This window comes from Phyllobates terribilis, unplaced genomic scaffold (genome assembly GCF_046119375.1).
Source record: "Phyllobates terribilis strain yellow unplaced genomic scaffold, ASM4611937v1 Scaffold_2__4_contigs__length_985480577, whole genome shotgun sequence".
Lineage (NCBI taxonomy): Eukaryota > Metazoa > Chordata > Amphibia > Anura > Dendrobatidae > Phyllobates > Phyllobates terribilis.
This window is the reverse complement of record NW_027362762.1, coordinates 470,116,521-470,693,236: the sequence shown is the minus strand read 5'-3', so window position 1 is coordinate 470,693,236 and position 576,716 is coordinate 470,116,521. Positions and strand designations below refer to the sequence as shown.

The 576,716-nt window shown below is 45.1% G+C and overlaps 1 protein-coding gene across 1 annotated transcript; it reads right to left on the bottom strand.

Moving 5' to 3' along the window:
• Positions 1-260,222: 260,222 nt before the first annotated feature.
• On the bottom strand, positions 260,223-261,719 carry LOC141246233 (uncharacterized). Its single transcript, XM_073669120.1, has one exon. The coding sequence runs from the start codon at positions 261,717-261,719 to the stop codon at positions 260,223-260,225; it is 1,497 nt and encodes a 498-aa protein (XP_073525221.1).
• Between the last annotated feature and the right edge of the window lie 314,997 nt (positions 261,720-576,716).

Below are 576,716 nucleotides of genomic sequence, written 5' to 3'. Positions count from 1 at the left end.
GTGCTGCACACTGCTACAAAGCCCAAATTATTTTCCAGTCAAGATACAGATAAACATGATTAGTAATTTGAAAGCTTAAAACGGTTGGTAGGGTGATTTTAACCAATCATCAAGCTTTTACTCTCCCCAGGATGACACAGGGGTAGAAAAGTCGTTTCGGATCCATGATTTGTTCATCTTTATGAACGTGAGTCTGTCTACATTATCAGTGGAGAGCCGCGTGCGCTTATCTGTCAGCACACCACCAGCAACGCTGAACATACGTTCAGACAGAACGCTGGCTGCGGGGCATGACAAGATCTCCAAGGCGTAAGTGGCTAGCTCCGGCCATTTATCCAGATTGGAAGCCCAAAAAGAGCAAGGGTCCAGTGACACAGTCGTGGCTTCAATGTTTACTTGGAGATACTCCTGTACCATCGTCTCTAGGCGTTGACTATGTGTCAGACTTCTTGTCTCCTGTGGCCTTGCAAAGGATGGGCTAAAAAAGTGGTGAAATGATTCCGCAAAATTGATGTTACCAGCAGATACTGTGGTTCTGTTATGGTTTGAGTGCTGAACACTTGACGGTCCCACGGTTGGCAAGTTGGAACTGTGAGATTCACTACGTGCACCACTGGTATTTTGTGGAAAAGCACATGTAAGATTCTGCAACAGTCTCTGCTGATACTCCTGCATGCGTGCATCCCTTTCTATGGCAGGAATAATTTCTGCAAATTTACTTTTGTACCGGGGATCTAACAGTGTGGCAACCCAGTAGTCAGGATTATTTCTAATTCTCACAATTCGAGGGTCATGTTGCAGGTAGTGCAGCAAGAAGGCACTCATGTGTGTTGCGCATCCAGGAGCACCAAGTCCCTGTTGTGTTGGTGGCGAGGTAGCAATCATGCTTCCTTCCTCTGTCCTCTCCCCCCAACCTCGCACAACAGAAATGTGATCAAGGTCTCCCTCATCTGATGAGTCTTCCATCAGTTCGTCCTCCACTTCTTCCTGGGCTCCTGCACCTTCCTCACTAGTTTGGCTGCTACCATGCACCCTGGTAAAATCATCTCCCCCACCCTCACATGCCTGCCGCCTTGGTGCTGCCGACCGTCTGGACCTTGCAGATGTTAGCCCTTCCGCATACAACTCCTCCTCCTCTACTTCCTCCACCTCCTCTTGTGCCACCACCTGACTCCGAATTATGTTTAACATGTGCTCCAGCATGTAAATCACCGGAATAGTCATGCTGATAATGGCATCGTCAGCACTAAACATCTTCGTCGCCATTTCAAAACTGTGCAGAAGGGTGCATAGGTCCCTGATCTGAGACCACTCCTCCAGCGTGATTTGCCCAACCTCTGAATCTCGTTGGCCCAGGCTATACGTCAGAACGTATTGCACCAGGGCTTGTCGGTGCTGCCACAGTCGCTGCAACATGTGCAGAGTTGAATTCCACCGGGTAGGCACATCGCATTTTAGCCGGTGAAGTGGCAGGCCCAACGACTTCTGTAGAGATATAAGTCGCTGAGCTGCGGGATGCGAACGGCGGAAGTGAGCACACAGCGACCGTGCCCTCTGCAGAAGGCCATCTAGTCTGGGATAGTGGGCTAAAAATTGCTGGACAACCAGGTTCAACACGTGAGCCATACAAGGCACGTGTGTGACATTGCCCCGGCGAAGGGCCGCACCCAGGTTTGCAGCATTGTCGCACATGGCCTTCCCTGGTTTCAGGTCCAGTGGAGACAACCATTCATGAAATTGGTTCTCCAGAGCTGACCACAACTCCTCAGCTGTGTGACTCACATTTCCCAGACATTTCAATGTAAAAACCGCCTGATGACGTTGAGCCCTACTGCCAGCATAGTAAGGAGGTGTGCAGGATCCCTTCTGCGCAGTTAGAAAGCTTGTGGCATGACCAGACAGGCTTTGGGTGCAGGTGGAAGACCGAGAGGAGGTTGAGGAGGCAGAAGCAGTGGATGAAAAATGACATAAAGAGGATTGACGCACAACTCGTGGGGACGGCAAGACTTGGACAGCAGCCCCTTGTCCTGCTGTCACCATAGTTACCCAGTGCCCAGTCAGCGACATGTAACGCCCCTGTCCATGCCTACTCGTCCAAGTGTCTGTGGTGAAATGCTCCCTGTCACACACAGAGTTTCTCAAAGAAGCGGTGATGTTGTGTGCGACATGCTGGTGGAGCGCAGGCACACCTTTCTTTGAGAAGTAGTGCCGACTGGGCATCTGGTACTGGGGCACTGCGACGGACATAAGGTCTCGAAAATCCTCTGTGTCCACCAGGCGGAAAGGCAGCATTTCTGTAGCCAAGAGCTTGCAGATGGTGAAATTCAACCTCTTAGCTTTCTCATGGCTAGGAGGAAATGGTCTTTTACTTGTCCACATCTGAGGGACCGAGGGCTGGCTATTGTGCTTAGACGGGGTTGATAAGGGTGTCCCCGGCAAACTGCCGGTCTGTGAGGAAGATGCAGGCGGACATGTTAGGTTGCCTTGATCCAAAGGTGGTGCTATCGATGTCGGACAGCGCTCAAGACCAGCTGGTGTTACCACCTCCAAAGAAAATGATGACCTGCCAATCACGCTGGCTGTTGCGGGTAAAGAGGTGGCAGGTCTGCGCCCCAAAACAGGTGTGACTGCTGTCCCCCCAGTCACAGAGGATGAAGAGGCCGCGGATGCACAAGATATGGCAGACGGTGGTTGGCCCGGCCGGCTAGACCGCATTGTAGCACACTGAGCTTCCCACTGCAACTTATGCTTCATGTCCATGTGCCGGTTCATGCATGAAGTACTCAAACTATGTATTTTTTGGCCTCTACTTAGCTTTTGCTGACAAATGTTACAGATAACACGAGTTGGGTCATCTTTATCGATCTGAAAAAATGCCCAGGCTATGCAAGGCTTAGCACCCATGCGACCTGAAGAGCCACCACGACTTGTGGTGAGAGGCAGAGTTGTGTTTGAGTATGCAGTTGTTGACGTGCTTCCAGTACTACGTCTCTGTCCAGGAAGGCGCAACCTGACCTCGTCGTCACTAGCATCTTCCTCCACCTCCTCTGCTGACCTCATCTCTTGGCTGACTGTGGGTTGACAGTAAGTGGGATCTCCGACCTCATCATCATCACCCTGTGCGTTATCACACCCGTCGTCCTCAGAGCCAACCTGTTCCTGCCCTGACAAAAAACTAAAGTTGTCGCTCCAATCAGGTATTTGAGTCTTATCATCGTCTTCCTCATTGTCTCCACCAACAGAAGTTACAGTTTGGGAATGAGGGTCTACATTATGGTCAGAACCTTCTGCGTCTGGTCCTGGATCCGACTCATAAAGATTCTGGGCATCAGTGCAGATCATTTCCTCGTCTGGATTCACAGAAGCGCTGGAGTCGACCTCTGATTCCCAGGCTATAGTATGAGTAAACAGCTCTGCAGACTCAACCATCTGTTCTACCTCATACTCAGACGGGCAGCTGGAGATTTGGGAGCTGTGAGGAAGCAAGTGCGATTTGGGTGACACCTTTGAGGACTGGAGTATTTGTGATGTTGAAGTTGATGTGGAGGAGAGCCCACTTAAAGGAGCACTTGATATCCGTTGAAGCACCTGCTGTTTTTGTGCCTCATCTGGAATTTGTAGCGATTGGCGTGGCCGTAAGAAAGGGATCTTATCACATTGTCCGCTAAAAGAAGTAGACATTTTAGTTTGGCTGGAAGATGGTCTTTCTTCTGCACCTACCCCACGGACACAACCTTTTTTCCCCTTCCCAACACGCCTATTCCCCTTTCCACCAGCAGCAGGCCTTTTTCCACTCATTTTGGTGGTTAACTAATTCACAACTCTGGAGTTGTTTGCACAAAAAAACAATGGATGGTAACCGAGCAGAGCTGAGTGGCTAAACTGTGGTATTAGGCCAAAACTATTGGCTGGGTTAGATGCAGAAAAAAATTATTTTTAATTTGCAACCTGATGGAGGTCAGTATAGATGGACTAATAGACCAAGTCCCACACACCGCTAGAAGCCCAAATATTTTTTCAGAGCTAGATGCAGAAAATTTTTTTATTCAATTTGCAACCTGATGGAGGTCAGTATAGATGGACTAATAGACCAAGTCCCACACACTGCTAGAAGCCCAAATATATTTTCAGAGCTAGATGCAGAAAAAAATTATTTTTAATTTGCAACCTGATGGAGGTCAGTATAGATGGACTAATAGACCAAGTCCCACACACCGCTAGAAGCCCAAATATTTTTTCAGAGCTAGATGCAGAAATTTTTTTTATTCAATTTGCAACCTGATGGAGGTCAGTATAGATGGACTAATAGACCAAGTCCCACACACTGCTAGAAGCCCAAATATTTTTTCAGAGCTAGATGCAGAAAAAAATTATTTTTAATTTGCAACCTGATGGAGGTCAGTATAGATGGACTAATAGACCAAGTCCCACACACCGCTAGAAGCCCAAATATTTTTTCAGAGCTAGATGCAGAACATTTTTTTATTCAATTTGCAACCTGATGGAGGTCAGTATAGATGGACTAATAGACCAAGTCCCACACACTGCTAGAAGCCCAAATATTTTTTCAGAGCTAGATGCAGAAAAAAATTATTTTTAATTTGCAACCTGATGGAGGTCAGTATAGATGGACTAATAGAACAAGTCCCACACGCTGCTAGAAGCCCAAATATTTTTTCAGAGCTAGATGCAGAAAAAAATTATTTTTAATTTGCAACCTGATGGAGGTCAGTATAGATGGACTAATAGAACAAGTCCCACACGCTGATAGAAGCCCAAATATTTTTTCAGAGCTAGATGCAGAAAAAAATTATTTTTAATTTGCAACCTGATGGAGGTCAGTATAGATGGACTAATAGACCAAGTCCCACACACCGCTAGAAGCCCAAATATTTTTTCAGAGCTAGATGCAGAAAAAAATTATATTCAATTTGCAACCTGCTGGAGGTCAGTATAGAAGGACTAATAGAACAAGTCCCACACACTGCTAGAAGCCCAAATATTTTTTCAGAGCTAAATGAAGAAAAAAATTCTTTTTAATTTGCAACCTGATGGAGGTCAGTATAGATGGACTAATAGACCAAGTCCCACACACTGCTAGAAGCCCAAATATTTTTTCAGAGCTAGATGCAGAAAAAAATTATATTCAGTTTGCAACCTGATGGAGGTCAGTATAGATGGACTAATAGAATGATGCTATGCCCAAAAGATTTTACTTCACTAGGTGCAGTAAAAAAATTGGTATTCTATACACAGGTGGTATATCTTGCAACACAGATAGGCTACTCCACTGACTAACACACTCTGCAATAGGCCAAAAAGGATTAGCTTTGCTAGATTCAGCCAAATGCTGTGAAAAAAACTTGCACAGCACTGGCACAGACCTGCCTGGCAAAAACTGATAGGAACTGATGTAACCTAGTCCTGAAAAGGACTCCAATTACAATTAGTCTTTACTCCCACAATCTATCTATTTAAGAGCACAGACCTGCCTGATAAAAGTCGTAGGAAATGCTGTAACCTAGTCCTAAAAAGGACTGCAATCACAACTATTCCCTACTCCCAAGCTATCTGTAGATTTGTGCGAAAATTGGCTTGAAATTAACAAGGTATAGCGCACACAGCAACAGCGGTGCCGTCTAACACGCAGCTGCAGCAGTGAGAAAATGGTTTCGACGGGGAAAATGGCTTGGTCTTATAGGGCAAGGACATGTGACATACACTGCCAATCACACATGCCCTTGCTTGTGTGAAAAAAAGCACTTCGCTCCGTGTGTGCGCTGCTGATAGGCTGACAGATTGCACCTCCCCACTGCAAATGCGGGAAAGAGAAAAAAAAATGGAGATCTTCATTGTTCCTGCAGAGATCCATCCCCTGCCCCTCCCCCCACCCCGCTGTACACTCAAACTGCGTATTAACATTAATTTTCATCATTACTGAGAAAAAATCCAGTTATGATTTTGGTGCACGAACAGTTATCGAACATAACCTCGAATAGCCGAATTTTTCTCAAATTGTTCGTGTTCGCCGATCGGCTCGAACACCGCCCAAAACAGCTCGAATTTGAGATTGGCGAACAGTTCGAGTAGAACAACGCTCATCTCTAGTGCTGACAGATAAGCGCACGCGGCTCTCCACTGATAATGTAGACAGACTCACGTTCATAAAGATGAACAAATCATGGATCCGAAACGACTTTTCTACCCCTGTGTCATCCTGAGGAGAGTAAAAGCTTGATGATTGGTTAAAATCACCCTACCAACCGTTTTAAGCTTTCAAATTACTAATCATGTTTATTTGTATCTTGGCTGGAAAATAATTTGGGCTTTGTAGCAGTGTGCAGCACTGATCCTATTAGGCCATCTATACTAAGCTCCACCAGATTTAAAATTAATAATAATTTTTAGCTGCATCTAGCCCGGAAAATAATTTTGGGGCTCCGAGATGCGCAAGACACATAAGTGCCTTCTTGCTGCACTACCTGCAACATGACCCTCATATTGTCAGAATTCGAAGTAATCATGACTACTGGGTTGCCACACTCTTAGATCCCCCAAACTTTTCGATCAACCTTTTCATTTTAATAAAGACCAAAAAAATGGTCATTTTTGAAATTATAAGCATTAGCAGGTTATTAGAAGCTGAAATCAAACAGTTTTCAACTCAAAACTTTATTCTAGGTGATGTTACATTTTCACATAGGACCCCTTGTTCGAAAGGAGCTTCTGAACTCTCTCGTCCATTGAATTTGTCAGGTTTTGGATGGTTTCTGCTTCAATTGTTTTGCATGAGGACAGAATACCCTCCCAGAGCTGTTGCTTAGATGTGAACTGCCTCCCGCCATCATAGACACTCCTTTTGATGATGCTCCAGAGGTTCTGAATGGGGTAGAGGTCAGGGGAGCATGGGGGTCACACCATAAGTTTGTCCCCTTTTATGCCCATATCAGCCAGAGATGCAGATGTTTTATGTGCAGCATGAGATGGTGCATTATCATGCAAAAAAATGATCTTGCTGTGAAATACACTGTTCTTCTTCTTGAACCATGGCAGGAAGTGCTGTTTGAGAAAATCCACATACATTATGGAGTTCATCTTTAGCGCCTTCAGGGATCCTAAAGGGGCCGACAATCTCTCTCACCATGATTCCAGCCCAAAACATTACTCCACCTCCTCCTTGTTGGCGCTGTAGCCGTGTTTGCGTGGGGTGTCCATCAACCAGCCATCCTCCACTCCATCCATCTGGACCATCGAGCGCTGCACGGCACTCATCCGTGAACAAAACAGTTTTGAAATCAGTCTTCATGTAATGTTTAGCCCACTGGAGCCGTTTCTGCTTGTGTGAAGTGGATAGAGGAGGTTGACAGGATGGCGTATGCACAGCTGCAAACCTCTGAAGGATCCTGCATCTTGTTGTTCGGGGGACGTTGGAGGCACCAGCAGCTTCAAAAACTTGTCTGCTGCTATGACAAGGCTTTTTTGCCGCTGCTCTTTTAACCTGACGTAATTGCCTGTAGGAAAGAGTCCTCAATTTGCCCTTATCAGCACGCACACGTGTGTACTGTGAATCAGCTACATACTTCTTGATTGCCAAGACACTTCATCCTGATCATCGCACAATGTTGATTGTAGTCATGCCTTGACCTAAACACTCCACAATTTGTTGCTTCTCAGCAGCCGACACATCCTTTTTCTTTCCCATTTTGGCAGAAAATGTAGGCTGCTTAATAATGTGAGACAGCCTTCTTAAGTAGTCTTGCCTTTCATTGGACACACCTGCCAAACTAATTAGCACAGGTGTCTGCAATTGCTTACAGTGATATAAAGAGCCCTGACACACATCACCATCAATGAGTTTAACTGACAAACAAACAAATTCTTCCCTTATCACTCCTAAACACTTTTTGCATAATAATTTGGAACACAGTGTACATGTGCTTTTCCACAAAACACCAGTGGTTCACGTAGTGAATCTTACAGTTCTAACTTGCCAACCGTGGTCTGTATGGAGTTGTTCAATAAAGGGCCCAAAATTAAGATAACATAGATGGGAGAGGTCTCTATGAATAGGAATTCCTAAATATTTGATACCCTGTGAGGGCCAGGCAAAGGGAGAGTTGGACTGGATGGAATCCTATATGGATTTGGGGAGGGAGACATCGAGGGCCTCAGACTTCGTTGCATTGATTTTAAAATTTGACCATGTAACAAAGTGATCTATTTCAGCCATAACAGCATGGATGGATATATGTGATTGAGTGATATATACTAGGACATCATCAGCAAATAGAGAGCACTTGTACTCGGTGCCTCCCACCTCAATCCACCTAATATTGGGGTTATGGCGAATTGATGAGAGCAGGTGCTCCGTCACTAGGATGTATAAGAGAGGGGACAGAGGACATCCCTGCCTTGTCCCATTGGTGTTTGTGAAAGGTGATGAAAATGTTCTGATGCACCCCCTGGGCCTTGGGACACCCGGAGCCGGACCCTTTTTGGTGGATGCTGGTGGTTGTAGTCTTCGTGGCGGCGACCCGGTTCCGTGGCTCAGGGTGGTCAAACCAGTGGCGGAACTATTTATGTGGTTTTAATGTTTAAATGTCCGACTACACTACCCCTGGATTGCGGTCAGACTGTGGGTGCAGCAGAGCGTAGCATAACTCCCCACGGGAGGAGTATAGCCTCAGGGCAGTGTATGCGGAGGATGGGGGTGATGGTGCAGGGCAGCAGCAGTAATGACACGGAGTCAGTGATGCAGTCCAGGGCCTTTACTCACAGTTCTTATTATCCAGACCACGTCTGCAGGTAACGGCTGCCCACGTCGTACTGTGCTCACCAGGTGAGGGGCTCAGACAACTCCCAGATAACTTTGGAGCGCTTCACAGGACCCCCTTTGTGTGTCCTTTGTCTGGCCTTTCTTACCAACCCTTCTGTCCGGCTGCCTCGGGCCTCCTCTTGGTAAACTTGGCGCCAGTTTCCCTGACCCTATGTGGTGCCTTCCTAGCGGGTGTAGCGAGGGGCTGCGCCACATAAAATGTCAGAGCCTCCGGTTTCTAGCTGAGGGTCGTTTCCTGCCTCCACTAGTTTCGGGGACCGGTCTCCCCCTTTGGCCTGACCCCTCCACGCAGGTGGATTCGGGCGTGCGGTGGCGACTCGCCCGTCCGCACCCCTGGGATCCCTTCATTCCTCGTTCCTGGAGCCTTCTCCGCTCCTCTTCCTTCCTTCTCCCTCTTCCAGGCCTGGGCCTCTGTTACTAGGCCCGCCTCCGGAGCAGAGCTCATGCAGAGCCCCTGCTCCCTGCCACTTCTGCTCAGACTTCTCTGCACTGAACTAAGATGGTGCCCACCTTTTATACTCCCTTCTCAATGCACCCAGGAACTGCTTCCTCCCTGCACCTGCACTACAGGGTTCCCCTTCCTCAGTGTTCCCTCCCCCCCACTCCAGCCAGGGACAGGGACTGTCGTGCCCATCTCAGAGGCATATTGGTCGCCCTGCCCCACGGCAATGTGGTGTAATGCATGCAGGTGTCGGGTCCTGATCCACACTCCATTCTTACCTGAGAGTGAGATATCACACCTCTGGGTGAGGTGCAATACCTCTGTAGCAACCGAGCCCTCAGGGTGCTACAGTTCCATTTATCTTCAGCCTAGGTGACGTATTGTGATACAGGGCCGTGATTTTTGCTATAAAAGGGTCCCCTAGACCCCTACCCCAAGCTTTTTAAGAGAATCATATATGGCGTGCCAGGAGACTCTATGGAATGCTTTCTCAGCATCCAACGAGAGTATCTAATTACAAATTTTTAACTGCATCTAGCCCAGGAAATACTTTGTGCCTAGTAGCAGTGTCTGCTAGTCAGCGGATTATCCCGGCTGTTAAGCAAGCTACACTACCTGTAGTTTGGACACTTAATTTTTTCAAAGGAAATGCTTCGGGACCACGGGATACTCAGTGAAGAGCATCAGGAGGCACCCCAAGGCATAGGGGCTGGGACTGGCAGTAGGATGCCTTGCGGTGGACAGCCGAGCTCGATCCTTATAAAAGCTTTTTAACTGCAGTAGCTTTAGTGGACGCTACTGGAGCTGTAATTACGCGGCTGCTGGCATGAGACTTGCCCTCCAATAGATCCTTGTAAATGGATTTAAAGTGTATTCATTCAAATTAGAGAGACAATTTAAATTAAAAAGCTTAGAGCTGCCTCCACCACAGGGGGGCTCGCTCGACCCACCAGCGGACAGGCACCAGTATTGGGAGAGGGGGGCTGGCCGTCAGGGTTCACCGCGGCTCTGGCACAAACCCGGCGACACGGAGGTGGCACGGGCAGGAGCGGACTGAACGTGTCGGCTTCTCACTTTTTGGATTTTAGAAGGGCATGACATGCCTATATTTGTGTCTCCCCCTCCTTTTACTCCTCCACCTCTTTTCTTTTCGCATGACTATATGTACTTGTCACTTTTCCATGTGTTAGTTGTGTCTTCTGAGCAGTTTGTCAGCTTTTGGACACCATTGAAGGTGTTTTCTATGTGTTTCTATGTGTTTTTGTTTGCCTGCCATTGGTTTTAACGGTGTTCGAAGGTGTTCGACGAGCAGTTCGACGAACAGTTCGGCGAACACACGGGTGTTCGACGAACCGAACTCGAACACTACTGGGGTGGCTCAACACTACTCTTAACAACCATACATCCTCTTCTGCTGGGTGCTCTCCTTTTTTTTGTTGTACTGGGAGACATCCGTCGTTTGGGTCATTCTCCAAATTGGTATCGGCTGTGCCGGAGGAGGAGAATTTTTCCGGTGATTTGGAGAGAGTTTGTGTAATGGGTCTGGGAGGCGGAACCTCTGGGCTACAATACAAGGGGGCGGTCCTTGTAAGGGAGCGGGTGGCGACCAGGCAGGCAGTCACAGGAGGTGACCTGGACAGTCTCTGAGTGAACGGGACAGTCTCTGAGTGAACGGGACAGTCTCTGAGTGAACGGGACAGTCTCTGAGTGAACGGGACAGTCTCTGAGTGAACGGGCTGGAGGTCACGGCAAGTGACCGGGGCAGTCTCTAGGTATAGGGTTGGTACGACCTGTGGCGGCTGAAGATAGACGAGAGCTCCCAGGTGAGCAGGCGAGAGTCTCTGGATGAACGGGTGGTCACAGCATGTGACGGCGGAGCCTCCAGGAAGACCAGCGGACAGGCGACAGATGAGCGCTCCCAGGTGAGCGGGCAGAAGTCTCTGGACAGGCGGGTGGTCACAGCACGTGACGGCAGAGCCTCCGGGTAGGCAAACAGACAGGTAGCAGATGAGCGCTCCCAGGTGAGCGGGCAGGAGTCACTGGACAGGCAGGTGGTCACAGCACGTGACGGCGGAGCCTCCAGGTAGGCTAGCAGGCAGATAGCAGATGTGCGCTCCCAGGTGAGCGGGCAAGCTGGTCCATAGACAGACTGACAGGAGTTGGTAGGCAGACCGTCGGACCTCAGGCAGGCAGGCAGGTAGCTGATGTGCGCTCCCAGGTGAGCGGGCAAGAGTCTCTGGAATAGCTGGTGGTCACAGCACGTGACAGCGAAGCCTCCGGGCAGGCAAGCAGGCAGGTAGCGGAGAAGCGCTCCCAGGTGAGCGGGCAGGCTGGTCCTTAGACAGACTGACAGGAGTAGTAAGGCAGACCGTCGGACCTCAGACTAGCAGACAGGTAGCAAGTAATCAGGCAGGAATCTGACAGGTAACTGGCAGGTAACTGGCAACGGGACCTGAGGGCTGAAGCACAGGTGAGACACAGGTGCAAACAACATTGCTCGGGCACCTCCATTTTGGAGGAGGTGCCTTATATATGATGAAGTCCTCCGGCCATTGGCCGGGGACTCCTTAGGACGACGCGCGCGGCCCCTTTAAGAGGAGGGGAGCGCGCGCGCGCGCGCCCTAAGCACAGGGGCCGGGAAGGAGCGCGCGCTGAGAGCAGAGCGGGAGGAGGACGCCGGGAAGGAGCGCGCGCTGACAGCAGAGCGGGAGAGGGACGCCGGGCACGGGGCAGAGCGGTGAGGGGAGCAGCGTCCCTGCCTAGCAGAGGGCAGGGACGCCGGCACTACAGTACCCCCCCCTTTAGGCCCCCCCTTATTTAGGCCAGACAGAAATTTAGCTAGGATGAGAGGGGCATGGATGTTCTCCCGGGGCTCCCACGTTCTCTCCTCAGGACCAAACCCCTTCCAATCTACCAGAAAAAAGGTCTTTCCTCTTACCCTTTTGGTGGCAAGAATGTTCTCTACCTCAAACTCGTCCTCAGCGGAAACCGGAGCAGGAGGCGTACCTGTAGACTTGGAAAAAGAGTTAAGTACCACAGGTTTGAGGAGAGATACATGGAAGGAGTTAGGGATCCGTAAGTTGGCCGGGAGTTTCAATTTATAGGCCACCGGGTTGATCTGACTGGTGACCTCCAGAGGTCCGATGAACCGAGGCCCTAACTTGTAAGAAGGTATCTTGAGTCGAACATATTTAGATGAGAGCCAGACCTTATCTCCTGGACGAAATTGAGGAGGATCCAGGCGTTTTTTGTCAGCGTGTCTTTTCATCCATTCGGACGACTGAAGGAGTGCGGATCGGGTACTCTCCCAAATGGAGGAAAATTTGCTAACGAGAGATTCCGCAGCCGGGTTGTCCACCGAGGTGGAGACAGGAAAAGGAATCCGAGGATGCTGACCAAAGACTACAAAAAACGGGGATTTGGAGGAGGATTCGCTCTCGTGATTATTGTAAGAGAACTCGGCCCATGGTAGGAGATCCACCCAGTCAGAATGGTGGGCATTAACGAAGTGCCGGAGGTAACTGGTCAGGTTCTGATTGATCCGCTCCACTTGACCATTGGACTGTGGGTGGTAAGCGGAAGAGAAGTCCAGGGTGACGTCTAGTAGTTTACAAGTGGCTCTCCAGAAGCGTGAGGTGAACTGTACCCCACGATCCGACACGATGTGGAGGGGCAGGCCATGAAGACGGAAGATGTGACGAATAAAGTCTCTAGCTATCTCGGGTGCAGACGGGAGGCCTGGTAGGGGAACGAAATGAGCCATCTTGGAGAAGCGGTCAGCGACCACCCAAATGACCGTACAACCGGCAGAGAGTGGGAGGTCAGTTATGAAGTCCATTGCAATATGCTGCCAGGGGGCAGCAGGTACTGGGAGCGGAAGGAGGCGACCGGCTGGCAGATGTCTCGGAACCTTGTTGCGGGCGCAGGACACACAGGCAGAAACAAAGTCTATTACATCCTTGTGCAGGGTAGGCCACCAGTAGTGACGGGAAATAAGCTGGAGGGTCTTCTTCTGACCAGCGTGGCCAGCCAGTTTAGACGATTGACCCCAGTGAAGGATCTTCTCCCGATCAGGTACTGATACGAACGTCTTTCCTGGTGGGAGACGATTTAGACTCACGGGAGCCACCTGCATTACTCTGGCGGGATCGATGATGTGTTTCGGATCTTCCTCGAGATCAGATACCAGAAAGGATCGAGACAAGGCGTCCGCCTTGACGTTTTTGTCAGCCGGGCGAAAATGAAGGACAAAATCAAAACGAGCAAAAAACAAGGACCACCGGGCTTGGCGCGGGTTAAGTCTCTGGGCATGCTGGAGGTAAGCCAAGTTCTTGTGGTCAGTGTAAATTATTACCGGGTGAAGAGCCCCCTCAAGCAGGTAACGCCACTCCTCCAATGCCAGTTTGATGGCCAATAACTCTCGATCTCCTATGGAATAATTGCGCTCTGAGGAGGAGAAGAGTTTAGAGAAGAAGCCGCAAGTTACCATCCTCCCGGAAGAAGATTTTTGAGTAAGTACCGCTCCAGCTCCAGAGGAGGAGGCGTCCACTTCCAGGAAGAACTGCTTGTTGCCGTCCGGACGATGCAGCACCGGGGCGGAAGAGAAGGCCTGTTTTAAGGAAAGAAAGGCTTCTTCTGCTTCGGGCGGCCACTGTTTGGGATTAGTACCCTTACGGGTGAGCGCGGAAATTGGGGCAGTCCGGGAAGAGAAGTGTGGTATGAAGAGGCGGTAGTAGTTGGCGAAGCCCAGGAACCGCTGAATGGCTTTCAACCCCTCCGGTCGGGGCCATTTCTCGATGGCAGACAGTTTCTCTGGATCCATTCATAGGCTGGTCTGAGAAATAATGTAGCCCAAAAACGGAAGCGAGGTCTGCTCAAAGAGGCACTTCTCGTATTTAGCGAAGAGGTGATTCTGCCTGAGCCTGAGCAGGACCTGACGAACGTCCCTCCGGTGAGTCTGGAGATCCGGACAGAAGACCAAGATGTCGTCCAGGTACACCACTACGCAGGAGTAGAGAAGGTCCCGGAAGATGTCATTGACCAACTCTTGAAAGACGGCAGGAGCATTACAGAGACCAAAGGGCATTACCAGGTATTCATAGTGGCTGTCCCGGGTGTTGAATGCCGTCTTCCATTCATCCCCCTGACGGATACGAACCAGGTTGTACGCCCCACGGAGGTCTAGTTTGGTGAAGATTCTAGCCCCCCTCAGACGATCAAATAATTCTGGAATGAGCGGAAGGGGGTACTTATTCTTCACCGTGATCTGGTTTAGGCCTCTATAGTCTATACAGGGACGGAGAGAGCCGTCCTTCTTTTTGACGAAAAAGAAGCCTGCTCCCGCCGGGGAGGTAGATTTCCGGATGAATCCCCTGGCCAGATTCTCCTCAATATATTCGGACATCGACCGGGTCTCAGCAGCGGATAAAGGATAAATACGCCCACGGGGAGGAGTAGTACCGGGTAACAGGTCGATGGGACAGTCGTATGGTCTATGAGGGGGTAATGTCTCTGCCTCCTTTTTATTAAAGACATCAGCATAAGACCAATAAGGAATCGGAAGTCCAGGTAGATTAGCTGGGGTAGGAGAGGGACGGACGGGATGGACGGGAACCAGGCAGGTCTTATGACAGTCTTGTCCCCAGCGAAGGACTTCTCCGGTTTGCCAGTCAAGCACGGGTGCATGTTACTGGAGCCAAGGCAGACCTAGCAAGAGGGCGTGAGAGAGTCCAGGCAGAACATGAAAGGAGATACTTTCAGAATGCAGCATTCCCACCTGCAGAGTAATGGATTCGGTGATGAGTTGGATGGGGCGTGGTAAGAGCCCCCCATCCACGGCAGCCACAGACAAGGGTACAGCCAGAGGTTTGGTGGGGATGCGGTATTTCTCTACCAGGGACTGTGAAATAAGATTCCCGGCTGCTCCAGAGTCCAGTTGGGCTAGTTCGAAATAACGGTTCTCCCCGTAGACGATTGAAACTGACAACAGCAGGGATGGAGAGGATTTATTCTTGTCTAGGTGGACCTCTCTGAGCGAACCCAGACACAGGCGTTTCCCGACCTCTCCGGGCAGGCACGGATCCGGTGCTCCTTACTGCCACAGTAGAAGCAGGTCCCCTCGGCACGGCGTAAGTCCTGACGGGTCTTGACCATCTTGGTCTGGTCGACCTGCATAGGCTCAGGAGGGTGTACCTGGTTAGAGACAGAAGGAGTGACGGGTTTCTGAAAAGTAGGAGCTAGACGTAGTAACCTCCTCTCACGGGTGACCTCTCTGGCACGCTCCTGGAACCGTAGGTCAATCCGGGTGGCAAGAGTTATTAAGTCATCGAGAGTGGTAGGAATGTCCCGACCGGCAAGTTCATCTTTAATACGGCCGGACAGACCCTCCCAGAAGACGGAAACCAGAGCGTCGTTATCCCAGGCCAGCTCCGAGGCAAGGGTACGGAACCGTATGGCATATTGGCCCACGGTGAGGCTTTCCTGACGGAGGCGTAGCAATGATGATGCGGATGAGGTCTTCCGTCCGGGTTCGTTGAAGACTTTCCGGAAAGCCGTGAGAAAAGCAGGCAAGTTGGACACCAGGGGGTCTCCTCTCTCCCATAGAGGATTTAGCCAGGCCAGAGCCTCCCCGGTGAGATGGGACATGATGAATGCAATTTTGGCTCGGTCGGAGTTAAACTGGTGGGACAATAGTTCAAAGTGCAGGGTGCACTGATTTATGAAGCCCCGAGCCTGGACGGAGTCGCCTCCGAAGCGAGGAGGTGCAGAAAGCCGGGGTCCGGGGTAGGATACCATGGTATTAGTGGGCAGCGGAGCTGCCGGATTGCGAGACATGGCACTGGCGGAGGTTGTCGGTGGAGCAGTCAGAGTGTCCAGGCGAGTATTGACATTCCGCAGGTGACCCAGGATGGACTCCTGTTGGGACCTTTGACGGGACAGTTCATGACACAGGTCCGAGAGCGAGGGAGCTTGGGTGCCACCGGGTTCCATGGCCCGAGCAAACTGTAACGGGTCTGGGAGGCGGAACCTCTGGGCTACAATACAAGGGGGCGGTCCTTGTAAGGGAGCGGGTGGCGACCAGGCAGGCAGTCACAGGAGGTGACCTGGACAGTCTCTGAGTGAACGGGACAGTCTCTGAGTGAACAGGACAGTCTCTGAGTGAACGGGACAGTCTCTGAGTGAACGGGACAGTCTCTGAGTGAACGGGACAGTCTCTGAGTGAACGGGCTGGAGGTCACGGCAAGTGACCGGGGCAGTCTCTAGGTATAGGGTTGGTACGACCTGTGGCGGCTGAAGATAGACGAGAGCTCCCAGGTAAGCAGGCGAGAGTCTCTGGATGAACGGGTGGTCACAGCATGTGACGGCGGAGCCTCCAGGAAGACCAGCGGACAGGCGACAGATGAGCGCTCCCAGGTGAGCGGGCAGAAGTCTCTGGACAGGCGGGTGGTCACAGCACGTGATGGCAGAGCCTCCGGGTAGGCAAACAGACAGGTAGCAGATGAGCGCTCCCAGGTGAGCGGGCAGGAGTCACTGGACAGGCAGGTGGTCACAGCACGTGACGGCGGAGCCTCCAGGTAGGCTAGCAGGCAGATAGCAGATGTGCGCTCCCAGGTGAGCGGGCAAGCTGGTCCATAGACAGACTGACAGGAGTTGGTAGGCAGACCGTCGGACCTCAGGCAGGCAGGCAGGTAGCTGATGTGCGCTCCCAGGTGAGCGGGCAAGAGTCTCTGGAATAGCTGGTGGTCACAGCACGTGACAGCGAAGCCTCCGGGCAGGCAAGCAGGCAGGTAGCGGAGAAGCGCTCCCAGGTGAGCGGGCAGGCTGGTCCTTAGACAGACTGACAGGAGTAGTAAGGCAGACCGTCGGACCTCAGACTAGCAGACAGGTAGCAAGTAATCAGGCAGGAATCTGACAGGTAACTGGCAGGTAACTGGCAACGGGACCTGAGGGCTGAAGCACAGGTGAGACACAGGTGCAAACAACATTGCTCGGGCACCTCCATTTTGGAGGAGGTGCCTTATATATGATGAAGTCCTCCGGCCATTGGCCGGGGACTCCTTAGGACGACGCGCGCGGCCCCTTTAAGAGGAGGGGAGCGCGCGCGCGCGCGCCCTAAGCACAGGGGCCGGGAAGGAGCGCGCGCTGAGAGCAGAGCGGGAGGAGGACGCCGGGAAGGAGCGCGCGCTGACAGCAGAGCGGGAGAGGGACGCCGGGCACGGGGCAGAGCGGTGAGGGGAGCAGCGTCCCTGCCTAGCAGAGGGCAGGGACGCCGGCACTACAGTTTGGACTGATGAACATCGTAACCTTCAAGAGGCTAACAAAAAATCCAAGAGGTACTTTGACAGGAAACGTCAAGAGGTTTTGTTTACTGTTGGTGACATGGTTTGGTTGTCCTCTAGGAATCTGCGGTTGAGGATTCCTTCTTAGAAATTGGGCCCGAAGTTTGTGGGTCCGTTTAAGGTGCTTCAGGTAGTTAACCAATCTGCTGTTAGGTTGGAGGTTCCTACCTCCTGGAAGATTAATCCAGTGTTTCATGTTTCCTTATTGAAAAAAGCTGATGTTTCTGATAGGGACGCCACTGTCTCTATTCCTCCGGTAGAGGAAGACGGTGAATATGCAATTTCTCGCATTCTTAATTCTAGATGGCATAGAGGGAGATTGCAGTATCTCGTCGCTTGGAAAGGTTTCGGTCCCGAGGATAACTCCTGGGTAAGGGCGGATGATGTCTCTGCTCCTAGACTTGTCGGAGCATTTCACAGGAGGTTTCCTGATAGACCTGGGCCTGGAGGATCCAGAGGATCCTCATAGAAGAGGGGGTACTGTTAGAACCCTCCTGTTAGTTTTTTCTATTTCGCTGGTCACATGACTTTTTGCCTATATAATCCAGCTCCACCCTCCTGGCCTTGCTGGACTTCAGTGTTACATTTACTCATAAGCTAGCCAGGTGCCTTGTACCTTACTCTGTAGTTTTGCTTGGTCTTTTGACCACTAGTACTTCTGTTTGTTTGTTTGTCTTTGCTCTGCTACAATTTCCAATTTCCCAGTCCTTAGTTCTTGTAGGGACCCCTCCCTTATATCTATAGGTCTGCGTTCAGACTAGCCGAGGACTTAGGCGGGTCTGTTCACAAGGAACAGGTTCCCCGCTGCATCGTAGGGAATCAGCTTAGTCCTATTGTAGGGACAGTTTTCCTATCTTTCCTTAGTGTTTGTAGCAGTTCATAACACTGACAGTGCTATGAAAGGAGGAGATCTAATAGAAACGTTTGTAATGTGTCACAGATAAGCTCACTTGTGCTGTCCCTCCATCCAAAGAAACTTTACCTGAAAGGTGTTAGTCATCTGTGCTTTCTCATCAGACATGTTGCAAAACAATAGAAGGCCTGAAAAAGGTTAAAAGGACAACAAAATAAACATACCCAATCTCACCACTCATCTCTAGGTCACCCCCTACTGCTCTGCACACTATTTGGTCCTCCATGTTTCTGTCTCCTAGCATATCCAATTTGGATTTCATTGTAGGCTGTGGCTTTTGGCCTCGACGAGGCCCCAGAGTTCACTGTGCATGCTGTGATGCCTATTTGCGTCTGGAAATCCCAATCTAAAGTGAACACCTGTCTGGAGATGCAACATGACAAAGTCGCGGAGAGCCAAGGAGCAGCGAGCATAGTCAGAGAGGTGAGCGGTGAGGTGACTATGTTTCTACTTCTCCGGCCGTCACCACTGCTTCCTGCCCACTGTCTGATCCTCCATGCCTCCGTCGAACCATAACTCCTTCCCTGTGTTCTCTTTAGTCTGCTGCTTCTGGCCACTAGCAAGCCCAGGAGTTCACTGCGCGTCCAGGTACGTCCCATGCGCAGCTTCTGAGCTGATGAGTGGAAATTTGCCTCCAGTATTTGCTGATAACGTGCTGCATTCATCTTTCCCTCAACTTTTACCAAGTTTCCTGTGCCTTTGAAGCTCACACATTCCCAAAATATCAGCGATACACCTCCATGCTTTACTGTAGGAATGGTGTTCCTTTCATCATAGGCCTTGTTGACCTCTCTCCAAATGTAATGTTTATGGTTGTGGCCAAAAAGTTCAATTTTCGTCTCCGCACACCAAATTACCTTGTTCGAGAAGTTTTGAGGCTTGTCTCTGTGCTGTTTGGCGTATCATAGGTGAGATAATTTGTGGCATTTGTGCAGTAATGGCTTTCTTTTGGCGACTCGACCATGCAGCCCATTTTTCTTCAACTGCTTCTGACGCGCCCCCTGGGCCGTGGGGTACTCGGTGCCAGACCCGGTCGGTGCAGGGGATGTCACAGTGGCAGTGACTCGGTCCGTGACCCAGGGCGGTCAATAAAAGGGGATTATAGTTTTTATAGTTTAAAGATCGTGACGCCACCTGTGGTATGCGGCTATATGGAGCCACCGCTGTGGTGCAGATCCTCTGAAGCTGATGGTGACGCAGCAGAGTTGGTGTTAGAACCCTCCTGTTTGTTTTTTTCCATCTTGTGTTTTGCGGTCACGTGACCATCTGCCTTTATATTCCAGCTCCACCCTTTTGGCTGTGCTGGACTTCAGTGTTTGACTGTTTCTCTAGCCAGGTGCTTTGGTGCCTTTCTCTGTCAGTTCGCTTGGTCCTTCTGGGACCGCTAGTACCTTTTTGCCAGTTTGTCTTTTTGTGTTCTGCAACCACTTCTCTGTTTAGGAGGTGTACCATTTTTGTCCCAGTCCTTAGTTCTTTTAGGGACCCCTCCCCTTATGCTATAGGTCTTTGTTCAGACTAGCCGAGGACAAAAGCGGGTCTGTTCGCTAGGAACAGGCAGCCCACTACATCATTGGGATTCAGCTTAGTCTTACTGTAGGGACAGCTTTCCCCTATCTTTCCTTAGTACTTGTTGCAGATCATAACAGTAAGTCCAGCCCAAAAAACTAAAAGGAAAGAAATTCGGGGATCAGTATGGTTTCTGTCCTGGATTTGGCTCAACGCTTGCAGGGATTGTCTCTGGAGGTGGCCGAGCTACAGCAACACGTGAGTAGCTGTTCTGGAGTGCATTTTGTGGAACCCAAGGTAGGACTGCCTGATGTTTTTTATGGTAAACAGCAAGATTTTTTTCCTTTAAAAATGATTGTTTGCTATATGTTCGTTTGAGACCAAGGTCCTCTGGGAATGAATCACAGCGCATTGGTTTTATTATGTCACTTTTGTGCAATGAACCACATGGGTGGGCCTTTTCTCTCCAACCTAATGATCCATGCTTAAGGTCTGTAGAAGAATTTTTTTCTGCTATGGGTCTATTATATGACGATCCTGATAGAATCTCATCTGCTGAGGCTGAACTCAGGCGCTTGAATCAGGGGTCAGGTGATGTTGAAAATGATTGCACACACTTCAGAAGATGGGCTTCAGAAGTCTTATGGAATGATCCTGCTCTGAAATGTTTATTTCTTGCTAGTCTGAGTTAAAGGGTTAAGGATCTGCTAATTGCATTCCCTGCACCTGAGACTCTGCAGGATGTCATGCAATTAGCTGTTCGCGTGGACAGGAGGCTGAGGTTCAGGCTGAATGAGGTAAAGACTCCTGTAATGTCAGGTCCTAGTCCCCAGAAAATCTGCTCAGACGGCGGAGAACCGATGGAGGTTGGGGCGATGTCTCTCCGCTCTCAGGAAAAAGACCTGAGGTTCGCTGAGGGATTGTGTCTTTATTGTAGTAAAGCTGATCATTTGATTAAGTATTGTGAGCTTCATTTAAGTAAAGAAAAAAAAGGTCAGTTATTCCCGAATTTCTTGTTTACGCTCTGCAGGAGTATTTCTTTCTGGGAGCACTACTTTGCAGGGAGATTTTATTGAATTTCAGGTATTTGTGGATTGTGGTTCAACACTTAATGTGATTGAAAAAGGGTTTTTTGAAAAACTTAACTTGAAATCCAAACCTTTGTCATCACCTAATTCTGTGATTGCAATTGATAACACTCCCTTGAAATGTATTACTCACAAGGTTGCTGCATTTCCCCTCACTATCAATGGAGTACACCAAGAAATTTTGGACTTGGTTGTATTAGATAATTTACTCTCTCCTGTTGTTCTAGGATTGCCTTTGTTAAAACTGCACAATCCTTTACTGGACTGGTCTACTAATGTGATTAAGTCTTGGAGTCCGAAGTGCTATTATAAATGTTGTAATGGTCGCATTACAGCTGTGGAAAAAGGCGAATTACCGGTACCTATTCAAGATTTTTGGAAGGTTTTTTCGGAGGAGGAGTCGCAAGTTTTACCTCCTCAAAGGGATTATGATTGTGCCATTGAGTTTGTTCATGGGAGCTACTCTTCCCAAGAGTCGCTTGTTTAATCTGACTATCCCTGAAATAAAGGCCTTGGAGGAATACATACAGACTAGCCTGGCTGCTGGCCACATTAGACCTTCTAAGTCGCCTGTGGCAGTTTGATTTTTCTTTGTTAAAAAAAAGGACGGGGGTTTACATCCATGTCTGGATTTTCGTGAAATTAATAAGATTACCGTACGCAATTCCTACCCATTGCCATTAATTCCTGACTTGTTTAACCAGTTAGTGGGGGCCAAGTGGTTCTCTAAAATTGATCTCCGGGGGGCATAAAATTTGTTACGAGTGAAGGAGGGTGATGAAGGGAAAACTGCATTTAACACTCCGGTAGGTCATTTTGAGAATCTGGTGATGCCTTTTAGTCTTACCAATGCACCTGCATTTTTTCAGAACCTTATTAATGACATCCTGAGACCTTTTATTGGTAAGAATGTGGTTGTGTATTTGGATGACATTTTGATTTATTCACCAGATCTAGAGTCCCATTGGCAGAGTGTACGTGAAGTTTTGCAGTTATTGAGTGAAAATTCACTCTTTGCTAAGCTGGAGAAATGTGAGTTCGCTGTGCAAAAAATTAGTTTTTTGGGCTACATTGTCTCCAGCGAGGACTTTGAGATGGACCCTGTGAAGGTTCAGGCTGTGCAGGAATGGCCTAGGCCTATTGGTTTGAAATCTATACAGAGATTTTTGCATTTTGCCATTTATTACAGGAAATTCATTAAGAATTTTTCTGTAATTGTTAAGCCTCTAACCGATCTCACCAGGAAAGGTGCGAATACGGTCCAGTGGACTACTGAGGCCATTGAAGCGTTTGAGTATCTCAAAGAGAGGTTCAGTTCTGCCCCTATCCTTATGCAGCCTGATGAGACCAAGCCTTTTTTGGTCAAGGTTGATGCTTCATCGGTGGGGGTCGGAGCAGTTTTGTCTCAGGAGAACAGGGATGGAGTACATCCTTGTGCCTTCTTTTCGAAAAATATTTCGGAAACCGAACTGAATTATGATGTTGGAAATCGGGAGTTGCTGGCTATTAAACTCGCGTTTGAACACTGGCGTCATTTTTTGGAAGGCGCTAGATTTCCTATTCAGGTTTTCATTGATCATAAGAATTTGATCTATCAGGATGCTGCCAAGCGCTTGAATGCCCGTCAAGCTAGGTGGGCACTTTTGATTTCTTGGCTTCATTTTTCTGTTACCTATATCCCTGGTACTAAGAATGTTAAAGCAGATGCTTTATCTCGCAGCTTCTCTCCTACGGTCAGTGCCGAGGAGGAGGAGAACATTTTACAGAAAGGAGTTGTAGTGGCGGCATTAGACTCCGTTTTAGAGAATGGGATTCTAAAAGCTCAAGATGATGCTCCATCCAACACTACCCATGGGAGTTTGCTCGTGCCTAGAACCTTTAGGACAGATTTGTTTGTGGAGTGTCATGAGTCTCGGTTGGCAGGTCATCCAGGAATTTCTGAGACTAAGAGACTTATCAGTCGCAGTTTTTGGTGGCCTGGATGGCAGTAAGAAGTCATCAAGTGGGTGCGTCAATGTACTGAGTGTGCTAGGTCAAAGTCTTCACATACTCTTGCTGCGGGGTTGCTTTGCCCTATGGAGGTTCCTAGTGTGCCTTGGATGCATCTCACAATGGATTTTATTACTGATCATCCTGTGTCCGAGGGTTTTACTGTCATCTGGGTCATCGTGGACCGTTTTAGTAAGATGTGTCGTATGGTTCCATTCATTAAGTTGCCCTGCGCCAAGACACTCGCTAAGGCGTTTGTTAAGGAGATTGTCAAGCTTCATGGCATTCCCACGGATATTGTTTCTGATAGAGGACCTCAGTTTGTGGCTCGCTTTTGGCGTGCTTTTTGTGACAGGTTGGGAGTCCATTTGTCATTTTCATCTGGGTATCATCCTGAGTCTAATGGACAACCTGAAACAAATAACCAGGATGTAGAACAGTTTTTGCGTTGTTTTGTGGCGGACAATCAAGAGGTGTGGTCTGAGTTTCTGCCTCTCGCGGAATTTGCTCTTAACAATCATACATCCTCCTCTGCTGGGTGTTCTCTTTTTTTTTGTTATACTGGGAGACATCCGTCTTTTGGTTCGTTCTCCATTTTGGGGTCGGCGGTGCCGGAGGAGGAAAATTTTTGCGGTGATTTGGAGAGAGTTTGGACTAATGTACGTTGCAACCTTCAAGAGGCTAACAAGAAGTCCAAGAAGTATTTTGACAGGAAACGTAAGGAGGTTTTGTTTACTGTGGTTGACATGGTTTGGTTGTCCTCAAAGAACCTGCGGTTGAGGATTCCCTCTATAAAACTGGGTCCTAAGTTTTTGGGTCCATTTAAAGGTTGTTAACCCGTCTGCTGTTAGGTTGGATGTCCCTACTTCCTGGAAGATTAATCCTGTGTTTCATGTTTCCTTGTTGAAAAAGGCTGATGTGTCAGATAGGGATGCCACTGTCACAGTTCCTCCTGTGGTGGAAGACGGCGAATATCAATTTTCTTGTATCTTGAATTCTAGATGGCATAGAGGGAGATTACAGTATCTTGTCTCCTGGAAGGGTTTCGGTCCCGAAGACAACTCCTGGGTAAGGACGGTTGATGTCTCTGCTCCTAGGCTTGTTAAAGCTTTCCACACAAGGTTTCCGGATAGGCCTGGGCCTGGAGGATCCGGAGGATCCTCATAAAAGAGGGAGTACTGTTAGAACCCTCCTGTTTGTTTTTTTCCATCTTGTGTTTTGGGGTCACGTGACCATCTGCCTTTATATTCCAGCTCCGCCCTTTTGGCTGTGCTGGACTTCAGTGTCTGACTGTTTCTCTAGCCAGGTGCTTTGGTCCCTTTCTCTGTCAGTTCACTTGGTCCTTCTGGGACCTCTAGTACCTTTATGCCAGTTTGTCTTTTTGTGTTCTGCAACAACTTCTCTGTTTAGGAGGTGTCCCATTTTTGTCCCAGTCCTTAGTTCTTTTAGGGACCCCTCCCCTTACGCTATAGGTCTTCGTTCAGACTAGCCGAGGACAAAGGCGTGTCTGTTCACTAGCAACAGGCAACCCGCTACATCGTTGGGATTCAGCTTAGTCTTACTGTAGGGACAGCTTTCCCCTATCTTTCCTTAGTACTTGTTGCAGATCATAACAGTTGGGACAGCTCTCCACAGGCAGAGCTTAGCTCCAGGGCAGGAAATGGTGATGTAATAGATGTTGCTGTGAAGTGTAGTGCAGGGGATGGTGCAGATAATAACCAGTCCACAACTTAATGGCGGTTTCCTCTTATCTTTACTTGCGGTGGTTAGGCAGACCGGGGCACAGGTACTAGCTTGTAGTAGAAGTCTGCGCGGCCTGGAAGCAAGTTGGGAATCCACCTCGCCAGGTGAAGTTGGAGGCCTTCCCTTTTGCGCCAATCTCTTTGGCCCTGCTGCTCATAGCTGTACTGTGGCCCTTGTCCCTGAGTAAAACGTCTTTGTGCTCACCCGTATGGCAGGCAGCTCGGGCCTTCCTGGAGTGTCGCTCCCACGTGATGGTGCTGGGCCCTATGTGCTGCTGAGCCTCCGGGCATCTGATGGGGCCAGGAGACCTGCAGTCTTCTGCCCTCCAGTGTCTGCTGCTGGGCCTTCAGTGCCCCACAACCTCGGACTCCGGTTCTACTACGCTCCTCTCTGGGGTGAGCTGCCGTGCAGCTCCACTCCCCAGGTCTTTCCTCTTTGCTGTCCTGTCTTCAGCTCCTCTCACTAACTCTAACTAGCCCTGCCTCCAGATTCCAGTTGCTAAGGGGAGGAGCTTCCCTTGCTGGTCTAGAGCCAGGAAAGTGTTGCATGCTAATATACCTGACTAGGGGACCCCTGCTTGCTTCCAGGTATGGCATCACCTCTTGTGAGGGAGGCAATGCCACTGTGGCAGCTGGACCCCTGGGGTGCCACATTCCCCCCTAGTTAAATTCAATACTCCCGGACTGAGGATACCTTTTTGAATTAACAATCAACAATAATAACAATTCACAATACAAATAGTTTACAAAGTCAAAAATTACAAAACGCCCAAAAAAAAATTTATAGCAGTCACTGCGGTGCTTAGTCTTTATGCCACAACCGGGGATTGTCTTTTTCCGGATAATTGAAATGTAGCTGGTGGGAACCGCATCAACCTACTTTGTGTATCGTCCCTGGGCGTGGCTTCAGGGCAGTCTGTCGTTGGGCCTGGTCTTCAGCCACGCCTGCATTTTTTTTTCAAGGCCACTTATTAACTATTTTCAATATTGTCCTGACCACACCTAGTCCTGTGGTCTGATTGTCCATAAATTTAACAACTATATATATGCAAGATTATTTAACGGTTACAACTATATATAACATACACTTTAGTTCCTCCAGCGGGCAAGGAGCTGACCTTTAGTACTTCAGGTCGATCTACGTAGTACATTTGTTGTCACTGACCTACTCTGGTCCCTAGTTTCTACCCCTGGTGTGGTGGGTTCAGTGTGAACTACACTACGGGAAGTCTGAGGTAACACCGGTAGGCTGGGTAATCTCCTATGAATTCTTTGGCTCACGCTGGGTACGACAGGTTCACTGCTAGCAGAGGGTAGATTCTCCTAATCTGCTGCTGATGAAGCATCTGACTCTGGGGCTGACTGGTCTCTCTGCTGTTCTGGAGCCTCTGCAGCTTCCGGTGAGGCCGCTTGGAGAAAGGTCAGGACTGGTCCCACAATTGCTCTATTCACCTGCGTCCAAGACCGAGGAAATGTTCCAAGGACTGTCTGGACCGTTTCCTCCACTTTTTCTATGGGCTGAGGGCTGTCTAGGTCTTCTTCTTTGTGTTTCAACTGTTTAGAGCATATCTTCAGGTGGTCTCTTGAGACTGCCGCTGAAGTTTCCCCTCCATCTTTACTGATGAGGCACACTTTGGTGTTCTCATAATTCGAGGGTAGGACGGTGTATGACTCAACCTTCCACTGGTCATCTAATTTATGGACTCGTCTCTTCCTTTTGAGTACCTGTTCTCCAGGTGAAAAGGGAACTGCAGGTGCATGCTGATTGTAAGTTTTCTCCTGCTTCTGTCTCGCCTGGGACAAACTTCTTTCCACACATTCTTGCACCATGTGGTATTGTTGCTGCCGCTCTGTATCCCACTCTGCATCTGGTGATGTCGTCTCTGATGTTAAGACTCAGATGTCTAAGTCAATGGGTAACTTGCCAGGTCTTGATCTCATCAGGTAAGCAAGTGTACAGTAGGTGGAGTTCACTGGGATGTGGTTATATAGGTCCACCAAATCTGGTAACTTCTCTGGCCACAGGCTACGTTCTTCAAGGGGCAATGTCTTCAATAGGTCTATTACCACCTGGTTCATTTTCTCGCACAACCCATAGGTCTGGGGATGATACGGCGGCGTCCTTATTTTCTTGCAGCCGTACAAGTTACAGAATTCTTGAAACACTTCTGCTTCAAAGGCTGGACCTTGATCGGTCAGCACTCGTTCAGGGTAACCGTGCGGGCGATAAAAGTGTTGTTGAAATGCTTTGGCTGCCGTCTGAGCCGTCTGATCTTTCACTGGCACTACTACCAAGAACCTGGAGTAGTGGCCTACTATGGTGAGAGCGTAGACATAGCCTGACCGGCTTGGGGCTAGCTTCACGTGGTCCAAGGCTACCAGTTCAAGTGGTTGTTTGGTGATTATGGGCTGCAGGGGAGCCCTCTGGTTGTCACGGTCTTTCCGTCTCAGGTTGCATGGACCACATTCTTGACACCATCTCTCGATTGCTTTCCTCATGCCAACCTAGTAGAATCGCTCACGTAGCAGGACTTGCAACTTCTTCCACCCGAAGTGTCCTGCTCCATCGTGGTACACTTCTAAGACCATTGGCGCATCCCACCTCGGGACTGCCACCTGCCAGACCAGTTTGTGTGTCCGGGAGTTGATACTTCTTCGACACAGCTTTCCCTCATAGATGAACAGTTTGCCCTTCTCCTTCCACAACTGTTGGTCCTGCTGTGGAGCATCTGGATCAGGGTGCGAGTCAGCTTGTGTCAGCAACTCCTTTACCAGGTGGACAGCCGGGTCGCTATCCTGCGTCTCTGCCCATCCATGGTGGGACAATGGGTTGAACGTGGCCTCTCTGTTGGAGGAGTGCTTGTCCCTCACACAGTGGAAGCACTGGGTCACCCCATGACGATGGAAAGCAGGTAGCTCTATCTCCTCCAGATCTTCCGGGTCTTCTCCCCCATCTGGCAAGTTGGGCATCCTGGACAGCGCATCAGCATTGCTATTTTTATGCCCCGCCCGATACTTGATGGTAATATCTAGGTAGTAATACAGTCGGGCCATCCATCGATGCTCTAGGGCACCAAGCTTCGCAGTCTCCAGGTGCATCAGCGGGTTGTTGTCTGTGAAGACATTAAATCTGGGGGAGGCGAGGTAGTGTTTGAAGTGCTCCATTACAGCCCAGACTATGGCTTAAAATTCCAACTTGAAGGAACTATAGTTGTCGGGGTTCCTTTACGTAGGACGGAGCTTCCTTCTGGAGTAGGCAATCACTCTCTCTGCCCTGCTGTACCTGTGACAGCACCGCTCCCAATCCCACGTTGCAGGCATCCGTATGGAGTATAAAGGGTTGGCCATAGTCGGGGTAGGTCAGGACGTTGTCTCCAAGAGCCATTTTCAGTCGAGTGAAAGATTCATCTTCTGGTTTACCCCATTTGAACGGAGGTTTCGGGTTCTTGGCCTTCTTGGACTGGCCCACTAAGAGGTCCTGCATGGTTGCTGCTATCTTAGTGAAACCCTTGAAGAATCTCCTGTAGTAGCCTAACAGCCCGAGGAACTGCCGCACTTCCTTGATAGTGGAGGGTCTTGGCCAGTCATTGATCACAATGACTTTTTCAGGGTCTGGTGCTACACCTTCAGCGCTTACCACATGACCTAGGTACTGCACCTTGAGCTTTAACAGGTGGCACTTGGACGGCTTTACTTTCAGGCCATAACCAGATAGGGCTTCGAACACCTTGGCCAGGTGCTCCAGATGGTCTTCATATGTCTTTGAGTAGACGATTATGTCACCTAGGTACAGCAGGACGGTTTCGAAGTTTTTGTGTCCTAGGCAACACTCCATTTACCGCTGGAAGGTTCCTGGGGCATTGCAGAGCCCGAATGGCATGCAGTTGAACTCGCTGAGGCCCATTGGTGTTGTAAATAGAGATGAGCGTTGTTCTACTCGAACTGTTCGCCAATCTCAAATTCGAGCTGTTTTGGGCGGTGTTTGAGCCGTTCGGCGAACACGAACGATTTGAGAAAAATTCGGCTGTTCGAGGTTATGTTCGATAACTGTTCGTGCACCAAAATCATAACTGGATTTTTTCTCAGTAATGATGAAAATTAATGTTAATACGCAGTTTGAGTGTACAGCGGGGTGGAGGGAGGGGCAGGGGATGGATCTCTGCAGGAATAATGAAGATCTCCATTTTTTTTTCTCTTTCCCGCATTTACAGTGGGGAGGTGCAATCTGTCAGCCTATCAGCAGCGCACACACGGAGCGAAGTGCTTTTTTCACACAAGCAAGGGCATGTGTCATTGGCAGTGTATGTCACATGTCCTTGCCCTATAAGACCAAGCCATTTTCCCCGTCGCCAGCATTTTCTCACTGCTGCAGCTGCGTGTTAGACGGCACCGCTGTTGCTGTGTGCGCTATACCTTGTTAATTTCAAGCCAATTTTCGCACAAATCTACAGATAGCTTGGGAGTAGGGAATAGTTGTGATTGCAGTACTTTTAAGGACTAGGTTACAGCATTTCCTACGACTTTTATCAGGCAGGTCTGTGCTCTTAAATAGATAGATTGTGGGAGTAAAGACTAATCGTAATTGCAGTCCTTTTCAGGACTAGGTTACATCAGTTCCTATTGGTTTTTGCCAGGCAGGTCTGTGCCAGTGCTGTGCAAGTTTTTTTCACAGCATTTCGCTGAATCTAGCAAAGCTAATCCTTTTTGGCCTATTGCAGAGTGTGTTAGTCAGTGGAGTAGCCTATCTGTGTTGCAAGATATACCACCTGTGTATAGAATACCAATTTTTTTACTGCACCTAGTGAAGTAAAATCTTTTGGGCATAGCATCATTCTATTAGTCCATCTATACTGACCTCCATCAGGTTGCAAACTGAATATAATTTTTTTCTGCATCTTGCTCTGAAAAAATATTTGGCCTTCTAGCAGTGTGTGGGACTTTCTCTATTAGTCCATCTATACTGACCTCCATCAGGTTGCAAACTGAATATATTTTTTTTCTGCATCTACCTCTGAAAAAATATTGGGCTTCTAGCTGTGTGTGGGACTTGTTCTATTAATCCATCTATACAGACCTCCATCAGGTTGCAAACTGAATATAATTTTTTTCTGCATCTACCTCTGAAAAAATATTTGGGCTTCTAGCTGTGTGTGGGACTTGTTCTATTAGTCCATCTATACTGACCTCCATCAGGTTGCAAATTAAAAATAATTTTTATCTGCATCTACCTCTGAAAAAATATTTGGGCTTCTAGCTGTGTGTGTGACTTGTTCTATTAGTCCATCTATACTGACCTCCATCAGGTTGCAAACTGAATATAATTTTTTTCTGCATCTAGCTCTGAAAAAATATTTGGCCTTCTAGCAGTGTGTGGGACTTTCTCTATTAGTCCATCTATACTGACCTCCATCAGGTTGCAAATTAAAAATAATTTTTATCTGCATCCAGCTCTGAAAAAATATTTGGCCTTCTAGCAGTGTGTGGGACTTTCTCTATTAGTCCATCTATACTGACCTCCATCAGGTTGCAAATTAAAAATATTTTTTTGTCTGCATCTAGCTCTGAAAAAATATTTGGCCTTCTAGCAGTGTGTGGGACTTTCTCTATTAGTCCATCTATACTGACCTCCATCAGGTTGCAAACTGAATATATTTTTTTTCTGCATCTACCTCTGAAAAAATATTGGGCTTCTAGCTGTGTGTGGGACTTGTTCTATTAATCCATCTATACAGACCTCCATCAGGTTGCAAACTGAATATAATTTTTTTCTGCATCTACCTCTGAAAAAATATTTGGGCTTCTAGCTGTGTGTGGGACTTGTTCTATTAGTCCATCTATACTGACCTCCATCAGGTTGCAAACTGAATATAATTTTTTTCTACATCTAGCTCTGAAAAAATATTTGGGCTTCTAGTTGTGTGTGGGACTTTCTCTATTAGTCCATCTATACTGACCTCCATCAGGTTGCAAATTAAAAATAATTTTTTGTCTGCATCTAGCTCTGAAAAAATATTTGGCCTTCTAGCAGTGTGTGGGACTTTCTCTATTAGTCCATCTATACTGACCTCCATCAGGTTGCAAACTGAATATATTTTTTTTCTGCATCTACCTCTGAAAAAATATTGGGCTTCTAGCTGTGTGTGGGACTTGTTCTATTAATCCATCTATACAGACCTCCATCAGGTTGCAAACTGAATATAATTTTTTTCTGCATCTACCTCTGAAAAAATATTTGGGCTTCTAGCTGTGTGTGGGACTTGTTCTATTAGTCCATCAATACTGACCTCCATCAGGTTGCAAACTGAAAATAATTTTTTGTCTGCATCTAGCTCTGAAAAAATATTTGGCCTTCTAGCAGTGTGTGGGACTTTCTCTATTAGTCCATCTATACTGACCTCCATCAGGTTGCAAATTAAAAATAATTTTTATCTGCATCTACCTCTGAAAAAATATTTGGGCTTCTAGCTGTGTGTGGGACTTGTTCTATTAGTCCATCTATACTGACCTCCATCAGGTTGCAAACTGAATATAATTTTTTTCTGCATCTAGCTCTGAAAAAATATTTGGCCTTCTAGCAGTGTGTGGGACTTTCTCTATTAGTCCATCTATACTGACCTCCATCAGGGTGCAAATTAAAAATAAATTTTTGTCTGCATCTAGCTCTGAAAAAATATTTGGCCTTCTAGCAGTGTGTGGGACTTTCTCTATTAGTCCATCTATACTGACCTCCATCAGGGTGCAAATTAAAAATAAATTTTTGTCTGCATCTAGCTCGGAAAAAATATTTGGCCTTCTAGCAGTGTGTGGGACTTTCTCTATTAGTCCATCTATACTGACCTCCATCAGGTTGCAAACTGAATATATATTTTTTCTGCATCTACCTCTGAAAAAATATTGGGCTTCTAGCTGTGTGTGGGACTTGTTCTATTAATCCATCTATACAGACCTCCATCAGGTTGCAAACTGAATATAATTTTTTTCTGCATCTACCTCTGAAAAAATATTTGGGCTTCTAGCTGTGTGTGGGACTTGTTCTATTAGTCCATCTATACTGACCTCCATCAGGTTGCAAACTGAAAATAATTTTTTGTCTGCAGCTAGCTCTGAAAAAATATTTGGCCTTCTAGCAGTGTGTGGGAATTTCTCTATTAGTCCATCTATACTGACCTCCATCAGGTTGCAAATTAAAAATAATTTTTATCTGCATCTACCTCTGAAAAAATATTTGGCCTTCTAGCTGTGTGTGGGACTTGTTCTATTAGTTCATCTATACTGACCTCCATCAGGTTGCAAACTGAATATAATTTTTTTCTGCATCTACCTCTGAAAAAATATTTGGCCTTCTAGCAGTGTGTGGGACTTTCTCTATTAGTCCATCTATACTGACCTCCATCAGGTTGCAAATTGAATATAATATTTTCTGCATCTAACCCAGCCAATAGTTTTGGCCTAATACCACAGTTTGGCCACTCAGCTCTGCTCGGTTCCCATCCATTGTTTTTTTGTGCAAACAACTCCAGAGTTGTGAATTAGTTAACCACCAAAATGAGTGGAAAAGGCCTGCTGCTGGTGGAAAGGGGAATAGGCGTGTTGGGAAGGGGAAAAAAGGTTGTGTCCGTGGGGTAGGTGTTAAAGCAACAGTAACATCTGCAGAAGAAAGACCATCTTCCAGCCAAACTAAAATGTTTACTTCTTTTAGCGGACAATGTGATAAGATCCCTTTCTTACGGCCACGCCAATCGCTACAAATTCCAGATGAGGCACAAAAACAGCAGGTGCTTCAACGGATATCAAGTGCTCCTTTAAGTGGGCTCTCCTCCACATCAACTTCAACATCACAAATACTCCAGTCCTCAAAGGTGTCACCCCAATCGCACTTGCTTCCTCACAGCTCCCAAATCTCCAGCTGCCCGTCTGAGTATGAGGTAGAACAGATGGTTGAGTCTGCAGAGCTGTTTACTCATACTATAGCCTGGGAATCAGAGGTCGACTCCAGCGCTTCTGTGAATCCAGACGAGGAAATGATCTGCACTGATGCCCAGAATCTTTATGAATCGGATCCAGGACCAGACGCAGAAGGTTCTGACCATAATGTAGACCCTCATTCCCAAACTGTAACTACTGTTGGTGGAGACAATGAGGAAGACGATGATGAGACTCAAATACCTGATTGGAGCGACAACTTTAGTTTTTTGTCAGGGCAGGAACAGGTTGGATCTGAGGACGACGGGTGTGATAACGCACACGGTGATGATGATGAGGTTGGAGATCCCACTTACTGTCAACCCACAGTCAGCCAAGAGATGAGGTCAGCAGAGGAGGTGGAGGAAGATGCTAGTGACGACGAGGTCAGGTTGCGCCTTCCTGGACAGAGACGCACGTCAACAACTGCATCCTCAAACACAACTCTGCCTCTCACCACAAGTCGTGGTGGCTCTTCACGTCGCATGGGTGCTAAGCCTTGCACAGCCTGGGCATTTATTCAGATCGATAAAGATGACCCAACTCATGTTATCTGTAACATTTGTCAGCAAAAGCTAAGTAGAGGCCAAAAAATACATAGTTTGAGTACTTCATGCATGAACCGGCACATGGACATGAAGCATAAGTTGCAGTGGGAAGCTCAGTGTGCTACAATGCGGCCTAGCCGGCCGGGCCAACCACCGTCTGCCATATCTTGTGCATCCGCGGCCTCTTCATCCTCTGTGACTGGGGGGACAGCAGTCACACCTGTTTTGGGGCGCAGACCTGCCACCTCTTTACCTGCAACAGCCAGCGTGATTGGCAGGTCATCATTTTCTTTGGAGGTGGTAACACCAGCTGGTGTTGAGCGCTGTCCGACATCGATAGCACCACCTTTGGATCAAGGCAACCTAACATGTCCGCCTGCATCTTCCTCACAGACCGGCAGTTTGCCGGGGACACCCTTATCAACCCCGTCTAAGCACAATAGCCAGCCCTCAGTCCCTCAGATGTGGACAAGTAAAAGACCATTTCCTCCTAGCCATGAGAAAGCTAAGAGGTTGAATTTCACCATCTGCAAGCTCTTGGCTACAGAAATGCTGCCTTTCCGCCTGGTGGACACAGAGGATTTTCGAGACCTTATGTCCGTCGCAGTGCCCCAGTACCAGATGCCCAGTCGGCACTACTTCTCAAAGAAAGGTGTGCCTGCGCTCCACCAGCATGTCGCACACATCACCGCTTCTTTGAGAAACTCTGTGTGTGACAGGGTGCATTTCACCACAGACACTTGGACGAGTAGGCATGGACAGGGGCGTTACATGTCGCTGACTGGGCACTGGGTAACTATGGTGACAGCAGGACAAGGGGCTGCTGTCCAAGTCTTGCCGTCCCCACGAGTTGTGCGTCAATCCTCTTTATGTCAAAGTTCCTCCACTGCTTCTGCCTCCTCAACCACCTCTCGGTCTTCCACCTGCACCCAAAGCCTGTCTGGTCATGCCACAAGCTTTCTAACTGCGCAGAAGGGATCCTGCACACCTCCTTACTATGCTGGCAGTAGGGCTCAACGTCATCAGGTGGTTTTTACTTTGAAATGTCTGGGAAATGTGAGTCACACAGCTGAGGAGTTGTGGTCAGCTCTGGAGAACCAATTTCATGAATGGTTGTCTCCACTGGACCTGAAACCAGGGAAGGCCGTGTGCGACAATGCTGCAAACCTGGGTGCGGCCCTTCGCCGGGGCAATGTCGCACACGTGCCTTGTATGGCTCACGTGTTGAACCTGGTTGTCCAGCAATTTTTAGCCCACTATCCCAGACTAGATGGCCTTCTGCAGAGGGCACGGTCGCTGTGTGCTCACTTCCGCCGTTCGCATCCCGCAGCTCAGCGACTTACATCTCTACAGAAGTCGTTGGGCCTGCCACTTCACCGGCTAAAATGCGATGTGCCTACCCGATGGAATTCAACTCTGCACATGTTGCAGCGACTGTGGCAGCACCGACAAGCCCTGGTGCAATACGTTCTGACGTATAGCCTGGGCCAACGAGATCCGGAGGTGGGGCAAATCACGCTGGAGGAGTGGTCTCAGATCAGGGACCTATGCACCCTTCTGCACAGTTTTGAAATGGCGACGAAGATGTTTAGTGCTGACGATGCCATTATCAGCATGACTATTCCGGTGATTTACATGCTGGAGCACATGTTAAACAGAATTCGGAGTCAGGTGGTGGCACAAGAGGAGGTGGAGGAAGTAGAGGAGGAGGAGTTGTATGCGGAAGGGCTAACATCTGCAAGGTCCAGACGGTCGGCAGCACCAAGGCGGCAGGCATGTGAGGGTGGGGGAGATGGTTTTACCAGGGCGCATGGTAGCAGCCAAACTAGTGAGGAAGGTGCAGGAGCCCAGGAAGAAGTGGAGGACGAACTGATGGAAGACTCATCAGATGAGGGAGACCTTGATCACATTTCTGTTGTGCGAGGTTGGGGGGAGAGGACAGAGGAAGGAAGCATGATTGTTACCTCGCCACCAACACAACAGGGACTTGGTGCTCCTGGATGCGCAACACACATGAGTGCCTTCTTGCTGCACTACCTGCAACATGACCCTCGAATTGTGAGAATTAGAAATAATCCTGACTACTGGGTTGCCACACTGTTAGATCCCCGGTACAAAAGTAAATTTGCAGAAATTATTCCTGCCATAGAAAGGGATGCACGCATGCAGGAGTATCAGCAGAGACTGTTGCAGAATCTTACATGTGCTTTTCCACAAAACACCAGTGGTGCACGTAGTGAATCTCACAGTTCCAACTTGCCAACCGTGGGACCGTCAAGTGTTCAGCACTCAAACCATAACAGAACCACAGTATCTGCTGGTAACATCAATTTTGCGGAATCATTTCACCACTTTTTTAGCCCATCCTTTGCAAGGCCACAGGAGACAAGAAGTCTGACACATAGTCAACGCCTAGAGACGATGGTACAGGAGTATCTCCAAGTAAACATTGAAGCCATGACTGTGTCACTGGTCCCTTGCTCTTTTTGGGCTTCCAATCTAGATAAATGGCCGGAGCTAGCTACTTACGCCTTGGAGATCTTGTCATGCCCCGCAGCCAGCGTTCTGTCTGAACGTGTGTTCAGCGCTGCTGGTGGTGTGCTGACAGATAAGCGCACGCGGCTCTCCACTGATAATGTAGACAGACTCACGTTCATAAAGATGAACAAATCATGGATCCGAAATGACTTTTCTACCCCTGTGTCATCCTGGGGAGAGTAAAAGCTTGATGATTGTTTAAAATCACCCTACCAACCGTTTTAAGCTTTCAAATTACTAATCATGTTTATCTGTATCTTAACTGGAAAATAATTTGGGCTTTGTAGCAGTGTGCAGCACTGATCCTATTAGCCCATCTATACTAAGCTCCACCAGATTTAAAATTAATAATAATTTGTAGCTGCATCTAGCCCGGAAAATAATTTTGGGGCTTCGAGATGCGCAAGACACATAAGTGCCTTCTTGCTGCACTACCTGCAACATGACCCTCATATTGTCAGAATTCGAAGTAATCATGACTACTGGGTTGCCACACTCTTAGATCCCCCAAACTTTTCGATCAACCTTTTCATTTTAATAAAGACCAAAAAAATGGTCATTTTTGAAATTATAAGCATTAGCAGGTTATTAGAAACTGAAATCAAACAGTTTTCAACTCAAAACTTTATTCTAGGTGATGTTACATTTTCACATAGGACCCCTTGTTCGAAAGGAGCTTCTGAACTCTCTCGTCCATTGAATTTGTCAGGTTTTGGATGGTTTCTGCTTCAATTGTTTTGCATGAGGACAGAATACCCTCCCAGAGGTGTTGCTTAGATGTGAACTGCCTCCCGCATCATAGACACTCCTTTTGATGATGCTCCAGAGGTTCTGAATGGGGTAGAGGTCAGGGGAGCATGGGGGTCACACCATAAGTTTGTCCCCTTTTATGCCCATATCAGCCAGAGATGCAGATGTTTTATGTGCAGCATGAGATGGTGCATTATCATGCAAAAAAATGATCTTGCTGTGAAATACATGGTTCTTCTTCTTGAACCATGGCAGGCAGTGCTGTTTGAGAAAATCCACATACATTATGGAGTTCATCTTTAGCGCCTTCAGGGATCCTAAAGGGGCCGACAATCTCTCTCCCCATGATTCCAGCCCAAAACATTACTCCACCTCCTCCTTGTTGGCGCTGTAGCCGTGTTTGCGTGGGTTATCCATCAACCAGCCATCCTCCACTCCATCCATCTGGACCATCGAGCGCTGCACGGCACTCATCCGTGAACAAAACAGTTTTGAAATCAGTCTTCATGTAATGTTTGGCCCACTGGAGCCGTTTCTGCTTGTGTGAAGTGGATAGAGGAGGTCGACAGGATGGCATATGCACAGCTGCAAACCTCTGAAGGACCCTGCATCTTGTTGTTCGGGGGACGTTGGAGGCACCAGCAGCTTCAAAAACTTGTCTGCTGCTATGACAAGGCTTTTTTGCCGCTGCTCTTTTAACCTGACGTAATTGCCTGTAGGAAAGAGTCCTCAATTTGCCCTTATCAGCACGCACACGTGTGTACCGTGAATCAGCTACATACTTCTTGATTGCCAAGACACTTCATCCTGATCATCGCACAATGTTGATTGTAGTCATGCCTTGACCTAAACACTCCACAATTTGTTGCTTCTCAGCAGCCGACACATCCTTTTTCTTTCCCATTTTGGCAGAAAATGTAGGCTGCTTAATAATGTCAGACAGCCTTCTTAAGTAGTCTTGCCTTTCATTGGACACACCTGCCAAACTAATTAGCACAGGTGTCTGCAATTGCTTACAGTGATATAAAGAGCCCTGACACACATCACCATCAATGAGTTTAACTGACAAACAAACAAATTCTTCCCTTATCACTCCTAAACACTTTTTGCATAATAATTTGGAACACAGTGTACATGTGCTTTTCCACAAAACACCAGTGGTTCACGTAGTGAATCTTACAGTTCTAACTTGCCAACCGTGGTCTGTATGGAGTTGTTCAATAAAGGGCCCAAAATTAAGATAACATAGATGGGAGAGGTCTCTATGAATAGGAATTCCTAAGTATTTGATACCCTGTGAGGGCCAGGCAAAGGGAAAGTTGGACTGGATGGAATCCTATATGGATTTGGGGAGGGAGACATCGAGGGCCTCAGACTTCGCTGCATTGATTTTAAAATGTGACCATGTAACAAAGTGATCTATTTCAGCCATAACAGCATGGATGGATATATGTGATTGAGTGATATATACTAGGACATCATCAGCAAATAGAGAGCACTTGTACTCGGTGCCTCCCACCTCAATCCACCTAATATTGGGGTTATGGCGAATTGATGAGAGCAGGTGCTCCGTCACTAGGATGTATAAGAGAGGGGACAGAGGACATCCCTGCCTTGTCCCATTGGTGATTGTGAAAGGTGATGAAAATGTTCTGATGCACCCCCTGGGCCTTGGGACACCCGGAGCCGGACCCTTTTTGGTGGATGCTGGTGGTTGTAGTCTTCGTGGCGGCGACCCGGTTCCGTGGCTCAGGGTGGACAAACCAGTGGCGGAACTATTTGTGTGGTTTTGATGTTTAAATGTCCGACTACGCCACCTGTGGATTGCGGTCAGAGTGAACCGCCGCTGCAGGGCAGACCGCTGAGGCTGGTGTTGTGGGTGCAGCAGAGCGTAGCATAACTCCCCACGGGAGGAGTATAGCCTCAGGGTAGTGTATGCGGAGGATGGGGGTGATGGTGCAGGGCAGCAGCAGTAACGACAGGGAGTCAGTGATGCAGTCCAGGGCCTTTACTCACAGTTCTTATTATCCAGACCACGTCTGCAGGTAACGGCTGCCCACGTCGTACTGTGGTCACCAGGTGAGGGGCTCAGACAACTCCCAGATAACTTTGGAGCGCTTCACAGGACCCCCTTTGTGTGTCCTTTGTCTGGCCTTTCTTACCAACCCTTCTGTCCGGCTGCCTCGGGCCTCCTCTTGGTAAACTTGGCGCCAGTTTCCCTGACCCTATGTGCTGCCCTCCTAGAGGGTGTAGCGAGGGGCTGCGCCACATAAAATGTCACAGCCTCCGGTTTCTAGCTGAGGGTCGTTTCCTGCCTCCACTAGTTTCGGGGACCGGTCTCCCCCTTTGGCCTGACCCCTCCATGCAGGTGGATTCGGGCGTGCGGTGGCGACTCGCCCGTCCGCACCCCTGGGATCCCTTCGTTCCTCGTTCCTGGAGCCTTCTCCGCTCCTCTTCCTTCCTTCTCCCACTTCCAGGCCTGGGCCTCTGTTACTAGGCCCGCCTCTGGAGCAGAGCTCATGCAGAGCCCCTGCTCCCTGCCACTTCTGCTCAGACTTCTCTGCACTGAACTAAGATGGTGCCCACCTTTTATACTCCCTTCTCAATGCACCCAGTAACTGCTTCCTCCCTGCTCCTGCACTACAGGGTTCCCCTTCCTCAGTGTTCCCTCCCCCCACTCCAGCCAGGGACAGGGACTGTCGTGCCCATCTCAGGGGCATATTGGTCGCCCTGCCCCACGGCAATGTGGTGTAATGCATGCAGGTGTCGGGTCCTGATCCACACTCCATCCTTACCTGAGAGTGAGATATCACACCTCTGGGTGAGGTGCAATACCTCTGTAGCAACCGAGCCCTCAGGGTGCTACAGTTCCATTTATCTTCAGCCTAGGTGACGTATTGCAATACAGGGCTGTGATTTTGGCTATAAAAGGGTCCCCTAGACCCCTACCCCAAGCTTTTTAAGAGAATCATATATGGCGTGCCAGGAGACTCTATGGAATGCTTTCTCAGCATCCAGCGAGAGTATCTAATTACAAATTTTTAACTGCATCTAGCCCTGGAAATACTTTGTGCCTAGTAGCAGTGTCTGCTAGTCAGCGGATTATCCCGGCTGTTAAGCAAGCTACACCACCTGTAGTTTGGACACTTAATTTTTTCAAAGGAAATGCTTCGGGACCACGGGATACTCAGTGAAGAGCATCAGGAGGCACCCCAAGGCATAGGGGCTGGGACTGGCAGTAGGATGCCTTGCGGTGGACAGCCGAGCTCGATCCTTATAAAAGCTTTTTAACTGCAACAGCTTTAATGGACGCTACTGGAGCTGGAATTACGCGGCTGCTGGCATGAGACTTGCCCTCCAATAGATCCTTGTAAATGGATTTAAAGTGTATTCATTCAAATTAGAGAGACAATTTAAATTAAAAAGCTTAGAGCTGCCTCCACCACAGGGGGGCTCGCTCGACCCACCAGCGGACAGGCACCAGTATTGGGAGAGGGGGGCTGGCCGTCAGGGTTCACCGCGGCTCTGGCACAAATCCGGCGACACGGAGGTGGCACGGGCAGGAGCGGACTGAACGTGTCGGCTTCTCACTTTTTGGATTTTAGAAGGGCATGACATGCCTATATCTGTGTCTCCCCCTCCTTTTACTCCTCCACCTCTTTTCTTTTCTCATGACTATATGTACTTGTCACTTTTCCATGTGTTAGTTGTGTCTTCTGAGCAGTTTGTCAGCTTTTGGATACCTTTGAAGGTGTTTTCTATGTGTTTCTATGTGTTTTTGTTTGCCTGCCATTGGTTTTAATGGTGTTCGAAGGTGTTCGACGAACATTTCGACGAACAGTTCGGCGAACACACGGGTGTTCGACGAACCGAACCGAACTCGAACACTACAGGGGTGGCTCAACACTAGTTGAAAACGCACTCTTTTCTCTGTCTGCCTCTGCCACAGGAACCTGCCAGTACCCACTGGTGAGATCTAAAGTGGAGAAATAGTTAGCTGATCTCAATGCTGCTAATGATTCCTCAATTCTGGGTAATGGGTAGGCGTCCTTATGTGTAATGTGTTTAATCTGCCTGTAATCAACACACATCCTCATTGTACCATCTTTCTTTCCAACGAGAACTAATGGAGCTGCCCAGGGGCTACAACTATCTCTGTTCACCCCAGCCTCCTTCATCTCCCATAACATTCTTTTGGCACATTGATAGTGAGCTGGGGGTACAGGCCTGTACCTCTCTTTAATAGGTGGATGATATCCCGTGTGTATATGATGTTGGACCCCTTTTACCTGCCCAAAATCTAGTGGGTAGTTGCTGAAGACTCGCTCATTTTCTTGGACCACCCGGTATGCTCCATGCTTTTGGTGCAAAGGGGTGGAGTCAGTGCCCCGTTGTAGCTTCTGACACCAATCCTCCATCTGCCCCTTGGAGCCATCATCCTCTGCCAGTTTGGATGGAGGCAAGGGTTCCACTATCTTTATTGCGTTGAAACTGACAGTGAATAGCTTAGCAAGGGTAGCATACCGGGGTAAATGGACCTCTTTCTCCCCACAATTAAGGATGCGTATCGATACTCTCCCCTTGCGGACATCGACTACCCCTCTCTGGGGTGAGCTGCCATGCAGCTCCACTCCCCAGGTCTTTCCTCTTCGCTGTACTGTCTTCAACTCCTCTCACTAACTCTAACTAACCCCGCCCCCAGATACCAGTTGCTAAGTGGAGGAGCTCCCCTTGTTGGTCTGGAGCCAGGAAAGTGTTGCATGCTAATATACCTGACTAGGGGACCCCTGCTAGCTTCCAGGCATGGCATCACCTCTTGTGAGGGAGGCAATGCCACTGTGGCAACCGGACCCCTGGGGTGCTACACCTCCTTATTGTGCATCATGGAACAGCCACACCGCTAGTTTTTTGAGAGTCCTGAATTTCAGCTGATGTTATTTGTGGGTTTTTCTTTGCATCCCGAACAATTTTCCTGGCAGTTGTGGCCGAAATTTTTGTTGGTTTACCTGACTGTGGTTTGGTTTTTACAGAGCCCCTGATTTTCCATTTGTTAATCACAGTTTGAATGCTGCTGACTGGCATTATTAATTCCTTGGATATTTTTTTATATCCCTTTCCTGTGTTATACAGTTCAACTACGTTTTCCCGCAGATCCGTTGACAATTCTTTAGCTTTCCCATGACTCAAAATCCAGAAACGTCAGTGGCTGGATGAAATATGCAAGATTCTGTCTGGATCCCATTTGCCAAACAGGTCACAGGTGAGGATGTTACCTTTAGTAGCCATTCAAACCCATTTGTGTCAAATTCTGTGCATGTTATCAGGCCAAAATCAGCAGGGTATGTGAACTTTTGACCAGGGTCATTTGGATATTTTTGGTTGTCATTAAGATTTAAAAAGAGTAAACACATTAGTTTGACGATAAATGGCTTCACCCAACCAATAACCATGAGTGGAGAAAAGTTTTTTCATTATCATTCATATTCTCTGAAACAAGGCCAAAAAAGAAAAAATTCTGCCGGGGTATGTTAACTTTTGGCCACAAATGTAGATATCTCTAGCAGTCCCATAGGCAATTAATAAAACATTACCCATTCATGTGCATTACCACTGAGACCCTTGTTTTCGTTATTAGTGAGAATTCCTGTGGTTTGATCCCCACTGATTGGAATTCATCCTGTTATACTGTGAGTGATAAGTTTTTATTGTAGGAAAATCTCTTCAAGGCACTGCATATTAAGTCATTGTTATATAAATGTTATTTATATATACATTTTTAGGTTATATGCCCTTTTATGCTATTTTAATAAATGCTGTTCTTTTATTGTGCATGAAATGTTTGGTTACTGCATAACTTCAATAAAACGGCTGCAAAATCCTAAAACAAACAGAAATACCATAAGCCTTACATTTGTTTATATAGTGATTTTGTAAAAAAAATATAAAAAAGTCAAGAATGACACAGCTGACATAGGTATTCTCTATTTTAGATGGAGAAAGTGAACATGCAAGATAAAATGTACATAATTTAAGAGCATTATCAATTGATTCTTTATCAAATATTTTATGATGGCTCTCTATAAATGTTTCAGATTATGAGCTACTTCTATTCAAATACATTGTTAAAAGTGAATGGATATAAAATATATTAAAATGTCTTACAATAAAACCAATTTGCTATACCCTGTAGTGTAAACTATCCTGAATGTTTCATGTTAAGAAAGACATTTTCATTTACATTTAAGAAACTATTGATGAAATCTAAAGTTACATTAAAGATCATTCAGACTCACAATAAATATTAATGAAACAACTGTCACAGCTCTTCCAAGTCATAAAATATTACTAATTAATAGAAAAAAAGACCATGGTAATAATGCCCACTGGGTGATCTGACTGTACAGTACAAAGACATAGCACAACCATTATAAAATTATAATCCATCACAATATTGTGCAAGCCAGTGAAAGTAAAAGCTGTCACTTCATACTCCCACACATTATCACTCAGATCAAAAAGTGAATAAAGTAGTTGTGTCATATGTCAGATGCATGGTGGAATCTGAATTAGTAGTGAAGAGGCTTAGTAGAAGTCCTTGATACATAAGAAATTTTCCTTACTATTTTTCTCGCATTTTTGTCAATAATAACTATGTTCTAGGCCATCTACCATTACTATAACAAGGTATATATAAATAAGTAAAAGTGAATGTCCACCTACACCATTTCATTTTTATTTTTTTATGTTAATTGATCCAACATTCACTACTTATTTGTTTATTAATATGCTTTTATAGTGATTGGGCTATATTTTTCTTTTATACAGCTCCAAGACTTATATTGAAAAATAGTTAAAGGGTATATCCAGGACTTTGTAAAAAAAAAATATGTGCCTAAACACTAACAGACTGGTAGTTTCTACCTACCTGCTTGTTGTGCCTGGCACCATTCATCCCGAGTAGAGAGCGGTCACAGACCACTCCTGCCGGCGATTCAGTTGTCTCTGCTGACTTCACATCGACAGAGTGGCAGCTTCTTTTCTACTCTGCTTTATTGACAGGGTGGGCTGCCAATGTCTTGCTGATTGACAGGCAGATCGCCGTTGCCTAACTGGGAAGCCGGCTGTCAATCAGCATGACATTGGCAATCACACCCCATTGAAAGAACAGAGCAGAAAAGAAAAAACCTCTCTGTCGACATGACGTCAGCAGAGGCAGCTGAATTTCCAGCAGGAGCCGTCTGTGACTGCCATGTGCTGGGAAAGAACAGCGGTGGGCACAATAGGCAGGTATGTAGCAACTATCTACCTGCCTGTTAGTGCTTAGGGACATTTTTTTTCACAAAGTCCCGGCTATCCCCTTTAAAAATAACCTTTCATTTGATTCATGCTGCTCAAACCATAGATAGCATGAATCACAGTTTGGCGGCAGTATTGCAGCTCTGTATGTTTTACTCTGATAAGCTGTGGTGTTTCAGAGAAGACATAATTTAAACATCGGCCATGGACTATGCATCTCAAATGACTAGTTCTTAAGCCAGTCCCTGGCATCAGCTTCCGATCTCGATCCCCTAGACTAAAAAATATGCACACACATAGAGAGAGACCTATTGTGTGGAGTATCCTAAAAGAGAAAAAGATGTGGCGCTATCTAAGCATAGTGAGTTTACGTCAAGTTGTAAAAGGTGAGTTGTATAAGAAAACTTGCTCACCTGATATAGTTGTGCTGCCTGAGGTACAACTCTCATTTTGGTTTGGATTCAAAAGTGATAGACTGCAGCTATTCCAGGAGAGACAGGGGAAACTGCTTCCAGGAGTTTCCCACAGTGGAAGAATCAGAAATGGATAACAGGATCCTTTAAGGATTAGATATACAGCTACAGATTTTACCTATTCAATCAAAAAAGACACCGTCCTTGATTCAACTGTGGCAACAGAAGACACGCTGATCCTGTTATCCATTGCTGATAAGGGGACACCTGTCAGTCACAGGGACCGCCTGGGACCTGACTTGAACTAGTCAGTCGAGACAAATAGTCTGCAACTGGCCTTCAAAATATGGCTTCTGTGAAGCGCTGTATCATTTTCACTAAAATATACCTGGCTGCAATTGTGCAGCTAAACTCTGATTCATGCTGCCTGAGGTTTGGGCAGCAAGTCTCGGAACACAGGTCCCCTTTAAATGTTTCAATTTGGGCTGCCTGCAGCAGCTACTAAAGGGGGCACAGGAGCTTACTGAATACTATTCCGATACTCAGTTAAATAGTAGTGTATTCTTGCACAGCTTCTGGATACCGACAGTTGCAGTAGAAAATGTCACAGAGCAGATTACATGGGATAACAAGCTTTTACTTCTCAGAACATGAGGTAAAAGAAAAAACGGACAGTCACACAGTACTGCACCAGGAAGTAAGAACAACACAGAAAGTATAAGAGAGACTTTTTTCTTTTACAATAGAGTAAACAAGGAAACTTTACACAACATCTCCATCTACTGTCAGATCAGCATAAAGTCCTCCTTCACACAAAGAAGTCCACAAATGTTGCATATACCAACACCCTTTCTCAACAGTAAGGACTTATTCAGTCAAACCTAATTTCTTCATTAGTCTCTGATGTTTTTCAGCATTCAATGCCTTTGTGAAAATATCTGCTGTCATATCTTCAGTTGGACAATATTCTAATTTCAGGATTCCTTGTTCCTGATGGTTCCTCAAGAAATGATACTTCACATCAATGTGCTTGGTTCTTGGGTTAGCTGTTTCCATCTGAGCAAGAACAAGACATCCCTGATTGTCCTCATTTATTTTTGTTGGTTCCAACTGTGCTTGTCCTAGGTCTGGTAGCAATTGTCTTAACCATAGAACTTCTTAACTCGCATGTGCTGCTGCAACATATTCTGCTTCTGTTGACCACAGCGTTACTATTGATTGTTTTTTACTAGTCCAACTAATTGATCCACCTGAGAGAAAGAAGAGATAGTCACTGGTAGATTTTCTGTCAGTTGGATCTCCAGCCCAATCTGCATCAACGTACCCAGTTAAAATGCATTTATCACTTGTAGGCAGTTTCAGTTTAACATTGCTGGTTCCTTTCAAATAACGTATTACTCTCTTCACAGCATTCCAATCTGCTTTTTTTGGCTTGGACACTTTTCTACTCAGAATTCCTACTGCTGCTGCAATGTCTGGCCTTGCAACAGTCGATAGATACAGTAATTTTCCTATCGCCATTCTGTACTCTTCATTATTTGGTAACACATTTTTCTCACTACTCATCTCTTTAAGATAATTAGTTCCATTGGAGACTTTGCTGGTTTTGCATCCTTCAATCCAAATGTTTTGGTTATGTCTTGAATTATGTGATTTTGATTAAGTAGAAAACTTCCATCTTCTTCTCTTTCTATCTAAGTACTGTTTCACATTTCCCAAGTCTTTGATCTCGAAATGTTGATTCAGGATTTTTAGTATGTCCTCTTTATCCCTTTATTTTTCAAAACAAAATAAAATGTCATCAACATATACAGTATAAGTACATAGATCCATCTGTCCATTAGTCTTTTTGTGTACAGGCAAGGATCAGCTTTGCTTCTTTTAAATTTTTCATTTGTGAGCACCTCCATGATTTTATCATTCCATGCTTTAGCAGCTTGTTTTAAACCATATATACTTTTCTGTAGTTTGCAAACCATGTTTGGGTTACCTTCATCTTTGAATCCTGGAGGTTGTTCCATGTAAATATCTTCTGTTAAACTTCCATTCAAAAATGCTGTGTTTACATCCAGATGTTTCAGTTCCATTTATTTCATTGCTGAAACTGCAAACAAAGTTCTTATTGTAGTATGTTTGACAACTGGAGCAAATGTTTCATCATAGTCTTCTCCATATTTTTGAGAATAACCTTTAGCTACTAGTCTTGCTTGGTATCGTTCAGCTGTGCCATCTGTTCAGTACTTTACTTTAAAAAACAATTTACATCCTATAGCTTTTCTTCCTTCTGGTAATTCTGTTAGTGTCCATGTTCTTGAGTCATACATGGATTTTATTTCTATTTCTGTTGCCTTTATCCATTTATTTGCTTCTTCTTCAGGAAGTCGAGATATGTATTCCCAAGAGGTAGGCTCATCAATTTTACTTGTACTTGCCTTGTATGAAAGGCGTATTGGTGGTTTTCCTTTGTTTTCTCTTATTGAACGTCTTGGTTCTGTGTCTGTTTGTAGTTGTTTCTCTTCACTTTCAGTATTCTGTTTTTTATTAATTTCAACTTCTTTTTCATCAGATATTCCTTCAGCTGTATCATTGCTGTTTTTCACATTTTTTGTTTCCAGTGAAATCATAGTGTCTTAATTTAGATCCTCAATGAATGTCACACTGTTACTCACCATAACTCTGTCTGTTTTGGGATCTAGGATTCTATATCCTTTGCAATTTTCACTATATCCAACAAATATTCCTTCCATGGACCTATTTTGAAGTTTGGAATGTTTTTCTGCTGGAATGAATACAAAAACTTTACAACAAAAAACTCTTAAATGATTTACACTTGGTTTCATACCTTGTCACAGTTCATATGTTTTTTTTTCAGTTTTCTAGAAAAAAGTCGGTTCTGTAGATATGTAGCTGTCATTGCTGCTTCACCCCAATATTTCTCTTATAGTTTGGAATCTGTCAGTATGCACCTTATCATTTCAGTCAGAGTTCTGTTTTTACTTTCTGCTACTCCATTTTGTTCAGGTGTGTATGGAACAGTGTTTTGATGCTCTATACCATTTTTTCTTATTAGTTTTCTATTTGGTGTCCTGTGAATTCGCCTCCATTATTACTTCTAATTACAATTGGCTTCCTCTGAAACTTGTTATTCGACTTTGTCATGTAGTCTACTAGTTTATTGAAAACTTTGCTTTTGTTCTTGATCAAGTATGTGACTGTGTATCTTGAGTAGTCATCTATACAAGTCACCATATATCTATTGCCTCCTGATGTAGTCACTTTCATGGGTCCACATACATCAGTATGCACCAAATCAAGTGGTCTTGTGCTTTTCGTTTCACTTTCTTTAGGAATAGATATCCTTGTGGCTTTGGATTTTATACAACATTCACAACTTATGGTAATTGAGCAACCAGATATCAATAGATCCTTTGTCAATTCTTTCCTTTGTAGCTCCATTATATTTTCAGGATGTCTGTGTCCTAGATGTCTATGCCACATGTGAATACAATTCTTGTGATCATGTGTACACAACTTAATCTGTTCCTTTAATGTGTCTAGATGATATAATTGTTCATCTGCCTTGACATTAGTTATTACTTTGTTTCCTGCTAGGATTGTACACTCATCATCTTTGAATTTTACAGTAAGTCCTTTAGCAGTTAGACGTTTTACAGATAACAATCCTCCTTCTAATCCTGGAACATATAACACATCCTGTACAAGTATTTTTCAATCATGCCCAACTTGTTATAACAGTTTAGCATCCCTTGTCCAACACCTTCTGCAGTTATTTTGCTTCCATCTGCAAGATAAATGGATTCCTTCTTATTTAAATTAAGTTCAGTAAAGAAATTTGTATTACTTGTCATGTGACTTGTTGCTCCGGAGTCAATAAACCAACCTAACTATGATTTCTTATCAGTCACTTTAAATGTGCCATTCCAATTATTTTCACATGAATCAGAAATTGTGTTTTTCACCTTCTGTGTATTCTCTTGATGATGTAATTTATGTTCTTCTGTTTTCCATATAGTACAGTCTTTCTTTAACCCCTTTACAACCCAAGGTGGTTTGCACATTAATGACCAGGCCAATTTTTACAAATCTAACCACTGTCACTTTATGAGGTAATTACTCTGGAACGCTTCAATGATTCTGAGATTGTTTTTTCGTGACATATTGTACTTCATGATTGTGGTAAAATTTCTTCAATATCACTTGCGTTTATTTGTGAAAAAAATGGAAATTTGGCGAAAATGTTGAAAATTTTGCAATTTTCAAAATTTGAATTTTTATGCCCTTAAATCAGAGAGATATGTCACACAAAATAGTTAATAAATAACATTTCCCACATGTTTACATTACATCAGCACAATTTTGGAACCAAAATTTTTTTTTGTTATGGAGCTATAAGGGTTAAAAGTTAAAAGGGATAAAAGTTGACCAGCGATTTCTCATTTTTCCAACAAAATTTACAAAACCATTTTTCTAGGGACCACATCACATTTAAAGTCACTTTGAGAGGTCTTTATGACAGAAAATACCCAAAAGTGACACCATTCTAAAAACTGAACCCCTCAAGGTGCTCAAAACCACATTGAAGAACTTTATTAACCCTCACAGGAATTTTGGGAATGTGGAAGAAAAAAATGAACATTTAACTTTTTTCACAAAAATGTTACTTTAAACCCAATTTTTTTTACTTTCGCAGGGGTAACAGGAAAAAATGGACCCCAAAATTTGTTGTGCAATTTCCCCTGGGCAAGCAGATACCCCATATGTGGGGAAAAAACACTGTTTGGGCGCACGGCAGGGCTCGGAAGGGAAGGAGCGCCATTTGAATTTTCGATTGTAAAATTTGGTTGAATAATTAGCGAACGCCATGTTAATTTGGAGAGCCCCTGATGTGCCTAAACAGTGGAAACCCCCCACAAGTGACCCCATTTTGGAAGCTAGACCCTCCTGGGAACTTATCTAGATGGGTGGTGAGCATTTTGAACCCCCAGGTGCTTCACAAATTAATCCGTAAAATTGAAAAAGTATTTTTTTTTCCAGTTTTTCATTTTTACGAATCAATTTGTGGAGCACCTGGGGGATCCAAGTGCTCACTATGCATCTAGATAGGTGCCTTGGGGGGTATAGTTTCCAAAATGGGGTCACTTGTGGGGAAGCTCCAATGTTTAAGCACACAGGGGCTCTCCAAACGCGACATGGTGTCCGCTTACAAATTGGAACCATGTCGCGTTTGGAGAGCCCCTGCGTGTCTAAACATTGGAGCTCCCCCATAAGTGACCCCATTTTGAAAACTAGACCCCCCAAGGAACCTATCTAGATGCATAGTGAGCACTTGGAACCCCTAGGTGCTTCACAAATTGATTCGTAAAAATTAAAATATTTTTTTTCCACTTTTTCATTTTTTCGAATCAATTTGTGAAGCACCTGGGGGTTCCAAGTGCTCACTATGCATCTAGATAGGTGCCTTGGGGGGTCTAGTTTCCAAAATGGGGTCACTTGTGGGGGAGCTCCAATGTTTAGGCACACAGGGGCTCTCCAAACGCAACATGGCGTCCGCTAACAATTTGAGCCGATTTTCCATTCAATTTGTTAGCGGACACCATGTCGGGTTTGGAGAGCCCCAGTTTGCCTAAACAGTGGAAACCCCCCCACAAGTGACCCCATTTTGGAAACTAGACCCCTCAAGGATTTTATCAAGGGGTAAAGTGAACATTTTGAACCCAGAGGTACGACACAGAATTTGATAACATTAGGTCATCATATTGAATAAGTTGTCATTAGTCTTGAGCGCAAGTGCTCGCTACTTGAGTTTGCATCGGGTACTCAGGTATGCACCATGTACTGCATGTGCTTGAGTGACAAGCTCGAGTCCCTGCCCCGCATGTTTCACGGTTATTAGACACCCAAAAAAAAACATGCAGGGATCGCTCATGCATGGCAGGCAATCCGTGCAAAGTTTTTTTGGCCGCGAAGCATATGGGGCGGAGACTCGAGCATGTCACTCAAATACCCACGATACTCAATGCATACCAGAGCACCCGATGCAAACCCAAGTAGCGAGCACTTGCGCTCAACACTAGTCGCCATATCGTCATCTTTTTTTCTTACTTTTGAAAAAAATCCCAACCCCAACCCTAACCCCAACCCCAGCCCTAACCCTAGCACAACCCTAAACCCTAGCACAACCCTATCCCGGGAGTTTATTTTTTACGCCGTTTCTCATGTGGTATAAGTGATTAGACGACTTTATTCTTCGGCTCAGTGCGATTACAGTGATACCAGAATCATACGGGGTTTTTATGATTGACAGCTGTCACACACTAAAAGACGCATTTTTTGTAAAATCTAGTTTTTGCATCGCCATATTTTGAGAGCTATAATTTTTCCATATTTTGGCAGACAGAGTCATGTGATGGCTTGTTTTTTTGCGGGATGAGTTGATGTTTTTATTGCTGCCACTTTCAGGCATGTGACATTTTTTGATCGCTTTCTATTCCGATTTTTGGGAGGCAGAATAAACAAAAACCAACAATTCAGGAATTGTTTTTTTTTTTTTTTTTTATTCTGTTCCGTGTGTGGTAAAATTGATAAGGTAGCTTTATTCTTTGGGTCAGTATGTTTACAACGGTACCACATTTATATTGTTTTTCTATGTTTTGGCGCTTTTACACAATAAAAGCTATTTTATAGAAAAAATTATTTTTTTGCATTGCTTTATTCTGAGAGCTATAACTTTTTGATCTTTCGGATGATGGAGCTGTATGGCAGCTTGTTTTTTGCGGGACAAGATGACATTTTCAGCGGTACCATTTTTATTTATATTCATCTTTTTGATCGTGTATTATTCCATTTTTTGTTTGGCAGTATGATGATAAAGCATTGTTTTTTGCTTTGTTTTTTTATTTTTATTTTTTAACCGTGTTCACTGAAGGGGTTAACTAGTGGGACAGTTTTATAGGTCAGGTCGTTCTGGACGCGGCGATACCAAATATGTGTACTTTTATTGTTTGCTTTTTTTTCATAATAATATTTATTGATGGGTACATTATATTTTTATTTTTGGTGGATTATTTTTTTTTAAATATTTTTACAATTTTTTAAAAAATTTTTTTTCACTTTCTGAGAGTTTTTACACTTTTTTACTTTGTCCCACTCTGCGACTTTAACTTTTTTATTCTGATCGCCTGCACAGCATAGGGATGGAGCACCATCCCTGTGCTATGCAGGCAGTCAGCGCTGCACAGTGAGAACATTGTGTGGTCGTGCACTGCGCATAACCAAACAATGTTCCTGCTGCCTGGTGACCCAGATGTTGTCATGACGACATCGGGTCGTCATGGCAACACCCAGGAAGCCGCGGCAGACTGCGCTGGAGGCCGGAAGAGGAGGTGAGTATACCGATCACCTCCCCTTGCCACCGCAATGCTGCGATCGACGTGGAGGAGAGCCTCATAAAAAAATGTTCCCATTAGAAAGTAGCAGGCCTCCTATACTTGTAATGCCCATGCACTAAGTGTATGGGCTGACAAACATTTACCCCTGGGAGGTATACATGAACATACTGTATAAAATTTTTTTTTTACTGACATCATAAACATCCTTTAAAAAAATTATGTGGGTGTTGCATCACGGACCACGGTCACCCTGGTGATATGGTGGAGGATGAGGAGAAGGAGGAAGACAAGAGCAAATAGCCAAAATCAGGAGCGGAAACCCATGTCTGTGTGTGAAAAGGTGCATGAGAATACACCGGGTTACTCGGGCGGGAGCTCGGGTCTCCGCCCTGCATGTTTGGCGCTTTTTACAGAGCCAATGAACATGCAGGGATTGCCAGCCAGTCACTGTAATGCCGCAGCCATGTTGGTTGTGGGCATTACATTGATTGGCTGGCCGCACAGCGTCACCTCGTGTATTTTTAAACCGGGCGCCTCCATCTTGGACACAGACGGCTGGGATCAGACAGTGTTGGGACAGCGCTGCTGATTTAGGGAGAGATATATACTGCAAAATAGTTAGTGTAGGGTGTGTAAAGGCTGCCAGATCAAACAAACAGTCCTTCTCAGGACTAATATCCATCCCAGATATCAGGCAGGCAGGCTGTATAGGAGACGCAGTGGTTATACCAGCAAACGCTGCATTACAGTCCTGTGTGCTCCTGTTGCTGAAATTGCTGGACTTAGCTCCAGGTCTCGGGGGCCAGGAAAAATCCTTTTTTTTTCATCTAAATCCTCTTTTTTTTTCCTCCTTCACACTGTACAAATTATTAACCTTTCCGGTGTCCCCCCCCCCCCCACCCCAAAAGAAAAAAAAAAAAAAAAGTGTGTCTGTGACTGTTCAGACACCAATATATCTGTTGAAAATAGTCTGGTGTAGGCCAGAGAAACAGAAGTGTGGTTTTGCAGTTCCACTGTTCAAACCTCTGTATTTTCCTCTTTTGGGCCATTTGTATCTAAAAAATACCAGTTTGAGTGTATCGCTCACTGTTCAGCCGCAAATATATATATTTAAAAAAGTCTGGTACACCAGTAAATTATAACTGTGGTTTTGCTGTTCCACAGTAAAAAATCTCTATTATCCTGCTTTTGGCATTTTTTGCCGTAAAAAAAACAACTAATTGTGTCTCCCTGATTTTTCAGACACAAATATATCTGTTGAAAATAGTCTGGTGTAGGCCAGAGTGTAACATCCCTGGCGGCGTGTTTGCATAGTGCACCACTTCCCACTATGCAAGATCGCAATCTTACCTGTGAGTCCAACCTGCAAACCGTGCTCCAGTTCATGCTGTGTGCATGTCTCTTGACTCACTGCTTAGGGCGGAGGCCCGGTTACTTCCTGATTCTTATAGCTGCTGTGGGCGCACCCCTAATGCATCTCCCTCCTATTGCCGTGAGTCACTGGATATTTAAACCCCCTCCACCCAGTATGAGGTGCCTGAGCAATGCTAACATTCAGTGTGCTCCTTGACTCTGAAGTTGCCAGGTCCAGTTCTGCTTCTTGTCTATTTCCGCCATCTCTGGGGGCTGCATACCCAGACCTGTTATCTGTGACTTCTTGTCCGTTTCCGCCTTCTCTGGGGCTGTATACCCAGGCCTGTTATCTCTGACTTCTAGTCTGTGTCGCTACTCTGGGGGCTGTATACCCAGTCTCATTCTTGTATCTCATTGCAGTAGCAGTTCCTGTCTGAACTGCATCTTAGCTTTTTACCTGTTTATCTCTATGTCTGTACCTTCCCTTTTCCTTCAGTATCTGAACCTTCACCTAACTCCAACTCGTTGTCTCTGTACTTCTGTTTGTGAGTTTTGTGTCCACTCGCTACTTCATAGGAAGTACCTTGTGTTTTTCTGGTTCTGCTTGTCCCTTTTCCCTTCCTCCATTTCTTCCTGTATTTTCCAGTCTGTTCCATGTGAACAGAGCCCTGTCCTCTCTGCCTTGTCCACCGCACCTACGGTTTCGCTCCGTTCTGTTTTGCCCACCGCTCCGGCGGTTTCTCTCTGCTCTGACTTGCCCATCTCCCCGGTGGTTTCCCTCTGCTCTGCCTTGCTCACCGCAACAGCAGTTTCTCTCTGCTCTGACTTGCCCACCGCTCCAGCGGCTTCTCTCTGCTCTGCCTTGCCCCACCGCTCCCGCGGCTTTTCTCTGCTCTGCCTTGCTCACCGCACCAGCGGTTTCTCTCTGCTCTGTCTTGCCCACCGCTCCGGCGGCTTCTCTCTGCTCTGTCCTGCCCACCGCTCCTGCGGCTTCTCTCTGCTCTGTCTTGCCCACCGCACCTGCAGTTGTCGCTCCACTCTGCTTGCTCACCGCACCAGCAGTTCCTCTCTGCTCTGCCTTGTCCTCCGCTCATGCGGTTTCGCTTTTACTCTGCTAGTCTACCGCATCTGCGGCTCTGTACCTGTCTCCCAGTCTGTACTGGACCCTATCCAGCCTGCACTCCAACCTGCTAGTACCTCCCTGTCTGCATACCAGCCGTGCTTGCCAGTGCCCACCTGTCTGCATACCAGCCGTGCTTACCACTGGCCAACTGTCTGCATACCAGCCGTATCCTGTCTACATACCAGCCGTGCTTGCCAGTGCCCACCTGTCTGCATACCAGCCGTACATGCCAGTACCCACCTGTCTGCATACCAGTCATACTTGCCAATACCCAACTGCCTGTATGCCAGTCTAACCTGCCTGTTCCTGCATTCCCCGGTGTGGGTCAACAACTGTGACTGGGGTCTGACGTGGAGTCGCACCTGATCCCTCTGCTCGGTTCCTCCTTGGTCCACGGAGTCGACTAAGCCGCCGTGCGACCTTGGTTGGATCGGGTTGATACTTAGTTACGCCCCTCCAGGCACTCCTCGGTTCATGGTACAGTGGGATCACTAATCACGCTCACGCCAGTCAGTCCGGGCGCGAGAGTAACACAGAGAAACAGAAGTGTGGTTTTGCCGTTCCACGGTTCAAACCTCTGTATTTTCCACTTTTGGGCCATTTGTATCTAAAAAAAAACAGTTTGAGTGTGTCGCTCACTGTTCAGCCGCAAATATATATATTTAAAAAAGTCTGGTACACCAGTAAATTATAACTGTGGTTTTGCTGTTCCATGGTAAAAAATCTCTATTATCCTGCTTTTGGCATTTTTGGCTGTAAAGAAAAACAGTAATAGTTTCTCCCTGATTGTTCAGATTGTTTAAAAGAGTCAGGTGTAGGCCAGAGAATTAGAACTGTGGTTTTCCTCTTCCACGGTTCTAATCTACTTTTTATTACCCTTCCAGTTACCTGGGCACCACCACCTCCGGTCAGTCTTCCACACGGTCAAATCTTAGTAGCTGTGAGTCTCGACCGCATACTCCTACTCACCCTGATGCTCCTTCCTCCCACCATGCCGAGTGTCGTCAGACAGCAACTGATCCCACACTTGGACACTCTGAAGAGCTGTTCACTGGTTCATTTCCAGATTTGTGCCCCTCGCCTGCTCCGCTTGAAGTGGTGGAAGAGGAGATCCCATGTAGCGATGCCCAAATATTTGAACAGCCACGGCCACAGGAAGTCAACGCTGGCAATTTGTCACAAGAGGTAGACGATGACAAGACACAATTGCCAGGAAGTGAGGAGGAGGATCGTGGTGCACAAGTGGAAGAGGAGGAGGTGGTGGATGATCTAGTAACTGACCCAACGTGGCAGGAGGACATGCAGAGCAAGGCCAGCAGCACACAGGGTGAGGGAGGCAGAGTACCCCAACAGGCAGGAAGAAGCAGTGTGGTGGCCACACACAGAAGGCAGGCAACAGTTCCACGTAACACCAACACGAGGGACGTTGCCATTACAACCTGTAGGTCTTCCAGAGTCTGGAATTTTTTTAAAGACTCTGCTGATAACCCCAAAAAGGCCATTTGTACCACCTGCCATGCCAGCATCCGCAGGGGTGACAAAACTACCAGCCTGACCACCACCAGCATGATCAGGCACATGGCAGCAAAGCACTCGACTTTGTAGGGCAAACCCAAGGGTCCATGACCAGTGTCAGCGGGAGTCACCACAGCTTCTTCCGCTGTTGTGCATGCAATAGAACCCCCTGTTGTGTGTGCAAGGCAATCCCCTGTCCATACTGCATGCAAAGATGCCCCCTCCTCTCAGTCTTCACTTGTTATGGCAGTTTCTCAAGAAACAGCATCAACGTCCTCGTCCACGTCCCACCGCATCGTTCAGTTGTCCATATATCAGACCTTTGAAAGAAAGCGGAAATTCGCAGTTAATGCCCCACCGGCCACAGTCCTAAATTCGCACATTTCACGACTGCTTGCGTTGGAAATGCTGCCTTTTAGGCTGGTGGAGACAGAATCCTTCCGCAACCTTATGGCGGTGGCTGTCCCTCGGTACTCGGTCCCCAGCCGACACTATTTTGCCCGGTGTGCCATCCCCGCACTACACAAGCACGTGTCCCAAAACATCTGCCGTGCCCTCAACAACACAGTTACTGGGAGAGTCCCACTGACAACGGACACGTGGACAAGTGCTTGGGGCCAGGGAGGGTACATCTCCCTGACGGCACACTGGGTAAACATAGTGGAAGCCGGGACCCAGTCGGACCTTGGGACGGAACACATCCTCCCCACACCGAGGATTGAGAGCCCTATGTCAGTCAGAGTTGCCCCCACAGTGTACAGCTCTGTACAGTGCTGCCTCCGCCTAGCAGCAACAAGCTGTGCTGAAACTCATAAGCTTAGGTGAAAAACCTCACACTGCTTGTGAGTTGTGGACAGCTGTGAAAGAGCAGGCAGATCTGTGGCTGAGACCGCTGAACCTACATGTAACCTGGTGGCGGCTCTGAGGCGAGGCGAGATCACACACGTACCATGCCTGGCTCATGTGCTTAACCTCGTGGTTCAGCGGTTTCTTAATTCGTACCCCGAGTTGCCAGATCTGCTAATCAAAGTACGCCGCCTGTCAGCTCATTTTCGCAAGTCAGATACAGCTTCCGCCGCCCTTGCTGTGGTGCAGCAGCGTTTGCAGCTTCCGTCACACCGACTGGTATGTGATGTCCCCACACGTCGGAACTCTACCCTCCACATGTTGCAAAGGATTTGTGAGCAGAAGAGAGCAGTTGTGGAGTACCAGCTGCAACAAGGCCGTCGATATTCAGGTCAGACTCCACACATAAGACCTCAGGAGTGGACCTGGATGTCTGACATATGTACCATCTTGACAAATTTTGAGGAGTCCACCAAGATGGTGAGTGGCGATGACACCATCATTAGCATCAGCATTCCCCTTGTCTGTCTTTTGCAATGCTCTCTGCAGAGAATTAAAGAGGAGGCATTGCAGCCAGAGTATGATGAGATGGATCAAGAAGCCGTAGCGGTTGATTACACACAGCCCAGCCTCATCTCATCCCAACGTGCATTGGGGGACAATGAGGTAGAGGAGGAGGAGGAGGAAGAACAGGAGCTTGTATCATGCGCTGTAGACGGTAGTACCTGTACAACTGTCATACCATCGGTTCAGCGTGGGTGGCCTGAGGACAGGGGGAGGAAGAAGAGGAGAACATGGTCAGTCGTCAACTTGGTGAGGACACGGAAGTCTTGCCCGTTACCAGTCTGGCACGCATGGCTGACTTTATGTTACGCTGCCTTAACCGTGACCCTCACGTTGTCAAAATGTTAGGTGACATTCATTCCTGGTTGGTGACACTTTTAGACCCCCACTACAAGGAGAACTTTCACTCTCTTATTCCTGAAGTGGAGAGGTCTACAAAAATGGGGCAGTACCAGAAGGCCCTTGCTGCAGAACTGTTAAAAAAATTCCCATCTGAACACGCTAGCGGCAGAGGTCACAGTTCGTTGCCCAACCAAGGCGTACATGCAAGAGAGACGCAACTCCAATCCAGCAGAGGCAGGTAAACACTGTCAACATACTGGGACAGTTTTCTCAGACCCTCCCTTCGGACAGACCCTGAGGCGCGGGGTACTCTCACAAGGAGTGGAAAGTTTCAAAAGATGGTGACGGCGTACCTTGCCGACCGTACCAGCATCCTTCGTGATTCCTCTGTGCCTTTTAATTATTGGGTGTCCAAGCTGGACACTTGGAATGAACTCGCTCTGTACGCCTTGGAGGTCCTTGCCTCCCATGCCGCTAGCGTGTTATCGGAGCGTGTTTTTAGAGCTGCTGGGGGAATTATAACTGATAAGAGCACTCGCCTGTCAACTGACAATGCTGACAAGCTGACCCTTATCAAAATGAACAAGGGCTGGATTGGGCCACACTTCTCATCACCACCAAATGACAGCAGGGTAACATAAAGTCAAATCCACTGTGTTATTTCGGGAGGTGTATTCACATGCACCACTTCACACCCACACATGGGTATATGCTTACTCATTTCGGCTGTTTTATGTTCTTCTCCTTATCCTCAGCCTCCAGCACCACTATACCACCAGGGTGACCGTGGTCCGTGTTGCCATTATTGAAAGTTCCTCCATCCTTATTTTTGTCAGCTTTTGCTTGGAAGTCATAAGCAAAGACTATGGGAGACCCAATCCCCAATAATAGGAATACAATTTTTAAGATGCTGTACTGTATGGCCCTTGTAAGGGGCATTAAAACCATCTTGTTAAGCTACTGGTATCTCCACGTCTCTTCCGAGGGGCATTAAAACCGTCTTGTTAAGCTACTGTGACCTCCATGCCTCTTTCGAGGGGCATTAAAACCGTCTTGTTAAGCTACTGTGACCTCCACCACTTTTCCAAGGGGCATTAAAACCGTCTTGTTAAGCTACTGTGACCTCCACCATTTTTCCAAGGGGCATTAAAACTGTCCTGTTAAGCTACTGGGACCTCCACGTCTCTACTGAGGGGCATTAAAACCATCTTGTTAAGCTACTGTGACCTCCACATCTCTTTCAAGGGGCATTAAAACCGTCTTGTTAAGCTAATGTGACCTCCACCACTTTTCCAAGGGGCATTAAAACCATCCTGTTAAGCTACTGTGACCTCCACTACTTTTCCAATGGGCAGTACACCGTCTTGTTGAGCTACTGCGACCTCCACCACTTTTCCAAGGGGCATTAAAACCGTCTTTTTAAGCTACTGGGACCTCCACGTCTCTTCTGAGGGGCATTAAAACCATCTTGTTAAGATACTGCGACCTCCACCACTTTTCCAAGGGGCATTAAAAGCATCTTGTTAAACCACTCTGAACTCCACAGCTCTTCCAAGGGGCATTTTAATGTTGTTTTTAATTAACTCTAAGCTCCACGACTCTTCGATCGGGCATTGCATTTCCTCCTAATTTTTGGCAGCTTTTGCTTGGAAGGCATAAGCAAAGACTATGGGAGACCCACTCCCCTATAATTGGAATAATCTTTGTAATATGCTGTACAGCATGGCTCTTGTAAGGGGCATTGCAAGTTCCTCCGTCCTAATTTTTGGCTGATTTTGCTTGGAAGGCATAAGCAAAGACTATGGGAGACCCACTCCCCAATAATGGGAATAATGTTTGTAATATGCTGTACTGCATGGCTTTTGTAAGGGGCATTGCAATTTCCTTCGTCCTAATTTTTGGCAGATTTTGCTTGGAAGGCATAAAAAAAGACTATGGGAGACCCACTCCCCAATAATGGGAATAATGTTTGTAATATGCTGTACTGCTTGGCTCTTCTAAGGGGCATTGCAAGTTCCTCAATCCTAATTTTTGGCAGCTTTTGCTTGGAAGGCATAAGCAAAGACTATGGGAGACCCACTCCCCAATAAAAGGAATAATGTTTTTAAGATGCTGTACTGCATGGCACTTCCAAGGGGCATTGAAACCATCTTGTTAAGCTACTGGGACCTCCACGTCTCTTCAGAGGGGCATTAAAACCGTCTTGATAAGCTACTATGACCTCCACGTCTCTTTCGAGGGGCATTAAAACCATCTTGTTAAGCCACTGTGACATCCACGTCTCTTTCCAGGGGCATTAAAACTGTCTTGTTAAGCTATTGGGACCTCCACGTCTCTTTCGAGGGGCATTAAAACCGTCTTGTTAAGCTACTGTGACCTCCACGTCTCTTTTGATAGGGCATTAAAACAGTCTTGTTGAGCTACTGTGACCTCCATCACTTTTCTAAGGGGCATTAAACCGTCTTGTTAAGCTACTGGGACATCCAAGTCTCTTCCGAGAGGCATTAAAACCGTCTTGTTAAGCTATTGTGACCTCCTCGTCTCTTTTGAGGGGCATTAAAACAGACTTGTTAAGCTACTGGTACCTCCACCACTTTTCCGAGGGGCAATAAAACAGTCTTGTTTAGCTACTGTGACCTCCACCACTTTTCCAAGGGGCATTAAAACCGTCTTGTTAAGCTACTGTGACCTCCACGTCTCTTCCGAGGGGCATTAAAACCATCTTGTTAAGCTACTGCGACCTCCACGTCTTTTCCAAGGGGCATTAAAACCGACTTGTTAAGCTACTGCGACCTCCACGTCTCTTCGGAGGGGCATTAAAACCATCCTGTTAAGCTACTGCGATCTCCACCACTTTTCCAAGGGGCATTAAAACCGCCATGTTAAGCTACTGCAACCTCCACCACTTTTCCAAGGGGAATTACAACCGTCTTGTTAAGCTACTGGGACCTCCACATCTCTTCCGAGGGGCATTAAAACCGTCTTGTTAAGCTACTGTGACCTCCGCGTCTCTTTCGAGGGGCATTAAAACTGTCTTATTAAGCTACTGTGACCTCCACCTCTTTTCCAAGGGGCATTAAAACCGTCTTGTTAAGCTACTGTGACCTCCACCACTTTTCCAAGGGGCATTAAAACTGTCTTGTTAAGCTACTACGACCTCCACCACTTTTCCAAGGGGCATTAAAACCGTCTTGTTAAGTTACTGTGACCTCCTCGTCTCTTTCGAGGGGCATTAAAACTGTCTTCTTAAGCTACTGCGACCTCCACCACTTTTCCAAGGGGCATTAAAACTGTCTTGTTAAGCTACTGGGACCTCCACCACTTTTCCAATGGGCATTAAAACTGTCTTGTTAAGCCACTGCGACCTCCACCATTTTTCCAAGGGGCATTAAAACCGTCTTGTTCAGCTACTGCGACCTCCACCACTTTTCCAAGGGGCATTAAAACTGTCCTGTTAAGCTACTGGGACCTCCACGTCTCTTCTGAGGGGCATTAAAACCATCTTGTTAAGCTACTGTGACCTCCACATCTCTTTCAAGGGGCATTAAAACCGTCTTCTTAACCTACTGTGACCTCCACCACTTTTCCAAGGGGCATTAAAACCATCCTGTTAAGCTACTGTGACCTCCACTACTTTTCCAATGGGCATTAAAACCGTCTTGTTGAGCTACTGCGACCTCCACCATTTTTCCAAGGGGCATTAAAACCATCTTGTTCAGCTACTGCGACCTCCACCACTTTTCCAAGGGGCATTAAAACTGTCCTGTTAAGCTACTGTGACCTCCACCACTTTTCCAAGGGGCATTAAAACTGCCTTGTTAAGCTACTGCAACCTCCACCACTTTTCCAAGGGGAATTAAAGCCATCTTGTTAAGCTACTGGGGCCTCCACATCTCTTCCGAGGGGCATTAAAACCGTCTTGTTAAGCTACTGTGACCTCCGCGTCTCTTTCGAGGGGCATTAAAACTGTCTTATTAAGCTACTGTGACCTCCACCTCTTTTCCAAGGGGCATTAAAACCGTCTTGTTAAGCTACTGTGACCTCCACCACTTTTCCAAGGGGCATTAAAACTGTCCTGTTAAGCTACTACAACCTCCACCACTTTTCCAAGGGGCATTAAAACCGTCTTGTTAAGCTACTGTGACCTCCTCGTCTCTTTCGAAGGGCATTAAAACTGTCTTCTTAAGCTACTGTGACCTCCACCACTTTTCCAAGGGGCATTAAAACCCTCTTGTTAAGCTACTGTGACCTCCACCACTTTTCCAAGGGGCATTAAAACTGTCTTGTTAAGCTACTGCGACCTCCACCATTTTTCCAAGGGGCATTAAAACCGTCTTGTTAAGCTACTGCGACCTCCACCACTTTTCCAAGGGACATTAAAACTGTCTTGTTAAGCTACTGGGACCTCCACCACTTTTCCAATGGGCATTAAAACTGTCTTGTTAAGCCACTGCGACCTCCACCATTTTTCCAAGGGGCATTAAAACCGTCTTGTTCAGCTACTGCGACCTCCACCACTTTTCCAAGGGGCATTAAAACTGTCCTGTTAAGCTACTGGGACCTCCACGTCTCTTCTGAGGGGCATTAAAACCATCTTGTTAAGCTACTGTGACCTCCACATCTCTTTCAAGGGGCATTAAAACCGTCTTGTTAACCTACTGTGACCTCCACCACTTTTCCAAGGAGCATTAAAACCATCCTGTTAAGCTACTGTGACCTCCACTACTTTTCCAATGGACATTAAAACCGTCTTGTTGAGCTACTGCGACCTCCACCACTTTTCCAAGGGGCATTAAAACCGTCTTTTTAAGCTACTGGGACCTCCACGTCTCTTCTGAGGGGCATTAAAACCATCTTGTTAAAATACTGCGACCTCCACCACTTTTCCAAGGGGCATTAAAACCATCTAGATAAGCTACTGCGACCTCCACGTCTCTTCCGAGGGGCATTAAAAGCATCTTGTTAAACCACTCTGAACTCCACAGCTCTTCCAAGGGGCATTGAAATGTTGTTTTTAATTAACTCTAAGCTCCACGACTCTTCGAACGGGCATTGCATTTCCTCCTAATTTTTGGCAGCTTTTGCTTGGAAGGCATAAGCAAAGACTATGGGAGACCCACTCCCCTATAATTGGAATAATCTTTGTAATATGCTGTACAGCATGGCTCTTGTAAGGGGCATTGCAAGTTCCTCCGTCCTAATTTTTGGCTGATTTTGCTTGGAAGGCATAAGCAAAGACTATGGGAGACCCACTCCCCAATAATGGGAATAATGTTTGTAATATGCTGTACTGCATGGCTTTTGTAAGGGGCATTGCAATTTCCTTCGTCCTAATTTTTCGCAGATTTTGCTTGGAAGGCATAAAAAAAGACTATGGGAGACCCACTCCCTAATAATGGGAATAATGTTTGTAATATGCTGTACTGCTTGGCTCTTGTAAGGGGCATTGCAAGTTCCTCCATCCTAATTTTTGGCAGCTTTTGCTTGGAAGGCATAAGCAAAGACTATGGGAGACCCACTCCCCAATAAAGGAATAATGTTTTTAAGATGCTGTACTGCATGGCACTTCCAAGGGGCATTGAAACCGTCTTGTTAAGCTACTGGGACCTCCACGTCTCTTCAGAGGGGCATTAAAACCATCTTGTTAAGCTACTATGACCTCCACGTCTCTTTCGAGGGGCATTAAAACCATCTTGTTAAGCTACTGTGACAGCCACGTCTCTTTCCAGGGGCATTAAAACCGTCTTGTTAAGCTACTGGGACCTCCACGTCTCTTTCGAGGGGCATTAAAACCGTCTTGTTAAGCTACTGTGACCTCCACGTCTCTTTTGATAGGGCATTAAAACAGTCTTGTTAAGCTACTGTGACCTCCATCACTTTTCTAAGGGGCATTAAAACCGTCTTGTTAAGCTACTGGGACATCCAAGTCTTTTCCGAGAGGCATTAAAACCGTCTTGTTAAGCTATTGTGACCTCCTCGTCTCTTTTGAGGGGTATTAAACCGTCTTGTTAAGCTACTGGGACCTCCACCACTTTTCCGAGGGGCATTAAAACAGTCTTGTTTAGCTACTGTGACCTCCACCACTTTTCCAAGGGGCATTAAAACCATCTTGTTAAGCTACTGCGACCTCCACCACTTTTCCAAGGGGCATTAAAACCGTCTTGTTAAGCTACTGCGACCTCCACCACCTTTCCAAGGGGCATTAAAACCGTCTTTTTAAGCTACTGCGACCTCCACCATTTTTTCAAGGGGCATTAAAACCGTCTTGTTAAGCTACTGGGACCTCCACGTCTCTTTCGAGGGGAATTAAAACCATCTTGTTAAGCTACTGCGACCTCCACCACTTTTCCAAGGGGCATTAAAACTGTCTTGTTAAGTTACTGGGACATCCGTGTGTCTTCCGAGGGGCATTAAAACCATCTTGTTAAGCTACTGTGACCTCCACATTTCTTTCAAGGGGCATTAAAACCGTCTTGTTAAGCTACTGTGACCTCCACCACTTTTCCAAGGGGCATTAAAACCATCCTGTTAAGCTACTGTGACCTCCACCACTTTTCCAATGGGCATTAAAACCGTCTTGTTGAGCTACTGCGACCTCCACCACTTTTCCAAGGGGCATTAAAACCGTCTTTTTAAGCTACTGGGACCTCCACGTCTCTTCTGAGGGGCATTAAAACCATCTTGTTAAGATACTGCGACCTCCACCACTTTTCCAAGGGGCATTAAAACCATCTTGATAAGCTACTGCGACCTCCACAACTTTTCCAAGGGGCATTAAAACCGACTTGTTAAGCTACAGCGACCTCTAGGTCTCTTCGGAGGGGCATTAAAACCATCCTGTTAAGCTACTGCAACCTCCACCACTTTTCCAAGGGGAATTAAAACCGTCTTGTTAAGCTACCGGGACCTCCACATCTCTTCCGAGGCGCATTAAAACCGTCTTGTTAAGCTATTGTGACCTCCGCGTCTCTTTCGAGGGGCATCAAAACTGTCTTATTAAGCTACTGTGACCTCCACCTCTTTTCCAAGGGGCATTAAAACCGTCTTGTTAAGCTACTGTGACCTCCACCACTTTTCCAAGGGGCATTAAAACTGTCTTGATAAGCTACTACGACCTCCACCACTTTTCCAAGGGGCATTAAAACCGTCTTGTTAAGCTACTGTGACCTCCTCGTCTCTTTCGAGGGGCATTAAAACTGTATTCTTAAGCTACTGTGACCTCCAACACTTTTCCAAGTGGCATTAAAACCCTCTTGTTAAGCTACTGTGACCTCCACCACTTTTCCAATGGGCATTATAACTGTCTTGTTAAGCTACTGCGACCTCCACCATTTTTCCAAGGGGCATTAAAACCGTCTTGTTAAGCTACTGCGACCTCCACCACTTTTCCAAGGGGCATTAAAACTGTCTTGTTAAGCTACTGGGACCTCCACCACTTTTCCAATGGGCATTAAAACTGTCTTGTTAAGCCACTGCGATCTCCACCATTTTTCCGAGGGGCATTAAAACCATCTTGTTCAGCTACTGCGACCTCCACCACTTTTCCAAGGGGCATTAAAACTGTCCTGTTAAGCTACTGGGACCTCCACGTCTCTTCTGAGGGGCATTAAAACCATCTTGTTAAGCTACTGTGACCTCCACATCTCTTTCAAGGGGCATTAAAACCGTCTTGTTAAGCTACTGGGACCTCCACCACTTTTCCAAGGGGCATTAAAACCATCCTGTTAAGCTACTGTGACCTCCAGTACTTTTCCAATGGGCATTAAAACCGTCTTGTTGAGCTACTGCGACCTCCACCACTTTTCCAAGGGGCATTAAAACCATCTTTTTAAGCTACTGGGACCTCCACGTCTCTTCTGAGGGGAATTAAAACCATCTTGTTAAGATACTGCGACCTCCACCACTTTTCCAAGGGGCATTAAAACCGTCTAGATAAGCTACTGCGACCTCCACATCTCTTCCGAGGGGCATTAAAAGCATCTTGTTAAACCACTCTGAACTCCACAGCTCTTCCAAGGGGCATTGAAGTGTTGTTTTTAATTAACTCTAAGCTCCACGACTCTTCGAACGGGCATTGCATTTCATCCTAATTTTTGGCAGCTTTTGCTTGGAAGGCATATGCAAAGACTATGGGAGACCCACTCCCCTATAATTGGAATAATCTTTGTAATATGCTGTACAGCATGGCTCTTGTAAGGGGCATTGCAAGTTCCTCCGTCCTAATTTTTGGCTGATTTTGCTTGGAAGGCATAAGCAAAGAATATGGGAGACCCACTCCCCAATAATGGGAATAATGTTTGTAATATGCTGTACTGCTTGGCTCTTGTAAGGGGCATAGCAAGTTCCTCCATCCTAATTTTTGGCAGCTTTTGCTTGGAAGGCATAAGCAAAGACTATGGGAGACCCACTCCCCAATAAAGGGAATAACGTTTTTAAGATGCTGTACTGCATGGCACTTCCAAGGGGCATTGAAACCGTCTTGTTAAGCTACTGGGACCTCCACGTCTCTTCAGAGGGGCATGAAAACCGTCTTGTTAAGCTACTATGACCTCCACGTCTCTTTCGAGGGGCATTAAAGCCATCTTGTGAAGCTACTGTGACTTCCACGTCTCTTTCCAGGGGCATTAAAACCGTCTTGTTAAGCTACTGGGACCTCCATGTCTCTTTCGAGGGGCATTAAAACCGTCTTGTTAAGCTTCTGTGACCTCCACGTCTCTTTTGATAGGGCATTAAAACAGTCTTGTTAAGCTACTGTGACCTCCATCACTTTTCTAAGGGGCATTAAAACTGTCTTGTTAAGCTACTGGGACATCCAAGTCTCTTCCGAGAGGCATTAAAACCGTCTTGTTAAGTTATTGTGACCTCCTCATCTCTTTTGAGGGGCATTAAAACCGTCTTGTTAAGCTATTGTGACCTCCTCGTCTCTTTTGAGGGGCATTAAAACAGTCTTGTTTAGCTACTGTGACCTCCATCACTTTTCCAAGGGGCATTAAAACCATCTTGTTAAGCTACTGCGACCTCTACCACTTTTCCAAGGGGCATTAAAACCGTCTTGTTAAGCTACTGCGACCTCCACCACTTTTCCAAGGGGCATTAAATCCGTCTTGTTAAGCTACTGCGACCTCCACCATTTTTCCAAGGGGCATTAAAACCGTCTTGTTAAGCTTCTGGGACCTCCACGTCTCTTCCGAGGGGAATTAAAACCGTCTTGTTAAGCTACTGCGACCTCCACCACTTTTCCAAGGGGCATTAAAATTGTCTTGTTAAGCTTTTGGGACATCCACGTCTCTTCCGAGGGGCATTAAAACCATCTTGTTAAGCTACTGTGACCTCCACATCTCTTTCAAGGGGCATTAAAACTGTCTTGATAAGCTACTGTGACCTCCACCATTTTTCCAATGGGCATTAAAACCGTCTTGTTGAGCTACTGCGACCTCCACCACTTTTCCAAGGGGCATTAAAACCGTCTTTTTAAGCTACTGCGACCTCCACCATTTTTCCAAGGGGCATTAAAACTGTCTTGTTAAGCTACTGGGACATCCACGTCTCTTCCGAGGGGCATTAAAACCATCTTGTTAAGCTACTGTGACCTCCACATCTCTTTCAAGGGACATTAAAACCATCTTGTTAAGCTACTGTGACCTCCACCACTTTTCCAATGGGCATTAAAACCATCCTGTTAAGCTACTGTGACCTCCACCACTTTTCCAATGGGCATTAAAACCGTCTTGTTGAGCTACTGCGACCTCCACCACTTTTCCAAGGGGCATTAAAATCGTCTTTTTAAGCTACTTGGACGTCCACATCTCTTCTAAGGGGCATTAAAACCATCTTGTTAAGATACTGCGACCTCCACCACTTTTCCAAGGGGCATTAAAACTGTCTTGTTAAGCTATTGTGACCTCCACGTCTCTTTTGAGGGGTATTAAAACCGTCTTGTTAAGCTACTGGGACCTCCACCACTTTTCCGAGGGTCATTAAAACAGTCTTGTTAAGCTACTGTGACGTTCACCACTTTTCCAAGGGGCATTAAAACCATCTTGTTAAGCTACTGCGACCTCCACCACTTTTCCAAGGGGCATTAAAACCCTCTTGTTAAGCTACTGAGACCTCCACATCTCTTCCGAGGGGCATTAAAACCATCTTGTTAAGCTGCTGTGTCCTCTACGTCTCTTTCGAGGGGCATTAAAACTGTCTTGTTAAGCTACTGTGACCTCTACCGCTTTTCAAAGGGTCATTAAAACCGTCTTGTTAAGCTACTGTGACCTCCACCACTTTTCCAAGGGGCATTAAAACCGTCTTGTTAAGCTACTGCGACCTCCACCACTTCTCCAAGGGGCATTATAACCGTCTTGTTAAGCTACTGGGACCTCCACGTCTCTTCCTATGAGCATTAACACCATCTTGTTAAGCTACTGCGAACTCCAACACCTCTCCAAGGGACATTAAAACTGTCTTGTTAAGCTACTGTGACCTCCTCGTCTCTTTTGAGGGGCATTAAAACTGTCTTCTTTAGCTACTGTGACCTCCACCACTTTTCCAAGGGGCATTAAAACCATCTTGTTAAGCTACTGTGACCTCAACCACTTTTCCAAGGGGCATTGAAACCGTCTTGTTAAGCTACTGCGACCTCCACCATTTTTCCAAGGGGCATTAAAACCGTCTTGTTAAGCTACTGGAACTTCCACGTCTCTTTAGAGGGGCATTAAAACTGTCTTGTTAAGCTACTGGGACCTCCACGTCTCTTCCGAGGGGCATTAAAACCATCTTGTTAAGCTACTGTGACCTCCACATCTCTTTCAAGGGGCATTAAAACCATCTTGTAGAGCAACAGCGACCTCCACCACTTTTCGAAGGGGCATTAAAACCGTCTTTTTAAGCTACTGGGACCTCCACGTCTCTTCTGAGGGGCATTAAAACCATCTTGTTAAGATACTGCGACCTCCACCACTTTTCCAAGGGGCATTAAAACCGTCTTGTTAAGCTACTGCGACCTCTACGTCTCTTCCGAGGGGCATTAAAAGCATCTTGTTAAACCACTCTGAACTCCACAGCTCTTCCAAGGTGCATTGAAATGTTGTTTTTAATTAACTCTAAGCTCCACGACTCTTAGAACGGGCATTGCATTTCCTCTTAATTTTTGGCAGCCTTTGCTTGGAAGGCATAAGCAAAGACTATGGGAGACCCACTCCCCTATAATGGGAATAATCTTTGTAATATGCTGTACTGCATGGCTCTTGTAAGGGGCATTGCAAGTTCCTCCGTCCTAATTTTTGGCTGATTTTGCTTGGAAGGCATAAGCAAAGACTATGGGAGACCCACTCCCCAATAATGGGAATAATGTTTGTAATATGCTGTACTGCATGACTGGTGTAAGGGTCATTGCAATTTCCTTCGTCCTAATTTTTGGCAGATTTTGCTTGGAAGGCATAAGCAAAGACTATGGGAGATCCACTCCCCAATAAAGGTAATAATGTTTGTAATATGCTGTACTGCTTGGCTCTTGTAAGGGGCATTGCAAGTTCCTCCATCCTAATTTTTGGCAGCTTTTGCTTGGAAGGCATAAGCAAAGACTATAGGAGACCCACTCCCAAATAATGGGAATAATGTTTTTAAGATGCTGTACTGTATGGCTCTTCCAAGGGGCATTCAAACCGTCTTGTTAAGCTACTATGACCTCCACGTCTCTTTCCAGGGGCATTAAAACCGTCTTGTTAAGCTACTGTGACCTCCACGTCTCTTTCCACGGGCATTAAAACCGTCTTGTTAAGCTACTGGGACCTCCATGTCTCTTTCGATGGGGCATTAAAACCGTCTTGTTAAGCTACTGTGACCTCCACCACTTTCCTAAGGGGCATTAAAACCATCTTGTTAAGCTACTGCGACCTCCACCACTTTTCCAAGGGGCATTAAAACCGACTTGTTAAGCTACTGAAACCTCCACATCTCTTCCGAGGGGCATTGAAACCATCTTGTTAAGCTGCCGTGACCTCTACGTCTCTTTCGAGGGGCATTAAAACTGTCTTGTTAAGCTACTGTGACCTCCACCACTTTTCCAAGGGGCATTAAAACCGTCTTGTTAAGCTACTGCGACCTCCACCACTTCTCCAAGGGGCATTAAAACCATCCTGTTAAGCTACTGTGACCTCCACCACTTCTCCAAGGGGCATTAAAACCATCTTTTTAAGCTACTGTGACCTCCACGTCTCTTCCGAGGGGCATTTAAACCGTCTTGTTAAGCTATTGTGACCTCAACGTCTCTTTCGAGGGGCATTAAAACCATCTTTTTAAGCTACTGTGACGTCCACCACTTTTCCAAGTGGCATTAAAACAGTCTTGTTAAGCTACTGTGACTTCCACCACTTTTCCAATGGGCATTAAAACCATCTTGTTAAGCTACTGCGACCTCCACCATTTTTCCAAGGGGCATTAAAACAGTCTTGTTAAGCTACTGCGACCTCCACGTCTCTTCCGAGGGGCATTAAAACCGTCTTGTTAAGCTACTGTGACCTCCACGTCTCTTTTGAGGGGCATTAAAACCGTCTTGTTAAGCTACTGGGACCTCCACCACTTTTCCGAGGGGCATTAAAACAGTCTTGTTAAGCTACTGTAACCTCCACCGCTTTTCCAAGGGGCATTAAAACCATCTTGTTAAGCTACTGCGACCTCCACCACTTTTCCAAGGTTCATTAAAACCCTCTTGTTAAGCTACTGGAACCTCCACATCTCTTCCGAGGGGCATTAAAACCATCTTTTTAAGCTGCTGTGACCTCTACGTCTTTTTCGAGGGGCATTAAAACTGTCTTGTTAAGCTACTGTGACCTCTACCGCTTTTCGAAGGTTCATTAAAACCGTCTTGTTAAGCTACTGTGACCTCCACCACTTTTCCAAGGGGCATTAAAACCGTCTTGTTAAGCTACTGCGACCTCCACCACTTCTCCTTGGGGCATTAAAACCGTCTTGTTAAGCTACTGGGACCTCCACGTCTCTTCCTATGAGCATTAAAACCATCTTGTTAAGCTACTGCGACCTCCACCACCTCTCCAAGGGGCATTAAAACCATTTTGTTAAGCTACTGTGACCTCCTCGTCTCTTTTGAGGGGCATTAAAACTGTCTTCTTAATCTACTGTGACCTCCACCACTTTTCCAAGGGGCATTAAAACCATCTTGTTACGCTACTGTGACCTCCACCACTTTTCCAAGGGGCATTGAAACCGTCTTGTTAAGCTACTGCGACCTCCACCATTTTTCCAAGGGGCATTAAAACCATCTTGTTAAGCCACTGGGACCTCCACGTCTCTTTAGAGGGGAATTAAAACTGTCTTGTTAAGCTACTGCGACATCCACCACTTTTCCAAGGGGCATTAAAACCGTCTTTTTAAGTTACTGGGACCTCCACGTCTCTTCTGAGGGGCATTAAAACCATCTTGTTAAGATACTGCGACCTCCACCACTTTTCCAAGGGGTATTAAAACCGTCTTGTTAAGCTACTGTGACCTCCACTTCTCTTCCGAGGGGCATTAAAAGCATCTTGTTAAAACACTCTGAACTCCACAGCTCTTCCAAGGGGCATTGAATTGTTGTTTTTAATTAACTCTAAGCTCCACAACTCTTCGAACGGGCATTGCATTTCCTCCTAATTTCTGGCAGCCTTTGCTTGGAAGGCATAAGCAAAGACTATGGGAGACCCACTCCCCTATAATGGGAATAATCTTTGTAATATGCTGTATTGCATGACTCTTTTAAGGGACATTGCAAGTTCCTCCTTCCTAATTTTTGGCTGATTTTGCTTGGAAGGCATAAGCAAAGACTACGGGAGACCCACTCCCCAATAATGGGAATAATGTTTGTAATATGCTGTACTGCATGACTTTTGTAAGGGGCATTGCAATTTCCTTCGTCCTAATTTTTGGAAGATTTTGCTTGGAAGGCATAAGCAAAGACTATTGGAGACCCACTCCCCAATAATGGGAATAATGTTTGTAATATGCTGTACTGCTTGGCTCTTGTAAGGGGCATTGCAAGTTCCTCCATCCTAATTTTTGGCAGCTTTTGCTTGGAAGGCATAAGCAAAGACTATAGGAGACCCACTCCCCAATAATGGGAATAATGTTTTTAAGATGCTGCACTGTATGGCTCTTCCAAGGGGCATTCAATCCATCTTGTTAAGCTACTATGACCTCCACGTCTCTTTCGAGGGGCATTAAAACCGTCTTGTTAAGCTACTGTGACCTCCACGTCTCTTTCCAGGGGCATTAAAACCGTCTTGTTAAGCTACTGGGACCTCCACGTCTCTTTCGAGGGGCATTAAAACCGTCTTGTTAAGCTACTGTGACGTCCACCACTTTTCCAAGGTTCATTAAAACAGTCTTGTTAAGCTACTGTGACTTCCACCCCTTTTCCAAGGGGCATTAAAACCATCTTGTTAAGCTACTGCGACCTCCACCATTTTTCCAAGGGGCATTAAAACAGTCTTGTTAAGCTACTGCGACCTCCACGTCTCTTCCGAGGGGCATTAAAACCGTCTTGTTAAGCTACTGTGACCTCCACGTCTCTTTTGAGGGGTATTAAAACCGTCTTGTTAAGCTACTGTGACCTCCACCACTTTTCCAAAGGGCATTAAAACCATCTTGTTAAGCTACTGTGACCTCCACCACTTTTCCAATGGGCATTAAAACCATCTTGTTAAGCTACTGGGACCTCCACGTCTCTTCCGAGGGGCATTATAACCGTCTTGTTAAGCTACTGCGACCTCCACCACTTTTCCGAGGGGCATTAAAACCGTCTTGTTAAACCACTCTGAACTTCGCAGCTCTTACTAGGGGCATTGAAATGTTGTTTTTAATTAACTCTAACCTCCTCGACTCTTCGAACGGGCATTGCATTTCCTCCTAATTTTTGGCAGCTTTTGCTTGGGAGGCATAAGCAAAGACTATGGGAGACCCACTCCCCAATAATGGGAATAATCTTTGTAATATGCTGTACTGCATGGCTCTTGTAAGGGGCATTGCAAGTTCCTCCTTCCTAAAATTTGGCAGAATTTGCTTGGAAGGCATAAGCAAAGACTATGGGAGACCCACTTCCCAATAATGGGGAGAAGGTTTTTAGTACGCTGTAATCCACGTCTATTTCAAGGGGCATTGCAGTTCCTCATAAATTTTGGAAAGCCTTCCATTCACTGCTTTGGCCAACAGTGTACAGGAGACCCAGTTGCTGTAAATGGAAAAAACGGTTTAGTAAAGGCCCTCTGACCTCCATGTCATTTCCAAGGGGCATTGGAGTGCCTCGAAATTTTTGGCAGGCATTGCACTCACAGTATGCCCTATAAGTGTGTAGCTGAAACATATCCTACAGAAAACATATCCTACAAGACATATGTGGTTGACTGGCCTGATATTGATGTGAATGGTCCCTGTTCCTCCTGCTCTTTCTCCTTTGCCACCACCTCATCCATCATTTATCACCTGAAGCTTTGTTTTAACGGGAGTCATAGAACTGGGATAGTAGCAGGAAAACATCCAGCAATCCTTGTAGGAGGTAGGATATGCGCCAAAACGCTTACCACCTCAGGCCTAGCCGCTATTACATACATGCGCTTGCATTCCAAGAAAACAAAGCAGGTGCTAACTTCTATCATCATCATCATGCTCCTCACCTTGGCACTCTCAACTCCCCTGATGGAGAAGTCAGGGCCCACCGGAGGAGTCTGGTTGGTATCTGGTGGGCTCGTCCAAAGCTGCCCTAAAGCAGGCCAGGCTAAGAAAAGTGTGTGGGAAGGTGACAGGACAAATACGGGCGGCTGGGGACCGTTTTTGGACACCCGGCTGTCCCCAGGTGGCTGGGGACCGTGTGTGGACACCCGGCCGCGGGGCGGCTGGGGACCGAGTATGGACACCCGGCCACCCCCTGGCGGCTGAGGACCGATGGTGGACACCCAGCCGCCGGGCGGCTGGGGACTGAGTATGGATACCAGGCCGCCAACGCAGCCATGACATGGTGGCTAGATTCCGCCTCCACATGCCGAAAAGTCCCAATTTAAAGAGCAAGCAAGCAAGCAATATGGTATTGCAGCCTTGGGGGTGGGTGGGTGGCAGGCTGCATACTTATGCTTGCATTGCAAGGAATGGAAGAGGTACAATTGAACACTGCCCTGGGACAAGGACTTGAACGGGGATAGTTGCAAGTCTGCAACGTCAGATGCAGGGTGGGAGGCATCTTCGCATGTGCCATGAACAGGGGGTTGGCATGCACACACTACAGCGGAATAGGCTGTCCTTTCCACTAAATGCACTGGGGAGGGCACAGGTAATGTTTTGGTATAAGCGCTTAATCTTATGTATAAGGTGCACCGGGACAAATGGGGGCGGCTGGGGACCGAGTATGGATAACTTGCTGCCGAAGCAGCCATGAGGTAGTGGCCAGCTTCGACCTCCTCCAAACAAAAAGAACCCATTTCAAGTGCAAGCTAGCAGTATGGCATTGCATCCTGGGGGTGGATGGGTGGCAGGCTGCACACTTACGCTTGCATTAGAAGAAAATAAAGCAGATGCTAACTTCTATCATCATCATCATGCTCCTCACCTTGGCACTCTCAACTCCCCTGATGGAGAAGCCAGGGCCCACCGGAGGAGTCTGGTTCTCTGGTGGGCTTGTCCATTGCTGCCCTAAAGCAGGCCAGGCTAAGAAAAGTGTGGGGGAAGGTGACAGGAGAAATAGGGGCGGCTGGGGACCGTTTATGGACACCCGGCCGCCCCCAGGTGGCTGGGGACCGTGTGTGGACACCTGGCCACGGGGCGGCTGGGGACTGAGTATGGATACCTAGCTGCCGAAGCAGCCATGAGGTAGTGGCCAGCTTTGGCCGCATCCAAACTAAAAGGCCCCATTTCAAGTGCAAGCTAGCAGCATGGTATTGCAGCCTGGGGGTGGGTGGGTGGCAGGCTGCACACTTACGCTTGCATTCCAAGAAAACAAAGCAGATGCTAACTTCTATCATCAACATCATGCTCCTCACCTTGGCACTCTCAACTCCTCTGATGGAGAAGCCAGGACCCACCAGAGGAGTCTCTGGTTGTCTGGTGGGCTCGTCCAATGCTGCCCTAAAGCAGGCCAGGCTAAGAAAAGTGTGGGGAAGGTTCCAGGGACAAATAGTGGTGGCTGGGGACTGAGAATGGGGACCTCGCCACCGACGCAGCCATGAGGTAGTGGCCAGCTTCGGCCTCCTCCAAACTAAAAGGCCCCATTTCAAGTGCAAGCTAGCAGTATAGTATTGCAGCCTGCGGGTGGGTGAGTGGTTGGCTGCATATTTGCGCTTGCATTGCAAGGAATGGGGGAGGTGCAATTTAACACTGCCCTGGGACAAGGACTTGCACGGGGATAGTTGCAAGTCTGCATCTTCTGATGCGGCAAGGATCACTTCTGATGGGCACACTTTTAGGCAGTGACCTGGGTGTCAGAGATGGTTCCAGGGGTCTTCTCCATGCTGTTCCCATGTCTTTTCAGCACTGTATGCATGTGTCACACAGCACATGGCCAGATAAGGTTGTAAAATGTTAAAATGACATTTCCCGGTGAATGCATTTGTCACGGTTGAAAGCAATAAAAAAGTGCAAAAATGCATAAAAAATGCTACTTGTGAACATAGCCCAAGGTGTGGAGGAGTATTTTTTTTTTTTGGTTATTTATTTTACCTTATACACAAGTCTTTACCCTGGAAAGGAACTTCCTTAACATATTTCACAGGAAAGCAGTTTCAGTTTCGATTTTGAACGTTTTATTGTGAGCCCATAAAAGTGGCATAATACCTCTGACCACGTTGTTGACAGCAGTGACCTGGGGGTCAGAAATGCTTCCTGGGTCGATCCCCATGCTGTCCTCATGTCATTTGAGCACTGTCACTATCGTTTTCGGCACTTGTTAGGTTTTTAAAAGACTGCCGGGGGTGCCAGCGCAAAAACGCTCAGGTCTCCCATAGACTAACATTGGGCTCGTTGCTCGGGTCAAGCACCCAAGTATCACGGCGAGCTCGGCCCGAGCTTCGAGCACCCGAGCATTTTAGCGCTTGCTCAACACCAAAATTTTGAGAACGTGAGGGTCATGGGAAAGGCAGCCTAACATAAACTCAGCCATGTGTGCCAGACTACTAACAGGCAAGACTTCCATGTCCTCACCAAGAGGATGACTGACCATGCTCTCCTCTTCCTCCTCCTCTCTGTCCTCTGGCCATCCACGCTGAACAGACCGTATGACAGCTGTGCAGGTAGTACCGTCTATAGTGCATGAAACTAGCTCCTGTTCTTCCTCCTCCTCTTCCTCATTGTCGCCCAATCCACGTTGGGATGAGATGAGGCAGGGCTGTGTGTAATCACCCTGTATGGTTCCTTGCTCCATCTCATCGTGCTCCGCCTATAATGCATCCTCTTTGATTGTGAGCAGAGAGCATTTCAGAAGACAGAGAAGCGGGATGGTGATGCTAATTATGGCGTCATCGCCGCTCACCATCTTGGTGGATTCCTCAAAGTTTTGGAGGATGGTACATATGTCTGACATCCATGTCCACTCCTGAGGTCTTATGTGTGGAGTCTGAACTGAATACCAGCAGCCTTGTTGATGCTGGTACTCAACAACTGCCCTCTTCTACTCACAAATCCTTCCCAACATCTGCAGTGTACAGTTCCAATGCGTGGGGACATCACACGCCAGTCTGTCTGCCGAAAGCTGCAAACGCTGCTGAAACACAGCAAGGGCGGCGGAAGCTGTAGGTGACTTTTTAAAATGGGCATACAGGCGGCGTACTTTAACAAGCAGATCCGGCAGCTCTGGGTAGGATTTGGGAAACCGCTGAACCACGAGGTTTAGCTCATGGGTCAGGCATGGTATCTGTGTGAGCTCGCCTCGCCTCAGAGCCGCCACCAGGTTCCGGCCATTGTCACACACGACCATGCCTGGCTGTAGGTTCAGCGGTGTGAGCCACAGATCTGCCTGCTCTTTCAGAGCTGTCCACAACTCTTCAGCATTATGCGTTTTGTCAGCTAAGCAGATTAGCTTCAGCACAGCCTGTTGCCGCTTGGCTGAGGCAGTGCTGCAGTGCTTCCAGCTTGGGACTTATGTGGACATTTCGGAGATGGAGGCTGAAGAGGAGGAGGAGGATGAGGTGCAGGAGTTGTAGACCGTGGGGGCAACCCTGATTGACCTAGGGCCCGGAATCTTTGGCGTCGGGAGGACGTGTTCTGTCCCAAGGTCCGACTGGGTCCCGGCTTCCACTATGTTAACCCAGTGTGCCGTCAGTGAGATGTACTGTCCCTGCCCACAAGCACTTGTCCACGTGTCCGTGGTTAGGTGGACTTTACCGGTAACTGCGTTGTTGAGGGCACGGCTAATGTTTTTGGACACGTGCTTGTGTAATGCGGGAACGGCACACCGGGAGAAATAGTGGCGGCTGGGGACCCAGTATTGAGGGACAGCCGCCGCCATCAGGTTGCGGAATGCTTCTGTCTCCACGAGCCTAAAAGGCAACATTTCGAGCGCAAGCAGTCATGAAATGTGAGAATTTAGTAATGCGGCCTGTGGGGCGTTGGCAGTATATTTACGCTTGCGTTCCAATGACTGGGTATGGAAAACTGAATTCTGCACTGGGACAAGGACATGCACGTGCTTCCTTATGCTGCTACTTGAAAGTGTGCAACGACAGGTGCAGGGCAGGAGCCATCTTCGTATGCACCATGGACAGGGGATTGGCTTGCATGCATAACAGCGGAAGAAGCAATGGTGCCACTCGCAGACACTGTTCCTGGACCCTGGAGTTCAGCCCACAAAGTCGGGTGCTTTGCTGCCATGTGCCTGATCATGCTGGTGGTGGTCAGGCTGGTCGTTTTGCCACCACTGCTGATGCTGGCCCGGCAGGTGGTGCAAATGGCCTCTTTGGGGTTATCGGCAGAGTCTTTAAAAAACAACCAGACTCGGGAAGACCCAACAGTTGTACTGGCAACTTCCTTTGTGTTGGTGTTACGGGGAATGGTTGCCTGCCTTCTGTGTGAGGCCACCACACTGCTTCTTCCTGCCTTTTTGGGTGCTCTGCCTCCCTCCCCGTGTGCTGCTGTCCTTGCTCTGCATGTCCTCCTGCTAGGTTGGGTCAGTTACTATATCATCCACCACCTCGTCTTCCACTTCCGCACCCTGGTCCTCCTCCTGACTCTCTGGCAATTGTGTCTCATCATCGTCCACCTCTGGTGACACTTTCCCACCGTCGCTTTCGTGTGACCGTGGCTGTTCAAATATTTGGGCATCGCTACATGCGATCTCCTCTAGCCCCGCTTCAAGTGGACCGGGCGAGAGGCCCGAATCTATAAATGGAAGACTGAACAGCTCTTCAGAGTGTCCAAGTGTGGGATCAGTTGTCTCCGGGCACTCGGCATGGTCTGCGGTCCAGACTCACGGCTACTGAGACTTGACCATGTGGAAGACAGGGGTGGTGGTGGTGGCTAAGTGACTGGAAGCATTATCCACTATCCAACCAACAACCTTTTGACACTACTCTGGGTTCAATAGTGGTGTGCCGCGGTCCCCTAGGAATTGGGACAGGAAGGTCGGGCAAGAAGATGTGGTTGTTTGTTGTGGCACAATTTCAGCTTGCCCACGGCCTTGTCCTCGGCCTCTGCATGCATCATCACCATCACGTCCAGTTCCCCGTCCCTTGCCACGTGCCTTGCCCATTTTAAATAGAGGACAATATCTTCCAAGCTCACTACAAATGACTGAGTTTGGAGCGAACTTATATGTGATCCGTGTGATGGAGAAAACAGAGTTTTAAATACCTGGCCTGTAGGTAACTAGTTTGAACAGCAAACTGGTGGCAATTGCTTCACTGACACACTGAAACAAATTTTAATTGGAGGCCAGAAATGGCAGTATTTTCTGACAACGTATATGTGATCCGTGTGATGGAGAAAACTGAGTTTGAAATACCTGGCCTGTAGGTAACTAGTTTGAACAGCAAACTGGTGTCAATTGCTTCACTGACACACTGAAACAAATTTTTAATGGAGGACAGAAATGGCAGTATTTTCTGACAACGTATATGTGATCCGTGTGACGGAGAAAACACGGTTTTAAATAGCTGAATTTCTAGCGCTGTAATATGGAAAGTACCTGGCTGTATTCTGCAGTGCCAACAAGCAAATGGCACAAAAAAATGGTGCTCTCTGGATTGCTTTTTAAGCAAATAATGAGGATTACGATCCAAAAAAAAGTATTCCTGGCCCCTGAGACCTGAGCCTTTGTCTAGAAATATCTAACAGCAGCAGAAGGCAGAATTGGAATGGAGCCTCTTCTGCTATATGCACTGCAGTCTGCTATGTACACTGCCTGCCTATATATCCTGCCTGCCTGATATCTCTGCAGATGGATTAGTTTGTTAAGATGGATATGTGTAATGTACGGTTTTTCTCACTACACTACCTAATACACAAGCAAATCTCTCCCTGACGCAGCAGCACCTCTCCCTACACTGCCTGATTGCGGAGTAGACTGACGAGCACAGTGCACATACACTGCATAGTACGTGATAATGAATTGGGGTTTTAGGATGGGTAAGAGCACTGCGCACTATGTTATAATGAATGGGGATGTGAGGATGGGTGAGAACACTGTACAGTATGTTATAATGAATTGGGGTGGGAGGATGGGTGAGAACACTGCACAGTATGTGATAATGAACTATGGTGGGAGGATGGGTGAGAGCACTGCACAGTATGTGATAATGAACTATGGTGGGAGGATGGGTGAGAGCACTGCACAGTATGTGACAATGAATTGTGCAGTGTGGGGATTCTTTTTTCAGGAAACAAATGTGTGTATATTGTAAGGAGTTTGGTACTCAGCCCCTTTTGAGGCAGTCACAAGAGTCAGTTTCTTTAAAATGTTCAAGGTGGGTTTATTCGGACTTCATAAACCGCACTCTCCAAGTAAATGAAACATAACCTTGTCCGGCACAAAGTAACAAAACACCGCCTTGCCGGCACAAAGTGACAAAACAAGAAAACAGTCCAATCAGTGCTGCTAGTTCGCCCACTCACAATCAGTGTCCTGTAGCACAGACACGCTGGAGGTCTCCACACCTCCAGCCACAGACACTGAATGAGACACTCGGTTTCCATTTTATACAGAGCCCCTGAGGTGAGGATATGTGAGCAGCCAATCCCACCCAACTCTTATGACTGCTGGTAAAAACCGGCCCTGACACGCCCTAGTAACCCTCTCAGCACTAAACGTGCAGGATCATGCTTTCCCGGTTTTACATCACTGAAGCTACCAACTTGGGTGATACATATCTCCCATCAAGGACCTGTACGGCAGTAATCTTAAAATATGTATATACACTGCTCAAAAAAATAAAGGGAACACTTAAACAACAGAATTAGTGTTGAGCATTCCGATACTGAAATATCGGGTATCGGCCGATATTCGCGGTATCGGAATTCCGATACTTAATTCCGATACTTTTACAATATCGAATACCGGAATCGGAAGTTCCCATAATGCCTGCGCTCTGCCGTTTCTCTGAAGGATGACAAGCTGGATGGCAGCGCTCAGCTGCTATCCAGCCTGTCATCAGAATGCCATCCCAGCGTGGGAGAATTCTCCTGATTGTTTAAAAGCCGGCGCGCGGTAAAAAGCCGCCGGTTTTTAAACAATCACACAACCCCATACTGCTTCCCCGCAGCCTCCCACCCCGATCCTCCGCTCCCCTCGCCACCTCCCATCCCGATCGTAAGTTAGGACCGGGCGGGGAGCGCAGCACCAAGGAGTGGGGAGCGAAGGACCCGGGCGGGGAAGCCGGCAGTGAAAAGACTTCACCGCCGGCTTTCCCGTTCTGTGCTGCGCTTTCCCGCCGGTTATTTCAAATGAACAGCTGCGGTATCAGGTGAAGTCGCCGCGGTGCCCTCAGAGGGTTCATGTGAGTTCATGCTTGACTGCATTGCATGAACTCACATGAACTTTCCCACGGTCGCACAGGTCAGCCTCACCTCCCAGACCATCAGACCCGTCATGATTGGTGTGTGTGGGTGTCTGTGCGATGTGTGCGGGTGTGCGCGGTGTCTGTGCGTGCAGGCAGACATAGGCCGATGTGACACTACTACTCCCATCGGCCTATGTCTGTCCCCCGTCCACTCGTGCCAGCAGGATCAGCTCGATGGGAGCAGTAGTTCCCATCAGCCTGATCCTGCTATTTAAATTGCCCTACTGTTTCCCCAATAAATGTTAAATACATGTCATTGGTGGCCAGTGGTTACCTACAATAAATTAGTTCATACATTACCTGTCCCCGCCGATCGCCACCTAAAATAAAGTAAAAAATAAAAAACTACACCTATACTCACCTAGACACCTAATTCCGCGAAGCCATCGATCCCCTGTAATAAAATATAAAATAATAAACCACAACCTTATCCTTACCCCTCCGTAGTAGTCCACGAGTGTCCCACGATGATCTCCAGTTCAGAGCAGCCACATAGAATGTGACCGCTCTGAACCGCCTCTGCCGCTAGAATGATGGGGCTTTAAAGCAGCCCCGTCATTGCATAAGCGGGTTCACCGGAGTTCAGGCAGCGCTGCTTCGGTCAACTCCTTTACGGCCCTGCTGTATCGTGAGAAATTCCCACGGTACAGCAGTGCCGTAAAGGAGGCCTCCGGAGCTGCGCTGCCTGAATGCACTCTGGTGACCTCAGTCAGTGGCTCCCGCTGACGGGAGCGGACGTGTTCCCGGCAGTGTGAACTTACAGCAGCCATGCACAGCTGTCACCATCTCCAGATGTGACAGCTGTGCATGGGAGATCAGCGCAGGAACGTGGACAGGTAACTATTTTTTTTTAGTAAACTAAGAATTTAAAAAAATTGTGTGTTTTATTTCAAATAAATTATTTTTTTCTGGGTGTAGTGTGTTTTTTCTTTTTAACACTTTGTAGGTTAGTAATGGGGGTGTCTTATAGACGCCCATCATTACTAACCTGGGCTTCATGGCAGCTGGCGCTGACATGAACCCCAGCCCTATTACCCCCTGCCACCGCACCAGGGCAGCGTGGAAGAGCGAGGCTAAGTGCCAGAATTGGCGCATCCTATGGATGCGCCATTTCTGGGGCGGCTGACGGCTGGTGTTTCTAGCCTGGGAGGGGGCCAATATTCATGGCACCCTTCCTAGGCTATTAATATCAGCCCCCAGCTGTCTGCCTAGCCTTTGCTAGCTATTAAAATAGGGGGGAACCCACGTCATTTTTTTGGGGATGTTCCCCATTTTAATAGCTAGTAAAGGCTAGGTATTCAGCTGGGGGCTGATATTAGTAGTCTGGGAAGCTCCGTGGGTATTACCCCCTTCCCAGGCTTCAAACATCTTCCCCAGCTGTCTGCTTAGCCTCCGCTAGAGACTAAAATTATGGGGGATCCCAGGCCAATTTTTTTTTAAATAAATCCTTTATTTTAACACTAAATGACATTTGAAGAGTTAATAAAGATGCAGTCCCTAAATTATTATTTATTTTTTAATTAATTTTTCCCAAAAATTTTGACGTGGGCTTTGCCATATTTTTGTATGCCAGCCAGGTACAGCATCCAGCTTCTATGAACGCGCCATTTTCCAGGGTGGCTGAGGACTGCAGTTTGCAGCGGGGGGGGGCCCAGAAAGCTTGGGTCTCCCTGCGCTGCAGATTCCAGCCCCCAGCTGCCTAGTTGTACCTGGCTGGACACAAAAATAGGGCGAAGCTCCACGTATTTTTTTTTTTAATTATTTCATGAAATTCATGAAATAATAAAGAAAAAAAGGGCTTCCCTATATTGTTGTGTCCGGCCAGGTACAAATAGGCAGCTGGTGGTTGGGGGCAGCCTGTTCCTGCCTGCTGTACCTGGCTGGACACAAATATAGTGCAAAGCCCCATGTCAATTTTTTTTAAATTATTTCAGGAAATTCATGAAATAATTAAAAAAAAATTGATGTGGGGCTGCGTCCTATATTTGTGTCCAGCCAGGTACAGCAGGCAGGAACGGGCTGCCCCCAACCACCAGCTGCCTATTTGTACCTGGCCGGACACAACAATATAGGGAAGCCCTTTTTTTAAAAAATTATTTCATGAAATAATTAAAAAAAAATTGACGTGGCGCTTTGCACTATATTTGGGTCCAGCCAGGTACAGCAGGCAGGAACGGGCTGCCCCCAACCACGAGCTGCCTATTTGTACCTGGCCGGACACAACAATATAGGGAAGCCCTTTTTTTCTTAATTATTTCATGAATTTCATGAAATAATTAAAAAAAAAAAATACGTGGGGCTTCGCCCTATTTTTGTGTCCAGCCAGGTACAGCAGGCAGGAACGGGCTGCCCCCAACCACCAGCTGCCTATTTGTACCTGGCCGGACACAACAATATAGGGAAGCCCTTTTTTTAAAAAATTATTTCATGAAATAATTAAAAAAAAATTGACGTGGCGCTTCGCACTATATTTGGGTCCAGCCAGGTACAGCAGGCAGGAACGGGCTGCCCCCAACCACGAGCTGCCTATTTGTACCTGGCCGGACACAACAATATAGGGAAGCCCTTTTTTTCTTAATTATTTCATGAATTTCATGAAATAATTTAAAAAAAAAAATACGTGGGGCTTCGCCCTATTTTTGTGTCCAGCCAGGTACAGCAGGCAGGAACGGGCTGCCCCCAACCAACAGCTGCCTATTTGTACCTGGCCGGACACAACAATATAGGGAAGCCCTTTTTTTCTTAATTATTTCATGAATTTCATGAAATAATTTAAAAAAAAAATACGTGGGGCTTCGCCCTATTTTTGTGTCCAGCCAGGTACAACTAGGCAGCTGGGGGCTGGAATCTGCAGCGCAGGGAGGCCCAAGCTTTCTGGGCCCCACCCGCTGCAAATTGCAGTCCGCAGCCGCCCCGGAAAATGGCGCGTTCATAGAAGCGCCATCTTCTGGCGCTGTACCCAACTCATCCAGGGCCCTGGTGCGGTGGCTCACTGGGTAATAAAGGGGTTAAGGCCAGCTTGGCATTATCAGCTGGCCCTAAGCCCGAAATTCATGGGGTCACGCCAATATTAGACATGACCACCATGAATTTCTAGTAAAGTATTTAAAAAAAACACAACACCCAGAATAAAGTCCTTTAATTGAAATAAAGACACAATTCTTTATTGTTCTAAATTAAACTATACTTACAATCACGCCCATTCCAGCTGAAGCCAACGATCTCCTGCAATAAAAGAAAAACAATAAACCAACCTCATCCTTACCTTCCCATGGATCCCACGACAGCTTCAGCTCTGCTACATCGAGATGACAGGCTGGACCGCAGCAGAACGCTGCCATCCAGCCTGTCATCCCACAGACACTGAGAAGCGCAGGCATGCTTGCGCTCCTCAGTGTCTCTCTGTGACGTCATCCAGATGAGCCGAGGTCATGTCCAATGAACTCAGCTCACCTCATGCACGTCACTGACAGCGTGGGAAAATTCTCCTGCACTCAGCGCTTCAGCGTGAGAATTCTCCCACGCTGTCAGTGACGTACATGAAGTGAGCTGAGTTCATTGGACATGAGCTCACCTCATGCATGTCACTGACAGCGTGGGGAAATTCTCACGCTGAAGCGCTGAGTGCAGGAGAATTTTCCCACGCTGTCAGTGACGTGCATGAGGTGAGGTCATGTCCAATGAACTCGGCTCACCTCATGCACGTCACTGACAGCGTGGGAAAATTCTCCTGCACTCAGCGCTTCAGCGTGAGAATTCTCCCACGCTGTCAGTGACGTGCATGAGGTGAGCCGAGTTCATTGTCGGCTCATCTGGATGCCGTCACAGAAAGACACTGAGGAGCGCAAGCAAGCCTGCGCTTCTCAGTGTCTGCGGGATGACAGGCTGGATGACAGCGTTCTGCTGCGGTCCAGCCTGTCATCTCGATGTAGCAGAGCTGGAGCCATCGTGGGAACCATGGAAAGGTAAGGATGAGGTTGCTTTATTATTTTTCTTTTATTGCAGGAGATCGTTGGCTTCAGCTGGAATGGGCGTGATGGTAAGTATGGTTTAATTTAGAACAATAAAGAATTGTGTGTTTATTTCAATTAAAGGACTTTATTCTGGGTGTTTGTGTTTTTTTTTTAACTTTCACTATGGGGTTAGTAATGGGGGTGTCTTATAGACGCCTCTCCATTACTAACCTGGGCTTGATGTCAGCTGGCATTATAAGCGGACATCAACCCCAGCCCTATTACCCCACTGCCACCGCTACAGGGCAGTGGGAAGAGCGAGGCTAAGTGCCAGAATTGGGGCATCCTATGGATGCGCCATTTCTGGGGCGGCTGACGGCTGGTGTTTCTAGCCTGGGAGGGGGCCAATATTCATGGCTCCCTTCCTGGGCTATTAATATCAGCCCCCAGCTGTCTGCCTAGCCTTTGCTAGCTATTAAAATAGGTGGGACCCCACGTCATTTTTTTGGGGGGGTCCCCCATTTTAATAGGTAGTAAAGGCTAGGTATTCAGCTGGGGGCTGATATTAGTAGCCTGGGAAGCTCCGTGGGTATTACCCCCTTCCCAGGCTTCAAACATCTGCCCCAGCTGTCTGCTTAACCTCCGCTAGAGACTAAAATTAAGGGGAACCCCACGCCAATTTTTTTTTAAATAAATCCTTTACACTAAATGACAAGTACAGTAATCAACACTATCACTGTACTTCATATATATGTGACTGACATGTTTCTATCTATCTAATCTATGTATGATTCTCTATTCCTTCTATTCTAAATTGTCGGGTACAGATGCTGAATTGCCGGCCGGCTTTCTTAAAGAGACGGTGCATGAAAACACTATTATTTTTTTATATAAATCCTTTACACTAAATGACAAGTACAGTAAGCAACACTGTCACTGTACTTCATATATATGTGACTGACATGTTTCTATCTATCTAATCTATGTGTGAAGCTCTATTCTGTCTGTTGTAAATTGTCGGGTACCGGTGTATGCGCTGATGAATTGCCGGCTTTTCGTGTAATACATTCTACATTATTCTTAGTTGTTTTACTTCATGTAGAATTAACCTACAAGGAAAGAAAGGGTTTATTTTCATTCCGATATTAGTGTCCCATTGACTTGCATTGGTTTCCGGTATCGGAATCGGCGATATCCGATACTTTTTGAGCATCGGTCCGATCCAATCCGATACGATATTTCCTGATATCGGAAGGTATCGCTCAACACTAAACAGAATATAACTCCAAGTAAATCAAACTTATGTGAAATCAAACTGTCCACTTAGGAAGCAACACTGATTGACAATCAATTTCACATGATGTTGTGCAAATGGAATAGACAATAGATGGAAATTATTGGCAATTATCAAGACACCCTCAATAAAGGAGTGGTTCTGCAGGTGGGGACCACAGACCACATCTCAGTACCAATGCTTTCTGGCTGATGTTTTGGTCATTTTTGAATGTTGATTGTGCTTTCACACTTGTGGTAGCATGAGATAGACTCTGCAACCCACAGACGTTGCTCAGGTAGTGCAGCTCATCCAGGATGGCACATCAATGCGAGCTGTGGCAAGAAGGCTTGCTGTGTCTGTCAGCGTAGTGTCTAGAGGCTGCAGGTGCTACCAGGAGACAAGCCAGTACACCAGGAGACGTGGAGGGGGCCGTAGGAGGGCAACAACCCAGCAGCAGGACTGCTACCTCCACCTTTGTGCAAGGAGGAACAGGAGGAGCACTGCCAGAGGCCTGCAAAATGACCTCCAGAAGGGCACAAATGTGCATGTGTCTGCACAAACGGTTAGAAACCGTTTCCATAAGGGTGTTATGAGGGCCCGACGTCCACAGATGGGGATTGTGTTCACAGCCCAACACCGTGCAGGACGCTTGGCATTTGCCACAGAACACCAGGATTGGCAAAGTCGCCACTGGCGCCCTGTGTTCTTCACAAATGAAAGCAGGTTCACACTGAGCACATGTGATAGACGTGACAGCGTCTGGAGATGCCATGGAGAGCGATCTGCTGCCTGCAACATCCTTCAGCATGACCGGTTTGGCAGTGGGTCAGTAATGGTGTGGGGAGGCATTTCTTTGGAGGACCGCACAGCTCTCCATGTGCTCGCCAGAGGTAACCTGACTGCCATTAGGTACCAAGATGAAATCCTCAGACCCCTTGTGAGACCATATGCTGGTGCGGTTGGCCCTGGGTTCCTCCTAATGCAGGACAATGCCAGACCTCATGTGACTGGAGTGTGTCAGCAGTTCCTGCAAGATGAAGGCATTGAAGCTATGGACTGGCCCGCCCGTTCCCCAGACCTTAATCCGATTGAGCACATCTGGAACATCATGTCTCGCTCCATCCACCAACGTCACGTTGCACCACAGAATGTCCAGGAGTTGGCGGATGCTTTAGTCCAGGTCTGGGAGGAGATCCCACAGGAGACCATCCACAACCTCATCATTAGCATGCCCAGGCATTGCAGGGATTTCATTCAGGCATCTGGAGGCCACGCACAATATTAAGCCTCATTTTGATTTGTTTTTAGGACATTACATCAAAGTTGGATCAGCCTGTAGTGTGTTTTTCCACTTTACTTTTGGGGGTGACGGCAAATCCACCCCTCCATTGTTTAATAAATTTGATTTCCATTGATGATTTTTGTGTGATTTTGTTGTCAGCACATTCAACTTTGTACAGAACAAAGTATTCAATGAGAATATTTCATTCATTCAGATCTAGGATGTGTTATTTGACTGTTCCCTTTATATTTTTGAGCAGTGTATGTAAATATATATATATATATATATATATATATATATATATATATATATACAGTACAGACCAAAAGTTTGGACACACCTTCTCATTTAAAGATTTTTCTGTATTTTCATGACTATGAAAATTGTACATTCACACTGAAGGCATCAAAACTATGAATTAACACATGTGGAATTATATACTTAACAAAAAAGTGTGAAACAACAGAAAATATGTCTTATATTCTAGGTTCTTCAAAGTAGCCACCTTTTGCTTTGATGACTGCTTTGCACACTCTTGGCATTCTCTTGATGAGCTTCAAGAGGTAGTAACCAGAAATGGTCTTCCAACAATCTTGAAGGCGTTTCCAGAGATGCTTAGGACTTGTTGGCCCTTTTGCCTTCACTCTGCGGTCTAGCTCACCCCAAACCATCTCGATTTGGGGTCATTGTCCTGTAGAAAAATAAATGATAGTCCAACTAAACGCAAACCGGATGGAATAGCATGCCGCTGCAAGATGCTGTGGTAGCCATGCTGGTTCAGTATGCCTTCAATTTTGAATAAATCCCCAACAGTGTCACCAGCAAAGCACCCCCACACCATCACACCTCCTCCTCCATGCTTCACGGTGGGAACCAGGCATGTAGAGTCCATCCGTTCACCTTTTCTGCGTCGCACAAAGACACGGTGCTTGGAACCAAAGATCTCAAATTTGGACTCATCAGACCAAATCACAGATTTCCACTGGTCTAATGTCCATTCCTTCTGTTCTTTAGCCCAAAAAAGTCTCTTCTGCTTGTTGCCTGTCCCTAGCAGTTGTTTCCTAGCTGCTCTTTTACCATGAAGGCCTGCTGCACAAAGTCTCCTCTTAACAGTTGTTGTAGAGATGTGTCTGCTGCTAGAACTCTGTGTGGCATTAACCTGGTCTCTAATCTGAGCTGCTGTTAACCTGCGATTTCTGAGGCTGGTGACTCGGATAAACTTATCCTCAGAAGCAGAGGTGACTCTTGGTCTTCCTTTCCTGGGGCGTTCCTCATGTGAGCCAGTTTCTTTGTAGCGCTTGATGGTTTTTGCAACTGCACTTGGGGACACTTTCAAAGTTTGCCAAATTTTTCGGACTGACTGACCTTCATTTCTTAAAGTAATGATGGCCACTCATTTTTCTTTACTTGGCTGCTTTTTTCTTGCCATAATACAAATTCTAACAGTCTATTCAGTAGGACTATCAGCTGTGTATCCACCTGACTTCTGCACAACACAACTGATGGTCCCAACCCCATTTATAAGGCAAGAAATCCCACTTATGAAACCTGACAGGGCACACCTGTGAAGTGAAAACCATTTCCGGTGACTACCTCTTGAAGCTCATCAAGAGAATGCCAAGAGTGTGCAAAGCAGTCATCAAAGCAAAAGGTGGCTACTTTGAAGAACCTAGAATATAAGACATATTTTCAGTTGTTTCACACTTTTTTGCTAAGTATATAATTCCACATGTGTTTATTCATAGTTTTGATGCCTTCAGTGTGAATGTACAATTTTCATAGTCATGAAAATACAGAAAAATCTTTAAATGAGAAGGTGTGTCCAAACTTTTGGTCTGTATTGTATATCTAATATATAAAGCTGAATGTGTGTGTATGTGTGTGTATGTGTGCATGTATGTCCGCGATTTGCATCTGCACCTTCGCAGCTACAGCCACAAAATTTTGCACCGTCACACGTCTGGACCCCCAGAGCGTCATAGGCTATGTTGTGAGGCAAAATTTTAACCCCGCTCATTCCAATTCACCAAACAATTTTGCCCCTGTCTACATAATGGGGAAAAAGTGAAAGGAAAAGTGTTGGAGGCAAATTGACAGCTGCCACATGTGAACAAGGGAGAATTAAAGAATGAGAGCAATGGCGCCAAAGAGTATATACCGTACAGTTGCTAAGTTGGGGCCCCGACATGGGATACTCATACTCACCACACACGGGGATATGAACACACACACAAAATGCGCCACACACTATTCACGTGCTTGAACACATATACCACCCTCAGCACACTCAAAACTCATCTCACAAAGATTTATCAGGCTGCCAATAGCTATCAATCACAGCTCAGTTTCTATTTTGCTACAGTTAATTAATCTGAGCTGTGATTGGTTAATATAGGCAACAAAGGACATTCTCAGTATAACAAAGCTTGTGTAAGGTAATAAGATGTCAGTTAGGGTGTGTTGGTGGAAAGGCTGATGTCAGTCACATTACTTCTATGTGAGAGGATATAGAAACTGCCAGTTACAGACTATTTTTACCACAATAATGCCTCATAAAAAAAGGAATTTCATGGCACGAATGTCAGCTGATGCGAAAAGAAAAGCTGCAATACGGGCCAATGAAAAATGTGAAGACCGAGAAACAAGGCTGACACACATGAGAACAGCAGCTGCTTCCTCAAGAGCCAATGAACTTTCTGAGCAGAGGGAAGTGAGGCTTACAGACAAGAGAACAAGAGCTGCTTCCTCAAGGGCCAATGAACTTTCTGAGGAGAGGGAAGTGAGGCTTGCAGACAAGAGAACAAAAACTGCTTCCTCAAGAGCCAATGAAATTTCTGAGGAGAGGGAAGCGAGGCTTGCAGATAAGAGAAGAAGAGCTGCTTCCTCAAGGGCCAATGAGTTATCTCAGCAGAGAGAAGGCCGACTTGCCACTAAGAGAATTGCTATTTCTTCCACCAGGGCACCGGAAATGGTTGGAGATTTGAAACATGCTGCCTTTTGTTACCAGTCAGACATAAACTGTCAGGATAATTCTAAAGTTCAGATAGGAAAAATGGATGTGGTCTGCATGTACTGCAGTGCCCTGAAATGGAAAGATGAACCGCCAGGTTTATGCTGTGCAAATGGCAAGATAAAACTTCCACCTCTCCTCTCACCACTAGATCCCCTAAAGTCTCTGAAGACAGGTACCAGTTAGTGATGAGCGAGCATTCTCAGAGATGCTCGGAGCTCGCCGAGTACTTTCAAGATGCTCGGGCGGGAGCTCGGGTCCCAGTCCTGCATGTCTGGCGCTATTTAGAGCATCAATCATGCAGGGATTGTCTACCACTCACTGTAATGTCACAGCCATGGTAGTTGTGGCATTACAATGGTTGCCCAAATCGATGGGAACAGTGCTCACAGTGAAACATGAAAAGCTGGCAATTCAGTAGCGACATACAACTGTACCCGACAATTTAGAACAGAAAGAATAGAGCATCACACATAGATTAGATAGATAGAAACATGTCAGTCACATATATAATAAGTACAGTGATTGTGTTGGTTACTGTACTTGTCATTTAGTGTTAAAATAAAGGATTTATTAAAAAAAAATTGGCGTAGGGTTCCCTGTAATTTTAGTCTCTAGCGGAGGTTAAGCAGACAGTTGGGGCAGATGTTTGAAGCCTGGGAAGGGGATAATACCCACGGAGCTTCCCAGGCTACGAATATCAGCCCCCAGCTGAATACCTAGCCTTTACCAGCTATTAAAATGGGGGACCATCCAAAAAAATGACGTGGGGCCCCCCCTATTTTAATAGCTAGCAAAGGCTAGGCAGACAGCTGGGGGCTGATATTAATAGCCCATGAAGGGTGCCATGAATATTGGCCCCCTCCCAGGCTAGAAACACCAGCCGTCAGCCGCCCCAGAAATGGCGCATCCATAGGATGCGCCAATTCTGGCACTTGGCCTCTCTCTTCCCACTGCCCTGGAGCGGTGGCAGTGGGGTAATAGGGCTGGGGTTGATGTCAGCTTATAATGCCAGCTGACATCAAGCCCAGGTTAGTAATGGAGAGGCATCTATAAGACACCCCCATTACTATCCCCATAGTCAAAGTAAAAAAAAACACAAACACCCAGAATAAAGTCCTTTAATTGAAATAAACACACAATTCTTTAATGTTCTAAATTAAACCATACTTACCATCACGCCCATTCCAGCTGAAGCCAATGTCTTCTGCAATAAAAGTAAAAATATAAAGCAACCTCATCCTTGGTTCCCAGGTACCTGAGGACCGTCGGAGGCCATGTGTGTGAAACATTCAGGGAAGCTTGCCAAAGAAAGGGACTTTTGGAAAATGATGGACACTGGGACATGATCCTCAGTGAAGCAGCAGCCACACAAACCCCAAAGCGACTAAGACACCTCTTTGCTATTATTCTAACAACCTGTAGCATTTCAAATCCTCTTGAGATTTGGACAAAGTACAAAACTGATCTCAGTGAGGACATCCTCATGCAGTTTAGAAGGGAAAATCCTCAACAACTCATCAACTTCACTGAGGAAATGTTCAATGAAACTTTAATGCTCCTTGAAGATCAGTGCATAGCAATGTCAGGAAAAGCTTACAGTTGCTTGGTTTGCCTGCTCCAATAAGAAATCTTGAAGGCATCCAAATGTGTAAGGAGATTTTCCTAGAAACAAACTACAATATTGTTGAACTGACAGCATTTGTGTCTCAGAACGAGCCAATATTGGTACCAGATCAAAGGGACGCCTATACCTACATTTTAAGTTTCAGTGAAACCAACAAAGGTGCGATTGTCTTCCTTGATGCTCCAGGTGGAACAGGAAAGACATTTGTAATCAACTTGCTCCTGGCAAAATTTCGACAACAAAAAAAGATTGCTCTTGCAGTGGCATCTTCTGGAATTGCAGCTACGCTTTTAAAAGGTGGCAGGACAGCACATTCAACATTCAAACTACCACTTAACCTGTCTCATAGTGACAGCCCTGTGTGTAATATTGCCAAGGGATCAGGACTGGCCAAATTGCTTCAAAAATGCATTGCCGTCATTTGGGATGAATGCACCATGTCACACAAAAGGGCTCTGGAAGCAGTGGACAGACTGCTGCAAGACCTGCGTAGCAACGAATATATCATGGGAGAAGTAGTTGTTGTTTTGGCAGGTGACTTCCGCCAAACACTACCTGTTATTCCAAGAACAACCCCTGCAGACGAACTGAATGCCTGTCTCAAAGCATCGTACCTTTAGAGAAAAGTAAAGAAAATGTCACTGAACACAATCATGAGGGTCTACATGACAGGCGATGTTTCTGCTGGATTGTTTTCAAGCCAGCTGTTGACTATTGGAGATGGCAAGGAACCAGTAAACTCAACCACTTGAGAGATCACCTTCCCAAGCAACTTTTGTGGCATTGTGACTTCCATTGAGGAGTTGAAAGCAAAGGTTTTTCCAAACATTCAACTCTACTTCAAAAATTCTGGCAGGCTGTGTGAAAGGGCTATTCTAGCTCCCAAAAATGACAGCGTCAACAAGATCAATCTTCAAATTCTAAATCTCCTTCCAGGTATGTGCACAACCTACAAGTCAGTGGATACAGTAATAGACCCTGCTCAAGCATTATTTTATCCAACTGAGTTCCTCAATTCCTTGGAGCCACAAGGACTTCCTCCTCACAACCTCTTTCTAAAACCTGGAGCACCTATTCTGCTATTTAGAAATTTGGATCCACCAAAGCTGTGTAATGGAACAAGACTCTTTATTAAGAACCTGTTTCCACATGTAATTGAGGCAACCATTTTGACAGGATGTCCCACAGGAGAAGATGTTTTCATTCCAACAATTCCTCTCATTCCATCTGATTTGCCTTTTGATTTTAAACACCTCCAGTTTCCTGTTCGACTGGCATTTGCTATGTTCATCAACAAGGCTCAGGGACAGTCCTTGAAAGTAGTTGGAATCGATTTACAATCTCCATGCTTTTCTCATGGTCAACTTTATGTGACATGTTCAAGAGTTGGAACAGCGAAAAATCTGTTCGTGTTTGCACCTGAAGGAAGAACTAAGAATGTCGTTTATCAAAAGGCTCTCGAATAAGGAGTAGAAGATTACTTCACATTACTTGGCCAATTTAGTTAAATCTGGATGGAATGTCTCTGATGTTGAAATATATGTTGTGAAATGCTTCTATTAGCTTAGTTTTTGCCTTTTAATAATTACATTTCTATCTATTTGTTTTGTGTTTTTTGTGTGGAGAATAAATTTTTGTTAACATATTCTATTTTGCTAACAGCAGTTATTAACCCGGGCGAAGCTGGGTAGCACAGCTAGTATATATATATATATATATATATATATATATATATAATATAAAATGAGGGACATACAGTACATTGTGACATTTTTATTTTTAGGGGCGCAGTGAACAGTGCGGCAAACTCTTCAGTGGCCACATCACGGCTTTAGGACATCGACAAGAAGGTTTGACAAGATGCTTCTTCATTGATTATCTTTCAGCGTAAATGCAGATTTATTTGTAGAGATGATTGGAGTGATACTTTTGTTTGCAAAAGAAACTCCCTTATTATGTTAATCACCGTCACTAAGTATAAAGGGTTTTTCCCTTGTTATATTCAGTGCTGTATGTAAATGAAAAAAATTCCCTTCTTCCATAGAATCCCTTCTTGTTATGTATAGCTCCGTTCCTTATTACATAGCATCCCCTCTTGTTATGTACAGCCACATCCCTTATTACATAGTATCCCCTTGTGTTATGTATAGCCCCGTCCTTTAATACATATCATCCCCTCTTGTTATGTATAGCCCCATCCATTATTACATAGCATCCTCTTTTGTTATGTAAAGCACTATCCCTTATTACATACTGTAGCATCCTCGTCCCTTATTACATATAGCCCCATCCCTTATTACATAGCATCCATTCTTGTTATGTATAGCCTCATCCCTTATTATATAGCATCCCCTCGTGTTATGTATAGCCCCATCCTTTATTACATATCATCCCCTCTTGTTATGCATAGCCCCATCCCTTATTTACATAGCATCCTAACTTGTTATGTATTGCCCTGTCCCTTATGTAAGGGAAAAAATTGGCATCTAGTTATGTGCACCAGAGCACCTGTGCGTTCATCAGAGTAACCTGTCACATGACCACCCAAAAATATCATGTGGCATGTCAAGTGATACATCGGGTGCTGGGTGCCCATGCACCTTAAATTGCCCGGGTCCCTGGCTACCCTTAATCCACCCCTGGTCAGAGCCAGTCTATTGATGCTGATATCCATGTACTTTCAGAAAAGAACAGTATTAGTTCTATTAATCAGTACTGGTGTGGACATAGACTGAAGAGGGTTCCTGTGCAAGAACAATATAGAACAATATAAGGACCTTTTCCAGTCCAATAGCTAATCAAAATGCACAATTTCACCTGTTTTGGATATAGAAGTGGCCCCCTTAGCTCTTAGGCCCCAGTGCAATTGTACAGGTTCTACCAAATACTGTATATGCCCCCCCCCATGGGTCATTGTGAACAGTGGAAGATATCAGATTTTTTTAGCACAACTTCCAATGCTAAAAAGTGATTTTTTTTCCAAAAATTACATAAAAATACCTTTAGCATAAAAAACAAAATACTGATCTGTCATTTTCTGATAACACTTTCCCTTTAATGCTAGCAGGGATCCAAGCTGATAAGATGTAGTTTATCTGTCACTGTGACACAGATAAATTACTGTGATCACCAGTGATTTTCTTTCTATCACTAAATTGCCCATCTGCTGGGTTTGTAAAATTGAGTTTATTTGACCCAGAAAAAAAAAAATAAAGGGAGCAGAGGGAGAGTCAAAGCAGCTGTTAAAGGTACACTTTTGTCAGAAAGGGGTATTATTTTAACCCAATATTCATGGAATATATATATATATTCGGATTTCTTTGGCTGTGTTTTTTCTTTTTACTTGTGCCATGACTATGCAATTAAAAGTTAAAAACTAAATATTGCTCTTCCCTAGCAGCAACAAGAAAGAGATAGAAGTCATGAAATAGAAAGCAGGATAATCTAGTACACGGAAAAAAGTAACCTCAGGATAAGGTCACGTTCACACATTGAGTATTTGGTCAGTATTTTACATCAGTATTTGTAAGCCAAGACAGGAGGGGAACAATCAGAGGAAAAGTATAATAGAAACATGTCACCACTTCTGAATTTATCACCCACTCCTAGTTTTGGCGTGCAAATACTGATGTAAAATACTGACCAAATAATCAACATGTAAATGTAGCCCAATTGCAGGAGGAGGACTGCAATGTCTATTATTGTCTTGATAGACCTAGATAAAAATGGTATGGACAAGTAGGGTCAATGGCACAGGTCTATGCATTTCAAGTAGTGATGAGTGAACGTGCTCGCCACTGCTCGGTAGTCGCCAGAGCATCTCGCTGCTGGTTGCTCGGGTGTGAGCTCGGGTCCCCTCCCTGCATGTTTTGAGCTCTTTAGAGAGCCAATGAACATGCAGGGATTTGCCTGCCACACACTGTAATGCCGTAACCATGTCGGTTGTGGCACTACAGTGATTGGCTGGCCGCACAGCCTCATCAGGTCTATATAAGACCTGGCGCCGCCATGCTCGTCACAGTCTACCCCGGGAAACAGGCAATGTAGGGACAGATACTGCTGAGCTAGGGAGAGATTTGCTTGTTTATTAGTTAGTGTAGGTGTACCACAACATCAATATATATATCCATCTGAACTAACAGTCATTCTGAGGATTAATCCAGCTGCATCTATTCAGTGGTGACAGCAGGAGTTAGGCAGGCAGGCAGTGTATGTGGCAGACTGCAGTGTATATAGTGCAATAGGGTCCATTGAACATCCTGTTAGTAGAGGTATTCCAAAACATATATATATATCAGAGCTTGGCAGGCAGACAGTGAATGTGGCAGACTGCAGTGCATATAGCAAGAGGGTCCATTGAATGTCCTGTTAGTCTAGATATTCCACAACATAAATAAATAAATAAATATATATATATATATATATATATCAGACCTAGGCAGGCAGGCAGTGTATGTGGCAGACTGCAGTGCATACAGCACAAGAGGCTCCATTTCAGCTCACACGTATCACACATAAGTTTGCTCCAAATTCAGGCATTTCTGGCCTCCATTTAAATTTTGTTGCAGTGTGTCAGTGAAGTTATTGACACGAGGTCACTGAGAAAAATAATAACCTTCAGGCCAGCTATTTAAAACTTTGGTTTTCCATCACACGTATCACATATACACTACCGTTCAAAAGTTTGGGGTTACCCAGACAATTTTGTGTTTTCCATGAAAACTCATACTTTTATTTATCAAATGAGTTGCAAAATGATTAGAAAATATAGTCCAGACATTGACAAGGTTAGTAATAATGATTTTTATTAGAAAGAATAATTTTCTCCTTCAAACTTTGCTTTCGTCAAAGAATGCTCCCTTTGCAGCAATTACAGCATTGCAGACCTTTGGCGTTCTAGCTGTAAATTTGCTGAGGTAATCTTGAGAAATTTCACCCTATGCTTCCTGAAGCCCCTCCCACAAGTTGGAATGGCTTGATGGGCACTTTTTGCGTACCATACGGTAAAGCTGCTCCCACACCATCTCAATGGGGTTGAGATCTGGTGACTGCGCTGGCCACTCCATTACAGATAGAATACCAGCTGCCTGCTTCTTCCCTAAATAGTTCATGCATAATTTGGAGGTGTGCTTTGGGTCATTGTCCTGTTGTAGGATGAAATTGGCTCCAATCAAGCGCTGTCCACAGGGTATGGCATGGCATTGCAAAATGGAGTGATAGCCTTCCTTATTCAAAATCCAATTTACCTTGTACAAATCTCCCACTTTACCAGCACCAAAGCAACCCCAGACCATCACATTACCTCCACCATGCTTGACAGATGGCATCAGGCACTCTTCCAGCATCTTTTCAGTTGTTCTGCATCTCACAAATGCTCTTCTGTGTGATCCAAACACCTCAAACTTGGATTCGTCTGTCCATAAAACTTTTTTCCAATCTTCCTCTGTCCAATGTCTGTGTTCTTTTGGCCATATTAATCTTTTCCTTTTATTAGCCAGTCTCGGATATGGCTTTTTCTTTGCCACTTTGCCCTGAAGGCCAGCATCCCGGAGTCGCCTCTTCACTGTAGACATTGACACTGGTGTTTTGCGTGTACTATTTAATGAAGCTGCCAGTTGAGAATCTGTGAGGCGTCGATTTCGCAAATTAGAGACTCTAGTGTGCTTGTCTTGTTGCTCAGTTGTGCAGCGGGGCCTCCCACTTCTCTTTCTACTCTGGTTAGAGCCTGTTTGTGCTCTCCTCTGAAGGGAGTAGTACACACCTTTGAAGGAAATCTTCAGTTTCTTGGCAAATTCTCGCATGGAATAGCCTTCATTTCTAAGAACAAGAATAGACTGTCAAGTTTCACATGAAAGTTCTCTTTTTCAGGTCATTTTGAGAGTTTCATAGAACAAGCAAATGTAATGCTCCAGGTTCTCAACTAGCTCAAAGGAAGGTCAATTTTATAGCTTCTTAAATCAGCCAAACCATTTTCAGCTGGGCTAACATACTTGTGCAAGGGTTTTCTAGGGTTTTCTAAACATCCATTAGCCTTCTTACACAGTTAGCAAACACAAGGTACCATTAAAACACTGGAGTGGTGGTTGTTGGAAATGGGCCTCTATACACCTATAGATATTGCAATAAAAACAAGACGTTTGCAGCTAGAATAGTCATTTACCACATTAACAATGTATAGAGCGTTTTTCTGATTCATTTAATGTTAGCTTAAAAAAAAATGTGCTTTTCTTTAAAAAATAATGACATTTCTAAATGACCCCAAACTTTTGAATGGTAGTGTAAGTGCACTCCAAATTCAGGCATTTCTGGCCTCCATTTACATTTTGTTTCAGTGTGTCAGTGAAGTTGTTGATACGAGGTCCCTATAAAAAAAATAGTAACCTGCAGGCCAGCTATTTAAAACTGTGGTTTTCCGTCACACGTATCACATATCAGTGCGGTTCAAATCCAGCCATTTGTAGTGAACGGGGAAAATATTGTCCTCCATTTTAAAACGGGCAAAGCGCATGGCAAGGGACGGGGAAGTGGATGTGATGGTGATGGTACATGCAGAGGATGAGGCTGAGGCCGTGGGAAAGCTGAAATTGTGCCACAACAAACACCCTAATCTTGTCGTCCGACCTTTCTGTCCCAATTAATAGGGCACGGCAGATCACCACTATTGAACACAGAGCAGTGTGAAAAGGTCACTGGTTGGATAGCAGATAATGCTTCCAGTCACTTAGCCTCCACCACCACCACCTTCCACATGGTCAAGTCTCAGTAGCCGTGAGTCTGGACTGCAGGTGCCTCACCTTGATCCTCCTTCCTCCCACCATGCCGAGTGCCAGGGGACAACTGATCCCCCACTTGGACACTCCAAAGAGCTTTTCACTTTACTATTCATAGATTCGGGACTCTTGCCCTGTCCACTTGAAGCAGGGCAAGAGGAGATTGCATTTCGCGATGCCCAAATATTTGAGCAGCCACAGTCACACAAAGGCGACGGTGGGAAACTGTAACAAGATGTGGACGATGATGAGACACAATTGTCAGAAAGTCAGGAGGAGGACCAGGGTGCGGAAGTGGAAGATGAGGTGGTGGACGATGAAGTAACTGACCAAACCTGGCAAGGTGACATGCAGAGCGAGGACAGCAGCACACAGGGGGAGGGAGGCATAGCATCACAATAGGCAAGAACAAGCAGTGTGGTGGCCGCAGACAGAAGGTGGGCACCCATTTCCCGTAACATCAACATGACAGAAGTTGCCAGTACAACTGTTAGGTCTTCCCGAGTCTGGTTGTTTTTTAAAGACTCTGCCGATAATCCCAAAAAGGCCATTTGCACCACCTGCCAGGCAAGCATCAGCAGGGGTAGCAAAACTAACAGCCTGACCGCCACCAGCATGATCAGGCATGTGGCAGCAAAGCACCCGACTAAGTGGGCCGAACCCCACGGTCCAGCAACCGTGTCTGCGGATGACACCACTGCTTGTTCCGCTGTTGTTCGTGCACACCAATCCCCTGTTCATGGCGCATGCCAAGATGCCTCCCGCCCCGCAACTGTCACTGAACACTCTCAACTAATGCCATCAGCAAGCACATCTACGTCCTTGTCCCAGCGCAATGTTCAGTTGTCCCTACCCCAGTCCTTGGAGCGCAAGCGCAAATACGCAGCTAACGCCCCACCGGCCACACTACTAAATTCTCACATTTCGCGAATGCTTGCACTCGAAATGTTGCCTTTTAGGCTCATGGAGATGGAAGCTTTCCGCAACCTGATAGCAGCGGCCGTCCCTCGGTACTCAGTCCCCAGCTGCCACTATTTCTCCCGGTGTGCCGTCCCCACATTACACAAAAACGTGTTCCACAACATTACCCATGCCCTCAACAATGCAGTTACAGGGAAAGTCCACCTAACTATGGACACATGGACAAGTGCTTGTGGGCAAAGATGGTACATCTCACTGATGGCACACTGGGTTAACATAGTAGAAGCCGGGAGCCAGTCAGACCTTGGGACGGAACTGTTAGAACCCTCCTGTTAGTTTTTGCTATCTATTGTTTTGCGGTCACGTGACCATCTGCCTATATATTCCAGCTCCATCCTTCTGGCTTTGCTGGACTTCAGTGTTGTTTCACTGTCTTTCTAGCCAGGTGCTTCGGTGCATATCTCTGTCAGTTCGCTTGGTCCTCTGGGACCTCTAGTGCTTTTTGTCAGTTTGTCTTTTGTGCTCTGCAACAACTTCTGTTTAGGAGGTGTCCCATTTTTGTCCCAGTCCTTAGTTCATTTAGGGACCCCTCCCTTAATTCTATAGGTCTTCGTTCAGACTAGCCGAGGACTAAGGCGGGTCTGTTCACAAGGAACAGGCAGCCCTCTACATCGTAGGGATTCAGATTAGTCTTACTGTAGGGACAGCTTTCCCCTATATTTCCTTAGTTCATGTTGCAGATCACAACAGTAAGTCCAGCCCAAAAAAACTAAAAGGAATGAAATTCGGGGATCAGTATGGTTTCCGTCCAGGATTTGGCTTAATGCCTGCAGGGATTGTCTCTGGAGGTGGCCGAGCTTTAGCAACACGTGAGTAGCTGTCCTGGAGTGCATTTTGTTGTAGCCAAGGTAGGACTGCCTGATGTTTTTTATGGTAAACAGCAAGATTTTTTTTCCTTTAAAAATGCTTGTTTGTTATATTTTCGTTTGAGACCAAGATCCTCTGGGAATGAATCACAGCGCATTGGTTTTATTATGTCACTTTTACGCAAAGAACCACAGGGTTGGGCCTTTTCTCTCCAACCTAATGATCCGTGTTTAAGTTCTGTTGAAGAATTTTTTTCTGCTATGGGGCTATTATATGACGATCCTGATTGAATCTCATCTGCTGAATCAGAACTTAGACGTTTGAATCAGGGGTCAGATGATGTTGAAAATTATTGTACACACTTCAGGAGATGGGCTTCAGAAGTTAAATGGAATGATTCTGCGTTGAAATGTTTATTTCTTGCTGGTCTGAATGAAAGGGTTAATGATTTGCTAATTGCATTCCCTGCACCTGAGACTCTGCAGGAAGCTATGCAGTTAGCTGTTCGTGTGGACAGGAGACTGAGGTCCAGGGTTAATGATGTAAAAACGCCTGTAACTTCAGGTCCTAGTTCCCTGAAAATCTGCTCTGACAGCGGAGAACCAATGGAGGTTGAGGCAATGTCACTCCGCTCTCAGGAAAGAGATCGGAGATTCGCCGAGGGTTTGTGTCTTTATTGTGGTAAAGATGATCATTTGATTAAGCATTGAGAGCGTCGTTTAAGTAAAGAATAAAAAAAGGTTAGTTACACCCGTATAGCTTGTTTACGCTCTGCAGGAGTGTTTCTTTCTGGGAGTACTACTCTGCAGGGAGATTTGATTGAATTTCAGGTATTTGTGGATTGTGGCTCAACACTTAATGTGATTGATAAAGGGTTTTTGGAAAACCTTAAATTGAAATCCAAACCTTTGTCATCATCTATTTCTGTGGTTGCAATTGATAACACTCCTTTGAAATGTAATACTCACAAGACTGCTGCATTTCCTCCCACTATCAATGGAGATCACCAAGAAATTTTGGACTTGGTTGTTTTGGATAATTTGCCCTCTCCAGTTGTTCTAGGATTGCCTTGGTTAAGACTGCACAATCCTTTATTTTACTGGTCTACTAATGTGATTAAGTCTTGGAGTCCGAAGTGCTATGATAAATGTTATAATGGTCGCATTGCGGCTGTGGAAAAGGGGGAATTACCTGTACCTATTCAAGATTTTTGGAGGGTTTTTTTGGAGGAGGGGTCGCAAGTTTTACCTCCTCATAGGGATTATGATTGCACCATTGAGTTTGTTCCGGGTGCTACTCTTCCCAAAAGTCGCTTGTTTAATCTGACTATCCCTGAAAGAAAAGTCTTGGAGGAGTACATACAGACTAGCCTGGCTGCTGGTCACATTAGACCTTCTAAGTCGCCTGTGGCAGTTGGATTCTTCTTTGTTAAAAAAAAGGACGGGAGTTTACGTCCATGTCTGGATTTTCGTGAAATTAATAAGATTACCGTACGCAATTCCTACCCATTGCCGTTAATTCCTGACTTGTTTAACCAGTTAGTGGGGGCCAAGTGGTTCTCCAAAATTGATCTCCAGGTGGCATACAATTTGTTACGTGTGAAGGAGGGTGATAAATGGAAAACTGCTTTTAACACTCCGGTAGGACACTTTGAGAATCTGGTGATGCCTTTTGGTCTTAACAATGCACCTGCATTTTTTCAGAACCTTATTAATGACATCCTGAGATATTTGATTGGTAAGAATGTGGTTGTGTATTTGGATGACATTTTGATTTATTCACCAGAACTAGAGTCCCATTGCAGAGTTTACGTGAAGTTTTGCAGTGATTGAGTGATAATTCACTCTTTGCTAAGCTGGAGAAATGTGAGTTTGCTGTGCAGAAAATTAGTTTTTTGGGCTTCATTGTCTCCAGCGAGGGCTTTGAGATGGACCCTGTGAAGGTTCAGGCTGTGCAGGAATGGCCTATGCCTACTGGTTTGAAATCTATACAGAGATTTTGGGGCTTTTGCCAGTTATTACAGGAAATTCATTAAGAATTTTTCTGTAATTGTTAAACCTCTAACCGATCTCACCAGGATAGGTGCGAATACGGCCCAGTGGTCTAATGAGGCCATTGAAGCGTTTGAGTATCTCAAAGAGAGGTTCAGTTCTGCCCCTATCCTTATGCAGCCTGATGAGACCAAGCCTTTTTTGGTCGAGGTCGATGCTTCATCAGTGGGGGTCGGAGCAGTTTTGTCTCAAGAGAACAAGGGTGGAGTACATCCTTGTGCCTTTTTTTCGAAAAAAATTTCAGAAACCGAACTGAATTATGATGTTGGAAATCGGGAGTTGCTGGCTACTAAACTTGCGTTTGAACACTGGCGTCATTTTTTTGGAAGGCGCTAGATTTCCTATTCAGGTTTTCACAGATCATAAGAATTTGATCTATCTGGATGCTGCCAAGCGCTTGAATGCCCGTCAAGCTAGGTGGGCACTTTTTTTTTCTCGGTTTCATTTTTCTGTTACCTATATCCCTGGTACTAAGAATGATAAAGCCGATGCTTTATCTCGCAGCTTCTCTCCTACGGTTGGTGCCGAGGAGGAGGAGAGCACTTTGCCAGAAAGGAGTTGTAGTGGTGGCTTTGGACTCCGTTTTGGAGAATTGGATTCTGAATGCTCAAGATGATGCTCCATCTAACACTCCCCATGGGAGGCTGTTCGTGCCTAGAACCTTTAGGAGAGATTTGTTTGTGGAGTGTCATGAGTCTCGGTTGGCAGGTCATCCAGGAGTTTCGGAGATTAAGAGACTTATCAGTCGCAGTTTTTGGTGGCCTGGATGGCAGAAGGAAGTCATCAAGTGGGTGCGTCAGTGTACTGTGTGTGCTAGGTCAAAGGCTTCACGTACTCCTGCTGCGGGGTTGCTTTGCCCTCTGGAGGTTCCTAGTGCGCCTTGGACGCATCTCACTATGGATTTTATTACTGATCTTCCTGTGTCCGAGGGTTTTACTGTCATCTGGGAGGTCGTGGACCATTTTAGTAAGATGTGTCATTTGGGTCCATTCATTAAGTTGCCCTGCGCCAAGACACTCGCTAAGGCGTTTGTTAAGGAGATTGTCAAGCTCGATGACGTTCCCACGGATATTGTTTCTGATAGAGGACCTCAGTTTGTTGCTCGCTTTTGGCGTGCTTTTTGTGACAGGTTGGGAGTCCATTTGTCATTTTCGTCTGGTTATCATCCTGAGTCGAATGGACAGACTGAAAGGAAGAACCAGGATGTAGAACAGTTTTTGCGTTGTTTTGTGGCGGACAATCAAGAGGTGTGGCCTGAGTTTCTGCCTCTCGCAGAATTTGCTCTTAACAATCATACATCCTCCTCTGCTGGGTGTTCTCCTTTTTTTTGTTGTTTTGGGAGACATCCGTCTTTTGGTTCGTTCTCCAAATTGGGGTCAGCGATGCTGGAGGAGGAGAATTTTTCCGGTGATTTGGAGAGAGTTTGGACTAATGTACATTGTAACCTTCAAGAGGCTAACAAGAAGTCCAAGAAGCATTTTGACAGGAAATGTAAAGAGGTTTTGTTTACTGTGGGTGACATGGTTTGGTTGTCCTCAAAGAAGCTGCGGTTGAGTATTCCCTCTAAAAAACTGGGTCCTAAGTTTGTGGGTCCATTTAAAGTGCTTCAGGTTGTTAACCAGTCTGCTGTTAGGTTGGATGTCCCTACTTCCTGGAAGATTAATACTGTGTTTCATGTTTCCTTATTGAAAAAGGCTGACGTATCTATAGGGTTTCGGTCCCGAAGACAACTCCTGGGTAAGGACGGATGATGTCTCTGCTCCTAGGCTTGTTAAAGCTTTCCACAGGAGGTTTCCTGATAGGCCTGGGCCTGGAGGATCTGGAAGATCCTCATAGAAGAGGGGGTACTGTTAGAACCCTCCTGTTAGTTTTTGCTATCTATTGTTTTGCGGTCATGTGACCATCTGCCTATATATTCCAGTTCCACCCTTCTGGCTTTGCTGGACTTCAGTGTTGTTTCACTGTCTTTCTAGCCAGGTGCTTCGGTGCCTATCTCTGTCAGTTCGCTTGGTCCTCTGGGACCTCTAGTACTTTTTGTCAGTTTGTCTTTTGTGCTCTGCAACAACTTCTGTTTAGGAGATGTCCCATTTTTGTCCCAGTCCTTAGTTAATTTAGGGACCCCTCCCTTAATTCTATATGTCTTTGTTCAGACTAACCGAGGACTAAGGCGGGTCTGTTCACAAGGAACAGGCAGCCCTCTACATCGTAGGGATTCAGATTATTCTTACTGTAGGGACAGCTTTCCCCTATCTTTCCTTAGTTCATATTGCAGATCACAACAGGAACACGTCCTCACGACGCTTAGGTTTGCGGGCCCTGGGTCAATCAGGCTAGCCCCCACATTCTACAGCTCCTGCACCTCCTCCTTCTCCTCCTCCTCAGCATCCATCTCTGAAGTGATCAGTTACAAGCTGGAAGCTCTGCAGCACTTTCTCGGCAAAGGGGCAACAGGCTGTGCTGAAGCTAATATGGTTAGGTGAAAAACCACACAACGCTGAAGAATTGTGGACAGCTCTGAAAGAGCAGGCAGATCTGTGGCTGACACTACTGACCCTACAGCCAGGCATGGTCATGTGTGACAATGGCCGGAATCAGGTAGCGGCTCTGAGACGAGGCGAGTTCACACATGTACCATGCCTGGCCCATGTGCTTAACCTCGTGGTTCAGCGGTTTATCAAAACCTACCCGGATCTGCTTGTAGATATTGTCTCCCAAGTCCTTTCACCAAGCTAAAGAATATGGCTGTGGTGAAATACAACTCACTGACAAGCTGTGGATTAGCTCTGTACCATCCCTGGCCACATTCACTTGGCCTCGTGTTTGTGGTTAGGCGGTCCTTCCCAGTAAATGCACTGTGAAGGGCACGGGTAATGTTGTGGGACCCGTGCTTGTGGAAGGTGGAGACGACACCGGGAGAAATAGTGGCAGCTGGGGACCGAGTATTGACACCCGGCCGCCGCCGGCATGAGGTTGTGGATAGTGTTGAGCAAATTTGTTCTGCGAATGTTCGAAAGTTTCAAATTCGTCACGAATATGGCACATTCGGATTCGTGATCGCAAAGGCGAGCAAATATTCTTAAAATTGGAAAAGTTCAACAGATTTGGGGGGACCGCGAATATAGAGCAACCACGGCGTTTTGAACAGTTTTGTTAGCATAGTGCAAGTGTATGATGAGTGGTGACATGTGCCAGGTGAGTGTGAGGGCTTTGCAGAGCGTAGAACAGGTCAGATCAGCGGCGCACTGTTTTTTTTTTTTTTCCTGTGGGCAGTAACTTTAACTGAGTAAAGCGTGGCCAGCCAATCATAGTGCAGGAAGCATCTACACTGTCCAGACATATGGTCTTCTGCAATTGGCTGCAGGAATCACATGTCCTCTCAATATAAAAAGCGGCCATGTTCCCTCAGCGCCACTATATCCATGTCGCTGCTGGAGACAGACGCAGCTCAGTGGTCTCCTGTGTAATGAGAGATATTAGCTAGATAGATTGGCACTTGTGTGGTAGTCAGTGTAGATAATTCCTGGCCTGCATACCTCTGCAACCGCTGATGCAGCACATTTTTGGTGTTCTTGTGCAAGTACTGAGATTCTGACAGAAACAGAGGGTCCATGCCATACAATAGTGCTGTACACCACTGGTATAGAGCTCCATGTCTCAGTATACCTTGAATCTTTTTTTGCACTTGCTAATGTGATCAAGCAAGCGCAGTGCACCTTTTCATTTAGTGGGGTTGAAATTGTGCTCTGCACAGTCTGCAGAGCTTCTTATTGCGGAGCACAAAATCAGTTTTTTTTTCTGTTGCTATTGTGATATTGAAAGCTGTGTGCACTAAAGTTTTTTTAGTGTCAGATACTATTTTAGTGGAGTTGAACTTCAGATGGTTTCAGAGTAAAAAAATACATTTTTTCTCTTGCTACGCCCAGTCCAAAAAATATTTTTTCCTATGCCAAAAGTCATACAGTGCTATAAGCCAGCTACTACGTCAGTGGCGGTCAAAGTCAGCTGGACGCAGAGCTTATGCAAAGTAACCCAAAAATATTTTTTGCTCTTAGTAAAGTGATACAGCTGGCTAGATCTGAGTTTGAAATATTTTGGAGCATATATTTTTTATCATACTGGCCTCATCCACATTCAAAAAAAAAATTCTTCTGTTCCTAAAGTAATACAGCAAGGGACATCTCAGTTTGAAATTTTTTGGAGAATATCTCGTAGGTTTTATCGGCCTCATGCACACTAACAAATTTCTTTTGTCTGTTAGTAACTAGTGTTGAGCGAGTATGTTCTGTTCCGAGTATGTTCGGGCCGAGCTCCGAATATTTACAGCTGCTCCGTGATATGTTTGAATCGCTCCCGTGTGCATGATTTGCGACTGTTTGACAGCTTTATTACATGTGAGGAATGTGTAAGAAATAGACATTCCTCACATGTATTAAAACTGTCAAACAGTCGCAAATCATGCACATGGGAGCGATTCAAACATATCACCGAGCAGCTGTAAATACTCGGAGCTCGGCCCGAGCATACTCGGCGAAAGGGTTAACAGAACGTACTCGCTCAACACTAATAGTAACGTTATAAGGCAGGCCATATCTTACCTTGCCATTTAGTGTCACTGAAATTCAGGTGTGTGATGAGCTATTGCACAGGAAAAAAATATATTTTTCTTTAGTTAATTGCGTGCTCCTACCACTGTATCTGACCAACATGAGTGGGAAAAAGAGAGGGCGTGGTGGAAGGGGGAATAGGTTTGGTGTTCAAGGTGTACGTGGGGTACTTGGTAATGTGAGTGAAAGCACTAGTGAACCAACACAAACAGGTGCTATCTAAAGACAGCTGACAACTTATGTTAGTGGATGGCCTACTGCACTCCCTTTCTTTGGCAGCTGCACAGCGATACGCCTTGTTGATAAGGCCCAGAAAGAGCAAATGCTCCAGGGAATGGCAAGCTCTGCTTCCAGTGCCCTCTCCTCTTCTTCCTCCACCTCAACATCACACGCAGTACAGTCCACAGAGGAGGCACCCCAATTACTCTTGCTTCCCGCCGCATCACAACTGGCCAACTGCCCAACTGACTGTAGCGAACCACAGATGGGCGAGTCTGTAGAACTCTTCACCCATTCTACACCATGGGCATCAGAAGTGTACTCCAAACAGTCACAGAGTCAAGGAGAGGAAAGCATTTACACCGATGCCCAAAATTTTTTTAGCTTGGATTCTGGGCAGGACGAAGTAGGGTCCAAGCAGGTTCCTGACCCTCGTCACCAGACATTAATTGCAGGGGAGGGAGGTTAGCCCGATGAGACTCAGATACTTGAGGCACATGCGGACTGTACGGTGCTGTCAGGGCAACAAGTTGAGAGGGGTCGCTCTGAGGGTGAGGAATGGGATAACACATTGGATGATGACGAGGTTGAAGATCCTACTTGTTGTGAACCCAGAGTCATGCAGCCGAGTAGCTCATCTGAGAGGGTGGAGGAGGAAGACGAGGAGGTTACATTTCACCCTACGGCACAAACATGGAGTGATGCAAGCACGAGGAGCACTGCATCCTTAGCCACAACCGTGGCTGTAGCCAACAGCAGTCACGGGTCTGCAGCTCGCAGGGGCAGCAAGGGTTTCCTAGCATGGACCTTTTTTGTCACTGCAAAGGATGAGCCAACTCATGTTATCTGCAAACTTTGCGATAAAAAACTCTGTATAGGGAAAAACTGCAACAATATGACTACTACATGCATGAACGTCAAAATTCTTTACGCTGGAAATCTTACCACGCTGAAATGTGGACTAGCGCACCTGAACCACCATCAGCTGCCCTATCACAAGCATCCGCTGCTTCTTCGTTCTCCGCCCTCTCTCAGCACCTTAGCCAGCCCTCGGTCCCGCAGTTGTGGTCACATAAAAGATTGTTTCATCCTACGCATGACAAAGTTAAGAGGTTGATTGTTCCTGGGTAGAAAGATGTGGAGGAAAAAGGGAAAGAGAGCTCTACCTGAGCATAATAACTAGAGACTAAAAATTTTAAAAGAATAAAAAAAATCTTTAATGCTCACCTGAGCAAGTTGTACTGATGGACAAGTTCCTCAAATAGAGTTGTGCCTGTTATTAGGGTTCTCAGACCACGGTTTACAGCTCTTCCATAGATGGTGGTGGTATATTTGTCCTACCCGACAGCCACCACGTGAACAAATTGAGACAAATGGATTCTGGAGGCGCTCCTATGTAAGAAAGAGTAACCAAAAAAATTGGTGAATCTTCCAAATGTGGTGCAATCACATGGAGGATATTCCACAAGGGATTAATATTTGTAGGTTTATTAAAAAATCATAAAACCGTGAATACACATAAGGGACATGGATGTACAAAAAGGGAAGGGAGAAGGGAGTCTTTAAAAAGGATCACACAAGGCATTTCTGCTCATAGAGCCTTCATCAGGTTTGCATGAGACCTTAGGTTTGACTGAACTCTTATACCCAGCATCTTTACTTGTGGGTGGGGTCACCCTCAGAGGTAACACCCAACTCAAATCTACTCCTTCTCTCTGTTGTGGAGTCTGGAGTCTAATTGATGAATGTAGGTGGACTTTTGTATACATATATTTCTTACCAATAGTGTCATTGCTCAAATTTTAGAAATTATCACCTAATTGTGAGCTGGATGCCAATGTTAACAAAATGACTATTTTGTCAAAATCTATAATTATCTACTGTGTGGAGTTCCTGCAAGAAATCTAAAAATTGATTTAGGGAGGAATTTGATAGATGTGATGGGTAGCAACAAAAAAATAAATCAAAAAAATTCTGAAAAAACAAAAAACATTTTTCGGGCAAAAAAACCCAAACATCCCAGACCAGACACATAGAAACATGCTCACTCCTGGAGTCTCACCCCTCCCCCGCAGTTCCCGGCCCAGCCCTGAACCGGAGCGGTGAGTGTTATTGTGATACAAATTGTTGTTTGTTGTGTGAAATTGCTTACATTTTTTCTTTGGGTTGTTCCCCATATATATACAGTACAGACCAAAAGTTTGGACATACCTTCTCATTTAAAGATTTTTCTGTATTTTCATGATCTTTGAAAATTGTACATTCACACTGAAGGCATCAAAACTATGAGTTAACACATGTAGAATTATATACTTAACAAAAAAGTGTGAAACAACTGAAAATATGTCTTATATTCTATGTTCTTCAAAGTAGCCACATTTTGCTTTGATGACTGCTTTGCACACATTTGGCATTCTCTTGATGAGCTTCAAGAGGTAGTCACCGGAAATGGTTTTCACTTCACAGGTGTGCCCTGTCAGGTTTAATAAGTGGGATTTCTTGCCTTATAAATGGGGTTGGGACCATCAGTTGTGTTGTGCAGAAGTCTGGTGGATACACAGCTGATAGTCCTACTGAATAGACTGTTAGAATTTGTATTATGGCAAGAAAAAAGCAGCTAAGTAAAGAAAAACGAGTGGCCATCATTACCTTAAGAAATGAAGGTCAGTCAGTGCGGAAAATTGGGCAAACTTTGAAAGTGCCCCCAAGTGCAGTTGCAAAAACCATCAAGCGCTACAAAGAAACTGGCTCACATGAGGACCGCCCCAGGAAAGGAAGACCAAGAGTCACCTCTGCTTCTGAGGATAAGTTTATCCGAGTCACCAGCCTCAGAAATCGCAGGTTAACAACAGCTCAGATTAGAGACCAGGTCAATGCCACACAGAGTTCTAGCAGCAGACACATCTCTACAACAACTGTTAAGAGGAGACTTTGTGCAGCAGGCCTTCATGGTAAAATAGCTGCTAGGAAACCACTGCTAAGGACAGGCAACAAGCAGAAGAGACTTGTTTGGGCTAAAGAGCACAAGGAATGGACATTAGACCAGTGGAAATCTGTGCTTTGGTCTGATGAGTCCAAATTTGAGATCTTTGGTTCCAACCACCGTGTCTTTTTGCGACGCAGAAAAGGTGGACGGATGGACTCTACATGCCTGGTTCCCACCGTGAAGCATGGAGGAGGAGGTGTGATGGTGTGGGGGTGCTTTGCTGGTGACACTGTTGGGGATTTATTCAAAATTGAAGGCATACTGAACCAGCATGGCTACCACAGCATCTTGCAGCGGCATGCTATTCCATCCGGTTTGCGTTTAGTTGGACCATCATTGATTTTTCAACAGGACAATGACCTCAAACACACCTCCAGGCTGTCTAAGGGCTATTTGACCGAGAGGGAGAGTGATGGGGTGCTACGCCAGATGACCTGGTCTCCACAGTCACCAGACCTGAACCCAATCGAGATGGTTTGGGGTGAGCTGGACCGCAGAGTGAAGGCAAAAGGGCCAACAAGTTCTAAGCATCTCTGGGAACTCCTTCAAGATTGTTGGAAGACCATTTCCGGTGACTATCTCTTGAAGCTAATCAAGAGAATGCCAAGAGTGTGCAAAGCAGTCATCAAAGCAAAAGGTGGCTACTTTGAAGAACCTAGACTATAAGACATATTTTCAGTTGTTTCACACTTTTTTGTTAAGTATATAATTCCACATGTGTTAATTCAAAGTTTTGATGCCTTCAGTTTGAATGTACAATTTTCAAAGTCATGAAAATACAGAAAAATCTTTAAATGAGAAGGTGTGTCCAAACTTTTGGTCTGTACTGTATATATATATATATATATATATATATATATATATATATATATATATATACATATATGGATTGGATCTCGTATATAATATGATGCTTGAGCATCTGCTGGATAATAATTGGGGCATGTGTTAATAAAAATGAAGTAAAGTGATTTGATGGTATAATTTTGATTGTCTCATGAATTTTGGATCCATATAGATTAAAATATATGTATGTACTGGTGATGAATTGAATGTAAATGGGTAAATTGTAAGGGGAGATAAAAACCAATAATCCGTGTATTGATGTTACTTGCCACAACAACAACAATGTTAATTCTCAGATGGAATGATTTGCACATATGAACAGATTATATGAGAAAGAGGTCAATTGAGACAAACTAGTTAAAGACATATCATGTATTGGAGGGATATCGGGGATTGCCAGATAGATGCCCCAGGTCCCTAGTTCTTACTAAAAGTATCATGATGTTAATTGCCATGGAAAAAGTGGTATTATTCAGCTAGCTACATATGTCTTATACTGTCTCAACTGTCTTGTTTAATTCATCTGGATACAGACTGCCCAGTCTGTATATCCAGTAGGATTCTTTCACATTGAGGACCGATTTTCTGTACTTGGTGAGTGGTGGAATTTGCTCTACAGGTGTCACTGTTATGGAGTCAAAGTTCTTGTTGTGCACAAGAGTGATGTGTTTGGAAAGGCTCTGTTTGAGAAACCCTTTTGTAGCGTTATGCCGCTGGCCATTCATACGGCTTCGTAGTGTCTGGATGGTCCATCCTACATAATGTAACCCACAACTACATGTTACCACATAGATGACAAAATCCGAGCTGCATGTGAGCTCTTGGGTGGGTTTGAAGATGATCTTGGGATTCTTAGTGTGGATACTCTTCCTCATATGCCAGTTGATAATCTTACAACAGTGACATCTTATATTTCCACATTTAAATATTCCCATTTTCTCTTTTTTTCTGATGTTTAACATTCCTGTCGTTTACCTCCTTATCTCTTAAAAGACTGGGTGCTATGTTTTAGTGTCTTACCTCTTCTGAAAACTATGTTGGGTCTAGAGGGTACCATCCCTTTAAGAATTGGATCTTTTTGATGAGATACCAGTACTTGTTTAGTATTCTACGGATGTTTGAATTACCCCTGTTGAAGGCGGTGATAAAACTGTACCTCCAATTTGATATATCCTTTACCGAATCTTTTTGGGATTTTTTTAAGCAAACATTTTGTGTGAGTGTCAGTTTTTTTTGGTAGGAGGACTGGATTAATTATTTTGGACAACCTTTCTCTTCGAATCTGGAAATTAAGATTTTAGGTTGTTCCATATAATCTATTGTGGAAGTGCAGTTACGCCTGATCTGGCCAAATTGACTGGATGGAATGTTACCTTTCCATTTGGAGTAATGAGCGCTGGAGAAATCGAAATAACCATTGATGTCAACTGGTTTAAAATGGGTTTTGCTCTGAATGGTTTGATCTTTAGCAAATAATTCCAAGTCTAGAAAAGTAATTCTTTCTCTGGACATATTGCTTGTGAAGGAGATTCCCCAGTTGTTCTGATTTAGCTCTTGGACGAAGGAAGACTCTTCCTCTTCCGTACCTTTCCATATGAGGAATAAGTCATCGATATATCGACGATAATAACATATATGTTTGGTATATTTTGGAGATGTAATAGGCGATAGGGACTCGAATCTCCCCATAAAGAAATTTGCAAAACTGGGTGTGACCCGAGTCCCCAATGCGGTCCCGAACTGCTGGAGGTACATCTTATCTTGAAAGGAGAAAAGGTTATGCTTCAAAATGAATTTTAGACCTTTCAACAGGAATGTTTTTTATTCCGATGGTATATTTTTGTCCCCTGATAGAAAGTGGTCTACTGTATCAAGATCTAAACTGTGTTCTATGTTGGAATATAGAGCACATACATCTAGGGTGAGAAACATATAGTTTTCTCCCCATTGTAGATCCTTTGACTCCAGAATGAGTTGGGATGAGTCTCTTAGAAAGGATGGTAATTTAAGGACTTAAGCCTGCAGAAAAAGATCAATAAAATAGGATAGAGAGCTAGTGAGAGAGCCTATCCCTGATATGATGGGTCTTCCGGTGGGATTCTTTGTGTCTTTGTGTATTTTTGGTAGGTGGTAAAAGAAAGCTTCATTTGGGCTATTATTTGTTAAAAAGCGCTGTTCTCTTTTAATCAATATCTTGGCTTCATAGGCTTCATGTATCAGCATATTATATTCTTTTTCAAAGACATCGGTGGGGTCAGTTGTAAATGGTTTGTAATATTTGGTGTCCGACAGTATATTATAGGCTTCCTTTATATATTCCCCTTTATCCTGCATGACCACCCCTCCCCCATTGTCAGATTGTCGGATAACAATGTTGTTGTTACTCTGTAACCATTTCAAAGCAGAAAATTTCCTTTTCTGGAGGTTATTTTTACCCACCCTATATTTATTGATATTTTCAAACTCTTCCATTACTAAAGAATAGAAAGTGCCTAAATGATGCCCTGTATTGTGTAGCGGATTGAAATCGGATTTCGGTTCCACAGCTTGATGTACATATGAATCAGTAACCATAGGTGTGGGGTCACTTTTGTACTTCTGAATTTGGTAGTGCCTATCTAAAGTGAGTTTTCTAACAAATCTGTTCAGGTCAAGAAATAGTTGGAACTCGTCCGCTTTTTGTGTGGGGCAATAGTTCAAGCCCTTGGTCAGAAGACTGATCTCATCTATGTCGAGTGAGATCTGGGATAGATTGAAGAATTTTACTGTCTGGGAGATTTTTTTGGAGGGGGTTTGATTTGTGAGAGGATAGTCATTTTGTTAACATAGACTTCCAGCTCACATTTAGGTGATGATTTTTAAAATTTGAGCAATGACACTATTGGTAAGAAATATATGTATACAAAAGTCCACCTGTATTCATCAATTAGACTCCAGACTCCACAACAGAGAGAAGGAGTAGATTTGAGCTGGGTGTTACCTCTGACGGTGACCACACCCACAAGTAAAGATGTTGGGTATAAGAGTTCAGTCAAACCTAAGGTCTCATACACACCTGATGAAGGCTCAATGAGCAGAAACGCGTTGTGTGATCCTTTTTAAAGACTCCCTTATCCCTTCTCCTTTTTTGTACATCCATGTCCCTTATGTGTATTCACGGTTTTATGATTTTTTAATAAACCTACAAATATTAATCCCTTGTGGAATATCCTCCATGTGATTGCACCACATTTGGAAGATTCAACAATTTTTTGGTGACTGTTTCTTACACGGGAGCGCCTCCAGAATTCATTTGTCTCAAAAAGTTAAGAGGTTGAACTCCATCATCTCCAATCTGTTGGCCACGAAAATGCTGCCTTTCCACCTGGTAGATACAGACAGTTTCTGAAAACTGATGGCCGTCGCAGTCCCCCAGTACCAGTTGCCCAGTCGCCATTACTTCTCTAAGAAAGCTGTGCCTGGGCTACACCAGCATGTCGCAGACAACATCACCCATTCCTTGCCTAAATCTATGTGTGCCAGGGTGCATTTCACCACAGACACCTGGATGAGTAAGCATGGCCATGGGCACCACACCTTGCTGACTAGGCACTGGGTGACTCTGGTGGCTGTGGGGGCAGGTGGGGAAGGGGCTGCTCCACAAATCTTGGATTCCCCAAGGCTCGCAGAAGAAACCTCTGTATTTCCCTCTACCTCCACTGCTTCTACGTCCTCCACCTCCTCTAGGGCCTCCACCTGCGCACTCAATCTCTGCCTTAATGAGACATGCATTCGAACGGTGCAGAGCAAATACAAACCAATTCCGTACTGCGCAGTCAGGGCTCACCATAATCAGGCAGTCTTCAAATTAATATGCCTTGGAGATCGCAGTCATACAGGTGAAGAGTTGTGGGCAGCTCTCTAGGCTCAGTTTGAGCAATGGCTGTCTGCGCTGTACCTAGAGCCAGGGAAGGCCGTATGCGATAACATTGCAAACCTGTTAGCGGCCCTAGGCCGAGGCAAGCTCGCACACGTGTCTTGCATGGCTCACATTCTCAACCTGATGGTACAGCAATTGCTCTGCCACTATCCTCGCCTGGATGAGCTACTTCACAAAGTACGGAAGCTGTGTGCTCACTTCCGCCGTTCGCACCCCTCATGTCATCGACTTGCAGTGCCAGTTAACAGATTGATCTGCGATGTGCCAACGTGGTGGAATTCCACTCTTCACATGTTGCAGCGACTGTGCCAGCAGCAACAAGCTCTGACGCAGTATGTCATGACGTACAGCTTGGGGCAACACAGTACGGACTTGGGGCATATCATGTTTGCAGAGTAGGAACAGATTAAGGACCTCTGCACCCTTCAGCATGGTTTTAAAATGGCTACTAAACTAGTTAGTGCTGATGATGCCATCATCAGCATCATTATTCCGGTCATATACATGCTGGAGCAAACTTTGAATAACCTGCGGCAGGAGGTGGTGGCCCCAGAAGTAGAGGAGGATGTGGAAGGGATACCAATGTCTCAAATTTCCAGACTGTCATCACATAGGTGGATGCCAAGTGACTGTAGATTACAGCGATTGAGGGGCTTTGGTGATACCAAGCAAACTGTTAGTGAAGGTGCAAGAGCCGAGGAACTAATTAAGGAGGAAGAGGTGATGGGCGAAAAGCTGTCAGAGGATGAAGAGGATTATCATCCTCTCTCATTTGAACGTGGTTGGCAGGAGGTTATGGAGGAAACAAGCATCAGTGTTACGCAGCCCACAATACAGCCTGGCTTTGGACCTCCTGGAAGAGCCCGACATATGAGTGCCTTTTTGATGCACTATCCCCCATATAGTTAGGATTCTAAATAATACTGACCACTGGTTTGCCACTCTGTTAGATCCACGTTATTAGGGTATGTGCACACGATGCAGAAATGCTCAGGATTTTTTCCTGAGCGTTTCTGCATCTCTCTGGCAGGAAAAAACGCATGCGGATTGTACATGCGGTTTCCTGCCAGGGACATGCGGAAATGAAGCGGTCTTCACTTTCATTTCCGCATGCGGGTTGACAAGCGCTTCCCAAGCGATTTTAGCATCACTTGGAAAGTGCTTGTCAACTTCACACTATATAAATTCATGCAACCGGCATGGATTTATATAGTGTGTGAATGTCAAAAAATAAAAAATAAATCTATACTTTACCCTCTGATGGCCCCCGGTGTCCTGCTTCATCGGTCCCGGCTGCCGGCAGTGAAGACTTTAGGACCTTCCGACGTCAGCGTCACGTGACCCGTCACATGACTCTGACGTCAGCGAAGGTCCTTCTTCATTCAACCGCGAAGTGCCCGGGAAGCCAGCAGGACGCAGCGCGGGCCGTCAGAAGGTGAGAATATATGTATTTTTTATTTTATTCTTTTTTTTTTTAATGGTACCTGGGTCTGGATGAGAGTCCTCTCATCCACACCCGGGTACCATCCGCACATTAGACCGCATGAAAAGCGCATCAACATATACAGTGATGCGGATTCCATGCGGTCTAATGCAAGTCAATGGCTGCAAAAGAGCAGCGTTTCCGCAAAATTAATTGACATGCTGCGGATTTTTGACCGCAGCGTTTACGCTGCGGAAAAATCCGCATCATGGGCACAGCACATGCGGATTTCCATTGGGGAACAATGCTGCCCTTCTACCATGCGTTTTTCATGCGTTTCCGCGGCGTTTACGCAACTGTAAAAACGCCACGGAAACGCATGAAAAACGCATCGTGTGAACTCAGCCTAAGAGTCAATTATGCCAGATGCTTCTCGCCCTGGAAAGGGACCCGCTTATGTTGGAGTATCGAAACAAGCTTTTAAGCAACCTTAATAGAGGTTTGCCCCCAGATAACAGTGAGGCACACAGTGTGCATTGCAGCTGTAGTCTTTCAACCTTCGGCACATCAATTCGTCAACTCCAAAACATTAGCAGCAGCAGTAGAGTAAGTGGCAGAAGCAATTTCTAGGAGTCCTTTCACACATTTTTTGCACCAGCTCAAGCACTAGCACAACAGAGTACAAATCTGAATCATGGTGAACGACTGAAGAGGATGGTGGAGGAGTTTCTAGAGTTCAATATCAATAGCATCAGGGAGGGTTTGGACCCTTTAACATTTTGGTCTTCAAAAATGGATGAATGGCCTGAGCTCACCTCTCACGCCTTGGAGGTTTTATCATGGCCGGCAGCCAGCGTTCTCTCTGAACTTGTCATCAGCGCTTCTGGTAGTGTCTTGCCGGATAAGCGCACCTGGCTCTCTACTGAAAGTGTAGACCGCCTAATTTTCATCAAGATGAACAAGTCATGGATCTCCAAGGACTTTTGCACCCCAATTGCAGACTGTACAGAGTAGGCGAAATTGTCGTTTTGAGTTTGCTGCATTGATCTCTTGAAATTGCAGTGTGTGATATGGCTTCTGTGCCTGCTCTTGCCCCTGCTGCTGCAGGTTTTAGGCCCTAATTTTGGGAAATGTAGAGAATTATGATTGTGTCTCCATCTATTGAGTTGGCTCTAGTGGGACAAGTTTGGGTCTGCATTAAACTACTTGTAGTCTGATGACATTGATGCCACTTCGGTGGTGTTAGGCCCTCATTTATGGCAATGTGAACACTCCTGGTTAGGTCTCCATCTCCTAGGTTGGCTGTACTGGAAGAGGTGTGGGTCTTATTTACACTATTTCTACTGTAGTGAAATTGATTAGACATTGCTAGTGTCTGCCACAAATTTTTTGAAATGTGGAGAATTGAGATTGGGTCTCCATCTATTGGGTTGGCCGTAGTGGAACTGGTTTTGGTCTCCTTTGCAATACTTATACTCTAGTGAAATTGATGCCATTTTGGTGGTGTTTGTTAGTCCCTCATTTAGGGCAATGTGAACACTAGTGTTGAGCCACCCCCGTAGTGTTCGAGTTCGGTTCGGTTCGTCGAACACACGTGTGTTCGCCGAACTGTTCGTCGAACACCTTCGAACACCATTAAAACCAATGGCAGGCAAACAAAAACACATAGAAACACATAGAAAACACCATCAAAGGTGTCCAAAAGCTAACAAACTGCTCAGAAGACACAACTAACACATGGAAAAGTGACAAGTACATATAGTCATGAGAAAAGAAAAGAGATGGAGGAGTAAAAGGAGGGGGAGACACAGATATAGGCATGTCATGCCCTTCTAAAATCCAAAAAGTGAGAAGCCGACACGTTCAGTCCGCTCCTGCCCGTGCCACCTCCGTGTCGCCGGGTTTGTGCCAGAGCCGCGGTGAACCCTGACGGCCAGCCCCCCTCTCCCAATACTGGTGCCTGTCCGCTGGTGGGTCGAGCGAGCCTCCCTGTGGTGGAGGCAGCTCTAAGCTTTTTAATTTAAATTGTCTCTCTAATTTGAATGAATACACTTTAAATCCATTTACAAGGGTCTATTGGAGGGCAAGTCTCATGCCAGCAGCCGCGTAATTCCAGCTCCAGTAGCGTCCACTAAAGCTGCTGCAGTTAAAAAGCTTTTATAAGGATCGAGCTCGGCTGTCCACCGCAAGGCATCCTACTGCCAGTCCCAGCCCCTATGCCTTGGGATGCCTCCTAATGCTCTTCACTGAGTATCCCGTGGTCCCGAAGCATCACCTTTGAAAAAATTAAGTGTCCAAACTACAGGTGGTGTAGCTTGCTTAACAGCCTTGATAATCCGCTGACTAGCAGACACTGCTACTAGGCACAAAGTATTTCCTGGGCTAGATGCAGTTAAAAATTTGTAATTAAATACTCTCGTTGGATGCTGAGAAAGCATTCCATAGAGTCTCCTGGCACGCCATATATGATTCTCTTAAAAAGCTTGGGGTATGGGTCTAGGGGACCCTTTTATAGCCAAAATCATGGCCCTGTATCACGATACGTCACCTAGGCTGAAGATAAATGGAACTGTAGCACCCTGAGGGCTCGGTTGCTACAGAGGTATTGCACCTCACCCAGAGGTGTGATATCTCACTCTCAGGTAAGGATGGAGTGTGGATCAGGACCCGACACCTGCATGCATTACACCACATTGCCGTGGGGCAGGGCGACCAATATGCCCCTGAGATGGGCACGACAGTCCTTGTCCCTGGCTGGAGTGGGGGAGGGAACACTGAGGAAGGGGAACCCTGTAGTGCAGGAGCAGAGAGGAAGCAGTTCCTGGGTGCATTGAGAAGGGAGTATAAAAGGTGGGCTCCATCTTAGTTCAGTGCAGAGAAGTCTGAGCAGAAGTGGCAGGGAGCAGGGGCTCTGCATGAGCTCTGCTCCGGAGGCGGGCCTAGTAACATAGGCCCAGGCCTGGAAGAGGGAGAAGGAAGGAAGAGGAGCGGAGAAGGCTCCAGGAACGAGGAATGAAGGGATCCCAGGGGTGCGGACGGGTGAGTCGCCACCGCACGCCCGAATCCACCTGCGTGGAGGGGTCAGGCCAAAGGGGGAGACCGGTCCCCGAAACTAGTGGAGGCAGGAAACGACCCTCAGCTAGAAACCGGAGGCTGTGACATTTTATGTGGCGCAGCCCCTCGCTACACCCGCTAGGAAGGCACCACATAGGGTCAGGGAAACTGGCCCCAAGTTTACCAAGAGGAGGACCGAGGCAGCCGGACAGAAGGGTTGGTAAGAAAGGCCAGACAAAGGACACACAAAGGGGGTCCTGTGAAGCGCTCCAAAGTTATCTGGGAGTTGTCTGAGCCCCTCACCTGGTGAGCACAGTACGACGTGGGCAGCCGTTACCTGCAGACGTGGTCTGGATAATAAGAACTGTGAGTAAAGGCCCTGGACTGCATCACTGACTCCGTGTCGTTACTGCTGCTGCCCTGCACCATCACCCCCATCCTCCGCATACACTGCCCTGAGGCTATACTCCTCTCGTGGGGAGTTATGCTACGCTCTGCTGCACCCACAACACCAGCCTTAGCGGTCTGCCCTGCAGCGGCGGTTCACTCTGACCGCAATCCACGGGTGGCGTAGTCGGACATTTAAACATCAAAACCACATAAATAGTTCCGCCACTGGTTTGACCACCCTGAGCCACGGAACCGGGTCGCCGCCACGAAGACTACAACCACCAGCATCCACCAAAAAAGGGTCCGGCTCTGGGTGTCCCAAGGCCCAGGGGGTGCATCAGAACATTTTCATCACCTTTCACAATCACCAATGGGACAAGGCAGGGATGTCCTCTGTCCCCTCTCTTATACATCCTAGTGACGGAGCACCTGCTCTCATCAATTCGCCATAACCCCAATATTAGGTGGATTGAGGTGGGAGGCACCGAGTACAAGTGCTCTCTATTTGCTGATGATGTCCTAGTATATATCACTAAATCACATATATCCTTCCATGCTGTTATGGCTGAAATAGATCACTTTGTTATATGGTCAAATTTTAAAATCAATGCAGCGAAGTCTGAGGCCCTCGATGTCTCCCTCCCCAAATCCATATAGGATTCCATCCAGTCCAACTTTCCCTTTGCCTGGCCCTCACAGGGTATCAAATACTTAGGAATTCCTATTCATAGAGACCTCTCCCATCTATGTTATCTTAATTTTGGGCCCTTTATTGAACAACTCCATACAGACCACGGTTGGCAAGTTAGAACTGTAAGATTCACTAGGTGAACCACTGGTGTTTTGTGGAAAAGCACATGTACACTGTGTTCCAAATTATTATGCAAAAAGTGTTTAGGAGTGATAAGGGAAGAATTTGTTTGTTTGTCAGTTAAACTCATTGATGGTGATGTGTGTCAGGGCTCTTTATATCACTGTAAGCAATTGCAGACACCTGTGCTAATTAGTTTGGCAGGTGTGTCCAATGAAAGGCAAGACTACTTAAGAAGGCTGTCTCACATTATTAAGCAGCCTACATTTTCTGCCAAAATGGGAAAGAAAAAGGATGTGTCGGCTGCTGAGAAGCAACAAATTGTGGAGTGTTTAGGTCAAGGCATGACTACAGTCAACATTGTGCGATGATCAGGATGAAGTGTCTTGGCAATCAAGAAGTATGTAGCTGATTCACAGTACACACGTGTGCGTGCTGATAAGGGCAAATTGAGGACTCTTTCCTACAGGCAATTACGTCAGGTTAAAAGAGCAGCGGCAAAAAAGCCTTGTCATAGCAGCAGACAAGTTTTTGAAGCTGCTGGTGCCTCCAACGTCCCCCGAACAACAAGATGCAGGGTCCTTCAGAGGTTTGCAGCTGTGCATACGCCATCCTGTCGACCTCCTCTATCCAGTTCACACAAGCAGAAACGGCTCCAGTGGGCCAAACATTACATGAAGACTGTTTTGTTCACGGATGAGTGCCGTGCAGCGATCGATGGTCCAGATGGATGGAGTGGAGGATGGCTGGTTGATGGACACCGCACGCAAACATGGCTACAGCGCCAACAAGGAGGAGGTGGAGTAATGTTTTGGGCTGGAATCATGGGGAGAGAGATTGTCGGCCCCTTTAGGATCCCTGAAGGCGCTAAAGATGAACTCCATAATGTATGTGGATTTTCTCAAACAGCACTTCCTGCCATGGTTCAAAAAGAAGAACCATGTATTTCACAGCAAGATCATTTTTTTGCATGATAATGCACCATCTCATGCTGCACATAAAACATCTGCATCTCTGGCTGATATGGGCATAAAAGGGGACAAACTTATGGTGTGACCCCCATGCTCCCCTGACCTCTACCCCATTCAGAACCTCTGGAGCATCATCAAAAGGAGTGTCTATGATGGCGGGAGGCAGTTCACATCTAAGCAACAGCTCTGGGAGGGTATTCTGTCCTCATGCAAATTGAAGCAGAAACCATCCAAAACCTGACAAATTCAATGGACGAGAGAGTTCAGAAGCTCCTTTCGAACAAGGGGTCCTATGTGAAAATGTAACATCACCTAGAATAAAGTTTTGAGTTGAAAACTGTTTGATTTCAGTTTCTAATAACCTGCTAATGCTTATAATTTCAAAAATGACCATTTTTTTGGTCTTTATTAAAATGAAAAGGTTGATCGAAAAGTTTGGGGGATCTAAGAGTGTGGCAACCCAGTAGTCATGATTACTTCGAATTCTGACAATATGAGGGTCATGTTGCAGGTAGTGCAGCAAGAAGGCACTTATGTGTCTTGCGCATCCAGGAGCACCAAGTCCCTGTTGTGTTGGTGGCGAGGTAACAATCATGCTTCCTTCCTCTGTCCTCTCCCCCCAACCTTGCACAACAGAAATGTGATCAAGGTCTCCCTCATCTGATGAGTCTTCCATCAGTTCGTCCTCCACTTCTTCCTGGGCTCCTGACCTTCCTCACTAGTTTGGCTGCTACCATGCGCCCTGGTAAATCCATCACCCCCACCCTCACATGCCTGCCGCCTTGGTGCTGCCGACCGTCTGGACCTTGCAGATGTTAGCCCTTCCGCATACAACTCCTCCTCCTCTACTTCCTCCACCTCCTCTTGTGCCACCACCTGACTCCGAATTCTGTTTAACATGTGCTCCAGCATGTAAATCACCGGAATAGTCATGCTGATAATGGCATCGTCAGCACTAAACATCTTCGTCGCCATTTCAAAACTGTGCAGAAGGGTGCATAGGTCCCTGATCTGAGACCACTCCTCCAGCGTGATTTGCCCCACCTCTGGATCTCGTTGGCCCAGGCTATACGTCAGAACGTATTGCACCAGGGCTTGTCGGTGCTGCCACAGTCGCTGCAACATGTGCAGAGTTGAATTCCACCGGGTAGGCACATCGCATTTTAGCCGGTGAAGTGGCAGGCCCAACGACTTCTGTAGAGATGTAAGTCGCTGAGCTGCGGGATGCGAACGGTGGAAGTGAGCACACAGCGACCGTGCCCTCTGCAGAAGGCCATCTAGTCTGGGATAGTGGGCTAAAAATTGCTGGACAACCAGGTTCAACACGTGTGCCATACAAGGCACGTGTGTGACATTGCCCCGGCGAAGGGCCGCACCCAGGTTTGCAGCATTGTCGCACACGACCTTCCCTGGTTTCAGGTCCAGTGGAGACAACCATTCATGAAATTGGTTCTCCAGAGCTGACCACAACTCCTCAGCTGTGTGACTCACATTTCCCAGACATTTCAAAGTAAAAACCGCCTGATGACGTTGAGCCCTACTGCCAGCATAGTAAGGAGGTGTGCAGGATCCCTTCTGCGCAGTTAGAAAGCTTGTGGCATGACCAGACAGGCTTTGGGTGCAGGTGGAAGACCGAGAGGAGGTTGAGGAGGCAGAAGCAGTAGAGGAACTTTGACATAAAGAGGATTGACGCACAACTCGTGGGGACGGCAAGACTTGGACAGCAGCCCCTTGTCCTGCTGTCACCATAGTTACCCAGTGCCCAGTCAGCGACATGTAACGCCCCTGTCCATGCCTACTCGTCCAAGTGTCTGTGGTGAAATGCACCCTGTCACACACAGGGTTTCTCAAAGAAGCGGTGATGTTGTGTGCGACATGCTGGTGGAGCGCAGGCACACCTTTCTTTGAGAAGTAGTGCCGACTGGGCATCTGGTACTGGGGCACTGCGACGGACATAAGGTCTCGAAAATCCTCTGTGTCCACCAGGCGGAAAGGCAGCATTTCTGTAGCCAAGAGCTTGCAGATGGTGAAATTCAACCTGTTAGCTTTCTCATGGCTAGGAGGAAATGGTCTTATACTTGTCCACATCTGAGGGACCGAGGGCTGGCTATTGTGCTTAGACGGGGTTGATAAGGGTGTCCCCAGCAAACTGCCGGTCTGTGAGGAAGATGCAGGCGGACATGTTAGTTTGCCTTGATCCAAAGGTGGTGCTATCGATGTCGGACAGCGCTCAACAACAGCTGGTGTTACCACTAGAGATGAGCGTTGTTCTACTCGAACTGTTCGCCAATCTCAAATTCGAGCTGTTTTGGGCGGTGTTCGAGCCGGTCGGCGAACACGAACAATTTGAGAAAAATTCGGCTGTTCGAGGTTATGTTCGATAACTGTTCGTACACCAAAATCATAACTGGATTTTTTCTCAGTAATGATGAAAATTAATGTTAATACGCAGTTTGAGTGTACAGCGGGGCGGGGGGAGGGGCAGGGGATGGATCTCTGCAGGAAAAATGAAGATCTCCATTTTTCTTTCTCTTTCCCGCATTTGCAGTGGGGAGGTGCAATCTGTCAGCCTATCAGCAGCGCACACACGGAGCGAAGTGCTTTTTTTCACACAAGCAAGGGCATGTGTGATTGGCAGTGTATGTCACATGTCCTTGCCCTATAAGACCAAGCCATTTTCCCCGTCGCCACCATTTTCTCACTGCTGCAGCTGCGTGTTAGACGGCACCGCTGTTGCTGTGTGCGCTATACCTTGTTAATTTCAAGCCAATTTTCGCACAAATATACAGATAGCTTGGGAGTAGGGAATAGTTGTGAATGCAGTCCTTTTAAGGACTAGGTTACAGCATTTCCTATGACTTTTATCAGGCAGGTCTGTGCTCTTAAATAGATAGATTGTGGGAGTAAAGACTAATTGTAATTGGAGTCCTTTTCAGGACTAGGTTACATCAGTTCCTATCAGTTTTTGCCAGGCAGGTCTGTGCCAGTGCTGTGCAAGTTTTTTTCACAGCATTTGACTGAATCTAGCAAAGCTAATCCTTTTTGGCCTATTGCAGAGTGTGTTAGTCAGTGGAGTAGCCTATCTGTGTTGCAAGATATACCACCTGTGTATAGAATACCAATTTTTTTACTGCACCTAGTGAAGTAAAATCTTTTGGGCATAGCATCATTCTATTAGTCCATCTATACTGACCTCCATCAGGTTGCAAACTGAATATAATTTTTTTCTGCATCTAGCTCTGAAAAAATATTTGGGCTTCTAGCAGTGTGTGGGACTTGGTCTATTAGTCCATCTATACTGACCTCCATCAGGTTGCAAATTAAAAATAATTTTTTTCTTCATTTAGCTCTGAAAAAATATTTGGGCTTCTAGCAGTGTGTGGGACTTGTTCTATTAGTCCTTCTATACTGACCTCCAGCAGGTTGCAAATTGAATATAATTTTTTTCTGCATCTAGCTCTGAAAAAATATTTGGGCTTCTAGCGGTGTGTGGGACTTGGTCTATTAGTCCATCTATACTGACCTCCATCAGGTTGCAAATTAAAAATAATTTTTTTCTGCATCTAGCTCTGAAAAAATATTTGGGCTTCTAGCAGTGTGTGGGACTTGGTCTATTAGTCCATCTATGCTGACCTCCATCAGGTTGCAAATTAAAAATAATTTTTTTCTTCATTTATCTCTGAAAAAATATTTGGGCTTCTAGCAGCGTGTGGGACTTGTTCTATTAGTCCATCTATACTGACCTCCATCAGGTTGCAAATTAAAAATAATTTTTTTCTGCATCTAGCTCTGAAAAAATATTTGGGCTTCTAGCAGTGTGTGGGACTTGGTCTATTAGTCCATCTATACTGACCTCCATCAGGTTGCAAATTAAAAATATTTTTTTTCTGCATCTAGCTCTGAAAAAATATTTGGGCTTCTAGCAGTGTGTGGGACTTGGTCTATTACTCCATCTATACTGACCTCCATCAGGTTGCAAATTGAATAAAAAAATTTTCTGCATCTAGCTCTGAAAAAATATTTGGGCTTCTAGCGGTGTGTGGGACTTGGTCTATTAGTCCATCTATACTGACCTCCATCAGGTAGCAAATTAAAAATAATTTTTTTCTGCATCTAGCTCTGAAAAAATATTTGGGCTTCTAGCAGTGTGTGGGACTTGGTCTATTAGTCCATCTATACTGACCTCCATCAGGTTCCAAATTAAAAATAATTTTTTTCTTCATTTAGCTCTGAAAAAATATTTGGGCTTCTAGCAGTGTGTGGGACTTGTTCTATTAGTCCTTCTACACTGACGTCCAGCAGGTTGCACATTGAATATAATTTTTTTCTGCATCTAGCTCTGAAAAAATATTTGGGCTTCTAGCGGTGTGTGGGACTTGGTCTATTAGTCCATCTATACTGACCTCCATCAGGTTGCAAATTAAAAATAATTTTTTTCTGCATCTAGCTCTGAAAAAATATTTGGGCTTCTAGCAGTGTGTGGGACTTGGTCTATTAGTCCATCTATACTGACCTCCATCAGGTTGCAAATTAAAAATAATTTTTTTCTGCATCTAGCTCTGCAAAAATATTTGGGCTTCTAGCAGTGTGTGGGACTTGGTCTATTAGTCCATCTATACTGACCTCCATCAGGTTGCAAATTAAAAATAATTTTTTTCTTCATTTAGCTCTGAAAAAATATTTGGGCTTCTAGCAGTGTGTGGGACTTGTTCTATTAGTCCTTCTATACTGACCTCCAGCAGGTTGCAAATTGAATATAATTTTTTTCTGCATCTAGCTCTGAAAAAATATTTGGGCTTCTAGCGGTGTGTGGGACTTGGTCTATTAGTCCATCTATACTGACCTCCATCAGGTTGCAAATTAAAAATAATTTTTTTCTGCATCTAGCTCTGAAAAAATATTTGGGCTTCTAGCAGTGTGTGGGACTTGGTCTATTAGTCCATCTATACTGACCTCCATCAGGTTGCAAATTGAATAAAAAAATTTTCTGCATCTAGCTCTGAAAAAATATTTGGGCTTCTAGCGGTGTGTGGGACTTGGTCTATTAGTCCATCTATACTGACCTCCATCAGGTTGCAAATTAAAAATAATTTTTTTCTGCATCTAACCCAGCCAATAGTTTTGGCCTAATACCACAGTTTGGCCACTCAGCTCTGCTCGGTTACCATCCATTGTTTTTTTGTGCAAACAACTCCAGAGTTGTGAATTAGTTAACCACCAAAATGAGTGGAAAAAGGCCTGCTGCTGGTGGAAAGGGGAATAGGCGTGTTGGGAAGGGGAAAAAAGGTTGTGTCCGTGGGGTAGGTGCAGAAGAAAGACCATCTTCCAGCCAAACTAAAATGTCTACTTCTTTTAGCGGACAATGTGATAAGATCCCTTTCTTACGGCCACGCCAATCGCTACAAATTCCAGATGAGGCACAAAAACAGCAGGTGCTTCAACGGATATCAAGTGCTCCTTTAAGTGGGCTCTCCTCCACATCAACTTCAACATCACAAATACTCCAGTCCTCAAAGGTGTCACCCAAATCGCACTTGCTTCCTCACAGCTCCCAAATCTCCAGCTGCCCGTCTGAGTATGAGGTAGAACAGATGGTTGAGTCTGCAGAGCTGTTTACTCATACTATAGCCTGGGAATCAGAGGTCGACTCCAGCGCTTCTGTGAATCCAGACGAGGAAATGATCTGCACTGATGCCCAGAATCTTTATGAGTCGGATCCAGGACCAGACGCAGAAGGTTCTGACCATAATGTAGACCCTCATTCCCAAACTGTAACTCCTGTTGGTGGAGACAATGAGGAAGACGATGATAAGACTCAAATACCTGATTGGAGCGACAACTTTAGTTTTTTGTCAGGGCAGGAACAGGTTGGCTCTGAGGACGACGGGTGTGATAACGCACAGGGTGATGATGATGAGGTCGGAGATCCCACTTACTGTCAACCCACAGTCAGCCAAGAGATGAGGTCAGCAGAGGAGGTGGAGGAAGATGCTAGTGACGACGAGGTCAGGTTGCGCCTTCCTGGACAGAGACGTAGTACTGGAAGCACGTCAACAACTGCATCCTCAAACACAACTCTGCCTCTCACCACAAGTCGTGGTGGCTCTTCAGGTCGCATGGGTGCTAAGCCTTGCATAGCCTGGGCATTTTTTCAGATCGATAAAGATGACCCAACTCGTGTTATCTGTAACATTTGTCAGCAAAAGCTAAGTAGAGGCCAAAAAATACATAGTTTGAGTACTTCATGCATGAACCGGCACATGGACATGAAGCATAAGTTGCAGTGGGAAGCTCAGTGTGCTACAATGCGGTCTAGCCGGCCGGGCCAACCACCGTCTGCCATATCTTGTGCATCCGCGGCCTCTTCATCCTCTGTGACTGGGGGGACAGCAGTCACACCTGTTTTGGGGCGCAGACCTGCCACCTCTTTACCCGCAACAGCCAGCGTGATTGGCAGGTCATCATTTTCTTTGGAGGTGGTAACACCAGCTGGTCTTGAGCGCTGTCCGACATCGATAGCACCACCTTTGGATCAAGGCAACCTAACATGTCCGCCTGCATCTTCCTCACAGACCGGCAGTTTGCCGGGGACACCCTTATCAACCCCGTCTAAGCACAATAGCCAGCCCTCGGTCCCTCAGATGTGGACAAGTAAAAGACCATTTCCTCCTAGCCATGAGAAAGCTAAGAGGTTGAATTTCACCATCTGCAAGCTCTTGGCTACAGAAATGCTGCCTTTCCGCCTGGTGGACACAGAGGATTTTCGAGACCTTATGTCCGTCGCAGTGCCCCAGTACCAGATGCCCAGTCGGCACTACTTCTCAAAGAAAGGTGTGCCTGCGCTCCACCAGCATGTCGCACACAACATCACCGCTTCTTTGAGAAACTCTGTGTGTGACAGGGTGCATTTCACCACAGACACTTGGACGAGTAGGCATGGACAGGGGCGTTACATGTCGCTGACTGGGCACTGGGTAACTATGGTGACAGCAGGACAAGGGGCTGCTGTCCAAGTCTTGCCGTCCCCACGAGTTGTGCGTCAATCCTCTTTATGTCATTTTTCCTCCACTGCTTCTGCCTCCTCAACCTCCTCTCGGTCTTCCACCTGCACCCAAAGCCTGTCTGGTCATGCCACAAGCTTTCTAACTGCGCAGAAGGGATCCTGCACACCTCCTTACTATGCTGGCAGTAGGGCTCAACGTCATCAGGCGGTTTTTACATTGAAATGTCTGGGAAATGTGAGTCACACAGCTGAGGAGTTGTGGTCAGCTCTGGAGAACCAATTTCATGAATGGTTGTCTCCACTGGACCTGAAACCAGGGAAGGCCGTGTGCGACAATGCTGCAAACCTGGGTGCGGCCCTTCGCCGGGGCAATGTCACACACGTGCCTTGTATGGCTCACGTGTTGAACCTGGTTGTCCAGCAATTTTTAGCCCACTATCCCAGACTAGATGGCCTTCTGCAGAGGGCACGGTCGCTGTGTGCTCACTTCCGCCGTTCGCATCCCGCAGCTCAGCGACTTACATCTCTACAGAAGTCGTTGGGCCTGCCACTTCACCGGCTAAAATGCGATGTGCCTACCCGGTGGAATTCAACTCTGCACATGTTGCAGCGACTGTGGCAGCACCGACAAGCCCTGGTGCAATACGTTCTGACGTATAGCCTGGGCCAACGAGATTCAGAGGTGGGGCAAATCACGCTGGAGGAGTGGTCTCAGATCAGGGACCTATGCACCCTTCTGCACAGTTTTGAAATGGCGACGAAGATGTTTAGTGCTGACGATGCCATTATCAGCATGACTATTCCGGTGATTTACATGCTGGAGCACATGTTAAACAGAATTCGGAGTCAGGTGGTGGCACAAGAGGAGGTGGAGGAAGTAGAGGAGGAGGAGTTGTATGCGGAAGGGCTAACATCTGCAAGGTCCAGACGGTCGGCAGCACCAGGGCGGCAGGCATGTGAGGGTGGGGGAGATGATTTTACCAGGGCGCATGGTAGCAGCCAAACTAGTGAGGAAGGTGCAGGAGCCCAGGAAGAAGTGGAGGACGAACTGATGGAAGACTCATCAGATGAGGGAGACCTTGATCACATTTCTGTTGTGCGAGGTTGGGGGGAGAGGACAGAGGAAGGAAGCATGATTGTTACCTCGCCACCAACACAACAGGGACTTGGTGCTCCTGGATGCGCAACACACATGAGTGCCTTCTTGCTGCACTACCTGCAACATGACCCTCGAATTGTGAGAATTAGAAATAATCCTGACTACTGGGTTGCCACACTGTTAGATCCCCGGTACAAAAGTAAATTTGCAGAAATTATTCCTGCCATAGAAAGGGATGCACGCATGCAGGAGTATCAGCAGAGACTGTTGCAGAATCTTACATGTGCTTTTCCACAAAATACCAGTGGTGCACGTAGTGAATCTCACAGTTCCAACTTGCCAACCGTGGTCTGTATGGAATTGTTCAATAAAGGGCCCAAAATTAAGATAACATAGATGGGAGAGGTCTCTATGAATAGGAATTCCTAAGTATTTGATACCGTGTGAGGGCCAGGCAAAGGGAAAGTTGGACTGGATGGAATCCTATATGGATTTAGTTAGGGAGACATCGAGGGCCTCAGACTTCGCTGCATTGATTTTAAAATTTTACCATGTAACAAAGTGATCTATTTCAGCCATAACAGCAGGGATGGATATATGTGATTGAGTGATATATACTAGGACATCATCAGCAAATAGAGAGCACTTGTACTCGGTGCCTCCCACCTCAATCCACCTAATATTGGGGTTATGGCGAATTGATGAGAGCAGGTGCTCCGTCACTAGGATGTATAAGAGAGGGGACAGAGGACATCCCTGCCTTGTCCCATTGGTGATTGTGAAAGGTGATGAAAATGTTCTGACGCACCCCCTGGGCCTTGGGACACCCGGAGCCGGACCCTTTTTGGTGGATGCTGGTGGTTGTAGTCTTCGTGGCGGCGATCCGGTTCCGTGGCTCAGGGCGGTCAAACCAGTGGCGGAACTATTTATGTGGTTTTGATGTTTAAATGTCCGACTACGCCACCCGTGGATTGCGGTCAGAGTGAACCGCCGCTACAGGGCAGACCGCTAAGGCTGGTGTTGTGGGTGCAGCAGAGCGTAGCATAACTCCCCACGGGAGGAGTATAGCCTCAGGGCAGTGTATGCGGAGGATGGGGGTGATGGTGCAGGGCAGCAGCAGTAACGACACGGAGTCAGTGATGCAGTTCAGGGCCTTTACTCACAGTTCTTATTATCCAGACCACGTCTGCAGGTAACGGCTGCCCACGTCGTACTGTGCTCACCAGGTGAGGGGCTCAGACAACTCCCAGATAACTTTGGAGCGCTTCACAGGACCCCCTTTGTGTGTCCTTTGTCTGGCCTTTCTTACCAACACTTCTGTCCGGCTGCCTCGGGCCTCCTCTTGGTAAACTTGGCGCCAGTTTCCCTGACCCTATGTGGTGCCTTCCTAGCGGGTGGAGCAAGGGGCTGCGCCACATAAAATGTCAGAGCCTCCGGTTTCTAGCTGAGGGTCGTTTCCTGCCTCCACTAGTTCGGGGACCGGTCTCCCCCTTTGGCCTGACCCCTCCACGCAGGTGGATTCGGGCGTGCGGTGGCGACTCGCCCGTCCGCACCCCTGGGATCCCTTCATTCCTCGTTCCTGGAGCCTTCTCCGCTCCTCTTCCTTCCTTCTCCCTCTTGCAGGCCTGGGCCTCTGTTACTAGGCCCGCCTCCGGAGCAGAGCTCATGCAGAGCCCCTGCTCCCTGCCACTTCTGCTCAGACTTCTCTGCACTGAACTAAGATGGTGCCCACCTTTTATACTCCCTTCTCAATGCACCCAGGAACTGTTTCCTCCCTGCTCCTGCACTGCAGGGTTCCCCTTCCTCAGTGTTCCCTCCCCCCACTCCAGCCAGGGACAGGGACTGTCGTGCCCATCTCAGGGGCATATTGGTCGCCCTGCCCCACGGCAATGTGGTGTAATGCATGCAGGTGTCGGGTCCTGATCCACGCTCCATCCTTATCTGAGAGTGAGATATCACACCTCTGGGTGAGGTGCAATACGTCTGTAGCAACCGAGCCCTCGGTGCTACAGTTCCATTTATCTTCAGCCTAGGTGACCTATTGTGATACAGGGCCGTGATTTTGGCTATAAAAGGGTCCCCTAGACCCCTACCCCAAGCTTTTTAAGAGAATCATATATGGCGTGCCAGGAGACTCTATGGAATGCTTTCTCAGCATCCAACGAGAGTATCTACTTACAAATTTTTAACTGCATCTAGCCCAGGAAATACTTTGTGCCTAGTAGCAGTGTCTGCTAGTCAGCGGATTATCCCGGCTGTTAAGCAAGCTACACCACCTGTAGTTTGGACACTTAATTTTTTCAAAGGAAATGCTTCGGGACCACGGGATACTTAGTGAAGAGCATCAGGAGGCACCCCAAGGCATAGGGGCTGGGACTGGCAGTAGGATGCCTTGCGGTGGACAGCCGAGCTCGATCCTTATAAAAGCTTTTTAACTGCAGCAGCTTTAGTGGACGCTACTGGAGCTGGAATTACGCGGCTGCTGACATGAGACTTGCCCTCCAATAGATCCTTGTAAATGGATTTAAAGTGTATTCATTCAAATTAGAGGGACAATTTAAATTAAAAAGCTTAGAGCTGCCTCCACCACAGGGGGGCTCTCTCGACCCACCAGCGGACAGGCACCAGTATTGGGAGAGGGGGGCTGGCCGTCAGGGTTCACCGCGGCTCTGGCACAAACCCGGCGACACGGAGGTGGCACGGGCAGGAGCGGACTGGCCGTCTCGGCTTCTCACTTTTTGGATTTTAGAAGGGCATGACATGCCTATATCTGTGTCTCCCCCTCCTTTTACTCCTCCACCTCTTTTCTTTTCGCATGACTATATGTACTTGTCACTTTTCCATGTGTTAGTTGTGTCTTCTGAGCAGTTTGTCAGCTTTTGGACACCTTTGAAGGTGTTTTCTATGTGTTTCTATGTGTTTTTGTTTGCCTGCCATTGGTTTTAACGGTGTTCGAAGGTGTTCGACGAACAGTTCGACGAACAGTTCGGCGAACACACGGGTGTTCGACGAACCGAACCGAACTCGAACACTACGGGGGTGGCTCAACACTAGTTACCACCTCCAAAGAAAATGATGACCTGCCAATCACGTTGGCTGTTGCGGGTAAAGAGGTGGCAGGTCTGCGCCCCAAAACAGGTGTGACTGCTGTCCCCCCAGTCACAGAGGATGAAGAGGCCGCGGATGCACAAGATATGGCAGACGGTGGTTGGCCCGGCCGGCTAGGCCGCATTGTAGCACACTGAGCTTCCCACTGCAACTTATGCTTCATGTCCATGTGCCGGTTCATGCATGAAGTACTCAAACAATGTATTTTTTGGCCTCTACTTAGCTTTTGCTGACAAATGTTACAGATAACACGAGTTGGGTCATCTTTATCGATCTGAAAAAATGCCCAGGCTATGCAAGGCTTAGCACCCATGCGACCTGAAGAGCCACCACGACTTGTGGTGAGAGGCAGAGTTGTGTTTGAGGATGCAGTTGTTGACGTGCTTCCAGTACTACGTCTCTGTCCAGGAAGGCGCAACCTGACCTCGTCGTCACTAGCATCTTCCTCCACCTCCTCTGCTGACCTCATCTCTTGGCTGACTGTGGGTTGACAGTAAGTGGGATCTCCAACCTCATCATCATCACCCTGTGCGTTATCACACCCGTCGTCCTCAGAGCCAACCTGTTCCTGCCCTGACAAAAAACTAAAGTTGTCGCTCCAATCAGGTATTTGAGTCTCATCATCGTCTTCCTCATTGTCTCCACCAACAGGAGTTACAGTTTGGGAATGAGGGTCTACATTATGATCAGAACCTTCTGCGTCTGGTCCTGGATCCGACTCATAAAGATTCTGGGCATCAGTGCAGATCATTTCCTCGTCTGGATTCACAGAAGCGCTGGAGTCTACCTCTGATTCCCAGGCTATAGTATGAGTAAACAGCTCTGCAGACTCAACCATCTGTTCTACCTCATACTCAGACGGGCAGCTGGAGATTTGGGAGCTGTGAGGAAGCAAGTGCGATTGGGGTGACACCTTTGAGGACTGGAGTATTTGTGATGTTGAAGTTGATGTGGAGGAGAGCCCACTTAAAGGAGCACTTGATATCCGTTGAAGCACCTGCTGTTTTTGTGCCTCATCTGGAATTTGTAGCGATTGGCGTGACCGTAAGAAAGGGATCTTATCACATTGTCCGCTAAAAGAAGTAGACATTTTAGTTTGGCTGGAAGATGGTCTTTCTTCTGCAGATGTTACTGTTGCTTTAACACCTACCCCACGGACACAACCTTTTTTCCCCTTCCCAACACGCCTATTCCCCTTTCCACCAGCAGCAGGCCTTTTTCCACTCATTTTGGTGGATAACTAATTCACAACTCTGGAGTTGTTTGCACAAAAAAACAATGGATGGTAACCGAGCAGAGCTGAGTGGCCAAACTGTGGTATTAGGCCAAAACTATTGGCTGGGTTAGATGCAGAAAAAAATTATATTCAATTTGCAACCTGATGGAGGTCAGTATAGATGGACTAATAGAACAAGTCCCACACACAGCTAGAAGCCCAAATATTTTTTCAGAGGTAGATGCAGAAAAAAATTGTATTCAGTTTGCAACCTGATGGAGGTCAGTATAGATGGACTAATAGAACAAGTCCTACACACAACTAGAAGCCCAAATATTTTTTCAGAGGTAGATGCAGAAAAAAAATATATTCAGTTTGCAACCTGATGGATGTCAGTATAGATGGACTAATAGAGAAAGTCCCACACACTGCTTGAAGGCCAAATATTTTTTCAGAGCTAGATGCAGACAAAAAATTATTTTTAATTTGCAACCTGATGGAGGTCAGTATAGATGGACTAATAGAGAAAGTCCCACACACTGCTAGAAGGCCAAATATTTTTTCAGAGCTAGATGCAGATATAAATTATTTTTAATTTGCAACCTTATGGAGGTCAGTATAGATGGACTAATAGAGAAAGTCCCACACACTGCTAGAAGGCCAAATATTTTTTCAGAGCTAGATGCAGAAAAAAATTATATTCAGTTTGCAACCTGATGGAGGTCAGTATAGATGGACTAATAGAAAAAGTCCCACACACAGCTAGAAGGCCAAATATTGTTTCAGAGGTAGATGCAGATAAAAATTATTTTTAATGTGCAGCCTGATGGAGGTCAGTATAGATGGACTAATAGAGAAAGTCCCACACACTGCTAGAAGGCCAAATATTTTTTCAGAGCTAGATGCAGACAAAAAATAATTTTGAATTTGCAACCTGATGGAGGTCAGTATAGATGGACTAATAGATAAAGTCCCACACACTGATAGAAGGCCAAATATTTTTTCAGAGCTAGATGCAGACAAAAAATTATTTTTAATTTGCAACCTGATGGAGGTCAGTATAGATGGACTAATAGAGAAAGTCCCACACACTGCTAGAAGGCCAAATATTTTTTCAGAGCTAGATGCAGATAAAAATTATTTTTAATTTGCAACCTGATGGAGGTCAGTATAGATGGACTAATAGAGAAAGTCCCACACACTGCTAGAAGGCCAAATATTTTTTCAGAGCTAGATGCAGAAAAAAATTATATTCAGTTTGCAACCTGATGGAGGTCAGTATAGATGGACTAATAGAACAAGTCCCACACACAGCTAGAAGCCCAAATATTTTTTCAGAGGTAGATGCAGAAAAAAATTATATTCAGTTTGCAACCTGATGGAGGTCTGTATAGATGGATTAATAGAACAAGTCCCACACACAGCTAGAAGCCCAAATATTTTTTCAGAAGTAGATGCAGAAAAAAATGATATTCAGTTTGCAACCTGATGGAGGTCTGTATAGATGGACTAATAGAACAAGTCCCACACACAGCTAGAAGCCCAATATTTTTTCAGAGGTAGATGCAGAAAAAAAATATATTCAGTTTGCAACCTGATGGAGGTCAGTATAGATGGACTAATAGAACAAGTCCCACACACAGCTAGAAGCCCAAATATTTTTTCAGAGGTAGATGCAGATAAAAATTATTTTTAATTTGCAACCTGATGGAGGTCAGTATAGATGGACTAATAGAGAAAGTCCCACACACTGCTAGAAGGCCAAATATTTTTTCAGAGCTAGATGCAGACAAAAAATTATTTTGAATTTGCAGCGTGATGGAGGTCAGTATAGATAGACTAATAGAACAAGTCCCACACACTGCTAGAAGGCCAAATATTTTTTCAGAGCTAGATGCAGAAAAAAATATATTCAGTTTGCAGCCTGATGGAGGTAAGTATAGATGGACTAATAGAACAAGTCCCACACACTGCTAGAAGCCCAAATATTTTTTCAGAGCTAGATGCAGAAAAAAATTATATTCAATTTGCAACCTGATGGAGGTCAGTATAGATGGACTAATAGAATGATGCTATGCCCAAAAGATTTTACTTCACTAGGTGCAGTAAAAAAATTGGTATTCTATACACAGGTGGTATATCTTGCAACACAGATAGGCTACTCCACTGACTAACACACTCTGCAATAGGCCAAAAAGGATTAGCTTTGCTAGATTCAGCCAAATGCTGTGAAAAAAACTTGCACAGCACTGGCACAGACCTGCCTGGCAAAAACTGATAGGAACTGATGTAACCTAGTCCTGAAAAGGACTGCAATTACAATTAGTCTTTACTCCCACAATCTATCTATTTAAGAGCACAGACCTGCCTGATAAAAGTCGTAGGAAATGCTGTAACCTAGTCCTTACAAGGACTGCAATCACAACTATTCCCTACTCCCAAGCTATCTGTAGATTTGTGCGAAAATTGGCTTGAAATTAACAAGGTATAGCGCACACAGCAACAGCGGTGCCGTCTAACACGCAGCTGCAGCAGTGAGAAAATGGTGGCGACGGGAAAAATGGCTTGGTCTTATAGGGCAAGGACATGTGACATACACTGCCAATGACACATGCCCTTGCTTGTGTGAAAAAAAGCACTTCGCTCCGTGTGTGCGCTGCTGATAGGCTGACAGATTGCACCTCCCCACTGTAAATGCGGGAAAGAGAAAAAAAAATGGAGATCTTCATTATTCCTGCAGAGATCCATCCCCTGCCCCTCCCCCCACCCCGCTGTACACTCAAACTGCGTATTAACATTAATTTTCATCATTACTGAGAAAAAATCCAGTTATGATTTTGGTGCACGAACAGTTATCGAACATAACCTCGAACAGCCGAATTTTTCTCAAATCGTTCGTGTTCGCCGAACGGCTCGAACACCGCCCAAAACAGCTCGAATTTGAGATAGGCGAACAGTTCGAGTCGAACAACGCTCATCTCTAGTGAACACTCATAGTTAAGTCTCCATCTCTTCGGTTGTCTGTACTGGAAGAGATGTGGGTCTCATTTACACTATTTTTACTGTAGTGAAATTGATTACACTTTGCTGGCGTCTGCTGCTAATTTTTGGAAATGTGGGGAATCCTGAATGGGTCTCCATCCATTGGGTTGACTGTAGTGGAAGAGGTTTTGGTCTCCATGCATTTCTATAGTTATACTGTAGTGAAATTGAGCATTTGGTGCAGATATTGTTCTCCCCAAACGGGTATGCAAACGTGATAAACTCTAAATTGATTTTCAATAAACAACCATCAGCCGCCCCATCAAACACCTCTGCTGCTTCTTCCTCCTCCTCTGTTACCGTGCCAAGTTGTGTCACGCAGGTGTCCGACAGAACCAGCTGTATACCTGTTGCAGTTAGGCTGAGTGACAGCCCGACAGCTGTAAGTGAAGCGGACATGCCTGCGGTGTTTGTTTCACTGAGCACACCACATGTTTCTCAATCCACCGTAATATCTCCGCCTGCACCTCACTCACGGACTATCGGTTTGTCCGTTTCACCATACTCTGCCCTCTCTCAGCACTGCAGCCAGCCATCAATCCCGCTGTTGTTGTCACGTTAAAGATTGTTTCATCCTACACATGACAAAGCTAAGAGGTTGAACTCTACCATCTCCAATCTGTTGGCCATGTAAATGGTGGTCTTAGGCCCTATTTTTTCATATGTAAACACTTCCGATTGAGTTTGCATCTCCTGGGTTGGCTGTAGTGGGACAGGTATGGGTCTGTGTTAAAATACTTGTAGTCTGATGACACTGAGGTGGCCCTCATTTAGGGCAATGTGAACACTCCTGGTTAGGGCTCCATCTCCTGGGTTGGCTGCACTGGAAGAGGTGTGGGTCTTATTTACACTATTTCTACAGTAGTGTAATTGATGCCACTTTGCTGGCATCTGCCACTAATTTTTTTTAAATGTGGAGAATACTTATTGGGTCTCCATCTATTGGGTTGGCTGTAGTGGAACCTTCCTGTTCTGCAGTCTAAGTTGTGTAAGGTTGCGTACCAGTCCTTGCTGCACTCCTGATACAGACTCTGCCTGCTGCTCTCCTGATGCAGACTCTGCCTGCTGCACTCTAATACAGGCTCTGCCTGCTGCACCCCTGATACAGGCTCTGCCTTCTGCACTCCTGATACAGACTCTGCCTGCTGCACTCCTGATACAGACTCTGCCTGCTGCACTCCTGATACAGACTCTGCCTGCTGCACTTTGATACAGACTCTGCCTTCTGCACTCTTGGTAAAAACTCTGCCTGCTGCACTCCTGGCAAAGACTCTGCCTGCTGCAGTCCTGATACAGGCTCTGCCTGCTGCACTGCTGATACAGACTCTGCCTGCTGCACTCCTGATACAGAATCTTCCTGCTGCACTCCTGATCTCCTGATACATACTCTGCCTACCACACTCTAATACAGACTCTGCCTGCTGTACTCTGATACAGACTCTGCCTGCTGCGCTCTAATACAAGCTATGCCTTATGCACCATCTAGTCTGTCCTACTGGGTCCAGCTGCTGCGTGTCCGTTGGTCTGTCCTGGAGTGGCACCTGGCATTCATCGGGAGCCAAGTCTAACCTCACCATCAGAGGCTCTAGTGAACAGTCCGGTGCTCACTTAGTCACGCCCCTCCAGGCTCTCCGGGGTCCATGGCACAATGGTTCCACAAACCAAGTCCATGACAGTGCTCCCTCGCAGGCAGAGTCCTCTCTCCTGTTGTACCAGTCTGTGACCCTCTTTGCAATGTAAAGCACAACTGAATAAATGTCTCTGTCACAATAATAATAATTATAGTACTTGTACTCTAAGTCAATTGATGGCACTTCCCTGGTGTCTACACCTAATTTGATGTGTTTTGGCAGCTTTTGGTCCCATTTCTAGGTGTTGTATATGCACTTTTTTGGTCCCCTCATTGACTCCTATGGGATTCGGAAATGTTTGACGAACATTCGGCGAATAAGTTCGGGGAATATCAATTTGTTCGGCGAACTTATCCGAACCGAACATTGAAATGTTCGCTCATGCCTAGTTGTGGACAGCTTCTGCCTCCACGAGCCTAAAATGCCATATTTTAAGTACAAGCAGCATTAAAAGACTTCCTGGGAGAAATGACAGCTGGAGTAGATATGGTTTCCCAAGTCCTTTCACCAAGCTAAAGAATATGGCTGTGGTGAAATACAACTCACCGACTAGCTGTCTACTTGCTCCGTACAGTCCCTGGCCACATTCACTTGACCACGTGTTTGTGGTTAGGCGGTCCTACCCAGTCAGTTCACTGGGGAGGGCACGGGTAATGTTGTGGGACCCATGCTTGTGGAAGGAGGAGGTGACACCAGGAGAAATGGTGGCGGCTGGGGACCATGTATGGACAACTGGCCGCCGCCATAATGAGGTTGTGGTCAGCTTCCGCCTCCTCGAGCCTAAAAGGCCACATTTCAAGTGCTAGCAGCTGTTAAAAATTTAGCAGTATAGTATTGCAGCCTGTGGGTTGGTGGGTGGCTGACTGGCTGCATACTTGCGCTTGCATTCCAAGGAATGGGGTACAGACAAATGAACGCTGCACTGGGACAATGAAGTAGATGGTGATTGCTGCAAGTCTGCAATGACAGAGGCATCTTCACATGCGCCAAGGATTACTTGTGAAGGACACATTTCTAGACAGTGATCTGGAAGTCAGAGATGCTTCCAGGAGTCTTCCCCATGCTGTTCCCATGTATTTTCAGCACTGTATGCATATGTCTGATGTCTGATTTCCAAGTGAATGCATTTTTCTTGGTTGAAAGCAATGCAAAAGTGCAAAAACTGATCAAAAACGCTACGTGTGAACATAGCCCAAGGTGTGGAGGAGTATTTTTGTTTTTGGTTATTTATTTTGTCTTGTATACAAGTCATTACCCTGGAAAGGATGCTCCTTAACATTTTTTCCTAGGAAAATCCATTTTAGTTTCGTTTTTGTATGTTTTATTGTGAGTCCGTAAAAGTGGCGTAATACCTCTGACAATGTTGCTGACAGCAGTGACCTGGGAGTCAGAAATGCTTCCAGGGGTTTTCCACATGCTGTACCCATGTCATTTCAGCACTTTTCCCTTCAATTTGGACAATTTTTAGGCCTTTTGCAGAGCTCCGGGAGAGTCGCCAGAAAAATGCTTGAGTTTCCAATAGACTTACATTGGGCATTGTTACTTGGTTCGAGCACTGGAGCATTCCGATTTGCTCGACTCAAACAATGAGTACCCGAGCATTTTAGTGCTCGCTCATCACTAGTTTCAAGCTATGAAGCTCTTAGTCATGACGTCAGGACTAAAGGTTTGTTCCCATTGAGGGACCTTTCAGTTGAGATCCAAGTGGATCTGTCTTCTTCATTTATCCATTTTTTACTTATTTTTACAATACTTGCTAAATAATAGCTAAATAAATTGGGTAGGTCAAACCCTTTCCTTCTCTTTTATTTAACTAGAATTGACCTAGCTACTTTAGGTTTGCTGTTGTTCCAGGTTCCAGGAGCTTGGAATTTCTGAAACCATGTTTTTGAAATACATATGGTGATAGCTCTTAGTAGATATAAGAGTTTGGGAAGGACTATCATTTTATAAGAAATTATTTTACCTACCCAGAAAAGTTCTACTTTAGAAATATTCTGTAAATCGGTTTGAATAGCTTTCTGTATAGCTGATAAGTTTTCTTGATATAAATTAGAAAATGGAGATGTTAATTGAATTCCTATATATGAAATTTTTCTTTGCTCCCATTTGAAGGAGAATTCTTTTCTCATAATATTTTGAAGGTCTTCTTCTATTTTAATATTGAGTATTTGTGACTTTGTTTAATTAATCTTACAGAGGGAAATTCTAGAAAAAAAAATTAAAAGTATCTAACAAATATCTCACTGAATTTAAAGGATCTCTCAAAGAGAGTAAAATATCGTTTTTTTCATTGTCTTAAAAACGTTGTTTTTCATTGTCTTAAATTAAAACATATGCTTTTATTTTTGTGGCCCATTGTTATGCTCTCAGCTAATGGTTCGATGAACATTGCAAATAACGTGGGTGTCAATGAGCAGCCTTTTTTAGTTCGTTGGACATATTAAAATTACTAGACAAAAAGTTATTAACATAAATTAAATTCTGGCTGATGAAGAAGAGTATAATTCAGTAATTAAGTTAAAAATATGACCCTCTAAGCCAATTTTTTTTAGAACTGTGAAAAAAACACCTAATGAACCATATTGAATGCTTTTTCAGCGTCAAGAGCTAATAGTAGTGAAGGTGTTTGATTTTTTTTTGCATGAATGACACAAGATTTAATGTTTTCCTGGTGGCATCATTGGTATGTCTGCCAGCAATGAAACCTATTTGAACTTGGTGTATTAAGTTGGGAAGAAACCTTTGAATCTGAGTTTAACAAAAAAATCGGATGATAATTAACTAAGTCCTGAGCATCTCCTTTACCTTTTGGAATCATGGTAATAATTGCTTCTAACATTTCTTTAGGGAGAAGGCAATCCTTAGATACTTGGTTGATTAGTTTTGTCAAATAGGTAACTAATTGTTGGGAATATAATTTATTGTATTTGTTTTGAAATATGGCCCAGGGGTTTTCCCTTTTTTGAGAAAGTGCATTGTAGTCAATATTTCTGATTCAGAATAGGGAGCATTTAAATCTGCTAATTCGCTTTGTTTTAAAGAAGGTAGTTGAATATTAGCCAAAAATGTATTAATCAATATTTCCGAAAGTTGTTGAGTATCTAACTCATCTTTTAAATTGTAAAGATTCTTATAAAATAAAGCGGATGCTTCCGAAATATCTCTTGGATGTTTACATATTTGGTCTTTTATTATTCCTAACTATAGGCATTCTGGTTTTATTTCTTAATTGACTGTGCATATTCTCCTTGCAGTGTGACAGCATTGTGTTTATTAACTCTGTAATGTAACATCACCATGTTCATTATTCTATACCGTGACATCTCTGTGTTTACTATCCCTGTGCTGTGACATCAGTTTTTATTATCCTGTGATGTGATATCATTCTATATATTATCACTGTACTGTGACATCACTGTATTTATTATCCTGTACTATGACATCACTGTTTATTATCCCTGTACAGTGAAATCACTGAATTTATTATCCTGTACTATGACATCACTGTTTATTATCCCTGTACAATGACTTCAATGTGTTTATTTTCCCTGAACTATGACATCACTGTGTTTATTATACCCATACTTTGATAACAATGTATGTATTCTCCTTTATTGTGACATCACTGTGTTTATTATCTCAGTAATGTGACATCACTGTTCCTACTGTGTTACATCACCGTGTTTATTATCCCTGTGACATCACTGTATTTATTATCTCTATACTATGACATTGCTGTGTGTATTATCCCTGTACTGTAATATCAGTGTTTAATATTAGGCATGAGCGAACATTTCAATGTTCGGTTCAGAAAAGTTCGCCAAACAAATTGATATTCGCTGAATTTATTTACCGAATGTTCGTCGAACAATTCTGAATTCCATAGGAGTCAATGGGGGGGGGGACCAAAAAAATGCATAGACAACACCTAGAACGGAGACTAAAAGCTGTCAAAACACATCAAATTAGGTGTAGACACCAGGGAAGTGCCATCAATTGATGCAGAGTACAAGTAATTTAATTATTATTACTGTGACAGCGATATTTATTCAGTTGTTCAATTGTGCTTTACATGTCTAAAGGGGTTACCGACTGGTACAACAGGAGACCCTGCCTGAAAGGGCACACTGTCACGGACGTGGTTTGTGGAACCATTGTGCCACGGACCCCAGAGAGCCTGGAGGGGCGTGACTAAGTGAGCCCCGGACTGTTCACTAGAGCCTCTGATGGTGAGGTTAGACTTGGCTCCTGGTGAATGCCAGGTGCCACTGCAGGACAGACAAACGAACGCGTAGGAGATGGACCCAGTAGGACAGACTAGATGGTGCAGCAGGAGAGACTGTATCAGAGTGCAGCAGGCGGAGTCTGCATCAGAGTGCAGCAGGCAGAGTCTGTATCAGGAGAGCAGCAGGCAGAGTCTGTATCAGGAGTGCAGCAGGCAGAGTCTGTATCAGGAGTGCAGCAGGCAGAGTCTGTATCAGGAGTGCAGCAGGCAGAGTCCGTATCAGGAGTGAAGCAGGCAGAGTCTGCATCAGGAGTGAAGCAGGCAGAGTCTGCATCAGGAGTGCAGCAGGCAGAGTCTGTATCAGGAGTGCAGCAGGCAGAGTCTGTATCAGGAGTGCAGCAGGCAGAGTCTGTATCAGGAGTGCAGCAGGCAGGGCCTGTATCAGGAGTGCAGCAGGCAGGGCCTGTTTCAGAGTGCAGGAGGCAGAGTCTGTATCAGGAGTGCAGCAGGCAGAGTCTGTATCAGGAGTGCATCAGGCAGAGTCTGTATCAGGAGTGCAGCAAGGACTGATACGCAACCTTTCACAACTTAGACTGCAGAACAGGAAGGTTCCACTACAGCCAACCCAATAGATGGAGACCCAATCAGGATTCCCCATGTTTAAAAAAATTAGTGGAAGATACTAGCAATGTCTAATCAATGTCACTATAGTAGAAATAGTGTAAATAAGACCCACACCTCTTCCGGGACAGCCAACCCAGGAGATGGAGACCTAACCAGGAGTGTTCACATTGCCTTAAATGAGGGCCTAACACCACTGAAGTGACATCAGTGTCATCAGACTACAAGTAGTTTAACGGAGACCTATACCTGTCCCACTATAGCCAACCCAGGAGATGTAAACTCAATCGGAAGTGTTTACATATAAAAAAATAGAACCTAAGGCCACCATTTACGTGGCCAACAGATTGGAGATGGTGGAGTCCAACCTCTTAGATTTGTCATGTGTAGGATGAAACAATCTTTAACAGTGGATTTGAGGGCTGGCTGCAGTGCTGAGAGAGGGAAGAGCACGGTGAAACGGACAAACCGATAGTCCGTGAGTGAGGTGCATGCGGAGATGTTACGGTGGATTGAGAAATGTGTGGAGTGCTCAGAGAAACAGACACAGCAGGCATGTCCGCTTCACTTACAGCTGACGAGCTGTCACTCAGCCTAACTGCAGCGGGTATACAGCTGGTTCTGTTGGACATCTGCATGACACAACTTGGCACGGTAACAAAGGAGGAGGAAAAAGCAGCAAAGGTGTTTGATGGGGTGGTTGATGATTGTTTATTGAAAATCAATTTAGAGTTTATCACGTTTGCATACCCGTTTGGGGAGAACAATATCTGTACCAAATGCTCAATTTCACTACAATGTAACTATAGAAATGCATGAAGACCAAAACCTCTTCCACTACAGTCGACCCAATAGATGGAGACCCATTCAGGATTCCCCACATTTCCAAAAATTAGCGGCAGATGCCCACAAAGTGTAATCAATATCTCTACAGTAAAACTAGTGTAAATGAGACCCACATCTCTTCCAGTACAGACAACCCAAGAGATGGAGACTTAACTAGGAGTGTTCACATTGCCCTAAATGAGAGCCTACCACCACCGAAGTGGCATCAATTTCACTGGAGTATAAGTATTGCAAAGGAGACCAAAACCAGTTCCTCTACAGCCAACCCAATAGATGGAGTGCCAGTCATGATTTTCCACATGTCAAAAAATTAGTGGCAGACACTAGCAAAGTCTAATCAATTTCACTACAGTAGAAAGAGTGTAAATAAGACCCACACCTCTTCCAGTACAGCCAACCCAGGAGATGGAGACACAGCCAGGAGTGTTCACATTGCCCTAAACGAGGGCCTAACAAACACCACCAAAATGGCATAAATTTTACTAGAGTATAAGTGTCGCAAAGGAGACCTAAACCAGTTCCACTACAGCCAACCCAATAGATGGAGACCCTATCATGATTCTCCACATTTCAAAAAATTAGTCGCAGATAGAGATGAGCGTTGTTCTACTCGAACTGTTCGCCAATCTCAAATTCGAGCTGTTTTGGGCGGTGTTCGAGCCGTTCGGCGAACACGAACGATTTGAGAAAAATTCGGCTGTTCGAGGTTATGTTCGATAACTGTTCGTGCACCAAAATCATAACTGGATTTTTTCTCAGTAATGATGAAAATTAATGTTAATACGCAGTTTGAGTGTACAGCGGGGTGGGGGGAGGGGCAGGGGATGGATCTCTGCAGGAATAATGAAGATCTCCATTTTTTTTTCTCTTTCCCGCATTTGCAGTGGGGAGGTGCAGTCTGTCAGCCTATCAGCAGCGCACACACGGAGCGAACTGCTGTTTTTCACACAAGCAAGGGCATGTGTCTTTGGCAGTGTATGTCACATGTCCTTGCCCTATAAGACCAAGCCATTTTCCCCGTCGCCACCATTTTCTCACTGCTGCAGCTGCGTGTTAGACGGCACCGCTGTTGCTGTGTGCGCTATACCTTGTTAATTTCAAGCCAATTTTCGCACAAATCTACAGATAGCTTGGGAGTAGGGAATAGTTGTGATTGCAGTCCTTTTAAGGACTAGGTTACAGCATTTCCTACGACTTTTATCAGGCAGGTCTGTGCTCTTAAATAGATAGATTGTGGGAGTAAAGACTAATTGCAATTGCAGTCCTTTTCAGGACTAGGTTACATCAGTTCCTATCAGTTTTTGCCAGGCAGGTCTGTGCCAGTGCTGTGCAAGTTTTTTTCACAGCATTTGGCTGAATCTAGCAAAGCTAATCCTTTTTGGCCTCTTGCAGAGTGTGTTAGTCAGTGGAGTAGCCTATCTGTGTTGCAAGATATACCACCTGTGTATAGAATACCAATTTTTTTACTGCACCTAGTGAAGTAAAATCTTTTGGGCATAGCATCATTCTATTAGTCCATCTATACTGACCTCCATCAGGTTGCAAATTGAATATAATTTTTTTCTGCATCTAGCTCTGAAATAATATTTGGGCTTCTAGCAGTGTGTGGGACTTGTTCTATTAGTCCATCTATACTGACCTCCATCAGGTTGCAAACTGAATATAATTTTTTTCTGCATCTTGCTCTGAAAAAATATTTGGCCTTCTAGCAGTGTGTGGGACTTTCTCTATTAGTCCATCTATACTGACCTCCATCAGGTTGCAAATTAAAAATAATTTTTATCTGCATCTAGCTCTGAAAAAATATTTGGCCTTCTAGCAGTGTGTGGGACTTTCTCTATTAGTCCATCTATACTGACCTCCATCAGGTTGCAAATTAAAAATAATTTTTATCTGCATCTACCTCTGAAAAAATATTTGGCCTTCTAGCTGTGTGTGGGACTTGTTCTAATAGTCCATCTATACTGACCTCCATCAGGTTGCAAACTGAATATAATTTTTTTCTGCATCTAGCTCTGAAAAAATATTCGGCCTTCTAGTAGTGTGTGGGACTTTATCTATTAGTCCATCTATACTGACCTCCATCAGGTTGCAAATTAAAAATAATTTTTATCTGCATCTAGCTCCTAAAAAATATTTGGCCTTCTAGCAGTGTGTGGAACTTTCTCTATTAGTCCATCTATACTGACCTCCATCAGGTTGCAAATTAAAAATAATTTTTATCTGCATCTACCTCTGAAAAAATATTTGGGCTTCTAGCTGTGTGTGGGACTTGTTCTATTAGTCCATCTATACTGACCTCCATCAGGTTGCAAACTGAATATAATTTTTTTCTGCATCTAGCTCTGAAAAAATATTTGGCCTTCTAGCAGTGTGTGGGACTTTCTCTATTAGTCCATCTATACTGACCTCCATCAGGTTGCAAACTGAATATATTTTTTTTCTGCATCTACCTCTGAAAAAATATTTGGGCTTCTAGCTGTGTGTGGGACTTGTTCTATTAGTCCATCTATACTGACCTCCATCAGGTTGCAAATCGAATATAATTTTTTTCTCCATCTAACCCAGCCAATAGTTTTGGCCTAATACCACAGTTTGGCCACTCAGCTCTGCTCGGTTCCCATCCATTGTTTTTTTGTGCAAACAACTCCAGAGTTGTGAATTAGTTAACCACCAAAATGAGTGGAAAAAGGCCTGCTGCTGGTGGAAAGGGGAATAGGCGTGTTGGGAAGGGGAAAAAAGGTTGTGTCCGTGGGGTAGGTGTTAAAGCAACAGTAACATCTGCAGAAGAAAGACCATCTTCCAGCCAAACTAAAATGTCTACTTCTTTTAGCGGACAATGTGATAAGATCCCTTTCTTACGGCCACGCCAATCGCTACAAATTCCAGATGAGGCACAAAAACAGCAGGTGCTTCAACGGATATCAAGTGCTCCTTTAAGTGGGCTCTCCTCCACATCAACTTCAACATCACAAATACTCCAGTCCTCAAAGGTGTCACCCCAATCGCACTTGCTTCCTCACAGCTCCCAAATCTCCAGCTGCCCGTCTGAGTATGAGATAGAACAGATGGTTGAGTCTGCAGAGCTGTTTACTCATACTATAGCCTGGGAATCAGAGGTCGACTCCAGCGCTTCTGTGAATCCAGACGAGGAAATGATTTGCACTGATGCCCAGAATCTTTATGAGTCGGATCCAGGACCAGACGCAGAAGGTTCTGATCATAATGTAGACCCTCATTTCCAAACTGTAACTCCTGTTGGTGGAGACAATGAGGAAGACGATGATGAGACTCAAATACCTGATTGGAGCGACAACTTTAGTTTTTTGTCAGGGCAGGAACAGGTTGGCTCTGAGTACGATGGGTGTGATAACGCGCAGGGTGATGATGATGAGGTTGGAGATCCCACTTACTGTCAACCCACAGTCAGCCAAGAGATGAGGTCAGCAGAGGAGGTGGAGGAAGATGCTAGTGACGACGAGGTCAGGTTGCGCCTTCCTGGACAGAGACGTAGTACTGGAAGCACGTCAACAACTGCATCCTCAAACACAACTCTGCCTCTCACCACAAGTCGTGGTGGCTCTTCAGATCGCATGGGTGCTAAGCCTTGCATAGCCTGGGCATTTTTTCAGATCGATAAAGATGACCCAACTCGTGTTATCTGTAACATTTGTCAGCAAAAGCTAAGTAGAGGCCAAAAAATACATAGTTTGAGTACTTCATGCATGAACCGGCACATGGACATGAAGCATAAGTTGCAGTGGTAAGCTCAGTGTGCTACAAAGCGGCCTAGCCGGCCGGGCCAACCACCGTCTGCCATATCTTGTGCATCCGCGGCCTCTTCATCCTCTGTGACTGGGGGGACAGCAGTCACACCTGTTTTGGGGCGCAGACCTGCCACCTCTTTACCCGCAACAGCCAGCGTGATTGGCAGGTCATCATTTTCTTTGGAGGTGGTAACACCAGCTGGTGTTGAGCGCTGTCCGACATCGATAGCACCACCTTTGGATCAAGGCAACCTAACATGTCCGCCTGCATCTTCCTCACAGACCGGCAGTTTGCCGGGGACACCCTTATCAACCCCGGCTAATCACAATAGCCAGCCCTCGGTCCCTCAGATGTGGACAAGTAAAAGACCATTTCCTCCTAGCCATGAGAAAGCTAAGAGGTTGAATTTCACCATCTGCAAGCTCTTGGCTACAGAAATGCTGCCTTTCCACCTGGTGGACACATAGGATTTTCGAGACCTTATGTCCGTCGCAGTGCCCCAGTACCAGATGCCCAGTCGGCACTACTTCTCAAAGAAAGGTGTGCCTGCGCTCCACCAGCATGTCGCACACAACATCACCGCTTATTTGAGAAACTCTGTGTGTGACAGGGTGCACTTCACCACAGACACTTGGACGAGTAGGCATGGACAGGGGCGTTACATGTCGCTGACTGGGCACTGGGTAACTATGGTGACAGCAGGACAAGGGGCTGCTGTCCAAGTCTTGCCGTCCCCACGAGTTGTGCGTCAATCCTCTTTATGTCAAAGTTCCTCCACTGTTTCTGCCTCCTCAACCTCCTCTTGGTCTTCCACCTGCACCCAAAGCCTGTCTGGTCATGCCACAAGCTTTCTCACTGCGCAGAAGGGATCCTGCACACCTCCTTACTATGCTGGCAGTAGGGCTCAACGTCATCAGGTGGTTTTTACTTTGAAATGTCTGGGAAATGTGAGTCACACAGCTGAGGAGTTGTGGTCAGCTCTGGAGTACCAATTTCATGAATGGTTGTCTCCACTGGACCTGAAACCAGGGAAGGCCGTGTGCGACAATGCTGCAAACCTGGGTGCGGCCCTTCGCCGGGGCAATGTCACACACGTGCCTTGTATGGCTCACATGTTGAACCTGGTTGTCCAGCAATTTTTAGCCCACTATCCCAGACTAGATGGCCTTCTGCAGAGGGCACGGTCGCTGTGTGCTCACTTCCGACGTTCGCATCCCGCAGCTCAGCGACTTACATCTCTACAGAAGTCGTTGGGCCTGCCACTTCACCGGCTAAAATGCGATGTGCCTACCCGGTGGAATTCAACTCTGCACATGTTGCAGCGACTGTGGCAGCACCGACAAGCCATGGTGCAATACGTTCTGATGTATAGCCTGGGCAAACGAGATCCAGAGGTGGGGCAAATCACGCTGGAGGAGTGGTCTCAGATCAGGGACCTATGCACCCTTCTACACAGTTTTGAAATGGCGACGAAGATGTTTAGTGCTGACGATGCCATTATCAGCATGACTATTCCGGTGATTTACATGCTGGAGCATATGTTAAACAGAATTCGGAGTCAGGTGGTGGCACAAGAGGAGGTGGAGGAAGTAGAGGAGGAGGAGTTGTATGCGGAAGGGCTAACATCTGCAAGGTCCAGACGGTCGGCAGCACCAAGGCGGCAGGCATGTGAGGGTGGGGAGATGGTTTTACCAGGGCGCATGGTAGCAGCCAAACTAGTGAGAAAGGTGCAGGAGCCCAGGAAGAAGTGGAGGACGAACTGATGGAAGACTCATCAGATGAGGGAGACCTTGATCACATTTCTGTTGTGCGAGGTTGGGGGGAGAGGACAGAGGAAGGAAGCATGATTGCTACCTCGCCACCATTACAACAGGGACTTGGTGCTCCTGGATGCGCAACACATATGAGTGCCTTCTTGCTGCACTACCTGCAACATGACCCTCGAATTGTGAGAATTAGAAATAATCCTGACTACTGGGTTGCCACACTGTTAGATCTCGGTACAAAAGTAAATTTGCCGAAATTATTCCTGCCATAGAAAGGGATGCATGCATGCAGGAGTATCAGCAGAGACTGTTGCAGAATCTTACATGTGCTTTTCCACAAAACACCAGTGGTGCACGTAGTGAATCTCACAGTTCCAACTTGCCAACCGTGGGACCGTCAAGTGTTCAGCACTCAAACCGTAACAGAACCACAGTATCTGCTGGTAACATCAATTTTGCGGAATCATTTCACCACTTTTTTAGCCCATCCTTTGCAAGGCCACAGGAGACAAGAAGTCTGACACATAGTCAACGCCTAGAGACGATGGTACAGGAGTATCTCCAAGTAAACATTGAAGCCATGACTTTGTCACTGGACCCTTGATCTTTTTGGGCTTCCAATCTGGATAAATGGCCGGAGCTAGCCACTTACGCCTTGGAGATCTTGTCATGCCCCGCAGCCAGCGTTCTGTCTGAACGTGTGTTCAGCGCTGCTGGTGGTGTGCTGACAGATAAGCGCACGCGGCTCTCCACTGATAATGTAGACAGACTCACGTTCATAAAGATGAACAAATCATGGATCCGAAACGACTTTTCTACCCCTGTGTCATCCTGGGGAGAGTAAAAGCTTGATGATTGGTTAAAATCACCCTACCAACCGTTTTAAGCTTTCAAATTACTAATCATGTTTATCTGTATCTTGGCTGGAAAATAATTTGGGCTTTGTAGCAGTGTGCTGCACTGATTCTATTAGGCCATCTATAATAAGCTCCACCAGATTTAAAATTACTAATCATGTTTATCTGTATCTTGGCTGGAAAATAATTTGGGCTTTGTAGCAGTGTGCAGCACTGATCCTATTAGGCCATCTATACTAAGCTCCACCAGATTTAAAATTAATAATAATTTTTAGCTGCATCTAGCCCGGAAAATAATTTTGGGGCGCCGAGATGCGCAAGACACATAAGTGCCTTCTTGCTGCACTACCTGCAACATGACCCTCATATTGTCAGAATTCGAAGTAATCATGACTACTGGGTTGCCACACTCTTAGATCCCCCAAACTTTTCGATCAACCTTTTCATTTTAATAAAGACCAAAAAAATGGTCATTTTTGAAATTATAAGCATTAGCAGGTTATTAGAAACTGAAATCAAACAGTTTTCAACTCAAAACTTTATTCTAGGTGATGTTACATTTTCACATAGGACCCCTTGTTCGAAAGGAGCTTCTGAACTCTCTCGTCCATTGAATTTGTCAGGGTTTGGATGGTTTCTGCTTCAATTGTTTTGCATGAGGACAGAATACCCTCCCAGAGGTGTTGCTTAGATGTGAACTGCCTCCCGCCATCATAGACACTCCTTTTGATGATGCTCCAGAGGTTCTGAATGGGGTAGAGGTCAGGGGAGCATGGGGGTCACACCATAAGTTTGTCCCCTTTTATGCCCATATCAGCCAGAGATGCAGATGTTTTATGTGCAGCATGAGATGGTGCATTATCATGCAAAAAAATGATCTTGCTGTGAAATACACGGTTCTTCTTCTTGAACCATGGCAGGAAGTACTGTTTGAGAAAATCCACATACATTATGGAGTTCATCTTTAGCGCCTTCAGGGATCCTAAAGGGGCCGACAATCTCTCTCCCCATGATTTCAGCCCAAAACATTACTCCACCTCCTCCTTGTTGGCGCTGTAGCCGTATTTGCGTGGGGTGTCCATCAACCAGCCATCCTCCACTCCATCAATCTGGACCATCGAGCGCTGCACGGCACTCATCCGTGAACAAAACAGTTTTGAAATCAGTCTTCATGTAATGTTTAGCCCACTGGAGCCGTTTCTGCTTGTGTGAAGTGGATAGAGGAGGTCGACAGGATGGCGTATGCACAGCTGCAAACCTCTGAAGGACCCTTCATCTTGTTGTTCGGGGGACGTTGGAGGCACCAGCAGCTTCAAAAACTTGTCGGCTGCTATGACAAGGCTTTTTTGCCGCTGCTCTTTTAACCTGACGTAATTGCCTGTAGGAAAGAGTCCTCAATTTGCCCTTATCAGCACGCACACGTGTGTACTGTGAATCAGCTACATACTTCTTGATTGCCAAGACACTTCATCCTGATCATCGCACAATATTGATTGTAGTCATGCCTTGACCTAAACACTCCACAATTTGTTGCTTCTCAGCAGCCGACACATCCTTTTTCTTTCCCATTTTGGCAGAAAATGTAGGCTGCTTAATAATGTGAGACAGCCTTCTTAAGTAGTCTTGCCTTTCATTGGACACACCTGCCAAACTAATTAGCACAGGTGTCTGCAATTGCTTACAGTGATATAAAGAGCCCTGACACACATCACCATCAATGAGTTTAACTGACAAACAAACAAATTCTTCCCTTATCACTCCTAAACACTTTTTGCATAATAATTTGGAACACAGTGTACATGTGCTTTTCCACAAAACACCAGTGGTTCACGTAGTGAATCTTACAGTTCTAACTTGCCAACCGTGGTCTGTATGGAGTTGTTCAATAAAGGGCCCAAAATTAAGATAACATAGATGGGAGAGGTCTCTATGAATAGGAATTCCTAAGTATTTGATACCCTGTGAGGGCCAGGCAAAGGGAAAGTTGGACTGGATGGAATCCTATATGGATTTGGGGAGGGAGACATCGAGGGCCTCAGACTTCGCTGCATTGATTTTAAAATTTGACCATGTAACAAAGTGATCTATTTCAGCCATAGCAGCATGGATGGATATATGTGATTGAGTGATATATACTAGGACATCATCAGCAAATAGAGAGCACTTGTACTCGGTGAACCCACCTCAATCCACCTAATATTGGGGTTATGGCGAATTGTTGAGAGCAGGTGCTCCGTCACTAGGATGTATAAGAGAGGGGACAGAGGACATCCCTGCCTTGTCCCACTGGTGATTGTGAAAGGTGATATAAATGTTCTGATGCACCCCCTGGGCCTTGGGACACCCGGAGCCGGACCCTTTTTGGTGGATGCTGGTGGTTGTAGTCTTCGTGGCGGCGACCCGGTTCCGTGGCTCAGGGTGGTCAAACCAGTGGCGGAACTATTTATGTGGTTTTGATGTTTAAATGTCCGACTACGCCACCCGTGGATTGCGGTCAGAGTGAACCGCCGCTGCAGGGCAGACCGCTGAGGCTGGTGTTGTGGGTGCAGCAGAGCGTAGCATAACTCCCCACGGGAGGAGTATAGCCTCAGGGCAGTGTATGCGGAGGATGGGGGTGATGGTGCAGGGCAGCAGCAGTAACGACACGGAGTCAATGATGCAGTCCAGGGCCTTTACTCACAGTTCTTATTATCCAGACCACGTCTGCAGGTAACGGCTGCCCACGTCGTACTGTGCTCACCAGGTGAGGGGCTCAGACAACTCCCAGATAACTTTGGAGTGCTTCACAGGACCCCCTTTGTGTGTCCTTTGTCTGGCCTTTCTTACCAACCCTTCTGTCCGGCTGCCTCGGGCCTCCTCTTGGTAAACTTGGCGCCAGTTTCCCTGACCCTATGTGGTGCCTTCCTAGCGGGTGTAGCGAGGGGCTGCGCCACATAAAATGTCAGAGCATCAGGTTTCTAGCTGAGGGTCGTTTCCTGCCTCCACTAGTTTCGGGGACCGGTCTCCCCCTTTGGCCTGACCCCTCCACGCAGGTGGATTCGGGCGTGCGGTGGCGACTCGCCCGTCTGCACCCCTGGGATCCCTTCATTCCTCGTTCCTGGAGCCTTCTCCGCTCCTCTTCCTTCCTTCTCCCTCTTCCAGGCCTGGGCCTCTGTTACTAGGCCCGCCTCCGGAGCAGAGCTCATGCAGAGCCCCTGCTCCCTGCCACTTTTGCTCAGACTTCTCTGCACTGAACTAAGATGGTGCCCACCTTTTATACTCCCTTCTCAATGCACCCAGGAACTGCTTCCTCCCTGCTCCTGCACTACAGGGTTCCCCTTCCTCAGTGTTCCCTCCCCCCACTCCAGCCAGGGACAGGGACTGTCGTGCCCATCTCAGAGGCATATTGGTCGCCCTGCCCCACGGCAATGTGGTGTAATGCATGCAGGTGTCGGGTCCTGATCCACACTCCATCCTTACCTGAGAGTGAGATATCACACCTCTGGGTGAGGTGCAATACCTCTGTAGCAACCGAGCCCTCAGGGTGCTACAGTTCCATTTATCTTCAGCCTAGGTGACGTATTGTGATACAGGGCTGTGATTTTGGCTATAAAAGGGTCCCCTAGACCCCTACCCCAAGGTTTTTAAGAGAATCATATATGGCGTGCCAGGAGACTCTATGGAATGCTTTCTCAGCATCCAACGAGAGTATCTAATTACAAATTTTTAACTGCATCTAGCCCAGGAAATACTTTGTGCCTAGTAGCAGTGTCTGCTAGTCAGCGGATTATCCCGGCTGTTAAGCAAGCCACACCACCTGTAGTTTGGACACTTAATTTTTTCAAAGGAAATGCTTCGGGACCACGGGATACTCAGTGAAGAGCATCAGGAGGCACCCCAAGGCATAGGGGCTGGGACTGGCAGTAGGATGCCTTGCGGTGAACAGCCGAGCTCGATCCTTATAAAAGCTTTTTAAATGCAGCAGCTTTAGTGGACGCTACTGGAGCTGGAATTACGCGGCTGCTGGCATGAGACTTGCCCTCCAATAGATCATTGTAAATGGATTTAAAGTGTATTCATTCAAATTAGAGAGACAATTTAAATTAAAAAGCTTAGAGCTGCCTCCACCACAGGGGGGCTCGCTCGACCCACCAGCGGACAGGCACCAGTATTGGGAGAGGGGGGCTGGCCGTCAGGGTTCACCGCGGCTCTGGCACAAACCCGGCGACACGGAGGTGGCACGGGCAGGAGCGGACTGAACGTGTCTGCTTCTCACTTTTTGGATTTTAGAAGGGCATGACATGCCTATATTTGTGTCTCCCCCTCCTTTTACTCCTCCACCTCTTTTCTTTTCGCATGACTATATGTACTTGTCACTTTTCCATGTGTTAGTTGTGTCTTCTGAGCAGTTTGTCAGCTTTTGGACACCTTTGAAGGTGTTTTCTATGTGTTTCTATGTGTTTTTGTTTGCCTGCCATTGGTTTTAACGGTTTTCGAAGGTGTTCGACGAACAGTTCGACGAACAGTTCGGCGAACACACGGGTGTTCGACGAACCGAACTCGAACACTACGGGGTTGGCTCAACACTATTCGCAGACACTAGCAATGTCTAATCAATTTCACTACAGTAGAAATGGTGTAAATAAGACCCACACCTATTCCAGTACAGCCAACCCAGGAGATGGAGACCTAACCAGGAGTGTTCACATTGCCCTAAATGAGGGCCTAACACCACCGAAGTGGCATCAATGTCATCAGACTACAAGTAGTTTAACGCAGACTCAAACCTGTCCCACTAGAGCCAACCCAATGAATGGAGACACAATCAGAATTCTCCACATTTCCCAAAATTAGGGCCTAAAACCTGCAGCAGCAGCAGCAAGAGCAGGCACAGAAGACCCATCACAGACTGCAATTTCAAGAGATCAATGCAGCACACTCAAAACGACAACATCGTCTACTCTGTAAAGTCTGCAATTGGGGTGCAAAAGTCCTTCGAGATCCATGGCTTGTTCATCTAGATGAAAGCTAGGCGGTCTACACTTTCAGGGGACAGCTGAGTGCGCTTTGCCGTCAAGACGCTACCAGCAGCGCTGAAGACACTTTCAGAGAGAACGCTTGCTGCCGGGCATGATAAAACCTCCAAGGCTTGAGAGGCGAACTCAGGCCATTCATCCATTTTTGAAAACCAAAGTGAAAAAGGATCAAAATCCTCCCTGATGGTATTCATATTAAGCTCTAGATACTCCTCCACCATCCTCTCCAGTCGTTCACCACGTGTCAGCCTTGTACTCTGTTGTGCTGGTGCATGAGCTGGTGCAAAATGTGTGTGAAAGGACTCCCAGAAATTGCTTCTGCCACTTTCTCTGCTGCTGCTGCTAATGTTTTGGCATTGACTAACTGACATGCCGGAGGTTGAAAAACTACAGCTGTGATGCACACTGTGTGCCTCACTGTTATCTTGGGGAAAACCTCTATTAAGGTTGCTTAAAAGCTTTTTTCGATACTCCAACATAAGCGGATCCCATTCAAGGGCGGGAAGCATCTGGCAAAATTGACTCTTAAAATGTGGATCTAACAGAGTGGCAACTCAGAAGTCAGCATTATTTTGAATCCTAACTATACGGGAATCATGTTGCAGATAGTGCATCAAGAAAGCACTCATATGTCGGGTTCTTTCAGGAGGTCCAAAGCCAGGCTTGTATTGTGGGCTGTGTAACACTGATGCTTGTTTCCTCTGTCCCCTCCTGACAACCACGTACAAAGGAGAGGGGATTAAAATCCTCTTCATCCTCTGACAGCTGCTCACCCATCACCTCTTCCTCCACCATTAGTTCCTCGGCTCTTGCACCTTCACTAACAGTTTGCTTGGTATCACCAAACCCCCTCGATCGCTGTAATCCACCGTCACTTGGCATCCGCCTGTGTGACGACAGTCAGGAAATTTGAGACATTGGTATCCCTTCCACATCCTCCTCTTCTTCTGGGGCCACCACCTCCTGCCGCAGGTAATTCAAAGTTTGCTCCAGCATGTATATGATCGGAATAGTGATGCTGATGACAGCATCGTCAACACTAACCAGTTTAGTAGCCATTTCAAAACCATGCAGAAGGGTGCAAAGGTCCTTAATCTGTTCACACTCCACAAACGTGATATGCCCCAAGTCCATACTGCGTTGCCCCATGCTATACGTCATGTCATACTGCGTCAGAGCTTGTTGCTGCTGGCACAGTCTCTGCAACATGTGCAGAGTGGAATTCCACCACATCGGTACATCGCAGATCAACCTGTTAACTGGCACAGACAAAGACCTCTGTATCGATGCAAGTCGATGACATGAGGGGTGTGAACAGCGGAAGTGAGCACACAGCTTCCGTACTTTGTGAAGCAGCTCATCCAGGCCAGGATAGTGGCAGAAAAATTGCTGTACCACCAGGTTGAGGACGTGAGCCATGAAAGGCACATGTTCAAGCTTGCCTCGGCTTAGGGCCGCTAACAGGTTCGCAACGTTATCGCATACGGCCTTCCTTGGCTCTAGGTTCAGCAGAGACTGCCATTGCTCAAACTAAGCCTGGAGAGCTGCCCACAACTCATCACCTGTATGACTGCGATCTCCAAGGCATATTAATTTGAAGATTGCCTGATTAAGATGAGCCCTGACTGAGCAGTACGGAGGTGGTGTGTATTTGATTTGCATCTTTGGAACGCGTGTCTTGTTAAGGCTGAGGTTAAGTGTGCAGGTGGAGGCCCTAGAGGAGGTGGAGGACGCAGAAGTAGCGGAGGATGTGGGAAATACAGAGGTTTCTTCTGCAAGCCTTGGGGATTCCAAGATTTGTGGAGCAGCCCCTTCCCCACCTGCCCCCAAAGCCACCAGAGTCACCCAGTGCCCAGTCAGCGAGAGGTAACGTCCTTGGCAATGCTTACTCGTCCATGTTTCTGTGGCGAAATGCACCCTGGCACACTTCACACCTCTTCCTCCTCCATTAGTTCTTCGGCTCTTGCACCTTCACTAACATTTTGCCTGGTATCACCAAACCCCCTCGATCGCTGTAATTCACCATCACTTGACATCCGCCTGTGGGATGACAGTCTGGAAATTTGAGACATTGGTATCCCTTCCGCATCCTCCTCTACTTCTGGGGCCACCACCTCCTGCCGCAGGTTATTCAAAGTTTGCTCCAGTATGTATATGACCGGAATAGTGATGCTGATGATGGCATCATCAGCGCTAACCCGTTTAGTAGACATTCCAAAACCATGCAGAAGGGTGCAGAGGTCCTTAATCTGTTCCCTCTCCACAAACGTGATATGCCCCAAGTCCTTACTGCGTTGCCCCAAGCTATACGTCATGACATACTGCGTCAGAGCTTGCTGCTGTTGGCACAGTTGCTGCAACATGTGCAGAGTGGAATTCCACAGCGTCAGAACATCGCAGATCAACCTGTTAACTGGCACAGACAAAGACCTCTGTATCGATCCAAGTCAATGACTTGAGGGGTGTGAACGGCAGAAGTGAGCACACAGCTTCCGTACTTTGTAAGCAACTCATCCAGGCCAGGATAGTGGCGCAGAAATCACTGTATCACCAGGTTGAGGACGTGAGCCATGCGAGGCACATGTGCAACCTTGCCTCGGCTTAGGGCCGCTAACAGGTTTGCAACGTTATCGCACACGGCCTTCCTTGGCTCTAGGTTCAGCAGAGACAGCCATTGCTCAAACTGAGCCTGGAGAGCTGCCCACAACTCTTCACCTGTATGACTGCGATCTCCAAGGCATATTAATTTGAAGATTGCCTGATTAAGGTGAGCCCTGACTGCGCAGTACGGAGGTGGTGTGTATTTGCTCCACTCCCTTGGAACGCGTGTCTTGTTAAGGTAGAGGTTGAGTGTGCAGGTGGAGGCCCTAGAGGAGGTGGAGGACGCAGAAGCAGCAGAGTAAGTGGGAAATACAGAGGTTTCTTCTGCAAGCCTTGGGGATTTCAAAATTTGTGGAGAAGCCCCTTCCCCACCTGCCCCTAAAGCCACCAGAGTCACCAAGTGCCCAGTCAGCGAGATGTAACTTCCTTGGCCATGCTTACTCGTCTAGGTTTCTGTGGTGAAATGCACCCTGGCACACTTCACACCTCTTCCTCCTCCATTAAAGCATGGGTAATTGAGGTGCCACCTCTGTGGACTGTACTGCATGTGATGTTGAGGTGCAGAAAGAAGAGGAGAGGCCACTCGAAGCAGAACTTGCCATCCACAGGAGCACCTGCTCTTTCTGGGCCTTATCAACAAGGCGTATCGCTGTGTGGCTGCCAAAGGAAGGGAGTGCAGTAGGCCGTCCACTAACATAAGTTGTCAGTTGTCTTTGGATAGGACCTGCTTGTGTTGGTTCACTAGGGCTTACACGTACATTAACATTACCACGTACCCCACATACACCTTGAACGTCAAGCCTATTCCCCCTTCCACCACGCCCTCTCTTTTTCCCACTCATGTTGGTCAGATGCAGTGGTAGGAGCACGCAATTAACTAAAGAAAAATTCTTTTTTTTCTGTGCAATAGCTCAGCACATACCTGAATTTTAGCAACACTAATTGACAAGGTAAGATATAACCTGCCGTATTACGTTACTAACAGACAAAAGTAATTAGTTAGTGTGCAAGAGGCCAATAAAACCTACGAGATATTCTCCAAACAATTTCAAACTGAGATGTCTCTTGCTGTATTACTTTAGGAACAGAAGAAATATTTTTTTTGAATGTGGATGAGGCCAGTATGACATAGAATATATGCTCCAAAATATTTCAAACTCAGATCTAGCCAGCTGTATCACTTTACTCAGAGCAAAAAATATTTTTGGGTTACTCTGCAGAACTCTGCGTCCAGCTGACTTTGACCGCCATTGACGTAGTAGCTGGCTTATAGCACTGTACGACTTTTGGCACAGGAAAAAATATTTTTGAACTGGGCCTAGTAAGATAAGTTTTTTTTTATTACTGTGAAACCGGGACAAGTTCAACGCCACTAAAATAGGATCTGCCTTTTAGCAGTCTGCATCAACTTTGCCACAGTAAAAAAAAAACTTTGGTGGACTCTGTCTGCCAACCAAAAATATATATAGGTTTGACTGTGCGTACAAGCTGACTTTGACCGCCACTGACGTAGTAGCTGGCTTACAGCACTGTATGATTTTTGGCATAGGAAAAAATATTTTTTGGACTCAGCATAGCAAGAGAAAAAATGTATTTTTTAACTCTGAAACCACCTGAAGTTCAACTAAACCAAAATAGTATCTGACACTAAAAAAAAACTTTAGTGCACACAGCTTTCAATATCACAATAACAACAGAAAAATAAAACAGATTTTGTGCTCTGCAATGAGAAGCTCTGCAGACTGTGCAGAGCGCAATTTCAACCCCACTAGATGAAAAGGTGCACTGCGCTTGCTTGATCACATTAGCATGTGCAAAAAAAGATTCAAGGTATGCTGAGACATGGAGCTCTATACCAGCGGTGCACAGCACTATTGTATGGCATGGGCCCTCTGTTTCTGTCAGAATCTCAGTACTTGCACAAGAACACCAAAAATGTGCTGCACCAGTGGTTGCAGAGGTACACAGGCCAGGAATTATCTACACTATCTGACTACCACACAAGCGACCACCTATCTAGCTAATATCTCTCATTACACTGGAGAACACTGAGCAGCATCTGTCTCTAGCAGTGACATGGATATAATGGCGCTGAGGGAACATGGCCACTTTTTATATTGAGAGGACATGTAATTTCTGCAGCCAATTGCAGAAGCCCTTATGTCTGGACAGTGTAGATGCTTCCTGCGCTATGATTGGCTGGCCGCACTTTCCTCAGTTAAAGTTACCGCCCACAGGAAAAAAAAAATAGTGCGCCGCTGATCTGACCTGTTCTAAGCTCTCCACAGCCCCCACACTCACCTGGCACATGTCACCGCTCATCATACACATGCACTATGCTAACAAAACTGTTCAAAACGCTGTGGTTGCTGTGTATTCCCGGTCCCGCGCACATTCGTCTAACTTTTTGATTTTAAGAACATTTGCCCGCCTTTGCGATCACGAATCTGAATGTGCCATATTCGTGCCGAATTTGAAACTTTCGAACATTCGCCGAACAAATTCGCTCAACACTATTTAATATCCCCATACTGTGACTGCACTGTTTATTAAGCACGTAATTTGATATCACTACTGTATGTATTTTATCCCTGTATTGTGACATTACTGTATTTATTATCCCTATACAATGACATCGCTGTCTGAATTATCACTAAACTGTGACATCACTGTGTTTATTATACCCATACTTTGATATCAATGTGTATATTATCCTGTATTGTGACATCACTGTGTTTATTATCTCATTAGTGTGACATCACTGTGTTACATCACTGTGTTTATTATCCCCGTACTGTGACACCATTGTATTTATTATCCCTATATATGGCATCAATGTATGCATTATCCCTGTACTGTGATATCCGTGTTTAATAGTCCCATACTGTGACTGCACTGTGTTTAATATCCTCATAATGTGATATCACTGTGTATATTATCCCTGTACTGTGACATCACTGTGTCTATTATCCCTTTAGTGTGACATCACTGTGGGTATTATCTCTGTGCTGTGAAATCATTATGTTTATTACAATTACTATTGTACGGGGGACATTTATACTGTGTGTGGGAAGGAGCACGAAGGGGGACAGCACCGATATAAATATAAAGGAGTTTATTAAGTAACACCAGCATCTTAGTATGAATGGTTTTGTTAAGTAACACTATAGTTTTAGTTTTAGCATGGTGGCTCAGTGGTTAGCATTGTAGCTTTGCAGCACTGAGGTCCAGGGTTCAAATCTCGTCTAGTATAACATCTTCAATGAGTTTGTATCTTCTTCCCGCGTTTGTGTGGTTTTCATTCCATTCCCTAAGAACATACTGATAAGGATTATTATGATGTCTTTAAAGTGCTGAGGAAATTAATGACGCTATATAAGGCCTCTTTCAGAAGTCCATGTTTCGAGCATGTCTGGTGTGCGTTTCCACACGTACTGGAGACACTGACACACGTAGACCCATTGAAATGAATGGGTCTGCGCACATATTAGTGTGTCTTTATGGACCGTGTGTCGTGGGTAAAACACCCTAACAAGTCCGTTTTTTACTTACAGCACGGGCTGCAAAACGTCCCGCACATATGCACAATGATGACACATGGATGACATCTGTGTATCATCAGTGTGACCCGTACTCGCACCTGTTAGTCAGTGGTACAGTTACCGCTATTTCCAAGTGCTGGGTTCTTAATGCGGTCACTCATCATTGTCCTCTGCTGGCGCTGCGATCTGCACAAGCAGGGGACAATTGTTAGAACTCTCCTGTTAGGTTTTTTCTATTATGCTGGTCACATGACCGTTTTTGCCTATTTAATCCTGCTCCGCCCTTCTGGCCTTGCTGGACTTCATTGTAATTTCTACTCTTAAGCTAGCCAGGTACTTCGTTACCTTTCTCAGTCAGTTTAGCTAGGTCTTTTGACCTCTATGTTCTGTGTTGTTTGTTTGTCTTTTTACTGCTACAATTTCTGCTAGGAGGTGTCCATCTTTCTCCCAGTCCCTAGTTCTTGTAGGGATCCCTCCCTCACATCTATAGGTCTTCGTTCAGATTAGCTGAGGACTTTAGCGGGTCTGATCGCAGGATCAGGTTCCTGGTTACATCGTAGGGATCTAGCTTAGTTCTATTGTAGGGACAGATCTCCTGTCTTTCCTTAGTGCTTGTAGCAGATCATAACAGTAAGTCCAGCCCAAAAAAATTCTCTAAGGAAAGACCTCCAGTTTCCATCATGGTGTCGGTTCAGGATTTGGCTCAACGCCTGCAGGGACTCTCTCTGGAGGTGGCCGAGCTCCAACAACACGTGAGTAGCTGTTCTGGAGCGCATTTTGTGGAGCCAAAGGTACGACTGCCTGATTTATTTTTTGGTGAACAACAAGATTTTTTTTCCTTTAAAAATGCTTGTTTATTGTAATTTCGTTTGAGACCCAGATCCTCTGGTGATGAATCACAGCACATAGAGTTCATAATGTCACTTTTGCGCAAAGAACCTCAGGGATGGGCCTTTTCTCTCCAACCTAGTGATCCGTGCTTTAGATCAGTGGATAGTTTTTTTTTCTGCTTTGGGGTTGTTGTATGATGATCCTGATCGTGTCTCATCAGCTGAGAAGGAATTGAGACATTTGAGGCAGGGATCAGGTAATGTGGAAAATTATTGTACTCACTTCCGTCGGTGGTCTGCTCAGGTGGGGTGGAACGATTCAGCTGTGAAAAGTTTGTTTCTTGCTTGGCTAGGTGAAAGGGTTAAGGATCTGCTGATTGCTTATCCTACACCTGGAAACTTGCAGGAGGCAATGCAATTAGCTATACAGGTGGACGGGAGACTGCGTGCAAGGGTTAATGAAAGTAAATCCTCTGCCATGTCAGCTCCGAGTCTTGAGAGGGTCTGTACTGACACTGGAGAGCCGATGGAGATTGGGGCGATGTCACCCCGCTCTCAGGAAAAAGACCGGAGGTTTTCTGAAGGTTTGTGCTATTATTGCGGCAAGTCGGACCATTTCATTAAGAACTGTGTGCTTCGTATGAGCAAAGAAAAAAAAACGGTCAGTTACGCCCGTATAGCCTGTTTAAACACTAAGGGTGTATTTCTTTCTGCTACTACCGCAGCTCAGGAAGAATTAATTGAATTTCGGGTATTTGTGGATTGTGGTTCAACTCTGAATGTGATTGATGGGGGATTTTTGGAAAAACTTAATTTAAAACCCAAACCTTTGTCATCCCCTATTGCCGTGGTTTCTGTCGATGGCTCTCTCCTGAAATGTGTTACTCACAAGGTTTATGAATTTACCCTCACTATTAATGGTATTCACCAAGAAAATTTGGATTTGGTGGTATTAAATAATTTGCCTTCTCCAGTAGTTTTGGGGTTGCCCTGGTTAAAATTGCACAATCCTGTACTGGATTGGTCTACCAATGAAATTAAGTCCTGGAGCCCTAAGTGTTATGACAAGTGTTGTAACGGGCGCATTGCTGCTGTGGATAAAGGGGAATTACCTGTACCTATTCAGGATTTTTGGAAAGTTTTTTCTGAGGAGGAGTCGCAAATTTTGCCTCCCCGTAGAGACTACGATTGTACCATTGAATTTGTCCCTGGAGCGACTCTTCCTAAAAATCATTTATTTAATCTGACTATTCCTGAGAGAAAGGCTTTGGAGGAATACATACAGACGAGCTTGGCTGCCGGTCATATCAGACCCTCTAAGTCACCTGTGGCTGTTGGATTTTTTTTTGTTAAAAAAAAGGACGGCGGTTTACGTCCTTGTTTGGACTTTCGCGGGATTAATAAAATTACTGTATGCAATCCCTACCCACTGCCATTGATTCCTGATTTGTTTATCCAGTTAGTGGGGTCCAAGTGGTTCTCTAAAATTGATCTCCGGTGGGCATACAATTTGTTGCGCATGAAGGAGGGTGATGAATGGAAGACTGCTTTTAACACTCCTGTGGGTCATTTTGAGAATTTGGTTATGCCTTTTGGTCATACCAATGCACCAGCATTTTTTCAGAATCTTATTAATGACATCCTTAGACCTTTGATCGGCAAAAATGTGGTTGTGTATTTGGATGACATTTTGATTTATTCGCCTGACCTGGAGTCTCATTGGCGGAGCGTACGTGAGGTATTGCAGTTATTGATTGACAATTCGCTTTTTGCTAAGCTGGAGAAATGTGAGTTCGCTGTACAGAGAATTAGTTTTTTGGGCTACATTTTCTCCAGCAAGGGCTTTGAGATGGACCCGGTGAAAGTTCAAGCTGTGCAGGAATGGCCTAGGCCTATTGGTTTGAAATCGATACAGAGGTTTTTGGGTTTCGCCAATTATTACAGAAAATTCATTAAAAATTTTTCTATTATTGTTAAACCACTGACCGATCTCACCAGGAAAGGTTCTAATACGGTTCAGTGGACTACTGAGGCCATTGACGCTTTTGTGTTTCTAAAGGAGAGGTTCAGCTCTGCCCCCATCCTTATGCAGCCTGATGTGACTAAGCCGTTTTTGGTTGAGGTTGATGCTTCTTCTGTGGGGGTCGGTGTGGTGTTGTCTCAGGAAAGCAAGGATGGAGTACACCCCTGTGCCTTTTTTTCCAAAAAATTTTCTGAGACTGAACTTAATTACGATATTGGTAATCGGGAATTACTGGCTATTAAACTCGCATTTGAACACTCGCGTCATCTCTTGGAAGGTGCTGATTTTCCCATTCAGGTTTTTACTGATCATAAGAATCTGATCTATCTTGATGCTGCCAAGCGCTTGAATGCCCGTCAGGCTAGGTGGGCACTTTTTTTTTCGCGGTTTAATTTTTCCGTTACTTACATCCCGGGTACCAAGAATGTTAAAGCTGATGCTTTGTCTCGCAGCTTTTCTCCCATGGTCGGTGCTGAGGAGGAGAGCATCTTACAAGAAGGTGTTGTGATTGCTCCGTTTTGGAAGATGAGGTTCTTAAAGCACAGGAGAATGCCCCATCTAACACTCCCCATGGGAGGTGGTTTGTGCCTAGGACCTTTAGGAGAGATTTTTTTGTTGAGTGTCATGAGTCTCGGTTGGCAGGTCATCCTGGAATTTCTGAGACCAAGAGACTTGTGGGTCGCAGTTTTTGGTGGCCTGGATGGCAGAAGGAGGTCATTAAGTGGGTGCGTCAATGTACTGTGTGTGCTAGATCTAAGTCTTCACATACTCCTGCTGCGGGGTTGCTTTGCCCTCTGGAGGTTCCTAGTGCACCTTGGACACATCTGGCTATGGACTTTATTACTGACCTTCCCCCCTCTGAGGGTTTCACGGTCATCTGGGTAGTCGTGGACCGTTTTAGCAAGATGTGTCACTTGGTTCCTTTCATCAAACTGCCCTGCGCTAAGACACTCGCTAAAGCCTTTGTCAAGGAGATTGTCAGACTCCATGGTGTTCCTACTGACATTGTTTCTGATAGGGGACCTCAGTTCGTGGCTCGTTTTTGGCGTGCCTTTTGTGACAGGTTGGGAGTTCATTTGTCATTTTCATCTGGATATCATCCTGAGTCTAATGGCCAGACAGAAAGGAAGAACCAGGATATTGAGCAGTTCTTGCGTTGTTTTGTGGCAGACAATCAAGAGGGGTGGTCTGAGTTTCTGCCGCTTGCTGAATTTGCTCTTAACAACCATACATCCTCTTCTGCTGGGTGTTCGCCTTTTTTTTGTTGTTCTGGGAGACATCCGTCTTTTGGGTCATTCTCCAAATTGATATCGGCTGTGCCTAAGGAGGAGAGTTTTTACGGTGATTTGGAAAGAGTTTGGACGGATGTGCGTGGTAATCTTCAGGAGGCTAACAAAAAATCTAAGAGGTACTTTGACAGGAAACGTCAAGAGGTTTTGTTTACGGTTGGTGACATGGTTTGGTTGTCCTCCAAGAATCTGCGGTTGAGGATTCCTTCTAAAAAATTGAGTCCCAAGTTTGTAGGGCCCTTTAAGGTGCTTCAGGTAGTTAACCAATCTGCTGTTAGGTTGGAGGTTCCTACCTCCTGGAAGATTAATCCGGTGTTTCATGCTTCTCTATTGAAAAAAAGCTTATGTATCAGATAGAGATGCCACTGTCACTGTTCCTCCAGTGGTGGAGGACGGGGAATATGAAATTTCCCGCATCCTTAATTCGAGACGGTATAGAGGGAGTTTGCAGTATCTCGTCGCTTGGAAGGGTTTCGGTCCCGAGGATAACTCATGGGTGAGGGCAGATGATGTTTCTGCTTCCAGACTTGTCAGAGCATTTCACAAGAGGTTTCCTGATAAGCCTGGGCCTAGGGGATCCGGAGGATCCTCATAGAAGAGGGGATACTGTTAGAACTCTCCTGTTAGGTTTTTTCTATTATGCTGGTCACATGACCGTTTTTGCCTATTTAATCCTGCTCTGCCCTTCTGGCCTTGCTGGACTTCATTGTAATTTCTACTCTTAAGCTAGCTAGGTGCTTTGTTACCTTTCTCAGTCAGTTTAGCTAGGTCTTTTGACCTCTATGTTCTATGTTGTTTGTTTGCCTTTTTACTGCTACAATTTCTGCTAGGAGGTGTCCATCTTTCTCACAAGTCCCTAGTTCTTGTAGGGATCCCTCCCTCACATCTATAGGTCTTCGTTCAGACTAGCTGAGGACTTTAGCGGGTCTGATCGCAGGATTAGGTTCCCCATTACATCGTAGGGATCTAGCTTAGTTCTATTGTAGGAACAGATCTCCTGTCTTTCCTTAGTGCTTGTAGCAGATCATAACAACAATGTTGAGAGTAGTATTCTGTTCCCGCTGTGTCCAAAAGCTGTAAAAATAAGAATAAAATTTAAAAAATCATTATACTCACCTGTCTTAAGTGTCCCCTGCTGTAATCTATCTGACCACTCAAGCCGAGGAGCCGGGGAGAATGACTTACTCCAGTGAGTGGGCCCCTGCTCTGTGCTGACCTCAGTAAGTGACTGAACTCCGCTCGGTAAGCTCAGCACAGAGCAGTGGCCCACTCACTTGAGCGAGTCATTCTCCCCAGCTCCTTGGCATGAGCGGTCAGATGGATTACAGCGAGCGTCACTTAAGACAGGTGAGTGTAATGATTTTTTCTTTTTATTTTATTTTTGCATGTTTTGGACTCAGCGGGAGCAGAATACTACTCTCAACATTGTCCCCTGCTGGTGCTGATCGAAGCTCCAGCAGAGGACAATGATGAAGGCAACGTTCAGCACCCAGCGCTTGGGAACAGCGCTAACTGTACTGCTGATTCACAGGTGCCGGTACGTGTGATACTGATGTGGCACAAAGTTGCCACACATATCATACACATGGTCATGGATGTCTCTGGACTGGTTTTCCAGCACCGGATATATCTGGACATGTGAAATAGGCCTAAGTAAGTAAAATAAATATATAGGCCCTGATTTATCAAAGCTTCTACTCCAGAAAACAGCTCTGACAAAGTGAAAGGAGCTTGAATGGGATGGGAGCGTGATGGAGCCTGGTGACCCCAACTTGTCAAATGATGCTGGCGTATTTTATGCCACAAATCTTACTCCAGTTCCAGACTGTATTAAGATTTGTGGCGAAAAATAAATAAAAAGTCAACTAACTCACTACACGGGCAAGACTCACACGGGCTGCGTGTAATAATGAGGCGAAACAAAAAACATCCAATTTGCATGATCCAATAAGAAAAGAACTGGCTTTATTGCATATTCCACGGAGATGTAGACAAGACACAACAGCAGAAATGAAACGCTTCTTCATACTGTAGCATGGAATATTCAATAAAGCCATTTCGTATTTTATTGAATTATAGGAGCTGGATGTTTTTTCATTTCTCCTAAGATTTGTGGTGAGGCGCACACAGAGGTGCAAGCCACTTTTCACCTTTAATGATTTATTAAAGAATCAGGCACCTCGCACTCCATCTTGTCCCTTCGTTCAAACTGTCGTGAAAAATGCTGTTCTTGATGAATTGAGGCCAAAATATCTATTATTTGGTAATTGTGTGGCTATACATTGTATGAACATATATTTGTAATTGTATGCCTTTAAATTTGTCTGAATGATTACATAAATTTATATTGCTTATTTATTTTTTGGGCATCACTAAATGTATCACTAGTTATTATGAGGCACTGTGAAAGGGCTATTTGTATTGTATACTTTTGGGGGTAGTATCTCTATCACTCTATTCACTGTAGTGAGCTTTGAGGAGCATGGCCTATATGACACTACTGTGGGGAACTTTCGGTATTGCCCCATTTAATGAAAAAGTACAGGGAGATGTTTTTAATTTGGGAGCACTGCTTTGGACAGCTTTGAAATACTGATGGCTAATCTCTAGGATAAGATATGAAAACTAGCTTTTCTGGGGTTTGTTGGCACCCCAGCATTTCAGCTGTTTGAAAAGACTGTGGCACTCAGTGAACACCTGGCATCATTAATGTATACATCGGCTGGTTTGTATGTTTCTAATCCATTCATTAAAGTATTGCAGCATTTTTCAGTTTAATGGAACAATGCTATAATATTTCTAAGAACCATTATATAGTAGGCTAACATTGAAAGGAATATAGTTGTCACTATATAATTGGGCAATACTTATGGCACTATATAGTAGGCAATATTTAAAGATTGTAAATAAAATAGGTACTGTCGCACTTGCTAATATGAATGATTTAACTGTAATATATTCCATTTGAACCAGTGTTGAGCATTACATATAATAATGAGTCTGATCAGAATGTTACTAGTGATGACCCAACGTGCTCGACACTGCTCGGTACGTGCCCGAGCATCACGATGCTCAACAAGCTCGACGTTCGGCGAGTATTTCCGGGTTGCTCAGGCGGGAACTCGGGTCCCCACCTTGCATGTTTGGCGCTCTCTTAAACCGCTATTTAAAACCGTGGTTCTCTGTCAGACATATCACATATAACAGCGTTCCAAAATCAGCCATTTCTGTCTTCCATTTTGCTGCAGTGTGTCGGTCAAGCTATTCATACTAGGTCTCTGTGAAGAATAGTTTTAGTAAACTCCAGGCCTGTTATTTAAAACCATGGTTCTCTGTCAGATGTATCACATATAAAAGCATTCCATAATCAGCCATTTCTGCCTTCCATTTCGCTGCAGTGTGTCGGTCAAGCTATTTACACTAGGTCTCTGTGTAGAATTTTATTACTAAACTACAGGCCTGCTATTTAAAACCGTGGTTCTCCGTCAGACGTATCACATATAACTGCATTCAAAAATCAGCCATTTCTCGTGAACATGGAAAATATTATCCTCATTTAAAATGGGCAAAGTGCGTGGCAATGGATGGGGAAGTGGACGTGATGGTGCATGTAGATGCTGAGGACGTGGCCGTGGGCAAGCTGAAATTTTAACATAGTGAAAATGGCCAGCACAACCTTACTAATGAGAACAGGAGCCTATTAAAAAAATGCAAACTATAAAAAAGGTCAAAGTTGCCTAATAAATTGCTAAGAGTGATTGCTCTAAGACATTGAAACTGCATTACTGGAATAGAAACATAAGAAAGTGCTACAAAATGTACACATGAAATATTTCAAAAAATCTTCCTGTAATATTAATATGAAATATTACAGTAAAGGAAAGCACTTAGTGCATAGATTGGCCAATATATATGTGCCCAACAGCAAGCGTCAGGGCATCTTTCATTATTGGGTCCCTGTCCTTCTCTGTCACCTCTCTTGTGCTGAAATGCAAGCCTACAATTTATGGGTCAGGACTGAACCAGCTAACTACTTAAAATCACCTGAGGCTGATGGGGAAGGAAGTGCACATGCCAAGCTGAAAGTGTGCCACAACAAAAACCCACATCTTGTCTCTCGACCTTCCAGTCCCAATTACTAGGGGACCACAGCACACCACTATTGAACCCAGAGCAGTGTCAAAAGGTTGTTGGTTGGATAGCAGATAATGCTTCCAGTCACTTTGCCACAACCACCACCACCCTGTCTTCCACACGGTCAAGTCTCAGTAGCCGTGAGTCTGGACCACATATTCCTCACCCTGATCCTCCTTCCTACAACTATGCTGACTGCCCAGAGACAACTGATCGCACACTTAGACACTCAGAAGAGCTGTTCACTTTCCCATTTATAGATTCGGGCCTCTTGCCAGGTCCATTTGAAGCAGGGCAAGAGGAGATCGCATGTAGCATGAAGTGGAAGACGAGGTGGCGGATAATAAAGTAACTGACCAAACCAGGAAGGGGAACATGCAGAGCAAGTACAGCAGCACACAGGGAGAGGGAGGTGTAGCATCTCAACAGGCAGGAAGAAGTAGTGTGGTGGCCGCAGACACAAGGCAGGAAAGTGTTACCAGTAACGCCAACACGAAGGAAGTTGCCAGTACAACTATTAGGTCTTCCCCAGTCTGGTTGTGTTTTAAAGACTCTGCAGATAACCCCAAAAAGGCCATTTGCACCACCTGCCAGGCCAACATCAGTAGGGGTAGCAAAACTAGCAGCCTGACCACCACTAACATGATCAGGCACATGGCAGCAGAGCACCCGACTTAGTGGGCCAAACCTCATGGTCGAGAAACAGTGTCTGCGGGTGACACCACTGCTTCTTCTGCTGGTGTGCATTCACGCCAATCCCCTTTCCATGGCGCATGCGAAGATGCCTCATGCCCTGCACGTGTCGTTGCACACTCTAAGCGAGCACCATCTGCAAGCACATCCACGTCCTTTAACCAGCGCAGCGTTCAGTTGTCCCTACCCCAGTCCTTGGAATGCAAGTGCAAATACGCAACCAACGCTCCACAGGCCACACTACTAAATTCACACATTTTGCGAATGCTTGCGCTCCAAATGTTGCCTTTTAGGCTTGTGGAGACAGAAGCTTACCGCAACCTGAAGGCGGGGGCCGTCCCTCAGTACTCGGTCCCCAGATGCCACTATTTCTCCCAGTGTCCCACAACATTAGCCGTGCCCACAATAACGCAGTTAGTGGGAAAGTCCACGTAACCATGGACATGGGGACAAGCGCTTGTGGGCAGGGACGGTACATCTCACTGATGGCACACGGGGTTAATATAGTTGAAGCAGGGATCCAGTCAGACTTTGGGACGGAACACGTCCTCGCGACACCGAGGATTGCGGTCAATCAGGGTTGCCCCCACATTCTACACCTCCTGTACCTCCTCCTCCTCTTCAGCCTCCCTCTCCGAAATTGCCACATCAGTCACCACAAGCTGGAAGCACTGCAGCACTGCCTCGGCCAAGCGGCAACAGGCTGTTCTGAAGCTAATATGCTGAGGTGACAAACTGCACAACGCTGAAGAGTTGTGGACAGCTCTAAAAGAGCAGGCAGATCTGTGGATGACACCGCTGACCTTACAACCAGGTATGGTCGTGTATGACAATGGCCAGAACCTGGTGGTGGCTCTGAAGCGATGTGAGCTCACATACGTACCATGCCTGGCCCATGTGCTTAAGCTCGTGGTTCAGCGGTTTCTCAGAACCTACCCAGATCTGCTGGATTTGCTTGTCAAAGTACGCCACATGTGTGCCCATTTTAGAAAATCAGCTACAGCTTCCTCCGCCCTTGCCGTGTTTCAGCAGCGTTTGCAGCTTCCAGCTCACTGACTGGTGTGCGATGTTCCCATGCAGTGGAACTCTACATTGCAGATGTTGGGAAGGATTTGTGAGCAGAAGAGGGCCTTTGTTGACTACCAGCATCAACAAGGCCATCGGTATTCAAGTCAGACTCCACACATAATACCTCAGGAGTTGACATTGATGTCAGACATACAGTTATATGAAAAATTTTGGGCACCCCTATTAATCTTAAGCTTAATGTTTTATAAAAATTGGTGTTTTTGCAACAGCTATTTCAGTTTGATATATGTAATAACTGTTGGACACAGTAATGTTTCTGCCTTGAAATGAGGATTATTGTACTAACAGAAAATGTGCAATCTGCATTCAAACAAAATTTGACAGGTGCATAAGTATGGGAACCTCACCAGAAAAGTGACATTAATATTTAGTAGATCCTCCTTTTGCAAAAATAACAGCCTCTAGTCGCTTCCTGTAGCTTTTAATGAGTTCCTGGATCCTGGATGAAGGTATTTTTGACCATTCCTCTTTACAAAACAATTCCAGTTCAGTTAAGTTTGATGGTCGCTGAGCATGGACAGCCCTCTTCAAATGATCCCACAGATGTTCAATGATATTCAGGTCTGGGGACTGGGATGGCCATTCCAGAACATTGTAATTGTTCCTCTGCATGAATGCCTGAGTAGATTTGTAGCGGTGTTTTGGATCATTGTCTTGCTGAAAGATCCATCCCCTGCGTAACTTCAACTTTATCACTGATTCTTGAACATTATTGTCAAGAATCTGCTGATACTGAGTGGACTCCATGCATCCCTCAACTTTAACAAGATTCCCGGTGCCGGCATTGGCACTCAGCCCCAAAGCATGATGGAACCTCCACCAAATTTTACTGTGGGTAGCAAGTGTTTTTCTTGGAATGCTGTGTTTTTTTTGCCACCATGCATAACGCCTTTTTGTATGACCAAACAACTCAATCTTGGTTTCATCAGTCCACAGGACCTTCTTCCAAAAAGAAACTGGCTTCTCCAAATGTGCTTTTGCATACCTCAGCTGACTCTGTTTGTGGCGTGCTTGCAGAAACGGCTTCTTTCGCATCACTCTCCCATACAGCTTCTCCTTGTGCAAAGTGCGTTGCATAGTTGACCGATGCACAGTGACACCATCTGCAGCAAGTTGATGCTGCAGCTCTCTGGAGGTGGTCTGAGGATTGTCCTTGACTGATCTCACCATTCTTCTTCTCTGCCTTTCTGATGTTTTTCTTGGCCTGCCACTTCTGGCCTTAACAAGAACTGTCTCTGTGTTCTTCCATTTCCTTACTATATTCCTCACAGTGGAAGCTGATAGGTTAAATCTCTGAGACAGATTTTTGTATCCTTCCCCCGAACAACTATGTTAAATAATCTTTGTTTTCAGGTCATTTGACAGTTGTTTTGAGGAGCCCATGATGCCACTCTTCAAAGGAGATTCAAACAGGAGAACAACTTGCAAGTGGCCACTTTAAGTAGCTTTCCTCATGATTGCATTCACCTGGCTCTGAAGTTCAAAGCTCAATGAGGTTACAAAACCAAAAAAAGTGCTTTAGTAAGTCAGTAAAAAGTAGGTAGGAGTATTTGAAACAAGAAAATGATAAGGGTGCCCATACTTATGCACCTGTCAAATTTTGTTTGAATGCAGATTGCACATTTTCTGTTAGTACAATAAACCTCATTTCAAGGCAGAAACATTACTGTGTCCAACAGTTATTACATATATCAAACTGAAATAGCTGTTCCAAAAACACCAATTTTTATAAAACATTAAGCTTAAGATTAATAGGGGTGCCCAAACTTTTTCATATGACTGTAAGTACTATACTCCAAAACTTTGAGGACTCCACCAAGATGGTAAGCGGCGATGACGCCATAATTAGCATCACCATCCCGCTTCTCTGTCTTCTGAAACGCTCTCTGCTCACAATTAAAGAGGATGCATTGCAGGAGGAGCACGATGAGATGGAGCAAAGAACCATACAGGGTGATTCCACACAGCCCAGCCTTATCTCATTCCAACGTGGATTGGGTTACAATGAGGAAGAGGAGGAGGACGAAGAACAGGAGCTAGTTTCCTGCACTATAGACGGTACTACCTGCTCAACTGTCATACCGTCTGCTCAGCGTGGATGGCCTGAGAACAGGGAGGAGGAGGAGGAGGAGGAGGAGAGCATGGTCAGTCTTGCGTGTTAGCAGTCTGGCACATATGGCTGAGTTTATGGTACGCTGCCTTTCCCATTACCTTCGCGTTGTCCAAATTTTGGGTGACAGTCATTACTGCTTGGTGACACTTCTAGACCCATGCTACAAGGAAAACTTTCTGTCTCTTATTCCCACGCAGGACAGGCCTAATAAAATGGGGCAGTATGAAAAGGCCTTTGTTGCAGAATTATTTAAAAAATTCCCATCTGAAAACGCTGGTGGCAGAGGTCACAGTTTGTTGCACAACCATTGAGTACAGGCGAGAGAGACACAAATGCAATTCAGCAGAGGCAGGGGAACGCTGTCAAAGTTCTGGGACAGGGCTGGATTGGGCCAGACTTCTTAACACCACCAAATGATAGCAGCGTGACAAGCTTAAATACAGTGTCTTTTTTTGGCGAGGTCTAACTCTATTCCCATGCACCTCTGTCTTCACACCCAGACATGGGTATATGCTTCCTGATTTTGTCTGTTTGCTCTTGTCCTCCTCCTCCTCATCCTCCATCACCATATTATCACCATATCTACCATATCACTATATCTACGTCTCTTGCAAGGGGCATTGGAGTTCCTCCAAATTTTTGGCAGCCGTTGCATTCACTGCATAGTCAAACAGTATAGGAGACCCACTTCCTAATAATACGAACTTTGTTTACAGGAGGCCCTCCGAAATTAACGTCTCTCGCAAGGGACATTGAAGTTCCTCCAAATTTTTGTCAGCCGTTGCATTCACTGCATAGGAAAACCATATGGGGGGCCCACTTCCTAATACTGGGAACATTGTTTTCAGGAGGCCCTCCAACCTCTACATCTCTTCCAAAGGACATTAGTTTCTCCAAATTTTTGGCAGCCATTGCATTCACTGCATAGGCAAACAGTATGGGAGAGCCACTTCCTAATAATGGAACATTGTTTTCAGGAGGCCCTACAACCTCTACGTGTCTTGCACGAGACATTGGAGTTCCTTCAAATTTTTGGCAGCCATTTCATTCACTGCATAGACAAACAGTATGGGGGACCCAATTCCTAATAATGGAACATTGTTTTCAGGAGGCCCTCCGACCTTTACTTCTCTTGCAAGGGACATTAAAGTGCCTCCACATTTTTGGCAGCCGTTGCATTCACTGCGAAGGCAAACAGTATGGGAGACACACTTCCTAATAAAGGGAACACTGCTTTCAGGAGGCCATCTGACCTCTATTTCTATTGCAAGGGACATTGGAGTGCCTCCAAATTTTTGGCAGCCGTTGGACTCACTGCGTAACCTATAACTGTATAGCAGACACTTTCCTTTCCAATGGGAACATGTCCTTACTGTGGCCCAGCTCAATGTGTCTTTATATTGTTAGTAGAGTTTTTCCAATATTTTAGCAACCGTTGGACTCACTACATACCCTATAACTGTACAGCAGACCCTCTCCTTTCTAATGGGATCATGTCGTTACTGTGGCTAAACTCTATGTGTCATTAAATTGTTAGTAGGGTTTTTCCTAAATTTTGGCAGCCGTTGGACTCGCTGCATACCCTATAACTATATAGCAGACCCTCTCCTTTCTAATGGGAACATGTTGCTACTGTGGCCCAGCTCTATGTGTCTTTAAATTGTTAGTAGGGTTTTTCCTAAATTTTGGCAGCCATTGGACTCACTGCATACCCTATAACTGTATAGCAGACCCTCTCCCTTCTAATGGGAACATGTCGTACTCCTTACTGTGGCCCACCTATATGTGTCTTTAAATTGTTAGTGGGGTTTTCAATAAATTTTGTCAGCCATTGGACTCACTGCATACCTATAACTGTATAGCAGACCCTCTCCTTTCTATTAGGAACATGTCGTTACTTTGGCCCAGCTCTATGTGTTTTTAAATTGTTATTAGGGTTTTTCCTAAATTTTGTCAGCCGTTGGACTCACTTCATACTCTATAACTGTATAGCAGACCCTCTCATTTCTAACGGGAACATGTCGTTATTGAGGCCCAGCTCTATGTGTCTTTAAATTGTTAGTAGGATTTTTCCTAAATTTTGTCAGCTGTTGGACCCACTGCATACCTTATAACTGGATAGCACAACCGCTCCTTTCTAGGAGCATGTCATTACTGTGGCCCAGCTCTATGTGTCTTTAAATTGTTATTGGGGTTTTTCCTAAATTTTGGCAGCCCTTGCAGTCACTGCATGGGCATTACCACTATAGGAGACCCACTCCTTTATAATGGGAGCATTTGTTTTACTGACACTCTCCTCTATGTCTCTTCAAAGGGGTATTGGGGTGCATCCAAATTTTTGCCAGCCCTTGCAGTCACTGCATACCTAATAACAGTATAGGAGACCCACTCTTTAATAATGGGAACAACAAAGCATAGCGGACTGCTGGCCCTTTAAGAATAGTAAGGGCCGCCTGATGGCCCTATAAAAATAGCGTTTGTGACTTTCAGAGTCCCTCCGTCATAAATGAAACAGGATGTGTCTGATCATGTCTCACACACCACATGGCCAGATAAGGTAGTAAAATGTTAAAATGACATTTCCCAATGAATGCATTTTTCACTGTTAAAAGCAATGCAAATGTGCAAAAACACATCAAAAATGCTACTTGTGAACATTGCCCAAGGTGTGGAGGAGCATTTTGTTTTTGTATATTTATTTTGCCTTATATACAAGTCATTACCCTGGAAAGGATGTTCCTTAACATTTTTCCCAAGAAAATCCATTTTGATTTTGTTTTTGTATGTTTTATGGTGAGTCCGTAAAAGTGGCGTAATACCTCTGACAACATTGTTGACAGCAGTGACCTGGTAGTCAGAGATGCTTTCAGGAGTCTTCCCCATGCTGTTCCCATGTCATTTGAGCACTGTTCCCATCGATTTGGGCAATTTTTAGGCCCTCTGCAGACCGCCGGAGGGGCGCCGGAAAAATACTCGAGTTTCCCATAGACTTACATTGGGCTCATTGCTCAGACCAAGCAATCGAGCATTTCTATTTGCTCTACCCGAGCATCGAGTACCCGAGCATTTCAATTCTCGCTCACCACTAAATGTTACACTAAAAACCTCATGCTCAGTTTTGTAAATTTTTACCTAATGGCTTTAGATCAATGTATGATTTTTGGATGTGCAGTTCACGTCTTTTCCTATAACTATGGTATAATAATGAATAGTACACCAATTATATAAAATGGTGACTGCTATGGATAGGGAGTATCTGAGATATTCTCAATTGCATATGAATATCAGCTACTCCTGTGTGCAGCGGCATAACTAGTGTCAGATGAACCTTGGAGCAAAATTTGGACCTGGGCCCCCCCTGCATGTTGCTCAGATTTATGGGCCCTTGAAGTGTTTTAAATCCTATAAAGACTTACATGTTAGCACCGCCTTCATTATGTAGTAATGTCCTCCTTCCTGTACTAATGACCCCTATCCTGGTATATATGTCCACCATCCTTGTATATATATATATATCCTCCATCTTGGGCCCCCTCCTGATACAGTATATATGTCTCCCATTCTGGTATTGGTATATGTAAGGCCCATCCTGGCATATGCGACCCCCATTTTGCTTTTTTGTCCCACATCTTGTGCCCCTTTTTGGTATGTATGTCCCACATCTTCGTATATATGTCCCCAATCCTGGGCCCATCCTGGTATATATGACCCCAATACTGATAGACATGTTTCCCATCCTAGTATATGTGTCCCCAATTCTGATATGTTCCCGTTCTGCATAAAAGAAAAGACATTCTGCTAACCTACCTTCCTCCGCTACTCACGTTTCCCCCTTTTCGCTATCCTCTTCTGGGTCCATGCAGGAGGAGGGCCCAGCCGACCCCAGCGCCTACTTCAGCTGGATGTGCTTCTGAGGATGCACATTCAGCTGAAGTGTATTGTAGTGCGGGGACTCTCTGGCTCCCTGTGCTGCATTACATGCCGCCAGCTGATCATAGGACAGCTGCTGACATTGGTGTGCCTGCTATGGCAATGCATGACATCACTGCCATGAGACGCCAATGCCTGGCATACAAACATCAGCTGCCAGCCTCTGATTAGCCAGCAGCATGTATTGCAGCACAGGGAGCCAGAGAGTCCCAACACTGCCATACACTTCAGCTGAATTTGTGTCCTCGAACGAACATCCAGCTGAAGTAGACGCTGGAGTCAGAAAGTCCTGCTCCCCTGCCTGTGGGATAGACAATCTGGAGATGGAAAGTCCTATTGCATGTGTAGAAAGTTCATGAATCGGTAAAGTAAAGTTACTTATAGTATAAAATTCACAATGTGGTGCCAGACCCTAAAACATCCTAGAAGAGGCTCTGCAGGATAGTCCCGTGCGTGCACGGTGCTGGAAACTGCAGCACTTTGGCAAATAACGTTAATAGTAACCACATGTGGAAATTCCTGAATGTTACTGCCTGCTTATTTCTTGTGACTGGACAACCACTTTTGTCATGTCTCTCAGAACACAGATAAAGGAAGTCAGAGGACACATACTGAAAATAGTCTCTAAGTTTAAATACTATTATACATATTTAATTAAACAAATTATATATATATATATATATATATATATATATATATATATATATATATATATATATATATATATATATATATAAATCTCCATCAATTTTTGGACTTTTACTGTCCGCTTATACTTGAAGGCTTTGTACCTCTGTCAGATCCCAGCCACATCGCCGCAAAATGACTTGACATTACTGCAAAGGAATCAACGCGCCTGTTGCTGAAGCAGCAATAAAAACTTTCAACAGACCTCTGTGGTACATCAGTGCGATTATGGTGGGTCTGGCTTTTTTGACAGTGAGGTTCCAACCGCAGAAAAGGTTGAGATGGTACTGGCTCTGCAGAAGGAAGGCAACAATGTCAGCTCAACCCGCATGCAGCTTGCCGAAGACCTTGTGTCACACAAGAAGCTTCATCACTTTATGTCGTCCAGCACAAAACAACTGTTCATTGCACTGGAAATAAATCAAAATTTTCTTCATCAAGATCTTTGTCTGTGGCACACTAATGCAAGTCACATCGATGCATCCTCAAAAGTCGCCAGATTGAAAATCAAGACTGATGCCGCCGAATGCTCCATTGCACTCATGAGTACACTCAAGAAGAATAGAAACAGTTTATTCTCCAGTGTGTGGAGAAGCATCGCCATGACTATCCTGAACCAAATAAAGCATGTTTTGTAAAAAGAAGTGAAATCATGAAACTACTGTAAAACTGTTCATTTACTTTGCTGCAAGACGTTTATTACAAATAATTGTTAGTCTTGTGATGATTGAGCCACCAGTAAACAATGTTGCAATGTTAAAAATGTTTGTGCATGTTACAATCACACCAAAGGGAATTGATCACGAGTGAGACCTAAAAACATGCACAAAAAGATTTTGACTGTCATCCTAATATATATATCCCAATTATCAAGACACACTCAATTAAGGAGTGGTTCTGCAGGTGGGGACCACAGACCACATCTCAGTACCAATGCTTTCTGGCTGATGTTTTGGTCAATTTTGAATGTTGGTTGTGCTTTCACACTTGTGGTAGCATGAGACGGACTCTACAACCCACAGAAGTTGCTCGGGTAGTGCAGCTCATCCAGGATGGCACATCAATGCGAGCTGTGGCAAGAAGGTTTGCTGTGTCTGTCACCGTAGTGTCCAGAGGCTGGAGGCACTACCAGGAGACAGGCCAGTACACCAGGAAACGTGGAGGGGGCCATAGGAGGGCAACAACCCAGCAGCAGGACTGCTACCTCCGCCTTTGTGCAAGGAGGAACAGGAGGATCACTGCCAGAGCCCTGCAAAATGACCTCTAGCAGGCCACAAATGTGCATGTATCTGCACAAAAGGTTATAAACCGACTCCATGAGGGTGGTATGAGGGCCCGACATCCACAGATGGAGGTTTTGCTCACAGCCCAACACCGTGCTGGACGCTTGGCATTTGCCAAAGAACACCAGGATTGGCAAAGTCGCCACTGGCGCCCTGTGCTCTTCACAGATGAAAGCAGGTTCATACTGAGCACATGTGACAGACGTGACAGGGTCTGGAGATGTCGTGGAGAGTGATCTGCTGCCTGCAGCATCCTTCAGCATGACCGGTTTGGGGTGGCATTTATTTGGAAGGCCGCACAGCCCTACATGTGTTTGCCAGAGGTAGCCTGCCTGCCATTAGGTACCGAGATGAGATCCTCAGACCCCTTTTGAGACCATATGCTGGTGCTGTTGGCCCTGGGTTCCTCCTAATGCAGGACAATGCCAGACCTCATGTGGCTGGAGTGTGTCAGCAGTTCCTGCAAGATGAAGGCATTGAAGCTATGGACTGGCCCGCCCGTTCCCCGACCTGAATCCGATTGAGCACATCTAAGACATCATGTCTCGCTCCATCCACCAACATCATGTTGCACCACAGACTGTCCAGGAGTTGGCGGATGCTTTAGTCCAGGTCTGGGAGACCATCCACAACCTCATAAGTAGCATGCCCAGGCGTTGTAGGGAGGTCATACAGGCACGTGGAGGCCACACACAATACTGAGCCTCATTTTGACTTGGTTTAAGGACATTACATCAAAGTTGGATCAGCCTGTAGTGTGTTTTTCCACTTTAATTTTGGGGGTGACTCCAAATCCAGGCCTCCATTGGTTTATAAATTTGATTTCCATTGATGATTTTTGTGTGATTTTGTTGTCAGCACATTCAACTTTGTACAGAACAAAGTATTCAATGAGAATATTTCATTCATTCAGATCTAGGATGTGTTACTTGAGTGTTCCCTTTATTTTTTGAGCAGTGTATATATCTATCTATCTATCTATCTATCTATCTATCTATCTATCTATCTATATATATATATATATATATATATAAATTTATATATAACACACACAGTGGGGAAAATAAGTGTTTGATACACTGTTGATTTTGCAAGTTTTCCCATGTACAAAAAGTGGAGAGGTCTGTAATTTTTATCGTAGGTATACTTCAACTGTGAGAGACAGAATGTAAAATTAAAAACCAGAAAATTACATTGCATGATTTTTAAATAATTGTATTTTATTGTATAAACTAAATATTTGATCACCTACCAACCAGCAAGAATTCTGGCTCTCACAAACCTGTTAGATTTCCTTTAAGAAGCGCTCCTACCCTGCACTCATTATCTGTATTAATTGCACTGGTTTGAACTCCTTACCTGTATAATAGATTCCTGGCCACACACTCAATCAATCACACTCCAACCTCTCCACCATGACCAAGACCAAAGAGCTGCCTAAGGACACCAGAGACAAAATTATAGACCTGTACAAATCTGGAATGGGCTACAGAACAATAGGCAAGCAGCTTGGAGAGAAGGCAACAACTGTTGGCACAATTATTAGAACATGGAAAAAACACAAGATGACTGTCACTATTCCTTGGTCTGGGGATCTCACCTCATGGGGTAAAGATGATTCTAAGAGAGGTTAGGAATCAGCCCAGAACTATACTGGAGGACCTGATCAATGACCTGAAGACAGCTGAGGCCACAGTTTCAAAAATTATCATTATTAACACTCTACACCATCATGGATTAAAATCCAGCAGGGCACGCAAGGTCCCCCTGCTCACATCAGCACACATCCAGACTCGTTTGAAGGTCACCAGTGACCATCTGGATGATTCAGGGGAGGCATGGGAGAAGGTCATGTGGTCAGATGAGACCAAAATAGAACTTTTTGGTATAAACTCCACTCGCCATGTTTGGAGGAAGAAGAAGGATGAGTACAACCCCAAGAACACCGTCCCATCCGTGAAGCATGGTGGGGGAAACATCATACTTTGGGGGTGCTTTTCTGCAAAGGGGACAGGACGACTGGCCCATATTGAAGGGAGGATGCATGGGGTCATATATCGTGAGATTTGGGCAACCAACCTCTTTCTCTCAGTAAGAGCATTGAAGATGGGTCAAGGCTGGGTCTTCCAGCATGACAATGACCCGAAACACACAGAAAAGGTAACTAAGGAGTGGCTCCGTAAGAAGCATTTTAAGGTCCTGGAGTGGCCTAGTTAGTCTCCAGACCTGATCCCAATTGAAAATCTTTGGAGGGAGCTGAATGTCAATGTTGCCCAGAGATAGCCCTGAAACCTGAAAGATCTGGAGAAGATCTGTATGGAGGAGTGGGCCAAAATCCCTGCAGCAGTGCGTGCAAACTTGGTCAAGAACTACAGGAAACATCTGACCTCTGTAATTGCAGTAAAATGCAAATTAATTATGTAAAAATCATGCAATCTGATATTCTTGATTTTTTTTAGAATCTGTCTCTCACAGTTGGAGTGTATCTGCGATAAAAATTACAGACCTCTCTATTCTTTGAAGGTGGGAAAACTTGCAAAATCAGCAGTGAATCAAATAGTTATTTTCCACACTGTGTGTATATATATATATTTTCATGAAATCACATCCACTTTGATTGGACAGTTAAACACAGCAGAATTTCTGTGCAGAAAAGCAGCACATAAAAGTGTAGAATCAAGGTTTTTCTGTACTAATCTGCACCAAAAACACATCAAATAAATAGGAAATGCATAAAAGAAGAGCAGCAAATATGAAATAATTAGAGAAGATTGTTATTGCATCGTGTGATGCAAACACCTGCATAAAACATGCAGAAAAAAGCAGCATTTACGGCCTCAGCCTTGCATTTTTATGGGTTTAACAGAGAAAATACTCTTTTATGCCACTTACCGGTCATTGTAAATAATCTGATCACTTTGTTTTGTGGGTTGGTATAATTACAGGGACACCAAATATGTCTGTTATCTGCTGATTTGGGATGTTTATTATTTAAAAGAGCACATTAAAAATTAATTTATTGTAATTGTTTTTCTTAATTTAAATTTAGGAAGAAAATAATCTGACATTTTCTTTCCCTCTAGAATACATGTACATGAAAATGTAATGCTATATGCAGATGCATTTCTATTTACCAGCATAATCTACTTATGGGGTAAGAACCTGCAATGCAGCTTCAAGTATACAAATTTTTCCCATACTGTTTGTTGGAGGCTGTGGCTCTCAGCTTTAGTTGCTGCCTGCAATGATGAAGGTTGTGGTTTGGCTCCAGGGGACACAAAATCAAACGAAAAGAAAATAGCATTTTTGTAATTATTTTTCATTATTTTTTAGTAATCTTATTTGAAGAAAAACGTCTAACATTTTATTGTCCCCCTAGAATACAGGTAACATAGAAATACACTACTATATACACATGTATTTTTATGTATTAGTCTCATCTGGCTATGGTTTCAGAGTCTGCAATGCAGCTTCAAGTATACAAAATTCTCCCATACCTTTTGATGGAGGCTGTGGCCCTCAGTTTTAGCTGAGCCTGCAATGATAAAGTTTGTGGGTCTGATTCCTGGGAAGACCAGATCACAAAAAAGAAGAGAATTGTTTACTTAATGAATGTGTTTACAGAGAGATGCTGACCCTGTCCCCTGAGGAGGTCGAGCTACAGAGTGATGAAAACTACAAGAGAATGAGTGAAAGTCGGAACAAAGCCCTGACCTGCCGGGACAGTGGGACTGCCCCCTCAAAGCATATATCATATGTGGGGTGATATGCTAAAAACTGTTTTTACAGCACCCAATGTATGATAAAAATTACCTTATAGTATGATTCTGCTGCTCTGTCTAATTGAGGTGACATGAAACCATATTTTTTGGACTAAAAGTCGCACTTTTTAGCAAGAAAAAAATCTTGCTATAAGTGCGCAAGTCTTATATTCCTGATGTAGCTTCCTATAATTAAGAAGAACACTGTTCCTCTCACAACACAGTTCCTCCCACAAGAACTGAATAATAAAATAATAATAAAAACTACTCCCCTTTTCCCTGCAGTGCTCTGGTTTCTGCATCATGTGGACAGAGGCTCCATTCAGAATATACTTATGTCAATACACCTGATGACCTGAAATTTAGATGCACAGACTGAATGGTGGAACACAGGGAGCTAACCACTCCGTGTTCCACTATAGTAATGATTATATCTCCATCCCGAAGATCCAAATAGCATTGACATTGTGACACTAAGCAGGGGAATGGATGCTGGCCCCCCTTGACTCATAAGCCCTATAGCAGCCAAGTAGTCTGCCGATTAACAGTGGTACACCAAAGTTTCACAGTTCTGAACATAATACCGAAATACATAAACCTAATATAGTGCACAATATGGTCCTGAACTAAACACTGTGCTGTATTATTATCTATAAAGCACACAGCTAATGACATTAGACCAATTTCCTCAAAACAACTCACTCATTGGATTGCTAAATGGTTTTGTCGGAAAAGATTCACTATAACTTTCCATGATTTAATACTTTGCTTACTTTAACTGAGTCCAATAAACAGTCTTGTTCTGCAGCACGTCAGGTTTAATTTAGGGTATATTCACACTATGCAACAGCACTGCATTTTTAATTTTTGCGAATATTGTATGAAAAACGTATCATTTTTATCTTCATTTTGAAAACGATTGCCTGCATTTTCAAAAGCAGTGAGATCACATCAGGTGAATAAACCCTAAAAGATTAAACTGTGTGTTTGCATGTTTTTGCAATCCGAAGCTGTGTAACGCAATAGGCACAGCATCCACAGCACAGTATGTCATGCATTCATATATTATTGCATTATTCATACACTGTGCAAGGATGCTTCCCTATATACTGTATTTTATTTAGAAGCATTTATAATCAAGTTCTTTAATTATATCTTTAAAACAAGGTCTGTCTAATTAAAATGTATATTTAATAAATGTGTTTCCATTTCATAGCTTTTCTATTTAAGAATAAGCATATACCATCTAAAATAATTGAGCACTCAAAACGATAAAAGGTGTAGACATTAATAACCACCAAGCAGCAAATACTACAATTAACTAATTTCAGTAGATAAAAGCAACAAGTGAAGTGATTCTTTGTGATGGCTAATTTGCATTTCATAACCCAGAATCTCTTGCAGCATGTGTGAAATTGTAGCACTGTATTCCATTAAATTACCTTATCACAGCAGGAATGAAGCAGAATCAGTGGGAAAACACAGCATGATGGATAATGTTCTGCCTTTGGGGTAAGATGATAAATAGAACCTTTTCCGAGAGGGGAGGAAGATATACCCAACCCTTGCCTTGACCTCTTAGTTTGGAGGGATAAAGAAAGGTGCTGAAGAATACTTTGGCGCTATATAAATAAAATTATTATTATTATTATTGGGAATTTTTCTCCTCTGTGAGAGGGTTTGTATGATATACCACATCTTTGTGCAATTTTTGCACTTGGTTGGAGAAAGCACCCTCTAAGACTTCACTGTTTTGAAATATCTCCGAATATTACTATGCTTTGATATGAGAGGTTTTGATATCACCACTTGTGTTGTAAATTATGATGACTGTTGGCTGTGCTTTGCTGAGCCTCTCCCCACAAAGCTCCGCCAACTCTTCAAAATGGTGGTGGTGGCCTAGACTTGTGTACATTTGGCAAAAAGTCGAATTCTAACAAAATTGAACAACCAGCGCTCTATTTATTTATATTACACTTCTAAAGAGATAAGAAAAATGCACGTTTTATTAATCAGAAAACAAAATGGAATTTTAATGGCCATATACATAAAAAATGTAAAAGTGTAAAAATGATAATTTTTGATGTTTATTCCATTAAAATCTTGAGCAATAACCAAAAAAAACCATACAAACAAACACTCATGTATCTTAATTCCTATTAAAGGAAAAAAAAACCTCCTGTACGATCAGTTATTCCTGCACCTCTTTATAACCTGGGCTCCTCACTGCAGAAACTATATTATAGTCTGTTCTATAATGAGGTGACCAGATTGGAGTGACTATGAGGAGCTCCAGGAATCACCTCCATTCTACAGTGGCTTGTGAAGGTATTTACCCCCCTTGGCTTTTTACCTTTTTTGTAACATTACAACCTGTGTTAAAATATTTTTGGAATCTGATTTGTAAGTGATGCACCAACACTAAATATTCAAAGTTCATGAAGTGAAGTGAGAAAAATATCGGCATAAATTAAATCTATGGGATCAATTAATGAAAAATTGTCATGTGCATATGTATTCACGCTTTTTGCTATGAAGCCCCTAAAGATTTCTGGTGCAAGCAATTATCTTTCAAAGTCATATGCTTAGTGAAATTAAGTCCACCTATGTTTAATCTAAGTGTCACATGGCCTGTCAGTATATACATATACACACCTTTTCTGAAAGGCTTCAGAGGCTGAAACACAATTAAAGAGAATTTGTCACCCCCTGGGATTTAAATAACCTATTAAAATGCAGACGACATCCCCTGTCCTCCGCAACAGACTGTAAGCAGAGCCGGACTGACCCACCCGGGATCTTCCCGGAGACCTGTTTTACCCTATGGATGGCAGTGTCAGCGCGTCACTGCTGGCACCTGCACAGAAGATCACGGAATACACTAGTCTGCGATCTTCTGCACAGGTGCCGGTGAGTCACAGAGACTCGTGGGAGGGAGGATCGTGGAGGTAGTTCAACGCACAGGCTCAAGATTACAGCGCTGCAACTGCACATCACAGGACACTGTGACGTGCAGGGGAGGGGAGTACTATGATAATAAAGAGAGGAGGTGGGGATTCCTTATGGGCTCGGGGCCTGGAGCAATCATTACCAGAAAGGTATAGTATAAGACTTCAAAACATCAAAACCATAAATATGAGGCATAAAGGTATGAGTAGATTTACATTTCTATCACCTGTATGCCCATATTAATACTGTAGGTTATATACTCCTAGGAGGTAACAGATTCCCTTTAAGCAAGAGGCATCACTAACTAAACAGAACCATTAAGACCAAAGAGATCTCCAAACAAGTCAGGGACAAAGTTGTTGAGAAGTACAAGTCAGGGTTACTTTATAAAAAAAAATATCTCAATCTCTGCTGATCCCTGAAGCACCATCAAATCCATTATCATCAAAATTAAAGAACATGGTACCACAACAAACCTGCCAAGAGAGGGCCACCCACCAAAACTCTTAGCTGGGGCAAGGAGGGCATTAATCAGAGATGGAGCACAGAGACCAAAGGTTACCCTGAAGGAGCCGCAGAGTTCCCAAGCAGAGACTGGAGTATTTGTCCATACGACCACAATAAGCCGTACACATAGGTGGCCTTTCTGGAAGAGTAGGCAGAAAAGAAAGCCTTTACTTACACAAAATGGTCTGAGTCGAGGGGAAGATGGATGGTGCAAAATACAGGGATATTCTTGAGCGAAACCTTTTTCAGTGTGTCATTCATTTGAAACTGGGACGGAGGTTCACCTCCCAACAAGACAATGACCCAAAGCATACTGCTAAAGTAACACTGTCACTCTCAGGGAGAACAGCCCGATTGAGAATCTGTAGTCAGACTTGAAGATTGCTGTTTTCCAAAGGAAATCATCAAACTTGAAGGAGCTTGAGTAGTTTTGCCTTGAGGAATGGGCAAAAATCCCAGTGGCGAGTTGTAAAAAGCTCATAGAGACTTATTCAAAGCGACTTTTAGCTGTAATCACAGTTAAAGGACGCTGTACAAAGTACTGACTTTAGGGGGGTGAATAGTTTTGCACATTGAAGTTTTGAGTTATTTTGTCTTATTCGTTGTTTGCTTCACAATAAAAAGAAAACCAAACGTTCACAATTGTAGGCATGTTCTTTACATGAACTAAAGCAAACCTTCAAAAAAAACTTGGAAAATCCAGGTTGTTATCAAAACACAAAAAATGCCAAAGAAGAAGAATACTTTGCAAGCCACTGTAGTTGTTTCAGTGATGAGACATCTATAGCGGAGCTGCTCCTGTGAGGACCTTCATCCAGCAGCTCTGGTTATCTGAGCACTGAATTTTCAAGATTGGAGTACAGTTGCTGTAAGGAGGACCTCAAAGGAGCAACTCCAATCTAGATGCCACTGTGGCGCCCCTGCGCGTCCAGTTGCCACAGAGGTACTGCATCTCACCCAGAGGTGTGGTACCCCACTCTCAGGTAAGGACGGAGTACTACCCGGGACCCACACACCCACATCCAATACACTCCACTTCAGTAGGGAAGGGCGAGATTGCTCCCAAGGGAGAGCACAATCCCTGGTCCCTAGCTGGAGGGTGGAACTAGGTAGAGGAGGTGGGTGGAGGAAGTAGATCAGGGGAGCACAGACAGAGTATAAGAAGAAGGGGAACCATCTAGAAGTAGTTCAGTCAGTACAGAGAGGAGAGAAAGTTGGGAGTGGGAGCTCAGAAGGTGCTCCGCTCAGGAGAGAGAGGAGTCAGGCCTAGTCAGAGAGGCCCAGGAGGAGAGTGAGAGAATACGGGAGCAGAGGGAAAGGCTCCAGAGATGGAAGGGATCCTAGGGGCACGGTGAGTGCAGGAAGCCACCCGTGCGCCTGAATTCACACGGATGTGGAGGGATCAGGGCGCAGAAGGGGACCAGCCCCAGACTAGTGGAGAACAACCAGGCTTAGCTAGCAAACCAGAGGCTGCAGCATTTGCAAGGTGTTGCAGCCAAAACCCACAATTATATTGCTGAAAAGGTGGCCACATAGAGTCCAGGGGATTACAAGTCGCCCGACAAGGCCCGAGGCCACTGGCTTGGGACACTAATTGTGAGGCGCAGGGCAGGAGGGTGAGAGCCAGCACAGTGAGACGACCAGGAAAGGTACATAGAACTTGGTCCCGCCTGAGTGCTCCTGAAATACCTGAGAGTTTTCTGGATCACTACCCCAGAGGACACAGGACGACGTGGGCGGTTATAATCCAGAAAGTGTAACCTGACAACTTAAGAACTGAGAGTAAAACCTGAAGACTGCACCCCACTGTGTCCTTGAATGATTGCTGCGCCATCACCTGTATTACACCTCACCAACAACATCTACCTCATAAAATCACCATCAACTGCCCTGGAACTAAGCTCTGCCTGTGGAGAGCTGAACCAACTCTGCTGCGTCACCATCAGCTCCAGAGGATCTGCACCACAGCGGCGGCCCCATATAGCCGCATACCATAGGTGGCGTCACAAACATTATCTCTAAAAACTTTATTCCCTACTACTTTCCCTTTAATTGACCGCCCGGGGTCACTGCCACCGTGACATCCCCAGCACTGACCGGCCCAACTACCGAGTACCCCACGGCCCCAGGGGGCGTGTCACATCCGTGACAGGAGGCGCGAGGATGCGGAGGTCTGGGATGAGGGGAGTATTGGCAGCCTGGAATTAGTAGTACAGTGCCAGGTTGCTGATCACCGCTCCCTACCATTGTCACCTCAGTGTTTAGAATGCAGCAGTATAATTATCACGCTGCTGTGCTCTGACCACTGACTCAGCTCTGCTATACGTCCCAGGGAAGTGTATCTAATGCCATCATGCATGATACGCTCCAGATGTATATCTAATGCCCACCATGCGTTATACGCCCCAAAGAGTGTATCTAGTACCCATCATGTGTCATATGCCCCAGAAAGTGTATCTAATACCCATCATGCATGATACCCCTCCCAGAGCCATGTATTTAATGCCCATTACATTACACTACTGCTGCCATAGAAGTAGACAGAGTGGAGTCACACATTTATAAGGGACTAGTAATGTAATGTGTGACTCCACGCCTTCCACTTCTATGGGAGCAGTGGTGTAATGCGTGACCCTGCTCTGTCAACTTCTAGGGGAACAGTGGTATAATGTGTTATCTCGCTCCATCCACTCCTTTGGGAGCGGTACTATAATATGTGACCCTGCTCTGTCCACTTCCACGGGAGTAGTAATGTGGTGAACAAAGCAGTGTCACACATTACACCATTGCTCTCATAAAAGTGGATGGAGCAGGGTCCCACATTATACTACTGCTCCCATAGAAGTGGACACACATTACATACATTAGATACTAATCTCATCCTGTGTGATACACTGCGCTGAGCCTTATATATAATCCCATCATGTGATATACTACACTGAGCACTGTACCTAATCCCAGCATGTGTTGCACTCCGTTAATCTAATTGCAGCATGTTATACACTCTGCGTATCTAACCCCAGCGAATAATACACCGAGCAGCACCAACTAACAGGATCGGAGCTGCTAGCCATCCTCTGTGGCTGTCCACTTCTCAGTATCACTTTGCAGTCACCAACAAATTGGCTCCGCCCTCAATGGGAAAAGAGGAGTGATGTCACACACGTGAGCAAACCCCGCCCACATTTACTGCAGTCGTAATGTGAGCTAGTTGTACACTAGCTTTTCATGGCAATTTTCAGCAGATGCTCACCTTAGTGTTTAAAAGTGGAAAATATCAAAATATTTACTGTAAATTATTTTTCAGATTTTACTCCATTAAAAAAATGATAATATGAAAAATAATAATAATAATAATAATACTTTATATTTTTTCAATTGTTGAAAAAGATTTTGGGGGGATGGCAGCTTCCTTTTAAGTATAAAAAGGCCAAATCTCCAAATGACATGTAACCAATGGACGCCTGATTTTGAAATGAAATCGCCACTGAAGATGTGTGGGTGGAGTTTTGGTCACTCAGTCTTAACGGTGTTCTCTCTTATAACAACCCTAAATTCTGTTTGTTCATCCCATAACGAGGACATTTTTTGCACTGAATATAAATAATGAAAGTTCCCACTGGATGACTTTCAAAATTCTGAAAAAATAATATAGAGAGTACATTGGATTGTTTTATAACATTTTATTATACATAAATCCAATAATGTAAATTTATTGAAACCGGTATACCCCTATAATCTTCTTAAAAAAAGATAATGAAAGAAAATAAAGTGTTTCTTTTCTCTCTTGCATTTATCCAAGACAAAATTTCAGAATGTTTTTTAGCTATTTAGAGTTAGCGCAGAAAGCAATGCAAGAGTAAATTGGTAGGACGTAACCACTGAATATCATGGGTACACATAGATGAGGGACAAGAAATTATTGCACCAATAATATTTCCAAGGGAAGCGTTATACAGTCATGGCCGAAAGTGTTGGCAACCTTGAAATTGTTCCAGAAAATGAAGTATTTCTCCCAGAAAATTATTGCAATTACACATGTTTTGTTATACACATGTTTATTTCCTTTGTGTGCATTGGAACGACACAAAAAAACAGAGAACAAAAGGCAAATTGGACATAATTTCACACAAAACCCCAAAAATGGGCCAGACAAAATTGTTGGCACCCTCAACTTAATATTTGGTTGCACACCCTTTGGAATAAATAACTGCAATCAATCACTTCCTATAACCAAAAGCTTCTTACACCTCTCAACTGGAATTTTGGACCACTCTTCTTTTGCAAACTGCTCCAAGTCTCTCATATATGAAGGGTGCCTTCTCCCAACAGCAATTTTAAGATATCGCCACAGGTGTTCAATGGGATTTAGTCACTGCTCACCATACTGTGAGCAGTGGCTGTTAACACAACCCATCACTTTGATTGACAGCCGGCTCTGAACTGTTATGGGTAAGGTTGTATCTATTACTTACATGTGAATTAGATCTACTGTACATACTTTTAACGTGATCATCTATTTAGGAGATTTAATGTCCCTATTTTACAAGTGATATGTACTTGCATTGTTACCTAAGATCTGCCATGTCGTTTTTAATGTCTCTGCCTTGTGGCTCTTTAAATGTGGATAATAAAATCTGAATATTTTTATCTTTAAAGACTCCCCTTTTGTTCTTTTGTTAAATTTTCTTGAATATGCAGAAAAGTCCACAAATATTTCTGAAGTAGACTATGTTAAATTTTCCAGGAATGAGAAGGCACATGCTAAACAAGGACTCTTGCACTTTATTAATATCCCTAGATAACTTCTTGAAATGCTTGTGTTCTTGCTTGTACACATACAATGCTAGATAGAATGTCTCAACATAAATCAACCATATAGGGTAGGCAATCTGAATTACAAATTGTGAAGCAAGCATTACGCCTGAGACTCTGACCTATCTATTATAGAGATCTTCCTCTTATCATACAGTGTTACATGCTCTGCCAATTTTAGCAGCTAGATGTTAGAAACCTAACCGACTGACACACCAGAGCTCTTATGACAGTTTCAGACATATGTCAATCATGGTCCAAGGGCAGACTATGATGAAAGGAGTGGTCGCAGCTCCCCTGACCTGAACTCAACAGTTTCATACAGTGGCTTGCAAAAGTATTTACCTCCCTTGGCTTCTTACCTATTTTGGTACATGTTTTTTAGCAGCAGGGACAGGGAAAATGGTCTGAGTTGAGCGGAAGATGGATGATGTGAAATACAGGGATATTCTTGAGCAAAACCTGTTTTAGTCTGTCAGTGACTCAAGACTGGGATGAAAATTTACCTTCCAACAAGGCAATGACCAAAAGCAAACTGCTAAAACAACTCTCGAGTGGTTTAAGGGGTAACATGTAAAGTTTTAGAGTGGCCTGCTTCACAATAAAAAGAAAAACAAATGTTCATAGTTATAGGCATGTTCTTTATATGAACTGATGCAAACCTTCAAAAAAAAGTAAAATTCCAGGTTGTGAGGTAGCAAAACATGAAAAATGCCAAGGGAGGTAATACTTTCACAAGCCAGTGCATATGCCTATGAAGCTGCTGATTTCAGATCAGGAGACCTATGGCCAGTCCATGCATCTCTGTCCACAATCAGACCGTTATTCATGGTTTTCAGCAACTGGATGTATACAATTATTGTTGACTGTCAGCAAGCAGAGATCTCCCAATCATCATGAACTGATATACAAAGAATATTAGAAAGTTGCATAACATTGTATCCTCAGTAAATACCTGTAATATGTTGCCAAACTGCACCGAGAATTAACGGAACAGACTAGTGCATCATACGATTTTTTTCACACACAGATTTGGTCAGTGAAAAAATTGATCATCTGTACTGCCCTGTTGAATCCTAGTCCTAGTGCGATCTGTTTTTTTTTTACACACAGCACTCATGCCGAAAATAGGGTCGTGTCAACGAGACAGAACAATGGATATCAGAGAAAGCCCATTTGTCTTGGTTAAGCATATGCATGCCACACAAAAAGCTGATTATAGCATTCAAATCCAAAGAATCCTGTTTAAGTGGACAAAGAATTGTACAAGATAATATTCACATAGAATCCCTATCATGCCACCAATGACCATACAATATATAAGCAGACTACCCAGTTTTCAGGGAAGAACAACATGGCGTTTAAGGGCATGCCCTGACCGCATATTATTAGTAATCAGATTAATAAATTTTGGATAGACATACATGCCAGTGGACAACGTTGTTACCATAATTAAAGGGACTCTGTAAGCACAAAATGACTGTTCAAACTAAGTTCTGCCGCTTGGTGCATCATGGCGGGGCCCGTCATTTTAATGCACCTTCCCACCTACTTGTTTTCTATCTATCTCCACCCCCCATTAATTGACAGCTTTGGCCTCATAGGGTCAGAGAAGGGCAGAGATAGAGGGAAAACAAGCAGGTGGGAAGATGTATTGGAATTTTTGGCTCCGCCATGAAGCACAGAGCGCCTGTACTTGTTTTGAACAGTCAATTTGTGCTGACAGAGACCCTTTAATAATATTTTATGTGCCATTCTCACAACTGTAATAACTCATACTAAAAATAGATGTCATCAGTGTACAAAATAAATTAATTTTTCATTCCCAAATAAATGAATACTTATAATAAATTATATTAATTAATTATAACTCTGTATTGTTCCACTCTGTATTGTGCACAGTTATGCTGGAGAAATGCTAATAATAATAATAATAATAAAGAAAAATGTAAAATACATATAATTTATTCTGTTTAACTGCTTGGGCTAGAAATCCTAAAATACAATAAACAATAAAAATCAATTTAACATTTTTATTTGATGTGGATAGATTGAAGAGTTTTTAGACATTTATTTTAATAATAATAATAATAATAATAATAATAATAATAATGATAACGAATTATTATTATTATTATTAGTAGTAGTAGTAAATAATTTTATGGGGCAACTCTGTATTGTCCCACAAATAACAAGGTCTCATACAGATATGTTAAGGAAATAATAATAATTGTTATTATTATTATTAGCCCCTTAACAACCGCCAATATGCATTAAAATGACTGCCGCTACGGGCCTTATTCCCTCATCGCCGTTTTAAAATGTCGATCGGGAATAAGTCTATAGCGCCTTCCCCCCAGAGTCCGAAAATCTCCGGGGTTTCAGTTGCCAGGGCTAGCTGAGCCCTTGGAGAACATGATCAGGGGTGGTTTTTCCGGTCTCCTATCACGTGATCACCATTATTTAATGAATAACAGCAATTAGGCAAAAAAATGTGTGTCCTCTATGAAAATCATTTCTCTTTTGACATAACATGTCAGAGGAGAGCGAAATTATGTCCTCAAACCCCCATCAGTAACTCTGCCATTCCCGGGGCCTTCCTGCTCCATCTCCTGGCCGTCCACCTCCATCTCCCAGCCCTCCATCCCCTCTTCATGAAAAAAAAATGGCAGGCACATGCTCAGTGCACCCACTGAGATCTGCTGGCCGGCACCTGGCAACAGCAGGGAATTTTCCTATTTGTGCCAGACTTTTGACCACTGTGATAGACCCTATCGCAGTGACCTAAAGCCCAATAATTAGAAAATCACCCTTGTGTCATCCCCTTAGTAAGATTAAAAAAACGTTTTAATATTTCTTTGCTTCATTATTTACCATTAGGGTTAGAGTTGGAGTTAGGGATAGGGTTGGGGTTAGGGCTGCACTTGAGGTTAGGGTTGGGCTTAGCATTGGGTTTAAGCTTTTTCAAAAGTAAAAAAAAAATGAAGATGATATGACAACTAGTGTTGAGCGCAAGTGCCCGCTATTCGAGTTTGAATCGGGTGTTTGTGTATGGACCAAGTATCGTCGGTGCTCGAGTGACATGCTTGAGTCCCCATCCGCATGTTTCGCGGCTGTTAGACACCCAAAAAACATGCGGGGATTGCCTGTCATACATGGACAATCCCTGCATGTTTTTTTGGGTGTCTAACAGCCACAAAACATGCAGGGTGGGGACTCGAGCATGTCACTCAAGCACCCGCAATGCTCAGGGCATACCCGAGTACCCTAGGCAAACTCGAGTAGCGAGAACTTGAGCTCAACACTACTTACGACATATTCATTATGATGTCTTAATGTTATCAAATTATATTTATTATCTTTGGGTTCAAAATCCTCACTATACCCATGGATAAAATGCTTGAGGGGTGTAGCTTCCAAAATGGGGTTATTTGTTAGGGGGTTTCTGTTCTGCTGTTTAGGCACCTTAGGGGCCCTGAAAATGTGACATGGTGCCCACAATCTATTTCAGCCAAATCTGTGTTAAAAAATTCAAATATTGCTCCTTCCTTTCTGAACTCTGTTTTTTGTCCAAACATAACTTTTTGACTACATGTGGGGTACCGCTGCACTCAAAAGAAAGTGGGTAAAAAAATGTGCAGTCTATGTTTTGGCGTTACCTCTTGCAAAAGTGAAAAATTTGGGGCTAAAGCAACATTTTAGAAGTAAAATTTAATATTTTTTTTCAATTCACTTTGCATTAATTCCTGTGAAGGGTTAAAAATATTCATCACAACAGTTTCAAAGCATTTGAGGGTTACGGTTTTTAAAATGGTATCACTTTTGGGGCGTTTCCAATATATAGACCCCTCAAGGTCCATTGATTTCTGAATAGGTCCCTAAAGAAACAGGTTTTGTAAATTTGTTGAAAAAATGAGAAATTGCTACTAAATTTTTAACCCCCCTAACATCCTAACAAAATAAATTGATATTGGAAAATCATGCAGATGTAAAGTAGACATGTGGGAAATGTTATTTATTAATTATTTTGTACAGCATGACTAAGTGGTTTAAGGATATAAAGATTGAAAGTTTGAAAATTGCTTTTTTTTTTTTCAAAATTGCAATATTTTCACAAATAAACGCAAGTCATATCAAACAAATTTTACCACTATCATGAAGTGCAATATTTCATGAAAAAACAATCTCCGAATCACTGGGGTACATTGAAGTGTTCCAGAGTTATTACCTCATAAAGTGAAACTGGTCAGATTTCTAAAATTTGGCCTAGTCATTAAAGCCAAAAATAGCTTGGTCACTAAGGGGTTAATATTGTTATTACCTCAACATAACTGTATGACCTTGTTATTTGTGGGACAATTCAATGTGAACTATTAATATTATTATTATAAGAATAAATGTCTAAAAATTAGTCACTCTCTCTTTATCAATTAAAAGTGATTTTTGCTGGTTATATATGAGAATATGCACTAATGTGCCAAGATGCAATAAATAAGATAAATGCTGCAATCAGACCTGAAGGTGTGAGCCCAAAGAGTTCTGTTCAAATCTGTGAGTGTGAATCCTCTAGACAGGGAGACGTCCTTGAAGTCAATGTCAGTAGATAGGCATGGATTTTTCCGCACTCTGCTGGGTGAATGGATCAAACCAATGGGGTAATTTTAAACACCAGATGTCCAAAGCTGAAAGTCGGTGGATATTTGAATTAAATACGCTCATACCAGCAGTATTAAATAGTGAAATAGAGATGTCTGCATTCACAGACAAATAAAAACATTCTTTACAAAAAAGCAATATATGCCTCACCATGCATTTAATCCATCCTGCTGCTCATATCTTCTGGGCTCAGACCCACAATGTCGTGACTCTCGGCCAGTATACATAAAGAAAAAGTGGGAAAAGTCCCCAATTAAATTTAATTCTCACTTTATTTGTGCAAAATATTAAAATATATAAAGGTCCATGATAGCGGAGATGCAATCTCGACGTGTTTCTGGCTTATGCCCTTAGTCAGTGATAACAGAATGCATCATGGTTAGTGTTGAGCGATACCTTCCGATAACAGGAAATATCGGATCGGATTGGATCGGGCCGATACTCAAAAATTATCGGATATCGCCGGTTCCGATACCGGAAACCAATGCAAGTCAATGGGACACAAATATTGGAATGAAAATAAACCCTTTCTTTCCTTGTAGGTTAATTCTACATGAAGGAAAACAACTAACAATAATGTAGAATGTATTGGGGGAGGTGGTTGCCCAAATCGATGGGAACAGTGCTCACAGTGAAACATGAAAAGCCGGCAATTCAGCCGGGGCATACACCGGTACCCGACAATTTAGAACAGAAAGAATAGAGCTTCACACATAGATTAGATAGATAGAAACATGTCAGTCACATATATAATAAGTACAGTGACAGTGTTGGTTACTGTACTTGTCATTTAGTGTAAAGGATTTATTTAAAAAAATAATAGTGTTTTCATGCACCGTCTCTTTAAAAAAGCCGGCCGGCAATTCAGCAGCAGTACCCAACAATTTAGAAGAGAAAGATAGAGCATCATACATAGATTAGATAGATAGAAACATGTCAGTCACATATATAAGAAGTACAGTGACAGTGTTGGTTACTGTACTTGTCATTTAGTGTTAAAATAAAGGATTTCTTAAAAAAAAAAATTGGCGTGGGGTTCCCCATAATTTTAGTCTCTAGCGGAGGTTAAGCAGATGGCTGGGGCAGATGTTTGAAGTCTGGGAAGGGGATAATACCCACGGAGCTTCCCAGGCTACTAATATCAGCCCCCAGCTGAATACCTAGCCTTTACTAGCTATTAAAATGGGGGACCCCCCAAAAAAAATGACGTGGGGTCCCCTCTATTTTAATAGCTAGCAAAGGCTAGGCAGACAGCTGGGGGCTGATATTAATAGCCCCGGAAGGGTGCCATGAATATTGGCCCCCTCCCAGGCTAGAAACACCAGCCGTCAGCCGCCCCAGAAATGGCGCATCCATAGGATGCGCCAATTCTGGCACTTAGCCTCGCTCTTCCCACTGCCCTGTAGTGGTGGCAGTGGGGTAATAGAGTTGGGGTTGATGTCAGCTTATAATGCCAGCTGACATCAAGCCCAGGTTAGTAATGGAGAGGCGTCTATAAGACACCCCCATTACTAACCCCATAGTCAAAGTTAAAAAAAACACAACACCCAGAATAAAGTCCTTTAATTGAAATAAACACACAATTCTCTATTGTTCTAAATTAAACCATACTTACCATCACGCCCATTCCAGCTGAAGCCAACGATCTCCTGCAATAAAAGAAAAATAATAAACCAACATCATCCTTACCTTTTGATGGTTCCCAGGACAGCTCCAGCTCTGCTACATCGAGATGACAGGCTGGATCGCAGCAGAAAGCTGCCATCCAGCTTACCATGCCGCACACACGGAGAAGCGCAGGCATGCTTGCGCTTCTCAGTGTCAGGCTGTGACGGCATCCAGATGAGCCGAGTCTCTCACGCTGACCGCATGCGCAGGAGAATTCTCCCACGCTGTCAGTGACGTGCATGAGGTGAGCTGAGTTCATTGTCGGCTCATCTGGATGCCGTCACAGCCAGACACTGAGGAGCGCAAGCATGCCTGCGCTTCTCAGTGTCTGCGACATGGCAAGCTGGATGGCAGCTTTCTGCTGTGGTCCAGCCTGTCATCTCGATGTAGCAGAGCTGGAGCCGTCGTGGGAACCATGGAAAGGTAAGGATGTTGTTGCTTTATTATTTTTCTTTTATTGCAGGCGATCGTTGGCTTCAGCTGGAATGGGCGTGATGGTAAGTATGGTTTAATTTAGAACAATAAAGAATTGTGTGTTTATTTCAATTAAAGGACTTTATTCTGGGTGTTTGTGTTTTTTTTTTAACTTTGACTATGGGGTTAGTAATGGGGGTGTCTTATAGACGCCTCTCCATTACTAACCTGGGCTTGATGTCAGCTGGCATTATAAGCTGACATCAACCCCAGCCCTATTACCCCACTGCCACCGCTACAGGGCAGTGGGAAGAGCGAGGCTAAGTGCCAGAATTGGCGCATCCTATGGATGCGCCATTTCTGGGGCGGCTGACGGCTGGTGTTTCTAGCCTGGGAGGGGGCCAATATTCATGGCACCCTTCCTGGGCTATTAATATCAGCCCCCAGCTGTCTGCCTAGCCTCTGCTAGCTATTAAAATAGGGGGGACCCCATGTCATTTTTTTTTTTGGGGTCCCCCATTTTAATAGCTAGTAAAGGCTAGGTATTCAGCTGGGGGCTGATATTAGTAGCCTGGAAAGCTCCGTGGGTATTACCCCCTTAACAGGCTTCAAACATCTGCCCCAGCCGTCTGCTTAACCTCCGCTAGAGAATAAAATTACAGGGAACCCTACGCCAATTTTTTTTTTTAATAAATCCTTTATTTTAACACTAAATGACAAGTACAGTAACCCACACTGTCACTGTATTTCTTATATATGTGACTGACATGTTTCTATCTATCTAATCTATGTGTGATGCTCTATCTTTCTGCTCTAAATTGTCGGGTACCGATGCTGAATTGCCAGCCGGCTTTTTTAAAGAGACGGTGCATGAAAACACTATTATTTTTTTAAATAAATCCTTTAACACTAAATGACAAGTACAGTAACCAACACTGTCACAGTACTTCTTATATATGTGACTGACATGTTTCTATCTATCTAATCTATGTGTGATGCTCTATTCTATCTGTTCTAAATTGTCGGGTACCGGTATATGCCGCTGATGAATTGCCGGCTTTTCATGTTTCACTGTGAGCACTGTTCCCATCGATTTGGGCAACCACTGTAATGCCACAACCACCATGGCTGTGGCATTAACGTCTTAAAAAAAATATTAATTCCTGCTATTCCATTTAATTGTAATGTAAGGGAGATAATGTAATGTCAGCGCTTGAGCAGCAGAATTCTCCCACGCTGGGATGGCATTCTGATGACAGGCTGGATCGCAGCTGAGCGCTGCCATCCAGCATGCCATCCTTCAGAGACACTGCAGAGCGCAGGCATTATGTGAACTTCCGATTCCGGTATTCGATATTGTAAAAGTATCGGAACTCAGTATCGGAACTCCGATACAGTGAATATCGGTCGATACCCAATATTTCAGTAACGGAATGCTCGACACTAATCATGGTACAAGCTTAAATACATGCAGCAGCCAATCATGGTGCAGATTTAACAAATTAATAAATTTGAAACATATGGACAGGGAATCAGATCTAACATAAGTGTAACCCACATAAATACAGAGCATATAACATCTGTCCTTTTTTAAAACAAAAAGGCATATCAGAAATAACAGAGAAAAACAACTGCAAAAAATTACCAATTACAGAGGAAAAACTAGGGATGAGCACTAGTCAACCTCCACTAAACTCTATAGACAACAAGGGTGGACAAAACAGGGGAAAAGGCTTAGCTTTAGATGAACTCCAAATAAGCACACGGCCTCAAGCTCCAGAGAGGACAAAGTACTGCTCCTGCTAAGCTTCACAACTAGAAATGGATATAGCCAGCGACTCCCTCTTAGACACATCAGGTATATATACACCCAGGCCAGAGAGCTAATTAGCAAGAGGGAGGTAGCCGCTCGGTCCTAAGGAGAGGCTCTAAGAAACTGTCTGCAATGCCAAACATAGAGATCTCCTGCAACCCACTGCAGGGCGACTGTCTGTCACCTCTGACACTCCCGTGACACTGGGTCACAATATTCTCCAAGGTTTATGTTCCCACCAGATTTCCCTGAAATAGCCGGTGAACCTAGTAGCATCTGGGACGGGAAACTAGTGCTGCATTGACCATTGTTTCTCAGGAGTGGGAGCCAAACCAGGAGTGGGTGATAAATGCAGAATTGGTGCACTTGTTTCTATTATACCTTTTCTCTGATTGTTCCTCACCTGATTTTGGCTCCCACTCCTGAAAAAACATAGTGACCGAATACTGACCGGATACTGATAGTGGGGCCATGGCCTTACTCTTTTGCTTCCTCCTCTGCCCAGGAGGCACATTTATAAGATTATCTTAGCACAGGAACATTTTTTTAACACATCCAATTGTGGAACTTATTTTTTTCCAAGCTCTTTTAATTAAAATGTATTTTGTTTGTAGGTAACCCCCTTTATGTGGTGCAGAAATAGTGCAGAAAATCTGCACCATCAAGAACTCACCAAAAGCTCATTGTGGAAAGGTAGCCTGATAGTTCTACAATGTTAGTAGTTCTAAAATTAGTAGCTCTAAAACTAATGTGATATGCACATAGTTACATATGCTGTAAATAAGTTAACAAAACTCTAAGTTTGCTTAAGTTCATAGGGTTCAATCATGTGAAGAATCTGTTGATCCAGAAAAAGTGAGAAAATCACCAGCGCCAGTGTTATGTATTTATCTTCACAGTGGGAACACTTCCAATTTTACTTCATAATGGAATCTAATGGAAAATAATTACCTGGATCAGTTACCCATATTTTGTAATTAACAAGTTGTCACTCATGTTAAAGCCACTAACATTCAATCCATTTACAGCATCTATCATCACTTTCATTGGAAGCAGATTGGATTTAGAATACATTTACAGTGAAGGATTCCTTCAATTATGATCAGTAAGGAATGAATTTATTCATCTCTTAAAGGCCAGTCTAATTTTATGATGCAAATTACATTATTCTTCTTTGTTTATACTTCCAGGTAAAATCTGGAGACAGTTATGCTTAGTGAAAGGCTCCAGGAGAGGGCATGACAGAGAGATGTAGTAAAGGTTGGCAAGACCCATAACACACTTTCCTAACATATAAAATAGATATCTTAAGATTGCAAAAACCACTGAGTGAAGTCAAGTTAAGTTAGGTGTCAAATTATACTTTGTGGTGCAGCGGCATTGCTATAGTGATCTAGTAGGTCTGTTTATGCTATTTTCTTCCCCCTCAGGTGACTGATCACATGACTGTGACATCAGCAAGGTCCTGTCTGTGTGTGTGTGTGTGTGCTACAGGATATATAAACCCTGCGTGATTTGGGACAGGTGTGTTCCTGTGTTGGGAGTTCCTGTGTGAGGTGTTCCCGTGTGGACACTGGGTGAGAGGCATGAGGCAGTTCCCTGTGTGTGGAGGGAACACCGCTCGTGTGAGGCCTGGTGAGGCCTGGTGGACTCCTGGAGGGTGAAGCCTGGATCGCTGAGAGTGTGAACGTGATGCCAGTAAGCCTTGGAGTGCCAGAGGCTGGAATTTAAACATCCTGGAGGGCAGAGCCTGGATCTAAGAGAGTGAGAGATGCCAGTGGCCTTGGATGGGATAAGGGCTGGAGACCACGTGTGGTAAAGCCTTAGAGCCACAATGGTGGCGGACTGAAGCAGCTAAAACCGACAAAGGTTGTGTTATGGAGATTTACATGGACATTGCTTTATTATTACCTTGCCACTTGGCTCGTGAACATTGTATATATGTGTGTCGGCGTGCCACTGAGTTGGACCCGGTCATATGCGGTTTATGATGAGATAATAAACTGCTGAAGTGTGAAAACTGGAAGGACATTGCTGGTGTGCATTATTTGACGCAGCGAAGCGAGTATACCCCCAGGATGATGACTAGCGCTGCCTTACAACTTATTTTGTGCTGTGATATCCCAGGACTGTGTTATCTGAATTTTGTGTTTTAATTTTTATTTCATAAATAAATAGTAGACATGAAAATAAGGAATTTTGTAATATATCTCATCAGGGAAATCTGAGATAGGAGATGGCAGCTACTACTGATATGATTCTTTCTAGATAGGAGGGAGAAGCTCTGCCTCTACCTCCTCCCTCCCATCTACATAGAATTGTATTCGTATTAACTCCCATCTCCTATCTCAGTAATGTGAAAGTCTGTCTTCACTGAATACAGATTATACCTCAGAATTGAGAATTTTGATAATGATTGATCAATTCTGGCAGAAAAAGAAGCACATTTCTCTGATAAGATAAATGACAAAGTTGCTTATTTCCATGTGTACTATTGATTTGTGAAATAAAATTTAAAACAACAGTTACTCTTTAACGTCTTCATGAGATTTGACGTAAGTTTGCATTATGGTCGGGAAGGGATTCCCGCAAATTGACGTAAAGTTACATAATGCAAACCTCCACTCATCGTGTCTGAAGACAGGGTGATCAGCGTAAGGCCAGAATCACACTACATATAGACAAAAATCGTTCCGATTCTCACTGCCGAGAGTCGCATGAGTGATCTCCGTATGGTAATCCGTGTGTAATTCGATTGTAATGCGATGATGCGATATTTTCTCGCCCATGTATCCATACGACAACCGTATGACATCCGTATGCAGTGCATTTTTTTCTCTGCAACTATTATTCTTCAATCATTTACAGGACCATTTACTGTGTTCTATGCTACAGAATGGTGATGTATCCGTAAAAATTGGACGGTATACGGATGCTCCGTGTGGCGTCCGATTTTTTTTCTCACACCCATAGGCTTGCATTGGCGAGTCTTGCACGATATACGCGTCCAATCGCAAACATGCTGCGATTTTGCACGCACGCCGAATACGCCTGAGAAAAAAAACGGTGATCTGAGCTGCACCATAGAATAACACTGGACCGAGTACTGTGTGATGTTTTATCACATAGCACTCGGTTGTGTTATATGGTAGGGTGACTCCGGCCTAAGGTGCTTGCTGCATCTGACCGCAGGGCACCAGGACCCGACTATGATTGCTGTCAGAGGCTGTTCAATTCTGAACAGTAAATAACAGCAATTTCAATGTTTCGCCTAATGAAATTGCCTGAAACATTGATGTCAGGCTATAACAGCACCGATCATAGGCAATGTCAGCAGCCCCAGCGTTGATTGATGTGATCGGACAATGTCCGATTGCACCAATCAGTGAGTTAGAAAGCAATTTGACCTCTCAATGACCGCTCTGCACCACCTCATTCCAGCTTGGAGATGTGTGCTGAGTGGTCATTGTGTTGTACTGCTGCCAATCGGCCTGGGACTGGTGGTGCCACAGACTATTTTAGCTTGTGCCACCATTTCTGTTGTTGCTGCTGCTGGTGCTTGAAGAGCTGAAGATCAGAAGATAGGAGACCTTCTTAACCTGTTCCTGACCTGTTCATGTCCCCTGCTTTTTTCCAATCCACCCCAATCCCTCTCTCACTCCTTTCCACCCTCTACCTAACCCCTTTCCCAGCCCCCCTGCTGCAGAATGCTGATCAGTATTTGATGAGTACTTGATCGCTCAATTTTTGGCAGTTTTTTTCTTTTGCACCACCTCTGTGCATGCATCCTGCAGCTGCTGAGCAGTTGATCAGTGATTGGCATCCGTGCTCACTTTTGACTTGGACTTTTTATGGAGGGGGTAATTCCTTAGTATTGCTTTGTATTTTAAGGGGAACTTTAATTCCTCTTATTGTGGCTTTGCTTTTAGTTTAGTGTTAGGAATCGCAAGTATGAAGACCCTTGACGCTGGTTGCGAGCTTGCATATTTTGGTCAAAATATCGACCAATACCTCATATATTATATATATGAATTTTTTGCACTTTTTTATTCCAGGGTGCAGCCAGGCCCATCAGTGTTGGTATTGTAAACTAGGGTATCTGTCCTTATGGGGTGCACTTAGATAGTACTGGACACCCCGCCAATCTAATACTATGGATTTCACTAATAGACTGTAAGCCAGATGCTGTGCACTACTCATGGGTGAACAGCGCCTATACAAGCCTTTTTTGTGATCAATTTTAATACTAAGCAGTCACCCCTCCATGAACTGGTAGGTTCTGAGTGGTTGTCTCATCAGTATTTTGCAACTGTATTGCCGCCATATTTAATATATGGGTTTGCCGCATCCTGGTAGTTTTTTGCTGTGTTTTTCTTGAATCATGGGAGAATTTAAATTCCTTTTATTGTGGCTTTACTTTTAGCTTAGTGTTACAACTCACATATGTCACCACATTATAAAATTAATAATAAAATTATAATACCAGGAAAATACTAGATAAATTTTAATATAAGGTCACTTGTGGGGGGTTTCTACTGTTTTGGCACTACAAGGGCTCTGCAAATGCGTCACAGCGCCCTCAAACAATTCCATCAATGTCTGTGCTTCAAAATGTCACTCCTTACATTTGGTATCAATAAAAACTGTAGCTCATCCAGCCGAAAAAAAAAACAAAAGCTTCCATAGCAATTTTTCAACCAAAAAAGTAATCACCGTAAAAATAAAATCTGTGAAGAGGGTAGAATTGATGTGTGGATTTTTTTTTCCGGAGATGATATGATAAAAATGATCTCGATTTCAACCTGAACAAATAAAGTGTGTGGCTCATATGTCAATGGATAAAAAAAGTTATGACTCTCTGTGTGTATAACATTCAAAGAGACCCATCTGCCATTGATCTCAATTATATAAAGCATATAGACATATGACATCTACTATATATAATCGGCTTATCCCATCTGTCTGTCCGTCCAGGAAATCCCACGTTGCTGATTGGTCCGGTCACGGCCAATCAGCGATGCGGGATTTCAGAACAAGATGGCGGCCGCTAGCGGCTCATCTGCCGCACAGAGGTCAGCGGCGATGCAGCCGGGAGATGACCGGTGCTAGCCTGTCATCTCCCTACTGCTTGCAGCAGAAGTACTCCGACCGGCGGCCTAGGCGGCGCCGCTCCCCGGTCCTCCCTTCACACTTGCCGTCGGGAGATCAGCGGCCCTAGCCGCTGATCTCCCGACGGTAGCCGCATGAAGGTCAGCGGCGATGCAGCCGGGAGATGACCGGCGCTAGCTGGTCATCTTCCGGCTGCTCGCAGCGGAAGTACCCACACAGGCAGCGCCGCTCCTCGTTCCTCACTAACACGGTTCGCTGATTGGTCGCGGCTGCCGGCCGCAGCCCAGCCGCGAATTGGCGCCAGATTTGAAACACACAGGCCACCGTCGGGAGATCAGCGGCGACGCAGCTGGGAGATGACCGGTGCTAGCCAGTCATCTCCCGGGTGCTCACAGCAGAATTACCGCGACCGGCGGCCTCGCTCCCCGGTCCTCCCTTCACACTTGCCGTCGGGAGATCAGCGGCCCTAGCCGCTGATCTCCCGACGGTAGCCGCATGGAGGTCAGCAGCGATGCAGCCAGGAGATGACCGGCGCTAGCCAGTCATCTCCCGGCTGCTCACAGCAGAAGTACCCCGACCGGCGGCCTAGGTGGCGCCGCTACCCGGTCCTCCCTTCTCACTTGCCATCGGGAGATAAGCGGCCCTAGCCACTGATCTCCCGACGGTAGCCGCATGGAGGTCAGCGGCGATGCAGCCGCAGCGGAAGTACCCACACAGGCAGCGCCGCTCCCCGCTCCTCACTAACACGGTTCGCTGATTGGTCGCGGCTGCCGGCCGTGACCAATCAGCGATATTGGCGCGAAATTTAAAACACCGCTGTCCTTATTGGTCGTGGCCGGTGGCCGCCACCAATGAGCAACGAGCGCAGTCTGGCCGCGAATTGGTGCCGTATTTGAAACACGCTTCGATGATTGGTCGCACCTGCCCGGCCACGACCAATCAGCGATATTGACACAAAATTTAAAACACCGCTTCTCTGATTGGTCTCAGCAGAAGTACCCCGACCGGCAGTCTCGCTCCCCGGTCCTCCCTTCACACTTGCCGTCGGGAGATCAGCGGCCCTAGCCGCTGATCTCCTGACAGTAGCCGCATGGAGGTCAGCGGCGATGCAGCCGGGAGATGACCGGCGCTAGCCAGTCATCTCCCGGCTGCTCGCAGCGGAAGTACCCACACAGGCAGCGCCGCTCCCCGGTCTTCACTAACACGGTTCGCTGATTGGTCGCGGCCGGCGAACATGAGACCCCTGGCTGCAGCCGCAAATAGTCGTGATGCAAGCGGAAGCAAGAGCCGGCTGCAGCCGGGGGAATTACGTGCTGGCTGTCCGTGGTCAGCGATGTTGTCACAAGCATTATTGACAACATGGCGTAATTACAAAATTCATTAGGGGCCCCGGGGGGATACATTGGGGAGTTAATTTAAAGTAGTGCACAACCCATTTAAACACTGCTTCGCTGATTAGTCGCACCCGGTCGGCCGCATACATTCTAGAATACCCAATGCATTAGAATCGGGCCACCATCTAGTATAACATTCTTGTTTGACATTCTTAAAATCGTAATAGCGGTCAAAAACCTTCCAGTGCCGTATAAAAGTTATTCTAACATAAATCTGTCAGCTGTATGACAAAAATACAATCTTCATGAAGAACAAGTACAAGTACAAGCCTTGATGTACAGTTGTAGTGTGTGATGTAGGTCAAACACATGGTGTGAATAGATGGCAAAATTTGTTGACAAATTCAGTTTTTGTTGGCATTGCAATCCATCTCAAGTGTGATTAATTGAATCACAAACCCTGGCACTTCTACAAACTACAAATTTACTTAGAAGTTTGCAATGAGATCACATTACGTTCTTGAATCTTATTATATTTCAATTCAGATTTAATGAAACAAAATTTCAGTATAATTGCACAGTATAAGACAATTTTTATTATATATGTGCAGAGTAGAAAATTATTATTACATGCTACATTTACACATTTACCTTTCATAATAAATTGTCTCTAATCTATTTTATGATTGTGCATCTGACTGACAAATTGTGTTATTGAAATTATACATTGTAGTATTAGAGTGTACGGTACGTCTGAAGAAGAGAGTCAATTAAGGAAGAATAAATTAAAAATTTATGAAGGTTTGTCAGCTCCAATACAACACATTCATACATTTTAAGGAGGGCTAACACATGATGGCCAAATTAAAAAGGTGTCTCAGAATTGTCATTTCACAGGAAATACAATTATTAACTTAAGCAGAAGGAGAAGGCAAAAGAGTTAAAAGCAAACTGTCTATTACTGTAACTTTCGAAGGTAAAGATAATGGACAACAGACACAATATTTGATATTTCTTATATCTCATAGCGATATTTCAACTACAGAGTTAAACGTGGTAACGATGGATGAGAGAATGTGCTTGGTGATACTCAGATGTCACTCGAGTATCTCTGGGTTCCTGGATGTGCTTGGCACTCAGCAAGCATTTGCCGGGGCTCGAATTTGAAACTTGCATCCCCACCCTGCATGTTTGGTGGCTGTTACACAACCAATCAACATGTGGGGATTGCCAGTCACCGTAATGTTGTAGCCATCTTGGTAGTGGCATTAGTGTGATTGACTGGCCGAATTACTTCATTAGGGTTTATAAAAGAATAGGCGCCGCCAAGCTCTGCACACTGATGCCATTGCACAGCAAAGGGACAGTTGTGTTTGGACGGAGAGAGCAGTTATCCAGGCGTGTGTGTGCACAGTTTAATGAATCAGAGTCCTCTAGTGTTAATATTGGTGCTGATGCTTAACCATCATACTAACAGTTCTTCTAAGGGCTAATCCCGTGCTTTGCTGTTTGTATGAGATACATTCTGCATTTAGCCTAGGGACAGTTGCAGGAGCAAGGAGATTGGCAGAATACAGCCTCTAGGCAGGGCGTAGAACTTTGTAGTCTGTTGCTAAATATATAGCTCCTGCACGTGACCACTTACAGTGTAACGTGCTTTGTGTTACATTAAACTATAATATTAAACAAAAAAAACATTTTGCCTGCTGCAGGTGACCAATTTTCTTTTTATTAAATATAAACTTGGTTTCCAGAGACCTAGCAATTAGAAAATGCGTAAGGCGTGCGGTAAGGGACCGGGAAGTGAAAGTGCTGATGATTGTGCATGCAGACGCCGAGGACGTGGGGCAGGTGGTAATATCTGTATTAATCCCCTCTTTACTGTCTGAGTGTGTAGTTATACTCGCTTATAGTATTCTTACATGCCAGCTGATTGATGTGTTGTCCAGAGGATTGAATTTTGTTCCCACCCAAGATTTTTGCATATTGCAAACCATGTTGGATTTAAATAAATTTGAGCTCTGACTGTCAAAAGACATTTTTATACTGCCAACCTTCTAGTGATGTCACTGACGATAACTAACTTTTTCCACAGGATAACATTTACACTAATACGTTGCTTAATAACCAGTATGTGATATCTGTATTAAAAGATGTGTTTAGAGAGAGTAATGGTGAACATTTGATTGATTTATCATACGTAAATGTAAAGACCCCCAATCCTCAATATTATCCAAAGAAATCTCGAGTATTGGCACTTGATTCATTTCAGTCTTTAGTTGAGTATGACCTGAGGAGGCTGCTCCTGGACACTGCTGCATCCACGACATGATTTGACAACCTGGATTGATTTGAAAAACCTTCCCTCAAAGATCTTGCTAAAAATTCCAACTTAATGATCAGAAAATCTGATAAGGATGGTTGCATCGTGATTATGGATGCTGCTTTGTATGTGAGACAGGTTTACTCAATCTTGGATGATAACAACACATAAAAAAGAAAATCCTCAGATCCTACAGATGTTTGTAAAGATAAATTATAGAATCTTGTCCAGGAAGGAGAAACCAGAGGTTTATTGCATGAAAAAGTAAAAAACTTTTTAATTAAAGATCATCTGATTGTTGGCATCTTTCATGGACTACCGAAATTACACAAACAAATATTTCCACCCCCACTTCGTCCCATTGTATCAGGTATAAATTCCCTCAATGAAGACTTGAGAACTTGGGTGGATCAACATCTAGAAGCCCTTGTTGCACGTATACCAGGTTTTTACGGGATAGCACCACTTTTGCAAGTCTTTGATAACAATTGAATGAATGGAAGATCATAGCTTTATTTCATGTGGACTTATATTCATGTATTCTACATGATTTAACAAGACAATCAGTTTTATGTAATCTTGATCGATACAGTGCATATAATCCAGAACTAAAGAAGTTTATTTTGATACCTATTGAAGTTTTATGCAAACACAATTTTTTTATTTTCAATCAAGAGGTTTTTTTTCCAGAAAAAAGGAGTGCCGATGGGGTCATGCTCTTCTCCTTCTCTGGCAATTCTTTTTGTTGCCGGGTGGGAGAAATATTTTATTTTTTCCGAAAATAATCCGTTTTTTTCCAATTTAGTCTGGTATGGTCGCTATTTGGATGACATTCTTATTTTATGGTCTGATGACACCGCTACCATACTAAACTTCATTCATTTTTTAAATTGTAATGACTTAAACCTTCGTTTCATGTTTTCTGGCCTCAGCAATAGCATTGAATTTTCTGATATTACTCTTTGCAGTAGTGCCAAATCTAAAAAGGTTACCAATTCCATTTTTCAGAACCCGGGCAGCGGCAACACTACGTTGCTGACAGTTGTCATCTATTCCACACAATTGCTTTCATACCTTATGGTGAATTTGTTAGGGCCAAGAGATTGTGCTCTGAAAATAAATCTTACCCGAGGGAATCGTGTATTATAAAATCGAGACTCAAGCAAAGAGGATATATGGATAAAATTCACAGGTATGTAAAGGTAAAATTGCTTGAAAAGTAAGAGATGATTTTTATATACTTTTGATCGCTGAACTCAGTAAAAATATAAAAAAAATTCCATCACGTACAGATTTTTCACAAACACTGACGGATGAAAGAGTTTGTGAAAGCTTTACCATAAGAAGGAGGGACTTTTAAGTACCTGTGTACGAAGTTTCAGGGACTATTCAAAGCAAAACTGAAGGAAAGCATTTTTGTGGGTCCAGATATTTGGAAACTCATGAAGGACCACGTGTTTGAAACAAGCTGTTAAGAAAAGGGCTTGGATTCTTTTAAAGATGTGGAGAAATTTCTAGATAACAAAAAAATTTAGCTTTGAGAGTCCTCAGTGGTTGATACCTTTTAATGGCTAACTGAAAAGATGGCAACAAATTGCAAGCTTTCGAGACTATGCAGGTCTCTTCATCAGGCTAGTATGCCACAAAATCTGAAGAGTCACATATTTATACACAATAAGACGCACAAAAAATGCAATAGGTAAGACAGGTGATGGAAAGCAGAGTTATTATGAAAGAGATAAAAAGTTCTGGCTATAAATATTTTAGCAGTTAATAGATAAGGAGTGTGAAGGTTTTATTGTCCTATGACTAGGTCCAGTGTTATGATGGCCTCACAAGTCTAAGGAGCACATTCCTTAGTTTATGTAGAATGACATAAATCCATGCAACACATTCATTCCTGCTCTGAAAGTGTTAAAGGTCACCATCAGTTTATATTCTGAGATTCTTCTTTCTCTTTGAGATTTGAAGTTACCTTTTAATACCAGCAATTTCATGTCTTTTATGCTGTGATCAGGGGAACAAAAATGCTTGGCTACAGGTAGATCTATTCTTTTTTCTTTTCTTGTGTGGCGATGATGATTTATCCTTGTTTTAAGTTTTTGCCCTGTCTCCCCTACATAAAGACCCCCAGCTCGACATTTGGTACACTACATTAGATGTGATACAGCTGAATGTACCTGGGATCTTATAGTCCTGATGTGAATTGGGGATCTTTATCTTGTCTGTGGTCATTATAAACTGACAGGTTTTACATTTTTTCTGGTTGCAAGGAAAGGTACCTGTGGCTGGTGGAGATGACAGGGAGCTTCTGACAATGATGCTTCTTAGATTTGGGGGCTGCCTGAAACACAGAAGTAGGGGGTCTAGAAATATGGATTGTAATTGGGCATCTTTTTGTAGTAAGGGTTGTAGTTTCTGTGCAGCTCTTCTAAGCGCCTCCAGATTTGGATTGTAGGTGACTACTAGTGTTGAGCCACCCCCGTAGTGTTCGAGTTCGGTTCGGTTCGTCGAACACCCGTGTGTTCGCCGAACTGTTCGTCGAACACCTTCGAACACCGTTAAAACCAATGGCAGGCAAACAAAAACACATAGAAACACATAGAAAACACCTTCAAAGGTGTCCAAAAGCTGACAAACTGCTCTGAAGACACAACTAACACATGGAAAAGTGACAAGTACATATAGTCATGCGAAAAGAAAAAAGGTGGAGGAGTAAAAGGAGGGGGAGACACAGATATAGGCATGTCATGCCCTTCTAAAATCCAAAAAGTGAGAAGCCGACACGTTCAGTCCGCTCCTGCCCGTGCCACCTCCGTGTCGCCGGGTTTGTGCCAGAGCCGCGGTGAACCCTGACGGCCAGTCCCCCTCTCCCAATACTGGTGCCTGTCCGCTGGTGGGTCGAGCGAGCCCCCCTGTGGTGGAGGCAGCTCTAAGCTTTTTAATTTAAGTTGTCTCTCTAATTTGAATGAATACACTTTAAATCCATTTACAAGGATCTATTGGAGGGCAAGTCTCATGCCAGCAGCCGTGTAATTCCAGCTCCAGTAGCGTCCACTAAAGCTGCTGCAGTTAAAAAGCTTTTATAAGGATCGAGCTCGGCTGTCCACCGCAAGGCATCCTACTGCCAGTCCCAGCCCCTATGCCTTGGGGTGCCTCCTGATGCTCTTCACTGAGTATCCCGTGGTCCCGAAGCATTTCCTTTGAAAAAATTAAGTGTCAAAACTACAGGTGGTGTAGCTTGCTTAACAGCCGGGATAATCCGCTGACTAGCAGACACTGCTACTAGGCACAAAGTATTTCCTGGGCTAGATGCAGTTAAAAATTTGTAATTAGATACTCTCGTTGGATGCTGAGAAAGCATTCCATAGAGTCTCCTGGCACGCCATATATGATTCTCTTAAAAAGCTTGGGGTAGGGGTCTAGGGGACCATTTTATAGCCAAAATCACGGCCCTGTATCGCAATACATCACCTAGGCTGAAGATAAATGGAACTGTATTACCCTGAGGGCTCGGTTGCTACAGAGGTATTGCACCTCACCCAGAGGTGTGATATCTCACTCTCAGGTAAGGATGGAGTGTGGATCAGGACCCGACACCTGCATGCATTACACCACATTGCCGTGGGGCAGGGCGACCAATATGCCCCTGAGATGGGCACGACAGTCCCTGTCCCTGGCTGGAGTGGGGGGAGGGAACACTGAGGAAGGGGAACCCTGTAGTGCAGGAGCAGGGAGGAAGCAGTTCCTGGGTGCATTGAGAAGGGAGTATAAAAGGTGGGCACCATCTTAGTTCAGTGCAGAGAAGTCTGAGCAGAAGTGACAGGGAGCAGGGGCTCTGCATGAGCTCTGCTCCGGAGGCGGGCCTAGTAACAGAGGCCCAGGCCTGGAAGAGGGAGAAGGAAGGAAGAGGAGCGGAGAAGACTCCAGGAACGAGGAATGAAGGAATCCCAGGGGTGCGGACGGGCGAGTCGCCACTGCACGCCCGAATCCACCTGCGTGGAGGGGTCAGGCCAAAGGGGGAGACCGGTCCCCGAAACTAGTGGAGGCAGGAAACGACCCTCAGCTAGAAACCGGAGGCTGTGACATTTTATGTGGCGCAGCCCCTCGCTACACCCGCTAGGAAGGCACCACATAGGGTCAGGGAATCTGGCGCCAAGTTTACCAAGAGGAGGCCCGAGGCAGCCGGACAGAAGGGTTGGTAAGAAAGGCCAGACAAAGGACACACAAAGGGGGTCCTGTGAAGCGCTCCAAAGTTATCTGGGAGTTGTCTGAGCCCCTCACCTGGTGAGCACAGTACGACGTGGGCAGCCATTACCTGCAGACGTGGTCGGGATAATAAGAACTGTGACTAAAGGCCCTGGACTGCATCACTGACTCCGTGTCGTTACTGCTGCTGCCCTGCACCATCACCCCCATCCTCCGCATACACTGCCCTGAGGCTATACTCCTCCCGTGGGGAGTTATGCTACGCTCTGCTGCACCCACAACACCAGCCTCAGCGGTCTGCCCTGGTGCGGCGGTTCACTCTGACCGCAATACACGGGTTGTTTAGTCGGACATTTAAACATCAAAACCACATAAATAGTTCCGCCACTGGTTTGACCGCCCTGAGCCATGGAACCGGGTCGCCGCCACGGAGACTACAACCACCAGCATCCACCAAAAAGGGTCCGGCTCCGGGTGTCCCAAGGCCCAGGGGGCGCCTCAGAACATTTTCATCACCTTTCACAATCACCAATGGGACAAGGCAGGGATGTTCTCTGTCCCCTCTCTTATACATCCTAGTGACGGAGCACCTGCTCTCATCAATTCGCCATAACCCCAATATTAGGTGGATTGAGGTGGGAGGCACCGAGTACAAGTGCTCTCTATTTGCTGATGATGTCCTAGTATATATCACTCAATCACATATATCCATCCATGCTGTTATGGCTGAAATAGATCACTTTGTTACATGGTCAAATTTTAAAATCAATGCAGCGAAGTCTGAGGCCCTCGATGTCTCCCTCCCCAAATCCATATAGGATTCCATTCAGTCCAACTTTCCCTTTGCCTGGCCCTCACAGGGTATCAAATACTTAGGAATTCCTATTCATAGAGACCTCTCCCATCTATGTTATCTTAATTTTGGGCCCTTTATTGAACAACTCCATACAGACCACGGTTGGCAAGTTAGAACTGTAAGATTCACTACGTGAACCACTGGTGTTTTGTGGAAAAGCACATGTACACTGTGTTCCAAATTATTATGCAAAAAGTGTTTAGGAGTGATAAGGGAAGAATTTGTTTGTTTGTCAGTTAAACTCATTGATGGTGATGTGTGTCAGGGCTCTTTATATCACTGTAAGCAATTGCAGACACCTGTGCTAATTAGTTTGGCAGGTGTGTCCAATGAAAGGCAAGACTACTTAAGAAGGCTGTCTCACATTATTAAGCAGCCTACATTTTCTGCCAAAATGGGAAAGAAAAAGGATGTGTCGGCTGCTGAGAAGCAACAAATTGTGGAGTGTTTAGGTCAAGGCATGACTACAGTCAACATTGTGCGATGAACAGGGTGAAGTGTCTTGGCAATCAAGAAGTATGTAGCCGATTCACAGTACACACGTGTGCGCGCTGATAAGAGCAAATTGACGACTCTTTCCTACAAGCAATTACGTCAGGTTAAAAGAGCAGCGGCAAAAAAGCCTTGTCATAGCAGCAGACAAGTTTTTGAAGCTGCTGGTGCCTCCAACGTCCCCCGAACAACAAGATGCAGGGTCCTTCAGAGGTTTGCAGCTGTGCATACGCCATCCTGTCGACCTCCTCTATCCAGTTCACACAAGCAGAAACGGCTCCAGTGGGCCAAACATTACATGAAGACTGTTTTGTTCACGGATGAGTGCCGTGCAGCGATCGATGGTCCAGATGGATGGAGTGGAGGATGGCTGGTTGATGGACACCCCACGCAAACATGGCTACAGCGCCAACAAGGAGGAGGTGGAGTAATGTTTTGGGCTGGAATCATGGGGAGGGAGATTGTCGGCCCCTTTAGGATCCCTGAAGGCGCTAAAGATGAACTCCATAATGTATGTGGATTTTCTCAAACAGCACTTCCTGCCATGGTTCAAAAAGAAGAACCATGTATTTCACAGCAAAATCATTTTTTTGCATGATAATGCACCATCTCATGCTGCACATAAAACATCTGCATCTCTGGCTGATATGGGCATAAAAGGGGACAAACTTATGGTGTGACCCCCATGCTCCCCTGACCTCTACCCCATTCAGAACCTCTGGAGCATCATCAAAAGGAGTGTCTATGATGGCGGGAGGCAGTTCACATCTAAGCAACAGCTCTGGGAGGGTATTCTGTCCTCATGCAAATTGAAGCAGAAACCATCCAAAACCTGACAAATTCAATGAACGAGAGAGTTCAGAAGCTCCTTTCGAACAAGGGGTCCTATGTGAAAATGTAACATCACCTAGAATAAAGTTTTGAGTTGAAAACTGTTTGATTTCAGTTTCTAATAACCTGCTAATGCTTATAATTTCAAAAATGACCATTTTTTTGGTCTTTATTAAAATGAAAAGGTTGATCGAAAAGTTTGGGGGATCTAAGAGTGTGGCAACCCAGTAGTCATGATTACTTCGAATTCTGACAATATGAGGGTCATGTTGCAGGTAGTGCAGCAAGAAGGCACTTATGTGTCTTGCGCATCCAGGAGCACCAAGTCCCTGTTGTGTTGGTGGCGAGGTAACAATCATGCTTCCTTCCTCTGTCCTCTCCCCCCAACCTTGCACAACAGAAATGTGATCAAGGTCTCCCTCATCTGATGAGTCTTCCATCAGTTCGTCCTCCACTTCTTCCTGGGCTCCTGCACCTTCCTCACTAGTTTGGCTGCTACCATGCGCCCTGGTAAAACCATCACCCCCACCCTCACATGCCTGCCGCCTTGGTGCTGCCGACCGTCTGGACCTTGCAGATGTTAGCCTTTCCGCATACAACTCCTCCTCCTCTACTTCCTCCACCTCCTCTTGTGCCACCACCTGACTCCGAATTCTGTTTAACATGTGCTCCAGCATGTAAATCACCGGAATAGTCATGCTGATAATGGCATCGTCAGCACTAAACATCTTCGTCGCCATTTCAAAACTGTGCAGAAGGGTGCATAGGTCCCTGATCTGAGACCACTCCTCCAGCGTGATTTGCCCCACCTCTGGATCTCGTTGGCCCAGGCTATACTTCAGAACGTATTGCACCAGGGCTTGTCGGTGCTGCCACAGTCGCTGCAACATGTGCAGAGTTGAATTCCACCGGGTAGGCACATCGCATTTTAGCCGGTGAAGTGGCAGGCCCAACGACTTCTGTAGAGATGTAAGTCGCTGAGCTGTGGGATGCGAACGGCGGAAGTGAGCACACAGCGACCGTGCCCTCTGCAGAAGGCCATTTAGTCTGGGATAGTGGGCTAAAAATTGCTGGACAACCAGGTTCAACACGTGAGCCATACAAGGCACGTGTGTGACATTGCCCCGGCGAAGGGCCGCACCCAGGTTTGCAGCATTGTCGCACATGGCCTTCCCTGGTTTCAGGTCCAGTGGAGACAACCATTCATGAAATTGGTTCTCCAGAGCTGACCACAAATCCTCAGCTGTGTGACTCACATTTCCCAGACATTTCAAAGTAAAAACCGCCTGATGACGTTGAGCCCTACTGCCAGCATAGTAAGGAGGTGTGCAGGATCCCTTCTGCGCAGTTAGAAAGCTTGTGGCATGACCAGACAGGCTTTGGGTGCAGGTGGAAGACTGAGAGGAGGTTGAGGAGGCAGAAGCAGTGGAGGAACTTTGACATAAAGAGGATTGACGCACAACTCGTGGGGACGGCAAGACTTGGACAGCAGCCCCTTGTCCTGCTGTCACCATAGTTACCCAGTGCCCTGTCAGCGACATGTAACGCCCCTGTCCATGCCTACTCGTCCAAGTGTCTGTGGTGAAATGCACCCTGTCACACACAGAGTTTCTCAAAGAAGCGGTGATGTTGTGTGCGACATGCTGGTGGAGCGCAGGCACACCTTTCTTTGAGAAGTAGTGCCGACTGGGCATCTGGTACTGGGGCACTGCGACGGACATAAGGTCTCGAAAATCCTCTGTGTCCACCAGGCGGAAAGGCAGCATTTCTGTAGCCAAGAGCTTGCAGATGGTGAAATTCAACCTATTAGCTTTCTCATGGCTTGGAGGAAATGGTCTTTTACTTGTCCACATCTGAGGGACCGAGGGCTGGCTATTGTGCTTAGACGGGGTTGATAAGGGTGTCCCCGGCAAACTGCCGGTCTGTGAGGAAGATGCAGGCGGACATGTTAGGTTGCCTTGATCCAAAGGTGGTGCTATCGATGTCGGACAGCGCTCAACAGCAGCTGGTGTTACCACCTCTAAAGAAAATGATGACCTGCCAATCACGCTGGCTGTTGCGGGTAAAGAGGTGGCAGGTGTGCGCCCCAAAACAGGTGTGACTGCTGTCCCCCCAGTCACAGAGGATGAAGAGGCCGCGGATGCACAAGATATTGCAGACGGTGTTTGGCCCAGCCGGCTAGGCCGCATTGTAGCACACTGAGCTTCCCACTGCAACTTATGCTTCATGTCCATGTGCCGGTTCATGCATGAAGTACTCAAACTATGTATTTTTTGGCCTCTACTTAGCTTTTGCTGACAAATGTTACAGATAACACGAGTTGGGTCATCTTTATCGATCTGAAAAAATGCCCAGGCTATGCAAGGCTTAGCACCCACGCGACCTGAAGAGCCACCACGACTTGTGGTGAGAGGCAGAGTTGTGTTTGAGGATGCAGTTGTTGACGTGCTTCCAGTACTACGTCTCTGTCCAGGAAGGCACAATCTGACCTCGTCGTCACTAGCATCTTCCTCCACCTCCTCTGCTGACCTCATCTCTTGGCTGACTGTGGGTTGACAGTAAGTGGGATCTCCAACCTCATCATCATCACCCTGTGCGTTATCACACCCGTCTTCCTCAGAGCCAACCTGTTCCTGCCCTGACAAAAAACTAAAGTTGTCGCTCCAATCAGGTATTTGAGTCTCATCATCGTCTTTCTCATTGCCTCCACCAACAGGAGTTACAGTTTGGGAATGAGGGTCTACATTATGGTCAGAACCTTCTGCGTCTGGTCCTGGATCCGACTCATAAAGATTCTGGGCATCAGTGCAGATCATTTCCTCGTCTGGATTCACAGAAGCGCTGGAGTCGACCTCTGATTCCCAGGCTATAGTATGAGTAAACAGCTCTGCAGACTCAACCATCTGTTCTACCTCATACTCAGACGGGCAGCTGGAGATTTGGGAGCTGTGAGGAAGCAAGTGTGATTGGGGTGACACCTTTGAGGACTGGAGTATTTGTGATGTTGAAGTTGATGTGGAGGAGAGCCCACTTAAAGGAGCACTTGATATCCGTTGAAGCACCTGCTGTTTTTGTGCCTCATCTGGAATTTGTAGCGATTGGCGTGGCCGTAAGAAAGGGATCTTATCACATTGTCCGCTAAAAGAAGTAGACATTTTAGTTTGGCTGGAAGATGGTCTTTCTTCTGCAGATGTTACTGTTGCTTTAACACCTACCCCACGGACACGACCTTTTTTCCCCTTCCCAACACGCCTATTCCCCTTTCCACCAGCAGCAGGCCTTTTTCCACTCATTTTGGTGGTTAACTAATTCACAGCTCTGGAGTTGTTTGCACAACAAAACAATGGATGGGAACCGAGCAGAGCTGAGTGGCCAAACTGTGGTATTAGGCCAAAACTATTGGCTGGGTTAGAAGGCCAAATATTTTTTCAGAGCTAGATGCAGAAAAAAATTATATTCAGTTTGCAACCTGATGGAGGTCAGTATAGATGGACTAATAGAGAAAGTCCCACACACTGCTAGAAGGCCAAATATTTTTTCAGAGCTAGATGCAGAAAAAAATTATATTCAGTTTGCAACCTGATGGAGGTCAGTATAGATGGACTAATAGAGAAAGTCCCACACACTGCTAGAAGGCCAAATATTTTTTCAGAGCTAGATGCAGAAAAAAATTATATTCAGTTTGCAACCTGATGGAGGTCTGTATAGATGGATTAATAGAACAAGTCCCACACACAGCTAGAAGCCCAAATATTTTTTCAGAGGTAGATGCAGAAAAAAAATATTCAGTTTGCAACCTGATGGAGGTCAGTATAGATGGACTAATAGAGAAAGTCCCACACACTGCAAGAAGGCCAAATATTTTTTCAGAGCTAGATGCAGACAAAAAATTATTTTGAATTTGCAACCTGATGGAGGTCAGTATAGGTGGACTAATAGAACAAGTCCCACACACTGCTAGAAGGCCAAATATTTTTTCAGAGCTAGATGCAGAAAAAAATTATATTCAGTTTGCAACCTGATGGAGGTCAGTATAGATGGACTAATAGAGAAAGTCCCACACACTGCTAGAAGGCCAAATATTTTTTCAGAGCTAGATGCAGAAAAAAATTATATTCAGTTTGCAACCTGATGGAGGTCAGTATAGATGGACTAATAGAGAAAGTCCCACACACTGCTAGAAGGCCAAATATTTTTTCAGAGCTAGATGCAGAAAAAAATTATATTCAGTTTGCAACCTGATGGAGGTCTGTATAGATGGATTAATAGAACAAGTCCCACACACAGCTAGAAGCCCAATATTTTTTCAGAGGTAGATGCAGAAAAAAATATATTCAGTTTGCAACCTGATGGAGGTCAGTATAGATGGACTAATACAACAAGTCCCACACACAGCTAGAAGCCCAATATTTTTTCAGAGCTAGATGCAGAAAAAAATTATATTCAATTTGCAACCTGATGGAGGTCAGTATAGATGGAGTAATAGAACAAGTCCCACACACAGCTAGAAGCCCAAATATTTTTTCAGAGGTAGATGCAGATAAAAATTATTTTTAATTTGCAACCTGATGGAGGTCAGTATAGATGGACTAATAGAGAAAGTCCCACACACTGCTAGAAGGCCAAATATTTTTTCAGAGCTAGATGCAGAAAAAAATTATATTCAGTTTGCAACCTGATGGAGGTCAGTATAGATGGACTAATAGAACAAGTCCCACACACAGCTAGAAGCCCAAATATTTTTTCAGAGCTAGATGCAGATAAAAATTATTTTTAATTTGCAACCTGATGGAGGTCAGTATAGATGGACTAATAGAGAAAGTCCCACACACTGCTAGAAGGCCAAATATTTTTTCAGAGCTAGATGCAGAAAAAAATTATATTCAGTTTGCAACCTGATGGAGGTCTGTATAGATGGACTAATAGAGAAAGTCCCACACACAGCTAGAAGCCCAAATATTTTTTCAGAGGTAGATGCAGAAAAAAATTATATTCAGTTTGCAACCTGATGGAGGTCTGTATAGATGGATTAATAGAACAAGTCCCACACACAGCTACAAGCCCAATATTTTTTCAGAGGTAGATGCAGAAAAAAATATATTCAGTTTGCAACCTGATGGATGTCAGTATAGATGGACTAATAGAGAAAGTCCCACACACTGCTAGAAGGCCAAATATTTTTTCAGAGCTAGATGCAGAAAAAAATTATATTCAATTTGCAACCTGATGGAGGTCAGTATAGATGGACTAATAGAATGATGCTATGCCCAAAACATTTTACTTCACTAGGTGCAGTAAAAAAATTGGTGTTCTATACACAGGTGGTATATCTTGCAACACAGATAGGCTACTCCACTGACTAACACACTCTGCAATAGGCCAAAAAGGATTAGCTTTGCTAGATTCAGCCAAATGCTGTGAAAAAAACTTGCACAGCACTGGCACAGACCTGCCTGGCAAAAACTGATAGGAACTGATGTAACCTAGTCCTGAAAAGGACTCCAATTACAATTAGTCTTTACTCCCACAACCTATCTATTTAAGATCACAGACCTGCCTGATAAAAGTCGTAGGAAATGCTGTAACCTAGTCCTTAAAAGGACTGCAATCACAACTATTCCCTACTCCCAAGCTATCTGTAGATTTGTGCGAAAATTGGCTTGAAATTAACAAGGTATAGCGCACACAGCAACAGCGGTGCCGTCTAACACGCAGCTGCAGCAGTGAGAAAATGGTGGCGACGGGGAAAATGGCTTGGTCTTATAGGGCAAGGACATGTGACATACACTGCCAATGACACATGCCCTTGCTTGTGTGAAAAAAAGCACTTCGCTCCGTGTGTGCGCTGCTGATAGGCTGACAGATTGCACCTCCCCACTGTAAATGCGGGAAAGAGAAAAAAAAATGGAGATCTTCATTATTCCTGCAGAGATCCATCCCCTGCCCCTCCCCCCACCCCGCTGTACACTCAAACTGCGTATTAACATTAATTTTCATCATTACTGAGAAAAAATCCAGTTATGATTTTGGTGCACGAACAGTTATCGAACATAACCTCGAACAGCCGAATTTTTCTCAAATCGTTCGTGTTCGCCGAACGGCTCGAACACCGCCCAAAACAGCTCGAATTTGAGATTGGCGAACAGTTCGAGTAGAACAACGCTCATCTCTAGTGACTACTAGAAGCACCCGGTTGTTTTCTTGTTTGGTTTTGTAATGTAGGAGATGATTCCTTGATATTCTGGTTGCTCTTGTAATCTGGTTCTCAATTGTTCTTGGATGGTAGCCCTGTTTCAAAAAGGTCTTTCTGAGGCCATCAAGGTGTTTGTCTCTATCCGATTGTATCCGATGGCTTGGCTTTAAACAATAGAGTTTTTTTTATATGTTTTGGATGGAAACTGTCCCATTTAAGATATGTAGGATGGTCGATTGGTTTCCGGTACAAGGATGTCTCTGTTTCATTGTTTTGTAGCTTGATGATGGTGTCCAAAAAGTTAATTTCAATACAGGAGTAGTTGAGTGTTAGGTTGATGGGTTGATGGTGGGATGAAATCGATTAAAGTGTTCATGGAACGTCTTCAAAAGAAAAAATGTAATAGAGGGCATTTCAACAATAGTGATCAAACTATCACTTTTATTACCCCATACGTTCTCCAATTTAATAAGATCAAAAATATAATTCTGAAATATATTCCTGTATTACACCAAGATGAGACTCTTCATGAGATCCTAAGTAATGGATATAGGTGTGTCACTAAGACAGGCAAATCGATAGGGAATTTACTTTCCCCAAGTTTATATAAAAACGCACAAGTAACGCAACATGGTTGTCTACTAAAGAATTTCATAAATGCTTTGGGAAGTAATGTAATGTCTACAGTTTTGCACAAAAAACTGTAAAAATAGATGATTGTTTTAACATCACTTATTTTATTAATTGTGAGACAAGTCATGTCATCTGTTACGGGTCCGGGTGGTGGAACCTCTGTGCTTCGATGCAAGGAAGGACCAGAGGGGCGTGACTAAGTGCCTACTCGGCCTGACCCAGGTCACACGGCGGCTTAGTCAACTCCGTGAACCAGGGAGGGACCAGACAGGTGAACCAGGTGCCACTCTGGGACCGACCTTGTGTGAGAGCAGGTGACTCCCATGGGTCAGATGACAGGAGCTGACTGGTACAGCGGATTAGCATGGCAGGCAGGCTGGCGGGTGGTACATGTAGATAAGCAGGCAGGTACGGCTGATAGCCAGACAGGCGCTCCGGGTAGGCAAGCAGGCGAGAACGACAGGTTACTCAGCAGGTGCTCCGGGTAGGCAGGATGGCGGGCATGACAGGTTACTTGGCAGGTGCTTCGGGTTGGCAGGCTGGTGGGCACAGCAGGTAACTGGCAGGTGCTCCAGGTAGACAGGCTGGTGGGCACGACAAGTTACTTGGCAGGTGCTCCGGGTTGGCAGGCTGCCGGGCACGGCAGGTAACTGGCAGGTGCTCCAGGTAGACAGGCTGGCGGACACAGCAGGTAACTGGCAGACTGGCGGGCAGAACTATTAGACAGACTGGCGGGCTGGACAGTTAGACAGACTGGCGGGCAGGACAGACAGGCAGCGGGACCTGAGGGCTGAAGCAAGTGTTAGCACATGGAACAACAACCTTGCACAGGCACCTCCATTTTGAAGGAGGTGCCTTATAAAGGGGAAGTCCTCCGGCCATTGGCCTGGGACTCTTTAGGACGGCGCGCGCGGCCCCTTTAAGATGGACGGAGCGTGCTCGCACCCTAAGCACACTGGGAAGCTGCGCCCAGTGCTCGCCACAGCAGCAGCAGGAGGAGAGCAGAAAGATGCTGGACCGGGACCGCGGCGGTGAGGGGAACGGCATCTCTGCCCGGCAGGAGGCAGAAATGCCGATGCTACATCATCTATAGCATAGACTGTAATATTTGTATATTTGTAACAAAAGGAATAAAAGGTGCACCAGTTGCAAATTAAAAAAGAGGATTGCTGAACATTATATACAGTATATATATATATATATATATATATATACTGTATATATCAATAATAATAATAATGTCATGTATTCAGGAACAGTTAGACATTTTTTGGAACAACATAAAGGTAATCTGGATAGTTTTAGTTTTTTTGGATTGGAAAAACTTACAAATCCAAATCGTGGTGGTAGCTGGCTACAATATATGAGGGAAGCTTTCTGGATTATTACGCTTGACATAAAACAACTAAAGGCAATTAACTATAGAAGTGAAATTATGTTAATTTAATAAGAATGCTTCAGTACCGATTGCTTTTTGTTCTAGCTTTTGTTTTTCCTTTTGCTCATAGATATTTTTCTGAATTAACGGTCCTCTTTATGTGTTTTTTTGTTAGCTTTTGCTGTGGGTGGAATTGCCTGATACCAATAGGTTCTCGGAATTAATTAATTAGTTTGTACATGATGGATTTGGTTTTCTTTTAAATACTTGTTTCCACATCTCAGTATCTATGCTCTATGACTAAGGGTACAGTGGGCACCAGAAATGCGTTTGAGCTGTTCTTATTATCTTTACCATCTCTATAAGGAAATTTTTATCCGATTTATATGAAATAAAGCTTGAAGATTTTATTTGGATGTGCCTACCCTTTTGTTTTTTGGTTTATTAAGTATCAGTGGATGCACAATCAGTTCCTTTCATTTTAGGTAGGCACCTTGAGGAAGGCATTTTTTGAGTTGGCTTGCTTTGGGATATCCCTCATTTTGTGAACAATATACTTGAATCATTGGACTTCTGATGTCAAGTTAGGAGAGAGAATGGTTAGGAGAGAGAAGGGTGACACTGACTTCTAATCACAATATGGACTACTGATAAGACCTGATGGCTGTTATGCTCCCAGCATAACACAAAAAGGTGAAGATCTCTGATCACAGTGCACTAGTTTAGTAATATTCGCATTGTTGGCCTACGAAGAGTGTTCTTTTTTCTTTTTGTATACACCATAGCAAAACTTGGCATGGAAATCCATTTCAGTATGACCATTTTCAGCAACTGTTGAGTTTGTGAGATTAAAAGCTTATAATTATTTTGGACCCCCTTTCCTCCCCTACCAATAAACTGCAATTTATTTTTTAATGTTATAGCAGATGCTGTGGCTATCTCCCTGTTTGTTATACCTATTACATCTCAGTTTCCACATGGGTTATTACATAAATTTCACAAATGCTAAATGGGGAATTTGGAGGATATGAGAATGAACTCTGTATACTCTGCATGACAGATTTACAGAAAGAGCACCAAAATGGTTTTCATTTATTATGCATACTGTATTTTTAACCTTTTGCTTTAGTGGAGGATATTATTTAAAATAATTTTTTTGTTTATAAAAAAAAAAACAGAAATTGTTCAATTGTTGAAAAAAACAACTTGCATATTATACTTATGGTTGGTCTATACAAATCACCAGGTGTTCATCAGGTGTTTGCATATAATTTGTATTATGATAACATCTATTTCATTTATTAATTGTGACAACCATTAAGAGATGATATATTAATGAACTTCAAGGTGCAAACACTAAACTTCAAGGGAGCTGATCCTTTGAATTGAGGGTTGCTATGGGGCTCATCATACCCATTATTGTAACACAGGTGATTACTATTTTCATCAGACTATTTAAGATGCATGCATAAATGAAAGATAAGACCAAGTATGCAAATCTGACAAATTACATATAGACAGTAATCATATGTATTCTTGATTTAAATAAGATGGGACAGGAAAAGATATATGAGTCAGTAACAATTCAATGTATTATAGGTGTAGAAATAAAGATTCATAAAACTTTCATGCAACATAGTAGCATAGCAATATAGGTTGAATAAAGACCTAGGTCCATCCAGTTCAACCTTTTTCCCCCAATTGTACTCCCTACACTAACATATTAACTTACTGGGACTACGCCTCACAAATGTATTATTACCAGTGATGAGCGAGCACTAAAATGCTCGGGTACTTGTTGTTCTAGTTGAGCAAATTGGAATGCTCGGGTGTTCAGACCGAGTAATGAGCCCAATGTATGTCTATGGGAAACTCAAGCATTTTTCCGGCGGCTCCCCCCGGCGGTCTGCAGAGGGCATAAAAATTGCCCAAATCGAAGGGAACAGTGCTCAAATGACATGGGATCAGCATAGGGAAGACCCTGGAAGCATTTCTGATGCCCACGACACTGCTGTCAACAATGTTGTCAGAAATATTATGCCACTTTTACAGACTCACAATAAAACATGCAAAAACGAAACCAAAATGGATTTTCCTGGGAAATATGTTAAGGAACATCATTTTCCTGGGAAATATGTTAAGGAACATCCTTTCCAGGGTAATGACTTGTATATAAGGCATAATAAATAAACAAAAATACTCCTCCACTCCTTGAGCTATGTTCACACATACCGTTTTTGATCAGTTTTTGCTCTTTTCCATTGCTTTCAACCAAGACAAATGCATTCACTGGGAAATGTCATTTTAACATTTTACAACCTTATCTGGCCATGTGGTGTGTGACACATCATTAAACACATGCATACAGTGCTGAATAGACATGGAAATAGCATGGGAAAGAGCCCTGGAAGCAAACCTTGACTCCCAGGTCTCTGCCTAAAAGTGTGCCCATCATAAATGATCCTTGGCGCATGTAAAGATGCCTCCCGCCATGCACCTGTCATTGCAGATTTGCAACAATCAACGTCCACGTCATTGTCCCAGCGCAGTGTTCAGTTGACACTACTCCATTCCTTGGAATGCAAGTGAAAGTATGCAGCCAGCCACCCACCGACCCACAGGTCGCAATAGTAAACTGCCAGATTTCAGGGCAGCAGCTTGCACTTGAAATGTGGCCTTTTAAGCTCGTGGAGGCGGAAGCTGTCCTCAACCTCATGGCTGCGGGTGGGAGTCCATACTTGGTCCCAGCCACCACTATTTCTCCCAGTGTCATCTCCGCCTTCCACAAGCATGGGTCCCACAACCATACCCGTGCCCTCCCCAGTGGAGTTAAGTGGGAAGGACCGCCTAACCACAAACATGTGGACAGGTGAATGTGACTTGGGATGGTACATCTCATTAGAGCCAAGTCTACAGTAAAAAAGAAGCCATAAAGTGTCCGGGAACCTTCCCACACACTTTTCTTAGCCAGGGTTGCTTCTCGTCATGGTTGGACAGGCCCACCAGAGAACCAGAGACTCCTCCAATGGGCTGGGCCCTGGATTCTCCTTCAGGAGAGTTCAAAGTGCTAAGGTGAGGCCATGATGATGATAGAGGCCACCATATGCTTAGTTTTTTGTTACTTGGATTGTAAGTGCAAGTATACAGCCAATCACCCACCCACCCACAGGTCTAAAAAGTAAACTGTCAGATTTCTGGACAGCTACTTGCACTTGAAATATGGCCTTTTAGGCTCATGGAGGTGGAAGATGTCCACAACCTCATGGCGGCGGAGGCCGGGCGTCCATACTCGGTCCCCAGCCGCCTCTATTTCTCCCGGTATCGTCTCCGCCTTCCACAAGCAAGGGTCCCTGAATATTACTGCTGGTACTTTCTGTGGGAATCTGCTTGCCTCCTATCAAGGATTCACTGACTGAGGACCAACAACTCAAAATATATTATAACCACCAAAAATACACAAAACTCACTGACTGAGGTGGAATAGCAATAATTAAAAAAAATTATACTTTATTATAAATATTTAAAATACCATGAACAAAACCACCGAACTGAATGCAGTCTATCCTGTATGTCCCCCATTTTATCACACAGGTCATACTCAGGATTAGCGTTGAGTCACCGCCGTAGTGTTCGATTTCGGTTCAGTTCGTCGAACACCCGTATGTTCGCCGAACTGTTCGTCGAACTGTTCGTTGAACACCATTAAAACCAATGGCAGGCAAACAAATACACATAGAAACACAGAAAACACCTTCAAAGGTGTCCAAAACCTGACAAACTGGTCAGAAGACACAACTAACACATGGAAAAGTGACAATTACAAATAGTCATGCGAAAATAAAAGAGGTGGAGGAGTAAAAGGAGGGGGAGACACAGATAAAGGCATGTCATGCCCTTATAAAACCAAAAAGTGCGAAGCTGACACGGCCAGTCCGTTCCTGCCCGTGCGACCTCCGTGTTGCCGGGTTTGTGCCAGAGCTGCGGTGGACCCTGACGGCCAGCCCCCCTCTCCCAATACTGGTGCCTGTCCGCTGGTGGGTCAAGCGAACCCCCCTGCGGTGGAGGCAGGTCTAAGCTTTTTAATTTAAATTGTCTCTGTAATTTGAATGAGTACACTTTAAGTCCTTTTACAAGGATCTATTGGAGTGCAAGTCTGATGCCAGCAGCTGTGGGAATTCCAGCTCCAGTAGCGTCCATTAAAGCTGCTGCAGTTAAAAAGCTTTTATAAGGATGGAGCTTGGCGGTCCACCGCAAGGCGTCCTACCGCCAGTCCCAGCCCCTGTGCCTTGGGGGGCCTCCCCGATGCTCTTCACTGAGTGTCCCGTGGGCCCAAAGCATTTCCTTTGAAAAAATTAAGTGTCCAAACTACAGGTGGTGTAGCTTGCTTAACAGGTGGGATAATCCGCTGACTAGCAGACACTGCTACTAGGTCCAAAGTATTTCCTGGGCTAGATGCAGTTAAAAATTTGTAATTAGATCTACAGGCGGTGGCTACTCCGCTGACTAGCAGACACTGCTACTAGGCCCAAAGTATTGCCTGGGCTAGATGCAGTTAAAAATTTGTAATTAGATACTCTCGTTGGATGCTGAGAAAGCATTCCATAGAGTCTCCTGGCACGCCATATATTATTCTCTTAAAAAGCTTGGGGTAGGGGTCTAGGGGACCCTTTTATAGCCAAAATCATGGCCCTGTATCGCAATCCGTCAGCTAGGCTGAAGATAAATGGAACATTTTCATCACCTTTCATAATCACCAATGGGACAATGCAGGGATGTCCTCTGTCCCCTCTCTTATACATCCTAGTGATGGAGCACCTGCTCTCATCAATTCGCGATAACCCCAATATTAGGTGGATTGAGGTGGGAGGCACCGAGTACAAGTGCTCTGCATTTGCTGACGATGTCCTAGTATATATCACTCAATCACATATATCCATCCTTGCTGTTATGGCTGAAATAGATCACTTTGTTACATGGTCAAATTTTAAAATCTATGCAGCGAAGTCTGAGGCCCTCGATGTCTCCCTCCCCAAATCCATACAGGATTCCATCCAGTCCAACTTTCCCTTTGCCTGGCCCTCACAGGGTATCAAATACTTCGGAATTCCTATTCATAGAGACCTCTTCTGTCTATTTTATCTTAATTTTGGGCCCTTTATTGAACAACTCCATAAAGATCTTACTTCTTGGACGGTGAAGGATTTTTCCTGGTTCGGCAGAATAAGTATACTAAAAATGAACGTCCTACCTAAACTCTTATACCTCTTCCAAACCATTCCTGTGGTAATTCCCTCAAATTTTTGGAAAAGACTACGCAGTAGCTTTTAGTCTGCCCAGGATGACACAGGTGGGGCAGATGATGGTTGTCCCGGCCCGCTAGGCTGCATTGTAGCACAGTGAGCTTTGCACTGCAACTTATGCTTCATATCCATGTGACGGTTCATGCATGAAGTACTTAAACCATGTATTTTTTGGCCTCTACTTAGCTTTTGGTGACAAATGTTACAGATAACACGAGATGGGTCATCCTTAGCGACCTGAAAAAATGCACAGGCTATGCAAGGTTTAGAGCCCATGCGACTCTGCTACTAGCAATACTATCAAATGATTGGCTGGGTTAGATGCAGAGCATCTGGGTTTGGTTGGGGGTCCCCACAGTCTGCCTAGGCTAGATGCGGTTAAAAATTCTCATTAGATATACAGGCGGTGCAGCTTGCTTCGCAGCTGGGCTAATACGCCCAAAGTATTGGTAGACTCTATGCTAAATAAGGAAGGATTCCCTGACTGTGGTGGCCCCTCCGTGGGCCGTGTGATTGGTGGAGATTTGGTGGATGATTATAGGAGAAAGATCCTTAATAGAGAAAGTTGGTGGATTTATACTTTCAATACACGTGTACCAGCGGGTTTAAACATCAGACATGATTTGATGTATCACTGTGAGTGATCATTTATAGATTATTATTATATATATGTTCTTTTTTTCTTCTTTTCTTTTTCTTTTTGATTATTTACATTTATATGCATTGTTTCTATGCTATACGATTTTAACATGGTATGTGTGTTTAAATTTCTGATAAACTCAGCCTTGAACAGGTGCATAGCAGGACATGACATATAAATACCTCTTCCTTGCTGTTTTTTTGCTATGCAATGATTAAGAACTTGCATATATATTGTGCAGAAAGAAGGGTGAAAGTCTGCCCAGGTGGGAGGAAATTGGAGTTTCATAACACATATTTGAACTGGAGAGGTATTAGAGGCCTGCAATTACCACAGGTACTAATGGAGGAAATCAAGGTAGGGAGAGAGGCAAGAGGTCCGGTCATCATAGTTATACAGGCAGGGGGAAACGACATAGCTTATCACAAGAGCGCATAACTAATGGCAATAATGAAACTAGACACTGAGCGCTTCAGAGAATTTTTCACAAAACTAACTATGGTATGGTCAGAGATTGTGCCGAGAACGGTATGGCAAGGTGCGTGAGACATCACGGCCATCGAACAGACAAGGCAGGTAATAAATATTCGGATGGCAAAATTTATAAGAGACAGAGGCTGTGTAGTGATACGACACCGACAACTGGAAGGAGATAAAGCAGGCCTCATACGGCCCGACGGTGTTCACTTAATGGATATTGGACTGGACATATTACTGTCAGGACTCCAGGACGGAGTGGAACAAGCATTAAGAGTGATGGATGGGGGTCGGAGTCCTGCATACGAGTAAGCAGGATCCTCCGTGGCCTGGAAATAGAAAGGACATGTTGGAGAGTTACACTTGTTGGCCAACTTGCCGTTGTGGAGACTGGAGACACAGGGCATGCTGCAACAAGCTGAATTATTTTAGAAATAAAATGCATTTCTAATGGAATGAGTATAAACAGTTAATAAAGCTGTGACCGATCCTCACCCATCCAGTTGTAAGAGTTACATGATTGTACTGTCAATGAAAGGGGGGTGTTAGGGTGCTGAGCGTCTGGGTTTGGTTAGGGGTCCCCACAGTCTGCCTAGGCTAGATGCATTTAAAAATCATTATTACATACACAGGCGGTGCAGCTTGCTTCGCAGCTGGGTTACTACACTGACTAGCAGACACTGATGCTTTGGAGCAGACATCTGAGTAAACAGCTCTTCAGACTCAACCATCTGTGTTACTCCAAGCCATAGTGTATGTATTTTCTTACGGTTAAAAGGGTTGTGGAGACCCAACCCACCTCTAATTGACGATGGCAACGTCACGTAAAACAAAGCAAGGGGACTCTAAAAAGAGTCTCCATTTTTTCCAAAAATTTGTGGCACAGACACGACTTAAGTGGCATCAATTGCCCCAGAGTTGCTTAAAACGGTTGGTTAGAATGAGTACCACACACTGCTACAGGCCCAAAATTATTTTCCAGACAAGATGCAGCTAAAAATAATTAGTAATTTGCACGCTGGTGGAGCTTAGTATAGATGGCATAATAGAATGAGTACTGCACACTGCTACAGGCCAAAAATTATTTTCCAGACAAGATGCAGCTAAAAATAATTAGTAATTTGCAAGCTGGTGGAGCTTAGTATAGATGGCATAATAGAATGAGTACTGCACACTGCTACAGGCCAAAAATTATTTTTCAGACAAGATGCAGCTAAAAATTATTAGTAATTTGCAAGCTGGTGGAGCTTAGTATAGATGGCATAATAGAATGAGTACCGCACACTGCTACAGGCCAAAAATTATTTTCCAGACAAGATGCAGCTTAAAATTATTAGTAATTTGCAAGCTGGTGGAGCTTAGTATAGATGGCATAATAGAATGAGTACCGCACACTGCTACAGGCCCAAAATTATTTTCCAGACAAGATGCAGCTAAAAATTATTAGTAATTTGAAAGCTTAAAACGGTTGGTGAGGTGATTTTACGAAATCCTCAAGCTTTTACTCTCCCCAGGATGACACACGGGTAGAAAAGTCCTTGCGGATCCTTGATTTGTTCATCTTTATGAACGTGAGTCTGTCTACATTCTCAGTGGACAGCCGCGTGCGCTTATCTGTCAGCACACCACCAGCAGTGCTGAACACACGTTTAGAGAGAACGCTGACTGCGGGGCATGACAAGATCACCAAGGCGTAAGTGGCGAGCTCCGGCCATTTATCCAGATTGGAAGCCCAAAAAGAGCAAGGGTCCAGTGACACAGTCATGGCTTCGATGTTTACTTGAAGATACTCCTGTACCATCGTCTCTAGGCATTGACTATGTGTCAGACTTCTTGTCTCCTGTGGTCTTGCAAAGGATGGGCTAAAAAAGCTGCGAAATGATTCCGCAAAATTGCTGTTACCAGCAGATACTGTGTTTCTTTTACGGTTTGAGTGCTGAACACTCGACAGTCCCACGGTTGGCAAGTTAGAACTGTGAGATTCACTACGTGCACCACTGGTGTTTTGTGGAAAAGCACATGTAAGATTCTGCAACAGTCTCTGCTGATACTCCTGCATGAGTGAATCCCTTTCTATGCCAGGAATTATTTCGGCAAATTTACTTTTGTACTGGGGATCTAAGAGGGTGGCAATCCAGTAGTCAGGATTATTTCGATTTCTGACAATTCGAGGGTCATGTTGCAGGTAGTGCAGCAAGAAGGCACTCATGTGTCTTGCGCATCCAGGAGCACCAAGTCCCTGTTGTGTTGGTGGTGAGGTAACAATCATGCTTCCTTCCTCTGCCCTCTCCCCCCAACCTCGCACAACATAAATGTGATCAAGGTCTCCCTCATCTGATGAGTCTTCCATCAGTTCGTCCTCCACTTCTTCCTGGGCTCCTGCACCTTCCTCACTAGTTTGGCTGCTACCATGCGCCCTGGTAAATCCATCTCCCCCACCCTCACATGCCTGCCGCCTTGGTGCTGCCGACCGTCTGGACCTTGCACATGTTAGCCCTTCCGCATACAACTCCTCCTCCTCTACTTTCTCCACCTCCTCTTGTCGTACCACCTGACTCCGAATTCTGTTTAACATGTGCTCCAGCATGTAAATCACCGGAATAGTCATGCTGATAATGGCATCGTCAGCACTAAACATCTTGGTTGCCATTTCAAAACTGTGCAGAAGGGTGCATAGGTCCCTGATCTGAGACCACTCCTCCAGCGTGATTTGCCCCACCTCTGGATCGTATTGACCCAGGCTATACGTCAGAACATATTGCACCAGGGCTTGTCGGTGCTGCCACAGTCGCTGCAACATGTGCAGAGTTGAATTCTACTGGGTAGGCACATCGCATTTTAGCCGGTGAAGTGGCAGGCCCAACGACTTCTGTAGAGATGTAAGTCGCTGAGTTGCGGGATGCGAACGGCAAAAGTGAGCACACAGCGACCGTGCCCTCTGCAGAAGGCCATCTAGTCCGGGATGGTGGGCTAAAAATTGCTGGACAACCAGGTTCAACACGTGAGCCATACAAGGCACATGTGTTACATTGCCCCGGCGAAGGGCCGTACCCAGGTTTGCAGCATTGTCGCACACGGCCTTCCCTGGTTTCAGGTCCAGTGGAGACAACCATTCATGAAACTGGTTCTCCAGAGCTGACCACAACTCCTCAGCTGTGTGACTCACATTTCCCAGACATTTCAAAGTAAAAACCGCCTGATGATGTTGAGCCCTGCTGCCAGCATAGTAAGGAGGTGTGCAGGATCCCTTCTGCGCAGTTAGAAAGCGTGTGGCATGACCAGACAGACTTTGGGTGCAGGTGGAGGACCGAGAGGAGGTTGAGGAGGCAGAAGCAGTGGAGGAACTTCGAGATAAAGAGGATTGACGCACAACTCATGGGGACGGCAAGACTTGGACAGCAGCCTTTGTCCTGCTGTCACCAAAGTTACCCAGTGCCCAGTCAGCGACATGTAACGCCCCTGTCCATGCCTACTCATCCAAGTGTCTGTGGTGAAATGCACCCTGTCACAAACAGAGTTTCTCAAAGAAGCGGTGATGTTGTGTGCAACATGCTGGTGGAGCGCAGGCACACCTTTCTTTGAGAAGTAGTGCCGACTGGGCATCTGGTATTGGGGCACTGCGACGGACATAAGGTCTCGAAAATCCTCTGTGTCCACCAGGCGGAAAGGCAGCATTTCTGTAGCCAAGAGCTTGCAGATGGTGAAATTCAACCTCTTAGCTTTCTCATGGCTAGGAGGAAATGGTCTTTTTCTTGTCCACATCTGAGGGACCGAGGGCTGGCTGTTGTGCTTAGACAGGGTTGAGAAGGGTGTCCACGGCAAACTGCCGGTCTGTGAGGAAGATGCAGGCGGACATGCTAGGTTGCCTTGATCCAAAGGTGGTGCTCTTGATGTCGGACAGCGCTCAACACCAGCTGGTGTTTCCACCTCCAAAGAAAATGATGACCTGCCAATCACGCTGGCTTTTGCGGGTAAAGAGGTGGCAGGTCTGCGTGCCAAAACAGGTGTGACTGCTGTCCCCCCAGTCACAGAGGATGAAGAGTCCGCGGATGCACAAGATGGGGCAGATGGTGGTTGGCCCGGCCCGCTAGGCCGCATTGTAGCACAGTGAGCTTCCCACTGCAACTTATGCTTCATATCCATGTGATGGTTCATGCATGAACTACTCAAACTATGTATTTTTTGGCCTCTACTTAGCTTTTGGTGACAAATGTTACAGATAACAAGAGTTGGGTCATCCTTATTGATCTGAAAAAATGCCCAGGCTATGCAAGGCTTAGCACCCATGCGACCTGAAGAGCCACCACGACTTGTGGTCAGAGGCAGAGTTGTTTTTGAGGATGCAGTTGTTGACGTGCTTCCAGTACTGCATCTCTGTCCAGCAAGGTGCAACCTGACCTCGTCGTCACTAGCATCCTCCTCCACCTCCTCTGCTGACCTCATCGACTGGCTGACTGTGGGTTGCCAGTAAGTGGGATCTGCAACCTCGTCATCATCACCCTGTGTGTTCTCACACCCGTCGTCCTCAGAGCCAACCTCTTCCTGCCCTGACAAAAAACTAAAGTTGTCGCTCCAATCAGGTATTTGAGTCTCATCGTCTTCCTCATTGTCTCCACCAACAGGAGTTGCAGTTTGGGAACAAGGGTCTACACTATGGTCAGAACCTTCTGTGTCTGGTCCTGGATCCGACTCATAAAGATTTTGGGCATCAGTACAGATCATTTCCTCGTCTGGATTCACAGAAGCTCTGGAGCCAACCTCTGATTCCCAGGCTATAGTATGAGTAAACAGCTCTGCAGACTCAACCATCTGTTCTACCCCATACTCAGACGGGCAGCTGGAGACTTGGGAGTTCTGAGGAAGCAAGTGTGATTGGGGTGACACCTCTGAGGACTGGAGTATTTGTGATGTTGAAGTTGAGGTGGAGGAGAGCCCACTTAAAGGAGCACTTGATATCCGTTGAAGCACCTGCTGTTTTTGTGCCTCATCTGGAACTTGTAGCGATTGGCATGGCCGTAATAAAGGGATCTTATCACATTGTTCGCTAAAAGAAGTAGACATCTTAGTTTGGCTGGAAGATGGTCTTTCTTCTGCAGATGTTACTGTTGCTTTAACACCTACCCCACGGACACAACCTTTTTTTCCCTTCCCAACACACCTATTCCCCTTTCCACCAGCAGCAGGCCTTTTTCCACTCATTTTGGTTGTTAACTAATTGACAACTCTGGAGTTGTTTGCACAAAAATGATGGATGGGAACCGAGCAGAGCTGAGTGGCCAAACTGTGGTATTAGCCCAAAAGGATTGGCTGGGTTAGATGCCGTAAAACAATTTTATTACATACACAGGTGGTGGAGCTTAGTATAGATGGACTAATAGAATGAGTCCCACACACAGCTACAAGCCCAAAATTATTTTCCGAGCTAGATGCAGATAAAAATTATTTGTAATTTGCAAGCTGGTGGAGCTTAGTATATATGGACTAATAGAATGAGTCTCACACACTGCTACAAGCCCAAAATTATTTTCCGAGCTAGATGCAGATAAAAATTATTTGTAATTTGCAAGCTGGTGGAGCTTAGTATAGATGGCCTAATAGAATGAGTACCACACACTGCTACTATGCCCAAAATTATTTTCCAGACAAGATGCAGCTAAAAATTATTTGTAATTTGCAAGCTGGTGGAGCTTAGTATAGATGGAATAATATAATGAGTACCACACACTGCTACTAAGCCCAAAATTATTTTCCGAGCTAGATGCAGCCAAAAATTATTTGCAATTTGCAAGCTGGTGGAGCTTAGTATAGATGAACTAATAGAATAAGTCCCACACACTGCTACAAGCCCACAATTATTTTCCAAGCTAGATGCAGATAAAAATTATTAGTAATTTGCAAGCTGGTGGAGCTTAGTATAGATGGCCTAATAGAATGATGCTATGCCCAAAAGGTTTTACTTGGCTATGTGCAGTAAAAAAAATTGTATTCTATATACAGGTGGTGTAGCATGCAACACAGATATGCTACTCCACTGACTAACACACACTGCAAGAGGCCAAAAAGGATTTGCTTAGCTAGATTTAGCCAAATGCTGTGAAAAACGCTTGCACAGCACTGGCACAGACCTGCCTGGCAAAAAGTCTTAGGAAATGCTGTAACCTAGTCCTCAAAAGGACTGCAATTACAAGTAGACCCTACTCCCAACCTATCTATTTAAGAGCACAGACTTGCCTGCTAAAAGTCGAAGGAAATGCTGGAACCTAGTCCTCAAAAGGACTGCAATCACAACTATTCCCTACTCCCAAGCTATCTGTATATTGGTGGATATATATATAAAGGGGCAGCACGGTGGCGCAGTGGTTAGCACTGCAACCTTGCAGCGCTGGGGTCCTGGGTTCAAATCCCACCAAGGACAACATCTGCAAGGAGTTTGTATGTTCTCCCTGTGTTTGCGTGGGTTTCCTCCGGGTTCTCCGGTTTCCTCCCACACTCCAAAGACATACTGATAGGGAATCTAGATTGTGATCCCCGATGGGGACAGCGACAATAATGTATGTAAAGCGCTGCAGAATATGTTAGCGCTATATAAAAAATAAAGATTATTATTATTATATTTCAGAGAAAATTGGCTTGAAATTAACACTGAAAGTATAGCGCACACAGCAACAGCGGTGCTGTCTAACATGCAGCTGCAGCAGTGAGAAAATGGTGGCGAAGGGGAAAATGGCTGGGACTTATAGGGCAAGGACATGTGACATACACAGCCAATGACACATGCCCTTGCTTGTGTGAAAAAAAGCACTCCGCTCCATGTGTGCGCTGCTGATAGGCAGACAGATTGCACCTCCCCACTGTAAATGCGAGAAAGAGAAAAAAAATTGGAGATCTTCATTTTTTATGCAGAGATTAGTGTTGAGTAGAGATGAGCGTTGTTCTACTCGAACTGTTCGCCAATCTCAAATTCGAGCTGTTTTGGGCGGTGTTCGAGCCGTTCGGCGAACACGAACAATTTGAGAAAAATTCGGCTGTTCGAGGTTATGTTCGATAACTGTTCGTGCACCAAAATCATAACTGGATTTTTTCTCAGTAATGATGAAAATTAATGTTAATACGCAGTTTGAGTGTACAGCGGGGTGGGGGGAGGGGCAGGGGATGGATCTCTGCAGGAACAATGAAGATCTCCATTTTTTTTTCTCTTTCCCGCATTTGCAGTGGGGAGGTGCAATCTGTCAGCCTATCAGCAGCGCACACACGGAGCGAAGTGCTTTTTTTCACACAAGCAAGGGCATGTGTCATTGGCAGTGTATGTCACATGTCCTTGACCTATAAGACCAAGCCATTTTCCCCGTCGCCACCATTTTCTCACTGCTGCAGCTGCGTGTTAGACGGCACCGCTGTTGCTGTGTGCGCTATACCTTGTTAATTTCAAGCCAATTTTCGCACAAATCTACAGATAGCTTGGGAGTAGGGAATAGTTGTGATTGCAGTCCTTTTAAGGACTAGGTTACAGCATTTCCTACGACTTTTATCAGGCAGGTCTGTGCTCTTAAATAGATAGATTGTGGGAGTAAAGACTAATTGTAATTGGAGTCCTTTTCAGGACTAGGTTACATCAGTTCCTATCAATTTTTGCCAGGCAGGTCTGTGCCAGTGCTGTGCAAGTTTTTTTCACAGCATTTGGTTGAATCTAGCAAAGCTAATCCTTTTTGGCCTATTGCAGAGTGTGTTAGTCAGTGGAGTAGCCTATCTGTGTTGCAAGATATACCACCTGTGTATAGAATACCAATTTTTTTACTGCACCTAGTGAAGTAAAATCTTTTGGGCATAGCATCATTCTATTAGTCCATCTATACTGACCTCCATCAGGTTGCAAATTGAATATAATTTTTTTCTACATCTAGCTCTGAAAAAATATTGGGCTTCTAGCTGTGTGTGGGACTTGTTCTATTAATCCATCTATACAGACCTCCATCAGGTTGCAAACTGAATATATTTTTTTCTGCATCTACCTCTGAAAAAATATTGGGCTTCTAGCTGTGTGTGGGACTTGTTCTATTAATCCATCTATAGAGACCTCCATCAGGTTGCAAACTGAATATATTTTTTTCTGCATCTACCTCTGAAAAAATATTGGGCTTCTAGCTGTGTGTGGGACTTGTTGTATTAGTCCATCTATACTGACCTCCATCAGGTTGCAAACTGAATATATTTTTTTCTGCATCTACCTCTGAAAAAATATTGGGCTTCTAGCTGTGTGTGGGACTTGTTCTATTAATCCATCTATACAGACATCCATCAGGTTGCAAACTGAATATATTTTTTTCTGCATCTACCTCTGAAAAAATATTGGGCTTCTAGCTGTGTGTGGGACTTGTTGTATTAGCCCATCTATACTGACCTCCATCAGGTTGCAAACTGAATATATTTTTTTCTGCATCTACCTCTGAAAAAATATTGGGCTTCTAGCTGTGTGTGGGACTTGTTCTATTAATCCATCTATACAGACCTCCATCAGGTTGCAAACTGAATATATTTTTTTCTGCATCTACCTCTGAAAAAATATTGGGCTTCTAGCTGTGTGTGGGACTTGTTCTATTAATCCATCTATACAGACCTCCATCAGGTTGCAAACTGAATATATTTTTTTCTGCATCTACCTCTGAAAAAATATTGGGCTTCTAGCTGTGTGTGGGACTTGTTCTATTAATCCATCTATACAGACCTCCATCAGGTTGCAAACTGAATATATTTTTTTCGCATCTACCTCTGAAAAAATATTGGGCTTCTAGCTGTGTGTGGGACTTGTTGTATTAGTCCATCTATACTGACCTCCATCAGGTTGCAAACTGAATATATTTTTTTCTGCATCTACCTCTGAAAAAATATTGGGCTTCTAGCTGTGTGGGACTTGTTCTATTAATCCATCTATACAGACCTCCATCAGGTTGCAAATTGAATATAATTTTTTTCTGCATCTAACCCAGCCAATAGTTTTGGCCTAATACCACAGTTTGGCCACTCAGCTCTGCTCGGTTCCCATCCATTGTTTTTTTGTGCAAACAACTCCAGAGTTGTGAATTAGTTAACCACCAAAATGAGTGGAAAAAGGCCTGCTGCTGGTGGAAAGGGGAATAGGCGTGTTGGGAAGGGGAAAAAAGGTTGTGTCCGTGGGGTAGGTGTTAAAGCAACAGTAACATCTGCAGAAGAAAGACCATCTTCCATCCAAACTAAAATGTCTACTTCTTTTAGCGGACAATGTGATAAGATCCCTTTCTTACGGCCACGCCAATCGCTACAAATTCCAAATGAGGCACAAAAACAGCAGGTGCTTCAACGGATATCAAGTGCTCCTTTAAGTGGGCTCTCCTCCACATCAACTTCAACATCACAAATACTCCAGTCCTCAAAGGTGTCACCCCAATCGCACTTGCTTCCTCACAGCTCCCAAATCTCCAGCTGCCCGTCTGAGTATGAGGTAGAACAGATGGTTGAGTCTGCAGAGCTGTTTACTCATACTATAGCCTGGGAATCAGAGGTCGACTCCAGCGCTTCTGTGAATCCAGACGAGGAAATGATCTGCACTGATGCCCAGAATCTTTATGAGTCGGATCCAGGACCAGACGCAGAAGGTTCTGACCATAATGTAGACCCTCATTCACAAACTGTAACTCCTGTTGGTGGAGACAATGGGGAAGACGATGATAAGACTCAAATACCTGATTGGAGCGACAACTTTAGTTTTTTGTCAGGGCAGGAACAGGTTGACTCTGAGGACGACGGGTGTGATAACACACAGGGTGATGATGATGAGGTTGGAGATCCCACTTACTGTCAACCCACAGTCAGCCAAGAGATGACGTCAGCAGAGGAGGTGGAGGAAGATGCTAGTGACGACGAGGTCAGGTTGCGCCTTCCTGGACAGAGACGTAGTACTGGAAGCACGTCAACAACTGCATCCTCAAACACAACTCTGCCTCTCACCACAAGTCGTGGTGGCTCTTCAGGTCGCATGGGTGCTAAGCCTTGCATAGCCTGGGCATTTTTTCAGATCGATAAAGATGACCCAACTCGTGTTATCTGTAACATTTGTCAGCAAAAGCTAAGTAGAGGCCAAAAAATACATAGTTTGAGTACTTCATGCATGAACCGGCACATGGACATGAAGCATAAGTTGCAGTGGGAAGCTCAATGTGCTACAATGCGGCCTAGCCGGCCGGGCCAACCACCGTCTGCCATATCTTGTGCATCCGCGGCCTCTTCATCCTCTGTGACTGGGGGGACAGCAGTCACACCTGTTTTGGGGCGCAGACCTGCCACCTCTTTACCCGCAACAGCCAGCGTGATTGGCAGGTCATCATTTTCTTTGGAGGTGGTAACACCAGCTGGTGTTGAGCGCTGTCCGACATCGATAGCACCACCTTTGGATCAAGGCAACCTAACATGTCCGCCTGCATCTTCCTCACAGACCGGCAGTTTGCCGGGGACACCCTTATCAACCCCGTCTAAGCACAATAGCCAGCCCTCGGTCCCTCAGATGTGGACAAGTAAAAGACCATTTCCTCCTAGCCATGAGAAAGCTAAGAGGTTGAATTTCACCATCTGCAAGCTCTTGGCTACAGAAATGCTGCCTTTCCGCCTGGTGTACACAGAGGATTTTCGAGACCTTATGTCCGTCGCAGTGCCCCAGTACCAGATGCCCAGTCGGCACTACTTCTCAAAGAAAGGTGTGCCTGTGCTCCACCAGCATGTCGCACACAACATCACCGCTTCTTTGAGAAACTCTGTGTGTGACAGGGTGCATTTCACCACAGACACTTGGACGAGTAGGCATGGACAGGGGCGTTACATGTCGCTGACTGGGCACTGGGTAACTATGGTGACAGCAGGACAAGGGGCTGCTGTCCAAGTCTTGCCGTCCCCACGAGTTGTGCGTCAATCCTCTTTATGTCAAAGTTCCTCCACTGCTTCTGCCTCCTCAACCTCCTCTCGGTCTTCCACCTGCACCCAAAGCCTGTCTGGTCATGCCACAAGCTTTCTAACTGCGCAGAAGGGATCCTGCACACCTCCTTACTATGCTGGCAGTAGGGCTTAACGTCATCAGGCGGTTTTTACATTGAAATGTCTGGGAAATGTGAGTCACACAGCTCAGGAGTTGTGGTCAGCTCTGGAGAACCAATTTCATGAATGGTTGTCTCCACTGGACCTGAAACCAGGGAAGGCCGTGTGCGACAATGCTGCAAACCTGGGTGCGGCCCTTCGCCGGGGCAATGTCACACACGTGCCTTGTATGGCTCACGTGTTGAACATGGTTGTCCAGCAATTTTTAGCCCACTATCCCAGACTAGATGGCCTTCTGCAGAGGGCACGGTCGCTGTGTGCTCACTTCCGCCGTTCGCATCCCGCAGCTCAGCGACTTACATCTCTACAGAAGTCGTTGGGCCTGCCACTTCACCGGCTAAAATGCGATGTGCCTACCCGGTGGAATTCAACTCTGCACATGTTGCAGCGACTGTGGCAGCACTGACAAGCCCTGGTGCAATACGTTCTGACGTATAGCCTGGGCCAACGAGATTCAGAGGTGGGGCAAATCACGCTGGAGGAGTGGTCTCAGATCAGGGACCTATGCACCCTTCTGCACAGTTTTGAAATGGCGACGAAGATATTTAGTGCTGACGATGCCATTATCAGCATGACTATTCCGGTGATTTACATGCTGGAGCACATGTTAAACAGAATTCGGAGTCAGGTGGTGGCACAAGAGGAGGTGGAGGAAGTAGAGGAGGAGGAGTTGTATGCGGAAGGGCTAACATCTGCAAGGTCCAGACGGTCGGCAGCACCAAGGCGGCAGGCATGTGAGTGTGGGGGAGATGGTTTTACCATGGCGCATGGTAGCAGCCAAACTAGTGAGGAAGGTGCAGGAGCCCAGGAAGAAGTGGAGGACGAACTGATGGAAGACTCATCAGATGAGGGAGACCTTGATCACATTTCTGTTGTGCGAGGTTGGGGGGAGAGGACAGAGGAAGGAAGCATGATTGTTATCTCGCCACCAACACAACAGGGACTTGGGGCTCCTGGAAGCGCAAGACACATGAGAGCCTTCTTGCTGCACTACCTGCAACATGACCCTCGAATTGTGAGAATTAGAAATAATCCTGACTACTGGGTTGCCACACTGTTAGATCTCCGGTACAAAAGTAAATTTGCAGAAATTATTCCTGCCATAGAAAGGGATGCACGCATGCAGGAGTATCAGCAGAGACTGTTGCAGAATCTTACATGTGCTTTTCCACAAAATACCAGTGGTGCACGTAGTGAATCTCACAGTTCCAACTTGCCAACCGTGGGACCGTCAAGTGTTCAGCACTCAAACCGTAACAGAACCACAGTATCTGCTGGTAACATCAATTTTGCGGAATCATTTCACCACTTTTTTAGCCTATCCTTTGCAAGGCCACAGGAGACAAGAAGTCTGACACATAGTCAACGCCTAGAGACGATGGTACAGGAGTATCTCCAAGTAAACATTGAAGCCACGACCGTGTCACTGGACCCTTGCTCTTTTTGGGCTTCCAATCTGGATAAATGGCCAGAGCTAGCCACTTAAGCCTTGGAGATCTTGTCATGCCCTGCAGCCAGCGTTCTGTCTGAACGTGTGTTCAGCGCTGCTGGTGGTGTGCTGACAGATAAGCGCACGCGGCTCTCCTCTGATAATGTAGACAGACTCACGTTCATAAAGATGAACAAATCATGGATCCGAAACGACTTTTCTACCCCTGTGTCATCCTGGGGAGAGTAAAAGCTTGATGATTGGTTAAAATCACCCTACCAACCGTTTTAAGCTTTCAAATTACTAATCATGTTTATCTGTATCTTGGCTGGAAAATAATTTGGGCTTTGTAGCAGTGTGCAGCACTGATTCTATTAGGCCATCTATAATAAGCTCCACCAGATTTAAAATTACTAATCATGTTTATCTGTATCTTGACTGGAAAATAATTTGGGCTTTGTAGCAGTGTGCAGCACTGATCCTATTAGGCCATCTATACTAAAGCTTCACCAGATTTAAAATTAATAATAATTTTTAGCTGCATCTAGCCCGGAAAATAATTTTGGGGCTCCGAGATGCGCAAGACACATAAGTGCCTTCTTGCTGCACTTCCTGCAGCATGACCCTCATATTGTCAGAATTCGAAGTAATCATGACTACTGGGTTGCCACACTCTTAGATCCCCCAAACTTTTCGATCAACCTTTTCATTTTAATAAAGACCAAAAAAATGGTCATTTTTGAAATTATAAGCATTAGCAGGTTGTTAGAAACTGAAATCAAACAGTTTTCAACTCAAAACTTTATTCTAGGTGATGTTACATTTTCACATAGGACCCCTTGTTCGAAAGGAGCTTTTGAACTCTCTCGTCCATTGAATTTGTCAGGTTTTGGATGGTTTCTGCTTCAATTGTTTTGCATGAGGACAGAATACCCTCCCAGAGCTGTTGCTTAGATGTGAACTGCCTCCCGCCATCATAGACACTCCTTTTAATGATGCTCCAAAGGTCCTGAATGGGGTACAGGTCAGGGGAGCATGGGGGTCACACCATAAGTTTGTGCCCATATCAGCCAGAGATGCAGATGTTTTATGTGCAGCATGAGATGGTGCATTATCATGCAGAAAAATGATCTTGCTGTGAAATACACGGTTCTTCTTCTTGAACCATGGCAGGAAGTGCTGTTTGAGAAAATCCACATACATTATGGAGTTCATATTTAGCGCCTTCAGGGATCCTAAAGGGGCCGACAATCTCTCTCCCCATGATTCCAGCCCAAAACATTACTCCACCTCCTCCTTGTTGGCGCTGTAGCCGTGTTTGCGTGGGGTGTCCATCAACCAGCCATCCTCCACTCCATCCATCTGGACCATCGAGCGCTGCACGGCACTCATCCGTGAACAAAACAGTTTTGAAATCAGTCTTCATGTAATGTTTGGCCCACTGGAGCCGTTTCTGCTTGTGTGAAGTGGATAGAGGAGGTCGACAGGATGGCGTATGCACAGCTGCAAACCTCTGAAGGACCCTGCATCTTGTTGTTCGGGGGACGTTGGAGGCACAAGCAGCTTCAAAAACTTGTCTGCTGCTATGACAAGGCTTTTTTGCCGCTGCTCTTTCAACCTGACGTAATTGCCTGTAGGAAAGAGTCCTCAATTTGCCCTTATCAGCACGCACACGTGTGTACTGTGAATCAGCTACATACTTCTTGATTGCCAAGACACTTCATCCTGATCATCGCACAATGTTGATTGTAGTCATGCCTTGACCTAAACACTCCACAATTTGTTGCTTCTCAGCAGCCGACACATCCTTTTTCTTTCCCATTTTGGCAGAAAATGTAGGCTGCTTAATAATGTGAGACAACCTTCTTAAGTAGTCTTGCCTTTCATTGGACACACCTGCCAAACTAATTAGCACAGGTGTCTGCAATTGCTTACAGTGATATAAAGAGCCCTGACACACATCACCATCAATGAGTTTAACTGACAAACAAACAAATTCTTTCCTTATCACTCCTAAACACTTTTTGCATAATAATTTGGAATGCAGTGTACATGTGCTTTTCCACAAAACACCAGTGGTTCACGTAGTGAATCTTACAGTTCTAACTTGCCAACCGTGGTCTGTATGGAGTTGTTCAATAAAGGGCCCAAAATTAAGATAACATAGATGGGAGAGGTCTCTATGAATAGGAATTCCTAAGTATTTGATACCCTGTGAGGGCCAGGCAAAGGGAAAGTTGGACTGGATGGAATCCTATATGGATTTGGAGGGAGACATCAAGGGCCTCAGACTTCGCTGCATTGATTTTAAAATTTGACCATGTAACAAAGTGATCTATTTCAGCCATAACAGCATGGATGGATATATGTGATTGAGTGATATATACTAGGACATCATCAGCAAATAGAGAGCACTTGTACTCGGTGCCTCCCACCTCAATCCACCTAATATTGGGGTTATGGCGAATTGATGAGAGCAGGTGCTCACCAGTGTTGAGCCACCCCCGTAGTGTTAGAGTTCGGTTCGGTTCGTCGAACACCCGTGTGTTCGCCGAACTGTTCGTCGAACACCTTCGAACACCGTTAAAACCAATGGCAGGCAAACAAAAACACATAGAAACACATAGAAAACACCTTCAAAGGTGTCCAAATGCTGACAAACTGCTCAGAAGACATAACTAACACATGGAAAAGTGACAAGTACATATAGTCATGCGAAAAGAAAAGAGGTGGAGGAGTAAAAGGAGGGGGAGACACAGATATAGGCATGTCATGCCCTTCTAAAATCCAAAAAGTGAGAAGCCGACACGTTCAGTCCGCTCCTGCCCGTGCCATCTCCGTGTCACCGGGTTTGTGCCAGAGCCGTGGTGAACCCTGACGGCCAGCCCCCCTCTCCCAATACTGGTGCCTGTCCGCTGGTGGGTCGAGCGAGCCCCCCTGTGGTGGAGGCAGCTCTAAGCTTTTTAATTTAAATTGTCTCTCTAATTTGAATGAATACACTTTAAATCCATTTACAAGGATCTATTGGAGGGCAAGTCTCATGCCAGCAGCCGCGTAATTCCAGCTCCAGTAGCGTCCACTAAAGCTGCTGCAGTTAAAAAGCTTTTATAAGGATCGAGCTCGGCTGTCCACCGCAAGGCATCCTACTGCGAGTCCCAGCCCCTATGCCTTGGGGTGGCTCCTGATGCTCTTCACTGAGTATCCCGTGGTCCCGAAGCATTTCCTTTGAAAAAATTAAGTGTCCAAACTACAGGTGGTGTAGCTTGCTTAACAGCCGGGATAATCCGCTGACTAGGAGACACTGCTACAAGGCACAAAGAATTTCCTGGGCTAGATGCAGTTAAAAATTTGTAATTAGATACTCTCGTTGGATGCTGAGAAAGCATTCCATAGAGTCTCCTGGCACGCCATATATGATTCTCTTAAAAAGGTTGGGGTAGGGGTCTAGGGGACCCTTTTATAGCCAAAATCACGGCCCTGAATCACAATACGTCACCTAGGCTGAAGATGAATGGAACTGTAGCACCCTGAGGGCTCGGTTGCTACAGAGGTATTGCACCTCACCCAGAGGTGTGATATCTCACTCTCAGGTAAGGATGGAGTGTGGATCAGGACCCGACACCTGCATGCATTACACCACATTGCCGTGGGGCAGGGCGACCAATATGCCTCTGAGATGGGCACGACAGTCCCTGTCCCTGGCTGGAGTGAGGGGAGGGAACACTGAGGAAGGGGAACCCTGTAGTGCAGGAGCAGGGAGGAAGCAGTTCCTGGGTGCATTGAGAAGGGAGTATAAATGGTGGGCAACATCTTAGTTCAGTGCAGAGAAGTCTGAGCAGAAGTGGCAGGGAGCAGGGGCTCTGCATGAGCTCTGCTCCGGAGGCGGCCTAGTAACAGAGGCCCAGGCCTGGAAGAGGGAGAAGGAAGGAAGAGGAGCGGAGAAGGCTCCAGGAACGAGGAATGAAGGGATCCCAGGGGTGCGGACGGGCGAGTCGCCACTGCACGCCCGAATCCACCTGCGTGGAGGGGTCAGGCCAAAGGGGGAGACCGGTCCCCGAAACTAGTGGAGGCAGGAAACGACCCTCAGCTAGAAACCGGAGGCTGTGACCATTTATGTGGCGCAGCCCCTCGCTACACCCGCTAGGAAGGCACCACATAGGGTCAGGGAAACTGGCGCCAAGTTTATCAAGAGGAGGCCCGAGGCAGCCGGACAGAAGGGTTGGTAAGAAAGGCCAGACAAAGGACACACAAAGGGGGTCCTGTGAAGCGCTCCAAAGTTATCTGGGAGTTGTCTGAGCCCCTCACCTGGTGAGCACAGTACGACGTGGGCAGCCGTTACCTGCAGACGTGGTCTGGATAATAAGAACTGTGAGTAAAGGCCCTGGACTGCATCACTGACTCCGTGTCGTTACTGCTGCTGCCCTGCACCATCACCCCCATCCTCCGCATACACTGCCCTGAGGCTATACTCCTCCCGTGGGGAGTTATGCTACGCTCTGCTGCACCCACAACACCAGCCTCAGCGGTCTGCCCTGCAGCGGCGGTTCACTCTGACCGCAATCCACGGGTGGCGTAGTCGGACATTTAAATATCAAAACCACATAAATAGTTCCGCCACTGGTTTGACCACCCTGAGCCACGGAACCGGGTCGCCGCCACGAAGACTACAACCACCAGCATCCACCAAAAAGGGTTCGGCTCCGGGTGTCCCAAGGCCCAGGGGGTGTATCAGAACATTTTCATCACCTTTCACAATCACCAATGGGACAAGGCAGGGATGTCCTCTGTCCCCTCTCTTATACATCCTAGTGACGGAGCACCTGCTCTCATCAATTCGCCATAACCCCAATATTAGGTGGATTGAGGTGGGAGGCACCGAGTACAAGTGCTCTCTATTTGCTGATGATGTCCTAGTATATATCACTCAATCACATATATCCATCCATGCTGTTATGGCTGAAATAGATCACTTTGTTAGATGGTCAAATTTTAAAATCAATGCAGCGAAGTCTGAGGCCCTCGATGTCTCCCTCCCCAAATCCATATAGGATTCCATCCAGTCCAACTTTCCCTTTGCCTGGCCCTCACAGGGTATCAAATACTTAGGAATTCCTATTCATAGAGACCTCTCCCATCTATGTTATCTTAATTTTGGGCCCTTTATTGAACAACTCCATACAGACCACGGTTGGCAAGTTAGAACTGTAAGATTCACTACGTGAACCACTGGTGTTTTGTGGAAAAGCACATGTACACTGTGTTCCAAATTATTATGCAAAAAGTGTTTAGGAGTGATAAGGGAAGAATTTGTTTGTCAGTTAAACTCATTGATGGTGATGTGTGTCAGGGCTCTTTATATCACTGTAAGCAATTGCAGACACCTGTGCTAATTAGTTTGGCAGGTGTGTCCAATGAAAGGCAAGACTACTTAAGAAGGCTGTCTCACATTATTAAGCAGCCTACATTTTCTGCCAAAATGGGAAAGGAAAAGGATGTGTCGGCTGCTGAGAAGCAACAAATTGTGGAGTGTTTAGGTCAAGGCATGACTACAATCAACATTGTGCGATGATCAGGATGAAGTGTCTTGGCAATCAAGAAGTATGTAGCTGATTCACAGTACACACGTGTGCGTGCTGATAAGGGCAAATTGAGGACTCTTTCCTACAGGCAATTACGTCAGGTTAAAAGAGCAGCGGCGAAAAAGCCTTGTCATAGCAGCAGACAAGTTTTTGAAGCTGCTTGTGCCTCCAACGTCCCCCGAACAACAAGATGCAGAGTCCTTCAGAGGTTTGCAGCTGTGCATACGCCATCCTGTCGACCTCCTCTATCCACTTCGCACAAGCAGAAACGGCTCCAGTGGGCTAAACATTACATGAAGACTGATTTCAAAACTGTTTTGTTCACGGATGAGTGCCGTGCAGCGCTCGATGGTCCAGATGGATGGAGTGGAGGATGGCTGGTTGATGGACACCCCACGCAAACACGGCTACAGCGCCAACAAGGAGGAGGTGGAGTAATGTTTTGGGCTGGAATCATGGGGAGAGAGATTGTCGGCCCCTTTAGGATCCCTGAAGGCGCTAAAGATGAACTCCATAATGTATGTGGATTTTCTCAAACAGCACTTCCTGCCATAGTTCAAGAAGAAGAACCGTGTATTTCACAGCAAGATCATTTTTCTGCAAGATAATGCACCATCTCATGCTGCACATAAAACATCTGCATCTCTGGCTGATATGGGCATAAAAGGGGACAAACTTATGGTGTGACCCCCAGGCTCCCCTGACCTCTACCCCATTCAGAACCTCTGGAGCATCATCAAAAGGAGTGTCTATGATGGCGGGAGGCAGTTCACATCTAAGCAACAGCTCTGGGAGGGTATTCTGTCCTCATGCAAAACAATTGAAGCAGAAACCATCCAAAACCTGACAAATTCAATGGACGAGAGAGTTCAGAAGCTCCTTTCGAACAAGGGGTCCTATGTGAAAATGTAACATCACCTACAATAAAGTTTTGAGTTGAAAACTGTTTGATTTCAGTTTCTAATAACCTGCTAATGCTTATAATTTCAAAAATGACAATTTTTTTGGTCTTTATTAAAATGAAAAGGTTGATCGAAAAGTTTGGGGGATCTAAGAGTGTGGCAACCCAGTAGTCATGATTACTTCGAATTCTGACAATATGAGGGTCATGTTGCAGGTAGTGCAGCAAGAAGGCACTTATGTGTCTTGCGCATCTCGGAGCCCCAAAATTATTTTCCGGGCTAGATGCAGCTAAAAATTATTATTAATTTTAAATCTGGTGGAGCTTAGTATAGATGGCCTAATAGGATCAGTGCTGCACACTGCTACAAAGCCCAAATTATTTTCCAGCCAAGATACAGATAAACATGATTAGTAATTTTAAATCTGGTGGAGCTTATTATAGATGGCCTAATAGAATCAGTGCTGCACACTGCTACAAAGCCCAAATTATTTTCCATCCAAGATACAGATAAACATGATTAGTAATTTGAAAGCTTAAAAAGGTTGGTAGGGTGATTTTAACCAATCATCAAGCTTTTACTCTCCCCAGGATGACAAAGGGGTAGAAAAGTCGTTTCAGATCCATGATTTGTTCATCTTTATGAACGTGAGTCTGTCTACATTATCAGTGGAGAGCCGCGTGCGCTTATCTGTCAGCACACCACCAGCAGCCCTGAACACACGTTCAGACAGAACGCTGGCTGCGGGGCATGACAAGATCTCCAAGGCGTAAGTGGCTAGCTCCGGCCATTTATCCAGATTGGAAGCACAAAAAGAGCAAGGGTCCAGTGACACAGTCATGGCTTCAATGTTTACTTTTAGATACTCCTGTACCATCGTCTCTAGGCGTTGACTATGTGTCAGACTTCTTGTCTCCTGTGGCCTTGCAAAGGATGGGCTAAAAAAGTGGTGAAATGATTCCGCAAAATTGATGTTACCAGCAGATACTGTGGTTCTGTTACGGTTTGAGTGCTGAACACTTGACGGTCCCACGGTTGGCAAGTTGGAACTGTGAGATTCACTACGTGCACCACTGGTATTTTGTGGAAAAGCACATGAAAGATTCTGCAACAGTCTCTGCTGATACTCCTACATGCGTGCATCCCTTTCTATGGCAGGAATAATTTCGGCAAATTTACTTTTGTACCGGGGATCTAACAGTGTGGCAACCCAGTAGTCAGGATTATTTCTAATTCTCACAATTCGAGGGTCATGTTGCAGGTAGTGCAGCAAGAAGGCACTCATGTGTGTTGCGCATCCAGGAGCACCAAGTCCCTGTTGTGTTGGTGGCGAGGTAACAATCATGCTTCCTTCCTCTGTCCTCTCCCCCCAACCTCGCACAACAGAAATGTGATCAAGGTCTCCCTCATCTGATGAGTCTTCCATCAGTTCATCCTCCACTTCTTCCTGGGCTCCTGCACCTTCCTCACTAGTTTGGCTGCTACCATGCGCCCTGGTAAAACCATCTCCCCCACCCTCACATGCCTGCCGCCTTGGTGCTGCCGACCGTCTGGACCTTGCAGATGTTAGCCCTTCCGCATACAACTCCTCCTCCTCTACTTCCTCCACCTCCTCTTGTGCCACCACCTGACTCCGAATTCTGTTTAACATGTGCTCCAGCATGTAAATCACCGGAATAGTCATGCTGATAATGGCATCGTCAGCACTAAACATCTTCGTCGCCATTTCAAAACTGTGCAGAAGGGTGCATAGGTCCCTGATCTGAGACCACTTCTCCAGCGTGATTTGCCCCACGTCTGGATCTCGTTGGCCCAGGCTATACGTCAGAACGTATTGCACCAGGGCTTGTCGGTGCTGCCACAGTCGCTGCAACATGTGCAGAGTTGAATTCCACCGGGTAGGCACATCGCATTTTAGCCGGTGAAGTGGCAGGCCCAACGACTTCTGTAGAGATGTAAGTCGCTGAGCTGCGGGATGCGAACGGCGGAAGTGAGCACACAGCGACCGTGCCCTCTGCAGAAGGCCATCTAGTCTGGGATAGTGGGCTAAAAATTGCTGGACAACCAGGTTCAACACGTGAGCCATACAAGGCACGTGTGTGACATTGCCCCGGCGAAGGGCCGCACCCAGGTTTGCAGCATTGTCGCACACGGCCTTCCCTAGTTTCAGGTCCAGTGGAGACAACCATTCATGAAATTGGTTCTCCAGAGCTGACCACAACTCCTCAGCTGTGTGACTCACATTTCCCAGACATTTCAAAGTAAAAACCGCCTGATGACGTTGAGCCCTACTGCCAGCATAGTAAGGAGGTGTGCAGGATCCCTTCTACGCAGTTAGAAAGCTTGTGGCATGACCAGACAGGCTTTGGGTGCAGGTGGAAGACTGAGAGGAGGTTGAGGAGGCAGAAGCAGTGGAGGAACTTTGACATAAAGAGGATTGACGCACAACTCGTGGGGACGGCAAGACTTGGACAGCAGCCCCTTGTCCTGCTGTCACCATAGTTACACAGTGCCCAGTCAGCGACATGTAACGCCCCTGTCCATGCCTACTCATCCAAGTGTCTTTGGTGAAATGCACCCTGTCACACACAGAGTTTCTCAAAGAAGCGGTGATGTTGTGTGCGACATGCTGGTGGAGCGCAGGCACATTGGGGCACTGCGACGGACATAAGGTCTCGAAAATCCTCTGTGTCCACCAGGCGGAAAGGCAGCATTTCTGTAGCCAAGAGCTTGCAGATCGTGAAATTCAACCTCTTAGCTTTCTCATGGCTAGGAGGAAATGGTCTTTTACTTGTCCACATCTGAGGGACCGAGGGCTGGCTATTGTGCTTACACGGGGTTGATAAGGGTGTCCCCGGCAAACTGCCGGTCTGTGAGGAAGATGCAGGCGGACATGTTAGGTTGCCTTGATCCAAAGGTGGTGCTATCGATGTCGGACAGCGCTCAACACCAGCTGGTGTTACCACCTCCAAAGAAAATGATGACCTGCCAATCACGCTGGCTGTTGCGGGTAAAGAGGTGGCAGGTCTGCGCCCCAAAACAGGTGTGACTGCTGTCCCCCCAGTCACAGAGGATGAAGAGGCCACGGATGCACAAGATATGGCAGACGGTGGTTGGCCCGGCCGGCTAGGCCGCATTGTAGCACACTGAGCTTCCCACTGCAACTTATGCTTCATGTCCATGTGCCGGTTCATGCATGAAGTACTCAAACTATGTATTTTTTGGCCTCTACTTAGCTTTTGCTGACAAATGTTACAGATAACACGAGTTGGGTCATCTTTATCGATCTGAAAAAATGCCCAGGCTATGCAAGGCTTATCACCCATGCGACCTGAAGAGCCACCACGACTTGTGGTGAGAGGCAGAGTTGTATTTGAGGATGCAGTTGTTGACGTGCTTCCAGTACTACGTCTCTGTCCAGGAAGGCGCAACCTGACCTCGTCGTCACTAGCATCTTCCTCCACCTCCTCTGCTGACCTCATTTCTTGGCTGACTGTGGGTTGACAGTAAGTGGGATCTCCAACCTCATCATCATCACCCTGTGTGTTATCACACCCGTCGTCCTCAGAGCCAACCTGTTCCTGCCCTGACAAAAAACTAAAGTTGTCGCTCCAATCAGGTATTTGAGTCTTATCATCGTCTTCCTCATTGTCTCCACCAACAGGAGTTACAGTTTGGGAATGAGGGTCTACATTATGGTCAGAACCTTCTGCGTCTGGTCCTGGATCCGACTCATAAATATTCTGGGCATCAGTGCAGATCATTTCCTCGTCTGGATTCACAGAAGCGCTGGAGTCGACCTCTGATTCCCAGGCTATAGTATGAGTAAACAGCTCTGCAGACTCAACCATCTGTTCTACCTCATACTCAGACGGGCAGCTGGAGATTTGGGAGCTGTGAGGAAGCAAGTGCGATTGGGGTGACACCTTTGAGGACTGGAGTATTTGTGATGTTGAAGTTGATGTGGAGGAGAGCCCACTTAAAGGAGCACTTGATATCCGTTGAAGCACCTGCTGTTTTTGTGCCTCATCTGGAATTTGTAGCGATTGGCGTGGCCGTAAGAAAGGGATCTTATCAAATTGTCCGCTAAAAGAAGTAGACATTTTAGTTTGGCTGGAAGATGGTCTTTCTTCTGCAGATGTTACTGTTGCTTTAACACCTACCCCACGGACACAACCTTTTTTCCCCTTCCCAACATGCCTATTCCCCTTTCCACCAGCAGCAGGCCTTTTTCCACTCATTTTGGTGGTTAACTAATTCACAACTCTGGAGTTGTTTGCACAAAAAAACAATGGATGGGAACCGAGCAGAGCTGAGTGGCCAAACTGTGGTATTAGGCCAAAACTATTGGCTGGGTTAGATGCAGAAAAAAATTATATTCAGTTTGCAACCTGATGGAGGTCTGTATAGATGGATTAATAGAACAAGTCCCACACACAGCTAGAAGCCCAATATTTTTTCAGAGGTAGATGCAGAAAAAAAATTATTTTTAATTTGCAACCTGATGGAGGTCAGTATAGATGGACTAATAGAGAAAGTCCCACACACTGCTAGAAGGCCAAATATTTTTTCAGAGCTAGATGCAGAAAAAAATTATATTCAGTTTGCAACCTGATGGAGGTCAGTATAGATGGACTAATAGAACAAGTCCCACACACAGCTAGAAGCCCAAATATTTTTTCAGATTTAGATGCAGATAAAAATTATTTTTAATTTGCAACCTGATGGAGGTCAGTATAGATGGACTAATAGAGAAAGTCCCACACACTGCTAGAAGGCCAAATATTTTTTCAGAGCTAGATGCAGATAAAAATTATTTTTAATTTGCAACCTGATGGAGGTCAGTATAGATGGACTAATAGAGAAAGTCCCACGCACTGCTAGAAGGCCAAATATTTTTTCAGAGCTAGATACAGATAAAAATTATTTTTAATTTGCAACCTGATGGAGGTCAGTATAGATGGACTAATAGAGAAAGTCCCACACACTGCTAGAAGGCCAAATATTTTTTCAGAGCTAGATGCAGAAAAAAATTATATTCAGTTTGCAACCTGATGGAGGTCAGTATAGATGGACTAATAGAACAAGTCCCACACACTGCTAGAAGGCCAAATATTTTTTCAGAGCTAGATGCAGATAAAAATTATTTTTAATTTGCAACCTGATGGAGGTCAGTATAGATGGACTAATAGAAAAAGTCCCACACACTACTAGAAGGCCAAATATTTTTTCAGAGCTAGATGCAGAAAAAAATTATATTCAGTTTGCAACCTGATGGAGGTCAGTATAGATGGACTAATAGAACCAGTCCCACACACAGCTAGAAGCCCAAATATTTTTTCAGAGGTAGATGCAGAAAAAAATTATATTCAGTTTGCAACCTGATGGAGGTCTGTATAGATGGATTAATAGAACAAGTCCCACACACAGCTAGAAGCCCAAATATTTTTTCAGAGGTAGATGCAGAAAAAAAATTATTTTTAATTTGCAACCTGATGGAGGTCAGTATAGATGGACTAATAGAGAAATCCCACACACTGCTAGAAGGCCAAATATTTTTTCAGTGCTAGATGCAGAAAAAAAATATATTCAGTTTGCAACCTGATGGAGGTCAGTATAGATAGACTAATAGAACAAGTCCCACACACAGCTAGAAGACCAAATATTTTTTCAGAGGTAGATGCAGATAAAAATTATTTTTAATTTGCAACCTGATGGAGGTCAGTATAGATGGACTAATAGAGAAAGTCCCACACACTGCTAGAAGGCCAAATATTTTTTCAGACCTAGATGCAGATAAAAATTATTTTTAATTTGCAACCTGATGGAGGTCAGTATAGATGGACTAATAGAGAAAGTCCCACACACTGCTAGAAGGCCAAATATTTTTTCAGAGCTAGATGTAGATAAAAATTATTTGTAATTTGCAACCTGATGGAGGTCAGTATAGATGGACTAATAGAACAAGTCCCACACACAGCTAGAAGCCCAAATATTTTTTCAGAGGTAGATGCAGATAAAAATTAATTTTAATTTGCAACCTGATGGAGGTCAGTATAAATGGACTAATTGAAAAAGTCCCACACACTGCTAGAAGGCCCAATATTTTTTCAGAGCTAGATGCAGATAAAAATTATTTTTAATTTGCAACCTGATGGAGGTCAGTATAGATGGACTAATAGAGAAAGTCCCGCACACTGCTAGAAGGCCAAATATTTTTTCAGACCTAGATGCAGATAAAAATTATTTTTAATTTGCAACCTGATGGAGGTCAGTATAGATGGATTAATAGAACAAGTCCCACACACAGCTAGAAGCCCAATATTTTTTCAGAGGTAGATGCAGAAAAAAAATATATTCAGTTTGCAACCTGATGGAGGTCAGTATAGATGGACTAATAGAGAAAGTCCCACACACTGCTAGAAGGCCAAATATTTTTTCAGAGCTAGATGCAGAAAAAAATTATATTCAGTTTGCAACCTGATGGAGGTCAGTATAGATGGACTAATAGAACAAGTCCCACACACAGCTAGAAGCCCAAATATTTTTTCAGAGGTAGATGCAGATAAAAATTATTTTTAATTTGCAACCTGATGGAGGTCAGTATAGATGGACTAATAGAGAAAGTCCCACACTCTGCTAGAAGGCCAAATATTTTTTCAGAGCTAGATGCAGATAAAAATTATTTTTAATTTGCAACCTGATGGAGGTCAGTATAGATGGACTAATAGAGAAAGTCCCACACACTGCTAGAAGCCCAAATATTTTTTCAGAGCTAGATGCAGAAAAAAATTATATTCAGTTTGCAACCTGATGGAGGTCTGTATAGATGGATTAATAGAACAAGTCCCACACACAGCTAGAAGCCCAATATTTTTTCAGAGGTAGATGCAGAAAAAAAATATATTCAGTTTGCAACCTGATGGAGGTCAGTATAGATGGACTAATAGAGAAAGTCCCACACACTGCTAGAAGGCCAAATATTTTTTCAGAGCTAGATGCAGAAAAAAATTATATTCAGTTTGCAACCTGATGGAGGTCGGTATAGATGGACTAATAGGACAAGTCCCACACACAACTAGAAGCCCAAATATTTTTTCAGAGGTAGATGCAGATAAAAGTTATTTTTAATTTGCAACCTGATGGAGGTCAGTATAGATGGACTAATAGAGAAAGTCCCACACACTGCTAGAAGGCCAAATATTTTTTCAGAGCTAGATGCAGATAAAAATTATTTTTAATTTGCAACCTGATGGAGGTCAGTATAGATGGACTAATAGAGAAAGTCCCACACACTGCTAGAAGGCCGAATATTTTTTCAGAGCTAGATGTAGAAAAAAATTATATTCAGTTTGCAACCTGATGGAGGTCAGTATAGATGGCCTAATAGAACAAGTCCCACACACTGCTAGAAGCCCAAATATTTTTTCAGAGCTAGATGCAGAAAAAAATTATATTCAATTTGCAACCTGATGGAGGTCAGTATAGATGGACTAATAGAATGATGCTATGCCCAAAAGATTTTACTTGACTAGGTGCAATAAAAAAATTGGTATTCTATACACAGGTGGTATATCTTGCAACACAGATAGGCTACTCCACTGACTAACACACTCTGCCATAGGCCAAAAAGGATTAGCTTTGCTAGATTCAGCCAAATGCTGTGAAAAAAACTTGCACAGCACTGGCACAGACCTGCCTGGCAAAAACTGATAGGAACTGATGTAACCTAGTCCTGAAAAGGACTGCAATTACAATTAGTCTTTACTCCCACAATCTATCTATTTAAGAACACAGACCTGCCTGATAAAAGTCATAGTAAATGCTGTAACCTAGTCCTTAAAAGGACTGCAATCACAACTATTCCCTACTCCCAAGCTATCTGTAGATTTGTGTGAAAATTGGCTTGAAATAAACAAGGTATAGCGCACACAGCAACAGCGGTGCCGTCTAACACGCAGCTGCAGCAGTGAGAAAATGGTGGCGACGGGGAAAATGGCTTGGTCTTATAGGGCAAGGACATGTGACATACACTGCCAATGACACATGCCCTTGCTTGTGTGAAAAACAGCAGTTCGCTCCGTGCGCTGCTGATAGGCTGACAGACTGCACCTCCCCACTGCAAATGCGGGAAAGAGAAAAAAAATGGAGATCTTCATTATTCCTGCAGAGATCCATCCCCTGCCCCTCCCCCCACCCCGCTGTACACTCAAACTGCGTATTAACATTAATTTTCATCATTACTGAGAAAAAATCCAGTTATGATTTTGGTGCACGAACAGTTATCGAACATCACCTCGAACAGCCGAATTTTTCTCAAATCGTTCGTGTTCGCCGAACGGCTCGAACACCGCCCAAAACAGCTCGAATTTGAGATTGGCGAACAGTTTGAATAGAACAACGCTCATCTCTAGCAGAGATCCATCCCCTGCCCCTCCCCTCGCCCCGCTGTACACTCAAACTGCGCATTAACATTGATTATCAGCATTACTGTGAAAAAATCCAGTTATGATTTTGGTGCACGAACAATTATCAAACATAACCTCGAACAGCCGGATTTTTTTCAAATCGTTCGTGTTCGCCGAACGGCTCGAACACCTCCCAAAACAGCTCGAATTTGAGATTGGCGAACAGTTTGAGTCGAACACCGCTGATCTCTACTCAGGATATTAATATTCCCTAAAACCAATCACCCAATGTGTAATAGCTAATGTCTAGACTATTCTCAATACATCTGTTTCCCTAGTTGCCAACCCTTGGACAAATATGTTATTTCCACAGGGGGAACATGGGATTATTATTGCACTTTGCCCTCTGTGGAATATAAAACTACAAACCCCTTCTAATCCTGTTTATGATCAGGGTTATATGAAAAAGGAGAGGCTTAAATTATTTCCACAAGTGGGGGCATAAGATTATTATTGCACTTTGCCCTCTGCAGAAAATAGAACTATAGACCCCCTCACATCTTATATATTGTCGTAATTATACAAAGAAGGACAGATTTTTTCGCTTAATCCTTTTTATAAACTGCAATCCACTAATAGAGGATACAGATATCACGATTATATCTATATTGTGCTATTGTCTAAAATCAATTGGTCTGCAATATCGGTTTACTGCCTGTAAATTTCTGTTGAATCACAGATGACTCAATGGCAGCTCTATGTCTACATAGGACACAGCTCTTTTTATTTCACTTACAGACCTAATAAATCGTCCCTATCTCCACATACATGCCCCAAAATGTATGTGGAGATAGGGACGTACATGCTAAGAGGCTGCTGTGATACCCTGTGTTACAAATAAAGGGGCAGCAACTCTAAAAGGGACAGCATAATGACAGACGACACTTTTCTTAGCCAGGACTGCTTCTCGGCAGGGTTGGACAATCCCACCAGAGAATCCACGGGTGGGCCCTGGCTTCTCCATCAGGAGAGTTCATGATAGTGCAAACTTTTCAGCTGCTATGGGGCTCTTGAGTGGGGGAGAAAGGTGAGCCCTCAGAATCAAATCCAATGTTTTTCAGTCTGAAACTGTGTTGAGGGAGGGCAATAACCCTTCACGGTTCACCAAGTGAGTGTCAAATTATTATGTTGATTGCAATCCACAGAAAACCAAACGGAAACAGTGTTCTGTATTGGGAGGATTCAAATAATCTCTGATCCCATTTATTTTGCTTAGCATTTTATATTGTTTTAAGTATATCAATAGCCAATCAACTCTGCAGCCATACTACAGTACTACAGGCTAACCAATGTTAGTACAATTATTACGGAAACACATATATGGTCATATTATCATTGTTAGTTTGAAGCACTATGGAAATTTACAAGGTCAATCCTGGCCTAAACTAGTTAGATAACAGGAGTGGAGTGTCTGACAAAATACAAAATGTTCTTGTGAGAACAGTTGGTGTGGGAAAGATGAAGCGAGAGAAAAGAAGGAAAGAAGGAAAGAATGTATGTTATGCAAGGAGTGATAATAACATGATTTTGAAACAAGCAGACAAAATGGAGTTGCTATAGCATGAATATCAATATGTCCTTTACATTTTCCCCCCTAAAAATTATGTTATTATCAACATTAGAGGTGCTATCCCAGGGTCATGCTTTGAGCCTGAGGGACATTGGTCTACACTCAATTAGTGCCCTTGTTACCAATTGAGGCTGTCGCGGCATGTCCATCCCCCCTTGTTCGTTGATATAATCATAAAGCTCCGATCTTCAGATGTGAGGTTGGTTGGGGCATGCGGGTAAAGGTCATCATTCCCTTGTTATCCAGGTCCTCAATGCTGGTTACATCTGGGAGGTCCGTGTACAGTAGCACTGGATGTCGGTTAACAGCATCCTCCTTGCTCTCTGATGACTGGCAGGTTTTCCTCATGCAAAATGGGATACAATAAAAAAATAGTTTTGATATGGAATAAAGTCTCAGTCTCCCAAAGGATGAGGTCACACACTTTCTCTGTGAATTAAAGAAAGTTTTATTGTAGCCACAAGAGCTCTGATCAATGTTAGAACAGAACTGCCTCCATTGTATTGCGGCCCAATTCTTATAGTAAAAGTTGTGGATTGTACATGGTAGGTGGGACATAGGGAGATTATAACATAACCAATCATTTTACAATATAAACAACTAACATCCAATCATTACTAGTCAGGTGATTAAACGAAATGCTTACCTATGTACTTATATAATTACTTGATGCAATGTACTTGTTTTGTTGGTCAATGTACTTTCCCTAGATCAACCTAACCTCAAAAGGGCATTTCGACTAAGATAAGCAGCCCCTGCAAATACCACAGTGGCTTGGGTAAACTTTGCATCTTTGCTTAGAGATTATTTATTAATCTTGTTATGATCTAGTTGCTTGAGCAGCATATTTTGCTAAATTGGTTTTTACCGGAGTGTTAAAGGGATAAGATATATATATAAATTAAAAGGAGTTTGATTCTAAGGTATATTGAATTTCCTATCAGTTTTAGTAAGACGTATATTAACAAAATGCAAGCAGCAATATGCAACACTCCTTGTAATATTCCAGCAATCCACCCACCAATCCCTTTAAACCAATTAGCAGGATTCAAAAAGGAGAACGTATCAGACCACCTACTGTCTTTGGTCAATTCATTATGTTTGTTATACTCTTCCCTGAGTTTCCTAATGTCTTCCATTTTAGTTTTTAACCGTATGGTAGAGTCGGGATCAATATAGTGACAACAGGCTGGGCCTATAACCTGACACATCCCTCCTTGAGCTGCTGTCAAATAGTCCAGCACTAAAGTATGTTGACTGGCCACTATAATAAGCTGATTCTGCACCCCAACAGTTGTATTAATTACTTCCAAAATATTCCAAATCGGGTCATCTAAGTAATCAGTGACCTCCACTAATTTATCCCACATTTGTGTTACCATAGGGTAGAGGAAGACAGTACTGGCTATCTTATTGGGTATACTCATTTGTACTAAATGAGGTCTTCCTGATGGGCGTGGGGTGTTGTCTTTGGCATGTTTATAAATGGTATGAAGAGGGATGGCTCTCATATCTACTTTACTATGGGGAATAAGATAAGTGGCTGGAGTTAGCCGGGCCAACGTACAAGTCCCCCCTACTCCGACTGGGAGCCATTTATACGCATTATTCCCACAGACCCAATATGTGGCTGATGGCAGATCCCATAAAGCAGAGTACTGTAATACTAATTTATGTACCAAATCGATAAAAACGGTGTTATTTGATAACATACACCATGAAGGCATTTGTCCCAGGGGGCTACAATATCCAACATTCGGATTGCCACTTGTTGGATCACTAGGCTTATATTCAGAGGATTCATTACAAGGGATATTACCAGATATTTTAAAACATGTGTCATTGGTACCTTTTATAAACAGATTTGCAAGTACCCATGAGTGATTATGAATGTATCTTTCCAACAATGACGGTTTAAAAGCATCTGCCGTACTAGAGGTAGCATTAAAACTAATTTGTAAACCTTCAGTTGGTATGAAGCCTAAATTAGTCAAGGAAGACTTGTTTCTGGGCACCCATATGTTTCCATTAAGGGCAAGAAATTGTAGGTATTTACTGGTGGCAGTAAGATTTCCTTGCCACCAGGGGAGATCCACCCACCAAACTACTGGTACAGATACAGTGGTGTTATTAGCAAGGGCGTCGCTACATTTGGGCCAGTTTAGTATTTCTTCCAGAGTGACTGGGACCGCCAGAAAGGGCATACTAGCGGCTGAAACTGGTGAGTGAGTACATATCCAACAGTCACTGATCTGGTTGTTCTCTAATTGACTCAATTCTTGTACCAAAATCTGGTGGTGAGTAATGAACTTGTTATTAAAAGGGTCAGTACTCTGTTGTAGTCTATTCCAGGTATTGCCTAGTCCAACCATACATATTATCATAAAACATCTCAGGATGGTTGACGTTTGCAGTGTGAAGCATGGATCCATGTTGACTTCCCTTCAAGTTTTACTGCTGTTGGGGTTGTCAGGAGCACTTGGTGTGGTCCGTCATACAATGGTTCTAGTCCGTGTTTCCGAATATGCTTCTTCACATACACATAATCTCCTGGCTTGAGGGTATGACAATCTTCTGCATCAGCTGGATCTGGAATAGAAGATGATACTAACGCATGGGTGTTAGCTAGTGCTTTGGCAAGCTGAATCACATATTGTACAACATGATCTATTTCTTCTGATAATTGTTGTGGGGTAAATCGAGCTATAGCTGGTTGTGACCCAAATAGTATCTCATATGGTGACAGTTTGTGTTTCCCTATGGGGGTGGTGCGTATGTGATATAGTGCAATGGGAAGGAGCTCAGGGAACTGGGCCATAGTCTCCTGCATCATTTTGGTCAACTGCCTTTTCAGTGTGCCATTCAATCTCTCCACATTGCTGCTTGACTGTGGATGATAAGGAGTATGCAGCGCCACTGTTGATCCGATCATGGTATTTCTTGATACACGCATGAGGAAAAAGCTGGTCCTTGATCACTTTCGTTATATTCTGGGACTCCATACCGGCAAACAACTTCAGAGATCAGCTTCTTGGCGGTAGTCTTGGCAGTCATGTTTGGAACGGCGAATGCTTCTGGCCAACTGGAAAACATATCCACTACCACTAAGCAGTATTGATCAACTTGCAATCGTTGGAAAGGATACTCTGGTTTGGCAAGGTGTTTTGTCGGTACATTCTGTAATCTGCCTGGGTTGCAGGTTTAGCATATTGTGCAACCTTTGTTCTGTGCACTCAACACGGTGGAAATTCCTGGGGCCCAATAGAGTTTCTGTACCAGTAGCAAAGATTGATTCTTCCCTCCATGTACCGGTCCATGGGCCCAGGCCGCTACGGCTGGATATAGAAGTCGAGGCAAACAATACAGTTGTTCCTTCTTCCATAGCCCATCTATCAATTTAGCACCCGCCTCCTTCCACGACTGGCGTTCTTCTTTAGAGACTTTTTGCTGTGTGGAGTGTAGCTTTGTGATTGGAGGGATCGGTTGATGCTCTTCTGCAGGTTGATCCTGGGTTGGTATTGAATTTAGCTGTTTGGCCTGTTGCCGCGTAACAGCCATGGACATGGATGTCGGAAGAAGAGCTGCTCGCTTAGCATGGAGATCAGCAAGTGCATTACCTCTTGCTTCAGGGGCATCTGGTCGGGTATGAGCTTTTACCTTTACAACAGCCAACTGTCTTGGTAGTTGCACCGCTTCCATCAATTGTCTGACTCTTTCAGCATTTTTCACTGGAGAACCTGCAGTCGTGACAAAGCCTCTCCTTGCCCAGATTTCCCCAAAATCATGTGCAATCCCGAATGCGTATCTCGAGTCAGAAAATATATTCACACGTTTTCCTTCGGCCTGTTGACAAGCAGCAATCAGAGCTTTGAGCTCGGCTTCCTGTGCTGACATACTGGGAGGTAAGGCTGCAGCCTCTACCAATGTATCTTCAGTTGTGACAGCATATCCAGTATGAAACCTGCCAGAGGTGTCAGCATATCTTGATCCATCCGTATATAACGTAAGTTTTGGGTCATCTTCCACCACTAAAACACGTGGAGTTGACTCCGCAGTGATCTGTTCCAGACAGTCATGTGGTGGAGCCTCTTTCCCCTCTCCTTCAGGTGCTGGTAGCAGGGTGGCCGGGTTGATGGTGGTGCACCGGTGTAATTTCACATTTTCTGGCAACATCAACGAACACTGCAGCCGCATGTCCAAGGATGATGTCCGCTGTTTTTTCTAGTAACTGCTGCGTGGCGTGAACCGCTCGTAGACAGCTGGGGGAGGCCCTGGCTACCGGGTCTAGATGCACTGAGTAATACCCGACTGGGCGCTGTTTTGTACAGTGTTTCTGCGTGAGTACTCCGGCTGCATGCCCTCCTGTCTCAGAGACATACAAATGGAAAGGTTGAGCACAGTCCGGGTTTCCAAGGGCAGGGGCTGTCATTATCCTTGACTTTAGTTGCTCAAAGGCTTGTTACAGCAGTTCTTGGTGGTCCTTGTTGTTTACATCAGCCAGAGTGTCTTCTTTTAATGCATTATATAGGGGTTGCATCAGATGTGAGGCGTCTGGGATCCATTGTCTGCAATATGTACATAGTCCGAGGAACCGTTGCTGCTCTATGGGATCTTTTGGGAATGGTAGTAGGTAGATGGCTGCTTTCCTTTCTTCTGTAAGATGTCTGGCACCCTGAGTAAGGCAGTGGCCTAAGAAGACCCCTTGACCGAGGCAAAACTGACGTTTCGAGGCTGAGACTCGTCAGTTATGTTTTGCTAGATGCTTGAGGAGGCTAACACTGGTCCTGATGAACACTTGCTCCGTGGGGGCACACAAAAGAAGATCATGCACATATTGTAACAGTACTACCTCTGAGTTGTCCAGCTGCCATGGCAGCAGACAGCTAGACATGTTCTTTGCAAACTGATTAGGGCTATTCTGCGCTCCCTGCGGCATCACCATCCAGGTCAATTGCCTGCCTTGATATGTAAATGCAAACAGAAACTGACAGTCTTTGTGTAGTGGAATACTGAAAAAGGCATTTGCTAAATCAATTACTGTAAATCAGGCAGCAGTAGATGGTATCTGTGAAAGAAGTGTATGTGGGTTAGGCACCACAGGAGTTTCCAAGACTGTCGCTGCATTTACTGCCCTCAAATCCTGCACCAATCGATAAGCGGGCGGCTGCCCCGGTTGGGATTTTTTCTTTACGGGGAACAACGGCATATTGCACAGGGAATTAGTGCCCCTTTCTCTAACAAGGTCTGAATTTGCTAGTGTAGACCTTGTTCTTGTGCATGTGTGAGCGGGTACTGGCGAACCTTGGGAAAGGGAGCTTCAGGCTTGAGGTACACCTGTATTTGTTCTACCGGCAATCTCCCAATGTCATCTGGGCCTTGTGACCACAGATGGGAAGGGATTTCCTCTATGTATGGAGCTAACCTGGGATCTTTTGGGAGATTTCCATTGGTATCTGATATGTTAATCATAACCGTGGGTAGTGCCCGTAAGATGCAGACCTCCTCTATGTGTGCATCAGAGTTTGGATCTTTTAAAGTAAGGATCATCTGACCATTGTCCTGGGATTTAATTCGGGATCGGAATTTAGACAAGTGGTCTGCTCCTAAAAGATTTACTGGGCAGGTCGGGGATATGACAAATTGTACCATTACTTCTGGCAATTGGCCCACTTGGAATAGGTTAGGTGAGAGTGTGTTTGTTAGGTCTGCCATCTACACCGATCAATATTAGATTGTCGTTAGAAAATTGGACTGGGAGACCCTGGGTCAGTTCAGTGGAGTTTAAAATGGAGTTGGCCGTCCCAGTGTCTACCATGAACTTCACCGGATTCCCTCCTACTAGGTGAACTACAGATGAACAGAGCCCGGGGGTGGTTACGGGCATCACGATGGCAGACTCTGGTTGGTCTTCATTTCAGAATGGGCGGTTCTGGGGGACATTTTCTCGTGACAAGTCCCGTGGGCCGGGCGTCCTATTTCTGGATACGGGGGCTTGTGTGGTGCTCTGACCAGCAGGGGTGTGACAGTCCCTTTGGAAGTGTCCTGTTCGGCCACACCTCCAACACTGAAGAAGGGAATTCACTACTGGTCTTGTCTCGGGATACATTATTCGCTGATCAGGTACCGCCATGGGGTAATAGTGGGGCTGTAAGGGAGGAGGAGGATACTGGGGGGGCAAGGGGGGATACTGTGCTATGGATACTGCGGGTGCAGCAACTACCATTGCAGCGGGTTTGGATTTAGACTTAACCGCAGAAGCGGTCCCGGTGACACTTTTCTGGAAGCTTTTAGCTACCTTTAGGCCATCTCCTGGGGTGGCTGACTCAACATCTGGTCGTACAGCCAATATCGCGTCCTTGATTTCAGCCCGTAACCCCTGGATAAAGGCGGATACTAACAGCTGGCAATGAGTTTTAGTATGCAAGGAAAACCCAAGGTCCTTGTAGACCTGCATAAGACGCCCATAAAACTTCTCAGCCGACTCTCCCTTCTCTTGAGTGACATCTGTGAGGGTAGTGGATTGATCAGTCAACTTATCCTGAGCCCATATTTTAAGGGCTTTACAAAAGTCAACTCCACTCTCATACGTATTGGAGTCTAATGCTCTGTTATATGGAATAGCAGTCTCTATCATCGGATAATATTCTTCACCGGCTTTTATACGGAGCAGGTGTAAAAGATCTTGCCTTGTTGTTGAATATATATCTCTATTAGTGTTGAGCCACCCCCGTAGTGTTCGAGTTCGGTTCAGTTCGTTGAACATCAGTGTGTTCGCCGAAAGGTTCGTCGAACTGTTCGTCGAACACATTCGAACACCGTTAAAACCAATAGCAGGCAAACAAATACACATAGAAACACATAGAAAACACCTTCAAAGGTGTCCAAAAGCTGACAAACTGCTCAGAAGACTTAACTAACACATGGAAAAGTGACAAGTACATATAGTCATAAGAAAAGAGGTGGAGGAGTAAAAGGAGGGGGAGACACAGATATAGGCATTTCATGCCCTTCTAAAAATCAAAAAGTGAGAAGCCGACATGGCCAGTCCGTTCCTGCCCGTGCCACCTCTGTGTCGCCGGGTTTGTGCCAGAGCCGCGGTGGACCCTGACGGCCAGCCCCCCTCTCCCAATACTGGTGCCTGTCCGCTGGTGGGTCGAGCGAGCCCCCCTGTGGTGGAGGCAGCTTTAAGCTTTTTAATTTAAATTGTCTCTCTAATTTGAATGAATACACTATAAATCCTTTTACAAGGATCTATTGGAGGGCAAGTCTCATGCCAGCAGCCGCGTAATTCCAGCTCCAGTAGCATCCACTAAAGCTGCTGCAGTTAAAAAGCTTTTATAAGGATCGAGCTCGGCTGTCCACCGCAAGGCATCCTACCGCCAGTCCCAGCCCCTATGCCTTGGGGTGCCTCTTGATGCTCTTCACTGAGTATCCCGTGGTCCCAAAGCATTTCCTTTGAAAAAATTAAGTGTCCAAACTACAGGTGGTGTAGCTTGCTTAACAGCCGGGATAATCCGCTGACTAGCAGACACTGCTACTAGGCACAAAGTATTTCCTGGGCTAGATGCAGTTAAAAATTTGTAATTAGATACTCTCGTTGGATGCTGAGAAAGCATTCCATAGAGTCTCCTGGCACGCCATATATTATTCTCTTAAAAAGCTTGGGGTAGGGGTCTAGGGGACCATTTCATAGCCAAAATCACGGCCCTGTATCGCAATACGTCATCTAGGCTGAAGATAAATGGAACTGTAGCACCTTGAAGGCTCGGTTGCTACAGAGGTATTGCACCTCACCCAGAGGTGTGATATCTCACTCTCAGGTAAGGATGGAGTGTGGATCAGGACCCGACACCTGCATGCATTACACCACATTGCTTGTGGCAGGGCGACCAATATGCCCCTGAGATGGGCACCACAGTCCCTGTCCCTGGCTGGAGTGGGGGGAGGGAACACTGAGGAAGGGGAACCCTGTAGTGCAGGAGCAGGGAGGAAGCAGTTCCTGGGTGCATTAAGAAGGGAATATAAAAGGTGGGCACCATCTTAGTTCAGTGCAGAGAAGTCTGAGCAGAAGTGACAGGGAGCAGGGGCTCTGCATGAGCTCTGCTCCGGAGGCGGGCCTAGTAACAGAGGCCCAGGCCTGGAAGAGGGAGAAAGAAGGAAGAGGAGCGGAGAAGGCTCCAGGAATGAGGAACGAAGGGATCCCTGGGGTGCGGACGGGCGAGTCGCCACCGCACGCCCGAATCCACCTGCGTGGAGGGGTCAGGCCAAAGGGGGAGACCGGTCCCCGAAACTAGTGGAGGCGGGAAACGACCCTCAGCTAGAAACCGGAGGCTGTGACATTTTATGTGGCGCAGCCCCTCGCTACACCCGCTAGGAAGGCACCACATAGGGTCAGGGAAACTGGCGCCAAGTTTACCAAGAGGAGGCCCGAGGCAGCCGGACAGAAGGGTTGGTAAGAAAGGCCAGACAAAGGACACACAAAGGGGGTCCTGTGAAGCGCTCCAAAGTTATCTGGGAGTTGTCTGAGCCCCTCACCTGGTGAGCACAGTACGAACATTTTCATCACCTTTCATAATCACCAATGGGACAAGGCAGGGATGTCATCTGTCCCCTCTCATACATCCTAGTGATGGAGCACCTGCTCTCATCAATTCGCCATAACCCCAATATTAGGTGGATTGAGGTGGGAGGCACTGAGTACAAGTGCTCTCTATTTGCTGATGATGTTCTAGTATATATCACTCAATCAAATATATCCATCCCTGCTGTTATGGCTGAAATAGATCACTTTGTTACATGGTCAAATTTTAAAATCAATGCAGCGAAGTCAGAGGCCCTCGATGTCCCCCTACCCAAATCCATACAGGATTCCATCCAGTCCAACCTTCCCTTTGCCTGGCCCTCACAGGGTATCAAATACTTAGGAATTCCTATTCATAGAGACCTCTCCCGTCTATGTTATCTTAATTTTGGGCACTTTATTGAACAACTCCATACATACCACGGTTGGCTAGTTAGAACTGTAAGATTCACTACGTGAACCTCTGGTGTTTTGTGGAAAAGCACATGTACACTGTGTTCCAAATTATTATGCAAAAAGTGTTTATAAGTGATAAGGGAAGAATTTGTTTGTTTGTCAGTTAAACTCATTGATGGTGATGTGTGTCAGGGCTCTTTATATCACTGTAAGCAATTGCAGACACCTGTGCTAATTAGTTTGGCAGGTGTGTCCAATGAAAGGCAAGACTACTTAAGAAGGCTGTCCCACATTATTAAGCAGCCTACATTTTCTGCCAAAATGGGAAAGAAAAAGGATGTGTCGGCTGCTGAGAAGCAACAAATTGTGGAGTGTTTAGGTCAAGGCATGACTACAATCAACATTGTGCGATGATCAGGATGAAGTGTCTTGGCAATCAAGAAGTATGTAGCTGATTCACAGTACACACGTGTGCGTGCTGGTAAGGGCAAATTGAGAACTCTTTCCTACAGGCAATTACGTCAGGTTAAAAGAGCAGCGGCAAAAAAGCCTTGTCATAGCAGCAGACAAGTTTTTGAAGCTGCTGGTGCCTCCAACGTCCCCCGAACAACAAGATGCAGGGTCCTTCAGAGGTTTACAGCTGTGCGTACGCCATCCTGTCGACCTCCTCTATCCACTGCACACAAGCAGAAACGACTCCAGTGGGCCAAACAATACATGAAGACTGATTTCAAAACTGTTTTGTTCACGGATGAGTGCCGTGCAACACTCGATGGTCCAGATGGATGGAGTGGAGGATGGCTGGTTGATGAACACCCCATGCAAACACGGCTACAGCGCCAACAGGGAGGAGGTGGAGTAATGTTTTGGGCTGGAATCATGGGGAGAGAGATTGTCAGCCCCTTTAGGATCCCTGAAGGCGCTAAAGATGAACTCCATAATGTATGTGGAGTTTCTCAAACAGCACTTCCTGCCATGGTTCAAGAAGAAGAACCGTGTATTCCACAGCAAGATCATTTTCATGCATGATAATGCACCGTCTCATGCTGCACATAAAACATCTGCATCTCTTGCTGATATGGGCATAAAAGGGGACAAACTTATGGTGTGACCCCCATGCTCCCCTGACCTCTACCCCATTCAGAACCTCTGGAGCAACATCAAAAGGAGTGTCTATGATGGCGGGAGGCAGTTCACATCTAAGCAACAGCTCTGGGAGGGTATTTTGTCCTCATGCAAAACAATTGAAGCAGAAACCATCCAAAACCTGACAAATTCAATGGACGAGAGAGTTCAGAAGCTCCTTTCGAACAAGGGGTCCTATGTGCAAATGTAACATCACCTAGAATAAAATTTTGAGTTGAAAACTGTTTGATTTCAGTTTCTAATAACCTGCTAATGGTTAGAATTTCAAAAATGGCCATTTTTTTGGTCTTTATTAAAATGAAAAGGTTGATCAAAGAGTGTGGCAACCCAGTAGTCAGGGTTACTTCGAATTCTGACAATCTGAGGGTCATGTTGCAGGTAGTGCAGCAAGAAGGCACTTATGTGTCTTGCGCATCTCGGAGCCCCAAAATATTTTCCGGGCTAGATGCAGCTAAAAATTATTATTAATTTTAAATCTGGTGGAGCTTAGTATAGATGGTCTAATAGAATCAGTACTGCACACTGCTACAAAGCCCAAATTATTTTCCAGCCAGGATACAGATAAACATGATTAGTAATTTTAAATCTAGTGGAGCTTAGTATAGATGGCCTAATTGAATCAGTACTGCACACTGCTACAAAGCCCAAATTATTTTCCAGCCAAGATACAGATAAACATGAATAGTAATTTGAAAGCTTAAAACGGTGGGTAAGGTGATTTTAACCAATCATCAAGCTTTTACTCTGCCCAGGATGACACAGGTGTAGAAAAGTCGTTTCGGATCCATGATTTGTTCATCTTTATGAACGTGAGTCTGTCTACATTATCAGTGGAGAGCCGCGTGCGCTTATCTGTCAGCACACCACCAGCAGCGCTGAACACACGTTCAGACAGAACGCTGGCTGCAGGGCATGACAAGATCACCAAGGAGTAAGTGGCTAGCTCCGGCCAGTTATCCAGATTGGAAGCCCAAAAAGAGCAAGGGTCCAGTGACACAGTCATGGCTTCAATGTTTACTTGGAGATACTCCTGTACCATCGTCTCTAGGCGTTGACTATGTGTCAGACTTCTTGTCTCCTGTGGCCTTGCAAAGGATGGGCTAAAAAAGTGGTGAAATGATTCCGCAAAATTGATGTTACCAGCAGATACTGTGGTTCTGTTACGGTTTGAGTGCTGAACACTTGACGGTCCCACGGTTGGCAAGTTGGAACTGTGAGATTCACTATGTGCACCACTGGTGTTTTGTGGAAAAGCACATGTAAGATTCTGCAACAGTCTCTGCTGATACTCCTGCATGAGTGTGTCCCTTTCTATGGCAGGAATAATTTCTGCAAATTTACTTTTGTACCGGGGATCTAACAGTGTGGCAACCCAGTAGTCAGGATTATTTCTGATTCTCACAATTCGAGGGTCATGTTGCAGGTAGTGCAGCAAGAAGGCACTCATGTGTCTTGCGCATCCAGGAGCACCAAGTCCCTGTTGTGTTGGTGGTGAGGTAACAATCATGCTTCCTTCCTCTGTCCTCTCCCCCCAACCTCTCACAACAGAAATGTGATCAAGGTCTCCCTCATCTGATGAGTCTTCCATCAGTTCATCCTCCACTTCTTCCTGGGCTCCTGCACCTTCCTCACTAGTTTGGCTGCTACCATGTGCCCTGGTAAAACCATCTCCCCCACCCTCACATGCCTGCCGCCTTGGTGCTGCCGACCATCAGGACCTTGCAGATGTTAGCCCTTCCGCATACAACTCCTCCTCCTCTCCTTCATCCACCTCCTCTTGTGCCACCACCTGACTCCGAATTCTGTTTAACATGTGCTCCAGCATGTAAATCACCGGAATAGTCATGCTGATAATGGCATCGTCAGCACTAAACATCTTCGTCGCCATTTCAAAACTGTGCAGAAGGGTGCATAGGTCCCTGATCTGAGACCACTCCTCCAGCGTGATTTGCCCCACCTCTGGATCTCGTTGGCCCAGGCTATACATCAGAACGTATTGCACCAGGGCTTGTCGTGCTGCCACAGTCGCTGCAACATGTGCAGAGTTGAATTCCACCGGGTAGGCACATCGCATTTTAGCCGGTGAAGTGGCAGGCCCAACGACTTCTGTAGAGATGTAAGTCGCTGAGCTGCGGGATGCGAATGGCGGAAGTGAGCACACAGCGACCGTGCCCTCTGCAGACGGCCATCTAGTCCGGGATAGTGGGCTAAAAATTGCTGGACAACCAGGTTCAACACGTGAGCCATACAAGGCACGTGTGTGACATTGCCCGGCGAAAGGCCGCACCCAGGTTTGCAGCATTGTCGCACACGGCCTTCCCTGGTTTCAGGTCCAGTGGAGACAACCATTCATGAAATTGGTTCTCCAGAGCTGACCACAACTCCTCAGCTGTGTGACTCACATTTCCCAGATATTTCAAAGTAAAAACCGCCTGATGACGTTGAGCCCTACTGCCAGCATAGTAAGGAGGTGTGCAGAATCCCTTCTGCGCAGTTAGAAAGCTTGTGGCATGACCAGACAGGCTTTGGGTGCAGGTGGAGGACCAAGAGGAGGTTGAGGAGGCAGAAGCAGTGGAGGAACTTTGAGATAAAGAGGATTGACGCACAACTAGAGGGGATGGCAAGACTTGGACATCAGCCCCTTGTCCTGCTGTCACCATAGTTACCCAGTGCCCAGTCAGCGACATGTAACGCCCCTGTCCATGCCTACTCGTCCAAGTGTCTGTGATGAAATGCACCCTGTCACACACAGAGTTTCTCAAAGAAGCGATAATGTTGTGTGCGACATGCTGGAGGAGTGCAGGCACACCTTTCTTTGAGAAGTAGTGCCAACTGGGCATCTGGTACTGGGGCACTGCGACGGACATAAGGTCTCGAAGATCCTTTGTGTCCACCGGGCGGAAAGGCAGCATTTCTGTAGCCAAGAGCTTGCAGATGGTGAAATTTAATCTCTTAGCTTTCTCATGGCTAGGAGGAAATGTTCTTTTACTTGTCCACATCTGAGGGACCCAGGGCTGGCTGTTGTGCTTAGACGGGGTTGATAAGGGTGTCCCCGGCAAACTGCCGGTCTGTGAGGAAGATGCAGGCGGACATGTTAGGTTGCCTTGATCCAAAGGTGGTGCTATCGATGTCGGACAGCGCTCAACACCAGCTGGTGTTACCACCTCCAAAGAAAATGATGACCTGCCAATCACGCTGGCTGTTGCGGGTAAAGAGGTGGCAGGTCTGCGTTCCAAAACAGGTGTGACTGCTGTCCCCCCAGTCACAGAGGATGAAGAGGCTGCGGATGCACAAGATGTGGTAGACGGTGGTTGGCCCGGCCGCCTAGGCCGCATTGTAGCACAGTGAGCTTCCCACTGCAACTTATGCTTCATGTCCATGTGCCGGTTCATGCATGAAGTACTCAAACTATGTATTTTTTGGCCTCTACTTAGCTTTTGCTGACAAATGTTACAGATATCACGAGTTGGGTCATCTTTATCGATCTGAAAAAATGCCCAGGCTATGCAAGGCTTAGCACCCATGCGACCTGAAGAGCCACCACGACTTGTGGTGAGAGGCAGAGTTGTGTTTGTGGATGCAGTTGTTGACGTGCTTCCAGGACTACGTCTCTGTCCAGGAAGGCGCAACCTGACCTCGTCGTCACTAGCATTCTCCTCCACCTCCTCTGCTGACCTCATCTCTTGGCTGACTGTGGGTTGACAGTAAGTGGGATCTCCAACCTCATCATCATCACCCTGTGTGTTATCACACCCGTCGTCCTCGAGCTAACCTCTTCCTGACCTGACAAAAAACTAAAGTTGTCGCTCCAATCAGGTATTTGAGTCTCATCATCGTCTTCCTCATTGTCTCCACCAACAGGAGTTACAGTTTGGGAATGAGGGTCTACATTATGGTCAGAACCTTCTGCGTCTGGTCCTGGATCCGACTCATAAAGATTCTGGGCATCAGTGCAGATCATTTCCTCGTCTGGATTCACAGAAGCGCTGGAGCCGACCTCTGATTCCCAGGCTATAGTATGAGTAAACAGCTCTGCAGACTCAACCATCTTTTCTACCTCATACTCAGATGGGCAGCTGGAGATTTGGGAGCTGTGAGGAAGCAAGTGCGATTGGGGTGACACCTCTGAGGACTGGAGTATTTGTGATTTTGAAGTTGATGTGGAGGAGAGCCCACTTAAAGGAGCACTTGATATCCGTTGAAGCACCTGCTGTTTTTGTGCCTCATCTGGAATTTGCAGCGATTGGCGTGGCCGTAAGAAAGGGATCTTATCACATTGTCCGCTAAAAGAAGTAGACATTTTAGTTTGGCTGGAAGATGGTCTTTCTTCTGCAGATGTTACTGTTGCTTTAACACCTACCCCACGGACACAACCTTTTTTCCCCTTCCCAACACGCCTATTCCCCTTTCCACCAGCAGCAGGCCTTTTTCCACTCAATTTGGTGGTTAACTAATTCACAACTCTGGAGTTGTTTGCACAAAAAAACAATGGATGGGAACCGAGCAGAGCTGAGTGGCCAAACTGTGGCATTAGGCCAAAACTATTGGCTGGGTTAGATGCACAAAAAAATTATATTCAAATTGCAACCTGATGGAGGTCAGTATAGATGGACTAATAGAACAAGTCCCACACACTGCTAGAAGCCCAAATATTTTTTCAGAGCTAGATGCAGATAAAAATTATTTTTAATTTGCAACCTGATGGAGGTCAGTATAGATGGACTAATAGAACAAGTCCCACACACTGCTAGAAGCCCAAATATTTTTTCAGAGCTAGATGCAGAAAAAAATTATATTCAATTTGCAACCTGATGGAGGTCAGTATAGATGGACTAATAGAACAAGTCCCACACACTGCTAGGAGCCCAAATATTTTTTCAGAGCTAGATGCAGATAAAAATTATTTTTAATTTGCAACCTGATGGAGGTCAGTATAGATGGACTAATAGACCAAGTCCCACACACTGCTAGAAGCCCAAATATTTTTTCAGAGGTAGATGCAGATAAAAATTATTTTTAATTTTCAACCTGATGGAGGTCAGTATAGATGGACTAATAGACCAAGTCCCACACACTGCTAGAAGCCCAAATATTTTTTCAGAGCTAGATGCAGAAAAAAATTATATTCAATTTGCAACCTGATGGAGGTCAGTATAGATGGACTAAAGGACCAAGTCCCACACACTGCTAGAAGCCCAAATATTTTTTCAGAGCTAGATGCAGATAAAAATTATTTTTAATTTGCAACCTGATGGAGGTCAGTATAGATGGACTAATAGACCAAGTCCCACACACTGCTAGAAGCCCAAATATTTTTTAAGTGCTAGATGCAGATAAAAATTATTTTTAATTTGCAACCTGATGTAGGTCAGTATAGATGGACTAATAGAACAAGTCCCACACACTGCTAGAAGCCCAAATATTTTTTCAGAGCTAGATGCAGAAAAAAATTATATTCAGTTTGCAACCTGATGGAGGTCAGTATAGATGGACTAATAGAATGATGCTATGCCCAAAAGGTTTTACTTCACTAGGTGCAGTAAAAAAATTGGTATTCTATACACAGGTGGTGTAGCTTGCAACACAGATAGGCTACTCCACTGACTAACACACTCTGCAATAGGCCAAAAAGGATTAGCTTTGCTAGATTTAGCCAAATGCTGTGAAAAAAACTTGCACAGCACTGGCACAGACCTGCCTGGCAAAAACTGATAGAAACTGAGGTAACTTAGTCCTGAAAAGGACTGCAATTACAATTAGTCTTTACTCCCAACCTATCTATTTAAGAGCACAGACCTGCCTGATAAAAGTCGTAGGAAATGCTGTAACCTAGTCCTTAAAAGGACTGCAATCACAACTATTCTCTACTCCCAAGCTATCTGTAGATTTGTGCGAAAATTGACTTGAAATTAACAAGGTATAGCGCACACAGCAACAGCGGTGCCGTCTAAAATGCAGCTGCAGCAGTGATAAAATGGTGGCGACGGGGAAAATGGCTGGGTCTTATAGGGCAAGGACATGTGACATACACTGCCAATGACACATGCCCTTGCTTGTGTGAAAAAAAGCAGTTCGCTCCATGTGTGCGCTGCTGATAGGCTGACAGATTGCACCTCCCCACTGTAAATGCGGGAAAGAGAAAAAAAAATGGAGATCTTCATTATTCCTGCAGAGATCCATCCCCTGCCCCCCCCCCCCCCCCCCCCCCGCTGTACACTCAAACTGCGTATTAACATTAATTTTCATCATTACTGAGAAAAAATCCAGTTATGATTTTGGTGCATGAACAGTTTTCGAACATAACCTCGAACAGCCGAATTTTTTTCAAATCGTTCGTGTTCGCCGAACGGCTCGAACACCGCCCAAAACAGCTCGAATTTGAGATTGGCGAACAGTTCGAGTCGAACAACGCTCATGTCTAATCTCTATTTGCGGCCATGGCTCTGTAAAAAGCCATGGGGGAATGTTCGGGATCCGGGAGACAGCACACAGGACCTATACACACAGCTGACTGATCACATGACTGTGACAATAGCAAGGTCCTGTCAGTTTGTGTGTGTGTGCACAGGATATATAAACCCTGGTAATTTGAGACAGGTGTGTTCGGTGTGAGGCCTGTGCTCCGTGTGTGTGGGACACCGTTTGTGAGAGGCCTAGGGAGGTCGAGAGTGAAGCCTGGCAGCCTGGAAGGCCGAGCCTGGATCCTGTGGTGGATGTCAGTGGCCTTTGAGGGAGAGCCGGCTTGGTGAAGAACCCTGAAAGGCGCAGGCTTGATGTCAAGTGTGGAAGACATACCAGTAGCCTACGAGGGGACGACGGCTAGAGACCCCCACCTGGGAAAACCGCAAAGCCACAGTGGTGGCGGAATAAGCGGACTGTAGCAGCTAAAACCCGGCAAAGGTAATACACTTTGTTGCATGGACTGTGTTATGGACATTGATAATTTATTACCTTGCCGTAGGCTGTAACCTGGAGCAAGTGGGCCTGTGTGCCACTTGTCTCATGAATATTGTAGATATGTGTGTCGGCGTGCCACGGAGTTGGACCTGGTGAACTGTGGCTTATGATGTAATAAACTGCAACATTGTGAGAAAAGCGTAAAGACATTGCTTTTGTGCCTTAATTGACCCGGTGCAGCGAGTAACCCCCAATATGATGACTAGCACTGCCTTACACCCAACACACATTACAGAGCCAACCGTCTGGGTTATATGGTGGTGGCTGACTATCAGTGGGAAGTGCAGGGTATTTAATCTCCTTGCGTATAAATTGCTCAGTTTCCGGATTTAGGGGCTGGGGTACTGCTACATTTGTGGGGGTAGGGGATGCTTCTTTAGGGGCTTTAGATTCGGGTTGTGGACACATAAGTTGGGAAAGGGGACTTACTTCCTCCTGTACTTTTTCTCCATCAGCTTCATTTTGTAGCACAAAACAACCAGTTTTTGTCACAGTGCTAGACAATTTGTCTTTCTTGACATAAAAGTAATTGAAATAACCAGGCTTCATCTCCTCCTCTATTTCAACATATCCTTCATCACAAATCTCATGTGCCACTTTCCTAAAGTTTTCAGCATCTTCCAACATTCCACAATCAACTAATTTTCCTCTATTGTCACGAATTCCTTCATCCCATAATGCAGGGTTAAGTCTGCCCTGCACGGGAAAGTTTAACACCTTAAACACTTTTGGTGCATTCTTAAATGATCTTTTCCCTTCTCGACTGATCATGATATTCTTCACATTCTAACCCTCCTGCGGGGGGAGACAAATTCTTTCTGTTCCACGGAAACATTGATTAATCACTACTGCCGCTTCCTGACCAACAAAGATTCTTAATTCTTCTGCACAGCGGAGTCTGGCCAGAGCTCCCAGCTGTTCCACTACTAACTTTTAATTCACCCCTCCAGTCGGGGAAATCGTACAGATGGCTAATGAAAGGAGGAGCGCTTTTGCAGCTTTGCAGCGCTCTGGACACTCGATATATGTATATCTACTTGCGTGTCCTACCCAATCTTCGATCACCTGCCGCAACTGAAACTAACAATGTTCAGTCTTTTAAGAATCTTTGTCAGAAGTTTAAGAAGGAAAGATTCACACAATATTCACTTGTCAAACCGAGGTGATACTGCTTTGAAAGTTATCAATATCAGACCCCTAATGGGACTACACCCCTTATAGTCTCACCTTTGACTATATCCAACCAGGACGTCCGGAGACACTGCAAACAACCACACACCACGTGGAAACCACGCCAAACGGTCAGTATCACTAGTAAAGAACTCGTGCACTACCGTGGCTTTTTGAGGGGGATGATCAGTCCCAATTCCAGTGGGGGAGGCTGAAAGCAAGTCTCTCTTTGTGGACGTCCAGAGGTGGAGGGGCGTCCCTGGTTTGGGATCCGAGTCACGGCACCAGCTGTTGAGGGAGGGAAATAACCCTTCACGGTTAACCAAGTGAGTGTCAAATTATTATGTTAATTGCAATCCACAGAAAGCCAAACAGAAACAGTGTTCTGTATTGGGAGGATTCAAAGAATCTCTGATCCCATTTATTTTGCTTAGCATTTTATATTGTTTTGAGTATATCAATAGTCAATCAACTCTGCAGCCATACTACCGTACTACAGGCTAACCAATGTTAGTACAATTATTACGGAAACACATATATGATCATATTATCATTGTTAGTTTGAAGCACTATGGAAATTTACAAAGGTCAATCCTGGCCTAAACTAGTTAGATAACAGGAGCGGAGTGTCTGACAAAATACAAAATGTTCTTGTGAGAACAGTTGGTGTGGGAAAGATGAAGCGAGAGAAAAGAAGGAAAGAATGTATGTTATGCAAGGAGTGATAATAACATGATTTTGAAACAAGCAGACAAAATGGAGTTGCTATAGCATGAATATGAATATGTCCTTTACAACTGCTTCTCACTGGGAGTTGTATTTCACCACAGCCATATTCTTTAGCTCGGTGAAAGGACTAGCATAGAGGGAAGCCGGCTGTCATTTCTCCATCACCAGGTTCCGCCCATTGTCACATACGACAATGCCTGGCTATATATTCAGTGGTGAGAGCCACAGATCAGGCTGCTGTATTACAGCTTTCAACAACTCTGCAGCGCTGGGTGGTTTGTCAGCTAAGCATTTAGCATGTTATCTTCAGCACAGCCTGTTGCCACTTGGCCAAGTCAGTGCTGCAGTCCTTTCAGCTTGTGACTGATGTGGTCATTTCGGAGATCGACGCCAAACTGGAGGAGAAGGTGTAGGAGCTGAACAATGGGATTACATTGAGGTTACATTGGTGAGTCTGGTTTTTATACTAAAGAACGATCCTGCTGTGTTTTTATTTTTTACGTTATTTTTTAAGACAAATGCATTCACCGGGAAATATCATTTTAACATTTTACAACCTTATCTGGCCATGTGGTGTGTGACACATCATCAGACACATCCTGTTTCATTTATGATGGAGGGACTCTGAAAGTCACAAAGCCTATTTTTATAGGGCCATCAGTTGGCCCTTATTATTCTTAAAGGGCTAGCAGTCGGCCCTCGCTATTGTTAGAGAGCCATCAGCCGTCTATGCTTTGTTGTTCCCATTATTAACAAGTGGATCTCCTATACTGTTATTGCGTATGCAGTGACTGCAAGGGCTGCCAAAAATTTGGACGCAACCTAATACCCATTTGAAGAGACATAGAGGAGGGACTCAGTAAAAAAAATGTTCCCATTATAAAGGAGCGGGTCTCCTATAGTGGTAATGCCCATACTGTGATTGTAAGGGCTGACAAAATTTGGGAAAAATCCCACTAACAATTTAAAGACACATAATGCTGGGCCACAGTAATGGGAATGTTCCCATTAGAAAGGAGAAGGTCTGCTATTCAGTTATAGGGTATGCAGTGAGTGAGACGGCTGCAAAAATTTAGGAAAAACCCTACTCACAATTTAAAGACACAGAGAGCTGGGCCACAGTAAAAACATATTCACATTACAAATGAGAGGGTCTGCTATACAGTTATAGTGTATGCATGGAATGCAACGGCTGCCAAAAATTTTGAGGAACTCCAATGCCCCTTGCAAGAGACGGAGAGGTCGGAGGGCCTCCTGAAAACAATGTTCCCATTATTAGGAAATGTGTCTCCCATACTGTTTGCCTATGCAGTGAAGCAATGGCTGCCTAAAATTTGGAGGAACTCCATTGCCCCTTGCAAGAGACGTAGATATGTTGATATGGTACATACAGTGGTGGCCAAAAGTATTGACACCCCTGCAATTCTGTCAGATAATACTCAGTTTCTTCCTGAAAATGGTTACAATCACAAATTCTTTGGTATTATCTTCATTTAATTTGTCTTCAATGAAAAAACACAAAAAGAATTGTCCTAAAGCCAAATTGGATACAATTCCACACCAAACCTAAAAAAGGGGGTGGACAAAAGTATTGGCACTGTTTGAAAAATCATGTGATGCTTCTCTAATTCATGTAATTAACAGCACCTGTAACTTACCTGTGGCACCTAACAGGTGTTGGCAATAACTAAATCACACTTGCAGCCAGTTAACATGGATTAAAGTTGACTCAACCTCTGTCCTGTGTCCTTGTGTGTACCACATTGAGCATGGAGAAAAGAAAGAAGACCAAAGAACTGTCTGAGGACTTGAGAAACCAAATTGTGAGGAAGCATGAGCAATATCAAGGATACAAGTATATCTCCAAAGACCTGAATGTTCCTGTGTCTTCCGTGCGCTGTGGCATCAAGAAGTTTAAAGCCCGTGGCACTGTGGCTAACCTCCCTAGATGTGAACGGAAAAGAAAAATTGACGAGAGATTTCAACGCAAGATTGTGCGGATGGTGGATAAAGAACCTAGACTAACATCCAAACAAGTTCAAGCTGCCCTGCAGTCCGAGGGTACAACAGTTTCAACCCGTACTATATGTCGGCGTCTGAATGAAAAGGAACTGTATGGTAGGATTCCCAGGAAGACCCCACTTCTTACCCCGAGACATAAAAAAGCCAGGCTGGAGTTTGCCAAAACTTACCTGAGAAAGCCTAAAACATTTTAGAAGAATGTTCTCTGGTCAGATGAGACAAAAGTAGAGCTTTTTGGGAAAAAGCATCAACATAGAGTGTACAGGAAAAAAAAGAGGCATTCAAAGAAAAGAACACATTCCCTACTGTTCCCTGATGTTTTGGGGTTGCTTTGCTGCCTCTGGCACTGGACTGCTTGACCGTGTGCATGGCATTATGAAGTCTGAAGACTGCCAACAAATTTTGCAGCATAATGTAGGGCCCAGTGTGAGAAAGCTGGGTCTCCCTCAGAGGTCATGGGTCTTCCAGCAGGACAATGACCCAAAACACACTTCCAAAAGCACTATAAAATGGTTTGAGAGAAAGCACTGGAGACTTCTAAAGTGGCCAGCAATGAGTCCAGACCTGAATCCCATAGAACACCTGTGGAGAGATCTCAAAATGGCAGTTTGGAGAAGGCACCCTTCAAATATCAGGGACCTGGAGCAGTTTGCCAAAGAAGAATGGTCTACAATTCCAGCAGAGCATTGTAAGAAACTCATTGATGGTTACCGGAAGCGGTTGTTCACAGTTATTTTGGCTAAAGGTTGTACAACCAAGTATTAGGCTGAGGGTGCCAATACTTTCGTCTGGCCCATTTTTGGAGTTTTGTGTGAAATGATCAATGATTTGATTTTTGCTTCATTCTCTTTTGTGTTTTTTCCTTGCAAGCAAATTAAATGAAGATAATAATAATAATACCAAAGAATTTGTGATTGCAATCATTTTCAGGAAGAAACTGAGTATTATCTGACAGAATTACAGGGGTGCCAATACTTTTGGCCACGACTGTATGGTGGTGATATCGTGGTGGAGGATGAGGACATGGAGAAGGAGGAGGACAAGAGCAAACAGACAAAATCAGGAAGCGTATACTCATGTCTGGGTCTGAAAATAGAGGTGCATGGGAATACAGTTAGACCTCCAAAAAAAAAGACACTGCATTTGAGTCTATGTTACGCTGTTATCATTCGGTGGTGTTGAGAAGTCTGGCCCAATCCAGCCCTTTTTCATTTTTATAAGAGTCAGCCTGTCAGCATTTTCAGTTGACTGGTGTATTCGCCTATCATTTATAATTACACCGGCAGCACTAAAAACCCGCTCTGACAAAACGCTAGTGGCAGGGTAGGCCAGGACCTCCAAGGCTTAGAGAGCCAGTTCATGCCACGTGTCCAGCTTGGATACCCAATAATTATAAGGCCCTGAGGAATCACCGAGGACATTAGTACGATCGGCAAGGTACTCCCTCAGCATCTTCTGCAACTTTTCCCTCCTTGGGAGAGTACCCCACGCATCAGGGCTTGTGCGATGGGAGGGTCTGAGAAAACTGTCCTAGAACTTTGACAGTGTTCTTCTGCCTCTACTGGATTGCATTTGTGTCTCTTTCGCCTGTACTCCTTGGTTGTCCAATGAACTGTGACCTTTGCCGCCCGCGTTTTCAGATGGGAATTTTTTAATAATTTCTCAACAAGGGCCTTCTCATACTGTCCCATTTTATTAGGCCTATCCTGGCCGGGAATAAGAGACAGAAAGTTCTCCTTGTAGCATGGGTCTAGAAGTGTCACCAACCAGTAATGACTGTTACCCAAAATTTGGACGCGAGGGTCATGGAAAAATCAGCGTAACATAAACTCAGCCATGTGTGCCAGACTGCAAAGAGGCAAGACTTCCATGTCCTCACCAAGAGGACGACTGACCATGCTCTCCTCCTCATCCTCCTCCTTTTCCTCCTCCTGCCTGTCCTCAGGCTATTGACGTGGAACAGACGATATGACAGTTGTGCAGGTAGTACCGTCTATAGCGCAGGAAACTAGCTTCTTCCTCCTCCTTTTCATTTTCACCCAATCTATGTTGGGATGAGATGAGGCTGGACTGTGTGGAATCACCCTGTATGGTTTCTTGCTCTATCTCATCGTGCTCTGCCTGCATTGGATCCTTTTCAATTGTGAGCAGAGAGTGTTTCAGAAGACAGAGAAGCGGGATGGAGATGCTAATTATGGCGTCATTGCCGCTCACCATCCTGGTGAGTTTTGGAGGATGGTACATATGTCTGACATCCATGTCCACTCCTGAGGTTTTATGTGTGGAATCTGACCTGAATACCGATGGCCTTTATGATGCTGGTAGTCAACAACTGCTCTCTTCTGCTCACAAATCCTTCCCAACATCTGCAATGTAGAGTTCCAACACATAGGGCCATCGCTGATCAGTCGGAGAGCTGGAAGCTGCAAGCGCTGCTGAAGCACGGCAAGGGCGGCGGAAGCTGTAGCTGATTTTCTAAAATGGGCACACAGGCGGCGTACTTTGACAAGCATATCAGAGTAGGTTTTGAGAAACCGCTGAACCATGAGGTTAAGCACATGGGCCAGGCATGGTAGGTGTGTGAGCTCGTCCCGCCTGAGAGCCACCACCAGGTTCTGGCCATTGTCACACATGACCATGCCTGGCTGTAGGGTCAGCGGCGTCAGCCACAGATCTGCCTGCTCTTTGAGAGCTGTCCACAACTCTTCAGCGTTGTATAGTTTGTCACCAAGCATATTAGCTTCAGCACAGCCTGTTGCCGCTTGGCTGAGGCAGTGCTGCAGCGCCTCCAGCTTGCGATTGATAGGGTCGTTTTGGAGATGGCAGCTGAAGAGGAGGAGGAAAAGGTGCAGGAGCTGTAGAATGTGGGGCAGCCCTGATTGACTCAGGGCCCACAATCCTCGGCGTTTGGAGGACATGTTCCGTCCCAAGGTCCGACTGGGTCCCAGTTTCCACTATATTAACCCAGTGTGCCATCAGTGAGATGTACCATCCCTGCCCACAAGCACTTGTCTAAGTGTCCATGGTTAGGTGGATTTTCCAAGTAACTGCATTTTTGAGGGCACGTCTAATGTTGTGGGACACGTGCTCTTGAAATGCGGGGACGGCACAAGGGGATAAATAGTGGCGGCTGGGGACCGAGTACCAAGGGAAGGCCGCCGCCATCAGGTTGCGGAAAGCTTTGGTCTCCACGAGCCTAAAAGGCAACATTTCGAGGGCAAGCATTCTCGAAATGTGTGAATTTAGTAGTGTGGCCTTTGGGGCGTTGACTGCCTATTTGCGTTTGTGTTCCAAGGACTGGGGTAGGGACAACTAAATGCTTCACTGTGACAAGGACGTGGACGGTCTTGCTGATGGTGCTAGTTGAGAGTGTTCAACGACAGATGCAGGGCGAGAGGCATCTTGGCTTGTGCCATGGACAGGGGATTAGCGTGCACGCACAACACTGGAAGAAGCAGTGGTGTCACCCGCAGACGCTATTGCTGGACCCTGGGGTTCGGCCCACTTAGCCGGGTGCTTTGCTGCCCTGTGCCTGATCATGCTGGTGGTGGTAAGGCTGCTAGTTTTGCTACCCTTGCTGATGCTGACCTGGCAGGTGGTGCAAATGGCCTTTTTGGGGTTATCTGCAGAGTCTTTAAAAAATAACAAGACTTGGGAAGACCTAACAGTTGTACTGGCAACTTTCGTCATGTTGACGTTACGAGGAACCCTTTCCTGCCTTGTGTCTGCGGCCATCACACTGCTTCTTCCTGCCTGTTGTGGTGCTAGGCCTCTCTCCCTCTGTGTGCTGCTGTCCTCGCTCTGTATGTCCCCCTGTCAGGTTGGATCAGTTACTGTAGCATCGGTGTCTCTGCCTCCTGCCGGGCAGAGATGCCGTTCCCCTCACCACCACGGTCCTGGTCCGGCATCTTCGTGCTCCCCTGTTGCTGTGGCGCGCATCACGTGCAGCTTCCAGGGCACTGTGCTTACGGCACGCGTGCTTCCTCCCTCTTAAAGGGGCCGCACGCGCCGTCCTAAAGAGTCCCCCGCCAATGTCCGGAGGACTTCTCCTATATATGGCACCTCCTCCAAAATGGAGGTGCCTGTTCAAGGTGGTTGTTCCGTGTTCTAACACTTGCTTCAGCCCTCAGGTCCCGCTGTCTGTCTAACAGTCCAGCCCACCAGTCTGTCTACAGTCCAGCCCACCAGTCTGTCTAATAGTTCTGCCCGCCAGTCTGACAGTTACCTGCCATGCCTGCCAGCCTTCCTGGAGCACCTTCCAGTTACCTGCTGTGCCCGCCAGCTTGCCTATCCGGAGCACCTGTCTGGCTATCAGCCGTACCCGCTTGCTTATCTACCCGGATCACCCGCCTGCCGTCCTCATCCGCTGTACCGGTCAGCTCCTGTCATCTGACCCGTGGGAGTCACTTGTTCTCACACAAGGTCGGTCCCAGAGTGGCACCTGGTTCACCTGCCTGGTCCCTCCCTGGTCCACGGAGTCAACTAAGCCACCGTGTGACCTGGGTCAGGCCGAGTAGGCACTTAGTCATGCCCCTCTGGTCCCTCCTTGCACCTAAGCACAGAGGTTCCACCACCCGAACCCGTAACAGTACTATGTCATCCACCACCTCGTCTTCCACTTCCGCACCCTGGTCCTCCTCCTGACTTTCTGGCAATTGTGTCTCATCATCATCATCATCCGCCTCTTGTGACAGTAATTTCACTATCCCACCATCGCCTTTGTGTGACCGTGGCTGCTCCAATATTTGGGCATCACTACACGCATTCTCCTCTTCACTCGGTTGAAGCTGGCCAGGCGAGAGGCCTGAATCTACAAATGGAAAAGTGAATAGCTCTTCTGAGTGTCCAAATGTGGGATCAGTTGTTTCCGGGCACTCAGCATGGTTGTTGGAAGGAGGATCAGGGTGAGGAATATGCGGTCCAGATTCACGGCTACTGAGGCTTGACTGTGTGGAAGACAGGGTGGTGGTGGTGGTGGCAAAGTGACTGGAAGCATTATCTGCTATCCAACCAACAACCTTTTGACACTGCTCTGTGTCCAATAGTGGTGTTCTGCGGTCCCTTAGTAATTTGTAGGGTAGTCTGACCATTAGTCAGAAGCCTCTGACTGAGGTGCCCTGTTTAAGGGGTTAAAGCTAGTGTATTCAAATGTCCCCTCCTCCTGTCTTTCCTGTCCAATGACCCCCCTTTTCCTATCCTCCTCCCATGCCTGTTCCCTATAAATCTTTTTGCCTGTCATCTTCCGGTCTCTCCTCATAGCGTGGGACCCAGAGGCTGGTTGTCTGCTGGTGAGAGGCCGGTAAGATGACAGACAGCGACAGCCTTGCACAGGCTATCAGGGACAGGATTAGACATCAAGGGAACGCCTGGCTCACCTGCATACTTGGTCAACCAGGTGCTCCTCCTCCTAAACAGCCCCAGACCCCCTCCAGCAGCCGGCAGTCCGCACGGTGAATCCGCCCGCCAGCAGGTGTCTTCCCAGAGGGTGCGTACAAAAGCTGCACGCTCATCGGCGGTGATATCACACACATGCCGGAGCTTAATGGCGGCAGCTGCAAATCTTTCATGTATCGAAGGCAAATCAGCACCGCCGCCTCCTCCGACAGTCCCGGCGCTTCCTCCGCCAGTTTTGAATTAAGCCCTGCCCACCCGCCATCTTTGATCTTCCCCTGCTCCTGCACGCTGCATGTCCAGCAGCAGAGAGCTGGTGATCTCTTCATTTCCAGCGCTTCCGGTGCCAAGTTTAAATAAAGACACTCCCACCCTCCTCTGCACTATCCCCGCGGCTGCCGCATGCTCTGTGCATGGCAGCGCGCAAGTTTTAAATAAAGCAGCGCATCACAGTATTTAGGCTATGTGCCCACGTTGCGGACCTGAAGCATATTTTTTACGCTTCTCCCTGGCGGGAAAATCGCATGCGGATATTACATGCGGTTTTCCCGCCAGGTAGAAGCGTTTGTGAGGCGTCTTTGCATGCATTTCCGCATGCGGGTTATCAAGCACTTCTCCAAGCATCACTTGGAAAAGTGCTTGACAACTTGTTCAGAATGGTAAAAAATAAAAAAATAAACTTTATACTCATCTTCTGATGCATTCTCTGCCCCGTCCGGAGTCTTGAGCGGCTCACGCTGTTGTGTGCAGGACCTGCGGTGACGTCATTGAGTCATGTGGTGGGTCACATGACTCAATGACGTGGCAGGTCCTTCAGACAACAGCGCGACGGAGGGAAAACATCAGAAGATAAGTATAAACTTTATTTTATTCTTTTTTTTACAGGTTCTTTGGTACCCAGGTCTGGAGGAGAGTCTCCTCTCCTCCAGACTTGGGTACCATCCGCACATTGATTCCGCAGCGCTTCCGCAAAATTAATGAACATGCTGCGGATTTTTGACTGCAGCATATACGCTGCGGAAAAATCCGCAGCATGGGCATTGACATTGCGGAATGCCATTGGGGACCATGGGGTGCGGATCTACATGCGTTTTTCAAGCGTTTACGCTGCGGAAATTCCGCAGCATATACGCTTGAAAAACGCTACGTGGGCACACAGCCTTATACTGCACCCTCGGCTGCTGCACGCTGTGTATTCAGCAGCACAGAGCTGGTGGTCTCCCTGCCACCCCCTGCCTTCCAGCCAAGTACTAACACTCTCCACCAACATCGGTTACCCCCTGAAGCTGCTGCACACTGTGTGCTGAAGAGCATTGAAGAGCCTCCCCGTTGTGCCTCATTTTTCCCCCTTTCACACTTGCATTCTGCACACACAGCCATGGGTGGCTAGGCTAGCTGCATCACTTCCTCCATTGAGGAGACTCCCAGTGAAACACAGCTGCTCGCAACCCCCAGTGTCCTGATTCGCTCCCCCTCAGGACAACCGTCTTGCGGAGCACCACATACAATGAATATACCCCCAGACATGCCAACAACCCCACCTCCCTCCACAGCTTCCACCTTCCCGTAGCTTCTTGCACCTTTGGTTACTCTCCCTGACCCACTCATTTTGTCCACAGCACCTTTGATGCCCTCTGCCCCTGATATGGCATCCATTCCCAATGTTGCTACAATCGCGGGTGCAGGATCACTGGCTCGCCATTGCCGTCATCGCAGGCGCTGCTCCCGCACCGCGGATTTTTCTTCCTCATCAAATCAACTTTCTGCAGCCCATTTCAACCCAGACATTCCGAAAGGTCTCATAACAGACGCAGCAGGCATTCCTAATATAGCTGTAGATCAGACAGAAGGAGCTACTGCTCAAGGTCTTCATGGTGGTGGTCACCGTCATCCACAGAGGAGTCATCTGACGCTTCGGCTGATTTGCAGAGGCGTTCACATTGTCAATCAAGGTGTCACGATAGGTCTTCCGAGCTTCCTCAATGCCACTACGGTATGGTTCCTCCCACTCTGGTTTCCGTTCCGCTGGTTCAGCAAGGTTGCGGTGAGTACCAATATTCAGGGGCTTGGGAAGAGGGTAAGATGCCGGGAGCAGCTCCCATCTTAAAACAGGAAAATCTTAGTTAACCCTCTCATGTTAGTTCAGAGCTCCCCTGTTCAGCAAGACCCCTCCCCAGTCCAGGCCAGCATACATAAAGATGTTTTCTTTTGTGGTATCTCTCTGCTGGGATCCCTCCTAGATGATGAAACTCGGAGTACAATTTTTCAAATGAATACATAGACATTTGGTCCCTGGTCTCCACAGACCAACACACCGTTGACCAGGAACGCCATGTGGCTGATAGACCTTACAATCGTAAACCAAAAGTCGCAATACCAATGAATAATTGGCTTCAGGCCTTCTCTGTTATGGGGTGCGTAATGGGTCAAAAATCACCCAGAGCGTTGCTCAGAGATGTTTGTTTATATTGATTCAATTTATAATTCTTACAAAGTCCACAGCAGCAGCGACTGGTGGCGTTACGATGAGGACTTTAGAAGGCGCTTGTCCTTACAGCCTCATTTGGGATGGGGCGCAAAGGCCACGGACACATGGCTCAGACTAATGATGGCCCAAAAGGCATCATCTTCCTTTCAGTCAGTGGCCCCTTGCCCCCTTGCCGGTTCCGGGTCAGTGACCGTTCACAGACCGGGCACATGCTGGCTTTTTAATGAGGGACACTGCCATTTTTACGGACTCTGTAAATACATTTAACTGCTGCGGAGCCTCTCACGCAGCAGTTAGATGTTCCCATCCTCTCTCAAAGGTTCCAACAAAGCCCCCTGGTCAATCAGAAAATAATGACTCCAGTGAGCGTGTCCGCGACGGGGCCCTGGCTCGACCTATATACTAATAAAGTGGCGGGTCCTCAACTTCATTTCGGTTTCACGTTTGGCTTTTTTATCCCCTTCACTTTCAGCAGGTTTCCGTTTCTTTCCTCAAATATAAAATCTGCCAGCGATTTTCCTCAGGTATTGTACGACAAGTGGCAAAAAGAGATATCTTTGTGAAGAATAAAGGGTCCTTTTTCAACCCCCCCCCTTTTACAATCTGCGGGCATCCCCGCTAGGTGTTGTCCCGAAGAAGGAAAGCGGAAAGTTCCGCTTGATTCATCACCTTTCACATCATATGGGTTTCTCAGTGAATGATGGAATTCCCGAAAGTGACGCATCTGTCACTTATGTTTCTTTTGATAGAGCGGTTGCTCTAGTTACGGACGCCGGTCAGAGAGCATTAATGGCAAAATCTGACATTGAGTTGGCTTTTCTCCTTTTATCCGTTCATCCAGCCTGCCATCACCTTTTGGGTTGCTTTGTGGATGGGCAATACACTGTGTGCAGAATTATTAGGCAAGTTGTATTTTAGAGGATTATCTTTATTATTGATCAACAACTATGTTCTCAATCAACCCAAAAGACTCATAAATATCCAAGCTTAATATTTTTGGAAGTTGGAGTGTTTTTTTTTTTTAGATTTGGCTATCTTAGGAGGATATCTGTTTGTGCAGGTAACTATTACTGTGCCGAATTATTAGGCAACTTAATAAAAACCAAATATAATCCCATCTCACTTGCTTATTTTCACCAGGTAAACCAATATCAGTGCACAAAATTTAGAAAAAAAAAAAAAATTAGTGATCAATATAGCCACCTTTCTTTATGATGACACTCAACAGCCTTCCATCCATAGATTCTCTCAGTTGCTTGATCTGTTTTCGATCAACATTGCGTGCAGCAGCCACCACAGCCTCCCAGACACTGTTCCGAGAGGTGTACTGTTTTCCCTCCCTGTAGATCTCACATTTTATAATGGACCACAGGTTCTCTATGGGGTTCAGATCAGGTGAACAAGGGGGCCATGTCACTATTTTTTCTTCTTTTAGACCTTTACTGGCCAGCCACGCTGTGGAGTAGTTGGATGCATGTGATGGAGCATTGTCCTGCATGAAAATCATGTTTTTCTTGAACGATACCGACTTCTTCCTGTACCACTGCTTGAAGAAGTTGTCTTCCAGAAACTGGCAGTAGGTCTGGAAGTTGAGCTTCACTCCATCCTAAACCTGAAAAGGTCCCACAAGTTCATCTTTGATGATACCAGCCCATACCAGTACCCCACCTCCACCTTGCTGGCGTCTGAGTCGGGGTGGAGCTCTCTGCCCTTAACAGATCCAGCCTCTGGCCCATCCATCTGGCCCATCAAGAGTCACTCTCATTGTATCAGTCTATAAAACCTTTGAAAAATCAGTCTTAAGATATTTCTTGGCCCATTCTTGACGTTTTATCTTATGTTTCTTGTTCAAAGGTGGTCGTTTTTCAGCCTTCCTTACCTTGGCCATGTCCCTGAGTATCACACACCTTGTGCTTTTTGATACTCCAGTAACGTTGCAGCTCTGACATATGGCAAAACTGGTGGCTAATGGCATCTTGGCAGCTTCACACTTGATTTTCCTCAATTCATGGGCAGTTATTTTGCGCCTTTTTTGGCCAACACGCTTCTTGCGACCCTGTTGGCTATTTGCCATGAAACGCTTGATTGTTCGGTGATCACGCTTCAAAAGTTTGGATATTTCAAGTCTGCTGCATGCCTCTGCAAGACATCTCACAATTTTGGACTTTTCAGAGCCCGTCAAATCTCTCTTCTGACCCATTTTGACAAAGGAAAGTAAGTTGCTTAATAATGAAGCACACCTTATATAGGGTGTTGATGTCATTAGTCAACACCCCTCCTCATTACAGAGATGCACATCACCAGATTTACTTAATTGGTAGTTGGCTCTCAAGCCTATGCAGCTTGGAGTAGGACAACATGTATAAAAAGTATCATGTGATCAAAATACTCATTTGCCTAATAATTCAGCATACAGTGTACTACTATGACACCTGCCTTCCAATGGGATGCTCTATTTCTTGCCATTTCTTTGAGCTGTTCAGCTCCTTCCTCGAATGGGGCATCATGTATGAAACAAATTCATTCGCAATCATTCATTATCTCGATGATTTTTTGTTCATTGGTCAAAGGGATTCCAGTTCTTGCCAATTTTTATTGGACACTTTTTGCTCTTTTATGTCTCGTTTTGGAGTTCCACTTTCCATTGAAAAAACAGTCGGCCCAACGTCAACCTTATCTTTTCTGGGTATTGAAATCGACTCAATAGTAATGGTTTGTTGTCTTCCTGAGGACAAAATTTCAAAACTGTTATCTCTCATTGCAGGATTCTTTGCTATAAAAAGCATCATTCTTCGGCAAATGCAGTCCCTGTTGGGTCTTCTTGTTTTTGCATGCCTTATCATGCCCATGGGCAGAATTTTTCTCGCCGTTTGTCCCTCTCTACCAAAGGAGTAAAGCTTCCCCATCATCGGATCCGTTTAACAACCCCATTGCGGGCTGACTTGGTGGTTTGGAGAGAGTTCCTCTCTTCTTACAATGGCTGCACTTGTTTTCAATCAGCGGAGTCTTCTAACGAGGATTTGTCTCTTTTTTCTGATGCCTCAGGCTCCTTGGGTTTCTGTGTTATTTTTGGTGACCAATGGTGCGCCGAAAAGTGGCCCAAGTCATGGCATGCCAGGGACTGGGTAAAAAATCTCACTTTGGTAGAACTGTTCCCCATTTTAGTGGGGCCATTTAGTTCTGGGGTTCCTATTTGTGTGATAAGGGCATTTGCTTCTGGTCTGACAACAAGAGTGTGGTTCACGCGATAAATCATCTCTCATCCTCGTCTATCCCAGGGAAAGGTAATTAGATTTCTTGTACTGAAATGTTTATCTTTTAAGATATGGTTTCGGGCTCGCCATATTCCCAGTTCTATTAATGGTGTTGCTAACTCACTTTCGCGTTTTGATTTGATTTGCAGAGATTTGGACAGCTTTGTCCCAGTGCCCAGGTGGAGGGTCTTCCATGCCAATCCAGTATATGGGAGGTGGTAGAGAGCAACTAATGCCACTGGTGCGGTCATGTATTGCTCCAGCGACTTGGAGCTCATACGGTAAGGCCTGGAATGAGGATTTTGTAGGTGACAGACCGGTTTGCTCATCTGATTCTGAAGTTACGATACAGTATCTGCTTCACCTCCATAGTACAGGTGCCTCAGGGTCAGTTGCCCAGAGTCATTTGTCAGGTTTATCCTTTCACTTCCAGCTCCATGAATGGGTTGATGTAACAAAATGTTTTATTATACACCGGGCCATCAGGGTTGGATAAGGAGTCAACCCCGGGAGGAGAGCAGACGGCCTATTTCTTTCAACTTACTTAAGTGCCTCATTGACAGCACTCCCGCCCTCTGCTCCTCTCCTTATGAGGTGTCTTTGTTTACAGCTGCTTTCGGTCTCGCATTTTTTGTTGCATTTTGCTTTGGTGAGTTGGTATCAGCTACTAGACACAGTCCAGGTGGCCTTCGCCATGATGATGTTTCTTTCTGTCAGGGAGGCTTGCGTATTTGCCTACATAAGTCAAAAACAGACCCTTCAGGGGCAGAGACATGGATCCCTTTGTTTTCAATTCCTGGTCCGATATGCCCTCTAACTTTAGTGTCGAATTACCTAAAACATAGACGCTGTGGTCATTCTTTTTTGTCGCACGAAGATGGTTCCCCTCTTACAAAGTTTCAATTTCAATCCCTTCTTCGTAAAGGCATGGCATCGCTTGGTCTCCCTCCAAAAGACTTTGGTTCCCACTCATTTAGAATCGGGGCAGCTACCGATGCTGCACGAGTGGGTTTATCCAATGTCGATATTCAATGAATTGGCAGGTGGCGCCCTTCTTGCTTTGCTAAGCATATCAGACCAGATTTGCTGATTTACTAACATTGTTCTTTCCCTTAGGTGTTGCTAGATCTACGGTGTGGATCCTAGGTCATTCTTATGCTTTCTGGGCGGCCCAAAGAGCAGAAAGTCGTCCAGGAGGAAGAGGCCTCGGTTTCCGGGGTTTGGAAGTGATTTGGAAGGGCGTCCGGGTCCTAACTTCGTCGCAAGTTTTACCAGAGGTTGTGAGAATTGCTCACACCGCTTCCTCCCCTGTCATTCTTGTTATTCATGCTGGCGAGAATGACCTCTGCTCCTTCCGCCTGGCTGAGCTTCTGACAATGATGCGGCCTGACAAGTTCCACAGCTTCTTCGCAGAGCTTGCACTGGTGTGATCCGAGGTCATTCCTGGCATTGTGTGGCAGTGTGCTAGGGAGTCGGCGGCGATTGACTGTTCTAGGAGAACGCTCAACGCGCTCATGTCTCGCTTTGTTTGTTTCAAGGGGGGCGTTGTTGTACGACATCACCAGCTTGAGGGGGGCAATTCTAGACTCATGCTTCCTCATGGTGTCCATCTCACTGAAAATGGCCTGGATATTTTTCTGTCTGGTATCCGGGATGGGATTGAGCAGGCCTTGGTGTTAATGAATGGGGGTCGGAGCGCAGTTTAGTCCCTATGCTCCTCCTTGGCGGTCAGTTTTGTCAATTTATAGTTACATGGTTATGCCCGCCGGGAGTCCAGACGATTTGCACAACGATTTGCACTCATAGTGCTTCACCAGGAGCAGAGAGGTTCCTTAAACGTTTACATTATCATGATGTGACCGACCTTGATCTATTAAAGGAGTTGAGTTTTTAAGTTATACTGTGTGGTTTCATTTATTTCATGGGAATATTGGCATGGTGGGTTGTGCGGTTCATATCAGTCTGTAGGGCAGTCTGACCATTAGTCAGATGCCTCTGACTGAGGTGCCCTGTTTAAGGGGTTAAGGCTGGTGTATTCAAATGTCCCCTCCTCCTGTCTTTCCTGTTCAATATTCCCCTTTTCCTGTCCTCCTCCCATGTCTGTTCCCTATAAATCTTCCTGCCTGTCATCTTCCGGTCTCTCCTCACAGCGTGGGACCCAGAGACTGGTTGCCCCCCTTCCTGCCTTGGTTAAGGCTTACATTATGATTGAATATCTTGTGTTTTTAAGTCACAGCAGCGGTCAGTTTTGTAGTGTTATAGTTACATGGTTATGCCCGCCGGGAGTCCAGCCGTTTTGCACAACGATTTGCATTCATAGTGCTTCACCAGGAACAGAGAGGTTCCTTAAATGTTTACATTATCATGCTGTGACCGACCTCCATCCATTAAAGTAGTTGCGTTTTTAAGTTATACTGTGTGGCTTCATTTATTTCATGGGAATATTGGTATGGTGGGTTGTGCGGGTCACATCAGTCGGGACAGGAAGGTCGAGCGAGAAGATATGGGTGTTTGTTGCGATACAATTTCAGCTTGCCAACGGCCACATCCTAGGCCTCTGCATGCACCATCAAGTCACCTTGCCCATTTTTAATGACAATATTTTCCACGTTCACGAGAAATGGCTGATTTTGGAATGCAGTTATCTGTGATACGTCTGACAGAAAAACAGAATTTTAAATAGCAGGCCTGTAATTTGCAAATACTATTCTTCACAGACACCTAGTGTGAATAGCTTAACGGACCCACTGCAACGGAATGAAAATGGAAGAAATGTCTGATTTTGGAACACGCTTATAGGTCTTATGTCTGACAGAGAACCACGGTTTTAAATAGTAGGCCTGTAATTTGAAAATACTATCCTTCACAGACACCTAGTGTGAATAGCTTGACTGACACACTGCAATAAAATGAAAATGGAAGAAATGTATGATTTTTGAACAGTCTTATAGGTGATATGTCTGACAGAGAACCACTGTTTTAAATAGTAGGCCTGTAATTTACTAATATTATTCAACACGGAAACCTAGTGTGAATTGCTTCAACGACACACTGCAACGGAATGAAAATGAAAGAAAAGTATCATTTTTTAACAGTCTCATAGGTGATATGTCTTACATTGAACCACGGTTTTAAATGGTAGTCCTGTAATTTACTACTATTATTCTACACGCAGACTTAGTGTGAATAGCTTCACCGACATACTGCAACGGAATGAAAATGGAAGAAATGTATGATTTTTGAACAGTCTTATTGGTGATATGTCTGACAGAGAACCACAGTTTGAAATATGGCCACACACTGGACCTCATCTTCACCCGCCTCTGTTCCCTATCTAACCTCTCTAACTCACCTCTCCCTCTTTCTGACCACAACCTACTTAGATTCTCTACCCTCTCCTCTCCAGGGAAACAATCCCCACTCCACAAACCTGCATACCCTGGCAGAAATCTTAAACAACTTGATCTACACTTACTCTCTGAATCCCTCCTCCCTCTTACAGACATCAGTTCCTTACATGACGCAGATGTTGCTGCCACTTTATATAACACCACAACAGCTGCAGCCCTCAATTCGGTCGCCCCCATCACACATACCAAAGATTTCACAATAAACAGGCAACCCTGGCACACAAGCCTAACCAAAGAGCTGCGTCGCGCCTCCAAGGTTGCTGAGAGTAAATGGAAAAGGTCCCACTCCAATGAGCACTTCATCACTTTAATACAGTCCTTCACTACTTTCAAGTCTACACTCACTGCTGCAAAACAAACAAACTTCTCATCTCTCATATTTTTCTCATCTCTCACATCTTTCATTTCTCTCCTCCATCCCCCAGTGCCTCCTCCCTCTCCTCTCATCTCTGCCGAAGACTTTGCCTCGTTCTTCAAGCAGAAGATAAACACCATCAAACAAAGCTTTTGCCTAAAGCCCCTCCAGCCCCTCCTCACACCTACTCAATCCTCCTCCTCCAAAACCAGCTTCTCCACCATTACGGAAGATCAACTTTCCTCTTTACTCTCCAAATCACACCTCACCACCTGTGAACTTGACCCAATCTCTTCCCACCTTATCCCCAACCTCAACACTATCTTCATCCCAACCCTAACCCACCTTTTCAACCTGTCACTAACAACTTCCCCTCATGCTTCAAACATGCCTCTTTCACACCCATCCTCAAAAAACCATCTATTGACCCATCCTCTCTGTTTAGCTATCGCCCCATATCACTCCACCTCCAACACCTCAAAACTTCTGGAACAACATGTCCACTTTAAACTGTCCTCCCACCTCTCTTCCTGCTCTCTCTTTAACCACCTCCAATCTGGCTTCTGACTGCACCATTCTACTGAAACTGCCCTGACTAAAGTCACCAACGACCTACTAACCGCCAAATCCAAGCGACACTACTCTATCTTCCTCCTCCTAGTCCTGTCATCTGCCTTCAACACAGTGGACCATTCCCTCTTACTACAGGTTCTCTCATCTCTTGGCATCAAAGACTTGGCCCTATATTGAATCTCCTCATATTTAACAGACAGGACATTCAGTGTCTCCCACTCACACACCACCTCCTCATCTCGCCCCCTATCTGTCAGTGTCCCCCAAGGTTCAGTTCTAGGACCCCTGCTCTTCTACATCTACACCTTTGGCCTGGGACAACTCACAATCTCACGGTTTTCAGTACCACCTCTATGGTGACAACACACAGATCTACCTCTCTGGATCCGATATTTCCTCCCTACTAACCAAAATCCCACAATGTCTGTCCGCTATCTCATCCTACTTCTCTGACAGATTTCTAAAACTTAACATGGATAAAACAGAACTCATTGTCTTTCCACTATCTCATTCATCCCCCCCACCTGACATATCTATCAACATCAATGGCTGTTCACTCTCCCTAGTGCCACAAGCTCGCTGCCTTGGGGTAACCCTGGAGTCTGATCTCTCCCTCAAACCACATATCTAAGCCCTTTCTACTTCCTGCCGACTCCAACTCAAAAATATCTGTGGATCCGCACATTACTCAACCACGAATCTGCAAAAACAATAGTGCACGCCCTTATCATCTCCTGCCTTGACTACTGCAACCTCCTGCTCTGTGGCCTCCCCTCTAACACTCTCGCACCCCTGCAATCTATCCTAAACTCTGCTGCACTAGTAATCCACCTGTCCCCACGCTATTACCCGGCCTCTCCTCTCTGTCAATGACTTCACTGGCTCCCCATTGCCCAGAGACTCCAGTTCAAAACCCTAACCACGGCATACAAAGCCATCCACAACCTGTCTCCTCCTTATATCTGTGACCTAGTCTCCCGGTACATACTTGCACGCAACCTCCGATCCTCACAAGATCTCCTGCTCTACACCCCTCTTATCTCCTCTTCCCAGAATCACATACAAGATTTCTCCCATGCGTCCCCCTTACTCTGGAACTCTCTACCCCAGCATATCAGACTCTTGCCTACCATGGAATCCTTCAAAAGGAGCCTGAAGACTCACCTCTTCCGACAAGCCTACAACCTGCAGCAACCATTGCTCCACCATACCGTTGCACGACCAGCTCTACCCCAAACTACTGTATTCTCATCCATCCCTTGTAGACTGTGAGCCCTCGCCGGCAGGGTCCTCGCTCCTCCTGTACCAGTCGCCGTCACGTTTTGTTAAAGATCATTGCAATTGTTCATGTATGTATACCCCTTTTTTCACATGTAAAGTGCCATGGAATAAATGACACTTTAATAATAAATAATAATTATAATAACAATAGTAGGCCTGTAATTTACTAATATTATTCTACACAGAGACCTAGTGTGAATAGCTTCACCGACACACTGCAACGGAATTAAAATGGATGAAATGTATGATTTTTGAACAGTCTTATAGGTGATGTGTCTGACAGAGAGCCACGGTTTTAACTAGTAGGCCTGTAATTTACTAATATTATTCTCCACGGAGACCTAGTGTGAATAACTTCACCGACACACTGCAATGAAATGGATAAGGAGGCCAATATTTTGCACGTTCAGTTCAAATTTCTGGATTTTTATCGCTGAAATATGGAACAGATCTGGCTTTATTCTGCAGTGAGAACAAGCAAATGGAGCAGAAAAATCGTGTACTCTGGATTGCTTTTTAAGCAAATAACTAGGATTAACATGAAAAAAGTTTTCCCTGGCCCCTGATATCTGGGGCTAGGTCTAGAAATATCTGTAATTATTACAGCAGCAGCAGACAGGATGTTCAATGGACCCTCTTGTGCTGTATCATACACTGCAGTCTGCCATATACACTTGCCTGCCTGCCTAGCACTGATTATATGCAGCTGGATTAGTCCTCAGAAGGACAGTTAGTTCAGTTGGATTTCTATAATATAATCATCCAAGCGTCCCTCTGTCTGAAGCCTCTATAGACTGTGCATGCACGACACGCAGTCTGGCTGCAGACAGAAGAACGCATGGAGCCGTTGCAGGTAAGAGGAGTGTATGGCACCAGAGATCGCGGTATGCGTAGACACTGAACGCATACCGCGATCTCCGACGTCATACTTACATACTTACCTGACCGGGAGGAGCGGGGCAGGAGTGAAGGCGTTGGAGTTGGCACATGCGCATAGCGCTATCCGGCGCCATTTTACTGAAGACACATTTGCAGTGTGTCTTCAGCAAAATGGCGCTGGAAAGTGCGGTATGGGCACTCGCGTACTCCGGTGCCACACTCCTCCCCCGGCCTCTGGCAGAACAGGACACTCCAGCGCTGGAGCACAGGGAAAAAATTTGAGTATAAGTGTTTGTTTTTTTTGTATGTGTGCAGCGTGAAAGGGATGAGGGGGCCACACATACCAGGATTGGGAGATGAGGGGGCCACACATACCAGCATTGGGGTGTGAAGGGGCCACACATACCAGGATTAAGCGATGAGGGGGCCACACATACCAGGATTGGAGAATGAGGGGGCCATACATACATGAATTGGGGGATGAGGGGGCCACACATACCAGGATTGGGAGATGATGGGGGCCACACATACCAGGATTGAGGGATGAGGGGTACCATGCACACCAGGATTAGGGGATGAGGGGTACCATACATACCAGGATTGAGGGGTGAGGGGACCATGCATACCAGGTTTGAGGGGTGAGGGGACCATGCATACCAGGTTTGAGGGGTGAGGGGACCATGCATACCAGGATTGAGGGGTGACGGGACCATGCATACCAGGATTGGGGAATGAGGGGTACCATGCATACCGGGACTGGGCAATGAGGGGTACCATGCATACTAGGATTGGGGAATGAGGGGAACCAAGCATACCAGGTTTCTGGGATGAGGGGTACCATGCATACTGGGATAGGGGGATGAGGGGTACAATGTAAACCAGGATTGGGGGATGAGGGGGACCATGCATACCAGGATTGGGGGGTTAGGGGACCATGCATACCAGGATTGGGGTTGAAGGGTGCCATGCATACAGGATTGGGGGAAGAGGGGTGCCATGCATACCAGCATTGGGGATGAGGAGTATCATGCATACCAGGATAAGAATGCGGGATGCCATGCATATCAGGATGAGGGATATCATGCATACCAGAATAGTGATGAGGGGTACCATGCATACCAGAATAGGAACATGTGGTGCCATGCATACTAGGATTGGGGGATGAGGAGTGCCATGCATACCAGGATAGGGATGAGGGGGCCATACATACCAGGATTGGGGATGAGGGAGCCATTTATACCAGGATGAGGGGTTGGGTGCCATGCATATCAGGATTGGGAGATGAAGAGGAAATACATACCAGGATTGGAGGATGAAGGGTGCCATACATACCAGAATTGGGATGAGGGGTGCCATGTATACCAGGATGAGGAGTACCATACATTCCGGAATAGGGATGTGGGGTACCATGCATACCAGGATGAGGGATGAGGGGTACCATGCATACCAGGATAGGAATGTGGGGTACCATGCATACCAGAATAGGAATGCGGGGTACCATGCATACCAGGATTGAGAGATGAGGGGTACCATACATACCAGGATAGGGATGCTGGGTACCATGCATACCAGGATGAGGCATGGGGTGCCATGCATACCTGGATGAGGGGTACCATACATACCAGGATAGGGATGAGGGGACCATGCATACGAGGATTGGGGATGAGGGATGCCATGCATACCAGGATTGGGGGAGAGGGGTGGCATGCATATCAGCATTGGGGATGAGGAGTATCAAGCATACCAGGATTGGGGATGAGGGTGCCATGCATACCAGTATTGGGAATGAGGGGTGCCATGCGTACCAGGACTGGGGAATGAGGTATACCATGCATACCGGGATTGGGGGATGAGGGGTACCATGCATACCGGGATTGGGGGATGAGGGATACCATGCATACCGTGATTAGGGGATGAGGGGTACCTTGCATACCAGGATTGGGGGGTGAGGGGACCATGCATAACAGGATTGGGGATGAGGGGAGCCATGCATACAGGATTGGGGATGAAGGGTGCCATGCATACCAGCATTGGGGATGAGGAGTACCATGCATACCAGGATAGGAATGTGGGGTGCTATGCATATCAAGATGAGGGGTACCATGCATACAAGAATAGGGATGAGGGGTGCCATGCATACCAGGATTGGGGGATGAGGAGTGCCATGTGTAAAAGGATAGGGATGGGGTGGGCCATACATACCAGGATTGGGGATGAGGGAGCCATGCATACCAGGATGAAGGGATGGGTGCCATGCATATCAGGATTAGGGGATGAAGAGGCCATACATACCAGGATTGGAGGATGTGGGGTGCCATACATGTCAGAATTGGGATGAGGGGTGCCATGTATACTAGGATGAGGGGTACCATACATTCCAGAATAGGGATGTGGGGTACCATGCATACCAGGATGAGGGATGAGGTGCCATGCATAAAAGGATGAGGGGTACCATTCATACCAGAATAGGAATGAGGGGTACCATGAATACCAGGATGGAATGCGGTGTACCATGCATACCATTATTGAGGGATAAGGGGTACCATACATACCGGAATAGGGATGCGGGGTACCATGATACCAGGATGAGGGATGGGGTGCCATGCATACCAGGATGAGGGGTACCATACATACCAGGATAGGGATGCAGGGTACCATGCATACCAGGATGAGGGATGGGGTGCCATGCATACCAAGATGAGGGGTACCATACATACCAGGAAAGGGATGAGGAATGCCATGCAAACCAGGATTGGGGATGAGGGGTGCCATACATATTAGGATTGGGATGAGGGGTGCTATGTATATCAAATTTGGGATGAGGGGGCCATGCATACCAGCATTGGGGATGAGGAATATCATGCATACCAGGATAAGAATGCGGGGTACCATACATATCAGGATGAGGGGTACCATGCATACCAGAATAGGGATGAGGGGTACCATGCATACCAGAATAGGAATATGTGGTGCCATGCACGCCAGGATTGGGGGATGAGGAGTGTCATGCAAACCAGGATAGGGATGAGGGGGCCATGCATATCAGGATGAGGGTTTGGGTGCCATGCATATCAGTATTGGGGGATGAGGAGGCTATACATAACAGGATTGGAGGATGAGGGGTGCCATACATACCAGATTTGGGATGAGGGGTACCATGTATACCAGGATGAGGGGTACCATACATTCCAGAATAGGGATGTGAGGTACCATGCATACTAGGATGAGGGACGGGGTGCCATGCATACCCAGGATGAGGGGTACCATGCATACCAGAATAGGGATGAGTGGTACCATGCATACCAGGATAGGAATGTGGGGTACCATGCATAACAGGATTGAGGGATGAGGGGTACCATACATACCAGAATATGGATGCGGGGTTCCATGCATACCAGGATGAGGGATGGGGTGCCTTGCATACCAGGATGAGGGTTACCATACATACCAGGATAGGGATGCGGTGTAATATGCATACCAGGATGAGGGATGGGGTGCCATGCATACCATGGTAAGGGGTACCATACATACCAGGATAGGGATGAGGAATGCCATGCATACCAGGATTGGGGATGAGGGGTGCCTTACATACTAGGATTGGGATGAGGGGTTCCATGTATATCAAATTTGGGATGAGGGGGCCCTGCATACCAGGATGAGAGATGGGATGCCATGCGCAACAGGATTGGGGATGAAGGGTGCCATGCATACCAGGATTTGGGATGAGGGATGCCATGCATACCAGGACTGGGAAATGAGGGGTACCATGCATCCTGGGATTGGGGAATGAGGGGTACTATGCATACCGGGATTAGGGGATGAGGGGTACCATGCATGCCGGGTTTGGGGGATGAGGGTTACCATGCATACCAGGATTGGGGGATGAGGGGACCATGCATACCAGGATAGGGATGAGGAATGCAATGCATACCAGGATGGGGGATGAGGGGTGCCATTCATACCAGGATTGGGGATGAATGGTGCCATGCACACCAGGATTGGGGATGAGGGGTGTCATGCATACCAGGACTTGGGAATGAGGGGTACCATGCATAACTGGATTGGGGAATGAGGGGTACCATGCATACTGGGATTGGGGGATGAGGTGTACTATGCATACCAGGATTGGGGGATGAGGGGTACCATGCATACCAGGATTGGGGGATGAGGGGACCATGTATATCAGGATTGGGGGATGAGGGGACCATGCATACCAGGATTGGGGATGAGGGGTGCCATGCATACCAGGATTGGGGATGAGGGGTGCCATGCATACCAGGATAGTAATGCGGAGTGCCATGCATATCAGTATGAGGGGTACCATGCATAACAGAATAGGGATGAGGGGTACCATGCATAGCAGAATAGGAATATGTGGAGCCATACATACCAGGATTGGGGGATGAGGAGTGCTATGCATAACAGAATAGGGATGAGGGGGCCATACATACCAGGATTGGGGATGAGGGAGCCATGCATACCAGGATGAGGGGATGGGTGCCATGCATATCAGGATTGGGGGATGAAGAGGCCATACATACCAGGATTGGAGGATGTGGGGTGCCATACATGCCAGAATTGGGATGAGGGGTGTCATGTATACCAGGATGAGGGGTACCATACATACCAGAATAGGGATGTGGGGAACCATGCATACCAGGATGAGGGATGCGGTGCCATGCATATCAGGATGAAGGGTACCATGCATACCAGGATAGGAATGCAGGGTACCATGATACCAAGATGAGGGATGGGATGCCATGCATACCAGGATGAGTGGTACCATACATACCAGGATAGGGATGCGGGGTACTATGCATACCAGGATGAGGGATGGGGTGCCATGCATACCAGAATGAGGGGTACCATACATACCAGGATAGGGATGAGGAATGCCATGCAAATCAGGAACGAGGATGAGAGGTGCTATACATACCAGGATTGGGATGAGGGGAGCAAGGTATATCAAATTTGGGATGAAGTGGCCATGCATACCAGGATGATAGATGGGGTGCCATGCATACCAGGAAGAGGGGTACCATACATACCAGGATAGGGATGAGGAATGCCATGCATACCAGGATTGGGGATGAGGGGTACCATGCATACCAGGATTGGGGATGAAGGGTGCCATGCATACCAGGATTGGTTATGAGTGGTGCCATGCATACCAGGACTTGGGAATGAGTGGTAGCCTGCATAACGAGATTGGGGAATGAGGGGTACCATGCATACCGGGATTGGGGGATGAGGGGCACCATGCATACCAGGATTGGGGGATGAGGGGACCATGCATACCAGGATTGGGGGATGAGGGGACCATGCATACCAGGATTGGGGATGAGGGGTGCCATGCATACCAGGATTGGGGATGAAGGGTGCCATGCATACCAGGATAGTAATGCGGAGTGTCATGCATATCAGCATGAGGGGTACCATGCATACCAGATTAGAGATGAGGGGTACCATGCATACCAAAATAGGAATATGTGGAGCCATGCATACCAGGATTGGGGGATGAGGAGTGCCATGCATAACAAGATAGGGATGAGGGGGCCATACAAACCAGGATTGGGGATGAGGGAGCCATGCATATCAGGATTGGGGGATGAGGAGGCCATACAAACCAGGATTGGAGGATGAGGGGTGCCTACATGTCAGAATTGGGTGAGGGGTGCCACGTATACCAGGATGAGGGGTACCATACATACCAGAATGAGGGATGGGGTGCCATGCATACCAGGATGAGGAGTACCATGCATACCAGAATAGGGATGAGGGTTACCATGCATACCAGGATAGGAATGCGGGGTACCATGCATGCCAGGATTGAGGGATAAGGGGTACCATACAAACCAGAATAGGGATGCGGGGTACCATGATGCTTGGATGAGGGATGGGGTGCCATGCATACCAGGATGAGGGGTACCATACATACCAGGATAGGGATGTGGGGTACCATGCATACAGGATGAGGGATGGGGTGCCATGCATACTAGGATGAGGGGTACCATACACACCAGGAAAGGGATGAAGAATGCCATGCATACCAGGATTGGGGATGACGTGTGCCATACATACCAGGAGTGAGATGACGGGTGCCATGTATATCAAATTTGGGATGAGGGGGCCACACATACCAGGATGAGAGATAGGATGCCATGCATACCAGGATTGGGGATGAGGGGTGCCATGCAAACCAGGATTGAGGAGGAGGGGTGCCATGCATTCCAGGATTGGGGATGAGGGGTGCCATGCATACCAGGATTGGGGTTGAGGGGTGCCATGCATACCAGGATTGGGGATGTGGGGTGCCATGAATACTAGGATTTGGGAAGAGAGGTGCCATGCATACCAGGATAGGGATATGGGGGGGCCATGCTTACCAAGATTCGGATAAGGGGCCATGTACACCAGTACAGGGATGAGGGGTACCATGTATATCAGGATGAGAGATGGAGTGCCATGCATACCAGGATAGGGAAGAGGGGTACCTTGCATACCAGGATGAGGAGATACCATACATACCAGGATAGGAATGAGGGATGGGGTACCATGCATACCAGGATTGGGTATGAGGGAGCAATGCATACCAGGATTGGGGATGAGGGGTGCCATACATACAAGGATTGGGGATGAGGGATGCCATGCATTCCATGATTGGGGATGAGGGGTGCCATGCATACCAGGATTGGGGATGAGTGGTACCATACATACCAGGATAGGGATGCAGGGTACTATGCATACCAGGATGAGGGATGGGGTGCCATGCATACCAGGATGAGGGGTACCATACATACCAGGATAGGGATGAGGATTGTCATGTATATCAAATTTGGGATGAAGGGGCCATGCATACCAGGATGAGAGATGGGATGTCATGCATACCAGGATTGGGGATGAGGGGTGCCATGCAAACCAGGATTGAGGATGAGGGGTGCCATGCATACCAGGATAGTAATGCGGAGTGTCATGCATATCAGCATGAGGGGTACCATGCATACCAGATTAGAGATGAGGGGTACCATGCATACCAAAATAGGAATATGTGGAGCCATGCATACCAGGATTGGGGATGAGGGGTGCCATGCAAACCAGGATTGGGGATGAGGGATGCCATGTATACCAGGATTGGGGATGAGGGGTGCCATGCATACCAGTATTGGGGATGAAGGGTGCCATGCATGCCAGAATTGGGATGAGGGGTGCCATGTATACCAGGATGAGGGTAGCATACATACCAGAATAGGGATGAGGATTGCCATGTATATCAAATTTGGGATGAAGGGACCATGCATACCAGGATGTGAGATGGGATGCCATGCATATCAGGATTGGGGATGAGGGGTGTCATGCAAACCAGGATTGAGGATGCGGGGTGCCATTCATACCAGGATGAGAGAAGGGATGCCATGCATACCAGGATTGGGGATGAGGGGTGCCATGCAAACCAGGATTGAGGATGAGGGGTGACATGTATACCAGGATTGTGGATGAGGGGTGCCATGCATACCAGGATTGTGGATGAGGGGTGCCATGCATGCCAGAATTGGGATGAGAGGTGCCATGTATACCAGGATGAGGGGTAGCATACACACCAGAATAGGGATGTTGGGTGCCATGCATACCAGGATGAGGGGTACCATGCATACCGGGATAGGAATGTGGGGTACCATGCATACCAGGATTGAGGGATGAGGGGTACCATGCATACCAGAATAGGGATGCGGGGTACCATGCATACCAGGATGAGGGATGGGTGCCATGTATACCAGCATGAGGGGTAGCATACATGCCAGAATAGGGATGAGGATTGCCATGTATATCAAATTTGGGATGAAGTGACCATGTATACCAGGATGAGCGATGAGATGCCATGCATACCAGGATTGGGGATGAGGGGTGCCATGCAAACCAGGATTGAGGATAAGGGGTGCCATGCATACCAGGATGAGAGATGGGATGCCATGCATACCAGGATTGGGGATGGGGGGTTCCATGCAAACCAGGATTGAGGATGAGGGGTGCCATGTATACCAGGATTGGGGATGAGGGGTGCCATGCATACCAGGATTGGGGATGAGGGGTGCCATGCATGCCGGAATTGGGATGAGGGGTGCCATGTATACCAGGATGAGGGGTAGCATACTTACCAGAATAGGGATGTGGGGTGCAATGCATACCAGCATGAAGGGTACCATGCATACCAGAATACGGATGAGGGGTGCCATGCATATCGGGATAGGAATGTGGGGTACCATGCATGCCGGTATTGAGGGATGAGGGGTACCATATATACCAGAATAGGGATGGGGGGTACCATGCATACCAGGATGAGGGATGGGGTGCCATGCATACCAGGATTGGGATGACGGTTGCCATGTATATTAAATTTGGGATGAGGGGGCCCTGCATACCAGGATGAGAGATGGGATGCCATGCATACCAGGATTGGGGATGAGGGGTGCCATGAATACCAGGATTGGGGATGAGAGGTACCATGCATACCAGGATAGGGATGACGGATACCATGAATACCAGGATAGGGATCTGAGGGGGCCAAGCATAGTAGGATTCAGATGAGGGGCCATGTATACCAGAATAGGAATGAGGGGTACCATGTATATCAGGATGAGAGATGGGGTGCCATGCATACCAGGATACGGATGAGGGGTACCTTGCATACCAGGATGAGGGGATACCATACATACCAGGATAGGGATGAGGGATGGGGTACCATGCATACGAGGATTGGGTATGAGGGAGCCATGCATACCAGGATGAGGGACGCCATGCATGCCAGGATTGGGGATGAGGGGTGCCATGCATACCATGATTGGGGGTGAGGGGTGCCATGCATACCAGGATTGGGGGTGAGGGGTGCCATTCATACCAGGATTGGGGGTGAGGGGTGCCATGCATTCCAGGATTGGGGATGAGGGGTGCCATGTGTACCAGGATTGGGGATGAGGTGTGCCATGCATACCAGGATTGAGGGTAAGGGGTGCCATGCATACCAGGATTGGGGGTGAGGGGTGTCATGCATTCCAGGATTGGTGGTGAGGGGTGCCATGCATACCAGAATTAGTGGTGAGGGGTACAATGCATACCAGGATAGGGATGAGGCGTGCCATGCATACCAGGATATAGATGAGGGCAGCACATAACAGGATGGAGGAACAGGATTGGGGAGCAGAAATACCAGGATGGGTGCAGCACATACCAGCATGGGAGACCTTATACCAATAAAAATGCTCACCACCCGGGCGTAGAACAGGCTCAATTGCTAGTAGATATATGTTGTGGAATACCTATACTAAGTATATACAAGCAAATATCTCCCTGACGCAGCAGCAGCTCTCCCTACTCTGCCTGATTCCGGGGTAGTCTGTGACGAGCATGGCGGTGCCCGGTCTTATATACACCTGATGATGGTGTGCGGCCAGCCAATCACTGTAATGCCCACAACCAACATGGCTAAGGCATTACAGTGCATGGCAGGCAATCCCTCCATGTTCATTGGCTCTCTAAAGAGAGGGAGAGGACACGAGTTCCCGCCCGAGCAACCCGGAAATACTTGCCGAGCTTGTCGAGCATAGTGATGCTCGGGCAAGTACCGAGCAGTGGCGAGCACGTGCGCTCATCACTAATTATTACCATTTTTATTATTGCTGCACCATCACAATTAAAAATTAACCATTTATAATTTTTCTGATTAGTTTTATGTTTTGTATTATTCTTATGATTCTAATAATGGCATTACTAAAATCCCTATGCCTAAATCTGTTGATCCAGAAGAAGGCAAAAACCCCAGGACACATTCTGCCAATTTGAATCACGGGGAAAAATTCCTTCTTGACCCCGAGAAAAGTAGATCAGTCCAAGAACACTGGATCAAGCCTAATTATGATACTAGTTATGTAATTACTAGTATCATATTAAATGTAGTATTATAGGTGTAACTTTTTATCTAATTTAGCTGTAATTCACAATGTTATGTGTATTAAGGAAATCGTCCAGCCCTTTTTTGAAAGTTGTTATAGTATTTTCCATTACTACCTCTTGTGGTAGGGCATTCCACAGTCTGACTGCTCTGACTATAAAGAATCCCCTCCTGTTTAGGTGCCGGAATCACCTTTCTTCCACCCATAATGAGTGCCCTCTGGTCCTTAGTATGGCATTTGGAAGGAATAAGTCATCTGCTAGTCCTTTGTACTGACCACACATATATTTATACATGTAAATGAGATCTCCTCTGAGGTGTCGTTTTTTTAAGCTAAACAAGCTCAACTTTTTCAACCTCTCATCATATGAGAGCCCTTCCATCCCTTGTAATAATCTAGTTGCCCGCCTTTGAAATGACTCTAACTTCTGAATATCCTTTGTAAAAACTGGATCCCATATTCCAGATGTGACCTCACCAGTGATTTATAAAGGGGTAACAATACATTGGGATCACGAGATTTTATTTCTCTTTTTATAAATCCTAAAATCTTGTTTGTTTTTGCGGCTGCTGCTTCACATTGAGTACTACTGCTCAGCTTACTTGTAACCAGAATACCCAAGTCCTTCTTCTGTTCTGCATTCCCGAGTATACTCCCATTTAATGTATATGCAGAAATAGGATTACTCCATCCTAGGTGCATTAATCTTCATTTATCTACATTAACCTCTTTACCCCGAGGGTGGTATGCACGTTAATGACCAGCTTAATTATTACTATTCTGACCACTGTCACTTTATGAGGTAATAATTCGGAAACACTTTCACGGATCCCACTGATTCTGAGATTGTTTTTTGTGACATATTGTACTTCATGATAGTGGTAAAATTTCTTCGATATGACTTGCGTTTACTTGTGAAGAAAATCAGAAATTTGGCTAAAATTTAGAAAATTTTGCAATTTTAAAAATGTTAATTTTCATGCCCTTAAATCAGAGAGATATGTCACACAAAATAGGTAATAAATAGCGTTTCCCATATGTCTATGTTTACATCAGCACAATTTTGGAACCAATTTTTTTTTTTTGTTAGGAAGTTATAAGGGTTAAAAGTTGACTAGCGATTTCTCAATAAAATTTACAAAACCATTTTTTTTGGGACCACATCACATTTGAAGTGACTTTGAGGGACTTTTATGACAGAAAATACCAAAAAGTGACACCATTCTAAAAACTGCACCCCTGAAGGTGCTCAAAATCATATTCAAAAAGTTTATTAACCCTTCAGGTGCTTCACAGGAATTTTTGGAATGTGGAAGAAAAAAATGAACATTTAACTTTTTTCACAAAAACATTATTTAGACCCCAATTAATTTTTTTATTTTTGCAAGGGTATCAGGTAAAAATGGACCCTATAATTTGTTGTGCAATTTCTCCTGAGTCAGACGATACCCCATATGTGTGTGAAAACCACTGTTTTGGCGCACGGCAGGGTTCGGAAAGGAAGGAGCTCCATTTGACTTCTTGAATGTAAAATTTGCTTGAAAAATTAGCGGACGCCATGTTGCGTTTGGGAGCCCCTGATGTGCCTAAACAGTGGAAAACCCCCACAAGTGGCACCATTTTGGAAACTAAACCCCTCAGGGAACTTATCTAGATGTGTGGTGAGCACCTTGAACCCCTAGGTGATTCACAGAAGTTTAAAACATTGAGCCATAGAAATAAAATTTTCACATTTTTCCCACAAAAATGTTTTTCAGCCTCCAACTTTGCATTTTCATAAGGATAACGTCAGAAATTGCACCATGCAATTTATTGTGCAATTTCTCCTGAGTAAGCTGATACCCCATATGTGGGGAAAACCACTGTTTGTGCGCACCGCAAGGTTCGGAAGGGAAGGAGCACCATTTGACTTTTTGAATGTAAAATTTGCTTGAATAATTAGCGGACGCCAGGTTGCGTTTGGGGAGTCCCTCATGTACCTAAACATTGAAAACCCCCCACAAGTGACACCATTTTGGAAACTACACTCTTCAAGAATTTTATCAAGGGATATAGTGAACATTTTCAACCTAGAGGTATAACACAGAATCGTACCTCAAGTATCGTGGGTGCTCAAGTGACATGCTCGAGTCCTCGCCCGAATGTTTCACGGTTGTTAGACACCCAAAGAAAAACCATACAGGGATCGCTTGTGCATGGCAGGCAATCCCCACGAGTTTTATTTGTCTGTATAACAGCTACAAAACATGCTGGGTGAGGACTCGAGCACCCGCGATACTCGATGCTTACCCGAGCACCAGATGCAACTCAAGTAGCGAGCACTTGCGCTCAACACTAATCGATATATCGTCGTCATTTTTTTTCTTTACTTTTGAAAAAATCCAAACTCTAACACAACCCTAACCCCAGCTCTAAGCCTAGCCCAACCCTAAACCTAAGCCCAACCCTAACCGTAACCCTAGCACAACCCAAAACCTAGTCCAACCCTACCCCTAGCTCAACCCTAACCCTAGCCCAACCCTAACAATAACCCTAGCTCAACACTAACCCTAGCCCAATCCTAACCCTAACCCTAGCCCAACCCTAACCCTAACTCAACCCTAACTCTAGCCCTAGCACAAACCTAAGCCTAGCCCAACCCTAACCTTAACCCTAGCTCAACACTAACCCTAGCCCAAACCTAACCCTAGCCCAACCCTAACCCTAGCACAACCCCAACCCTAGCACAAACCTAACCCTAACCCTAGCACAACCCTAGCCCTAGCACAACCCTAACTCTAGCCCTAGCTCAACCCTAACTCTAGCACAACCCTAGCCCTAGCACAACCCTAAACCTAGCATAAACCTAACCCTAGCACAACCGTAGCCCTAGTACAACCCTAGCCCTAGCACAACCTTAACTCTAGCACAACCCTAACTCCAGCCCAACCCTAACTCTAGCTAAACCCTAGCTCAACCCTAACCCTAGCCCAAACAAAGCCCAACCCTAGCACAACCCTAACCCTAGCACAACCCTAATGCTAACCCTAGCACAACCCTAACCCTAGCACAATCCTAACCCTAGCACAACCCTAACCCTAGAGTTTATTTTTTTCGCCGATCTTCGTGCGGTATAAGTGATTAGATGACTTTATTCTTCAGGTCGGTGCGATTACCGCGATATCAGGTTGATATCGGGATTTTATGATTGACAGCTGTCACACACTAAAAAAACTTGTTTTGCAAAGACTATTTTGAGAGCTATAATTTTTCCATATTTCAGCTGACAGAGTCATGTGATGGCTTATTTTTTGCGGGACAAGTTGACATTTTTTATTGGTACCATTTTCGGGCATGTGACTTTTTTTTATTGCTTTCTATTTCAATTTTTGGGAGGCAGAATAAACAAAGACCAACAATTCAGCAATTTTTTTTTTTATGCCGTTCTGCGTGTGTTAAAAGGCAGCTTTATTCTTCGGGTCACTACGTTTACAGCGGTACCACATTTATATCTTTTTTTATGTTTTGGCGCTTTTGCACAATAAAAAGTATTTTATAGAAAAAATGATTTTTTTTGGTATCGCTTTATTCTGTAAGCTATAACTTTTTTATTTTTCGGCTGATGGAGCTGTATTGTGGCTTGTTTTGGGGGAAAAAAGATGACATTTTCAGAGGTACCATTTTTATTTACATTCGTCTTTTTGATCGCATTTTATTCCATTTTTTGTTTGGCAATATGATGAAAATGCATCGTTTTTTGCTTAGTTTTTTTTTTACCGTGTTCACTAAAAGGATTAACTAGTGGGACAGTTTTATAGGTCAGGTCGTTCCAGACGCGGCTATACCACATATGTGTACTTTTATCGTTTTTTGTTTCTTTTTCATAATAATATTTATTTATGGATACAGTATATTTAAAATTTTTTGATTATTTTTTTCATTTTTTTACTTTTTTCACTTTCTGACATTTTTTGAACTTTTATACTTTGTCCCACTATAAGACTTTTACTTTTTGCATTCTGATCGCTTGTATAGCATAGGGATACAGCAGCATCCTTGTACTATACAGCCTGTCAGCGCTGCACAGAGAGAAGTTACTTTCATCGCGCACTGCGCATGATAAAAGTAACTTCTTGCTGTCTGATGACCCAGATGTCGGCATGACGACATCGGGTCACCATTACAACCACTGGGACCCGGCCCAGACAGCGCAGGACCCCGGAGAGGAGATAAGTATCGGCGCTTACCTCTCCTTGCTCCTGGAATGCTGCGATCGACTTCGATCGCAGAATTTCAGGGTTAATGTGCCGGGAGCGGTGCGGGACCGCTCCTGGCACATAGTACCATGTGTCAGCTGTGACAATCAGCTGACATCCGGTGACAATCACCCTGCACTGCTTGTGCGCGGGCGCGATCGCATTATGCTTAATAGTACGTCCCTGGCCCAATAGGCCCAGGGCACAAGGACGTACTATTACCACATATGTTAGAAAGGGGTTAAACCTCATCTGCCAAGTGTTTGCCCATTCAGTCATATTATCCAGATCGTTCTGCAATATCGTTATGTCAAGATCAGTTTTAATATCGTACATAGTTTGGTGTCGTCAGCAAAAACTGACACTTTACTCTCAATTCCATCCCCAAGAAAATTAATAAAGAGGTTAAAAAGAATAGGTCATAGCACAGATCCCTGTGGCACCCCACTGCTGACTATATCCCTTTTAGAGAACATCCAAAGGCGGGGAAGGTAGAGATATACGTCCGCGCCGTTGAAAAATCCTCAAATCAGGAACATATAATAAAATCCTTGTTTATTGGTAAATGCCTACGCATTTCTGGGTGTTCCACACCCCTTCATCAGGGCACCAACAGATATATTTGATGAAGGGGTGTGGAACACCCAGAAACGCGTAGGAATTTACCAATAAACAAGAATTTTATTATATGTTCCTGATTTGAGAATTTTTCAGCGGCGCGGACGTATATCTCTAACTTCACCGCCTTTGGATTTATTCTGGTCCTGTTGGACCGCTATTGGAGATCCGCTGCAGCTGCCTTTTATATGTTATAGTAGTTGTGTCCTCACACAACCTAACCAGGTGAGAACCACCTTTTTACTATTATTCCCTATGCCTACAGGTGTAACCCTATTGGGCTTTGCGCTCTCTCTCTCTTTGTATTTTAGAGAACATACCATTTATGATGACTCTTTGTTTCCTATCATTTAGCCAATTCTTTACCCATCTACATATAGTCTCCCTAAGTCCTTGCATCTGTAGCTTCAGTATAAGGCTGTTATGTGGTACAGTACCAAATGCCTTTGCACAGTGCAGATAAATCACATCAGCTGCATTATCAACATCCAGATTTGCACTTCGCTCCTCATAGAACCCAAACATGTTGGTTAAACACGACCTATTTTTCATGAATCTATGCTGATTATCATTTATTATATTTCTTATGATGCCCTCAAAAACTGCATGCCACTGATGTCAGACTTACCAGATGGTAGTTACCTGGATCCACCTTTTTACCTTTCTTAAATTTCTGTACCACATCGGATATCATCCAATCCAGTTGCACTACCCCTGTTACAAGGGAGTCAAAGAAAATGAGATTCAGCGATTTGTCAATTACTGAGCTCAATTCTCTCAGTATACGTGGATGAATACCATCTGGGCCGGTGGATTTGTAAATATTTAATTTGCTCAGATGCAGACTATGAAGACCCTGGGTCATCTGTGGGCATAACACTATTCAGACAACACAGGGTGAGGATAATACAGCGTGGCAATACTTTATTCAACCACAAAGCGGACAATAAACACATAGAACAATACCAGCAAAATACACGAGATGGCACAACATTACACAGTCTCACCCTTCCGCTCCACCCGACTGGGATAGAACAGCTGCGACTTTAGGACTTCCAGAGACAACTACATCAACCAGTGGCCTCCCACTTCTGGTGGTGCCCCACAGAGAGAAGGTAGCGGTAAGCTTAGGAAGCTAACAGTCCATCGAGGTACAAGACCAGGAGACCCAAGGGTCCAACCCTGGCCTCTCCGAGAGTTCCCATGGCGCCAGATTACCAGCTGGTCTCAATCTGGCTTCACTGAATGTCTCCATGAGTTACAGGTTACCGATGGGTCCCTCCTGGCAACCCCAAACAACATATCCATGGGGTCAGGCAACTTCATCGTTCCAACCTGGTCTCCCAAAATGTATCCATGTCTCTCTGATTGTCAATGGACTAGATCCAAATCTTTCCAGTCAGGGCTATATACCCTTAGACTATTAGACTAGATTCATGTAGAATCCAAATCTGTGTCTCTTTGGTTAAAGCCATACTACCAAGCTAATGATGTGAAGAGAGTCTGAGTGTCCTTTTGCTTCTACTTGATTCTTCTACTTGATATTGTCTTTTTATTCCACTGCGACCTCCACGTCTCTTCCAAGGGGCATTAAAACTGTCTTGTTAAGCTACTGCGACCTCCACCACTTTTCCCAGGGGCATTGATATTGTCTTTTTATTCCACTGCGACCTCCACGTCTCTTCCAAGGGGCATTAAAACTGTCTTGTTAAGCTACTGCAACCTCCACGTCTCTTCCAAGGGGCATTAAAACTGTCTTGTTAAGGTACTGCGACCTCCACCACTTTTCCCAGGGGCATTCATATTGTCTTTTTATTCCACTGCAACCTCCACGTCTCTTCCAAGGGGCATTAAAACCGTCATGTTAAGCTACTGCAACCTCCCCGTCTCTTCCAAGGGGCATTAGAACCGTCTTGTTAAGCTACTGTGTCCTCCACCACTTTTCCCAGGGGCATTTATATTGTCTTTTTATTCCACTGCGACCTCCACGTCTCTTCCAAGGGGCATTAAAACTGTCTTGTTAAGGTACTGCGACCTCCACCACTTTTCCCAGGGGCATTGATATTGTCTTTTTATTCCACTGCGACCTCCACGTCTCTTCCAAGGGGCATTAAAACCATCTGGTTAAGCTACTGCGACCTCCACCACTTTTCCCAGGGGCATTGATATTGTCTTTTTTTTCCACTGCGACCTCCACCACTCTTCCAAGGGGCATTAAAACAGTCTTGTTAAGCTACTGCAACCTCCCCGTCTCTTCCAAGGGGCATTAAAACCGTCATGTCAAGCTACTGTGACCTCCACCACTATTCCCAGGGGCATTGATAGTCTTTTTATTCCACTGCGACCTCCACGTCTCTTCCAAGGGGCATTAAAACTGTCTTGTTAAGCTACTGCAACCTCCACGTCTCTTCCAAGGGGCATTAAAACTGTCTTGTTAAGGTACTGCGACCTCCACCACTTTTCCCAGGGGCATTGATATTGTCTTTTTATTCCACTGCGACCTCCACGTCTCTTCCAAGGGGCATTAAAACCATCTGGTTAAGCTACTGCGACCTCCACCACTTTTCCCAGGGGCATTGATATTGTCTTTTTTTTCCACTGCGACCTCCACCACTCTTCCAAGGGGCATTAAAACAGTCTTGTTAAGCTACTGCAACCTCCCCGTCTCTTCCAAGGGGCATTAAAACCGTCTTGTTAAGCTACTGTGACCTCCACCACTTTTCCCAGGGGCATTGATATTGTCTTTTTATTCCACTGCGACCTCCACGTCTCTTCCAAGGGGCATTAAAACCGTCTTGTTAAGCTACTGCAACCTCCATGTCTCTTCCAAGGGGCATTAAAACCGTCTTGTTAAGCTTCTGCGACCTCCACCACTTTTCCCAGGGGAATTGATATTGTCTTTTTAATCCACTGCGACCTCCACCTCTCTTCCAAGGGGCATTAAAACCATCTGGTTAAGCTACTGCGACCTCCACCACTTTTCCCAGGGGAACTGATATTGTCTTTTTATTCCACTGCGACCTCCACGTCTCTTTCAAGGGGCATTAAAACCGTCTTGTTAAGCTACTGCGACCTCCACCACTTTTCCCAGGAGCATTGATATTGTCTTTTTATTCCACTGCTACCTCCACCATTCTTCCAACGGGCATTGCATTTCCTCCTAATTTTAGTCAGCTTTTGCTTTTCAATGCATAGGCGAACACTAAGGGAGACCCACTCCCCAATAATGGGTAGAAGGTTTTTAGTATGCTGTAATCCACGTCTGTTTCAAGGGGCTTTGCAGTTCCTCATAGTTTTTGGAAAGTCTTCCATTCTCTGCTTAGGCCAACAGTGCACATTAGACCCAGTTGCTATAAATGGAAAAAACGGTTTAGTTAAGGCCCTCTGACCCCCATGTCACTTCCAAGGGGCATTTGAGTGCCTCGAAATTTTTGTTAGGCATTGCACTCACTGCATGCCCCATAACTTTGTAGCCGAACTGCTCCTTTTGGTACAGAAACATATCCTACAAGATGTGTGGTTGACTGGCCTGATATTGATGTGAATGGTCCCTGTTCCTCCTGCTCTCTCTCCTTTGCCACCACCTCATCCATCATTCATCACCTAAAGCTTTGTTTTAACGGGAGTCATAGAACTGGGATAGTAGCAGGAAAACATCCAGCAATCCTCAAAGGAGGTAGGATATGTGGCAAAACGCTGACCACCTCAGGCCTAGCCGCTACTACATACATGCGCTTGCATTCCAAGAAAACAAAGCAGACGCTAACTTCTATCATCATCAGTGTGGGGGAAGTTCAGCGGAGAAATAGGGGCGGCTGGGGACCGTGTGTGGACACCCGGCCGCGGGGAGGCTGGGGACCGAGTATGGACACCCGGCCGCCCCCTGGCGGCTGGGGACCGAGCGAGGACACCTGGCCGCCGGGCGGCTGGGGACTGAGTATGGATACCTCGCTGCCGAAGCAGCCATAAGGTAGTCGCCAGCTTCGGCCTCCTCTAAACTAAAAGGCCCCATTTCAAGTGCAAGCTAACAGTATGGTATTGCAGCCTGGGGGTGGGTGGGTGGCAGGTTGCACACTTACGCTTGCATTCCAAGAAAATAATGCAGATGCTAACTTCTATCATCATCATCATGCTCCTCACCTTGGCACTCTCAACTCCCCTGATGGAGAAGCCAGGGCCCACCGGAGGAGTCTGGTTCTCTGGTGGGCTCGTACAATGCTGCCGTAAAGCAGGCCAGGCTAAGAAAAGTGTGGGGGAAGTTCAGCGGAGAAATAGGGGCGGCTGGGGACCGTTTATGGACACCCGGCCGCCCCATGGTGATTGGGGACCGAGTGTGGGCACCTGGCCGCCAGGCGGCTGGGGACTGAGTATGGATACCAGGCCGCCGACGCAGCCATGACATGGTGGCCGGCGTCTGACGACACATGCCTAAAAGGCCCAATTTCAAGTGCAAGCAAGCTAGAAGTATGGTATTGCAGCCTGAGGGTGGGTGGGTGGCAGGCTGCATACCTGCGCTTGCATTGCAAGGAATGGGAGAGGTACAATTGAACACTGCTCTGGGAGAAGGACTTGCACGGGGATAGTTGCAAGTCTGCATCTTCTGATGTGGCAAGGATCACTTCTGATGGGCACACTTTTAGGCAGTAACCTGGGTGTCAGAGATGCTTCCAGCGGTCTTCCCCATGCTGTTCCCATGTCTTTTCAGCACTGTATGCATGTGTCACACAGCACATGGCCAGATAAGGTTGTAAAATGTTAAAATGACATTTCCCGGTGAATGCATTCGTCACGGTTGAAAGCGATACAAAAGTGCAAAAACGCAGAAAAAATGCTACTTGTGAACATAGCCCAAGGTGTGGAGGAGTATTTTTGTTTTTGGTTATTTATTTTACCTTATACACAAGTCTTTACCTTGGAAAGGAAGTTACTTAACATATTTCACAGGAAAGCACTTTCAGTTTCGTTTTTGAACGTTTTCTTGTGAGCCCGTAAAAGTGGCTTAAAACCTCTGACCATGTTGTTGACAGCAGTGACCTGGGGGGTCAGAAATGCTTCCTGGGGCGATGCCAATGCTGTCCCCATGTCTTTTGAGCACTGTCACTATCATATTGGGCAATTTTAGGCTTTCTACAGACTGCCAGGGGTGCCACCGCAAAAATGCTCGGGTCTCCCATAGACTAACATTGGGCTCGTTGCTCTGTTCGAGCACCCGAGTATCACGGTGAGCTCGGCCCGAGCTTCGAGCACCCGAGCATTTTGGTGCCCGCTCAACACTACTAGGTATAAATACAATGGTTTATATATTTTGTCTTTGATTCAGAGGTCATTTAAATCCTATTAGCCTGTGGTGCATCTACCTGTCCCCTCTTTTCTCTGTGTCAGGAGACACTAGTCCGGATTTATACAAAGCATATTTTACCTTTTTTGTGGAGTAGTGGAGTGTCATCTAGGCACCTTGGTATAGCTTAGATTACTATATATTAATTGCCTTTTCCTGTGTTATCATAATGTTGAATATGCATTATTATTCATTAATGTAGCACATGTCACTTGCTGCGTACGTACTCTTCTCTTGTATGGTGTACCTTTGTTTCTACATATTTAATAAAGGTTTTTTATTTATTCTTAGCTACTATTCAATTGTTTCTATTGATTTAGGGACCGTATGTTCGGTTGTTCTTTTCTCTTTTTCATGTACCCTTACCGAATGGTCTGCCATTCTATGGTCCTTGTGCTGACTTCCGTAATTTGGATTTCATGCCGGAGACTGGATTCCAATACATTTTCATACCTGTATAGTTTTCCAGTGTTTTCTTCTTCTAATTATACAAATACTGGTCTGTTCTTATTGACCAGGCACATAAATACACATACATTCACAATTCAACAGAAACACAATAGTGTATTTCTCTTGGATTAACAAATCTAAACGTTTGGCTTATTAAGATTGAAGGCTGGAACATCACACAGGCGTACTTATTTTTGTGTTAAACTAGTTATATCAGGTGGTGAACTTTGTTTTTTGCCCTGTTGAAAGATCCCTGGAACAGACGGTTGGTTAGTGAACATGGATGAAAAGTGCCTGTTTAACATCTCCGCCTTTTCTTTGTCCTCTATAATTATCTTGTTGTTATCGTCTTTTAAGGGGCAGATACCATCTTATATTTTCTTTTTGGCACTGATGTATGTATAAAATTTTTTAGGATTTATTTTAATGTCGCTGGTGATTTGTTGCTTTGTAGATAATTTTGCTAGCTTGATTTCTTTTTTACATTTCTTATTTAGATCTTTATACTCCTGAAATGCTATTTATGTATTCTCCGCCTTCAAGATTTTGAATGCCCTTGGTTTCTGTCTTATTAAACTTTGCACTGTCTTATTTATCCAAAATGGTTTCTTTTTATTCCTGGACATTTTATTACCAGAGTGTATAATGTGAAACTGTGTATTTAAAATCAGAGCATTTCTAACATAAACTGAAAGTGATAATTGAATTTTGGTCCAAAACTTCTCCAGCCATGTTTCACATATGTAAAGTGGCAGAGGTTGGTAGTCGGGGGCGATCTGTTCCTCCATGTTGCCCTGAAACTCTACAGGAAAAGATGCGTCCTAGCTGGGTGTTGATGTTGTGAGGGCCTTGCACCCGTGCAGGCTGCCTGTGACCAATGGTATTGGCCTGCCAGAGCCGTAGGTGTTAAATTTTAATAAAGGAGACTTCCTTTCTAACATATAGCCTTTAATGAGTGGTGACTTGATAAGGGTTATGCACAAGAGGTAGCGAATACAAAGTCTTATGTAGTTTTTCTTCACAGTGTGAAGCATTCTCACACACATGGTTTCCTTCCGCTGTAGTCTACTTCAAGGATGGTGAAACACACTGGTTCACTCTACTACATCAGAGCCCAGCTTGTCGCCACAGTCCTGATCAGCAGGTCTCTCTACTAGTGTTGAGCCACCCCCGTAGTGTTCGAGTTCGGTTCGGTTCGTCGAACACCCGTGTGTTCGCCGAACTGTTCGTCGAACTGTTCATCGAACACCTTCGAACACCGTTAAAACCAATGGCAGGCAAACAAAAACACATAGAAACACATAGAAAACACCTTCAAAGGTGTCCAAAAGCTGACAAACTGCTCAGAAGACACAACTAACACATGGAAAAGTGACAAGTACATATAGTCATGCGAAAAGAAAAGAGGTGGAGGAGTAAAAGGAGGGGGAGACACAGATATAGGCATGTCATGCCCTTCTAAAATCCAAAAAGTGAGAAGCCGACACGTTCAGTCCGCTCCTGCCCGTGCCACCTCCGTATCGCCGGGTTTGTGCCAGAGCCGCGGTGAACCCTGATGGCCAGCCCCCCTCTCCCAATACTGGTGCCTGTCCGCTGGTGGGTCGAGCGAGCCCCCCTGTGGTGGAGGCAGCTCTAAGCTTTTTAATTTAAATTGTCTCTCTAATTTGAATGAATACACTTTAAATCCATTTACAAGGATCTATTGGAGGGCAAGTCTCATGCCAGCAGCCGCGTAATTCCAGCTCCAGTAGCGTCCACTAAAGATGCTGCAGTTGAAAAGCTTTTATAAGGATCGAGCTCGGCTGTCCACCGCAAGGCATCCTACTGCCAGTCCCAGCCCCTATGCTTTGGGGTGCCTCCTGATGCTCTTCACTGAGTATCCCGTGGTCCCGAAGCATTTCCTTTGAAAAAATTAAGTGTCCAAACTACAGGTGGTGTAATCCGCTGACTAGCAGACACTGCTACTAGGCACAAAGTATTTCCTGGGCTAGATGCAGTTAAAAATTTGTAATTAGATACTCTCGTTGGATGCTGAGAAATCATTCCATAGAGTCTCCTGGCACGCCATATATGATTCTCTTAAAAAGCTTGCGGTAGGGGTCTAGGGGACCCTTTTATAGCCAAAATCACGGCCCTGTATCACAATACGTCACCTAGGCTGAAGATAAATGGAACTGTAGCACCCTGAGGGCTCGGTTGCTACAGAGGTATTGCACCTCACCCAGAGGTGTGATATCTCACTCTCAGGTAAGGATGGAGTGTGGATCAGGACCCGACACCTGCATGCATTACACCACATTGCCGTGGGGCAGGGCGACCAATATGCCTCTGTGATGGGCACGACAGTCCCTGTCCCTGGCTGGAGTGGGGGGAGGGAACCCTGAGGAAGGGGAACCCTGTAGTGCAGGAGCAGGGAGGAAGCAGTTCCTGGGTGCATTGAGAAGGGAGTATAAAAGGTGGGCACCATCTTAGTTCAGTGCAGAGAAGTCTGAGCAGAAGTGGCAGGGAGCAGGGGCTCTGCATGAGCTCTGCTCCGGAGGCGGGCCTAGTAACAGAGGCCCAGGCCTGGAAGAGGGAGAAGGAAGGAAGAGGAGCGGAGAAGGCTCCAGGAACGAGGAATGAAGGGATCCCAGGGGTGCGGACGGGCGAGTCGCCACTGCACGCCCGAATCCACCTGCGTGGAGGGGTCAGGCCAAAGGGGGAGACCGGTCCCCGAAACTAGTGGAGGCAGGAAACGACCCTCAGCTAGAAACCGGAGGCTGTGACATTTTATGTGGCGCAGCCCCTCGCTACACCCACTAGGAAGGCACCACATAGGGTCAGGGAAACTGGCGCCAAGTTTACCAAGAGGAGGCCCGAGGCAGCCGGACAGAAGGGTTGGTAAGAAAGGCCAGACAAAGGACACACAAAGGGGGTCCTGTGAAGCGCTCCAAAGTTATCTGGGAGTTGTCTGAGCCCCTCACCTGGTGAGCACAGTACGACGTGGGCAGCCGTTACCTGCAGACGTGGTCTGGATAATAAGAACTGTGAGTAAAGGCCCTGGACTGCATCACTGACTCCGTGTCGTTACTGCTGCTGCCCTGCACCATCACCCCCATCCTCCGCATACACTGCCCTGAGGCTATACTCCTCCCGTGGGGAGTTATGCTACGCTCTGCTGCACGCACAACACCAGCCTCAGCGGTCTGCCCTGCAGCGGCGGTTCACTCTGACCGCAATCCACGGGTGGCGTAGTCGGACATTTAAACATCAAAACCACATAAATAGTTCCGCCACTGGTTTGACCACCCTGAGCCACGGAACCGGGTCGCCGCCACGAAGACTACAACCACCAGCATCCACCAAAAAGGGTCCGGCTCTGGGTGTCCCAAGGCCCAGGGGGTGCATCAGAACATTTTCATCACCTTTCACAATCACCAATGGGACAAGGCAGGGATGTCCTCTGTCCCCTCTCTTATACATCCTAGTGACGGAGTACCTGCTCTCATCAATTCGCCATAACCCCAATATTAGGTGGATTGAGGTGGGAGGCACCGAGTACAAGTGCTCTGCATTTGCTGATGATGTCCTAGTATATATCACTCAATCACATATATCCATCCATGCTGTTATGGCTGAAATAGATCACTTTGTTACATGGTCAAATTTTAAAATCAATGCAGCGAAGTCTGAGGCCCTCGATGTCTCCCTCCCCAAATCCATATAGGATTCCATCCAGTCCAACTTTCCATTTGCCTGGCCCTCACAGGGTATCAAATACTTAGGAATTCCTATTCATAGAGACCTCTCCCATCTATGTTATCTTAATTTTGGGCCCTTTATTGAACAACTCCATACAGACCACGGTTGGCAAGTTAGAACTGTAAGATTCACTACGTGAACCACTGGTGTTTTGTGGAAAAGCACATGTACACTGTGTTCCAAATTATTATGCAAAAAGTGTTTAGGAGTGATAAGGGAAAAATTTGTTTGTCAGTTAAACTCATTGATGGTGATGTGTGTCAGGGCTCTTTATATCACTGTAAGCAATTGCAGACACCTGTGCTAATTAGTTTGGCAGGTGTGTCCAATGAAAGGCAAGACTACTTAAGAAGGCTGTCTCACATTATTAAGCAGCCTACATTTTCTGCCAAAATGGGAAAGAAAAAGGATGTGTCGGCTGTTGAGAAGCAACAAATTGTGGAGTGTTTAGGTCAAGGCATGACTACAATCAACATTGTGCGATGATCAGGATGAAGTGTCTTGGCAATCAAGAAGTATGTAGCTGATTCACAGTACACATGTGTGCGTGCTGATAAGGGCAAATTGAGGACTCTTTCCTACAGGCAATTACGTCAGGTTAAAAGAGCAGCGGCAAAAAAGCCTTGTCATAGCAGCAGACAAGTTTTTGAAGCTGCTGGTGCCTCCAACGTCCCCCGAACAACAAGATGCAGGGTCCTTCAGAGGTTTGCAGCTGTGCATACGCCATCCTGTCGACCTCCTCTATCCACTTCACACAAGCAGAAACGGCTCCAGTGGGCCAAACATTACATGAAGACTGATTTCAAAACTGTTTTGTTCACGGATGAGTGCCGTGCAGCGCTCGATGGTCCAGATAGATGGAGTGGAGGATGGCTGGTTGATGGACACCCCACGCAAACACGGCTACAGCGCCAACAAGGAGGAGGTGGAGTAATGTTTTGGGCTGGAATCATGGGGAGAGAGATTGTCGGCCCCTTTAGGATCACTGAAGGCGCTAAAGATGAACTCCATAATGTATGTGGATTTTCTCAAACAGCACTTCCTGCCATGGTTCAAGAAGAAGAACCGTGTATTTCACAGCAAGATCATTTTTTTGCATGATAATGCACCATCTCATGCTGCTCATAAAACATCTGCATCTCTGGCTGATATGGGCATAAAAGGGGACAAACTTATGGTGTGACCCCCATGCTCCCCTGACCTCTACCCCTTTCAGAACCTCTCTAGCATCATCAAAAGGAGTGCTATGATGGCAGGAGGCAGTTCACATCTAAGCAACAGCTCTGGGAGGGTATTCTGTCCTCATGCAAAACAATTGAAGCAGAAACCATCCAAAACCTGACAAATTCAATGGACGAAAGAGTTCAGAAGTAGTGTTGAGCCACCCCCGTAGTGTTCGAGTTCGGTTCGGTTCGTCGAACACCCGTGTGTTCGCCGAACTGTTCGTCGAACTGTTCGTCGAACACCTTCGAACACCGTTAAAACCAATGGCAGGCAAACAAAAACACATAGAAACACATAGAAAACACCTTCAAAAGGTGTCCAAAAGCTGACAAACTGCTCAGAAGACATAACTAACACATGGAAAAGTGACAAGTACATATAGTCATGCGAAAATAAAAGAGGTGGAGGAGTAAAAGGAGGGGGAGACACAGATATAGGCATGTCATGCCCTTCTAAAATCCAAAAAGTGAGAAGCCGACACGGCCAGTCCGCTCCTGCCCGTGCCACCTCCGTGTCGCCGGGTTTGTGCCAGAGCCGCGGTGAACCCTGACGGCCAGCCCCCCTCTCCCAATACTGGTGCCTGTCCGCTGGTGGGTCGAGCGAGCCCCCCTGTGGTGGAGGCAGCTCTAAGCTTTTTAATTTAAATTGTCTCTCTAATTTGAATGAATACACTTTAAATCCATTTACAAGGATCTATTGGAGGGCAAGTCTCATGCCAGCAGCCGCGGTAATTCCAGCTCCAGTAGCGTCCACTAAAGCTGCTGCAGTTAAAAAGCTTTTATAAGGATCGAGCTCGGCTGTCCACCGCAAGGCATCCTACTGCCAGTCCCAGCGCCTATGCTTTGGGGTGCCTCCTGATGCTCTTCACTAAGTATCCCATGGTCCCGAAGCATTTCCTTTGAAAAAATTAAGTGTCTAAACTACAGGTGGTGTAGCTTGCTTAACAGCCGGGATAATCCGCTGACTAGCAGACACTGCTACTAGGCACAAAGGATTTCCTGGGCTAGATGCAGTTAAAAATTTGTAATTAGATACTCTCGTTGGATGCTGAGAAAGCATTCCATAGAGTCTCCTGTCACGCCATATATGATTCTCTTAAAAAGCTTGGGGTAGGGGTCTAGGGGACCCTTTTATAGCCAAAATCACGGCCCTGTATCGCAATACGTCACCTAGGCTGAAGATAAATGGAACTGTAGCACCCTGAGGGCTCGGTTGCTACAGACGTATTGCACCTCACCCAGAGGTGTGATATCTCACTCTCAGGTAAGGATGGAGTGTGGATCAGGACCCGACACCTGCATGCATTACACCACATTGCCGTGGGGCAGGGCGACCAATATGCCCCTGAGATGGGCACGACAGTCCCTGTCCCTGGCTGGAGTGGGGGGAGGGAACACTGAGGAAGGGGAACCCTGTAGTGCAGGAGCAGGGAGGAAGCAGTTCCTGGGTGCATTGAGAAGGGAGTATAAAAGGTGGGCACCATCTTAGTTCAGTGCAGAGAAGTCTGAGCAGAAGTGGCAGGGAGCAGGGGCTCTGCATGAGCTCTGCTCCGGAGGCGGGCCTAGTAACAGAGGCCCAGGCCTGGAAGAGGGAGAAGGAAGGAAGAGGAGCGGAGAAGGCTCCAGGAACGAGGAATGAAGGGATCCCAGGGGTGCGGACGGGCGAGTCGCCACCGCACGCCCGAATCCACCTGCGTGGAGGGGTCAGGCCAAAGGGGGAGACCGGTCCCCGAACTAGTGGAGGCAGGAAACGACCCTCAGCTAGAAACCGGAGGCTCTGACATTTTATGTGGCGCAGCCCCTCGCTACACCCGCTAGGAAGGCACCACATAGGGTCAGGGAAACTGGCGCCAAGTTTACCAAGAGGAGGCCCGAGGCAGCCGGACAGAAGTGTTGGTAAGAAAGGCCAGACAAAGGACACACAAAGGGGGTCCTGTGAAGTGCTCCAAAGTTATCTGGGAGTTGTCTGAGCCCCTCACCTGGTGAGCACAGTACGACGTGGGCAGCCGTTACCTGCAGACGTGGTCTGGATAATAAGAACTGTGAGTAAAGGCCCTGGACTGCATCACTGACTCCGTGTCGTTACTGCTGCTGCCCTGCACCATCACCCCCATCCTCCGCATACACTGCCCTGAGGCTATACTCCTCCCGTGGGGAGTTATGCTACGCTCTGCTGCACCCACAACACCAGCCTCAGCGGTCTGTCCTGTAGCGGCGGTTCACTCTGACCGCAATCCACGGGTGGCGTAGTCGGACATTTAAACATCAAAACCACATAAATAGTTCCGCCACTGGTTTGACCGCCCTGAGCCACGGAACCGGGTCGCCGCCACGAAGACTACAACCACCAGCATCCACCAAAAAGGGTCCGGCTCCGGGTGTCCCAAGGCCCAGGGGGTGCGTCAGAACATTTTCATCACCTTTCACAATCATCAATGGGACAAGGCAGGGATGTCCTCTGTCCCCTCTCTTATACATCCTAGTGACGGAGCACCTGCTCTCATCAATTCGCCATAACCCCAATATTAGGTGGATTGAGGTGGGAGGCACAAAGTACAAGTGCTCTCTATTTGCTGATGATGTCCTAGTATATATCACTCAATCACATATATCCATCCCTGCTGTTATGGCTGAAATAGATCACTTTGTTACATGGTAAAATTTTAAAATCAATGCAGCGAAGTCTGAGGCCCTCGATGTCTCCCTCCCCAAATCCATATAGGATTCCATCCAGTCCAACTTTCCCTTTGCCTGGCCCTCACAGGGTATCAAATACTTAGGAATTCCTATTCATAGAGACCTCTCCCATCTATGTTATCTTAATTTTGGGCCCTTTATTGAACAATTCCATACAGACCACGGTTGGCAATTTAGAACTGTAAGATTCACTACGTGAACCACTGGTGTTTTGTGGAAAAGCACATGTACACTGCGTTCCAAATTATTATGCAAAAAGTGTTTAGGAGTGATAAGGGAAGAATTTGTTTGTTTGTCAGTTAAACTCATTGATGTTGATGTGTGTCAGGGCTCTTTATATCACTGTAAGCAATTGCAGACACATGTGCTAATTAGTTTGGCAGGTGTGTCCAATGAAAGGCAAGACTACTTAAGAAGGCTCTCTCACATTATTAAGCAGCCTACATTTTCTGCCAAAATGGGAAAGAAAAAGGATGTGTCGGCTGCTGAGAAGCAACAAATTGTGGAGTGTTTAGGTCAAGGCATGACTACAATCAACATTGTGCGATGATCAGGATGAAGTGTCTTGGCAATCAAGAAGTATGTAGCTGATTCACAGTACACACGTGTGCGTGCTGATAAGGGCAAATTGAGGACTCTTTCCTACAGGCAATTACGTCAGGTTAAAAGAGCAGCGGCAAGAAAGCCTTGTCATAGCAGCAGACAAGTTTTTGAAGCTGCTGGTGCCTCCAACGTCCCCCGAACAACAAGATGCAGGTTCCTTCAGAGGTTTGCAGCTGTGCATACGCCATCCTGTCGACCTCCTCTATCCACTTCACACAAGCAGAAATGGCTCCAGTGGGCCAAACATTACATGAAGACTGATTTCAAAACTGTTTTGTTCACGGATGAGTGCCGTGCAGCGCTCGATGGTCCAGATGGATGGAGTGGAGGATGGCTGGTTGATGGACACCCCACGCAAACACGGCTACAGCGCCAACAAGGAGGAGGTGGAGTAATGTTTTGGGCTGGAATCATGGGGAGAGAGATTGTCGGCCCCTTTAGGATCCCTGAAGGCGCTAAAGATGAACTCCATAATGTATGTGGATTTTCTCAAACAGCACTTCCTGCCATGGTTCAAGAAGAAGAACCGTGTATTTCACAGCAAGATCATTTTTCTGCATGATAATGCACCATCTCATGCTGCACATAAAACATCTGCATCTCTGGCTGATATGGGCATAAAAGGGGACAAACTTATGGTGTGACCCCCATGCTCCCCTGACCTCTACCCCATTCAGAACCTTTGGAGCATCATTAAAAGGAGTGTCTATGATGGCGGGAGGCAGTTCACATCTAAGCAACAGCTCTGGGAGGGTATTCTGTCCTCATGCAAAACAATTGAAGCAGAAACCATCCAAAACCTGACAAATTCAATGGACGAGAGAGTTCAGAAGCTCCTTTCGAACAAGGGGTCCTATGTGAAAATGTAACATCACCTACAATAAAGTTTTGAGTTGAAAACTGTTTGATTTCAGTTTCTAACAACCTGCTAATGCTTATAATTTCAAAAATGACCATTTTTTTGGTCTTTATTAAAATGAAAAGGTTGATCGAAAAGTTTGGGGGATCTAAGAGTGTGGCAACCCAGTAGTCATGATTACTTCGAATTCTGACAATATGAGGGTCATGCTGCAGGTAGTGCAGCAAGAAGGCACTTATGTGTCTTGCGCATCTCGGAGCCCCAAAATTATTTTCCGGGCTAGATGCAGCTAAAAATTATTTTTAATTTTAAATCTGGTGGAGCTTATTATAGATGGCCTAATAGGATCAGTGCTGCACACTGCTACAAAGCCCAAATTATTTTCCAGTCAAGATACAGATAAACATGATTAGTAATTTTAAATCTGGTGGAGCTTATTATAGATGGCCTAATAGAATCAGTGCTGCACACTGCTACAAAGCCCAAATTATTTTCCAGCCAAGATACAGATAAACATGATTAGTAATTTGAAAGCTTAAAACGGTTGGTAGGGTGATTTTAACCAATCATCAAGCTTTTACTCTCCCCAGGATGACACAGGGGTAGAAAAGTCGTGTCGGATCCATGATTTGTTCATCTTTATGAACGTGAGTCTGTCTACATTATCAGTGGAGAGCCACGTGCGCTTATCTGTCAGCACACCACCAGCAGCGCTGAAGACACGTTCAGACAGAACGCTGGCTGCAGGGCATGACAAGATCTCCAAGGCGTAAGTGGCTAGCTCCGGCCATTTATCCAGATTGGAAGCCCAAAAAGAGCAAGGGTCCAGTGACACAGTCATGGCTTCAATGTTTACTTGGAGATACTCCTGTACCATCGTCTCTAGGCGTTGACTATGTGTCAGACTTCTTGTCTCCTGTGGCCTTGCAAAGGATGGGCTAAAAAAGTGGTGAAATGATTCCGCAAAATTTATGTTACCAGCAGATACTGTGGTTCTGTTACGGTTTGAGTGCTGAACACTTGACGGTCCCACGGTTGGCAAGTCGGAACTGTGAGATTCACTACGTGCACCACTGGTGTTTTGTGGAAAAGCACATGTAAGATTCTGCAACAGTCTCTGCTGATACTCCTGCATGCGTGCATCCCTTTCTATGGCAGGAATAATTTCTGCAAATTTACTTTTGTACCGGGGATCTAACAGTGTGGCAACCCAGTAGTCAGGATTATTTCTAATTCTCACAATTCGAGGGTCATGTTGCAGGTAGTGCAGCAAGAAGGCACTCATGTGTGTTGCGCATCCAGGAGCAACAAGTCCCTCTTGTGTTGGTGGCGAGGTAACAAACATGCTTCCTTCCTCTGTCCTCTCCCCCCAACCTCGCACAACAGAAATGTGATCAAGGTCTCCCTCATCTGATGAGTCTTCCATCAGTTCGTCCTCCACTTCTTCCTGGGCTCCTGCACCTTCCTCACTAGTTTGGCTGCTACCATGCGCCCTGGTAAAACCATCTCCCCCACCCTCACATGCCTGCCGCCTTGGTGCTGCCGACCGTCTGGACCTTGCAGATGTTAGCCCTTCCGCATACAACTCCTCCTCCTCTACTTCCTCCACCTCCTCTTGTGCCACCACCTGACTCCGAATTCTGTTTAATATGTGCTCCAGCATGTAAATCACCGGAATAGTCATGCTGATAATGGCATCGTCAGCACTAAACATCTTCGTCGCCATTTCAAAACTGTGCAGAAGGGTGCATAGGTCCCTGATCTTAGACCACTCCTCCAGCGTGATTTGCCCCACCTCTGGATCTCGTTGGCCCAGGCTATACGTCAGAACGTATTGCACCAGGGCTGGTCGGTGCTGCCACAGTCGCTGCAACATGTGCAGAGTTGAATTCCACCGGGTAGGCACATCGCATTTTAGCCGGTGAAGTGGCAGGCCCAACAACTTCTGTAGAGATGTAAGTCGCTGAGCTGCGGGATGCGAACGGCGGAAGTGAGCACACAGCGACCGTGCCCTCTGCAGAAGGCCATCTAGTCTGGGATAGTGGGCTAAAAATTGCTGGACAGCCAGGTTCAACACGCGAGCAATACAAGGCACGTGTGTGACATTGCCCCGGCGATGGGCCGCACCCAGGTTTGCAGCATTGTCGCACACGGCCTTCCCTGGTTTCAGGTCCAGTGGAGACAACCATTCATGAAATTGGTTCTCCAGAGCTGACCACAACTCCTCAGCTGTGTGACTCACATTTCCCAGACATTTCAAAGTAAAAACCGCCTGATGACGTTGAGCCCTACTGCCAGCATAGTAAGGAGGTGTGCAGGATCCCTTCTGCGCAGTTAGAAAGCTTGTGGCATGACCAGACAGGCTTTGGGTGCAGGTGGAAGACCGAGAGGAGGTTGAGGAGGCAGAAGCAGTGGAGGAACTTTGACAAAAAGAGGATTGACGCACAACTCGTGGGGACGGCAAGACTTGGACAGCAGCCCCTTGTCCTGCTGTCAGCATAGTTACCCAGTGCCCAGTCAGCGACATGTAACGCCCCTGTCCATGCCTACTCGTCCAAGTGTCTGTGGTGAAATGCACCCTGTCACACACAGAGTTTCTCAAAGAAGCGGTGATGTTGTGTGCGACATGCTGGTGGAGCGCAGGCACACCTTTCTTTGAGAAGTAGTGCCGACTGGGCATCTGGTACTGGGGCACTGCGACGGACATAAGGTCTCGAAAATCCTCTGTGTCCACCAGGCGGAAAGGCAGCATTTCTGTAGCCAAGAGCTTGAAGATGGTGAAATTCAACCTCTTTGCTTTCTCATGGCTAGGAGGAAATGGTCTTTTACTTGTTCACATCTGAGGGACCGAGGGCTGGCTATTGTGCTTAGACGGGGTTGATAAGGGTGTCCCCGGCAAACTGCCGGTCTGTGAGGAAGATGCAGGCGGACATGTTAGGTTGCCTTGATCCAAAGGTGGTGCTATCGATGTCGGACAGCGCTCAACACCAGCTGGTGTTACCACCTCCAAAGAAAATGATGACCTGCCAATCACGCTGGCTGTTGCGGGTAAAGAGGTGGCAGGTCTGCGCCCCAAAACAGGTGTGACTGCTGTCCCCCCAGTCACAGAGGATGAAGAGGCCGCGGATGCACAAGATATGGCAGACGGTGGTTGGCCCGGCCGGCTAGGCCGCATTGTAGCACACTGAGCTTCCCACTGCAACTTATGCTTCATGTCCATGTGCCGGTTCATGCATGAAGTACTCAAACTATGTATTTTTTGGCCTCTACTTAGCTTTTGCTGACAAATGTTACAGATAACACGAGTTGGGTCATCTTTATCGATCTGAAAAAATGCCCAGGCTATGCAAGGCTTAGCACCCATGCGACCTGAAGAGCCACCACGACTTGTGGTGAGAGGCAGAGTTGTGTTTGAGGATGCAGTTGTTGACGTGCTTCCAGTACTACGTCTCTGTCCAGGAAGGCGCAACCTGACCTCGTCGTCACTAGCATCTTCCTCCACCTCCTCTGCTGACCTCATCTCTTGGCTGACTGTGGGTTGACAGTAAGTGGGATCTCCAACCTCATCATCATCACCCTGTGCGTTATCACACCCGTCGTCCTCAGAGCCAACCTGTTCCTGCCCTGACAAAAAACTAAAGTTGTCGCTCCAATCAGGTATTTGAGTCTCATCATCGTCTTCCTCATTGTCTCCACCAACAGGAGTTACAGTTTGGGAATGAGGGTCTACATTATGGTCAGAACCTTCTGCGTCTGGTCCTGGATCCGACTCAAAGATTCTGGGCATCAGTGCAGATCATTTCCTCGTCTGGATTCACAGAAGCGCTGGAGTCGACCTCTGATTCCCAGGCTATAGTATGAGTAAACAGCTCTGCAGACTCAACCATCTGTTCTACCTCATACTCAGACGGGCAGCTGGAGATTTGGGAGCTGTGAGGAAGCAAGTGCGATTGGGGTGACACCTTTGAGGACTGGAGTATTTGTGATGTAGAAGTTGATGTGGAGGAGAGCCCACTTAAAGGAGCACTTGATATCCGTTGAAGCACCTGCTGTTTTTGTGCCTCATCTGGAATTTGTAGCGATTGGCGTGGCCGGAAGAAAGGGATCTTATCACATTGTCTGCTAAAATAAGTAGACATTTTAGTTTGGCTGGAAGATGGTCTTTCTTCTGCAGATGTTACTGTTGCTTTAACACCTACCCCACGGACACAACCCTTTTTCCCCTTCCCAACAAGCCTATTCCCCTTTCCACCACCAGCAGGCCTTTTTCCACTCATTTTGGTGGTTTACTAATTCACAACTCTGGAGTTGTTTGCACAAAAAAACAATGGATGGGAACCGAGCAGAGCTGAGTGGCCAAACTGTGGTATTAGGCCAAAACTATTGGCTGGGTTAGATGCAGAAAAAAATTATATTCAATTTGCAACCTGATGGAGGTCAGTATAGATGGACTAATAGAACAAGTCCCACACACAGCTAGAAGCCCAAATATTTTTTCAGAGGTAGATGCAGACAAAAAATTATTTTTAATTTGCAACCTGATGGAGGTCAGTATAGATGGACTAACAGAGAAAGTCCCACACACTGCTAGAAGGCCAAATATTTTTTCAGAGCTAGATGCAGAAAAAAATTATATTCAGTTTGCAACCTGATGGAGGTCAGTATAGATGGACTAATAGAACAAGTCCCACACACAGCTAGAAGGCCAAATATTTTTTCAGAGCTAGATGCAGATAAAAATTATTTTTAATTTGCAACCTGATGGAGGTCAGTATAGATGGACTAATAGAGAAAGTCCCACACACTGCTAGAAGGCCAAATATTTTTTCAGAGCTAGATGCAGAAAAAAATTATATTCAGTTTGCAACCTGATGGAGGTCAGTATAGATGGACTAATAGAGAAAGTCCCACACACTGCTAGAAGGCCAAATACTTTTTCAGAGCTAGATGCAGACAAAAAATTATTTTTAATTTGCAACCTGATGGAGGTCAGTATAGATGGACTAATAGAGAAAGTCTCACACACTGCTAGAAGGCCAAATATTTTTTCAGAGCTAGATGCAGATATAAATTATTTTTAATTTGCAGCCTGATGGAGGTCAGTATAGATGGACTAATAGAGAAAGTCCCACACACTGCTAGAAGGCCATATATTTTTTCAGAGCTAGATGCAGACAAAACATTATTTTGAATTTGCAACCTGATGGAGGTCAGTATAGATGGACTAATAGAGAAAGTCCCACACACTGCTAGAAGGCCAAATATTTTTTCAGAGCTAGATGCAGATAAAAATTATTTTTAATTTGCAACCTGATGGAGGTCAGTATAGATGGACTAATAGAGAAAGTCTCACACACTGCTAGAAGGCCAAATATTTTTTCAGAGCTAGATGCAGATAAAAATTATTTTTAATTTGCAACCTGATGGAGGTCAGTATAGATGGACTAATAGAGAAAGTCCCACACACTGCTAGAAGGCCAAATATTTTTTCAGAGCTAGATGCAGAAAAAAATTATATTCAGTTTGCAACCTGATGGAGGTCAGTATAGATGGACTAATAGAACAAGTCCCACACACAGCTAGAAGGCCAAATATTTTTTTCAGAGGTAGATGCAGATAAAAATTATTTTTAATTTGCAGCCTGATGGAGGTCAGTATAGATGGACTAATAGAACAAGTCCCACACACTGCTAGAAGCCCAAATATTTTTTCAGAGCTAGATGCAGAAAAAAATTATATTCAATTTGCAACCTGATGGAGGTCAGTATAGATGGACTAATAGAATGATGCTATGCCCAAAAGATTTTACTTCACTAGGTGCAGTAAAAAAATTAGTATTCTATACACAGGTAGTATATCTTGCAACACAGATAGGCTACTCCACTGACTAACACACTCTGCAATAGGCCAAAAGGGATTAGCTTTGCTAGATTCAGCCAAATGCTGTGAAAAAAACTTCCACAGCACTGGCACAGACCTGCCTGGCAAAAACTGATAGGAACTGATGTAACCTAGTCCTGAAAAGGACTCCAATTACAATTAGTCTTTACTCCCACAACCTATCTATTTAAGAGCACAGACCTGCCTGATAAAAGTCATAGGAATTGCTGTAACCTAGTCCTTAAAAGGACTGCAATCACAACTATTCCCTACTCCCAAGCTATCTGTAGATTTGTGCGAAAATTGGCTTGAAATTAACAAGGTATAGCGCACACAGCAACAGCGGTGCCGTCTAACACGCAGCTGCAGCAGTGAGAAAATGGTGGCGACGGGGAAAATGGCTTGGTCTTATAGGGCAAGGACATGTGACATACACTGCCAATGACACATGCCCTTGCTTGTGTGAAAAAAAGCACTTCGCTCCGTGTGTGCGCTGCTGATAGGCTGACAGATTGCACCTCCCCACTGTAAATGCGGGAAAGAGAAAAAAAAATGGAGATCTTCATTATTCCTGCAGAGATCCATCCCCTGCCCCTCCCCCCACCCCTCTGTACACTCAAACTGCGTATTAACATTCATTTTCATCATTACTGAGAAAAAATCCAGTTATGATTTTGGTGCACGAACAGTTATCGAACATAACCTCGAACAGCCGAATTTTTCTCAAATCGTTCGTGTTCGCCGAACGGCTCGAACACCGCCCAAAACAGCTCGAATTTGAGATTGGCGAACAGTTCGAGTCGAACAACACTCATCTCTACTCTCTACCTACTCAGTGGCTCTGTGTCCGATTTCTTACACTACTGGCACTCTGGATCTACAACTCTGGGCCACCCACTAGTCTCCCATGAATGCAGTCCTGTTTTGGTCCTTTACCTTCAGCGTTTAGCAAGCTCAGAATTTCTTGTGATATGTTGTCCTGTCCAAAGACCCTTTTAAGGTAGAAGGCCACTCTTTCTCTTCAGTCAGTTCCAGTTTGTGGTACTCTCTTTTCCCTTAGTCTCCTTTTCTCTTAGTAGTTCACCCAATGGCAACACTGCTCCCAGACACTTCCTACTACAACTTGAACTTGTCCCTATCTGTTATGCACACGCCCGGACTGACTGGCGTGTGCGTGATTAGTGATCCCACTGTGCCATGAACCGGAGAGAGCCTGGAGGGGCGTAACTAAGTATCAACCCGATCCGACCCAGGTCGCACGACGGCTACGACGCCGTGCATCAGGGAGGAACCGAGCAGAGGGACCTGGTGCGACTCCAGATCAGACCCCGGACACGGCTGTTGACCCACATCGGGGAATACAGGAACAGGCAGGTTAGAGCACAGGCTGGGTAGGGTCCAGTACAGACGGGGAGACGGGTTCAGAGCCGCAGATGCGGTAATCAAGCAGAGTAAAGCGAAACCGCAGGTGCGGTGGACAAGGCTGAGCAGAGCGAAACCGCAGGTGCGGTGGACAAGGCTGAGCAGAGCGAAACCGCAGGTGCGGTGGACAAGGCTGAGCAGAGCGAAACCGCAGGTGCGGTGGACAAGGCTGAGCAGAGCGAAACCGCAGGTGCGGTGGACAAGGCTGAGCAGAGCGAAACCGCAGGTGCGATGGACAAGGCAGAGCAGAGCGAAACCGCAGGTGCGATGGACAAGGCAGAGCAGAGCGAAACCGCAAGTGCGGTGGACAGGGCTGAGCAGAGCGAAACCGCAAGTGCGGTGGACAGGGCTGAGCAGAGCGAATCCGCAAGTGCGGTGGACAGGGCTGAGCAGAGCGAAACCGCAGATGCGGTGGACAAGGCTGAGCACAGCGAAACTGCAGATGCGGTGGACAGGGTAGAGCAGAGCGAAACCGCAGATGCGGTGGACAAGGCAGAGCAGAGCGAAACCGCAGATGCGGTGGACAAGGCAGAGCAGAGCGAAACCGCAAGTGCGGTGGACAAAGCAGAGCAGGGCGGGCAGAAACCGCCAGAGCGGTAAGTAAGGCAGAGCAGAGATAAACCGCCAAAGCGGTGAGCAAAGACAGAGCAAAGAGGACAGAGCTCTGTTCACATGGAACAGACTGGAAGGGAAAGGCAGAACCAGATACACACAAGGTACTTGCAAAGAAGTAGCGAGTGGACTCCAAACTCACAAACAGAAGTACAGCGACAACGAGTAGGAGTAGGTGCAGGTTCAGACTCTGCAGAAAAAGAGAGGAAACGGACAAAGAAAACAAACAGGTAACAGGTTAGGAGACAGTTCAGACAGGAACTGTACTGCAATGAAATACAGGAACTAGCCTACGTATAGCCAAGTGCTGGTTCAGACACTGCAGAAAAAGGGAGGAAACGGACATAGAGACAAAACAGGTAACAGGTTAGGAGACAGTTCAGACAGGAACTGTACTGCAACGAAATACAGGAACGAGCCTAGGTAAACAGCCCCCAGAGGCAGAAACGAACAGGCTAGAAGCGTGTTCAGACAGGCCTGGGAATACAGCCTCCAGGAAGGTGGACAGGCAGGGAAAAACAGAACAGGACCTGGCACATTCAGAGTCAAGGAGCACACTGAATGTTACAGTTGCTCAGGCACCAGCTTCCAAGTGGAGCTGGTTTAAATATCCAGTGACAGACAGCAATAGGCTGAGGACGCATTAGGGGTGTGCCCACAGCAGCTTCAAGAAACAGAAAGAAACCGAGCCGCCGCCCTAAGCAGTCAGAACAGAAACAAACAGACAGCATGAATAGAAGCCAGGCTAGCAGACTGGACTGAAGATCAAGTTTGGGATTTTGCATAGTGAGAGATGGTGCACCATGCAAGCCCGCCACCAGGTACGTTACACTATCTAGCTATCTACAGGATGCAATCACTTGCCCTAACACTAAGCCCCTCCCACTATGGGCTAGTCTTGAACATCAACTCTTACCTTATCCTAATGTTGCTACTTAACTACAGTCAACTACCTTATTCTACCTATCTTATGTCCTAGGTCCTAAACTATGTCTTAGCCTACACTGTACACTACCAACACTAGACATTTCCCTTACATTCAGGGGCAGGAACATTATAACCATTGTCCACCACCCTTACACATAACTGGTCTTTATGCTTTGCCTTTGAAAAGTGTTCTTGTTAATAGTAGATATAAAGCTGTTAAAATTAGTCATCAGTCAGTATCTGTCTAAGTACAGTTAGAAAGTTCTATTGAGTGCATTGAGTATGTGGAGATGAATAGGCAGGGCCAGATTCTTAAGAAAATTTAGGAAGGAAAATGATTAGTTAGATTAGTTAAGTGAGGTGATAGGCCTGTCTAAAGAGATGTGTGTTTAGATTATGCTTAAAAATGTGGGGTTAGGTGTAGGTCAGATTATCTGGGGTATTGAATTCCAAAAGAACTGGCGCAGCATGAAAGAAGTCTTGGAGACGGAAGTGGGAGGTTCAGATTATGGAGGATGTTAGTTTTAGATTATTTGCAGAATGGAGAACACAGGTAATGTGATAGATATAAATGATGGAGGAGATGTATGAAGGTGCTAAACTGTGGAGAGCTTTGTAGGTAAGGGTGAGAAGTTTATATTGTACTTTCTAATACATGGGTAACCTGTGCAATGACTGGCGCATGGTGGAGGCATCACTGTAGCAACTGGATAGAAATACAATACAACCTCAGCTGCCACATTCAGGATGAATTTGAGGGGAGAAAGTTTAGTAAGAGAGAGACCTATTAGAAGAGTTGCAGTAGTCCAGATGAGAATGAATTAGAGCAATAGTAAAAGTCTTTGTAGTTTCCAAGGTGACAAAAGGTCGGATTCTGGAGATGTTTTTAAAGTACAGGTGGCATGGGCGAATGAGTGATTGGATATGGAGAATAAAGGAAAGTTCTGTGTCAAATATGATCCCAGGACAGCAAACTCATGTTTTGGAGTTCTTGTTGAACCACCCAAGGAAAGTGCAATATCGGTAGATTTGCAGAGGGAGGAAATACAAGAAGTTCAATTTTGGAGAAATTCAGTTTCAGATAGAGGGAGCAGATGAAGTTAGAAACAGCAGATAGAAAATCACTGGTGTTTTCTATTACGGTGCAGGTGATGTCAGGAAAAGAGATTTATAATTGGGTGTAATCAGAACAGAGATGTACTCGAAACCAAATCTGCTGAATGTTTGTTTAATAAGGTGAAGTGTATAGAGAGAAGAGGAGGAGACCTTGGACTGAACCTTGACCTTAAGGAACCCTGACAGTATGGGGAAGAGAAGAGGAAGAATAGCTGGAAAATAATACAATGAAGGAGTGCTCTGAGAGGTAGGAGGAAAACCAAGACAGGACGAGTTGGTGATCCATAGTGTTAAATGCAGCAGAGAGATCCAGGAGTAAAGAGTGGAAACTGGATTGTAAAGGCTCAAGAAGAGAGTTTTATGTGAGATACTGTAGTGAATTAGACCAGAGAGAACCAAACTTTCCAGGAGTTTAGAGAAGAAGGGGAGATTGGACACAGGTCTGTAATTAGCAGAGCAGTTCTGGTTGAGGGATTTTTTTTTTATTAAAGATGTTATGATGGAATGTTTAAATGAGGAGGGAAAGATTCTAGAAGAAAGGGAGAGGCTTTAGGTAGGTGGGTGTGAAATCTGTATCAGTGCCTGATCTTCCTATCTCTGCTTCTGTCACCAGCCAGTGCCACATTCTTTAAAACCTACAAGAAGCAAAATGTACATAAGCCCTGCTGTAAATAAATAAAAAGCAAGGGCACTTAAATATAATAGGGTTCGTAGTAGCCCTGTTTTTGATCAAATATTGTATGAAAGCTATCCCACCATGACAAGGTGAACCCGTTTGGGATAGACCTACTCTGTCTAATATTAAAAACCTTACCATGTGTCAAAGTTGACCTCTGTTTGAATAAGGGCAGACAAAGGACCGGGTCCTGAAATGTGGACACCAGCCAAGGGAAGCTTTTTAAATGTATTATCTAGCTCTAGAAAAGGAAGGCCACACCCTGGTTTGCTCATAATTTAAAAAATACAAAAAAAAAAACACCAAATTTGAGCTTGGTTTAAGTTGGTATACATGCAGCATATAAATGCATGTTTCACAATGGTCATGAATCAGAAAAACCTCCAAGAAGTCGCACTCTTGTTGCAGGCTCTGCAAGGCAACAACTCTAGTTTTGTGACCTCTGGGATTTGTAGTTCCATCCATGATGGGAGATCAAGACTTAACTTTTGTGTTTGCTGTTTCCAGTTTGACCTGGGTGGGGTTGCAAGCTATTTAAGCTCCTAAAAGACTGCTATCCACTGCCAGTTATAATTTTACAAACTTTAGTCAACAAGTTAGTATCCTGCTTTGCTTCCCAGTAAACAATCCTGATTTTGACCTCGGCTCATTTGTGACTACTCTCCTGCTTTACGAATTTGTCCCTTCACTGACATCCTGGTTCTGACCTACCAGAAAATTTTTCTTGCTAGATCACACCACCAAACAGGAACTAACTCAATGGCCCTAGTCTAGGGGTGAATGTTAAGTCCAGTTCCCTGTATAAGGGTTAAAGTGTGAATACCAGAGCAACCCTAGAATCTGAAAAATGGAGTAGCTAGTGCCAAGCCTCTTTGTGATAGCCATCTTTAGCGTTGACAGGTGACCACAAAGAGTGCCTCTGTTATAGTGGGCAGGTACAACTGTGGAGTGGGATTGAAGCAGAAGTGAGAGAATAGGGTCACAGATGGAGCAGTGGGCAGTAACTAACAGTATGGTTTTTAACAGGGAAAAATGCAAAGTACTACATCTGGGCAATAAAAATGAAAAAAGCATATACAAAATGGGAGGAATAGAGCTAAGCACCAGTACATGTGAAAAAGACTTACGTATACTAATAGATCATAGACTGAACATGAGTCAACAGTGTGATGCAGCAGCAAAAAGGCAAATACAATTCTGGGATGTATTAACAGAAGCATACAGTCTAGATCACATGAAGTCATTATCGGACTTTACTCCTCTTTGGTCAGACCTCATCTGGAATACTGCGTCCAGTTTTGGGCACCACATTTTAAAAAAGACATCGACAAACTGGAGCAAGTTCAGAGAAGAGCGACCAGAATGGTGACCGGTCTGCAAACCATGTCCTATGAGGAACAGTTACAGGATTTGGGAATGTTTAGCTTGAAAAAAAGAAGACGGAGAGGAGACTTAATAGCTGTCTACAAATATATCAAGGGCTGTCACATTGTAGAAGGATCATCTTTATTCTCATTTGCATAAGGAAAGACTAGAAGCAATAAGATGAAACTGAATGGGAGGAGACACAGATTAGATATTAGAAAAAAAAATTTGACAGTGAGGGTGATCAATGAGTGCAACAGGCTGCCATGAGAGGTGGTGAGTTCCCCTTCAATGGACGTCTTCAAACAGAGGCTGGACAGATATCTGTCTGAGATGATTTAGTGAATCCTGCTTTGAGCAGGGGGTTGGACCAGATGACCCAGGATGTCCCCTTCAACTCTACCTTTCTATGATTCTATGATTCTATGATGCAGGTTGTAGTAAGATAAGAAGCAAGGTGCCTGGTAACTTTTTCTTTTGTGACAGGATCAAATATAGAAAGTGAACTTCAGGTGTGAGAGGGAAGGGATCCTGTCACGCCAGGTGTGAGTGCAACTCAGAGGGGAAAGGGAGCCCAGACACTAGGGAAAGGGGGAAGAGGTGACCTCTTATTCTGGACTAGCATCACCCTGTCTCCCCCTAACGTCCCTATACAGCCTCTGCAGCTGTCGCCGATCACGTGCCTCGCCCTACTATCCCTGGTGTAAGGCTATAGCTGGGGGAGGAAGGAGATGAGCACTAGTCATCCTCCTCTAGCACTCTAAAGACAAAAGGGGAAGACAACACAGGGGAACAACAGCTCAGCTTTAGAAGAACTCCAACAGGGCACACGGCCTCAAGACTCAAGAAAGGACGTGATGCTGCTTCAGCCTAGTTCCAAGTAGAAATGAATATTACCGGCGACGCCCACCTAGACACACCCAGACAAAATGGAGGTAGTCACTGGGTCCTAAACACAGCCTCCTATCTAGGCAGCTGTCTGCATTGTCAAATGTGGAGATCTCCTGCAAACCATTGCAGGGCGACTGTTTGTCACCTCTGACACACCCATGACAGTACCCCCCCCCCCTCTAAGAGTGTCCTCGGGACACTCAGGACTGGATTTCTCAGGAAAAGAGATGTGAAAAGAGCAAACCAATCTGGGAGTGTTCACCACTGATGCTGAAACCCAAGTCCTCTCCTCCGGACCATAGCCTTTCCAGTGCACCAAGTATTGCAGAGAATGACGTTGGAGAGTATCCTAGAAATCTCAAACTCCAAATTACTAGCAACCATTACTAGGGGCGGTGGTAGAGGTGAGGGCTCAAGAGGATCTACGTACCTTTTGAGTAAGGACCTGTGAAACACATTGTGAACCTTAAAGGCCCAAGGAAGTTCAAGACGAAACGCTGCTGGGTTAATGACAACGGTAATTTTGTAGGGACCAATAAACCTAGGTTTCAGCTTCCCAGAAGGAACTTTCAATTTTATATTCTTGGTAGACAACCACACAATATCATTCCCATTCAGGTCCGGACCTGGCAAGCATTTTCTGTCAACCATACATTTATACCTGTCACCTATGGTCTTCAAATTACACAGAACACCCTGCCACACCGAGGAGAGCGACGAAGCAAACCGTTCATCTCCAGGAACTCCTGAAGCTCCTTCCTCACTGAAAGTACCAAGCTGTGCATGATAACCATATGCACTGAAAAACGGTGACCGGCCAGTGGATTCTTGACAATGATTATTGATGGCAAATTCTGCCAACGGAAAGTAGGATGCCCAATCCACCTGATTTTCGGAGACTAAACACCTGAGGTATGTCTCCAAGTTCTGATTGATCCGCTCGGTCTGACCATTTGACTGAGGGTGGAAGGCAGAGAAAAAGGACAGCCGTACCCCCAGTTGAGAACAGAAAGCCTTCCAGAACTTGGAAACAAACTGGGTCCCCCAATCAGACACCACATCGGAGGGAACCCTGCGAAACTTCACAATCTCATTTATGAACACCTGACCAAGTGTCTTAGAAATGGGAAGTGCAGGTAAAGTGACAAAGTGAACCATTTTACTGAACCTATCTACTACTACCAAAACCACCGTTTTGCCTGCAGAAATCGGTAGGTCAGCAATAAAATCCATGTACAAGTGTGTCCATGGCCTGCTAGGAATAGGTAGCAGAAGAAGAGTACCAGACTGATGGGTGTGCGACACCTTAGAACTTGCACAAATACTACAAGCAGCTGTGTGTTCAATTACATCCCGATGCAACCCCGGCAACCAAAAACGACGAGAGATGAGGTCCGCGGTTGCCTTACCACCTGGATGCCCAGCAAGCACAGAGTTATGATGTTCTTTGATTACTTTACGGCGCAGATCAGGTGGTACAAATAACTTTCCTGAAGGGCAGGAGGCAGGGGAGTCCCCCTGAGCCTCCAGCACCTCACCCTCCAGTTCAGGAAAAAGAGCCGAAATAACTACCCCTTTCTGTAATATCGGGGCAGGGATCTCATGGTCACCACCACAAGGGAAGCTCTGGGACAAAGCATCAGCCTTGATGTTTTTGACCCTTGAACGAAAAGTGACAACAAAATTGAACCTAGTAAAAAACAGGGACCATCTGGCTTGCCTATCAGGTGAATAAACCCAAATATCGTCCAGAAAGACCACCACAAACCTCCCCACCAAATTATGAAAAATATAATTTATGAAATTCTGGAATACCACAGGTACATTGGTCAAACCAAAAGGCATAACCAGACTCTCAAAATGACCTTCCAGTGTATTGAACGCTGTCTTCCATTCGTCTCCCTCTCTGTTTCTATCCAGACTGTAGGCTCCCCTTAAATGCAACTTGGAGAATTCCTTAGTAGTGTTGAGCCACCCCCGTAGTGTTCGAGTTCGGTTCGGTTCGTCGAACACCCGTGTGTTCGCCGAACTGTTCGTCGAACTGTTCGTCGAACACCTTCGAACACCGTTAAAACCAATGGCAGGCAAACAAAAACACATAGAAACACATAGAAAACACCTTCAAAGGTGTCCAAAAGCTGACAAACTGCTCAGAAGACACAACTAACACATGGAAAAGTGACAAGTACATATAGTCATGCGAAAAGAAAAGAGGTGGAGGAGTAAAAGGAGGGGGAGACACAGATATAGGCATGTCATGCCCTTCTAAAATCCAAAAAGTGAGAAGCCGACACGGCCAGTCCGCTCCTGCCCGTGCCACCTCCGTGTCGCCGGGTTTGTGCCAGAGCCGCGGTGAACCCTGATGGCCAGCCCCCCTCTCCCAATACTGGTGCCTGTCCGCTGGTGGGTCGAGCGAGCCCCCCTGTGGTGGAGGCAGCTCTAAGCTTTTTAATTTAAATTGTCTCTCTAATTTGAATGAATACACTTTAAATCCATTTACAAGGATCTATTGGAGGGCAAGTCTCATGCCAGCAGCCGCGTAATTCCAGCTCCAGTAGCGTCCACTAAAGCTGCTGCAGTTAAAAAGCTTTTATAAGGATCGAGCTCGGCTGTCCACCGCAAGGCATCCTACTGCCAGTCCCAGCCCCTATGCCTTGGGGTGCCTCCTGATGCTCTTCATTGAGTATCCCATGGTCCCGAAGCATTTCCTTTGAAAAAATTAAGTGTCTAAACTACAGGTGGTGTAGCTTGCTTAACAGCCGGGATAATCCGCTGACTAGCAGACACTGCTACTAGGCACAAAGTATTTCCTGGGCTAGATGCAGTTAAAAATTTGTAATTAGATACTCTCGTTGGATGCTGAGAAAGCATTCCATAGAGTCTCCTGGCACGCCATATATGATTCTCTTAAAATGCTTGGGGTAGGGGTCTAGGGGACCCTTTTATAGCCAAAATCACGGCCCTGTATCGCAATACGTCACCTAGGCTGAAGATAAATGGAACTGTAGCACCCTGAGGGCTCGGTTGCTACAGACGTATTGCACCTCACCCAGAGGTGTGATATCTCACTCTCAGGTAAGGATGGAGTGTGGATCAGGACCCGACACCTGCATGCATTACACCACATTGCCGTGGGGCAGGGCGACCAATATGCCCCTGAGATGGGCACGACAGTCCCTGTCCCTGGCTGGAGTGGGGGGAGGGAACACTGAGGAAGGGGAACCCTGTAGTACAGGAGCAGGGAGGAAGCAGTTCCTGGGTGCATTGAGAAGGGAGTATAAAAGGTGGGCACCATCTTAGTTCAGTGCAGAGAAGTCTGAGCAGAAGTGGCAGGGAGCAGGGGCTCTGCATGAGCTCTGCTCCGGAGGCGGGCCTAGTAACAGAGGCCCAGGCCTGGAAGAGGGAGAAGGAAGGAAGAGGAGCGGAGAAGGCTCCAGGAACGAGGAATGAAGGGATCCCAGGGGTGCGGACGGGCGAGTCGCCACCGCACGCCCGAATCCACCTGCGTGGAGGGGTCAGGCCAAAGGGGGAGACCGGTCCCCGAACTAGTGGAGGCAGGAAACGACCCTCAGCTAGAAACCGGAGGCTCTGACATTTTATGTGGCGCAGCCCCTCGCTACACCCGCTAGGAAGGCACCCCATAGGGTCAGGGAAACTGGCGCCAAGTTTACCAAGAGGAGGCCCGAGGCAGCCGGACAGAAGTGTTGGTAAGAAAGGCCAGACAAAGGACACACAAAGGGGGTCCTGTGAAGTGCTCCAAAGTTATCTGGGAGTTGTCTGAGCCCCTCACCTGGAGAGCACAGTACGACGTGGGCAGCCGTTACCTGCAGACGTGGTCTGGATAATAAGAACTGTGAGTAAAGGCCATGGACTGCATCACTGACTCCGTGTCGTTACTGCTGCTGCCCTGCACCATCACCCCCATCCTCCGCATACACTGCCCTGAGGCTATACTCCTCCCGTGGGGAGTTATGCTACGCTCTGCTGCACCCACAACACCAGCCTCAGCGGTCTGCCCTGTAGCGGCGGTTCACTCTGACCGCAATCCACGGGTGGCGTAGTCGGACATTTAAACATCAAAACCACATAAATAGTTCCGCCACTGGTTTGACCGCCCTGAGCCACGGAACCGGGTCGCCGCCACGAAGACTACAACAACCAGCATCCACCAAAAAGGGTCCGGCTCCGGGTGTCCCAAGGCCCAGGGGGTGCGTCAGAACATTTTCATCACCTTTCACAATCACCAATGGGACAAGGCAGGGATGTCCTCTGTCCCCTCTCTTATACATCCTAGTGACGGAGCACCTGCTCTCATCAATTCGCCATAACCCCAATATTAGGTGGATTGAGGTGGGAGGCACCGAGTACAAGTGCTCTCTATTTGCTGATGATGTCCTAGTATATATCACTCAATCACATATATCCATCCATGCTGTTATGGCTGAAATAGATCACTTTGTTACATGGTAAAATTTTAAAATCAATGCAGCGAAGTCTGAGGCCCTCGATGTCTCCCTCCCCAAATCCATATAGGATTCCATCCAGTCCAACTTTCCCTTTGCCTGGCCCTCACAGGGTATCAAATACTTAGGAATTCCTATTCATAGAGACCTCTCCCATCTATGTTATCTTAATTTTGGGCCCTTTATTGAACAATTCCATACAGACCACGGTTGGCAAGTTAGAACTGTAAGATTCACTACGTGAACCGCTGGTGTTTTGTGGAAAAGCACATGTACACCGCGTTCCAAATTATTATGCAAAAAGTGTTTAGGAGTGATAAGGGAAGAATTTGTTTGTTTGTCAGTTAAACTCATTGATGGTGATGTGTGTCAGGGCTCTTTATATCACTGTAAGCAATTGCAGACACCTGTGCTAATTAGTTTGGCAGGTGTGTCCAATGAAAGGCAAGACTACTTAAGAAGGCTCTCTCACATTATTAAGCAGCCTACATTTTCTGCCAAAATGGGAAAGAAAAAGGATGTGTCGGCTGCTGAGAAGCAACAAATTGTGGAGTGTTTAGGTCAAGGCATGACTACAATCAACATTGTGCGATGATCAGGATGAAGTGTCTTGGCAATCAAGAAGTATGTAGCTGATTCACAGTACACACGTGTGCGTGCTGATGAGGGCAAATTGAGGACTCTTTCCTACAGGCAATTACGTCAGGTTGAAAGAGCAGCGGCAAAAAAGCCTTGTCATAGCAGCAGACAAGTTTTTGAAGCTGCTTGTGCCTCCAACGTCCCCCGAACAACAAGATGCAGGGTCCTTCAGAGGTTTGCAGCTGTGCATACGCCATCCTGTCGACCTCCTCTATCCACTTCACACAAGCAGAAACGGCTCCAGTGGGCCAAACATTACATGAAGACTGATTTCAAAACGGTTTTGTTCACGGATGAGTGCCGTGCAGCGCTCGATGGTCCAGATGGATGGAGTGGAGGATGGCTGGTTGATGGACACCCCACGCAAACACGGCTACAGCGCCAACAAGGAGGAGGTGGAGTAATGTTTTGGGCTGGAATCATGGGGAGAGAGATTGTCAGCCCCTTTAGGATCTCTGAAGGCGCTAAAGATGAACTCCATAATGTATGTGGATTTTCTCAAACAGCACTTCCTGCCATGGTTCAAGAAGAAGAACCGTGTATTTCACAGCAAGATCATTTTTCTGCATGATAATGCACCATCTCATGCTGCACATAAAACATCTGCATCTCTGGCTGATATGGGCATAAAAGGGGACAAACTTATGGTGTGACCCCCATGCTCCCCTGACCTCTACCCCATTCAGAACCTTTGGAGCATCATTAAAAGGAGTGTCTATGATGGCGGGAGGCAGTTCACATCTAAGCAACAGCTCTGGGAGGGTATTCTGTCCTCATGCAAAACAATTGAAGCAGAAACCATCCAAAACCTGACAAATTCAATGGACGAGAGAGTTCAGAAGCTCCTTTCGAACAAGGGGTCCTATGTGAAAATGTAACATCACCTAGAATAAAGTTTTGAGTTGAAAACTGTTTGATTTCAGTTTCTAACAACCTGCTAATGCTTATAATTTCAAAAATGACCATTTTTTTGGTCTTTATTAAAATGAAAAGGTTGATCGAAAAGTTTGGGGGATCTAAGAGTGTGGCAACCCAGTAGTCATGATTACTTCGAATTCTGACAATATGAGGGTCATGCTGCAGGTAGTGCAGCAAGAAGGCACTTATGTGTCTTGCGCATCTCGGAGCCCCAAAATTATTTTCCGGGCTAGATGCAGCTAAAAATTATTTTTAATTTTAAATCTGGAGGAGCTTATTATAGATGGCCTAATAGGATCAGTGCTGCACACTGCTACAAAGCCCAAATTATTTTCCAGTCAAGATACAGATAAACATGATTAGTAATTTGAAAGCTTAAAACGTTTGGTAGGGTGATTTTAACCAATCATCAAGCTTTTACTCTCCCCAGGATGACACAGGGGTAGAAAAGTCGTTTCGGATCCATGATTTGTTCATCTTTATGAACGTGAGTCTGTCTACATTATCAGTGGAGAGCCGCGTGCGCTTATCTGTCAGCACACCACCAGCAGCGCTGAACACACGTTCAGACAGAACGCTGGCTGCGGGGCATGACAAGATCTCCAAGGCGTAAGTGGCTAGCTCCGGCCATTTATCCAGATTGGAAGCCCAAAAAGAGCAAGGGTCCAGTGACACAGTCGTGGCTTCAATGTTTACTTGGAGATACTCCTGTACCATCGTCTCTAGGCGTTGACTATGTGTCAGACTTCTTGTCTACTGTGGCCTTGCAAAGGATGGGCTAAAAAAGTGGTGAAATGATTCCGCAAAATTTATGTTACCAGCAGATACTGTGGTTCTGTTACGGTTTGAGTGCTGAACACTTGACGGTCCCACGGTTGGCAAGTTGGAACTGTGAGATTCACTACGTGCACCACTGGTATTTTGTGGAAAAGCACATGTAAGATTCTGCAACAGTCTCTGCTGATACTCCTGCATGCGTGCATCCTTTTCTATGGCAGGAATAATTTCTGCAAATTTACTTTTGTACCGGGGATCTAACAGTGTGGCAACCCAGTAGTCAGGATTATTTCTAATTCTCACAATTCGAGGGTCATGTTGCAGGTAGTGCAGCAAGAAGGCACTCATGTGTGTTGCGCATCCAGGAGCACCAAGTCCCTGTTGTGTTGGTGGCGAGGTAACAATCATGCTTCCTTCCTCTGTCCTCTCCCCCCAACCTCGCACAACAGAAATGTGATCAAGGTCTCCCTCATCTGATGAGTCTTCCATCAGTTCGTCCTCCACTTCTTCCTGGGCTCCTGCACCTTCCTCACTAGTTTGGCTGCTACCATGCGCCCTGGTAAAACCATCTCCCCCACCCTCACATGCCTGCCGCCTTGGTGCTGCCGACCTTCTGGACCTTGCAGATGTTAGCCCTTCTGCATACAACTCCTCCTCCTCTACTTCCTCCACCTCCTCTTGTGCCACCACCTGACTCCGAATTCTGTTTAACATGTGCTCCAGCATGTAAATCACCGGAATAGTCATGCTGATAATGGCATCGTCAGCACTAAACATCTTCGTCGCCATTTCAAAACTGTGCAGAAGGGTGCATAGGTCCCTGATCTGAGACCACTCCTCCAGCGTGATTTTCCCCACCTCTGAATCTCGTTGGCCCAGGCTATACGTCAGAACGTATTGCACCAGGGCTTGTCGGTGCTGCCACAGTCGCTGCAACATGTGCAGAGTTGAATTCCACCGGGTAGGCACATCGCATTTTAGCCGGTGAAGTGGCAGGCCCAACGACTTCTGTAGAGATGTAAGTCGCTGAGCTGCGGGATGCGAACGGCGGAAGTGAGCACACAGCGACCGTGCCCTCTGCAGAAGGCCATCTAGTCTGGGATAGTGGGCTAAAAATTGCTGGACAACCAGGTTCAACACGTGAGCCATACAAGGCACGTGTGTGACATTGCCCCGGCGAAGGGCCGCACCCAGGTTTGCAGCATTGTCGCACACGGCCTTCCCTGGTTTCAGGTCCAGTGGAGACAACAATTCATGAAATTGGTTCTCCAGAGCTGACCACAACTCCTCAGCTGTGTGACTCACATTTCCCAGACATTTCAATGTAAAAACCGCCTGATGACGTTGAGCCCTACTGCCAGCATAGTAGGGAGCTGTGCAGGATCCCTTCTGCGCAGTTAGAAAGCTTGTGGCATGACCAGACAGGCTTTGGGTGCAGGTGGAAGACCGAGAGGAGGTTGAGGAGGCAGAAGCAGTGGAGGAACTTTGACATAAAGAGGATTGACGCACAACTCGTGGGGACGGCAAGACTTGGACAGCAGCCCCTTGTCCTGCTGTCACTATAGTTACCCAGTGCCCAGTCAGCGACATGTAACGCCCCTGTCCATGCCTACTCGTCCAAGTGTCTGTGGTGAAATGCACCCTGTCACACACAGAGTTTCTCAAAGAAGCGGTGATGTTGTGTGCGACATGCTGGTGGAGCGCAGGCACACCTTTCTTTGAGAAGTAGTGCCGACTGGGCATCTGGTACTGGGGCACTGCGACGGACATAAGGTCTCGAAAATCCTCTGTGTCCACCAGGCGGAAAGGCAGCATTTCTGTAGCCAAGAGCTTGCAGATGGTGAAATTCAACCTCTTAGCTTTCTCATGGCTAGGAGGAAATGGTCTTTTACTTGTCCACATCTGAGGGACCGAGGGCTGGCTATTGTGCTTAGACGGGGTTGATAAGGGTGTCCCCGGCAAACTGCCGGTCTGTGAGGAAGATGCAGGCGGACATGTTAGGTTGCCTTGATCCAAAGGTGGTGCTATCGATGTCGGACAGCGCTCAACACCAGCTGGTGTTACCACCTCCAAAGAAAATGATGACCTGCCAATCACGCTGGCTGTTGCGGGTAAAGAGGTGGCAGGTCTGCGCCCCAAAACAGGTGTGACTGCTGTCCCCCCAGTCACAGAGGATGAAGAGGCCGCGGATGCACAAGATATGGCAGACGGTGGTTGGCCCGGCCGGCTAGGCCGCATTGTAGCACACTGAGCTTCCCACTGCAACTTATGCTTCATGTCCATGTGCCGGTTCATGCATGAAGTACTCAAACTATGTATTTTTTGGCCTCTACTTAGCTTTTGCTGACAAATGTTACAGATAACACGAGTTGGGTCATCTTTATCGATCTGAAAAAATGCCCAGGCTATGCAAGGCTTAGCACCCATGCGACCTGAAGAGCCACCACGACTTGTGGTGAGAGGCAGAGTTGTGTTTGAGGATGCAGTTGTTGACGTGCTTCCAGTACTACGTCTCTGTCCAGGAAGGCGCAACCTGACCTCGTCGTCACTAGCATCTTCCTCCACCTCCTCTGCTGACCTCATCTCTTGGCTGACTGTGGGTTGACAGTAAGTGGGATCTCCGACCTCATCATCATCACCCTGTGCGTTATCACACCCGTCGTCCTCAGAGCCAACCTGTTCCTGCCCTGACAAAAAACTAAAGTTGTCGCTCCAATCAGGTATTTGAGTCTTATCATCGTCTTCCTCATTGTCTCCACCAACAGGAGTTACAGTTTGGGAATGAGGGTCTACATTATGGTCAGAACCTTCTGCGTCTGGTCCTGGATCCGACTCATAAAGATTCTGGGCATCAGTGCAGATCATTTCCTCGTCTGGATTCACAGAAGCGCTGGAGTCGACCTCTGATTCCCAGGCTATAGTATGAGTAAACAGCTCTGCAGACTCAACCATCTGTTCTACCTCATACTCAGACGGGCAGCTGGAGATTTGGGAGCTGTGAGGAAGCAAGTGCGATTTGGGTGACACCTTTGAGGACTGGAGTATTTGTGATGTTGAAGTTGATGTGGAGGAGAGCCCACTTAAAGGAGCACTTGATATCCGTTGAAGCACCTGCTGTTTTTGTGCCTCATCTGGAATTTGTAGCGATTGGCGTGGCCGTAAGAAAGGGATCTTATCACATTGTCCGCTAAAAGAAGTAGACATTTTAGTTTGGCTGGAAGATGGTCTTTCTTCTGCAGATGTTACTGTTGCTTTAACACCTACCCCACGGACACAACCTTTTTTCCCCTTCCCAACACGCCTATTCCCCTTTCCACCAGCAGCAGGCCTTTTTCCATTCATTTTGGTGGTTAACTAATTCACAACTCTGGAGTTGTTTGCACAAAAAAACAATGGATGGTAACCGAGCAGAGCTGAGTGGCCAAACTGTGGTATTAGGCCAAAACTATTGGCTGGGTTAGATGCAGAAAAAAATTATTTTGAATTTGCAACCTGATGGAGGTCAGTATAGATGGACTAATACAACAAGTCCCACACACAGCTAGAAGCCCAAATATTTTTTCAGAGGTACTGTAGATGCAGATAAAAATTAGTTTTAATTTGCAACCTGATGGAGGTCAGTATAGATGGACTAATAGAGAAAGTCCGACACACTACTAGAAGGCCAAATATTTTTTCAGAGCTAGATGCAGAAAAAAATGTATTCAGTTTGCAACCTGATGGAGGTCAGTATAGATGGATTAATAGAACAAGACCCACACACAGCTAGAAGCCCAATATTTTTTCAGAGGTAGATGCAGAAAAAAATATATTCAGTTTGCAACCTAATGGAGGTCAGTATAGATGGACTAATAGAACAAGTCCCACACACTGCTAGAAGCCCAAATATTTTTTCAGAGGTACTGTAGATGCAGATAAAAATTAGTTTTAATTTGCAACCTGATGGAGGTCAGTATAGATCGACTAATAGAGAAAGTCCGACACACTACTAGAAGGCCAAATATTTTTTCAGAGGTAGATGCAGAAAAAAATATATTCAGTTTGCAACCTGATGGAGATCAGTATAGATGGACTAATACAACAAGTCCCACACACAGCTAGAAGCCCAAATATTTTTTCAGAGGTACTGTAGATGCAGATAAAAATTAGTTTTAATTTGCAACCTGATGGAGGTCAGTATAGATGGACTAATAGAGAAAGTCCGACACACTACTAGAAGGCCAAATATTTTTTCAGAGCTAGATGCAGAAAAAAATTATATTCAGTTTGCAACCTGATGGAGGTCAGTATAGATGGATTAATAGAACAAGACCCACACACAGCTAGAAGCCCAATATTTTTTCAGAGGTAGATGCAGAAAAAAATATATTCAGTTTGCAACCTGATGGAGGTCAGTATAGATGGACTAATAGAACAAGTCCCACACACTGCTAGAAGCCCAAATATTTTTTCAGAGGTACTGTAGATGCAGATAAAAATTAGTTTTAATTTGCAACCTGATGGAGGTCAGTATAGATGGACTAATAGAGAAAGTCCGACACACTACTAGAAGGCCAAATATTTTTTCAGAGCTAGATGCAGAAAAAAATTATATTCAGTTTGCAACCTGATGGAGGTCAGTATAGATGGACTAATAGAGAAAGTCCGACACACTACTAGAAGGCCAAATATTTTTTCAGAGGTTGATGCAGAAAAAAATATATTCAGTTTGCAACCTGATGGAGGTCAGTATAGATGGACTAATAGAACAAGTCCCACACACTGCTAGAAGCCCAAATATTTTTTCAGAGGTACTGTAGATGCAGATAAAAATTAGTTTTAATTTGCAACCTGATGGAGGTCAGTATAGATGGACTAATAGAGAAAGTCCGACACACTACTAGAAGGCCAAATATTTTTTCAGAGCTAGATGCAGAAAAAAATTATATTCAGTTTGCAACCTGATGGAGGTCAGTATAGATGGACTAATAGAGAAAGTCCGACACACTACTAGAAGGCCAAATATTTTTTCAGAGGTTGATGCAGAAAAAAATATATTCAGTTTGCAACCTGATGGAGGTCAGTATAGATGGATTAATAGAACAAGACCCACACACAGCTAGAAGCCCAATATTTTTTCAGAGGTAGATGCAGAAAAAACTATATTCAGTTTGCAACCTGATGGAGGTCAGTATAGATGGACTAATAGAACAAGTCCCACACACTGCTAGAAGCCCAAATATTTTTTCAGAGGTACTGTAGATGCAGATAAAAATTAGTTTTAATTTGCAACCTGATGGAGGTCAGTATAGATGGACTAATAGAGAAAGTCCGACACACTACTAGAAGGCCAAATATTTTTTCAGAGGTAGATGCAGAAAAAAATATATTCAGTTTGCAACCTGATGGAGGTCAGTATAGATGGACTAATAGAATGATGCTATGCCCAAAAGATTTTACTTCACTAGGTGCAGTAAAAAAATTGGTCTTCTATACACAGGTGGTATATTTTGCAACACAGATAGGCTACTCCACTGACTAACACACTCTGCAATAGGCCAAAAAGGATTAGCTTTGCTAGATTCAGCCAAATGCTGTGAAAAAAACTTGCACAGCACTGGCACAGACCTGCCTGGCAAAAACTGATAGGAACTCATGTAACCTAGTCCTGAAAAGGACTGCAATTACAATTAGTCTTTACTCCCACAACCGATCTATTTAAGAGCACAGACCTCCCTGATAAAAGTCGTAGGAAATGCTGTAACCTAGTCCTTAAAAGGACTGCAATCACAACTATTCCCTACTCCCAAGCTATCTGTATATTTGTGCGAAAATTGGCTTGAAATTAACAAGGTATAGCGCACACAGCAACAGCGGTGCCGTCTAACACGCAGCTGCAGCAGTGAGAAAAAGGTGGCGACGGGGAAAATGGCTTGGTCTTATAGGGCAAGGACATGTGACATACACTGCCAATGACACATGCCCTTGCTTGTGTGAAAAAAAGCACTTCGCTCCGTGTGTGCGCTGCTGATAGGCTGACAGATTGTACCTCCCCACTGTAAATGCGGGAAAGAGAAAAAAAAATGGAGATCTTCATTGTTCCTGCAGAGATCCATCCCCTGCCCCTCCCCCCACCCCGCTGTACACTCAAACTGCGTATTAACATTAATTTTCATCATTACTGAGAAAAAATCCAGTTATGATTTTGGTGCACGAACAGTTATCGAACATAACCTCGAACAGCCGAATTTTTCTCAAATTGTTCGTGTTCGCCGAACGGCTCGAACACCGCCCAAAACAGCTCGAATTTGAGATTGGCGAACAGTTCGAGTAGAACAACGCTCATCTCTATTCCTTAGCTCCCACAAACCTGACCGAACAAATCAGGAATCAGAGGAAGAGGTTATGGATCCCGGATTCTAAATGGTAATTTGATTTAATTCCCAGAAATCTAAACAGGGACTTAGACCGCCATCTTTTTTCTTCACCAAGAAGAACCCTGCCACCACGGGCAAAGATGAGGGTCTGATATGTCCCTTCTCCAGACTTTCTTCAATGAAAACCTTCATGGCTTGTCTCTCAGGGCCAGAAAGATTATATAGTCTGGACTTTGGTAGTTTAGCTCCGGGGGTCAGGTTAATGGGACAGTCATAAGCATGATGAGGAGGCAAATTCTGACACCCCTTTTCAGAAAAAAAGTCTTCAAAAGCAGACAGAAAAGCAGGCAGTATCCCCGTAGAGACAGCAGCAATAGAAACATTCAGACAGTTCTTATGGCAGTAATCTCCCCATTTAGTAATCTCCCCGGCTTGTCAATCCACCAACGGATTATGTTGAACAAGCCAGGGGATACCTAAAACAATCGGAGTAGGGAGATTTTCCAAAACATAGCAAGGGATGATTTCACAATGAACTGATCCCACCCTCAGTGTTACCTTATGTACAATCTGAGTAAATGCTTTCTGTGCAAGTGGCGTCGAGTCAATGGCAAAGATGGGAATAGGTTCACAGCAAGCAAGACCATGAGTTTTCACAAACTCAGCATCAACCATGATGACCCCGGCTCCACTGTCAACAAACAGAATTTTTTTCAGTTTTGCTCTCTAGCACCACTTCTGCAGTCAGTACAAAGCGGGAACTACAGTTTGGCCACAAATGCACCCCTTGTTCATCCAAGTCCAGAATACCGAGAGTTATTCAAGTCTCTTTTTGTTTAGGAATTGAAGGACAGGTCCCAACAAAGTGTCCCTTTTTCCCACAAAAAAACATACGCCTTTTTTCTTGTGAGACAAATGAGATGTATGATGTAGAGACACCCCCTAACTGCATAAGTTCATACACTTCCCCCAGTACTGGTTCACCCCCAGACGGCTCCCTTGGCAAAGGTACACAACCCCGACAGGAAGGCCCCAGAGGAAGGTTTCACCCATCTTTCCCGAAGGCGCCTATCCAGAAGTATGGCCAAAGACATAGCAGCCTCCAAGGACTGACGGGTATCATATACAGCCAAGGCATCTTTCAACCTTTCAGTAAGCCCCTCACAAAATTGACTTTTAAGGGCTGATTCATTCCATTTGGAATCTGTTGCCCATCTGCGGAATTCCGAACTGTACGTTTCCACTGACCGAATCCCCGGCTGAAGGCGATGTAGCTTAGACTCAGCCAAAGCGACTCGGTCAGGGTCATCATAGATGAGGGCAAGAGCTTCAAAAAACCCCTCTTCAGACTGGAGACAAACTGAGTCCTGCGGTAATGAAAACGCCCAAGACTGAGGATCGCCCTGCAGTAGAGAGATCACAATACCAACCTGTTGCTCCTCATTTCCGGAGGAGTAGGGACGAAGATTGAAGTACAATTTGCATGCCTCCTTAAACACAAAAAACTTGTCCCTACCTTCTGAAAACCTGTCCGGGAGGGCAACTCTGGGTTCAGGCTGGACAGGCCTTCCTGCAGAGACCCCCACATTGGCGGCCTGTAACCGCTGCTGAACCTCACAGCGGAGGTCATTCACCTCCAGAGACAGACAGCAGAACTGCTCTGCAAGCTCTGCAACTGATCCCATACTAAAGGGAGTAAGGAAAAAAAAGGTGCACGCCCAAAAACACACAAAGGAAAAAAAAAAAAGTCAATGTTGTGTCGTTTTTTTTTTCCCAAAACGTGCTCGGCTGGTTATAATGTCACGCCAGGTGTGAGTGCAACACAGAGGGGAAAGGGTGCCCAGAAACTAGGGAAAGGGGGAAGGGGTGACCTCCTAATCTGGACTAGCGTCACTCTGTCTCCCCCTAACGTCTCTATACAGCCTCCGCAGCTGTCGCCGATCACGTGCCTCGCCCTACTATCCCTGGCGTAAGGCTATAGCTGGGGGAGGAACATATACAGTACATACATCCAGACTAAAAGGAGGTAGTTGCTGGGTCCTAAACACAGCCTCCTATCTTGGCAGCTGTCTGCATTGTCAAATGTGGAGATCTCCTGCAAACCATTGCAGGTCGACTGTCTGCCACCTCTGACACACCCGTGACAGATCCAAGCTGTGACGGGATTAGGCAAAAATGTCTTAACGGATATGTTTGATTGTTTCTTGGAAATAAGTTTCCAGATCAGTGCAAATGTTAATGATGCACTTTGGTGCTAAAGATGGATTGAAAATTTTTGAAGAGTTGTTTTGGATTGAGGGATAGTGATGTGATCAGGGTGATGAAGTATGTTTGCTCAGTAAGATGGAGAGCAGAGTTATGTATTTTGAGCATAAAATTATAGTGGATGAAGTCTTTTGTGATTTTCTCTCCTGATGCTCAGCACACCTAGAGCACCACTGCAGGAATCATGTTTGCAGCATGTGAGAGGGCTGTAGTCGTCTGTATCAGATTGTTATACGTGTAACAGGTACTGCGTCATCAAGTACACTTTCCATTGTCTTATGATAATGTGACAAGGCTAAATCTGGACAGGAAAGGGAGAAGATTAGAGCTAAAGATAACTGTAGATTGTTCATAAGCTAGTGGGTATTGATGGTATGTAGCTTTCTGTATGTTTGGTAAAATGGGGATGTTCTGAGTAGAGTGACAGTTCTTGAAAGAGAAAGAAATATAAAGTCTGCAAACAGGAAAGGAGTTAGTAAAGTTGCACACTGAAAATAACCAGAAGAAAATCAGGTCCAGTGTATTTCCATCTTCTGCAGTGTCTATGAAGGATGGCATGCTGGATGGCAGCGCTCAGCTGTGATCCACCCTGTCATCTCAATGCCATCCCAGCGTGGGAGAATTCTCCTGCTGAAGCGCTGACGCTGAGAATTTTCCCACGCTGTCAGTGACGTGCATGAGGTGAGCCGAGTTCATTGGACATGAGCTCACCTCATGCACGTCACTGACATCGTGGGAAAATTCTCCTGCACTCACCGCATGCGCAGGAGAATTTTCCCACGCTGTCAGTGACGTGCATGAGGTGAGCTGAGTTCATTGGACATGACCTCGGCTCATCTTTATGCCGTCACAGCCAGACACTGAGGAGCGCAAGCATGCCTGTGACTCGCCCCCTGGGCCGTGGGGCACTCGGATCCGAGCAGTAGGGGAAGAATGGGAGTAGTAGTGGCAACCCGGTTCCGTGGCTCAGGGTGGTCAGGCCAGTGGTAGTCCGTTATGTGCTGTTGATTATGTCCGACTACGCCACCCATGGATTTGCGGTCATTAGGAACCGCCGCTGCAAGGCAGACCGCTGGGGCTGATGATGTATGCAGCTGGGATGGTGTGACTCCCCACGGGAAGAGTGCGGCCCCAGGGCAGTGTAGTGGATGGTGTGAGTGATGATGGTGAGAGTCCCAGTGCTGATAGTGCTGGAGGAGCAAGGAGCACACAGACGACAGGTTGCAGTCCAGGGTCTTTACTAGAACAGGTAAACTGACCCACAAACAGTCCCGGCTAGGAGGGGACCTGGATGTCTGAGAGCAATGGGGAAATTGGCCCTGGTCAGGGAGAGGGTGTAAGCCTACCGTGCTTTCTGCGCTCCTTCTGGCTATCGCCTCCTTATAGGATAACAGCCCACGGTCCGAGCTCTCCGTGTATTCTCGCATGTATGGCCTGCAACGTGGGTTCCTTTCTGCTCCCGGCCTGGTACGGCTGTGCTGGTCCCTTCTGTTGTGGCAGAGCCTCCAGGCTTCTTAGGCCAAGGAATATACAGTCCCCTGCGGACTGGTTATCTGCTGTAGGATGTGGAATCCTCCCAGCCTCAGACACCAAAGTCTGGTAAATTAAGCCCTTTATCTGCTAAGACAGGCTCACTTCGCCTCTTGTCTCTGGCTTGTGGCTCTCCTCCTGCCACACTTCCTCTTAGGTGCAATGCAACTTTCTGTCCCTGCTCTGCTCCGGGACAAGTCTCAGTACTGAGACAGGTCATCCAGTTCTCCCTAACCCTGCCCCCAGCACCAGCTTTTATAGGGGCAGCCTGCTCCCCCTACTGGCCTGAAACAGGAGGTACTGCATGCTAAAGTTCCCCTGACTAGAGAACCTCCCCCTTGCTCTCAGACACAGCTTCATTACATTTTGTGGCATCCAGGCCAGGTTGACACATTCCCCCCTAGCAAAATTTAGTACTCCGGGACTAAGCAATAAACAAAGACAATATGCATGACCATAAAACATTATCAGGAAAGTGACGCACAGATTGAGTTCTTAAGGTCACAGTGTGGTCTGTGACTGGGTGTCCATATCACCAATACAACAGGGAGCCTTAACCAGGTGGGGGTCTGTCCTACCCCAAGTCCTTTACAGTCTTAGTTCATTCCTTGGTTAGGCTCCGAATGCAGTCCATACAAGGTCCCGGTTATAAAAATTCCATAACCTGTGAGTCCTTACGGTAGCTGCAAGAAACTGAAACACAGAATTACCAAACATGCATGTAACTTGGCAAACATTTCAACATTTGGCAACAGGGTTATTTACAATTTTAGTGCACTCTATATTTTCCAGCGAGCGGGTATCTGCCCTTTTGTGCTCCTGGTTGATCTCCTTAACCCACTGTCTGGTGGTGGACCGACCTGGCTTTCCCCACTAGCGTTAGGGGTACAGCTACCAGCTGGGTGTACAGGTAGGGCAGGCAGCTGTCTGCAGGTTCTTAGGCTTACCGCAGGCATGGCAGGCTCACTGTCAGCAGAGGGTTGACTCACCTGGGCTGCTGATACAGGCTCTTCTGCCTCTGGAACCGCTTGCTCCTCTTCACCTTCCGGCTCTGGTGTTGGTTGTTGCTGTGCCGGTTGCAGGAAATGCAGGACGGGTACCACTATGGCATCATTTATGCGAGTCCAGGACTGAGGGAACTCTCCGAGAACGGTGCTGATCATTTCTTCCTTGTCCTCTGCGGGTTCAAGGTCACTTTGATCCTCTTCAGCACTACGGAGTTGCTCGGGGCACCTTTTTAGGTGGTCTCTGGAGACCGAACTAGTGGTTTCTCCTCCGTCCTTGGTGATCACGCACACCTTCAGGTTGTCGTGATCAGACTGCAGTACGGTGTAGGGTTCCCTTTCCCACTGGTCGTCCAACTTGTGAAGCCTTCTCTTTCGCTTCAGGACCCGCTCACCAGGTTCTAGGGGACCAGCAGGGGTGTGTTGGTTGAAGAGCTTTTCTTGCCTCTCTCTCACCTGGGCCAGGCTCTTCTCCACACTTTCCTGTACCTTCTTGTACTGCAGTTGCCTTTCTGTATCCCAGTCCGCATCCGGGGAGGTGTCCTCAGGTGTTAGGACTCCCATCTCCAGGTCTACGGGCAGCTTACCTGGTCTGGCTCGCATCAGGTAAGCCGGGGTGCAGTTTGTAGCATTCACCGTGATATGATTGTATAAGTCTATCAGGTCCGGCAGTTTTTCTGGCCACAGGCTGCGTTCCTCCAGGGGCAACGTCTTTAGGAGATCAATGACTATGTTGTTCATTTTCTCACACATCCCGTTGGTTTGTGGGTGGTAAGGCGTTGTACGAATCTTCTTACAGCCATAGAGGTTGCAGAACTCCTGGAAGATTTCAGCTTCGAACGCTGGACCCTGGTCCATCAGGACCTGTTCCGGATACCCGTGTGGACGGCAGAGGTATTGCTGGAAGGCTCTGGCCGCCGTTTGGGCTGTCAAATCTTTCACCGGGACCACCACTAGAAAACGGGAATAGTGGTCCACGATTGTCAGGGCGTAGATGTATCCTGGCCGGCTTGGAGCCAATTTGACGTAGTCCAGAGCTACCAGCTCAAGAGGCTGCGTGGTGACGATATGCCTCAAGGGTGTCTTCTGGCTGGCACGGTCTTTCCTCCTTAGGTGACAAGGGCCACAGTCTCTGCACCACTTCTCTACAGCCCCTCTCATGCCGATCCAAAAGAACCGTCCTCTTAGCAGGAACTCCAGTTTCTTCCAACCGAAGTGCCCCGCTCTGTCATGGTAAGCCCCCAGGACCATAGCTGCATCCCGCCTTGGAACCACGACTTGCCTCGTCAGCTCATGCGTCCGGTGGTTGACAATCCTTCTGCACAGCTTGCCTTCGTAGAGGAACAGCTTGCTCTTCTCTTTCCATAGCTGCTTGGCTTCCTCTGGTGCATCCGGATCCATGCGGGCTTCTTCCTGGGTCAGCAGATCTTTCACTAGGCGGATGGCAGGATCACTATCTTGGGTCTCGGCCCAGCAGTGGTGAGGTAGGGGATTGATCATCACGGTTGTTAGATCCTCCTCCTTCACGTGGTGGGAGTATTGAGCGGCTCCATACCGGTGAAACGCGGGGAGTTCTACCTCCTCCAGCTCTTCTGGGTCTTCGTCACCTTCAGGTAAGTGAGGCATCCTCGATAGGGCGTCAGCGTTGGCATTGGTTTTGCCGGCCCGGTACTTGATCACGAAGTCATAGTTGGAGAGAAGGGCCATCCACCGCTGTTCTAGGGCACCCAGTCTTGCATTGTCCAGGTGTGTCAACGGGTTGTTGTCCGTGTACACGGTGAACTTTGCGGAGGCCAGGTAATGCTTGAAGCGTTCTGTCACGGCCCACACCACCGCCAAGAATTCTAGCTTGAAGGAGCTGTAATTCTCCGGGTTCCTCTTGGTGGGCCTCAGCTTCCGGCTGGCGTACGCGATCACCCTTTCTCTGCCCTGTTGGTTTTGGGACAGTACTGCTCCCAGTCCCTCATTACTGGCGTCTGTGTGGAGAATGAAAGGCTGGTCATAATCGGGGTAGGCCAGGATCTCGTCCCCTGTGAGGGCCATCTTTAGCTGGCGGAAGGACTCCTCTTCCGGTTTATCCCACTTGAAGGGTGGCTTTTGACTTCTGGACTTAGACTGTCCGATCAGGAGGTCCTGCATAGGAGCTGCCATCTTAGTGAACCCGGGGAGGAACCTTCGGTAGTAGCCTACCAACCCGAGAAACTGTCTCACCTCTTTGATGTTCGAGGGGCTTGGCCAGCTCTTGATTGCTGTGACCTTGTCAGGGTCGGGGGCCACTCCTTCCGCGCTTACCACGTGCCCTAGGGACTGGACCTTTGGTTTCAACAGGTGACACTTCGATGGTTTCACCTTCAGGCCATAGCCTGCCCGGGCTTCGAACACCTCGGCCAGGTGCTTTAGATGGTCCTCGTAGGTCTTCGAATAGACGATCACGTTGTCCAGGTAGAGGAGGACCGTCTCGAAGTTTCGGTGCCCTAGACAGCATTCCATCAGCCGCTGGAAGGTCCCTGGTGCGTTGCAGAGCCCGAAAGGCATACAGTTGAATTCGCTCAGTCCCATCGGCGTGGTGAAGGCGGTCTTCTCCTTGTCAGCCTCTGCCAGAGGAACCTGCCAGTACCCGCTAGTAAGGTCCAAAGTAGAAAAGAAGTTAGCTGATTTTAGTGCAGCTAAAGACTCTTCTATTCTAGGCAGCGGATATGCGTCTTTGTGGGTGATACGGTTGATTTGTCTATAGTCCACGCACATTCTCCTCATGATGCCGTCTTTCTTTTTTACCAGAACCAGGGGGGCTGCCCAGGGGCTACAGCTATCTCTAATGACCCCAGCTTCTTTCATTTCCCGCAGCATACCCTTGGCGTTCTGATAATGTGCAGGGGGTACAGGCATGTGTCTCTCTTTTATTGGTGGGTGGCTCCCCGTGGGGATATGGTGTTCTATTCCTTTAACTCTGCCGAAGTCTAGTGAGTGCTTGCTAAAAATTCTCTCGTACTCCTGGACCACCCGGTAGACTCCTTGGTGCAGGGGAGTGGAGTCAGCACCCACATGGAGTTTCTGGCACCAGTCCTCCTTTTGTTTCTGGGAGCCATTACCCTCCGCCTGAGGAGATGGAGACAAGGGTTCCACGGCCCTGGTAGCTTTGTGTTCGACAACAAACAGTTTGGCAAGTGTAGCGTACCTGGGTAAGTGTACCTCTCTCTCCCCAATGTTGAGAATGCGAACGGGCACCCTCCCATGGTGGACATCAACCACCCCCCTGGCTGTCAAAATGGTGGGCCTGCTGTCTGAGTACACGGGTTCTACCATGGCTTGGTAGTCTCTACCTCTCAACCCGATTGCAGTCCGACACCAGATCATCATTTCACTTTTGGGAGGCATGGAAATGGGGAATGGGTCACTCAGTCTTACGCTACCGATCTCACCACCAGACAGTTCTACCTGCTGCCGTCTCATCAGGGCTTTTATCTCCTTGTTGAGGACTCTCTGTTGGCTGGAACTAGCATTCACTGCTACCTGTTGTAGAATTACAATTACCTCTGAAAGACAGTTTTCAATTACATTAGTACCCACAGTTATTTTAGGGTGACTTTCACGACGGTCAATGTCCACAATAATTACTCCCTGTGCCGGCATTTCAACTTTACCAATCTTAATGGTCATCTCCTTGAACCCCATCTGCGGCACGGGTAAGCCATTCCTGGCGATGATGCTAAAGTTACTGTCTGGATACCGTGTGATATCAGCATCAGTCCAATACTGCTTAAAAAGTACATAAGGGATAGTGGTTACTTGCGACCCATTATCCAGCAAGGCGCTCATGGGGATACCGTCCAGCACCACGGGTAAAACCGGGCGCCCCCCAAAGTACTTATTACGCCAATTATAAGGGCCTGGTGATCTTATGCCTGGGGGTTGGCCCTCTACCCCAGGTTGGACCCGTTTAAATTACAGTACCTGGAAATGTGTCCGGGCTGGTTGCATCGACGGCAAATGGGCTGTCCATCCTCTGCGTAGCGGTCTGTGGGCCTCCCTCAGAACGACGGGATCCTCCTCTGTCGACGCCATGGGACATCCTCCGGGCTTGAAGCCAGCTCGATGGGTCTTGATGGGTCCACTTGTAATGCCTGGACGGTCCTGGTCAACGCCGCGACGCTCCTGGTCAGCTCCTGGACTTGGTGGTGCAGATCTTTCGACGGGGCTTGGTTCAGGGCCTGTGCATCAGCCTCCACGGAGTCCATAGAGGAGGGCGCCGCCTCCTGGTGGTAGGTGAGAGCAGGGTGCCGGGGGTTTTTAGCTCCACTTGTTGCGGGTTCACGGAGCACCCTTATGGCCCTGTCCTTAAATTGGGCAAAGGTCAGGTTAGGGTTCTGGAAGAACATGAGGCGCAGCTGGGTCCTGTGGGCGCTAGACAGCAGACCTTCTATAAACTGTTCTGTTAGTAGCTTATCCATATCCTGCACGCTGCCAGGGTCAGCTTGTTGGATGGCCCTCAAGGCTTCCTGCAAATTTAGGGCATAGTCTCTGATGCTGTCCTGTGCCCGCTGCTTACATCCATAGAACCTCATTTTAATTTCAGCGGAGGTAGGTGTGTCAAAGGTACCCTGCAGCCGGGCCAGAATACCCTTCACGGTCCTTTTCTCCTCAGGGGGCCATGATTTTACCTCCCTTTGGGCTGCGCCAGTTAACTGCCCTGTTAATATGCTGTTCCTCTGTCAGGGGGTAGACTTGGAACAAACTGTACAGCCTTTCCTTAAAATCAGTCAGGGCATGGGGCTCCCCTGAGTACTTAGGCAGCCAGGTCGCCCCAGGGATGTAAGGCAGGGAAAAGAGCATCACCGCTGCTGCAGCTGCGTTGGTGGTAGTGGGCGCCTCTGTATCCGACATCTTCCTCCCCCCTAGTTAAGCGTGGCCTACCTTCCGACGATCCTCTTCTGTAGGCCGCGGCTCCGCTGCTGCTGCTCTGGACGAGGACCTTGCGTCGCATCCTGATAACATCAGCGTCGCTCTCTTTCCCTTCCAGGACCTTGCGCAGCGTCAGTGCGTGGGGTGGAGCTTTGCATCTCGCGCGGTTTGGACGTCCACGCCCCTCTTCTTCTCGCGCGGCGTCCTGAAGATGGCGTCCGACGGCGGGAAAGCGACTTCGGATGGCGGGAAAACAGCTGAAGATGGCGAGAACCGACTGAAGATGGTGGGAACCTTCACAACGGCAGGTATGACAGTATTTTGAAGGCACGCAGTACCCGGTGGTTGCGGGCACAAAATCCTGCCGACTACGCCAAAACTGACTCGCCCCCTGGGCCGTGGGGCACTCGGATCCGGTCAGTAGGGGAACGATGGGAGTAGTAGTGGCAACCCGGTTCCGTGGCTCAGGGTGGTCAGGCCAGTGGTAGTCCATTATGTGCTGTTGATTATGTCCGACTACGCCACCCGTGGATTTGCGATCATTAGGAACCGCCGCTGCAAGGCAGACCGCTGGGGCTGATGATGTATGCAGCTGGGATGGTGTGACTCCCCACGGGAAGAGTGCGGCCCCAGGGCAGTGTAGTGGATGGTGGGAGTGATGGTGGTGAGAGTCCCAGTGCTGATAGTGCTGGAGGAGCAAGGAGCACACAGACGACAGGTTGCAGTCCAGGGTCTTTACTAGAACAGGTAAACTGACCCACAAACAGTCCCGGCTAGGAGGGGACCTGGATGTCTGAGAGCAATGGGGAAATTGGCCCTGGTCAGGGTGAGGGTGTAGGCCTACCGTGCTTTCTGCGCTCCTTCTGGCTATCTCCTCCTTATAGGATAACAGCCCACGGTCCGAGCTCTCCGTGTATTCTCGCATGTATGGGCTGCAACGTGGGTTCCTTTCTGCTCCCGGCCTGGTACGGCTGTGCTGGTCCCTTCTGTTGTGGCAGAGCCTCCAGGCTTCTTAGGCCAAGGAATATACAGTCCCCTGCAGACTGGTTATCTGCTGTAGGATGTGGAATCCTCCCAGCCTCAGACACCAAAGTCTGGTAAATTAAGTCCTTTATCTGCTAAGACAGGCTCACTTCGCCTCTTGTCTCTGGCTTGTGGCTCTCCTCCTGCCACACTTCCTCTTAGGTGCAATACAACTTTCTGTCCCTGCTCTGCTCCGGGACAAGACTCAGTACTGAGACAGGTCATCCAGTTCTCCCTAACCCTGCCCCCAGCACCAGCTTTTATAGGGGCAGCCTGCTCCCCCTTCTAGCCTGAGACAGGAGGTACTGCATGCTAATGTTCCCCTGACTAGAGAACCTCCCCCTTGCTCTCAGACACAGCTTTATTACATTTTGTGGCATCCAGGCCAGGGTGACACACCTGCGCTTCTCAGTATCTGCGGCATGGCAAGCTGGATGGCAGCATTCTGCTGCGGTCCAGCCTGTCATGTGAATGCAGCAGAGCTGAACCTGTCGTGGGAACCATGGAAAGGTAAGGATAATGTTGCTTTATTATTTTACTTTTATTGCAGGAGATCGTTGGCTTCAGCTGGAACGGGCGTGATGGTAAGTATGGTTTAATTTAGAACAATAAAGATTTGTGTCTGTATTTCAATTAAAGGACTTTATTCTGGGTGTTTGTGTTTTTTTTTTAACTTTGACTAGGGGGTTAGTAATGGGGGTGTCTTATAGACGCCTCTCCATTACTATCCTGGGCTTGATGTCAGCTGACATTATAAGCTGACATCAACCCCAGCCCTATTACCCCACTGCCACCGCTACAGGGCAGTTGGAAGAGCGAGGCTAAGTGCCAGAATTGGCGCATCCTATGGATGCGCCATTTCTGGGGCGGCTCACGGCTGGTGTTTCTAGCCTGGGAGGGGGCCAATATTCATGGCACCCTTCCTGGGCTATTAATATCAGCCCCCAGCTGTCTGCCTAGCCTTTGCTAGATATTAAAATAGGGGGGACCCCACGTCATTTTTTTGGGGGTCCCCCATTTTAATAGCTAGTAAAGGCTAGGCATTCAGCTGGGGGCTGATATTAGTAGCCTGGGAAGCTCCGTGGGTATTACCCCCTTTCCAGGCTTCAAACATCTGCCCCAGACATCTGCTTAACCTCCGCTAGAAACTAAAATTACGGGGAACCCCACACCAAATATTTTTTTAATAAATCCTTTATTTTAACACTAAATGACAAGTACAGTAATCAACACTATCACTGTACTTCTTATATATGTGACTGACATGTTTCTATCTATCTAATCTATGTGTGATGCTCTATTCTTTCTGTTATGAATTGTCGGGTACCGATGCTGAATTGCCGGCCGGCTTTTTTAAAGAGACGGTGCATGAAAACACTATTATTTTTTTTAATAAATCCTTTAACACTAAATGACAATTACAGTAAGCAACACTGTCACTGTACTTCTTATATATGTGACTGACATGTTTCTATCTATCTAATCTATGTGTGATGCTCTATTCCTTCTTGTCTAAATTGTGGGGTACCGGTGTATGCCGCTGCTGAATTGCCGGCCGGCTTTTTTAAAGAGAGTGTCTTCTGAGCAGTTTGTCAGTTTTTGGACATCTTTGAAGGTGTTTTCTATGTGTTTCTATGTGTTTTTGTTTGTCTGCCATTGGTTTTAACGGTGTTCGACGGTGTTCGACGAACAGTTCCACGAACATCCCTGTGTTCGACGAACCGAACCAAACCCGAACACTACGGGGGTGGCTCAACACTAGTGCTCAGTGTGAACCTGCTTTCATCTGTGAAGAGCACAGGGCACCAGTGGCGACTTTGCCAATACTGGTGTTCTATGGCAAATGCCAAGCGTCCTGCATGGTGTTGGGCTGTGAACACAACCTCATCTGTGGACGTTGGGCCCTCATACCACCCTCATGGAGCCGGTTTCTAACCGTTTGTGCCGTCATATGCACATTTGTGGCCTACTGGAGGTCATTTTCCAGGGCTCTGTCAGTGCTCCTCCTGTTCCTCCTTGCACAAGAGCGGAGGTAGCGGTCCTGCAGCTGAGTTATTGCCCTCCTACAGCCCCCTCCATGTCTCCTGGTGTACTGGCCTGTTTCCTGGTAGCCCCTCCAGCCTCTGGACACTACGCTGATAGACACAGCAAATCTTCTTGCCACAGCTCGCATTGATGTGCCATTCTGGATGAGCATCCCTACATGAGCAACTTCTGTGAGTTGTAGAGTCCGTCTCATGCTACCACGAGTGTGAAAGCACAACCAACATTCAAAAGTGACCAAAACATCAGCCAGAAAGCATTGGTACTGAGATGTGGTCTGTGGTCCCCACCTGCAGAACCACTCCTTTATTGAGGGTGTCTTGATAATTGCCAATAATTTCCATCTATTGTCTATTCCATTTGCACAACAGCATGTGAAATTGATTGTCAATCAGTGTTGCTTCCTAAGTGGATAGTTTGATCTCACAGAAGTTTGATTCACTTGGAGTTATATTCTGTTGTTTAAGTGTTCCCTTTATTTTTTTGAGCAGTGTATGTTCCTTTCTGTAGTAAAACCTCTGATACCTGCATTCAGTTGAGGGAAAGTTTAGGATTAAAGGCATCTATTCAGGGTTCAATATTGCTATTGCAGTACTTGTGTATAGTTGTTACTGCACCGTTAACACAACAGTCCTTGTCAGGGCTAAATATTTTTTCCCTAAAAATACCGGAAAGTTTGCAAGCGTATATACCTAATTTAAAATGTGCAAGGCATGCGGTAAGGTATGGGGAAGAGGACGTGCTCCTAATGGTGCACGCAGAGGCTGCACGTAGAGGTCAAGGCTGTGGGATATGTGGAAATGTGCCTGCTGCAGGAGCACAACAAACATGCTCATCCACAAGACCTAGTTTCCTGTCCCACTTGGCAGGGGACACAAGAACAGTGCAAACAGATAATCGGTTGGATGGCAGATAATGCTTCCAGTATGTTTCCCAGTATTATCCTGCCTTCCACACAGTCCTGTCTCACTAGCCAAGAGTCAGGTTCACATATTCCTCATGCTCATCGTCCTTCCTCTGTTAGAACCATCCTGTTTGTTTTTTTCCATCTTGTGTTTTGCGGTCACGTGACTATCTACATTTAGTGTTCCGGCTCTGCCCTTTTGGCTGTGCTGGACTTCAGTGTTTGACTGTTTCTCTAGCCAGGTGCTTCTGTGCCTTTCTCTTTCAGTTCGTTTTGTCCTTCTGGGACCTCTAGTACTTTTTTGTATGTTTGTCTTTTTGTGTTCTGCAACAACTTCTATGTTTAGGAGGTGTCCAATTTTTGTCCCAGTCCTTAGTTCTTTTAGGGACCCCTCCCCTTATGTTATAGGTCTTTATTCAGACTAGCCGAGGACTAAGGCGGATCTGTTCGCTAGGAACAGGCAGCCCGCTACATCGTAGGGATTCATCTTAGTTTTACTGTAGGGACAGTTTTCCCTTATCTTTCTTTAGTACATGTTGCAGATCATAACAGTAAGTCCAGCCCAAAAAAACTAAAAGGAAAGAAATTTGGGGATCAGTATGGTTTCCATCCAGGATTTGGCTCAACGCCTGCAGGGATTGTCTCTGGAGGTAGCCAAGTTCCAGCAACACGCGAGTAGCTGTTCTGAAGCGCATTTTGTGGAACCCAAGGTAGGACTGCCTGATGTTTTTTATGGTAAACAGCAAGAGTTTTTTTCATTTAAAAAGGCTTGTTTGTTATATTTTCATTTGAGACCAAGGTCCTCTGGGAATGAATCACAGCGCATTGGTTTTATTATGTCACTTTTGCACAAAGAACCACAGGGGTGGGCCTTTTCTCTCCAATCTAATGATCCATGTTTAAGGTCTGTAGAAGAATATTTTTCTTCTATGGGGCTTTTATATGACGATCCTGATCGAATCTCATCTGCTGAGGCTGAACTCAGGTGTTTGAATCAGGGGTCAGGTGGTGTTGAAAATTATTGCACACACTTCAGAAGATAGGCCTCAGAAGTTAAATGGAATGATCCAGCTCTGAAATGTCTATTTCTTGCTGGTCTGAGTGAAAGGGTTAGGGATTTGCTAATTGCAATCCCCGCACCTGAGACTCTGCAGGATGCCATGCAATTAGCTGTTCCTGTGGATAGGAGACTGAGATTTAGACAGAATGAGGTAAAGACTCCTGTAATGCCAGGTCCTAGTCCCCAGAAAATCTGCTCTGATGGTGTAGAACCAATGGAGGTTGGGGCAAAGTCACTCACCTCTCAGGAAAGAGACCGGAGGTTTGCCGAGGGATTGTGTCTTTATTGTGGTAAAGCTGACCATTTGATTAAGTATTGTGAGCTTTGCTTAAGAAAAAAAAAAGGTCAGTTACGCCGGTATAGCTTGTTTACACTCTGCAGGAGTATTTCTTCCTGGGAGTACTACCTTGCAGGAAAATTTGATTGAATTTCAGGTATTTGTGGATTGTGATTCAACACTTAATTAGTGTTGAGCGTACATGCCGACACTGCTCGGTACTCGCCCGAGCATCACGCTACTTGGGATGTTCGGTGAGCACCGAGCATTTCCGGGTTACTCGGGCGGGAGCTTGGGTCTCCGCCCTGCATGTTTGGCGCTCTTTACAGAGCAAATGAACATGCAGGGATTGCCAGCCAGTCACTGTAATGCCGCAGCCATGTTGGTTGTGGGCATTACATTGATTGGCTGGCCGCACAGCGTCAACTCGAGTATTTAAAACCGGGCGCCGCCATCTTGGACACAGACGGCTGGGATCATACAGTGTAGGGACAGCGCTGCTGATTTAGGGAGAGATATATGCAGCAAAATAGTTAGGGTAGGGTCTGTAAAGGCTGCCAGATCAAACAAACAGTCCTTCTCAGGACTAATATCCATCCCAGATATCAGGCAGGCAGGCTGTATAGGAGACACAGTGGTTATACCAGCAAACGCTGCAATACAGTCATGTGTGCTCCTGTTGCTGAAATTGCTGGACTTAGCTCCTGGTCTCGAGGGCCAGGAAAAATCTTTTTTTTCATCTAAATCCTCTTTTTTTCCCCTCCTTCACACTGTACAAATACCAACCTTATTAAACTTTTGTCGTCACCCCCCGAAAAAAAATTAAAAAAAAGTGTGTCTGTGACAGTTCAGACACAAATATATCTGTTGAAAAAAGTCTGGTGTAGGCCAGAGAAACAGAAGTGTGGTTTTGCAGTTCCACGGTTCAAGCCTCTGTATTATCCACTTTTGGGCCATTTATATCTAAAAAAAAAACAGTTTGAGTGTGTCGCTCACTGTTCAGCGGCAAATATATATATTTTAAAAAGTCTTGTATGCACCAGAAAATTAAAACTGTGATTTTGCTGTTCCACGGTAAAAAATCTCTATTATCCTGCTTTTGGCATTTTTTGCCGTAAAAGAAAAACTAATAGTGTCTCCCTGATTTTTCAGACACAAATATATCTGTTGAAAATCGTCTGGTGTAGGCCAAAGAAACAGAAGTGTGGTTTTGCAGTTCCACTGTTCAAACCTCTGTTTTATCCACTTTTGGGCCATTTGAATCTAAGAAAAAACAGTTTGAGTGTGTCTCTCACTGTTCAGCCGCAAATATATATATTTAAACAAGTCTGGTATACACCAGTAAATTATAACTGTGGTTTTGCTGTTCCACGGTAAAAAAACTCTATTATCCTGCTTTTGGCATTTTTTGCCGCAAAAAAAAAAACTAATAGTGTCTCCCTGATTTTTCAGACACAAATATATCTGTTGAAAATAGTCTGGTGTAGACCAGAGAAACAGAAGTGTGGTTTTGCAGTTCCACTGTTCAAACCTCTGTATTATCCACTTTTGGGTCATTTGTATAAAAAAAAAAACAGTTTGAGTGTGTCGCTCACTGTTCATCCGCAAATATATATATTTAAAAAAGTCTGGTATACACCAGTAAATTATAACTGTGATTTTGCTGTTCCACGGCAAAAAGTCTATATTATCCTGCTTTTGGCATTTTTTGCCGTAAAAAAAAAACTAATAGTGTCTCCCTGATTTTTCAGACACAAATATATCTGTTGAAAATTGTGTGGTATAGGCCAGAGAAACAGAAGTGTGGTTTTGCAGTTCCACTGTTCAAACCTCTGTATTATCCACTTTTGGGTCATTTGTATCTAAAAAAAACAGTTTGAGTGTGTCATTAACTGTTCAGCCGCAAATATATATATTTAAAAAAGTCTGGTATACACCAGTAAATTATAACCGTGGTTTTGCTGTTCCACGGTTAAAAAAATCTCTATTATCCTGCTTTTGGCATTTTTTGCAGTAATTAAAAAACTAATAGTGCCTCCCTGATTTTTCAGACACAAATATATCTGTTGAAAATAGTCTAGTGTAGGACAGAGAAACAGAAGTGTGGTTTTGCAGTTCCAGGGTTCAAACCTCTGTATTATCCACTTTTGGGTCATTTGTATCTAAAAAAAAATAGTTTGAGTATGTCGCTTACTGTTCAGCCACAAATATATCAATTTAAAAAAGTCTGGTATACACAAGTAAATTAGAACTGTGGTTTTGCTGCTCCACAATAAAAAAATCTCTATTATCCTGCTTTTGGCATTTTTTGCCGTAAAAAAAAACTAATACTGTCTCCCTGATTTTTCAGACACAAATATATCTGTTGAAAATAGTCTGGTAAAGGCCAGAGAAACAGAAGTGTGGTTTAGCAGTTCCACGGTTCAAACCTCTGTTTTATCCACTTTTGGGTCATTTGTATCTGAAAAAAAACAGTTTGAGTGTGTCGCTCACTGTTCAGCCGCAAATATATATATTTAAAAAAGTCTGGTATATACCAGTAAATTATAACTGTGGTTTTGCTGTTCCACAGTAAAAAAATATCTCTTATCCTGCTTTTGGCATTTTTTGCCATAAAAAAAAAACTAATAGTGTCTCCCTGATTTTTCAGACACAAATATATCTGATGAAAATAGTCTGGTATAGGCCAGAGAAACAGAAGTGTGGTTTTGCAGTTCCACTGTTCAAACCTCTGTATTATCCACTTTTGGGTCATTTGTATCTAAAAAAAAACAGTTTGAGTGTGTCGCTCACTGATCAGCCGCAAATATATATATTTAAAAAGGTCTGGTATGCACCAGTAAATTATAACTGTGGTTTTGCAGTTCCACGGTAAAAAATCTCTATTATCCTGAATTTGGAATTTTTTTTGCCGTAACTAAAAAACTAATAGTGTCTCCCTGATTTTTCAGACACAAATATATCTGTTGAAAATAGTCTGGTGAAGGCCAGAGAAACAGAAGTGTGTTTTAGCAGTTCCACGGTTCAAACCTCTGTATTATCCACTTTTTGGTCATTTGTATCTAAAAAAAAACAGTTTGAGTGTGTCGCTCACTGTTCAGCCGCAAATATATATATTTAAAAAAGTCTGGTATACACCAGTAAATTATAATTGTGGTTTTGCTGTTTCACCGTAAAAAAAATATCTCTTATCCGGCTTTTGGCATTTTTTGCCGTAAAAAAAAAACTAATAGTGTCTCCCTGATTTTTCAGACACAAATATATCCGATGAAAATAGTCTGGTATAGGCCAGAGAAACAGAAGTGTGGTTTTGCTATACCACGGTTCAAACCTCTGTATTATCCACTTTTGGGCCATTTGTATCTAAAAAAAAACTGTTTCAGTGTGTCGCTCACTGTTCAGCCGCAAATATATATATTTAAAAAAGTCTGGTATACACCAGTAAATTATATCTGTGGTTTTGCTGTTCCACAGTAAAAAATCTCTAATATCCTGCTTTTGGAATTTTTTTTGCCGCAAAAAAAAAAAACTAATAGTGTCCCCCTGATTTTTCAGACACAAATATATCTGTTGAAAATAGTCTGGTGTAGGCCAGAGAAACAGAAGTGTGGTTTTGCAGTTCCACGGTTCAAGCCTCTGTATTATCCACTTTTGGGCCATTTGTATCTAAAAAAAAGAGCAGTTTGAGTGTGTCGCTCACTGTTCAGCGGCAAATATATATATTTTAAAAAGTCTTGTATACACCAGAAAATTAAAACTGTGGTTTTGCTGTTCCACGGTAAAAAATCTCTATTATCCTGCTTTTGGCATTTTTTGCCGTAAAAGAAAAACTAATAGTGTCTCCCTGATTTTTCAGACACAAATATATCTGTTGAAAATCGTCTGGTGTAGGCCAGAGAAACAGGAGTGTGGTTTTGCAGTTCCACTGTTCAAACCTCTGTATTATCCACTTTTGGGTCATTTGTATAACAAAAAAAACAGTTTGAGTGTGTCGCTCACTGTTCAGCCGCAAATATATATATTTAAAAAAGTCTGGTATACACCAGAAAATTAAAACTGTGATTTTGCTGTTCCACGGCAAAAAATCTCTATTATCCTGCTTTTGGCATTTTTTGCCGTAAAAAAAAAACTAATAGTGTCTCCCTGATTTTTCAGACACAAATATATCTGTTGAAAATTGTGTGGTGTAGGCCAGAGAAACAGAAGTGTGGTTCTGCAGTTCCACGGTTCAAACCTCTGTATTATCCACTTTTGGGTCATTTGTATCTAAAAAAAAACAGTTTGAGTGTGTCATTAACTGTTCAGCCGCAAATATTTATATTTAAAAAAGTCTGGTATACACCAGTAAATTATAACCGTGGTTTTGCTGCTCCACGGTTAAAAAAATCTCTATTATCCTGCTTTGGGCATTTTTTGCCGTAAAAAAAACGAATAGTGTCTCCCTGATTTCTCAGACACAAATATATCTGTTGAAAATAGTCTGGTGTAGGCCAGAGAAACAGAAGTGTGGTTTTGCAGTTCCACGGTTCAAATCTCTGTATTATCCACTTTTGGGCAATTTGTATCTAAAAAAAGCCAGTTTGAGTGTGTCGCTCACTTTTCAGCCGCAAATATATATATTTTAAAAAGTCTGGTATACACCAGTAAATTATAACTGTGATTTTGCTGTTCCACGGTAAAAAAATCTCTATTATCCTGCTTTTGGCATTTTTTGCCGTAAATAAAAACTAATAGTGTCTCCCTGATTTTTCAGACACAAATACAGTTATATGAAAAAGTTTGGGCACCCCTATTAATCTTAAGCTTAATGTTTTATAAAAATTGGTGTTTTTGCAACAGCTATTTCAGTTTGATATATGTAATAACTGTTGGACACAGTAATGTTTCTGCCTTGAAATGAGGTTTATTGCACTAACAGAAAATGTGCAATCTGCATTCAAACAAAATTTGACAGGTGCATAAGTATGGGCACCCTTATCATTTTCTTGTTTTAAACACTCCTACCTACTTTTTACTGACTTACTAAAGCACTTTTTTTGGTTTTGTAACCTCATTGAGCTTTGAACTTCATAGCCAGGTGTATGCAATCATGAGAAAATCTACTTAAAGTGGCCACTTGCAAGTTGTTCTCCTCTTTGAATCTCCTCTGAAAAGTGGCATCATGGGCTCCTCAAAACAACTGTCAAATGATCTGAAAACAAAGATTATTCAACATAGTTGTTCAGGGGAAGGATACGAAAAGCTGTCTCAGCGATTTAACCTGTCAGTTTCCACTGTGAGGAACATAGTAAGGAAATGGAAGAACACAGGGACAGTTCTTGTTAAGGCCAGAAGTGTCAGGCCAAGAAAAACATCAGAAAGGCAGAGAAGAAGAATGGTGAGATCAGTCAAGGACAATCCTCAGACCACCTCCAGAGAGCTGCAGCATCAACTTGCTGCAGATGGTGTCACTGTGCATCGGTCAACTATACAACGCACTTTGCACAAGGAGAAGCTGTATGGGAGAGTGATGCGAAAGAAGCCGTTTCTGCAAGCACGCCACAAACAGAGTCGGCTGAGGTATGCAACAGCACATTTGGAGAAGCCAATTTCTTTTTGGAAGAAGGTCCTGTGGACTGATGAAACCAAGATTGAGTTGTTTGGTCATACAAAAAGGCATTATGCATGGCGGCAAAAAACACAGCATTCCAAGAAAAACACTTGCTACCCACAGTAAAATTTGGTGGAGGTTCCATCATGCTTTGGGGCTGTGTGGTCAATGCCGGCACCGGGAATCTTGTTAAAGTTGAGGGACGCATAGATTCCACTCAGTATCAGCAGATTCTTGACAATAATGTTCAAGAAACAGTGACAAAGTTGAAGTTACGCAGGGGATGGATCTTTCAGCAAGACAATGATCCAAAACACCGCTCCAAATCTACTCAGGCATTCATGCAGAGGAACAATTACAATGTTCTGGAATGGCCATCCCAGTCCCCAGACCTGAATATTATTGAACATCTGTGGGATCATTTGAAGAGGGCTGACCATGCTCGGCGACCATCAAACTTAACTGAACTGGAATTGTTTTGTAAAGAGGAATGGTCAAAAATACCTTCATCCAGGATCCAGAAACTCATTAAAAGCTACAGGAAGCGACTAGAGGCTGTTATTTTCGCAAAAGGAGGATCTACTAAATATTAATGTCACTTTTCTAGTGAGGTGCCCATACTTATGCACCTTTCAAATTTTGTTTGAATGCAGATTGCACATTTTCTGTTAGTACAATAAACCTCATTTCAAGGCAGAAACATTACTGTGTCCAACAGTTATTACATATATCAAACTGAAATAGCTGTTGCAAAAACACCAATTTTTATAAAACATTAAGCTTAAGATTAATAGGGGTGCCCAAACTTTTTCATATAACTGTATATCTGTTGAAAATAGTCTGGTGTAGGCCAGAGAAATAGAAGTGTGGTTTTGCAGTTCCAGGGTTCAAGCCTCTGTATTATCCACTTTTGGGTCATTTGTATCTAAAAAAAAATAGTTTGAGTATGTCGCTTACTGTTCAGTCGCAAATATATAAATTTAAAAAAGTCTGGTATACACAAGTAAATTAGAACTGTGGTTTTGCTGCTCCACAATAAAAAAATCTCTATTATCCTACTTTTGGCATTTTTTGCCGTAAAAAAAAACTAATACTGTCTCCCTGATTTTTCAGACACAAATATATCTGTTGAAAATAGTCTGGTAAAGTCCAGAGAAACAGAAGTGTGGTTTAGCAGTTCCACGGTTCAAACCTCTGTTTTATCCACTTTTGGGTCATTTGTATCTGAAAAAAAACAGTTTGAGTGTGTCGCTCACTGTTCAGCCGCAAATATATATATTTAAAAAAGTCTGGTATATACCAGTAAATTATAACTGTGGTTTTGCTGTTCCACGGTAAAAAAATATCTCTTATCCTGCTTTTGGCATTTTTTGCCGTAAAAAAAAAACTAATAGTGTCTCCCTGATTTTTCAGACACAAATATATCTGATGAAAATAGTCTGGTATAGGCCAGAGAAACAGAAGTGTGGTTTTGCTTTTCCAAGGTTCAAACCTCTGTATTATCCACTTTTGTGCCATTTGTATCTAAAAAAAAACTGTTTGAGTGTGTCGCTCACTGTTCAGCCGCAAATATATATATTTAAAAAAGTCTGGAATACACCATTAAATTATAACTGTGGTTTTGCAGTTCCACGGTAAAAAATCTCTATTATCCTGCTTTTGGAATTTTTTTTGCCGTAACTAAAAAACTAATAGTGTCTCCCTGATTTTTCAGACACAAATATATCTGTTGAAAATAGTCTGGTGAAGGCCAGAGAAATAGAAGTGTGTTTTAGCAGTTCCACGGTTCAAACCTCTGTATTATCCACTTTTGGGTCATTTGTATCTAAAAAAAAACAGTTTGAGTGTGTCGCTCACTGTTCAGCCGCAAATATATATATTTAAAAAAGTCTGGTATACACCAGTAAATTATAACTGTGGTTTTGCTGTTCCACCGTAAAAAAATATCTCTTATCCTGCTTTTGGCATTTTTTGCCGTAAAAAAAAAAACTAATAGTGTCTCCCTGATTTTTCAGACACAAATATATCCGATGAAAATAGTCTGGTATAGGCCAGAGAAACAGAAGTGTGGTTTTGCTATACCACGGTTCAAACCTCTGTATTATCCACTTTTGGGCCATTTGTATCTAAAAAAAAGAGCAGTTTGAGTGTGTCGCTCACTGTTCAGCGGCAAATATATATATTTTAAAAAGTCTTGTATACACCAGAAAATTAAAACTGTGGTTTTGCTATTCCACGGTAAAAAATATCTATTATCCTGCTTTTGGCATTTTTTGCCGTAAAAGAAAAACTAATAGTGTCTCCCGGATTTTTCAGACACAAATATATCTGTTGAAAATCGTCTGGTGTAGGCCAGAGAAACAGAAGTGTGGTTTTGCAGTTCCACTGTTCAAACCTCTGTATTATCCACTTTTGGGTCATTTGTATAACAAAAAAAACAGTTTGAGTGTGTCATTAACTGTTCAGCCGCAAATATATATATTTAAAAAAGTCTGGTATACACCAGTAAATTATAACCGTGGTTTTGCTGTTCCACGGTTAAAAAAATCTCTATTATCCTGCTTTGGGCATTTTTTGCCGTAAAAAAAAACGAATAGTGTCTCCCTGATTTCTCAGACACAAATATATCTGTTGAAAATAGTCTGGTGTAGGCCAGAGAAACAGAAGTGTGGTTTTGCAGTTCCACGGTTCAAACCTCTGTATTATCCACTTTTGGGTCATTTGTATCTAAAAAAAAACAGTTTGAGTGTGTCATTAACTGTTCAGCCTCAAATATATATATTTAAAAAAGTCTGGTATACACCAGTAAATTATAACCGTGGTTTAGCTGTTCCACGGTTAAAACAATCTCTATTATCCTGCTTTTGGCATTTTTTCCAGTAATTAAAAAACTAATAGTGCCTCCCTGATTTTTCAGACACAAATATATCTGTTGAAATTAGTCTGGTGTAGGACAGAGAAACAGAAGTGTGGTTTTGCAGTTCCACGGTTCAAACCTCTGTATTATCCACTTTTGGGCAATTTGTATCTAAAAAAAGCCAGTTTGAGTGTGTCGCTCACTGCTCCGCCGCAAGTATATATATTTAAAAAAGTCTGGTATACACGAGTAAATTATAACTGTGATTTTGCTGTTCCACGGTAAAAAAATCTCTATTATCCTGCTTTTGGCATTTTTTGCCATAAATAAAAACTAATAGTGTCTCCCTGATTTTTCAGACACAAATATATCTGATGAAAATAGTCTGGTATAGGCCAGAGAAACAGAAGTGTGGTTTTGCTGTTACACGGTTCAAACCTCTGTATTATCCACTTTTGGGCCATTTGTATCTAAAAAAAAAAAGTTTGAGTGTGTCGCACACTGTTCAGCCGCAAATATATATATTTAAAAAAGTCTGGTATACACCAGTAAATTATAACTGTGGTTTTGCTGTTCCACGGTAAAAAAATCTCTATTATCCTGCTTTTGGCATTTTTTGCCGTAAAAAAAAAAAACTAATAGTGTCTCCCGGATTTTTCAGACACAAATATATCTGTTGAAAATAGTCTGGTGTAGGCCAGAGAAACAGAAGTGTAGATTTGCAGTTGCACAGTTCAAGCCTCTGTATTATCCACTTTTGGGTCATTTGTATCTAAAAAAAAACAGTTTGAGTGTGTCGCTCACTGTTCAGCCGCAAATATATATATTTAAAAAAGTCTGGTATACACCAGTAAATTATAACTGTGATTCTGCTGTTCCACTGTAAAAAATCTCTATTATCCTGCTTTTGGCATTTTTTGACGTTAAAAAAAAAACTAATAGTGTCTCCCTGATTTTTCAAACACAAATATATCTGTTGGAAATAGTCTGGTGTAGGCCAGAGAAACAGAAGTGTGGTTTTGCAGTTCCACGGTTCAAACCTTTGTATTATCCACTTTTGGGCAATTTGTATCTAAAAAAAAATAGTTTGAGTGTGTCGCTCACTGTTCAGCCGCAAATATATAAATGTAAAAAAGCCTGGTACACACCAGTAAATTATAACTGTGATTTTGCTGTTCTACGGTAAAAAAATATCTCTTATCCTGCTTTTGGCATTTTTTGACGTAAAAAAAAAACTAATAGTGTCTCCCTGATTTTTCAGACACAAATATATCTGATGAAAATAGTCTGGTATAGGCCAGAGAAACAGAAGTGTGGTTTTGCTGTTCCAAGGTTCAAACCTCTGTATTATCCACTTTTGGGCCATTTGTATCTAAAAAAAAAACTGTTTGAGTGTGTCGCTCACTGTTCAGCCGCAAATATATATATTTTAAAAAGTCTGGTATACACCAGTAAATTATAACTGTGGTTTTGCTGTTCCACCGTAAAAAAATCTCTATTATCCTACTTTTGGCATTTTTTGCCGTAAAATAAAAACTAATAGTGTCTCCCTGATTTTTCAGACACAAATATATCTGTTGAAAATCGTCTGGTGTAGGCCAGAGAAACAGAAGTGTGGTTTTGCAGTTCCACTGTTCAAACCTCTGTATTATCCACTTGTGGGTCATTTGTATAACAAAAAAAACAGTTTGAGTGTGTCGCTCACTGTTCAGCCGCAAATATATATATTTAAAAAAGTCTGGTATACACCAGAAAATAAAAACTGTGATTTTGCTGTTCCACGGCAAAAAATCTCTATTATATTGCTTTTGGCATTTTTTGCCGTAAAAAAAAAACTAATAGTGTCTCCCTGATTTTTCAGACACAAATATATCTGTTGAAAATAGTCTGGTGTAGGCCAGAGAAACAGAAGTGTGGTTCTGCAGTTCCACGGTTCAAACCTCTGTATTATCCACTTTTGGGTCATTTGTATCTAAAAAAAACAGTTTGAGTGTGTCATTAACTGTTCAGCAGCAAATATATATATTTAAAAAAGTCTGGTATACACCAGTAAATTATAACCGTGGTTTTGCTGTTCCACGGTTAAAAAAATCTCTATTATCCTGCTTTGGGCATTTTTTGCCGTAAAAAAAACGAATAGTGTCTCCCTGATTTCTCAGACACAAATATATCTGTTGAAAATAGTCTGGTGTAGGCCAGAGAAACAGAAGTGTGGTTTTGCAGTTCCACGGTTCAAACCTCTGTATTATCCACTTTTGGGTCATTTGTATCTAAAAAAAAACAGTTTGAGCGTATCGCTCAATGTTCAGCCGCAAATATATATATTTTAAAAAGTCTGGTATACACCAGTTAATTACAACTGTGATTTTGCTGTTCCACGGTAAAAAATCTCTATTATCCTGCTTTTGTAATTTTTTGCAGTAATTAAAAAACTAATAGTGCCTCCCTGATTTTTCAGACACAAATATATCTGTTGAAAATAGTCTGGTGTAGGACAGAGAAACAGAAGTGTGGTTTTGCAGTTCCACGGTTCAAACCTCTGTAATATACACTTTTGGGCAATTTCTATCTAAAAAAACCCAGTTTGAGTGTGTTGCTCACTGTTCAGCCGCAAATATATATTTAAAAAAGTCTGGTATACACAAGTAAATTATAACTGTGATTTTGCTGTTCCACGGTAAAAAAATCTCTATTATCCTGCTTTTGGCATTTTTTGTCGTAAAAAAAAAACTAATAGTGTCTCCCTGATTTTTCAGACACAAATATATCTGTTGAAAATAGTCTGGTGTAGGCCAGAGAAACAGAAGTGTGGTTTTGCAGTTCCACGGTTCAAACCTCTGTATTATCCATTTTTGGGTCATTTGTATCTAAAAAAAACAGTTTCAGTATGTCGCTCAATGTTCAGCCGCAAATATATATATTTAAAAATTTCTGGTATATACCAGTAAATTATAACTGTGATTTTGCTGTTCCACAGTAAAAAATCTCTCTTATCCTGCTTTTGTCATTTTTTGCCCTAATTAAAATACTAATAGTGTCTCCCTGATTTTTCAGACACAAATATATCTGTTGAAAATAGTCTGGTGTAGGCCAGAGAAACAGAAGTGTGGTTTTTCAGTTTCACGGTTCAAACCTCTGTATTATCCACTCTTGGGCCATTTGTATCTAAAAAAAAACTGTTTCAGTGTGTCGCTCACTGTTCAGCTGCAAATATATATATTTAAAAAAGTCTGGTATACACCAGTAAATTATATCTGTGGTTTTGCTGTTCCACAGTAAAAAATCTCTATTATCCTGCTTTTGGAATTTTTTTTGCCTTAAAAAAAAAAAACTAATAGTGTCTCCCTGATTTTTCAGACACAAATATATCTGTTGAAAATAGTCTGGTGTAGGCCAGAGAAACAGAAGTGTGGTTTTGCAGTTCCACTGTTCAAACCTCTGTAATATCCACTTTTGGGCCATTTATATCTAGAAAAAAACTGTTTGAGTGTGTCGCTCACTGTTCAGCCGCAAATATATATATTTAAAAAAGTCTGGTATACGCCAGTAAATTATAACTGTAGTTTTGCTGTTCCACGGTAAAAAAATCTCTATTATCCTGCTTTTGGCATTTTTTGCCATAAAAAAAAAACTAATAGTGTCTCCCTGATTTTTCAGACACAAATATATCTGTTGAAAATAGTCTGGTGTAGGCCAGAGTAACAGAAGTGTTGGTTTTGCAGTTCCACGGTTCAAACCTCTGTATTATACACTTTTGGGTCATTTGTATCTAAAAAAAAACAGTTTGAGCGTATCGCTCAATGTTCAGCCGCAAATATATATATTTAAAAAAGTCTGGTATACACCAGTTAATTACAACTGTGATTTTGCTGTTCCACGGTAAAAAATCTCTATTATCCTGCTTTTGGAATTTTTTGCAGTAATGAAAAAACTAATAGTGCCTCCCTGATTTTTCATTGAAAATAACCTCGGCACTCAATGGATATGAAAGAATATGATATTTTATTATAATATGCAGTCCAAATTAAACGTTTCGGTCCACATTGACCTTCATCAGTATTGCTGCAAAATACAAGTAATGTAGTACAGAGATTAAATAAAACATACATTTGAACATAAATCGAGCTGGATGGGAACAAAAAGGGGAAGAAAAAAAAGGGAATGGGAGAAGGTATACGGTGCTGCCTATGATCGCGGAAGCAAGCAACTAGGGGAGACCTACCAGACTGCCAGTGAAAGTGTGCGTGGCTGAACGGCCCGGACAATGAGTCTCTTAGGCTACCTAGAAGCATACAAATGCCAAGGTGAGAGGCTGGTAGTACTGAAGTGTAAAAGAGAGAGACAAGGAGTACTATACCTGAGCGGTGACTTGTGTATGGCCTGGACTACGCGGTATCCCCCGCTAGTAGAGAGTGCTGCCATAAGGTATGGAGGCATGTATTTATAGGGCAAAACTAATTGAATAGAGCGCTGCAGAGCGCGCCGGCGCGGAAGCGGAAGTGACGTCACCGGATGTGACGATATGGGTGATGCGTGCGGTCCAGAAGCTTGCGTTCCACACTAATAGGAAGTAACTGGGCGTGCGCTGCCGCTGTGGAAACGGAGGAGGGACTGGATAGGAGGGCAGGAAAAGAGGGCAAGGAGATCTAAGAGGGAAGGAAACAAAGAATAAATAAATGCATACCAATACAGTAGCAAATCGTAGACAGAGTACAGTAATATTGACATAAGATAATACGGGGAAAATACAGCATTTGTGCAACATTTTATGCAAGTCAAAACAGCAATCATGGAGCATAATAATAAGGAGTTCCCAATTTATGATCATAATACCTGGATAAATCCCAGGGGGGGGCTGTATATAAGGTTATAATGATGTGTGAAAAAAAAGGAAAACTATGCCTAGTGGATGCAATCTTACATAAAAGCCGATAAATCGTATTCCCTATTCAGGCCTTTAGGGGTTCTGGATTCCAGCTCGTGGATCCAGAAAGCTTCTCTCTTTTTTAGGAGTGTGATACGATCACCACCTCTGCGTGGTGGTGGTACCTGTTCCAGAACTTGGAACCTTAGTTGTGAGATATTGTGTCCTTTTGTAATAAAATGGTGGGGAATGGGTAGTAGCATATTTTTACATCTTATGGTAGATTTGTGTTTAGAGATACGATCTTTCACCGATTGCGTGGTTTCACCAATGTAGATCATGCCGCATGGGCATTTGATAAGATAGACCACAAATGAACTGTCGCATGTAAAATAGTCTTTGATGGTGTATCTCTTACCTGTATGAGGATGGGAAACGGAATTACCTTTAAGGACATTATTGCACTGGTGGCAATGGAGGCACGGGAATGTGCCCGTTTTTGGATTCTGGAGGAAACGTTGCATCTGCCCAGTTATACTACCACCAATATCCGCGCGTACTAGCGCGTCTTTAATGTTGGGAGCTCTTTTGAAGCAGGGCATGAAGGGTTGTTTGAATGAGGGTATGGTAGGATATGCTTCTTGCAGTAAGTTCCAGTGTTTTTTGATGGCTTTATGAAGAAGATAGGCATATGGATTGAACGTATGGACAAAGGGAACTCGTTCCTTTTTGTCCGTAGTTGAACCTCCAGTTGGCTTCCTCATACTGGTTTGGAGAGCGGAGGATGGGTAACCCCGTTCTCTAAATTTAGATTGCATCTCCTGGAGTCTTAGGGCTCTAGTGTCTGGATCTGTGACAATGCGTTCAACCCTTTTGAATTGGGACCTGGGGATGGATGTTATCATGGGTTTGGGGTGATTGCTGGTGAAGTGTAGTAAACCATTTTGATCCGTGGGTTTACGAAAGAGGTCTGTACTTAGGCGCCCCTCGGTGTCTTTCAACACCAGGGTGTCTAGAAAACTGATCTTAAATGGATCCTGGGTCATGGTGAAACCAAGGTCAGGCCAAGCCGAATTGAGGAAATTGTAGAACAGTTTGAGGGACTCCAATGGGCCATCCCAAATGCAAAAAATATCGTCAATAAATCTTTTCCATATGACAGAATGTGCCTGAAACAGAGGGTGTGAGTAAACCATCCGGTTTTCAAAGGTAGCCATATAGCAATTTGCATAAGGGGGGGCCACATTGGAGCCCATTGCGGTGCCCTTGATCTGGAGATAGCAGGAGTCTCCGAACAGGAAGTAGTTTTTGGTGAGAACCAACGTGAGTAACTCAATAGAAAGGTCTATAACTCGGGGATCTATCAATGAATCAGTCATGAGAGTTTTGACTGTTTCTATACCGGTGTCATGGGGTATGGACGTGTACAGGTTTCTGACGTCAAAAGTGACAAGCAGTGCGTCAGAGGGCACTTGTCCCACATCTTTAAGGGCCGTAAGAAAGGCCCCAGTGTCCAGAAGATAGGCCGGGCTTTTCTGGGTGAGGGGAGTTAAGATTTTCTCCAAGAAAATAGCCAATGGAGAGAGGAGAGAATCTGTGGAGGCTACGATCGGTCGGCCTGGTGGGTTCGTCGAACTTTTGTGTATCTTGGGTAATGTGTAGAAGACTGGTGTGACCGGGTGAATCTTTGTTAGAAATTCGCATGTTTTGGTGTCTATAACTCCGGCTCCAGCAAATCGGCCAATAGTTGTATTGATCAGCTTGCTGAACTGGAGGGTGGGGTCATGTGGTAGACGGCGATAAGTGGTGGTATCGTTTAATTGCCGTTCAATTTCAGTGATGTATTGTGCTCTATCCATGACCACTATTGCTCCCCCCTTGTCAGCTGGTTTGATGATGATATTTTTGTCCTCTTTTAGGACTTTGAGGGCCTGTTGGTCTAGGGATGATAGGTTGGATTCATAGTGCAACTTGCCCCTGTCTGCTCTGGACCTAAGGTCTTTGAATGCACTGTCAACAAAACCAATAAAAGTTTCGAGGGCATGTGAGCCTTGGGGTGGTCTGTATGAACTACGGGTGTAAAGGCCAAGACTTTTGGAAGTGATGGCTACCTGGGGATCTGAGGGATAGACTGAGAGGGGATGAGAGATATTAGGAGAGTTAGGTTGGGCAAAATGAACCTTGAGTCTGAGTGACCGATAGAACCTTTGGAGTTCCATCTCCAGTTTGAAAGTATTGGGGCAGTAAGAGGGACAAAAGGAAAGGCCTTTCTGTAATAGAGTTGTTTGAGCTCTATTCAAGGTTTTAGATGATATATTTACCACCAGGGGCGTTGTGTCCGGGAGCGAGTTATCCTGGTGAAATCCATGCCGCCTCTGGTGCTGCCCGCCTCTTCTCGTCTTCTTCGGGATGGGCGTCTCTTGTATTGTCCTAAAAAACGAGAAGAGGAAAAGGATTGATCTCTCCTGTCTGTCTCCGAGCCCGAAGAGGAGACGTCGGTGGATGAGTGGATATAACGGCGAGAGCTTCCACCAGCCGGATGTCTCTCCTGCCATCGGTAAACTCTTTGTAGTTCGTAGTCCTCAGTATCTCTCTGGAATTTGAGTCTTTTTCTGGCCTCGGTCTCCTTTCGGTGTAGGTCAATATTGGTTTTAATTTTGGCTTGCAAAGTAGACCACTCCTCAGCGTTGATTGAGGATGTAAGTTGCCTTTCGATATTTTTGATCTGGTCCCTCGTGGAAGAAATGGCCTTGTGTAAAAAGTCTACAGTTAATGTCATGAGATCAAGTGAACATTTATTTAAAATCTGTTCAAAGCGGTTGCAGTAATCCGGTAGATCGGAGAATAAGGTGGGTCTCAAGGGTACTCTAAGACCTCTGGGAATGCGTTGGACCCTCAGATATTCTGTGATGGTGGCACAGTGGAGCTCAAGATTTGTGAGATGTCTCTGTTCCTTTTCCAGATCGCGACCCCTGGTTTCTCTTGGGGGGACCCTCAAAAAGTCACAAGGTATATTAACTTGTGCTAGTATAGAAGAAGCTTCTTCCGCATTGTAGGAAAATGTGTTGGAAGTCATATCCCAACAGCGTGCTAGTGGAACGGTAAATCAGGTAGAAGCAAAAAACACTGCACAGCTGTTTAAAGTGGTGCACGAGTAGGGGCCGAACCCATACTATATTGAAAATAACCTCGGCACTCAATGGATATGAAAGAATATGATATTTTATTATAATATGCAGTCCAAATTAAACGTTTCGGTCCACATTGACCTTCATCAGTATTGCTGCAAAATACAAGTAATGTAGTACAGAGATTAAATAAAACATACATTTGAACATAAATCGAGCTGGATGGGAACAAAAAGGGGAAGAAAAAAAAGGGAATGGGAGAAGGTATAGGGTGCTGCCTATGATCGCGGAAGCAAGCAACTAGGGGAGACCTACCAGACTGCCAGTGAAAGAATATCATATTCTTTCATATCCATTGAGTGCCGAGGTTATTTTCAATATAGTATGGGTTCGGCCCCTACTCGTGCACCACTTTAAACAGCTGTGCAGTGTTTTTTGCTTCTCCCTGATTTTTCAGACAAAAATATATCTGTTGAAAATAGTCTGGTGTAGGACAGAGAAACATAAGTGTGGTTTTGCAGTTCCACGGTTCAAACCTCTGTAATATACACTTTTGGGCAATTTGTATCTAAAAAAACCCAGTTTGAGTGTGTCGCTCACTGTTCAGCCGCAAATATATATATTTAAAAAAGTCTGGTATAAACCAGTAAATTATAACTGTGATTTTGCTGTTCCACGGTAAAAAAATCTCTATTATCCTGCTTTTCGCATTTTTTGCCGTAAAAAAAAAACTAATAGTGTCTCCCTGATTTTTCAGACACAAATATATCTGTTGAAAATAGTCTGGTGTAGGCCAGAGAAACAGAAGTGTGGTTTTGCTGTACCACGGTTCAAACCTCTGTATTATCCACTTTTGGGCCATTTGTATGTAAAAAAAAACTGTTTCAGTGTGTCGCTCACTGTTCAGCCGCAAATATATATATTTAAAAAAATCTGGTATACACCAGTAAATTATATCTGTGGTTTTGCTGTTCAACAGTAAAAAATCTCTATTATCCTGCTTTTGGAATTTTTTTTGCCGTAAAAAAAAAAACTAATAGTGTCCCCCTGATTTTTCAGACACAAATATATCTGTTGAAAATAGTCTGGTGTAGGCCAGAGAAACAGAAGTGTGGTTTTGCAGTTCCACGGTTCAAGCCTCTGTATTATCCACTTTTGGGCCATTTGTATCTAAAAAAAAGAGCAGTTTGAGTGTGTCGCTCACTGTTCAGCGGCAAATATATATATTTTAAAAAGTCTTGTATGCACCAGAAAATTAAAACTGTGGTTTTGCTGTTCCATGGTAAAAAATCTCTGTTATCCTGCTTTTGGCATTTTTTGCCAAAAAAGAAAAACTAATAGTGTCTCCCTGATTTTTCAGACACAAATATATCTGTTGAAAATCGTCTGGTGTAGGCCAGAGAAACAGAAGTGTGGTTTTGCAGTTCCACTGTTCAAACCTCTGTTTTATCCACTTTTGGGCCATTTGTATCTAAGAAAAAACAGTTTGAGCGTGTCGCTCACTGTTCAGCCGCAAATATATATATTTAAAAAAGTCTGGTATACACCAGTAAATTATAACTGTGGTTTTGCTGTTCTACGGTAAAAAACTCTATTATCCTGCTTTTGGCATTTTTTGCCGTAAAAAAAAAACTAATAGTGCCTCCCTGATTTTTCAGACACAAATATATCTGTTGAAATTAGCCTGGTGTAGGCCAGAGAAACAGAAGTGTGGTTTTGCAGTTCCACTGTTCAAACCTCTGTATTATCCACTTTTGTGTCATTTGTATAAAAAAAAAACAGTTTGAGTGTGTCGCTCACTGTTCAGCCGCAAATATATATATTTAAAAAAGTCTGGTATACACCAGAAAATTAAAACTGTGATTTTGCTGTTCCACGGCAAAAAATCTCTATTATCCTGCTTTTGGCATTTTTTGCCGTAAAAAAAAAACTAATAGTGTCTCCCTGATTTTTCAGACACAAATATATCTGTTGAAAATTGTGTGGTGTAGGCCAGAGAAACAGAAGTGTGGTTTTGCAGTTCCACGGTTCAAACCTCTGTATTATCCACTTTTGGGTCATTTGTATCTAAAAAAACCAGTTTGAGTGTGTCATTAACTGTTCAGCCGCAAATATATATATTTAAAAAAGTCTGGTATACACCAGTAAATTATAACCGTGGTTTTGCTGTTCCACGGTTAAAAAAATCTCTATTATCCTGCTTTTGGCATTTTTTGCCGTAAAAAAAAACGAATAGTGTCTCCCTGATTTCTCAGACACAAATATATATGTTGAAAATAGTCTGGTGTAGGCCAGAGAAATAGAAGTGTGGTTTTGCAGTTCCACGGTTCAAACCTTTGTATTATCCACTTTTGGGCCATTTGTATCTAAAAGAAAATAGTTTGAGTGTGTTGCTCACTGTTCAGTCGCAAATATATAAATTCAAAAAAGTCTGGAATACACCACTAAATTATTACTGTGTTTTGCTACTCCACGATAAAAAATCTCTATTATCCTGCTTTTGGCATTTTTTGCTGTAAAAAAAAAACTAATAGTGTCTCCCTGATTTTTCAGACACAAATATATCTGTTGAAAATAGTCTGGTATAGGCCAGAGAAACAGAAGTGTGGTTTTGCAGTTCCACGGTTCAAACCTCTGTATTATCCACTTTTGGGTCATTTGTATGTAAAAAAAAACAGTTTGAGTATGTCGCTCACTGTTCAGCCACAAATATATATATTTAAAAAAGTCTGGTATACACCAGTAAAATATAACTGTGGTTTTGCTGTTCCACGGTAAAAAAATCTCTATTATCCTGCTTTTGGCATTTTTTGTCGTAAAAAAAAACTAATAGTGTCTCCCTGATTTTTCAGACACAAATATATCTGTTGAAAATAGTCTGGTGTAGGCCAGAGAAACAGAAGTGTGGTTTTGCAGTTCCACGGTTCAAACCTCTGTATTATCCATTTTTGGGTCATTTGTATCCAAAAAAAACCAGTTTCAGTATGTCGCTCAATGTTCAGCCGCAAATATATATATTTAAAAATTTCTGGTATACACCAGTAAATTATAACTGTGGTTTTGCTGTTCCACGGTAAAAATCTCTATTATTCTGCTTTTGGCATTTCTTGCCATAAAAAAAAAACTAATAGTGTCTCCCTGATTTTTCAGACACAAATATATCTGTTGAAAATAGTCTGGTGTAGGCCAGAGAAACAGAAGTGTGGTTTTGCAGTTCCACTGTTCAAACCTCTGTAATATCCACTTTTGTGCCATTTATATCTAAAAAAAAACTGTTTGAGTGTGTCGCTCACTGTTCAGCCGCAAATATATATATTTAAAAAAGTCTGGTATACGCCAGTAAATTATAACTGTGGTTTTGCTGTTCCACGGTAAAAAAATCTCTATTATCCTGCTTTTGGCATTTTTTGCCATAAAAAAAAAACTAATAGTGTCTCCCTGATTTTTCAGACACAAACATATCTGTTGAAAATAGTCTCGTGTAGGCCAGAGAAACAGAAGTGTGGTTTTGCAGTTCCACGGTTCAAACCTCTGTATTATCCCTTTTTGGCCATTTGTATCTTAAAGAAAATAGTTTGAGTGTGTCGCTCACTGTTCAGCCGCAAATATATATACAGTCATATGAAAAAGTTTGGGCACCCCTATTAATCTTAAGCTTAATGTTTTATAAAAATTGGTGTTTTTGCAACAGCTATTTCAGTTTGATATATGTAATAACTGTTGGACACAGTAATGTTTCTGCCTTGAAATGAGGTTTATTGTGCTAACAGAAAATGTGCAATCTGCATTCAAACAAAATTTGACCGGTGCATAAGTATGGGCACCCTTATCATTTTCTTGTTTTAAATACTCCTGCCTACTTTTTACTGACTTACTAAAGCACTTTTTTTGGTTTTGTAACCTCATTGAGCTTTGAACTTTATAGCCAGGTGTATGCAATCATGAGAAAAGCTACTTAAGTGGCCACTTGCAAGTTGTTCTCCTGTTTGAATCTCCTCTGAAGAGTGGCATCATGGGCTCCTCAAAACAACTGTCAAATGATCTGAAAACAAAGATTATTCAACATAGTTGTTCAGGGTAAGGATACAAAAAGCTGTCTCAGAGATTTAACCTGTCAGTTTCCACTGTGAGGAACATAGTAAGGAAATGGAAGAACATAGGGACAGTTCTTGTTAAGGCCAGAAGTGTCAGGACAAGAAAAACATCAGAAAGGCAGAGAAGAAGAATGGTGAGATCAGTCAAGGACAATCCTCAGACCACCTCCAGAGAGCTGCAGCATCAACTTGCTGCAGATGGTGTCACTGTGCATCGGTCAACTATACAACGCACTTTGCACAAGGAGAAGCTGTATGGGAGAGTGATGCGAAAGAAGCCGTTTCTGCAAGCACGCCACAAACAGAGTCGGCTGAGGTATGCAAAAGCACATTTGAAGAAGCCTATTTCTTTTTGGAAGAAGGTCCTGTGGACTGATGAAACCAAGATTGAGTTGTTTGGTCATACAAAAAGGCGTTATGCATGGTGGCAAAAAAACACAGCATTCCAAGAAAAACACTTGCTACCCACAGTAAAATTTGGTGGAGGTTCCATCATGCTTTGGGGCTGTGTGGTCAATGCCGGCACTGGGAATCTTGTTAAAGTTGAGGGACGCATGGATTCCACTCAGTATCAGCAGATTCTTGGCAATAGTGTTCAAGAATCAGTGATAAAGTTGAAGTTACGCAGTGGATGGATCTTTCAGCAAGACAATGATCCAAAACACCGCTCCAAATCTACTCAGGCATTCATGCAGAGGAACAATTACAATGTTCTGGAATGGCCATCCCAGTCCCCAGACCTGAATATCATTGAACATCTGTGGGATCATTTGAAGAGGCTGTCCATGCTCGGCGACCATCAAACTTAACTGAACTGGAATTGTTTTGTAAAGAGGAATGGTCAAAAATACCTTCATCCAGGATCCAGGAACTCATTAAAAGCTACAGGAAGCGACTAGAGGCTGTTATTTTTGCAAAAGGAGGATCTACTAAATATTAATGTCACTTTTCTGGTGAGGTGCCCATACTTATGCACCTGTCAAATTTTGTTTGAATGCAGATTGCACATTTTCTGTTAGTACAATAAACCTCATTTCAAGGCAGAAACATTACTGTATCCAACAGTTATTACATATATCAAACTGAAATAGCTGTTGCAAAAACACCAATTTTTATAAAACATTAAGCTTAAGATTAATAGGGGTGCCCAAACTTTTTCATATGACTGTATTTAAAAAGTCTGGTATACACCAGTAAATTATAACTGTGATTTTGCTGTTCCACAATAAAAAATCTCTCTTATCCTGCTTTTGGCATTTTTTGCCCTAATTAAAATACTAATAGTGTCTCCCTGATTTTTCAGACACAAATATATCTGTTGAAAATAGTCTGGTGTAGGCCAGAGAAACAGAAGTGTGTTCTTTCAGTTTCACGGTTCAAACCTCTGTATTATCCACTTTTGGGCAATTTGTATCTAAAAAAACAGTTAGAGTGTGTCGCTCACTGTTCAGCCGCAAATATATATATTTAAAAATGTCTGCTATACACCAGTAAATTATAACTGTGGTTTTGTTGTTCCACGGTAAAAATCTCTATTATTCTGCTTTTGGCATTTTTTGCCGTAAAAAAAAAACTAATAGTGTCTCCCTGATTTTTCAGACACAAATATATCTGTTGAAAATAGTCTGGTGTAGGCCAGAGAAACAGAAGTGTGGTTTTGCAGTTCCACTGTTCAAACCTCTGTAATATCCACTTTTGGGCCATTTATATCTAAAAAAAAAACTGTTTGAGTGTGTCGCTCACTGTTCAGCCGCAAATATATATATTTAAAAAAGTCTGGTATACGCCAGTAAATTATAACTGTGGTTTTGCTGTTCCACGGTAAAAAAATCTCTATTATCCTGCTTTTGGCATTTTTTGCCATAAAAAAAAACTAATAGTGTCTCCCTGATTTTTCAGACACAAATATATCTGTTGAAAATAGTCTGGTGTAGGCCAGAGAAACAGAAGTGTGGTTTTGCAGTTCCACGGTTCAAACCTCTGTATTATCCCTTTTGGGCCATTTGTATCTTAAAGAAAATAGTTTGAGTGTGTCGATCACTGTTCAGCCGCAAATATATAAATTTAAAAAAGTCTGGTATACACCGGTAAACCATAACTGTGGTTTTGCTACTCCACGATAAAAAATCTCTATTATCCTGCTTTTGGCATTTTTTGCCATAAAAAAAAAACTAATAGTGTCTCCCTGATTTTTCAGACACAAATATATCTGTTGAAAATAGTCTGGTGTAGGCCAGGGAAACAGAAGTGTGGTTTTGCAGTTCCATGGTTCAAACCTCTGTATTATCCACTTTTGGGCAATTTGTATCTAAAAAAAACAGTTAGAGTGTGTCGCTCACTGTTCAGCCGCAAATATATATATTTAAAAATTTCTGGTATACACCAGTAAATTATAACTGTGGTTTTGCTGTTCCATGGTAAAAATCTCTATTATCCTGCTTTTGGCATTTTTTGCCGTAAAAAAAAAAAAACGAATAGTGTCTCCCTGATTTTTCAGACACAAATATATCTGTTGAAAATAGTCTGGTGTAGGCCAGAGAAATAGAAGTGTGGTTTTGCAGTTCCACTGTTCATACCTCTGTAATATCCACTTTTGGGCCATTAATATCAAAAAAAAAAACTGTTTGAGTGTGTCGCTCACTGTTCAGCCGCAGATATATATATTTAAAAATTTCTGGTATACACCAGTAAATTATAACTGTGGTTTTGCTGTTCCATGGTAAAAATCTCTATTATCCTGCTTTTGGCATTTTTTGCCGTAAAAAAAAACTAATAGTGTCTCCCTGATTTTTCAGACACAAATATATCTGTTGAAAAAAGTCTGGTGTAGGCCAGAGAAACAGAAGTGTGGTTTTGCAGTTCCACTGTTCAAACCTCTGTAATATCCACATTTGGGCCATTTGTATCTAAAAAAAAACAGATTGAGTGTGTCGCTCACTGTTCAGCCGCAAATATATATATTTAAAAAAGTCTGGTATGCACCAGTAAATTATAACTGTGGTTTTGCTCTTTCACGGTAAAAAATCTCTATTATCCTGCTTTTGGCATTTTTTGCCGTAAAAAAAAACTAATAGGGTCTCCCTGATTTTTCAGACACAAATATATCTGTTGAAAATAGTCTGGTGTAGGCCAGAGAAACAGAAGTGTGGTTTTGCAGTTCCACGGTTCAAACCTCTGTATTATCCATTTTTGGGTCATTTGTATCTAAAAATAAACAGTTTCAGTGTGTCGCTCAATGTTCAGCCGCAAATATATATATGTAAAAATTTCTGGTATACACAAGTAAATTATAACTGTGATTTTGCTGTTCCACAGTAAAAAATCTCTAGTATCCTGCTTTTGGCATTTTTTGCCCTAACTAAAATACTAATAGTGTCTCCCTGATTTTTCAGACACAAATATATCTGTTGAAAATAGTCTGGTGTAGGCCAGAGAAACAGAAGTGTTGGTTTGCAGTTCCACGGTTCAAACTTCTGTATTATCCCTTTTCGGCCATTTGTATCTAAAAGAAAATAGTTTGAGTGTGTCGCTCACTGTTCAGCCGCAAATATATAAATTTAAAAAAGTCTGGTATACACCAGTAAATTATAACTGTGTTTTTGCTGTTGCACGGTAAAAAAATATCTATTATCCTGCTTTTGGCATTTTTTGCCGTAAAAAAAAACTAATAGTGTCTCCCTTATTTTTCAGACACAAATATATCTGTTGAAAATAGTCTGGTGTAGGCCAGAGAAACAGAAGTGTGGTTTTGCAGTTCCATGGTTCAAACCTCTGTATTATCCATTTTTTGGGTCATTTGTATCTAAAAAAAAACAGTTTCAGTATGTCGCTCAATGTTCAGCCGCAAATATATATATTTAAAAATTTCTGGTATACACAAGTAAATTATAACTGTGATTTTGCTGTTCCACAGTAAAAAATCTCTCTTATCGTGCTTTTGGCATTTTTTGCCCTAATTAAAATACTAATAGTGTCTCCCTGATTTTTCAGACACAAATATATCTGTTGAAAATAGTCTGGTGTAGTCTAGAGAAACAGAAGTGTGGTTTTGCAGTTCCACGGTTCAAACCTCTGTATTATCCACTTTTGGGCAATTTGTATCTAAAAAAAACAGTTAGAGTGTGTCGCTCACTGTTCAGCCGCAAATATATATATTTAAAAAAGTCTGGTAAACACCAGTAAATTATAACTGTGGTTTTGCTGTTTCACTGTAAAAACATCTCTATTATCCTGCTTTTGGCATTTTTTGCCGTAAAAAAAAAACTAATAGTGTCTCCCTGATTTTTCAAACACAAATATACCTGTTGAAAATAGTCTGGTGTAGGCCAGTGAAACAGAAGTGTGGTTTTGCAGTTCCACTGTTCAAACCTCTGTAATATCCACTTTTGGGCCATTTATATCTAAAAAAAAACTGTTTGAGTGTGTCGCTCACTGTTCAGCCGCAAATATATATATTTAAAAAAGTCTGGTATACGCCAGTAAATTATAACTGTGGTTTTACTGTTCCACGGTAAAAAAATCTATATTATCATGCTTTTGGCATTTTTTGCCATAAAAAAAAAACTAATAGTGTCTCCCTGATTTTTCAGACACAAACATATCTGTTGAAAATAGTCTGGTGTAGGCCAGAGAAACAGAAGTGTGGTTTTGCAGTTCCACGGTTCAAACCTCTGTATTATCCCTTTTTGGCCATTTGTATCTTAAAGAAAATAGTTTGAGTGTGTCGCTCACTGTTCAGCCGCAAATATATATATTTAAAAAAGTCTGGTAAACACCAGTAAATTATAACTGTGGTTTTGCTGTTCCACTGTAAAAACATCTCTATTATCCTGCTTTTGGCATTTTTTGCCGTAAAAAAAAAACTAATAGTGTCTCCCTGATTTTTCAAACACAAATATACCTGTTGAAAATAGTCTGGTGTAGGCCAGTGAAACAGAAGTGTGGTTTTGCAGTTCCACTGTTCAAACCTCTGTAATATCCACTTTTGGGCCATTTATATCTAAAAAAAAACTGTTTGAGTGTGTCGCTCACTGTTCAGCCGCAAATATATATATTTAAAAAAGTCTGGTATACGCCAGTAAATTATAACTGTGGTTTTACTGTTCCACGGTAAAAAAATCTCTATTATCCTGCTTTTGGCATTTTTTGCCATAAAAAAAAAACTAATAGTGTCTCCCTGATTTTTCAGACACAAACATATCTGTTGAAAATAGTCTGGTGTAGGACAGAGAAACAGAAGTGTGGTTTTGCAGTTCCACGGTTCAAACCTCTGTATTATCCCTTTTTGGCCATTTGTATCTTAAAGAAAATAGTTTGAGTGTGTCGATCACTGTTCAGCCGCAAATATATAAATTTAAAAAAGTCTGGTATACACCGGTAAATCATAACTGTGGTTTTGCTACTCCACGATAAAAAATCTCTATTATCCTGCGTTTGGCATTTTTTGCCGTAAAAATAAAACTAATAGTGTCTCCCTGATTTTTCAGACACAAATATATCTGTTGAAAATAGTCTGGTGTAGGCCAGAGAAACAGAAGTGTGGTTTTGCAGTTCCACGGTTCAAACCTCTGTATTATCCACTTTTGGGTCATTTGTATAAAAAAAAAAACAGTTTGAGTATGTCGCTCACTGTTCAGCCGCAAATATATATATTTAAAAAGTCTGGTATACACCAGTAAATTATAACTGTGATTTTGCTGTTCCACAGTAAAAAATCTCTCTTATCCTGCTTTTGGCATTTTTTGCCCTAATTAAAATACTAATAGTGTCTCCCTGATTTTTCAGACACAAATATATCTGTTGAAAATAGTCTGGTGTAGGCCAGAGAAACAGAAGTGTGTTTTTTCAGTTTCACGGTTCAAACCTCTGTATTATCCACTTTTGGGCAATTTGTATCTAAAAAAACAGTTAGAGTGTGTCGCTCACTGTTCAGCCGCAAATATATATATTTAAAAATGTCTGCTATACACCAATAAATTATAACTGTGGTTTTGTTGTTCCACGGTAAAAATCTCTATTATTCTGCTTTTGGCATTTTTTGCCGTAAAAAAAAAACTAATAGTGTCTCCCTGATTTTTCAGACACAAATATATCTGTTGAAAAAAGTCTGGTGTAGGCCAGAGAAACAGAAGTGTGGTTTTGCAGTTCCACTGTTCAAACCTCTGTAATATCCACATTTGGGCCATTTGTATCTAAAAAAAACCTGTTTGAGTGTGTCGCTCACTATTCAGCCGCAAATATATAAATTTAAAAAAGTCTGGTATACACCAGTAAATTATAACTGTGTTTTTGCTGTTGCACGGTAAAAAAATATCTATTATCCTGCTTTTGGCATTTTTTGCCGTAAAAAAAAACTAATAGTGTCTCCCTTATTTTTCAGACACAAATATATCTGTTGAAAATAGTCTGGTGTAGGCCAGAGAAACAGAAGTGTGGTTTTGCAGTTCCATGGTTCAAACCTCTGTATTATCCATTTTTTGGGTCATTTGTATCTAAAAAAAAACAGTTTCAGTATGTCGCTCAATGTTCAGCCGCAAATATATATATTTAAAAATTTCTGGTATACACCAGTAAATTATAACTGTGATTTTGCTGTTCCACAGTAAAAAATCTCTCTTATCCTGCTTTTGGCATTTTTTGCCCTAATTAAAATACTAATAGTGTCTCCCTGATTTTTTCAGACACAAATATATCTGTTGAAAATAGTCTGGTGTAGTCTAGAGAAACAGAAGTGTGGTTTTGCAGTTCCACGGTTCAAACCTCTGTATTATCCACTTTTGGGCAATTTGTATCTAAAAAAAACCGTTAGAGTGTGTCGCTCACTGTTCAGCCGCAAATATATATATTTAAAAAAGTCTGGTAAACACCAGTAAATTATAACTGTGGTTTTGCTGTTCGACTGTAAAAACATCTCTATTATCCTGCTTTTGGCATTTTTTGCCGTAAAAAAAAATCTAATAGTGTCTCCCTGATTTTTCAAACACAAATATACCTGTTGAAAATAGTCTGGTGTAGGCCAGAGAAACAGAAGTGTGGTTTTGCAGTTCCACGGTTCAAACCTCTGTATTATCAATTTTTGGGTCATTTGTATCTAAAAAAAAAAGTTTCAGTATGTCGCTCAATGTTCAGCCGCAAATATATATATTTAAAAATTTGTGGTATACACCAGTAAATTATAACTGTGATTTTGCTGTTCCACAGTAAAAAATCTCTAGTATCCTGCTTTTGGCATTTTTTGCCCTAATTAAAATACTAATAGTGTCTCCCTGATTTTTCAGACACAAATATATCTGTTGAAAATAGTCTGGTGTAGGCCAGAGAAACAGAAGTGTTTGTTTGCAGTTCCACGGTTCAAACTTCTGTATTATCCCTTTTCGGCCATTTGTATCTTAAAGAAAATAGTTTGAGTGTGTCGCTCACTGTTCAGCCGCAAATATATAAATTTAAAAAAGTCTGGTATACACCAGTAAATTATAACTGTGTTTTTGCTGTTGCACGGTAAAAAAATATCTATTATCCTGCTTTTGGCATTTTTTGCCGTAAAAAAAAACTAATAGTGTCTCCCTTATTTTTCAGACACAAATATATCTGTTGAAAATAGTCTGGTGTAGGCCAGAGAAACAGAAGTGTGGTTTTGCAGTTCCATGGTTCAAACCTCTGTATTATCCATTTTTTCGGTCATTTGTATCTAAAAAAAAACAGTTTCAGTATGTCGCTCAATGTTCAGCCGCAAATATATATATTTAAAAATTTCTGGTATACACCAGTAAATTATAACTGTGATTTTGCTGTTCCACAGTAAAAAATCTCTCTTATCCTGCTTTTGGCATTTTTTGCTCTAATTAAAATACTAATAGTGTCTCCCTGATTTTTCAGACACAAATATATCTGTTGAAAATAGTCTGGTGTAGTCTAGAGAAACAGAAGTGTGGTTTTGCAGTTCCACGGTTCAAACCTCTGTATTATCCACTTTTGGGCAATTTGTATCTAAAAAAAACAGTTAGAGTGTGTCGCTCACTGTTCAGCCGCAAATATATATATTTAAAAAAGTCTGGTAAACACCAGTAAATTATAACTGTGGTTTTTGCTGTTCCACTGTAAAAACATCTCTATTATCCTGCTTTTGGCATTTTTTGCCGTAAAAAAAAATCTAATAGTGTCTCCCTGATTTTTCAAACACAAATATACCTGTTGAAAATAGTCTGGTGTAGGCCAGAGAAACAGAAGTGTGGTTTTGCAGTTCCACGGTTCAAACCTCTGTATTATCCATTTTTGGGTCATTTGTATCTTAAAAAAAAAGTTTCAGTATGTCGCTCAATGTTCAGCCGCAAATATATATATTTAAAAATTTGTGGTATACACCAGTAAATTATTACTGTGATTTTGCTGTTCCACTGTAAAAAATCTCTATTATCCTGCTTTTGGCATTTTTTGCCCTAATTAAAATACTAATAGTGTCTCCCTGATTTTTTCATTTGTATCTAAAAAAAAAATAGTTTGAGCATGTCGCTCACTGTTCAGCCGCAAATATATATATTTAACCCCTTCAGGACCCAGCCTATTTTGACCCTAAAGACCTTGGCATTTTTGTCAATTCTGACCAGTGTCCCTTTACGAAGTAAAAACTCTGGAACACTTCAACGGATAAAAGCGATTCTGAGAATGTTTTTTCGTGACATATTGGGCTTCATGTTAGTATTAAATTTAGGTCGATAATATTTGCGTTTATTTGTGAAAAAATCAAAAATATGGGAAAAATTTTGAAAATTTTGCAATTTTCAAATTTTGAATTTTTATTCTGCTAAACTAGTGAGTGATGTGACACAAAATAGTTAATAAATAACATTTCCCACATGTCTACTTTACATCAGTACAATTTTGGAAAAAAAAAAAAATTTTTGTAGGAAGTTAGAAGGGTTCAAAGTTCATCAGCAAATTTTCTTTTTTCCAGCAAAATTTGCAAAGCCATTTTTTTTAGTGACCACATCACATTTGAAGTCCCTTTGAGGGGTGTACATGACAGAAAACACCCAAAAGTGACACCATTCCAAAAACTGCACCCCTCAAGCTACTCAAAATTACATTCATGAAGATTATTAACCCTTCAGGTGCATCACAGGAACTAAAGCAACATGGAAGAAAAAAATGAACATTTTAATTTTTCTAACAAAATTTTTTTTCTAGCCTAAATTTTTTAATTTTCACATTGGTAACAGGGTAAAATGCATCCTAAAATTTGTTGGCCATTTTCTCCTGAGTAAACCAATACCTCATATGTGGTCATAAACCACTGTTTGGGCACACGACAGGGCTCAGAAGGGAAGGAGCGCCATTTCACTTTTTGATTGGAAAATTAGCTCCAAAAGTCAAATTGCGCTCCTTCCCTTCTGAGCCCTGCCATGCACCCAAACAGTGGTTTATGAGCACATATGAGGTATCGGTGTACTCAGGAGAAATTGCCCAACAAATTTTAGGATGCATTTTATCCTGTTACCTATGTGAAAATTTAAAAAAATAGGCTAAAAGAAATTTTTTGTAAAAAAAAAAAGTATTTTTAATTTTTACGGATTAATTTGTGAAGCACCTGGGGGTTCCAAGTGCTCACTATGCATCTAGATAGGAGACTTGGGGGGTCTAGTTTCCAAAATGGGGTGACTTGTGGGGGAGCTCCAATGTTTAGGCACACAGGGCCTCTCCAAACGCAACATGGTGTCCGCTAACAATTTCGGCTCAAATTGTTAGCGGACACCATGTTGCGTTTAAAGAGCTCCTGTGTGCCTAAACATTGGAGCTCCCCCATAAGTGACCCCATTTTGGAAACTAGACCCCACAAGGCACCTATCTAGATGCATAGTGAGCACTTGGAACCCCCAGGTGCTTCACAAATTGATTCGTAAAATGAAAAAGTGGAAAAAAAAATACTTTTTCATTTTTACGGATTAATTTGTGAAGCACCTGGGGGTTCCAAGTGCTCACTATGCATCTAGATAGGTGCCTTGGGGGGTCTAGTTTCCAAAATGGGGTCACTTGTGGGGGAGCTCCAATGTTTTGGCACACAGGGCCTCTCCAAACGCAACATGGTGTCCGCTAACAATTTCGGCTCAAATTGTTAGCGGACACCATGTTGCGTTTAAAGAGCTCCTGTGTGCCTAAACATTGGAGCTCCCCCATAAGTGACCCCATTTTGGAAACTAGACCCCCCAAGGCACCTATCTAGATGCATAGTGAGCACTTGGAACCCCCAGGTGCTTCACAAATTGATTTGTAAAAATGAAAAAGTGGAAAAAAAAATACTTTTTCATTGTTACGGATTAATTTGTGAAGCACCTGGGGGTTCCAAGTGCTCACTATGCATCTGGATAGGTGCCTTGGGGGGTCTAGTTTCCAAAATGGGGTCACTTGTGGGGGAGCTCCAATGTTTTGGCACACAGGGCCTCTCCAAACGCAACATGGTGTCCGCTAACAATTTCGGCTCAAATTGTTAGCGGACACCATGTTGCGTTTAAAGAGCTCCTGTGTGCCTAAAGATTGGAGCTCCCCCACAAGTGACCACATTTTGGAAACTAGACCCCCCAAGGCACCTATCTAGATGCATAGTGATCACTTGGAACCCCCAGGTGCTTCACAAATTGATTCGTAAAAATGAAAAAGTGGAAAAAAAAATACTTTTTCATTTTTACGGATTAATTTGTGAAGCACCTGGGTGTTCCAAGTGCTCACTATGCATCTAAATAGGTGCCTTGGGGGGTCTAGTTTCCAAAATGGGGTCACTTGTGGGGGAGCTCCAATGTTTAGGCACACAGGGCCTCTCCAAACGCAACATGGTGTCCGCTAACAATTTGAGGCGAAATTATTAGCGGACACCATGTTGCGTTTAAAGAGCTCCTGTGTGCCTAAACATTGGAGCTCCCCCATAAGTGACCCCATTTTGGAAACTAGACCCCCCAAGGCACCTATCTAGATGCACAGTGAGCACTTGGAACCCCCAGGTGCTTCACAAATTGATTCGTAAAAATGAAAAAGTGGAAAAAAAAATACTTTTTAATTTTTACGGATAAATTTGTGAAGCACCTGGGGGTTCCAAGTGCTCACTATGCATCTAGATAGGTGCCTTGGGGGTTCTAGTTTCCAAAATGGGGTCACTTGTGGGGGAGCTCCAATGTTTTGGCACACAGGGCCTCTCCAAACGCAACATGGTGTCCGCTAACAATTTCGGCTCAAATTGTTAGCGGACACCATGTTGCGTTTAAAGAGATCCTGTGTGCCTAAACATTGGAGCTCCCCCATAAGTGACCCCATTTTGGAAACTAGACCCCCCAAGGCACCTATCTAGATGCATAGTGAGCACTTGGAACCCCCAGGTGCTTCACAAATTGATTCGTAAAAATGAAAAAGTGGAAAAAAAAATACTTTTTCATTTTTACAGGGAGGAACCATCCAAAACCTGACAAATTCAATGGACGAGAGAGTTCAGAAGCTCCTTTCGAAGAAGGGGTCCTATGTGAAAATGTAACATCACCTAGAATAAAGTTTTGAGTTGAAAACTGTTTGATTTCAGTTTCTAACAACCTGCTAATGCTTATAATTTCAAAAATGACCATTTTTTTGGTCTTTATTAAAATGAAAAGGTTGATCGAAAAGTTTGGGGGATCTAAGAGTGTGGCAACCCAGTAGTCATGATTACTTCGAATTCTGACAATATGAGGGTCATGCTGCAGGTAGTGCAGCAAGAAGGCACTTATGTGCCTTGCGCATCTCGGAGCCCCAAAATTATTTTCCGGGCTAGATGCAGCTAAAAATTATTTTTAATTTTAAATCTGGTGAAGCTTTAGTATAGATGGCCTAATAGGATCAGTGCTGCACACTGCTACAAAGCCCAAATTATTTTCCAGTCAAGATACAGATAAACATGATTAGTAATTTGAAAGCTTAAAACGGTTGGTAGGGTGATTTTAACCAATCATCAAGCTTTTACTCTCCCCAGGATGACACAGGGGTAGAAAAGTCGTTTCGGATCCATGATTTGTTCATCTTTATGAACGTGAGTCTGTCTACATTATCAGTGGAGAGCCGCGTGCGCTTATCTGTCAGCACACCACCAGCAGCGCTGAACACACGTTCAGACAGAACGCTGGCTGCGGGGCATGACAAGATCTCCAAGGCGTAAGTGGCTAGCTCCGGCCATTTATCCAGATTGGAAGGCCAAAAAGAGCAAGGGTCCAGTGACACAGTCGTGGCTTCAATGTTTACTTGGAGATACTCCTGTACCATCGTCTCTAGGCGTTGACTATGTGTCAGACTTCTTGTCTCCTGTGGCCTTGCAAAGGATGGGCTAAAAAAGTGGTGAAATGATTCCGCAAAATTGATGTTACCAGCAGATACTGTGGTTCTGTTACGGTTTGAGTGCTGAACACTTGACGGTCCCACGGTTGGCAAGTTGGAACTGTGAGATTCACTACGTGTACCACTGGTATTTTGTGGAAAAGCACATGTAAGATTCTGCAACAGTCTCTGCTGATACTCCTGCATGCGTGCATCCCTTTCTATGGCAGGAATAATTTCTGCAAATTTACTTTTGTACCGGGGATCTAACAGTGTGGCAACCCAGTAGTCAGGATTATTTCTAATTCTCACAATTCGAGGGTCATGTTGCAGGTAGTGCAGCAAGAAGGCACTCATGTGTGTTGCGCATCCAGGAGCACCAAGTCCATGTTGTGTTGGTGGCGAGGTAACAATCATGCTTCCTTCCTCTGTCCTCTCCCCCCAACCTCGCACAACAGAAATGTGATCAAGGTCTCCCTCATCTGATGAGTCTTCCATCAGTTCGTCCTCCACTTCTTCCTGGGCTCCTGCACCTTCCTCACTAGTTTGGCTGCTACCATGCGCCCTGGTAAAACCATCTCCCCCACCCTCACATGCCTGCCGCCTTGGTGCTGCCGACCGTCTGGACCTTGCAGATGTTAGCCCTTCCGCATACAACTCCTCCTCCTCTACTTCCTCCACCTCCTCTTGTGCCACCACCTGACTCCGAATTCTGTTTAACATGTGCTCCAGCATGTAAATCACCGGAATAGTCATGCTGATAATGGCATCGTCAGCACTAAACATCTTCGTCGCCATTTCAAAACTGTGCAGAAGGGTGCATAGGTCCCTGATCTGAGACCACTGCTCCAGCGTGATTTGCCCCACCTCTGAATCTCGTTGGCCCAGGCTATACGTCAGAACGTATTGCACCAGGGCTTGTCGGTGCTGCCACAGTCGCTGCAACATGTGCAGAGTTGAATTCCACCGGGTAGGCACATCGCATTTTAGCCGGTGAAGTGGCAGGCCCAACGACTTCTGTAGAGATGTAAGTCGCTGAGCTGCGGGATGCGAACGGCGGAAGTGAGCACACAGCGACCGTGCCCTCTGCAGAAGGCCATCTAGTCTGGGATAGTGGGCTAAAAATTGCTGGACAACCAGGTTCAACACGTGAGCCATACAAGGCACGCGTGTGACATTGCCCCGGCGAAGGGCCGCACCCAGGTTTGCAGCATTGTCGCACACGGCCTTCCCTGGTTTCAGGTCCAGTGGAGACAACCATTCATGAAATTGGTTCTCCAGAGCTGACCACAACTCCTCAGCTGTGTGACTCACATTTCCCAGACATTTCAATGTAAAAACCGCCTGATGACGTTGAGCCCTACTGCCAGCATAGTAAGGAGGTGTGCAGGATCCCTTCTGCGCAGTTAGAAAGCTTGTGGCATGACCAGACAGGCTTTGGGTGCACGTGGAAGACCGAGAGGAGGTTGAGGAGGCAGAAGCAGTGGAGGAACTTTGACATAAAGAGGATTGATGCACAACTCGTGGGGACGGCAAGACTTGGACAGCAGCCCCTTGTCCTGCTGTCACCATAGTTACCCAGTGCCCAGTCAGCGACATGTAACGCCCCTGTCCATGCCTACTCGTCCAAGTGTCTGTGGTGAAATGCACCCTGTCACACACAGAGTTTCTCAAAGAAGCGGTGATGTTGTGTGCGACATGCTGGTGGAGCGCAGGCACACCTTTCTTTGAGAAGTAGTGCCGACTGGGCATCTGGTACTGGGGCACTGCGACGGACATAAGGTCTCGAAAATCCTCTGTGTCCACCAGGCGGAAAGGCAGCATTTCTGTAGCCAAGAGCTTGCAGATGGTGAAATTCAACCTCTTAGCTTTCTCATGGCTAGGAGGAAATGGTCTTTTACTTGTCCACATCTGAGGGACCGAGGGCTGGCTATTGTGCTTAGACGGGGTTGATAAGGATGTCCCCGGCAAACTGCCGGTCTGTGAGGAAGATGCAGGCGGACATGTTAGGTTGCCTTGATCCAAAGGTGGTGCTATCGATGTCGGACAGCGCTCAACACCAGCTGGTGTTACCACCTCCAAAGAAAATGATGACCTGCCAATCACGCTGGCTGTTGCGGGTAAAGAGGTGGCAGGTCTGCGCCCCAAAACAGGTGTGACTGCTGTCCCCCCAGTCACAGAGGATGAAGAGGCCGCGGATGCACAAGATATGGCAGACGGTGATTGGCCCGGCCGGCTAGGCCGCATTGTAGCACACTGAGCTTCCCACTGCAACTTATGCTTCATGTCCATGTGCCGGTTCATGCATGAAGTACTCAAACTATGTATTTTTTGGCCTCTACTTAGCTTTTGCTGACAAATGTTACAGATAACACGAGTTGGGTCATCTTTATCGATCTGAAAAAATGCCCAGGCTATGCAAGGCTTAGCACCCATGCGACCTGAAGAGCCACCACGACTTGTGGTGAGAGGCAGAGTTGTGTTTGAGGATGCAGTTGTTGACGTGCTTCCAGTACTACGTCTCTGTCCAGGAAGGCGCAACCTGACCTCGTCGTCACTAGCATCTTCCTCCACCTCCTCTGCTGACCTCATCTCTTGGCTGACTGTGGGTTGACAGTAAGTGGGATCTCCGACCTCATCATCATCACCCTGTGCGTTATCACACCCGTCGTCCTCAGAGCCAACCTGTTCCTGCCCTGACAAAAAACTAAAGTTGTCGCTCCAATCAGGTATTTGAGTCTTATCATCGTCTTCCTCATTGTCTCCACCAACAGGAGTTACAGTTTGGGAATGAGGGTCTACATTATGGTCAGAACCTTCTGCGTCTGGTCCTGGATCCGACTCATAAAGATTCTGGGCATCAGTGCAGATCATTTCCTCGTCTGGATTCACAGAAGCGCTGGAGTCGACCTCTGATTCCCAGGCTATAGTATGAGTAAACAGCTCTGCAGACTCAACCATCTGTTCTACCTCATACTCAGACGGGCAGCTGGAGATTTGGGAGCTGTGAGGAAGCAAGTGCGATTTGGGTGACACCTTTGATGACTGGAGTATTTGTGATGTTGAAGTTGATGTGGAGGAGAGCCCACTTAAAGGAGCACTTGATATCCGTTGAAGCACCTGCTGTTTTTGTGCCTCATCTGGAATTTGTAGCGATTGGCGTGGCCGTAAGAAAGGGATCTTTTCACATTGTCCGCTAAAAGAAGTAGACATTTTAGTTTGGCTGGAAGATGGTCTTTCTTCTGCAGATGTTACTGTTGCTTTAACACCTACCCCACGGACACAACCTTTTTTCCCCTTCCCAACACGCCTATTCCCCTTTCCACCAGCAGCAGGCCTTTTTCCACTCATTTTGGTGGTTAACTAATTCACAACTCTGGAGTTGTTTGCACAAAAAAACAATGGATGGTAACCGAGCAGAGCTGAGTGGCCAAACTGTGGTATTAGGCCAAAACTATTGGCTGGGTTAGATGCAGAAAAAAATTATTTTGAATTTGCAACCTGATGGAGGTCAGTATAGATGGACTAATACAAATAGTCCCACACACTGATAGAAGCCCAAATATTTTTTCAGAGGTACTGTAGATGCAGATAAAAATTATTTTTAATTTGCAACCTGATGGAGGTCAGTAAAGATGGACTAATAGACCAAGTCCCACACACTGCTAGAAGCCCAAATATTTTTTCAGAGCTAGATGCAGAAAAAAATTATTTTTAATTTGCAACCTGATGGAGGTCAGTATAGATGGACTAATAGACCAAGTCCCACACACCGCTAGAAGCCCAACTATTTTTTCAGAGCTAGATGCATAAAAAAATTATATTCAATTTGCAACCTGCTGGAGGTCAGTATAGAAGGACTAATAGAACAAGTCCCACACACTGCTAGAAGCCCAAATATTTTTTCAGAGCTAAATGAAGAAAAAAATTATTTTTAATTTGCAACCTGATGGAGGTCAGTATAGATGGACTAATAGACCAAGTCCCACACACTGCTAGAAGCCCAAATATTTTTTCAGAGCTAGATGCAGAAAAAAATTATTTTTAATTTGCAACCTGATGGAGGTCAGTATAGATGGACTAATAGACCAAGTCCCACACACCGCTAGAAGCCCAAATATTTTTTCAGAGCTAGATGCAGAAAAAAATTATTTTTAATTTGCAACCTGATGGAGGTCAGTATAGATGGACTAATAGACCAAGTCCTACACACTGCTAGAAGCCCAAATATTTTTTCAGAGCTAGATGCAGAAAAAAATTATTTTTAATTTGCAACCTGATGGAGGTCAGTATAGATGGACTAATAGACCAAGTCCCACACACCGCTAGAAGCCCAAATATTTTTTCAGAGCTAGATGCAGAAAAAAATTATTTTTAATTTGCAACCTGATGGAGGTCAGTATAGATGGACTAATAGACCAAGTCCCACACACCGCTAGAAGCCCAACTATTTTTTCAGAGCTAGATGCAGAAAAAAATTATATTCAATTTGCAACCTGCTGGAGGTCAGTATAGAAGGACTAATAGAACAAGTCCCACACACTGCTAGAAGCCCAAATATTTTTTCAGAGCTAAATGAAGAAAAAAATTATTTTTAATTTGCAACCTGATGGAGGTCAGTATAGATGGACTAATAGACCAAGTCCCACACACTGCTAGAAGCCCAAATATTTTTTCAGAGCTAGATGCAGAAAAAAATTATTTTTAATTTGCAACCTGATGGAGGTCAGTATAGATGGACTAATAGACCAAGTCCCACACACTGCTAGAAGCCCAAATATTTTTTCAGAGCTAGATGCAGAAAAAAATTATTTTTAATTTGCAACCTGATGGAGGTCAGTATAGATGGACTAATAGACCAAGTCCCACACACTGCTAGAAGCCCAAATATTTTTTCAGAGCTAGATGCAGAAAAAAATTATTTTTAATTTGCAACCTGATGGAGGTCAGTATAGATGGACTAATAGACCAAGTCCCACACACCGCTAGAAGCCCAACTATTTTTTCAGAGCTAGATGCAGAAAAAAATTATATTCAATTTGCAACCTGCTGGAGGTCAGTATAGAAGGACTAATAGAACAAGTCCCACACACTGCTAGAAGCCCCAATATTTTTTCAGAGCTAAATGAAGAAAAAAATTATTTTTAATTTGCAACCTCATGGAGGTCAGTATAGATGGACTAATAGACCAAGTCCCACACACTGCTAGAAGCCCAAATATTTTTTCAGAGCTAGATGCAGAAAAAAATTATATTCAGTTTGCAACCTGATGGAGGTCAGTATAGATGGACTAATAGAATGATGCTATGCCCAAAAGATTTTACTTCACTAGGTGCAGTAAAAAAATTGGTATTCTATACACAGGTGTTATATCTTGCAACACAGATAGGCTACTCCACTGACTAACACACTCTGCAATAGGCCAAAAAGGATTAGCTTTGCTAGATTCAGCCAAATGCTGTGAAAAAAACTTGCACAGCACTGGCACAGACCTGCCTGGCAAAAACTGATAGGAACTCATGTAACCTAGTCCTGAAAAGGACTCCAATTACAATTAGTCTTTACTCCCACAACCTATCTATTTAAGAGCACAGACCTCCCTGATAAAAGTCGTAGGAAATGCTGTAACCTAGTCCTTAAAAGGACTGCAATCACAACTATTCCCTACTCCCAAGCTATCTGTATATTTGTGCGAAAATTGGCTTGAAATTAACAAGGTATAGCGCACACAGCAACAGCGGTGCCGTCTAACACGCAGCTGCAGCAGTGAGAAAATGGTGGCGACGGGGAAAATGGCTTGGTCTTATAGGGCAAGGACATGTGACATACACTGCCAATGACACATGCCCTTGCTTGTGTGAAAAAAAGCACTTCGCTCCGTGTGTGCGCTGCTGATAGGCTGACAGATTGCACCTCCCCACTGCAAATGCGGGAAAGAGAAAAAAAAATGGAGATCTTCATTGTTCCTGCAGAGATCCATCCCCTGCCCCTCCCCCCACCCCGCTGTACACTCAAACTGCGTATTAACATTAATTTTCATCATTACTGAGAAAAAATCCAGTTATGATTTTGGTGCACGAACAGTTATCGAACATAACCTCGAACAGCCGAATTTTTCTCAAATTGTTCGTGTTCGCCGAACGACTCGAACACCGCCCAAAACAGCTCGAATTTGAGATTGGCGAACAGTTCGAGTAGAACAACGCTCATCTCTAGTCATCACCATTCCGAACACTGGAGTTTGATATAAAATATCGGTACTCCAGTATTGACGGATTTCTGGTTTCTTCACAATCCCCATGTGAAGTACCAGTCCCCAATATTTCAACATTTCTACTGAGTCAATGGGACTCCAAGTAGAAAACATTGAATTGGGGTTTGCAGACAAAATTTGTTGGGCGTAAATGTTAGTCTGCTCCACCATGAGACTGACAATGGCCTCAGAGAAATAGACTTTGAAAAAGTCTATTTCCCTGAGGTTTGCTGTCTCGAACTGGATTCCTGATTGGGGAAGGAAATCAGGAATCCGTGGAGCGTAATTTTCAGGGACGGGGGTCCACACGGGGGCACTGGTGCTAGGTTGGGCGTGACTAGCACCAGGTTGAGGGTTACTTACAGATGGCTGTGGGTCTTCTTCCACGGCCTCCGTACGATGCCTTGACCTCTGACGTCGTCTTGGTGCCGGCTCGGTGTCACTGGAGGAGGAAAAATGAGAGGAATAGAGGAACGTGGGGTCCTCTCCCTCACTATCAGCTTCGGAGGCAATAAAGGAATATGCCTCCTCAGCTGAGTACGCCCTAGGGCGGGACGGGCGGGACATTTTGTGTGCTGTGGGTAAAAAAAAAAAATCTAAACTTTATTATTAGTGTGAGTGTACGTGTGTATGTGTGAGTGCTTGGTGTAAATCACGTGTGGAGGCGTACGGGGCGCAGGAGGGGGCGCGCTCAGGCGTACGGGGCGCAGGAGGGGGCGCGCTCAGGCGTACGGGGCGCAGGAAAGGGCGCGCTCAGGCGCACGGGGCACAGGAGGGGGCGCGCTCAGGCGCACGGGGCGCAGGGGGGGGCTGAGGAGATGGAAGAGCCAACAGCAGCAGGGGGGTATCACTGGGGCAGAAGGGGCAGAAAGGGGGGAAGGAGCCGGCAGCAGCAAGGGGGGTAGGGGCCGGCAGGCAGTAGCTGGCAGCAGCAGGGGGGTGATCACTTGGACGGGGGAGGGGGCTGGTGATCACTGGGGGGGGTGATCACTGGGGGGGTGAGATCACTAGGACTGGGGGATGGTGGGTGAGATCACTAGTACTGGGGGATGATGGTGTGATCCCTGGGACTGGGGGATGGTGGTGTGATCACAGGCACAGGAGATTTACACTGAGTCTGCTGCTGCCTGTGATCACAGTCCACCGGCTGTCAGAAGGAGAGCAGCAGCCGGTGGATGAAGATGTGGGAGAGGGAGGGAGCGGAGGTCGGGGTACAGGTGAGAAATTGGGACTGGGGTGGAAGGGGGGTGGAAGGGGGGTGGAGGGGGGGTTGAGGGGGAAGTGGGGGCTGGAAATCTGATAAGGGGGAGATACTACCGGCAGCGGATCAGCAGCGGAGGCAGCGGCGGGTGCAGGGGGTCGGCGGCAGATCAGCAGCGGTGGCAGCGGCGGGTGCAGAGGATCGGTGGCGGCGATGGAGGTGGCAGACGATCGGCGGTGGGGCAGATGATCTGTGGCAGCAGCGGATCGGCGTGACCAAACTCCTCTGGCTCCACGGAAGGGATGGATCTGGAAAGTTTGGTCAGCCATAGTAAATACACCGCTCGACATCTGATTGGAGCTAGTGTCCATGTGACGCTAGCCCCCAATCAGATCTGGGGGGGTGACACAGAGGTGACACTCCCCCCAGCCAATGGCTGATGCTATAAGCATCAGGCCATGCCCAGAAAGTAAATATTTCACCAATTTCCATTGGTGAAATATTTCATTCATTCCGATCGGCAGTTTCACTAAAAGTGAAAGTGAAACTGCCAATCGGAGGGGTTTTAGGCACGGGCGGGTTAATCCACCCCCTGTGGGGTCAACTACAGGTTGTCTAGTTGCAGTAGCAACTGTGACACCTGAGCGACCCCGCTCGCGGGCGCTGCAGGGGCTCTTTCCCTCCATGTCACAGACGCTGTGACATGGGTCGGGAACAAACTGTTTTCCATGTCACAAACGGTGTGACACGGGTCGGGAAGGGGTTAAAAAGTCTGGTATACACCAGTAAATTATAACTGTGGTTTTGCTGTTGCACGGTAAAAAAATATCTACTATCCTGCTTTTGGCATTTTTTGCCGTAAAAAAAAAATAATAGTGTCTCCCTTATTTTTCAGACACAAATATATCTGTTGAAAATAGTCTGGTGTAGGCCAGAGAAACAGAAGTGTGGTTTTGCAGTTCCATGGTTCAAACCTCTGTATTATCCATTTTTTGGGTCATTTGTATCTAAAAAAAAACAGTTTGAGTGTGTCTCTCACTGTTCAGCCGCAAATATATATATTTAAAAAAGTCTGGTATACACCAGTAAATTATAACTGTGATTTTGCTGTTCCACAGTAAAAAATCTCTCTTATCCTGCTTTTGGCATTTTTTGCCCTAATTAAAATACTAATAGTGTCTCCCTGATTTTTCAGACACAAATATATCTGTTGAAAATAGTCTGGTATAGGCCAGAGAAACAGAAGTGTGGTTTTGCAGTTCCACGGTTCAAAGCTCTGTATTATCCACTTTTGGGTCATTTGTATCTAAAAAAAACTGTTTGAGTGTGTCTCTCACTGTTCAGCCGCAAATATATATATTTAAAAAAGTCTGGTATACACCAGTAAATTATAACTGTGGTTTTGCTGTTCCACGGTAAAAAAATATCTCTTATCCTGCTTTTGGCATTTTTTGCCGTAAAAAAAAACTAATAGTGTCTCCTTGATTTTTCAGACACAAATATATCTGTTGCAAATAGTCTGGTGTAGGCCAGAGAAACAGAAGTGTGATTTTGCAGTTCCACTGTTCAAACCTCTGTATAATCCATTTTTGGGTCATTTGTATCTAAAAAAAAAACAGTTTCAGTGTGTTGCTCAATGTTCAGCCGCAAATATATATTTTTAAAAATTTCTGTTATACACCAGTAAATCTTAACTGTGATTTCGCTGTTCCACGGTAAAAACTCTCTATTATGCTGCTTTTGGCGTTTTTTGCCCTATTTAACATACTAATAGTGTCTCCCTGATTTTTCAGACACAAATATATCTGTTGAAAATAGTCTGGTGAAGGCCAGAGAAACAGAAGTGCGGTTTTGCAGTTCCACGGTTGAAACCTCTGTATTATCCACTTTTTGGCCATTTGAATCTAAAAAAATTGTTTGAGTGTGTCACTCACTGTTCAGCCGCAAATATATATATTTAAAAAAGTCTGGTTTACACCAGTAAATTATAACTGTGATTTTGCTTTTCCACGGTAAAAAATATCTATTATCCTGCTTTTGGAATTTTTGTTGCCATAATAAAAAAACTAATAGTGTCTCCCTGATTTTTCAGACACAAGCATATCTGTTGAAAATAGTCTGGTGAAGGCCAGAGAAACAGAAGTGTGGTTTTGCAGTTCCATGGATCAAACCTCTGTATTATCCATTTTTGGAGCATTTGTATCTAAAAAAAAACAGTTTCAGTATGTCGCTCAATGTTCAGCCGCAAATATATATATTTAAAAATTTCTGGTATACACCAGTAAATTATAACTGTGATTTTGCTGTTCCATGGTAAAAAAAATCTCTCTTATCCTGCTTTTGGCATTTTTTGCTGTAAAAAAAAAAACTAATAGTGTCTCCCTGATTTTCAGAAACAAATATATCTGTTGAACATAGTCTGGTGTAGGCAAAAGAAACAGAAGTGTGGTTTTGCAGTTCCACGGTTCAAACCTCTGTATTATCCATTTTTGGGTCATTTGTATCTAAAAAAACCAGTTTGAGTGTGTCGCTCAATGTTCAGCCGCAAATATATATATTTAAAAAAGTCTCGTATACACCAGTAAATTATAACTGTGATTTTGCTGTTCCACGGTAAAAAATCTCTATTATCCTGCTTTTGCAATTTTTTGCAGTAATTAAAAAACTAATAGTGTCTCCCTTATTTTTCAGACAAAAATATATCTGTTGAAAATAGTCTGGTGTAGGCCAGAGAAACAGAAGTGTGGTTTTGCAGCTCCACGGTTCAAACCTCTGTATTATCCACTTTTGGGCCATTTTTATCTAAAAAAAAAACAGTTTGAGTGCGTTGCTCACTGTTCAGCCGCAAATATATATATTTAAAAAAGTCTGGTATACACCAGTAAATTACAACTGTGGTTTTGTTGTTCCACGGTAAAAAAATCTCTATTATCCTGCTTTTGGCATTTTTTGCCGTAAAAAAAAAACTAATAGTGTCTCCCTGATTTTCCAGACACAAATATATCTGTTGAAAATAGTCTGGTGTAGGCCAGAGAAACAGAAGTGTGGTTTTGCAGTTCCACGGTTCAAACCTCTGTATTATCCACTTTTGGGCCATTTGTATCTAAAAAAAAACTGTTTGAGTGTGTCTGTCACTGTTCAGCCGCAAAAATATATATTTAAAAAAGTCTGGTATACACCAGTAAATTATAACTGTGGTTTTGCTGTTCCACGGTAAAAAAATATCTCTTATCCTGCTTTTGGCATTTTTTGCCGTAAAAAAAAAACTAATAGTGTCTCCCTGATTTTCCAGACACAAATATATCTGATGAAAATAGTCAGGTGTAGGCCAGAGAAACAGAAGTGTGGTTTTGCAGTTTCACGGTTCAAACCTCTGTATAATCCATTTTTGGGTCATTTGTATCTAAAAAAAAAACAGTTTCAGTGTGTTGCTCAATATTCAGCCGCAAATATATATTTTTTAAAATTTCTGGTATACACCAGTAAATTATAACTGTGATTTCGCAGTTCCACGGTAAAAACTCTCTATTATCCTGCTTTTGGCATTTTTTGCCCTATTTAACATACTAATAGTGTCTCCCTGATTTTTCAGACACAAATATATCTGTTGAAAATAGTCTGGTGAAGGCCAGAGAAACAGAAGTGTGGTTTTGCAGTTCCACGGTTCAAACCTCTGTAATATACACTTGTGGGCCATTTGTATCTAAAAAAAAACAGTTTGAGTGTGTCGCTCACTGTTCAGCCGCAAATATATATATTTAAAAAACTCTTGTATACACCAGTAAATTATAACTGTGGTTTTGCTGTTCCACGGTAAAAAATCTCTATTATCCTGCTTTTGGCATTTTTGCCGTAAAAAAAAAACTAATAGTGTCTCCCTGATTTTTCAGACACAAATATATCTGTTGAAAATAGTCTGGTGGAGGCCAAAGGGAAACTGAACTGTGGTTTTGCAGTTCCACTGTTCAAACCTCTGTAATATCCACATTTGGGCCATTTGTATCTAAAAAAAAACAGTTTGAGTGGGTCGCTCACTGTTCAGCCGCAAATATATATATTTAAAAAAGTCTGGTATACACCAGTAAATTACAACTGTGGTTTTGTTGTTCCACGGTAAAAAAATCTCTATTATCCTGCTTTTGGCATTTTTTGCCCTATTTAATATACTAATAGTGTCTCCCTGATTTTTCAGACACAAATATATCTGTTGAAAATAGTCTGGTGTAGGCCAGAGAAACAGAAGTGTGGTTTTACAGTTCCACGGTTCAAACCTCTGTATTATCCACTTTTGGGCCATTTGTATCTAAAAAAAAACAGTTTGAGTGTGTCACTCACTGTTCAGCCGCAAATATATATATTTAAAAAGTCTGGTATACACCAGTAAATTATAACTGCGGTTTTGCTGTTTCATGGTAAAAGAATCTCTATTATCCTGCTTTTGGAATTTTTGTTGCCATAATAAAAAAACTAATAGTGTCTCCCTGATTTTTCAGACACAAGCATATCTGTTGAAAATAGTCTGGTGAAGGCCAGAGAAACAGAAGTGTGGTTTTGCAGTTCCACGGTTCAAACCTCTGTATTATCCACTTTTGGGCCATTTTTAATTTAAAAAAAAACAGTTTGAGTGCGTTGCTCACTGTTCAGCCGCAAATATATATATTTAAAAATGTCTGGTATACACCAGTAAATTACAACAGTGGTTTTGTTGTTCCACGGTAAAAAAATCTCTATTATCCTGCTTTTGGCATTTTTTGCCGTAAAAAAAAAACTAATAGTGTCTCCCTGATTTTCCAGACACAAATATATCTGATGAAAATAGTCAGGTGTAGGCCAGAGAAACAGAAGTGTGGTTTTGCAGTTCCACGGTTCAAACCTCTGTATTATCCACTTTTGGGCCATTTGTTTAAAAAAAAAACAGTTTGAGTGTGTCGCTCACTGTTCAGCCGCAAATATATATATTTAAAAAAGTCTGGTATACACCAGTAAATTATAACTGTGGTTTTGCTGTTCCACGGTAAAAAATCTCTATTATCCTGCTTTTGGCACTTTTTGCCTTTAAAAAAAAAACTTATAGTGTCTCCCTGATTTTTCAGACACAAATATATCTGTTGAAAATAGTCTGGTGTAGGCCAGAGAAACAGAAGTGTGGTTTTGCAGTTCCATGGTCCAATCCTCTGTATTATCCACTTTTTGGCCATTTGTATCTAAAAAAAAACAGTTTGAGTGTGTTGCTCAGTGTTCAGCCGCAAATATATAAATTTAAAAAAGTCTGGAATACACCAGTAAATTATAACTGTGATTTTTCTGTTCCACGGTAAAAAATCTCTATCATCCTGCTTTTGGCATTTTTTGCCCTAATTAAAATACTAATAGTGTCTCCCTGATTTTTCAGACACAAATATATCTGTTGAAAATAGTCTGGTGTAGGCCATAGAAACAGAAGTCTGGTTTTGCAGTTCCACGGTTCAAACCTCTGTATTATCCACTTTTGGGTCATTTGTATAAAAAAAAAACAGTTTAAGTGTGTCGCTCAATGCTCAACCGCAAATATATATATTTAAAAAAGTCTGGTTTACACCAGTAAATTATAACTGTGATTTTGCTGTTCCACGGTAAAAAATCTCTATTATCCTGCTTTTGGCATTTTTTACCCTATTTAAAATACTAATAGTGTCTCCCTGATTTTTCAGACACAAATATATCTGTTGAAAATAGTCTGGTGTAGGCCAGAGAAACAAAAGTGTGGTTTTGCAGTTCCACGGTTCAAACCTCTGTATTATCCACTTTTCGGCCATTTGTATCTAAAAAAAAACCAGTTTGAGTGTGTCGCTCACTGTTCAGCCGCAAATATATATATTTAAAAAAGTCTGGTATACACCAGTAAATTACAACTGTGGTTTCGTTGTTCCACGGTAAAAAAATCTCTATTATCCTGCTTTTGGCATTTTTTGCCGTAAAAAAAAAACTAATAGTGTCTCCCTGATTTTTCAGACACAAATATATCTGTTGAAAATAGTCTGGTGTAGGCCAGAGAAACAGAAGCGTGGTTTTGCAGTTCCACGGTTCAAACCTCTGTGTTATCCACTTTTGGGTCATTTGTATAAAAAAAAAACAGTTTGAGTGTGTCACTCAATGTTCAGCCGCAATTATATATATTTTAAAAAGTCTGGTATACACCAGAAAATTATAACTGTGATTTTGCTGTTCCAAGGTAAAAAATCTCTATTATCCTGCTTTTGGCATTTTTTGCCGTAAAAAAAAAACTAATAGTGTCTCCTTGATTTTTCAGACACAAATATATCTTTTGAAAATGCTCTGGTGTAGGCCAGAGAAACAGAAGTGTGGTTTTGCAGTTCCACGGTTCAAACCTCTGTATTATCCACTTTTGGGCCATTTGTATCTAAAAAAAAATAGTTTGAGTGTGTCGCTCACTGTTCAACCGCAAATATATAAATTTAAAAAAGTCTGGTATACACCAGTAAATTATAACTGTGGTTTTGCTGCTCCACGATAAAAAATCTCTTTATCCTGCTTTTTGGCATTTTTTGCCGTAAAAAAAAAGTAATAGTGTCTCCCTGATTTTTCAGACACAAATATATCTTTTGAAAATAGTCTGGTATAGGCCACGGAAACAGAAGTGTGGTTTTGCAGTTCCACGGTGGTTCAAACCTCTGTATTATCCACTTTTGGGTCATTTGTATCTAAAAAAAACAGTTTGAGTGTGTCTCTCACTGTTCAGCCGCAAATATATATATTTAAAAAAGTCTGGTATACACCAGTAAATTATAACTGTGGTTTTGCTTTTCCACGGTAAAAAAATCGCTATTATCTTGCTCTTGGCATTTTTTGCCGTAAAAAAAAAACTAATAGTGTCTCCCTGATTTTTCAGACACAAATATATCTGTTGAAAATAGTCTGGTGTAGGCCAGAGAAACAGAAGTGTGGTTATGCAGTTCCATGGTTCAAACCTCTGTATTATCCATTTTTGGGTCATTTGTATCTAAAAAAAAACAGTTTGAGTATGTCGCTCAATGTTCAGCCGCAAATATATCAATTTAAAAAAGTCTGGAATACACCAGTAAATTATAACTGTGATTTTTCTGTTCCACGGTAAAAAATCTCTATTATCCTGCTTTTGGCATTTTTTGCCCTAATTAAAATACTAATAGTGTCTCCCTGATTTTTCAGACACAAATATATCTGTTGAAAATAGTCTGGTGTAGGCCATAGAAACAGAAGTCTGGTTTTGCAGTTCCACGGTTCAAACCTCTGTATTATCCACTTTTGGGTCATTTGTATAAAAAAAAAACAGTTTGAGTGTGTCGCTCAATGCTCAGCCGCAAATATATATATTTAAAAAAGTCTGGTATACACCAGTAAATTATAACTGTGATTTTGCTGTTCCACGGTAAAAAATCTCTATTATCCTGCTTTTGGCATTTTTTGCCGTAAAAAAAAAACTAATAGTGTCTCCCTGATTTTTCAGAAACAAATATATCTGTTGAAAATAGTCTGGTGTAGGCCAGAGAAACAGAAGTGTGGTTATGCAGTTCCATGGTTCAAACCTCTGTATTATCCATTTTTGTGTCATTTGTATCTAAAAAAAAACAGTTTGAGTGTGTCGCTCAATGTTCAGCCGCAAATATATAAATTTTAAAAAGTCTGGAATACACCAGTAAATTATAACTGTGATTTTTCTGTTCCACGGTAAAAAATCTCTATTATCCTGCTTTTGGCATTTTTTGCCCTAATTAAAATACTAATAGTGTCTCCCTGATTTTTCAGACACAAATATATCTGTTGAAAATAGTCTGGTGTAGGCCATAGAAACAGAAGTCTGGTTTTGCAGTTCCACGGTTCAAACTTCTGTATTATCCACTTTTGGGTCATTTGTATAAAAAAAAAACAGTTTGAGTGTGTCGCTCAATGCTCAGCCGCAAATATATATATTTAAAAAAGTCTGGTATACACCATTAAATTATAACTGTGATTTTGCTGTTCCACGGTAAAAAATCTCTATTATCCTGCTTTTGGCATTTTTTGCCGTAAAAAAAAAACTAATAGTGTCTCCCTGATTTTTCAGACACAAATATATCTGTTGAAAATAGACTGGTGTAGGCCAGAGAAACAGAAGTGTGGTTTTGCAGTTCCACGGTTCAAACTTCTGTATTATCCACTTTTGGGCCATTTGTATCTAAAAAAAAATAGTTTGAGTATGTCGCTCACTGTTCAGCCGCAAATATATATATTTAAAAAAGTCTGGTATACACCAGTAAATTTTAACTGTGGTTTTGCTGTTCCACGGTAAAAAAATATCTATTATCCTGCTTTTGGCATTTTTTGCCATAAAAAAAAAAAACTAATAGTGTCTCCCTGATTTTTCAGACACAAATATATCTGTTGAAAATAGTCTGGTGTAGGCCAGAGAAAAAAACGTGTGGTTTTGCAGTTCCATGGTTCAAACCTCTGTATTATCCACTTTTGGGCCAATTGTATCTAAATAAAAATAGTTTGAGTGTGTCGCTCACTGTTCAGCTGCAAATATATATATTTAAAAAAGTCTGGTATACACCAGTAAATTATAACTGTGGTTTTGCTGTTCCACGGTAAAAAATCTCTATTATCCTGCTTTTGGCATTTTTTGCCCTATTTAAAATACTAATAGTGTCTCCCTGATTTTTCAGACACAAATATATCTGTTGAAAATAGTCTGGTGTAGGCCAGAGAAACAAAAGTGTGGTTTTGCAGTTCCACGGTTCAAACCTCTGTATTATCCACTTTTGGGCCATTTGTATCTAAAAAAAACACAGTTTGAGTGTGTCGCTCACTGTTCAGCCGCAAATATATATATTTAAAAAAGTCTGGTATACACCAGTAAATTACAACTGTGGTTTTGTTGTTCCATGGTAAAAAAATCTCTATTATCCTGCTTTTGGCATTTTTTGCCGTAAAAAAAAAACTAATAGTGTCTCCCTGATTTTTCAGACACAAATATATCTGTTGAAAATAGTCTGGTGTAGGCCAGAGAAACAGAAGTGTTGTTTTGCAGTTCCACTGTTCAAACCTCTGTATTATCCACTTTTGGGTCATTTGTTTAAAAAAAAAACAGTTTGAGTGTGTCACTCAATGTTCAGCCGCAATTATATATATTTTAAAAAGTCTGGTATACACCAGAAAATTATAACTGTGATTTTGCTGTTCCAAGGTAAAAAATCTCTATTATCCTGCTTTTGGCATTTTTTGCCGTAAAAAAAAAACTAGTAGTGTCTCCTTGATTTTTCAGACACAAATATATCTTTTGAAAATGCTCTGGTGTAGGCCAGAGAAACAGAAGTGTGGTTTTGCAGTTCAACGGTTCAAACCTCTGTATTATCCACTTTTGGGCCATTTGTATCTAAAAAAAAATAGTTTGAGTGTGTCGCTCACTGTTCACCCGCAAATATATAAATTTAAAAAAGTCTGGTATACACCAGTAAATTATAACTGTGGTTTTGCTGCTCCACGATAAAAAATCTCTTTATCCTGCTTTTGGCATTTTTTGCCGTAAAAAAAAAGTAATAGTGTCTCCCTGATTTTTCAGACACAAATATAACTTTTGAAAATAGTCTGGTATAGGCCAGAGAAACAGAAGTGTGGTTTTGCAGTTCCACGGTTCAAACCTCTGTATTATCCACTTTTGGGTCATTTGTATCTAAAAAAAAACACAGTTTGAGTGTGTCGCTCACTGTTCAGCAGCAAATATATATATTTAAAAAAGTCTGGTATACACCAGTAAATTACAACTGTGGTTTTGTTGTTTCACGGTAAAAAAATCTCTATTATCCTGCTTTTGGCATTTTTTGCCGTAAAAAAAAACTAATAGTGTCTCCCTGATTTTTCAGACAAAAATATATCTGTTGAAAATAGTCTGGTGTAGGCCAGAGAAACAGAAGCGTGGTTTTGCAGTTCCACGGTTCAAACCTCTGTATTATCCACTTTTGGGTCATTTGTATCTAAAAAAAAAAACAGTTTGAGTGTGTCGCTCAATGCTCAGCCGCACATATATATATTTAAAAAAGTCTGTTATACACCAGTAAATTACAACTGTGATTTTGCTGTTCCACGGTAAAAAATCTCTATTATCCTGCTTTTGGCATTTTTTGCCGTTAAAAAAAAACTAATAGTGTCTCCCTGATTTTTCAGACACAAATATATCTGTTGAAAATAGTCTGGTGTAGGCCAGAGAAACATAGGTGTGGTTTTGCAGTTCCATGGTTCAAACTTCTGTATTATCCACTTTTGGGCCATTTGTATCTAAAAAAAAATAGTTTGAGTGTGTCGCTCACTGTTCAGCCGCAAATATATACATTTTAAAAAGTCTGGAATACACCAGTAAATTATAACTGTGGTTTTGCTACTCCACGATAAAAAATCTCTATTATCCTGCTTTTGGTATTTTTTGCCGTAAAAAAAAAACTAATAGTGTCTCCCTGATTTTTCAGACACAAATATATCTGTTGAAAATAGCCTGGTATAGGCCAGAGAAACAGAAGTGTGGTTTTGCAGTTCCACGGTTCAAACCTCTGTATTATCCCTTTTGGGTCATTTGTATCTAAAAAAAAACAGTTTGAGTATGTCGCTCACTGTTCAGCCGCAAATATATATATTTAAAAAAGTCTGCTATACACCAGTAAATTATAACTGTGGTTTTGCTGTTCCACGGTAAAAAAATATCTATTATCCTGCTTTTGGCATTTTTTGCCCTATTTAAAATACTAATAGTGTTTCCCTGATTTTTCAGACACCAATATATCTGTTGAAAATAGTCTGGTGTAGGCCAGAGAAACAGAAGTGTGGTTTTGCAATTCCATGGTTCAAACCTCTGTATTATCCACTTTTGGGTCATTTGTATCTAAAAAAAAACAGTTCGAGTGTGTCGCTCACTGTTCAGCCGCAAATATATATATTTAAAAAAGTCTGTTATATACCAGTAAATTATAACTGTGGTTTTGCTGTTACACGGCAAAAAAAACCTCTATTATCCTGCGTTTGGCATTTTTTGCCGTAAACAAAAAACCAATAGTGTCTCCCTCATTTTTCAGACACAAATATATCTGTTGAAAATAGTCGGGTATAGGCCAGAGAAACAGAAGTGTGGTTTTGCTGTTCCACGGTTCAAACCTCTGTATTATCCACTTTTGGGCCATTTGTATCTAAAAAAAACAGTTTGAGTGTGTCGCTCACTGTTCAGCCGCAAATATATATATTTAAAAAAGTCTGGTATACACCAGTAAATTATAACTGTGGTTTTGCCGTTCCACGGTAAAAAATCTCTATTATCCAGCTTTTATTATTTTTTCCGTAAAGAAAAACAGTAATAGTTTCTCCCTGATTGTTCAGATTGTTTAAAAGTGTCGGGTGTAGGCCAGAGAAATAGAACTGTGGTTTTCCTCTTCCACGGTTCTAATCTACTTTTTATTACCCTTTTTCCATTGATAGTGCGAGTGTAAGCTATTTTACTTCCTTTACATTGGGCAAGGCGCGTGGCAAGGGACGTGGTACTGGACGTTCTGGTGATGGTGCGTGCAGAGGACTGGGCCGTGGCCAAGGTAAAAATGTGCCACAACCAACAGCCACATCTTCTCGTTTTAACTTCTTGACCGAATTACTAAGGAAGCACAGAACAACACCAGTATTGCGAACTGATCAGTGTGAACAGGTTATTAATTGGATAGCAGATAATACTTCCAGTTACCTGGGCACCACCACCTCCGGTCTGTCTTCCACACGGTCAAATCTTAGTAGCCGTGAGTCTCGACCGCATACTCCTCCTCATCCTGATACTCCTTCCTCCCACCATGCCGAGTGTCGTCAGACAGCAACTGATCCCACACTTGGACACTCTGAAGAGCTGTTCACTGGTCCATTTCCACATTTGTGCCCCTCGCCTGCTCCGCTTGAAGTGGTGGAAGAGGAGATCCCATGTAGCGATGCCCAAATATTTTAACAGCCACGGCCACAGGAAGTCGACGCTGGCAATTTGTCACAAGAGGTGGACGATGACGAGACACAATTGCCAGGAAGTGCGGAAGAGGATCGTGGTGTGCAAGTGGAAAAGGAGAAGGTGGTGGATGATCTAGTAGTTGACCCAACGTGGCAGGAGGACATACAGAGCGAGGCCAGCAGCACACAGGGTGAGGGAGGCAGAGTAACCCAACAGGCAGGAAGAAGCAGTGTGGTGGTTACACACAGTAGGCAGGCAACAGTTCCCCGTAACACCAACATGAGGGACGTTGCTAGTACAACCTGTGGGTCTTCCAGAGTCTGGAATTTTTTTAAAGACTCTGCTGATAACCCCAAAAAGGCCATTTGTACCACCTGCCATGCCAGCATCAGCAGGGGTGACAAAACTACCAGCCAGACCACCACCAGCATGATCAGGCACATGGCAGCAAAGCACTCGACTTTGTGGGGCGAACCCCAGGGTCCACGACCAGTGTCAGCGGGTGTCACCATTGCTTCTTCTGCTGTTGTGCATGCAATAGAACCCCCTGTTATGTGTGCAAGGCAATCCCCTGTCCATACTGCATGCAAAGATGCCCCCTCCTCTCAGTCTTCACTTGTTATGGTAGTTTCTCAAGAAGCAGCATCAACGTCCACGTCCACGTCCCACCGCAGCGTTCATTTGTCCATATCACAGACCTTTGAACGAAAGGAGAAATTCGCAGCTAACGCCCCACAGGCCACAGTCCTAAATTCGCACATTTCATGAGTGCTTGCGTTGGAAATGCTGCCTTTTAGGCTGGTGGAGACAAAATCCTTCTGCAACCTTATTGCGGTGGCCGTCCCTCGGTACTCAGTCCCCAGCCGACACTATTTTGCCCGGTGTGCCATCCCCGCACTACACAAGCACGTGTCCCAAAACATCTGCCAAGCGGCAACAGGCTGTGCTGAAACTCATAAGCTTAGGTGAGAAACCTCACACTGCTTGTGAGTTGTGGACAGCTGTGAAAGAGCAGGTAGATATGTGGCTGAGACCGCTGAACCTACATCCAGGCATGGTGGTGTGAGACAATGGCCGTAACCTGGTGGCGGCTCTGAGGCGAGGCGAGATCACACACATACCATGCCTGGCTCATGTGCTTAACCTCGTGTTTCAGAGGTTTCTTAAATTGTACCCCGAGTTCCCAGATCTGCTCGTCAAAGTACGCCGCCTGTCAGCTCATTTTCGCAAGTCGGCTACAGCTTCCGCCGCCCTTGCTGTGTTGCAGCAGCTTTTGCAGCTTCCGTCACACGAACTGGTGTGTGATGTCCCCACACGTTGGAACTCTACCCTCCACATGTTGCAAAAGATTTGTGAGCAGAAGAGAGCAGTTGTGGAGTACCAGCTGCAACAAGGCCGTCGATATTCAGGTCAGACTCCACACATAAGACCTCAGGAGTGGACCTGGATGTCTGACATATGTACCATCTTAACAAACTTTGAGGAGTCCACCAAGATGGTGAGTGGCGATGACGCCATCATTAGCGGCAGCATTCCACTTGTCTGTCTTTTGCAACGCTCTCTGCAGAGAATTAAAGAGGAGGCATTGCAGCCAGAGTATGATGAGATGGATCAAGAAGCCGTAGCGGTCGATTACACACAGCCCATCCTCATCTCATCCCAACGTGCATTGGGGGACAATGAGGGAGAGGAGGAGGAGGAAGAACAGGAGCTTGTATCATGCGCTGTAGACGGTAGTACCTGTACAACTGTCATACCGTCGGTTCAGCGTGGGTGGCCTGAGGATAGGGGGGAGGAGGAGGAGGAGGAGGAGGAGAGCATAGTCAGTCGTCATCTTGGTGAGGACACGGAAGTCTTGCCCGTTACCAGTTTGGCACGCATGGCTGACTTTATGTTACGCTGCCTTAATCGTGACCCTCCCGTTGTCAAAATGTTGGGTGACAGTCATTACTGGTTGGTGACACTTTTAGACCCTCGCTACAAGGATAACTTTCACTCTCTTATTCCTGAGGTGGAGAGGTCTACAAAAATGGGGCAGTACCAGAAGGCCCTTGCTGCAGAACTGTTAAAAAAATTCCCATCTGAACACGCTAGCGGCAGAAGTCACAGTTCGTTGCCCAACCAAGGCGTACATGCGAGAGAGACGCACCTTTAATCCAGCAGAGGCAGGGGAACACTGTCAACGTTCTGGGACAGTTTTCTCAGACCCTCCCTTCGGACAGACCCTGAGGCGCGGGGTACTCTCACAAGGAGTGGAAAGTTTCAAAAGATGGTGAGGGAGTACCTTGCCGACCGTACCAGCATCCTCCGTGATTCCTCTGTGCCTTTTAATTATTGGGTATCCAAGTTGGACACTTGGAATGAACTCGCTCTGTATGCCTTGGAGGTCCTGGCCTGCCCTGCCGCTAGCGTGTTATCGGAGCGTGTTTTTAGTGCCACTGGGGGAATTATAACTGATAAGCGCACTCGCCTGTCAACTGACAACGCTGACAAGCTGACCCTTATCAAAATGAACAAGGGCTGGATTGGGCCAGACTTCTCATCACCACCAAATGACAGCAGAGTAACATAAACTCAAATCCACTGTGTTATTTCGGGAGGTGTATTCACATGCACCGCTTCACACCCACACATGGGTATACGCTTCCTCATTTCGGCTATTTTATGTTCTTCTCCTTATCCTCAGCCTCCACCACCACTATACCACCAGGGTGACTGTGGTCCGTGTTGCTATTATTGAAAGTTCCTCCGTTCTTATTTTTGGCAGCTTTTGCTTGGAAGGCATAAGCAAAGACTATGGGAGACCCACTCCCCAATAATGGGAATAATGTTTTTAACATGCTGTTCTGTATGGCTCTTGCAAGGGGCATTAAAACCGTCTTGTTAAGCTACTGGGACCTCCACTTCTCTTCAAAGGGGCATTAAAAGCATCTTCTTAAACCACTCTGAACTCCACAGCTCTTCCAAGGGGCATTGAAATGTTGTTATTAATTACCTCTAACCTCAACGACTCTTCCAACGAGCATTGCATTTCCTCCTAATTTTAGTCAGCTTTTGCTTTTCAATGCAAAGGCGAAAACTAAGGGAGACCCACTCCCTAATAATAGGTAGAAGGTTTTTAGTACGCTGTAATCCACATCTGTTTCAAGGGGCATTGCAGTTCCTCATAATTTTTGGAAAGCCTTCCATTCACTGCTTAGGCCAACAGTGTACAGGAGACCCAGTTGCTATAAATGGAAAAAACGGTTTAGTTAAGGCCCTCTGACCTCCATGTCATTTCCAAGGGGCATTGGAGTGCCTCGAAATTTTTGGTAGGCATTACACTCACTGTATGCCCTATAACTGTGTAGCCAAACCGCTACTTTTGTTACAGAAACATATCCTACAAGACATATGTGGTTGACTGGCCTGATATTGATGTGAATGGTCCCTGTTCCTCCTGCTCTTTCTCCTTTGCCACCACCTCATCCATCTTTTATCACCTGAAGCTTTGTTTTAACGGGAGTCATAGAACTGGGATAGTAGCAGGAAAACATCCAGCAATCCTCGGAGGAGCTAGGATATGCGCCAAAACGCTGACCACCTCAGGCCTAGCCTCTACTACATACATACGCTTACATTCCAAGAAAGCAAAGCAGATGCTAACTTCTATCATCATCATCATGCTCCTCACCTGGCACTCTCAACTCCCCTGATGGAGTAGCCAGGGCCCACCGGAAGAGTCTGATACTCTGGTGGGGTCGTCGAATGCTGCCCTAAAGCAGGCCAGGCTAAGAAATGTGTGTGGGAAGGTGACAGGAGAAATAGGGGCAGGTGGGGACCGTTTATGGACACCCGGCCCCCCCAGGCGGCTGGGGACCGTGTGTGGACACCCGGCCGCGGGGCGGCTGGGGACCGAGTATGGACACCCGGCCGTCCCTTGGCGGCTGGGGACCGAGCGTGGACACCCGGCCGCCAGGCGGCTGAGGACTGAGTATGGATACCTCGTTGCAGAAGCAGCCATGAGGTAGTGGCCAGCTTCGGCCTCCTCCAAACTAAAGGGCCCCATTTCAAGTGCAAGCTAGCAGTATGGTAATGCAGCCTGGGGGTGGGTGGGTGGGTGGCAGGCTGCACACTTATGCTTGCATTAAAAGAAAACAAAGCAGATGCTAACTTCTATCATCATCATCATGCTCCTCACCTTGGCACTCTCAACTCCCCTGATGGAGAAGCCAGGGCCCACCACAGGCTAAGAAAAGTGTGGGGTAAGTTCAGAGGAGAAATATGGGTGGCTGGGGACCTTTTATGGCTGGGGACCGAGCGTGGACACCCAGCCGCCGGGCAGCTGGGGACTGAGTATGGATAACTCGCTGCTGAAGCAGCCATGAGGTAGTGGCCAGCTTCGGCCTCCTCCAAACTAAAAGGCCCCATTTCAAGTGAAAGCTAGCAGTATAGTATTGCAGCCTTCGGGTGGGTGGGCGGGTGGTTGGCTGCATACTTGCGCTTGCATTGCAAGGAATGGGGGAGGTACAATTGAACACTGCCCTAGGACAAGGACTTGCACGGGGATAGTTGCAAGTCTGCATCTTCTGATGCGGCAAGGATCACTGCTGATGGGCACACTTTTAGGCAGTGACCTTTGTGTCAGAGATGCTTCCAGGGCTCTTCCCCATGCTGTTCTCATGTCTTTTCAGCACTGTATGCATGTGTCACACAGCACATGGCCAGATAAGGTTGTAAAATGTTAAAATTACATTTCCCAGTGAATGTATTTGTCACGGTTGAAAGCAATACAAAAGTGCAAAAACGCATAAAAAATGCTACTTGTGAACATAGCCCAAGGTGTGGAGGAGTATTTTTTTTTTTGGTTATTTATTTTACCTTATACACAAGTCTTTACCCTGGAAAGGAACTTCCTTAACATATTTCACAGTAAAGCAGTTTCAGTTTAGTTTTTGAACATTTTATTGTGAGCCCTTAAAAGTGGCTTAATATCTCTGGCCACGTTGTTGACAGAAGTGACCTGGGGGTTAGAAATGCTTCCTGGGGCGATCCTCATGCTGTCCCCATGTCATTTGAGCACTGTCACTATCATTTTGGGCACTTTTTAGGCTTTCTACAGACTGCCGGGGGTGCCGCCGCAAAAATGCTCGGGTCACCCATAGACTAACATTGGGCTCGTTGCTCGGTTCGAGCACCCGAGTATCACGGCGAGCTCGGCCCGAGCTTCGAGCACCCGAACATTTTAGTGCTCGCTCAACACTACACTTAATGTGATTGATAAAGGGTTTTTGGAAGACCTTAAATTGAAATCCAAACCTTTGTCATCACCTATTTCTGTGATTGCAATTGATAACACTCCCTTGAAATTTATTACTCACAAGGTTGCTGCATTTCCCCTCACTATCAATGGAGTTCACCAAGAAATTTTGGACTTGGTTGTATTAGATAATTTACCCTCTCCGGTCGTTCTAGGATTGCCTTGGTTAAAACTGCAAAATCCTTTGCTGGACTGGTCTACTAATGTGATTAAGTCTTGGAGTCCGAAGTGCTATGATAAATGTTGTAATGTTCGCATTGCGGCTGTGGAAAAAGGGGAATTTCCCGTACCTATTCAAGATTTTTCGAGGGTTTATTTCAGAGGAGGAGTCGCAAGTTTTACCTCCTATATTGCAAATATGGTTGTCTGAATCCAAGCACTATAATATTGCAATATACTACAGTGTAATATTGATATACTCTGATACTGAGAAAATGTTTTTTTCACATGAACTGTCCTTGATGCATGCTATCCACAAAGTGTTTGCTATGTGTCAATGCAGTAAGACAATGTTAACTGTTCTATGGTCTATGAAGTTGTGTGTTTCAAAGATTCATTATCTTGATTTGTACAAAAGCGACCACTGTGATATTTGCTTTGACAAATAGTGTTATTGTAACCAAAATACTGATTCAAATAATTTGTGTACACTTACCATTATGTTCCATGAGAAATACACAGATCTATTGTCTAAAACAATGTTTATAAGTAAACTTCTCGAGATTACAGAACCTGGCCAATTCGGTATTATCGACGAATCATACTTAAGGCCCCGTCACACATAACGAGATCGCTAGCGAGATCGCTGATGAGTCACGGTTTGGTGACGCAATAGCGATCTCGCTAGCGATCTCGTTATGTCTGACAGGTAGCAACGATCAGGCCCCTGCTGTGAGATCGCTGATCGTTACAAAGCTTCCTGGACCATTCCTGGGTCGTTGCGCTCCCGCTGGGCAGTGTGCATCGCTGTATTTGACACCTTGTCAACGACCTCGCTAGCGATTCAGAACTGAGACACATTGAGGTGCATAAATTGGACTTTTCTGCGTTCATCGTCCCTGATTGGTGGTCGCTACTGCGTCCTTGTTTTTTTCAGATCCCACCAGCGTTCTCCGGCTGTGACTCCACTTTGAACAAATCAGACATCTTTAGCGAAGTAGGTATTGTTTGGGGTCTCAAATGAGTTTCCATTTTTAATTCATTTATAGGACATCTACCAATTATCTGCTATCATTGCTCTTCAGGGAGGGAGGGCTTGGCTTCAATAGCGATCTCGTTAGCGATCTCGTTATGTGTGACGGGGCACCAGGACCGTTAAAATACTGGCAGCAGTTGTCGCGGCAGGTCTTCGCATCATGGGTGTTTCTGCCATGTCCCACTGGTTGAAGGCCTGCAATTGCAGGATCGTTTGCACGCTATTCACCGAGCTCCACTTCCCCATTGGCTCGGTCCACAGAGTCCACAAAGCCAGGCGGACAGTACGTAATTGCATCACGTCGACGAAGAAAGTTTTGAAGCGTGCAACAGGCCAAAAGAACAGTGTATTGATTTAAGCTTCATGTTAATTGGCGTATGAAAAACTCTGAAGCGGTTGGCCACGACAGCGTGTCAGAAAACGTGCTGTGTGGGTGTGTGTGCACGAGACCCCTAAAATATCTGCCCATGCAAAAGCATATATATACAGATAGAAGCCAAGCCCTCCCTCCCTCCCTGAAGAGCAATGATAGCAGATAATTGGTAGATGTCCTATAAATGAATTAAAAATGGAAACTCATTTGAGACCCCAAACAATACCTACTTCGCTAAAGATGTCTGATTTGTTCAAAGTGGAGTCACAGCCGGAGAACGCTGGTGGGATCTGAAAAACAAGGACGCAGTAGCGACCACCAATCAGGGACGATGAACGCAGAAAAGTCCAATTTATGCACCTCAATGTGTCTCAGTTCTGAATCGCTAGCGAGCTCGTTGACAAGGTGTCAAATACAGCGATGCACACTGCCCAGCGGGAGCGCAACGACCCAGGAATGGTCCAGGAAGCTTTGTAACGATCAGCGATCTCACAGCAGGGGCCTGATCGTTGCTACCTGTCAGACATAACGAGATCGCTAGCGAGATCGCTATTGCGTCACCAAACCGTGACTCATCAGCGATCTCGCTAGCGATCTCGTTATGTGTGACGGGGCCTTTACAGACAGAAGCCTTCTTGTGTAGACTTCTTAGGGGTTCTCTGTCAATTAGACAGATGATGCTCATAAACTCCTAGACGAAGAAGCCATAAGTTGTACCTGCACTGATGTGTAGTGTTGTATGTACCTGACCATGCAGTGTTGTGAAGACTTCCAGGGGTTTCTCTGTCTTGGTGAAACTGCTTCTCTGATCTTCCAGACGGATGATGTTTAAAAGCTCCTTTGTGATGAAGTGAGTATATATATATATATGTACTTAACCTTTGTATTATAACATTTACAAAAGTGTATGCAATATCCTCATATCTTACTATTCCTTTAATTATGTATTTTACCTTTTAAATCAACCATTTTAAATAAAATTGCGTTATATCGCAAAGGGTTGCCTTCTTTAAAGCCGTATCCGAACCTTAGTGTTAAAAACTTGGCAAAACACCTCCTCATATGGATTATGATTGCGCCATTGAGTTTGTTCCTGGAGCTACTCTTCCCAAGAGTCGCTTGTTTAATCTGACTATTCCTGAAAGAAAGGCCTTGTAGGAGTACATATAGACGAGCCTGGCTGCTGGTCACATTAGACCTTCTAAGTCGCCTGTGGCAGTTGGGTTTTTCTTTTTTTAAAAAAGGACGGGGGTTTACGTCCATGTCTGGATTTTCGTGAAATTAATAAGATTACGATACGCAATTCCTACCCATTGCCGTTAATTCCTGACTTGTTTAACCAGTTGGTGGGGGCCAAGTGGTTCTCTAAAATTGATCTCCGGGGGGCATACAATTTGTTACGAGTGAAGGAGGGTGATGAATGGAAAACTGCTTTTAACACTCCTGTAGGTCATTTTGAGAATCTGGTGATGCCTTTTGGTCTTACCAATGGACCAGCATTTTTTCAGAACCTTATTAATGACATCCTGAGACCTTTGATTGGTAAGAATGTGGTTGTGTATTTGGATGACATTTTGATTTATTCACCAGATCTAGAGTCCCATTGGCAGAGTGTACGTGAAGTTTTGCAGTTATTGAGTGATAATTCACTCTTTGCTAAGCTGGAGAAACGTGAGTTTGCTGTGCAGAAAATTAGTTTTTTGGGCTACATTGTCTCCAGCGAGGGCTTTGAGATGGACCCTGTGAAGGTTCAGGCTGTGCAGGAATGGCTTAAGCCTATTGGTTTGAAACCAATACAGAGATTTTTGGGTTTTGCCAATTATTACAGGAAATTCATTAAGAATTTTTCTGTAATTGTTAAGCCTCTGACCAATCTCACCAGGATAGGTGCGAATACGGTCCAGTGGACTACTGAGGCCATTGAAGCATTTGAGTATCTCAAAGAGAGATTCAGTTCTGCCCCTATCCTTATGCAGCCTGATGAGACCAAGCCTTTTTTGGTCGAGGTCGATGCTTCATCGGTGGGGGTCGAAGCAGTTTTGTCTCAGGAGAACAAGGATGCAGTACATCCTTGTGCCTTCTTTTCGAAAAAGTTTTCGGAAGCCGAACTGAATTATGATGTTGGAAATCGGGAGTTGCTGGCTATTAAACTCGCGTTTGAACATTGGTGTCATTTTTCGCAAGGCGCTAGATTTCCTATTCAGGTTTTCACAGATCATAAGAATTTGATCTATCTGGATGCTGCCAAGCGCTTGAATGCCCGTCAAGCTAGGTGGGCACTTTTTTTTCTCGGTTTCATTTTTCTGTTACCTATATCCCTGGAACTAAGAATGTTAAAGCCGAAGCTTTATCTCGCAGCTTCTCTCCTACGTTCGGTGCCGAGGAGGAGGAGAGCATTTTACAGAAAGGAGTTGTGGTGGCGGCATTGGACTCCGTTTTGCAGAATGGGATTCAGAAAGCTCAAGATGATGCTCCATCTAACACTCCCCATGGGAGGTTATTCGTGCCTAGAGCCTTTAGGAGAGATTTGTTTGTGGAGTGTCATGAGTCTCGGTTGGCAGGTCATGAAGGAATTTCGGAGACTAAGAGGCTTATCAGTCGCAGTTTTTGGTGGATTGGATGGCAGAAGTAGGTCATCGAGTGGGTGCGTCAATGTACTTTGTATGCTAGGTCAAAGGCTTCACATACTCCTGCTGCGGGGTTGCTTTGCCCTCTGGAGGTTCCTAGTGTGCCTCGGACGCATCTCACAATGGATTTTATTACTGATCTTCCTGTGTCCGAGGGTTTTACTGTCATCTGGGTGGTCGTGGACCATTTTAGTAAGATGTGTCATTTGGTTCCATTTATTAAGTTGGTCCTAAGTTTGTGGGTCCATTTAAGGTGCTTCAGGTTGTTAACCCATCTGCTGTTAGGTTGGATGTCCCTACTTCCTGGAAGAATAATCCTGTGTTTCAAGTTTCCTTGTTGAAAAAAGCTGATGTATCAGATAGGGACGTCACTGTCACAGTTCCTCCTGTGGTGGAAGACGGCGAATATGAAATTTCTCATATCTTGAATTCTAGATGGCATAGAGGGAGAATACAGTATCTTGTCTCCTGGAAGGGTTTTCGGTCCCGAAGACAACTCCTGGGTAAGGACGGATGATGTTTCTGCTCCTTTAGCTTTCCAAAAGAGGTTTCCGGATAGGCCTGAGCCTGGAGGATCCGGAGGATACTCATAAAAGGGGGGGTACTGTTAGAACCCTCCTGTTTTTTTCCATCTTGTGTTTTGCGGTCACGTGACCATCTGCCTTTATATTCCAGCTCTGCCCTTTTGGCTGTGCTGGAATCAGTGTTTGACTGTTTCTCTAGCCAGGTGCTTCTGTGCCTTTCTCTGTCAGTTCATTTTGTCCTTCTGGGACCTCTAGTACTTTTTTGTCTGTTTGTCTTTTTGTGTTCTGCAACAACTTCTCTGTTTAGGAGGTGTCCCATTTTTGTCCCAGTCCTTAGTTCTTTTAGGGACCCCTCCCCTTATGCTATAGGTCTTCGTTCAGACTAGCAGAGGACTAAGGCGGGTTTGTTCGCTAGGAACAGGCAGCCCGCTACATCGTAGGGATTCAGCTTTGTTTTACTGTAGGGACAGTTTTCCCTTATCTTTCCTTAGTACATGTAGCGATCATAACATCCTCTCACCATGGAGAGTCCCAGGAGACAAGTGATCCCACACTCCGAGGAGCTCTTTACATTTCCATTTATTGATTCTGTCCACTCGCCCAGCACGTTTCAAGAGGGACATGAGGAGCTCGGGTGTAAGGATGCTCAAATATTTGAGCAACCACGGTTAAAAGAAGATGACGGCAATAGTGTCTCAAGAGGTAGATGATGATGAGACACAGTTGCCAACAAATTATGTTGCTAAGTCAACAACTCAGGAGGACCAGAGTGTGGAAGTGGAAGTCACTGACTCAACCAGGGACGGTATACATGATCCCCACACACTAAGTGCCATGTTCTTCGTCCATGTATACCACCTCTTTTTGTCTCCTCCTTTTAGGCGGATATCTGTGCTATTTTTGTAATTTTTGTGTTTTTGTATTATTCATGATATCCTTGCTATTTCTTGTATTTATCTATATTACCCTAGCGGGGTTTCCTCGGATCTGTATGTCTGCACCTTATGATATATACCTTTTTGCTATTTATTAATGGAATTTTATACGAATCTCTAACAAACTTTTGTATGCCAATATACTTAATTCTTCTCCTGTTTACATATATTTTGTTCAAGTTGGCGACACAGATATGGGGTGTGAGTGGCTATTTATCCACACCACCCTATTTTGAATCTCAATATGTGGGCTACTGTGTTTCTCAGGGACGGTGCAATGCAGAATGAGGCCAGCAGCACAAAGGGGATGGAATCTGTGGCAATGCAACAGGCAGGAAGAGGCAGTGGTATAGCCAGAGAGAGAAGGCAGGCAACTGTTAGTCAGAGCACCCACACGTGTGAAGTTCCCAGGCCAAGAGTTAGGTGTTGCCCAGTCGGGTGCATTTTTATAGAAAGTGTAAATGAAAAAAAAAATATTCATTTGCAAAATTTGCAGCCTGTGCTGTACCAACATCAGCATGGGCTTGACCACTACCAGCCTGACCACCACCAGCATGATCAGGTACATGTCAATAAAGCACTCAACTAGGTGGGCCAAACAATCAGTATCTGCGGGTGACACCACTGCCTCTTACACTGTGCTACGTGCTTGCCAATTCCCTGTCCATGACGCAGGTGCAGATGCCTTCTTCCCAGCACCTGTCATTGCACACTCCAAGCACCATCAGCAACCATGTCCAATTCCTTGTCCCAGGCAGCGTTCAGCTGTCCCTACCCCAGGCCTTGGAATGCAAGCGTAAATATCCAGTCACTCACCCCCAGGCCTAAACACTAAACGGCACACTTCCAGACTGCTTGTCCTGGAAATGTTGCCATCTAGGCTTGTGTACACTGAGGCTTTCTGCAATCTCATAGTAGCAGCTATCCCTCGATACTCGGTCCTCAGCCGCTATTATTTTTGCCCGTATACCGTCTCCGCCATAAACCAGCACTTAACTCTCCTGCATCATGGTATAGCGACTTTAAAATGAAATTTTGGGGTGATAGACTCAATGAAAGCTTTTATTGTACATAGTGCAAAACTTGTTGCCAAGAAGAGCGACCGTCAGAGCCTGGTTTTATATGCACAGCAGTTACATTCCAGGCTGAGGTGCTGACTCCCGAGATACCAGTAACCCTTGTACAGCCTACTAATTTCTATATAGCAGCTAGCTGCGCACATCCATCTGAGCCATTGTTATCAGTCCTAAAATCTCACCAGCCTCCAGCATCAGCATTTTCCAGAGCAATTCTCCAAACCACTGCTTGCTTGTTCAATGTTATCTCCTCATGCAAATATTATAACAGTGTAGTTTTCAGGACAAGCAATGTCGGACCATTAATTTGCTGCAGTATCATAAGCTCAGCAGTAGTATAAAGATACTGAGCCACAACTGTCACTAAAGTAGGAATGCCCCACCCCAGCAACAAGAAAGTGAAAGAAAGTAGGGAGTTGTGTGCTGCTCAAGACACAACAGAAACAGAATAACCCTTTAAGTGACCTAAGACAATGATAGCAGCTGATGCCTGTGATGATCAGGAGCTCTGGCCTAAAATAGCGAGGAAGAATATGGCCTGTACTAAGACTTCAGCCTTGAAAGTGAGTCTTAATTTCATTGTGATCTGTATACCTATGTAATTTCATTGTGATCTGCGTCCATATGTTATGCTAATATGATCTGCATCCATGTGTAATTCCATTGGGATCTTGAATTCTTTGTGGTTTTCCTGCAATAAAAACTGTGGACTGATCCGAGTGTGATAAACTGCAAGGTGGTTCTTGTTAATTGCCATGAACCAAAGCTCTAAGACTGTAAGACTGTATTCATTATAAGAAACTGTCCATTTTGTAACATAACTGCCAAGATGTTTCTCTCAGTGTAAGGCTGTGTGCCCACAATGCAGATTTAATGCTTTTCCTCGGTGGCATTTCCGCCATGGAAACGTATTTAAAACCCTTGTTAAGCTGCCTGCCATGTTTCCTAATGATAATCCGCATGTGCTGTGCACATGCTGCGGAAATTTCCGCTGCGGATTGTAATTGCGTAAAAATCCACAGCACAACCAATAATTGTGCGGAATCGCGGCAAAATTGCCGCCATTAACTTGCATTGAATTGCATAATATCTGCATGTCTACATGTACACATGCGGATATTATGCGATTCAATGCGCGGATGATGCCCGGGTCTGGAGAAGAGGAGACTCTCCTCCAGACCCGGGTACCATAGTACCTGTAGTTCAAAAAGAATTAAAATAAAGAAAAACATTATACTCACCTTCTGATGGCCCCCGGTCTCCTGTACGGTGCGTCCGGTGTCTCCGGCGGGTCACGGTGGTGTAAAAGGACCTTCAATGACGTCATTTAGTCATGTGATGGTCATGCGACCGCTGACGTCAGCGGTCCCGTGACCTGTCACATGACTAAATGACGTCATGGAAGGTCCTTTTTAGAGCACGCCGAAGACACCAGACGCACCGTAGAGGACATTTTTATTCTTTTTTTTACTATTGATGCTGCATTTGCATTTGTATTTGCAGCATCGTAACTTGGTCACACAACATAAATCCATGCCAGTTGCATGGATTTATCTTGTGTTACTAACTTGTCAAGTACTTTTCCAAGTGATGCTAAAATCGCTTGGAAGAGCGTTTGACAAAACGCATGCGAAATCGCATGTTAAAAATGCTTCACAAACGCTTCTACCTGGCAGAAAAGACGCATATAAAACCTGCATGCGTTTTTTTTGCTGGGGAGATGCAGATACGCTCAGAAAAAATCCGGTGCATTTTTGCATCGTGGGCACATAGCTTAAAAGCGTCACCATAATGATCTGTGCTAATGTTGCTATGTCCTTATTTAAACACAATTACTCATATATTGTCCTGATTTAATATTACATTATACTAGTTTCAGTATAATCCTTATGTGTCTGAGTCTTTTACAGCACCATCCTTTTATAAGTAAGGTGATTTAAAGAATCAAGTAATACCAAGAAGTCGATCATTAATGTGAAACTTGAAATATAGGTGTGATGAACCTGTAGCCGCCATCTTGGTAATGATAAATCATATCCAGGGATGGCCACACTTCAGCAGCCCCCACCCTTGGGACCTTCTGTTAAAACGTCAACTAGATAGTTTCCCCCCATCCAGGCTCCTGTAAGATAAGAAGCCTACTTAACACTTGAATGCTAGGAGCTTCAAAGACTTCGAGAGGAAACACAGCCAGCAGGGGGGGGGTGCTTCGTCTATCTGTACCTGACCATTTGTCCCATAGGACTAGTTTCTTTGTCTGTCACAAGCATGGAGGCATAAGATATAGAAACATGAAAAGTACACGCATGTTGCATGGGATGGGCCAATAAAAAAATATCACGGCGTCCCGGAGCCATTGCGCACACAAGCCTCCGCGGTAGACGTTTGTACGTGCTCTGGAAGCCAAGATATAGCGCGGAGCCATTCCTGAGGACCGTATGGTATCATAATTGATATCAAAAGGTCGGTTACGGCGGCCCGAATCCATGGGAACCCCTGGGGGTATCATGAGACCATCCCAGAAGAAGTTATTGGGTTCCATAGAATTTGGGCTTCTGATCGAAGTTAGACCTGAGGGTGGAGACTGAGCCAGCTGACCTCACCAGCAGTGGGCGGGACGGGGCAGGTAAGATAGCAGGACAGACAAGAGATAAGTCAGTCTTGACCCAAGAGTGGTGTGCTGAACATCTGAGCACCAGCTGAGGCCACCAAGGGGAGGAGCAGTTTGACCATGCGGTGGTAGGCCTCAGCCTGTAACAAAGAACCGTGCCTGCGATCGCAGAATCCTCTCCCTGCGTCACAAGAGAATCAAGAAACCGGTAACTGATATGCTGTGGTGATTCTGTGTGTTGTATTCCATTGTTGTATAGTTTAGCCTGACCTTATACCTGTGTATATTTAGTTGTATATCGTGTATCTAGTGTATTATTATAATCAATTACCTCAAGTAATTGTGGGCCTGCCTTTTATTCTGCATAACGAACGCACGTCCGTGTGAGCTCGGCTCAAGCCAAAAACGCTACCCAGGGTTGGTTCCTGACCCGATATAGGCCCATTCACGGACTGGGCGTATATCTAAAATAGGGACTGGTGGCAGCATACCAACTGGGGATTGGGGAAGGCTGGTAGTGACGGTCGGAGGTTCAGATATATATATTCCTGGCGCGGCCAAGGAAGATATATATACCGCCCTCACTACAGAGGGCCCCGATACCCAGTAGGTTACAGGACAGTCTCTCTGGCGACCGCTTATCCTAGGTGCAGTTCCTTGACTGACCTGAGGCTAAGAGGGCGCTAGCGAGTTGTGCTGTTTAGTGACGTTGAAGGGAACACTCTACCGTGTTCCCTGCGCTGGTTGCAGCTTCCTGGCACTACTTTCTCTAGGTGCAGTACCTTGACTGACCTGAGAGGTAAGGGGGCGCCAGAGAGCTGCACCCACCGGCCGGCTTTCATCACGTTGGTGGCAGAGCGGTGGGATTGCAGAATAATAGTGTTGTGGGACCCCTACTCCCAGGCACTAAAGACTGCCAGTGGTAACTTCCACTGCTGGAGTCTTAAGGTCAGCCCAACGTTAGACGGTCAGGCTAAAAGTATAACAAGGTGTGTGCAAACTCAGGGTTGCAGCGGTGTCGGTTACCAAGATGGCAGACGGCACCAGGAGCAAGACCCTGCAGGAGGCTAATGCTACGGTCCGTGTGGCAGGAGGGGAGGACATTGTTACTCATGGCGAGGAGGAGTCCAGCCCGGGCACCTCAGGGAGCCAGTCCCCAGTATACGGTCCCGCAGTGGGCTGCCCACCACCTACCCAGCCCAGCCTGTCCAGATCACAAGCCCTTTTACAAGCGGCTATGGCAAGTCTCCAGTCTCATGGCGATGCCGTCTACAAAACCCTCCTGGCAGCATCAGAGAAGGCAGCGGAGGAGGAGCGTGCAGAGCGGGCTGCGGAGCGGGCTGCGGAGCGGGCTGCGGAGCGTGAAGCTGCAGAGCGCCGGGAGGCTGCGGAGCGTGAAGCTGCAGAGCGCCGGGAGGCTGCGGAGCGTGAAGCTGCAGAGCGCCGGGAGGTTGCGGAGCGTGCAGAGCGAGCTGCGGAGCGCCAGCACCAACTGGACCTGGCCCAGCGGGGGCTTCCGCTAGAGCAACCAACCCATCAGGAGACCAAGTCGTCCAAAGTCCGAGCTGAGGACTTCCCTCTACTGGAGAAGGATGGGGACCTGGACTCCTTTCTGGTGGCATTTGAACGGACCTGTCTTCAGCACCATCTGGCCCGGGATCAGTGGGCCAGATACCTGACCCCCCGTTTGAGGGGTAAGTCCCTGGATGCCTTGGGGGACTTACCTGCCGGGGAGGTACAGAACTACGACTGCATCAAGCGGGCCCTGATCCGGCAGTACAACCTCACTCCCGAGTCGTACCGCCAGAAGTTCCGGAGCCTGCTGCGTGGCCCCAAGGACACCTGGACCGATCATATGCGGGCGCTGTTGAGAGCCGCAGAGCACTGGACCTCGGGTCTAGCGCTTACTACCCGCCAGGAGGTCCAGGAACTGTTCGTCACGGAGCAGTTCTTGTGGAACTGCCCAGAGGACCTCCGACAGTTCCTCCGTGACCGAAAACCAACAGGGGCTTCTGCTACAGCCGCCCTGGCAGACGAGTATGCCAATAACAGGGCGCCTGAGCTGAAGAAGTCTGCCAGCAGCACCTGGAGAGGGGGTAAGCCCAGTCATGCCCCTGTTTCCCCGGCCCCTAGAACACAAGGGGTGTATCCCCCTGTTGCCCTCTCCAGGCAAGGACCAGACGTAAGACGTTGTCATCTATGCAACAAACCAGGACACTTTAGGGCTGAGTGTCCCCAGCGCCAAAAGACCCCATCCCAGTCCCAGAGAGCGCCCAATGTTTTGTGTGTGGGAGGGGGTGGTGGTAGGTCCCTGGACAACATCCAACCCGTCACCATAGGCCGTTCTGCGGTCATGGGACTGCGGGACACGGGCGCTGAACGAACACTGGTACGGCCTGAGGTGGTGTCCCCCCAGGACTTGGTACCAGGAAAGACTCTTTCCGTCTCCGGGGTTGGAGGCGTGGAGCCGGCACTTCCCGTTGCCATGGTGTATTTGGACTGGGGTGCCGGAAGGGGGATGCGGGAGGTGGGAGTAACGCCAAATATTCCCGCAAATGTTTTATTAGGGACCGACTTGGGGCGTCTAGTATCGCAGTATGTACCCTCTGAACCCCCAAGTTCGGCCCCCCAAGAGTGTATTGATTTGTCTGCTGCTAATGCCAACCATGTTGTATGTAGTGTGTGTCCTGCTGAGGAGGAGGGAGTGAAACCTGAGGGTAACACCTGCACAGACACAACACAAACAGGGTTAGTGAAAGCAGGTGGGGAGTGTGGGGATGCCCGCAGAGGTGCTCAGCCGGCGTGCCGTGACCTCTTGTCCTCCGGTGAGGGAGGGGGCGGGCAGGATTCTGTAGAGGGAAGCTCAGGGATGGAGAGGGGGGCAGCTACCGGCAGTGTAGGGCTCCCAGGGGTATCCAGGCTGCTGAGTATAGGCCCACTGCAGGGGGAGGAACAGGCCATGGGAGGTGGGGGTGTCCCAAGAGAGGAGCCGCCAGGTAAGACCCCAGGGCAGGAGTTCCCCACATCCGAGATGTCCAAAGGCCTAGGAAGCCTGCCTGATCGGGCGGCTTGGTCAGAAACAGAGGGGAAGCAGGCACTACCCACGGTCACAGCGGTCATAGCCGCTGTCACCAGGAGTGGGAGCGCCGGAGCCCAAGGAGCCTTGCAGAGGTCCGACGGCTTCCCCACTTCTGACCAAGTGTCTGCCGGGTCAGACAGCGGCCAGGTGACATGCCCGGAGGGGCTGACGGAGGATGTGGCAGTTTCGTCGATTCTGGCCACATCAAGTCAGGAATTTCAGGCTGCGTTGGAAGCAGACGACAGCCTGAAAGCTCTCAAGGAACAGGCGGCACAGCCTCCCATGGAGTCAGACTGCGAGCGTGTGGTCTGGGACCAGGGACGGCTGTACCGGGTAACGGTCCAGCAGGGTTCACCGGAGGCGTGGCCCAGGGACCGACAGTTAGTGGTACCCTATCCGTTCAGGGCGGAATTGTTGCGGATCGCACACGAGATTCCGATGGCCGGACACCTAGGGATCGCTAAAACCAAGGCCAGGATAGCTCAGCATTTCTACTGGCCTGGGATGGGAGCCGCGGTGGGTGCCTACTGCCGTTCGTGTGACACCTGTCAGAGGGTGGGGAAGGCGGGGCCGCGCCCCAAAGCCCCACTGGTAACTCTGCCAATCATCGAAGAGCCTTTCTCGAGGGTCGCTGTGGATCTTATTGGACCTCTGTCCACTCCCAGCCACTCCGGGAAATGCTTCATACTCACGGTAGTGGACTATGCCACCCGGTACCCGGAAGCGGTAGCTTTGTCGTCCATTCGGGCCGACAAGGTGGCTACCGCCTTACTGGAGATCTTCTCCAGAGTGGGTTTCCCCCAAGAAATGCTCACCGACCGAGGGACCCAGTTCATGTCGCGGCTGATGGAGTCCCTCTGTAAGCAAATGCAGGTGCAACATCTGGTGGCCAGCCCGTATCACCCACAGACTAATGGCCTGTGTGAGCGGTTCAATGGCACCTTAAAGCAGATGCTTAAGATGTTGGTCGACTCCCACGGGAGAGACTGGGAGCGTTACCTCCCACACCTCCTATTTGCTTACCGGGAGGTTCCGCAGGCCTCAACGGGGTTCTCCCCCTTTGAGCTCCTGTACGGGCGACGGGTACGGGGCCCCCTGGCTCTGGTGAAGGAAGCATGGGAAGGGGATTTGGCCACCCCCGAGGTGTCGGTCATCGAGTATGTCGTGCGCCACCGGGACAGGATGATGGCCTTGGCAAAGCTGGTGCAGGACAATATGGCCCAGGCCCAGGCCGACCAGAAGCGGTGGTACGACCAGAATGCTTGTGAGAGGACCTACCAGGTGGGTCAAAAGGTGTGGGTACTGGTCCCCGTACCACAGAACAAGCTTCAGGCAGCCTGGGAAGGTCCCTACTTCGTGCACCAGAAACTCAATGCCGTCACCTATCTGGTCACCCTGGATCACGCCCGTGGAAGGAGGAAGGCCTTCCACGTGAACATGATGAAGGCTCATCATGAGCGGGAAGCGACTGCCCACCCAGTGTGCAACCTTCCCGAGGAAGGAGAGGTAGAAACCCTCCTGGATCTGCTCACCCAAGCCAAGGCGGGTGGGTCCATCGAGGATGTGGGGGTTGGCCACCAGCTCACGGAGGACCAACGGTCCCAGCTGGGGACCACCCTGCACCCCTTCCGGGGGCTGTTCAGCAGCCTGCCCGGAAGGACTGAGATGGCTGTCCACGACGTGGACACTGGCGATCACCCGCCGATCCGGCGTTCAGCATATCGGGTCTCTTTCGAGGTGCAGGGAAACATGCGCCAAGAGATAGACGAGATGCTGAAGCTGGGGGTGATCCAGGCATCCAGCAGCGCGTGGGCCTCGCCTGTAGTCCTCGTACCAAAGAAGGACCGAACTACACGGTTCTGCGTGGACTACCGGGGGCTCAACGCTGTAACGGCCACCGATGCGTTCCCCATACCACGCATCGATGACCTGCTCGATCGGATGGCCGGGGCTAAGTACCTGACCATCATGGATCTGAGCCGGGGGTACTGGCAGATTCCTCTGACCCCCGCGGCAAGGGAACGCTCTGCCTTTATCACCCCTTTTGGACTGTACGAGTCCACAGTGATGCCATTCGGCATGAAGAATGCCCCTGCCACTTTTCAGCGGATGGTCAATACGCTGCTTGAGGGACTTGAAGGGTACGCGGCTGCGTACTTGGACGATATTGCAGTCTTCAGTCCCACTTGGGAGGATCACCTAGAGCACCTGCGGCAGGTGCTCGGTCGGATCCACCGGGCAGGCTTGACCATCAAGCCGGAAAAGTGCCAGCTGGGCATGAGTGAGGTCCTCTACCTGGGTCACCGGGTAGGCGGGGGGGTTCTGAAGCCAGAACCGGGGAAAGTGGATGCCATCGCATCCTGGCCCACTCCTAGGACCAAAAAGCAGGTGATGTCCTTCTTGGGGACCGCCGGGTACTATAGGAGGTTCGTCCCACACTATAGCACCCTGGCCAAGCCCCTGACGGACCTCACCAAGAAGAAGCTGCCCGTCGCAGTCGACTGGACAGTCGCCTGCGAGACAGCTTTCGGGGCACTCAAGGCCGCCCTAAGTAGCTCCCCTGTACTGCAAGCTGCCGACTTCGACCGGCCGTTTGTGGTACAGACCGACGCCAGTGACTTTGGCCTCGGTGCTGTGCTAAGTCAGGTCAACACGACAGGCCAGGAACATCCTGTCTTGTACCTGAGCAGGAAGCTACTGCCCCGGGAGGTGGCTTACTCCACGGTGGAAAAAGAATGCCTGGCAATTGTATGGGCCCTGCAGCGTCTGCAGCCCTACTTGTACGGGAGCCATTTCACCGTGGAGACGGACCACAACCCCCTCAGCTGGTTACACACGGTCTCTGGGTCGAATGGCAGGTTGCTACGCTGGAGCCTCGCTCTCCAGCAGTACCACTTCTCCATTCGCCACAGAAGAGGCCGTGACCACGGTAACGCTGACGGGTTATCCCGGCAAGGGGAGGGTGCAGAAGGACGCACGGGGGAACACAGGAATGTGCTACCCCCTCGCGCCCTCGTATAGGGGGAGGTGTGATGAACCTGTAGCCGCCATCTTGGTAATGATAAATCATATCCAGGGATGGCCACACTTCAGCAGCCCCCACCCTTGGGACCTTCTGTTAAAACGTCAACTAGATAGTTTCCCCCCATCCAGGCTCCTGTAAGATAAGAAGCCTACTTAACACTTGAATGCTAGGAGCTTCAAAGACTTCGAGAGGAAACACAGCCAGCAGGGGGGGGGTGCTTCGTCTATCTGTACCTGACCATTTGTCCCATAGGACTAGTTTCTTTGTCTGTCACAAGCATGGAGGCATAAGATATAGAAACATGAAAAGTACACGCATGTTGCATGGGATGGGCCAATAAAAAAATATCACGGCGTCCCGGAGCCATTGCGCACACAAGCCTCCGCGGTAGACGTTTGTACGTGCTCTGGAAGCCAAGATATAGCGCGGAGCCATTCCTGAGGACCGTATGGTATCATAATTGATATCAAAAGGTCGGTTACGGCGGCCCGAATCCATGGGAACCCCTGGGGGTATCATGAGACCATCCCAGAAGAAGTTATTGGGTTCCATAGAATTTGGGCTTCTGATCGAAGTTAGACCTGAGGGTGGAGACTGAGCCAGCTGACCTCACCAGCAGTGGGCGGGACGGGGCAGGTAAGATAGCAGGACAGACAAGAGATAAGTCAGTCTTGACCCAAGAGTGGTGTGCTGAACATCTGAGCACCAGCTGAGGCCACCAAGGGGAGGAGCAGTTTGACCATGCGGTGGTAGGCCTCAGCCTGTAACAAAGAACCGTGCCTGCGATCGCAGAATCCTCTCCCTGCGTCACAAGAGAATCAAGAAACCGGTAACTGATATGCTGTGGTGATTCTGTGTGTTGTATTCCATTGTTGTATAGTTTAGCCTGACCTTATACCTGTGTATATTTAGTTGTATATCGTGTATCTAGTGTATTATTATAATCAATTACCTCAAGTAATTGTGGGCCTGCCTTTTATTCTGCATAACGAACGCACGTCCGTGTGAGCTCGGCTCAAGCCAAAAACGCTACCCAGGGTTGGTTCCTGACCCGATATAGGCCCATTCACGGACTGGGCGTATATCTAAAATAGGGACTGGTGGCAGCATACCAACTGGGGATTGGGGAAGGCTGGTAGTGACGGTCGGAGGTTCAGATATATATATTCCTGGCGCGGCCAAGGAAGATATATATACCGCCCTCACTACAGAGGGCCCCGATACCCAGTAGGTTACAGGACAGTCTCTCTGGCGACCGCTTATCCTAGGTGCAGTTCCTTGACTGACCTGAGGCTAAGAGGGCGCTAGCGAGTTGTGCTGTTTAGTGACGTTGAAGGGAACACTCTACCGTGTTCCCTGCGCTGGTTGCAGCTTCCTGGCACTACTTTCTCTAGGTGCAGTACCTTGACTGACCTGAGAGGTAAGGGGGCGCCAGAGAGCTGCACCCACCGGCCGGCTTTCATCACAATAGGGTTAGCATTGCAAATATTTTATAGTTCTTAGTAGAAATCATCAAATTTGCCAAGATTGAAATTTAACAAATCACACAAATTTAACCCCTTACCGACATGTGCCGTACTATTACGACACATGATGGGTCGCTCCCTGTGGTGCGGGCGCCAGCACTGAGCCCACACCTTTCCGGGCACATGACAGCTGATTTGTACAGCTGTCATGTGCCCCTAACACATCCACCCACGGCTGTTTAATAATTAAATGCCGCTGTCAATCTCTGACAGCGGCATGTAACTCTCATTTAACTCGCGCTTACCGGAAGCGCTTCACTAACCCCTCCTATCAGCAACCTCGTCACATGATCGCGGGTCACCGATGGGTTGGCATAACAACCCTGGGTCTGCAGGAGACTCCTGTGGTTATGATCGCCCAGCGGTCAGCACTCATAGCAAGTGTTTATTGCCTCTTTGCAGCAGAGGCGATCAGACAATTACAGCTTCTAGTCTCCCATGGAGACTACTAAAGCAAGCAAAAAGTTAAAAAAATGTTTTTAAAAATATTAAAAAATAAAAAATATAAAAGTTTAAATCACCCCCTTTTGCCCTATTCAAAATAAAACCATTAAAAAAACTCAAATATACATATATTTAATATCACCGCGTTCAGAATCGCCCGATCAATCAATATATAAAAATAATTAATCCGATCGGTAAACAGCGTAACGAGGAAAAATTAAAAACGCCAGAATTATGCTTTTTTGGTCGTTACTACATTGCAATAAAATGCAATAACAGGCGATCAAAACATTGGATCTACATAAAAATTGTATCAATAAAAACTTCAGCTTGGCGCAAAAAAAACAACCCTCACTTGGCCCCAGATCCTGAAAAATGGGGATGCTACGGGTCTCGGAAAATGGTGCAATTATTATTATTTTTTTTTTTTAAACAAACTTTGGATTCTTTTTTCACCATTTAAATAAAAAAGAACCTACATATGTTTGGTATCTACAAATTCATAATGACTTGGAGAATCACAATGGCAGGTCAGTTTTAACATTTAGTGAACATGGTAAAAAATACAAAACAAAAAACAACTGCGGCCACATTTTGCTGAATTTTGGTGGAACAAATTGCATAGAATCAATATTCAGGAGAACATGAATTTTTATTAATTTCGAGGAGAATTCAATTTCATTTGAATACATTTGTTCATCTCTAGTTCTTAGGGCTCGGTCATACAATCATATTATGAATCTATGATTTTATCGTACTGTACTTTTGCAGAGGAATGGAAGCATGCAGAGGTTTTTCTGTGGTATACAGTGCCTCATGTAGTCATCATATTGCGGTACACCGAGCATCTACATAACTATAATATCAAGCCATAAGGATTCCATAAGTGCTCCATAATAATATCTCTACCTATAATTAATGTAATGAGCATAATTTTTTTTTCTTCACAAATACAGACATAAAGGGGCAGATGAAACAAAACTATGGGAATCTCCTGGATTATCTATTGTATCTTCACACAGTAGCTGCAGTTGTGTATCATTACAAACACTTCCAGTTTCAACTTACAGCGCAGTCAGCTCCCACCCTCCCCCACACTGAATGCCTTCAGATGAGATTTGGAAGTGTGTTTAATGATACATAACACAGCTCTGCTGTATCTCTACACAGCTACAGAGGTCACTGAGGAAAAGAGGATGTGTTCTTTTCTATACTGCATGATGCTGCCTGCTTATGATTAGTCAATCTCATGCAGGGGAAGAACTACATGCCCCCAGAGAAAAATCTCAGTTTAGGCCTGTTTGAAGTATAATATAAATTATGACCTAAAGTTTACAAAGTAATATCTCCACAATTGAGAGGAGAAATTAAAAAATAAAAACTTCCTCTTACACAGCACTGCATCCACTATTCCATGATGTGGCCAGTTTAACATGATAAAAAATGGGAAAGTTCCACTTTCAGTCCTTTGTTTTGCTATAGTTTATAATAATGAACCAATGCACAACTAACATGTAATGTCGATAAACACGAATATTCAGCCATAATAGCTCACTTAGAAGTTATCATTGGCATTAAAGGTTTGCTTGCATTTAATATATGAAAAAAATGGTGATTACTGAATACAAAGTCTTTTACAGGATTCAAAAAACATATGTCTTTAAGACCTGAAATATATCTATTTGTAATCACTTTAGATTAGTAGCACTATACTAAGAAAAATATACAGGTAAAATACACCAGTTTCATGTCCTAATTAGTATACAGGCATCTTATGCCCTGTCAAATATCATATCGTTTTCTAATTTCTAGGCGTTTGTACATTTCATCTTGTATTAATGTCATTTCATAGTTTCTATATTTCCCTGCACTCTCATTTCTTCTCATTCCTTTATTATTTATCCCTCCTACTTCATTATTCTTGTCTCCTGCTCTTTGCTGTTTGAATCTCGATTCACCGTTCTTTATTAATCTTTCCTTTGTCTGACTGTATTATCCCTATTTTTCTTTTTCTTCAATTGCATTGATATATTCTTCTTGATACACTCTTTCTTCATTGCCGCTTGAGGTCAGATTAACCCAATTTGGTGCCCCCGCCTGCCTATTTTTCAGTCTAGTTGCTTATTCTTGTCTTTTTTTTATGTCAAAATAAAGAAGATAGGTTTGTGGTAGTGTGAAAAAGAATTAATCATTTCAGCTCAGAAACAAAGGATGTTGTTTTTTTTCACATTAGACTTCCCAATCTTCTGACGTTCCTTTCCCCTCTGAGACTTTGAACCTTGGCTCTTCTCCCCCTTCCTGATGGACAGCTCCATCTGCTGTGTCACTGATTCAGTTTTAGAAGTTGGTTCGACTGACGTCAAGGATAAAGAAAAGGAGCACAAGGAACATGAAAAACCCACAATCACATTGTATTTGGCAGAAGAAGGGAGACAAGGTTTGTTTCATCTGAATGCCGACAGTTAAAACGCGACTGAAGTCAAGAACAACAAAACATCATTAAGATCTAAGAGATTGCTGGTTACATTGCTTCAGGAGACTTTTCATCTACCCCTACCGAGAACAGTGGTGTGCTATGCAATATATAGACAGCATCCGACCAGTGACTAGCACCCAATATTCAATGAGTATTTAAAATATAAATATAATTTTCCATGTATTACATATTTACAATTCATTCTCCAAAACCTTTTCATCAGTTTATCAACATATTAATACTTAAATTTATCTCATTTACATTTTATTAAAGAAAGTGAATATCAAAAAATTTGCAAGTGTGGTGTTCACACACTTTATTGGTGTTCCAGTAAAAAGTGATAGGCTACTATTCCAACTAGAAGAGCATATCTTAAAGAAGTTGTGCAGTACTTTATAATACCCCACCAAATGTATCCCCCCAGGGCCCCTAAGACATTTTGTAATTACCCAACGTTGCTGATAATGCATCACGCGACCCCGCGCTGAGGTCACAACAAGTGAGACGTGACTCAGCGCTGGGGTCCTCGCGGTGGCTGCTGGGTTGTGGGCGGGGTTACCCCACGTGTCACACCCAGCATCCACCATACGCTTTCCCAATGAATGGGGAGAGGCAGAGCGCGCGGTGGATGCCGGGTGTGGCGAGGGGGGTAACTGGGCCCACAGCCTGGCATCCACCTGGAACACGGAAGACAAAGACCCCCGGCTACTGCCAGCACTTGTCGTGACATCAGCGGATGTCACAGCCGGCTGCAGCCGGGAATCACGTGATGCCTGTGAGCGGCCAGTGATAGCGCCGCTCACAGGCATTATCTGCAACATAAGGTAATTACAAAAATCCTTAGGGGATACATTGGGGGGTAATATAAATTACTGGACAACCCCTTTAAGTTTGATTGCAGGTGCCAGACCTGGATTGGCATTACTAGGGCCAACCAGTGAAATTATTGTAAGGACTCATATTGGTTGGCACATTACAATCTTAGCAATCAAATTGTTAAAATTACCAGGAAACAAATGCACTTATTGACCTACCTGAAATGCTGAACATTTCACTATCCATTGTCAGTGTCTAGTCTAATTCCATCCAGTTCTGTTCCAGATTTGTTACAGAGGATGCAGCCTCAACCTTTTCAACCTCAAAATTGTGCATTTGTGAGTAAAACAGCTGTTTTCTAGCAAGTTTATGTGCTGAACCATGCACCAGTACCTTTTGCAAGTAATACAGCTACAAGAGTATCGCCCTATGTCGCCCTGCCTTTACTTTATTAACTGATCTTGCTTATTGGTGCACCAGAAGTAGACTTACTTCACTATTCTAACTTCATAATACCATCTTTCTAGAGGACTCCAGCTGTGAGACTTTCAGTTTTGAAAAAACTGGTCACTATACTTAATAGAAAAATATCAGTATGTGTCAATAAGAAAATATAATGACATACTACAAGTATTCCCATGTGGACCCTGCTGCAAAAGTCATCGTGTGAATGCAAAACTTTCATTTTGGCAATTTCAGTTATATCCCCTGGGTTAAAGATGCAAATTTCTTCTTCAACCAAATGGGCATATACAACAATTCTTCTCTAGGGGCATTTGCTTTTTTCTCTTCTGACACTGGCCAATCAAAACATGGCCTCATTAACAAAGAAGTTCTATGTTATATGCCATTTGGTTGAAGTGAAAATTACATCATTATTACCGGGGGAGGGGGGGGAGGGGCACAACTTTGGATCAGAGGGGCACACTAAAACTTTTCCATAATCACTGAGGCAGTGCCAATTAGATGAGGCACTCAGTTTAAATTAAAAAAAAAATAAAATGAAAGGTTCCCTTTAACCCTTTCACCCCAAAGTCTGTGGCCAATTTTTAACCTCTGAAATGCTTCAACGGATCCCACTGAGATTTTTTTTCATGACATATTGTACTTCATGATAGTGGTAAAATTTATTTGATATGACTTACATTTATTTGTGAAGAAATCTGAAATTTGGTGAAAATTGTGAAAATTTAGCAATTTGCAAACTTTTAGTTTTTTTGCCCTTAAATAAGAGAGTCATATCACACAAAATAGTTAATACATAACAATTCCCACTTTCCTACTTTACATCAGCACAATTTTGGAAACTATTTTTTTTTATTAGGAAGCTATAAGGGTTAAAAGTTGACCGTCGATTTCTCAATAAAATTTACAAAACCATTTTATTTTAGGGACCTCAACACATTTGACGTGACTTTGATGGGTCTATATGAAAGAAAATACCAAAAAGTGACAACATTCTAAAAACTGCACCCCTCAAGGTACTGAAAACCACATTCAAGAAGTTTATTAACTCTTCAAGTGCTTCACAGGAATTTTTGCAATGTAGAAGGAAAAAATAAACATTTAACTTTTTTTCACAAAAATTTTACTTTAGACCCAATTTCTTTTAATTTCACAAGGGTAACAGGAGAAAATGGACCCCAAAATTTGTTGTGCAATTTCTCTTGAGCACATCGATACCCAATATGTGGAGGAAAATCTCTGTTTGAGCGCACGGCAGGGCTCGGAAGGAAAGGAGCGCCATTTGACTTTTTTAATGTAAACTTTGCTAGAATAATTAGCAGATTCCATTTCATATTTGGAGAACCCTTAATGTGCCTAAACAGTTGAATCCCTCCACAATTGACACCATTTTGGAAACTAGACCCCTCAGAGAACTTATCTAGATGTGTGTGAGCACATTTAACCCACAGATGCTTCACAGAAGTTTATGACGTTGAGCCGTGAAAATAAAGAAATCACATTTTTCCACCAAAAAAATTTTTTAGACCCAAATTTTGCATTTTCACTAGGGTAACAGGAGAAAATGGACCCCAAAATTAGTTTTGCAATTTCCCCTGAGTACGCAGATACCCCATACAGTTATATGAAAAGTTTGGGCACCCCTATTAATCTTAAGCTTAATGTTTTATAAAAATTGGTGTTTTTGCAACAGCTATTTCAGTTTGATATATGTAATAACTGTTGGACACAGTAATGTTTCTACCTTGAAATGAGGTTTATTGTACTAACAGAAAATGTGCAATCTGCATTCAAACAAAATTTGACAGGTGCATAAGTTTGGGACCTCACCAGAAAAGTGACATTAATATTTAGTAGATCCTCCTTTTGCAAAAATAACAGCCTCTAGTCGCTTCCTGTAGCTTTTAATCATTTCCTGGATCCTGGATGAAGGTATTTTTGACCATTCCTCTTTACAAAACAATTCCAGTTCAGTTAAGTTTGATGGTCGCCGAGCATGGACAGCCCTCTTCAAATGATCCCACAGATGTTCAATGATATTCAGGTCTGGGGACTGGGATGGCCATTCCAGAACATTGTAATTGTTCCTCTGCATGAATGCCTGAGTAGATTTGGACCGGTGTTTTGGATCATTGTCGTGCTGAAAGATCCATCCCCTGCGTAACTTCAACTTTATCACTGATTCTTGAACATTATTGTCAAGAATCTGCTGATACTGAGAGGAATCCATGCGTCCCTCAACTTTAACAAGATTCCCGGTGCCGGCATTGGCCACACAGCCCCAAAGCATGATGGAACCTCCACCAAATTTTACTGTGGGTAGCAAGTGTTTTTCTTGGAATGCTGTGTTTTTTTGCCGCCATGCATAACGCCTTTTTGTATGACCAAACAACTCAATCTTGGTTTCATCAGTCCACAGGACCTTCTTCCAAAAAGAAATTGGCTTCTCCAAATGTGCTTTTGCATACCTCAGCCGACTCTGTTTGTGGCGTGCTTTCAGAAATGGCTTCTTTCGCATCACTCTCCCATACAGCTTCTCCTTGTGCAAAGTGCGTTGTATAGTTGACCGATGCACAGTGACACCATCTGCAGCAAGTTGATGCTGCAGCTCTCTGGAGGTGGTCTGAGGATTGTCCTTGACTGATCTCACCATTCTTCTTCTCTGCCTTTCTGATGTTTTCTTGGCCTGCCACTTCTGGTCTTAACAAGAACTGTCCCTGTGTTCTTCCATTTCCTTACTATGTTCCTCACAGTGGAAACTGACAGGTTAAATCTCTGAGACAGCTTTTTGTATCCTTCCCCTGAACAACTATGTTGAATAATCTTTGTTTTCATATCATTTCTCAGTTGTTTTGAGAAGCCCATGATGCCACTCTTCAGAGGAGATTCAAACAGGAGACCAACTTGCAAGTGGCCACTTTAAGTAGCTTTTCTCATGATTGCATACACCTGGCTATGAAGTTCAAAGCTCAATGAGGTTACAAAACCAAAAAAAGTGCTTTAGTAAGTCAGTAAAAAGTAGGTAGGAGTATTTAAAACAAGAAAATGATAAGGGTGCCCATACTTATGCACCTGTCAAATTTTGTTTGAATGCAGATTGCACATTTTCTGTTAGTACAATAAACCTCATTTCAAGGCAGAAACATTACTGTGTCCAACAGTTATTACATATATCAAACTGAAATAGCTGTTGCAAAAACACCAATTTTAAGAAAACATTAAGCTTAAGATTAATAGGGGTGCCCAAACTTTTTCATATAACTGTATGTGGTCAAAAACGACTTTTGAGGGATAGTGCAAAGCTCCGAAGTGAAGAAGTACGTTATGCCCAGCTTGTGCTTCTGGAGACATGCACCCGTATATTAAGCGGGCACTCATCGCTACAGGAATGCCAAACATGTGGACATTAACTGCAGTTTAGGCACACTGTAGCTCAGAAGGGAGGGGGACATTTGGATTTGGGAGAGCAGAATTTGCTGGATTTGTTTTGGAGGGTGAGGAGCCATGGCACTTTTCCAGAGCCTTTGTGCTACTAGTATCATTGAGGCTCCTATATTTTTGGTAACAGATGACGGACATGAGTGGGGACTTGCTTTTTTTGTGAATGGAGATGAGGCTTTTATTGGGAATATTTTGCATAACATTTAGAATCACATTTATCCAACGCTCTATGCTGAGCACTTATATCGGAGTTTCCACCTAAATCTCTGAGTGACTTGATTCAGATGAAACCCCTGAGGGATCCATTCACTATATGAGGCATCAGACTTACTCTGGACTCCATCTGGCCTCTGTTCAGCATCGTCCTTGTTTTCAGAAGTGCACAAAACTGTGGCCGACGGCACTTTTATGCACGCCTAATAAAAAGATGGACATCACCAGATCATAGACCAGACGGCGTCCACAGTGCCTCCATCTGCCTTATAGGGAATCTTCCGCTGAGGGTTCCATCTGAATCAAGTATTTTAGAGATTTACATCGATGTAAGCGCACAGCGCAGAGCGCAGGATAACTGTGCGCCAAGCCTTACTGTGCTCTTTGGGAGACAGATTGAGCAAATCAACAGCAGGTGAAGAATTGGTTTTATTTATTTTTTATGCCTTTCCTTGTGGGGTATAAATTATTAGGTGATGTTATTTTTCAGGTCAGTGTGATTAGAGCGATACCAGATTTTATCAGATTTCTATGTTTGGACCTGTCACACACTAAGTGACGCTTTTTATTATAAAAACAAGTTATTGCATCACCATATTTAGATAGCTATAATTTTTCTATATTTCTGTCAACAGTGTTATGTGATGGCTTGTTTTTAAATGAGTTGACGTTTTTATTGGTACCAATTTTGGGCACATGGCATCTTTTGAGCGCTTTTTATTCCATTTTTTGGAAGGCAGAATGAAAAAAATAGCAATTCAGGAATTGTTGTTTGGGGATTTTTTTATGCCCTTCTGTGTGTGGTAAAAATGAAAAGGCATCTTTATTCTGTGGGTCAGTACGATAACAACGATACCACATTTGAATAGTTTTTTTATGTTTTGGCGTTTTTACACTATAAAAACTATTTTATAAAAAGAATAATTTTGCATCGCTTTATTCTGAGAGCGGTAACTTTTTTATTATTCCGCTGACGGAGCAGTATGGTGGCTTATTTTTTGCGGGACAAGATGACGTTTTCAGTGGTGCCATTTTTATTTACATGCGTCTTTTTGATCGCGTTTTATTCTACCTTTTGTTAGATTGTATGATGATAAAGCATAGTTTTTTGCCTTGTTTTTTCTTATTTTATTTACAGCGTTTATTGAAGGGGTTAAGCAGTGGGACAGTTTCATATGTGGGGTTGTTACAGATGTGGTGATACCAAATATGTGTACTTTTTTTGTTTATGTTTTTATTTTACCCAGATAAATGTATTTAGTGGATTAATACTTTTTCTTTCTTTTTTTTTTTTCTTTATTTTGTGATTTTTTTAAAGAATATTTTTTTAGAATTTTTATTAACTTTTTTCTAACTTTTGTACATTGTCCCACTATGGCACATCAACTTTCTCTGTCCTGATCGCTTCTGCACTGCAGCATCAGATCAATGTCGGACAGGCAGGAAAGAGACGACTCAGCTCCTGCTCTCTGAGCAGGAGCTGACAGGTCACCTTCTTGAAGGCCCCTGAAGAACCACGTTGCTATCTTGGGACCGGAGTTAACTATGGAGACCATCAGCACAACGCGATCACATTGCGTTTCTGCTGATGGAAGCAGAGCGGGAGCCCACTCCCTCTGTGATGCCCTGCGATGTCACTGTCATTATTGACAGGGGCATCACAGGGATTAAGCCCATGATTGCTCCTAGCACCAATTATGGGCATTGCTGCCGGGTGTTAGCTCTCACATAGAGCTGATACCCGCATGTGATTGCGGCGACGCTCAGCATGAGCCCACGCGATCATTGCGCCGTACATATACTGTTCTTTGTGGGAATGCACCATCCACAGAGCAGTATATGTACGGCGCATGTCGGGAAAGGGTTAAAGGGAACCTGTCATGTCCTCATATGCTAGTAATCTGTACATACAGAATTAATCTGTGGGTAAATAGCATTACAATGCTGTTCAGCCACCTTACCACCTTAGGCCTCATTCACACGTTCATGTTTCCAGTACGTGTGGCATCTGTTTTTTTCACCATACCACATGTACCCATTATACCCTATTGTGACATACACATGTTCATGTTTTTATATGGACCGTGTGTCCATGAAAACACATGGACACATGTCGATTTTTTTCTGGCAACACGAATAACAGGGGCCAATACAAGTCTATGGGTCCGTGCACCTGCACTGGATGGATCTGCATTGCCTTCCAGTTAACTGTGCAGATTTCCCTTATTCTAGTGTTGCAAGTGTTAACCTGTGCAAATTTCCCTTGCTCTGTTGTTGCAAGGGTTAACAGTTCTGTTTGTCTCTTAGAACTCTCCTTCCTGAGTTCTCTCAGCTGTTCTGAGTTCTCCACTCCCATCTAGTATAAATGCTCACCTCCTAGCTTGAGTAGTTGCCAGTGATAGCTTGCTATACCCTGGAGTTGGTTTGAGAGCTGTATGCCTTGGATGGTGAAGCCATTTAGGAGTCATCTTTGTAGATTGCTGTTTGGAAGTTTGTTTGGTGTTATCCTTCTCCTTGTCTCCCTTTTTGGTTTGCCCCACCCTACCTCTCCCAGTAGATATCATTCCTTGATCTGGGTGCCCTGAGAGTGATTGCTGTTTTCTGTACCTTTGTCTGTCTCCCTTTGTGTCTGTATTATAGAGCAGGACTGGCATTCCTGCTGCCCCACGCACAGGTCTGTGCTTAGGGCAAGACAGAAATTCGGAACGTGATCGCCGCACAGGGTGAAAGAACCCATCTAGGGACATCAAGGAGCTAAGTATTGTAGAGGGCAAAATTCAGGGGTGCCCCTTTAATCTTTCCCTAGTAGCAGTGCTTCCCTTCCCATCTGTTTTGCCGTGCGCCGTTTTGCTCCTTAGTGGAGCATTATATTTAGCTCTTAATTTATTGATATAAATATCTGATTTTCTAATATATAACCATGCAATTTGATTTATATCATTTTAATATAGACAACATATTTGAATAACAATCTGTTCAATAGTTTTAGTCTATTGCTTTTTGACCATCTTAAACAAATAGGTCCACATTTAGTAAGACTGACCTTTCACATGCCAGTCTAAAAGAAAAAGTCTGATGGAGTATGTGCCAAATTTATTATTAATTTTTGGTGCCCTTTAGACCATCCTAAATTCAGAAAATAAGTTGGCTAACATTTGCACTACAATTTTCACAATTTTCTGACTTTTCTAATAATAAATCTGTTGGAAAGTTGCTCAACGCGCCCATCTTCTGGTTGCTTCTTCTCAGTTCTTTTAGCCACTGAGATTCGAGAAAAGCCAAAAATTTTCTCTCTGTGAACTCTCTACACTAAAAGTCTGGTGCAACCCGATTGGAAGTTTTCCCATTGAATTTATAGAACCTGTACGTAGTATGTAGTTCGTCTGGCCAAAAACACTTGACTTAACCTATATATTCTAATCCAGTTCATAAAACTTACTTGTGTACTCTTATTCTAGAGGTTTTTATTCCTCATGTTTTTTATAACTAAAACCCCAAAAAATAAACTTTCCATTTGATTCCAATGTCAAAAGTTAGGTCTTCCTTATACAGAATTTGTGTCATTTCTTTTGTTATTCAAAATATTCACAGTATACACAGTTGCCCAGTAACTTGTTTTCTATTAAGAAAAAAATGCTAGATTTTACTTCCATTTGCAGACAATTTGGGAATCATTTTGCCATTCTGTCACAAAAAGCACTACAGGAAAGAAATGTAATTTTCTCTTAACCCGAAGATGTGCATTAGATAAACATAGCTAGTTTTAAAGAGCAGCCTTTATACAAAACAGAAACACCTTTTACTCTTGTCTTGTAGGACCTCTGAACCAAATTTTACTATTTTTTTAGAAACTATACCTACTTATATTTCTCAAACAGCAAAACAAATTATTTTATGTTCCAATAACAATCCAGTTTGCTGATATAACACATTTTATTAAAAAAATATATCACAAATGGCCCCAAGTGGTAGTGATAACATCACAACAAAAGAATGATACTTTTTGCCAACACCCAGGTAACTCTTCAGCACTCAGTTCTTGCTTGCTACCTAGTGGTCATCCTTTATGACCTGAACAATGGCCCTATAATTGTGCAAAAATGGAAGGATTTTATATCAAGAAAGTAAAAGTGCACTGACTACAATCAGTCTTTTGTTTCCCCATTGTAGAAGACGACTCAACCAAATACAGGTGAATCTCACTAAATTAGAATATCATCAAGAAGTTAATTTATTTCAGTTCTTCAATACAAAAAGTGAAACTCATATATTATATAGCGCCATTACAAACAGAGTGATCTATTTCAAGTGTGTATTTCTGTTAATGTTGATGATTATGGCTTACAGTCAATGAAAACACAAAAGTCATTATCTCAGTAAATTAAAATAATTAACAAAAAACACCTGCAAAGGCTTCCTAAGCGTTTTAAAAGGTCCCTTAGTCTGTTTGAGTTGGCTCCACAATCATGGGGAAGACTGCTGACTTGACAGATTTCCAGAAGGCTGTCATTGACACACTCCACAAGGTCCCAGAGTTCCAATTTTCATTAGGAAATCAAGGTCCCAGAGTCTGGAGGTAGAGTGGAGAGGCACACAATCCAAGCTGCTTGAGGTCTAGTGTGAAGTTTCCACAATCAGTGATGGTTTTATCAAGACCAAAGCCAGCGCAGCCGTCTACCAGGAAATTTTAGAGCACTTCATGCTTCCCTCTGCCGACAAGCTTTTTGGAAATGAAAATGTCATTCTCCAGGAGGACTTGGCACCTGTCCACACTGCCAAAAGTACCAATACCTGGTTTAAAAACAACAGTATAACTGTGCTTGATTGGCCAGCAAACTCGCCTGACCTTAACCCTATAGAAAATCTATAGATAATCTGCTCTGCAGCATGCAGAGTCTCAGCTCAGAGTCAGACAGAGAACTGCGGTGTGCGCCCTGTCTCTGGCACATCAGAGAGCTGCGGCCGGCTCCTGCTTAATAAAAGAATCGGCCGTGGCTCCTAGTGGGCCCCTCCATGTGACAGGACCCAGGGCCACCACCCCCTCTGCCCCCCCCCAATAGCTATGCTACTGAATATACCCTACAGTTATGTGATGCCATACTATAAGAGAGACAGAAGTTTATGGAGGATGGGACTGTTTCAGTTAGTTTATGTATTATTTATAGATTTTTTTCTATTGAAGAAGAATTTGTGATAGTATCTATAGTATCTATACTGATGACCATTTGATAAGTGGTAATGCTGTACTATCCTTGTGAAGTATGTTGCTAATAAGTTTCCAATTTCTCCTTGTATATTTTCTGTTATATTGACCAGGTTACAATTGACAATGAACACTGAAGTGTGTTCTGTGACTGACTGATGTGTACAATAAAATGTCAAGATGTAGATGTGAAGAGAAAAAGTGTATACAAAAATTTTTGAATAGAGCATTACTTTATTAGAATACTATGGCTGACAGGCAGTAGACAAGAAATATAACCTGAAGACAGAAGAATGAATTATGGAGACAGATGTATGTAATCACTAGCCAGGGAAGCTAGCTAGGAAAGAGAGGTCAGTTAACCGAGTCAAACCAGGATGTGCAAAAATTTTAGCAAAATTGACAAGCCGAGGTATAGTCACTAAACTAAACAAGGTCAATAACAAGAGGTAAACTAACACTACTGGACATCATGACCTAATACTGGAGATCAATAAAAACCAAACTAGCAAAGCTATAACTGTCAGCCAGGGACTGACTGAGAACGAGCCCAACTCCTGGCTGCAGCAGAGAACTAATTACAGTAAACTAATGAGCTGACAGAAAAGACAGAAGACACAGACTGAAAGGACACAATTCCCAGCAATCCTAAGGTTTAACTAAACTATGTCTGTGTTGTCTAGCTTCAACCACGGCGTCTAGTAATCATGGCAGACGTGGCAGGTGTGTGCTTATAAATGGATGTTACAGAAACACAATCAGAAAGTAAGAATGCATGCTGTGATACATTTGCGCTGTCAAGTTTTAGCTTTTTTGTTGGATTACATTTCTTGGATTAACATAAATATGCAAACGTTTAAAGTTTAGCCCATGACTACCAAAATCACTCTCTAAACCAGGGATCCCCAACCTTTAGCTCGCAAACCACATGTGGCTCGCTGGCTCCTGCATTGTATGCTCACGGTTGTCTGATTAATTGGCATGTTAGCGCCAAGAAAACAGCTAAGTGCAGAACGAAGTGAAGGAGGACAAGCCATGAAGAGGTTAAGGCTGCCTCCTCCATCTTGCTGGTGATGTATTCCCCCACAGTGTGTGGCTGGTTCCACTTCCTGATGTGTCTGCATGCACACAGCATTGCAGGACAGTGAGAGGAGCCAGCACATCAGTGATTGGAGAGCACAGATTATCATTTACATGAGCTGTCTCAACTGCTTATCTAGCAAGTGCTAGTAGCAGCCTGTTCAGACAATGAGACTGCTCTCAGCATTAATAGTCTGTTACTAGCATTCACTCGATAAGCAATGGACATAGCACTAATTTCCCCTAAATCCTCCATCACGTCTGATAGAGGACTGTGTATATCCCTCCTGTGTCTGCACATAGTATGAGAATGCAGAGCTGATAATCAGAGGGAGAGCTGAGGGATTTATGGTTTCCTCCAGCACGCTCAGATAAGCATCACATGGAGCCACAGAACCATGCTAAATAGCCCTCAGCACCATTGTATTAAAAGGAATGTCCACTTTCAGTAAAGTAGTCCCCAACATGTGTAAAGTACATAAAGTAGACTCATCCAGTACTCCCTCCACTCACCCGGGGTCCAGCGCTAGCTTCCTGACGACGCTGCAGTCATGATGTCATGAATAGATTGGTAGGGTCACGTCAACACATCACCGCTCTAGTCAGCCAGTCGCTGATCTCAGTGACTGGCTGACTAGAGTGGTGACACACGCTGCTGACATGACATCACCTCTCCAGTCACAACAGCAGTGGCAGAAGCTGGTGTTGGACTTTGGAGTGAGCTTTTTGTACTTTACATACTTTGGGGACAATTTGAAAGTTGACAACCCCTTTAAGAATGGCAAAACTAAGAATTAGTGATCTGATAGGGGATACTATTATTAAAATGTCCCTTTTGTGCGAGAAATTGTATAATTTAACTATATGTGCATCAGGCGCAAGGGTAGAATTGATACAGTGCAGTACCAGCGTCACAATTTTCTAATTTTCTCGTATGAGTGCTATCTGTGGTTTTCACAGATAGCACTTGTACCTATAATATTCTATTAGGCTTTGCACATGTCCAAATTTTTATCTGCGTATTAGATCAAAATCGACAGTAAAAGTCTATGGATCTGTAAAAAAATTGGACCACACTCGGATGACATCTGAGTGCGGTTTGATTTTCGCAGACTGACAGAATGAAGAAAGTGGAAAACTTACTTTTTTTTTATCCACGTGCGAGAAAAACTGATACTACTCTGATCAAAATCTGATCACAGTCTTATAAGAATAACTGAATCATTTTTCTCAGATGAGGAGAAAACGGTCACATGACCCTACACTTGGGCTGAATTTAGACATGCATGTGTCACGGTACGGGCACAAACTTCAAAGCAAGGACTGGCCACCATTAAGGATCCAGCAGGACTGTCCTGAATTTGGAGAGCTGTCTCACTGGAGGTTAAGAGTATGTCCTGACTGCAGCTGGGTCTGTCTTCTCAGGACACAGATACTGCTGAATATAATGGTGGAGCAGGGAACCATCAGATCCTCCTCCACCATTCAGTCTATGGAGATCTGGCCAGGACCATGAGATGCTTTGAGCCCAAAATGAGAAAAGCGCAGTACAAATGCTTTGTTGTCGTCTTCATGTGACATTCTCACAAGATATAAAGGTCCTGACATGATACTCAGTCTCTACACAGACTGAATTTTGGGGGAGACATCCAATGACTAGTCAGCAGAGATGTAGAGCAGGACACATGCAAGCTGTATGTGCGTTGATGTAGGAGAGCTGTGTGAACACTGTGGGGACATCATACTGTGTGTGGTGGCATCATATTGTGTTAGGGGAATCATACTGTATGGGGGGGGGTGTCACCCAGGGGAATATAGGGGACTCGGTACCTGGGCCTTTTACCTTGTTTAGGAGGTCACGGCAGTCGGCTCCCGGGCCCGTACTCTGGGTCTCTCTTTAAAAAGGGGTTTTAGTGTACAGTTTGTCTCGTGACGCCACCTGTGGTTTCCGGTAATAATTTCCGGCACTGCTGCAGACCTCCGGGGGTGATGGCATGGCAGCTGGTATGCTCCTGCTCCCCACAGGCAGAGCGGGCCCCATGGGCAGTGTAGGTGCAGATGGTGGTGATGCTGGGGGTTGTAGCGCAGGAGAGATGGCGCAGTAGGAGTAACTGAAAGAGACAGGGGATTCACTTCAGTACCTTTACTGGTGCGGATGTCAGGTACAGTCCAGGGTACTCGGTAGGAAGGGTGCACTTCAGGACTTCTCCCCATTGAGCAGGTATAAGGCCTCCTGGTCTGTGTCTCCCTCTCTCTAAGCTCCTGGCCGGCCTGCAACTGGGCCTAGCTTATGTGTCGTGCTGTTCCTTCACCTGTTGCTTGGTAGTAGGACCTTTTTCTGGCAACCACTATCCCTGAATGCCGGGGCCTTCATGGTTCCTAGTCCTGTCAAGGGTTTAGCTTCAGGTCGACCAGGGACTTGTAGTCCTCCTGGTATGCCAGTGATACTTACTGGGTATAAAGGACCCTGTAGGCGCGGACCCGGTGTCCGGTTTGTGTCTTGGGGTGAGCCTATGATACTCCTCTGCCCCCTCAACTCCTCTCTCCTCTCCTCTTTGCCTCCGGCCACACTCGGGGCCCTCAATACAGCAGCAGACGTGCTGCGTCTTCACTGCTCTCAGTGGCAGCACACTCTCTCTCAGACTGAGACTGAACTGCCTGGATCCACCCTCCATATATATATATCCCTAATAGGCTCCCTCTGGTGGCATGAGGTGGAAGGGTGGAGGTGTTTGTTTGTAATGAGGGCCTCTTGTGGAGAAGTTCTTCCATGCACCCTTTTGGGTCCTGTGGTACCTGTTCACAGCAGGGTGCCACATTTCCCCCTAGTACAATTCAGTACTCCTGGACTGAAGCATTTTGTAACAGGTTACAACAATAACAATAATTATAATAACAATAACAATAATAAAGTTACAGTAAGTCCCGTAACCCGGTGTCCATTTCACCGAAGAAAGTGCAAAATGAGTAACAAGAGGGACCCGCCTGAAAACCCTCAACGTAGGCCCTGGGCGTGGCTACAGGGCATAAGTGATCCAGGTGCTCGACCACGTCTTCGGCCATGCCAAACGGGTTTTTGTTCAGTGGTCAAATAAGGAAGGCACTTTTGATGAGTGCAACTATTTACAAGGACAGTTTTTGGCTGCTCACAGTCCTCAGCCTACAAGTCTCTGTACCCTGACGGGGAACTACAGGCACACATTAATTTCAGTTTACACAATAAACAATAGGCAATACCCAACTGGGTAACTATTTATACTTCAGGCATTTTGTGCTTTTTCCCTAAACCTGGCATGGATTTGTCCTTGTGTGCTGCGTGTGGACCTTCGTAGCACTGGGGTGATACTGGTGTCTGTGCATGCACTCTCTGTTAACCTATCAGGTGTACGAGCTGGTAGATTATAAAACTGCCTCAATCTCTCTATGGGACTGGCAAGTGCACTGATTACTGGGCCTTCAGGCTCTGCTTCAACGGGTGATCCTCCTCTGACTGGGGACCCTTCCTGTTCCTGAGCAGGTTCCTCTAGGGCGCTCACAGATTCTTCTTGTGGTTGATAGAAGTATAATCACTGCTCCATCAAGTTGAGGCCAGTCCGCAGGGAAATCTCCTTGAACTGTATGAACCACATCTTCCTTGGGTTCTTCCGGTGCTATAGGAGGTACTTCTTCCTCCGTTGTCTTCAGTAGACCTGGGCACACATTCAAGTGGTCTTTTGAGACTGTTGCAGTTGTCTTACCTCCATCCTTACTAATCAGGCAGGTTTTACTGTTGTCAAATCTGGAGTTTAGCACAGTGTAGGGCTCTCTTTCCCACTGGTCACCGAGCTTGTGACCTCTTCTTTTCCGCTTTAGCACTATCTCTCCAGGTGCCAAGGGTTCTGCTGGTGCATGTTTGTTATACTGCTCTTCCTGTCTTTCCCTCACCTTGTTTAGACTGTCTTCGACACAGGCCTGTACCTTCCTGTACTGCTCTTGCCGACTTGTGTCCCAATCTTCAGTGGACGTATCTGCAGCAGGTTCTACCACTCCGAGCTCCAGGTCCATGGGCAATTTTCCAGGTCTTGCTCTCATGAGGTACGCTGGGGTACAGTTTGTAGAACTCACGGGTCAGTGGTTATACAGGTCCACTAGGTCAGGTAGCTTTTCTGGCCACTGGTTCCTTTCTTCCAAAGGTAGGGTTTTCAACAGGTCTATAACGATGTTGTTCATTTTCTCGCACATACCGTTGGTTTTCGGATGATATGGCGTAGTCCGGATCTTCTTGCACCCATACAGGTGGCAGAATTCCTTGAATAGCTCATCTTCGAAAGCAGGGCCTTGATCTGTGAGCACCTTTTCCGGATATCCATGGGGTCTGCAGAAGTAGGCTTGGAATGTTCTTGCTGCAGTTTCTGCTGTCAGATCCTTGACAGGGGCTACCACAAGGAACCGGGAATAATGATCCACCATGGTCAGGGCATAGGAGTAGCCTGATCTGCTGGGTGACAGTTTGACGTGATCCAGAGTGACAATCTCCAGGGGTTGGGTTGTTTTGATGGACTGCAAGGGTGCTTTCTGGCTGCCGTAGTCTTTCCTTCTGAGGCTACAGGGCCCACAATTCCGGCACCACCTTTCTATGGAACTCCACATTCCAACCCTATAGAACCGGTCCTTCAGCAGAGTTTCCATCTTCTCCCAGCCAAAGTGACCTGCTTGGTCGTGGTAGGCCTCTAACACCATCTGGATATCTGTCCTGGGTACAACAATCTGCCACACCATTTCATGGGTCTTGGGGTTGACATACCTTCTGCTCAGCTTCTCTCTGTAGATGAACAGCCGGCTTCTCTCATTCCACCGCTGCTTGGCTTGTGGAGGAGCATCCTTCTCCAGGTGAGAACCTTCTTGGGTTATAAGTCTTTTGATGAGGCTGACAACTGGGTCACTGTCCTGGGTCTCCTTCCAGCTGTGATGAGGTAGAGGGATTGGCGTCCTACCATGACATCTTCTGGAGGCGTGCTGCTCGTGGACCATTCCATTTCTGTGGAAAGCAGGTAGTTCAATTTCTTCGAGATCATCCACTTCATCCTCGGTGTCCGACTGGTGGGGCATCCTTGACAGGGCATCTGCATTGGTGTTCTTGTGACCTGCCCAGTACTTGATTGTGAACTGATAATTCGACAGTCTGGCCACCCAACGCTGTTCCATGGCTCCCAACCTGGCTGTCTTCAGGTGTGTCAAGGGATTATTGTCGGTAAAGGCTGTGAACTTAGTTGAGGCTTGGTAATGCTTGAATCTTTCGGTAATAGCCCAGACCATGGCCAGGAACTCCAGCTTGAAGGAACTGTAATTCTCCGGGTTCCTCTCAGTAGGGCGAAGCTTCCTACTGGCATACGCAATTACCTTTTCTCTGCCATTTTGCTTCTGGGAAAACACAGCTCCCAGTCCCTCGTTGCTGGCGTCGGTGTACAACAGGAAAGTCTGGCTGTAGTCAGGGTAAGCCAGGATTTCTTCACCGGTTAGGACTTCCTTCATTGATGCAAAGGACTCAGTCTGCTCTTTGCCCCACTGGAATGAGAGACTTTTTCCTCTTTTGGACTGTCCTACCAGGAGATCTTGTAGAGGTGCTACCTTTTTGGTATAGTCCTTTATGAACCTCCTGCAGTACCCGACTAGTCCCAGAAACTGACCTACTTCCTTGATGTTTTTCGGTTCAGGCCACTTCTGGATGGCAGTGACCTTCTCTGGGACTGGTGCTACTCCCTCTGAGCTGACTAGGTGTCCCAGGTACTGAACCTTCTGCTTGAGCAAGTGGCATTTAGAAGGTTTTAGTTTCATCCCATACCGGGACAATGCCTCAAATACCTCCGCCAGGTGCTTTAGATGGTTTTCATACGTCCTTGAGTACACGATAACGTCATCCAGGTATAGCAGCACTGTCTCAAAGTTCCGGTGTCCCAAGCAACATTCCATCAACCTCTGGAACGTTCCGGGGGTGTTACAGAGCCCAAACAGCATACTGTTGAATTCGCACAGTCCCATCAGGGTGGTGAAGGCTGTCTTCTCCCGGTCTTCCTCAGCAACAGAGACTTGCCAGTACCCGCTAGTGAGATCCAATGTAGAGTAGTAATTGGCAGATTTTAGTGCAGCCAGGGATTCCTCTATACGAGGCAAAGGGTATGCATCTTTATGTGTCATTCGATTAATTTGTCTATAATCTACTCACATCCTCATGCTACCGTCCTTCTTTCTGACCAGGACCAGGGGAGCAGCCCAGGGACTGCAGCTATCCTTTACTACCCCTGCCTTTTTCATGTCATGCAACATTTCCTTGGCTTTTTGGTAATGTCCTGGTGGTATGGGTCTGTAACGCTCCTTAATGGGTGGATGGTTACCGGTGGGTATATGGTGTTGTACCCCTTTAACCCTTCCAAAATCAAGTGGGTGTTTTCTAAACACTTGTTCATATTCCTGAACCACTCTGTAGACACCGTGTTTTTGATGGACAGGAATGGCGTCAGTTCCAACATGGAGCTGTTGACACCAATCCTCCAGCTGAGCTTCGGAGTCATTGTCCTCCACTGTATCTGGTGGGGTCAAGGATTCAACTGTGTGTATGGCATCATTATTCACAGTATACAATCTGGCAACAGTGGCGTATCTTGGCAGTTTAACTTCCTCCTCCCTACAATTTAGGAGACATACAGGTACCCTCCCATTGCGTACATCAACTACCCCTCTAGCAGTTAGGAGTGTAGGTCTGTGCTCTGAGCTAATGGGCTCCACTACCGCCTGGTAGTTCTGTCCCTTGAGACCTATTGCTGCCCTACACCAAATCAGCATTTCACTCATGGGGGTAATCACAGTCTGTTAGCTTTACCTGTTGCTGGTACAGGAGGGCTCGAATTTCTTTCTGGAGCATCTTTCTCTGCCCTGGTTTGGCAGTTTCAGCAATCTGTTGGAGTAAAAACAACACTTCTCCCAAATAGTTACCAACAATATTTGTACCAAGTATCATATACGGATTGGTATCACCAGGTTTAGATTCTATGACTATTAGTCCTTGGTCCTTTAGTTCCCCTCTCCCCACATTCACTGTCACGTCCTTAACCCCTACTAGGTTAAGAGGAAGGCCGTTAGAGGCATACACAGAGAGGTTCGGGGCTGGCGGGTGGAGTTCATCTATGGACCAGTACATTTTATAGTGGACATCAGGTATGATGGTTACCTGTGAGCCAGTGTCCTGTAATGCAGGTGTTGCTATACCATCCAGCACGATGGACAGGAAAGGCCTTCCTCCTACAAACCGGTCATACCAGCTTGATGGGCCTGGTTGATCTACTCCTGGGTGTCGGCCCTTGGCCCCAGGGTTTGCCCGTTTAAAGGACAGTTCCGCGCGGTGTGGCCTGCCTTGTGGCAATGGTAGCAGATGAATTCTCCTGGAGCGCGACGTTGGTTGTTGGTCCTCCCACGGGGTGGCGTTGTCCTCCTACGGGGTGGCGTTGTCCTCCTTCTTCTCCTCATCCAGGGGACATCCTCAGGACTGTCAGCAAGTAGGATCCTTCCTTACAGCTCAGGCTCCGCCTGTAGCTGCAGGGCGCTCAGGACAGTGGTCAGGGTTTTACTTAGCTGACGCACCTCAGAGTGCAAGCTGTCCAGCTCGCTAGGGGGCACTGTTTGCATTTTTGTTTCAGCTGTTAATGAAGGAGCAGTGGGTGCTGCGGGCACTGGGGTTGCCCCACCCTGGTAATGCTGGATAGCAGTATCTGATGGTTGAAGGGGCTGCAGACCCTTAATAGCCATGTCCTTCAGGGCGTCAAAGGTGGCATTTGGATGATCTAAGGACAACCACCGTACTGTTCTGCTCTCCTCCTGGGACCTCAACCCCCAGATGAACTGTTCTGTCAGCATTTTGTCCTCACCATGTATGCTGGCTGGACTAACCTGTTTCAGGGCCCGCAGGGCTTTCTGTAAGCGTCAGGCATAGTCCCGGATACTGTCCTCAGGTTTCTGGGCACAGTGGTAGAACCTCATCCGGAGATCTGTCTCAGTGCGGTTTTCAATGACAGTTTTCAGTCTTTTAAAGATAATGGATACTGATTCCTGGTCTGCGGCTGGCTAGGTTTCAACTTCCCGCTCTGCGGCACCAGTCAATTGTCCCAGCACAACAGCGTCTCTCTGTTTACCAGTCATTGAGTACATGTCCAGTACACCGCATATTTTCCTTTTGAATCCAGACAGGGTGTCTGGTTTGCCATCATACTGGGGAAGCCATTTCGCTCCGGGGATATACGGCAGGGCCATGGGTATCAATGGAGTCACGACCCCTGCTGGTGGGGCGGCCGCTCCAGCCTGAGCAGCGCCGGGCACGTTTTGAACATTGGGAGCATTAACTGGTGCTCCGGAGTCTTGCTGGTCGTCGGCCATGGTTGCGCCCCCCTAGTAAACCGTAGCCTACCTCCTGTTTCATTTTCGGGTAGGCCGCAGCTCCGCAGACGACGGTCTCCTTCCAGGACCTGACGATTCCTGGTGCTGCGTCAGAGCGCGAGGCGGGGCTTGAGCTTCACGCGCTACCAACGGTCACGCCTCTCTGGTTCCCGCAGTTACGCCCCTCTTCTTCCCGCGCGGCGGCGCGGTAATGGCGGCGATGTTGTTCACCATAGTTCAAATACAGTTCAATACGGCTCACAGTACCCGGTGGCAACGGGCACGAAATTCTGTTTGTGGTGCCAGGAAAGAGAGCTGTGTCACCCAGGGGAATATAGGGGACTCGGTACCCGTGCCTTTTACCTTGTTTAGGAGGTCACGGCAGTCGGCTCCCGGGACCGTACTCTGAGTCTCTCTTTAAAAAGGGGTTTTAGTGTACAGTTTGTCTCGTGACGCCACCTGTGGTTTCCGGTAATGGTTACCAGCGCTGCTGCAGACCTCCGGGGGTGATGGGATGGCAGCTGGGATGTTCCTGCTCCTCAAAGGCGTAGCGTGCCCCCGGGGCAGTGTAGGTGCAGATGGTGGTGATACTGGGGCTTGTAGTGCAGGAGAGATGGCGCAGCAGGAGTAACTGATAGAGACAGGGGATTCACTTCAGTACCTTTACTGGTGCTTATGTCAGGTATGGTCCAGGGTACTCAGTAAGAAGGGTGCACTTCAGGACTTCTCCCCAGTGAGCGGGTATAAGGCCTCCTGGTCCGTGTCTCCCTCTCTCTAAGCTCCTGGCCAGCCTGCAACTGGGACTAGCTTCTGTGTCGTGCTGTTCCTTCACCTGTCGCTTGGTAGTAGGACCTTTTTCTGGCAACCACTATCCCTGGACGCCGGGGCCTTCATGGTTCCAAGTCCTGTCAAGGGTTTAGCTTCAGGTCGACCAGGGAGTTGTAGTCCTCCTGGTATGCCGGTGATCCCTACTTGGTATAAAGGACCCTGTAAGCGTGGACCCGGTGTCCGGTTTGAGACTTGGGGTGAGCCTATGATGCTCCTCTGCCCCCTCAACTCCTCTCTCCTCTCCTCTTTGCCTCTGGCCACACTCGGGGCCCTCAATACAGCAGCAGATGTGCTGCGTCTTCACTGGTCTCAGTGGCAGCACACTCTCTCTCAGACTGAGACTGAACTGCCTGGCTCCACCCTCCATATATATATATCCCTAACGGGCTCCCTCTGGTGGTATGAGGTGGAAGGCTGGAGGTGTTTGTTGGTAATGAGAGCCTCTTGTGGAGAAGTCCTTCCATGCACCCTTTTGGGTCCTGTGTAGAGATGAGCGGTGTTTGACTCGAACTGTTCGCCAATCTCAAATTCGAGCTGTTTTGGGCGGTGTTCGAGCCGTTCGGCGAACACGAACAATTTGACAAAAATTCGGCTGTTCGAGGTTATGTTCGATAACTGTTCGTGCACCAAAATCATAACTGGATTTTTTCTCAGTAATGCTGAAAATTAATGTTAATACACAGTTTGAGTGTACAGCGGGGCGAGAGGAGGGGCAGGTGATGTATCTCTGCATAAATAATGAAGATCTCCATTTTTTTTCTCTTTCCCGCATTTACAGTGGGGAGGTGCAATCTGTCAGCCTATCAGCAGCGCACACACGGAGAAAACTGCTTTTTTTCACACAAGCAAGGGCATGTGTCATTGGCAGTGTATGTCACATGTCCTTGCCTTATAAGACCCAGCCATTTTCCACGTAGCCACCATTTTCTCACTGCTGCAACAGCGTGTTAGACGGCACCGCTGTTGCTGTGTGCACTATGCTTTGAGTGTTAATTTCAAGCCAATTTTCACACAAATCTACAGATAGCTTGGGAGTAGGGACTAATTGTAATTGCAGTCCTTGTGAGGGCTAGGTTACATCAGTTCCTATCACTTTTTGCCAGGCAGGTCTGTGCCAGTGCTGTGCAAGTTTTTTTCACAGCATTTGGCTAAATCTAGCTAAGCAAATCCTTTTTGGCCTCTTGCAGTGTGTGTTAGTCAGTGGAGTAGCCTATCTGTGTTGCAAGCTACACCACCTGTGTATAGAATACACATTTTTTTACTGCACCTAGCCAAGTAAAACCTTTTGGGCATAGCATCATTCTATTAGTCCATCTATACTAACCTCCACCAGGTTTCAAATTCAAAATAATTTTTATCTGCATCTAGCTCTGAAAAAATATTTGGGCTTGTAGCAGTGTGTGGGACATGTTCCATTAGTCCATCTATACTAACCTCCACCAGGTTCCAAATTCAAAATAATTTTTATCTGCATCTAGCTCTGAAAAAATATTTGGGCTTGTAGCAGTGTGTGGGACTTGTTCTATTAGTCCAGCTATACTAGCCTCCACCAGGTTGCAAATTCAAAATAATTTTTATCTGCATCTAGCTCTGAAAAAATTTTTTGGGCTTGTAGCAGTGTGTGGGACTTGTTCTATTAGTCCATCTATACTAACCTCCACCACCTGTGTATGTAATAAAATTGTTTTACTGCATCTAACCCAGCCAATATTTTTGGGCTAATACCACAGTTTGGCCACTCAGCTCTGCTCGGTTCCCATCCATTGTTTTTTGTGCAAACAACTCCAGAGTTGTCAATTAGTTAATCACCAAAATGAGTGCAAAAAGGCCTGCTGCTGGTGGAAAGGGGAGTAGGCGTGTTGGGAAGGGAAAAAAAGGTTGTGTCCGTGAGGTAGGTGTTAAAGCAACAGTAACATCTGCAGAAGAAAGACCATCTTCCAGCCAAACTAAGATGTCTACTTCTTTTAGCGGACATTGTGATAAGATCCCTTTCTTACGGCCACGCCAATCGCTACAAATTCCAGATGAGGCACAAAAACAGCAGGTGCTTCAACGGATATCAAGTGCTCCTTTAAGTGGGCACTCCTCCACCTCAACTTCAACATCACAAATACTCCAGTCCTCAGAGGTGTCACCCCAATCGCACTTGCTTCCTCACAGCTCCCAAGTCTCCAGCTGCCCGTCTGAGTATGGGGTAGAACAGATGGTTGAGTCTGCAGAGCTGTTTACTCATACTATAGCCTGGGAATCAGAGGTCGGCTCCCGAGCTTCTGTGAGTCCAGACGAGGAAATGATCTGCACTGATGCCCAGAATCTTTATGAGTCGGATCCAGGAACAGACACAGAAGGTTCTGACCATAATGTAGACCCTCGTTCCCAAACTGTAACTCCTGTTGGTGGAGACAATGAGGAAGACGATGATGAGACTCAAATACCTGATTGGAGTGACAACTTGAGTTTTTTGTCAGGGCAGGAAGAGGTTGGCTCTGAGGACGACGGGTATGATAACACACAGGGTGATGATGACGAGGTTGGAGATCCCACTTACTGTCAACCCACAGTCAGCCAGTTGATGAGATCAGCAGAGGAGGTGGAGGAGGATGCTAGTGACGACTAGGTCAGGTTGCGCCTTCCTGGACAGAGACGTAGTACTGGAATCACGTCAACAACTGCATCCTCAAACACAACTCTGCCTCTGACCACAAGTAGTGGTGGCTCTTCAGGTCGCTTGGGTGCTAAGCCTTGCAAAGCCTGGGCATTTTTTCAGATCGATAAGGATGACCCAACTCGTGTTATCTGTAACATTTGTCAGCAAAGGCTAAGTAGAGGCCAAAAATACATAGTTTGAGTACTTCATGCATGAACCGACACATGGATATGAAGCATAAGTTGCAGTGGGAAGCTCACTGTCCTACAATGCGGCCTAGCCGGCTGGGCCAACTACCGTCTGCCACATCTTGTGCATCCGCGGCCTCTTCATCCTCTGTGACTCTGGGGACAGCAGTCACACCTGTTTTGGGACACAGACCTGCCACCCACAACAGCCAGCGTGATTGGCAGGTCATCATTTTCTTTGGAGGTGGAAACACCAGCTGGTGTTCAGCGCTGTCCGACATCGATAGCACCACCTTTGGATCAAGGCTACCTAACATGTCCGCCTGCATCTTCCTCACAGACCGGCAGTTTGCCGGGGACACCCTTATCAACCCCGTCTAAGCACAATAGCCAGCCCTCGGTCCCTCAGATGTGGACAAGTAAAAGACCATTTCCTCCTAGCCATGAGAAAGCTAAGAGGTTGAACTTCACCATCTGCAAGCTCTTGGCTACAGAAATGCTGCATTTCTGCCTGGTGGACACAGAGGATTTTCGAGACCTTATGTCCGTCGCAGTGCCCCAGTACCAGATGCCCAGTCGGCACTACTTCTCAAAGAAAGGTGTGCCTGCGCTGCACCAGCATGTCGCACACAACATCACCGCTTCTTTGAGAAACCCTGTGTGTGACAGGGTGCATTTCACCACAGACACTTGGACGAGTAGGCATGGACAGGGGCGTCGCTGACTGGGCACTGGGTAACTATGGTGACAGCAGGACAAGGGGCTGCTGTCCAAGTCTTGCCGTCCCCACGAGTTGTGCGTCAATCCTCTTTATCTCGAAGTTCCTCCACTGCTTCTGCCTCCTCAACCTCCTCTCGGTCCTCCACCTGCACCCAAAGCCTGTCTGGTCATGCCACAAGCTTTCTAACTGCGCAGAAGGGATCCTGCACACCTCCTTACTATGCTGGCAGCAGGGCTCAACATCATCAGGCGGTTTTTACTTTGAAATGTCTGGGAAATGTGAGTCACACAGCTGAGGAGTTGTGGTCAGCTCTGGAGAACCAGTTTCATGAATGATTGTCTCCACTGGACCTGAAACCAGGGAAGGCCGTGTGCGACAATGCTGCAAACCTGGGTGCGGCCCTTCGCCGGGGCAATGTCACACACGTGCCTTGTATGGCTCACGTGTTGAACCTGGTTGTCCAGCAATTTTTAGCCCACTATCCCGGACTAGATGGCCTTCTGCTGAGGGCACGGTCGCTGTGTGCTCACTTCCGCAGTTCGCATCCCGCAGCTCAGCGACTTATATCTCTACAGAAGTCGTTGGGCCTGCCACTTCACCGGATAAAATGCGATGTGCCTACCCGGTGGAATTCAACTCTGTACATGTTGCAACGACTGTGGAAGCACCGACAAGCCCTGGTGCAATATGTTCTGACATTTAGCCTGGGCCAACGAGATCCAGAGGTGGGGCAAATCACGCTGGAGGAGTGGTCTCAGATCAGGGACCTATGCACCCTTCTGCACAGTTTTGAAATGGCGACGAAGATGTTTAGTGCTGACGATGCCATTGTCAGCATGATATTCCGGTGATTTACATGCTGGAGCACATGTTAAACTGAATTCGGAGTCAGGTGGTGGCACAAGAGGAGGTGGAGGAAGTAGAGGAGGAGGAGTTGTATGCGGAAGGGCAAACATCTGCAAGGTCCAGACGGTCGGCAGCAGCATGTGAGGATGGGGGAGATGGTTTTACCAGGGCGCATGGTAGCAGCCAAACTAGTGAGGAAGGTGCAGGAGCCCAGGAAGAAGTGGAGGACGAACTGATGGAAGATACATCAGATAAGGGAGACCTTGATCACATTTCTGTTGTGCGAGGTTGGGGGGAGAGGGCAGAGGAAGGAAGCATGATTGTTACCTCGCCACCAAGACAACAGGGACTTGGTGCTCCTGGATGCGCAAGACACATGAGTGCCTTCTTGCTGCACTACCTGCAACATGACCCTCGAATTGTGAGAATTAGAAATAATCCTGACTACTGGGTTGCCACACTGTTAGATCCCCGGTACAAAAGTAAATTTGCAGAAATTATTCTTGCCATAGAAAGGGATGCACGCATGCAGGAGTATCAGCAGAGACTATTGCAGAATCTTATATGTGCTTTTCCACAAAACACCAGTGGTGCACGTAGTGAATCTCACAGTTCCAACTTGCCAACCATGGGACCGTCGAGTGTTCAGCACTCAAAACATAACAGAAACACAGTACCTGCTGGTAACATCAATTTTGCGGAATCATTTCACCACTTTTTTAGCCCATCCTTTGCAAGGCCACAGGAGACAAGAAGTCTGACACATAGTCAACGCCTAGAGACGATGGTACAGGAGTATCTCCAAGTAAACATTGAAGCCATGACTGTGTCACTGGACCCTTGCTCTTTTTGGCCTTCCAATCTGGATAAATGGCCGGAGCTCGCCACTTACGCCTTGGAGATCTTGTCATGCCCCGCAGCCAACGTTCTGTCTGAACGTGTGTTCAGCACTGCTGGTGGTGTGCTGACAGATAAGCGCATGCGGCTCTCCATTGATAATGTAGACAGACTCACGTTCATAAAGATGAACAACTCATGGATCCGAAAGGACTTTTCTACCCCTGTGTCATCCTGGGGAGAGTAAAAGCTTGATGATTTTTTAAAATCACCTCACCAACCGTTTTAAGCTTTCAAATTACTAATCATGTTTATCTGTATCTTGGCTGGAAAATAATTTGGGCCTTGTAGCAGTGTGCAGTACTGATTCTATTAGGCCATCTATACTAAACTCCACCAGATTTAAAATTGCTAATCATGTTTATCTGTATCTTGGCTGGAAAATAATTTGGGCCTTGTAGCAGTGTGCAGTACTGATTCTATTAGGCCATCTATACTAAACTCCTCCAGATTTAAAATTACTAATCATGTTTATCTGTATCTTGGCTAGAAAATAATTTTGGCCTTGTAGCAGTGTGCAGTACTGATTCTATTAGGCCATGTATACTAAACTCCACCAGATTTAAAATTACTAATCATGTTTGTCTGTATCTTGGCTGGAAAATAATTTGGGCCTTGTAGCTGTTTGCAGCACTGATTCTATTAGGCCATCTATACTAAGCTCCACCAGCTTTCAAATTAATAATAATTTTTAGCTGTATCTAGCCCGGAAAATAATTTTGGGGCTCCTAGATGCGCAAGACACATGAGTGCCTTCTTGCTGCACTACCTGCAACATGACCCTCAGATTGTCAGAATTCGAAATAATCCTGACTACTGGGTTGCCACACTCTTAGATCCCCCACACTCTTCTATCAACCTTTTCCTTTTGATAAAGAACAAAAAAATGGTCATTTTTGAAATTATACGCATTAGCAGGTTATTAGAAACTGAAATCAAACAGTTTTCATCTCAAAACTTTATTCTAGGTGATGTTACATTTGCACATAGCACAACTTGTTCGAAAGGAGCTTCTAAACTCTCTCGTCCATTGAATTTGTAAGGTTTTGGATGGTTTCTGCTTCAATTGATTTGCATGAGGAAAGAATACCCTCCCAGAGCTGTTGCTTAGATGTGAACTGCCTCCCGCCATCATAGACACTCCTTTTGATGATGCTCCAGAGGTTCTCAATGGGGTTGAGGTTAGTGGAGCATGGGGGTCACAACATAATTTTGTCCCCTTTTATGCCCATATCAGCCAGAGATGCAGATGTGTTATGTGCAGCATGAGACGGTGCATTATCATGCATGAAAATGATCTTGCTGCGGATTACACGTTTCTTCTTCTTGAACCATGGCAGGAAGTGCTGTTTGAGAAACTCCACATGCATTATGGAGTTCATCTTTACCCCTTCAGGGATCCTAAAGGGGCCGGCAATCTCTCTCCCCATGATTCCAGCCCAAAACATTACTCCACCTCCTCCTTGTTGGAGCCGTAGCCATGTTTGCCTGGGGTGTCCATCAACCCTCCATCCTCCTCTCCATCCATCTGGACCATCGAGTGTTGCACGGCACTTATCGGTGAACAAAACAGTTTTGAAGTCAGTCTTCATGTATTGTTTAGTAGAGATGAGCGGTGTTCGACTAGAACTGTTCGCCAATCTCAAATTCGAGCTGTTTTGGGCGGTGTTCGAGTTGTTCGACGAACCCAAACGATTTGCAAAAAATTCGGCTGTTCGAGGTTATGTTCGATAACTGTTCGTGCACCAAAAGCATGTCCTGCATGCCTGGCGCTATTTAGAGCACCAATCATGCAGGGATTGTCTGCCACTCACCGTAATGCCACAGCCATGGTGGTTGTGGCATTAGAGTGATTGCCCAAATCGATGGGAACTGTGCTCACAGTGAAACATGAAAAGCCGGCAATTCAGCAGCGGTACACCGGTACCCGACAATTTAGAACCGAAAGAATAGAGCATCACACATAGATTAGATAGATAGAAACATGTCAGTCACATATATAAGAAGTACAGTGACAGTGTTGATTACTGTGCTTGCCATTTAGTGTAAAGGATTTATTAAAAAAAATAATAGTGTTTTCATGCACCGTCTCTTTAAAAAAGCCGGCCGGCAATTCAGCATCTGTACCCGACAATTTAGAATGGAAGCAATAGAGCATCACACATAGATTAGATAGATAGAAACATGTCAGTCACATATATATGAAGTACAGTGACAGTGTTGATTACTGTACTTGTCATTTAGTGTTAAAATAAAGGATTTATTTAAAAAAAAATTGGCGTGGGATCCCCCATAATTTTAGTCTCTAGCGGAGGTTAAGCAGACGGCTGGGGCAGATGTTTGAAGCCTGGGAAGGGGTAATACCCACGGAGCTTCCCAGGCTACTAATATCAGCCCCCAGCTGAATGCCTAGCCTTTACTAGCTATTAAAATGGGGGACCCCCCAAGAAATTGACGTGGGGTCCCCCCTATTTTAATAGCTAGCAAAGGCTAGGCAGACAGCTGGGAGCTGATATTAATAGCCCAGGAAGGGTGCCATGAATATTGGCCCCCTCCCAGGCTAGAAACACCAGCCGTCAGCCGCCCCAGAAATGGCACATCCATAGGACTAGGCAGCTGGGGGCTGGAATCTGCAGCGCAGGGAGGCCCAAGCTTTCTGGGCCCCCCCCCCCCGCTGCAAATTGCAGTCCGCAGCCACCCCGGAAAATGGCACGTTCATAGAAGCGCCATCTTCTGGCGCTGTACCCAACTCATCCAGGGCCCTGGTGCGGTGGCTCACTGGGTAACAAAAAGGTTAGGGCCAGCTTGGTATTATCAGCTGGCCCCAAGCCCAAAATTCATGGGGTCACGCCAGTATTAGACATGACCGCCATGAATTTCTAGTAAAGTATTTAAAAAAAACACAACACCCAGAATAAAGTCCTTTAATTGAAATAAACACACAATTCTTTATTGTTCTAAATTAAACCATACTTACCATCACACCCATTCCAGCTGAAGCCAACGATCTCCTGCAATAAAAGAAAAATAATAAACCAACCTCATCCTTACCTTTCCATGGTTCCCACGACAGCTTCAGCTCTGCTACATCGAGATGACAGGCTGGACCGCAGCAGAACGCTGCCATCCAGCCTGTCATCCCGCGGACACTGAGAAGCGCAGGCATGCTTGCGCTGCTCACTGTCTCGCTGTGACGGCATAAAGATGAGCCGACAATGAACTCAGCTCACCTCATGCACGTCACTGACAGCGTGGGAAAATTCTCACGCTGAAGCGCTGAGTGCAGGAGAATTCTCCCACGCTGTCAGTGACGTGCATGAGTTGAGCTCATGTCCAATGAACTCAGCTCACCTCATGCACCTCACTGACAGCGTGGGAAAATTCTCCTGCACTCAGCGCTTCAGCGTGAGAATTTTCCCACGCTGTCAGTGACGTGCATGAGGTGAGCCGAGTTCATTGGACATGACCTCGGCTCATCTGGATGCCGTCACAGCGAGACAGTGAGGAGCGCAAGCAAGCCTGCGCTTCTCAGTGTCTGCGGGATGACAGGCTGGATGGCAGCGTTCTGCTGCGGTCCAGCCAGTCATCTCGATGTAGCAGAGCTGGAGCTGTCCTGGGAACCATGGAAAGGTAAGGATGATGTTGGTTTATTATTTTATTTTTATTACAGGAGATCGCTGGCTTCAGCTGGAATGGGCGTGACGGTAAGTATGGTTTAATTTAGAACAATAAAGAATTGTGTGTTTATTTCAATTAAAGGACTTTATTCTGGGTGTTTGTGTTTTCTTTTAACTTTGACTATGGGGTTAGTAATGGTGGTGTCTTATAGACGCCTCTCCATTACTAACCTGGGCTTGATGTCAGCTGGCATTATAAGCTGACATCAACCCCAGCCCTACTACCCCACTGCCACCGCTACAGGGCAGTGGGAAGAGCGAGGCTAAGTGCCAGAATTGGCGTATCCTATGGATGCGCCATTTCTGGGGCGGCTGACGGCTGGTGTTTCTAGCCTGGGAGGGGGCAAATATTCATGGCACCCTTCATGAGCTATTAATATTAGCCCCCAGCTGTCTGCCTAGCCTTTGCTAGCTATTAAAATAGGGGGGACCCCACGTCATTTTTTGGGGGGGTCCCCCATTTTAATAGCTAGTAAAGGCTAGGTATTCAGCAGGGGGCTGATATTAGTAGTCTGGGAAGCTCCGTGGGTATTACAACCTTCCCAGGCTTCAAACATCTGCCCCAGCCGTCTGCTTAACCTCCGCTAGAGCCTAAAATTATGGGGGATCCCACGCCAATTTTTATTTTAATAAATCCTTTATTTTAACACTAAATGACAAGTGCAGTAACCAACACTGTCACTGTACTTATTATAAATGTGACTGACATGTTTCTATCTATCTAATCTATGTGTGATGCTCTATCTTTCTGTTCTAAATTGTCGGGTACAGATGCTAAATTGCCGGCCGGCTTTTTTAAAGAGACAGTGCATGAAAACACTATTATTTTTTTAAATAAATCCTTTACACTAAATGACAAGTACAGTAAGCAACACTGTCACTGTACTTCATAGATATGTGACTGACTTGTTTCTATCTATCTAATCTATGTGTGAAGCTCTATTCTTTCTGTTCTAAATTGTCGGGTACAGATGCTGAATTGCCGGCCGGCTTTTTTAAAGAGACGGTGCATGAAAACACTAATATTTTTTTTAATTAATCCTTTACACTAAATGACAAGTGCAGTAACCAACACTGTCACTGTGCTTCTTATATGTGTGACTGACATGTTTCTATCTATCTAATCTATGTGTGAAGCTCTATTCCTTCTTGTCTAAATTGTCGGGTACCGGTGTATGCCGCTGCTGAATTTGCCGGCCAGCTTTTTTAAAGAGAGTGTCTTCTGAGCAGTTTGTTAGCTTTTGGACACCTTTGCAGGTGTTTTCTATGTGTTTCTATGTGTTTTTGTTTGCCTGCCATTGGTTTTAACGGTGTTCGACGGTGTTCTAAGGTGTTCGACGAACAGTTCGACGAACAGTTCCTCGAACATCCCGGTGTTCGACGAACCGAACCGAACCCGAACACTACGGGGGTGGCTCAACACAATTGTTTAGCCCACTGGAGCCTTTTCTGCTTGTGTACAGTGGATAGAGGAGGTCGACAGGATGCATCTTGTTGTTCGGGGGACGTTGGAGGCACCAGCAGCTTCAAAAACTTGTCTGCTGCTATGACAAGACATTTTTGCCACTGCTCTTTTAACCTGACGTAATTGACTGTAGGAAAGAGTCCTCAATTTTCCCTTATCAGCACGCACACGTGTGTACTGTGAATCAGCTACATACTTCTTGATTGTGCGATGATCAGGATGAAGTGTCTTGGCAATGTTGATTGTAGTCATGCCTTGACCTAAACACTATATAGGGAAGGCCTTTTTTTCTTAATTATTTCATGAATTTCATGAAATAATTTTAAAAAAAATACGTGGGGCTTCGCCCTATTTTTGTGTCCAGCCAGGTACAACTAGGCAGCTGGGGGCTGGAATCTGCAGCTCAGGGAGGCCCAAGCTTTCTGGGCCCCCCCCCGCTGCAAATTGCAGTCCGCAGCCACCCCGGAAAATGGCGCGTTCATAGAAGCGCCATCTTCTGGCGCTGTACCCAACTCATCCAGGGCCCTGGTGCGGTGGCTCACTGGGTAATAAAAAGGTTAGGGTCAGCTTGGTATTATCAGCTGGCCCCAAGCCCAAAATTCATGGGGTCACGCCAGTATTAGACATGACCGCCATGAATTTCTAGTAAAGTATTTATAAAAAACACAACACCCAGAATAAAGTCCTTTAATTGAAATAAACACACAATTCTTTATTGTTCTAAATTAAACCATACTTACCATCACACCCATTCCAGCTGAAGCCAACGATCTCCTGCAATAAAAGAAAAATAATAAACCAACCTCATCCTTACCTTTCCATGGTTCCCACGACAGCTTCAGCTCTGCTACATCGAGATGACAGGCTGGACCGCAGCAGAACGCTGCCATCCAGCCTGTCATCCCGCGGACACTGAGAAGCGCAGGCATGCTTGCGCTTCTCACTGTCTCGCTCTGACGGCATAAAGATGAGCCGACAATGAACTCAGCTCACCTCATGCACGTCACTGACAGCGTGGGAAAATTCTCCTGCACTCAGCGCTTCAGCGTGAGAATTTTCCCACGCTGTCAGTGACGTGCATGAGGTGAGCCGAGTTCATTGGACATGACCTCGGCTCATCTGGATGCCGTCACAGCGAGACAGTGAGGAGCGCAAGCAAGCCTTCGCTTCTCAGTGTCTGCGGGATGACAGGCTGGATGGCAGCGTTCTGCTGCGGTCCAGCCAGTCATCTCGATGTAGCAGAGCTGGAGCTGTCCTGGGAACCATGGAAAGGTAAGGATGATGTTGGTTTATTATTTTATTTTTATTACAGGAGATCGCTGGCTTCAGCTGGAATGGGCGTGACGGTAAGTATGGTTTAATTTAGAACAATAAAGAATTGTGTGTTTATTTCAATTAAAGGACTTTATTCTGGGTGTTTGTGTTTTCTTTTAACTTTGACTATGGGGTTAGTAATGGTGGTGTCTTATAGACGCCTCTCCATTACTAACCTGGGCTTGATGTCAGCTGGCATTATAAGCTGACATCAACCCCAGCCCTACAACCCCACTGCCACCGCTACAGGGCAGTGGGAAGAGCGAGGCTAAGTGCCAGAATTGGCGTATCCTATGGATGCGCCATTTCTGGGGCGGCTGACGGCTGGTGTTTCTAGCCTGGGAGGGGGAAAATATTCATGGCACCCTTCATGAGCTATTAATATTAGCCCCCAGCTGTCTGCCTAGCCTTTGCTAGCTATTAAAATAGGGGGGACCCCACGTCATTTTTTTGGGGGGTCCCCCATTTTAATAGCTAGTAAAGGCTAGGTATTCAGCAGGGGGCTGATATTAGTAGTCTGGGAAGCTCCGTGGGTATTACAACCTTCCCAGGCTTCAAACATCTGCCCCAGCCGTCTGCTTAACCTCCGCTAGAGCCTAAAATTATGGGGGATCCCACGCCAATTTTTATTTTAATAAATCCTTTATTTTAACACTAAATGACAAGTACAGTAACCAACACTGTCACTGTACTTATTATAAATGTGACTGACATGTTTCTATCTATCTAATCTATGTGTGATGCTCTATCTTTCTGTTCTAAATTGTCGAGTACAGATGCTGATTTGCCGGCCGGCTTTTTTAAAGAGACAGTGCATGAAAACACTATTATTTTTTTAAATAAATCCTTTACACTAAATGACAAGTACAGTAAGCAACACTGTCACTGTGCTTCATAGATATGTGACTGACATGTTTCTATCTATCTAATCTATGTGTGAAGCTCTATTCTTTCTGTTCTAAATTGTCGGGTACAGATGCTGAATTGCCGGCCGGCTTTTTTAAAGAGACGGTGCATGAAAACACTAATATTTTTTTTAATAAATCCTTTACACTAAATGACAAGTGCAGTAACCAACACTGTCACTGTGCTTCTTATATGTGTGACTGACATGTTTCTATCTATCTAATCTATGTGTGAAGCTCTATTCCTTCTTGTCTAAATTGTCGGGTACCGGTGTATGCCGCTGCTGAATTTGCCGGCCGGCTTTTTTAAAGAGAGTGTCTTCTGAGCAGTTTGTCAGCTTTTGGACACCTTTGCAGGTGTTTTCTATGTGTTTCTATGTGTTTTTGTTTGCCTGCCATTGGTTTTAACGGTGTTCGACGGTGTTCTAAGGTGTTCGACGAACAGTTCGACGAACAGTTCCTCGAACATCCCGGTGTTCGACGAACCGAACCGAACCCGAACACTATGGGGGTGGCTCAACACTATTGTTTAGCCCACTGGAGCCTTTTCTGCTTGTGTACAGTGGATAGAGGAGGTCGACAGGATGCATCTTGTTGTTCGGGGGACGTTGGAGGCACCAGCAGCTTCAAAAACTTGTCTGCTGCTATGACAAGACTTTTTTGCCACTGCTCTTTTAACCTGACGTAATTGACTGTAGGAAAGAGTCCTCAATTTTCCCTTATCAGCACGCACACGTGTGTACTGTAAATCAGCTACATACTTCTTGATTGTGCGATGATCAGGATGAAGTGTCTTGGCAATGTTGATTGTAGTCATGCCTTGACCTAAACACTCCACAATTTGTTACTTCTCAGCAGCCAACACATCCTTTTTCTTTCCCTTTTGGCAGAAAATGTAGGCTGCTTAATAATGTGGGACAGCCTTCTTAAGTAGTCTTGCCTTTCATTGGACACACCTGCCAAACTAATTAGCACAGGTGTCTGCAATTGCTTACAGTGATATAAAGAGCCCTGACACACATCACCATCAATGAGTTTAACTGACAAACAAACAAATTCTTCCCTTATCACTCCTAAACACTTTTTGCATAATAATTTGGAACACAGTATACATGTGCTTTTCCACAAAACACCAGTGGTTCATGTAGTGAATCTTACAGTTCTAACTTGCCAACCGTGGTCTGTATGGAGTTGTTCAATAAAGGGCCCAAAATTAAGATAATATAGACGTGAAAGGTCTCTATGAATATGAATTCCTAAGTATTTGATACCCTGTGAGGGCCAGGAAAAGTTGGACTGGATGGAATCCTGTATAGATTTGGGGAGGGAGACATCGAGGGCCTCAGACTTCGCTGCATTGACTTTAAAATTTGACCATGTAACAAAGTGATCTATTTCAGCCTTATCAGCAGGGATGGATATATGTGATTGAGTGATATATACTAGGACATCATCAGCAAATGCAGAGCACTTGTACTCGGTGCCTCCCACCTCAATCCACCTAATATTGGGGTTATGGCAAATTGATGAGAGCAGGTGCTCCGTCACTAGGATGTATAAGAGAGGGGACAGAGGACATCCCTGCCTTGTCCCATTGGTGATTATGAAAGGTGATGATAATGTTCCATTTATCTTCAGCCTAGGTGACGTATTGCGATACAGGGCCATGATTTTGCCTATAAAAGAGTCCCCTAGACCCCTACCCCAAGCTTTTTAAGAGCATAATATATGGCGTGCCAGGAGACTCTATGGAATGCTTTCTCAGCATCCAACGAGAGTATCTAATTACAAATTTTTAACTGCTTCTAGCCCAGGACATACTTTTTGCCTAGTAGCACTGTCTACTAGTCAGCGGATTATCCCAGCTGTTAAGCAAGCTCCATCACCTGTAGTTTGGACACTTAATTTTTTCAAAGGAAATGGTTCAGACCCCCGGGACACTCAGTGAAGAGCATCGCGGAGGCACCCCAAGGCACAGGGGATGGGACTGGCGGTAGGACGCCTTGCGGTGGACTGCCAAGCTCGATCCTTATAAAAGCTTTTTAACTGCAGCAGCTTTAGTGGACGCTACTGGAGCTGGAATTACCGCGGCTGCTGGCATGAGTCTTGCCCTTCAATAGATCCTTGTAAAAGGATTTAAAGTGTACTCATTCAAATTAGAGAGACAATTTAAATGAAAAAGCTTAGACCTGCCTCCACCGCAGGGGGGCTCGCTCGACCCACCAGCGGAAAGGCACCAGTATTGGGAGAGGGGGGCTGGCCGTCAGGGTCCACCGCGGCTCTGGCACAAACCCGGCGACACGGAGGTCGCACGGGCAGGAACGGACTGGCTGTGTCGGCTTTGCACTTTTTTGGTTTTAGAAGGGCATGACATGCCTATATCTGTGTTTCCCCCTCCTTTTACTCCTCCACCTCTTTTCTTTTCGCATGACTATATGTACTTGTCACTTTTCCATGTGTTAGTTGTGTCTTCTGAGCAGTTTGTCAGCTTTTGGACACCTTTGAAGTGTTTCCTATGTGTTTTCTATGTGTTTCTATGTTTTTTTGTTTGCCTGCCATTGGTTTTAACGGTGTTCGACGGTGTTCGACGAACAGTTTGACGAACAGTTCGGCGAACATACGGGTGTTCGACGAACTGAACCGAACTCGAACACTACGGGGGAGGCTCAACACTAGTCCTGTGGTACCTGTGAACAGCAGGGTGCCACAGGGGCACTGTGGAGACCATGAACATTGTACCTTAGCGTGTGGGAACACTGGCTTCACTAGGAGCAATATTTCAGTGTGGACACATGTAGAGGGGGTGAGCTTAGAGTACTGACAGTGTAAAATAAAATTTGCCACCCTGCAGTAAGTGTCAAGCATTCTTATCTTTCATAGTCATATATATGCCTATGAAACTGTTGAGTTTGGGAGAACCTCGGTCACTCTGTGCATCACGGTCCATGCTCAGATTGTAAAACATGGATGATTGAATTCGGCTTAAGGCCTTATTCACTCATTCATACAGTACTGTTCAAAATAATAGCAGTGTCTTCAAAATCACAGTACAAAATCTTTATACTGGTTTTTATTTCCATGCATTGGGAACATTGCACACTGCTTTCTAATTCAAAGCATCAAGAGAAATGTATATAATTTTTATCTACTTTTCAGAAAATAACAAAAAAATGAACATTGGGCTGTTCTAAAAAATAGCAGTGTCTGCATTTGTCTTTACAAACTCACAATACATACTTTTTTTTAGGATTTAGCATTCCTGTGAATCACTAACCTAATAATTATTTGTGTAGCTAAAGTTTTTTAGAACTGCTCCACATCTACAGTACAGACCAAAAGTTTGGACACACCTTCTCATTTAAAGATTTTTCTGTATTTTCATGACTATGAAAATTGTACATTTACATTGAAGGCATCAAAACTATGAATTAACACATGTGGAATTATATACTTAACAAAAAAGTGTGAAACAACTGAAAATATGTCTTGATTGGGTTCAGGTCTGGTGACTGTGGAGGCCAGGTCATCTGGAGTAGCACCCCATCACTCTCCCTCTTGGTCAAATAGCCCTTACACAGCCTGGAGGTGTGTTTGGGGTCATTGGTGACTGAAGGTGCGTCTCTGTGACTGTAAATATGAGGGAAGAATAAAGTTTATTACCTCCCGGTAGCTGGGTGTTCAGTGCAGCAGGCGCACGATGTCAGAACGCTATCAACCTGCAGATTAACCCCATCTTTTTTCACACACTTTCTCTTTAAGGTGCATTCATACAAACTTATTTTTGGTCTGTGCACTGTCAAAAGTCAGTTTATGTGCTGTGAAAAAATCACAGCATGCTGTAGTCTGGTCCGTTTTATGGGCCAGACTAGTGCATATAAATAGCAGACAGTTCCTGCACCCGTCTGCAATCTAGACAGGCACAGGGAGCTGCACACACAGCTAATCAATTTCTAAATTTGCGGTCGTGACTTGCACAGGTTTTACAATGGTTATATAAATATAGCGGAAAATAGAATTTATAGATATAGATAGGCTCACCTTCTGACCCGCAATAACTAGAATAACCCTCTAATGACCAGTTATAACCCTTTAATAACTAGTTATCCATTATTGGTCCCAATATGGCTTCTAGAATTTCTTCACACAGATTGTGGCTCGCGATCGTCTCTCAGAGCGCAATGTGGCTCAAGCTAAAAAAAAGGTTGGCGACCACTGCTCTAGACTATAGAACAGAATATCCTTAAGTTTATGCATGCAGTCCCCATCAGACTGATTTTGGTGCATATGTATTACAGGTTAACCACTGATGGCTACCCTGAGGGGTGATATTAGCTGATAGTCTCTCTACCATCTATAACCTAGGTTCACAACCTTGGTACATGGACCCTAGGAGGTACATAACATGTGTTCAGTGAGTGGTCACACTTCCTCATTTTGTAATTTTTTAAAAAATGTGCAGCACTGGGTATGATCATAGCTTTGGAATCCTGAACGTATCCATCTCCCTTTGGCCTCAGCACAAGCCCTTGTCCCCATTTTAGGCCTGATGTATGAGGCAATATTTTACTGCCTTATTTAGAAAAATGAATCAGTGTTATGGAAATTATATAGTTAAATTGTAATTTTAAAATCTGTTTGGTGAGAATTAAGGAGATAAAGCTTCATGCATAAAGAAAGTCTTTTTTTTGTCTATTCAAGCATTAACTGAAATACGGGGAGCGTGGATTATAATGCTGACGATAATATGGGTGATGGTTTCCTCTAAACTCACAATAACACACATATAATACCTGTGATCACAGTCTTTTTATTTTTACTTGTAGAAGAGAGATCAACAGAGCATGGGAGAAAATAATAATTTTACCTCATTACAGATTGTCATTGTAATAGGATTCACAATTATTTCTAAACTGTCCCTGAACCCTAGATTTTATGCTAACCACTTGGAATATGCAAAGATATCTTACATAATTTTTCAATATGTAGCCTATTTTAGGATATCTAATGGAATAAGAAGGGGACTTTAGAATATATAGCATGCACAGCAGGTGCCCAGGGCTACCCATTCCCAAAGAGGCCCCATGCCAGTGGCATGCATTTAATGAAGTCAAACCATGAAGTTGCTACACGGCCGGTTGGTTCGGAATAAGAACTTACCTGCATTAGCCTGTAGCATCTACAAGTCAGTTACAGGTTCCTTCTACTTAATAGGAAGTTATCATCAAAAAACACCTTATTGTCTAAATCAGGTTTTTGTGTTACATGTAGTTATTAGTTAAAAAAATTGCATTTTTTTCAAATCTCGATCTTTACTAAAAAACAAAATTAGTAATCGTCCAGTTTTCACAGAAGCCATTGGGTCTACTTTAGACTCATATTTCCTTTCAGCAGGCTCCTTATCAATATAGGCAGGATTCCATTGACAGGTAACACAGTTTATAACTCAGGATCCACCAATCACAATAGGTGATATCACAGCTCCCCTGCTCCTCCTCCCTGACTTTTGCACAAGCTCATTAGATACAAAAGATAGGATCAGACTCTGTTCACTGTGGTGACGCACACACGGATTTACTGAAACAACAGAAGTCTAGAAAAGCTCCAACCTATGTGAAAATTTGCCATTGTGGCGATTTCTAATTTGAATTTCCTGACAAAGACCCATTTTTCAAATTTATTTTTGGGAAGTTTTTGACTAGAATAAATTGTGGACACAATGTTGTCTTTGCAGGGCCCCCAAGGTTCGAAAAAACAGAAATTCCCCCAAGTGACAGCATTTTGCAAACTTTACCTCTCAAGTGATTCATGTAGAGGTGCAGTGACCTTTTTGGAACCACAGGTGCTTCACAAAAGTTTATACCACTTTGACAAGAAAAATATTTTTTTTCATTAACCCCTTAACAACATTTGACATACTAATACGCGTCTGTGCCCTGGGACTTAAGAGCCAGATCCTTATTAGTACGCCATGGCGATCGCGCGCACACAGGCTGTGCGGGCGCGATCGCCGCCGGGTGTCAGCTGATTGTCACAGCTGACACCCGATACTATGTGCACTGAGCGGTCCTGCACCGCTCCCAGCACATTAACCCCCGCGATGCTGCGATCGAAGTCGATCGAAGTCGATCGCAGCATTGCGGGGGCAAGGGGAGGTGATCGCAGATACTCACCTCCTCTTCCGGCTTCCAGCGCTGTCTGACGCGGCTTCCCGGGTGTTGCCATGATGACCCGATGTCGTCATGACAACATCCGGGTCACCAGACAGCAGGAAGATTGTTTGGACATGCGCAGTGCATCTCCAAACAATCCTCTCCCTGTCCAGCGCTGACAGCCTGCATGGCACAGGGATGGTGCTGCATTCCTGTGCCATGCAGGCGATCAGAGAAAAAAAGTGAAAGTCCCATAGTGGGACAAAGTAATAAAGTATATAAACTTTCAGAAAGTGAAAAAAAAAAATTGCAAAAATATTAAAAAAAAAAATAAAAAATTAATCCACCAAAAATAAAAATATAATGTACCCATCAATAAATATTATTATAAAAAAAACAAAAAAACAATAAAAGTACACATATTTGGTATCGCCGCGTCCGGAACAACCTGACCTATAAAACTGTCAAACTAGTTAACCCCTTCAGTGAACACGGTAAAAAAAAAAAAAAAAAAAACGAAGCAAAAAACAATGCTTTATCACCATACCGCCAAACAAAAAATGGAATAACACGCGATCAAAAAGACAAATATAAATAAAAATGGTACCGCTGAAAACGTCATCTCGTCCCGCAAAAAAGAAGCTGACATACAGCTCCATCAGCCGAAAAAAAAAAAAGTTTTAGCTCTCAGAATAAAGCTATGCTAAAAAATATTTTTTTCTATAAAATTGCTTTTATTATGTAAAAGTGCAAAACATAGAAAAACGATATAAATGTGGTACCGCTGTAAACGTACTGACCCGAAGAATAAAGCTACCTTATCAATTTTACCACACGCGGAAGAGAATAAAAAAAAAAAAAAAACAATTCCTGAATTGTTGTTTTTTGTTTATTCTGCCTCCAAAAAATCGGAATAGAAAGCGATCAAAAAATGTCACGTGCCTGAAAATGGCACCAATAACCATGTCAACTCATCCCGCAAAAAACAAGCCATCAAATGACTGCCTGCCAAAATCTGGAAAAATTATAGTTCTCAAAATATGGCGATGCAAAAACTAGATTTTACAAAAAATGCGTCTTTTAGTGTGTGACAGCTGTCAGTCATAAAAACCCCATATGATTCTGGTATTGCTGTAATCACACCGACCCGAAGAATAAAGTCGTCTAATCACTTATACCGCACGAGGAACGGCGTCAAAAATAAACTCTCGGGTTAGGGTTGGGCTAGGGTTAGGGTTGTGATGGGGTTGGGATTTTTTTCAAAAGTAAGAAAATAAGATGACGATATGGCGACTAGTGTTGAGCGCAAGTGATCGCTACTTGAGTTTGCATTGGGTGCTCTGGTATGCATTGAGTATCGTGGGTATTTGAGTGACATGCTCGAGTTTCCGCCCAATATGCTTCGCGGCCAAAATAACTTTACGGGGATTGCCTGCCATGCACGAGCGATCCCCGCATGTTTTTTTTTGGGTGTCTAATAGTGTTGAGCCACCCCCGTAGTGTTCGAGTTCGGTTCGGTTCGTCGAACACCCGTGTGTTCGCCGAACTGTTCGTCGAACTGTTCGTCGAACACCTTCGAACACCGTTAAAACCAATGGCAGGCAAACAAAAACACATAGAAACACATAGAAAACACCTTCAAAGGTGTCCAAAAGCTGACAAACTGCTCAGAAGACACAACTAACACATGGAAAAGTGACAAGTACATATAGTCATGCGAAAATAAAAGAGGTGGAGGAGTAAAAGGAGGGGGAGACACAGATATAGGCATGTCATGCCCTTCTAAAATCCAAAAAGTGAGAAGCCGACACGGCCAGTCCGCTCCTGCCCGTGCCACCTCCGTGTCGCCGGGTTTGTGCCAGAGCCGCGGTGAACCCTGATGGCCAGCCCCCCTCTCCCAATACTGGTGCCTGTCCGCTGGTGGGTCGAGCGAGCCCCCCTGTGGTGGAGGCAGCTCTAAGCTTTTTAATTTAAATTGTCTCTCTAATTTGAATGAATACACTTTAAATCCATTTACAAGGATCTATTGGAGGGCAAGTCTCATGAAAGCAGCCGCGTAATTCCAGCTCCAGTAGCGTCCACTAAAGCTGCTGCAGTTAAAAAGCTTTTATAAGGATCGAGCTCGGCTGTCCACCGCAAGGCATCCTACTGCCAGTCCCAGCCCCTATGCCTTGGGGTGCCTCCTGATGCTCTTCACTGAGTATCCCATGGTCCCGAAGCATTTCCTTTGAAAAAATTAAGTGTCTAAACTACAGGTGGTGTAGCTTGCTTAACAGCCGGGATAATCCGCTGACTAGCAGACACTGCTACTAGGCACAAAGTATTTCCTGGGCTAGATGCAGTTAAAAATTTGTAATTAGATACTCTCGTTGGATGCTGAGAAAGCATTCCATAGAGTCTCCTGGCACGCCATATATGATTCTCTTAAAAAGCTTGGGGTAGGGGTCTAGGGGACCCTTTTATAGCCAAAATCACGGCCCTGTATCGCAATACGTCACCCAGGCTGAAGATAAATGGAACTGTAGCACCCTGAGGGCTCGGTTGCTACAGACGTATTGCACCTCACCCAGAGGTGTGATATCTCACTCTCAGGTAAGGATGGAGTGTGGATCAGGACCCGACACCTGCATGCATTACACCACATTGCCGTGGGGCAGGGCGACCAATATGCCCCTGAGATGGGCACGACAGTCCCTGTCCCTGGCTGGAGTGGGGGGAGGGAACACTGAGGAAGGGGAACCCTGTAGTGCAGGAGCAGGGAGGAAGCAGTTCCTGCGTGCATTGAGAAGGGAGTATAAAAGGTGGGCACCATCTTAGTTCAGTGCAGAGAAGTCTGAGCAGAAGTGGCAGGGAGCAGGGGCTCTGCATGAGCTCTGCTCCGGAGGCGGGCCTAGTAACAGAGGCCCAGACCTGGAAGAGGGAGAAGGAAGGAAGAGGAGCGGAGAAGGCTCCAGGAACGAGGAATGAAGGGATCCCAGGGGTGCGGACGGGCGAGTCGCCACCGCACGCCCGAATCCACCTGCGTGGAGGGGTCAGGCCAAAGGGGGAGAACGGTCCCCGAACTAGTGGAGGCAGGAAACGACCCTCAGCTAGAAACCGGAGGCTCTGACATTTTATGTGGCGCAGCCCCTCGCTACACCCGCTAGGAAGGCACCACATAGGGTCAGGGAAACTGGCGCCAAGTTTACCAAGAGGAGGCCCGAGGCAGCCGGACAGAAGTGTTGGTAAGAAAGGCCAGACAAAGGACACACAAAGGGGGTCCTGTGAAGTGGTCCAAAGTTATCTGGGAGTTGTCTGAGCCCCTCACCTGGTGAGCACAGTACGACGTGGGCAGCCGTTACCTGCAGACGTGGTCTGGATAATAAGAACTGTGAGTGAAGGCCCTGGACTGCATCACTGACTCCGTGTCGTTACTGCTGCTGCCCTGCACCATCACCCCCATCCTCCGCATACACTGCCCTGAGGCTATACTCCTCCCGTGGGGAGTTATGCTACGCTCTGCTGCACCCACAACACCAGCCTCAGCGGTCTGCCCTGTAGCGGCGGTTCACTCTGACCGCAATCCACGGGTGGCGTAGTTGGACATTTAAACATCAAAACCACATAAATAGTTCCGCCACTGGTTTGACCGCCCTGAGCCACGGAACCGGGTCGCCGCCACGAAGACTACAACCACCAGCATCCACCAAAAAGGGTCCGGCTTCGGGTGTCCCAAGGCCCAGGGGGTGCGTCAGAACATTTTCATCACCTTTCACAATCACCAATGGGACAAGGCAGGGATGTCCTCTGTCCCCTCTCTTATACATCCTAGTGACGGAGCACCTGCTCTCATCAATTCGCCATAACCCCAATATTAGGTGGATTGAGGTGGGAGGCACCGAGTACAAGTGCTCTCTATTTGCTGATGATGTCCTAGTATATATCACTCAATCACATATATCCATCCATGCTGTTATGGCTGAAATAGATCACTTTGTTACATGGTAAAATTTTAAAATCAGTGCAGCGAAGTCTGAGGCCCTCGATGTCTCCCTCCCCAAATCCATATAGGATTCCATCCAGTCCAACTTTCCCTTTGCCTGGCCCTCACAGGGTATCAAATACTTAGGAATTCCTATTCATAGAGACCTCTCCCATCTATGTTATCTTAATTTTGGGCCCTTTATTGAACAATTCCATACAGACCACGGTTGGCAAGTTAGAACTGTAAGATTCACTACGTGAACCGCTGGTGTTTTGTGGAAAAGCACATGTACACCGCGTTCCAAATTATTATGCAAAAAGTGTTTAGGAGTGATAAGGGAAGAATTTGTTTGTTTGTCAGTTAAACTCATTGATGGTGATGTGTGTCAGGGCTCTTTATATCACTGTAAGTGACGCGCCCCCTGGGCCATATTCTTTAGGGGAATACCCGGAGCCGGATCAGATGGGGGTTGTAGTCTCCGAGTGGCTGTGACCCGGTCCGTGCCCAGGGTGTCAAGCTCAGAGTATGTGGCAGTCCTACAGATGTTACAAAGTTCGTTATGTCGACTACGCCACCCGTTGGATTGCGGTCACTACGGCCGCCGCTGCAGCAGGGTCCGCTGAGGCTGATGGTGTTGGTGCAGCTTTAGATAGTATAACCCCCAACGGGAGGGGTATGGCCTCAGGGGGTCAGGTGCAGAGGATGGGGGTTGTGGTGGTGCAGCGTAGATGATAATTAAAGACAGAGTCGGGTTGTGCAGTTCAGGGTGTTTACTTACTGCAGATATTCCGGTCACTCCGGCCTTGAGTGACCACCCGAGCCGTGCTGCGTCCACCAGGTCCTGGATTCAGCCAACCCCCAAGCAAGTCCGGAGCGTGTCCCTGAGCCCTCCTTCTTGTCCTTTCTTCTGGCCGTCCCCACCAGGGATCCACCTAGGTCCAGCTCCCTCGGGCCTTCTATTGGGAGACCCTTGGCCTTGGGTTCCCTGACCCTACACGTGGTTTGCCTTCAGGGTGGATGTGGTGGGTGGCCGTGGCAGATCCTGCCCACGACCTCCGGTCTCTGGCTGGGGTATGCTTTAGCCCCCACCAGTTTGGGATCCGGTACCCTGTTGCCAACTCTTCACCCTTTGATTTAGTTTGGGTTCTCAGAGTTCCTTCTGTGTCCCCCTCTGGGTCTTTCTTTCTTCTCCTCTCTCACTCTGGGCTGCTCTGCTCCTCTGCTCTCCTCCACTGCTTCTCACAGACTGACTGTGGCTGACTGACCTCACTCTGCAAAAGACCCTGTCCTAAGATGGTGCCCACCTTATATACTCCCTCTATGTGTGAGCTCAGGTGACCAGCACCCAATGAGCTCCTAACTTTACCCAGGCTGCTCCCCCTATCTGCCCCTACACTACTGGGATGTACCACCCCCCTCCCACTCCAGCCAGGAACAGACTCGGTCGTACCTGCACATTTCTAAGTGGGAGTACCGTTGGTCTGTTCCTCGGAAATGGGATGTGTGTAGTGCATGCAGCTGACTGAGCTCAGTTCCACACTCCATCCTTACCCGGGAGTGGAATATCACACCTCTGGGTTGAGGTGCAATACCCCTGTAGCAGCCGAATCCTCAGGGTGCTACATAAGCAATTGCAGACACCTGTGCTAATTAGTTTGGCAGGTGTGTCCAATGAAAGGCAAGACTACTTAAGAAGGCTCTCTCACATTATTAAGCAGCCTACATTTTCTGCCAAAATGGGAAAGAAAAAGGATGTATCGGCTGCTGAGAAGCAACAAATTGTGGAGTGTTTAGGTCAAGGCATGACTACAATCAACATTGTGCGATGATCAGGATGAAGTGTCTTGGCAATCAAGAAGTATGTAGCTGATTCACAGTACACACGTGTGCGTGCTGATAAGGGCAAATTGAGGACTCTTTCCTACAGGCAATTACGTCAGGTTGAAAGAGCAGCGGCAAAAAAGCCTTGTCATAGCAGCAGACAAGTTTTTGAAGCTGCTTGTGCCTCCAACGTCCCCCGAACAACAAGATGCAGGGTCCTTCAGAGGTTTGCAGCTGTGCATACGCCATCCTGTCGACCTCCTCTATCCACTTCACACAAGCAGAAACGGCTCCAGTGGGCCAAACATTACATGAAGACTGATTTCAAAACTGTTTTGTTCACGGATGAGTGCCGTGCAGCGCTCGATGGTCCAGATGGATGGAGTGGAGGATGGCTGGTTGATGGACACCCCACGCAAACACGGCTACAGCGCCAACAAGGAGGAGGTGGAGTAATGTTTTGGGCTGGAATCATGGGGAGAGAGATTGTCGGCCCCTTTAGGATCCCTGAAGGCGCTAAAGATGAACTCCATAATGTATGTGGATTTTCTCAAACAGCACTTCCTGCCATGGTTCAAGAAGAAGAACCGTGTATTTCACAGCAAGATCATTTTTCTGCATGATAATGCACCATCTCATGCTGCACATAAAACATCTGCATCTCTGGCTGATATGGGCATAAAAGGGGACAAACTTATGGTGTGACCCCCATGCTCCCCTGACCTCTACCCCATTCAGAACCTTTGGAGCATCATTAAAAGGAGTGTCTATGATGGCGGGAGGCAGTTCACATCTAAGCAACAGCTCTGGGAGGGTATTCTGTCCTCATGCAAAACAATTGAAGCAGAAACCATCCAAAACCTGACAAATTCAATGGACGAGAGAGTTCAGAAGCTCCTTTCGAACAAGGGGTCCTATGTGAAAATGTAACATCACCTAGAATAAAGTTTTGAGTTGAAAACTGTTTGATTTCAGTTTCTAACAACCTGCTAATGCTTATAATTTCAAAAATGACCATTTTTTTGGTCTTTATTAAAATGAAAAGGTTGATCGAAAAGTTTGGGGGATCTAAGAGTGTGGCAACCCAGTAGTCATGATTACTTCGAATTCTGACAATATGAGGGTCATGCTGCAGGTAGTGCAGCAAGAAGGCACTTATGTGTCTTGCGCATCTCGGAGCCCCAAAATTATTTTCCGGGCTAGATGCAGCTAAAAATTATTTTTAATTTTAAATCTGGTGGAGCTTATTATAGATGGCCTAATAGGATCAGTGCTGCACACTGCTACAAAGCCCAAATTATTTTCCAGTCAAGATACAGATAAACATGATTAGTAATTTGAAAGCTTAAAATGTTTGGTAGGGTGATTTTAACCAATCATCAAGCTTTTACTCTGCCCAGGATGACACAGGGGTAGAAAAGTCGTTTCGGATCCATGATTTGTTCATCTTTATGAACGTGAGTCTGTCTACATTATCAGTGGAGAGCCGCGTGCGCTTATCTGTCAGCACACTACCAGCAGCGCTGAACACACGTTCAGACAGAACGCTGGCTGCGGGGCATGACAAGATCTCCAAGGCGTAAGTGGCTAGCTCCGGCCATTTATCCAGATTGGAAGCCCAAAAAGAGCAAGGTTCCAGTGACACAGTCGTGGCTTCAATGTTTACTTGGAGATACTCCTGTACCATCGTCTCTAGGCGTTGACTATGTGTCAGACTTCTTGTCTCCTGTGGCCTTGCAAAGGATGGGCTAAAAAAGTGGTGAAATGATTCCGCAAAATTGATGTTACCAGCAGATACTGTGGTTCTGTTACGGTTTGAGTGCTGAACACTTGACGGTCCCACGGTTGGCAAGTTGGAACTGTGAGATTCACTACGTGCACCACTGGTATTTTGTGGAAAAGCACATGTAAGATTCTGCAACAGTCTCTGCTGATACTCCTGCATGCGTGCATCCCTTTCTATGGCAAGAATAATTTCTGCAAATTTACTTTTGTACCGGGGATCTAACAGTGTGGCAACCCAGTAGTCAGGATTATTTCTAATTCTCACAATTCGAGGGTCATGTTGCAGGTAGTGCAGCAAGAAGGCACTCATGTGTGTTGCGCATCCAGGAGCACCAAGTCCCTGTTGTGTTGGTGGCGAGGTAACAATCATGCTTCCTTCCTCTGTCCTCTCCCCCCAACCTCGCACAACAGAAATGTGATCAAGGTCTCCCTCATCTGATGAGTCTTCCATCAGTTCGTCCTCCACTTCTTCCTGGGCTCCTGCACCTTCCTCACTAGTTTGGCTGCTACCATGCGCCCTGGTAAAACCATCTCCCCCACCCTCACATGCCTGCTGCCTTGGTGCTGCCGACCTTCTGGACCTTGCAGATGTTATCCCTTCCGCATACAACTCCTCCTCCTCTACTTCCTCCACCTCCTCTTGTGCCACCACCTGACTCCGAATTCTGTATAACATGTGCTCCAGCATGTAAATCACCGGAATAGTCATGCTGATAATGGCATCGTCAGCACTAAACATCTTCGTCGCCATTTCAAAACTGTGCAGAAGGGTGCATAGGTCCCTGATCTGAGACCACTCCTCCAGCGTGATTTGCCCCACCTCTGAATCTCGTTGGCCCAGGCTATATGTCAGAACGTATTGCACCAGGGCTTGTCGGTGCTGCCACAGTCGCTGCAACATGTGCAGAGTTGAATTCCACCGGGTAGGCACATCGCATTTTAGCCGGTGAAGTGGCAGGCCCAACGACTTCTGTAGAGATGTAAGTCGCTGAGCTGCGGGATGCGAACGGCGGAAGTGAGCACACAGTGACCGTGCCCTCTGCAGAAGGCCATCTAGTCTGGGATAGTGGGCTAAAAATTGCTGGACAACCAGGTTCAACACGTGAGCCATACAAGGCACGTGTGTGACATTGCCCCGGCGAAGGGCCGCACCCAGGTTTGCAGCATTGTCGCACACAGCCTTCCCTGGTTTCAGGTCCAGTGGAGACAACCATTCATGAAATTGGTTCTCCAGAGCTGACCACAACTCCTCAGCTGTGTGACTCACATTTCCCAGACATTTCAATGTAAAAACCGCCTGATGACGTTGAGCCCTACTGCCAGCATAGTAAGGAGGTGTGCAGGATCCCTTCTGCGCAGTTAGAAAGCTTGTGGCATGACCAGACAGGCTTTGGGTGCAGGTGGAAGACCGAGAGGAGGTTGAGGAGGCAGAAGCAGTGGAGGAACTTTGAGATAAAGAGGATTGACGCACAACTCGTGGGGACGGCAAGACTTGGACAGCAGCCCCTTGTCCTGCTGTCACCATAGTTACCCAGTGCCCAGTCAGCGACATGTAACGCCCCTGTCCATGCCTACTCGTCCAAGTGTCTGTGGTGAAATGCACCCTGTCACACACAGAGTTTCTCAAAGAAGCGGTGATGTTGTGTGCGACATGCTGGTGGAGCGCAGGCACACCTTTCTTTGAGAAGTAGTGCCGACTGGGCATCTGGTACTGGGGCACTGCGACGGACATAAGGTCTCGAAAATCCTCTGTGTCCACCAGGCGGAAAGGCAGCATTTCTGTAGCCAAGAGCTTGCAGATGGTGAAATTCAACCTCTTAGCTTTCTCATGGCTAGGAGGAAATGGTCTTTTACTTGTCCACATCTGAGGGACCGAGGGCTGGCTATTGTGCTTAGACGGGGTTGATAAGGGTGTCCCCGGCAAACTGCCGGTCTGTGAGGAAGATGCAGGCGGACATGTTAGGTTGCCTTGATCCAAAGGTGGTGGTATCGATGTCGGACAGCGCTCAACACCAGCTGGTGTTACCACCTCCAAAGAAAATGATGACCTGCCAATCACGCTGGCTGTTGCGGGTAAAGAGGTGGCAGGTCTGCGCCCCAAAACAGGTGTGACTGCTGTCCCCCCAGTCACAGAGGATGAAGAGGCCGCGGATGCACAAGATATGGCAGACGGTGGTTGGCCCGGCCGGCTAGGCCGCATTGTAGCACACTGAGCTTACCACTGCAACTTATGCTTCATGTCCATGTGCCGGTTCATGCATGAAGTACTCAAACTATGTATTTTTTGGCCTCTACTTAGCTTTTGCTGACAAATGTTACAGATAACACGAGTTGGGTCATCTTTATCGATCTGAAAAAATGCCCAGGCTATGCAAGGCTTAGCACCCATGCGACCTGAAGAGCCACCACGACTTGTGGTGAGAGGCAGAGTTGTGTTTGAGGATGCAGTTGTTGACGTGCTTCCAGTACTACGTCTCTGTCCAGGAAGGCGCAACCTGACCTCATCGTCACTAGCATCTTCCTCCACCTCCTCTGCTGACCTCATCTCTTGGCTGACTGTGGGTTGACAGTAAGTGGGATCTCCGACCTCATCATCATCACCCTGTGCGTTATCACACCCGTCGTCCTCAGAGCCAACCTGTTCCTGCCCTGACAAAAAACTAAAGTTGTCGCTCCAATCAGGTATTTGAGTCTTATCATCGTCTTCCTCATTGTCTCCACCAACAGGAGTTACAGTTTGGGAATGAGGGTCTACATTATGGTCAGAACCTTCTGCGTCTGGTCCTGGATCCGACTCATAAAGATTCTGGGCATCAGTGCAGATCATTTCCTCGTCTGGATTCACAGAAGCACTGGAGTCAACCTCTGATTCCCAGGCTATAGTATGAGTAAACAGCTCTGCAGACTCAACCATCTGTTCTACCTCATACTCAGACGGGCAGCTGGAGATTTGGGAGCTGTGAGGAAGCAAGTGCGATTTGGGTGACACCTTTGAGGACTGGAGTATTTGTGATGTTGAAGTTGATGTGGAGGAGAGCCCACTTAAAGGAGCACTTGATATCCGTTGAAGCACCTGCTGTTTTTGTGCCTCATCTGGAATTTGTAGCGATTGGCGTGGCCGTAAGAAAGGGATCTTATCACATTGTCCGCTAAAAGAAGTAGACATTTTAGTTTGGCTGGAAGATGGTCTTTCTTCTGCAGATGTTACTGTTGCTTTAACACCTACCCCACGGACACAACCTTTTTTCCCCTTCCCAACACGCCTATTCCCCTTTCCACCAGCAGCAGGCCTTTTTCCACTCATTTTGGTGGTTAACTAATTCACAACTCTGGAGTTGTTTGCACAAAAAAACAATGGATGGTAACCGAGCAGAGCTGAGTGGCCAAACTGTGGTATTAGGCCAAAACTATTGGCTGGGTTAGATGCAGAAAAAAATTATTTTGAATTTGCAACCTGATGGAGGTCAGTATAGATGGACTAATAGAGAAAGTCCGACACACTACTAGAAGGCCAAATATTTTTTCAGAGGTAGATGCAGAAAAAAATATATTCAGTTTGCAACCTGATGGAGGTCAGAATAGATGGACTAATAGAACAAGTCCCACACACTGCTAGAAGCCCACATATTTTTTCAGAGGTACTGTAGATGCAGATAAAAATTAGTTTTAATTTGCAACCTGATGGAGGTCAGTATAGATGGACTAATAGAGAAAGTCCGACACACTACTAGAAGGCCAAATATTTTTTCAGAGGTAGATGCAGAAAAAAATATATTCAGTTTGCAACCTGATGGAGGTCAGTATAGATGGACTAATACAACAAGTCCCACACACAGCTAGAAGCCCAAATATTTTTTCAGAGGTACTGTAGATGCAGATAAAAATTAGTTTTAATTTGCAACCTGATGGAGGTCAGTATAGATGGACTAATAGAGAAAGTCCGACATACTACTAGAAGGCCAAATATTTTTTCAGAGCTAGATGCAGAAAAAAATTATATTCAGTTTGCAACCTGATGGAGGTCAGTATAGATGGATTAATAGAACAAGACCCACACACAGCTAGAAGCCCAATATTTTTTCAGAGGTAGATGCAGAAAAAAATATATTCAGTTTGCAACCTGATGGAGGTCAGTATAGATGGACTAATAGAACAAGTCCCACACACTGCTAGAAGCCCAAATATTTTTTCAGAGGTACTGTAGATGCAGATAAAAATTAGTTTTAATTTGCAACCTGATGGAGGTCAGTATAGATGGACTAATAGAGAAAGTCCGACACACTACTAGAAGGCCAAATATTTTTTCAGACGTAGATGCAGAAAAAAATATATTCAGTTTGCAACCTGATGGAGGTCAGTATAGATGGACTAATACAACAAGTCCCACACACAGCTAGAAGCCCAAATATTTTTTCAGAGGTACTGTAGATGCAGATAAAAATTAGTTTTAATTTGCAACCTGATGGAGGTCAGTATAGATGGACTAATAGAGAAAGTCCGACACACTACTAGAAGGCCAAATATTTTTTCAGAGCTAGATGCAGAAAAAAATTATATTCAGTTTGCAACCTGATGGAGGTCAGTATAGATGGATTAATAGAACAAGACCCACACACAGCTAGAAGCCCAATATTTTTTCAGAAGTAGATGCATAAAAAAATATATTCATTTTGCAACCTGATGGAGGTCAGTATAGATGGACTAATAGAACAAGTCAAACACACTGCTAGAAGCCCAAATATTTTTTCAAAGGTACTGTAGATGCAGATAAAAATTAGTTTTAATTTGCAACCTGATGGAGGTCAGTATAGATGGACTAATAGAGAAAGTCCGACACACTACTAGAAGGCCAAATATTTTTTCAGAGCTAGATGCAGAAAAAAATTATATTCAGTTTGCAACCTGATGGAGGTCAGTATAGATGGATTAATAGAACAAGACCCACACACAGCTAGAAGCCCAATATTTTTTCAGAGGTAGATGCAGAAAAAAATATATTCATTTTGCAACCTGATGGAGGTCAGTATAGATGGACTAATAGAACAAGTCAAACACACTGCTAGAAGCCCAAATATTTTGTCAAAGGTAGATGCAGAAAAAAATATATTCAGTTTGCAACCTGATGGAGGTCAGTATAGATGGATTAATAGAACAAGACCCACACACAGCTAGAAGCCCAATATTTTTTCAGAGGTAGATGCAGAAAAAAATATATTCAGTTTGCAACCTGATGGAGGTCAGTATAGATGGACTAATACAACAAGTCCCACACACAGCTAGAAGCCCAAATATTTTTTCAGAGGTACTGTAGATGCAGATAAAAATTAGTTTTAATTTGCAACCTGATGGAGGTCAGTATAGATGGACTAATAGAGAAAGTCCGACACACTACTAGAAGGCCAAATATTTTTTCAGAGGTAGATGCAGGAAAAAATATATTCAGTTTGCAACCTGATGGAGGTCAGTATAGATGGACTAATACAACAAGTCCCACACACAGCTAGAAGCCCAAATATTTTTTCAGAGGTACTGTAGATGCAGATAAAAATTAGTTTTAATTTGCAACCTGATGGAGGTCAGTATAGATGGACTAATAGAGAAAGTCCGACACACTACTAGAAGGCCAAATATTTTTTCAGAGCTAGATGCAGAAAAAAATTATATTCAGTTTGCAACCTGATGGAGGTCAGTATAGATGGATTAATAGAACAAGACCCACACACAGCTAGAAGCCCAATATTTTTTCAGAGGTAGATGCAGAAAAAAATATATTCAGTTTGCAACCTGATGGAGGTCAGTATAGATGGACTAATAGAACAAGTCCCACACACTGCTAGAAGCCCAAATATTTTTTCAGAGGTACTGTAGATGCAGATAAAAATTAGTTTTAATTTGCAACCTGATGGAGGTCAGTATAGATGGACTAATAGAGAAAGTCCGACACACTACTAGAAGGCAAAATATTTTTTCAGACGTAGATGCAGAAAAAAATATATTCAGTTTGCAACCTGATGGAGGTCAGTATAGATGGACTAATACAACAAGTCCCACACACAGCTAGAAGCCCAAATATTTTTTCAGAGGTACTGTAGATGCAGATAAAAATTAGTTTTAATTTGCAACCTGATGGAGGTCAGTATAGATGGACTAATAGAGAAAGTCCGACACACTACTAGAAGGCCAAATATTTTTTCAGAGCTAGATGCAGAAAAAAATTATATTCAGTTTGCAACCTGATGGAGGTCAGTATAGATGGATTAATAGAATAAGACCCACACACAGCTAGAAGCCCAATATTTTTTCAGAGGTAGATGCAGAAAAAAATATATTCAGTTTGCAACCTGATGGAGGTCAGTATAGATGGACTAATAGAACAAGTCAAACACACTGCTAGAAGCCCAAATATTTTTTCAAAGGTACTGTAGATGCAGATAAAAATTAGTTTTAATTTGCATCCTGATGGAGGTCAGTATAGATGGACTAATAGAGAAAGTCCGACACACTACTAGAAGGCCAAATATTTTTTCAGAGCTAGATGCAGAAAAAAATTATATTCAGTTTGCAACCTGATGGAGGTCAGTATAGATGGACTAATAGAGAAAGTCCGACACACTACTAGAAGGCCAAATATTTTTTCAGAGCTAGATGCAGAAAAAAATTATATTCAGTTTGCAACCTGATGGAGGTCAGTATAGATGGATTAATAGAACAAGACCCACACACAGCTAGAAGCCCAATATTTTTTCAGAGGTAGATGCAGAAAAAAATATATTCAGTTTGCAACCTGATGGAGGTCAGTATAGATGGACTAATAGAACAAGTCCCACACACTGCTAGAAGCCCAAATATTTTTTCAGAGGTACTGTAGATGCAGATAAAAATTAGTTTTAATTTGCAACCTGATGTAGGTCAGTATAGATGGACTAATAGAGAAAGTCCGACACACTACTAGAAGGCCAAATATTTTTTCAGAGGTAGATGCAGAAAAAAATATATTCAGTTTGCAACCTGATGGAGGTCAGTATAGATGGACTAATACAACAAGTCCCACACACAGCTAGAAGCCCAAATATTTTTTCAGAGGTACTGTAGATGCAGATAAAAATTAGTTTTAATTTGCAACCTGATGGAGGTCAGTATAGATGGACTAATAGAGAAAGTCCGACACACTACTAGAAGGCCAAATATTTTTTCAGAGGTAGATGCAGGAAAAAATATATTCAGTTTGCAACCTGATGGAGGTCAGTATAGATGGACTAATACAACAAGTCCCACACACAGCTAGAAGCCCAAATATTTTTTCAGAGGTACTGTAGATGCAGATAAAAATTAGTTTTAATTTGCAACCTGATGGAGGTCAGTATAGATGGACTAATAGAGAAAGTCCGACACACTACTAGAAGGCCAAATATTTTTTCAGAGCTAGATGCAGAAAAAAATTATATTCAGTTTGCAACCTGATGGAGGTCAGTATAGATGGATTAATAGAACAAGACCCACACACAGCTAGAAGCCCAATATTTTTTCAGAGGTAGATGCAGAAAAAAATATATTCAGTTTGCAACCTGATGGAGGTCAGTATAGATGGACTAATAGAACAAGTCCCACACACTGCTAGAAGCCCAAATATTTTTTCAGAGGTACTGTAGATGCAGATAAAAATTAGTTTTAATTTGCAACCTGATGGAGGTCAGTATAGATGGACTAATAGAGAAAGTCCGACACACTACTAGAAGGCAAAATATTTTTTCAGACGTAGATGCAGAAAAAAATATATTCAGTTTGCAACCTGATGGAGGTCAGTATAGATGGACTAATACAACAAGTCCCACACACAGCTAGAAGCCCAAATATTTTTTCAGAGGTACTGTAGATGCAGATAAAAATTAGTTTTAATTTGCAACCTGATGGAGGTCAGTATAGATGGACTAATAGAGAAAGTCCGACACACTACTAGAAGGCCAAATATTTTTTCAGAGCTAGATGCAGAAAAAAATTATATTCAGTTTGCAACCTGATGGAGGTCAGTATAGATGGATTAATAGAACAAGACCCACACACAGCTAGAAGCCCAATATTTTTTCAGAGGTAGATGCAGAAAAAAATATATTCAGTTTGCAACCTGATGGAGGTCAGTATAGATGGACTAATAGAACAAGTCAAACACACTGCTAGAAGCCCAAATATTTTTTCAAAGGTACTGTAGATGCAGATAAAAATTAGTTTTAATTTGCAACCTGATGGAGGTCAGTATAGATGGACTAATAGAGAAAGTCCGACACACTACTAGAAGGCCAAATATTTTTTCAGAGCTAGATGCAGAAAAAAATTATATTCAGTTTGCAACCTGATGGAGGTCAGTATAGATGGACTAATAGAGAAAGTCCGACACACTACTAGAAGGCCAAATATTTTTTCAGAGGTAGATGCAGAAAAAAATATATTCAGTTTGCAACCTGATGGAGGTCAGTATAGATGGATTAATAGAACAAGACCCACACACAGCTAGAAGCCCAATATTTTTTCAGAGGTAGATGCAGAAAAAACTATATTCAGTTTGCAACCTGATGGAGGTCAGTATAGATGGACTAATAGAACAAGTCCCACACACTGCTAGAAGCCCAAATATTTTTTCAGAGGTACTGTAGATGCAGATAAAAATTAGTTTTAATTTGCAACCTGATGGAGGTCAGTATAGATGGACTAATAGAGAAAGTCCGACACACTACTAGAAGGCCAAATATTTTTTCAGAGGTAGATGCAGAAAAAAATATATTCAGTTTGCAACCTGATGGAGGTCAGTATAGATGGACTAATACAACAAGTCCCACACACAGCTAGAAGCCCAAATATTTTTTCAGAGGTACTGTAGATGCAGATAAAAATTAGTTTTAATTTGCAACCTGATGGAGGTCAGTATAGATGGACTAATAGAGAAAGTCCGACACACTACTAGAAGGCCAAATATTTTTTCAGAGCTAGATGCACAAAAAAATTATATTCAGTTTGCAACCTGATGGAGGTCAGTATAGATGGACTAATAGAGAAAGTCCGACACACTACTAGAAGGCCAAATATTTTTTCAGAGGTAGATGCAGAAAAAAATATATTCAGTTTGCAACCTGATGGAGGTCAGTATAGATGGATTAATAGAACAAGACCCACACACAGCTAGAAGCCCAATATTTTTTCAGAGGTAGATGCAGAAAAAACTATATTCAGTTTGCAACCTGATGGAGGTCAGTATAGATGGACTAATAGAACAAGTCCCACACACTGCTAGAAGCCCAAATATTTTTTCAGAGGTACTGTAAATGCAGATAAAAATTAGTTTTAATTTGCAACCTGATGGAGGTCAGTATAGATGGACTAATAGAGAAAGTCCGACACACTACTAGAAGGCCAAATATTTTTTCAGAGGTAGATGCAGAAAAAAATATATTCAGTTTGCAACCTGATGGAGGTCAGTATAGATGGACTAATACAACAAGTCCCACACACAGCTAGAAGCCCAAATATTTTTTCAGAGGTACTGTAGATGCAGATAAAAATTAGTTTTAATTTGCAACCTGATGGAGGTCAGTATAGATGGACTAATAGAGAAAGTCCGACACACTACTAGAAGGCCAAATATTTTTTCAGAGCTAGATGCAGAAAAAAATTATTTTCAGTTTGCAACCTGATGGAGGTCAGTATAGATGGATTAATAGAACAAGACCCACACACAGCTAGAAGCCCAATATTTTTTCAGAGGTAGATGCAGAAAAAAATATATTCAGTTTGCAACCTGATGGAGGTCAGTATAGATGGACTAATAGAACAAGTCCCACACACTGCTAGAAGCCCAAATATTTTTTCAGAGGTATTGTAGATGCAGATAAAAATTAGTTTTAATTTGCAACCTGATGGAGGTCAGTATAGATGGACTAATAGAGAAAGTCCGACACACTACTAGAAGGCCAAATATTTTTTCAGAGCTAGATGCAGAAAAAAATTATATTCAGTTTGCAACCTGATGGAGGTCAGTATAGATGGACTAATAGAGAAAGTCCGACACACTACTAGAAGGCCAAATATTTTTTCAGAGGTAGATGCAGAAAAAAATATATTCAGTTTGCAACCTGATGGAGGTCAGTATAGATGGATTAATAGAACAAGACACACACACAGCTAGAAGCCCAATATTTTTTCAGAGGTAGATGCAGAAAAAACTATATTCAGTTTGCAACCTGATGGAGGTCAGTATAGATGGACTAATAGAACAAGTCCCACACACTGCTAGAAGCCCAAATATTTTTTCAGAGGTACTGTAGATGCAGATAAAAATTAGTTTTAATTTGCAACCTGATGGAGGTCAGTATAGATGGACTAATAGAGAAAGTCCGACACACTACTACAAGGCCAAATATCTTTTCAGAGGTAGATGCAGAAAAAAATATATTCAGTTTGCAACCTGATGGAGGTCAGTATAGATGGATTAATAGAACAAGACCCACACACAGCTAGAAGCCCAATATTTTTTCAGAGGTAGATGCTGAAAAAAATATATTCAGTTTGCAACCTGATGGAGGTCAGTATAGATGGACTAATAGAACAAGTCCCACACACTGCTAGAAGCCCAAATATTTTTTCAGAGGTACTGTAGATGCAGATAAAAATTAGTTTTAATTTGCGACCTGATGGAGGTCAGTATAGATGGACTAATAGAGAAAGTCCGACACACTACTAGAAGGCCAAATATTTTTTCAGAGGTAGATGCAGAAAAAAATATATTCAGTTTGCAACCTGATGGAGGTCAGTATAGATGGACTAATACAACAAGTCCCACACACAGCTAGAAGCCCAAATATTTTTTCAGAGGTACTGTAGATGCAGATAAAAACTATTTTTAATTTGCAACCTGATGGAGGTCAGTATAGATGGACTAATAGAGAAAGTCCGACACACTACTAGAAGGCCAAATATTTTTTCAGAGCTAGATGCAGAAAAAAATATATTCAGTTTGCAACCTGATGGAGGTCAGTATAGATGGATTAATAGAACAAGACCCACACACAGCTAGAAGCCCAATATTTTTTCAGAGGTAGATGCAGAAAAAAATATATTCAGTTTGCAACCTGATGGAGGTCAGTATAGATGGACTAATAGAACAAGTCCCACACACTGCTAGAAGCCCAAATATTTTTTCAGAGGTACTGTAGATGCAGATAAAAATTTGTTTTAATTTGCAACCTGATGGAGGTCAGTATATATGGACTAATAGAGATAGTCCGACACACTACTAGAAGGCCAAATATTTTTTCAGAGGTAGATGCAGAAAACAATATATTCAGTTTGCAACCTGATGGAGGTCAGTATAGATGGACTAATACAACAAGTCCCACACACAGCTAGAAGCCCAAATATTTTTTCAGAGGTACTGTAGATGCAGATAAAAATTAGTTTTAATTTGCAACCTGATGGAGGTCAGTATAGATGGACTAATAGAGAAAGTCCGACACACTACTAGAAGGCCAAATATTTTTTCAGAGGTAGATGCAGAAAAAAATATATTCAGTTTGCAACCTGATGGAGGTCAGTATAGATGGATTAATAGAACAAGACCCACACACAGCTAGAAGCCCAATATTTTTTCAGAGGTAGATGCAGAAAAAACTATATTCAGTTTGCAACCTGATGGAGGTCAGTATAGATGGACTAATAGAACAAGTCCCACACACTGCTAGAAGCCCAAATATTTTTTCAGAGGTACTGTAGATGCAGATAAAAATTAGTTTTAATTTGCAACCTGATGGAGGTCAGTATAGATGGACTAATAGAGAAAGTCCGACACACTACTAGAAGGCCAAATATTTTTTCAGAGGTAGATGCAGAAAAAAATATATTCAGTTTGCAACCTGATGGAGGTCAGTATAGATGGATTAATAGAACAAGACCCACACACAGCTAGAAGCCCAATATTTTTTCAGAGGTAGATGCAGAAAAAACTATATTCAGTTTGCAACCTGATGGAGGTCAGTATAGATGGACTAATAGAACAAGTCCCACACACTGCTAGAAGCCCAAATATTTTTTCAGAGGTACTGTAGATGTAGATAAAAATTAGTTTTAATTTGCAACCTGATGGAGGTCAGTGTAGATGGACTAATAGAGAAAGTCCGACACACTACTAGAAGGCCAAATATTTTTTCAGAGGTAGATGCAGAAAAAAATATATTCAGTTTGCAACCTGATGGAGGTCAGTATAGATGGATTAATAGAACAAGACCCACACACAGCTAGAAGCCCAATATTTTTTCAGAGGTAGAAGCAGAAAAAAATATATTCAGTTTGCAACCTGATGGAGGTCAGTATAGATGGACTAATAGAACAAGTCCCACACACTGCTAGAAGCCCAAATATTTTTTCAGAGGTACTGTAGATGCAGATAAAAATTAGTTTTAATTTGCAACCTGATGGAGGTCAGTATAGATGGACTAATAGAGAAAGTCCGACACACTACTAGAAGGCCAAATATTTTTTCAGAGGTAGATGCAGAAAAAAATATATTCAGTTGGCAACCTGATGGAGGTCAGTATAGATGGATTAATAGAACAAGACCCACACACAGCTAGAAGCCCAATATTTTTTCAGAGGTAGATGCAGAAAAAACTATATTCAGTTTGCAACCTGATGGAGGTCAGTATAGATGGACTAATAGAACAAGTCCCACACACTGCTAGAAGCCCAAATATTTTTTCAGAGGTACTGTAGATGCAGATAAAAATTAGTTTTAATTTGCAACCTGATGGAGGTCAGTATAGAATGACTAATAGAGAAAGTCCGACACACTACTAGAAGGCCAAATATTTTTTCAGAGGTAGATGCAGAAAAAAATATATTCAGTTTGCAACCTGATGGAGGTCAGTATAGATGGATTAATAGAACAAGACCCACACACAGCTAGAAGCAAAATATTTTTTCAGAGGTAGATGCAGAAAAAAATATATTCAGTTTGCAACCTGATGGAGGTCAGTATAGATGGACTAATAGAACAAGTCCCACACACTGCTAGAAGCCCAAATATTTTTTCAGAGGTACTGTAGATGCAGATAAAAATTAGTTTTAATTTGCAACCTGATGGAGGTCAGTATAGATGGACTAATAGAGAAAGTCCGACACACTACTAGAAGGCCAAATATTTTTTCAGAGGTAGATGCAGAAAAAAATATATTCAGTTTGCAACCTGATGGAGGTCAGTATAGATGGACAAATACAACAAGTCCAACACACAGCTAGAAGCCCAAATATTTTTTCAGAGGTACTGTAGATGCAGATAAAAATTAGTTTTAATTTGCAACCTGATGGAGGTCAGTATAGATGGACTAATAGAGAAAGTCCGACACACTACTAGAAGGCCAAATATTTTTTCAGAGCTAGATGCAGAAAAAAATTATATTCAGTTTGCAACCTGATGGAGGTCAGTATAGATGGATTAATAGAACAAGACCCACACACAGCTAGAAGCCCAATATTTTTTCAGAGGTAGATGCAGAAAAAAATATATTCAGTTTGCAACCTGATGGAGGTCAGTATAGATGGACTAATAGAACAAGTCCCACACACTGCTAGAAGCCCAAATATTTTTTCAGAGGTACTGTAGATGCAGATAAAAATTAGTTTTAATTTGCAACCTGATGGAGGTCAGTATAGATGGACTAATAGAGAAAGTCCGACACACTACTAGAAGGCCAAATATTTTTTCAGAGGTAGATGCAGAAAAAAATATATTCAGTTTGCAACCTGATGGAGGTCAGTATAGATGGATTAATAGAACAAGACCCACACACAGCTATAAGCCCAATATTTTTTCAGAGGTAGATGCAGAAAAAAATATATTCAGTTTGCAACCTGATGGAGGTCAGTATAGATGGACTAATAGAACAAGTCCCACACACTGCTAGAAGCCCAAATATTTTTTCAGAGGTACTGTAGATGCAGATAAAAATTAGTTTTAATTTGCAACCTGATGGAGGTCAGTATAGATGGACTAATAGAGAAAGTCCGACACACTACTAGAAGGCCAAATATTTTTTCAGAGGTAGATGCAGAAAAAAATATATTCAGTTGGCAACCTGATGGAGGTCAGTATAGATGGATTAATAGAACAAGACCCACACACAGCTAGAAGCCCAATATTTTTTCAGAGGTAGATGCAGAAAAAACTATATTCAGTTTGCAACCTGATGGAGGTCAGTATAGATGGACTAATAGAACAAGTCCCACACACTGCTAGAAGCCCAAATATTTTTTCAGAGGTACTGTAGATGCAGATAAAAATTAGTTTTAATTTGCAACCTGATGGAGGTCAGTATAGAATGACTAATAGAGAAAGTCCGACACACTACTAGAAGGCCAAATATTTTTTCAGAGGTAGATGCAGAAAAAAATATATTCAGTTTGCAACCTGATGGAGGTCAGTATAGATGGATTAATAGAACAAGACCCACACACAGCTAGAAGCAAAATATTTTTTCAGAGGTAGATGCAGAAAAAAATATATTCAGTTTGCAACCTGATGGAGGTCAGTATAGATGGACTAATAGAACAAGTCCCACACACTGCTAGAAGCCCAAATATTTTTTCAGAGGTACTGTAGATGCAGATAAAAATTAGTTTTAATTTGCAACCTGATGGAGGTCAGTATAGATGGACTAATAGAGAAAGTCCGACACACTACTAGAAGGCCAAATATTTTTTCAGAGCTAGATGCAGAAAAAAATTATATTCAGTTTGCAACCTGATGGAGGTCAGTATAGATGGATTAATAGAACAAGACCCACACACAGCTAGAAGCCCAATATTTTTTCAGAGGTAGATGCAGAAAAAAATATATTCAGTTTGCAACCTGATGGAGGTCAGTATAGATGGACTAATAGAACAAGTCCCACACACTGCTAGAAGCCCAAATATTTTTTCAGAGGTACTGTAGATGCAGATAAAAATTAGTTTTAATTTGCAACCTGATGGAGGTCAGTATAGATGGACTAATAGAGAAAGTCCGACACACTACTAGAAGGCCAAATATTTTTTCAGAGGTAGATGCAGAAAAAAATATATTCAGTTTGCAACCTGATGGAGGTCAGTATAGATGGATTAATAGAACAAGACCCACACACAGCTATAAGCCCAATATTTTTTCAGAGGTAGATGCAGAAAAAAATATATTCAGTTTGCAACCTGATGGAGGTCAGTATAGATGGACTAATAGAACAAGTCCCACACACTGCTAGAAGCCCAAATATTTTTTCAGAGGTACTGTAGATGCAGATAAAAATTTGTTTTAATTTGCAACCTGATGGAGGTCAGTATAGATGGACTAATAGAGAAAGTCCGACACACTACTAGAAGGCCAAATATTTTTTCAGAGGTAGATGCAGAAAAAAATATATTCAGTTTGCAACCTGATGGAGGTCAGTATAGATGGACAAATACAACAAGTCCCACACACAGCTAGAAGCCCAAATATTTTTTCAGAGGTACTGTAGATGCAGATAAAAATTAGTTTTAATTTGCAACCTGATGGAGGTCAGTATAGATGGACTAATAGAGAAAGTCCGACACACTACTAGAAGGCCAAATATTTTTTCAGAGCTAGATGCAGAAAAAAATTATATTCAGTTTGCAACCTGATGGAGGTCAGTATAGATGGATTAATAGAACAAGACCCACACACAGCTAGAAGCCCAATATTTTTTCAGAGGTAGATGCAGAAAAAAATATATTCAGTTTGCAACCTGATGGAGGTCAGTATAGATGGACTAATAGAACAAGTCCCACACACTGCTAGATGCCCAAATATTTTTTCAGAGGTACTGTAGATGCAGATAAAAATTTGTTTTAATTTGCAACCTGATGGAGGTCAGTATAGATGGACTAATAGAGAAAGTCCGACACACTACTAGAAGGCCAAATATTTTTTCAGAGGTAGATGCAGAAAAAAATATATTCAGTTTGCAACCTGATGGAGGTCAGTATAGATGGATTAATAGAACAAGACCCACACACAGCTATAAGCCCAATATTTTTTCAGAGGTAGATGCAGAAAAAAATATATTCAGTTTGCAACCTGATGGAGGTCAGTATAGATGGACTAATAGAACAAGTCCCACACACTGCTAGAAGCCCAAATATTTTTTCAGAGGTACTGTAGATGCAGATAAAAATTTGTTTTAATTTGCAACCTGATGGAGGTCAGTATAGATGGACTAATAGAATGATGCTATGCCCAAAAGATTTTACTTCACTAGGTGCAGTAAAAAAATTGGTATTCTATACACAGGTGGTATATCTTGCAACACAGATAGGCTACTCCACTGACTAACACACTCTGCAATAGGCCAAAAAGGATTAGCTTTGCTAGATTCAGCCAAATGCTGTGAAAAAAACTTGCACAGCACTGGCACAGACCTGCCTGGCAAAAACTGATAGGAACTCATGTAACCTAGTCCTGAAAAGGACTGCAATTACAATTAGTCTTTACTCCCACAACCGATCTATTTAAGAGCACAGACCTCCCTGATAAAAGTCGTAGGAAATGCTGTAACCTAGTCCTTAAAAGGACTGCAATCACAACTATTCCCTACTCCCAAGCTATCTGTATATTTGTGCGAAAATTAGCTTGAAATTAACAAGGTATAGCGCACACAGCAACAGCGGTGCCGTCTAACACGCAGCTGGAGCAGTGAGAAAATGGTGGCGACGGGGAAAATGGCTTGGTCTTATAGGGCAAGGACATGTGACATACACTGCCAATGACACATGCCCTTGCTTGTGTGAAAAAAAGCACTTCGCTCCGTGTGTGCGCTGCTGATAGGCTGACAGATTGCACCTCCCCACTGTAAATGCGGGAAAGAGAAAAAAAAATGGAGATCTTCATTGTTCCTGCAGAGATCCATCCCCTGCCCCTCCCCCCACCCCGCTGTACACTCAAACTGCGTATTAACATTAATTTTCATCATTACTGAGAAAAAATCCAGTTATGATTTTGGTGCACGAACAGTTATCGAACATAACCTCGAACAGCCGAATTTTTCTCAAATTGTTCGTGTTCGCCGAACGGCTCGAACACCGCCCAAAACAGCTCGAATTTGAGATTGGCGAACAGTTCGAGTAGAACAACGCTCATCTCTAGTGTCTAATAACCGTGAAACATGCGGGGCAGGGACTCGAGCATGTCACTCGAGCACACACAGTACATGGTGCATACCTGAGTCCCCGATGCAAACTCAAGTAGCGAGCACTTGCGCTCAAGACTAATGACAACTTATTCAATATGATGACCTAATGTTATCAAATTCTGTGTCGTACCTCTGGGTTCAAAATGTTCACTATACACCTTAATAAAATCCTTGAGGGGTATAGTTTCCAAAATGGGGTCACTTTTGGGGGAGCTCCACTGTTTAGGCACATCATGGGCTCTCCAAAGTTTTTTTTTTCACTTTTTCATTTTTATGAATCAATTTGTGAAGCACCTGGGGGTTCCAAGTGCTCACTATGCGTCTAGATAGGTGCCTTGGGGGGTCTAGGTTCCAAAATGGGGTCACTTGTGGGGGAGCTCCAATGTTTGGGCACACAGAGGCTCTCCAAACGCAACATGGTGTCCGCTAACAATTTGAGTCGACAATTTTTTAGCGGATACCATGTTGCATTTGGGGAGTCCTTGTGTGCCCAAACATTGGAGCTCCCCGACAAGTGACCCCATGTTGGAAACTAGACCCCCCAAGGCACCTATCTAGATGCATAGTGAGCACTTGGAACCCCCAGGTGCTTCACAAATTGATTCATAAAAATGAAAAAGTGTTTTTTTTTTCACTTTTTCATTTTTACGAATCAATTTGTGAAGCACCTGGGGGTTCCAAGTGCTCACTATGCATCTAGATAGGTGCCTTGGGGGGTCTAGTTTTCAAAATGGGGTCACTTGTGGGGGAGCTCCAATGTTTGGGCACACAGGGGCTCTCCAAACGCAACATGGTGTCCGCTAACAATTTGAGCCGATTTTCCATTCAATTTATTAGCGGATACCATGTTGCATTTGGAGAGTCCTTGTGTGCTCAAACATTGGAGCTCCCCCACAAGTGACCCCATTTTGGAAATTAGACCCCCCAAGGCACCTATATAGATGCATAGTGAGCACTTGGAACCCCTAGGTGCTTCACAAATTGATTCGTAAAAATGAAAAAGTGAAGAAAAAAACACTTTTTCATTTTTACAAATCAATTTGTGAAGCACCTGGGGGTTTCAAGTGCTCACTATGCATCTAGATAGGTGCCTTTGGGGGTCTAGTTTCCAAAATGGGGTCACTTGTGGGGGAGCTCCAATGTTTGGGCACACAGGGGCTCTCCAAACACAACATGGCGTCCGCTAATTATTCAAGCAAATTTTACAATCAAAAAGTCAAATGGCGCTCCTTCCCTTCCGAGCCCTGCCGTGCGCCCAAACAGTGTTTTTTCCCCACATATTGGGTATCTGCGTGCCCAGGGGAAATTGAACAACAAATTTTAGGATCCATTTTTTCTTGTTACCCCTGTGAAAATAAAAAAAATTTGGTCAAAAGTAACATTTTTGTGAAAAAAGTTAAATGTTCATTTTTTTTTTCCACATTCCAAAAATTCCTGTGAAACACATGAAGGGTTAATAAAGTTCTTGAATGTGGTTTTTAGCACCTTGAGGGGTGCAGTTTTTAGAATGGTGTCACTTTTGGGTATTTTCTGTCATAAAGACCTCTCAAAGTGACTTCAAATGTGATGTGGTCCCTAAAAAAAATGGTTTTGTAAATTTTGTTGGAAAAATGAGAAATCGCTGGTCAAGTTTTAACCCTTATAGCTCCCTAACAAAAAATTATTTTGGTTTCAAAATTGTGCTGATGTAAAGTAGACATATGGGAAATGTTATTTATTAACTCTTTTGTGTGACATATCTCTCGGATTTAAGGGCATATAAATTCAAATTTTGAAAATTGCAAAATTTTCAAAATTTTCGCCAAATTTCCATTTTTTTCACAAATAAACCAAGTGATATCGAAGAAATTTTAGCACAATCATGAAGTACAATATGTAACGAAAAAACAGTCTCAGAATCAGGGGGATACGTTGAAGCGTTCCAGAGTAATTACCTCATAAAGTGACAGTGGTCAGAATTGTAAAAATTGGCCTGGTCATTAACATGCAAACCACCCTCGGGGGTTAAGGGGTTAACATTTTTCTTTATTCCTAAATCTTTCATTTTCAGAAGCGGTAGTAGAAGAAAATGTACCCCACAATTTGTAAGTCAATCTCTCGTGAACACGGGAATATCCTACTGTCAGGGCTCGGAAGGAAAGAAATGTACTTGGCTTTTGGAGAGAAAATTTGTCTTTAAAAGGTCTGTTCACATGTTGCAGTTTTGTAGTGTTTTTGTCTCTTTTTCTTTCTGGGCAGATTTGTCACAAAACCTGAAGGATTTCCTAGTGCCAGCAAAGTGAATGAGATTACTTTGCTTATTTTGCTTATTTTTATTTTGCTTATTTTTTCTTTGCAGATTTGGTGCAGATTTAAATCTGCTGCATGTCAATTATTTTCTTGCAGCAGATTTCATCCATCCTAATGAGTGGGGAAAAATCTGCAACAAAAATGAATGTAAAAAATGCACTTATTTTGCAAAGTATTGTTCCGTCCAAGAAATACGAAGAAATTTCTCCACCAAATACTTAACATAAGCACATACTCTAATAGTTTGCGGGCACCACTTGTGGACAGCAGAATCCAACTTCCTCAATCTCAAATGTCCCCATTTTGGAAACCACATTCCTCAAGGGTTTAATGTAGGGATGTGATGAGCATTTTGAACACACAGAAGCTTCATAGAACTTTTTAATGGTGACTCAAGGAAATGAAAAAATTGTTTTTCAACTAAAATTGTTTTAGCCACAAATGTATTCCTTTCACAAGGGGTAATAGGATAGAATTGACGCCACAATTTGTAAAGCGATTTTTCCTGAATGCAGGAACACTCAACATGGGGTGAGAAACCATTGTTTGTGCAGTAATAATTTTAGCAGTAATAGTTTGAAAATGCCGGTAAAAGAGCCCCCTGGGTGCCAGAATACTAGAAAAAACCCAAATAGACCCCATTTTGGAAACTAAACCCCTAGGAATTCAGTAAAGGGTAGTAAAGAGCATTTTTCCCCACAGCTGTTTCACATATTTCTTTGCCATTAGGCTGCACTTCAATGTTCGGGGAAAGAATGGCTAGAAGTTTGGAGAAGCTTTTAAACTAGAGACTAGGGAAAATGTTTTGAAACATTATTTTTTACTTTTCACTGTTCTTATTAGTCCCCTTAGGGAACTTGAAGCTGCAATTGTGTGATCGCTTGTGCTATACACAGCAATGCAACAGCAAAGCAAATATGGTGCCAATATTCAAAAAGGAGAAAAAATCTGAGCCTGGAAATTATAAGCCAGTAAATTTAACATCTACTGTCGGTAAAACCCTTGAGGGTTTTGTAAGATGAAAAAACATCACAGAAAAGAAACAGGCCTTACCAACACCAGGTCAGATTACCAAAGCACAAGCAGGATGCAGCAGACCCCCATTATAAAGGTGGGGGCAAGCACAGGTGCTAAATATTAATGCGACAGCCACCCCCTCCATGAATTGGCAGATATGTCAGTGGCTGTGTAGTATTACAAATGTACACAGATGGGGCTTGCATAGGACGCCAGTCACCCAAATAGGTGTGAAGCACAGTGTCTGGCTTACAGTCTATTAATGACGCCCATAATTTTAAATCAAGCGAGCTGTCCAGCACAATATATATGTGCATCCCACAGGACAGACGCCCCAATTCACCCAATTAACACTAAAGGGTCTGGCTACATCCTGCAAAAAATGTGCAATAAAAAGATGAAACATAATGTATAAGATAAATACATTACATGAAGTATTGGTCAATATTTTGGCCAAAATATGCAAGCTCACAACCCGCGTCAAGGGTCCTCATACTTGCGAGTCCCTACTCTAAAATTAAAAACAGTGCACAGAAAAGGGCATGAATTCAAAAAACATCACAGAAAAGAACTACGCCTTACCAACACCAGGTCAGATTGCCAAAGCACAAGCAGGATGCAGCAGACCCCTATGATAAAGGGGGGGAAGCACAGGTGCAAAATACTGATGCAAGAGCCACCCCCTTCATGAATTGGCAGATGTTACGCTCGCGCCCGGACTGACTGGCGTCAGCGTGATTAGTGATCCCACTGTACCATGAACCGAGGAGTGCCTGGAGGGGCGTAACTAAGTATCAACCCGATTCGACAAAGGTCGCACGGCGGCTCAGTCGACTCCGTGAACCAAGGAGGAACCGAGCAGAGGGACCAGGTGCTACTCCAGGTCAGACCCCGATCACAGCTGTTGACCTACACTGGGGAATCCAGGAACAGGCAGGTTAGACTGGCATACAGGCAGGTGGGTATTGGCAGGCACGGCTGGTATGCAGACAGGTGGATACTGGTAAGCACGTCTTGTATGCAGACAGGTGGGTACTGGCAAGCATGGCTGGTATGCAGACAGGTGTGTACTGGCCAGCACGGCTGGTATGCAGACAGGTGGGTACTGGCAAGCACGGCTGGTATGCAGACAGGTGGGTACTGGCAAGCACGGCTGGAGTGCAGACAAGGAGATACTGGCAAGCGTGGCTGGAGTGCAGACAGGGAGGTACTAGCAGGTTGGAGCGCAGGCTGGATAGGGTCCAGTACAGACTGGGAGACAGCAACAGAGTCGCAGATGCGGTAGACAAGCAGAGTAAAGCGAAACCGCCGGAGCAGAGGACAAGGCAGAGCAGAGAAGAACCGCCGGTGTTGTGAGCAAGCAGAGCAGAGCGAAAACCGCAGGTGCGGTGGGCAAGGCAGAGCAGAGTGGAACCACTAGAGCGGTGGTCAAGGCAGAGCAGAGCGAAACCGCAGGTGCAGTGGACAAGGCAGAAAAGAGCGAAACCGCAGGTGCGGTGGACAAGGCAGAGCAGAGCGGAACCGCCGGAGAGGTGGGTAAGGCAGAACAGAGGGAAACCGCTGGCGCGGTGAGCAAGCAGAGCCGAACAGGGCTGAAGGTGCAGGCAGAGAGGACAGGACTCTGTTCACATGGAAAAGACTGGAAAATACAGGAAGATGGCTAGAACACAGGAGGTAGATATGGAGGAAGGGAAAAGGGACAAGCAGAACCAGATACACACAAGGTACTTACTATGAAGTAGCGAGTGGACACAAAACTCACAAACAGAAGTACAGAGACATCGAGTAGGAGTTAGGTGCAGGTTCAGACACTGCAAGAAAAGGGAAGGTATGGACATAGAGACAAACAGGTAACAGGCTAGGAGACAGTTCAGACAGGAACTGATACTGCAACGAGATACAAGAACGAGCCTGGGTATACAGCCCCCAGGGTGGCAGAAACAGACTAGAAGTCAGAGATAGCAGTCCAGGGTATGCAGCACCCAGGGTGGCAGAAACAGACTAGATGTCACAGGTAACAGGTCTGGGTATGCAGCCCCCAGAGTGGCGGAAACAGACAATATACAGGACAGGACCTGTCAATTCAGTTGCAAAGACAAACTGAGTGAAGGTGTTGCTCAGGCACCTCCTTCTGGGTGGAAGGGGTTTAAATATCCAGTGACTCACAGCAATAGGCTGGAGACGCATTAGGAGCGCGCCCACAGCAGCTATAAGAATCAGGAAGTAACCGGGCCGCCACCCTAAGCACTCAGACAAGAGACATGCACGCAGCATGAACTGGAGCAAGGTTTGTAGGCTGGACTGATGGGTAAGATTGCAGTCTTGCATAGTGGGAGGTGGTGCACTATGCAAGCAAACCGCCAGGGATGTTACAGTACCCCCCCACTTTACGCCCCCTCTTCTTCAAGCCTGCAAGGGTCTTCTGCAGAGAATTTGTAGGCCAATCCTTCTCTTCAAGAGGATTACATCTTCTGTCCACTAGAGGAAACTAAACTGGTCTCATCATCTTGGTGACTAGGATGCTTCCTCCCATCGAGCCATCCTCAGCAACAGATGAAGTGTGTGAAGTACCAGGAACAGCACACAGAAAAGTCTCTCTCCATTTGTTATCAGGTAGCACCCTGGTGGATTCAAGAGACAACTGGAGGTCCTCCGCCTGGCTGGAGGGGTGCAGAGACTTGGGGGAAACCACCGCCTTGACATACACTTTGCCAAGCTTACTGGATGAAGTGGGTGGCGTACCAGGTACAGGGTGTAGGAAAGTCTCTCTCCATTTGTTATCAGATAGCACCCTGGAGGATTCAGGAGACAACTGGAGGTCCTCCACCTGGTTGGAGGGGTTCAGAGACTCGGGGGTAATCACTGCTTCGAAGTACACTTTGCCAAGCTTACTGGATGAAGTGGGCGAAGTACCAGATACAGGGTGTAGGAAAGTCTCTCTCCATTTGTTATCAGGTAGCACCCCGGAGGATTCAGGAAACAACTGGAGGTCCTCCGCCTGGTTGGAGGGGTGCAGAGACTGGGGGGTAAACACTGCCTTGATGAACGTAAGACCAGATTTATTAGAGATGGAGGGTCCTTGGTTTAAGACCATCTTCAGTCTGGTTTCAGAGATGACAAGTCTGTAAGGCGAGACGGTACCTGAAGCCAGATCATTGGTACAATCGTCGAGACTGTGTGGGGACATCGCCTCCGCTTCTCTTCCTTTGGAGACTTCAGTGCACAGCGAGTCAGCGACTAGCAGATCTGGAGAAGAAGAAGAAGAAACTGCTGACTGTTTTGAAGATATGGGGACTGGACACCCCTTGTACCTTAGCAGTCCCCCAGGATACACCATGCAGGATCTCCAGACCTGAGCGGGCACTAGATCTCTCGGCTCTGGACGACCTGTGGGTAAGCCAGTCAGCACCTGGAATGTGAACTTCTTCATGTTTAATGCTCCAATCTGGAGCTTAATTTGTACAGACATATTTTGACTGTTTCTGAGTAGGGCTCGTCCTTCTGCTGACAATGCCCAAACCGGCTTCTGGAGTTGTTGGACGGGAATCAGACACCGACTCTTCAAGGCTCTAAGCCCGAAACTTCTGGTTAATCCGAGGCCTTCACTTGCCATGGAGACAGTCATGGTCATCTGTGGAGAGGAAACACTAACGCCAAGGGCAGCCTCTCCTACAGGCCTAATGTCTTGGGATTCTCCAACCTTCGCTGAACAAAGACCGTTAGGGGGTCCCAAACTACTGCAGCGGGACCGCAATCTGATTTTGTGACTGAGTTCTGGCCTCTGCTTTGCCTGACGAACATAGTCATTCTACATGGATTCAGTGCGGAAAGCTACCTCTACAGGCTGGGGAACAGGAGGTCTTTGGGAGAACAGAACCTGGCGTGACGGTTTACCTCTACGCCTTGCACGTTTGCACTGCCTCTTGAGGTTGGGAAGAGAAGCATTCTGTGGAGCAAAGTCATCCTGTGTGGACTTTGGGTGGGCAGCAGTCTCTTCGGGCTGGAGAACTGGTAGGCTACCTACACACATTACCCATCGGGGCTGCTCCGGGATATTGGGAATTTAAGCTTTATCAGAGGCTTCGGGATTAGGGTCATCTAAGACCATTAGAAAGGCCACCAGGAAGGCCTGCAGGTCAAAGACGATAGGATCCCATGCTTCCCATAGGGGGGTGATCCATTTCAATGCATCACCCGCTATGTAGGACATCATGAATGCTACTTTAACCTGATCAGTAGGAAAATAGTGAGCATAGAGCTTGAAATGCAGCATGCATTGCTCCACAAATGCATGGCTACGTTTTGGATCCCCATAGTACCATGGTGGATCCGAAGGAACGAGTGCTGATAGATCCATTTGGGCTGGTGCGTAAATCGCCTGGGCCATAGCATGAGAAAATTTTTTTTCTTGGTGCACGTATTCGCCAGTAGAGATGAGCGTTGTTCTACTCGAACTGTTCGCCAATCTCACATTCGAGCTGTTTTGGGCGGTGTTCGAGCCGTTCGGCGAACACGAACAATTTGAGAAAAATTCGGCTGTTCGAGGTTATGTTCGATAACTGTTCGTGCACCAAAATCATAACTGGATTTTTTCTCAGTAATGATGAAAATTAATGTTAATACGCAGTTTGAGTGTATAGCGGGGTGGGGGGAGGGGCAGGGGATGGATCTCTGCAGGAACAATGAAGATCTCCATTTTTTTTTTCTCTTTCCCGCATTTACAGTGGGGAGGTGCAATCTGTCAGCCTATCAGCAGCGCACACACGGAGCGAAGTGCTTTATTTCACACAAGCAAGGGCATGTGTCATTGGCAGTGTATGTCACATGTCCTTGCCCTATAAGACCAAGCCATTTTCCCCGTCGCCACCATTTTCTCACTGCTGCAGCTGCGTGTTAGACGGCACCGCTGTTGCTGTGTGCGCTATACCTTGTTAATTTCAAGCCAATTTTCGCACAAATATACAGATAGCTTGGGAGTAGGGAATAGTTGTGATTGCAGTCCTTTTAAGGACTAGGTTACAGCATTTCCTACGACTTTTATCAGGCAGGTCTGTGCTCTTAAATAGATAGATTGTGGGAGTAAAGACTAATTGTAATTGGAGTCCTTTTCAGGACTAGGTTACATCAGTTCCTATCAGTTTTTGCCAGGCAGGTCTGTGCCAGTGCTGTGCAAGTTTTTTTCACAGCATTTGGCTGAATCTAGCAAAGCTAATCCTTTTTGGCCTATTGCAGAGTGTGTTAGTCAGTGGAGTAGCCTGTCTGTGTTGCAAGATATACCACCTGTGTATAGAATACCAATTTTTTTACTGCACCTAGTGAAGTAAAATCTTTTGGGCATAGCATCATTCTATTAGTCCATCTATACTGACCTCCATCAGGTTGCAAATTGAATATAATTTTTTTCTGCATCTAGCTCTGAAAAAATATTGGGCTTCTAGCTGTGTGTGGGACTTGTTGTATTAGTCCATCTATACTGACCTCCATCAGGTTGCAAACTGCATATATTTTTTTCTTCATCTACCTCTGAAAAAATATTGGGCTTCTAGCTGTGTGTGGGACTTGTTCTATTAATCCATCTATACAGACCTCCATCAGGTTGCAAACTGAATATATTTTTTTCTGCATCTACCTCTGAAAAAATATTGGGCTTCTAGCTGTGTGTGGGACTTGTTGTATTAGTCCATCTATACTGACCTCCATCAGGTTGCAAACTGAATATATTTTTTTCTGCATCTACCTCTGAAAAAATATTGGGCTTCTAGCTGTGTGTGGGACTTGTTGTATTAGTCCATCTATACAGACCTCCATCAGGTTGCAAACTGAATATATTTTTTTCTGCATCTACCTCTGAAAAAATATTGGGCTTCTAGCTGTGTGTGGGACTTGTTGTATTAGTCCATCTATACTGACCTCCATCAGGTTGCAAACTGAATATATTTTTTTCTGCATCTACCTCTGAAAAAATATTGGGCTTCTAGCTGTGTGTGGGACTTGTTCTATTAATCCATCTATACAGACCTCCATCAGGTTGCAAACTGAATATATTTTTTTCTGCATCTACCTCTGAGAAAATATTGGGCTTCTAGCTGTGTGTGGGACTTGTTGTATTAGTCCATCTATACTGACCTCCATCAGGTTGCAAACTGAATATATTTTTTTCTGCATCTACCTCTGAAAAAATATTGGGCTTCTAGCTGTGTGTGGGACTTGTTCTATTAATCCATCTATACAGACCTCCATCAGGTTGCAAACTGAATATATTTTTTTCTGCATCTACCTCTGAAAAAATATTGGGCTTCTAGCTGTGTGTGGGACTTGTTGTATTAGTCCATCTATACTGACCTCCATCAGGTTGCAAACTGAATATATTTTTTCTGCATCTACCTCTGAAAAAATATTGGGCTTCTAGCTGTGTGTGGGACTTGTTCTATTAATCCATCTATACAGACCTCCATCAGGTTGCAAACTGAATATATTTTTTTCTGCATCTACCTCTGAAAAAATATTGGCTTCTAGCTGTGTGTGGGACTTGTTCTATTAATCCATCTATACAGACCTCCATCAGGTTGCAAACTGAATATATTTTTTTCTGCATCTACCTCTGAAAAAATATTGGGCTTCTAGCTGTGTGTGGGACTTGTTGTATTAGTCCATCTATACTGACCTCCATCAGGTTGCAAACTGAATATATTTTTTTCTGCATCTACCTCTGAAAAAATATTGGGCTTCTAGCTGTGTGTGGGACTTGTTGTATTAGTCCATCTATACTGACCTCCATCAGGTTGCAAACTGAATATATTCTTTTCTGCATCTACCTCTGAAAAAGTATTGGGCTTCTAGCTGTGTGTGGGACTTGTTGTATTAGTCCATCTATACAGACCTCCATCAGGTTGCAGACAGAATATTTTTTTTTCTGCATCTACCTCTGAAAAAATATTGGGCTTCTAACTGTGTGTGGGACTTGTTGTATTAGTCCATCTATACTGACCTCCATCAGGTTGCAAACTGAATATATATTTTTCTGCATCTACCTCTGAAAAAATATTGGGCTTTTAGCTGTGTGTGGGACTTGTTCTATTAATCCATCTATACAGACCTTCATCAGGTTGCAAACTGAATATATTTTTTTCTGCATCTACCTCTGAAAAAATATTGGGCTTCTAGCTGTGTGTGGGACTTGTTGTATTAGTCCATCTATACTGACCTCCATCAGGTTGCAAACTGAATATATTTTTTTCTGCATCTACCTCTGAAAAAATATTGGGCTTCTAGCTGTGTGTGGGACTTGTTCTATTAATCTATCTATACAGACCTCCATCAGGATGCAAACTGAATATATTTTTTTCTGCATCTACCTCTGAAAAAATATTGTGCTTCTAGCTGTGTGTGGGACTTGTTCTATTAATCCATCTATACAGACCTCCATCAGGTTGCAAACTGAATATATTTTTTTCTGCATCTACCTCTGAAAAAATATTGGGCTTCTAGCTGTGTGTGGGACTTGTTGTATTAGTCCATCTATACTGACCTCCATCAGGTTGCAAACTGAATATATTTTTTTCTGCATCTACCTCTGAAAAAATATTGGGCTTCTAGCTGTGTGTGGGACTTGTTGTATTAGTCCATCTATACTGACCTCCATCAGGTTGCAAACTGAATATATTTTTTTCTGCATCTACCTCTGAAAAAATATTGGGCTTCTAGCTGTGTGTGGGACTTGTTGTATTAGTCCATCTATACTGACCTCCATCAGGTTGCAAACTGAATATATTTTTTTCTGCATCTACCTCTGAAAAAATATTGGGCTTCTAGCTGTGTGTGGAACTTGTTGTATTAGTCCATCTATACAGACCTCCATCAGGTTGCAAACTGAATATATTTTTTTCTGCATCTACCTCTGAAAAAATATTGGGCTTCTAGCTGTGTGTGGGACTTGTTGTATTAGTCCATCTATACTGACCTCCATCAGGTTGCAAACTGAATATATTTTTTTCTGCATCTACCTCTGAAAAAATATTGGGCTTCTAGCTGTGTGTGGGACATGTTCTATTAATCCATCTATACAGACCTCCATCAGGTTGCAAACTGAATATATTTTTTTCTGCATCTACCTCTGAAAAAATATTGGGCTTCTAGCTGTGTGTGGGACTTGTTGTATTAGTCCATCTATACTGACCTCCATCAGGTTGCAAACTGAATATATTTTTTTCTGCATCTACCTCTGAAAAAATATTGGGCTTCTAGCTGTGTGTGGGACTTGTTCTATTAATCCATCTATACAGACCTCCATCAGGTTGCAAACTGAATATATTTTTTTCTGCATCTACCTCTGAAAAAATATTGGCTTCTAGCTGTGTGTGGGACTTGTTCTATTAATCCATCTATACAGACCTCCATCAGGTTGCAAACTGAATATATTTTTTTCTGCATCTACCTCTGAAAAAATATTGGGCTTCTAGCTGTGTGTGGGACTTGTTGTATTAGTCCATCTATACTGACCTCCATCAGGTTGCAAACTGAATATATTTTTTTCTGCATCTACCTCTGAAAAAATATTGGGCTTCTAGCTGTGTGTGGGACTTGTTGTATTAGTCCATCTATACTGACCTCCATCAGGTTGCAAACTGAATATATTCTTTTCTGCATCTACCTCTGAAAAAGTATTGGGCTTCTAGCTGTGTGTGGGACTTGTTGTATTAGTCCATCTATACAGACCTCCATCAGGTTGCAAACAGAATATTTTTTTTTCTGCATCTACCTCTGAAAAAATATTGGGCTTCTAACTGTGTGTGGGACTTGTTGTATTAGTCCATCTATACTGACCTCCATCAGGTTGCAAACTGAATATATATTTTTCTGCATCTACCTCGTAAAAAATATTGGGCTTTTAGCTGTGTGTGGGACTTGTTCTATTAATCCATCTATACAGACCTTCATCAGGTTGCAAACTGAATATATTTTTTTCTGCATCTACCTCTGAAAAAATATTGGGCTTCTAGCTGTGTGTGGGACTTGTTGTATTAGTCCATCTATACTGACCTCCATCAGGTTGCAAACTGAATATATTTTTTTCTGCATCTACCTCTGAAAAAATATTGGGCTTCTAGCTGTGTGTGGGACTTGTTCTATTAATCTATCTATACAGACCTCCATCAGGTTGCAAACTGAATATATTTTTTTCTGCATCTACCTCTGAAAAAATATTGTGCTTCTAGCTGTGTGTGGGACTTGTTCTATTAATCCATCTATACAGACCTCCATCAGGTTGCAAACTGAATATATTTTTTTCTGCATCTACCTCTGAAAAAATATTGGGCTTCTAGCTGTGTGTGGGACTTGTTGTATTAGTCCATCTATACTGACCTCCATCAGGTTGCAAACTGAATATATTTTTTTCTGCATCTACCTCTGAAAAAATATTGGGCTTCTGGCTGTGTGTGGGACTTGTTGTATTAGTCCATCTATACAGACCTCCATCAGGTTGCAAACTGAATATATTTTTTTCTGCATCTACCTCTGAAAAAATATTGGGCTTCTAGCTGTGTGTGGGACTTGTTGTATTAGTCCATCTATACTGACCTCCATCAGGTTGCAAACTGAATATATTTTTTTCTGCATCTACCTCTGAAAAAATATTGGGCTTCTAGCTGTGTGTGGGACTTGTTCTATTAATCCATCTATACAGACCTCCATCAGGTTGCAAACTGAATATATTTTTTTCTGCATCTACCTCTGAAAAAATATTGGGCTTCTAGCTGTGTGTGGGACTTGTTGTATTAGTCCATCTATACTGACCTCCATCAGGTTGCAAACTGAATATATTTTTTTCTGCATCTACCTCTGAAAAAATATTGGGCTTCTAGCTGTGTGTGGGACTTGTTCTATTAATCCATCTATACAGACCTCCATCAGGTTGCAAACTGAATATTTTTTTTTCTGCATCTACCTCTGAAAAAATATTTGGCCTTCTAGCAGTGTGTGGGACTTTCTCTATTAGTCCATCTATACTGACCTCCATCAGGTTGCAAATTTAAAATAATTTTTATCTGCATCTAGCTCTGAAAAAATATTTGGCCTTCTAGCAGTGTGTGAGACTTTCTCTATTAGTCCATCTATGCTGACATCCATCAGGTTGCAAATTAAAAATAATTTTTATCTGCATCTAGCTCTGAAAAAATATTTGGCCTTCTAGCAGTGTGTGGGACTTTCTCTATTAGTCCATCTATACTGACCTCCATCAGGTTGCAAATTGAATATAATTTTTTTCTGCATCTAACCCAGCCAATAGTTTTGGCCTAATACCACAGTTTGGCCACTCAGCTCTGCTCGGTTCCCATCCATTGTTTTTTTGTGCAAACAACTCCAGAGTTGTTAATTAGTTAACCACCAAAATGAGTGGAAAAAGGCCTGCTGCTGGTGGAAAGGGGAATAGGCAAGTTGGGAAGGGGAAAAAAGGTTGTGTCCGTGGGATAGGTGTTAAAACACCTGCAGAAGAAAGACCATCTTCCAGCTAAACTAAAATGTCTACTTCTTTTAGCGAACAATGTGATAAGATCCCTTTCTTACGGCCCGCCAATCGCTACAAATTCCAGATGAGGCCCAAAAACAGCAGGTGCTTCAACGGATATCAAGTGCTCCTTTAAGTGGGCTCTCCTCCACATCAACTTCAACATCACAAATACTCCAGTCCTCAAAGGTGTCACCCCAATCGCACTTGCTTCCTCACAGCTCCCAAATCTCCAGCTGCCCGTCTGAGTATGAGGTAGAACAGATGGTTGAGTCTGCAGAGCTGTTTACTCATACTATAGCCTGGGAATCAGAGGTCGACTCCAGCGCTTCTGTGAATCCAGACGAGGAAATGATCTGCACTGATGCCCAGAATCTTTATGAGTCGGATCCAGGACCAGACGCAGAAGGTTCTGACCATAATGTAGACCCTCATTCCCAAACTGTAACTCCTGTTGGTGGAGACAATGAGAAAGACGATGATAAGACTCAAATACCTGATTGGAGCGACAACTTTAGTTTTTTGTCAGGGCAGGAACAGGTTGGCTCTGAGGACGACGGGTGTGATAACGCACAGGGTGATGATGATGAGGTTGGAGATCCCACTTACTGTCAACCCATAGTCAGCCAAGAGATGAGGTCAGCAGAGGAGGTGGAGGAAGATGGAGGAAGATGCTAGTGACGACGAGGCTCAACACTACTCTTTATATCACTGTAAGCAATTGCAGACACCTGTGCTAATTAGTTTGGCAGGTGTGTCCAATGAAAGGCAAGACTACTTAAGAAGGCTCTCTCACATTATTAAGCAGCCTACATTTTCTGCCAAAATGGGAAAGAAAAAGGATGTGTCGGCTGCTGAGAAGCAACAAATTGTGGAGTGTTTAGGTCAAGGCATGACTACAATCAACATTGTGCGATGATCAGGATGAAGTGTCTTGGCAATCAAGAAGTATGTAGCTGATTCACAGTACACACGTGTGCGTGCTGATAAGGGCAAATTGAGGACTCTTTCCTACAGGCAATTACGTCAGGTTAAAAGAGCAGCGGCAAGAAAGCCTTGTCATAGCAGCAGACAAGTTTTTGAAGCTGCTGGTGCCTCCAACGTCCCCCGAACAACAAGATGCAGGGTCCTTCAGAGGTTTGCAGCTGTGCATACACCATCCTGTCGACCTCCTCTATCCACTTCACACAAGCAGAAACGGCTCCAGTGGGCCAAACATTACATGAAGACTGATTTCAAAACTGTTTTGTTCACGGATGAGTGCCGTGCAGCGCTCGATGGTCCAGATGGATGGAGTGGAGGATGGCTGGTTGATGGACACCCCACGCAAACACGGCTACAGCGCCAACAAGGAGGAGGTGGAGTAATGTTTCGGGCTGGAATCATGGGGAGAGAGGTTGTCGGCCCCTTTAGGATCCCTGAAGGCGCTAAAGATGAACTCCATAATGTATGTGGATTTTCTCAAACAGCACTTCCTGCCATGGTTCAAGAAGAAGAACCGTGTATTTCACAGCAAGATCATTTTTCTGCATGATAATGCACCATCTCATGCTGCACATAAAACATCTGCATCTCTGGCTGATATGGGCATAAAAGGGGACAAACTTATGGTGTGACCCCCATGCTCCCCTGACCTCTACCCCATTCAGAACCTTTGGAGCATCATTAAAAGGAGTGTCTATGATGGCGGGAGGCAGTTCACATCTAAGCAACAGCTCTGGGAGGGTATTCTGTCCTCATGCAAAACAATTGAAGCAGAAACCATCCAAAACCTGACAAATTCAATGGACGAGAGAGTTCAGAAGCTCCTTTCGAACAAGGGGTCCTATGTGAAAATGTAACATCACCTACAATAAAATTTTGAGTTGAAAACTGTTTGATTTCAGTTTCTAACAACCTGCTAATGCTTATAATTTCAAAAATGACCATTTTTTTGGTCTTTATTAAAATGAAAAGGTTGATCGAAAAGTTTGGGGGATCTAAGAGTGTGGCAACCCAGTAGTCATGATTACTTCGAATTCTGACAATATGAGGGTCATGCTGCAGGTAGTGCAGCAAGAAGGCACTTATGTGTCTTGCGCATCTCGGAGCCCCAAAATTATTTTCCGGGCTAGATGCAGCTAAAAATTATTTTTAATTTTAAATCTGGTGGAGCTTATTATAGATGGCCTAATAGGATCAGTGCTGCACACTGCTACAAAGCCCAAATTATTTTCCAGTCAAGATACAGATAAACATGATTAGTAATTTGAAAGCTTAAAATGGTTGGTAGGGTGATTTTAACCAATCATCAAGCTTTTACTCTGCCCAGGATGACACAGGGGTAGAAAAGTCGTTTCGGATCCATGATTTGTTCATCTTTATGAACGTGAGTCTGTCTACATTATCAGTGGAGAGCCGCGTGCGCCTTCTTTAGCTCTGGGAGGGTATTCTGTCCTCATGCAAAACAATTGAAGCAGAAACCATCCAAAACCTGACAAATTCAATGGACGAGAGAGTTCAGAAGCTCCTTTCGAACAAGGGGTCCTATGTGAAAATGTAACATCACCTACAATAAAATTTTGAGTTGAAAACTGTTTGATTTCAGTTTCTAACAACCTGCTAATGCTTATAATTTCAAAAATGACCATTTTTTTGGTCTTTATTAAAATGAAAAGGTTGATCGAAAAGTTTGGGGGATCTAAGAGTGTGGCAACCCAGTAGTCATGATTACTTCGAATTCTGACAATATGAGGGTCATGCTGCAGGTAGTGCAGCAAGAAGGCACTTATGTGTCTTGCGCATCTCGGAGCCCCAAAATTATTTTCCGGGCTAGATGCAGCTAAAAATTATTTTTAATTTTAAATCTGGTGGAGCTTATTATAGATGGCCTAATAGGATCAGTGCTGCACACTGCTACAAAGCCCAAATTATTTTCCAGTCAAGATACAGATAAACATGATTAGTAATTTGAAAGCTTAAAACGGTTGGTAGGGTGATTTTAACCAATCATCAAGCTTTTACTCTGCCCAGGATGACACAGGGGTAGAAAAGTCGTTTCGGATCCATGATTTGTTCATCTTTATGAACGTGAGTCTGTCTACATTATCAGTGGAGAGCCGCGTGCGCTTATCTGTCAGCACACCACCAGCAGCGCTGAACACACGTTCAGACAGAACGCTGGCTGCGGGGCATGACAAGATCTCCAAGGCGTAAGTGGCTAGCTCCGGCCATTTATCCAGATTGGAAGCCCAAAAAGAGCAAGGGTCCAGTGACACAGTCGTGGCTTCAATGTTTACTTGGAGATACTCCTGTACCATCGTCTCTAGGCGTTGACTATGTGTCAGACTTCTTGTCTCCTGTGGCCTTGCAAAGGATGGGCTAAAAAAGTGGTGAAATGATTCCGCAAAATTGATGTTACCAGCAGATACTGTGGTTCTGTTACGGTTTGAGTGCTGAACACTTGACGGTCCCACGGTTGGCAAGTTGGAACTGTGAGATTCACTACGTGCACCACTGGTATTTTGTGGAAAAGCACATGTAAGATTCTGCAACAGTCTCTGCTGATACTCCTGCATGCGTGCATCCCTTTCTATGGCAGGAATAATTTCTGCAAATTTACTTTTGTACCGGGGATCTAACAGTGTGGCAACCCAGTAGTCAGGATTATTTCTAATTCTCACAATTCGAGGGTCATGTTGCAGGTAGTGCAGCAAGAAGGCACTCATGTGTGTTGCACATCCAGGAGCACCAAGTCCCTGTTGTGTTGGTGGCGAGGTAACAATCATGCTTCCTTCCTCTGTCCTCTCCCCCCAACCTCGCACAACAGAAATGTGATCAAGGTCTCCCTCATCTGATGAGTCTTCCATCAGTTCGTCCTCCACTTCTTCCTGGGCTCCTGCACCTTCCTCACTAGTTTGGCTGCTACCATGCGCCCTGGTAAAACCATCTCCCCCACCCTCACATGCCTGCCGCCTTGGTGCTGCCGACCGTCTGGACCTTGCAGATGTTAGCCCTTCCGCATACAACTCCTCCTCCTCTACTTCCTCCACCTCCTCTTGTGCCACCACCTGACTCCGATTTCTGTTTAACATGTGCTCCAGCATGTAAATCACCGGAATAGTCATGCTGATAATGGCATCGTCAGCACTAAACATCTTCGTCGCCATTTCAAAACTGTGCAGAAGGGTGCATAGGTCCCTGATCTGAGACCACTCCTCCAGCGTGATTTGCCCCACCTCTGAATCTCGTTGGCCCAGGCTATACGTCAGAACGTATTGCACCAGGGCTTGTCGGTGCTGCCACAGTCGCTGCAACATGTGCAGAGTTGAATTCCACCGGGTAGGCACATCGCATTTTAGCCGGTGAAGTGGCAGGCCCAACGACTTCTGTAGAGATGTAAGTCGCTGAGCTGCGGGATGCGACCGGCGGAAGTGAGCACACAGCGACCGTGCCCTCTGCAGAAGGCCATCTAGTCTGGGATAGTGGGCTAAAAATTGCTGGACAACCAGGTTCAACACGTGAGCCATACAAGGCACGTGTGTGACATTGCCCCGGCGAAGGGCCGCACCCAGGTTTGCAGCATTGTCGCACACGGCTTTCCCTGGTTTCAGGTCCAGTGGAGATAACCATTCATGAAATTGGTTCTCCAGAGCTGACCACAACTCCTCAGCTGTGTGACTCACATTTCCCAGACATTTCAAAGTAAAAACCGCCTGATGACGTTGAGCCCTACTGCCATAGTAAGGAGGTGTGCAGGATCCCTTCTGCGCAGTTAGAAAGCTTGTGGCATGACCAGACAGGCTTTGGGTGCAGGTGGAAGACCGAGAGGAGGTTGAGGAGGCAGAAGCAGTGGAGGAACTTTGACATAAAGAGGATTGACGCACAACTCGTGGGGACGGCAAGACTTGGACAGCAGCCCCTTGTCCTGCTGTCACCATAGTTACCCAGTGCCCAGTCAGCGACATGTAACGCCCCTGTCCATGCCTACTCGTCCAAGTGTCTGTGGTGAAATGCACCCTGTCACACACAGAGTTTCTCAAAGAAGCGGTGATGTTGTGTGCGACATGCTGGTGGAGCGCAGGCACACCTTTCTTTGAGAAGTAGTGCCGACTGGGCATCTGGTACTGGGGCACTGCGACGGACATAAGGTCTCGAAAATCCTCTGTGTCCACCAGGCGGAAAGGCAGCATTTCTGTAGCCAAGAGCTTGCAGATGGTGAAATTCAACCTCTTAGCTTTCTCATGGCTAGGAGGAAATGGTCTTTTACTTGTCCACATCTGAGGGACCGAGGGCTGGCTATTGTGCTTAGACGGGGTTGATAAGGGTGTCCCCGGCAAACTGCCGATCTGTGAGGAAGATGCAGGCGGACATGTTAGGTTGCCTTGATCCAAAGGTGGTGCTATCAATGTCGGACAGCGCTCAACACCAGCTGGTGTTACCACCTCCAAAGAAAATGATGACCTGCCAATCACGCTGGCTGTTGCGGGTAAAGAGGTGGCAGGTCTGCGCCCCAAAACAGGTGTGACTGCTGTCCCCCCAGTCACAGAGGATGAAGAGGCCGCAAATGCACAAGATATAGCAGACGGTGGTTGGCCCGGCCGGCTAGGCCGCATTGTAGCACACTGAGCTTCCCACTGCAACTTATGCTTCATGTCCATGTGCCGGTTCATGCATGAAGTACTCAAACTATGTATTTTTTGGCCTCATCTCTTGGCTGACTGTGGGTTGACAGTAAGTGGGATCTCCAACCTCATCATCATCACCCTGTGTGTTATCACACCCGTCGTCCTCAGAGCCAACCTGTTCCTGCCCTGACAAAAAACTAAAGTTGTCGCTCCAATCAGGTATTTGAGTCTTATCATCGTCTTCCTCATTGTCTCCACCAACAGGAGTTACAGTTTGGGAATGAGGGTCTACATTATGGTCAGAACCTTCTGCGTCTGGTCCTGGATCCGACTCATAAAGATTCTGGGCATCAGTGCAGATCATTTCCTCGTCTGGATTCACAGAAGCGCTGGAGTCGACCTCTGATTCCCAGGCTATAGTATGAGTAAACAGCTCTGCAGACTCAACCATCTGTTCTACCTCATACTCAGACGGGCAGCTGGAGATTTGGGAGCTGTGAGGAAGCAAGTGCGATTTGGGTGACACCTTTGAGGACTGGAGTATTTGTGATGTTGAAGTTGATGTGGAGGAGAGCCCACTTAAAGGAGCACTTGATATCCGTTGAAGCACCTGCTGTTTTTGTGCCTCATCTGTAATTTGTAGCGATTGGCGTGGCCGTAAGAAAGGGATCTTATCACATTGTCCGCTAAAAGAAGTAGACATTTTAGTTTGGCTGGAAGATGGTCTTTCTTCTGCAGATGTTACTGTTGCTTTAACACCTACCCCACGGACACAACCTTTTTTCCCCTTCCCAACACGCCTATTCCCCTTTCCACCAGCAGCAGGCCTTTTTCCACTCATTTTGGTGGTTAACTAATTCACAACTCTGGAGTTGTTTGCACAAAAAAACAATGGATGGTAACCGAGCAGAGCTGAGTGGCCAAACTGTGGTATTAGGCCAAAACTATTGGCTGGGTTAGATGCAGAAAAAAATTATATTCAATTTGCAACCTGATGGAGGTCAGTATAGATGGACTAATACAACAAGTCCCACACACAGCTAGAAGCCCAATATTTTTTCAGAGGTAGATGCAGAAAAAAATATATTCAGTTTGCAACCTGATGGAGGTCAGTATAGATGGACTAATACAACAAGTCCCACACACAGCTAGAAGCCCAAATATTTTTTCAGAGGTACTGTAGATGCAGATAAAAATTAATTTTAATTTGCAACCTGATGGAGGTCAGTATAGATGGACTAATAGAGAAAGTCCGACACACTGCTAGAAGGCCAAATATTTTTTCAGAGGTACTGTAGATGCAGATAAAAATTATTTTTAATTTGCAACCTGATGGAGGTCAGTATAGATGGACTAATAGAGAAAGTCCGACACACTACTAGAAGGCCAAATATTTTTTCAGAGCTAGATGCAGAAAAAAATTATATTCAGTTTGCAACCTGATGGAGGTCAGTATAGATGGACTAATACAACAAGTCCCACACACAGCTAGAAGCCCAATATTTTTTCAGAGGTAGATGCAGAAAAAAATATATTCAGTTTGCAACCTGATGGAGGTCAGTATAGATGGACTAATACAACAAGTCCCACACACAGCTAGAAGCCCAATATTTTTTCAGAGGTAGATGCAGAAAAAAATATATTCAGTTTGCAACCTGATGGAGGTCAGTACAGATGGACTAATACAACAAGTCCCACACACAGCTAGAAGCCAAAATATTTTTTCAGAGGTACTGTAGATGCAGATAAAAATTATTTTGAATTTGCAACCTGATGGAGGTCAGTATAGATGGACTAATAGAGAAAGTCCGACACACTGCTAGAAGGCCAAATATTTTTTCAGAGGTACTGTAGATGCAGATAAAAATTATTTTGAATTTGCAACCTGATGGAGGTCAGTATAGATGGACTAATAGAGAAAGTCCGACACACTGCTAGAAGGCCAAATATTTTTTCAGAGGTACTGTAGATGCAGATAAAAATTATTTTTAATTTGCAACCTGATGGAGGTCAGTATAGATGGACTAATAGAGAAAGTCCGACACACTACTAGAAGGCCAAATATTTTTTCAGAGCTAGATGCAGAAAAAAATTATATTCAGTTTGCAACCTGATGGAGGTCAGTATAGATGGACTTATACAACAAGTCCCACACACAGCTAGAAGCCCAAATATTTTTTTAGAGGTACTGTAGATGCAGATAAAAATTATTTTGAATTTGCAACCTGATGGAGGTCAGTATAGATGGACTAATAGAGAAAGTCCGACACACTGCTAGAAGGCCAAATATTTTTTCAGAGGTACTGTAGATGCAGATAAAAATTATTTTGAATTTGCAACCTGATGGAGGTCAGTATAGATGGACTAATAGAGAAAGTCCGACACACTGCTAGAAGGCCAAATATTTTTTCAGAGGTACTGTAGATGCAGATAAAAATTATTTTTAATTTGCAACCTGATGGAGGTCAGTATAGATGGACTAATAGAGAAAGTCCGACACACTACTAGAAGGCCAAATATTTTTTCAGAGCTAGATGCAGAAAAAAATTATATTCAGTTTGCAACCTGATGGAGGTCAGTATAGATGGACTAATACAACAAGTCCCACACACAGATAGAAGCCCAATATTTTTTCAGAGGTAGATGCAGAAAAAAATATATTCAGTTTGCAACCTGATGGAGGTCAGTATAGATGGACTAATACAACAAGTCCCACACACAGCTAGAAGCCCAATATTTTTTCAGAGGTAGATGCAGAAAAAAATATATTCAGTTTGCAACCTGATGGAGGTCAGTACAGATGGACTAATACAACAAGTCCCACACACAGCTAGAAGCCAAAATATTTTTTCAGAGGTACTGTAGATGCAGATAAAAATTATTTTGAATTTGCAACCTGATGGAGGTCAGTATAGATGGACTAATAGAGAAAGTCCGACACACTGCTAGAAGACCAAATATTTTTTCAGAGCTAGATGCAGAAAAAAATTAGATTCAGTTTGCAACCTGATGGAGGTCAGTATAGATGGACTAACAGAATGATGCTATGCCCAAAAGATTTTACTTCACTAGGTGTAGTAAAAAAATTGGTATTCTATACACAGGTGGTATATCTTGCAACACAGATAGGCTACTCCACTGACTAACGCACTCTGCAATAGGCCAAAAAGGATTAGCTTTGCTAGATTCAGCCAAATGCTGTGAAAAAAACTTGCACAGCACTGGCACAGACCTGCCTGGCAAAAACTGATAGGAACTGATGTAACCTAGTCCTGAAAAGGACTCCAATTACAATTAGTCTTTACTCCCACAACCTATCTATTTAAGAGCACAGACCTGCCTGATAAAAGTCGTAGGAAATGCTGTAACCTAGTCCTTAAAAGGACTGCAATCACAACTATTCCCTACTCCCAAGTTATCTGTATATTTGTGCGAAAATTGGCTTGAAATTAACAAGGTATAGCGCACACAGCAACAGCGGTGCCGTCTAACACGCAGCTGCAGCAGTGAGAAAATGGTGGCGATGGGGAAAATGGTTTGGTCTTATAGGGCAAGGACATGTGACATACACTGCCAATGACACATGCCCTTGCTTGTGTGAAAAAAAGCACTTCGCTCCGTGTGTGCGCTGCTGATAGGCTGACAGATTGCACCTCCCCACTGTAAATGCGGGAAAGAGAAAAAAAAATGGAGATCTTCATTGTTCCTGCAGAGATCCATCCCCTGCCCCTCCCCCCACCCCGCTGTACACTCAAACTGCGTATTAACATTAATTTTCATCATTACTGAGAAAAAATCCAGTTATGATTTTGGTGCACGAACAGTTATCGAACATAACCTCGAACAGCCGAATTTTTCTCAAATTGTTCGTGTTCGCCGAACGGCTCGAACACCGCCCAAAACAGCTCAAATTTGAGATTGGCGAACAGTTCGAGTAGAACAACGCTCATCTCTAATAAAGAGCCCTGACACACATCACCATCAATGAGTTTAACTGACAAACAAACAAATTCTTCCCTTATCACTCCTAAACACTTTTTGCATAATAATTTGGAACACAGTGTACATGTGCTTTTCCACAAAACACCAGTGGTTCACGTAGTGAATCTTACAGTTCTAACTTGCCAACCGTGGTCTGTATGGAGTTTTTCAATAAAGGGCCCAAAATTAAGATAACATAGATGGGAGAGGTCTCTATGAATAGGAATTCCTAAGTATTTGATACCCTGTGAGGGCCAGGCAAAGGGAAAGTTGGACTGGATGGAATCCTATATGGATTTGGGGAGGGAGACATCGAGGGCCTCAGACTTCGCTGCATTGATTTTAAAATTTGACCATGTAACAAAGTGATCTATTTCAGCCATAACAGCATGGATGGATATATGTGATTGAGTGATATATACTAGACCATCATCAGCAAATAGAGAGCACTTGTACTCGGTGCCTCCCACCTCAATCCACCTAATATTAGGGTTATGGCGAATTTATGAGAGCAGGTGCTCCGTCACTAGGATGTATAAGAGAGGGGACAGAGAACATCCCTGCCTTGTCCCATTGGTGATTGTGAAAGGTGATGAAAATGTTCTGACGCGCCCCCTGGGCCTTGGGACACCCGGAGCCGGACCCTTTTTGGTGGATGCTGGTGGTTGTAGTCTCCATGGCGGCAACCCGGTTCCGTGGCTCAGGGCGGTCAAAACAGTGGCGGAACTATTTATGTGGTTTTGATGTTTAAATGTCCGACTACGCCACCCGTGGATTGCGGTCAGAGTGAACCGCCGCTCCAGGGCAGACCGCTGAGGCTGGTGTTGTGGGTGCAGCAGAGCGTAGCATAACTCCCCACGGGAGGAGTATAGCCTCAGGGCAGTGTATGCGGAGGATGGGGGTGATGGTGCAGGGCAGCAGCAGTAATGACACGGAGTCAGTGATGCAGTCCAGGGCCTTTACTCACAGTTCTTATTATCCAGACCACGTCTGCAGGTAACGGCTGCCCACGTCGTACTGTGCTCACCAGGTGAGGGGCTCAGACAACTCCCAGATAACTTTGGAGTGCTTCACAGGACCCCCTTTGTGTGTCCTTTGTCTGGCCTTTCTTACCAACCCTTCTGTCTGGCTGCCTCGGGCCTCCTCTTGGTAAGCTTGGTGCCAGTTTCCCTGACCCTATGTGGTGCCTTCCTAGCGGGTGTAGCGAGGGGCTGCGCCACATAAAATGTCACAGCCTCCTGTTTCTAGCTGAGGGTCGTTTCCTGCCTCAACTAGATTCGGGGACCGGTCTCCCCCTTTGGCCTGACCCCTCCACGCAGGTGGATTCGGGCGTGCGGTGGCGACTCGCCCGTCCGCACCCCTGAGATCCCTTCGTTCCTCGTTCCTGGAGCCTTCTCCGCTCCTCTTCCTTCCTTCTCCCTCTTCCAGGCCTGGGCCTCTGTTACTAGGCCCGCTTCCGGAGCAGAGCTCATGCAGAGCCCCTGCTCCCTGCAACTTCTGCTCAGACTTCTCTGCACTGAACTAAGATGGTGCCCACCTTTTATACTCCCTTCTCAATGCACCCAGGAACTGCTTCCTCCCTGCTCCTGCACTACAGGGTTCCCCTTCCTCAGTGTTCCCTCCCCCCACTCCAGCCAGGGACAGGGACTGTCGTGCCCATCTCAGGGGCATATTGGTCACCCTGCCCACGGCAATGTGGTGTAATGCATGCAGGTGTCGGGTCCTGATCCACACTACATCCTTACCTGAGAGTGAGATATCACACCTCTGGGTGAGGTGCAATACCTCTGTAGCAACCGAGCCCTCAGGGTGCTACAGTTCCATTTATCTTCAGCCTAGGTGACGTATTGCGATACAGGGCCGTGATTTTGGCTATAAAAGGGTCCCCTAGACCCCTACCCCAAGCTTTTTAAGAGAATCATATATGGCGTGCCAGGAGACTTTATGGAATGCTTTCTCAGCATCCAACGAGAGTATCTAATTACAAATTTTTAACTGCATCTAGCCCAGGAAATACTTTGTGCCTAGTAGCAGGGTCTGCTAGTCAGCGGATTATCCCGGCTGTTAAGCAAGCTACACCACCTGTAGTTTGGACACTTCATTTTTTCAAAGGAAATGCTTCGGGACCACGGGATACTCAGTGAAGAGCATCAGGAGGCACCCCAAGGCATAGGGGCTGGGACTGGCAGTAGGATGCCTTGCGGTGGACAGCCGAGCTCGATCCTTATAAAAGCTTTTTAACTGCAGCAGCTTTAGTGGACGCTACTGGAGCTGGAATTACGCGGCTGCTGGCATGAGACTTGCCCTCCAATAGATCCTTGTAAATGGATTTAAAGTGTATTTATTCAAATTAGAGAGACAATTTAAATTAAAAAGCTTAGAGCTGCCTCCACCACAGGGGGGCTCGCTCAACCCACCAGCGGACAGGCACCAGTATTGGGAGAGGGGGGCTGGCCGTCAGGGTTCACCGCGGCTCTGGCACAAACCCGGCGACACGGAGGTGGCACGGGCAGTAGCGGACTGAACGTGTCGGCTTCTCACTTTTTGGATTTTAGAAGGGCATGACATGCCTATATCTGTGTCTCCCCCTCCTTTTACTCCTCCACCTCTTTTCTTTTCGCATGACTATATGTACTTGTCACTTTTCCATGTGTTAGTTGTGTCTTCTGAGCAGTTTGTCAGCTTTTGGACACCTTTGAAGGTGTTTTCTATGTGTTTCTATGTGTTTTTGTTTGCCTGCCATTGGTTTTAACGGTGTTCGAAGGTGTTCGACGAACAGTTCGACGAACAGTTCGGCGAACACACGGGTGTTCGACGAACCAAACCGAACTCGAACACTACGGGGGTGGCTCAACACTATTCGCCAGACAAGGATTCAAAATGTCTCTGAGAGCGAAAGGTCGTGGGGTTAAACGGGAACCATGGCCTGAGCAAACTGTTATACCCAGACTGACTGGCGTGAGCGTGATTAGTGATCGCACTGTACCATGAACTGAGGAGTGCCTGGAGGAGCGTAACTAAGTATCAACCTGATCCGACCAAGGTCGCACGGCGGCTCAGTGAACCAAAGAGGAACCGAACAGAGGGACCAGGTGCTACTCCAGGTCTGTCCCCGGTCACAGCTGTTGACCCACACCGGGGAATGCAGGAATAGGCAGGTTAAACTGGCATACAGGCAGGTGGGTATTGGCAGGAATGGCTGGTATGCAGACAGGTGGATACTGGTAAGCACGGCTGGTATGCAGACAGGTGGGTACTGGCAAGCGCGGCTGGTATTCAAACAGGTGGGTACTGGCAAGCATGGCTGGTAAGCAGACAGGTGGGTACTGGCAAGCATGGCTGGTATGCAGACAGGTGGGTAGGTGGGTACTAGTAAGCATGGCTGGTATGCAGACAGGTGGGTACTGGCAAGCACGGCTGGAGTGCAGACAGGGAGATACTGGCAAGCACGGCTGGAGTGCAAACAGGGAGGTACTAGCAGGTTGGAGCGCAAGCTGGATAGGGTCCAGTACAGACTTGGAGATAGGAACAAAGCCGCACATGCGGTAGACAAGCAGAGTAAAGCGAAACCGCCGGAGCGGAGGACAAGGCAGATCAGAGAGGAACCGCCGGTGTGGTGAGAAAGCAGAGCGGAGCGAAAACCGCAGGTGCGGTGGGCAAGGCAGAGCAGAGCGGAACCACCGGAGCAGTGGTCAAGGCAGAGCAGAGAGAAACCGCCGGAGCGGTGGACAAGGCAGAGCAGAGCGAAACCGCAACTGCGGTGGACAAGGCAGAGCAGAGCGAAACCGCAGGTGCGGTGGACAAGGCAGAGCAGAGCGAAACCGCCGGAGCAGTGGGCAAGGCAGAGCAGAGAGAAACCGCTGGAGCGGTGGGCAAGTCAGAGCAGAGGGAAACCGCTGGCGCGGTGAGCAAGCAGAGCCGAACAGGGCTGAAGGTGCAGGCAGAGAGGACAGGACTCTGTTCACATGGAACAGACTGGAAAATACAGGAAGATGGCTAGAACACAGGAGGTAGATACGGAGGATGGGAAAAGGGACAAGCAGAACCAGATACACACAAGGTACTTACTATGAAGTAGCAAGTGGACACAAAACTCACAAACAGAAGTACAGAGACAACGAGTAGGAGTTAGGTGCAGGTTCAGACACTGCAAGAAAAGGGAAGGTATGGACATAGAGACAAACAGGTAACAGACTAGGAGACAGTTCAGACAGGAACTGATACTGCAACGAGATACAAGAACGAGCCAGGGTGGCAGAAACAGACTAGAAGTCACAGGCAACAGGAAGGGTATACAGCCCCCAGAGTGGCAGAAACAGACTAGAAGTCAGAGATAACAGGTCTGGGTATGCAGCCCCCAGAGTGGTGGAAGCAGACTAGAAGTCAGAGATAAAGAAGAACCAAAAAACACAACATTCCCAAATAGATATCACCGACCTGAAAATACAGTATATAATATATTATTGGAGATTGGCGGGAATTGAAGCAAACTGTGGGGTCAGTTTGTAAGGAAGTAATAAATTTTATTAAATATAATAGGTATACATCATAGAGAAAAGATCAGTTTAAAAAATAGTTTGAAGTGAGAGAAATAACTGCAGTGGCACTATACATAAGATGATAAGATGTGCATCACAGTAAAAAATAGAGACACATAGGATCCTAGTCAGCCTGTATAGAACTTTCTAATAGGAGCTGCTCTGACATATGGTTAAACAATAGTTAATACTCTGCAATCAGTCTAAGAAGTGATGTCAGATAGTGTTAATCAGAAAGTAATGTACTACCCAATTCTGTATATGAGTCAATAAAAGACTAGAACGGAGTTTAAAGCATAGTAATTAGCTTGGGTCATGTTGTAATGTCAGATAGTATTACTAAGGATCCGAGTAGCAGCCTCGTGCAGCAGCCTCGACGCGCGTTTCACCTTCCGGCTTTGTCAGGAGGCGTGGTCAGAATTTAAAAGCAGGGGCATTTAAATTAATGAATCAGGACCATAAGCGAATCGGCGCGCAACACGTCATGTTGCTCCGCCCCGTGGCGCGGCCAGCCGGCGTCCGCAGAGAGCGACGGGGAGGAGGACATGCGTCACCCCCCCCATCGTCCCGGCAACCCGCCCGGCCAGCGACGCCACACAGCGAGAACAGCGCATGCACGCGGCGCGTCTGCGCTGAAAGAGGGCGGACTAAGTGGAGTTCAAATGGGTATGTCAATCTATCGGTTAGAGTCCAAGACTGGCTATAATGGGTCTAAATAAAGGGAGGGTACATATACCAGTGGAAGCTATATAATAGGGCAGATAGTCATGGAGGAATAATATATATCTAATGTAACAAATAACATTGTATTAAATATAAATATAAAGTTACTATCTTTCAAAGAAGCTCCTGTACTACAGATTACAGTGTCATTATCGCTGTAGACAGGTATTTCTCCCATAAATGTAAGAGAAGCTCCATTGATAAAATAGAAAGTTCATCCTCCAAACCTATTGTCTCATCATAACCATAATCATATATTGTCAAAAAAAGGTATAAATAACGTTGTAAATATAAGGACCAAGCATCGCAAATACAGTTTAAAAGGTATCAAGATACTTGAAGTATATTCAACTAGCACCTGCCAGCACCATATGTGTGGGGACAGTAATATCGCAGCTCTATTGTTATTAATATAATGACTGCTCCCATATACACAGGTTGCTCTGCCGTGCTGACCAGCATCATACGTGTGGGAACAGTCACATCACAGCTCAATTATTGTTATTACTAATCCCATACGTGTAGATTGCTCCGTCGTGCAAATAGACATTAATGCGCACATAAAAGTCAAATATCTACTTTAAATAGTATGCGCTACAAAATAGTGAAAATGAAAACAGCCTAGTTGCACACAGTATTATTGTACATAGGGCAATAGTAAATATATTCACAGAATATTGTTATGAATATAGCTAGCTATCATATTGTCCACAATACTGGCAATTACAGCATAACACTATGCAAAACAGATAAGAAAGTTATCATGACTCCAGTTGGAATAGCTTCATTGAGGTATCTATTTGATAGAAGCAATCAGTTGATGACTGTTCATGCAGAGGATAAGAGCAGGCGACATATCCCATATTCTCCAAACCACTCTATGATGGAAGCTCATGGCTGAGATGATTGTAGTACTAGATGAGGAAGTCAATACACAAAAATTAGGACACAATCTATATAAAAGAGCAGATCTGGCCCATGCAATTAAAATAAAGAGAGCAATCGAGAGAATTTAGAGAAAAGATTTGAAACTGATGGCTTCATTAAGGCCTTTGGGGACTAACGTATCCAATATAACCATCCATTTGGTTTCCTTTTGAAGCAATCTCTGTTTAATATTCCCTCCTCTAATCCCTACATATATGTGGTCAATACCACAGGCTGCAAAACCCTTAGGGTTGCACCTATGATGGTCAAAAAAATGTCTGGGGATAGTTTTGAGGAGTTGGGGTTCAGTGCAATTGATTGCATTTTTAATGTCCCGAATGTGTTCCTGAATCCTTATTTTAAATGATCTAGTGGTCATACCTATATATATAAGCCCACAAGGGCATTTTACATGGTAGACTACTGCTTCAGTATCACATGTAATGTGATGGACAATTTTAAAATTTCTATCATTTTTGGAATTAGAGAAAGAATTAGTCCTATGGATATATTTGCAGGCTGAATAGCCTCCACACGGGGAGCAACCCCAAGGGGGGCCAGGGCTATCAAACAAAAATTTACTTTTAGGTGGTACGTAGTGACTTTTACAAAGTATGTCACCCAGTGTGCGCGATTTACGCCAGGTAATGGATGGATATTTAGGGAGTTCATATTGTAGACTTCTGTCAGTACGTAATATTGACCAGTGTTTGAGTAGAATACCCCTAATATCTTTCCAGTTGTTGCAGAAAGTGGTGATAAATCTTGGGGGTGTGTGCGTAAATTGAGTTTTTTTCTTTTGACTACTGCCCTGTCCCATTAGGAGGGCTTGTCTATTGATTCCCTTCGCATGGTTGAAGCCTCTACAAATGTCCCGATAGTTATAGCCCCTGTTCAAAAATCTACAGGATAAGTCCCTGGCCTGCTCATGGAAACGCACATCATCAGAGCAAATGCGTCGTGCTCTCAGATATTGACTGATAGGGATGGATTTTTTCAAATTAGGTGGGTGTGATGACTCATAATGCAAAAGTGCATTGGTTGATGTTTTTTTCCTAAAAATATCTGTACTAATAGTACCGTCTAATGATTTAATGATTAACAGATCCAAAAAGTCGATCTGGTTTTGACTATATTTCCATGTGAGCTTAATATTTATGTCATTGACATTAAGCCGATGAAGAAACATCTCAAGCTGCGACGCGGAGCCCTGCCAAATAAACAGTATGTCGTCGATATAACGCGACCATGAGACCACATGTTCATGACCAGGTGTGTTAAGGACCGTGTCCCTCTCCCACAGACCCAGGAAGAGGTTGGCGTATGAGGGCGCACAAGTGGCCCCCATCGCCGTCCCCTGGAGCTGTAGGAAGGGGCGGTCCTTAAACACAAAAAAATTATGTGCCCAAATAAATTGTAATAAGGATACCGTAAAGGTAATCAGATCTGAGTCTAGATTGGTCATGCTTAAATAGAATGTTGTGGCCTTGATCCCATGGTCGTGACATATCGACGTGTAGAGGGACTCCACTTCGCAGGTGACAAGCCACATATCCTCATCCAGCACTGTCCCCTCAAGTCTCCTCAGCACATCGGTGGTATCTCTAACAAATGATGGGAGAGTTTTGACGCATTTTTGCAAATAGAAATCAACAAATTGACATACAGGTTCACAAAGACCCCCTATTCCGGACACTATGGGCCTGCCCGGTGGACAGAGGGGGTCTTTGTGAACCTTAGGGAGCAGATAAAAGGTCGGTACAATCGGGTGTTCCGGTAATAATGCTTGTCCCATTTTAGATGGAATAATAGATGATGTAACTCCCTCATAGAGTAAATCAGAAAGCTCTTGTGTAAATTTACTTGCGGGAATTGAGTCTTGCTTTTGATACCAATCTCTTTTATTCAGTTGTTTAAAGGCTTCCGATCATACATGTCCACGGGCCATAGAACCACATTACCACCCTTGTCGGCTCTATTGATAACAATGTCTTTCATATTTTTTAATTCTAGCAGGGCTTTTCTAAGCAGTCTAGAGAGATTATCATGGATGATATTGGAGTCTAATTTTAGGAAATCCTCCTTAACCAGTTTTACGAAGATCTCTACAGGTGGACAAGCGGACAGGGGTGGAAATGTCTTGGACCGTGGGTATAGAGATGTAGGCAAAGAGGGGTTATCATATGGCGCATTTTCAGCTGCCAATGATTCAAGGTCATGGAGGGCCTGAAATTCAGTATCTGTTGAAAAAGATGCTAGATCGGGACAAAAATGTTTCTTGAAAATTAGTTTACTGGCAAATAGTTCTAGATCTTTAACAAGAGTAAAATAATCCGAACCCGCCACCGGTGAGAAAGAGAGACCTTTTTTGAGTACTTCTCTCTGTGTATGGGACAGGTGATATTTAGATAAGTTAATTACCTTTAATATTTCTTTGCTTTCTTGTCTCTGAAGTGATAGGGGTGATTCCTGCCTTTTACTATTTGAGGTCTTGTGATTGATGACTGATTTTTGGCGGTTCCATCTTCGAAAACGCCACACATTCAGATCAAGATCTCAATCTATTTCCAATACATCTACTACTTCGGAGGAAGAATGTGGAGAGCGTTTTTTAGACAAACGACTAACCATAGTAAATGATTAGTAAATATCACCTGTCCCATACACAGACAGAAGTACTCAAAAAAGGTCTCTCTTTCTCACCGGTGGCTGGTTCTGATTATTTTACTCTTGTTAAAGATCTAGAACTATTTGCCCGTAAACTAATTTTCAAGAAACATTTTTGTCCCGATCTAGCATCTTTTTCAACAGATACTGAATTTCAGGCCCTCCATGACCTTGAATCATTGGCAGCTGAAAATGCGCCATATGATAAACCCTTTTTGCCTACATCTCTATACCCACGGTCCAAGACATTTCCACCCCTGTCCGCTTATCCACCTGAAGAGATCTTCGTAAAACTGGTTAAGGAGGATTTCCTAAAATTAGACTCCAGTATCATCCATGATAATCTCTCTAGACCGCTTAGAAAAGCCCTGCTAGAATTAAAAAATATGAAAGACATTGTTATCAAGAGTAGTGTTGAGCCACCCCCGTAGTGTTCGAGTTCGGTTTGGTTCGTCGAACACCCGTGTGTTCGCCGAACTGTTCGTCGAACTGTTCGACAAACACCTTCGAACACCGTTAAAACCAATGGCAGGCAAACAAAAACACATAGAAACACATAGAAAACACCTTCAAAGGTGTCCAAAAGCTGACAAACTGCTCAGAAGACACAACTAACACATGGAAAAGTGACAAGTACATATAGTCATGCGAAAAGAAAAGAGGTTGAGGAGTAAAAGGAGGGGGAGACACAGATATAGGCATGTCATGCCCTTCTAAAATCCAAAAAGTGAGAAGCCGACACGCTCAGTCCGCTCCTGCCCGTGCCACCTCCGTGTCGCCGGGTTTGTGCCAGAGCCGCGGTGAACCCTGATGGCCAGCCCCCCTCTCCCAATACTGGTGCCTGTCCGCTGGTGGGTCGAGCGAGCCCCCCTGTGGTGGAGGCAGCTCTAAGCTTTTTAATTTAAATTGTCTCTCTAATTTGAATGAATACACTTTAAATCCATTTACAAGGATCTATTGGAGGGCAAGTCTCATGCCAGCAGCCGCGTAATTCCAGCTCCAGTAGCATCCACTAAAGCTGCTGCAGTTAAAAAGCTTTTATAAGGATCGAGCTCGGCTGTCCACCGCAAGGCATCCTACTGCCAGTCCCAGCCCCTATGCCTTGGGGTGCCTCCTGATGCTCTTCACTGAGTATCCCGTGGTCTCGAAGCATTTGCTTTGAAAAAATTAAGTGTCCAAACTACAGGTGGTGTAGCTTGCTTAACAGCCGGGATAGTCCGCTGACTAGCAGACACTGCTACTAGGCACAAAGTATTTCCTGGGCTAGATGCAGTTAAAAATTTGTAATTAGATACTCTCGTTGGATGCTGAGAAAGCATTCCATAGAGTCTCCTGGCACGCCATATATGATTCTCTTAAAAAGCTTGGGGTAGGGGTCTAGGGGACCCTTTTATAGCCAAAATCACGGCCCTGTATCACAATACATCATCTAGGCTGAAGATAAATGGAACTGTAGCACCCTTAGGGCTCGGTTGCTACAGAGGTATTGCACCTCACCCAGAGGTGTGATATCTCACTCTCAGGTAAGGATGGAGTGTCGATCAGGACCCGACACCTGCATGCATTACACCACATTGCCGTGGGGCAGGGCGACCAATATGCCTCTGAGATGGGCACGACAGTCCCTGTCCCTGACTGGAGTGGGGGGAGGGAACACTGAGGAAGGGGAACCCTGTAGTGCAGGAGCAGGGAGGAAGCAGTTCCTGGGTGCATTGAGAAGGGAGTATAAAAGGTGGGCACCATCTTAGTTCAGTGCAGAGAAGTCTGAGCAGAAGTGGCAGGGAGCAGGGGCTCTGCATGAGCTCTGCTCCGGAGGCGGGCCTAGTAACAGAGGCCAAGGCCTGGAAGAGGGAGAAGGAAGGAAGAGGAGCGGAGAAGGCTCCAGGAACGAGGAATGAAGGGATCCCAGGGGTGCGGACGGGCGAGTTGCCACCGCACACCCGAATCCACCTGCGTGGAGGTGTCAGGCCAAAGGGGGAGACCGGTCCCCGAAACTAGTGGAGGCAGGAAACGACCCTCAGCTAGAAACCGGAGGCTGTGACATTTTATCTGGCGCAGCCCCTCGCTACACACGCTAGGAAGGCACCACATAGGGTCAGGGAAACTGGCGCCAAGTTTACCAAGAGGAGGCCCGAGGCAGCCGGACAGAAGGGTTGGTAAGAAAGGCCAGACAAAGGACACACAAAGGGGGTCCTGTGAAGCGCTCCAAAGTTATCTGGGAGTTGTCTGAGCCCCTCACCTGGTGAGCCCAGTACGACGTGGGCAGCCGTTACCTGCAGACGTGGTCTGGATAATAAGAACTGTGAGTAAAGGCCCTGGACTGCATCACTGACTCCGTGTCGTTACTGCTGCTGCCCTGCACCATCACCCTCATCCTCCGCATACACTGCCCTGAGGCTATACTCCTCCCGTGGGGAGTTATGCTACGCTCTGCTGCACCCACAACACCAGCCTCAGCGGTCTGCCCTGCAGCGGCGGTTCACTCTGACCGCAATCCACGGGTGGCGTAGTCGGACATTTAAACATCAAAACCACATAAATAGTTCTGCCACTGGTTTGACCACCCTGAGCCACGGAACCGGGTCGCCGCCACTAAGACTACAACCACCAGCATCCACCAAAAAGGGTCCGACTCTGGGTGTCCCAAGGCCCAGGGGGTGCATCAGAACATTTTCATCACCTTTCACAATCACCAATGGGACAAGGCAGGGATGTCCTCTGTCCCCTCTCTTATACATCCTAGTGACGGAGCACCTGCTCTCATCAATTCGCCATAACCCCAATATTAGGTGGATTGAGGTGGGAGGCACCGAGTACAAGTGCTCTCTATTTGCTGATGATGGCCTAGTATATATCACTCAATCACATATATCCATCCATGCTGTTATGGCTGAAATAGATCACTTTGTTACATGGTCAAATTTTAAAATCAATGCAGCGAAGTCTGAGGCCCTCGATGTCTCCCTCCCCAAATCCATATAGGATTCCATCCAGTCCAACTTTCCCTTTGCCTGGCCCTCACAGGGTATCAAATACTTAGGAATTCCTATTCATAGAGACCTCTCCCATCTATGTTATCTTAATTTTGGGCCCTTTATTGAACAACTCCATACAGACCACGGTTGGCAAGTTAGAACTGTAAGATTCACTACGTGAACCACTGGTGTTTTGTGGAAAAGCACATGTACACTGTGTTCCAAATTATTATGCAAAAAGTGTTTAGGAGTGATAAGGGAAGAATTTGTTTGTTTGTCAGTTAAACTCATTGATGGTGATGTGTGTCAGGGCTCTTTATATCACTGTAAGCAATTGCAGACACCTGTGCTAATTAGTTTGGCAGGTGTGTCCAATGAAAGGCAAGACTACTTAAGAACGCTGTCTCACATTATTAAGCAGCCTACATTTTCTGCCAAAATGGGAAAGAAAAAGGATGTGTCGGCTGCTGAGAAGCAACAAATTGTGGAGTGTTTAGGTCAAGGCATGACTACAATCAACATTGTGCGATGACCAGGATGAAGTGTCTTGGCAATCAAGACGTATGTAGCTGATTCACAGTACACACGTGTGCATGCTGATAAGGGCAAATTGAGGACTCTTTCCTACAAGCAATTACGTCAGGTTAAAAGAGCAGCGGCAAAAAAGCCTTGTCATAGCAGCAGACAAGTTTCTGAAGCTGCTGGTGCCTCCAACGTCCCCCGAACAACAAGATGCAGGGTCCTTCAGAGGTTTGCAGCTGTGCATACGCCATCCTGTCGACCTCCTCTATCCACTTCACACAAGCAGAAACGGCTCCAGTGGGCCAAACATTACATGAAGACTGATTTCAAAACTGTTTTGTTCATGGATGAGTGCCGTGCAGCGCTCGATGGGCCAGATGGATGGAGTGGAGGATGGCTGGTTGATGGACAACCCACGCAAACACGGCTACAGCGCCAACAAGGAGGAGGTGGAGTAATGTTTTGGGCTGGAATCATGGGGAGAGAGATTGTCGGCCCCTTTAGGATCCCTGAAGGCGCTAAAGATGAACTCCATAATGTATGTGGATTTTCTCAAACAGCACTTCCTGCCATTGTTCAAGAAGAAGAACCGTGTATTTCACAGCAAGATCATTTTTTTGCATGATAATGCACCATCTCATGCTGCACATAAAACATCTGCATCTCTGGCTGATATGGGCATAAAAGGGGACAAACTTATGGTGTGACCCCCATGCTCCCCTGACCTCTACCCCATTCAGAACCTCTGGAGCATCATCAAAAGGAGTGTCTATGATGGCGGGAGGCAGTTCACATCTAAGCAACAGCTCTGGGAGGGTATTCTGTCCTCATGCAAAACAATTGAAGCAGAAACCATCCAAAACCTGACAAATTCAATGGACGAGAGAGTTCAGAAGCTCCTTTCGAACAAGGGGTCCTATGTGAAAATGTAACATCACCTAGAATAAAGTTTTGAGTTGAAAACTGTTTGATTTCAGTTTCTAATAACCTGCTAATGCTTATAATTTCAAAAATGACCATTTTTTTGGTCTTTATTAAAATGAAAAGGTTGATCGAAAAGTTTGGGGGATCTAAGAGTGTGGCAACCCAGTAGTCATGATTACTTCGAATTCTGACAATATGAGGGTCATGTTGCAGGTAGTGCAGCGAGAAGTCACTTATGTGTCTTGCGCATCTCGGAGCCCCAAAATTATTTTCCGGGCTAGATGCAGCTAAAAATTATTACTAATTTTAAATCTGGTGGAGCTTAGTATAGATGGCCTAATAGGATCAGTGCTGCACACTGCTACAAAGCCCAAATTATTTTCCAGTCAAGATACAGATAAACATGATTAGTAATTTTAAATCTGGTGGAGCTTATTATAGATGGCCTAATAGAATCAGTGCTGCACACTGCTACAAAGCCCAAATTATTTTCCAGCCAAGATACAGATAAACATGATTAGTAATTTGAAAGCTTAAAACGATTGGTAGGGTGATTTTAACCAATCATCAAGCTTTTACTCTCCCCAGGATGACACAGGGGTAGAAAAGTCGTTTTGGATCCATGATTTGTTCATCTTTATGAACGTGAGTCTGTCTACATTATCAGTGGAGAGCCGCGTGCGCTTATCTGTCAGCACACCACCAGCAGCGCTGAACACACGTTCAGACAGAACGCTGGCTGCGGGGCATGACAAGATCTCCAAGGCGTAAGTGGCTAGCTCCGGCCATTTATCCAGATTGGAAGCCCAAAAAGAGCAAGGGTCCAGTGACACAGTCATGGCTTCAATGTTTACTTGTAGATACTACTGTACCATCGTCTATAGGCGTTGACTATGTGTCAGACTTCTTGTCTCCTGTGGCCTTGCAAAGGATGGGCTAAAAAAGTGGTGAAATGATTCCGCAAAATTGATGTTACCAGCAGATACTGTGGTTCTGTTACGGTTTGAGTGCTGAACACTTGACGGTCCCACGGTTGGCAAGTTGGAACTGTGAGATTCACTACGTACACCACTGGTGTTTTGTGGAAAAGCACATGTAATCTTCTGCAACAGTCTCTGCTGATACTCCTGCATGCGTGCATCCCTTTCTATGGCAGGAATAATTTCTGCAAATTTACTTTTGTACCGGGGATCTAACAGTGTGGCAACCCAGTAGTCAGGATTATTTCTAATTCTCACAATTCGAGGGTCATGTTGCAGGTAGTGCAGCAAGAAGGCACTCATGTGTGTTGCGCATCCAGGAGCACCAAGTCCCTGTTGTGTTGGTGGCGAGGTAACAATCATGCTTCCTTCCTCTGTCCTCTCCCCCCAACCTCGCACAACAGAAATGTGATCAAGGTCTCCCTCATCTGATGAGTCTTCCATCAGTTCGTCCTCCACTTCTTCCTGGGCTCCTGCACCTTCCTCACTAGTTTGGCTGCTACCATGCGCCCTGGTAAAACCATCTCCCCCACCCTCACATGCCTGCCGCCTTGGTGCTGCCGACCGTCTGGACCTTGCAGATGTTAGCCCTTCCGCATACAACTCCTCCTCCTCTACTTCCTCCACCTCCTCTTGTGCCACCACCTGACTCCGAATTCTGTTTAACATGTGCTCCAGCATGTAAATCACCGGAATAGTCATGCTGATAATGGCATCGTCAGCACTAAACATCTTCGTCGCCATTTCAAAACTGTGCAGAAGGGTGCATAGGTCCCTGATCTGAGACCACTCCTCCAGCGTGACTTACCCCACCTCTGGATCTCGTTGGCCCAGGCTATACGTCAGAACGTATTGCACCAGGGCTTGTCGGTGCTGCCACAGTCGCTGCAACATGTGCAGAGTTGAATTCCACCGGGTAGGCACATCGCATTTTAGCCGGTGAAGTGGCAGGCCCAGCGACTTCTGTAGAGATGTAAGTCGCTGAGCTGCGGGATGCGAACGGCGGAAGTGAGCACACAGCGACCGTGCCCTCTGCAGAAGGCCATCTAGTCTGGGATAGTGGGCTAAAAATTGCTGGACAACCAGGTTCAACACGTGAGCCATACAAGGCACGTGTGTGACATTGCCCCGGCGAAGGGCCGCACCCAGGTTTGCAGCATTGTCGCACACGGCCTTCCCTGGTTTCAGGTCCAGTGGAGACAACCATTCATGAAATTGGTTCTCCAGAGCTGACCACAACTCCTCAGCTGTGTGACTCACATTTCCCAGACATTTCAAAGTAAAAACCACCTGATGACGTTGAGCCCTACTGCCAGCATAGTAAGGAGGTGTGCAGGATCCCTTCTGCGCAGTTAGAAAGCTTGTGGCATGACGAGACAGGCTTTGGGTGCAGGTGGAAGACCGAGAGGAGGTTGAGGAGGCAGAAGCAGTGGAGGAACTTTGACATAAAGAGGATTGACGCACAACTCGTGGGGACGGCAAGACTTGGACAGCAGCCCCTTGTCCTGCTGTCACCATTAGAGATGAGCGTTTTTCTACTCGAACTGTTCGCCAATCTCAAATTCGAGCTGTTTTGGGCGGTGTTCGAGCCGTTCGGCGAACACGAACAATTTGAGAAAAATTCGGCTGTTCGAGGTTATGTTCGATAACTGTTCGTGCACCAAAATCATAACTGGATTTTTTCTCAGTAATGATGAAAATTAAAGTTAATACGCAGTTTGAGTGTTCAGCGGGGTGGGGGGAGGGGCAGGGGATGGATCTCTGCAGGAACAATGAAGATCTCCATTTTTTTTTTCTCTTTCCCGCATTTACAGTGGGGAGGTGCAATCTGTCAGCCTATCAGCAGCGCACACACGGAGCGAAGTGCTTTTTTTCACACAAGCAAGGCATGTGTCATTGGCAGTGTATGTCACATGTCCTTGCCCTATAAGACCAAGCCATTTTCCCCGTCGCCACCATTTTCTCACTGCTGCAGCTGCGTGTTAGACGGCACCGCTGTTGCTGTGTGCGCTATACCTTGTTAATTTCAAGCCAATTTTCGCACAAATCTACAGATAGCTTGGGAGTAGGGAATAGTTGTGATTGCAGTCCTTTTAAGGACTAGGTTACAGCATTTCCTACGACTTTTATCAGGCAGTTCTGTGCTCTTAAATAGATAGATTGTGGGAGTAAAGACTAATTGTAATTGGAGTCCTTTTCAGGATTAGGTTACATCAGTTCCTATCAGTTTTTGCCAGGCCGGTCTGTGCCAGTGCTGTGCAAGTTTTTTTCACAGCATTTGGCTGAATCTAGCAAAGCTAATCCTTTTTGGCCTATTGCAGAGTGTGTTAGTCAGTGGAGTAGCCTATCTGTGTTGCAAGATATACCACCTGTGTATAGAATACCAATTTTTTTACTGCACCTAGTGAAGTAAAATCTTTTGGGCATAGCATCATTCTATTAGTCCATCTATACTGACCTCCATCAGGTTGCAAATTGAATATAATTTTTTTCTGCATCTAGCTCTGAAAAAATATTGGGCTTCTAGCTGTGTGTGGGACTTGTTGTATTAGTCCATCTATACTGACCTCCATCAGGTTGCAAACTGCATATATTTTTTTCTTCATCTACCTCTGAAAAAATATTGTGCTTCAAGCTGTGTGTGGGACTTGTTCTATTAATCCATCTATACAGACCTCCATCAGGTTGCAAACTGAAAATATTTTTTTCTGCATCTACCTCTGAAAAAATATTGGGCTTCTAGCTGTGTGTGGGACTTGTTGTATTAGTCCATCTATACTGACCTCCATCAGGTTGCAAACTGAATATATTTTTTTCTGCATCTACCTCTGAAAAAATATTGGGCTTCTAGCTGTGTGTGGGACTTGTTGTATTAGTGCATCTCTACAGACCTCCATCAGGTTGCAAACTGAATATATTTTTTTCTGCATCTACCTCTGAAAAAATATTGGGCTTCTAGCTGTGTGTGGGACTTGTTGTATTACTCCATGTATACTGACCTCCATCAGGTTGCAAACTGAATATATTTTTTTCTGCATCTACCTCTGAAAAAATATTGGGCTTCTAGCTGTGTGTGGGACTTGTTCTATTAATCCATCTATACAGACCTCCATCAGGTTGCAAACTGAATATATTTTTTTCTGCATCTACCTCTCAAAACATATTGGGCTTCTAGCTGTGTGTGGGACTTGTTGTATTAGTCCATCTATACTGACCTCCATCAGGTTGCAAACTGAATATATTTTTTTCTGCATCTACCTCTGAAAAAATATTGGGCTTCTAGCTGTGTGTGGGACTTGTTCTATTAATCCATCTATACAGACCTCCATCAGGTTACAAACTGAATATATTTTTTTCTGCATCTAGCTCTGAAAAAATATTGGGCTTCTAGCTGTGTGTGGGACTTGTTCTATTAATCCATCTATACAGACCTCCATCAGGTTGCAAACTGAATATATTTTTTTCTGCATCTAGCTCTGAAAAAATATTGGGCTTCTAGCTGTGTGTGGGACTTGTTGTATTAGTCCATCTATACTGACCTCCATCAGGTTGCAAACTGAATATATTTTTTTCTGCATCTACCTCTGAAAAAATATTGGGCTTCTAGCTGTGTGTGGGACTTGATCTATTAATCCATCTATACAGACCTCCATCAGGTTGCAAACTGAATATATTTTTTTCTGCATCTACCTCTGAAAAAATATTTGGCCTTCTAGCAGTGTGTGGGACTTTCTCTATTAGTCCATCTATACTGACCTCCATCAGGTTGCAAATTAAAAATAATTTTTATCTGCATCTAGCTCTGAAAAAATATTTGGCCTTCTAGCAGTGTGTGGGACTTTCTCTATTAGTCCATCTATACTGACTTCCATCAGGTTGCAAATTAAAAATAATTTTTATCTGCATCTAGCTCTGAAAAAATATTTGGCCTTCTAGCAGTGTGTGGGACTTTCTCTATTAGTCCATCTATAGTGACCTCCATCAGGTTGCAAATTGAATATAATTTTTTTCTGCATCTAACCCAGCCAATAGTTTTGGCCTAATACCACAGTTTGGCCACTCAGCTCTGCTCGGTTCCTATCCATTGTTTTTTTGTGCAAACAACTCCAGAGTTGTTAATTAGTTAACCACCAAAATGAGTGGAAAAAGGCCTGCTGCTGGTGGAAAGGGGAATAGGCGTGTTGGGAAGGGGAAAAAAGGTTGTGTCCGTGGGGTAGGTGTTAAAGCAACAGTAACATCTGCAGAAGAAAGACCATCTTCCAGCCAAACTAAAATGTCTACTTCTTTTAGCGGACAATGTGATAAGATCCCTTTCTTACGGCCACGCCAATCGCTACAAATTCCAGATGAGGCACAAAAACAGCAGGTGCTTCAACGGATATCAAGTGCTCCTTTAAGTGGGCTCTCCTCCACATCAACTTCAACATCACAAATACTCCAGTCCTCAAAGGTGTCACCCCAATCGCACTTGCTTCCTCACAGCTCCCAAATCTCCAGCTGCCCGTCTGAGTATGAGGTAGAACAGATGGTTGAGTCTGCAGAGCTGTTTACTCATACTATAGCCTGGGAATCAGAGGTCGACTCCAGCGCTTCTGTGAATCCAGACGAGGAAATGTTCTGCACTGATGCCCAGAATCTTTATGAGTCGGATCCAGGACCAGACGCAGAAGGTTCTGACCATAATGTAGACCCTCATTCCCAAACTGTAACTCCTGTTGGTGGAGACAATGAGGAAGACGATGATAAGACTCAAATACCTGATTGGAGCGACAACTTTAGTTTATTGTCAGGGCAGGAACAGGTTGGCTCTGAGGACGACGGGTGTGATGACGCACAGGGTGATGATGATGAGGTTGGAGATCCCACTTACTGTCAACCCACAGTCAGCCAAGAGATGAGGTCAGCAGAGGAGGTGGAGTAAGATGCTAGTGACGACGAGGTCAGGTTGCGCCTTCCTGGACAGAGACGTAGTACTGGAAGCACGTCAACAACTGCATCCTCAAACACAACTCTGCCTCTCACCACAAGTCGTGGTGGCTCTTCAGGTCGCATGGTTGCTAAGACTTGCATAGCCTGGGCATTTTTTCAGATCGATAAAGATGACCCAACTCGTGTTATCTGTAACATTTGTCAGCAAAAGCTAAGTAGAGGCCAAAAAATACATAGTTTGAGTACTTCATGCATGAACCGGCACATGGACATGAAGCATAAGTTGCAGTGGGAAGCTCAGTGTGCTACAATGCGGCCTAGCCGGCCGGGCCAACCACCGTCTGCCATATCTTGTGCATCCGCGGCCTCTTCATCCTCTGTGACTGGGGGGACAGCAGTCACACCTGTTTTGGGGCGCAGACCTGCCACCTCTTTACCCGCAACAGCCAGCGTGATTGGCAGGTCATCATTTTCTTTGGAGGTGGTAACACCAGCTGGTGTTGAGCACTGTCCGACATCGATAGCACCACCTTTGGATCAAGGCAACCTAACATGTCCGCCTGCATCTTCCTCACAGACCGGCAGTTTGCCGGGGACACCCTTATCAACCCCGTCTAAGCACAATAGCCAGCCCTCGGTCCCTCAGATGTGGACAAGTAAAAGACCATTTCCTCCTAGCCATGAGAAAGCTAAGAGGTTGAATTTCACCATCTGCAAGCTCTTGGCTACAGAAATGCTGCCTTTCCGCCTGGTGGACACAGAGGATTTTCGAGACCTTATGTCCGTCGCAGTGCCCCAGTACCAGATGCCCAGTCGGCACTACTTCTCAAAGAAAGGTGTGCCTGCGCTCCACCAGCATGTCGCACACAACATCACAGCTTCTTTGAGAAACTCTGTGTGTGACAGGGTGCATTTCACCACAGACACTTGGACGAGTAGGCATGGACAGGGGCGTTACATGTCGCTGACTGGGCACTGGTTAACTATGGTGACAGCAGGACAAGGGGCTGCTGTCCAAGTCTTGCCGCCCCCACGAGTTGTGCGTCAATCCTCTTTATCTCAAAGTTCCTCCACTGCTTCTGCCTCCTCAACCTCCTCTCGGTCTTCCACCTGCAGCCAAAGCCTGTCTGGTCATGCCACAAGCTTTCTAACTGCGCAGAAGGGATCCTGCACACCTCCTTACTATGCTGGCAGTAGGGCTCAACGTCATCAGGCGGTTTTTACATTGAAATGTCTGGGAAATGTTAGTCACACAGCTGAGGAGTTGTGGTCAGCTCTGGAGAACCAATTTCATGAATGGTTGTCTCCACTGGACCTGAAACCAGGGAAGGCCGTGTGCGACAATGCTGCAAACCTGGGTGCGGCCCTTCGCCGGGGCAATGTCACACACGTGCCATGTATGGCTCACGTGTTGAACCTGGTTGTCCAGCAATTTTTAGCCCACTATCCCAGACTAGATGGCCTTCTGCAGAGGGCACGGTCGCTGTGTGCTCACTTCCGCCGTTCGCATCCCGCAGCTCAGCGACTTACATCTCTACAGAAGTCGTTGGGCCTGCCACTTCACCGGCTAAAATGCGATGTGCCTACCCGGTGGAATTCAACTCTGCACATGTTGCAGCGACTGTGGCAGCACCGACAAGCCCTGGTGCAATACGTTCTGACGTATAGCCTGGGCCAACGAGAACCAGAGGTGGGGCAAATCACGCTGGAGGAGTGGTCTCAGATCAGGGACCTATGCACCCTTCTGCACAGTTTTGAAATGGCGACGAAGATGTTTAGTGCTGACGATGCCATTATCAGCATGACTATTCCGGTGATTTACATGCTGGAGCACATGTTAAACAGAATTCGGAGTCAGGTGGTGGCACAAGAGGAGGTGGAGGAAGTAGAGGAGGAGGAGTTGTATGCGGAAGGGCTAACATCTGCAAGGTCCAGACGGTCGGCAGCACCAAGGCAGCAGGCATGTGAGGGTGGGGGAGATGGTTTTACCAGGGTGCATGGTAGCAGCCAAACTAGTGAGGAAGGTGCAGGAGCCCAGGAAGAAGTGGAGGACGAACTGATGGAAGACTCATCAGATGAGGGAGACCTTGATCACATTTCTGTTGTGCGAGGTTGGGGGGAGAGGACAGAGGAAGGAAGCATGATTGTTACCTCGCCACCAACACAACAGGGACTTGGTGCTCCTGGATGCGCAACACACATGAGTGCCTTCTTGCTGCACTACCTGCAACATGACCCTCGAATTGTGAGAATTAGAAATAATCCTGACTACTGGGTTGCCACACTGTTAGATCCCCGGTACAAAAGTAAATTTGCAGAAATTATTCCTGCCATAGAAAGGGATGCACGCATGCAGGAGTATCAGCAGAGACTGTTGCAGAAGCTTACATGTGCTTTTCCACAAAACACCAGTGGTGTACGTAGTGAATCGCACAGTTCCAACTTGCCAACCGTGGGACCGTCAAGTGTTCAGCACTCAAACCGTAACAGAACCACAGTATCTGCTGGTAACATCAATTTTGCGGAATCATTTCACCACTTTTTTAGCCCATCCTTTGCAAGGCCACAGGAGACAAGAAGTCTGACACATAGTCAACGCCTAGAGACGATGGTACAGGAGTATCTCCAAGTAAACATTGAAGCCATGACTGTGTCACTGGACCCTTGCTCTTTTTGGGCTTCCAATCTGGATAAATGGCCGGAGCTAGCCACTTACGCCTTGGAGATCTTGTCATGCCCCGCAGCCAGCGTTCTGTCTGAACGTGTGTTCAGCGCTGCTGGTGGTGTGCTGACAGATAAGCGCACGCGGCTCTCCACTGATAATGTAGACAGACTCACGTTCATAAAGATGAACAAATCATGGATCCGAAACGACTTTTCTACCCCTGTGTCATCCTGGGGAGAGTAAAAGCTTAATGATTGGTTAAAATCACCCTACCAACCGTTTTAAGCTTTCAAATTACTAATCAAGTTTATCTGTATCTTGGCTGGAAAATAATTTGGGCTTTGTAGCAGTGTGCAGCACTGATCCTATTAGGCCATCTATACTAAAGCTTCACCAGATTTAAAATTAATAATAATTTTTAGCTGCATCTAGCCCGGAAAATAATTTTGGGGCTCCGAGATGCGCAAGACACATAAGTGCCTTCTTGCTGCACTACCTGCAGCATGACCCTCATATTGTCAGAATTCGAAGTAATCATGACTACTGGGTTGCCACACTCTTAGATCCCCCAAACTTTTCGATCAACCTTTTCATTTTAATAAAGACCAAAAAAATGGTCATTTTTGAAATTATAAGCATTAGCAGGTTGTTAGAAACTGAAATCAAACAGTTTTCAACTCAAAACTTTATTCTAGGTGATGTTACATTTTCACATAGGACCCGTGTTCGAAAGGAGCTTCTGAACTCTCTCGTCCATTGAATTTGTCAGGTTTTGGATGGTTTCTGCTTCAATTGTTTTGCATGAGGACAGAATACCCTCCCAGAGCTGTTGCTTAGATGTGAACTGCCTCCCGCCATCATAGACACTCCTTTTAATGATGCTCCAAAGGTTCTGAATGGGGTAGAGGTCAGGGGAGCATGGGGGTCACACCATAAGTTTGTCCCCTTTTATGCCCATATCAGCCAGAGATGCAGATGTTTTATGTGCAGCATGAGATGGTGCATTATCATGCAGAAAAATGATCTTGCTGTGAAATACACGGTTCTTCTTCTTGAACCATGGCAGGAAGTGCTGTTTGAGAAAATCCACATACATTATGGAGTTCATCTTTAGCGCCTTCAGGGATCCTAAAGGGGCCGACAATCTCTCTCCCCATGATTCCAGCCCAAAACATTACTCCACCTCCTCCTTGTTGGCGCTGTAGCCGTGTTTGCGTGGGGTGTCCATCAACCAGCCATCCTCCACTCCATCCATCTGGACCATCGAGCGCTGCACGGCACTCAACCGTGAACAAAACAGTTTTGAAATCAGTCTTCATGTAATGTTTGGCCCACTGGAGCCATTTCTGCTTGTGTGAAGTGGATAGAGGAGGTCGACAGGATGGCGTATGCACAGCTGCAAACCTCTGAAGGACCCTGCATCTTGTTGTTCGGGGGACGTTGGAGGCACAAGCAGCTTCAAAAACTTGTCTGCTGCTATGACAAGGCTTTTTTGCCGCTGCTCTTTCAACCTGACGTAATTGCCTGTAGGAAAGAGTTCTCAATTTGCCCTTATCAGCACGCACACATGTGTACTGTGAATCAGCTACATACTTCTTGATTGCCAAGACACTTCATCCTGATCATCGCACAATGTTGATTGTAGTCATGCCTTGACCTAAACACTCCACAATTTGTTGCTTCTCAGCAGCCGACACATCCTTTTTCTTTCCCATTTTGGCAGAAAATGTAGGCTGCTTAATAATGTGAGACAGCCTTCTTAAGTAGTCTTGCCTTTCATTGGACACACCTGCCAAACTAATTAGCACAGGTGTCTGCAATTGCTTACAGTGATATAAAGAGCCCTGACACACATCACCATCAATGAGTTTAACTGACAAACAAATTCTTCCCTTATCACTCCTAAACACTTTTTGCATAATAATTTGGAACACAGTGTACATGTGCTTTTCCACAAAACACCAGTGGTTCACGTAGTGAATCTTACAGTTCTAACTTGCCAACCGTGGTCTGTATGGAGTTGTTCAATAAAGGGCCCAAAATTAAGATAACATAGATGGGAGAGGTCTCTATGAATAGGAATTCCTAAGTATTTGATACCCTGTGAGGGCCAGGCAAAGGGAAAGTTGGACTGGATGGAATCCTATATGGATTTGGGGAGGGAGACATCGAGGGCCTCAGACTTCGCTGCATTGATTTTAAAATTTGACCATGTAGCAAAGTGATCTATTTCAGCCATAACAGCATGGATGGATATATGTGATTGAGTGATATATACTAGGACATCATCAGCAAATAGAGAGCACTTGTACTCGGTGCCTCCCACCTCAATCCACCTAATATTGGGGTTATGGCGAATTGATGAGAGCAGGTGCTCCGTCACTAGGATGTATAAGAGAGGGGACAGAGAACATCCCTGCCTTGTCCCATTGGTGATTGTGAAAGGTGATGAAAATGTTCTGACGCGCCCCCTGGGCCTTGGGACACCCGGAGCCGGACCCTTTTTGGTGGATGCTGGTGGTTGTAGTCTCCGTGGCGGCAACCCGGTTCCGTGGCTCAGGGCGGTCAAACCAGTGGCGGAACTATTTATGTGGTTTTGATGTTTAAATGTCCGACTACGCCACCCATGGATTGCGGTCAGAGTGAACCGCCGCTCCAGGGCAGATCGCTGAGGCTGGTGTTGTGGGTGCAGCAGAGCGTAGCATAACTCCCCACGGGAGGAGTATAGCCTCAGGGCAGTGTATGCGGAGGATGGGGGTGATGGTGCAGGGCAGCAGTAGTAATGACACGGAGTCAGTGATGCAGTCCAGGGCCTTTACTCACAGTTCTTATTATCCAGACCACGTCTGAAGGTAACGGCTGCCCACGTCGTACTGTGCTCACCAGGTGAGGGGCTCAGACAACTCCCAGATAACTTTGGAGTGCTTCACAGGACCCCCTTTGTGTGTACTTTGTCTGGCCTTTCTTACCAACCCTTCTGTCCGGCTGCCTCGGGCCTCCTCTTGGTAAACTTGGCGCCAGTTTCCCTGACCCTATGTGGTGCCTTCCTAGCGGGTGTAGCGAGGGGCTGCGCCACATAAAATGTCACAGCCTCCTGTTTCTAGCTGAGGGTCGTTTCCTGCCTCCACTAGTTTCGGGGACCGGTCTCCCCCTTTGGCCTGAATCCTCCACGCAGGTGGATTCGGGCGTGCGGTGGCGACTCGCCCGTCCGCACCCCTGAGATCCCTTCGTTCCTCGTTCCTGGAGCCTTCTCCGCTCCTCTTCCTTCCTTCTCCCTCTTCCAGGTCTGGGCCTCTGTTACTAGGCCCGCCTCCGGAGCAGAGCTCATGCAGAGCCCCTGCTCCCTGCCACTTCTGCTCAGACTTCTCTGCACTGAACTAAGATGGTGCCCACCTTTTATACTCCCTTCTCAATGCACCCAGGAACTGCTTCCTCCCTGCTCCTGCACTACAGGGTTCCCCTTCCTCAGTGTTCCCTCCCCCCACTCCAGCCAGGGACAGGGACTGTCGTGCCCATCTCAGGGGCATATTGGTCGCCCTACCCCACGGCAATGTGGTGTAATGCATGCAGGTGTCGGGTCCTGATCCACACTACATCCTTACCTGAGAGTGAGATATCACACCTCTGGGTGAGGTGCAATACCTCTGTAGCAACCGAGCCCTCAGGGTGCTACAGTTCCATTTATCTTCAGCCTAGGTGACGTTTTGCGATACAGGGCCGTGATTTTGGCTATAAAAGGGTCCCCTAGACCCCTACCCCAATCTTTTTAAGAGAATCATATATGGCGTGCCAGGAGACTCTATGGAATGCTTTCTCAGCATCCATCGAGAGTATCTAATTACAAATTTTTAACTGCATCTAGCCCAGGAAATACTTTGTGCCTAGTAGCAGGGTCTGCTAGTCAGCAGATTATCCCGGCTGTTAAGCAAGCTACACCACCTGTAGTTTGGACACTTCATTTTTTCAAAGGAAATGCTTCGGGACCACGGGATACTCAGTGAAGAGCATCAGGAGGCACCCCAAGGCATAGGGGCTGGGACTGGCAGTAGGATGCCTTGCGGTGGACAGCCGAGCTCGATCCTTATAAAAGCTTTTTAACTGCAGCAGCTTTAGTGGACGCTACTGGAGCTGGAATTACGCGGCTGCTGGCATGAGACTTGCCCTCCAATAGATCCTTGTAAATGGATTTAAAGTGTATTTATTCAAATTAGAGAGACAATTTAAATTAAAAAGCTTAGAGCTGCCTCCACCACAGGGGGGCTCGCTCGACCCACCAGCGGACAGGCACCAGTATTGGGAGAGGGGGGCTGGCCGTCAGGGTTCACCGCGGCTCTGGCACAAACCCGGCGACACGGAGGTGGCACGGGCAGGAGCGGACTGAACGTGTCGGCTTCTCACTTTTTGGATTTTAGAAGGGCATGACATGCCTATATCTGTGTCTCCCCCTCCTTTTACTCCTCCACCTCTTTTCTTTTCACATGACTATATGTACTTGTCACTTTTCCATGTGTTAGTTGTGTCTTCTGAGCAGTTTGTCAGCTTTTGGACACCTTTGAAGGTGTTTTCTATGTGTTTCTATGTGTTTTTGTTTGCCTGCCATTGGTTTTAACGGTGTTCGAAGGTGTTCGACGAACAGTTCGACGAACAGTTCGGCGAACACACGGGTGTTCGACGAACCGAACCGAACTCGAACACTACGGGGGTGGCTCAACACTAGTCACCATAGCTACCCAGTGCCCAGTCAGCGACATGTAACGCCCCTGTCCATGCCTACTCATCCAAGTGTCTGTGGTGAAATGCACCCTGTCACACACAGAGTTTCTCAAAGAAGCGGTGATGTTGTGTGCGACATGCTGGTGGAGCGCAGGCACACCTTTCTTTGAGAAGTAGTGCCGACTGGGCATCTGGTACTGGGGCACTGCGACGGACATAAGGTCTCGAAAATCTTCTGTGTACACCAGGCGGAAAGGCAGCATTTCTGTAGCCAAGAGCTTGCAGACGGTGAAATTCAACCTCTTAGCTTTCTCATGGCTAGGAGGAAATGGTCTTTTACTTGTCCACATCTGAGGGACCGAGGGCTGGCTATTGTGCTTAGACGGGGTTGATAAGGGTGTCCCCGGCAAACTGCCGGTCTGTGAGGAAGATGCAGGCGGACATGTTTGGTTGCCTTGATCCAAAGGTGGTGCTATCGATGTCGGACAGCGCTCAACACCAGCTGGTGTTACCTCCTCCAAAGAAAATGATGACCTGCCAATCACGCTGGCTGTTGCAGGTAAAGAGGTGGCAGGTCTGCGCCCCAGAACAGGTGTGACTGCTGTCCCCCCAGTCACAGAGAATGAAGAGGCCGCGGATGCACAAGATATGGCAGACGGTGGTTGGCCCGGCCGGCTAGGCCGCATTGTAGCACACTGAGCTTCCCACTGCAACTTATGCTTCATGTCCATGTGCCGGTTCATGCATGAAGTACTCAAACTATGTATTTTTTGGCCTCTACTTAGCTTTTGCTGACAAATGTTACAGATAACACGAGTTGGGTCATCTTTATCGATCTGAAAAAATGCCCAGGCTATGCAAGGCTTAGCACCCATGCGACCTGAAGAGCCACCACGACTTGTGGTGAGAGGCAGAGTTGTGTTTGAGGATGCAGTTGTTGATGTGCTTCCAGTACTACGTCTCTGTCCAGGAAGGCGCAACCTGACCTCGTCGTCACTAGCATCTTCCTCCACCTCCTCTGCTGACCTCATCTCTTGGCTGACTGTGGGTTGACAGTAAGTGGGATCTCCAACCTCATCATCATCACCCTGTGCGTTATCACACCCGTCGTCCTCAGAGCCAACCTGTTCCTGCCCTGACAAAAAACTAAAGTTGTCGCTCCAATCAGGTATTTGAGTCTCATCATCGTCTTCCTCATTGTCTCCACCAACAGGAGTTACAGTTTGAGAATGAGGGTCTACATTATGGTCAGAACCTTCTGCGTCTGGTCCTGGATCCGACTCATAAAGATTCTGGGCATCAGTGCAGATCATTTCCTCGTCTGGATTCACAGAAGCGCTGGAGTCGACCTCTGATTCCCAGGCTATAGTATGAGTAAACAGCTCTGCAGACTCAACCATCTGTTCTACCTCATACTCAGACGGGCAGCTGGAGATTTGGGAGCTGTGAGGAAGCAAGTGCGATTGGGGTGACACCTTTGAGGACTGGAGTATTTGTGATGTTGAAGTTGATGTGGAGGAGAGCCCACTTAAAGGAGCACTTGATATCCGTTGAAGCACCTGCTGTTTTTGTGCCTCATCTGGAATTTGTAGCGATTGGCGTGGCCATAAGAAAGGAATCTTATCACATTGTCCGCTAAAAGAAGTAGACATTTTAGTTTGGCTGGAAGATGGTCTTTCTTCTGCAGATGTTACTGTTGCTTGAACACCTACCCCACGGACACAACCTTTTTTCCCCTTCCCAACATGCCTATTCCCCTTTCCACCAGCAGCAGGCCTTTTTCCACTCATTTTGGTGGTTAACTAATTCACAACTCTGGAGTTGTTTGCACAAAAAAACAATGGATGGGAACCGAGCAGAGCTGAGTGGCCAAACTGTGGTATTAGGCCAAAACTATTGGCTGGGTTAGATGCAGAAAAAAATTATATTCAATTTGCAACCTGATGGAGGTCTGTATAGATGGATTAATAGAACAAGTCCCACACACAGCTAGAAGCCCAATATTTTTTCAGAGGTAGATGCAGAAAAAAAATATATTCAGTTTGCAACCTGATGGAGGTCAGTATAGATGGACTAATAGAGAAAGTCCCACACACTGCTAGAAGGCCAAATATTTTTTCAGAGCTAGATGCAGACAAAAAATTATTTTTAATTTGCAACCTGATGGAGGTCAGTATAGATGGACTAATAGAGAAAGTCCCACACACTGCTAGAAGGCCAAATATTTTTCAGAGGTAGATGCAGATAAAAATTATTTTTAATTTGCAGCCTGACGGAGGTCAGTATAGATGGACTAATAGAGAAAGTCCCACACACTGCTAGAAGGCCAAATATTTTTTCAGAGCTAGATGCAGACAAAAAAATATTTTGAATTTGCAACCTGATGGAGGTCAGTATAGATGGAGTAATAGAGAAAGTCCCACACACTGCTAGAAGGCCAAATATTTTTTCAGAGCTAGATGCAGACAAAAAATTATTTTTAATTTGCAACCTGATGGAGGTCAGTATAGATGGACTAATAGAAAAAGTCCCACACACTGCTAGAAGGCCAAATATTTTTTCAGAGCTAGATGCAGATAAAAATTATTTTTAATTTGCAACCTGATGGAGGTCAGTATAGATGGACTAATAGAGAAAGTCCCACACACTGCTAGAAGGCCAAATATTTTTTCAGAGCTAGATGCAGAAAAAAATTATATTCAGTTTGCAACCTGATGGAGGTCAGTATAGATGGACTAATAGAACAAGTCCCACACACAGCTAGAAGCCCAAATATTTTTTCAGAGGTAGATGCAGATAAAAATTATTTTTAATTTGCAACCTGATGGAGGTCAGTAGAGATGGACTAATAGAGAAAGTCCCACACACTGCTAGAAGGCCAAATATTTTTTCAGAGCTAGATGCAGACAAAAAATTATTTTGAATTTGCAGCGTGATGGAGGTCAGTATAGATGGACTAATAGAACAAGTCCCACACACTGCTAGATTCCAAATATTTTTTCAGAGCTAGATGCAGAAAAAAATTATATTCAGTTTGCAACCTGATGGAGGTCAGTATAGATGGACTAATAGAACAAGTCCCACACACTGCTAGAAGCCCAAATATTTTTTCAGAGCTTGATGCAGAAAAAAATTAGATTCAATTTGCAACCTGATGGAGGTCAGTATAGATGGACTAATAGAATGATGCTATGCCCAAAAGATTTTACTTCACTAGGTGCAGTAAAAAATTGGTATTCTATACACAGGTGGTATATCTTGCAACACAGATAGGCTACTCCACTGACTAACACACTCTGCAATAGGCCAAAAAGGATTAGCTTTGCTAGATTCAGCCAAATGCTGTGAAAAAAACTTGCACAGCACTGGCACAGACCTGCCTGGCAAAAACTGATAGTAACTGATGTAACCTAGTCCTGAAAAGGACTCCAATTACAATTAGTCTTTACTCCCACAATCTCTCTATTTAAGAGCACAGACCTGCCTGATAAAAGTCGTAGGAAATGCTGTAACCTAGTCCTTAAAAGGACTGCAATCACAACTATTCCCTACTCCCAAGCTATCTGTAGATTTGTGCAAAAATTGGCTTGAAATTAACAAGGTATAGCGCACACAGCAACAGCGGTGCCGTCTAACACGCAGCTGCAGCAGTGAGAAAATGGTGGCGACGGGGAAAATGGCTTGGTCTTATAGGGCAAGGACATGTGACATACACTGCCAATGACACATGCCCTTGCTTGTGTGAAAAAAAGCACTTCGCTCCGTGTGTGCGCAGCTGATAGGCTGACAGATTGCACCTCCCCACTGTAAATGCGGGAAAGAGAAAAAAAAATGGAGATCTTCATTATTCCTGCAGAGATCCATCCCCTGCCCCTCCCCCCACCCCGCTGTACACTCAAACTGCGTATTAAAATTAATTTTCATCATTACTGAGAAAAAATCCAGTTATGATTTTGGTGCACGAACAGTTATCGAACATAACCTCGAACAGCCGAATTTTTTTCAAATCGTTCGTGTTCGCCGAACGGCTCGAACACCGCCCAAAACAGCTCGAATTTGAGATTGGCGAATAGTTCGAGTCGAACAACGCTCATCTCTAATCAAGAGAGCCGACAAGGGTGGTAATGTGGTTCTATGGCCCGTGGACATGTATGATCGGAAGCCTTTAAACAACTGAATAAAAGAGATTGGTATCAAAAGCTACACTCAATTCCCACAAGTAAATTTAAACAAGAGCTTTCTGATTTGCTCTATGAGGGAGTTACATCATCTATTATTCCATCTAAAATGGGACAAGCATTATTACCGGAACACCCGATTGTACCGACCTTTTATCTGCTCCATAAGGTTCACAAAGACCCCCTGTGTAAACCGGGCAGGCCCATAGCGTCCGGAATAGGGGGTCTTTGTGAACCTGTATGTCAATTTGTTGATTTCTATTTGCAAAAATGTGTCGAAACTCTCCCATCATTTGTTAGAGATACCACCGATGTGCTGAGTAGACTTGAGGGGACAGTGCTGGATGAGGATATGTGGCTTGTCACCTGCGACGTGGAGTCCCTCTACACGTCGATATGCCACGACCATGGGATCAAGGCCACAACATTCTATTTAAGCATGACCAATCTAGACTCAGATCTGATTACCTTTACGGTATCCTTATTACAATTTATTTGGGCACATAATTTTCTTGTGTTTATGGACCGCACCTTCCTACAGCTCCAGAGGACGGCGTTGGGGGCCACTTTTGCGCCCTCATACGCCAACCTCTTACTGCGTCTGTGGGAGAGGGACACGGTCCTTAACACACCTGGTCATGAACATGTGGTCTCATGGTCGCGTTATATCGACGACATACTGTTTATTTGGCAGGGCTCCGCGTCGCAGCTTGAGATGTTTCTTCATCGGCTTAATGTGAATGACATAAACATTAAGCTCACATGGAAATATAGTCAAAACCAGATCGACTTTTTGGATCTGTTAATCATTAAATCATTAGACGGTACTATTAGTACAGATAATTTTAGGAAAAAAACATCAACCAATGCACTTTTGCATTATGAGTCATCACACCCACCTAATTTGAAAAAATCCATCCCTATCAGTCAATATCTGAGAGCACGCCGCATTTGCTCTGATGATGTGCGTTTCCATGAGCAGGCCAGGGACTTATCCTGTAGATTTTTGAACAGGGGCTATAACTATCGGGACATTTGTAGAGGCTTCAACCGTGCGAAGGGAATCAATAGACAAGCCCTCCTAATGGGACAGGGCAGTAGTCAAAAGAAAAAAACTCAATTTACGCACACACCCCCAAGATTTATCACCACTTTCTGCAACAACTGGAAAGATATTAGGGGTATTCTACTCAAACACTGGTCAATATTACGTACTGACAGAAGTCTACAATATGAACTCCCTAAATATCCATCCATTACCTGGCGTAAATCGCGCACACTGGGTGACATACTTTGTAAAAGTCACTACGTACCACCTAAAAGTAAATTTTTGTTTGATAGCCCTGGCCCCCCTTGGGGTTGCTCCCCGTGTGGAGGCTATTCAGCTTGCAAATATATCCATAGGACTAATTCTTTCTCTAATTCCAAAAATGATAGAAATTTTAAAATTGTCCATCACATTACATGCGATACTGAAGCAGTAGTCTACCATGTAAAATTCCCTTGTGGGCTTATATATATAGGTATGACCACTAGATCAGTTAAAATAAGGATTCAGGAACACATTCGGGACATTAAAAATGCAATCAATTGCACTGAACCCCAACTCCTCAAAACTATCCCCAGACATTTTTTTGACCACCATAGGTGCAACCCTAAGGGTTTTGCAGCCTGTGGTATTGATCACATATATGTAGGGATTAGAGGAGGGAATATTAAACAGAGATTGCTTCAAAAGGAAACCAAATGGATGGTTATATTGGATACGTTAGTCCCCAAAGGCCTTAATGAAACCATCAGTTTCAAATCTTTTCTCTAAATTCTCTCGATTGCTCTCTTTATTTTAATTGCATGGGCCAGATCTGCTCTTTTATATAGATTGTGTCCTAATTTTTGCGTATTGACTTCCTCATCTAGTACTACAATCATCTCAGCCATGAGCTTCCATCATAGAGTGGTTTGGAGAATATGGGATATGTCGCCTGCTCTTATCCTCTGCATGAACAGTCATCAACTGATTGCTTCTATCAAATAGATACCTCAATGAAGCTATTCCAACTGGAGTCATGATAACTTTCTTATCTGTTTTGCATAGTGTTATGCTGTAATTGCCAGTATTGTGGACAATATGATAGCTAGCTATATTCATAACAATATTCTGTGAATATATTTACTATTGCCCTATGTAAAATAATACTGTGTGCAACTAGGCTGTTTTCATTTTCACTATTTTGTAGCGCATACTATTTAAAGTAGATATTTGACTTTTATGTGCGCATTAATGTCTATTTGCACGACGGAGCAATCTATACGTATGGGATTAGTCATAACAATAATTGAGCTGTGATGTGACTGTTCCCACACGTATGATGCTGGTCAGCACGGCAGAGCAACCTGTGTATATGGGAGCAGTCATTATATTAATAATAATAGAGCTGCGATATTACTGTCCCCACACATATGGTGCTGGCAGGTGATTATGGTTATGATGAGACAATAGGTTTGGAGGATGAACTTTCTATTTTATCAATGGAGCTTCTCTTACATTTATGGGAGAAATACCTGTCTACAGCGATAATGACACTGTAATCTGTAGTACAGGAGCTTCTTTGAAAGATAGTAACTTTATATTTATATTTAATACAATGTTATTTGTTACATTAGATATATATTATTCCTCCATGACTATCTGCCCTATTATATAGCTTCCACTGGTATATGTACCCTCCCTTTATTTAGACCCATTATAGCCAGTCTTGGACTCTAACCGATAGATTGACATACCCATTTGAACTCCACTTAGTCCGCCCTCTTTCAGCGCAGACGCGCCGCGTGCATGCGATGCTCGCGCTGTGTGGCGTCGCTGGCCGGGCGGGTTGCCGGGACGACGGGGGGGATGATGCATGTCCTCCTCCCCGTCTCTCTCTGCGGACGCCGGCCGGCCGTGCCACGGGGCGGAGCAACATGACGTGTTGCGCGCCGATTCGCTTATGGTTCTGATTCATTCATTTAAATGCCACTGCTTTTAACTTCTGACCACTCCTCCTGACGAAGCCGGAAGGTGAAACGCGCATCGAGGCTGCTGCACGACGCTGCTACTCGGATCCTTAGTAATACTATCTGACATTACAACATTACCCAAGGTAATTACTATGCTTTAAACTCCGTTCTAGTCTTTTATTGACTCATATACAAGACAGAATTGGGTAGTACATTACTTTCTGATTAACACTATCTGACATCACTTCTTAGACTGATTGCAGGGTATTAACTATTGTTTAACCATATGTCATAGCAGCTCCTATTAGAAAGTTCTATACAGGCTGACTAGGATCCTATGTGTCTCTATTTTTTTACTGTGATGCACATCTTATCATCTTATGTATAGTGCCACTGCAGTTATTTCTCTCACTTCAAACTATTTTTTAAACTGATCTTTTCTCTATGATGTATACCTATTATATTTAATAAAATTTATTACTTCCTTACAAACTGACCCCACAGTTTGCTTCAATTCCTGCCAATCTCCAATAATATACTATATACTGTAATTTCAGGTCGGTGATATCTATTTGGGAATGTTGTGTTTTTTGGTTCTTCATTCCATTTGGGATTGTTTTCACTCTTTAGTGAGACTTTTATAGGTTTATATAAGTCAGAGATAACAGGCCTGGGTATGCAGCCCCCAGGGTGGCAGAAACAGAATAGAAGTCACAGGTAACAGGTCTGGGTATGCAGCCCCCAGAGTGGCGGAAACAGACTAGAACTCATAGATAACAGGTCTGGGTATGCAGCCCCCAGAGTGGCAGAAACAGACAAGATATAGGACAGGACCTGGCAATTCAGTCGCAAAGACAAACTGAGTGAAGGTGTTGCTCAGGCACCTCCTTCTGGGTGGAGGGGGTTTATATATCCAGTGACTCACAGCAATAGGCTGGGGAAGCATTAGGAGCGCGCCCACAGCAGCTATAAGAATCAGGAAGTAACCGGGCCGACGCCCTAAGCAATTAGACTAGAGACATGCACACAGCATGAACTGGAGCAAGGTTTGTAGGCTGGACTGATGGGTAAGATTGCGGTCTTGCATAGTGAGATGTGGTGCACTCTGCAAGCACACCACCAGGGATGTTACAGCAGATATCTATAGCCACTGCTCTACAACCTTTCCATGACTCGTTCTATTTCTTCACTTTGATGTACTTGTGTATGTTTGCACTCATCTGCCGAGCTAACAGATAGCCACAAGTTGGGGACCCCTTTTATCATCACAACAAAGTTTTTGCCAGTTTTCTGTTGCACAAAAATTATGACTTTTGGCATATTCAGACCAAGCCTGGCCAGCTCTGCCAAAGTGAGCCAGAGCTTGAGCTGGATGGGGTGTGGTGAACTTGAGTGACATAAATTATGCCAGAAATGTTCTTCAATTCCCAACTGGAGAAAACATTTTAAGTGCACAGCAGTTGTAAGATGCGCCTAAGAGGCACACATCTTTAAATAATCAAAGTACATTCCACAAAATTAGAATGTCATTACCTGCCATGAAACTTAGCTTTATCACAATAACCCCTATTCCCACTGAATTTCAGCCTTTCCACAAAATATCCTGCTTGTGTACCGGGGTCCAAAGAACACCGCAAAGCAGGATTCAAGTACGGCACAGCAGATGAGAAGGCAGAAACAAAACTCCGGCTTTATGTACAAAGGAATTATATGCTGGGAGATGAGAATAATAGTATTTACAATGACAATATTAATAACATGAACATAGGAAGAAATAGCTGAAGCGAGTAACAAAGGTATGCTTCAGTTATGGCAATGAAAGCTCAATACAAACAGTACAAATCAAGTTTCACAAACTACTCTACGCTAATTCTCTATCTGGCTTTCCGCTAATCGGACCATGCTGCTAAAGCATCTTAACTAAAGAAAACTACGCTTAACCAGTTCACCACCGGTGAGTCACTCACAATTGTGCAGGTAAGGAACAGAAAGACAGCTGCTGATTGTTTCGGACCTAGCTGAGCCGAACCAGTTACACTTGAGTCATATCTCCTGTATATTGGATCTCTTTCCCTCTGCAAGTAGGCAAATCTTGTTTCACTTTCAATGTTGAAAGATGGCTGCCACTCTGTGTTTTCTGCACCTCAGTTCACCAATCCTCAGGGAAGCTGTTCTACCGAAGGGATGAAGTCCTCTACTTTTGGACACAGTTCTGTCAACAAATCTTGCAATAATCTGTACTTTTATCTTTCCAGGGAATAATCAGATCCTCTTTTAGTCTCTCCTTATGAGGGAACCAGAAGAAGTCTCCCTGCTTCCTCAGACAAGCACGATGTCTCTCTGCTTCTTGGTTCATCTCCCTCTCTCAGCACACACCAAAAACAACAGAAGGGGGAGGCGATTAGTCCACAAGCAAAACCCAGAGATGAGCATGGTCTCTTGAAGCCAAAGTGTCATTCAAAGTCCAGTAAGGGCTGGCTCCCTACACTTGCATCAATTCTGTAATCTTTTTGTTAGCGCAGAAAAAGGCGGTAACAAGGACAAGGCAGCAGATGTCACTCAGACTCAGAATTATAAGAGACTGCTTTAAAAGGGGGCTAGTGCTTGAAATCATTGTCTTATTTTATTTTTTATTGTTACCTCTAAGGACTGGGGTAAAATTATTTTCTTTGATCAACCACCCATAGGACTGTTTATGACATCTGGAGGACTATCCGGAGAAGAAAAGATGAGTGCTACCACGAGTCCTACGTCATGCCAACAGTAAAGCATCCTGAGACCATTCACATCTTCGCTAAGAACACTGCCACAAATAAAGAATGGTAGCTAATCATCCTCCAAGAGGAACTTCTCCTAGTGATCCAAGAGCAATTTAATGATAAACAATGCTTTTTCTAGCATGATGGAGCACCATGTCACAAAGCAAAAGTGATAACTAAGTGGCTGAGTGAATAAAACATTGATATTTTGGGTCCATGGCTAGGAAAACGCCACAGGTTTCAATCCCATTGGGAACTTGTGGCCAATCTTCACATAACAGTGGAGAAAAAAATAACAGAAATTATGATAAACTCCTAGCACTGATTACACAAGAATGGGTTGCCTTTAGTCAGGATTTGTCCCAGGAGCTGATATCCAGCATGTCAGAGCAAATAACAGAAGTCTTGAAAAATAAGGGTCAGCACTGTAACATTGAGTTTCTGTATAAACTTGTCATAAAAACACATGAAATGCTTATAACTGTACTTCATTAACTATAGAAACATCTGACTATAAGATCTAGAAACACTGAAGCAGCAAACTGCGTAAAAAACAAACTTTGTGTCAGTCTCAAAACTTTTGGCCATGACTGTATATAGTCTAATGTAGACCCTCTGAGGTAAGTTTGACTTCAACTGGTTCCCTCATATGAGATATTCTGCAGAGTCCCATCTGAATGAAGCAGAGGTTGAGCATGCACATCTCTGTTCCATTATTTATCTGTTGGTTATAGACAATCAATGGAGGGGAAATGCACATGCTCGACCTCTGCTAAATTTCAGGCAGGGGTGTACAAGTTCTCATGTTCACTGGGGATCCCACCAGTTGGACTTCCAGTAAATAGAAATTTTCAATTTTGGAAAAACTTAAACTTTTATCAGTTAATATTGTATTTTTTTTAAAGATTTTTCCTAGCAAAAATGTCATTTGCAAAGTTGTATTTTAGAGATTACAACAAGATGCACTGTAGTGAAGCACAGATACGTCACAGATGTAAGAACAATTATCCACCAGTTATATTTCATTGTATTTGGTTTTGTCTCACACATATGTAGCACCCTGAGGGTTCGGCTGCTACAGGAGTATTGCACCTCAACCCAGAGGTGTGATATTCCACTCCCGGGTAAGGATGGAGTGTGGAACTGAGCTCGGTAGGCTGCATGCACTACACACATCCCATTTCCGAGGAACAGGCCGACGGTACTCCCACTTAGAAATGTGCAGGTACGACCGAGTCTGTTCCTGGCTGGAGTGGGAGGGGGGTGGAACATCCCAAGTAGTGTAGGGGCAGATAGGGGGAGCAGCCTGGGTAAAGATAGGAGCTCATTGGGTGCTGGTCACCTGAGCTCACACATAGAGGGTGTATATAAGGTGGGCACCAACTAAGATCAGGGTCAGATGCAGAGAACAAGACAGCTGCAGAGGAGCAGACAGCAAGCAAGGAGGAAGTCAGCCTGCAGCAAGAGAGAGACCCTGAGTGAGAGAGGAGCAGAGAAGGAGTACCCAGAGGGGAAAACAGAGAGGACCCAAGAACCCAAATTAAAGCACTGGGTGAGGAGTCGGCACAGGGTACCGGATCCCAAGCCGGTGGGGGCAGAAAACACACCCCAGCCAGAGACCGGAGACCGTGGGCAGCGTTTGTCACGGTCACCCATCACATCCACCCCGAAGGCACACCACATGAAGGGTCAGGGAACCCAAGGCCAAGGGTGTCCCAACAGAAGGCCCGAGGGAGCTGGACCTAGGTGGATCACTGGTGGGGACGGCCAGAGAACGGGACAGAAGGAGAGCTCAGGGCCACGCTCCGGACTTGTTTGGGGGTTGGCTGGATCCAGGACCTGGTGGACGCAGCACGGCTCGGGTGGTCACTAGCAGCTGGAGTGACCAGTACAACATCTGCAGTAAGTAAACACCCTTAACTGCACAACCCGACTCTGTCTTCATTGCCGTCTGCACTGCACCACCACAACCCCCATCCTCTGCACCTGTCCCCCCTGAGGCTATACCCCACCCGTTGGGGGTTATACCATCAAACGCTGCACCTACACCATCAGCCTCAGCGGACCCTGCTGCAGCGGCGGCCATAGTGACCGCAACACAACGGGTGGCGTAGTCGACAATAAAGAACTTATAACATCTGTAGGACTGCCACATACAACTGAGTTTGACACCCTGGGCACGGACCGGGTCACAGCCACTCGGAAGACTACAACTCCCATCTGATCCGGCTCCGGATATTCCCCCTAAAGAATATGGCCCAGGGGGCGCGTCAACTTTGGCGTAGTCGGCAGGATTACGTGCCCGCAACACCCGGGTACTGCGTGCCTGAAGAAAAGTGCAAGTTTACCTCAGAAAGAAGTCTCCCGCCGGTTCCGGAGGGTCCACGCCATCGGACTCCATCACCAGTCGTTTCCCGCCGATTGTCCGCCATTTCCAACTTGTTCCCGCCATCTGCAGAGTTTCCCGCCACTGGGCGACGCTTCCCGCCAAAACCGCAGATTTCCCGCCTTGGAAGAGCAGCGGACGCCATTATGGGCGTGCCAAAGGAGGGCAAGAGGCCACCTCCCATCGTGGGCCAGGACAGAAAATGGCGCCAAAAGTGGAAACCGCCCCCACCAACAGAGACTGTGATGCTGGAGGTGTCTGTCAGCGTGAAAGAACTACCCCTGGAGCTGACAGTCACCAAGTTGCCCCGGGACCGCCCTCGAAGTGGGAGGAGACGAAAGAAAAGAGCAAAGATGGGTGCCGCCTGGAGCAGTCTGGAGCGAGCGCACCCGGAGGCAAGAAGTCTAACGAGGAGTAGCGGAGAAGCTTACCCGGATATGGAGAGAAAGCAGAACAGCACCGGCCCGCTGGCCAGGAGTCTGCTAAAGACCGAGGAAGGAGAGCAGAGCAGCACCGGCCCGCTGGCCAGGAGCCTGCTGGAAGAAGAGCAGAGCAGCACCGACCCGTTGGTCAGGAGCCTGCTAGACACCACGACCCCACTAGGCCTAGTGGAGGTCCTTGCACAGCTCCCCCGAGACCGGGAGTGTGCACAGACTGCCCTGGAGGGCCTCGCACAGAGGATGGCCCGGGTACAGCGCGAGATATTGGCGGAGTGGAGCCGGGAGATGGCCCAGCAAGCTGAAACCAAGATGCAAGCTGAAACCAAGACCCGGAGCACGCCAGCCGAGATGAGGAAGGAGACCGCCTCTGAGGATGGCGCGGGAGGACCCAAGGCCGGTGACGGCGCCGAGAAGGGAGCCGAACGCATGGAGGCAGGTAAAGGGGACGCCTATACCCCAAGCCGTGACACCGCTTACCTGCCCCAGCTCCCCGTCGCAGAGCCCGAAAGTCCCCCTGCTGTGCCCGAAAACGCCATGTCACCGACGCAGACTAGGCCCCAACCAGAAGCCGCCGCCGCGACCCCTGTGACGTCACACGCCTCGACCCCGAGCGTGACCAAGCAGGAAGTACCACCAGCCTGGTCGCAGGGCCTAGAATTCCCGGGCGCCGCAACACCAACAGCGCCCCCTACCTCTGCGGAGCCTCCGGCCTGGTCGCAAGGCCAGGTAGCCCAGGGCGCCGCCGTATTAACGGTGCCCTTCACCTTCCAGGTGCCCCAGGCCTGGCCGCAAGGCCTGGGCAACCCGGGCGCCACCACCACCGCGCCCGCACCCGTAAAACCAAGGGTGCCGCGTCTGGGAGAGGACTTGTTTGCCCAGCACACGTGGCCGGACGGGCAGCCTTTCATCTGGCCCCAGAAGTATTACGAACTGGAGCACCAGAGGAGGGTTGGGGCCATGTGTGCACCCCTGATTCCGGCTCCGAAGCCCGTAATACGGATCTCGCCCCCGCTAGCGGAAGCACAGTTTGAGTGGGACCCCACCGGAGAAGATCTAATGGGGTTCACTCAGGAAACTAGGGCAGCTGCAGCAGAGCGTGCGGAGTGCTGCCGCCAACAGCTTGAGGAGTTTGCGAGGGAGCGGAGAGAGAGGCGGGTCCGGGAACAACAGGCCCAAATAAGGAGCGCCGAGCAAAAGAGCCGGACCAGGAGGGACCCCCGTGCAGCGCACAGTCCCCGTACCACCGGGACTGTAATCAAGTTTAACCAGCAGCACGGGTGGGGCTTTATCAGAGACAACAACACCCTCGGCGACGTCTTTGTCACGCGCAGAGACGTGGAGTCCCATCTGCCGGAGGGGCACAGAGGTCGTGACCTCTACATCGGAGACGAGGTCACCTTCACCCGGCACAAGTGTGCCAAAGGACCCTACGCCCTCCACGTACACCGCCTGACGGAGGAGGAGTTGCGGTGCGAGGAGGAGGAGCAAGAGGACCCGGACGGGTCTGAAGTAACAACCAGCTGTAAGCAAAGAGCAGGAGGAAGACGCCGTTGAGTGCGGCAGAGCAAGTGATGTAAATAGTTACCCGACCGGGTACCAAAGAAACTGTTGATATATATATATATATATAGTCCCCGTTGGGACCAGCATGTGTGAACTGTTTACCCGTTTATCCCTTAAATCCCACTGACCGAGGACTGAGAGCGGTCATTCCTCCCTAATACCTGGCCGAGGACTGAGAGCGGCCATATCCCCTGTAAATAGTTGCGCGTCCTAAAGCGCCCCCTACCGGTTTTATAGGAAAACCAGTTTTTCTAAGAGACTGTCGCACTTTTCCCGGACACACGTTGCACAGTGTCCGGAGGAGGAACCTGAAACAAGAAACGACTACGAGAATGTTTATATGAAAAGTTTTATATATATAATGTTTTATATGTTTTATTATGTTGTTTTATGAAAAAAAAAAAAAAATTTTTTGTATGTTTTGGTGTTTTTGTCTTTACAGCCCGAGGACGTGCTGTGATTTACCAGGGGGGAATGTAGCACCCTGAGGGTTCGGCTGCTACAGGAGTATTGCACCTCAACCCAGAGGTGTGATATTCCACTCCCGGGTAAGGATGGAGTGTGGAACTGAGCTCGGTAGGCTGCATGCACTACACACATCCCATTTCCGAGGAACAGGCCGACGGTACTCCCACTTAGAAATGTGCAGGTACGACCGAGTCTGTTCCTGGCTGGAGTGGGAGGGGGGTGGAACATCCCAAGTAGTGTAGGGGCAGATAGGGGGAGCAGCCTGGGTAAAGATAGGAGCTCATTGGGTGCTGGTCACCTGAGCTCACACATAGAGGGTGTATATAAGGTGGGCACCAACTAAGATCAGGGTCAGATGCAGAGAACAAGACAGCTGCAGAGGAGCAGACAGCAAGCAAGGAGGAAGTCAGCCTGCAGCAAGAGAGAGACCCTGAGTGAGAGAGGAGCAGAGAAGGAGTACCCAGAGGGGAAAACAGAGAGGACCCAAGAACCCAAATTAAAGCACTGGGTGAGGAGTCGGCACAGGGTACCGGATCCCAAGCCGGTGGGGGCAGAAAACACACCCTAGCCAGAGACCGGAGACCGTGGGCAGCGTTTGTCACGGTCACCCATCACATCCACCCCGAAGGCACACCACATGAAGGGTCAGGGAACCCAAGGCCAAGGGTGTCCCAACAGAAGGCCCGAGGGAGCTGGACCTAGGTGGATCACTGGTGGGGACGGCCAGAGAACGGGACAGAAGGAGAGCTCAGGGCCACGCTCCGGACTTGTTTGGGGGTTGGCTGGATCCAGGACCTGGTGGACGCAGCACGGCTCGGGTGGTCACTAGCAGCTGGAGTGACCAGTACAACATCTGCAGTAAGTAAACACCCTTAACTGCACAACCCGACTCTGTCTTCATTGCCGTCTGCACTGCACCACCACAACCCCCATCCTCTGCACCTGTCCCCCCTGAGGCTATACCCCACCCGTTGGGGGTTATACCATCAAACGCTGCACCTACACCATCAGCCTCAGCGGACCCTGCTGCAGCGGCGGCCATAGTGACCGCAACACAACGGGTGGCGTAGTCGACAATAAAGAACTTATAACATCTGTAGGACTGCCACATACAACTGAGTTTGACACCCTGGGCACGGACCGGGTCACAGCCACTCGGAAGACTACAACTCCCATCTGATCCGGCTCCGGATATTCCCCCTAAAGAATATGGCCCAGGGGGCGCGTCACATACACAATGCACCAATACACAAGCACACAACAGCAATATTGACAACTGCTGACACTGTAAATCTTACATTTTCTGACAAGCACCCGGATTATCTCTGATCAATAAAGTCTGACTACAGAGATTTATGGGCAAACTGGCATTTTACAATGGATTAGTGTAATATCCTTCCCTATCTGATATATCCCCATGACAAGACTGTCACTAACTAACAGTCCATGTTTTCCACATTGTATTGTGTCAATGCCAAGCACACAGACACAACAGCCCGTGACAGACTAGCTGTAATATCACTACATGCTGTATGAGTACATAAGCAGTATATATGTCATGTTTTATTTTTAGTTTTTTTTTTACCTAGAGGCTTTTGCTAAAAATATTCTTTCTTGTGTAGAAAAAAATGAGAGTGCCTACTACTATTTGTTTTACAGAATCGTCAATATTTCAGTCATTGATCCGAGGTCCAATA

Coding starts and splice junctions, on each gene's coding strand:
- LOC141246233 (XM_073669120.1), bottom strand. CDS start 261,719: ATGGTTGGACTAGGCAATACCTGGAATAGACTACAACAGAGTACTGAC.